Source organism: Sylvia atricapilla, chromosome 7 (genome assembly GCF_009819655.1).
Source record: "Sylvia atricapilla isolate bSylAtr1 chromosome 7, bSylAtr1.pri, whole genome shotgun sequence".
Classification (NCBI taxonomy): domain Eukaryota; kingdom Metazoa; phylum Chordata; class Aves; order Passeriformes; family Sylviidae; genus Sylvia; species Sylvia atricapilla.
The window spans coordinates 25,039,862-25,616,577 of NC_089146.1; the positions used below are offsets into that span (position 1 = coordinate 25,039,862).

The window sequence follows — 576,716 nt, forward strand, 5'->3', positions numbered from 1 at the left end:
CAAAGGGCAGGTCCTGCTGGCACATTTCTGGCTCCTGCAGCTCTCCAGCGTTTGGTTCTTGGCCTGTAAAGCAATCCTGTGGAATTTACTCCAGATGGAGTAGTTGGAGTTGCTGAATTCTGCCACTTGTGAGCTCACTCTGGGCACCAGTTTCTCCCTTCATTTTAACTGCAAGGTTTGAAATTCACCTACAGGGTCTGATGCCCAAATTCACCTACAGGGTCGGTTGCCCCTCAGGGAGAAGGGAAAATTTGGGTTGCCTTAGGTGCAAGAATCACAAGAGATTTAGAACATCTCTAATTAGAAGTTTCGGTGCTGTTTATATTTCTATAATCACTTTGGAGAGAAGGGCTTAGGAAATACACACAAACAAGTCCCATTAGGAAATATGTTTGTTCCTTATGATTTTTCTTTTTTTAATTTTTAAATTTAACTATCATTTAAAATGTTAGCTAATTTAACAGTTTTTGCTGTTGAGTAAAACCAGGAAATGTTGTATCTAGGGGGATTCAGCTCTTTTCCCCACTTACGTGTCTGCTCAGCTTCCTTGACCTGTTAAAAGGCAAAGTAATTTTATTTTTTGTTGCCAAAGTGACTTAAGATGCATCTCAATTTTTTGAATATGCATTTTTACATTATCTTTGTCTCAGATTGTACAGCTATTGATTTCAAAGGTTGTAAATTTAAAGAAAATTAAATGAAAGAGAAGAGACAAAGAGGGTTTGAGACTTATTCATACAGGAGAATTTGGAGCTGAAAGTACTAGAATGAAAATAATTGAGTTGCAAGTATTTAAAAATACAAAAGAGGAAAAACAAATTATATGCTAAATTTCATGAAATAAAAATAGTACACTATTGGTAGGTTGTAAGTATGTTTCCTTTAAGGGGGTTTTGAAAGGATTTGGGCTGGATTTTTTGATGAAAAATTTCCTCTGTGACTTACCAGGTTCATATGCTAACTTTAGACAGTGTGATGATTATATCCTCTAGAATCAAGGAAGATTAGGCTATCTTCACTCATCCTTTTCATTTGCTGATTCAAACTATTTCATTAGGTGAATTCTGTGGAACTAAAAAAAGACACACCTCTTTAAAAAAAATTTCTTCATAAGAACTTGAACAAATTTGCCACTGTTGTCAACTTTGAATGTTTTATGTTACATATTATTTCTGAAAAAATACAGCAAGGTAGGACACTGACTTTTCTGGATATATAATCCATACATTTGTGTTCTTTGGACAATTTTTAATTTTTTTTTCCCTTTACCCCCTTCTGCACACTTGAGCAGAGCTGTCTTTAAGCTGGTTAAGGCTTGCAGGTTTTTGGTTTTGCAGCTTTATCTCAGTGACCCGTTTCCGTTTCCCTGCTTCTACCTAGTGAGTATTCTATTTAATTTTATGGGTGCATTTGCAGTTTAGATTTTGTTAGTGTTGGTTTGGTTGGTGTTTTTTGGTGTTTGTTTGCGGGTTTTGTTTCTTGTTTTTTTAATTCATGGTACTTTGGTGGTTCTGAGAATGTTGTCCCAGAATATGCAAACATCCAGCTGAGTTTGTTATGGGGTGCAATAATTAACTGCTTATTCATAAGTATACCAGTGTTCATATTGCATAGGAAGCCTGAATCTTGCACTGTGAGTGAGACAACATTTTCAGTTTTAGCATTAAAGCAGGCTAGTACTTAAATTCCTTGTGTAGTATGGTTTCTCTAAAGAAGGCACTGAAATAAAAGGCATGAATTCAGGAAAATGTATGTTGGACCTGTCAAACAATCTTTCAGACATACAGTTGAACTGTTTGTCTTGACAGGTAGGTTTCAGGCAGTTTTCTGTGTGGTTGTAAATGCTTTCAAAGACTTCCTCTGAATTTTTTTCTTTAATTCAGATTTACAGAAGTTCATGCTATTTATTGCTGAAGTCTCTTTTTATCTCTTTCTATGTATTTTTTAAGCTTGTTTATATAATCTTGTGTCATGGGTGGGACTCAACTAATGAGGAGCCTGAAAATCTGAATGTGTAGTAACAAATTTCCTCATTTTAAGATTGATTTTCTTTTGTTTATTTTTCTTTTTTATAAAAAGATCAAGTATGACTAAGAAATTATCTCAGTTTTCTTCCCTATTAAAAATATTTGAAAGTGTGGCATGAGCTTCTCACAGGTTAACAAATTTTATACCTGTAATGAACTGCAAAAAGTATAGGAGTGATCACATCAAATGTGTCTACAGTTGTAGCCCAGTACTGGAGAAGTTCAGTACTTTGTACCATTTAGCTTCTTGTTTATTATATTGCTTATATTAACTCTAATTATTTTCAGGCATTTAATTAGTCATTGCACATAGAAAATAACAGTTCCTTTAATTTTATCCTTTAAAATAAATATCACCAAGACTTGTTGTCTCAGACCTAACTTTGAATATAGAAATTTGATGCTGACTCTGGCTGTAGTGTATTTATATCACAAAAAAAGAATTATTAAATGAGACTTTAAGCAAAACCATCTATGCCAGATGAATTAATTTCATGAAGTTTTGTGTTCCATGTGTGAATAATAGTTCAGCAACATTCTTTTTCAGTTTGTGCTAAGCCTTACCTTCTGTGTTTGCATTTGGTATGATGTTGGAAGTTCACACCACCGCAGTCTTTTTCCCACTTCCCTCCTAACAATATGGTAGGATTTTTGCAGGGATTTATTTAGCAGTTCACTGGGAATCTGACTCTTCTGTTTTATCACTTACTTTTCTTCCCATTTTTGATACTTATTGCCTGAATACAGATAAGGTCTGTGGCATTTAGTGCACAGAAAACTGTGCTTAAAATAACATTACTGTGTAACACATGAATAAATCCTGAAGAATTCATTTGAAAGGCTGAAATTATATCATTAATTTACATGCTTTTGCTTTCCCTTGTTAAGAACAGTGGTAATGAAGTGTCATCCCTAGCTTTGAATTGCCCAGCATCTGTTGGTTTGGGGCACAGCCCAACCCCAGAATTATTTAAATTTTTTTTGTGCATCTGAATATTAAACAGTGCCCGGAAGATTCAGTTGGGCAGTCAGGACTATGCTAGTTACAAGATGACAATTTCTCTGTGCTCATTTTGGGTTTATACAGCTATCTAAATCGTTCAGTACACAAACAAACAAAAAACCCCCACAAAATCTGACAGACACCCCCACCAATAAAACCCAGGGAGAAGGAAATCCAGATTGTATTTGTGGAAATACCATGGAAGAAGGGTCTGTTTCTCTCCTTTTAACCTTCAAGTTAAGTCTCCAGAGGAAGGATACTTTGAATTTCTCACAGTGCTCAGTGTCAGGTTCGCAAATTGCAGAATTCCTCTGTCCTTAGATTTGCTTTGGTTTTCCTTACCAAATTAATAGCAAAACCCACATGCATATGTATAATAAACATATCAGCTGAGAGACCCTGAAAGCTGAAACCAGTTTCAACCAGAAAGAAAAGGTGGAACTAATTTGGGAAGAGACCCACCACATTCATCTCAGCCTGCAAATGGTAGCAAATGCCTCTGTCAAGATTCTGTTTTCATGCACTGCCATGACTTTATATGCGTTTACACAGGTTTAAATGGTTCAGTAACTGACTCAAATGCACAGATGGATTGCTAAAATTTGGATTAAAAGGAGCATTAAAAATAGGGCTTTTGAGAATGTGGGGTTTGGTTCATTTCTTAGGATTCACAGAGGTCATTTTTCAGACCAGACAGCTTATGTAGATACCTTTTTTATTTCAGAAGAACTGTTGCTTACAGATAAATGAGCTGCTTTGATAAAATCTGTGTAACACTGTGTAAAAACTTGACTTTTTTATGTTTAGATTTCAAATTTGTGACATTAACCAAGTTTGGATTTTTTCCCTATTTTAAAAAGAGATTTAGAGTCACCAATGAGAAAAAAAAAATGCTGATACAATGTTGGAACTAGTAAATACTTTTTTAATTGAAAGTATTGCTTCTTTTGAATACTTGTCCCATCTTGAATTCCAGGTAACTTCAGGTGGCTTCTTCTCAGGGTAAGTGCTGGTGTTTTCAAGTGAAGAAAATGCCTTGCTGAGAGGAAAAAAAAAATAGGAGCAATCACATTCTTTCTTCACATTCTCTGCATTTATTCATGTCTCTTCCTCTTAATTTTTCATCTTTCTTATGTGGCCTGGAGCAGAATCTCATCTATTTACAATAATGGAAAAAAATATTGAAAAATAGTAGATCCTTTTCAGGGTCCATTAACTAAGCAATATGATGCATGTTGATGAAAGGTGCTGACAGCCTCTCATAATTCAGGTCTGGAGAGTGATTCCATAACCAGTGTCAGCTCCATTGCTCTAAACTCACCCTCAATGCTGCTGCTTAAGGAGAGCACATGGGGGATGCCATGCTTTGGCTGTGCTGACTTTGGCATGAAGCCTGCAAGGCCCTGGATTCCATTCCTTGTTCTCTTGTACTGGTTTCTTGCTGGTCTCAGGGCAGTGTCTTGTCAGACCGAGAGCCTCAGGACCGCCGAGGTAACACCATCTTTGAAATTTCTAAGCGTCAAGAACAGGTGAGCAAATCATAGTAAATGGTAGAACTACTTCAGCAGGGCGCCCTCAGGCTCTTGGATCATCACTGGTGTGCTCTGGTTTACAACAGGTACTAGTTTAAACAAGCTTAAACCACCATGTCCTGGTTGGACGCAATTTCTTCACAATTATTTCCTTTCCTGCTTAAGGAACCACTTTGTGAGACCCACCAGAGCCTGCTGGTTGTCAGTGGTATCCACAACTGAATCACTGCATGTAGACATGAAAAATGTAAATCACATTGGAGGTGAAATGAAAGAACTGCAATTGAAACACATGTGCCTAGAATTATGTAAGGGCAAACCAGTGAGGGCTGGTTTGCCACACAAGTACCCACACTATGCCAAATGTGAAAATTAGCTCTGGTTTCCAACATATTTTCATCCAGAAAAAAAGAAAGAAACAGATTCAAACAAGTATGTTTTTCATCCTACCTATGTTGTTGCTTCCCAAGGTGTTATTCTATTATGTGAGAAAGATGTGCATAGCATAGCTGTCAAAACAGCAAACAACCACATCCAGGCAGTTGCTGAACACCTGCAAATCCCACTGAAGTTGTGGAAGCTGCAGCTGCCAAGCTGTAGCTCAGCTCTTTGAAGGGATTGACTACAGTGAATAATAACAAAAGCAATTAAGAGTCACAACTACCTTGCAATGTCTATTTTAGGGAGATTGGTCATATATTGTAGAGAGTCAAACTCCATTTCTGCATTGGAAATAAAAAGAAACTAATTAGCTGTTGCACTCCAGTGACTACTCCAGTTGTTATCCAAAGCTTGTGTAGGTTTTTTTCCTGCTCTTTTATTTTTTGATTTCATGGAACTTTTGGTGTTTTTTGCCTCAATAGCAGTTATGCCAAGTTTGAAGAACCTGAAACTCTAATAAGTACCTTATTTAAATTGTTCAGAAAGATAGTACATAACTTTTAAATAAAAAACAGTATCACAAAGAGATTGTCATACCTCATACCTACAGAGGGCTGTAGCCCGCATAGCACTCTCAAAATTCGAGTGCTAAATTTAGATCACAGGATCAGCAGGAGATTAGCAAGCAGTCATCAAACTGAGATAATGAGTTTATGATTAAAGAGGTAAAAATCACCTTTCCTCAAGAAGGAGCCACATGAAGGCCTTGAGGAGACCAGAAAAAGGCAAGCTGCATGAGGCTTCCAGAGGTGTCAGTAATGATCTCTGCCTTCATTTGCCTCAGTGCAGTACAGACAGGGAGGGATTTTCAACACCTTGCAGTTTGTGTGCAAGGGCCTGTTCTTACTCCAAAACAAAGTAGAGAAAATGGCTCAGAAGGCTTCAGGTTCTACTTCATTAGAAATATTTTACTTAAAGAGGAAAAGGCTGCTTGATTCTTCAGAAATTGGGTTATGTGGCCAGATTGACCAGTTGGTAGATTGCATTCACTTCAAATCTATTTCATTTGCACCTTGTTAAGTAAATCCCTTGTTCTTATATCCATTTTTGTCTTTTGGAAAGATGCAAGTGGTGTTCTTGAAGAAAATACAGATCGTTGTTGTTCTGGACATTTTGCAAGCCTCTCAGTGGGGCTTCTGCCTTTCATTCACAGAAAAAGTCATGGTTATGAAAACTGCTTTGAGATGCCCTTTTAAACTTCCACTCTGGGACAAAGGATGACTGCATGAGTCATCTTCTAGCTTCATTCATGAAATTCTCCAAGTAATTTCAATTTTACAATGGCTCTGCATGACTCTGTGTGTGCTTCCTTCTAATACTTTCTTCTATTTGTTTTAAGGCCACACTGCACAGGACAAAAAATACTGCATCAGTTATTTTATTAATGGATGCAGGGGAACTGCTGGGAACTTAGAGAATAGAATTGATTTTTTGACTAACTTTCCCTTTGTACTTGTCTTTAAGACCAGCCTCATAAAGCAGGCGACTTCAGTAGCAGTGCATGAGCTTCAAGCAGAAAGAATCATCTTTGTGTTATATTTTCTTTGAACTGTCATCATGTCCTCGCTTCCTTTAGTTTTTATTTTTTCTTGTTGGATTTTTTTTGTTTGTTTTTTTTTTTTTTCTTTCCCCTTGGTTTTCTTTTCTGTCTCAGCCCTTTTATATTCTTCAATTTCAAGTTGAAACGACCCGTGTGTAGTTTGCAACACAAACAAAAGTTTGAACAAAATTTCATTTATATTTGACAATTAACCAAGAGGGAGCAAAGCTCAATGTCAAATTAACACTACTTTGCTGTACAACTCCCCAGACTTGCCTGAGTTTGTGTGTGCATGTGCAGTTGGAGGGCAGGTTGCTTTTATTTTGGTACAAATATGCTTCCTTTTCGGTTTGGTTTTTTTTTTTAAAGAAGTGCCAAGAGCTGAAATATCACCCTAAAAATAAGGGGGTTGTGTTTTGTGTCTGGTTTAACAGTGTTTTGTGTCTGGTTTAACACACTCTTGCCATTATGTCTTGGCTGTAAGCTGCACCTGGTGGAGGGATGCTTTGCTGAGGATAGGTGTGACACTGGTGGAGCTGCTGGTGTTGGGGGGCTGCAGCCTGGCTGCCCTCTGTACCTTTACAGGCTCTGGCCCCCAGACTGAAGGTGGGAAGCATATGCCACATCCTTTTTGTTCAAAGTACAGGAAATGTGTGTGTACAGGCACAAACACAGCATGAGTCTGTGTGACAGCCACACTGTTCTGATCATGGCCGTGGGATACAGCAGATTCCTGCGGCTTCCCTATATGGACCCTGTGGATGTGACAGTCTGGCAGCTCAGTAACTCTGTAAAAGTAAAGGGGTTTGTCATGTCAGGTGTTTTCTAGTATTTCTCTGGAGGAGGACTTTGGGTTTGGACATGTACAATTTGTTGAGTTCTGTAGTTCCCTGGGCCCATGTGCTGGCTCCCCTGGAGCAGTGGGGCACACGTCTAAGGGCTGTGCCCAAGGGAACACTTCACTGCAAACCTGTGTGCTCACCACAGGAAGGCTGAGAGAAAATTGTTTTATATCCTACCAACTTACACTGCAGGATAACAAGGAAAAGACTGAGGGCACCAGGAGACAGCAAAGTGCATTCAGTTCTTAAAATCCTATTGGCTTAATGGACAGTGATCTTGCTTTTTAAAAAGGATTTGAGTTATAGAAGTAAGTTTCATACAGGCTTTTGGAAAATATGGATGTTGATATTCATAAGAGACTGTTTATTTGATAAGGCAGATCTTGCTGTTCTTCCTCAGTTCCTTTCCTAGAGCTCTGGTATATCACAAACTGGAAGCACTGATTAAACAAGATATTAACCACTTAAGGATAAAACATTTTCTTTTCCTACAGACAAACTCTTCAGACTCAGTAAAATATTTATGTCTTGTCTCATTTTAATACATTCAAGAAAATAATGTTATTTTCAATTGCTTCAAGGTTGGGGAAGAAACTTTGTATCTGCCTAATTTGATGTCAGGGTTAATGCATTCTGTAGGTTTTTTTTTTCCTATATCTTCTATTTGCATTATGCCATACATTTTAGGCAGCTTTCAGCCTGTATTCAACTGTCACAGATAATGAAGACTTTACCATATCTATAAGTAGTTTCTCCTAGTGGCTAATCACTTTGCTGTTAACAGATTGTTTTGTAACTTTACTGTGATGATTTTTTTTTTTTTTTTTTTTTTTTGGTCTGCTTCAAGTTTCCAGCCATTGTCTCTCACTATCTAAAAAACCTGACTTGTCAGTTGTGGGCAAGTTGCTTTATTACATTATATTGGTTAAAAGATATTAAGAGACTTTCTTTGTCTGCTGTTTTACTGCAGTTACAGAAGTGTTGGTTTATCCTCTGGCTCTCACAGCCAGTGACTCTCTCAGCCTGGAGACACAGTGTGGTTCCCAAATAACTCCAAGCAGTACCACAGGCCATTTTTGGTACTCCCCAGTGTATTTTCATTATATAACACCCAACCCATATATCGATAGCATTATACTGTGGGCTTGTTGTTGTTGTTTTCTTCACCAAACCTTGCTTAGATGACTGGCTGCCTCTGGGATTTGGATCAGTGTTGTGCTACTTCAGGGTTCCCCCAATGCTTTAATAGGTTTTGGGAAAATATATGTTGGAAGAAGGAAAAAAGATTTTATGAGAGTTCCCTTCTCTCAAAATGTAAAATGAGGATTAGTGGAATTGTAAAACACTCAGGCTTCTGCATAAGTGCTATGTTATCCCAAGGCTCTGTAACTCTCTCTCCTTTGTGTCTCCCACCACAAGTAACTTTTTTCAGATACAATTCTTTAAAAATATAATTATCTGAACACTGACCTTAGAGTAAGCTGACCCATTGGCTCGGTGCATTTAAAACTATTAAATCTCTGCTAACATATCCATTAGAAACAAATGAAATAATGATGTGGATGAAGCTCAACCAAAGCACACAATTAATTAGATTTCATTTTATATTGTGATGGATTCCTGGAGCTCTGTGGGCACTGACCAAAGATACATTTGCTTTTCTCATGCAGGGTAATTGGATTACTAGGTAGTATGAGCCTTAATCTTTGCTGATAGAGTGAGATAAATGTCTGCTAAATACACTGAGCAAACAAGAGTAGCTTAAGAAAAGAATGACAAAAAGGGTGTTGTGAATATAGAAGATTAAGCAATATTTCTTCTGGTGATGGAGAGGAAAAAGGAGTTCTGTTGTCACTTGGCTGGTTAAACACACTGTGACAACAGGGGTAGCTGCTTCCCTGCACACTTTAATAGTGTCTCCCTGGATGCACTGAATTTTGAAATTGGGTGTCTCCTCCTTGTGCCTGCATAAATGTCTTCAGGGAATGGGTGTTTGAAAATACTTGGAAATTTGTCTCTGTGAGAAACTCTGAAATTGAGGTGTTGGTAGTCATTTCTAGGGCTGAAAATGAACACCAGTTTTTCATCCTGTGATCAGGGATGAAAATACAGAGTGTACTTTGGTAATTTGGGGTTGGGGTATGTGTTTTATTTTTTACGGTATTGGAACGAAAAGAAATATGACAAAACTGAAATAGCTTGGCAATTCTGGCAATTCATCCTACCAATCACCACCCTGTAAAAAACAATGTCACTCATCTATGACTAGTCATAGGCTTGCATTCAAGCAAAAACCAGAGCACAAAAATAAAGATTATGGGCTGTGCTGCTTGGAAGGGATAAATATATAAATTGGTGTTGGCCTGTTTTGAGACTGGAAAGAATTTCCTGTGGAAGACCTTTCCTCCCAAGCTGTCATTTATGCCTTGCTTGAATACTTAGGCAGAACCTGATTTCTTTTGGATATCTGAGAAGCACAGGAGGAAACACAGATGTAATTTCCAACTGTGGGAAACAACTGAGATCTGAGTGCCTCTTGCAGAGCTCCAGGGCTGTCCTACACTGCCAGAGAGAAGGACGTTCAGAGAGACAGTGTGTGACCACCTTTCCTTAGAAGCCACCTGGGCAGAGTGTTCAAAGCATCCAGGGTGCCTGAAGATGAAATCCCTTCAAGGAGCAGCTCTGGATTGACTTAACAAATAGCTGGAAATCCAGTCAGGGGGCAGATGTCCTCCAGAAGTGTTGATATCCTGAAATCCTGTCTTAAGGCAGCTCTGGGCTGTGGATGAACTCAGTGGGCTGCTCTCATTCTGGAGGGATCAGATCACTGCCAATTACAAATTCAATAGGAGTTCATTACCAAATTCACTTGTTAAAGCTTGTCTGAATGGGTATCCTAAGTTTGCTCCATTTAAGGAATGCCACAAAGGTCTGACACCCAGATCACACTCCACAGATAAACTTCTCTTTCTGGGTCATTTTGTGGCTGTAGGAGTCTGGGAGACATGGAAATATAGCTTGAACTCTTTTATAAATGCCAGAGAGGTCAATCTTCTTCCCTTGCTGTTTCACAAGAAAGTGATTGATGCTTGGCACTTCTGTATAATAATAAAACATTTCCAAAGCTTATGGTCAATAAATTTGTGTAATAAATATTGCATCCCAATGCTGTTATAGTTCATACTTCAATAACTTTTCTAAGTTATTTTCTAAGGCTAGGATAATGGAAATTTTATTCATGTTTATTTTTCCTTCTCAAAGAGCAAAGACTTTGAAATTCCTTTTTAAGCCTAGCGCATGTTAAGGTTAGTGTCTCCTTGAACTAGTATTTCTGCTGGAGTCAAAACTGTGATTTTGATTTGAATTTCTGAGTGTCTGCAAAATGGTGTGATTTAAGTGTGCTCCAGATATCTTCATGTTGCTTTTAGCTCTAGACACTTCTGAATACACTTTTTTTTTATTTTTTTTTTATTGAAGCAGCCCACAAAACTGGCTTTCTGTTCAGGTATGTTTCATGAAGTGTTCTGACATCCATGATCTAACCCAAAGAGTGATTCAATCACTGGATAACTCTTCACTGTTGCCACTGATATATGAATAAAACCCTCAGGTAAAGTGATTTTATAAAAACACTCATCTTTCTTCCAGGCATAAAGGTTAAAAGATCTTTGTTTTTCTATGTTCTTCTGTTTTCTCTTTTTTGTCTTTTTTTTTATTATTATTTTTTTCTTTTTTTTTTTAACTTTTTCTTTTTGTGGTTTTTTTTTTGTTGTTGTTTTGTTCTGTTTTGTTTTTGCCGGCAGTCCTTTGTTTGTTTTGACTTTGGATTCAGATAACAACAGTAAATGAGGCTGATAAAGGTGAGGACTCCACTCCTGTTTCCACTGATCAGGATGCAAGTTTGTGTTAAGAACTGCAGGTCCCTAATGGTTCACAAGAGGAATGTAATAGAGATTGGAGACCAGATTAGTGCGATTTTCAGTCATAAAAATCCCTAACTGTTCCAGAGCCACATTTCAGACAGCTTTAGAAATCAGATTAGAAGTTTTCAATTGCTTTGGTTTTCCTTTTAAGACCTCATATCAGCTTTTGTATGTGTTAGGCACCTTTTTGCCTTTGCTGTTTTCCATGAAACCATGAAAATTTGTCTCCAATTCAGTTGCCCGAGATATACAAATACAATACAAATACAGAGAAAGGGGCTTCTCAAACACTGCAGAAGGGGAAAGTTACCCTCTGTATCCTGTGCCATACCTGGTAGTCTCACCTGAACACCTCACAGAGCCTGCAGCAGCACTAAATCTGTCAATGTGTAGACAACTGAATTGATATCTTAATGTTTGCTTTTGGTTCCTTTTGAAAATGTGACAGAAGAAATAAAAGTCTGGACTTGAAAAAACCCTGAATTTTTCTTTACTATTAATTTAAAATTGAACAAGTTTTGAGTAGTTATACTTGATTTGACCCCTCTTTTCTCACAAAACTGAAAAAGTTGACTAATAAAATATTTAGAACATGAACTAGTAAAGAACAGAAACTGCTTAATTTTCTGAAGTCCATCTTGTAATAAGCTATTCTCTAAAAATTGCTTCTGAAAGGCAGTTTCAAGAATTTTTTTTTTCCTGTAGCAGATATTGAGGATTCATAATATTCTGGGATATTTGTCTGTTTGGGAATGCCTGTTCCCTGTGAGGTTGCTCAGGTTTGGTGGGGCAGTTGTGGAGAGACCCAGGAGAAACACAAAAGAATTAGAACTGAGACTGGAGGAAGATGTCAGTGGACAGCATTTCAGACTTTTCTTGACAAGGGATTTATCTTGCCAGGCCGAATTTAGCCCACTTATCCAGGTTCCCCTGAGTGAGAAGAATGATCTCCAGAAAACAAGTTCTCCCACTGTCCTGAGACAGGTTTTAACAAAACCAGAAGTCACGTGAAATTGATCCTAACCTACCTCTTCATCTTTCTCTCAAGCTGACTTTGTGACAGGAAAACTATGACTTAACAACTTTGCTTTCTGTTTTGATAATTTTTTTACCATTTCTTCTTCAAGCAGTCTTGTCAGGAGATGGCATGTGATCTCTGCTATGCCCTCGTGCCTTCTGTCACATTTTTCCTGTTCTCCTGCATGGTGAAGGTATGTGATATAGCGTTTTCTATCCAAAAACATGTAGAATCACATTTCTAGAATTATACAGTCCTGTGCAGTAGCTCATATCTCTGTCTTCTATCTTTTTCAACCCATTCCATAAAGGCCAGGGCAGAATTCTGTGCATGTAGACAGTCCTTCAGCCTCGCTGTAGCTCTGGCATCCCTATTTATAATCTAATGCCAGCTGTTTTTCCCCTTTTGATTTCCCCACAACAGCCACCTGCAGGGAACACTGATGCCTCCAAATTCATCCTTGAATTCCAGGGATTAATTTAGGCACACAAAGTAAGTTCATAAGGAATCTTCAATGTTAGTGTATAAAAATACTACAGTAGATTTGCAGCTTTTGAGACATGAGTTTAAAAGAAGAAAGCACAGTAGCTGATGGACAGGAAGAGACTGCATGGGGGAGAAAATACATGGTCACTTGCGAGCTGCTATCTGCTGAAACCCAGAGGGTTCTTTTAAGTTTATCTTTTCTCTGATCCATGGTTGTTTATTTCAGTAGAACATGTTTTTTGTCCAGAAGATATTTTGTACTTTGAATAAAGCATGCAGCTTTGCACAAAGAACTTTCTATTTTAAACTGGTATCAACCTTTTGTGTTCATTGTGGAAACTGCACAAATAGAAATGTGAAGATTCCAAATTTTAAGGACAGGCTTTTCTCTCTGACTGGGTAGGTCATTGTATGTATCCCTTTTCCTTGTAAAATTTGTATATTGCAAATAAAAGAATTTGAGGCCTCTTTCTAGCAAATAACAAAGAAAGGACAGTTTTTTCATCCTTGGACTTAAAGCTGCTTGTGACCTTGTTCTATGAACTGTTGTTACTTTTAGGTAAAGAACTCGGGCTTAAATTAGAAGTATTTTTCTTTGTATAGGTCCTCTCTTTTTTTGTTTATTCTATTATAGTCAAACTGAATAATGCTACAGAAACTGAAGCACACTGTATGCAGTGTTATAAATAATAAGTTATACTTTCTGTGCTGAAGAAACAAACAGGCCAAAGAGAGGAGAGGATACAGAGGGGGAGTCAAGAAAAATCACTCACTTTGTAATTGCTGGGAACCCAAGTTCAGGACTCGTTCAAGGTCACTCAGGATCTGAACACAAACGATGAGATTTAACCAGGCTTTCCGAATCTGAGGCCAGCCTTGCAATCATTGGAATATCTCCTCAACCAGAAGTTTGCACTCACTTGACATTTGTGTTAATGTCTGACACTTGACTTCAGCATTTCAGCTTTGATAAGGCCACACCACCTTCACATGAAAAGTGTTAAAAAAATAAAAAAAACCTAGGGAACTGTTTGTTGTGCAGGCTCCTCCATGGAATGTGAAGAGAGCTCTCTCTGTCAATAAATTTGTATGAGAAACAGTTAGAGTAAAACCTTGCTGTAAGTGTAGAGCCTCACTAGATGAATATGATCTGACTAGTGGTTGCTTGTACTGCCAGCTAAGACAAAGGAGGCATCTTTTCTTTTCAGCATGAGTAGCTTAGGGATATAGTGTCAAGAAAAATTAGAGGTGTTTCTGTGCTTTTTCCACACCTATTTTTTATGTCTTTATGGCTTTTCATGCTCCTAAAGTCTTTTTTTTGTGTGCTGCCCAGTCCTTCAGGGGAGGAAGATGGGTTGGGATGAAAAGCAGGAGTAAATCTGAGCCTGTGGGGCACACAGCTTGTGCAGGGGTGTCACTGCAAGCTAAAACGATTGGCAGAGGCCACCTTGTGGAAGCCCATAGCACAACTGTACCTTTCTGCAAACCAGAGGGAATTTTCTGGTTTTTTGACTGATTATTAGCTATTATTCACTAGGCAGGGAAAAAAAAGAGCCCTGTTTTTGAGACTTCTGTTACTGCAGTTTCATGAGCTGACATACAGAGTGCTTAAATTGTAGCATTTAACCGAATGGAGGCAAAGAGCTTTGCAATTTCAGTATTTTCAGGAATATCTGCTTCTCTTTTCCTTACGTTTTTCTTGTACCCCATCAATTACTACTGTGAATCTGTTTATTTCTAATAGGTTTTAAAGAGGCGGCTTGTCATAATATCGGCAATGACTCTCCAGGTTTCTAATTTATTTCTTGTTTTTCTAACACTGCTTGTCTCTAAGTCTGCTCTTTTCAAATGTTCTCATAGCTGTTAATTTTCTGTTGGATTATATTCAGAAAATTGTTATTTTATATTACATAGTCCGAGTCACTTCCCAGTTTTTATAGATAGAGGAAGGGAAGAGCAGTTATATGCAAAGATTAGCTGTTATGTACCAAAAATTACATTAAACAGGCAGTCAGTGGCAGGTTCTGCGAACAAACAGCTCCTGCCAAGGTACACAGGTTCCTATCCTAGGGACAAAGCCACAGCATTGAGGCAGGGTATCAAGTACACTGAAAATTTGGGTACAGTGCTCCCATGTGTTTTGGGGTACAGTAGTTTCTTATACCTCCTATTTTCCTGTGGATTTTTCCTTGTGCTACCATTCTGGAACACCAGGTGAGTGAGAGTCACTGGTGGCCAAGGGTTGCCTTGAGCAAAGCAAGGCCACAGAAGGTAAATGGTGTATGGGACATTTTATCAGATGGGATAAAGAATGGTTTGCTGTGTTCTTTTTTGGGTTTTTTTTTTTCCCTTGGTAAAGGGGAAGTATAAAGTACCCATGATCATACAATGGGATTAGTGCCAGCCTAATTTCAGAACCTAAAGAAATTGAAACATGCACAAAACATTAGTAGGACTAGTGTATATTTTTCTACCTGAAAGGAATAGCTAAAAAGAGAAGTCTTGTTAGAAATTGAAACAACACCTCTATTCAAGACAGTTAAATTATTTTGTTTAAAAATATTTGAAGTAATCACACAGAATAGAAGAGAGGGACCTGTTTTTAACTGAAGAGGAAACATGTCAAATGAACTGTAAATACCCTTGTTGAGTTTTCCATTTGGGAAGCCAGAGACAAGTGGTTTTTAAAGTACCTAAATGAGGGTTGAGTTGTTATATGACATCTAATAAATTAAAGGCATGACAACTTGTCTCCTGAATGATTCCTTGCAGTCACCCCTGCTGGGATCCTAGGGGAAAATAATATGAGATTGAGTCTTTCTCCTGCCTGGCATAGCAGTAATGTGTTACAGCAGAATGCTGAAAAGCAGACCAGTAGAGTGGTGGAGCCTTCAAAAATAGAGGGAAACAAAAAAAAAAAACTGTGCTCAGTCAAGGAATCTGATGGGTAATAGCAAATGATGCCTCATCACTGTGCAGAGAGGGCCAGGAGTTGTTTGTCTGAACACAACCTGCATTAACACAGCCTGTAAATCAGTGGGCTCTCCATGAGAGGAGTGGTGGGTGAGCTCCTGTTAATGTCAGATTTATGCTAACATGGGCTGAGGAAATCAATACAAGGTAGCAGTGTTTGCATAGGGCAAACAGATTTCTGGCATGCTTGCTGCTTTTGATCAGCCAAAGCTCGTGTGTGCAGAGCTGTGAGTCTGCACTGCATTGTGCAAACCAGAGGGTACTTCTGTGAGAGAAAATAACACATTTCAATAAAGCATCAGAAAGGGCTTAGAGCCAATTTCCTTGTTGCTTGGCACAGGGGTAGGGGATGCCCTTTACAGCAGTGTTTCTTCAGTGTGAATTGTATTTGCTTGCATGTTGACTTGTTCTTGGGGCAATCTCTTTAACTCTGCCAGGAAAGTGTAAACGGAATTGTTTGTATGACGAAGAGAGCATGTGGGAAATCTCAGACAAAACCAAAATAAAGGACTTAGAAAAACCTGCTCTAAGGGGAAACAAGTGCAGGCAAGGATGCACAGAATGTTCCAGCCTTCACCAAGCAATTAGATCTGAAAAGCTGTGCGTAAATCTAGTAAGAAATAGTATTTGATCCCAACTTTTAAAGTGCTTTTTGAAATCCTGATCTGCTCTCTCATTAGTGGCCAAAATTTCTATGAGCTACAAGCTAGACTTTTAATAAAAGTCGAGAGAATTTGCATCTCTGTAGCTCTGATTTTTTTCCTCCCATATTGTGGCAAAACCTGTTTTATACCTTTAATATCCAGTTGTTGGTTTATTGTAACTTCTTCCTAGGAGAGCTTTTAGTGAGTCTAGTCTCTCACCCCTTAATGAACCATGGATTGTTTACTGCTAATGAAGTTCACAGTAGCCCACTTTAATTTGAGGCTAATTTTCCTGGGCCCAACCTATAAGCCATAAAGAGTGTAAGTGGGACCTGACTGAAGGCCTGAAATTGTTCAGTCCTCAGTTCTCTCTTCTGCTCTCATGCTGTTAGAAGTTATTTCTTTTCATAATGCGCCAAGGATGTGACATTCCCAGCAGGATGGGGCTGTGAGGAAGTAGGGAAGGTTTTGCCAGCTTTTAGCTGCTGCTACTGCACTGGATGGGCTGGGCTGGGGTTTGGGGCTCCAAAGAGTGCCTTTGTACTCCAGAGGCAGGACATGTCAAGCTTTAGGTACTGATTCTCATTTTTCTTTTTCACACGCCCAGGTCTGGAGATGCTTCCAGTTTGGGAGCTGGTAGGTTGCATCTGATCCTTCTGACCTGTTTGGGACCAGTTTCATTAAAGCAAAAGCTTTCTCAGTGAGAGACATCCAGCACATCTTCACTGAGGAATTTCCTTCTATCCCTCTCCTACCTTGACTGAGCAGTTTAATTTTGTACAGAGAACTGTTGGGATGTGTTTCCTTTTAAAATGATCCACCTTGCTGATCTCAAAAGTGCCCAATGTCTTTTTGTGATGGTAGACTTCTGCAGTGTTTCTTGTTTAGGTTAGAAATGTAAAAAACAAATTAAAATGTTGCTCTTTGCTACAACTTCAGTCCAGACACAGCAGCATCTGTATAATTTCATTCTCCACTGTGTGGTATTTGGTTTCTGCACCACAAGAAGAAAGACTGATTTTCTCCCTGCTTCTCCCCAACCCATCAGTATTAATAATCCAAATAATAAATCTAAAAAGGAATCCTAAACTCCCTCCCTTACAAAAATAGCCTCTGTGTGTTGTGTTTTGGTTGATATAATATTTCTGCTTTGTTTAATTCAGATGCATTTATTTTCCCTTCCATCATTCATTTTACTGCATTAAGTTAGCGGTTCTGTGGGGATTCAGTTGATTAATGACTAATTTCCATTCTATGTATGCTCAAGAGGAACCTACTTTCACAGTACTTCCCTCCAAAATAATATAATCTTGAGGGGGGGGGGAGCAAAACCTTCAAGTGAAAACCAAAAAAACTAGTAGAAGTGTGAAGGAAAAAATGGGCTGAAAAAAGAACATTTAAATTTCAGCAGTTTCCTGAGTGTGAGAGAACGTCTCCTGACCTGGACGCCTGTATTCATATCCTCCTTTTTTACTGCCCCAGCAGCTGAAGGTGTCACTGTCACCTACCTATTGGTGTCGTGACCCACTTGGAGGTTAAACCTCTACTGGCTTACTGACTGTCTAAATTCTTTCCAGCTTATTTCAGTTTCCCTCTTAGAAAGGTAGAAAAGGATGGGTAAACACAGAGTTGTGATCTTTACTCCCCTGAGAGGGAACTGAAGCAGGGGCAGAAAGTGCATTGCTCTACGTTTTGTTACAGATTGGTGGCAGTCAAGAATTTGTCACAAATCCACTTTTCTGCTTAGCTCTTCACATTCATTTCTGGTACATCTATCCCACTGCTGGTCTGAGTTTCTTCAAAATACCCCGTAAATACTCCTTCAAATGCTAAATGTACCCTCTGAGGCACTGAAACCCAAGAAATGAGCAGTCAGCTCTCAGTGATGACGGAAGATCTCCAAAACCCCATGCAATGTTTGGAAGTGTGTGACACTTCTGAGTGTCTCTGCCTGTGCAGAGAGGAGGATGGGGTCTTGGTTAATGAAGTGAGCCTGGAAGTTTACAGAAAAATTCAGTCAGGTCCTGGTAAGCATTCCTTTGTAGGAGCATCAAATTTTTTTGCTTACAATGACCTGAATTCCATTGTTTTGCACATCACAAGAGCCATAGTCATATATCTGGCAAAGATACCAAGAAACTCATGTCTGGTTACTTCCTCATGTTTCCTCTGAGAATGCAATAATCTTTTAATAGGTATTGCAATGCAATCATAGATTATTCTTTTTTCCCCCCTCCCATTGCTGGAGATGAACCAGAAGCAGAGCTCCATAGCTAAATTAATTAGAAAGAAAACTACAGGTGCTCTTGCAATGCTGCTTGCAGGAAGGCAGATTTCCTGATAAATCAGTTTGTCTGACACACTGTTAATGAGAAATTAGGAACTATATTGAATTCTGTTCCTGAGTTTGACTGACTTAAATTTCTTTTCTGACTTCTTTGACTGTAAAGCATTGTGGAGAGGGGGAAGGTATAATTCCTCAATAATTCCTAATGCAAGGTAAATTTTTTTCTCAATATGCACATTTATATATGAGTCTAGGCACACGCTGTTAATATCTTGATAAGGCTTTCATTTTCCAACTGCCACGGTATACAAAAATTGTTCTCTGATTACCAGCAACTAAAACATCTTGTCAAAATGTTCTGAAGTAAACCTGTGAAGTAAGATATTAGAAATGATTATGTAGCATCTTACTAAAATCAGAAGACATTAGAGCTGTAATGCAGAATCCATCCCCAAAGACAGTATTCCTGTTTTGAACTTTCATCTTCTCCTTTCTTAGGCTTTGACCCCGTGCCTGTGAGCTGTTTTGTGAGTGAAGTTTTGGTCAACTGTGTTGGATAGACCGAGCCATGAACCTTTAGGTTCTGATCCTGCAAAGCATAAAGTGCCTTGTAGGAGCTGAACAGCATCTAGTGTCAGTGTGATGAGAAGTGACAATCTTCAAATGCTGTGTCTCTTGTTATGAATGGAAAATATGTGTTTTGGCAATAAAATGGTTCTGTTTTGCTGTTATTGGACCACATCAAGTGAAAAATAGGCTCAGTCTCCAAAACAAAGAGTCATGCCCTTACCTCACCAGCTTTCCTGGGAAGTTACCATCTATACTAGGACAGGAAAAAGAGAAACAGGATACTTCAGCTGTCACAGGTCACAGCCACAGCACAAACAACTTCCCTGGGCATTAGATATAAAATGCCAGACTGAAATGTAACAATGGAACCATCAGCACTGATTCCCCTGTGTTACCCTCCATGCACAAACTGATGATTGCCCCTGGATCTGATAAGGTGTTAAACTACAGCAGTAAAGATATTTAGACCCTCTCTCCATCAGTGTCAGCAAGGACTTTTGCTATGAATTTTTTTTTTTTTTTTGCAGTTTCATTTTCTGGGTTGTTTTCATTTGTTGTTTTATTTATTTTGTGTGGGGGAGGGGATAGTGTTGGGGTTTTTTTCTAGTACTGAGAGCAGTGAGCAGGTTGTGCTGGCTTTAGATATCTAGACTCTCTCTCAGCAGAAGGTAAGTTTCATGTTGGGTTAACTTGTGATTCTTATATGTTGCAATTTTATAATAGTGTCAGAAATTTGTTAATTATGCATGGGCAGACTGGTCTCACAAGATCATTTTTCTTCTACAGATTACTATTTTTCCCACTGGATCTCACAAAGGAAGTGTTTATGCAAACACACACACACACACACACAAACATTCTATTTAAAAAAATTTGGTGTTTCATTAGGATGTGGGTAGATAATCTGCATAATCTGTGGGTAGATAATCAGCCATACATGCTTTGTATTCAAGGACTCATGGTTTACTGGATAGATTGCTTCCTGTCTGTCCTTTTCTTGGTATGTGTCTTTGGAAAGATACCTTTTGTGTTTGACACAAAGTAGAACCTGAATGATTCTGATGAAGTAGCTGTTAAAGGCATGGTCCCTCACATGGCAGGGTAGGTCAGTAGTTAAAGGTGTGTTCATGCTTTGCTAATGTAGATTAGAAGAGCTCTACTGAAGCCAGCAGAATGGAATCAGCTTTTACATAGAGGTGTGATCAATATATTTAAGGATGGAGTGAGCACTTTTACAAAAGCGAGTTAAATGGAATTTTTTTTGGTGACTATTCTGTTGGTCACACCTCATGTGCAGTTAATATTACTTTCATGGTAGACTAAACCATGCTGTGTTACCATACAGATCTACATGGACCTGGGTTCATGGGAATGCCAAGCTTATGACTTTTGCTTTTATTTTTGAGGTAAAAGTTAAGAGCTGAACTGCTAGATGAATAGGCTAATATTTAAATAACAGTCTGTCAACACAAAGTAACTGACCAGTCACCACCAGCTGGGCCTCACAAGAAATTATATTCTGTGCTCCATGATTAATTACATGAATTCAAGACAATCTGTCTGATCTTTACTAGTCATTTATGAGGAAAAATCAAAGTGTGATTCTACATCTACATCAATTGCTGAAAACTGCTTTTTTTTGTTTGTGGATGCTCTTTGGCGCAGTGCTAAGGAGGTTCTCATTGTGTCCTTGGTAACTTGAGAGAGGCTGCAAGGCTTTCCCTCCATTAAAAGTGCTATAAAAAAAAAAAAAAAAAAAAAAGTGTTGAAAAATCCTTCCAGGACAATTAACCATTAACCTGAGAGGATATATTAATGAAAGGACTGTGAACAAACGTAGAGATCAACCCTTCTCACCACTAGATATGTGAGCTGCTGAGCAAGATCAGTGTTTCCGCTCCAGCACCTGACGTGGTATCATACCATTCCTACCAGGCTGGTAATGTCCATTTTATCTTCTACTTCTCTGCCTACACCCCTGAATAAGTATAATTTGCAGTAATTAAAGGCCTGACTATCATATCATTGACCTGACTGGTGAAACTTCACTGATATTAGTGGTATCAGATAAAATCCCAAATAATTCCATGTATTACAATAAATCACCCAAACCTTGTTTTCAAGGGTTGCTTAAAGAAGGGATTCCCTAGGGCCAGAACAACAAGGTCCTACCAGCCCTCACATCCTCAGCTAAACGCCCTTTGACTCTGGAGTCTTATCCAGTCACTGCTCACCACATTCACTTGCACCTAATGATTGTGAACATTTAGGGTTTTACAGAAAAACATGCTTCCATTTTCCCCACAGGGCAGATTAGATGCTGAACTCTTTTTATCTTTTCTCATTTTTATCGGCTGGCATACATCCTCCCTCACCAAAGAATAACCATGTACAATAGCAAGGCACTGCTTACAATAATTTACTTGTAAGCCTTTGAAAATGGTGTGTGGTCACAAAAAGCACAGTGTTATACAAAGGAAAACACTAGAGAAAAACAAATTCTAAGCAAAGAAAATCAGAATGTGTGTTAAAGATAAATCTTATGTCACGACCTTAAAAAGCTCCTGCTGGGATCCTGCTATTCAGAATAGCCTTTGGAAATTATTTTCAAAGGTTAGCTGCATGTGGAAAAGGAACAAAATAAAGTTTGACCACCCAGGGATTTGCAAACGTGTGTGGGAGCCACCAGAAGCCCCTGATGAAGATAAAGAAATAGTGCAGCTTTCCAACCAAGCAAGAGGGAGTGAGTGTTCAGTAAAAATTTGAATATCAAAGGAGGCCATTAAAACCATAACCTGACTTCACAGAGAGCCAATTTAATGAACACATACAAGAAAAAACGTAAATAGCAGGCCTGGAATACTTGGTAAGATCACACCATTCTGATGTCTGTCATTTTCCGAAGACTTTTCTGTGCAGGTCAAGAAACAAACTCTGATCTAAACCTTGTCATACAACTGGTAGGGCAAGACAAAAAAGCTTAGGTTCAGAAAGGACCTGGATTAATATGTAACATTTGAGAATGCACCTGGAGCCAGCTGTTACTAGAAAAACAATAGACACTTGGTGTTAGTAATCTTTCCAGCAGGTTTAATGAAGCTTTGTCTCACATATAGTCCCTTCTGGCTTATAATTCCTTATTACTTATTGCTGAAATACGTAAAATTTATGAAAATATATGAAAATACATGAAAGAGAACTACCTAAAAACTGTGTTGAATTCTGGGCTTGGTTTTTGAAGCATCCTTGCAAGTGAACATAGGTACAGAGAAGCCTTCAACAGCTGTCATATGGATGGGCACCTTGAGGGGAACAGTTCCAGTGTGGTGAAGGGGAAATGACATTCCCATCAGCTTTGTACCACAGAGCCCTATGCACCAACAACTTTCATTTACTTCCAGTAAATTAAATGCAAAATCATGAGGAAAAAAACCCAATAAAACCCTCATTCATTTTAACTTCTTTCATTTCCCCTTTATGGAACTCATTTTATCAGGGTTATTTTGAATCTCCTGAAGCTTCACTTTGTAAAAGACTAAAGCAAAGAAACCCAGTGTCCATGCACACCTGTGTAAAGTTTCTCACCGGCAGAAACAAGAAAAAAAAATTAATAGTGTCAAAAATACAAACATGTTCACCAAAGAGTTAGATAAATTCATGTCTCTTAACTGTAGCCTGGTTATTGCTTCCAACTCCAGATGTCTCTGTACCATTAATTACAATAAATCAGGAAACTGCACTGAGGAAAAAATTGCTCTCAATATGTCCTCATTATTACATTTCTTAATTAGCTCCAGACCCCTGGTGGAGCCACAAGGCTGAACTCGATGGGCTCAGCTCCACCCCAGTGTAATGCTTATGTTCACCTTATGAGTAATACCTTTACAAAAAATAGTCTGGTTTTGATATAGGAAGCCTGACAACAGGCAGAAGCAATTTAACTAAGTAGGAAATACAGGATCAGAAACACAAGTATGATCAGAGATAAAAAGGAAGGAAGAAATCTGTTAATACAGATCCACTGACGGCAATGAAAATGTGCTGGTTCACACCTCTTGTAGTCTTTACTGAGGTAACACCATAAAAGATCTCTGGGAATGTGACAAATGTTTCTCTCTGGGCCCAATGGATCACAGCCAGCCATGGCTGCAAGCTGAGTGTGCTTACACCAAGGTTCAATTTGGCACAATAGCTCTAAGCATGATGTGGCTTAGCAACTGATTTATGCTGGCTTTGGAGGCAGCTGACAGCAGACACCTCCCAATAAAATCTTATCAGGGAGTTACAGGAAGAAGAGAGGTGAATAGAATCTTGGATGGTGTGGCCACCCACATCTGTACAATATTTGTGTTTTCTCAGTACATCTCTGTGAACAAAAGCTGCAGAGGAAATTGATGACCAAGCCACAAAATCACTGGATCAGGGGTGGGCAGGATGTCATATTCCCCTGTGAAGAGTGTCAGAAGGGATAGTTCTCCAGGGGTCATCAGGTGGGGGTGTTGTCCCTGTCTGTGACGCTGGGTTTGGCAGGGAGATCAATCAGTGTGTTCCCAGACTGGCTCTTTTCTATGCTGCAGCTGGAATGGAAGTGAGTGTGTCCTTTTTTCTTAAGCATTAGCTGCAAATCCTCAGGTTTACACCGATGTAGATCAAAACTAAAATGCAAATGGGAAGTCAGTAATGCACAGGCAGTTACAAGGCACCTGAGGAATTAGCAGGCCACCATGCTTTGGTGGATAGATTTTATAAAGCTTTCTCATGTGAAGGATTATTTTATTTATTGTTTGTGTGAGACGAACTGAAGATACTAGATGTGACTAAAAGATACTGGGGGAGGAGGAGGAAGAATCATGCAATAAGAGGAATTATTTCCTTAAGAGAAGCTTCCAAAGCTCTCTTTAACTTTGGCTTCGCCTCTGTGTCCTCTGTTAACTGTAGCACCTTCCCTCCTCTGCCTCCTTTCCATTCTCACTGACCTGTGCTGAGAAGTTGGTTCAGAAGAAAAGCCAGGACTCTTCAAAATCCTCTTTTTCTTCAGAAGAGGATTTTTCTGTGCAAAGTTTTGAGTTAGTGTTGCTGGACCACAAGCAGGATCTGATAAACAGCTTCACTGAACCTGAGATTTGTACTTTTGCCATAGCACCAGCTCTTCCACATCCCTTGGGATCCTGGTATTGGATTTTGTCTGTGTAGCCGAGGAAGCAAATTTAAACAAAACAGCAAGTCCATCTAAAATGCAGAAGATCAGAAGCCAGCAAAGAGTGTGAAAACTGTATATAATCCTGTAATCCTTGGTCCTTGTTTTCTTCTTTTAGAGAAAAAAAAAAGTACTTCCCTACAGTTTTTCTCCCCCTTTTAAATTTTGCTGCAAGCAAAATTGCTTGTGGTTATTTTTTGTGTACGTAGTTGTTTGTTCTAATTTGAGTGTTGTTCCACTCTATTTGCTTCAGCACCTTTAATTTAATTTTATTTTTATCTGATTTTTCAAGTCAATATTTTCTTAAAATCAGTGTTAGTTGGTAATCTGAGATACATTTAAAGATCTGAACCCAGTTAATTTTTTCAGAGTGGCAGGAGAGTTTAAGATTTCATCAGGAAATAGAATGTAGGTCTTCCCAGTATCTTAAAAGATACCCTAACTTCACTATCCAACAAAGAGATTAATATAGCAACGAGGCTGGACAGCAAGACTCTCTTCATGATTCTTTGTCTAGCTTTTCAGCTTTTCTTCTTTCTTCCCTTTCCTTATCTTTAGTAGCAGCAAGGACTAGATTCTTTTTACTTCAGCAGTGTTGCACAAATATCTTCCCATCTGAGACCATCACCAGTCTTAGTAGAGCTGAGGGTTTAATTTTGTTTGCTAGTAGGTATAAGCATTCATTGTCTGACGCTTGCTTTTCTGCTGTGTTTTTCACCTTATCAACCTTGTTTATATTCACTCTCTTTCCCACTTAATCAAGATCCTGTCCCATTCTATTAATGGCATGTTTGTTAGTTGTAAAAAATTTAAAAATAATTTTAAAGAAAACCCCAATTCATAAAAAATTATTGGTAATTTTCTCCAGTTGTCTCAGATTCAGTTTCAGCACCAAATGTAATGCAGAGTGCAAATACCCTTCACTTTGATTTGTGATGTAGCAGCTCCTGGAAGTGCTTGGTGGGAGAGGTGCTGTGCATAGGTTTAATTAAGGCCCTAAATTGCAAACACTCTCAACAAACAAGACTGAGTCAGGAGGCAAATGAGAGTCTAAAGACTGCATAAAACCAGATGGTAGCTTGCACTAGGTCAGTAGGAACCCTGCTAAATGGCAATCAAGACTTGGCCTCATCTTGCCCAAGTTAAGAGTGGCCATCCTCTGCCTCATTTGAAAAACCACCATGGAACAAGCTGGAATTAAATAAGTACTGTAACTCTCAGCCCATATCTCCTGCACTAGAAGTGAAAAGTATGTTTATATAAGAGCACTTTTTACTGTTCTTACACTTTCCCACTCTCAGCTAAAGATATTAATGTTATTCTCGCAGTATTTATTTATAAAGAAAATTTATTCTGTTGGGGGGGGTGACATTTATGCTGATTTTACCACAGCCTTTTCACTGCCTGTGTCTTTTATTAGAGCTGTATTTCTTTCATAGCCTGATGTTCAGCCCTCTTAGAAGTAAAATATTTTACCAAGCTGACCATCTGATGAAACATTTTTTCTGCTAGCTTCAGAATATATTTACGAAGTAGCATTGGAGGAGTGAAGGCATATAACACTTCCAGACAGTGTGCCACAGCATAAGGGTGATAGAGGTTTATGGGAGATATAAGAGAAAGGAGGGAATCACTTCCTTAGGGTGATTAAGCAGATTTTATTTACAGCACAAACTGGAAACATGAAAATTGTGTCTCTATTAAACACAACGCTGCTTTAGAATTTAAGGCAGGTGGAGATGAATGCTTTGGTATTAATTTTCACCTAGCATATAAATGTTAGATCAAGTTAAGGTTTAGGATATGTCAACTATTTTAAGTTTAAAAAAAAGGCATAAAAAGTGGGATTTTGCAATTATCCCCAGAGAAACCATTGCAAGTACAATAAAAAGAAAATGGAAAGTCAAATTTTCAAGGCAAGTAAGCCATATAAGAGAAAGAAGTGCAAAGCTGAATCATAAAGGCTATTTAAGGTTTGCCAGCCAGTTTTTTATCATAGCTCTTTCACACCATTGCAGGAACTGGTGAGAACTGGTAGAAGTTAGGTTTCTTTTCCTGTCTTGCCTCTCCCTTCATTCTCAGTCTTGGTTCTCAGCAGAGTAATCTGTGCTTCCCACTGCTGCTACTCTGTGCAGGAGTAGGGGAGAAACTGAGGTTCCCTTCCTGGAGGAGGAGGCATTTGGGTGATGTGCAGAGCGCAGCCTAGGAAGGAAGAAAACGCTTCAGAGGGGCTGATGGAGGCCCAGAAGGTGCAGAGAGGCTGGACCACCTGGCTCTGGCGCAGAAACTGCTGATTAGAGTAAGTGGGAGAAATTAATAAAAGCCAGTCTGGACCAGACCCAGATCAGTGAACAGTCATGGTGCCAGCTGTTCCCCCAGCCGTATTGTGAAACTGCTTTTTCCCACTTCAAACTAGATTGAGAAAACACAGCATGCGATTGTGACTTTAGGGTGAATTTCCTTGCAGGATGATAGAACAGGGCCTAAAGAGCCTTTTCTCTGGTGGGCCTCAGAGCTGCCCCCAGCTCACAGCATTTCTTACACCACTCCAATCTCATCACCCTGAGCTGCTGCTCTCTGTAAGCTTTAAATCCTGTGAGCAACACCAAGGAGATCCTGCTCTTGCTTGTTCATGCATACATTTCATGAATAATGCAATTCTGGAGAGTTGGACCCATGCTTCTGACAGCAAATAGGTAAACATAAAGCAGGCAGTCTCATTTCTTTCACTCAATACCATGTGCTTTGCACATATCCCCCCTCACCTTCTTCCCAATTTTTTTCACAGGAACAAACAAGATGCTAAAATGTAGGAGATAAAAAGCTCACTGACTCTACAGGTTTCAATTAAACACATATATTAATGTTATCCTCATGTGCTTATTTATAAACACAATTTATATTTTTCTGCAAGTCATTCATGGAGCTACTATGAAAATGCTTCCCTTGACTGCATATTTTATTATCAACATATTTCCTTAGCTACTTTCCTTTCACCCTACCTTAGAAATAAAATATTTCATTGAAATGTCCATCTGATAAAATATTCCCCTTTAGACATATATTTACTTGAAGAGTATTTGAAGAGTAAATTTGTGTAGTATTTAAGGCAGGAAGTGGTGCCAGCAGCAATAAATTAGCAGCAGGCTCACCTGCAGGTTTGTAGGCATTCTCTTCCTGCAATCATATACACTCTGTCATTGTTAGCAATGCACGCACTCCTATAGATCCCAATTCATGAAAGACTTATGCACAGGATTTGAACAGAGTCAAGTGCTCCAGTTATCCAGACTGGAAGGGGGTTTAAGTACGTATTTGGACTGCAGAATAAAGCTTCCACGGGAAGTCTGGGGGTTCATAAGGCCATGTTCTTTATGACTTCCCACATTAAAAGAGCATTTAGTTAAATACTGAAGTGAGTATTTATTACATGTGAGCACAGTGTTCATTGTAAGTTTAAGAATGGCTTTTAGTTAGGGAGGGGCTGTATTTTTCTTTCAGAATTCAAATATATCCGAAACCCCTCAATAGAATTTTCCATCAACCCGTGAATTTTGCAGGAGGAGCTGAATGCAATTAGCTCCCAGTGCCCACATTTCAGATAATGGTGAGTTGTCCTTCCCTTTGGCTGTGCTACAAAGCCTAAGCCTAGTTTGTGCCCCACTCACTTCCAAGTTAGCAGAGCCAACATGCCTATGTGGCTGAGGCAGGAGTTGCCGGAAGTTCATTTTACACAGCTCTGCAGTGCACAAATTCATGGTCTAGTTCATCTTCTTCCTCTCAAACATCTTTCTAGAGTCTCAATTATGTGTCCACCTGGTAAAAATGGTGTAGCTGCTTGGCTTAAGCATTCCCAGTTCTTCTCCCTGGAAGACTATAATGAGTCTTCAGTGTGACTGAACTCAAAACTCATAAGCACTTTAAGGTCCTGAGTGGGACACATCGTGAAGTATACAGGCCAGAAAACAATACAAAGGTTTACCTTACTGTATGTAAGTGCATTTCCACAATCTCCTGCTTGATGAGTTACATTTGCTGCCCAAGGAAGCCTTCGAACACAAAGGTTCTGAGTGTGGGGAAGAGCCCCAGAGACTAAGTTAATGGAACATGGAATTTAAAGATTATATTTTTGTAGTACCAGTCAGTATGGACATGGCACCTTAGGTTTGCATTAGCTCAGAGATCCTGCTTTCCCAAATCACTTCTCTCTTCATCAGAGAAACATCAATGTGTGCTTTCAAAGCCAAATGACACTGGAATGCTGAACATGATCTCATATCTTTTTCTTTACACTGTTTATCTCAACTCTTCTCTTGTATAATCCCCGTCAATGACCTGGTGGGTTAGAGCTGCATGACAGTGCAGCTCCCCTCCCAGGGGTATGCCCTGTTCACCTGTCTGTGCCCCAGTTAAATGTGTAATCCTCTGTTTCTGACAAATTAATCTCTTTTCTTTGCAAGCACTAACCGTGGCATTACAGGCGAGGGATTATGCTTGCATGCAGTGAAGAAACAGCAGAAGAACGTGCACTTTAAACACTCCTTGAAGTTCCTGTTTTCTGTGTATCTTAGTAATAAAGATCTATGCAAGGGTGAAAAATGAGAATTTCTAAGATTAATATAAGCTGGTACATCCAATGTGTATTTTAAAGGCCCCATAAAGTCTTTTTGCCATGTGAAACCCTTAAGTAAATTAATATTGCATTTTTGAAAATCTGGTTAGGAATATCTCATCGAAACAGATTTTGAATTTTGAAGGAAGTTTTAGATAAAAAGCACAAGTTTGATTCTAGAATGAGAAGGTGGATGTACAGTTTTTTGGGGGTTTTCAGTCCTTGTTTGTCAGTGGTCAGCCAGAGTGACATGGACACCCTGTCTGCTGGCAGGGTACCTCCTTTCCTGACGCTGCACTCTGGTGGCTTATGACCTGGTGTGGCTGAGGACACTGGCTAGAATCAGAGCACTTCCTCACGTTTTCCTTTCCTTTTCATCTCTTTGCCTCCAAATTGTGCCTGGGGTTTAACACTAAACTCAGCTCAGGAGTTTGGCTTCCCACAGGGCTAAATCCATGGTTTGTGACCCTGGGGGTGGGTGAGATGTCTGCCCCACTCAGCGCCATAGAGGGAGCTAAAGCATGACCCCAGTCAGTCTCTCTCCTCCCCTTCCTCTCCCCTCTCCTGCCCTTTTATGACATAGGAAGATTAGCAGGATTTGCTGCAAGATTCTTGCTGATCCTCTTCCCACTTCTGCACTTCTTATGAACTTCACAAAAACCCTGTTTTGTCTTGCAGCCACAGCAGCTTTTCAGGGAGGGTGGAAGCAGGTGAAACTCACTGTCTTGGACAGAAGTTTTATAGCAGTGGAGTGTTCAGGCCACAGATATCTTTAGCTATTTTGTTTATGGCATTGGTGCACTACCCGTGCCCTTGATGCTGTGGAACCCAGAGTTCAGACTCTAATGTGATGCAGGATGACGCAAATATTAGTAATTTTTCATTCTTGGCCTTGCCTTTCTAGGTCTTCTTTTAAAACTCCACTGAATCATCCTAGAATAAAAAAATAATTTAAAAAAATGATTTAGTACCTATCCAATAATTTACATTGAAAAAAAGACAGGATTATACTGATTTTTGTAGTAAAATCTCCCTATCTTATTTTTCCTCTACTGAAATGATAATCAGCATCTGTTTTCTGTGAGGTTGGGTGAAAGAAAGATAAAATATTGAATACGTATAGGCGGCATCTAATTCGTAAAAGTATTTGTCCTTGGGTCTAGCTGGATACATTATAAGTTAAGTTGGGGATACTTAAAATGAAGGAGAAAATTCCTGATGGTGATCCCAGTGATGCAGAACACAGACCAGCATCTATAATGATGGATACAGACAGTGAGTAAAGCTGAAAACCAATTTTCAGCTGCTTATTTGAACTAATTCCTAAAATTCTCTAGAACATCTCATATTTGGGATGGCATATTTCTATAAAACTTTGGGAAAATTTCTGTACTTTGTTTTAAGAAGCATTTTAATTAATATTTTATTGCTTTTGCAAGAAATACCTTTGTATTTAAGCAGTGAAAGAAAGAAAAGGAACAACCACAGGTGATAAATACTTTTACAATGCTATGTTGCATTGATAAATACAGGTTTTTCTAATAGAGTTTATGATTATTAAAAATACAAACTGTTTGATTAATTATAAATTATAATTTGATTTATAAGATGGTGTTACATATTAAATAATGCCAGATGGTGCCATTAAGGCATTAGCTCCCCATAATAGATTCTGGATGACAAGGGAATTAAAAGAGGACAGTCCGGGAACCAAATTAAGCAAGCAGTGAAAAATCTGCCAGAATAAAAATAGTTTCCAAAGCATTTCTCTCTCTCTCTCTCCTTCTCTCAATCTCTCTCTCTTTCTCTCTCCCACTCCCCTCTTTTTAAAAAAAATTAAATAAACACCCCCAAAATTACTTTTTTTTTTTTTTTTTTTCTTATGCCTTCAGCACTTATGAGTGCAGTACTCCAAGGCAGTAAACCACGGACTAAATTTTCAATAACTTCATGTGCCTTACATGCTTCCTTTAATAGTTTTGCATTGGTTAGTTGCTATGTACGATATTTTGAAAAATGCTTCTGGATTTATTGCAGCAAGGTTTGTTGCTTCTACTGCTCCTGGGTAATGCAGATCCCTGTCCCCACCTAAACACCGGTGGCTGAGGTGCATCATTGTTGAAATGTGCAGTTCGTTCTACACAGGTTTTAGCCAAGCACTCACCACATTGGTTTTCCTTGTAAATAGGACCTCCAGGGAACAAAATATATGCTTATACACAGAAAGCTTCAAGTACTACTAATGTGAATAAAATAAGCTTCCTTTCCCAAAGGCGTGAGTGTGGTAAAAGAACAGAGGATGCAAATATATACATTAGGATTACAGTTATATAGAGGTGTTTAAAATAATTTTTAGTGTTGGTTTTTCAGTAGGAGTTGCCTTTGTCCAAGTCTTGTGTGGAAGGGGATTCTATTTCAGCCCTTGCCTTAATAGTGGCAAGAGCCCTTGCATCTTCTCCTGGTTCACAGTTCTGACTTCTTTTCTGGTCGGTGTAATTAAACACCTACCACTGCCTATGCTTTCTTTGCCGTGGTTAGCTCCACTATGTCTTTTGTCTTAAAGGGATATTCTGGAGTCAGCTAAAACCTGCATCTCATAGTGGCAAGCTTTATACTGAGAGATTTTCATTTGGAGTTTCCTTGTTCTTTGTCCAGTGCCCTACTAGTGTGAGCAGTGTCTGCTGGTGCAGTAACATCCCCCAGAGCATCGTATCTGCAGCTACCCCATCAGGGGTATTCTCACATGCTTCTAGTTTTGAGTTCAGTGTCCTTATTTTGGTATCATTTTTTAATATCAATGGAGACTTCTCTTTTCCATCCAACAGTACCTGGAAGGCGGGGTGGGTGTATGGGGCTGAAAGCTCTGTGAAGAGATCCTCGTTATGAGCTTCAACAAGCATCTATGGAGCCTGAGAAAGTCTTTAGGCTTAGCAAGTGCCACTTTCCTCCTGTGCCTCTTTCTATTTGCATCCTTTTTTTGGGGGGGAAAAAAACCCAGTGAAATAGTAAGGCTATCTTTCTTGAACTCAGCCTCATGTATTTTATTTTGAAGTGTCTGATTCAAGAGCAGCAATCTTTTTTCTTGTACTCTTGAAGTTCTTGTTTTGATATATCGTCTTTCTATTGAAAAATGACTGATGACTGTAGGCTCTGCCTTACAGGCTGTGTTTATAAATGGATCAGAAAAGCAACATTGCATGTATTTGCATAAGAAGATAAATTAATAGAGTTGAACCAATTTTATCTCTGAAATTCCCTATTTAAAGTGTACTGGTCTTCAGTGTCAGATGGTGCATAAAATGTTGAATCTGGACTTCTTGCCTTAAACTTTGAATTTCCACTATAGGTGATTCCAGCACTTCCAAATTTGCTTAGTACTGAACAAATTGAAAAGTTACATTATAATGCAAGTTAGTTATATTATAATGTATGTTGTGAAGGGAGGTAGAAATTTTGTTTTGTTTATTTCATTTTGAAACTAGCTGAATAAGTTTTCTCTTCCTGATAAGGCTCAAAATTTTTATTCCAAACACAAGTATGTGTTTGCAAGTAGTTAAATGCTGATTTTATTTATTATCCAAAATGCATAGAGTTAATGTATTTCTTCTTTGTCCCTGTGTACCACAGACAGTAGCAAGAACTATTTGAGTCTCTTGAATTTCACACAACATAGTTTTTAGCAACTTGGAAAAAAATAGACTTTAAAAATTACTTCTGGTTCTTCTAAGCTTCAAATAAAGACAACAAATTTCAACTTTATTACAGTTGGAAGGTGTTTTCTGGAACTCTCCAACTTCAGATTTTGTTCTGGTCATGTCTATTAAGGATCTTGTGTTATTTGATTTACAGTGAAAGAGAAGTTGCTCTTAGAAAGCCTCAGAAGCATGTGTGTGCAGTTTTAGATATGTTTTAATATATATAATTAAGGTAATTGGTACTTTGAAATAATTTTTCATAAAAAAAATGTTTGTTTCAAACAGCACTTTGTTTCAACAGCAAAGAATGATGGTATCTGTCATGTAATAGGAAGTTGAAGCCAGAGTTTCCTTCCTCTTGGAGTCTTATCCTGAAATACTCTTCCCTTCTTCAGCTTCTGCCTCTGATTTTGTGAGGTGAAAGGCCTCTGTGGCTTATTTTTAATTATGCATATATATAAAGGATTATATGTCAGCTAAAAAAAAAAAAAAAAAAAAAAAAAAAAAAAAGAAGAAGAAGAAAAAGAGGCAAATACCCCAAATATTGGTGGCCCAGCATTTGATCCTGTGGTCCTGAGCTGTATTACTGAATGGCTGCCCCTGCCCCACTGCAGCTGGACTGCTCAAGTAGGAAATGGGTTTCACATCTGCTGTGTGCTCAGAGGGGCTGGAGGCTTTATTTGCCTCCTCCTGGGTGTGTGGTTGTATCTCTGCAGCACAGGGAGCCCCTGTAGCATAGGCTGATGTGGACCAGCAAGAAAAAATGACCTGGAAAATCCCTCTGCCTGCTGTAATCCTTGAGCATTCCAGCTGCTCTTCTATTGCAGCAGTAGTGGGTAAGGACAGGGAAATAAGCAGGATTTGGAGTATGAGAAGGATTCGATGCAAAAGGAAACTGCAAGTATTGAAGGAGTAAATAAAAAAGAAAAACTGAGGGACAGTAATAGATTTCCAAAGGAAGGCTATCCAGTTGCTTGTGTTTCCATTTTCTTCTATTATTTAATAATGGAATAATTAAAGTCTCCAGAAGGATATTTAAACAGACTAAAGGAAATGTGTGTCTTATCATTTTTATTACCATATTAAGCATTGTATGACAAACTTATGAAATGTTATCCTGAAGGGAGGGATTGGAGGATGGAAGCTTTTCTCTGAATCATTTGAACCAGTTACATTGGAGATAAATCTCTCTCAAAATGTTCAACTTAGTTTTCAGGTTTCTTTTAGTCAGCTCATGTCAGGAAGCTTGTTTTCCTTGCTCCATAGAGGTACCTTTTACAAAATATCTATGAAGTACCTCAGTCTAGCTTCCCATTGAGGAAGACTATTGATCCCATTTGCAGCTGCTATTCATATATCAAAATGAATAATGTCTACAAATAATTCTCTACCCCACAATTACTTTTAATACCTGCTCATGAAAGGGTTCTTTAGGAAAGCACATTTTGAAGTAATTTCTTGTACAAAGACCCTGAAAATAAACCAAAAAATGCCAAACAAAAAGAGAAACAAATGAACACAACACCGCCCCTCAGAAAAACCTCCAAACTAGATAAATAAAAGGAAAAGCTGTTGAAATTAATTTGGCTTCTTATATTTAGCAGTTGAAAATATTAAACAGTTACAGTGAAAAGAACCCAGCATTGTTACTCCTACTCTGGTAGGTTTTTTTCCAGGAGTATTTTTGTACTGTCAGTCATCACATATATGAAATCAGGAGCATGTTTTATGTTGTGAACTCTTTAAACAACAAGGAAATTTATTGGTGTATATTTCCATGGGTGTGCATTTGAGACCCAGGTAAGCAGCAAGCTGGTGAGATGTTGGGAGAACAGAGAATTTACTCTGATATAAAGTTTAATTGACTGTTTATTCCTTCCATGAGTATCAACTATAATAGAGGTGAAGAACCTCTAAATGGATTTGCTCAGGTGACATGACTCCATTAAGGTCATTGTTCTTATAAAAAGATTCATCTAGGCTGGGACTTTAAAAACAGAAGCTTGACAAACCATGAAACATTGTTGAAATATATGTACAATTAATTTAACTTGTGTTTCTAACAGACACAATACCAGGCATAATTTCTTTAACCACCCCTGCTTTCTCTCTCTATTCATTGCACATTTAAATTCATTATGAAAAAAAAAATTGGAAAAAAAATCCTGGTAGTTATTTTTATGATCAAATACCTTTTCCAATTAGTCTTGGCACCTCACTATAATCACGATGAATGTTATTAATTCAGCAGTCTACATCCTATTAAGGGTTTCATCATAGCAGTGTGTTCAGGAACTTAATGGCTTTTGCATATTAATGCTGCAGCCTGTGGTCTTGTGTCCATTAGTGCTGTGTAATATGATGGGTTTGCACTCAAACATAGATATACAAACATGGAAACACATGGTTACACACAATTCTCAATCAGGGGAATGAAAGGTTATGAAACAGTATTTGGAATTCATGCAAGCAACTCCTTTAAGATTATTGTACATTCAAAACATTCTCCGTGTAACAAAAGAGGTAATCAGATTATAAATTAGTAGGATTTCAGTACAAAAACATGCAAGACAAGAGTAGTGGTTGTTGCCAGACATGGTGCACATGGGGGTGGTGATCTTAGAGGTCGTGGTAAAAGTACACTTCACATTTACAATATTACTATCAAGGCCTTCTGAATAAAAGAGTGGTTCAAAAAGGTACTTTGTGAGAAATTGTGAAGGTTTGAAATGATTTTTGGGGAAAATTTTTGGAAACTACTAGGCAATAACAGTCTGTCCGCCTTGCTTTCTGTTGACAGCAAAATAATTAAGAAAACATTTGTGCTGTCCAGCCTGATCCAGATCCTCGCATAACACAGCCTTTTGTGCTCTTTCTTATTAAAAAAGAGGAAGGCAATATACCCTGATAGTGCCACTGCTGTAAGTCCCCTAGTGCTGGGAGGCTTAGACTGGGAGGGAATGGCCCTATTTGCTTCAAACCTGAGCTCTTCCCCTGTCTTCCAAAAGGAACACTACACAAGATCTATTTAGGTATTATACCCTCATCAGAAAGTGCATTTAGAGCTGAGCAATGAAATAGTCCTTGTATCACTAATTAAAATTCAGTGATGAGGTTGCTTAATTACTCCCTCCACTGAAAATTCTTACTTTACTTTTCACATTTATTCTGGTAATAATGTGTTGAAAAGCTCATCAGCCGCTGAAGGAAGGCAACAATTTTTCTCATGTACATAATCATTAAACTGACAAATAGGCACAGCACCATACAGTTATCAGTATTAGCACTGCAGACCCTTCACTGTTAAAACCCTTTGCAGCAGAGGATTAAGTGCATAAAGGGGGTGTGTGGGGAGGGGGGAAATGGTAGGAAACAACCAAGTTTGAAATCCTCCCCTTCCTTCCCTTTTCTGTCAAAGCAGTCACCTCAAATCAATTCATACTGAAATTCCTCCTTCCTGTACAAAAGCAAGATAATTGAGTGCATTTGATTCTGTAAAAAATTAATGATCTTATTTGCTTTTTCTTTGTGGTTTAGAGAAAAGACTAAAATGCTTTTCTTTTTGTCTTTTTTTTTTATTATTATTCATTCATTTTCATAAGATCTTAAAGCTGATGGATGTGTATATCTGCCTATCTGCCTGCTGCAGGCTGCTTTCAAAATCAGTCACCAGCTCTGCCGGTGAAATAAGGGGGGGTAGAGGGGAAAAATCTCTGAATTAACTTGGGTTGGTTGAAAATTAACTTGGGTAAAAGAACTGCTTTGCAGCTCCTCAACCATCCTCTCTCTTCTTCTTCAATGCCACCAGGATAACTTAGGAAATGGAAGACCCAAAAGATCTCCTGTGTTGTCATTGTCACTCCCCCAGGCAGAAATGCAACCTGTGTGGGACCTGAGGGATGTGTGGTGTGGACCCAGCTGCAACTCCTCCCTGCTTCTTCTAATGCAGAGCTCTGGACCCAGAGATCTCCACACACTGCAAACAGGCATGGCAGCACTGCCAAAATAGGTAGTTTAGAAGCACTAAAAGTCTCTTTGAATAAAGAAGGAAATGATAGCAAATTTAAGCTGCTCAGGAAAACAGCAGCATGATAAATAATGTATGGAAATAGGATGTTTCCTTAAGAGACGGAGGAAGGAATGCTGAAGGTTTTATTGAGCAGTTAATGCCCTCTCTACTTATCTTTGAAGTTTTAAAACCTCATGGCAGTCAGACATTTTAAAATTGAAGAATTTCATCTCTTCTACTGTAAAAAAGAGGCACCAGAAATGGGATTTGATCTTAAGTTCTAGGATGTTGGGTTAGTTTTGCAGAGTTTGATGCTTTCTTTTGGCTTGCTTTCTTGGTATCATTTTACTATGGGTCCACAAACAGGGAGTTAAAAGCCAAGACATATATCTAAAGTGTGTTGCCTACCTTTCACAGGCATTTTTGCCTTGGACAGGCAAGTATTTCCTATAGGGTAAAAATTGCTGTGTTTCTAAGTTTGCTGGTGATAAATCAGGTGAGGCGAAGTGAAGCATTTCTAGGAATCACACCTTGGGCTAGTATTTTGAATCTGAGACCTTTGTTCATTGTGATGACCTTGGTCTGTTACATACTCAACTTTATGTTCCAATCCTTTGAGGTACATAAAGAGCTATTAAGAGTAGAAAATCCTCATGGCTTATATATTTTTGGCAGCATTGTCAAAACTTTTGATTCAGTCTTACAGTTGAATGTGCAGTCTATGCCCAGAATCTGTGTGTATCCAAATATCCCCATTGCACCATGGAATTTAGAGGCAAACCATTGAAACACTGTGCTAAACCTGTCAGTTTGGATCAGACCCTCTGAAAAGCTTATTTATTCTAATGCAGTCTTTATTTTGGACACATGATTAGAAAGAAAGCACTTGCATTGAAGTGCTAGATTGGATTGAAGGACTAGATTTCAGGTAATGGCAGACATGCTTTGTTTGGGTATTTCTAATTGCTCTTCATTACATTGTAGCCTGTCAGAGTCACTCCTGGGTGAACCCTCTGGGAGGGAATGGCGGTAGCTTCCCCACTTTGAATTATTTAAAACCAATTTCTTCCAGCTAAGGTCATTTGGTCTAATGAGGTGCTAAAGCAGTATTATAGGTGCAAAAGACCAGATGTAACTGAAAACTCTCACACCTCTTTTTCTCATCTAGTCTGAGTTACATTGAATGGAGTTGAAGAAAGCAGCAGAATCACAGGCATGGCTTCAGATGAGGGCTTGGATAACTCAGGCCCAGGCAGAGCTTAGAGTCTGGAATTATGTTTTCATCTAGGGAGATGATTTGTCTGAAAACTGAAATTTTGCTGGATATGTCATCTAGCAATTATGCAGTCCTTTATGCTTTCAAATCAAGAGATAGATATTTGCTATTCTTAAGCTTTCTGAATTTATTTTTTAGGGGGGAAAGCAAGTGAAAGCCATTTTCCCCAAATTATATGCTCACATAGCAAATTAAACAAGCATAAGGGTCATTCAATGAATGTCATACTGTGGTTGGCTATGTCAGAAATGCTTCTATTAAAAAATTATATATATATATAGCAGCTCCCCTCCCCAAACCTGTCTGAGGTTAAAGACCTTTCAGAGGTTCCAAACTCTAATTTATTGTGGTGTATAACTAAGGATCTCAAGAATTATTACACTTTGTAGGATTTGCTACGGTGTAATCTTCTTGCTAAAGGATGTTTACTCTTTTTATGTCTGTCACTAAGCAGTACTCAAAATGCAATAAGGATTTGTATTTTCTTGCTCGTTAAAAAAAAGAGAGAAAAAAAAGAAGAAAAACAGAAGAACAAACGCCACATCACATCCCAAACATCCAGAAAGCAAAGAGCCAAAATAACCCTGTGCTGAACCCTCGTCTATTTGCAGTGACAAAGTACAGCTGATGAATAAGATATGATTATCTTTCCTACTTTCCACCTACAGTGTCAATGATGGCATGCAAAGCTTTTTCTGACTGGAAAAAGCCTTTTCTCTGAAAGTATATTGAGATATTTAATTTGGAAGGATGGTGGTGTAATCAGTTACCTATCAAAATGAAATAAATGGAAGTGACATTGTGCCTGAACTTTGATATCTTTCTAACGAAAAAAGTATTTATGGCTGTATTTTCAGAATTACACCATTCGTAAAATTTCCATTTGGGAAATCATTTGTTGGAAGGTTACTGAAAATTCAAGCTGTAAAGGGACAAGAAAATCACAGCTCATATGTCCAAAAAATGTACCTGGTATTTTTTTTTTTTTTAACAGTGGAATATTATTACGTTTTCTACATAATTTTTTTTGGACCAAGCAATATGTCATTAAACATAATTAGATATTGAGTTAGCTTTAAGAAAATCCCTGTGTTTTATTATCAGCTCTGCTGGTGAAAATGTGAGTGGTCCCTGAAACTGGAAATGTGATGAATTCTCTTCTATATCAACTTTTTTCCTTTGGTATTGAACATACCATCCTCACTGGTGAAGAGATGAGAGAAATTTCCTCAGCAGAGTATAGCTTGCCTCACAAGTCTGAGAAAGAAAGGTATAGCCCAGAGAACTCCACATGCTGATTAGGAAAATATTCTGCTTGATCAGTAAGGCATTACTGAAAAATTAATGCCTGAAGAAGATCTGAGGGCTTCAGTGTAATAAACAGCTGTAGCAGTAATATGTAAAGACCTCTTCTAAGTTGACTAAGTGCTAAGACTCCTACCCTTGCAAGTAAAATCTATAGGATTTGAGCTGTATACTTGTCCACACTTTAAAGCACAGTAGAAATATTCTTTAAAAAACTGCTTGAGGGGTTGTTTTTGGTGGTTTTTTACTTTGCAAATGTGTGAGACAAAATGTTCAGTATCTGTTTGAAATGGGAAGTAATGAGCTTCTCAACTGATGAAGCTTGAACAGTGACTTTGTGTTACCCCAGCAGAGCTGATGAGCACAAACAAGCTCTAACTCAGTGCAGATCTCAAAACTGCCAACTATGCCAAGCAAGGGGCAGAAATAATAACAGCAGATTTCCGTGAGTTTCGTTCTGGTGTACAACTTTTGGAGTCCCAAGTCTTGAGCTCTAATTAAATATTTTTCAGCTCATGGGCTATTTGCAACATCTGTTTTCCTTTCCAGCTATCAACTAATAACATTTGAATTCACAGCGCAGTTTTGAGGGATTGGGATTTTTTTTAATGCTTTTATTTTTTCTCATAAGATAATTAGAGTCTTGTTCCTTTAACTGGTTGCTGTTTATTTTCATGTCAAACTCCGGCTGTCAAATCTGCCTGATAGAGGCCAAAGAGCTAAAACAATGTTTAGAAAAGCACATGCACAGACCAGCATTGGTAACATTTTCTGAGGAAACAAGTGCTGCTGGTTCCTGGATCCCTTGACCACCAGATGTCCAAGAATGTTTTAGTTCTTAATGCAGCATGTCAGAACAGAGCAAAGGGATGGAGCTCGGGTCAAATTGCCAGCCTTTGAAATGAATTTCCTTCTTTTATTTCCTTTCAAAAAAAGAAAGTATTGTGATTGGAATGCAGGATTGAGATGTTCAAAACTACTCACAGTTGTAGTTGTTGAGCTCAAAATCGGGCAAACATACTGAAAGCATCATTGCAAATGTTCATTTTCCTCCTCCAAATGCCTTCATATCACACTTCTTTCCTGGAAAAGGAAAATGCAAAACTGCAGAGCGTTTTTGTGTGTGAGTGTGTGTTATAACCTGGTTTCTCTTGTGGCTGTAGTTTACTGACTAAAAGTTTATACAGATTCCCAAGCACCAAATGGATTGCTGGGTCACCAGCTGGGTCTGCGGCTTTATAAGCTGTCTTGTTGCCAGGCTGCTCTCAGCAGACACAGCACTCCTGGGCATGAGGTTATAAGGATGAAATGGAGAGAAGAAGTAAACAGCAGAAGAGTAAAGAAAGGCAGAAGGCAGACGGGAGTGGGACAGGAGGTTAAGTGGAAAGCATTCGTACAGCGCTCTGCATCCTGAGGTTTCCCTGAACCCAAGCAATGTAACAATGTAGGGTTGTGGATTCAGCTGGATGGTCACCTCCTGTAATGCTGATTATTCCTATTATTCCTTCCTTCCATCTGTTTACATGGTGGATAAGTTTCCTCTGTGTAATGCCAGCATGTGACATTATTTTTTGAGCTGAATATCTTTGTGCTTTCTTTTGCTCTTCTTCACAGGAATCTGTTATTTCTCCTAAATTCAAATTATCTGTGAATTTAAATAACATGAAGTTCGTTACTTCTGGAATGTTAATTATTACATTAACAGTCCAGATAGATCCTTTCAACTGTCTGCATTACATTATACTAAAGCATGGTGGTAATTAGTTAATGAACCCTTCTAATGAACCTTTCATTCTTAGACCCGATCTGTAAATTAGCATCAGTACAGGGCACTACACATCAGCTTGGCTCAGCCTCTGCTTACTCAGAGAGGGCAAAATGCAAACACTGGATCACTGAGTCTACTGAATCCATGTGAAGGGATTACTTGAAGAAAATAACCTCCCTGATTCAGAGACCACACTCTATCTCACCACAGATAGAAGAAGAAGGTCATTTTGTATTTTCTTTACTGGGGATTTCACCAGATTTAGTCACAAATTAGATTACTACACAGTAGGGAGGATGATTGGCAAAACTTTATTCTATTTGTTTTCTGATTTTGCCTTTGAAACTCCTCTTCCTTTCATCAATATAAGGAACAGGCAGACATCAAATTAAAGATATGGAATGGGAGGATCAAAAAAATCTTAGTGGGCTGTAGGAGAGAAGAGAAATTATTTGAAATGTCCAGTTATCCATGCCATAGTCTCTCCTGCTCCATGGTAAAGTGTCTGCCAAAGGCTTTGGCTATGGAAGAATATGGAGGTCTGCTCATGCAAACAAGCAGCAGTTCATGTGTTTAAAAGCTTTGACCTCCCAGCAGCCTTGTGCCACTGGGGAACTAAGACACAGAGATGAGTGATTAGTCTGTGGTTACAGCAGGTAGAAGACCCCCTCACCATTGGTTCTCTGCATCCCCTTTTCTATTAACTAATGCCATACCTAGTTGTGGAGATCAAATCTATCCCATTTTCTTCATGAAAGGAGAAATGCACTGAATTGCTTTCTAAAATGTGGCTGCTTATAGGTGTGGGACACCTTTTTCTTTTATAGCTTGAGCTAAAATGAAGTAATTTTCAGGATGTGGTACTTAATTGTTGAAAAGGGTTATACGGTTGTTCCCTTTAGAAGCAGCTGGTATTATCCATTTTTAAAGAAAAATAACGAGATTGCCCATTCACTTTCATCTATAAAAAGAATATATTTGCACTCAGTCTTTTATGTTTATATTTTATTGTAAATATTGCAAATATATAATGTGCAGAACTGAAAAATGCTCTAGTTTTTCTATGGTACATTTTGATGTTCTGTCTACAGCTTCAAAGCATTCACTTCTTGAATTATTTGTAAAGAAAGAAATTTTTTGTAAAAAAAGAAATGAATGGTAACAGCCTATAATCTGTTTGCATAACTCGCTCATGGTCTGTTGTGGTGTGCACAGGATGTGATATGTGTGATGGTTCTCAGCCACACTGGCAGGGAAATCTGAAACCCACTACATCTGTGTGAGGAGACCCTCTCATTCTGTGCCTTGTGCTAGAATCGTCTCTCTTTGTCCAAAATTATTTTAAGAAATCCTGGGGGGATGTTGACAGTGACTTTTAAAAACTATGCTATGAAACTTGGCTTTCTGGTTGAATTTTGTGAAATAAGAGAGAACAGTTTTGGGAATTTATACAGATACTTTAGTGCCCCTTTCCAGATGAAATGTAGTTGGCTTTGTTTTTATTGAAAATTCCAACTGATTTTGTAAAATTTCTCTTTAAAAATCAGCAAGAGACAAGAAATTACATTACTGCTCATGGTGAATGAAACTGGTATTCTTATTTTTCTCTGTATTTAAGTCCCAGGCACACCTTATCTCTGCTTTGTAGTTTGGTGTGTTCTCCAGTGACTTCTGGTGAGCATCCAATCTTTTGCACACCAAGATTTTCATTGCAATAAACAACTAAACCCTTGTGAACATGCTCTAAGTCTTCTAAGACCAGCTGAGACAACTCTGACAAACACAGACTGAATCTGTTTATTGTCAAAAGATGTCCAAGTAGAATACTTTAACTGAAATAAGACCAATTATATTAAAAGGTCTATTGCTCACTAGGGGATCTCAGAGTCCCAAAGTAAAAAGAAATGTGTGGATTGAACTCCAGAAGTGTTTCCCTTCAATGTACCTTTTTTATTTTTTTTTTTTTGCCTGCTTAATTGCTTCCTCTGTATTTCTGCTCTGTGGGAGAGTTAGAGAGTGATTCTGAAACAGGAGGATGTCATATTTATTCTGTAGGCATTAAGAGTTCTAATTACTCCCTGATGATTCTCATACACAAAGCATTATATTTATGATGCTTTTTCTTAAATGATTAAACATGTATTGGTTAAATGTTTGCTAAATATAAGGGCATCACATCCTTGATGCTGCTTCCCAGTAGGAAAATAAGAATAAGGAAATAGTAGGTAGCTGTTACAGGAAAGTCTTTCCCAATAGACAGTAACTATTTATCAGAATGGTACTCCCTGTCCTGTTTTTAAAAATATATATCTAATTATACCACATATTTTTTAATATGTGGTTCCATCTAACTTGTTTTCTTTTTGTTGTTGTTTATGATTTTTTTCCTGTTTCACATCTGTTCTGTCTGCTCTTCATCACATGAATAAAAGCTTTTGAGGTTTGACTTTGTAAAAATATGTCTCAGGTAACTCATTAGAGTCACTTCTTTGTTTCCAAATTGGCAACAACATTTCTTTTAAAAGTTCTTGCCTTCAGCATGCTGGAGATCAAATGGAGTGTGTGCAAAGAAAACCAAACTGAAGGGCATAGAGCGGAAGTTAAGCAGGGAAAAGATCTGAGTGGCTGCCCTAGGGATGGAGACCTCATAAAAGTTGTCTCTGTATTTCCATTTTGTTTGGAACCTGCCCTTGCCTGCTCCTTTTCCTCCCTTCTTCCTTATTTCATATTGACTCTTGGGATTCCCTTTATCTAATTTGTTCTTCCCTTAATTGACATTATTTCCCTTATCCCCTAACAGCTCTGCTTTCTTGCCAGCTCCCCAGCCCCTTATTTCTGAATCTTTGGCTACTTATTTCCTTATTTCAAGCTGTCATCAGTAGGAGGGGTGACCCTTGCATCTGATGCAAAATTCTGCACCTGCACATCATCTCCCATCCTCTGCTAGAACATGGTTGCCAAAAGCCTTGAATGATACTCTGAGTGTATCATAAGAGGTACAGTGGGAAGAGCTGGTAGAAAAGCATGCAGGGGCATGTTTGCCGAAAGCATTGTCAGTGGGGAGATGGGTACAAACTGCTCAGGAAAGCCCTTGCTCCAAATCTAAAATCTGTTGAATCCCTTTCTCCACCTTTTTTGCAGGTTGCTTATATTCTGAGTTTTTGGTAACTTCTTCCATGCTCTCAGTGTGAAATACATGCACATCCTAAACATCCTAAAATGATATTACTTTAATCTTGATGTAAATAAGGAAGGAATGATATATGCCACTGTCATCATTATATCTCTTTCATCAAGCCAATAGCTTTTAAGAAAAACAAAACACAGAGGCAGCAACATAAATTACTCCTGGTAGTGCGTAAACCAGGTAAGCTAAAATAACCATGATCATCATGGATATTTGATTATTCCAGTAGAACATGTCAAAACAGCAGGGAAAAAACACTTAAGGTGTTATCTATGGAATGAGGATAGGGTGAAGATTTCAGCCCCACTTGGACTTAAGACCTGAGGTCTTGTAGGCCAAACAAAAAATGCTTTGAAAAATGCTGTCCTTCTTGGTGTAGTGTAGAGCAGCACTCCACAGATGTTTGTCAGTGGGAGAATAAAATGAAGTTGTGTGGGCAGGAAGCACAGCTTCACCATGCACTGAAGGCTGAAGAGAGCCGTGGCTGGCTGGGGAAGCAGTTTATTCCTTGCAGCAGCCACTGGACAAACACCATCATTCTGAGATGTCATATTTCATTCCTCTAGTTATTGACCAGATCTTGAGAGCAGAACATCACCAAGAAATGCATTTTTCAGTGCTGAATAATTGGTAAATTTTCTGAGCCTTACATGTGTGACTCTTTGTATGTCAGGAGCAGGCTGTGCATGGGGCTGCAGATAAAAAGACAGGATGAAATGGATTTCTTCAAAGCATTTTTACTTCCTGGGCCAACTGCACTGGATAACATGTAAATTCATAACAGCTCCACCGAATCCAGGGATGGATAGCATTTACTCTGCTGTGGGTGAGATCAAAGTGAGTCTGGAAGACGTATTCATTTTAGTGCCTGTAACGTTATGTATTATGCACACAAACCCGCAACGCCTGAGCTCAGTTCCTGCTGTTAAGTGCCTTCCTCAGAACCTGCAAAGGCAGATTCTTTAATTAACCTTTAAATGATAATTATTTCACTGGCAGTGCACCAACCTAGAATTAAAGTAACTCAGTTCATCCTGTATTACACTTGTCTCTGGAAGATATGTTAGATTACCTGGAGTACCTTGGTGAAGCTGAAGACTGCTTCACCTCGTTGTTTTTTTTTTTCTGTATCCTGGTGGATCTGTGGGCAAATAGGATGAGGATGGGAAGATATATGGGGCAGTGCAGATGACTTGCTTTCCTGAGAACACAGTGGAATTACACAGTGGAAAAGGCAGGGTGCAGTGAGGAGTCCTTGGGGAAGCAACATGAAAAAGTCCAAAGGAAAACTGTCCAAAGTCTTTGTGACTTTGGAACTTACCTAAATGGACCTTACTGTGAGAAGCATTGTGTACAGATAGGGAAAGGTTTGCTATGATATTTGAGAGACAAACATTCATTAAATAAATGATACCACTTTCTGTCACTTTGATGAGCTGAGCACAGAGCTGTTCTGTTGTGCAAGTGGCTGATTCTCACACCTGGCGTATTGGGGCTACAGAGAGCAATAGGTTAATTCCTATCAAAATAAAGGAGATAAATTATTTCCCTGGAATTTATCATATTTAATTTGTGACCATCCCCTCATTCCTTGCTGAATTTTATGCAGTAAGTCCATATATATCCTGACATTTCTATACAATCCCCTGAACCAAACACGTGAAGAAGCACTAGTAAGCAAAAAGATAAGGGCAGAGTGTTGCCTCCTTTAGGCTTGTCATAGGGTAGTGTCCATAAAAGCTGTGGTAGAATTGTCTTCCCCAGCCTGGGATAAAGATGCCACTGAAGAGGAAACAAGTCCAAACATGTTGCTATTCACCGCAGAGCCATCATTTTAGAGTAGGTGACAATGTCAGGGCAAGCAGCCTTCTCTTTTCCCCACAAATTGCATGTTTCCTCCAAGTTTTTAGGAAGAAACTACCACGAAACAAAAGAGCAGAAATGGTGAGTAAACCATCTTCTGCTTTCAGGGCATTTTTTCAATCTGATTGGAAATCTCCCTGAGAGTGATGGTACAAAATGTCCTAAGAAGCTTGATGCTCCCATCTTCACCTTTTTGATTCTGTCAGCAGCACATCTCAGGAGGTGTGCTTTACTCTTCACTAAAGCCACATTGTGGCTGTGCACATAATTCACTGGTTCCCATTTATTCCCACGTGCTCATCAGCAAGTCTCTCATCTGAATGACTAGAATATATTGCTGTCTCCAGGCTAGTAAAGTAGGAATAAATGGATGAGACCACGTTCCTTATCTCCAGACTGCAGAAACTTTTGTCAATCCACAAGATAGACTGGGCAGAAGCAGAATGCATAACAAGATCATTTGGGGTCATGGTACAATGATTAGATTCCTGCAGCCTGTGTTACTGTAGATTAGTACTCTGACTCCCTGGAGGAAAAACAAATTTGAAATTCTGCTCTGCAGCCAGCCAGATGCCAGGCAGACCATCATAAACAGAGTGTGAATCGAGGAAAGACTCACGTCCTTTTTAAGGTACTGAGATCTTTTCCCAGCAAACTCTAATCTCAGTCCTAAATGGAAATCTCAGTTCAGCTTGCAATGCTGTACTCAAATGGGACATTTCTGGCTGCTTGCATGGATCACAGCTGTGGTTTGGTAAGCTTTAGGGGTGGTATTCTTTTTTTCTCAAAAGAGGGAGAGAGGTCAGAAATGTAAAAAAGCTCTAACTCTGATAGAATGTTTTCAAAAGCTTTGTGGTAAGACCTAGAAAAAACTGACCAGGGATTACCTTTGTGTCATGGACTCAGCTCTGATATCCACTGAATACATGTGAGAAACCCCAAGGTACTGCTTAAGAACAAATGAGTACTGAGCATGGGACAGGCAAGGGAGATGGTCTTTATTCAGCACTAGCAAAGGGAAGTTTTCCAATTTTTGGATGTCTGACTCTGGTTTCATAACATGCACAATAAAGGGCATTCTGCAGGTCAAGGCTGATGTTCATTTCTAGTCTGTGCATTTGCTCCTGAGACAGGGATTTATTAACGTTCGAATCCCACCTGACTTTTGCAGAATGGTAGCTGCTTTGGATATGGTTTGGCTCGTAGAGAAAAAGGGCTTAATCCTGATTTAGAGGCAGCCCCTTAGAGTGCTTGAGAGCAAGTACTTTTGTCCAAAAATCTTGGCATCATATAATGAGAGGAGTTCAGATTTCTCTAGACACATTACATACCTTCCATAGAGAAGTACTGTTGTGGGAAACTGAATTTTTAATACAAGCATCAAACAGGGAAGTATAATTAAGCGTCATATCATAAGAAGAAAAATATAATTCTCTTAACAGGGCACAAACCCAAACTCCCTGATCCTTCCTTTTTATGTGGCAAAGGAAAGAGAAACCTTTCATCCTGCCAAAAAACAAAACAACAACAAAAAAGGTGTTAGCAAATGTGATCTTATTCCAGCAATGTCCAACCTAAGAGTACAATTTGTGCTTCTGCCAGTAGATACTGCAATTGGATACTATTTTGTGGCAGCAGAATTGTTGTAACTGCTGTGAAGGCACAGCATGCTGCTAAAAACCTGGCAACTTTTATGAATGCCATTTATATTACTGTAGGCTTTCTATAAACAGTGGCAATAAAAAGCTAAACTGTTTTAGGAATAAGATGCAGATATTAAAGATGAGTTTTTCTGCAACAGTAATGCCTTTTGGCAAGTGTGCTGACATTTAAAGAAAAAATAAAAATAAAAATAATAAAAATATCTCTTGGAGATAAAGACTTTGTAACTGCAGCCTCGACAGCAAGCAGAAACCCTTCCCCAAGACAGAGCACAGCTGCAGAAATTAAACAGAATTAGTTTTTCTGCTAATCTTGCAAGACCATGGGGACAGAGAACTGCTCCCAGGTAGCACAGGCATTTATTTTATGGATGAATATCCACAGGGGAAGGAACAAGTTTTTTGGCTGCCCTCTAATGCATGGCTCAACTAGGCAGAGCACAGCTTTACAGATATTTATGTTGACCCATTTGAATTCATATGTTAAGAGTCTGAGACCAGTTTGTTTGGCTTTGGTTTTTGGTTTGGATTTTTGTTTGGGTTTTTTTTTAGCTGTTGCATTCTAGGGTTTCACTTTGAGTCAGTGGACTTTCCTGAAGACCTTGGAACACTTATTTATGGTCAACACTGTAACAGGTCATCCTCAAGTCACTGATATAGATTTGAAAGTTTTGAACTACATCAGCTCTGTTAGTTTTCATTCTAGCCATAATTTCTATTGATTTCTAGAACTGGAGAGCTTTCCTTTCAGTCAGGTTCAAAATAAATTGTCTCGAGAAGATCCCTAAGCCAAAAATGGCTGGAGGTTAAGGAAGATGTGTGGTCTAGTTTTCCATTTTTCACTTTTCATGTCCTTTTAGCCATCACCAGAGACTGGCTACTAGGCTTTGGTCTGAACTATTAAAGATGTTCCCCTATTCACATTTTCTTGTGTGCTGGTGATGTTTTCCATCAAACAGCTGCTGGGCCAAAAGAAAGGGAAACATGATGGGAAATATCTTGCTGGTTTTAAGCTCCAGGATCCTTTCATACAAGAACAGCTGTATACTAGAAAATCAGTCATGTGGACACTGACACACCTTGCAAGAATGATCCCTCTACCCTAGGAGCCCTCAGTTTTAGAGGATGTGAACAAGTCTGTTTTATGCTTTCCAGCATGATTTAAAATATTAATAAAATCCCACTCATGCCTAACCACAGAGAATTTAGAAAATTTGATATATCCTAAACTTATGGGGTACTTATAACCATTTACACTTAATGATGGGCTAATGGAGTAGTGTGGGAATGGTGCGTGCAGATTTCCCAACAGAAAGCTGCTGCAAATACACGGGGCACCTGCTCCCCAGCCCAGCAGTGGGGCTCAGGTTTGCAGGACTGTGTCTAAGATTAGTTTTAGTTCATTGTCTGCAGCACTAAAATTATGCCTACCCAAGCTGTGTTCAGTGCCTGCTATTTATCTTACCTGCAGCAGGATAACAAAGGTCATGATACCAGTGCCTACTCTCCTGATCATAGGTGATTATTTCTCCCACGTTGTAGGAGGCTGTGAATGTAAATATAGTTAAATATAGTTTTACCCCTATTTTCCTATTGTTCCACACAAGCTTATATTCTCTCTGCTGCATTTGGTATTAGCTGTCTTGCAGAGCTTGGTACAGTATATAACACTTTTTTTTTTCGAAAATAAGACTTTATTCTGCCTTCTATTTGTGGACTTCTGGTGAAAAGATCGACGTTTTCTCGAAGTTATTCAGTATGAGAATAATTAGAGACATTGAAGCATGAAGTTTGAGGAAGAATGGAAAAGGAAGGCTGATTTGCTGGCTGTATATCACTTCTTTGGGGATGGTATTTACTGAGCACTGAGATTCAAAATCCAAGCTCTTTGCATTCAATCCTCTGACTTCAAGGCTTTGTTTCTCTTGTTTGAATCGTAAGGAATCCAAAATCAGCATAGTGGAGCATTTTTTTCAAAAATAATTGCTCACTACATTAAATCTGAAATATTTGCTTACAATGACATTTTGAGTAAAAGTTTAAGCCCACATAAATTTGTGAGAATTGGGTGATATGACTTAAAAGGTTTATGAATATATCTTAAGAAACTTATTTAAATCTTTCCTGAAAAATGAAGAGAAATTACTTTTTTCTTTTGGAGGCTAATCCCCAGTTTATTCATTAAATAAATGTTTCTGCAATTTTCAGTTGCTGAGGAAACAAGTCCAAAAACTACCAAGAGTCACTCTGCTATTAGTAGTAGTATCAGTAATTAGATTTGCCAAATCTGTTTGACAGGAGCCTCCATAACCCTCACATGCTTTTCCTAGTGGGCTCTTATACCTAGAGCTCCATCAAATTCCTGTGGCATTCTTTAGAAATCTACATTCAAAGCTACACTGAACGAGGCTGGACAGAGTGTGCAACTGAGCCCTCCACACACAATGACAGAGGTGTCATTTGGGCTGCCTTAGGACACCAGAGCTCTGTGGAGGTGAGCTGAGGGGAATCAGGGCCAGCAGAGTACCAGAATCTCTCTAGAGGATCTGCTGGATACCACTCAGCACATCCCACACCTCTGGAATGACCTTAAACATATTTTTATAGAATCACAACATTGTTGAGGTTGAAGATCATTTAATTCAAACCCCATGATCCAAGCAGGGACAGCTAGGGCAGATTGTCCACAGCCGTGTCCAGTTCTTTCTAACCATTGCCTGGGATGGAGATTCCATAACAACCCTTTGCAACCTGTTCCAGTCATTGTGTACCCTCACACTAAAAAAGGGTTTTTCCTGTATTTTGAGGTGTTCAGATGCCAGGGCAGCTTAGAATATTAATCCTGTCATGTCTATCCTGAGTGCTGTGGTCACCAGACATCTTTCATTGACATATATTTCATGACCTTTTTTGCATAAGGGTAGGAAGAGCAGGCAGCTATGTGCAGGTCTAGGAGCAACATGCCAGTGACAAAAGATGTTTCAAACCAGTGTCCTTTTAGTTGCTAAAATCAGAGTATATGACATTAAATTCACAGTGGTCAGATTTATGTGATGGGTAACATGTGATGTCGTTTTAATTTATCTGATATTCAGATTTCCTTGTGTCCCATCAGAGCACTTATTTTTCCCAGTACATGCTAGGATATTTAGAAGTACATTCCACCTGTTCAATGGAGCAGAGGGTCTGGGAAAGAAAGGAATCATACCTGTCACTTCCCTGCCTCCACCAGGAGGGCAGGAGCTGGGAAATCTCAGCTAACTTCTATCCAAAGGAAAGAACATCAGCATCATATACATAATTCCTCAAATTTGCTAGTGGCATAAACATACAAGGGTAATTCACAAGGCAGGGAGGAATCAGTTATGCTATAGGAAGGCACCCTAGGCAAGACCACATTGATGGAGCTTTTTGTGAAGAAATAGCAAAAAGCAAATAGCTTCCCGATTCAGTGCAGCAGCCCAAGGATGTCAGCTGCAGGAGCTGATTAATCTGAGGAAAGCAGGGGTGTGAATGTGAGTTGTGGAACAAGGACTTTACAATTAGAAATTGTACAGCAGGTATGTTTTATTTCCAGCTGGGACACACGGGGGAATATCTCCTCCAACCTGTGTGCACCTGGTCAAGACAAGGTCCAGGTTTAAACACACATTGATTCCACAAACCCACACCTCCCCACTCACCCATTCCCTACCTTCTCCCACTTCGTATTCTAATTAGCTGCCACACCTCCTGCTGGTGGTGAGTTGGGGTCCTGGGAGGAAGGCCAACGTCTTCCTCAGGTTGATCTTTCTTCTGGGCAGGCTCAGTGGAGGTTTGGCTCTTCTTCAGGTCACTTTGTTCTTGCCAAAGATTAGGAGCTTGGTTTTGCTGGATTCAAGTCATATCTTTCGGCTTTATTGATTTCTCAAAATTTTTAAGTCTTACTTTACTGAATTTTCACAATATACGTCTTCTCTTAATAGTTTCTCCCTAGCATCTGAATTCCTGTGTGCGCTGCTATCAGTTCTTCCTGTGTAACAAGTTATGCTGTTCTACTTTTGCAAAAATCATTACACAAATCACATATATTTCTGTTTTGCCTTCACCTGCTTAAGCCTGCTATATGCTTCTAAAACTCTGAACTTTCATAGCCACATACATTCCCCGTTCCAGAATGCAGAGCGAGCAATCCCACGGTCAGTGCCGGAGCTCAGCTGCTCCTGGCAGCAAAGGCACAGCAGCTCCTTGTGTCATGTTCAGCTCCCAGGACCTGGTCAGTGAAGGGAGGAGTGAAATATGACATCTCAGAATGATGGTGTTTGTCCAGTGGCTGCTGCAAGGAATAAACTGCTTCCCCAGCCAGCCACAGCTCTCTTCAGCCTTCAGTGCCATGGTGAAGCTGTGCTTCCTGCCCACACAACTTCATTTTATTCCCCCACTGACAAACATCTGTGGAGGTGCTGCTCTACACTACACCAAGAAGGACAGCATTTTTCAAAGCATTTTTTGCTTGGCCTACAAAACCTCAGGTATAAAGTCCATGTGAGGCTGAAAGCTTCACCCCATCCTCATTCCATAGATGACACCCTTAAGCATTTTGTCCCTTTTGTTTTGACATGTTTTACTGGAATAATCAAATATCCATGATGATCATGGTTGTTTTAGCTCACCTAGTTTATGCACTACCAAGTGCTGAGTAGAACCAAGGGGCTGCCCTGCCTGAGACTGTCACCAAAAGGGTCAGCATGATTGTGTGAGCCTGGGAACTGTCTGTGGGTGGTTCTTCTCGTGTTTCCCTGCACGTGCAATCACTGGTTTAGCAATGTGAGGTTGCACATCCTTGCCTGTTGCCTTCAGTGTCTGTGCAGAGCTGTTTGCCTGGATTTATTTTATTTCTTTTGAAGATGTTGGTATTACTTCCTGTCTCTAGCTTCCTGTGGCAGCAATTTTTGTGGATTTTTTATAATTTAGTGGAATTTTGGGGGTTTTATTGTTTGATACTATTACTATTATTATTATTATTATTATTATTATTATTACATAATAATGTAGCTTAGGGCCTGCTCTGAAGATCAACACTATCCAACACTCACCTAATGTGACAGCCCTTGGTACCTTTCCAATGAAGGACACCAGCCATTCCCTTCTAGTCATTCTCTGCCTTTCTTTCATCTTTCTATGACTGGAGCAGCAACAAAACCAGGTTTTACCCAATGGCAGGATAAGGAGGGTTGCAGCATCTCTTTCTGCTCCAAGATGGAGCTGTATGCCTGCTAAATGGAAGCAATTAATTACATCACTGTTGCTATGGTCTGAGAATTTTATCTTGTGTTGATTGGGTACTTGGTAACTTACTGATTGTGTCTGGTAGAACAAAGCAGGGTGAAGAAAAATCCATACACATTTATCATTTGAGTCAAAATCTGAATATCTCTCTCCTAATCATTGCAGATGTGATTATATAAACCTAGGCTGTGGTTCTGCATGACCTAAGCTCAGATAGGACAAAATATGTCCCGTGATTCTAAATCCTTGAGGACAGGGATCATGTGTCTTTTTCTTCTAGAGATGCCTTAAATATTTAAGGACTTCATCCTGCTACTATCTACAGGAATCTCACCTTGTAGTAACACCTCACCTAGTAACAGCACACCATTCAAGTTTTGCTAGCATGAAATTCTCACAAAAAGAGAATTTCAGAGCCATGCATGTGATGGTGGATTTTAACCTAATGCTCCAAGAAGGAGAATGGAAACAGCACTATGTGATTTTCCTGACCTTTGGAACAAAATTTTAGCGTAGCTCAAATGGCTCGTAGTAATCCATAGGTTTAATATCTGAAACAAAATATCACTGTTTAAATCTGAATAATGGATTTGTCTGAGGAACTCTATCCTCCCCAGTGATAAGCAAAAATAAAAGGTAAAATTTATCAGACACACTATTGGGAATTCATTGAAATCTGTTCTGTGGGAAGTGATGTGGGCAGATATCTTCCCCCAGAAGATCCATAAAGCAACTTTCATAGAAATAATTGAAACTTGTCAATTCCTTTACTACCATAAGAACTTTGCCAGTTTTTATGAGCAAGAGTTGGTGAAATTCTGCTGCTTGCTATTGCAAGCACTTGATCAGTCCCTTTGAGCAGAATTTTTTCTGCATTCACAACCATCTTGGGTTCTTCACAACAGGAATAAAAGGATTACAACTTGCAGTTAAAACTTGATGATTATTTTTTTTTCTTCCTTTGTGAGGAGCATAGGAAAATGAGAATAAGGTTTTTGTTGACATTTCCCAGATTATTTTTTTATCCTTTTACTTTGTGAAAATTTTAGGAAGCAAAAATCATTCAGTGAAAGTGGATGTCTCTATTAACAGGAAAGGTTCTGTAAAAGCAAAAACATTCAAAAACTATTTATCCTCAAAAACCTGATTCTCAGATGTAGTCCATCCCCCTGAGAAAACTTAAGTTTGATTTTTTCAGCTGTGAGGAAAAGCAGTCTTTGGCACTCCCTTACTGTTTTTTTCCACTTGGGATTTGGCTAACATGGTTCCCCATGAGATTTGCTGGCCATTTCTACAGATATCTGAAGTGTAGATCTGTTTTGAAAAGAGCACATCTAGAGAATGAATTAATCTGTCCAGGTGCACTTCATACTCTTTCTTTGCTTGAAGAAAATTTTCTTTGAAGGCTGAAAATAATGGTTTTTTTCTGTCAGGTGGCACCAAACACAGTGTGATCTGTATCTTGATGTTGTTAGGATGTTTCTCTGCAGTCTTTTGGCCTTGGTGCCAGCTTGGAAACAGGGCTGCAAGCACAGAATATCTGTTCTGGTTTTGTTCTCCACGTGGTTGATACTTTTTATTCCTGCCCTGGAGAAATCTCTCTGCCTGTATATAAAACACATTGCTGATTTCTTTGAACTTCATTTATTTACATTCTCACAAATCCCCTTTAATCAGGCAATTTACTAAATTTGTTTTCTCCAGAAATAGCACAGCATTAACTTGTGACAAATGACATTTCAGCTTGTGACATCTCTCACTTAAATTAGTTTCAAGTGATTTTGAGTAAATTTGTGATTACATTAAGCATGGGTTTTAAAAGAATATTTTGCCATCCAGTATTCCACATAGTAATGAGGTAGAAACCCTTTCCCTCTCACCTTCCCTTGGCAGTATGTAATGAGCTCAGTGAATTCAAGGGCTAAACCATTAAGGTTTTGCACAGAAGAAGAGTTGAATCACAGGGCACTAAGAAGAAAAGATGATAGAAACATGTCACAATAAATCCAGGTTCTTAAGGGCCTCTTAAGGGGAGTGGGAGGGAAGATCCCCAGTAATCTCTATATATCTGACAGGTATCAGAGGGAAGTGTGTATCAGTGTATCACTCAAGTGCTCTCTAATCCTGCTTTGGAATCTTAATAATCTGTAGGATTTTATGCACTAAGTCACTTCTTCTCTATTGTAGAAAATAGCATTTAAAAACATAAAAATTCAGCATTTTAAAAGTAAACATTTAAAAATGAGAAAGAAAATGATTGTGATTAAGTAGACAGATTCTGAATTAAAGTACTCATTTTCAAAAGACCTAAGAGAACAAGACATCAGCATGCCTCCATTTCTCACCATGGAGGCAAAAAGAGACCACTGGAAATGCCTCTAAACCTAAAAATCTCTGGTGTTAGGTGTTGCTTACAACTGTTGTGTGGCCTCTGTCTGAGGCAGGAATAATCCTTACTGAGGCCCAGAAAGGAGATGTTTTGCCCCTCTCCCAGCAGTGAGCACGTGCAGAATTCCTGGTGGAGAGCCAGACCCTGCAGCTTCTTTCCAGGAGCAGGGGGAACACGAGCCCTGCAAGAACACTTGTGGGAAAGGCTGAGGCTGATGCTCAACATGTGGCTTGTGCCAGGTCTTCTGGACAGACAGACAGCACAGGGTAGGCTCAGTGTGCAATTCAAATGTTATTTTACAGCAGAAACCTCCTGCATACTCTCCCAGCAAGCTCTCAGACTGCCTGCTAGGTGAACAGGGAGCTTTATTTAGCCCAGACACATGGAAATAGAAGGTCTTTCCCATTCCCCAGCACTGTAACTCTTCTATTGACTAAAATCTCAGTTAAACTAACTGCTATTCAAGCTGCTGATATTCTACTATACAAAGTTTCAGCTGTGTGTTGCTACACATATCAAGGATTCTTGAAAAAAAAAAAAAGGAATTAAGAAGCAGCTGTAGTGTCTACCCGAAAATGTTTTAAGAGTTTCCAGATCCCAAGAGGTTGTGAGAAATCAGAGAAATGTGAGGGTTCTTTTAATAGCAATAAAAGTCTAGTTGGATTTTAACTGATTTTTTTTATCACTTCAGACTTAATTTGCATTTATGTCACATTCTCTGTCTTTTCTCCAGAATCGCAAGGAATGAAATCTATTTGAAAAACAGTGAAAAAGCAAGAAAAACAAAGCCAAGGCAGAAGTGTGAACTGGTTTAATGTTGTTGAGCTTAAAACATAAAATATTTTGAAACCCAGAAAGAAATGTGATGCTGTTCCCTTTGTTTGGAAAAAGAAAGAAATCCTATTTACCTATAAACAGCTCAGTTAATTTAAAAAACAAAAATAATTGCTAATTACAACAAACAACCAAACAATCATTCAGGAAAGAAATAGTGAATGGCAATTAACCATTCTTATTTCATTTGCGTGCAGTTATTTCTTCTTTTTTTATATATATATTCTTTTTATGAAATGATTGTGTTTAACTTGAAAGAACCTTAAAAATTAGTCACTTTGTCAAATAACCACAAATAAGCACCAGAAAACAATTAGGCTGTGGTAAAGAGGATGTGCTTTTTTGTACTAGGACTTCTGATTTCAGTTGCTAGAAACCTTTGTTGCAACTTTGTTGTGATGAATCCATCTTTCTTTTAACAGTATAACAAAAAGACACATAATTTTAGACTTCAAAACTCTTTCTATACATTTAAGTTTGTTTTGGTTTGCTTTTGGGTTTGTTTCTATGTCCCTGCCATTGACAAGCAGTCAATCTTCAGTACAAGCTTTATGATTTATAGTACATACAACTGGATGAAAAAAGCTTGTGAGGTTCAGGTTGTTATATCAGTCTTCCCCAGAACTACAGGATATAAATAAACATGGAACATTTAGGCTGAATGTGATAATAAAAGGTCACACATCTTGACTTCTGCATTTAGCTACTAAAAGGCAGGAAAAAGCATTGAATATGCATGGAATTTTCAACTTTAAACTGGAAACTTTATTTATCAATCCCCTGAAAGCCTTCTTAAGGCTATTACAAGTGTGAACAAACAGAAATAATACTGAAATCAAATGCTGTTTGCAAACTCATTTGAAAGGTGAGGCACTGAAAAGATTCTGAGTAGAAGGAGGACTTTGCATGGTGGAAGAATCCATAGACTCTACTAGCTTTAAAGCTTGATTTGCTCTTCTTTCTGTTTTCCATGCCACAGTGGTTCTGCTGCATGTTCATCCTCAGGGTCTGTTTCCCACAGAAAGGCCGGATTCTTCCCTCTTCCCTCTGCACAACTGTGTAACTGCTGCCCTGACAGTCAATACAATGGTACTGGTTGGTGGCAGCGGTAATTTTATGACTGGGATCGTATATATTTCTTTCTTTTTTTTTTTTTTTTAAAGCAAAATAAATAATCTGATTTTAAAAAAAATTAAAAAAAAGGAAAAAAATCCAGTTTTTTATTTATTTTGTTTTTGTTTATTTTTTGTTTATTTTTATTTTGGGTTTTTTTTGTCTAAAGTTTTTTGTTTGGGCAATATATCCCAAAATATGCTGACAAGAACCATATTTCTGACTCAATTTTCAAAGACAGTTAAATTGAGAGGAGTAACTATATAGCTGTTCCTCTCACATGATCAAAGTTTAGGTGAATTTTCATAGTTATATGAAAGCTTAGAAATAAAAAATGCATCAAAAATGTTTGAATGTGTTGGCAGTGAGCACAGAGGAAAACAAAATCTGAAATTTGAGTAACAGTTTTAAAACTTGTATTTCTCATAGAGGAGTCCCAGAAAACATTCCACCCCAAAAAGCAAATAATGAGTTGTTTCCAGCTTGCTCTCTGCTATCAGGTCAGGTACTTATTTTTGACCTCTTTATCCACAGACATTTTCAGCCTAAAAAAACTGGGTGAGTGCAGCAAACTGCTCTATGGAGAGGCAATGAAGCTCATGCGGTAAGAATAAATTTATCCGAGGCAGGTACCTGCACAAATGGCCAGGAACCAGGCAAGCCTTTTGTGATTCCCATCTAAACTTCTGTCAAACCTGGTGGGACTTGGCTGGCCATTCCCAGGCAGTGTAAACTATTCCATGTTCATCAAAGTCTTCTCTGACTTGCAATGATGTTTAGCTGGCTCATGTTACAGCAGGAACCTTCAGGGAGAAGAGTGTTGGGAAGTGGAAAGTGAAGAGGAGAAAGAGGTTGATATTTTCATCTGAAAGTGTTTGGAGGGTGTGCATGAGGTGGGAAACATGAATTCACACACCAGGCAGAACTGAGTTTGTTGAGGATTCTGCTTATGTTAAGATATCCAAATTGCAGATGAGCAGAGTTGTTTTCATTAAAACTATTTTATCATATGAGTCTCAAAATATGTCAGAAATACAAAGAGATTAAGAAACTAAGGAGTCTGGCAATGAAATAATAAAGACTAAATACATTGATCGTAAAGATGTGATTGAACATTTTTCTGTCAAAATGTCTCTGTGGAGATAATAGCCTTTTTTAAAAAGAATATATTTGTCCAATATATTTAGATTTCAGTGGTTTCTTATATATTAATTTTAATAAAAGTATAACTAAGAACTGAGAGAAGTGGTTTGAAATATTTTTACTGAGAAATTAATCTCCAATCAAATAATATTATAAGTTCTGTGAACACAGAGGAAACTTCAGTGTTTCTTAAATAATCGCAAAAAAATGTAATAGCAAAATTAATAGCAAAAAAGCCCCCAATACTCATATAAATTTGAGATTTTAAAACAAAATCTTCTTTTCCATTACTAAAAGTGTTTTCAACTTTGTGACTTTTAAAATTGAAGAGCTGTCAAGAAGAAACACCTTTAGGTAATGCATTGCATTTATATCTCTCTAAAAGAGGTTGAATTCAGAGTATTGATTTACGTAGAAAAAGAAAAAAGCCCTTGCAGGGTCTCTAAACCTTTTACTTTTTTGGCTTTCTAACTTCAAGGTTTTATTGTATAGCAGATTTACATCTGACATTTGGAGTAAATTTCAAGAGGTCTCAGAAGAACCTGAGCTCTACATGCATGCAGTACCCTTTAAAGTCTAACAGCAGAGTTGCTCTCATCCAGACCTGCATTAAAGAGAGCAGAGCTGGGTGATTTGATGCTCTCAGACTTCAGATTTGTGGGTTGTTGTATCCAATCAGCGTAATCATTATAGTGTTATGCCCAAAAAAATGTTGTTCTACAGCACCATCTCTGCCTCACTAACATAATAACAGATATGGGGCTTCAGTGATGTGGTGTTGTTTTGAATTACTTAGTATGGTATGAGTATACATAAACAAATATACTAAACTTTTAATGTAATTTCTTTCAAGTAGGAAAAATAGCAATATGGCAACTTATGCAGACTGTAAACCCATTAAGTAAGCCATCAGCATGTTTTATCAGTCCTGCCTCTTCCTGAGCCATACAAAATCTTATGACCCTTCCAAAACCCCTCACAGCCTTCACTGGTTTATCCACAGGGATTTCTGTGCCTGTCCATGTGCCCTCTTATCCAGAGTCTGCTCTCACACATGGCTGGAGTCAGCATTTAACAGAAGAACCAGAGAGGTGCCTACACAAACACAAATCTACCTTGTTATTGTTTTTATTTAAAGCTTTCCCTTATCCATTCCCACTTCTCATTCACTTTTTGTTGGACTAATCCCAGTGCATCTGAAGATTTTTCTTTGCTATGACAATCGTCTCAATTTTCTGTAGTTCCCAAGCCAGTATAGCTGGACTGCAGATATATATGCTTCTGGGTACATGGTTGTGTTTTAATCCTTTTTCATTCCTCTGATTTGTGACACTGCAAACAAGACATATGTCTTGTTTGGGCTTCAGAGAGGGAAAATGCTATAAGAGAAGTAAGATTTTTTTTGCGTCTGTTTTCCTGGCCTCTTCCCCATTATTTTGACTCCATTACTCTTTGGAGATTTTTTTTTTTTTTTGCATATCTGGGTAACCATCAATCTGCAAAAATAGCATTTAGTCAGAGGCCATAAACAAAAATTTTGCTTTTTAAATTTTGCTTTTTAAATTTTGACTTTTGGTTTTGATTTTTTTTTCCAGTCCTATATGGCTGACTAACTCTCTCATTTCCCAACAAAAGCGTTGTAGATTTCCATGTTTGCTTGTTTGTGAGCCAAGATGTTAATCTTTTTACACTGTTATACTTCAGCTGAAAAGAACATTCTCGTGTAGTAAAACCAGCAACGTGAATGGAATTTGTGGGGCAACAGAATGAAATATGGCACAGCAAAGTGGAAGGACAGCCCAAAGACCTCATGCCAACCACTGCATTACTGCACACCTCAGCTTCCCTGCCTACACAAATGCAGTATGTTGCTTTTACCTTTTTCAAATCCTGATAGTATCAGGGCTCAAAAAAACAAAACAAAAAAAAAAATCAAAAGTGAGTATCAAAGCCATGATGCTTGAGGTGACGTAAGAAAGATTTGCTTTTATCCTGTTGTCATCATCTGTGGCTGGGAGTGTGTCTACTGGCAGAATATACGAGCAACAGGATGCTCATTCCAGCTGCTATCTGAGGTTGCATTTTCTTCCATCAAGACAAGTCAAACACAGATTACCAGCTGCCTGACACTTCCTTCATGAACAAAGAATTGGATCCCTCAGTAATTACTTTTACTGTGACTGCTATAAGCCTCATGTCAGGCCCAAAATTTAGATTAGAGTCGCATTTCTAAGAGCTAAAGGGCTTACCTGAGATGTGTAGGATGTATGCTGGATGTGCTCATAGGGATTAACAGTGAAATGAATATCCAGGTCCCATAGAAGCAAGCACAAAAACACCACTAATGTCAGCTGAAGCTGGATGGGACTGCTAAAAAATTTTCCTAAGTGAAAATAAGACATTTCTAGTTATACCCACAAGGAGAACGGTCTCTGGAGAATTCCTCCCTGTAAAATAGTGATGCAATATTTGCAGAGTTTTTGTTTCCTTATTTCACTTTTTCCTGTAGCTATCATGCAAAGCCAGATATGAACTAGCCTTGGAGCCTTGTATAACATATCATTATATTGTTTAGAAAGATTCATTACACTGTAGGTATATTTAGGTCAAAGAGCTTTCTCACAGTTCTGCAGTTGAGTGTAGTAACATAAAAAGATAATGTAGATGTGAAAAATAGTGCAGTTTGAGGTGATTTCAATGGGAAAAGGGCTTTGTATAAATCACCAATATGTTGCAAATGGTCTTCATCTTATGCAAGCACAAAAATATCTAATGCCTTCACTTGGAATGGAAGAACTATAGAAACAGAACTTCTTCCCTAATCACTCACAACAACCATCAGCTACTGGTAGAGGGGGTGAAGGAAATATTCTAAAGCCCCTCAAAATCAATTGAAAGATTTTAATAAATTCTGTGGATGTTGAATAATTTGGAGTGAGCACTGAAGGGGGAGGGGCAATTTCTCTGAGAAACTTAAACTTCCTTGGGTGAGTTCTAGAACAGACATTACTGTCTAAAAGTGCTCAGATCTCTTTCATGTTCAAATTTGGCTTATTATCACCTCAACACTCCTTGAAGCAAAGCACTTCATATGTCATTAAAACAGGAAAAGGGATAATATTTTTTCCCTTGTTCAAGCTGTATTTGTATATAGTAGATACAAAATAGGCACAATCTAAAAGAGGACAATGATATAAAAAGCTCTAAAATTAGTAAAGATGAGAGATATTGGAGATTCTCTCTTCAGAAAAAGAAAATTCATAGTAATTTGTTGTGGTGTTCCCTAAATGTGAAAAATATACCTGGAAAGATGAAGAGAATAAACTTATTTCTGAGGATAACATACTGAATTCAGCTACATGCAGGTTAGACACTGAGGAAAGATTTCTAGTAGTGGGAGTTGGGAAGCACTCAGGGATTGCCAAGGGACACATAGGATCAAAAAAAATTAGAAAACAGCTTTCAGGAGAGTTGGGTAGAGCCAGTCTTTCTCCTGTGTTACCTCTCTTATCTCCTAAATGAAACCAGTTATATCTGTCGACTTGCAGCATAGTTCTCCTTGGAGCATTAATTACCTACCACTTGCCAAGACACCAAATTTTAAACAAGATTTCATTTGTTATTATCGTGTTCATCTCCTACACTAAATTCTATGACTGTCTGTGTATTGGTGATCCAAATCCTCATTAAATCAGTGATTATATTTTTTTTAAATCCATGTACAAATTCCAAATCTTCTTTTTTATTATGTATTCACTCTGCAAATTTGGAAAAGTAGTAATTTTGTAAAATGATCTTTGTCTTGCTGAGGTTACTGCTCATTGGTTCTGGATTTGCTTGTATTGCTGTTCAGTGCAGACAGTTGACCTTATTTTTATCAATTTGTTCCCCAAAGAATTTTTCATCTAAAATTCTAAAGTAATTCCCATTTAATTTTATACACATTATTGTCTCTGGCTGCTAAGCACCAGACAAAGTAAGATTAATCTTCTTTCAGAAGGGGGTGGGGTGGAAGGAAAAAATGTGCTCTTGAATCTGTTATCAGCCAACATGTGTATTTTCCCAAACTCTTGTCTTTTGCATTATGCAAGCTCAAAAATTATAATAGTATTTAATGTTTCTTAGCAAGAATGGGTTGTGCCTAATGCATCAAATTATCACAGTGGCAAGATAGCAAAATTAATTTTTTTCTTCATTATCTTCCATAGTGCTAGGTATTTTAAATCCATCATGTATATGAATTGATCTGAATTCAAGTTTCAATGCTTTATGAGGACAATTGTCTCAGATCCTCCAAAAAAAAAAAATTCAAAAGCGGTAGTAAGTTAAGTTATGATCTTTATTGACCTGAAATGATACCCTCATGACAAGTTCTTTCCAACATGTTCTTAAATAATTTCATCTTAGCTTTTGGCAAAATTTCAAAGTTACATATAAATGTGGGCAATGAGTTTTCAAACAGATTGTTTAGAGCTTTTCTAAATAGGTTTATTAAACCCTGGTAATGAAAAATACCATTCTGAAACATAAATATTGAATTTAAAATTAAGCATCCCTACGTTTTGGATAATATCTTTTTTATTGTAGTCTTGGGGGGTTTTTTGTATATGTAAACTTGGACAAAATTTATTACATTATTACATTATTATTTATATGATGCCAGTATTAAAACCTAGGTATGGAGAATAGTGTTAGTTCACGTGACATGTTTGTTAGTTCAAAGCCTGACATTTAGTCAGCTTATAGCTCACTAAAAAAAGTCTTGGTGCATGGTCCATTTTTATTTGGGAGGGATGTGGCTTTGTGTGGGGGAGTTCCACTGATACTAGAAGGGGTCAAAATTGACCTACAAAATGTCTCTGTGTACAGCAGACCTGACATGAGCAGGAGAATCAGGACAGTTTTGGGGATTTAGACTTGGAAGGGATATGACTTTTGACTCTTTAACAATAAGGTCCCAATGCCTATTTGAGACAAAAGACAGTTTAATAATTGGAGTAATTAATCTAGAGATAAGTTGAATTCTCCATACCTGAAAATCAAAGATTGGAAACCTTTTGAAAAGTAGATCAAATTATAATAACAGTCTTGACGCAGAAAGGCAGACAATAATTGACTCATATTGTCCAAAGCACAAATCTGCAATCAAGAGTAAATAAATGAGTCAGTTATTTAGCTTTTAATATGGAAGATGCTGGAGGAAATTATCAGCTGACACCTTAGTCTTTAAAAGTGCTTCAGTCTTTAAAATTGCTACTTTACATCATGTTTTGGCTTTATTAACTCTTAACAATCAGACTATTGTCTAGAATTCTTTTATGTTGACCTTTTTTTATGGCACAGTTTTCTCTCTATTTTTTTTCCTTTTCCTGTCCTGGTCATGTCTTATAATCATAAAGAGATAAGAAATTAATTTTTAATTTATTTGTTTTATTTAGTTGAAAACGTGCTCATAGATTATAGGAATTAGCTCTCCAGAAATAAGTAAAAAACAAATTGTTCTGATTCCTGATAGTATATTTTTCTGATATGATATTTACACCTACTAAGAATCCAGACCAGCAGTGACATGTTTTCATATCAGATTGCCTTAACATGGCAACTCAGCAGCTGAGAACCACCAGAGTCAAATGAGCTAAAATATAGTCAGGCAGGTCATTTCCCTGGAGAAGCAGAGCCCTGCAACTTCATACTTCCTTCACTCCTTGTATTTTTTCATAACAGGGTATCACTTGTACTCTTATGATAGATACTGCCAAAATTGCTGTTTGTGTTAAGTGTAATAAATTCTGTCCAACTCATAGTGCTTTGGGACCTGTCACTAAGTCACTTAAAAATCCTTTGAAAAGCATTTTTTTTACATGAGAGTATTTGGGATATATCACAGACTAAGCAACCAAATGAAAATAAACTGTGTGATTTAAGCAAAGTAATAACTTTAACTTAAGGATATCTAAATACCATAGTTTTATGTCCTTTATTGACCCCAGGCATGGGAAACAGAAATACTGCACTTCCTGGGTGATACTTTCAACTCTACTGGAATCCAAATTCCAGTGTAAAATATAATTTAATTTTAGAAGCGAATTTTAAAATCCATTTTCTTAGGAACAACAGTGCTGTGACTGACCTTGAAAGATTTTTCTCTTTATAGACTTACTCTAAAGCATCCTGCCACTTCTTTTTTTTTTTTTTTCCAGTGCCTAAAGCTGAGATGTATTGATGTTAGTTTTCAGCACTATTATTTGCTCTGCAGACTGAACTTATTGTATAATTATATCTAACTGTACCAGTAGCTACCATCAACTGCCACTGAAACAGAATTACTGGGTAAAACAGTCCTCCACAGAAGCCTCTTGCAGTTATTCTTGTGTTAAATCACACTGTGTCATTCCTAAAAGTATCCCACAACCATTTGTGTGCTGCATCCTAAGGGAAAGGGAACAGGAAATCACAATTCTTTCTAGACTAAACAGAAATTATGGCAGTATCATCTTTCCTTCAAACTCTTTCTGGGCTTGCAAAGAAGCCTTGCAAAGAAGTGACACATTTGTGGGGTCCCTAGAATGTGCTGATAACACTTTGCTTACAGTATAAAGATGCCACAGAGAAATTTGAGAGATAAGCAGCTGTTAAACTCAGGCTGCTTGTTGAAGGGTCACATGTGTTAGGTGTGTTATCCACTGGCATTTGGGCATAAGCCTTGCCTGTGATTACTGCATCAACCAGTCATACATAAAAGGGAGTATTGCCAGGTTTTTCTTATTAACAACCAGTGCAGTGTAAAAAGAAAATGAACAAAAACCCCCAAAACAACAACAACACCATAACAAAAAATCCCCCCCAAAACCAAAAAGCAAAACACAAAACAAAACAAAAACAAAAACAAAACCCCAAAAAAACAAAAACAAAACCAAGAAAACCCCAAAACCCCAAACCAACCAACCAACCAACCAAACAAAACACCAAAAAACCCCCCAAAAGACTCCACCACCACCTCCCCCCCCCCAAAAAAAAAAAAAAAAAAAAAAGCTCTAGGAGTTGATTTAGTTGATTTGATGCACTCCATTAGAGCTTTCAAATCACAGATCTGCATGGCAGGTGTGCCAGCAAAGAGGCTCATGCAAGTGGCCAGCCCCAGCCCCCACATCTCTGCCTGGCAGGTGATGGTGCGCCCATCTCAGGAGTGGGACACTCTTGATGGCAGCTGGCCCATGGCTTTGGCCACAGGGAGCTGCTTGAGCACACACCGTGCCCTTGAGACAATGCCTTGGGCCTTCTAGTATAAGAATGAGGCAAATTTTCACCTAGAATATGCCACTTGAACACATCAAAATGCTAACAGAGGTATTCCAGCCTGCTCCAGGTGCCTGCTGTGCTCGTTCACTGTCTCATACCATCCCTGGATTCTGCCAACAAAAAGCATTCCACAAGTAAAATGCTCACATGCAAACAGCTCTCAGAAATTTTTTTAGAACTTCTTAAACGCTCATAGCAGTGGAAAGCTCAGTGCACTCAGCATCTGAATGCAATATAAAGCACTAAAGAAATACTGAGCAAAACAATTCCTGTCCACAGTCAGCCACCATCACAAGTACTGGCAGCACTTTCCCTGTGGCAAGGACCTCATGTACCTTGAAGTTTCCTATCACACCAGATGCATACACAGTTCTGCTTTGACTTTATATGAGACATACTTGTTTCATCAGATATTTTCAAGGATGGGAAAACTATAAGAATGCTTGCTGTTCTGTGTGATAGCAGTGGGGTTTTGTTTGCTTCCGTGCCCTTGAATAGCCTGAGGAGTTCACAAATGCATTTGATTTGCATTGAGCGAAGAACCTTCGAAACTGCTGGCAGAAGAAAATGAAAAGCACAAGAGCAGCAAGCAATTGGTTGGTGTGCAACTCTCATTCATTTCTTGGAAAACTAGATGGTTTTATTTATTTCTCCTCTGATGGCATATTTTTGAGCTGAGATCAGAGACAGGTAGTTCAAGACATCTTATAGATTGCAATGAAGAGCTTACAGATCCCTGGAGTTCACCCCTCATTCCAGGAAGGGTATGAACCATGGGGTTTTGCAGACAGACCCACCTGCAGATGCTCTGAAGACATCTTCCTCATGCAGTGTCCAGTGCTTGATTTATGTACAAACATCTGGAAGCCTACACACTTCACTTCATCATTTCACCACAAGGCATGGACAAGCAGTTCTTCCAGTGGGAAATTAAATGTACCTCTAGACCAGTCTCTGGAGTATTTATTGGCAAGTATTTATTGACTGTCCTCTGGGGCCTTCCAGAGTCTCACAAAAGATTAAATAGAGACCTCTATCATGTCCTTGGAAATGCTGATTGAAAACGGTGGATCAACGATTACACTGAACATGGATAAAAAGTAGTCATCTATCACTGGTGGTTAATCTCTTTTTCAGAAAGGAGAGCATATTGATCAGAATCAAAATGCTTGAAGTTAGGTACACTTTAAATGACAGTATTGGCACACAGGCATGCATCAGTAAGGCTATTTTAATGTGTCTTATTTCATTCTGCCCAAATTATTTCATTGGCTCTTCTATCATCCTTCTAAAAACTTATCGATCTTTTATTTTCCTTTATAGTTGTTATATGCCAGGATGTTCTCTGTTGCGCTTGCAATGATGTTGCAGGTTTCCAATGCTGTTTTAATTTCACCAAGATTTTTGTTTAAGTTGCAGTCGCAGAGTGTAAATAGGTAGTGAATCGAATGGACTTGCTTTCAGTCTGTGTCTCTCAGTCCCTGGTGCTGTTGTTGTTAAAGCATCTTACTAGGAAGTTCCAGAAAAATTCTTAAATTGTTAGATAATGCTGAAAAGAAGTCAAGGATATTTTTTTCTAGTTTTAGAGGAATGAGAGGAGGAGAAAAAAGAATAATTCTATGCCATTTTTTACATTCTTCTTTTCTTTTATTTTTTTTTTTTTTTTGGTAATTAACTTCATTTAAAATGGTGACATTCTTAGCTTTTGAATCTTACTGCTCTTTCCCCTGATGGACATTGAGAACATGATGAGAAAACATGGTTGTGTCCAAGTTTCAAACAGCCCTGAGTGTTAGCTAAGGGTAAATGCAAAGGGAATACTTCAGTAGATCATCACCTCTGACAGAACCCAAGGCAACTATAAACTGTTGAAAAGGACATAAACCAATTTTCTACTTTGTATGGTTCCTTTCTTTGCAGTAAAAGGGTGTATAAACACTATCAACATTTCAGGCTCTGGAAAATGTCTCAAAGAATTCACATAGGAGATGAGAAAGTGCTGAAACTTTCTCCTCTTGCTGTATTGGCAATATCTTCCTGCAACGCAAGGCCATTCATAGTAAAAACAGGGGCTGGCTGGATGTGGCATATTTAATAAGTAAAGCTGGCACTGAATACATGATTCAATTTGTAACAAAAGTTAGCCTTTTTTATTTTTTTTCCCCTTGCTGGTTGAGGGAGGGAGCTGTTTTGTCATTTGGCTTCTTCCATTTGAAAGTCCATTTGTAGATTTTTCTTCAAGGTAAACATGTTTAGGTCATTAAATGTGCCTTGCAAACACCACTGTTGATAAAATAACCTGCTTGATTCCACACACACACAAAAAAATGCTTTGCATGTAGGCTACACTCCTTATATGTAAATATATGAAGGGAGCACACATTACTGACATTACAGGAAAATCTTGACAAATTACTGCTCTGGACCTTGGAAGAAGAAAAACACCTCAGAACTCACTATTTTTAGGGCAAAAGGATGAAAAGAATGGTTTGCAGTTCACCATAAGTACTTGAAGAGGTGAGATTAGTCTTTCTGTCGCTGGGATATTCACAGCTAGCACATCCAGTTGTAGCTAGAACCTGCAGTTTACTAGGCTGATAGGCTGTTGGTTGCTAATTCTGCATCAGTTCAGGCACTAATCTGCACTGTGGCAAACAGTCAATATGACATATGTCATGGTATATCTTGCAGCAAACTAGATGTCTTTGGATATGAAGTAAGTTCCAGTGTAATTTACAACCTGCTCTAGAGTTGCTTTCTTTGAAGAGAAAAAAAGATAATAAGAAAAAGAAGAGTATTCACTCTTCTACTTTCTGTGCCATGTAACTGAATATAATATTTGAGGTGATTTCAAACAAGTATTTTGGCAATCAGGACCATATGGTACGTAAATTGTCCATCAAAGTCAGAATGCTAATATGAGTTGTTGTTTGCTGCTGCTGCTGTTTTTCCCAAAATCAACCTTTCATGCAGAATCTTGACAATTTTGAAGAAATCAGAAGAAAGCACAGATTCTGCCACAAGTTCCATTTTAAGAGATCTTTCTTTAATCTGTAAAACAAGTCATAACATACTCTGGAGTTATGTCTTTTAAATTAAACATTTGGCAAAATGCTATGTTAAGGTACTCTGTGATGCTAAATGAATAACAAATTCTCTGGGACTGCCTTTGTAATTGGATAAACAGACTTGCATGCCATCACAAAGACCTTAATTTACTACATTTCATATTGGATTCAGTCATGAGCTGTCAATTATTGGATTGTTTTATGGGGGGGGGATTGTTTTGGTTTTTTGGTGGATTTTTTGGTGGGTTGTTTGTTTGTTTGTTTGGGGTTTTTTTGGGTTATTTTTTGTTCTTCATTGTTATCTGTGGCTCAACTGTTCTCTACAATTTGTGACACAGTTGTAAACTTCTGACCTTTTGGAAAAATCCTCATTGAATCAGCAGTTTCTGCTATGTGCTCTCAGGCTAGATCCTTCTTAAGTGTGTGTGCTGTTTCTTTATGTATGGTTCACATTCTAAAGTCTTCCCCCCCAACAGCTGCATTCATTTCACCTGTTGTTAACCATTCTCTTGGAAATTCTTTTAAAAAGGCAGAAATTTAAATCTGCCAGTGACTTTGAAGGAATTGTTATCATCTCATTGCTTGTCTCCTGTTAGTGGGCACAGCAAACTGTACTTTGCCATTTCTAATGCCCAAAAACAGCTCTCTTTACCTTACCATTGTTGTCATTATCTGTTGCTTGCTAATTATAATCTCCTACTTCTTGTAATGATTCCCAAGCAAACAAAGTCAAAGGCTAGAAAAGGGCAGTTATTTTGCACAGTCATTGTTATTAATCTACACAGATTGCCCCAGCCTACGTGGCAGGACTGCCTGCACAGTCAGGCCTGGGCTCAGTCCATCCTCACTTGTGCTTCCTCTGGCTGTGCTGGCAATGGCAATGATGTGCCTGAACTGCAGGGCTTCAGCCCTCCCTTGGTAGTGCATTCCTGGACTCTCCTTGTCTGTGGCTACCCACTCCTCTGTGCTTCTCTTTATGCTCTTGTATATCTTTTCCTTTTCTGCAAATGGGAAGAAATAAAAATGCACAGTGACTGTATATAATTTGCATACTATACATACTGTAATTTCTCCAAAGGTGACATATTGACAGCATGTGTAAGTTATTTAGCTGCAAAAGGTGTGAGCTGAGTTTCAGAGGAGTCTGCATTGCTAGGAAATAACTCCCCCTTCAAACCCACACCAGCTGCTTCCTTTTTTCACTGAGGTGTTTGCATCATGTCACCACCTGACATCATTTGCCCTGGAGGCTCCAGGAAGGAATAGAATGGTTGCTATGTTAATTAGAGGAGAGTGATAAAACCTGATGTTTTATTTATTTTCTTGAAGAGGGATTTGTGTTTCTTATCTTGTTTTATGGTAATATTTTATGATGAATTTTTTGAAGTTTCGCTCAGAATCAGTTCTCCTGAGGAGCAAGAGATACAGCAAATTACAGAGGCCTTCAGTGCTTGAGATTTCTCAGTAAAATTAACCCACCCATGACCACAGTTAATTAACTGTCATCACATGCTCAAAGACCCTAACTAAGCTCCTGATGTTATAGATAGAATTAGACATGTGCACTCCTAAAGCATTTATCTTTGATGTCTGAGATGGAATTTGTACTGTGATTAAAAGCACTAGTTTACAAACACAGCAAATACCTGACAGTTGCAGCACGTTATGCCAGGAAGGCAAGAGAACTGTCTTGGTCCATTTCACAGAGGTTCAAGATCCAAACACCTTTGTGTGGACATTGGCTCACAATGGTTCTTTTGCCTTTGGAGTAATTGATTTTTGGCAGAACTCATGGAGTATGGTTATTACATTGCTGTAACTACAAGGAGAAATCTGGATGTAAGAGTGACCTGTGGCAATTAAAAGAACTCTCCTCTGGGAACAGAACCGGACTAGAAAGCCAAGCAGACAGAGAAGAATAACTGTGTTTTCTTTGGTCTCAGATTTGTTATATTTCAAGTTAGGCTTCAGACTGTGCTGTCACACATAATGAAACCTTTGTTGAAAATCAAAGTTTTAATCCCTTCCTTGTGAATTTCTAGAGGAATTATTTAAACACCATAAAGCAAAGACCTGACTTTTATGGATATCTTGCTTTGCAGATCCATTTTACAGTAATAATTTGACTGGACTAATCCACAGTGCAGTCTTGGTATTTATATTATATCACTTTTTAAGATCTCCAAGCATGCACGTTGCATCATCTTTCTAATTACCGTGTATAATGCAACTAGAAGATACAATTTCCAGAAACATCTATAACACAAAAGAAAGCCTGGGCGGTGTCCTGGCTTTGGCTGGGAAAATTTTCTTCTTACCACACTGATGTTTTAGTGGTTGCTAAATAGTGCATGGTCTAAATCAAGGACTTTTCAGTGTCTAATGATCTGCCAGTGAGGAGGTGCACAAAAAGCTGGGAAGGAGCAAGGTCAGGACACCTGACCTAAACTGGCCAAAGGGATGTCCCATACCATAGAACATCATGCTCAGTATAAACTGGGGGAATTGGGTGGGGTGGCACCAATTGCTGCCTGGGGACTGACTGGACGTAAGTCAGTGGTGAGTGAGTGATTGCATTGTGCATCACTTCTTTTCCTTGGATTTTATTTTTCTCCTTTTCGTTAAGATTATTTTTATAATTGTCATTATTGTCATTGTTTATTTTATGTTGCTTCAATTATTAAGTCATTCTTATCTCAATTCACAAGTTTTGGGGTTTTTTCTTCATTTTCCCCACCATCCCACCAAAGAGAAAGTAATTAGTTCCCAACTGGGGTTAAACCACCATGGGTGGAAGGAAAAAAAGTCCAATGAGACAAAGGCCATTTAGTTCACACTAAATTCAAGCGCAGATTAAAATCAATTGCCATTCAGCAAATAATTTAAGCATCTCTCCCATTAAATTTAGCTCACTGTACATTTGGGGCAAACACATGGTTTTACACTTGGGTAAATAATTTACCTGAGCAGGATTATGATTGTTGATTTGGGCTACTTGAAGCAATTGCAATATGAAAGACAACAAAACCACCAATAATTATCATTAATTAGTATCAGATATTGACAAAAATAGCTCTGAAAAACACCTTCCTTATTCCAGATTTTTACCCTTTTTCGTAGTTTCTACTGGAAAAACTTTTGGATTTACCTTCAAGCTCTTTGCCCTGGCTGTGATTTTAATAAGAAGGGGCTCTTTTATGCAAATAGCATATTATTCACAAATTTTCAGCGTCTTGTGCTTGATTACATTATCAGCTTGCCTTCTGTGCTTGCTGTCTTGCTGCTAATAATGTTACAGATCATATAATGAAGTTAATAATGAAAGCAACTGTGTCACTTTCATCATCTGTACCACCATTGTACACAAATTAATAGAGACTGCTGCAATAATTTTGGAGACTTGATAACCCACTATGTGGGAGAGGTTTAACCCATCAGGTGTGTCAGCTTTTGGTCATGTTGCACCATTCTTCTCCAACTCCATTTCTTGCTGAGAAAAAAAGAAGAATTTTTTTTATTCTTAGGAAACAGAATACTGTTTCCTAAGGATCTATCTTTAGATTTTATTAAAATTATTTGGAAAAAACAAAAATAGTCAGACCAAAAATGTTACAAAGAAACAATTTATCTCTAATTGTCACAGATTTGAACAATATGTTCCTGCCAACAATTAAGACAAATCACTTTACAAAGCTGTTTATGCAGCACGTGAATTACTTAGAATAAGTTTCATTATGGTGATTAATATGCATGACACTGCATCACAATATGAAACCTATGAAGCCTGGTTTGTTTATTTTATTGTTGTTGTTGTCATTCTTTTGATAGAATGCCATTTAAAAGCAAAACCACCCCTGCCAAGAAGGTCTCTGTATCTTTTCAGAGGCTCAATCTCAGTTTGCATTTCCAAGAGGTGATCATGTTTTTGAAAAGCTAATTTATATGCATAATACCTTTGTTACATACACTTCATCAAGAGCAGTTGGGTTTACAATATGCATGGGAAATGATTTTTGCACATTTGGGGTTTTGAGCTTTATGATAGATGCTGTAGAGTTGCCTTAAAAGACCTTCAGTTAAGGCTGGCTGAGGATCTGCACACATAGACATGTGAGTTGGGTTTGCATCTGAACTCCAGGTGAAAAACAATTTGAGTGGGAATTGCCTTGATTTGCTTCTTTCTGCTCAAAGCCTTGTAGTGCTGTGAATGCTGCCAAAACCTTGACCCTAATGTACAATTATATCCTTTTGAGAAACTAGAAGGAATCCAAAGTATGGTATAAAGCATAAGATCCAATTGGTTTGGGTTTCATTTTAAATGTTCCTGTGAGTTTTGGTGAAAAGCACCTCAATAGCATTATACCATTAAAAACTCCTCATCAGTCCAGGCTCCGTAGGTGTAATCTAGTTAGGTTTCTGTGAAGCTTTTCTTGTTTTGCTATAAGAAAAAATGATTGACTAAGATCAAAAGGAACAGGACTACTAGAAGGCTGGGAAGATGCATGAGAAACTGAAATACCACTGAGGAAATTATTGGGCTGAAGGGAGCTTTTTAATTGAGATCCTGATCTTGCTTCGTATGCCAAATCACACTTTTCATTGTGACCGGTGTGATATGGAATGCTTTTCAAACATGTTAATATTTCACAGGTAGAAAGGATACCAATAAAGAGTAAGGATCTAGGTACTACACAGAATTTGCTGACTGATCTTGAGATCCTGAAGTAATGGCAAGAGAATGTCATGCATGCCAGAAATAATAAAAAACTTTGGGCAATATTTTTCACTAGGAGGAATGGAAAACACCTTCGGTGTTTGCTCAGCCATGGTATGACACACCTATGGGAAAAAGAGAATATAATTCTACTGTGTCTCTGTCAAAGTGTTTACAGCAGAAATAGCAAAGTATTAGCACCAATATGCAAAGCCTGTACAGTTCTTAATTCCTGCATTGGGGTTGTGTGGCAAGTGGGGGCTACCATTTCTGTGAGAAACTGCTTTAATCTTCTTTCATGTCTGTTGGAGTGAATGCCAGATGGCTCCAAAGTGGACCTGCTGATGGCCAAGGTCTGTCCCTATCTCAAGCCCCAAATTTTTTGTTTTATTTTCTCTCCCCTATTCAGCTGAGGAGGGAAGTGGCTTTGGTGGGCTTCCTATGTCCAGCCACAGTCAACACACCACAATTCCTTATATATTTTTCTACTCACTTGTGTTAGCAAATGATTTGAAACTGATACAAGTGGAGAGAAAAAGAAAGGAATTATAAGTATCTGATTATATAGGAGAATTAAAGATTTTTTGCTTTTTTAACCTAATAAATTCAAGTCTGTTCCTCCTCTAATTTTCTCAAGAGAGGGAACCTGAAGGATGGGTATCAGATAAAGGGCAAGGGGGAAAAAGAATTAAGTACTTATAAGCTAATTATGTTGGAATTATATAGACAAACCCCACATTTTCAGAGCTATGATTTCAGAGCTATCAAATGATATAAAATATTTTATTATTGATATCAGAGATATCAAATGATGGAACCTGCCTGTGTAAGCACAGATCAGCATGCTACATTAAGGGCAGGAATTAAACGAGGTGCCAAACGTGGACAGGACTTTGATAGTCTGTGAAGTGCCTGGTGACTCAGCTGAATCCTGCCTAGCCTTACACATGCCTCTCACCCCAGCCGACTGTCATGCTGTGAATGTGACTTTCTCTTGCAAACTTTGGTATTTGACAATCCATCCTACCATCAAACTGAGATATGAAAAGGGACATTACTACTACAGATTGTTGCCTTGTAAAATTTTGTGCTTCAGAAGTAAACAGAAAAGATTGCTCTTGATAGAGCAAGTTCCAAAGAAATCACAAGCATGTTTTTGCTTCTTTTGGTTTTGATTTCTCCTTAGAAAAACAGTCAAGGGAGTAGAGTATTCTTAAGGATAAAGAAAAAAAAGTAATTGAAGCATGGAAATGACACAGCTAGCACTGTCTCTGTCTATAAATGGTGTCCTGGGTTTCAGAACAGCTTCTTAAGTCTCTAGGTATCCAAAGGGGGAAGATCACTCTGCCCAGCAGAAGGTAGAAGTGGTGATTTGTATTTCTTTTCCTCAATAGCATAGTTAAGTTTTGGTACACGTCCACTGATCTACAAGAAAGGTGAACTGTCAGGATGTTGTGACTCACTAGAAATATCTGGTGTCAAATCTTGTAAGACTAAATAACACAGAATGTATTAGAGGCTAATAAACAGCCATTAACCACCCAGCATTCAGATTTACCAATTACCACACTGTTCTAGGCCATGGACCTGCTCTCTGTGGCTGACAACATCACATTAATGAATCTCAAGTCTTAACCTCCTTGAATTCATGAATAACAATTTGACTCCATGTAACTTGATTACTACGAAATGGAAACTTTAGTTGAGTCTAAACAGTGGTTATGAGGTTGAGATGAGAGAAAGACAACCCTACTCCATCAATGGTAATTTAAACTCATATGAAACCGAGCACCTGTCACAGTGATAAATGGGTTTTCTTGTTATCTTGCTGTCGGTATCATTTCCCAGTCAGATTACTATCAAACACCCAGACAACAGTGTGGAAACCAAGGTACAATTGTCTTCATTTTATTTCTCTTCCAGAGAAACGGGTAAAGGTTACAAGATGCTTATAAATGTGATTGATTTCATTTTCTTTGAGTCATTCCCAGAACACAGTTTAATTTACTTGTATATGCAAATGTAAGGTTTTTATAGGCGCCACAGAAGAGAGAGCTGCTCATTGTTTACTGATGCCAAGCTAAAGCTGCAACCACCCTGAATCAGGAGGTGCCCCTGTGGGTTACAACTTTCAAACTCCATTTCACTGTGAATGATTAAGAGAAATAAATTTTTAAATCTGTTTTGCTTTAGATCAGTACCTCAAAAATTGAAGTGTCTTTAGCCTGAGGAATGAGACTGAAAATATAATGTGGACAAGCTCCTTCCTTGTGATTGCAATGGGGTTTTCTTCCAGGCATGTTATATTTTTTCTTGACTCAATTTTTGGTAGGGTTTTTTTCTTGGTTTAATCTTTTGCAGAAAAGACGTAAAAAAATAAAGAAACAAGGCAGGAGAAGACTTCCAATATTTAAAACTATTAAACTTGGAAGAATTATTTGTTAAAGGACATGTCTGAATAGACAATCACTGTGCTCATTTCTCAGTGTAGAAACTGCACAAGCTGTCACCTGGTATCCATATGAATAAAGATCTATCTGATGGGTTTAGGATTAGCTCCATAATGCTGCAAAGTATTTTTATTCTTTTACAACCTCAGTGCCATCCATCCAACAAGATCATAGTAATTTTTCATTCTCTCTTGCTGGGATGTGGTTCTAAAATATATATATGAATGTTTATGGATTTTCCTAAAAGTTGCACAGAATAGCTTGTAAACATGGAATGAGCCATCCAGAGATTAGAGTAATATTATGGATTTCTTTTAAATTGTAGCTGATTTTCTCTCTTTTATACAAAACTTGAAACAAGCAAAGACTCAGATTCTTTCTGTCTCTACCTGTTGATTTTCCATATTCTCTCCCTAGAGTGATGCAATTAGCAGACTGTAGCTTGGTTGCTCCCTGTTGAAACTGTCTCTGTGTAGAAAAATTATTTATATTACTTGATTGTGAAATAGGAGGTGAGAGGAGTGACAAATTTTGCCTGACAATCAACAGTTTTCTCTCAGTTTGTGAGAAAGGAGCCTACTTTTAGAAGATGCTATAACAAGTGTTGCTGCTTGTAAAAGAACAATCCTGGAGAAAGGAATAGAAGGTTCCTTTTAAAGAGTGGCAGCACAGTTTGTACATTGAAAAACAGATAATCCAATAAAGTGTCCTCAGGACAGTCTCCTGTGAGGGGCACAGCCCCAGGTGGAGCAGTGCTGGCACTGCTTTCCAGCAGCAGACAGAGCTGTCCTGCTACAGCCAGGGAAAGCAGGAGAAAAACACAGCAGAAAAAGTCCAAAGTGGAGATGGGTAAGTGATGATGTAACAACGTGGCAATTGTCAAAATGCTCCACTGTAGAATTTCTCTGAGATGTGAAATCAAGTCCTGTCAGATAGAGCAGAGAATAGAAACCACTTCTTGGTGAGCCCTCATCTGCTAAGTCTCTGCGTATCCAGGGCAAGTACGTGATACTTCCTCCTCCAGTTAAGTGCGGAAAGGAAGGACTGAAGTGTGCTAAGCTCTTTGAAAAAAAGATCCTGCAAGCCAACATTTCAGGAGGATGTTTCAGGCTTCTTTCTGACAGGAAGGGGGATAAAAGTTGGTTTTCTCTTCTCTCCTATTGCCTACTGGTTAGATGTAAGATGTTCCTCCTCAGCTGCTGCCTGCTTTGGATACAACCTGAGCATCTGAATTTTCCTTCAGTTCCGTGCAAGGGTTCAAATCCCAATTCCCACTCTTTAGTTATTGTTGCACTTCTCGTTAGGTCATTAGTGAAATATTTTACTTGGCTAAGAAATGTGTGCTGTATGAGTCATCACAAAGAATAAAATCTTTAGCATTTTTATGTTTCCTCAAGTTCCCCTTTCATCAATGGCCAGGCAAAGGAGTCCATGACTCTTTGGGATGTAAAAATGCAACATAGCTAGAAATCTGTAAAGTTTTGTATTTATTTAAGTTGAATGTCATCCTTTCTTCAAAAAAGGCTAGGAAGGCAAGGAAGAAAAGTATAATTTATCCACTGTATTGACATTTGGGTTTGGAAAGTACAACATTACATGAGCTGCCTGTACTATTAATATTAATAAAGTTTAAAAAAAATCCTTTCACAAAGGCTTTGTGTTAATCTTACATGATTCAGCTCCTGGCTGCATAATGAAGATCTTACATATTTAATAAGCAAATTGAAGTAGTCCCAAACGAGCGAACAACATAACGCTGTATAAAGAAATGGGGCAGGGGAGGGGGAAATCTTGTCGAATGAGGTGGTTGAAAAAACACTGATCTATTGGCATTTTTATGTCTCCTATCAAATGTCATTGTGAATTGAAAATGGAATGTCTGAAAAAAAAAATCAGCAAGTTTCTATATAATCTCATGAATGTAACTCCATTGTTTCCATGAAATCATATTAAAAAGGTCATCACTCTACGTATGAAAATACCATGGCAGTTATTCTATTGCTCTTTCAATTTGGAATAGGCACTTGAATGTCATCAAAGAGAAATGGCTTATATTCTATAATTAAAAGTAGATTTTGATTCACAGTGGGGAAGATGATAAGAATGGATCCTTCCATGCCGCTGATGTAGACATGCATCTTATCCAGGAATAAAAGAAACTGTCTGGAGGATGAAAGGAAAATATGATTAAATTAAAATGTCTGGGATATAAAAATGTGCATGTGAAAAGAACTGAAAAAATTTCCCCTTCTTGTGGTGTTCTACAACTAACTCCTTTGGGTAAAGCCTTTGCCATAGCAACAGATAAAACCTTTATGAGGTGCAAAGTTTTGCTAAGAAAACGAAGGCTTTCCATTCCAGTTCAGTTGATGTCTTCAAATGATAATAAGTCTGGCATAAGATTACCATCAGTTTAAAAATGCATTTTTAAAGACTATAACAACAAAGAGTCTGTGGTGCTTTTTTCAAAGTAAGATACACATGTGTACTGTATCTTCTGCTGGAGATGTAGAAGAGAAATCAGAACTCAAAGGAACTGTGGCTGTGCCCACTGTTAACAGGCTTACCTATTCTTTCTCTTTCATGATTCATCTTTTCTGATGTCTTCATTGCTATCTTTGCTTTTAGCCTCTCTATTTCTTGTACATTCTATATTTTTCACTTTTTTTTACAAATAGTTACAGATACAAGGAAGCACTGGGAAAGATTTTAATGTTAGGGTGTAACTTTTCCTAGTACTTCTGCTAGCTCAGTTCTTTGCATTACATCCCTTTCTACCTCTCACTATGTTGTCTCCTTTGTCTGTGGAAAATCAGAGATCCAGGCCTTCCCTCATGCCTTGTCCTTGATTTTGTTTTTCAGTCAGCAAGAGCTCTCCATGACACCTGCTCCTTCTATAGGGCTTTTGCTTCTCTTCATGGTGAGGCTCTCAATGCCTTTTTTTTTTTTTTTTCAGGATTTCAGCTCTTGCATGTTGTCAATATTGCCTCTGTGGATAGTCTAAAATTCAAATTGTCTCATTCTGTGCATTCTTATGAAGGCTCCTAAAAGCAGAGCTACAAAGGTTTTCATTATGTCATCATCCTCTTCACTGAAGGACCCCGAGCTCTTCACAAGATACAGGCAGCTATCTCAGAGGATTAGGGTGAATCATAAGAGGACCATCTGATTGTCTGACAGTCCTGTGAGTTTCTTGGCATTTGTGCTTTTGGAATTTAAATGGTGTCTATTATACCTTCACATGGAGCTTTTCCTCAAATTATGCCAAAAAACACTGATTTATCTTGCCTTTTTGCCTCTACATCAGTTAGCAGAGTGGAAATTCTCAGTGCTGGAAATTGTTGAACACTTAAACACCCTCTCCCATTTTGCATTTTTTGTGCCCTGGGCTTCATAGTTATTTCCCCTCTTTTGTCCTTTTTCATTCCTCCTCAGATGAGGGATCTGTCCTGACATTGTGGGACTGGGATTGCAAGATTGGAATGGAAATGTGTGAAATGCACACCTCTGTCTATCACATTGCAATCAGCACACTGCACTGCTCTTTCATGGCTGTTATCAAAACTCTGAGTTATGCTTTTATCTGCTGGTTTGCTTTTATTTTTATTTTTATCATCAGCTGGGTTCTCGAGTGCTTTTTTGAAGTCTGGAAGGGCCAGTTGAGTTTCCTCTTCCTATCTTTGTCTTGAACTGAGCTGCTCAAGGTGTCAAAAGTGTGGGGCTAGAGAATGGAACTGGGCATCAGAAGCCAGGGCTGTGCTTTTGCATTTGTCAGCAGTGGGTTGTGATCTGTGCCAAGGAGGATTCCTACTCACTGTCTGTCGGAATAAATGAGCTCTAGGGAGAGCAAGGCTAAATGCGGGTCATCTCATCACCCCAGTCCTTGAACCACATTGTGGCTGAGGCCCACACTGCAGTGCTACCCTGGTCTTAAACTGTTCTGCAGAAACTCATACCATGGGAAGGAGAGACTGCCTCAAAAGTAAAATAAAATTGCAAAACTGAAAAAAAGATGTTTTTAACAAAAAACTTTCATCCATTCCAACTCAAGAGTTTTCTTTCTTGTTAGTGACAAAATACTCTATATACTCTTTTTCCTTATTTTTTTTTTAACCCTGAGGTGTGTGATTAAACTTACTTTTCAGAGTAATTTTGGTATTAAAGCACCTTGTTTACTGCCTCTGGCACTTCATTCAAAGAGAGGGTGTAGAAAGAAAAGTGAAAGCCAAATCCATTATATGGGGGGGAAATCAGTCTTTTCTTTAGAAAACCAATTGTTTTTATTAATCGCCATATGATTTATTTTCTTCTAGCTGGTGTGTAACAGTGGGGAGAGTAAAGATGTTGATTTCTAGATCTTTTTGTGCTTCTGGTTCAGTGCAGACAAATGCAGGTTTTTACCACCTGCTTCCACATGTGGCTGCTTCTTTCTTTCAGTGTGCCCATTGTTTTTGTTGGATGTTTTGGACTGCATTGGGATTTATCTTGTTATATATATTAATAATTTGACTTTGAATTGATAATTAATTATTTTTTTCAAGCAATTACTTTACTTCCCCAGCATTCTGTATGTGTTACAAACTCCCTGAACAATGAAGATCACAAAACTGCCTTTTGGATTCAGCACAGTTTTGAATGAACTGCAATCTGCTGATGTCCCAGCGTAGGAATTTTTCCGATTTTCCCCCTTTCCATTTCTCACTGAAGTTCAGAGCTCTGAAAAAGAGCCTTGTCTCCCCCTTCCTGTAGGCAATTCCCAGAAATACAATGAGGTAAGCAAAATACACATCTACGTTCAGTGAAAATGTCAAGGCTGTTCAGAATCTAGTTTTCTATAGCAATTAGAGGCCCCACATGTTAAACAAAGGCTCCATCACTCAATCTTCTGCTTTCTCAGCATCGCACTGTACATGGAATCCAAAATCCAGTGTCTTCCAGGAAATCCAGGTCACCAATGAACAACAAGGATGAACTGTGAAAGGTCAGGATCCAGACTGCTACTGTTGCTAGTTTCAAAGTCCTGAAGGTGATTTACAAACCACTTAGGCAAGTAGAAAAAACTCTCAGAGCTTTAATTTTTTTTAATTTTTTAATTTTTTTTTAATTAGTCATAGAGTGGTCCAATGAACACACATTAGCACAGATTGGCCATGCCTGTGATCCCAAAAACTGACCTGGGGCACCCTGGGCTGGGATCCTTAAACCCTAATGAAAGCTAAATGGTGACAAGGCCTTCTGTCCATGGTCGGGCAGAAGTTCTTTGGAAGCACAAGGATCTGAAGCCAGGTCTCTTCAGTCTCAGGACATTACGTTTATTTCTATGTCTCCTTCTGCATTCATCCTCCTAGGCTTTATCAAGCTACTCACTATTCATTATAGACTAATTTCACCTAATGGCTGAAATGCTTTCATTGCAGTTTGTCTTTAATCACACCAGTTGGCAGTGTTTATGCAGCGGTCACTGCAGCAACTTCATGGCAGCATTTGGTGTTTAGCAAGCTCTGAGCAGAGCTCAGCCCTGACCAAGATGTTCAGGAAAAGCAGGAATTCCCAGGGCACTTGCCCTTCTGTGCAGCATGTCTGACATCACTAATGCAATACCTTCAGTTTATTCAGTTACCCAAAGGTATAGTATATCTCTTTGAGTAATGCCTGTGAGTTCATCACTTTTTTATATGGTACTGAAGTGTAGCTACCTTCAAGGCTCAGAGTTTTGGTATCTGGGTCTTGGAAGTAGCAGAACTAGAAATGCAAGGGTTTGTGCATTTATTTAATTTTCAGTAAGCAATGGTTTATTATGAGTGATGACCTTATATTTCCTGTTCCAGATGAAATCTTTGTGGGGATCAGATAATAAAGAGTTCATCAAAAAACAACCTGAAGTAAATCCCCTTTATTTTAAGTTCCTCAGTTTATGTCTCACCTGAGGGATTTCTAATCCCAGTGGTCAGGTTAAACTGAAAATCTAAGTGTCCCCTACATCACCAGGCCTTTCAGATTCTTTTGCTTTGTTTTTGTTTGCTTTTGCTCCACATTTTCCAGTATCGTTCAGGAAAGTGAAGAAGAAAAGACAGAGTTAATTTTTTTCTTGCAAATGAAAATCCCTCAGCACTGACAAAACCTACTCTGCTTGTGCCAGGTCTCTAGCAGCTTGAAAATCAAATTAGGCCCAGAATTATTACAGACTCTGTTTTCTGTCAACAACCTGGGAAAAAAGAACAAACCAAACCAAACAAAACCTTAAACAAAGAGAAAAAGCTTTCTTCGGTAATCTCAGTAAGAGCCATGCTTCTCAATCCATTAGAAGTGTCTCACTCCAGCTCTGGTGTTCCCGGTTGGCAAGTGGCTGGAAACAGGGGCTGCAAAAAATGTTTTAAAAAGTCATTTGAAAGGGAGCAGAGAGAATGCATGCCAAATGGAAAGCACAACAGCAAGAAATCTTTGAACTTGCTTTGCCAGTAATCAGAAAAACCTCACCAGATTCACTCTAGGTTGGGTTCACTGGGGTGGTGGGGAGGGGTTTAATCTCAATATTTGTTAGTTTCTCAGTGTAGTGGTTTGTGCTATTGATGGCATTTTTTCGCAGGAAAGATGAATGCCAGTGCTACTTTAGCTGTGGCCACCCTCCTTGAATGTAGGAGTACATACAGTGGGTCAGATTTAAAAAAAAAAAATTCCTCTAGCCAAGCCTCTAGCTTTGGTACAGGCAAATGTCTAGAGTTTTGATGGGTTTTCCCTCATGAGTTTAATTAGTTCATTGTTCAGTGCATACCAACTGTTGACACAGCATTTTCTAGCTTCATGTTCTATGAGTCTGCTACACTCTAAGGGGCAGAAAATTCCTGTTTTCCTGTTTGTTTTGTTTTTTTTGAACTTGTCAAAGAGCAGCTTCTCACAGCATGCCCTGTATCATGCACTCATGAAGAGATGACAATGAGCTCCCATCTTAACTCTCAATCCTCTTCGGTCCTCGGGTTTTCAATGTCTTTCCTTAACCACAGGAATTTCTGTATATTAGCTAAGCATTGCTGCTCCTCTCTGAACTTTTTCCGGTTCCAATATGTGCTTGGAAATAAATGGCAGGACGGGATGTCTTGCTGCACAGTCCCTGTTTTTAGCAGAGGCTTTTGCAGCATGTTGCTGCTGTTGGATTTGGGCAGTCATCACCGCTAAAGCTTGAGGCAGTCAGGCAGCAGCAGGTGAGCAATTTCAATTTTAAAGAGTTTTTCTTTTCTCTCCTCCCCAATATTACTAAGCCAGCTCATCATATCAAGCTGCTTTTTTTTTTTTTTTTTGGCTTCGAAGTTGTAAATATAATCTTGCCAATGTGTGGTTGCTACTTCCCAGCAGGCAGGTAATGCAGGCATTGTGAATCAATTCAGATCTTAGATTTTTGCCTTATTGTGGGAAAAAGGGAAAGACAAAACACACACACACACACAAAGGAAAAAAAAAATAAAGGAACAATAATTTTATGTCAAGAAAGAACCTAAAAGAAACATTTTTCAAACCTCGCCTTGCCTCCTTAGAGTTACTAGGCAAGATTTCTATAAGCTTCTTCCAATTAATCAGAGAGGGTATAAAGAAATAGAACTTCTAAGTATGGATAAATTTTGTAATTTTATGTTGTCACTCCCTCTAGACATTTTACCTCCTTTCATTGTATCATGTTGAAAGGAAAGTGTTTGGTTTGATCTCAGCTTTTTTCAGCATAGTGTGCAGCTTGTTTCTGCAATAGTACTTAATATCTTCCAAGAAATCCTGTTGAGGGTTTTCAAATGCCTCTTGTTTGCAGACAATAAAAAATAGTTAGAAGTGGGTGGAGAAAATATATAAATGAGCTGAAAGTGATGAAAATATTTTTAAGAAGAAAGCTGCTAAAACTACAAAGGAATATTGAATTTTACAATTGGTCAATTAAAATTGGACAGTATAACATATCCATCAGAATGTGAATTTGTGTTGGACTTGAGTGGTAGGTGAAACACTCTAGTTGGATTTGGGGTTGAGATTTTTCAAAAGCAGTCAATCTGCTCTTTCTATTTAAGTGATAATAGTGTTCAGCCAGCACTCGGCACATTTTGAATATCCTAGGATTTGCCCCTCTGGTTTTATAAGCGGAATCTTCAGTTCCTTATCAAAAGAAAATACCTTGCAACTCAAACACAACTTTTCCTGAAATTAGGTGTTCAGTCTGCTAAAATTCAGTCTCATTTTGTAGTATTTTCAGGCCTATAAAGGAATCTCTTGTTTTTGCAGCATCTTGGATCACTGTTGAACCTTTTTTACAGTCAATTGTCTCATTCCCCCAAAGGTCCTTTTGTGTGATCAGCTTTTGCTGTAATATTATCCTAATAAATCCATCACTACTACAGTTGTGGATCCCTACCTTTGGGGTATATTATATTTAACTCTGATAATGGAAGAGTAGAAAATCTACATTTAAAACACCCCAGTTTGATCAGCCTTGGAAAGAGGAAACTAGAAACCTTACAAAGACTCGCTTGACTTTCTTTGAGGAACATATGGGAACCATCAGCATGTGCTGTATCAATGCATCCTGCTGTGCAAAGCAGGGCTGAGTGGAGCACACATCACAGTGTTTCCTGACCCTGACAAACTGCAGCTGCAATTGCCCTTCTTGGGCTAAAGATGAAGCCTGAGCCAGTTGTAGCACCCGCAACTTTGAAGGCAACTTTTCTCAAGTTGTAGGCTGATCTTGATATCTGCAGAGATATCTAGCTTCCCCATGACTGTGATTTTGGAAGTGTCAGTACCTTCAGCCATGTCCTCGGCTGTAGGGATTCACTGAAATTATTGTAGATCTGTAGTTCTAAAACGACCGAAGGACTGCTCTCGGTACTGATTTGGGAAAATGCTGAGGACAGGGCACTGTCAAGACATATTAATGTTCGAGGTACACCTTTACTTTCCCAGCATGTCTTCTAGGCTCCTTCCAGTCCCAGTGGATCCTGGTATTTCCATGTTTCTGCATGCTTTTATCTTGAGTGGAACCACCTATAGATTTCTTGCAATATTCCTCTCAGGTTTACATCTTGCTGTCACAGCTCTGGCTAAAAAAAACATAACAGTGAAATTTGATGGAGCTAAAATAAGATATGTATGATTCCTTAGACAGGTTTCAGGTCACTGAGATTTAGCAAAAAAACAGTAATCAAGTGGGAATGGTTGGAGCTAACCTGCAGCCCAATAGATAACACACTTCAACTTGTAAACAATCTAATAACAAGGCTTAAATTAAAATCACACTCATCCCAGTACTGCTTTTTTTTTTTTTTTTTTCCTCTTTATCATGCTTCCAGGTTCCTAAAGTGATTATTTGTTTCTTTCTAGGTTGCCTCTGAAAAGGGGACAAGTCTGAAGACTTAAAAGACTAGTGAGATAGTAATCATTGGTTCACACTGTTTCCCTTCCAGCTACTTGCTGTAAGCAAGAACAACAACAAAAAAATAAATATACAAGACAGAAAGAAACAGAGCCTGAGGAGAGAACATTCATATTGTCATTTAGATGAACTATGCAGCTATCTCTCTTGACACACCCATTCCACCAACATGCTTCTTCTCAACCTGGTATTCATTTTCTGTCCTTCTTCATTACATTAGTGATCCTTTTCTCCTCTCCTGCTCTGACTACAGCCTGAATCACTGGCTTATTTTTTGGCTATATTAGCCAGGTTGTTTGTATTGCTGTCCCACGGGTGACCCAGCAGCTCAAACTAATAACAGCTCAAACTAATAAATGTTTCTTTGTCAACATTTTACTCTCCAAGCTTGTTGAAGACATTTTATATGTCCAAATTGCAGTGATGCATTTTGGGGATAATAACACAGAAGTGGAATTAATGCCTTTTGAACCTTTCCTTTCTAGCAAGATTGGACTGGCCTGGATAAATGGTTTTCTCACCTAGCCTATTTTTTTCTTTTGTTTCAAACCCCCTGAATTTTATACTGTTGGGTGTTCTCTTCCAGACCTCTTAATAGAATTTCTTATGTTTGTTTCATGCTGTTTGTTCTTGAAGAGCAGGATTTGCAAGTTCTGGTTCTAATTAAAATTAGGATAGATTGAGACATTCTGATATCATGAAGGTGAGATTGGTTTCATTTGCATTGCAGAAACTCTTGGGGCATTTATGTATCTGTAGAGTATCTATCATAATGAGGTTTCCTGACTAGAAATCTGGTGTGTGTCTAAGATTCCTGACACATGATTGAGACAATGTTCATGATAAAGATAAATCAATTTCAGAAAGAAGGTAGAATTATTTTTAGTCTCTCTCATTTATATTATCATTAAACTTGTAGGAACATTGTACCTTCAAAGCTATGACAAATTTTGTTGAAAATGTCCAGTCAAGGCAGATGGGCACATAAATGTCAGATGATTACAGGAACTTTCTATGTCTTGAGAAACAAGGCTAGGGGAGAACTGGCAAAGAACAGTTATTTCTTAACTATGTAATAATGCAGAAAAAGATGTGCTGTTAGAGCACATTGCAGGTAAGACACAGCAACACATATTACTCTGTAAAAGACTGACAATCATTATTTTTTTGCAAGCAATATTCACAGTCCTTATGAAGTAGAGATAAGGCCTTAGGAAACAGAGATTAAGTTTGATTATCCTGTGAGACTCCAACCACATGCAGGAGCAAAACTTCCTGGTCCTACAAATGTTAGGATATGAGAGCATAGGAAGGCAATGGAAAAGAGTAGAAGAAAATAAATTTACCATATTTTTAGCACCTGGAGGATTTATATACATTTTAATTTAATTCCAGAACCTCACAGAAAGTTAAGTGCCCTAAGGCTTTCTTGGGAATTAGGTACTTAAAGCCTTGTGAAGTTTTGTGGGGGTGACTCACCCAAGGAGATGCACGTGATCTCTGCAGGGCTGACATCTGAATGAGACCACATAAATGTCACCCCATTGCCTCATTCAGCTTAGTTGTGTAAGGTAATGTTGCTTTGACTGTGTTGTATCTCACCTGGATGTGATTTCTGTATTCTTCTAATGCTACTGATAGGCAGAAGCAGAGGTTTGATTTGGTCTTAACATACAGAAACAAGTTCTAGTCATATGCTCATGCAAAAAACCCCAGTACAAGCCAAAAAAAGTTCAATTATAGACCATTAACATATCTAGTCTAACTTTAGGGTTATAAAACATAGAAATTAACTAGTGAAGTTAGGACCTAGTGCTGTAGGAAGACTGCTGCTTTGTTTTGCTGCAGATTACCAGCAGTAGCTCAGGCTATATATAAGAGGAGCTTATTCAGCTCCTCTTCCAGGTAAGGTCTGTGTGAACATGGCTGCTCAGGTGCTGTGCCTCACTGGTCATTAGCCAGACCACTCCAGTGTGGCTCCAGTCTGGAGCATCCCAAAAGTGGGATGAGCAATCTGCTTTTTGGCTCCACCCTGCCATCAGGGTGGGTACAGCTGGCTCCATGCATTGTCTCTGCACACTCAAACAAGCTATCAGAGACAATGTAGTTCTTTGAGGCCAGGGAAATCATGAGGAAGAAATGGCTATTTCCTCACAGAGACCAATCATACTTAATTTATTGAGGTTGGCAAAAAAAAAGGGGAAGAACCAGAAGGCACAGAGGCAGTGGAAAACCAGGCACGTTAATATCATTAAAAATGGGCATAAACTGGCTATAATAGAAATTGGATGATAGTTTCTGACCTCTGGAGGTCCCTTTGAATAGCAGGGCAATGTTTAAAAGACCTGACTTGTTTTAAGACAATATGGATCCCTTTTCAAAAGTACTCTGTCTAAACAGCTTAGTAATTTCCTTTTCCTATCCGAGGAACATGACTTACCACACAGGGAACATTGTGGGGAAAAATGAATGCATGTCTGTGGGATGCTAAAAGAGCTATTAAATACTAGGTAGCCAGAGGGCTTTGGCTGTGAATATTGACAATAGCTCATAGTGTAGGCTGTAGGATGTCTTGTCTTCAGGCCATCCTGAAGTTTATGCTACTGTATCCTTCTAAATCAGCCAAGTCCCAGCAATATATTATATAATGTACATGAGCCAGCAGCTAGTGAAGGAAAAAAGAAATAGTAGTTAGCACACTCAAACAGCAGATCCTTGTAGGTGAAATGAGCCACGGTGTTTGAAACGTCAAAATGGTTATTGGCTTTGCATTCATCTGGTGTTAATTTGTATTTATAATTGAAGCAACAAAGTGTGGAAGGAGGAAGTGACACGCTTTCTCCAAAGTATCTACTGCAATCATGTCTTGATGATAAAAGCATTTAGAATATGTCTAAGAGATAAAAGAGCCTTTCTGATCAACTGAACCAAGTGTGAGGGTTAAATGTCTCCCCATGTTCATGAGATATATATTTATATACAAAACCCCAAAGAAGATAGCTTTGATATACTTTAAGCCTTTTCAGGAGGCAGATTTTAACAGCTTGTGTGTATCCTGTCAGTCAAAACTCTTTTGAAATGTGTAAAGCAAACTCAAAGCATTAACACTGGGTTTCAGGAATCTCTGCTGGAAGTCAGGGATCTTCCATTCTCAGTCAGTAAAGCTGTTTCTTCGGGTGTGTGTCAAACAGCCAGAAGGGGAAAAGGAAAAAAGGAAAAAAGAAGTGGTTTCTACAGTAAAGGAAATAAGTATTCTTAACATGTGTAAAGCAATAGAGTTCCAACACGCACAGGGATCACAACCCAACCTGCTCCTCTACTCCACAGTGGTTACCAGTCCTACAGGTCCACCAGATTTCCTATTCTAATCTGAGGAAATAGCTCAATGCCAGGGTAAATTTTCCTAACGTGCTGATTTCTGGTGACAGCTTGCGCAGAAGGCACCAGCCATCTCTGACCACACGCTCCAGAAAGTAGAAATAAAACCAAGTTATCTCACTTGAGCACTTACCCAACATGAAATTTTCATTTCATCAGGCACAGTGTTGGTGCCTTGAATTCTAAGCATTTGGCCTTCTGCTGCTGTAAACTGCTCTGTGAGCTCTAAAGCAGACCAGTGCACATTTTTCGTGTGTCAGTGTTCCTCTTTATTCCCACACCAAGATAATTCTTGGCGAGGTTGCACAATGGGCTTTTTTGCCTGCAAGCTGCTGCTTCAGAGCTCACTGCAGAGAGCTCCAAAATCTGAAGTTCAGCACTAGTTCTTGTTTATCTCAACTACAGGGAAAGGGGAGCTACGTGAAAAGAAACCATATACTTTACTTTTTTTTTTTTTTTTTTTTTTTTTTTTTTTAACTTCATCGTATCTTGAGCTGCATTTAGTATATCTGTGTGCTTATGTACAAGTATGCATATACTTATTGGCTTGTGACTTGTATAAATTAGGCACTCATTTTGTTATCATCCTTGTCATAAAATTCCTTTTACAAGAGTAAATTGCTGTTTACTGCCCAACTCTTCTGGCCTCACATGAGAGAATCAGAATGTTTTTTGTTTCTTTATTATTGCTGTTGTAGCTGCAGGTTTGCTCATCTCTAAGGTACTGGGAGTACATTACAGACATCATTAAATTTATGGCTCTTGTGTTTTGGAAAAAGAAAGAAGTGGTCATACTGCTGACAAGTTTGTATCAACACCTGAGCAATGTCAAATATTAAAAGTTAAGCTTAAGAAATCTTTGCAGTTCCTTTCTAAGTACGTTTCCTATTACTGGCATTTGATGTTTGTCTCAGTTACTCATCAATCATGAAACTTTAGATATTTTGCCAGTCCAAAAAAAAACAAAAGAAAAAAAAATCAGGGTGTTAGTATGGATAGACTTATATAAATTTATATAAATATAAACTTAGACATATTGTTTCTTTCTTCCTCTCTCTTTGGTTTATGCTTTTGAAAAGAGTTGGTTAGTGTGAGGTACCCAAATTCAATGAATTTCAGTTTTGAAATTCAATGAAATTTGAGGCTGTTTGTCTGAATAAATACTCAGAAACTATGACAATAATGTAAAAAGGGGAACCTAAAAGGGTCCCTGAAGTCTTTATTTAGCCGTTGGATTCTCCTAAAGAACTTTCAACTGTGCAGTTGCAAATTATATTGGGTAACATCATGTTTTTTTCTTAATCTGAAAGTGCATTGAGCTATCTTAGTTGGATTCCATGTTTATAGAATAATGGCTGCATTTCCACTTAGTCACTTCATGCATCAATATTAGGAAAGTATTAAAGAAGCCAAAGAACCAGGTATTTTTTCTTCTCTCTGTAGCTGTAGAGGCAAGTGTGCCAAGAGCCTGAGCTCCACTGCCTTTCTTATGGTCGAGGGTAGTTATGCAGCAAAAATAAATTCACATCTGTAAATTTGATTTGTCTTGCTCTTCTAAGGCAAGAGAAGGGCTGTTTGCCACCTTTGCTTCATGTGCACAGGCTGAGATCTGTGGGAAAGCCTGGCAAAGCTCTTATGTCTTTGAGCAGCAAAAGGAGATTTTACCTGCAGACTTGATGTTGATTCTAGAATGATGAAATGCAGAAAGGTGTCCCCATTACATCTGCACTGAACAGCTCCCTTTGGACAACAATGGGCTCACTGAGACCAAAGATTGTGACTTTCCTTGTAAATATGCTCAGAGGCAATATTGAGGGGCCAATAGTTAAACTATGTATATTTTTTCAGCTTTTCTTCTCCTCTTATATTGTCAGAGTAGCCAAAGCAATTTTTCATGATGATCATTTTGCAAATATGTGTGCTGGGGAAGACCTGTGAATAGTTGCCCAGTGCTTCCTTCATCAGAGCTGCTGGGAATTCCTTTCTATTGCATTAACAAACAGAAAATTATTGAGGATTTTTGTTTTTGTGTTTGCATGTTTTTTATTTGTTTGTTGTGCTTTTTTAATTAAATGTTGCTGCAGTGGCATTTCATGCATGCAATCCTTCAAAGTCTACAACAGCTGGTGAAATGGCTAAATGATGAGCCAGCCTCCCTGTTGTCAAACCAGAGCACAGCCTTACAAAATGAGCCTGGTGTTGTTTCCTTTCCTGTCTCCATTGATTTGTGAATCCATACTCATCAGAAAGTGTGATTTTGTTCTTGTTTCTCACACTTCTCCTGAGCTAACTGTGACTGTTATTGTGTTTTGGATTTGGCTTGAGATTCCAAGTGAGATTTTATATCTTTGATACAGAGTGTGAATTTAGGGGGGAAAAAAAAGGAGGAGAAAAAAAGGTGTTTTGTGATGTCTGTGAGTCTTCTTGTAGTTTGAGGTGCCTTTCTAGCCTGATCTACACAGGTCTTTCCTTCCTGATTTACATCCTTTAACCCCACAGTAAGCATTGCACTTCATTTGGTGAGCATGGATTGAAAGGTGAGTGGATAGGAGAGTTCATCTGCTCTGTAACCAAGCCCATGGAACAGCTCTTCTCCCACTGAGCTGCATGCTGGTGCCTTGGATCACCACACCATAATAAGTCTTTTTGCTTACAGAAAAAAAAGAGGAGTGAGGCAGGGAAGGAGGAAAGCTGAAATTCAGGAGCAGGAATTTGGGGATTGTTTCCCACAGGCTTCCTCTGCTTGATGCTTCTATTTCTCTACAAATATGAAAAATATTGAAATATATTTAAAAATATATTTTAATATATAAAAAATATAGAAAATGTGAAACTCAGAAGCATAAATCTTCCTCAGATGTGGAACTTAAAGAAGTTTCCACATTTGAGGTGTTGAGATCTTATGGGGGGAAAACTAAGAGTTATACCCACTGGGGAATGAGCAAATATAGGACCTTAAGGAAACCTTAAGGTTTATCTTTATCAGTAAAAAAAAAAATATTTATACTCTGTATTCTGCCTGGAAATCCTAGGCTCAATTTAGATCTCTAAGTATGGAACATAAAGAAGCCAGAATTTCTTGTCTAATTTCTTGAGCTGACACAGAATCTTCACTATTCCAGTTTCCTTTAGTCTAAAATTGAAATAATCTATCTTCTAAGAGACAGCATGCTGATGATTTGTTTCATATCTCACTCTATAAGTGACATATTATTATGAATCCATCCCTTCTTGCAGCAAGTGTGTGATGATAAGGAATCACTGTACCTTTAAAGCAAAGGCAAAACGTGAAATAGTTGCTCCTTTGGAATTGATGCGCTAAGCTGGATTTTTTTTGTTGTTGCTGTTGGTTTGTGGTTTTTTTTTTTTGGTTTTTTTTTTTTTTTTTTTTTTTTTGTATCCCAGGATATCCAGATTGAGGAACTCATAATAAATTGCTAGTATTATATTTTTTCCAAGGCTTCTTGTTACAGAACTCCTTTGAAAGGTTAATTGTTAAACTTTAGGTTGGGATTGTGTAACGTACTTCAAAACTCCATAACTTTACTGAAGTATTAGCATAAATATGGTGAGTGATAAAAAGAGTTTTTAATATTTTTTTGAAAGCTTGAGCTCATATCATTATTCATGATTGAGTAAATAGGTTTTCATTCCAGGATACTAACAGCACTATAAATACACATTTTAAGGCATATGAATCTCACCTGAGTCCCACTAAAGTAGATGGAAAGGTATATTTTGACATGCATTTTCTTTGGATAATATTCTTTACCTGGGATGACTGCAATTCATGTTTTCTTGGTCGTTTAGGGCAGTATTTTCAAAACTCTCACAAAAAAATTAAGTAAGAAAGCAGATGGTGTTTAAGAAAATCTCTTCTCTGCCCCTGTAGTGAAGTGATGGAGGAATTGTACAAATTGCAATTGGTTGTTTCCTGCCCTGCCTCATATATCAGAAAGGTGTTATAAGACAGATCTTTTTTTATAAAAGTCCTTAGAAATCTGTGAAGGGAAAAGTGCTACTCAACAATTAGACAGAAAAACTATTGCTGTTCCTATTAGTTTTCATTTTTCTCTAACACTGTGTACAGACTTGTGTCTTCTGAGCACAAGAACTCGGCTGAACAAAGCCACCATCCAAATTTCATTTTGTATTGACTGCAACACAAATGTTTTAAAAGGTAAGGATAACAAGGAGCACTGACTCTCAAAGTACCCTGGAACAAATTGCTTAGAAAGGCTGTGAATGATCCATCATTGAGCATTTTGGAGGAAAGGGCAGAGAAACATCCATCACAAAGGAAGACGCTTTATTGGGAAGGGGCAGCAGAGTACAGAGAAAGTTGAGTTCCTTCCTAAAGGGGGATACTTTTTTAAATTGATTCTGAACATAGTTTGAGGCCAAATAACAGCGGGTTAATAACCAGGCCATTCTTTTCTTCAAGTTTCTGTTATTTTTGATGCTACCAATTCCAAGATTTCGGAAATATTTGATGGCAGCTGTTCCTGTGGAATAACAGCATTGCAAGGGGTGAGTCCACACTCTACTTCTAATTGCACTGAACAGGATGATCAGTCAGTGTTCAGGGTGTCTGCTGTACTGCTGCTCACCAAGGAGAAGGCAATTATAAAGGATACAGGGAAGAACTCACCAGGGAAAGTCACTCCTCTCCGTTGCCAGGTTCTTTTATTAGGTTGGCAGAAGCTAGGCTGAGTGTCTGTGAATCACAGTGAGGCACAGCACTGAATGTCCAGCAAGCAGGAATATCTGGGCACCTACAGCACTGCCAATTGCTCCAGCCATGCAGCTGGGGATGGATGGAGCCTCAGCTCCTCCTTTTCCTCATGTTGTGTCCAGCACAGATAAGTTACCGCTGACACAGGACTTAGCTGTGACAGAGAAGTTGGGTGCAGCTGTGTTCCCTGAGAGTGAAGTCATCTTGAAATTGGTCATTCCCTTTTGGTTGGGAGTTGTTAAAATTTATGTGCTGCCTTGCTTGGACCAGGCTGTAGGGTGGCCTAGATAATATCTAAAATCAATTAAGAATGTAATATATCTACATGTGTGTGTTTATGCATGCACATATGTGTGTATATATATTACACACATAAGTCTACATATAAAATACAGAAATATAATAGTGCATATACCTATGTGTACCTAGTGAAGACACAGTAAAGAGATGTATAAGCCAAGCAAGTAATAAATGAAGTTTATGTTTGTTTTGGACAGTACTTTCATGGCAGGAAAGTTCCTATAGATCATTCTGTCACAGGACTGTGGTGAGGAGTTGGCTGCATCTCTGAAAAAGTCCTCTGCAGAATGTTGTCTTCTGCAGATAAAAGTGAGTGGCTGTTTCTGTAAAGGAATTTTGTCTCTCTGAGCACAGTTTCAGGACACAGCTGCATTTACGTGAACCTTGTTATAGCATGTCTTAGATCATACCAGAGAGAATTATGGCCTTCATAAAGCCAAGAAGGACAAACACTGCTGCTTTAAAAGCTTTTAGGAACTGATCATTTTTCACGGCCACTTGTCTCTGGAAGTTATAGTAAATTTGCTGTTCTCTGCATTGCTCGAAGATACAGTTTCCCTTAGTACAGAACCATAAGAACAGGAAAGGGAAAGGAACATGGGAGGGGAGAGCCAGGCAGAGGAGGGCAAAGAGCAGGGAAAGGCAAAGAGCAGAGAAGACTCCCCAGATGACTCCCCAGACAAAGAGAAGACTCACTCAATGACTCCTCTGATGCCTCACCATGTGCCTCACCACACACATGGCTCCTTTGGGAACACCTGATGTCTGGTCCCACCTGTAGCTCTTCTTTATCTAGGTGGAAATAGTTTGTCTTCTCCTTTCTGGGAGGTAATGGGAGGGTCGGCAGAGATAAAAACAATGCCCTACCCAGTTTTCATAGCTGGCTTGCTTCCTGAAAGGCTGGTGCCCTCTCCCTCCTGGAGGTTCAGCAAATAAGGAAAAAATACCTTCCCAACTTGTCCTCTCTCCTCCTCTCTTCTCATCTACTCTCTTTTAATATATGTTTTAATATGTTTTAATACATGTTTCTTAGATCCAGATGTGCCTAGAAGTATTATTTCTGCTATAATAGTAGGTGCTCACCACAATCCAGAATCCTGTTTTGCTCTACTGTGTGTATTTCCTAAGGAACAAGACCATTCAATCTCAAAAAGTGTATGATTTCTACTGTGTTCATAATTGTAATTATTTATTAACTAAGCAGCACAGTGATTCCCAACCTTAGGATTTATTAGGCCCGAAGTGAATTGACAAACAGAAAATATTATTGCCACAGAAAGCAGGAATCCAAAGAATTTACCTGGAGCTGCTGAGCTGTGCTATACAAATAGAAACAATGCTCTTCTGACACCAAATATCTTATTAATTAAATGTAAGACAAGATAAAAGGTGCAGACTTTTTGGAAACAAAGGTAGAGTTGTGATAAGCTCTCCTGAAAGTTCAGTCTCAAGGAGACCTGAGTCTTGCTTTATCTTTCTTATCAGTGCTGTGATATAAATAATTGACACTTAGCTAGAAAGTGTCCTTCAGGTAGAAATATGCAGTCAATTAAGCTGTCCTTCGAATTGTCATTCTCTTTAATTCTAACAGTTTCCGAAAACAGTATTTGTGTTCCCTTTTTTATTAAAGACAAGACAGAATTCCAAAAAAGCACAAAATTAACTGTACAATAATTCCTGGATGTTTGTTCTGAGATGATTTGGAATGTCTTAGTTTGTTCATGTAGCAGTGGGCTACATTTTTTTCCCACGTGGTCCTTGGAAGGGTTTCTGCCATCAAGTCTGCAGGGTGATATGTGCCTGGGTTTCAAAAAAAGGCTCAGTTTCTGAATAGAGCTTAATAGTTCAAAATTGAGATTGGAAACAGAATATCCTCCTGTAGGGATTTTCACAGATCTTGGACAAAGGCAGTAATTTTTGTTTTTATTGATATTAACCAATTAGACAACTTAAAAATATCTTCCCTCTGGAGTAAAATTCTATAGAGCCCTTAAAAATTCCAATTTATCAAGAGAACAGAACACAGGTCATTTACTCTTAATTTTCATAGCAATTATCCTTAAAGTTTATGTAACTCAGATATGTCAACATTAGAAAATAATATAATATATTAACAGAGAAACAGGAAAAAAAAAGTCAACAGCTCAGTTTTTTTTTTTTTTTTTTTTTTTTTTTTTTTTTTTTTTTTTTTAAAAAAAAAAAAAAAAAAACAAAAGGGAACAACCCGCAGGAAAACCAGGAAAAAACTCGATTTATTTCAGAGACCTGTCTTAGCATAATAGAAGGGATTATATGACGATGTGAAGCTAAATCTCACATGAGAATGTCGTCTCTGTGTTCATAGTGCTGAGCTGGCTGTGAGGGACCTGCCCATGCTGGTGGGTTCTTGGGTTGATCAGAGTCACAAAAGATAGATGCACCCCCTGGAGAGGCATCACTGGAAGAGATTTTTGCCAGCCAAAGATGTAGAAGAACCGTCTCAGGCAGTGGAAGTCAAGATCTAGGGAATTTATAAAAGTTCAAGAAAGAAAAGAAAAGAACAAGATGCTAAACAAAACAGCCTCAAATGCTGAGGCACTTCTTTTTCAGAAACCAAAGCTGAGCACTTCTATGAACTGAGATGCTACAAATGCTGCAAGATTCATGATGAATTATTGAGAGCTGGTAAGACTGCCAGTTTTGGAGTTAAAGGAAGTGAGACCTATGCCATGTGAATCCTCCCTGAAAGCTCACTGTCACTGACACTGTATATACTTTACTACACTAGGGGGGAGAAAATACCCACCGGGGTTTTTTTTTTAGTTTTTTCCACAGACCTATTCTGGAGTTCAATAATGATGATTCACAATGTGGTATCAAACATTAATGTTCTTTACAACACCTGGAAAATACTGACTGGAAAATTAGGAGGAGATTAATGTTCCTTCTGATATTTTTATCCTCTTCACGCCTCATCATCATCATGCCCACTGTACCATGAGATCAACAAGATTAGATATCTTTGAAATATGCTCACCAGTAGAATGTGATATTCAGGCTGAGGTAAGAAAATAAGAGCAACTGACCTGCAAGACTAAGGTGACAAATTAGACATCCAGCAGGACGTCTTTATTCTAAATAAGTGAGGTATGAATCCATGATGCATAGTTGTGCTGACTTCTCCTCAGCTGAACCGTAATTCATTAAAACTATAGACAGCATTTTGTTTCCTATTGTTCATGGTTCATGTGACAATGAATAACATTGGTCAACACAGAAGATGGAGAGAAAGAAATACAGATCTTTGAGTAAATAAAATGAAAATAATTAATAACTAATGTATATGTAAATTGCATAGTATATAATAATGTAGCATATAAAATAATATATATGTAATATATATCTATAAGTAAGATATATTTGATAGATACTAGATTTATAGATGCTTAGTCAATACATTTATGTATATAAAGTGTATGCATATAGCCTATGCAAAGTCTATGCAGAATATTTGCTTATACATGTTTACGTACATATGCATATATAGAGAGATAGCTACAATGTAGATATAGATATAAATAGATGTAGATATAAAATGTATGTGAAAATCCAAACAACCCATTGTCCATCTTCCTTGAGAAATAACTCAGGAAGTAATTGGCTCAAAGTGCAGCTTGATAGGTTAGACCTTAGGAAAAATCCTAACAATTACGCTTATGGATCATAAGGAACAAAATAGTTTATGCTGTCAAAAATGAGCATGAACATCTGCTGGTCATGATACAGATACATTTTATCCTTAAGATTGCCTTTCAGCGCCCTGCCAGCCTTATGATACTATATCCTTCCAAACTTTTCAACTCTGGACATCAATAATGTGTTTAACCGAAGTGGTACAGCCTTGAAAGGACATATTGCTTCTTTGGGTTTATGTATTATATATATAAAGGGGCTATCTAATGAAGAACATGCTCCTCTGCCCAGCAGAGTTAGTTATTGTAGGATTTATCCATATAATATAAAAGAGCACCTAAGTTTAAGTGACTGTGCATCATGAAAGTGAAATTAAAATTGAAAATGGGCAGCATTTCTGGGACAAGGGGGGGGCACGAAAAAGCCAAACAGCCAGATGTATTTGTGCTAGTGATTAAATGTTCCACTCAACATAGGTTTTAATATCACAGTGGGAAAAAATCTAAGAAATTTTCTTCTTTCTGTCAATTACTTGTTATTAATTGCTCAGAATTTTTGCTATGCAAGCACATAGAGGATGACAAATGCATATTTTTTATGATCATCTCCAAGATTTGTGAAAGAATATTGCAGGATTTTCAAGATCAGATAAAAAGGAAGTGGCTTGGAAAGGGCACAACTAAATAAATGCATTCTAAAATAAATGTTGAGTAATTCAATCATCAGAATGTATGAAGAAAATAAGCTCCAGAGTGAAACACAGTGACCAAAGAAATTAGTGGAGTCAAGTTGCTAAGCAAAGATAAATAGGGGTCTAATTGGTTTTATACATCTCAATTGAGGTACTTATTCATGTGCGAAAAACTCACAACATTAAAAATAATTTGATTTAGAAATTGTTTTCATGGAAAGCATTTGGTATGAAGCTCCTCTATCAATGTAATATAATGACAGCAGAGGAGAAGATATTTCCAATTAAACACTTGAAATCTTCATATCCGTAAATTAGTTGGAAGGCAATAGAGTTTGTATGAACTGTGACTCTGAATGGGAAAATATGTTCTCTTCAGAAAAGTCATGCAATTGGATGGCATAAACATGATCTGCAAATTCTGATAGGTCAGTACTTATCTTTGCAGTTAAATGAGAATTATGCCTTCTAATATGTTTAGCTGCTGACTTCTACTGGATGATATCAGAGTAGCTTCAAGTATTTGGGTGCCCATATGACTCAAAAGCAACAGAAGTATCAGAATCACAGAACATACTGAGCTGAAAGGAATCCAAAAAGATCACCGAGTCCAACTCCTGGCCCTGCAAAGCCCATTCCTCATTAACTACCGCTTTGGAACTATTTTTTATCAGTCAAAATTAGTTTGGACTGCCATTACCCAGGATTTTCCAACCTCAGGCAGATAAAACAAGTAAGGTAGTAGCTAGATTATCCAGTATCATGCCCTAGGTTTTCACTCCTGTTTTGTTCTTACCTAATTCTTGCTGCTCAGATAGACAAGAGGGGTGAGAGCAACATATTTAAGAGCCAACATATATCCAGCTGGTGATGGATGGGAGCTTCAGACCTGTCCAACCCAACATGGAATTTAACATGGATATGTGACCAGATAGGTTCTTCAGTTGCTAGAGTTTTCAAGGTGACCTCTGTTCTCCTATGTGAGGAGTCTCAGCTGGTCAACCTCCTGCGAAAAATTCACAAGGACCAAGAGCACGGGTTCCAACAGTTTTGGCCTCACTGCCTGGGTCCATGTGGGCCACATTTCTGATGGAGGGAGATGCCCAAATGGGTAACTTCAGACACTTAGAGATTAGGGCAGGTTTCATAATGAATTCAAACTCCAGCTTTGGGCTATATGTTTCCAACCTGCCTGCTTTTATTTCTCATAAGGAATGCTGTGGGCACAAGAACCCTGTATCTGTTGTGGCTTTGTAAAGGTGCTTAAAACCACATAAAATTTGGCCAGAATGCTGAGAAAATGCTTAAAGCAGAAGCTCAGTAATGCATTTGGTAAATCAGTCGAAGATGAAATCAGACACTGACCTTCTATGTTCTTAGATGGAAACAAGAAACTCATGGGCACTGCTGTTTGCTTCAATTTAATGAAACATGCATAATTCAATGAAAAGAAAAGAATTTTCTGGCTGAAAAGCATGCTTTCAAGACAAAAAGATATGTCATCTATCATCAAATTAATTTTGAGTTTTGAAATACTAAGCTTTAATCAAAATTGTATTTCAGTAAATGGAAGGTTGTAATAGTTCAGATAAAAAAATGTAGAAGGCTTTTCTCTAAATGGAAATTAAGCCTGTTTCATACCCTTCTAACAAAGTTTTAAAATATGTATTTTGTTTTTCAAAACAAGGTTTTGTGTTTTAAGTGACATAATGGTCCTTGAACGTTCTGAACATACATGTAATAATGTTTATCTCCTATATAATTTTCATCAAACTTAATGTCCTAAAGTCCATTAGTAAGGAAAAAGAGTGGAGAACTATTTCTTAAAGATCTGTGTAATGAATACTAAATGACAGCTACTCAGGAATACAAAGAATTTATTGTTTTTTAATGAAAATCAAGACCATCAGATTGCTAGCTTTGCTAAAGAGCGTTGTCATTTAGTACTCAGCCCAGTCAAAAAGGATATCAAGTTGAAAATTTTATGATTGAGGTGAAGACATGGTCTGATTCACCACACCTCACTTTGGAGTTTTGAATTCTGAATAGCAGAGATTTTTCCCTGAATGAAAAGAGTAAGTATTTTTGTGAAATGAAAAGCCATTTACCCACCTCTTTCCCTAATAGGAAGTAACCAGGATTGGTGACTCAACTACTTCCCTGGCCATCCTGTTCTCATGCTTGAAAACCTTTCAGTGAGAAGCTTTTCCCAATATCCAATTTAAATCTCCCCTGGTGCAACTTGAGGCTGTTTCCTCTTCTCCTATTTCTTTTTATTGATGAGAAGTGATGACCCTCACCTGGCACAATCTCTTTTCATGTGATACAGAGTGATAAGGTCACCCCTGAGCCTCCTTTTCTCCAAGCTAAACACCCCCAGCTCCCTCAGCAGCTCCTTATGAAGTCTGTGCTCCACCAGCTTTGTTGCTCTTTGGACATCTTCAGCAATGGAGGTGAAGCCAAAGCAAATAAACCCATCTTCTCTGCTGAAGCACTGCAAACTTCTTCTCAGGAAACCTAAGGGAGGGAATGTATGTCAACCAGGAAAGAGAGTAGGCAACAAAATACTTGGGAAAAGTTGTCAACCCCCATGGCACAACAGGTGACTGCTCTGCTTTCTGCCAGGTAGCTGCTTCAGGAAGATTTATCATCTTGGTTGGAGCCAGTTATCAAAAATTATCAGTTTGAGATTATTTTTCTTGAATTGTTTTTATTACACGTTCCCAGTCAAAGGCAGCAAAGGGCAGAGACTGCCCCAAAACCTGGAATTCAGTGCAAGAATTTAAACTTTTCATAGGTTAGTTGTGATATTTTTCTTCTCCTTCATTTCTGGGCTTCATACCAGAGAAACAATCAGCAGAAAACTAGTTAATTTGACCACAGAAAGAAATAACTCAATACTCAAAGTTTTTCTAACCTGTCCACCTTTAATTTCCAGCAACAAGGGAGTGTGACCCCCCTTTGGGAGTCTGTTCCCTTTGCTTGAGTTAACACAGTACAGTCAATTTTCCCACTCATGTTTCACACAGAAGGCCATTTCCCAGCTGCTAGAAGTAGATATTTAGCTGCTTTTAAAACTTGATGAGTTCTGTAATTGAAACACTAAGTTATTCTGTGCACAAAAAATCTCAATCAGTTGCTGCTTACACAACAGATGCCGAACTTTTTGGTTTGTGTTGTTCTACTCCTTTTTCTAATGAAAACTTTGCAGAAAACGGACTTTTTCTTCAAGAAGAGGAAAAAAACCCACCTATTTTTCTAGTTTGATAGTCCTAGCAGATTTTTTTTCCATGACCACGTTGAAATGACATGGTTTGGTCTACTGGTTAAAATGAGAAGATTTCATGTTGAATGTATTTCACATGATCAAAGTTATTTTGAACTGCAAGAATGTTGTATAGGATCTGGAGTTGATACTAAACATGCTGTTTACCAGAATTAATGCTCACAGCTAGAGAAGTTTACAGCTGAGTTTAGTCCTGCTATATTGAACAGGGCATATACTTTTTAAAACTTCTCTTGAAATACAAAATAGTGTTAACAGCTGTTTGCACATTTTTATGTATTTATCTTCCAGGTGTGTGTGTTCTCCTGATCTCTGAAGCTGGCTGAGAAATAATTAAATAATGTTTTTAGAAAGTGTGTCTGTAAAAGTTTTCAAGATACTGAAATAAATGAGCCATTTATAAAACATTATGCATTCTAAAGCCATTGACTTTTGAATATACCATATCAAATAATTTATAATCTTTCTTGAGGGTATATGTTAATTTTCTTACAAGAGAAACAGCCCAACTTCTTAAAGGTATTTTACTTTCTAATTCCTAGGGAAATCAGTGTGGATTAGGGACTTAAATTGGCATTAGACTTTTAAATAATTTTGAGAATCTGAATATCGTCTCTTAACCACAATGGCATTTATAGCAATTAAGAAAAATAATACTCGAATTATAAGTATAAAGTAGTTTTCATAATTGACTGAAACATATCTGTCAATACACCAAAGGAAGTCCCCCAAATCTGGGAACACTCAGCTGTTTATTGAAATTGTTGTATGTGAGAAGGAACAGGACTGAGCCATGGCCAACACCTGGATAGAGGTTACCTGTTAAAAAATGAAGAAGTCTTTCAGCTGCTGCGTGCTGGCTCCTGAGGGATCCAGTGAATGTCACCAACGCTGTCCAGCCAAACCCTAGTTCTGTGTTTTGTTGGCGTTGACAGCTAGATTAGGTCACTTGTCCTGATCCCAGTACAGGCCATCTACTTGTCCCATCTTCCCATAACTTCATTCAAATGCCGCATTCCGTTTTTGGTTTTGTTTTGTTTTCTTGACCTTTAAAATTTTTACTGTATGCTACCAAGTGACGGTTTTCTTCTTCTCCAAAGGTGGCTGCATTCATCTCTGTGGTGGCTGAAATTATCCTTGGGCAACATTCACATCCATAAGATGCTCATGGGCCCTCAGATGAAGGGATGGATACGGTCTACAGGGAAGAGTATTTCTCTCCTGCCTGGCTGACACAGGTGGCTGAATTAGGTCAGCTGGTGTAAGTATACATATACACACACAACTCTATTCATATGGCTTTACATAGCTTGTCAAAGGACTGCATTTTCACCAAGCCATTGTGAGTTTTTCCATTTCTGCTAACTTGGTACAACACAGCATTCCCATGCATTTGTTTTAACAGTCACTTCCTTTTTTTATCCAGAAACTGTCCTTTCAATTAGCTGCTGCTAATTAAAAAAACCTAACAAATATCCAGCCGGTTCTGAAAACTGGTGATAGTCTAGGTATTAAATGAATAAGGACAAGTAGAAGTTAAGCTCATTAAGGCTTACAGGGGTTAACGAGCAGGAACATTATTTGAGCATTGCTCAGAATTTTAAAGAGGGACTTCACTGGCATATTAGCCAGCACAGAGGCTAGATCTGAAGAGGTGTGTGGGGACATGAGCAAAATATCACAAGTGAGGGCAAGGTGATACAGACTAATGTCTCCAGAGCTACTCCAGAGATGTTTTATGGAATGGCCAGTATGTTGTGAAAACACAGGCTAGGTTTCCCTCTGATGGAAGAAGGCATTGACTGTGTCTTGCAATGGCTGAGAGCTGTGAGACTTTTGTGTGGGAGAAAAAACTTTTGCATGGAGGCCAAGCACAACAGGGCCAGAAGTGCCGTTAATCCTAACCATTTGTGTCTGTGAGGAAAATCATGAAGCCAAGGCTTTTGGGGAGGAGTGTGGCCAGCAGGACTAGGGAGGTGATTCTTCCCCTGTACCCAGCACTGGTCAGGCTGCACCTCGAATGCTGTGTCCAGTTCTTGTGCTATCAGTTTAGGAAGAACATAGAGATGCTGGAGTGTGTCCAGAGAAGGGAAACATGGCTGGTGAAGGGTCTGGAACACAAGCCCTGTGAGGAGCAGCTGAGGGAGTTGAGGGTGTTCAGCCTGGACAAGAGGAGGCTCAGGGGAGACCTTAGCACTCTGTACAACCACCTGAAAGGAGACTGTAGCCAGTGGAGGTAGGGCTCTTCTCCCAGGCAGCCAGGGACAGGATAAGAGAACAGCCTCAAGCTGCACCAGGAGAGGTTTAGGTTGTATATATATATATATACACACACACACATAAAAAGCATGTGATGCTTTATCTAACTGCTGAACCTGTGCTCAATACCACACTCTGGTTAACTACAGTATTCCCAAGCAGCCCTTTTAATGTCCAAACTGCCAATTGCAATAATCTCCAGGACAGGTTATTTAAAATAAGCAGACAAAAGCCCTAAACCAAACCAAATTAAACAAACCTGTTTCCATGTTGTTTCAAACACACCCAACTAGTAATGCCCTTAAGTTAATAAATGTTTCATAAATTGGGTTCAGCCACACAGATGCTGTGACTGAAGAATCCAATAGAATTTTTATTCTGCAGTAAGGTGGACACTATTTTTGTAAGGCAGCAGAAGATGCCTGCATTGGCAGAAGGAAGGTAATAAATGTCATTTCCATTCTTCCAAATGTGGATGATAAGGGGTAATATGAGGGTGACTGGGAATAGGAAAACCAAATCTAGGTAGAAGCATAGGTGGAAATGACAATTAGGCAAGAGCAAAATTGAGCCAAACCAGGCCTAACAACAGCAAAGATTTTTTTTTTTTAATGGAGGACTTAATTAGAAAAGACTGCATTCCTCATATACACACAGAGAACTCAGTCTTCAATTAGGCTTTTACAAAAGGTGTTTGCTATTGGTATCCTCTCTGAGAAGTGGCTGGTGGTTTTAAGGTTCTCTCACACAGAGAACTCAGTCTTCAATTAGGCTTTTACAAAAGGTGTTTGCTATTGGTATCCTCTCTGAGAAGTGGCTGGTGGTTTTAAGGTTCTCTGTGAGATGAGGCTTGGCTGATTTTAGGTGAAGGAATGGGCTTGCTTTGCATAAAAGTACTAAACTACCTGTATTAAAGACTTGGACTCTCAGATCTCAGGAGAATCAGTGACATTTACTTCAGGTGTTGACCGTGCTTTAATCGTATTTGACCACTGCCTGGTATAAATTCTGTTAGGGGTAGAGTGCATTGATTATTCTAGAGGAAGCTTCCTCCAGTAGTCAGTTGAGAAAAAAAACAAATCCCTGATGACTTGCAAAGGTCTTGGTCTCTTCCTGATATTTTTAGGTAAGCTGAAGTATGAGGTCTCTGAGGCTCAACAATTTCATCCTGGGTTCCCTGGGACCCAGAATCCTGTATTACAAAACACCTAAATAGGAGTAGCTTTTTAAACCTTACCTGACCTTTGCTGCACTGATGTGTTTTTGTAATTCTTCATTGCTGATAACTTGTATGCACTACATTCTATGGGGGGAGAAGGCATTAATAATAATTAAAAAAGAAAAGTATCCACTGAGTTCTCAGCAGAATGGTTGCATTTGAAATTATTCTTTCCTTTTCTTAGGTCTTGTATTTTAGGATCAACGAGTAAACAGAAGTAAATTAACCTTCATCTGGCTCTTTTGTGTGCATCTTATTAACCTCCAGCGTGTAAGAAAATGTGTCTGAACAAAGATGCAGATTATCAATATTAAAAGGTCATTTTCATTATAATTAATATAGGGGAGCATAACTGTAGTACTGAGGGATGCTGTGGTAACTATTTTAGTTTGGGGCTTAGGGACTGGAAAGCAGCCAGTTTGAGCAGCACAAAAATATTACAGGAAGTTCCTTTGAAATGGTAACTTATTATATTGAATTGTAGTACAAGATTAGAGCCTCTACAAGTGGCACCATCTTTGCACAGTATAAAACCAATCTCCTGCCCCCAATAGATGGATCAAAATGGGACAGCCAGAAAATGCCTTGCAAAGGCCAAACCAAGTGCCAGAAAATCTAATCTGTCTGCAAAAAGATGCCACACTTCTGTTAAGCCTGGGCCACGACCCAGTCTGTCTTGAATCCTAAACTGGACAGTTTGTCAGTCACAGGCCAGCCCTCCTCTGGCTCACGGTGTAAGGAAGGATTAGCACTCCTTTCAAGGGGCTAAAGCCCACATTGCTAGATTATGTTGGCTTTTTTATTTTCTTTTTTATTTTTTTAATGAGTAGCTGGAAATTCTTACAAGTGACAAAGCACATGGGATCTTGGATTTGGGCAGGGTGCTGTGGAGGTCTGCTGCTTAACCCTTGGTGGTGACTTACACTGAGGTCTGTTTCCTTGATGGGGAGATTGGTTCCTGAGCCTGCTATTTGAGGCACTTTTTCCTGATTTGTGATTTATTCTTTCCTTCATGGGAAATTACATCAATTTGTTACAGATCAGGACCACTACAAGTGCAAAAATCCTCTTTTGAGATTTTTCCAGATGGTTTTGCAGATATTTGACTTCTTGAGTAGGGGAAGGTTTCTGCGCAAGAAAGCTCACCAGAATTGGGGAATTTGTATCAGAGAATGTAGCATCATGTTTGTTTCAAGTCTTTATTTCTTTAACATGTTTTGAACCCCCCCCCCCCCCATCTTTTTGGTAAGGGTTTGGAGAACATACAAAAGGATGTTCAAACCAAATTTTGCAGACAGTGCTTGTAGGTATTTTGACTACTGGGGGGTTATGTCTTTATATAACCTATATATAACCTATATATACCTATATATATATAGGTTATACCAACCTATAACTACTACAGGGGGTTATGTCTTTATATTTTCAACTACTTCCAAGTTCTATTATAACTGAGGGGAGATGGAAATGCGTAATATTTTTGGTCCTCTGAAGAAACCAGGCTCCTGATTCATACATGAGAGCAGTGGGTGTATGAGATACCCTGAATGCTGCCCACCAACTAAGGGCCATTATGGATTGGTAGTGGTGGTTAACACCACAAACACATTCCCTGTGGGTCAGTCCTATCAGGTAGGAACACTTAGTCATCAGGAACCAGGAATGCATTACCATTATGACTTCTAAGGCATATGCCACTGAGCCTTAGAATACTTTAGTAGATGCTCTGAGCTACTTTAGGGTATGAAAGCCTCCAGGTGAGAGAGCTGGGATGATATCTTCAAAGGACTTCTTCAGAACTGATGATATTCAAAGTTGCCTTGAAGTTATTTTTAAGTCCACACTTTTCCTAGTTATCCTTTGCTTAGGTATCAGATATTTTAGAAAATTTGCTTGAAATTCAACCAAGTCTTGACAGAAAAGAGTAAAAGATTATTTTCGAAAACTAACTATAAAAAGGGAGGGAAGATAATTAGGAAATTAGGAAATAAACAGGGCTTAGTGAAATTAACTAAGATATATTTATAAATTAGTTTTGCTAATGAAAATCATAGAGAATTACAGAGACAACTAACAAAAGTGTCTTGCTTCACTGTCTATCTTGAGAAAAATAAAATATTTAGAGAACTTTTGTGGAAAATCATCTTGAAAGCTCTGGGGATGTAGTCATATGATCTCAGAGATCTGGGTTTACTGAATATGTTCTTTCAAGACTTTTCCTTACATGGGTGAAGAAATCAAAGCAGGAAGTTGCACAAGAAGAAGAACAAATGAGATCTAGTTCTGCATGGCTTTGTATGTTCTGATTGAATTATCTGCTCTCATGTAATGAAATCCAGGATTAAGCTTTTCCCGGAGTTGGTTCTAGCAGCTTTCTTCAGGCCCAGGGCAGGAGCTCTCTTTTCCTATCTTACACGTCTCTGTGTTTCTTGAAACTCGTAGGAACATGAATTTGTTGCATCGTCGCGCTGCCAAACGCCAGAACGAAGGATATTTGTGTGCCTGGAAGCGGCTCCCGGGTGTGGAATACCAGTAGATGGCGCTTGGGAATGTGCAATCTGCACGCTCCGGGGAAAGGTGATTTATTTCTGCCTCCACTCGATAAAGGGGAGCAGCTGAGACATGACTGTCTTAAAGAAACCATGGTAACACGATGACCTGTAATTTCTTAAAACAGAAAAGGGCAGACTTTTTTTTTTTTTCTTTTTTTTTTCTTTTTTTTTTTTTTCCCAATACACCCTGGAAATATTTGACTCATTGTATTTCCCTCCCAATAGATCCCAACAGAGATCCCCTGATGGCTCTTGGAGGGGAGGACTGGCAGTGTTTGTCTTTGAGGTTCAGAAACCTTAGAGGAAGATTCACCTGGATAATGAGACCATCCCTGAAGCTCCCCCTCCTCTTACAGTTTCCTCCCCTTCTGGTCAAGGGATCCCCTCCAGCTTCTGTAGGGGAGCTCTGCACAGTACAGGCAGCATGAGCAGAGCATGGGCTTTAGAGAGTTGCAACAGCAAAAAAACATTAAATTTGGGCTATTTATGATGGTGGGAATCAGTGCTGAAGCAGCTGTATCTCCTCCCTGTTCTTTGAAGGGATTACAGCTCTCCTGCAACAAGACATGGGATGATTCTGTGGTGAGTCCCAGGGAGTTTACTGCTACAGGAAGAGTTTTCTACTTCTTTGTGTCGCCTGCTTTAAGGGAAGGGTGGTAAAAGTCTGCTGCCTTTGATGACCTGGTCCCCACACCTTGTCCCCCACACCTTGTGTCTACAGCAGGGCTGTAGAGCTGACAGGCTTTTAAGATCCCTTGGATTTTTTTCATTCCATTTGTGCTCTGCAGAGGTCTAGTGAGTTAAAAGTCCCATAGTCCATTACACAACAATGGCTAGGCATTTATTGTGGCTGAACAAACAGCAGAAAAGGAGAAAAAATGTCAGGTGTAGGGGGGTGGTGTATGGAATTTATGCAATTTTTCATAGATATGACTTACCATTTTCCTAGCAACTTTACCACAAGGGACCTCAGAGCTGTAGAAGGAGGCAAACAGCTTTGCTTTAATGTGACAAAGAAATTCCACTAGCACTTTGCCAGAGTAATGGGCAAAATTATGCAGCTTTGTCCCTCGATAAAGCTGGCATTGCAACAGGCCTTTTTATCCGAAATGAGCAGCTGAATAATATTTTTGACAACTTATTGTGAAGACAATTCAGTGTTTTTGAGAAGGGGTTTGTTTTCTTTCACACAGTTGCAAACAATTTTACCTTTTCTCCATTGACGCATAATATACATCTGAGCACCCCTTTCTAGTCTTATTAATATGGCATATTTCATATCGTGTAGATTCTAAATAACTTACTCAGGGAAATGTTGGCAAAATCTTCACATTTCTGCAAATTTTATATATGCAAATAAATCACTGCTTTTCCATTAAAACCACATCCAGAATTCTTATTATTACCCAGATTTACATTTGTTTTCTATAAACCTTTCCCTTCCAAGTGGCTTCAGAAACACTAATCCATAAAACCTTGCAGCCAATCTTGGTGACCCAAATCTGAATTTCCATTTTATAATGGCTTAGAGTATTGGTTCAAATACAATTATATCAGTGAGAAATTTTCCATGAATCAAAGTCACACAGAGACACTTAGTGTACAAATATACAGGTTTGTTTTCTATTCCTTGAAAGAGGAATTATTCCTACTGCTTTCAGTTTGTACTGGAGCAGGTACTAAACATTTTGGCCAAGTTAAACAGTGAGTCAGTTTTAGTGGAACAGATTTCAAGGAGTTTTACTACATTCTCTCTACATTCACATAATTTAAATCCTGAAGAGAGATCAAATCATTCATTAACCTCCCACAATTAGCCCTAAAATATTGTATAAGATTTAGAGCCTTCTACTTGCAGTGAGGTGAAAAAGGTAAATAGAGAGAGAAGAGTGTGGGTGAGAAAGGGAGGGAATATCTCATTTAGGTCTAGTTGACCCTTGAGCACAGATTAAATGGATGAAGAAGAAAAATGAATAACTGCAAAAGTAAGAAAACAGAGAATTTGACATCTCTCTGGGGGATGAGGGTGAGAATGTATGCATGTTAGGATGCTTGACAATTCTCAGCATTCAGGGCAAAGCTGGCTACCATTCTGCAAAACCAGAGGACTAAACAAAACTGCAAAAGTGATTATCTTTCAAAAAACAAATCTGTGGGCAAGGTAAGGAATTATCTGGGGAAATTCCTGTTGAGATACGGTGGTAATGGTTTAGAAGGTAATTCAGTAAGTGTAATTCCATGGAAGGTGTGTAATAAAAATAACAAGGGAATTTAGTTCAGGGAGAAATGTCCTAGTTGGGTTAACAAACTGCGTCACTATCTATTACTTGGTAGAGAAAAATATAAGCAGCTAATTAATGCTTTGGGGACTTAGGAGGAAGAAAAAACAACAATGAAAAAACCCAAACCAGAGTTCTCCTTCTTCCCCAGGGACAAGGAAATGCAGGAGGTAGAAAATGATTTATTGTTTTATGCTACTTTATTTCAGCCAGAACTTTGTCAGAGGGCTACAAAGCGTAACTCAGCTTTAATCAGCGTAAATTTTGAGCTTGATTCATTTCTGAGTAGCGTTAAATTTCACTGGGTTTATAATCATATAAATGCAGAGCTCTCAAGGTGATCCAGCCCTTAATAGTTACTAGTGAATTTGGCCCAGACATTGCATTACTTAGCTGTACCATAAGGATGCTTATGAGGGGAAGGGTAAGTCAGTAATTCTTTGCTAGCATAACTCCAGTGAACTCTGATAGAATTTATTATGCTGTAACTTGTTTTTTCTGAACAGCATAGTCTGTAGCACAAAATAGCAAAAAGAACTTTTGGTTGGGTGGAGAAAGTTAAGATACATATTTAGTAATAGAGGTTATTTATAGATAAAGAAATAAAACCCACCAATATACACACACAAGCCAGAGTATAAGCCATGTAAAGTAAAATTTCAAATACAGGGTTTCTCAGAAAGAAGTTGTTAAGCACTTTTAATGGAGATAAGCTGTAAAAATGTAATGATACTGAGAGGACATGGACTGTTTGACACTTCTGGGTAACGATAGAAAGCTGCTGGAACAATGGAAATGGGAAAAGTATGGTCCCTTTTGACTTACTCAGAAGATAGTTTTGACCTATTGACGTAACTCAAGAAATTCCTGCTGATCTTCTAAGGAACAAGGTACTTTGATTCAGGTACTGATGAACTGTTTAAAGGCTCCTGAGCAGTGATGGGGTGGAGTGAGAAGGCAGGGGACAGTTTTGAGTTGAAATATCAGTGTCCTGACATCCCAGATGTAAGATTTGTGAAAAGCCATTTCACCATTTCACCTAAATGTCAAAAGCTGCAGTTTGTATTTGGTAACATTAGCTGGGAAAAACAGCTGTTCAATATTTTTTTAACTATGCTGATAATTGTTAGTTCAGTGCCTCTTTAAACCCAAACTGCTCCCTTTTCACCACACCTCTGAGAAATCTACCTTCAGGCAGAACCCCTTTGAATTTTTTTTTTTTTGTCTGTAAGGTGCAGATGCTTAGCAGCAAGGCTATTTTCTTCCTTTGCAACCTTTTCTCCTGAAAATACAAAAGAAAACTTCACTCAGATTTCATGCTGTCCATGAAATCAGAGGGTTATCTGGCAGACTTGTGAATTCACTAGATTTTGTGCCTGTGTGTGGAAAAAATACAGATTTGATTAAAATGGGATTAAAATGGGAATTTGTGCTGCAAAGATCTGCATGTTTCAAAAGGGTGCTATGGCGTGTTGTATTTCAGCTGGCAGTCTGCATGCTCTGTGTGTGTGTCTGTGTGCCATTCTCACATGGACACACTTGCTGCAGCTTCACATTGTTTGTGGGGGACTCAGCCTGCAAAGCAGGATGTCAGCATTGCTGTATTGACAAGGAAGTTATGGGTGAAATCTGGTTGCCTAAATACTGGCATCTGGTGGTATTATGGACATTGGTTACACTGCTGCTTCTTTATCTAGTATTTTGGAATTTCACATGAAGTCCTCCATCATGTCTGCCAACCATATATTATTGTTGCACAGTGAAAATGCCATTAGGACTGTATTTTAAGGAAGCAAATTGAACCCATAATTAGGTTATTCACCATGAAGTTGAATCCCACCCTTACCAATTAATCATGATAGATTTCAGCCTCACATTCATGTAATTTTTCAAGTAGAGGACAGTGTCTCACCTTAGACAGGCATCAGTTTCTCTGTTTAATCATTAGAAGGATTCTGTTCCTGTCTTTTTTATCTATGCTTAGTAAGTATTAGCACTCTGTTTGTTACCTTCTAAACAGACAAAAGTCCTTTCTAGTCCTGACCAGGCTGCCCATCCTTATGGGTCTACACATGCTGCAGGTTTGTGTTTGGGCTCTCAGTCATGTATTCTGAGTGAGAAAGTAGCAGACAAAGTGCATGAGTATGAGAACAAGACTCAAAATATATGTGATAGGATCTTCTAGCTGTGAAAGCTTTTTTTTTTTTTTTTTCCCAATTATGCATGGTGTTAAACCTGCAAAGCAACACTGATAATGAAACTACTGTTTTTGCATATTCTCCCTCAGGCTCTTTTGTGGTGCTAAGGATCGAAAAGTCCATGGAAACGAATTATATGTTTGTGTGGTTCCTGCCCGCTGACCCTGCCCAAATGGATTGAATTAGTGTAATATTTTTGAACTTTAAATTTAAGCTCTTTTTAATATAGCTGGAAAGTTCCTCTGCTTCAAATTTTGTGGTTGATAATATTTTTAGTCTTGGTTCTGGATCTCTTTCCACAGTGTATGCAAGGCAGTTTATGTTTGAAGGCAAGGGTGAGCTTGTTGTATCTTTGTATTTTGGTGATGATAAGTTAGCTCTTCATAGTATTTCTCTAGAGACTTTTTCTTGTACTAGACTAAGAAAGAAACAAAGAGACATTCAATAATGGAAGCTCTCATCTGAAACTAGCAGATGTTGTCAGTTTTTTTGCATAAGATGGTGAATATCAATACCTAAGAAAACCATCATGGAGATTTGGACTCCAGAACCACAAAAGCTTTAAAAATATTCACAAGTCTTTTACTAAGATTTTAGCATATTATGAGAGCACTGTCAAATCAAATGCAAATTACATCTAATTAATTCCCTACAAGGATAGCAAGCCCCTCTGCTGTTTAGTTTATAAGAATACATTGCTAGACTGGGCCGGAAACATAATCCTTAGCCAGAAAATACACTTAAAAGATGGCTTCAGATCCAGAAAGGATCAGACCCCACTTCGTTGGTGCATACATGTAGTGCTGCTGTGAATGTTCGCAGTTTCCTTCCTGTGGGCATCCCCACACCCAGCGCTGGTATTGCTGGGGTGGGAGAGCAGTGCCCACAGGGCTGGGGAGACTTTGGCCCTCAAAATCACCAAAATGCTGAGCTCAGGAGTCCCCTGGGCCTCTGCAGCTCTCCTCCAGTAAGGCTCCCTTTCAAACTCAATTCCCCCATCAACAAAAAGCTGTCTTGCTGCTGGACCTGCCAGCCCCAAAGGCAGCAGAAATCTGTTTTGCAGATCTTGTTTCAGAGAGCTGCTGCTGCTGCTCTTCTTTGGAGCATTTCCATTATCTTTTTCATAGAGCTGCCACTCAATGAAAAATCTTCACAAAGCTCTAAAAAAATTTTTTCAGAGACGGTTTTGTAATGAAGTTGCAATTTGATTCTTCTCTGCCTTGAGATGTTTGGTCTTTTCTTGTAAGAGCATCAGGTTTTTTGTTTTGTTTTTAACAGTAATCTCTCATAATGGAAAGAAATATTTAATATTGTCTTGTATTTTTTATTTTAATAGCATCAAAATGTAAACTTACCAGTAGGCAGCAGCCACGCTAGCGTCATGAGATGCACAGGAAACACAGGGGCTGAAGCAAATATTAAGGAGACTTTTGCAAGCACTGTGATTATTATATATTGGCCAATATGTGGCTTATTATCTCCTGTAACTTTTAGTGGATCATAACACATTTACTAATTGTCCTCAGCATCCCCATCAAAAGAACAAGTTTCAGTTCTGTCAGACACACACCACACTAACCCCACGTGTCACTGAGATTTAAAGCAGAGCCAATATTTCCCTTCACCTCCTTGTGCATACAGCCAGCAGCTCAGCACTTGAGCCTTGTCCCAGATGCATGAGCCCTGTGGGTATTTTGTGCCAGTCGACAAGTGGGATTTAGAATGTTACATATAACATGGGATAGGAGGCAAGAAGCAGTGCAAACTTCTTTTGCTTTAGCAAACTCAAGTTCTTCTGCTTTAAAGGAGGAAATGTATTCCAAGGAAATAGTAATCAAGGGTTGTTTTTTTTTTTTGTTTTTGTTTTTTTTTCACTAGCTGAGAAGTGGAAATGTATGCCAGAGAGGGCTTAGACATACTAATATATATATAGATATACCCCATACATAGGTACACGTAGGTGTAAGTATTTTATCTGGTGTGTGTATATGTATTGGGTGGGTGGGTGAGTATATATATATCTGTTTGTATATGCACATATAAACTAATATTTGTCTTAAGGAATGGCTAATTGTCTTTTTTTTTCACAGTAGTGTCTCAAAGTGATATGTTTTGTTTCAGATCCCAGGACCATCACCTGCCCCAACAGATACATGAATTCCCTTTGGACTCTCCTTTTTGGTCGGCAGTTTCATTACCTTGATGGTGTTGAGGAGCCTCTGGATCGCATTGTAAGGATCCTGCACAACAGTCTGCTCTGGAAAAAAAAATTCTTTCCTCCTCTAGTAATTATTGCAATATTTACTGAACCCTTGGCAGTGTTGGTGGAGGAAACAGAACCCCAACATCATCTCTTCCCTGTCACTTTTTAAATGGTCTCCTCCCAGCTGGAAGCAGATTTCTTTCTTCACAAGAGCTTGCAGCCTTTTAGGAAGGTGGGGTAAAGTAGTAAAGGAAGATTTTTGCTTAACCATTTGGGGCTGAGGTGTTTCTCCGTCCTGGGCACCAGCAATAATAGGAAACAGAGCTGATGTCTGTGCCAGGTAGCTCCTTTCTGATGCATTAGCATTTGTAGCAGACTCTTAAATCATATTATTGATGCTCCATCAGTGTTTTGGTTTTCAGGGTAGTTTGGCTGCCATCACTCCAGAGGTCTGAAAACATTTTGTTAGAGAAGAGTGTCTAAACAGATAGTTAAGACAGTCAAACAGGAGAAGGGCTGCTGCATGGCAGGACAGGATTGAGCTGCTCTTCCCATTGCTTTGGCAATAGGACAAGTTGTAATAGGCTTAAACTGAGGCAAAGGCTATTTAATTTAGGCTTTGGGAAAGGGAGAGAAATTATCTCAAGCTAAAAAGAGGTAGATACAGACAGCTCCAGCATGGGGGTTTGGAAAAAAAATGACCTTGTATGGCTGCTTTTTATGATTACTTGGAGGCTAACAGGTATAGAAAAATAAGCACTGACTGCAGCTGCCTAGTACTTACACTGTGGGGAGAAAGCAAAGTGCCACAGCTGACTCCAGCAGGGCTCCTGCTTTTCTTTCACAGCAGTGTTCACTTAATAGTATTTGCCTGTATACATCTGCCCATGGGCCTTTGGTTGAAAGAACAAAGCTTTAACATAAAACACCTGCTACTCGTGGAAGTTGAAAAAGAGGCTTTTTTTTTTTTTTTTTTTTTTTTTTTTTTTTCCTTAATTCTGTCTGGTGATAAAAAAGAAGAGCAGGTGCTGAGGAGATTTGACCACAACCCACAGTGATATCTTGTCCCCTCTTTCAGACATTGCTAACTAGCCATAAACTGCAATAAATGAAGTTTTGTCAGTCTGCCAAAGAGATATATGCATTTCCATTACACAAGTGCAATTATTTAATGTAACCTCTGAATAGTATCTTTAACTCATCATGTTCCTACTCAGGAAGAAAGAAGCATAACACATTGAAAAAAAATACCGAAAAAGCTCAAACCACTCCAAAATCATGGGAATGACTAAAGCACCCACTTAAGGTGTTAAAGGAAAAAAAAAAAAAAAACAAAAAACCAAAAAAACACCAAACAGTTTTTCTCGCTCCACTCAGGAAAATGAAAGTCAATTAACATTGACATTTCTGGACTGTAAACCAGGCAAACTTAATTTCCAAGGTCTGGATTAAAGATAAAATTGTAGATTATACTGCCCTTACAAACCTTTGTAAGGTTACTGCTCCCACTATATGAGCTATGAAGAAATCTGAAAGATTTATATAGTTCTCTCTTGCCTTTTTTTTCCCCCAAGGAAAGCAATTTGGTGTGGAATGAATTGTTACTCGAGGTTTTATCTAAGAGAAGTGATACCTAACCCCACCTCCTACAGCCACCAGGGACGAGGAGGGCTCTGTTGGGTAGGAAGGTTTTGGTGCATGGCTGGTTGTGGACTGGGATGCTTGGGCTAGGCTGGATCAGCCCCAGGAGAAGGGCACTGTGCCCCACTGCCTGTAGAACCCCAGAGCAGGTACTGCAAAGCTGTCCTGACAGATAGCCCATCTCCAGGCAGGACTACAAACCTGTGTTAACCCTGCCTTCTGGGTGACAGGCTGTCCAGAAATGAAAGGGAAAAACAAAACTCACAGAGAAATGCCTAAGATAATGGGAGCCACATCACCCCTGTTAATGTGAAAATCTTTGGCTGGCTGAAACACAGAGCATGTAAGTACTAGAAGTTTATGGTGAAAATTGCAGCAGATCCAAACGTGAAACTCTTGAAAAAGAATCCTCCTACCTGTACTTCCTAGCATGTGCTATTTTCTCAGTTAGAATTTACTGGTTCTTGGTTGATAATATCAAACACTGTGATTTTCAAAGAAGACTAAGAGATTTATTTGTTCAGCTTCCAAGGAAGGGGAAAAAACAATCAGACCAACCACCCAAAGCTATGACAGAATCCCTGAGACTGAGCTACATCCCCATTTATCATGCTAGGGACACGTGTGGAGGCAGCAGGATGTGAGTGTGATCCTTGTCACAGCCAGAGGTGCATCTGTTGTGAGGGGACCTATGAAAGAAACAGAAACACTGGAAGTTTCTGCATGGCAGAACATGTGTGCACACCTGTGAGTGCAAGTACAGAGCTGTAACTGGGCAGGTTTTCTAACCAGAACCAAGGTGTGTCTGCAGACACAATTTTTAGTCTGCCCACCAGCATTATTGAGTTATGTCAGAGATGTGGATGATGACCAGATTTCCTCTGACATTAACTTTTAGCCATAGCTGAAATCAATAAATCAACAGTATCATCCAGTGAGCTGTGTTGGCTTGGAGTTAACATGTAAACAACCTGAAAATTTGTTTTCCCATAATCAGCACTTTGTAATGTTCATTCAGCTAGAAGATAAAATAAAAACACAAGAGGAGGCATTTCTCTTCGACACAAAATCATACAAAAAATCTTTTTTTATTAAATATACATTACTTACAGCTTAAGTCTTTCTTCTGTACAACAGTAACCATAGAAAACGAAAGAAGCTAAGGCTAAATTTTTTCAATCCCTTAACAGGGTATTAAGACATGTTACATTGTCTACAAAACTGACTTAGACTGAGGCAACGTCCTGTGGAATTCTCTTTAGAAAACCAGATAGTGAAAGGGGAATAATCTAAATCTCCATTTTGCTTTTTACTGTAACTGAGAGACTCTTGCTTTACCCTTGGACGAACCATTAAAAAAATGTTCTTTTTTTTTTTTTTGCTTTGTTAATAAAATGAACAGAGCTCTGAGAGATTTATTTAATACAATCTGAGTAGAACAAAGTAAAATGAATGATGAAAGGCTCATCAGTAGAAAGAACCAATTTTTTATTATTACAAGTACTTAATCACAGCTGCCATTTTGCCCTTTTTCTTTTTTTTTTTTTTTTTTTCTTTTTAGGGTGCCTTTATCTATTAAAATCCTATTAAATTCTTCCAGTGGGTGGGCTCCTGAGTTGGTTGACATGACACCACCCACAGACCAACCTTCCCCAAATACAAATTTTTAGAAACTTCTGAAGGTGACTTAAGCCATATCATGGGGCTTTGTGGAGATGAAGGTCATTGCCCTATCCCAAATTTTATCCATAGTTCTGATGACACAGTTGTGAAACAACACAATTTCAGTGAATGCAACTCTTGTTAACAGCAGTAAGGGATGACAAATACAAGGTCCTGACTTGGATTCATGTATGTCAGCCTCAGTTTGCAGGAGATCATCAAAGCAAGAGCAATATGAGGCTAAATTCATCTGTGATGTATCTACTGTGATGTATCTATTGACCTAAACTGGATTACAACCAGGTCTGAAGCTGTCTCTGTTTCTTTCACAAAGGGGCTTTCAAAACAGGTGAGGTATGACAATGTTAAGGTTCTCACTATCATTTAGATATAACGGTCTGTGTTACAGATTTCATTTGCAAAAATCTCAAGAGTAGAGATTTTTATGACTGGATGTCTGAATAAAAAAAAGTACCTGCTTGCTCTCCTGAGCTCCTGAAACTTCAATTCCACTGTGTTGTGAATGGAAAGTGAGGCTGTGACTGGCTGTATCTATGCTTTACCTAAGAAACCTTCTACCTTCTTCTTTCTTGACAACATGGGTGCTGCATTGGCAGCAATGACAAACACATCAGAAAAGGGTGTGCCTAAAGAAAGCAAAAAGGAGCTGTAAAGGGCATGCAAAAATGAGTAAATAATTTCCCATGCAGAATTTGTTCCAAATGGACTCTATTTAGGGCTGTGGGTTTGAAATTTGTGGAGAGTTATGACTAGAACTTCACAAAGTAAGTGGTGTTGCAATGTGAACAGCAATCAATGGATTAGAAAAAAGCTGCTACAAGCATCCTGAACGAGGGAGTGGAAAGTCTCTAAGCAAATACTATTCTTTGGATCACCTATTGTACCCAGCATTTGATTAATGTCATGATTATTTGAGGGAAAACATCCCCAATTCTCCTTTGGGTTATCCGGGAGAGTTCCAGTGATTTAACTGGGAACATTCGGCTCTGGTATCAGCCTGAGCTTTGAAATCCTCCCCCATGTTTGAAGCACATCTCTGGTACTTTACAGACCACCAGGACAACTAAGACTATGTTTTGGCAGGCTACGTAACAATTCATTCCATGGCAAAAACCAAACACTGAAAAATACCTGAGAGCCTCATATCCACCTGATGGTTACCATGCATGGCTTCAAACAGTGAATGTTTTCCAAGAGCTTTTGTCTCCTTCACTGCACCATCACAATGATAGTTTGAAGTGTTAATGTCCTTTCCCCTCAGAGGTCATCAGCTCTAGGTGACTACATTTGCACGATGGAGGGCAGTCTCCCTTCTGGGAGACACCCAGCTGACATTTTGGTTTCTGTGACTGCCAGGAGAAATATCATGATCTTAATTTCAATTTTGAAACAAGCTCCTCCGACTCCTACCAGCAATTTGATAGCTCCACATGTTGAAGAAAAAGGAGGGATGAAGAAAGCAGAAGTGAACTTGGTATGCAGCAACACTGTCAACACAAACTGTTGCCTTAATCCTTCCTTAGCTCTGCTTGTAGACTCAGCACATTACAAACAACAAACAACGAGCTTAAAAATTACAAGATTTCACCAGAAAGTGTGCTTTTTTTCCAATTTTTGTTTTCGTCAGAGTAACTTAGTGCAAAAGATCACAAAAATAAGTACCAAAACACGGAAATATTCCAACTCTCTATATGCATGTCTTGAGATAAACAATCAAAGAAAAAAGCTGCTTCAGACCCAAAAGAAGAATGTGTTTAGAAGTTTCATGTACAAAAGTAGCAGGCAGGAGGGGGCCGCCCACACCAAAAGAGGACATGAAGAACTTTCCACTGGGAAAGAAAGGGCAGCAAACTGCAGAACTTAAGAGAACAAATCATGTTTGAAGCTGTGATTGCAAATTGTGAAGGAAACCCCCAAAAACTTCAAGGGCATGGTGCAACTCTAACTGTCATCAAGGAAGAGGGCCTCCCACCAACCTCTGAAGACTCTAGATAAGGTCCTTGGTTTGACAGGGGTGTAATTTTATCACTTGGCTTGTTTGACAAGTAAGCATTAAAAAACTGCATGAAAGCTTTGAAATAGCACTCACAGGGTCTCAGACTTTGCTCAAGTCTTTTACAAAGTGTTGCTTTCAAAGAAAAAAACCCAACCTCCTATGTGTCTGTCAAGAAACAGCAGTGCAGCAGAATACTTGAAACTGGTCTTGTTTGGGGTAAACTTTGTGTAGGTGAGAGCAACAGACAATGGCACGAGATGGTAGACAACAAAGAGGCCAAGTTCTGCCTCCTCTACACTCTTGTTGATTTGAAGTGGAGGATGCATGTCAACTGACTGGCTTCCTTAGAGAAGAAGGTTGATTTTGTTCTAAAGATAGGATTTATTTTTTCAGGAATTCATCTCATTGAGAACTTAGGGGTTCTGGATGGGAACTTACTATAATTTGAAAAGCCAGAAAGTATCAGACATAGCTGCTCGGGGTTAACAGATGCCAGGATATGACAGACAGGAGACTTACATCCTTCCTGGAGCTGCAGAGATACTCCAGTACCATCTCAAATGGCACCAGAGAGGTAGAAAGGCATCTAAGGGGGCTGAGTTCGCTTTAGATTCAGAAATGTGTGGGTCTGGCTTCATGTATGCTATCTGCCAAAGCTCCCAAGTGAGGCAAAATATGGATGTTGAATCTACAACAGACTGAAAGGAGAATTATCCACTTCCCCACAGATTACTGATCAGATTGCCACTTTATCCATTAAAATCCCATAAAATCCTGCCAGTGTTAATCGGTGGGCTCAAAGCAGTACTTTGAAGGTCAATTTTAATGTATTTGGCTATAAGGAGATGTATACATTTACTAGGCAGAGCTGTTTAGTGTAATTTTAGATGCAAGGTGTCCTTCCTTGACCCCAACTGTAACCTCAGTAAAAAAAAAGTCACTTGTAATACCTGTGGAGATATGTCTACTGGATCTTCGAAACTATTGTAAAATTTGGATTCATAGGGAAATTCTGCTAAAAGTGACTTATCTGTTGCCAGGAGACCACCCTGTCTTTATAATCAATGGAGAGAAAGAGGCATGTCTAGTCATTAATTTAATCTCACAGGATGTTTGAGACATTTGACCTGTCCTCACCAGTAAAGGACTGGACAGGGTTGGATGACAGTTGTAAAACAGGCAGTCAGTAAAATCAAATGCAAAATGAAACAAACCCCAAAGACTCAGATAACAGCAATATCCAAGTGCTTCATAGGTTTCAATCTTATCTTCAGCAAAATCAATAACTGACTTCATTAGGAAAAGATTTATAACCCCTCACCATAGTGAAACAATATGATATATTGATTGCTCCTCATCCAATATGTGAAATATGTGATCAGCTAAATGCTAATATAGTCAAAGATCTCATTAAAGTAAGGGTTTGGATTACACTGTAAAAATTGAGCAATTGATAAACAGGATGAGTTAAGTCTATCTAGATCAGGTTAAAATAAAGTCAAGAGAAAGCATCATATTTTTGTAATCTGGTTATAGTTTTAACTTAAATATCAGGGGCATGTCATGACTGACCACACTCTGATAACAGCACATCTCTGTTTGTCTCACTTTTACTGTCGTATTTACCCAGGTGGGAATTCTGGCTTAGCCCATAGGAGTAAAAGGCATGTCTTTTATTTGTCTTTTTCACTGCAGCCATAACTTCAGTGCTGAGCCATGGCAAGAGTGAGAGAAAAAAACCCAAGAAACAAAACCCCAGTGTACATGTTAAAAATTGACCCAAAACACTCCCACTTTTCTTGTCTTTAGTAAGTGAATAAGGCCAGATGAAATACTAACTGCCAATTACACAGGTAACTTACTTAGGACCACAGTTCTATTTCCAAAAGAGAAATGGGACTGACTTTTTAAAGGCATTTAAATGTCTTGTAGTATGTTAGAACATTTCACAGAAAGGTAGACACAGAAACTCAACTGAAATTAATTTGAGTTAAATGCTCATTTTGTTTAGTCACTTTAGCATTGATCCACGTCCTCAAGAGACTAAATTCCTTGTAAAGCCTATCTTTCACCCAGGTGACAGCCAAGTTAGCTGGAGTCAGCTTTCTGACATCCAGCCTTCCTTGGTTTTCTATAGCCAGTCACTGGCATTTACAGAGATCTTCTGGGCATCCAGCTCAGACTGCATGATTTATCTTTATCAGGATGGCTATTACTGGTCAAGCCTTTTCTGGAAAACAGGAATTTGCAGCACCTAAATCCATATCTAAGATACCTTGTAATTTCACAGTCAAAAAATCCTTGCCTAGCAATAATAATTTTCAGAAGCTACATATCCTATCACCAAAAGAAAAAAAAAAGAGACTTAGTGTCCTTCTACCAACCCCTTACTTTTATTATGAAACACATTTTGGGGAAGGAAGAAAACCCAAACAATGCCTCCAAACAACTCTTTGACAATCTCAGGTTTTTCACTAAAACGAAACCTGAAATTTTATGTATAAAAAGTATTATCCTCTGGCTTTACTGAAAAATATTATCTAGACTGACAGCTAAAAGAAAAAGGGAAAACATCCTATTTAAAGAGAAATGTTGATAAAAAATAGCAGAAATGGTTTTAAATAGATGGGAAAAAAGTTATCATTTGATCTAAGGAAAATTAATTTTAGCACTAGTAGATTTTTTCAAAACTGTGTTTCTTCTCTTTTATAAAAAACTATTATTAATTGCCTTTAACTGGTACTGAAGGAAATCTGAGCCTGCCCTTACTAAAGAAAGCATTAGACCAAAACAATTTAAAAAACAAAAAGGAGTTAATTTAGAGTACTTCATTTAGTATATGTCAGCTATCTTTTAATAAGAGTAATTGTGACATCCTGATTTAGAAGTCCATACAAATGTGTTCATTTGTTCAGCCTGTAGCATAAAAATCTTCCCATCTCAGTGCATCCACAGGTATAGATGCACATGTCTCTGTATACTCATGCATGCATTCCTGTACAGTTCTTTCTTTTTTCAGATACACCCCAACCTAGCAAAATTTTCAGTTTTAACTTCCTATTCCACTCTTCATGTAGCCAGTTAAGCACATTAGTACATCAGAGATATCTCATATAGAGGCCATTTCAGAAAAGATTAGTCAAACAGAGGCAGAGGTGCCCATGAACTCTTATTCCTCCCTTCTGCCATGCCAAACAAAGCAGCTTGATCTGGAGGAAGGAAAGAGAAAAGATAACTGTTTTGCCAGGATCTTACTGCCAAAGACAAAGCAACATAAAGAGATTCTGAAATAAATACTCAGTCCATCATTCCAATACTCACCACACAGAAACACTGTCAAGTAATTGTATTTCCCAAACAGCCAGTGTGTCGCAAAACGACTGCAGTTGACCATGGCTGAGGAAGAATGGCACTAAACTAGTTTCAATATAGATGGCTCTATAAAATTCCTCAGTGAAGAGTTCTGGTTAATATTGCCTCATATTCCTCTTCCTTTAAGAATGATGTCACTCCACCACTGCTTTCTCTTCCCTGAATGCTCCAAAAGAAGTGGTAAAGAATCACCACATTCAAACAGTCATTTCTTTATTTATTCTTCCTTGTCTGGTCTCTCCTCTCATAAAAAAAACCTCAAACAAAAAACTCGAACAAATAAACACCTACATACCTTTCCAATGGACTGCCTAAAAGAACAGCACCTGTTGCATGTGCAAGCTCCTCTCTATTTTGCTGTGGGTTATTCTCTCATACTGGGATTCTTTAATTATGGAAAAATGAGGACTGTGCGGAAACCCCAGGATGACTGCACAGAGTGTAGGGCAAAGGAAGAGATTCAGCTGCACAGTCAATTGTCTCAAATTAATTATTACCAAGAGTACTGCAATGAATAAGATTTTTTCCCCCTTTACTTTAGCTCTCATTCTACCACCAGTAAATTCTACACACCCTATAGAAGCCCTGCAAAGGCAGATGTCACACAGACACAACAGGGTGCTCAAAACCTCCGTGACTGAGACACCTTCATTTTTTACCATTAGGATGTTTGTGATTGAGAAGGTTGTTCATCCTCACACTGTAACCATCCAGCACAAGTAAAATGGGCAGAATTTGATTCTTTTGTAGTGTTCCCAATCAGGAAAAGACAGAAGACAAAAAAAAAAAAAAAAAAAAAAAAAAAAAAAAAAAAAAAAAAAAAAAAAAAATTAATTTGAAGTAGAGTATTTGGGATCTGTTTGTTTCCCTAATACTCTTCCTTGTAAAGGGGGTTTATCAAAATTCATCTTTTTAGACATGATATCAGACCTCTCTCTATTTATCTTTGGAGAAGTTATTCCAATTTCTATAAACAGGAAATATCAATCAATCTTTCATGCAGTTTTGGGAGGGTTGAGTAGTAGGATTTATTTTTTCTTTTTTTAGAAGAGCTGGCAGAAGGTATGAGTCATGTTTAAGATCAAACTATTTTGGTTTTGTTTCTCATCTATGTTCTTTTTCTTTTCCACAGCAGCAACAGTGTTTAACCTCAGTGTGTGATAATCCTCCATGTGGCATGAACAGGCATACGCTGCATTTCTAAAATTTCAGACAAATATAGAGCACCTAAGTCCTAGCAGCTTCCTAAACCCTTTGGAAATTCAAGCTACTATTTTCCATGCTTCAGCTAGGGTTATACTAGTGCATGTTTGGTCTACATAGCCAGCCTTATGAGATGGAGGTGAAAGAGGTGCATGGAAATGATATTTATTGTTGATACATATATTGTTGGAAAAGTACCGAGAAGCCTAAAAGTTACAGTAAAAGGACAGGAGGTTGGGGGAAGGAGCTTAATGAGGACAGTTTTATTTTCCTTTATGTCATACCAGCTTTTCAACTGGTACAAATTAATTTAACACCATTTAAACCAATAGACAATATATCAATTAGTAACATTTGAGAATTTGGCCGGTTCTGGTTCTTTATGATTGTTGTAAATGAGCCCATGAAATAAATCAAGTGTTTTGATCTCATTCTTTCCCTCTATCCTGTCCCAGTATCTGCAGAGCTATGTGTTCAACTACTTTACCTGTACTTTACATAGTCCAGCTCTAGTGTAAAAGCAATGACTTAAATGGCTCCAGAGGAAAAAAAAAAAACAAAACAAAACAAGAAAAACAACAAACCAACAAATAAATGAAGGGACTTTGAAACATCCAAGAACTGACAGCAGAAACCAGGTGTGCATGATGATCTTATTTTGTGTAGGATGGGATAACAGGTCTCGAGCTGCAGAAGCAAACTGTGATTGCCAGGTTCTTGTGCAGAGAATGAGGCACTGTGATTGTTCTCAGTGTTTCCTGTGCAGGGCGGTCTTTTCCAAATGAAAAAGAAGCTAGCAAAAAATGAGTGTCAAAAAAAAAAAAAAGAATTCAAAAAGAAAAAATAAAGGGAGAAAGGAATAAAGAAAGGGAGGTTAGGGGAGGAAGAGTAAGAAGAAATTTCATTGTCCATCAGATAAAATATTCCCGTTTACACTCGCTCACTGTGTTTTGCAAGTCAATGTCAGCTTTAAAGGAGCTCTCAAGGTTTTCAGGGTATTCCTTCTCCTTTTTCTGGCTATTTCGATGTGCTTGTTTGTGTTGATAGAGGAATCTGCTCATGATGGCAATGATGCAAAAAATTATGAATATCACAACTGCTATTACACCTGTAAATAAAAAAGGAAGGATAAAAAGAGTGAAAACCAAAACGAAATGCTCAGTTACCTCAAAAATGCATTACCAATGCACAGCACCTACCTGGTATGATAGATCAGTTCATCTCAGTCTATACATAATCACATGCCTCTATCAAACCCTTCCTGGTTATTTCTTTTTCTGTTTTGTCACCTCAAGAACACTCAAAATCTAGCATGTATTGATATAATTGACCTAATTTCTGTAAAATTATGCTTTCACTGGAAATAGGCAATTCAGCGTGTTTGCTTTTAAAGCACTAGATCTGTATGCTCGTAAAAATGTCTGCTCTGTCATATTTTCTTCTGTGTTATCTCTGGGAACCTTGCACAAGCCTTGTACACTTTGGTTTATAGCTTCTAGATATTATCAAAGGCAGCTCACTACAGGGCATGTTATAAAATAAACAGAGATAAATTGTATTCTAGGCCGTTACAGGAAAATTAAAACCATACATGAAATTGTGAGGACACTGTTCCCCAGTATATAAATATTTCCATATGACTTGGTGAGTTCCACTACACCACCAGATTACAAAGACAGAGCTCAGGAAGTATGGGATATGTGAACTCTGCAAAGTATTCACCAGGATGGTGTCAAGAAATTGCTGCTTAGCTGGTCTTGGAACACAGACTCACATGGAATCACAGAACATTTGGGACTTCTGGAGATCATCTTGTCCAGATCCCCTGCTCAAGCAGGCAGACAGACAGAGTTTAGTTATATCTTAGAAGACTCAAGTCCCTGATGATCCATGTGTGACCACAATAACCCATAATGCAGTTGCCTACCTAGGTAGCTTGACACAGATACATGCTAATAAACAGAGCAGATACTAGACCTAGCAGATTACAAAAAAAAACCCCTTGGACTAGATTTCATGGAGCCCAGATTTAAAGTCTCCTAGATTTTTCCCTTGACAGAATTATTTTTTGACTGTAGTCTTTAAAAATGAAATTACCTCCAATCACAGCTGAATCACTTCTGACTGCATTGGTGAGAGGTTCTCTTTCATCTGTCTTCCCAAAAGGATCTGCAGTTGATTAAACAAAAGAGAACTTATTTTCTGTATCAACTGATCATTTTCTCTATGGCTTAGCCAGAAGTGTCCTCTTACTCTCTTGAATTCTAATCTGTTTTCAAAAGATATGATTTGGAGAATTGGAGAACTGAAGCAGAAGGGTCTGAAAAATAAAGTGAGTTTGCAGAACAATTTTCTTTTACACCTTCAAGAGCAAATTCTCTTAAGGGTATATTTAAAAGGAAACAGGAAGTTTCACACTAACAGCTGAAAGTGTTGTTACAATTCATCAGAAGAATCATCTAATCCAAAGCCCTACTCAAATCCAAGTCTATTACAACATGTTTTTCAGTGCTGTATCCACTTGGGTTTTGAATATATCCAAGGATAAAGACTTTGCAACTTGTCTGGTTGTTATGTATCCTCTCTCAAGTCTCTATCCTATGGGATTTTTCCAAGCTGGTCCATGAGAAGGTCAAAGTCATGCATTTCTCTCTTTTTTTCTTCCTTTGAGGAGCCTCAACTTCACCATCTCACAGTTGCTACAGCCAAAGCTGTCCTGGCATATCCCTAGCCAGTCAGAGCTTGTTTGGAAATACCAGGCCCAGCACAATTAGCACAGTGAGATGGAACTTCACTGTTAAGGGCGTCTTTCAGAAGCAAATCTTTTCTGTTTAGTTCCAGACTTACGAAAATATTTGACTTTTTTTACTTTAAATGCTTGAAGACCTGCTCTCAGCTGAAGCGGACAGGCAGCTCAAGACTCCACCACTAACACAGCTGAATCTCCTCTGTAAATTTTACAGCATTTTAATATTAGGAAATCTCTGTCATCTCCATACCATCAATAAAGAGTTCAAAATAACAAAATCTTTACATGTGCCTCAGCGAGGAAGAAGGTGATCTTTGTTAAATTTCAAAACCACAGTAAGTCACCTCTCATTTTGTGTCTCCTAATCAAGAAAAGTGTTCAGATAACTGTGTGAATGGATTTTATTCCACGTCTGTCTGCCAGGAAACTTTTTTGAGTACAAGTGTTCCTTTCTGAAGGAAATAGCTTCAGTTGTTTTCAAGTTACAAATATAGAAAGCTTTTTTCACACACTTAAAGAGTTTTCCTAGTGGGCTTTTTTGTTGTATCTGCACATTAGAATATCGATGCAGACATGTACTGCCTCCTTTGAAGTTCTATTTTTCTTCTCAGACACTCAATAATGAGAAATTTGGTAGTGATGAATTGAGATACCAGCACTAAATTTGAAAGTTAATCCTTGACTCTATTTTCTTTTTATTTCTTAAAATGTGTCCTTTCCATGCAGAAATGTAATGTGTGAGTGCATCTATAGAAATTATAATTTGCTACAAATTGGAAATATTTTTTAAACAAGAATCAACCGCCCATTGCTTTTACTTTAGCATATAAAGACATGAAGTCTTTAGAGCTCACTTGTTCTAAAGATCTTATTCAGGCTTTAATCCAATCCAGAGTGAATAGTGAGACTGGAATGTCAGATAATTCATCACATTGAGAGGAAATCATATTTTAGAGCACAATGTGCCAAGAAAGGCATGAGTTTTTATAATAATTCTGCATTTCTGATGCAACAGTGCTTAACCTTAACGATGGAGTGCAACTGATTGTATGCTTTAAATATTTAAGTTCAAATGTGACACTCTGCTCTGTGTTCTGTCCTGAAATTCTGAGCCTCAGGTTTTACTGCTTTCTAAACTCCTTAGAAAAATTAGATCATTGAGGTGACAGATCACAGGGCAAAGAGTTCATATTTTCAGTATGATTGCCCATTCAGGACTCACATGACAGATTTGTCTGTGCGTCAGAGCAGACACCTCGGACAACTCGAGGCAGTGAGAAGGAGATGGGGGGTGGGGAGGAGCATGGGCACACTGGCAGCCACTCTCCAGAGTAATCAGCAGCCTTTTTTCCTATGCAGCATGCTAATAGCATCATTTGTTTTCTGCCGAATATCTTAGGCAGAAGCTGCGGGAAATGAGGATTTGATGCAAGTACAAATGTGAAAGGAATTGTATTATGATCTAAACTAGAGTTTTAACAGTTATCAAAAAGGAGAAAGTAGCTTTATAGGTTAAGGGGCAAAAAACAGCCCTTAATTTGCACCCCTTTCTGGTCATTAAGAATTCTGCCACATCCACTGGTGACTAAAGCAGTAACTTGATTGTCTCTGTTCATGTGACAACACTTCCAGCTGCTCTCAGTTTCCTTCTCTGCATACAAATTCACATATGTAAAACACTTCACATTCCCAGAGGACAGCTTCAGGATTGCAAAAGATACACAAACAATTGGGATCATCTTACTGGTGTTACTCAAGTAGTGCTCTCTCCCTTTAGTCTAAGAGAATGAAGTACAAGCATCAAGTTGAAGTCACATGCGCCAAGGGTTTTGTGCAAGAGTTTTTGCTCATTTCTGTCAGGGTGGGAACAAATTTAAATTGTGTTTTTGTATGACTTTTATTGCTTTATCACTACTGGGATATACAATCTATGTAACATTTATGTTCTCCTTTGAGATCTGCAGCACCGAAATTATCTGGAGTGGACAGGAATGACAAATCAGTTGTGTAACCAAACTTTCCAAGCTTTTCCACTACACCTTTGGGATTTTTTCATTTGTTCTAGGAAGGTACGATTTAGGCGATCCAGGAACTTAGTCCAAAAACATTGTTTCAGAACAATGGCTTTTAAAGGGGCCTTGACGAGTCCTGATGCCCACCCTCAACACTCCTGATTCCGAGAGAAAAGGCAACTTCCCAGTTCCACTGTTCATACTGTCACAATTGACATAGTCCATACTGTCACAATGTGGTACAGCAAAAAGAAAGGAAACTGCACTCCACAGTGTCCTTTAAACTCCCCAATCCCCTCCCAGCAGGACACACCTGATGAGGAATATATTGTGGTTGCTGTGTTCACGTCAGCTTCCATCATGGATGCACAGTTGGATTCTGTCAAGGAACCTCTGACAGTCACGGGAGCAATGCTGGGATGGCGTAAAGCAGCTTTCAGGGGAGCAATGTGGTTGTACTGCACAGAGGACAGGCAGCCAGTGAAGCCATAGGCATTTGCCTTGGAGACTTCAGGGTCCAGGGACAAACTGTCTGCAGTGCAACAGAAAAACATCTGGCAATGGACTGTTTTAGGAAGGCATTAAGAAAATGAAATTCTCTTTTGCCTTACCCACCCATTTTGTATCTATTATGCAATTTCAACTCTTCAGGTTCTCCTTCAGCAGCCTAAAAGTTCTCCTTGGCCTGATTCACAAGGTTCCTGAAGTTCTTTCTCTATAATGCTACTTACCTTGAATTGTCATGCACATAAAAGTCTGCACTGCACTTTTTTCCTCATCTGTTTTCTCTACTAATGGACAGTATCTAGCACATCTACTAACCACAGCAATTACAACAAAAACATCAACAGTAATAATAATACTAGTAAAAAAAAGTAAAAAAGAAGCTACATTAAATATCACAGAATTGGGGGGCTGATAGTCTTTTGTATCTGCTAACAGCATCAGCTGCACATATATGGACCATACCTTCAAGGCATTCTGCTCCTCCGCTCTTTGGATGAAAGACCCTACTCTCTATTTTCTGTCATAAAATGCTTTATATGGCCTGTCACTGAATGGCTTTCTACCTCAGCTTCCCATCCTTCAAGAGTTTATTATTCAACAACTCTGAAGCACCCATTCAGGTTACTACTTTTTTACTATGAGAATTCCTAGGAATCTTTCTAGTTATGAGTCAGACTCTCACTCTACCAGCCCCATTTCACTAATAAAATAAAGACTAAAACTATACCTCTTCTTATCTAAATCAAAATTAAAACAAATACCTCTGTGTTATTTTCCAGCCTGTAGATAAAATAGCACAAGTAACTTATCTGTTGGTGTGTGTTCAGTTAAATTTCACAAAGACAAAGCAAATCAAAGGCAAGGGGTTTTTACAGAATCATAGAGTGGTTCAGTTTGGAAGCAACCTTCAAGATCAACTTATTCCAACCCTCTGCCATGGGCAGAGACACCTCTTACTAGACCTGGTTGCTCAGGCCCCATCCAAGCTGGCCTTGAACACTTCCAGGGATAAGAATCCATAACTTCTTTGGGCAGCCTGTTCCAATGCTCCATGTTCATGGTAAAAAATTTACTTCCAAAAGTTTTAATATCAAAGATTGTTTGGGAAAGTCAGGGAAGGACAGTGAAGCCATTTTCTGTTTTCTCCAAACTCACATTATTTACTTTCCAGAAATTGAAATTCATGCTGCTCAGAGGTCTCAAACATGATGTGTTTTATATCTAGGTCAATCAAACAAGAAAAAAGCCTACAAATGCACACAGATACAGTATCCAAACTTATTCAAAATCTTAAAAAATACCTGCTATCAGAAAAAAAAAAAAACCAACCTCATAGCATTGAAAGTTTTGGGAATACTTCCAATGATCATGGGAATTAAGGTTCCTAGCTTTTCAAGTTTTACTTGTTTTCAAATCTTGAAAGAAAAAGCTGCTAAATTTTAAAATAAGGTCCATTTTTTCCGTTATTATTCGAATATAATGATTTTACAAGTGCTCAGGACTTAGGGGAAAAAAAAGCTTTCTCTCAAAAGCTGACATTGCTATTTTAATTATATAAAGTTCTTTTTTGTATGAGAAAATACAGAGAAATCTCAAAGCCAGCCCAAATCATGCAGTTTTTGTGCTCAAGATTTGTGGCTGTTATGCCATGCACCCAGAGGGAATTAGCCAAGAAAGATTTCTAATTATGTTTGAGTGTCTTTGTGGAAGTATAACACAAAAGAGTGTGGCTGTTTCTCAGCAGAGCAAGGTACAGTATCAGCCTGCTCTCCCAGGAGCCTTACAGGAGAAATGCTCAGTTTGCAGAGTTGTCAGGGGCACAGCCTCTGAGCTGCAAGATGGGAAGAGAAACAGTGAGGCTTTGCCCCTGGAAAACCTTCAATCTTGCAGGAGTTCACATTTGCTCTTCTGAAAGTATGAAAGAATTGACTGCATTCAGATTTTTAATGAAATTTTGGCTGAGATGTTATAAAACAGACAAAGAATTGCTTCCAAGTTCCTGCAAGAAGGTTTCTTTATACTAAAAGACTGATTTACAGTGTTTGCCATCTTTGTTGAATTTATAAACCCTTTGTAAATATTCCTACACTCAGCCTTTATTGTTTTCTTAGCTCTGACACAAAAGGTGAATTTGTTGCTATCTTTTATAACTAGGCAATCTGAGTTGCTCTGTTCTACCCCAATGTGCAAAAAGTTAAGCCTAAGAAATAATGTGTTCCTCTTTCATGGTGCAGTGGTTTGAAAAGTCAAAGATTCAGTTTTTTTGCAGGCATTTTTAAAAGTTACATTAAGGGCCAATTCCACAAGCCTTTTGTCAAAGTAAGCTTTGCATGAATGAGAACTTGGAGGTTTGCTGTTGAATGATTTTGAAATTTGGAAAAATAAAAAGAAATCAAAAGAAGAAACCAAAAACAATCCCAGAGTCCTCTGGTAAAAATTCCACGTGCACAGATTCTGTTTGCCTTATTACACAGCTTTAGGTGTGCCTAATGTCTGTCAGAAAGGGGGGCTTGCACTGCTCTCAACAAGAAAGCTGCACAACTCGGATGTGAATGACTCGTGCTGCCCTCTGAATTCTTGAGAGGATAATGTAAATCTGTGATTATAACATGGTTAGCTCTATGAAAGGCTTATTAAAAGACAATCTGTCATTTGGAGTTTTTGCATCACAACAAAATGTTTTCCCAAAAGGTGTTTTCACTACATGACTACAGTGCTCAGTGAGAGAAGCAACTTGGTGAAGTTCCATTGTTCGTGCTGCAGCCAAGGTCATGAGAAACTTCGGTGGCCCTCCTCTGACCTGGCAATGCTGGGAATCTTTCCACGCATTTCACTGGTCTGGAAAATCACACTGAATTGCTGCTGATAGCTTGGTTTGATCTTCTGACATTTTAGCATTTCATTTCTGTTCCCAGCACTGGAGAATGAGATATTTTGGCTAATTGCTACACAGAGAATAAGAAGGCAATCTTTTTCAGCTTTCAGTAATTAAACTGCTCATTCTCCACAAATTAAGTTTACCCCTACATTTAGGAAGCAATTTTTAAGCTTTATCTGCTGAGTTGAGCGTAAGTTGGCCTGGCTTCTTGTTGGGTCCTGTAGCTGATCCCTGGAAGCTGTCTGCCATGTCACAGCTCAGCAGGATTTATGTTGGTTTTCCATGGATTTGCAAGGACTTTCCATGATAATGATGATTACGTCTAACATGTGGTTGTATTTTTTAAACTTTATGGATTGTATCAACATAACTTATATGCTGATTTATTCCTATTCAGAAAATCAGACATCCTCTTCCCCTGCTGTTTCATTATACCCCTCTGCCACTTACTTGTTGTAAGATTTTAGATAAAGCAATTTTAAGTCTTCATATCTCAGTAATGGGAAATTAATTTTCATCATGAATAGAATTCCACGAGAATTCTCTAGAACCAAGCACCAATCTTGCTCAGTAATGAAACAGCAAATTGACATAGTAAATGATAACAAGTAGGACAGGTAACTGGAATCAAAGAGAAATCAAAAGTGTTATTTTTGTGCAGGGAGAGTGGGTAAAATACCCTCTTTCTACAGGTAACATTGTGTAAAACAGGACCATAAACATTATTCAATATATTTTTGTTATTTCTTTATAAATACTATTTTAATTTTGCTCAGAAATTTAAACCTCATTTTGCCAAGCTGTTGAACAGGAATGGCAAGATTATTTCTTGGACATAGTCACCAGATTTGAACCCATGACCTTGAGGTAAAAGACACTTCTAGTCTCCACATACTGCACCTGTCTCAGAAGAGCTCACTACAAGGCACTGTGAAGATACCTGGAAAAATGTGCTGCTGTGTCCATCAACAATCTCAGCAAACATTGCTGACATTAATCATTCAGTTAGAAAGGGTAGAAAGTGTATCTTGAGTTAGCCTGAAACCCAAAATCATAGCTTTGGAATAATGTCATTTCCTCATGTGAGTCTGCCACAAAGGCCGTGAAGTGAAAACCACAGAAGTTTTTCCTGGTTACAACAACTGAGGTCAACCAGTTTGACTCTTGCCATCTCGGTCCCAAAAGCTTCTCCTCTTTTATATTACACAGAAATTTCCATTTTCCTTAATGCTTTACTAGGCTACTAGGAGGAAAACCAGAGACTTTAAAATTCATCTAAGAGATCTTTTTTCACAATATGGTCTAAAAAATAAGTATTTAGGGCAAGAAGAATTTGAAATAAAGAACTGAGCTTTGCAGTGACCAGAAGAGTCCGGCCAATATCCCTTGCAGACACTGATGTATTGCTTAAATAGTAAATTGAGATCTGGTGAGCTTAAAAACAGGAATGTCTTTCCATAAAAAAAAAAAAAAAAAAAAATGGACTTAGGCATTTTTCATAGAAACTTTCTAAAAGAAGGTAATTCTTTAAATCAGCTTTTGTATTTCTGAGTTAATGACAATTTACCCCTTGTGATTTAATTATCCCATTATCATCTATTCCTATATAATATCCTTGGATGAGCTGCTCTGTGATCTCTTCAGTGTATAGGTTTCATTTTCTCCCCATGAACTTTTAATAAGAAAAGCTATTGTAGAAATCATAAGAATTGTACTGCACCTAGATAATGATTTTAATAAAATTACTTTCCAGATAAACTTTCTTTTACGTACACTTTATATCAAAGCTGAATGACTCAGTTGAAACTCGAGTGTGTTTTAGCTCAGGCTTTTGGAGATAAAAGATATCATGTTCCTGTGCTAGAATACACAATCATTTATGCTACCAGTGTGGGAAGGTCTGCTAATTGATCACTTTGAAGACAATAAATAAATAAAATTTATTTATTGAATAATTTATCGAGCTTAATAAATTAGCTCAACACTAACAGGTTCTAAAGAAATACTTGCAACCTTTTTCTTAAAATCCTCTTGAATCCTTTCAGTGCTACCCTTTTACTCTGGTATCCCTACACAGCTACTATATTAAATTGCCCAGATGTAAATACACAAACAATGAAATTCATGTCTCTGCATCAGAGATTATTTTTCTCAGGGACAATAATGGTGAAAAATTTAGACATGTTGGGGCACAGTACAAAGTTTTCAAGGACTCATTAAATTAAACCCACAAACAAATAAATTATATTTTCCACTGGGATGGCAGCTTTTTGTAGACAACACCTAACCACATGCAAATGTGTCTCTGAGATTGTAAAATTACAAAATAATTTAAGCTGAAAGACATGTTTGAAGGTCATGCAGTTCAATCCCTTGTTCAAAGCAGAGCCAGCCTCACAGTTAGGTCAGAATGTTCGTGTGGTTAAATACAGCAGTATGATCTCTGCAAGGAGCACTTAAAGTAAATGAACTGGGACTCTGGTTAAGATTTCACTGAGGCTTTGCCATAAACTGTATGACCCACTTGGGGCCTGAATCCAGTGCTCACTAAAGTCCAAGGAAAAATCCCATTGATACCGATGAGCTTTAGATAGGTCCTTTTGTGTCCTAACTCTATATTTGTGAAGTAAAAATGACAACTAACTACAGGAGAATAATATTTTTCTATTGCTGTTGGCTACGGTGAGGATGAATTCAACAGACGTCTGCTGGCTACTTGAATGATGCTTCCTTTTACTCCCTTGTCTTCAAAGCCACACTTATATTTAGATTGATCTTTCTAAGGCAGCTATATGGTCCCATTACTGTGTATCTGAAGAGCTCACAGCCTTTAATGCTTTTATCCTCCCAGCACCCCTCTGATGCAGGATGTTCTATTATCTATGCTTTACTGATAGAGAAGGGAGATAGTAAAGCTCAGACTGGTTCCAGTGGGAATAAAATGCCTGCTTACCTTTATATCTGCACATAAATGGACCCAAGGTCATTCAAGCAGTCTGTGGCAGAGTGAGTGTCCCTATGTTTTGAATTCCTGGTGAGACTCCTCTGCCTCAAACAGAGGGTTTTTTTTCCCAGAATTCACAGCTGGGTATAAGGCAGCCATTGGAAAAAACAGAGCCGGTTTGAAAAGAGGAAAAAATATTAGTGTAAGTACCTAAAGTAAGTGTAATGGGGCCGGGGTGGGGAAGGCTAGAAGCAGGGTAGAAGCACTATTATTTAAAAACTGGTCATTTTATAAAAGTGCACTTTTCAAAAGTTCCAGCTGTGCCAAAATGGCTATCATAAGAAAACCTGGTGAGGAAGAAGTTTCAAGCTTTCATGATGTCTTGCTGGAAGACTTCTTTGAGATCTCCCAGTCAGTGGAAAATTAATGGCGGAATCAAGAAAAAAGGTGGTATAACCATCTGATTAAGTAGCCAGGATCAGGCTGTTAGAGCAGAGAAAAGAGCAGTGGTGTGACAGGAAAGAAGAGAGATTTTCAGAAGATTACAGCATAGATATGTAGGACTTGTAGAACAGAGAGTTTTCTACATAGTCCTCTTTCAGTGGACACTTAAATTTTCTAATGAATGCCTTTAGGGGTGTAACTGCAGTGGAATTCAAAATAAACACTACAGGAAGTCTAGGTCTAATCCAAACTATCACATGCCTCTGGAAGTTTATGTTTTGCTGAGGGCATCAGCAATGAGAAGGACAAACTTGGTAGATACTGGTTTAAGTCGCCTGTATTCATCTGGTGAGCTGTCATCAAAAGAAGCTGTAGTCCACATTTTACCCATACAACAGGATAAATAATGATTTAACATATTTATGTAAGTTCCACAGTCCCAAAATGACAAAGTCCAGCTCTCCTCTTTGTACAACAAAACAATACCCTTAACATTGGGGATTTTTGGTTTGGTTTTGTTTCTTTCAATCATGGAAGAGTGTTAAACATGAATAAGTTTGGAGAAGATACAAAATGGTGGAGAGCAGTTGGCAGACCAGATGGTTGTATCAGCATTCAGAGGGATGTTGACAAGCTGGAGGAATGAGAAAACAAGAACACTGTATTTAAAAAGGAAATGTGAAGATCTGCACTTGGGATAGAAGGAACCCCATCCAGCAGCACTGGCTGGGGCTGAGCAGCTGGAAGGCAGCTTTGCAGAGAAAGACAGCTTCCCAGTGGGAGAAAAACATGGACTTACTGGAGTGAGCTCACTGAAGGGCTGCAAAGATGATTTAGGGATCAGAGCATCTCTCCTATGAAGAGAGGATCAATAGAGCTGGGACTGGTCATCCTGGAATAAGAAGACTGAGGAAGATCTGTGATTTTCTGAGGGCACAAGGACTCTATTCAGCATAGCTACAGCTGTGGGACAAAACCTGGAAAATTAAATCCTAATATAGAAGAAACAGTTTGTGGAAATTCACTTAGCATACGAAAAAGAAACTGGAATTAGGATTAGGCTGGAATTAAAGTGACTTGGTAGGATGCATTGTGTCATTTCCAGTACAGCAATAGTATCTTTCACCACCTGGACAGCCAAGTTTATGGTTTTAGTGTCATTACATAATATGAACTACCGCTATACTAAAACAAAATCCCAATAAACTTTGGGGCAAGAGAGACATAAAAGAAGGATAAAAGTTGGTAGTGTTCAGTGGAACAGAATTTCTGACCTTTGGAGATACACCTGGGCTTTTTGGCTTTGCAACAACTTGCACTTGTGAAGTTAATCATATTTTTGTGACTGAATCTAGTTTTTCTCCATAATGCTGAGCTGCACCATGTCAGTTTGCTGGATACATTTTTGAAGGTCTTTGTGCTACCTTCTATCTTTCTGGTTAAAAAAATCCTTGCTTTATTGATTTGGTGTCTATATCTTGAGTTCTAGGTAGAGGTCAAAATGAGTAATGTTCTTTTAGATTTTCAGCACTAAAGCTAAACATTGACAAAATGGAAATTTTAGCTTAGCTCTGAATTGGGCTGAAAACTGTCAGGCTCCCAAACCTGTCCACAAAGGTTTGGAAGACAGCTGTATTCCGAAAAAAACCCCATTATATATAACTAAGGGGATAATCAGGTCCTGCTCTAAAACTGTTTAATAAAATGTGATGCAGAAAGCACTACTGTTACTCTATGGAGCTACACTGCACAACCAGGAACTAGAAGATGTGTGTAGTGTCTGTCTAGCTGCCAGTCCCACAGGCCTCGTGAGCTAATAATGAAACAAATAAAATTGCAATGGTGAGACAGATGTCACACTTGATATGGAGGTCCAATTTGAACAAAGGACTGAAATTTCTGTAAAGAAGGAAGCATTTAGAATTTTACTGTGAAAGAACAAGACTTTATATAAAGGAATATGACATACTTGACAATAAAAAAGAGGAGTTCTACTTTCCAAATTTCAGGCAGGTCTTGTAATGGCTTAAAGGATTAAAGTTCAAGAAGGTCCATGTACAGAACATGCAGAATCGTGGCCTAAGTGCTATACGCAATATTCCTTGCAGAATTCAAATGGCAGTGAAAAAAAGATAGAGAGGATGAAGGCTCATTGTGCTGTTCTTATCGTTATTAAACAGAAATGGCTGGAGAGGGGCAAGCTGCAGTCAGCAAAATGGTATCATTAGGCTAAGATGCTGCCCTGTGCAGCCACACAGGCTGTGTGAATCACTTCACTGGAGGGAGCAACTGGAGTGCTTAATATTGCTATCAGTGCAAACCAGTAAAGCTGCCAAAGTTTTGCATTGATGCAATATATATATATATAGGAGTACTGGAATGTTCAGGCCAACTTTTACAGCAAAACCATCCAAAAAAATCCCCTTATTCTATCAAAAACCCAGCATACAGCACAGGCTAATTCCAGCATTGTAACACCTCATGAATCAGGAATATTTTTGGTAGAACCTACCTGTGACCTTGCCCAAGGTGAGTGACTTAATGGCCTTAAAATCAATCTCAGAAAAGTTGTGTTTGAGTTTGAGAACTTGATCAACCTGGAAGAGGTCAATAAAATTACTTCAGTACAACAGCACATGGACACCCCTAGATCTCACTGTACTGCAAACTTCTGGGAATGTCCTCAGCTGCAAATCAGTTAATTCTGCCCCCAAGCGTGATTCAGTTTCTAAAGATAGCAAAGTGAATGTGCTTTGATTTTAGCAGGAGAAGCTTAAAGGTATACCAGAATAGTCATATAAAGGACTTTGAAGAAACTTCCCCTGCAGAAAAGCTTAAAATGTTTGACCCTGAAATCCCCCTGCTTCCCAAAATCCATGTCTTGTCACTTCAGAATACACTCAAAGGAGACCACTCTAGAAATGTATTGTTAAGAATTAGTTCTGTGCAGAAGAAAACCACAGAGCAGTAGACAATAGAAGACTGGTACTTGAGGAAAACCCTGGCTTTTAGCATAACCTTTCTTAGATAATGAGGTCTACTCATTGTAGTTGTGTGATGTGTTATTTTACCACCCAGAGATGGAAACTGTAAAAAAAAAAAAAAAAAAAAAAAGCACAGTGCTGTGTGTTTTTGTCTTCTCATTCTATTCCTTAAGATACAACCTCTCTATAGACCCTGCCATGCTCTCCTGTTAAGTGATTTTTGCTCAAATGTAGCCAACCTGTTTTGCAATATGGATGGCTATAATTAGCCTTAGAAGAAAAGCAGAAGGAGCAGTAAGATGGTTTTGTTCTCCCTGCCTTGGAAAAACAGGTGATGCAGGGGAGCAAGGCAGAGGAGGGGTTTTGTCTCTCATGATGCTGTCACACTCAGCATTGCTTCTAGTTTCTAGGATGGGGCACTGCCATGTACATGGTGACTGCATCTTGCATTCCTTCAGCTTTTCCTTTTCTGTGAGGATAAGGCAGCTGGGGTCATGTTCTCCCTTGGGAAAAACACCCAAACAGAACCACTCCAGTGGTCCAAATGAATTTCTGTCCAAATGTGTTTCCTAATTCACATATTTTCAGAAGCAAGGGAAGGACCCTTCAGTGGAAAACACCACTGCTGGGTACTCTTTGAATAGCGTCCAGATGGGCTTTGCTCAAAGCTACAGGGCTGCTCTGCTGCTGACTCAGTGTGAAACCTTTGCCTCCTGCCAGTGATCAGGCATTGAGATCAGGGAGTCTGAATTCCAGAATTCACAGAATCATTCAATGGCTTGGGTCGGAATGGACGTTTAAAATATCTTGTTCCAACCCTTTTGCTGTGCACATGGACACCACTCACTGATAGCCCAGGGTTCTCAGACTCCATCCAACCAGGCCGTGAACACTTCCAGAAATGGGCAACCTGTGCCAGTGTTTGTGGCCTGAAGTGTTATTCAATACTCAGCACGAGGCATGGCATACCTGAATGACGAGCTCTCTGCCTTCTCTGTTAATCTTCACATGGTGCAGCTCTCGGTTGGCAAAATTTCCAGAATCAATGGTGAAAATGAGGAGCCCATCCTTACTCAGCTTGTATCGGACCTGTAAACTTCCTTAAAGGCAGAGCAAAATTGTATGTATAAAACCTGTGTCAGTAATGTGATATCCTTCAACAACTTTACACAACAAATAACTCATTTTCTTTTTTATTGCTATGCAGTAACAAGGTTAATAAGTCAAGAAGAAGGTCAAAAGTTCAAGCTGTAATGAAAAGTGTGAAGAAAATAATGCGCTGGAGGAGCTTTACTTCCTACTGGGTTAACAAACTACTATGGAAACACATATCTTAATGAGTAACTAAGTATATCAAAGGCGAGGGTGTCTGTCTGCAGGTCAGACATCCAGCACTGCCAGAAGCTGATCTACATCATCCTGTAAGGGAATACTTCCAGCAGAGGGCATGCAGGGCTTGCACTGCTCTACTAAACTAATAATGCCGTTTTTTATCATTTCTTTTCATCCAGATGTAACATACAGCACAGAAGAAAGTGACAACTGTAAGAATTATAACTTAATTTCAAAAAGTTAAAGGCCTGTACTTCCATTATCATTTATAGATAATGAAGAAGTACCTTTACTTCCAGCATATTTGAAGGAATTAATGTAATTCATATAAAAATGAATCCCAGGCATCTCATTCAATCTTGCTATCAAAAAAAGCATTGTGACTTCTGGTAAATAACAGTACCATAACAAATCAAAATGCATGAGGAAATAAGGAATCTAGTATGAATTTTAATCCTTCAACAAATGACTACAGGGAATATGTATATGTGATAGATATAGATAGATATAGATGATATTAGATAGATATAGATAGATACAGATATAGACACACATGGAGCTACATATGGCATAATCTAAAAGAAAAAGGATCTATTCTGGTAAAATACTTCCAAGTATACTTTTCTGAGAATCAAGTAGCAGAAAGGAAAAAAAAATAAAATTGAACTCTTTTTATGCATTGGCAACTAAAATTCATGGAACTATGGTACCACAGAGGTAAAAAGCTTTTCTGGTGCTATTTTTAACTGTCTCCAAAGAGAAAAGGAATACCGACAGCACCCTGAGAAATGAACTTGCATTTATTTGCTGTTCTGAAAATTGTCAGGAACTTCTCCACCTCTACACACCTCACAGTGACGTTTCAAGATGGAATCCCTAGTCCAGTTAAGATAATTCCCCCTCATTTTGCCTTGCCAGGATGTTTTCCTCCTAAGAGCTGTACTTAAAAAAAAAAAAAAAAAGTTCTACAAAATTCAGTATATTCCAGATGAGCACTGACATTCTCTGGGATTTGTAGGATAGAAAAATATCTTCCAAAATCAAGAAGGAAAATGAGAATGAGCTACTAGGATGAAGGCTTTTTAGCTGATTGAGAGGTCTGCTGGATCAGGAGAAATTTTGCAGTGAAAATAAATAAAAAAAAGCGATAAAAGGCATTTAAATTCTCACACATAGCTATGGACATTAGAGGGGAGTTTGTGAAGACATCAGGGTCAGTAAAAACGGCTAAATTATTCAGTATGATATTATAGGTCCCAATTCAGCTGCCTGAAATCCTGCAAGCTCCCAGCCCTCATTGCATAGTGAGGGCAAGGAGGTGCTGTCTATCACCATGACTGTCACACTCAAAGGTCCAAACCTAAATCACAATCACATTATCTGGTGCTGAACAAAAGATGCATCAGCAGGGATTAGCAGTGTAAACATCTTAGAAACACTTTAGAAATACATGAGAAAAGAAGTCCAAGTACAAAGGAAGTTCAGATTTGCTGTGGGCAGTGAGAGAGCTGACATAAAGTCGAAAGGTTGACTGACCCTGCACACCACAGCCAAGATGACCACACACAGTAAGCTGGAACTAAAATATGATAGTCTAACAGACTGGGCCAAACTAAAAATCATGTCTCAGCAGAAACACTTTACAGGCTGCCTCTTACCTGGAGACTTTGAAAGGGATGTAAAGCAAAAGATGGAACAGGGCCTAGGTGTGGTCTGTGACCTTAGTTCATAAATGTGAAAAAAGCTTCTGTGCTCTTTTTGAAGGCTATGAACACACACGTATATAAAATTATAATTGTACCACTGTATGCAGATGAACAACAACAACCACCAGCACATCTGTGTTCAAAGGGAGCCAGCACGACATGCAGTCTATCCAGGCTCTCAGCTGCAGCAAACAGGGATTTACCCATTGACTTTGTCAGGGAAGCTCTGATTTTAAACCAGAAACCATCTGCTCCATTTTTTGGGACACAAAGGAGGAGGCTCTTGGCATGCATTAAGAATAGATCTTACATTCTAAAGTGGTGCAATTTAACCTTAAATCACGTAAAGAGATCTGTGAATGGCATTTTATTTTATCAAACTGCTTTGAGTGGCAACTTTTCTTATGGACAGATGCTCTTCAAAACTATCGAATTCAAGTTGGCATCTTGCATGGGGCCAAATTTGCATTAATATAAACCAGAAGTACATGGGCTCATCTTTTGAGGTGTTTTGAATTTTCACCATTGTAGACGAGACCTTGCTGTGCATCAATACTAAAACTTCTGTGTTCAGATTACAGAATAATTTTCCTGGCAGATTAAATTGCCATTTTATTATTTGACAGGCAAAATAAATGGATTTTTAATTAGGATTATTATTAAGAATTTTATTTTGTCCTCTGGATTTTGATTATCTAGTCCACTGACTTTCTCCATCACATCAGCCCAGTGTCAGTAACTGCAAATGGAGATCAGTGCATAAACCAGCTCTATTCTCCCTATTCTGTATTTTGCATCATTTTTGCCTCACAAGAGGGGTTCACACTAATCATGAGCAGTGTAATTTCAGTCTAGTCATATTGTAGTCAAGCCTGTCATCCTCTTTTTAGCTCTCCATGTCTGAGCATGCACACCTGGAGTGTCATAATGCTCAAGCAATGCACAACCAGTTGTGTTCCATTGCTAATGTACAGTGAATTGCTTGGAGCAATTGTTATCAAGTCAATACAGGAGAGAGAGAAAAGAAAGAAAGATATCCTTCTTTTTGGGCTTGGGATGGAAAATTTTAGTGGGCATATTACCCCAGCAGTATTAGGTAAGAGTAGATTCACACATGATTACTGCAGTTATCCATCCCTTTCAGCTTTGAATTCTGCCTCTAGAGCAGCCTGAGAGGGGGGCAGGCTTAGCTTACCCACAGAGTTACTGAGCACAGCGTGGCCTCTTTTCAGCACTCCCTGGAAATGACTCCATGTGGGCTGCCACGCTGCTGGGATGAGACCACTGCCAGTGTCAAAGCTGCCTCGCTGCACACTGCTGTGGTCTTCAGTCTGCAACCTGCCACAATCCACAACTGTAGGGCTGAGCGACATCCCCCTGGTGATATCAAACAGCTAAGAGCCATTTGAACAGGATTCTTGGGGGTTCCCTTGTGCAGAGGGATGTCCTGGGAAACAGACTAAAGGGCAGTATTTATGCCATCCCATGCTGGTGACTTAATCTGAGGTGGCCCTTCTGAAACAAAAGACTCCCAGGACACTCTCAATGATGATGGAGGCCAGCACTTTTACTTGCTAGAAGAACACTAATGATCAATGTCAGCATAACCAACCTCCAGGCAGCTACAGGAACAGCGTGGTGCCTTCAAAGTGCTCCTTTTTTCTCAGGATAAGCTGCTGTAGCAGCTCTTATGTCTAGTGGTAATAAGGATACAAAACTGGTTAGAGATTTCAAAGTGTTCAGTCTGAAGAATAAAAAAAAAAATATCCCAGACTGCATAGTGTGAAGAAATAGCTTGGTCATGGTGTTACGTATTCTATGTCCCAAACCTGTGCTGATTGAACATGTTAACAGAAGAGCTGCCTTTCTTTTGTCTGTGTCTACAGCAGTGCCTGCGTGGAATGTCAGAAACCACCTGCTGGCTTTGTGGCCTATGCCCACCAACTTTACATTCATTCTGGACTGCAAAAGCTTGTGTTGAAAATCAAATAGTAATTTTTAAATCATCATCTAGAAAAGGGAAAAGGCTACACAGAGCATTCTAGCTCAGGAAAAGACTCGTTTGAAAGACCTCAGCCAGTGCTAGGTATTTGGCAAAAAGATTACAGCAGCTTTGCAAGAAAGAGAAACTCGTATCAGGAATTTGGTCTGTAAATCCATCATTCTTAAGTCAAATTCTTGTCACACATGTCACAGGACCACAGGTCTTGTGTCATTTCATCTTGAAGGACCAAACAGCAAGGAAAGGAATGGCACCAGTTGGAGTCTGAGACTTCTCTGCAGGACCTTTATTTATGGAAACTGGTTTTAAACGAGCCCAAATTGAGCCCAACGACTCTCACCAACTTCAACAGCACTTTTTAACGACTTAAACTGGCTGGAGCAGCTGGTGAGACATCTTGCTTTGCTCACAGAAGCTGAGGTTAATTCAGGGAACACATGTGGGTGGCACATGTAGAATGTACAAATATATCACCATTGTGTAACATCAGTTACACATTTAAACCAGGGCAGCTGACAACTCTGATTTGGGGAAAACGTGTATGTATGAAATAGTGAAACACTGCATTAAATAAAAGGGCACTGTACTACCCCTGCATGTCTTATTGCCTCAGAGTCATCCAGAAACATGTTTAGGAGTAACAGAATTTCTACCAGCTGTTTCAAATTGACAGTCACCCTTGTGGGACTGCTAGATTTTATCTACACCACCACATACACCCTCCAGATTCATCCAAGCTATAGCTGAAAGAGAATAATTAAGGCAAGCACAAATTAAACAAAGGGTGGTATATATTAGTGAGGCTACTGATGTTGCTATTATAAAGAAATTAAATGAAAAAAAATTAAATTATTTAGCTTGAAAGCCATTTGCAGTTCATGAGGTATAAATGTTTGTTTGCTCCTGATTGCAGAACAACACGTGACACTTTTCAGTTGTCTCTGCCACAAAATATATCTCTGGGAACTTGCACAGTTTCTGTGTGGCAGTGTCCCTCTTCATAGCCTAGATATTTAAAAATGAACCACCATTTTCTCAGTTAGGAGCAGCTGGCTTAGAAACATGTTCCTTAATTAGCAGCTTCTCCCCAGGGATATTTGCTCAGTAAATTTACTCTCCACTGGAAGTGCTGCTGGTGATTTTAGGAACAGAGCCCATCTCTTCAGAGTCCAGTGGCATTTAACTAAGAAAGTACTTCCATTTTTTTAGGGGATGACTCTTGCTATTTGTTTTGCATGGAAAAAACAAAGAAGAAAAACTGTTGAACATGTTTGCTTATATCACTACTCAGCCATTACATTTGTTTAGACATTACTGTTTCATAGAGTTTAAAAGAAAAATCTACCACTCAGTTTTTTTGCAGTCTCTTCCTGCAATACAAAAAAAGCCCCAAAACAACAAAAACCACCCAAAAGCAAACACACAACAACAACAACAACAACAACAAAAACCTCCCAAAAAAACCCACAAAAGAAACTCCCAAAAACACCAAAACCAAAAAGGAGGTTATTTAAATGCCTCTCACTCAATGCTTGAGACATTCAGGACTAAAGGATCATATTCAGGCCGTCCTATATTAAAAAAAAAAAAAACCAAAAAACCAAAAAAAAAAAACCAAAAAACAAACAAACAAACAAAGAACCCAACACTTTCTCTTCCCATTTGCATTTCTTCAACTTAGAAAAAAAAGCCCCACACAGCAAAAGGAGCCTATCTGGAGACCCATGACCTCAGTTCACTTTACAATCCTGTTAGACAGCTGGACCCAGATTGAGATTGTCACTTAAACATCAATAAATGTAGCTGGTTCCCTTACATGACTGAGAAATGTGTTTAACCTTCACAGACATCTCATTCCTACCAGCTGCTAGTTGGCTGAACACAGACTGACCAGCAATTAACAAGGAATGGGCAGATGCTTCTTGCTTCAAAGGTAGAAAATAAAGCAAAATCTAAAAAATGACCCAGAGGATCACAGTCAGAGAGCTCACGATGCACATACTGAGTGCCATAAACACAGAGCTTATTCCAGTGATTTTAGGGGGACCACTTATCTGAACAAAACAGCTCATGTACGTGGTGATGTGGCTGGGTCTAAAATGGGAACAGGACTAACCCACGGATGTGGGAAAATAATAAACACTGTCTCTCCAGTTCAGCTCATGGGTAAGCATACACAGTGGTGCTTTTATGTACCCTGGAGGCAATAAACACAGCACTGCCACAATTTGGGATCTACCAGCTTGATGGCTGCTGACAAATTGTCTTCCTTCTTTATGCCACAGTTTATACATTGGTAAAATACATGAATATTCATCCATTGGAAAACTAAATGAAACCTCTGAGGGAGGAGCAATTAAAAAAACCCACTATTAGTCATTAGCATTATCACCACGTTCCTAGGTATTTATTTTTGGTGAAGAAGTATTTACTCTTTCTTTTAAAGTGACGCAACATTAACTATCTTTTTTTTCCCTGAAGGTAACTGAATATAAAGATGAAGAAGAGAACTGAGGGTTTCAGTTGCAGTTAAATCTCCCTGAAAGCATCTGCTTTCTGATGGCAAGATTTATTCCAGTAAATTTTAAACCAAACCTTTTCTACAGATTCTTTGAAATTTTAAAACACTTTCACTTTAAGACCCTTCATTAACAAAGGCAATCACAGAATCATAGAATGGTGTGGGTTGGAAAGGACCTAAAGATCACCTAGTTCCAACTTCCCTGCCATGGAGAGGGACACGGGAAGGGACACCTTTCATTCAGGTTGCTCAAAGTCCTTTTCAACCTGGTCCTGTACACTTCCAGGGCTGGGTATGCAAAACTTCTCCGGACAACCCATTCCACGGCCTCAGCACCCTCACAGTGAATTTCTTCCTAACATCAAATCTAAACATACGATCTTTCAGTTTGAAACCATCTCCCCTCGCCCCATCACTCCATACTCTTGTAACACATCCCTCTCCAGCTTTCTTGTAGTCCCCCTCTAAGTACTGGAAGGGTTCTAAGTCTCCTCAGAGCCTTCTCTTCTCCAGGCTGAACCCCAGCTCCCTCAGCCTGTCTTCACTGGAAACACCTGAAACACCATCTGGTCATTTCTGCAGCCCTCCTCTGGACTCACTCCAACATGTCCACGTCCTTCTTATGCTGGGAGCCCAGAGCTGTTTGGGTGCTCCAGGTGGGATCTCACTACAGTGGAGCAGAAGGGAAGAATCCCCTCCTTTAACTTGCTGGCCACACTGCTTTGGATGCAGGGACCATGCAGGGTCTGGTTTGTGAGATCACGCTGCCAGGTCATGTTGAGCCTCTTATTAACCAACACTCCCAATGTTTCCCCAGGGCTGGCCTCAACCCATTCTACATCCAGCCTACACTTGTGCTTGGGATTGCCTATAATCGTGTTCAGGACCTCGCACTTAGCCTTGTTGAACTTCATGATAGGAAGCCTCTGTGTCATACTTTTGGACCCAATACTCATATCTCTGCTCAGATCTCCCTTTCTGCCTTTAAACACACACTGGATCCCAATAGTCTGACACTCAGACATTCAGCAGTCCCAATGGTTTACTCACCTTTGTATGAAGAAGAATCTTGCCGGGCTTCCATCTCTCTCTATACACTTTACTTAAGACTTGCAGAGCAGCCAGGATGGCAGGAAGAGTTTTTGTTCCTTACTCAGTGAATGGAATATAAAGTATCATCCTATGAATTTTATTCCAAAAGTTCAACCTTGCTTTGGAAATTATGCAACATCATTAATGCTGTGTGAACAGCTCTTGGGAAAAAAAGATAGAACTGTTGTTGTGATACCTTTAAAAAGTCATCCCAGTCTGCCCTCACAGAGATTCTGACTCACAGTTTCCATTTTTCCTAATATCTTTTAACCATTCTTTTTTCCATTTTGGCAGTACAGATGCCTGTTAAAGCAAGGACTTGTTTCATGCCGACCTAACAAATAGCCATTATGTTCAGCAATGAGAACACAGAAAAAAAGATGGTATGAACAGGAAAAAAAGAGGCAATTTGAGCACTGCATGATGCCTGAGTAGGAGAGCGAGCAATAATCTTTTAGATAAAACTAGTGAAAAATAATCATATGCTTCTTCTGAAACCTCCTTCTCATTCTCAACTCATAATAAAGGCAGCACAGAATTTTGTGGATTAATGGCTTTCTGAGGTTAATAATGCTTGTTTGTGTTGAGCTCTAGAGAAACTGCCTGGCTGGTCAGGAATCTCTGGGAAATTTCTGCTGCTCCTACCAGCAAGTCCTTCTAAGGATTGCTTATTTCATGGGTTATGCCAGTCTCTATGAATGGAGAAGTCAGATCCTTTAGTGAGTGACCTCCTGATCATCACAACCTTTCAAGGGAGATATCTGAGTTTGGAACTAGCTGCAACCACTGGGATACAAAGACTCATGTTTTTAAGTCATCTAATGGGAAAAAGCAGAGGAAGAATGAATAATTTACCTAGTGAAACTCCTTTTGTAAGACCTATATAATGGTAGCATTGTAATGATTTTCTCTAGTCAAATATATATGCTTATACACATAAACTTCCAGTAATTTACCTTCAAATGCATACCTTTGTGATTTTTCACAGAACCATGGAATGGCTGGGGATGTAAGGGATCTCTGGAGGACATGCTGTCCATCCCTATCCCACTAAAAGGATCCTTCAAGCCAGCTGCCCATGTTCAGATACCTCCAAAGATGGAGACTCCACAGTTCTCCAGACATGATGTGCCAGTACTCAGTCATCCTCATGCTGAAAGTCTCATATTCAGATGAAGCCTCATGTGTTTTGGTTTGTGCCCATTGCCTTCTGAGTGGCCTTGCAACGACATCTTTCAGTTCTCTCAGCACTTGTGCGTGCATCCCACCAGGGCCCACGGATTTATGTGTGCCAAGTTTGCTTAATGCCCATTCCCTGATCTGATCCTTGTTCACCAACTGTACTTCTATTGTGCTCCAGACTTTTCCCCCTGCAGTTCCTGAAGGCCACTCTCACTTGTAAAAACTAGGACATAAACACCCAATTTCACCAAGAAAGGCAAGATGATGTAGACAGGGGTAACTGATACGCTGTTGGAAAAATTAACATATTAATAGAGATACCATATACAAGACAGAGGAGGAGATTTGTTTGGACCCAGACTCAGTCTTCCAAGTATTAGGAACGCTGTTGTGTACAAACAGCTACACAGCTCCAAGGCAGCACTTAACTCAATGGTTCTGCTGGACCACAGTCCCTAGCACACAGCTCAGTCTGTCCACAACATAGATAATTTTAAATTTAAAGTAACTGAAAGTTGACACCTATCAATTTTTAAGGATAAATCTTTCAATAAAAAAGGAGTTCTGAAACAGCCTTCTTTCAGGAATACTGAAGAACATTTATATATATGTGTGTGTGTGTATGTATATGTATATATATACACATATATGGAGCACCTACTCAGACAGGACCCTCTGCCCTTCCTCTCATTCTTTTCAGGACAGTTCTATGGAAATCCAACCTTAAAAATTACTTATCAGTTGGAAAATGTGAACTAGGAACTCAAGTCTTACGGGAGATAAACACCTCCTACAAGCAAATGGCAACACACATTTTCTTCCCAGCCAATTATCTGCAGCCAGTGGTCTGGAGTTTTATGCCAGACAGCAGTAAGTTCAAAGTCAGTCTGTATATCACCAGAACATAGAACAATTATTCAGCCTGTTCAACCTTTCCTGCTCTACGTAATCCAATTACAGTTCCTTTGTTTTCCCTTGTGAGTGTTCAGAACATCTACTGGCCCTTCAGTACGGCAAAATAATCTTCATGAGTACAAACATGTCCATGAATTCTGCTAATGAGACAGATCTTTCAGTTCCCTCCTCCTGGAAAGCAGAGATAAAGATCTGCCAGAGTCCTTGGCTGAAAGTTATGGCAGCTTCTTCTTTCTAGTTAATTTTGCACACTTAGAAATTTAAAGTGCCATATGCTAACACAAACATGATAAAATTTGGTTTGGATGCCAAATCCACCTCTTGCCTCAAAGACTTTTTAGTACTGGATTTGAAGTGAAAACTCTAACCAGCATTCCTATTTTCTGTGAAGTCTGCTTACAAGGAAACATCTAAGTGACCAATATGATTTCTAATAACACAAGTTTCTCCCTTTAGATAAATAAGCTGACAGATCTCCTGCCACTCCAACCGTGCCTACTCATGGTACCAAAGCCAGCTTCTCATTTAAGGCAACTGGGAAAAATTTCTTTTATATTCATCATTACTGATCAAACTGTCTCTGGTCCCTCACTCAGAAAATAACATAAGAATTCAAGGGCCAACTACAACAGTTGCTTGCAATTATATTTAGAAGACATATAAGCTATTTGCCACATAATGGCTGTGAACCAGAGCTAGACTGGGAACAATCCTCAGTCACTCACAGTTACTTGTCTCCTCCACAAAGCTGTCTCCTACACTTCCTAACATGATTTTCTTTTCTGCTCGTAATCTGTTAAAAGTAACTATACCCAAACCCTTCAGGGACATAAACTGGGCAGGTTGTCCAATGCCTGCTGCAAGTCTGTAAGGCACCAGGTGTTCTCAAAAGAGAAGACAACTGCACAAGCAGTAAAGTAGTTGAGAGGGTCTTTCTGAAGCAGTTAGTTAATGTCCCAAAACTAAGACAGGAAGGAAGGGAAGGAAAGTAAGTAAGGAAAAAGAACCAGAAGAATCATCCCCTGAAGTCCATCTAAGTCCTATTTCCCCAGTCTTAATTTTGACCCATAAAACTTCAGAGTGTGCAGCGTGAACAGAATCAAAAGATTCCTTGCCTCAAAGATGGAACTGGATCTTTTTGCATCTCTTTTCCACTGAGTGAGAAAAGCTTTGCTCACTGGAGATGCAGCTCAACGTACTGGAAGGCAAAAACAAAAAGGAAAATTTACACACTTTCATTAGAAAGGCTGTTTCTGACCTACAGACAGGAGGAGATTACAGGAGATAATGAGTTTATAGAGAAAAATGAATCAGTAGCTTCTCACTGACAGTATTTGCGGTTTTTTTAGAGTGTTAACAGCTTAGCTCTGTTACACATTGTGAATTGTTTTACTATTCACTTCAAATACCAGATGATTTCAAGACTTTATAGGTCAGGGAAGTGGAGCTGATATAAGCCTGTATGTAATGTTGTATGCTGAGGATCAGAGACTTAAGAATTACTTAAGATGCTTTCACTTGTACTGCTGTTTTTAACTGTGCTTTTTTCCTTGTATTTAATTTTTCCTATGCAAAATCAGAGTCTTGCTTTCCAAAAGAAATGGAGAACATAGCTCAGTGTAATGGCAATAGATACTGGAAAGGTGGAGAAAAAGGAGTCAAATTGTTCAATTTCTTATGAGATTAGATAATAAATACAGATAATTTTTCCATCACTCCAGCATAGCTTGAGATTCTATCTCTCTTCTTTGATGCTAGCTATCTGCTTCTTTTCTAGATTAGAAATCATATTGTTTCCATGGAGAAAGCCAACAAAACTAAGAATCAAAGATTCGTGAAAACATTTTCTAGACAATATATTTCATCATATTCATATCCCATTTGATTATTTGCAGGAGGGGTAGGAAAAATGAAGAAAGAAGAAATAAAGTTTATTTCAATATTCTTTCTTTTAACATTTTTCTCTCCCATCACTTTTTACCCTTAAGGAGCAAGGCAAAGATAATATTTCAACTTTGTGAAATTGTGTAATTGCAAAAATGTACAGTGAAAAGCTAGCTTGAGAAAGAAAAAACCCCACTCTTTTCTTGGTAGTATCTTCCCATAATATGGATAACTTCCGTGAATTGATACACTGAGAAGACTAATTAGAGATGTTTACCCATTTTCTGTAGCTTAGTAACAGGCACTATAATTTGAATCTTCTACAGAAAGAGATATTAAAAATGCCAATCATTGCAATACTGCTAATCTCTTGGATGTGGGAGCAATGGGGCTACATGAGCTTTACATGCACACCCACCTACACGTGTGCATGTGTGTGTACATATACACACACCCATCTATATACAATACATACACATATGTATGTAGCTGTAATTTAAAAATCCATGAAAGACTGGAGAGGAATGGAAAATGCTCTTATATGCACACAATTTTCAAATTACATGTATGATTTCAAGGCATAACTATTAACTAATGGAGGAAACAATCCCTAAGTCATTGTTAAAACCATCAGCTTATGAAACCTTACCTGTAAACTTCCAGGACATGAGCCCATTGATCAGAGGTAAGCACAAACTCTGTGGTGAATATGCTATATATATGTTATATATATGGAATTGCTTCTAGAAGTATTTTATGTATCTCTAATTTTTCTGAAATCAATAGGTTTTAGGAAATATTTCATACTTGACTGAATTAGACTATAGCTGCCTATACAAGGTCACTTTCATATAAGCCCTTCTAGTATAATCTATCTAAAAATAATTCTTGCAAACAGTTTCATTTCTTTAATGTCTAATATTTAACATTAGAAGTCAGAAGTAGGAAAAACATTATTTTCATAGTTAATTTAATTAACTAATAATTTGCCTAGTTCTTTTGTGAATAGAAAAGAGGAATAACAAAATACATTAGTAGTAGCTTGAAAAATAGTTACAAAAGATGAAGTATTAAATTTTATATAGACTATTCCTACGTATTTTTTTAATAAGTGGAAAGGGACTTGAGATTATTGGAAGGAGTATTACCACTCACCTCCAAAGTGAGAATGCTCATTCCCATCTCTCCAGGAGCCTAACCTTTATTTAACCAATCAGCTATCCAGCAGGGACCTGCTTATGTCCTACTCTACACTTTCAGACTCAGCAAGATTCCTTGAAAGTGAGCCAATAAAAGAGAAGGAATCACACTCACATTTAATGCTACAAAGGACATTGATATTCATAGTCCAGTAACTTTATGGCAAGCATAAACCTCTTGGAGGAAGAAAGAGTAACATATCTGAACACTATTTTCATTGGAATAATTTCAATTCCAACAAGACTAAAAAGTAAAAGGACATGAAATCTAAGAAATTATTCCATTTGGGACAAAAGGCAGAGAATATACATGACTGAAATGACTGTCTTATAAAAATGTCACAGAAGCATGCACGGGGTAATCCTGAAGGAGATTTTCAGGAGTTAACAAAGGTCAGCTAGTTACCTTAATCACTCTTTGCATATAGTGCTACACTATATAGTCCAGAATTTTGGAGCCTGAGATCTCACCAACCATCTAAACAACTTTTACCACCATATTACAGGTGAATAAAAAGAGGTGCATACCTGAGAAAAGCATCATTGTTTTTACTGCGTGACTGTGCCAAGACCTGCTCCACCTGATTTCCACATGTACTGAGAGTGCCTGTCTCTAAGTCAAAGCCAAAATCTCCAGATGCTGCAGCTGACAAAACGAAAGTTCATTTTCATTTTCTCAAGCTGAGCTGCTACAGGACATCCTCATGTCTTGATCCCAACCCCTTCCCCAAGCACTATTAGAGACCCCTTCTAGAGCTCCACAATTATAGGTTACTTATAGTGTATTCTATCAAGAAAAGTCAATTGACTCATGTTTCTAAGGTCATTTCAGACTACTCTGGCAGCAATAAAGGTGATTTAAATGGATATTACATTGTGATTAACTTTAGGGCTATTTCCTACTGCCAGAGTGGCATCAAGAGACCTGAGAGTAACAGAGAAGTGGATTCCAAGGTTTTACCTCAGCAGGGGTTAACCTCCATCACCCTGCAGCTCGACACTAGAATATTCATACATCTGAAAATCATAAACACTTGTCTACAGAAGCAAATTAGAGATGTAAATCTGGGACTGGACAGGAGAGGGTTAGAGTGTCCTCACCAGTCCCACCTCCCTGCCGAAGCTTCATTTTGAGTAGATCCATTCAGGAAGTTCCTATTCCAATTGCCTCTCCCAAGGATTAGAGTGCCAATCCACTATCTCAAGCCAACCTCAATGCTGACAATACCAAGAAAGAAACTACTGAAAACTCCATATCAAAAAAACTTTTTTTTTTTTTAAAGAAGAAAAAAAACCAAACAAACCCACAAGAAAACTCCCCCCAAACCCTAGAAACAAACTTCAGTGGTTTCATTTGACGGTACTTGAACTCTTAGCAATTTTGGAAGTTTCAAGGCTTCAGAGTGGTCTGGGTCATTTGGTCAAATCTACATGTCCAAGCACATTACATTAACTTCCTATTGTTCTGCCACAGGCTACTGACTCACCAATATGCTTATTCATCACTTCCAGTGCTCCAGTGCCTGATAACTCTTGAAAAATTCAGATTTCTCCATTTGTCTAGGATGATGTTTGTTTGGAGCAAGTTTTCTAAAAGCACAGCAAGGACTCAGGAGCCAGAGTTTTACTGAGAGGACAAAAGTCTATGCCCCTAAAATCTTTACACATTTTCAATGTACCCACATCAAGTATCTTTAAACGAGAAATCGATTTACACCTCATGTTTTGGTCAATTAACTTAGAAAACTTTGACGTAATCTGGCTTTAATATTCAGACAAAAGGCCTTATTCCATTGAAACAATGCAGTGAGGAGCAATACATGTGCCAAGACAGAAGGCAAAGGATAAAATGATAGTATATTTCTGCACCAAGCGCTCTGTTCTGTACATGGTATTTCTCATTCCCTTATCTTGGTGGCCTAATGGATCTCACTGTGGAATAAATAGCAAGGAATTACTACTGTACAATCTTGCCAAATGGAAGTCAAAGCACATTTTAAGCCCCAACAACATGATTACTCAAAGACTGATGCAAGTGTAGCACTGAATGCCTAATAAAGGGACATAAACAAGAGTCATGGCTATTTCATGAGCTGAACACGATGATGTTGATAAAGTTGAGGACACAGAAATGAACTTAAATCAGGGCAGAATTCTATACTATTCTCCCTCAACACCCCCCCCCAAACAAATAAACAAATAAGCAAAAAACCCCAAAAAACTTCATAGAGTTATACTGGTCTCCCTTGAGTAGCAAATCAAGAGTACTTACCATTCTTGGAGAGAATCACAGCCAAATATTCATGAAAGTAGGTGTTAATGTACAGCAGAAGGCTTGGAGTGTGTGCTGTGAGAAAACTGAATGCAATATTCTCCTTGGACACAACAGCATCCACATAAATGGCAGAGCTTGAGGTGCTTGCATTCTTCGTGACAGGATAAGGTTCTTGGAAAGTATAGGTAACAGAAGTGCCAACTTCAAATAATGCAGAAACCTCTGAAAGCATATATAAACCAAAGGGATTACTTCAGCTACTGCATTTTCAGATCCTCCAGGCAGGAATGGACAAGAACTAATTGCCTCAGAAGTAGAGCACTGCAAAACACCCTTGATCCAGCTGCCATCACCCTTCCTTCACTTGTGTAAGAGTGTGTCCTTCCTTACAGATTGTTTGTCCAGCACAGATTAAAACAGCGTATGGAGACATAAATTCAACTATTTCAGTGCTGGAATCAGAATTCCACAAGACGGAACAACGCAAATGCCCATCAGCCAAATAAATGCTTTTCTCACCATCTTCTGACAGTGACATGTAAGGCAATATTCTCCGTCTTGCCCCCACAATAGAATTATTCTTTCCAGTCTGCTTTTTAAAGAAGTTAACTATGAAAGCAACACATTGACTGAAGACTGCCAGTGAGGGAAGCTGTCTTTTGGGAGCATCAAATGAAGAGAAACATCTACCTGTGCAGCCTCAGATCCTTAGAACTCATGCTTCTGTTTTCATTAAACAACTTGGCTAATTTACACCAGCAGATGATGCAGCCCACTTAGCAAAGTGTTTGATTTTATATACAGATTTTATTTATATATACAAATACTGTTGCATTTGTGAGGTGGGGTACAGCCATGGAAATTAAAAATTCACACTGTACCTTGCTGTTACTGAGCACTGATTTTGTTAGTTCCAAAAAGCATGCACTCTAAATTAGATGTTCCATATTTGCCCTGCTTTTTACTGGTGTTGACAGCATCTCCTATAAACCACTAAAAAGGTTCAGTGAGGACACATTCACCAAAGACTGAACCATGCAAATCAGTTTTCTCCTGAATGCTTCATGCCTGTTTCAAAAATTTCTTAACGTTTGGATGGGCTGTCACAGGAATGGAAATAAGAACCCCATAAAAATACTACCTCTTTTTGTCACATCAATGCTCTAAAACTTTGTAAAGAAAATCCTTCAGGACTTGTTAAGGTGAGCAAAATAAGATGGGTTTAAAAACCAAGCATCCTAAACATTCAGACATGGTCAAACACCTGCTATAAAAAAATTCAGCCCTATTTCCTAATGCCTGGGGATAGTTACATGCAATGGAATACAGGAATCATAGTGGTAAACTTTATTAGTACAACTAACCATTTTAATTTCTGAGGTCACTACAGAAGTCAACAAAAGGAGGTGTTAGAGCCTGCTTAAGAAAACATTTAGGAACACTGAAGGGACAGCTCATAATAGAACATAAGATGTGGAGGACACCAAGCTGACATGGGTGAAATGGTGCTGTAATTCAGTTACTGAACAAACCACTGAAGTCCTGGGATCAAAGGTTACTGCCTACCTTCCTTGCAGAAAGGTCCTTCATAGGCTGAGTTGGTACAGTCACAGAAGTAACCATTATACTTTTCCACACATTTTCCTCCATTATGGCACAGATTCCCATAACTGCTGCAATGTCCTGGGCACCCAGGTTTAACACCAGGTGTCATTTTAGCTCTCTCCTCGAGGTCAAGTTTCTGTCCATTTAAATGCAGAGATCGAATACAGCCCAAAAAGCCCTTCTGTCTGGAAGCTGTTCCCCCTGAGAAAGAGAGAAAAAGGCACTCATTGGTGAGCCTGCACAGTAATAAAAGCCATGAAGTTCAATCCTTAGGTACAAACAGGAATCCACAAATTTTTTTAAAAAATTATATATTAATGCATACAATGGCAAAAGATGCCAGATGGACAGCCCTGGAAACTAAAGGTGTCTATTTTTATGAAAGAACTAGAAAGCTGTATGTGACACTTCTTTTTTGTCATTCTTCCCTTTTTTGGCTTATCTGTTTTCCTGTCTGGCATTGAAACCACAAATTCATTCAGGAGAAAGATTAGCTTCTTTATCTTATGTCTGCATATCACCAAATACACAAGAAAACCAAACCGAGAATGTTGGGGTTTTGTTGTTTTTTTCCTATTTGTTGCCCTAATACAAACAACACCCTAATCCCACCAGCAGGAGAGTTGCACATGCTGATGAGTCCAGATAGCAGGGATGAATCATGTTCAGCACAAGCCTGCTGGCTGAAGGGGAATGACTTGAGTGTGAATTTATGCATGACTGCCCAGCCTGATGTGTTGCATGTCAACAACGGCTGTTGTAGGCCTGAAACAAGAGTTCAGTTCACAGGTGTGTTATTTATTACAACTGCTAAACATAATTGCATTTCTTCCTGAAGACCAGACCTGTATGAAGAGGGCAGTTCAGGCTCTACAAGCTAACTAACTTCATATCTGTCAAATGAAACTGCTAACAGTGCTAGAGTGAAGGCACTTTTCCATAAGAGGTAATCTCTGAGAATGATAATAATGATGATTGTTGAGATTCTCTATGAAAATATAACCATTTTTCTTATCATACGCTTTTTTTTTTTTTTTTTTTTTTTTTGACAGTTGCCAATGTTTTGCTTTTAAAGATACTGCAATTTTGATTGCTGCTAGGAAATCTAATTCTGGTTCAGGAGTTATCAGCATTTGCAGACTCTTAAAAGCTAGCTTTATTGGTGATTCTCCTGCAAAAGCAGTATGAAAGAAGTTGTTATTATTCTTCTGTAGAAGTTGTCTCTCTTGCATAGAGTATGGCTTAAGATATTACATCACTTGATAAGCCCTAGCAGAAGAGCATTTGTGTTTTTTTCTATAAATTAATTAAAACAAGGCTTCTGCAAACTGAAGTGGATGTAGCAACAGTCTGAAAAGGCCTGGTGTTCTACTACACCATTCTGTCATACTTATCTTTCTGGAACACTAATAGCAGAAATACTGGATGTGAAATAAAGTAATTGAACTATAGAAAGTATGCATGAGACACATTTATTTCATGCTCATTTTATGACACCTTTCTAAGAGAAATAAATATCTTCAAGTTCCCCTTTAGCCAGCTATTACTTTTTTTCAGGTGAGCAAATGTTAGCTCACTTATTTTAAAAGCCTTCTGAGGACAAGAATCAGGCTTTCTGCATTTGCTGCACTGCACACACAATCCTTTTGTTTGGAGATTTTGTCCCAAAACAAAACATACCATACAGATTTTTCAGTAAAGTCTATGTAAGTGGAAATGGGATTTCTTCCTTTAAGGCTATTGGTTACTCTGTTTTCTTTTGCATTGGAGGCCACCACAAATATTACAAGGATAAATGACAGTTTCCTTGCCTCTTTTCTGCACACACACAAATCCCAGCTGTAACATATAAAAAATGAGTAAAAACTGTTGCTAACTGTTCTACCAATGTCATGTTTATTGCCCTACTCATATTCTTACTGCTCTCTAAAGCACTTTGGAAGGTCATATAAAGTTTCTCACTCTTCTCTTCTATTTTCTGGAGAGTGAAGAGCTTAACACAGACCAGCTATATGATCCTAGACCCACACAGCATTGATTAAGCAAATCCATTGCTTATTTGGGCAGTTTTCTTCAACTGACTAGACCTAATCTTCATATACATTCCTGCAATGCAGAGGAAAAACTGAAAACAAATACACAAAACTCTTCCCCAAATTAGGCTCTGCAGATTCTTCCAACTCTGATAGGAACCTAGTGGACAAGAGACTTTAATGGATAAGACCTAAATGTTTTATTCAGGAGAAGAGATTTTAGGATAAGCCTAAGGATCATGAACACCAAGGTTAAGGCTGTACTTTGCTGAGTGGAGGCAACAGTCAAATGAGCCAAGCTGTTTTCAGCAAGGTGTTTATGCAGCTGAATATTTGTGAGGTGCCTTTGGGAAAGGAAGAGTCTGAAAGGAGGGGACAAAAAGCTCACAACTGAGCACTCACAGCATAGCTTGGTGACACAATTGACCAAGTAATTAACATTCAAGCAATGAGTTGGGGATTTGTCTGAAAAAAACCCCAACAAAGTAGAAACTGGATTAGGGAGGCTGAAAATAAGCATTAGGAGCATTTGTGTAACTAATACAAAGAAAGGAAAAGACAGAGAAGTATAGGAATCATAATCAGGAGAACTTGCTATGGTGCTCCTCAGAAGACCTTGAAGTCACACTTTATAGTCTCAGGCTGAAAGATCTAGGAAGCATACAGGATACACAAAGAGTTAGGCATTAATTCCTCCTCTTGCCCTCCAAAATATTCCAAAGTGTCTATGAATGCTTTTAAAACCAACAGCAGAAATTAAAACTCCTTTTTTTCCTACCATTCCTTCTCTCTGTCTCCAGAGAAAGTTTCCCAAATGTTGACTTTCTTTGGGTTATGTGGCCTTCAGACTGTCTACAACAGACAAAGATTCACCCAAGGATTCATTCCTTGCTTACTTCCTCCCAAGACAAAACCAGGAACCCAAACACTTAGCTTTGCTGTTTTCCTAAATGTACCAAACAAATAGCACAAAAACTTCTGACCAACGCTTTGTACATCAGATTAATTTCTCAAGATTTTTATTTTGCTTCTCTGATGTTATCAGTCTGAGTTCAAATCCTATCCTCAAAGTTGCCTGGGAGGACAGTCTTTCCCGTCTCCATGTTGGGAGTCTTATGCTCATGCCTTCACTTTCATCTCAGATCATACCACAAGAAGAGACAATGACACAACTACTCCAGGATCACAGAGAGAGCTGCACTATACAAAACCATGTCACACGCATTGAGTGCTGAAAACAACTGTCCATTGAAAGGAATGGCTTTTGCCTGCCCCTTCTGAGCAAGTAATATGCTGAATTGGCTTGTTACCGGACAGTTTGGTGCAGTTGATGTTACTCAGCCTGCACATTTGTTTGGGGTTTGTTCCTTCTACTGTACTTTTTTCAAATTTACAGAAAAAAATCTGGCCAGGTGCAAGGATATCCATGCTCTGACAGGATTACAATGCACCCAGAAGCAGTTAGATATCCAAGACGCACTAAAAGAAAGTGAGCAATGGTTTTGTAACTCCTTTCTAACTGCATTAAAATCCAAGCTTGTTTGACTGTAGTGGCAATGCAAAGTCATTTTTCTCTTCCACTTCACAGACACACAGAGCTATCTCAAAAGCCTGCCACACACAGTCATTAAGGCTGGAAACCCCTTAATCACTGTCAGTATGCAGAACGCTGCAGAGACAAATATGTTGTGGATTACAGGGGGAGTAGAGAATAATATTATGTGCTGCTGCTTCTTTCCTTTTTACAATGGCGTTTATACATTTATTTTTCAGATGGGTTAAAACTCTCTCTGCATGGCTGAGGTATTAAATCAGTAGCTTTTTATTACGAGATTCAAATGAGACTTTCAGTAGAGACAAACTATATCACATCTGTGTATTGCTGGACTTCTGCCACATTTCCCTGGAGCACCCAGGGACAAATAGTGCCAGAATCAGAAGGCTGCCCAGGTTTCCAACTCTTCTGACAGCTCTCAGGAAAACTAAGCAAGTCACAGATAATTTTGGCCTTCAGTATGGCAGAGTTAAGGCCTGAAAAAGCACTCCCAAACTCATTTGTTTTTCTGTCATTTTGTTCATGGTTCAGTAAAAGTGTGGATGGACAACAGAAAGCAACATATTTATTGCAAAGCGAGATCTTTTCACCTCTTGGCTAAAATAAATACCTATATCCTAGAGTTTTCTGTAAACACTCACTACAGTAAGAGTACAATCAGTTGGAAGTCCCTGCTGGAATAGTTGTTCCAACCTGCTCCTTAAAGCATAGCTACATTCAGGTGGGGTACAAATTCACTTCTCCACCAAAACAAATGGGACCTTTTTGGCAGAGCTGCTCCCCATCCACTCACTCCCCAGCTTGTGGGGATGCTGCTGTTGTTCTGCAGCAGATGCAGGGCTTTGTGTTTGCTCACAAGGACTCCTGTTGGCACACTGCTCTGGTGAAGTCCCTAACTACCATGGATCTTCATGACACAATTCATCAATTATGTCAGTTTAAAACCACCATGAAATTCACACAGGTAAGCTGTTTATTTTGCTGAGTCTGAGCAGCAAGCTTACAGGCAGATACTACTTTTCAGATGTGAGATGGTAAGCAGTTGATATACAGGACATATCTAATAGATGACCTATGATAAACTCATCATAGGGGTTCAGAAAGCAACAACCAAAAAATTGCAAAGTCTATTCAGTCACTAAATCTCTAATTTTCTAACTGGAAACAGTATGTTGGCTAAGTTTCTTTGATGCTTCTAAGGTGTCTGGCAGCCCAAGCATGCTGCCTCCAGGCTTGGCTTCCCACAGAACATGTTCTTAGGATCAACGTAGTATTTGAAAAACAAGTGATTAGCAGCATGCTTCATACCAGAAAACAGAAACCTTGCGCTGTGACAGTCTCAAGCCTCCCTTCTGTGAGTTCTCCTCTCCAGCTGAGTCTAACAGAGATCATCTTAGGTAAAAATCAATAGCTGTGTGGGAAGGACTCCTGACATTGATGCAGCCATATCTATTTATTAACAGATTAATTCTTTATGTTTGGAGCCCAGTAATTATTGCACACATACACAATAAAAAGCTCAAATGAATACCCCAAAAGCTACTTAAATATAAGGGTATGAACATAGAAGTACACTTTATTAAAATGCATTGACAGATGGAGGATTTCTACAGCATTTCAGCTAAGTAAAAAAAAAACAAAAAAACAAAAAAACAACATTTTAAGGAAGGAATCAGAAGTTACCTGAATGACCCTACATAAGAACAGTTACATCCCACTTCATAACTGAGCAGATTACTCAGAAAGACAGCATTTGAATATGGAAAAGAGAGAATTCCCTTTATAATCTATTATCAAATACAAACTAGTCCCAATCCAGGTTTCTTGTGTGAGGGTGGCAAGTAAACAAAATACATGCAGAGATTTTTCTTTCCTCTTTTAATTTTCTTTTTTTCTTCTTTGAAAATTCGCTTTCAGATAAAACACCCATATTTGCATTTACTGTGTTCATACTTCTCTCACTCATGGACTCTTCAGCCAGATAAAGGTTTTGGCAGATATGCTTGAAGGAAAAAACTTTAAAGACCATACTGTCATCAGACATTGCCCCAGAAACTTGTATGACAAATATTCAACTTTTACAATGTGCCCAAAGAGAGAGGTCACATTTTTTAAAATATTTTACACAGTCAGTGCTGCATAAGAAGAAAGGTTATCAACTTTTTGGCAATAAAGACATTTCAAGAGTTTGACCCTAAAAATGCCATCAAGCATAGCATGGTTAAACTAAGCTTTGTGCTTTGAGTGTAAAGAGAGTCATTTGGGTTTACTTCATGTTGCTTAGGCAGGAATAGAAGAAGAGAAAGCAAAATCAAGCCACCACATGCAAAGGCCCATGGCGAAATAAAGAGCATCCATCACCAAAGTATATGAAACACTGTTATCTACAGGAATCCTTGGATTGTCCCTACCTACAAATAACTGGCTGTTGAGCTGCAGGCGGAAGTGTCCCTCAGCAGGGGCCTCCAGGACCTTCTTGGGGAGGTTGTCCACCTGCAGAGAGGTTTGCTTGAGGTTCCTCTCTGCCCGCACATAGTGCCACTGGTTGTCATTCAGGGCTGTGGGAGACTGCACAGTGGCTTCTGTGGGGCCATTCCCGACATCTATGGAAAAGGTGATCTCCTTGGGGGCTGGAATAGACAAACAGATGTGAAGAGGAAGTGAAAGTCTGAATTAAATCATGGTTTTGACATCAAGAAATCTTATATAAATATAGGGTCCATTAACTTTTATGTCAGCAAATAGTACAGGATCATTTACTTCCCATCTCCTACACAGCAGCTTATAGATCAATTTAAGCCTGCAGCCTCACTGTTTGATCTCTGCTGTGATTAGGCTTGGTTGTGGGTACCCATCTTTTTTTGCTATAAAAATCACAGTGCTCTAGAAATGGGACTTCTCTCTTTGAAGTAAAAGTGTCAAATGCTGCACAAAAGTCACACAATGGTCCCAAAAGGTTTTGGACAAATAATGCTAAGATGGGAGAAAGGATGAAGATCTTTCCAACTAGATCTTTCAAAATGCAGGTAATTAACCATTACATAACTTGGCTGCATGTGGTACAAGAGAATCCTACAAGCATTTGTTTGCCTAAATCTGACCCAAGATGAAAAAAAAAAAAAAAACAGATGAGTGAAACTACTTAATAAGTGATACTAAAATAAAGCTGTATATGTAACACACATCTAGAAATAAGGCTCCTAGAAACAGGACAATAATTGAAAAACAAAAGCCACATACAGGAATCCACCTTGCTCTGCTGGAATCCCAAAAGAGCACAGAACTTTTTAACATTCTTGCTACTGAATATTTTCCTCTTCCTAAAATGCTAAATGCACCACAAAGACCAAGAACCAGGTCCACACATCACACTATCAGAAGGTTGTGGACTGAAAATTCCTAAAAACCTTTTTATTTCAAGCCCCCCAAATTGGATAAGTCTGGTTTTTGAAGCTGCTTCTTAGATAGTTAAGATAGGAAATGCTCCACAGGGATAGACAAAGATCTATTCTGAGCCCCCGCATCTGCTAAAAAGTTGTTTCCCTTTGAAACAGCTGCTCCATGGAGCTTCCTTGATACAAGGCCTTTAGGCTGCAAATTCCATCTGGCAGCAAGAAGCACAACAACAAACTACTGATGAGAAGCCTAAGTCTAAAAGATTTTTTCCCAAACTTTTAAGTGACTCATTTCTCTAGGAGTACAGATGTAACACACACCCAGAAGCTTTCACTGAACAATCCTCTCAGTTTACAGTATTTGTTATACTTGATGCCATTTTTACTCCTGTATCCCTGAGAATAAAATGCACTACCCTGAAGTACAACTGAAATGGACCTTGATGTGCAATTAACAGTAAATCACACCTCATTACCTTGTGATAATCCACCATGACATTTACCACTGGTTTAATGAATCAAAGGGCCTTGGGGCCCTGTTTTATTAAATTTTATTTTGGGGTTATTACAAGCATATTATCAAGTGCATAGCACTCAGTTTGTTTTCCCTAAGCTTGACAGAATTTGGAATACACATGTCATATTTCATGTCAAAGCCGCCGTACTCTTTTGTCACTAATAAATATTTGAAGTCATCAGTACAGGAGTGAGGCAAAATCTCACTAATTAAATTCCCTGCTATTTTCCTTATACACTGAGTAACAGTTACGCTGCACTCACTTAATAGATTTTGAAGTATTAAAGATCCATTACAACTGTGACTAACTTATCTTTTATTAGTGGCCTGTCCTTCCTACACTCTCACCTCGTAGCTCTACCATACACACACTGAGTTCCTCTGAAACACTAGGGCTGCATCAGACTGGGTACATTACTGATATGAAAATAAAAGTAACTATCAGAAGAGTCACATTAAATTTTTCAACTTTAAACTAAAAACAGCCTATAGGTACATCTAACCAGTAGTTTTTTATCCAAAGAGCAAAAAAATAACTATCAGTGTTGAAAAAATAAATTCAAACTCTTGTTTGTTTAAGAAAGATTAATCTAGCCATTACAAGATTAAGTTTAATGATAAGTCTATACAGAGAAACTCTGATAAGAGAAGTAGGCAAGTCTCAATAAAAGTCTTTATGTCTCCATCTTATCCTCCCCGGGCACCTCCAACCACCTAAAGATGGCAGAAGATAACATCCTTCCCAGTTCTCTGCATGTGTCAAATTGGGCAAAACCACCAAGAGTTCTGAGCAGTGGAACTTACAGCTTATTTCAATTCGTATGAAGTCTTTGATCCCTAGGTTTTCCAAGAACACCCCGGACACGGCGGTGGTTTTGAAGAAGAAGGAGATGTCCGCACTGACCTCGGCGTGGAGCGTGGGGAAGTGCAGGTAGGAGGCCTCCGTGTTGAAGGAAGCAGCATTCCAGAACTGCCCTGCAAACACAACCCCCTTCTCTATAGTTAATTGGCACAGGACAGCAGCTGCAAGCCACCTTATATCAGAGAAATAAGGTTTTTTTTAATAAAAAAAAAAAAGACAACAACAGCAACAGAAAAGGAACATTCTGTACCTATGGAAATGGAGAAGAGCTAGTACTCACTGTCGCCATAGCAACGCAAAGGGCCGATTTTCCAAGCAGCCTCAGAATTTGATCTGTTTGTGTCAGTGATCACAATCTGAGTTACAGGCAAATGGTCTTTGAAAGTAAGGAGGCCGGTATCATTTGTCCTGGATTTTAATACACAAACAGAAAGAGACAGATTAATCACAGACAACCCCCCCCAGCATTCCTCATGCAAGACAATACTAAAAAGACGGTTACTTAAAGATCTTTTGCAGAATTACCTAGAATAATTACGACAAGTGCACACTGTTTAAGATAAATAAATCTCCAAATAAATCAATATCCAAATTTACATCCCCATGTGTGCTCTATGTTCATATGTAATACTGACCACTGAAGATATGATTTGGATGCATAATACTGGCTGGGATGGGCTCTAAATCTGCTTCAGCCGTGCAGAACCACTGTGAAGCCAAGGAAGAGCACTGCCATGCTGACTAATGGGCATTAATGGAAACTGGGCTCTACTGGGTTTCCTCAGCATGATGCATTTGCTGTGGATGAGGTCTAAGTCCAAGTCTGCATTTCTGTAAAACTAGCTGGAGATACATAAGAGTGTTTTATGCTGGGTTTATGCTTTACCTGAGCAGGAAGAGGACAGGCAATGCCTGATCCAGCATGCTGTGAGCAAGGGGAAGCCAGACAATTACTGATCCAGCTTCAAGATGGCTGGGACACGACTGACCCTGCATTCTGCAAAAACAGCTGAATGGGCAGAGTGAGCTGGGACAGAATTGATCCTTTGCGTTGCACGCCAGGGGACATTTTGGTTTGGCAACTGGAATACTCAAGGTGGATTTACTGCATTGTCAAACTCCTCATGTTTTTTTAGCTGGGTGTGTTCTTCAGCTGTGACTAACTTACACATGGCTGCTAGAAAGGAAAAGATTGATTCTTAAAGTGTAATTTCTTTGTTTTTATTCTGAGTCAGCTGGACAAAAGGTTGTCCTCAAAATGAAGTGTGATGTTTCGTGGCAGGTCCTTAAGCCACCCAAGTGGCTTTGGCTCTGGCAGGGTACATAGACGTGCATCCAGCCCACTGCATTTCATGCACCCAGCTGAGTCCCTCAGGCACCAACCCTGACCTTACCAGAGCACAACTGCCCTTTTGAGTTCTCTCTCTATCGACTGAAAATAGAGAGGTGAGTTCTCTTGAATCTCATCTCCACAGTGATGTGTTTTTTGTTCTCCTTTTCTCAAGGTTGAGATTTGTTGTACATTTGTACATCTGGGCCCAAAAGCCTGGCAGAGCTTTTTTTTTTTTTTTGCATCCTTCATGGAAGCAAGTCTCAATAGTTTTGGAGAAAGGATCTCTACCTCTGCACAGCCCAGCAGGGGCTGGACTCAACTCACCTGTCTGTTCATAGGTGAAAGACTACATCCAGGATATGGGCATGGCAACACATCCAGAATGCCAGTAATCCCAAATTTATACCCACTGCTCTTCCAGGCAGGTGTGACACAATGCCAGAGGAAACAGGTATCACTATTTGAATGATAACACTGCCAGAGTCTGGCATTCCAGGCAGGATCTCAGACCTGCCCATATCCTGCTTGTAATGCCAACTTCCATAAATATACCCCTTGGTGTAGTTCCAGATAGGGAATGGACACAGACATCTAGCAAAGAAATAATAATCAGGACAAACACTGCAGCTGTGCTCTGACACACAACCTCAAATGTTTGCTTGACTAAGTGTTCTACTCTGATTAATGTTAGACAAAAATAGAGTATTTTGATCTTTTTCATACAGGCTGCATACATTGCATTTATTTTTCATTGCTTATAATTTGCATGCAGCATAGTTAATTGCCTCATAATGCCAAGGGGAAAGGAGAGGTACCCTCTCTGAAGCTAACATTTTCTTCTTGCTCCAGTGGGTGTCTGACATGCAAATAATCACAGAGAGCAGCAAGATGAAATTCCCAGGCATGAGGCAGAGTGAGGCCTTCAGTACAGACTCAGGAGAAAAACTATCATGTATGAATCAAAGGTACACGGTCTCCAAATCTCTTCAGGGCAGACACTCAGTATCATACTCATATCAATATTTGAAAGTTAGCGTAAATACTCTTAACAGATTATGAAACTGCTGTGACAAAAGCTAAATTATTTGAGTATTTCTTAGGGAGATAATCAAATAAGGTATTCCAGTGTCTGGGTGGAAGAACACTAGGCAGAATGCATGAAAAAAGGCAGAAACATGCATAGTAATGGCACATAAAATATTCAATATACATATGAGTAACTAAGCTGGTGTTTTCTTTTTTAAAATAATTTTTTTCAAAAATTGCAAAATATTAAGGGAGAGATTCCTGTAAATTTATTTAAATTTTAAAAATAGTGCAGCCTTTTTACTAGCTATGATCAGCATTAAAATAAAAATCAGTATCTTTCTACAGCTAGCACTCAAAATGTCTACAAAAAACCATGAAATGGTGACATTTTAAAGATATCTATTCCACATCCCTGAAAACTGCATTGCTTATTAGATATTCTGCTGTATTGCATGAAGTTCCTTTATATCAAATTTTATGACTGAATTTTTAGTACTTATATGCTAGTGTCACAGTGAACTTTAGTAGCATAGCTCAAGTGTGAGAGAGAAAGATATTCTAGAATTAATAAAAATCTTCACTTTGTTAATGTCTTGAAAACTCAATCAAGCTTCTCTTCAAACTCAAATAGCACATTTTATGCAATTTATTCTCTCACACGTCGAAAAATACTCTCATATAATGATACATATTTTTCACACAAGCAGACACTGAAATAAAACCTATCAGAAAAACATTCTGTCCTTCAGAGAACATGTCAGTATAAAGAACAACATATATATCGTTGCCATTAATTATTACTATTATTTCATAGTAAGAAATCAACCTTTTGGTGAAAGATCAACACCTAAGCAATTTCAACTAAGAAAAGCAGAAAAGAGAGTGGAAAACACTGCGAGTGTTTTAAATTCCTGGTATTCCTTAAATTGAACTTATTTCAGACTCCATTTCTTACAAAGCACCACGATTCCTTTTCTTTAGGTGCTACACCATGGCAAAACTCTCAAATACAATGTATTATTCCTGAGAGAGGAGCAAAACAGCTTCGTGTACCTGTACAATAACTTCCTGGAGGCACTGCTCTGGCACTACAAAATACAAATATACCAGGGTTTGGACAAAACATTTAAAATTTTGCCTGAAGGGGGCTTGGGGATCACTTTTCATGTACTACACTTTTCAAGTAAAATTGCTATTTTCTGATAAAAGGCACCTGCACTCTGATGTGCAAATACATGATTTTGTCTTTTAAACAAAAGTAAACCCTTGTTAGATTAATTATTTTTGTATTTGTTCCCAGAGCTCCTTTTTACTTACGTGTATTTTAATTCAGCACTTCACACACTTGAAACCAGATTATATTGCTTTTCCACAGCTGCTTCTCAGGTCAGCCAAGCCCACTATATTCCTCCTTAGTGGGTTTCACATGGCATTCTGTTGCTACCTCCACCAAGCCCACCCCTTTTAAGTCAAGTCCTGATTTCATAAAAATCAAGGCAGGTCTTATCACTTTCCTGAGAGGAGTCCTCTGCTCACAGAAAATGCTATGAATAAATTAATAATCTTCAGAAGTTGACCTCCTGCTTACCTGACTTGGCACTTAATTTGGCACAAAATCAGATGAAAATCTGAATGTTTTGAAGGTGGAAACAGATGTTTCTCTGAGCTCTTTGCATAAAGGATAGTGTCAATTTGCCCTTTCCACAAGCAAAACCCAAACCAAACAAATCCAATAATGCCCTTTAAATTAAATCACTGAAATTTTTTGTTTATGGGTATTAAATACAGAAGGATGTCATTTGTTGATCCATGTCTGAAGATTAATGCTAAATCTACCCAAAGGATTTCCTCAATAAACTATGAGGCAAGTCACACAACAAACAAATGCTCTGTGTATGGACGAATTTTAAAAAGATGAAAATCATTTGCTACTAAAGGTGATAGTGCAGCAGCTGGATACTTCAGGTGTAGTAAAACAGACTCACATGTAAAAGACAAACAAGTATTTGGATGCTAACATTATAAAAATACTTTTCCTGGCTACTACTAAAAGTAGGCTCAACAAACCCTTGCTCGATGGTGTTCTAACAGTGTAGAGCCATCATAAATTGCTCATCTCTAGGTAGCCATTTCCATATTTCTTGTAACAGATGGTAGAACTGTGGTGCCATTACATATAATTTATTCTCATATGATCCCCTATTGGTATGTTTTTCTCTTGCACATTAATGGAAACTCTGGCGGGATCTGAGCCTCAGTAGCTCAGACACTCAGTACAGATTTTCAGGAATACCGTACATTTGGGGAAAATAATACTATCATCAGCAGATGGCAAGAAAGCACATAAGGAATGGGCCTGTGGCACAGGATTCCATCAGGAAAAGTTTTGAGGCCTGTGCAGGACACACCATTAATAATCCAAAGGAATACATTTTAATTGTTATCTTGCCCATGAGCCATATAAATAAAATGCTTTACTAGATAAAGTAATGTACAGTCACGATAAACTATAAAACACCAGCACAAGGGGACACACCTAACAGTTGAAGGCAAGATGCACTACCTATATTTGGCTGAATTAGAGAAAGAGAGTTTGGTAATTAGAGTAATGAACTGATTCTTGACACCTCAGGGACCTGCCACAGTCAGCTCTCTGCAGGCAGCTCTTCCTGGTTGTTGACAAATGTAGTCACGATGGCAGATATCCAAGACAACTTTATACAGGCCAGGTCACCTCTGGCAGGGGCTATTTATGAGCTCGTGGGCTCTCTGGAGTTGCCTGCATTGCCTCCCAGGGAATGGATTCAGTGTGGGAAAGTGGTTGTGCAAACAAAACCTGTCAAGTCTGGGCTCGTCAGGGTTTCTCTGCCCTGCTCTCCTCAACTCTTCCAGTTTTATCATACTGGCTCTGGCATAGCTTAGCACAAATATAGCTCATCCAAGCAGGGCTTCATTTCCTTCTATTTGACTTTGCTCCTCCTCTAACAAAGCTCGATATACTCATTATACCTCTGGGAGACAAAGTGGGTCTGACAATAGCAATATTCGCCCTGTATTTTGTTCCCCGTCTTATCACGTCCTGCAGTTTTCCTTATTCTTCTGGTGCCCCAAAGCCACGACACAGAGGAGAATGCATGTTACTTTGGAAATGGCAAGACTCAAAGGTTTAGTTCCCCAGCAAAGAAGACTGCTCTGGAAGACATAAGAGGAGGATACTCCTCCAGTTTGAATACTAAGACTGCAGAATAGAAATAAAAGATGGCAACTCACTACTTATTTGAATCAACACCATCCACCATACTTTGCTGAGATGCCTGAGCTTCTTGTACAAAATGAGTTCCAAAAATACCTCTCTGTACAAAATAAAAAGCTGCAAAATTCTTCATATTCACAATGTTTCCAGCTAAATACCATCAACATGGTTTGGTCTGACAACTGGCTTCGGTCAAGGGTTTGAATTTGAAGTGGAAAATGGATTCAAGAGAGACCAAAGTATCAAAAGGACTTCAGGACATTCACCTCACTTTCATGCCTCACCTTGGCATGAAAGAGTTTCCTCCCATTTAAATGCAAGGTTTGGTGAGCAGCAAGACCTTAATTGCCAAGGCAAGAGAATTTTGCTTGAGATGAAAGACCACCTGGGAGAGATATTTGAAGATCAAAAAGATCTCATGATAACAACTATCCTGTCAGTATTTCAGTAAAGCTTTATTCTGCAAGTCAGTTTAACATATTTCCCCAGTCAAGAATGCATTTTTGTTTGAATCAGGGTATATATTTTGAAAGACAATCACTAATATGTCTCATTATATATAACTTGTCCCAACATTTAACTACTGTCAGTGTGGGGGAAGAGAAAGATAGGAAGACAGAAAGATAGACAGAAAGAACATTTTCTGAACTAGGTTTAGCTTCAGCTTGAAGCCACTGGATTTTTTATGAATGTTCCCATCAAATAGCAAGTGCCTTCAGCAGTCAGAAATCTTTCTCTTTTTTTGGCAGCATGCAGCTAAGGTATGTCTTACACCTTTTTAGATCCCTTGCTTGGGTCAACAAAAAGGGTGCAGTTGCAGGTGCCTCTGCTTCCTCATCAGAGATCTCCCATTCTCCAGAAAATACCATGAAGGTGCTCCACTATTCTGAAATGACAGATTTAGCTGTCATCATACTGTGGAGTTTGGAAGCATGACGAGCCATATGGAAAAAGATACTTATCAGAACAATGCTTTAATAAAAAAAAAAAGTGAAAAATACAAAAGCCTCCCCCATCTAGAATGACTAATTATAGATCCCTATTCATCTGGCCAGGGGGACTAACTTGATGTCAAGTAAGAGCCCAAAAATAGCAGCTGGCTCAGGTGTCTGCTCAGACATCATTTAAAAGTCAGCATGCTTAGAAGTGCATAATATGTGCTGCCAAACACCTGGCACAGGACTTTGTCAGGTCTGCTTTCCATTGTTTATCATTTCTTACGCTGCTCTGAGAAATTAGTAGCTTCTTCTGCACCCAAGATTTAGTCTAGGGAAAACAAATCAAAGCAAAATCCTAGGACTGTCTCCTCTTCAGGAAGATGCTTCAGCTATTCTGTAGAGTTCCTACCTTGGAGCATCATGATTTATCTAAAAGGAGCAAAAATGATTTTCTGGTTTTCCACTCTGCAGCACCCATTTTATTTCATGCTGAGGCAAATAAATGCATCTACTGCTGTCTTGCTCCTTCCACTATAATGTATAGCAGGTTAAAGTCACAGTTCAGATCTCAGCAGGTTTCAGATTCGAATGCTCGTTATATATCAGGGGGTCAGTGTTCTAGCAGGGAAACACAAAAGCAATCTTCAAGAGGCATGAAATTTCTTATGTTTAGAAACTCTTCATAAAGGTCAGGGGTTTTTTTAGCTTTTATAAAGCCAACCTCCAGTTTAGAATACCACCAAACAAAAATTTTCTCATGGATTAAAAACCTAAGCAAATGAATCCCCAAACCAACAAACAGTAGGCAGTTTAGTGGAGGTAACTTGTAAACATATTCTGTTATTATCATGAAATTAGGAGAAACAAGTAGCTCTCTGAGCTGCCAAGCTAACGATGCATGATTTCTAACATCTTTCTCCCATGAGGGTTTTCCAAAATCTAATAAAAGTGTATGCTTCCTTAACTTCCTTCTTGTGGGCTTTAATTGGCTTTTTGCCCTCAACCTGGCATAAATTTTCATAGAATGTGTAATTTGTAATACTTTTGAGACTTCTCCTTCTCTGTCCAAGATATTTGAAACACTTCTGCTTGTTCAAAATCATTGGGGGGTGTGGGGAGAAATGGAGATAAACACTCACAGCATAACTTGTCTCATTTCCTGAGGAGACTCAGCTGAAATATTACAAAACTGCATTTACTTTCACCTCACATTGGTTTGTATGACCTAGTGGAGCAGTGCCCTGCAGTCTAGGACTGTTACCCCAGTGTCTGCCAGCGTAACACCCTGCTCTGCTTGAGCAGTGAAAAATGGAACGTGGATCATGAAAAGAGCCAAGCACCAGCAAAAACAGATGCTTGTGATGCTCATGAGGAAACCTCGTCAAAAATGCATGTGAGAACCAAACACTAAAGAAAAGACAGATTAACATGCACAGCCATGCTATGCAATACAAATCACATTCATAAGCCAATATTTACATAAACATCTTCCTGAAGAAATCCCCTTACAGCTACAATTTTGAAAGTGAATAGTGACCCTAGGGATACAAAGGGTCCAAGCAAATAATCACACTGTCTAGAAATCAAGCAACCAAAAAAGCCCAACACTTACAGTGACAAGTAATTTCTGATTTTTATTTTTTTGTGCTTTAAGATCCCTTACTGTTCCTTTCTGCTCATTTAAAGTGAAGGTTTCACAGTGCTAATTCAGACAGTGTTTCAAACACAGCAGCCCATGACAAGAAGACATTTCTTGTCTACTTCCATTATTCATAATTTCTCAACTACTTGAGGTTAACATATCTTTTTTTCAGATAAAGGACAACGTATCCTAACAGTGAGTGGTCTAGAGCGGAGACTGAGTAAACAGAATTTTCACGTGTATGTTCAGTGATTTAAACTGTACTTCCAACAACACTCATATGGCATCTCAGTCCCCTCAAACACATTTGGAAAGTTCACCAGCTAGCTCTTGGTGGCTGGAGTGCCTCTGAAAGTGAAGAGAATGACAGAAGATTGTGAGGGGTGTCCTGGGTTGTAGTTTAGGATTTATTCTATCACCATCTTCAGTTAATGGCCCATCAGTGCCTTGTGCATAACTCCCTCTGGGAGTTATCTCTCTTTAATGGGCCATCAAGGCCCTCTTCCATGACTCATCATCCCATTGTGAGAGGCTCCGCCCATGGGGAGGAGCCAAGCATTCTCACCTGGATATAAGCTGGGATTTGGGACAGCAGAAGCAGCCTTCATCCACTGGATTTCCAGAGGATCAGAGCTATCAGACCTTTCTACGAGATCACTGCTTCAGGAAGACCACCTCGTCTGGACTGCTTCCATCACCCTGATCAGGTTGTTTTCTGACTCTGTCAGTGGTTTTTCTTTTTGTATTTATTTTATTATATTTTTTTTTCCTTTTCTTCTCATTAAATTTTATTTCTGACTTAGAGCCTCTCACTTGTTTTGTATTCAAACCACAACAGGGGACCTTCCCAAATTCATGCAGCATCAGAGCACAAGAAAGGTCAGAACTCAAGGAAAGCTCTGAATTTTCATGCTATGACTTTAAAACTTCCATTGGAGACTGAATCAAAATCTACAGAAGCCAAACAACTCTTCCTTATTGATGTTAAAAAGCTTGAGATACAATGTAAAAGAAAGATAAGGCACATTATACTGTTTCATAAGAAAAATATGAGGCTGTTAAGTAGTACATACTTCTTGTTTAGCTGTATCTGAGTTTTGTTGTCTAGGCCTCAATTTTCTGCTCCGATGTACACCTATGAAACAAGCTCATAGAGCCTTTATTCATGCAATGATCCAGTTGAAACAAAACTTTCAAGCAAATAGAATTACTGGATTTAGCATTCAACAAAGAAGATCTTTTTGAAGACTGCCCATTCCAGCAATCTGCTTCAGCCAGATGTCTTTAGTTCAAAAAAGAAATTTAAGATTAAACCAGAAGTCCAAATTCTACTTTCATTTTCATTCTTATCAGATTATACTCAAGCCATTCAAGCTTCCTGAACTGTGAAGCAGGAAAGATTGAAGCCTTCTTGCCCTACTTCCTATCCCCAGCTCTTCACACAGACACTAAACACGTTAAAATTATTACCATTCTTCTCTATCTGCGTCACAGTTGCAAAAATATCTCATATCCAGACAACTTTCTTCCAATCCACATGCACACTGTTGAATGCCTGGAAGAGATCCTCCCCAGTAAAGATGCTTTTCATTGGCACGGCCAACCCACCAAGCAAATGGCATTCCATCTGGATGAAAGGGAAAAAGAGGGTGGGGAAGAGAAAAGAGAAAAAGAGAGAGAAAAATAACTCGATAAGCAAACTGGATTCTCCCGAGAATGCAAAAGAGAATGGAAGTGGACATGTTAGACAATACTCAAAGAAAAGATGCAAACTGCAAAGTACTGAACCACAAACTTTGCCCCAACTTCCACTTTATGGAGTACATGTTGAGAAAGCAACAGTTCTGTTGTAATCCCATTTGAGACACAGCTGTTTCCCCTCAAGGCTCAAGTGCCAGTTACTCACGAGAACCTTGGCACCTTCCAGTTGCAAAGATTTCAGAATGGCAAACTCAACACCAATGTCTGCACCAGCGGTGTCCAGTGGGTTTTCTGTGACACTGTGGAGTAGATCTCATCACTGAAGGAGACTGAAAACAATTCTCCTGTCACAACTCACACTGCACAGATTGTACTGTCCCATGCAGTATTGGACAAGGACCTCTTCTAGTGTCAACTGGTTTTGCAGGAGCCTCTAGCCCTTGATCAGGATTTCTTACCTTAACAGTCAGATATAAAGAACAAAATTCTACAGAAGTAACACCCTAGCTGACCTATTACTATGAACTTAAAACAGTTCCTCTCAAAACTAAAACTAAAATTTCTATTGGTTTCTTAGGGAGCAAGATTAGGAATTTTAATGTGTTCTCCATGGGTAGAATATGCAAATGTAAAGTTCAATATTAAAACAGGTAGGACATAAGTGGGAAAAAATACCTCCCTGCTTGGGAATAAATTTATCTCTGTGGAGCTGTTTTCTATCTACAGGAGCTTTAAGATCTATGTATTTATATAAACCAAGACAGATTTTTTTGTTCACATTTCAGAATCCATTATGCATCAAGCATTAATAGTCAGATATAGTAAGCAGAATCTGATGTAATGAAATTCACAGATGAACATTTTCTAAGACTGACTTTGTCTTCCAGCTCTGCTAACTTTTTCATTGACTCCTTAATCCTTCTATCAAGAAATGTAATCAGTTATACATACAGGTGGATGGAAAAATTTAACAAAACTGACATATCAAGACTTTTTGATAAAAGGAGCTTGGAAAAATAAACTGTATGGCTAATGAAGAAAGATGCATCAATTTATTCTTCTGATTTACTAACATTATTAGTAGGGAGTATTTCTCATTATACAAGGCAAGAAAATCTAAATTATGAAATGCAATCAAGGTTAACTGTAGAATGTAGGGGACTAATTAAAATGAGTTTTAGAATCACTTGGCAAAATTAATTCATGTTTATTTTTTTTCTAAGCTTAGACTGCTGAACTGTAAATGCATGAAAAAAGGAAAATAAAAATAGGAAGAGCAACTACATTCTCATGATACCAACAATTAAGACATGAAGAATTTGACCAATACCCAGAGGTACTCATTAGAAAAACACAATCCAAGTACATCTAAGGATTCATCTTACAAAAACATACATTCATTTTAGGCCTCATATTATTGTCAACACATATATACTTTCTTTTCTATTCAGCTGATTTTCTTGCAGAAGTTGATTGCTGCAGCCAGTGAAACAGTTCTATATGATATTATTGGAAAATTACTCAGTAAAGCTTGGAATAGTAATGTTAATTGAATAAAAGAATGATTTGTATAGGACTAGAAATAGATATTATACAGAAGTACTTAATTTAATTTTAAAAGTGCCCATTCTGGAAAAAAAATATTCAGATAAAGATAAATTCTTCAGGCCAACAGCAAATAATGGTGTTCATTAATCAAATACAATCTGTGTCAGTTTCCTTTGGAGGAAGTCATTATACACTTAAACATAACAGTGAAATAAGCAATCCTTTGCGTATATTAAGAATAAGTAATTTTCTGACATCTTTTTCAGATCTGTTGTTATTTGTTTTACTGAGCAATACCAAGCAAACACATGCACACTCAGATTTATGGTATAGACTGGGGAAGTGGTAGAAGAACCACAGTTTGAATCATTTACAATTAAATTAAAAACAGTGCTAGAAATAGAGCAGTCAACATTATAAGAAACAATCTCAGATTGTAAAGGGAACAGGCTATAAAAACCCAATGTCTTTTCCAAAATTCTATTTATTAGGCAGAGTTCTGCCACCTTTACCCAAGACAAGTTGATTTTTTTCACTAACTAGTCCTCTATAAATCAATTGTAGTATTAAGGAAAATTATGCCCTGATTCTTCAAAATTCTTTTCCAAGTGCTTAGTTTTTAACACATGAGAAATCAGAGCTTTTCAGCAAAACGCTTCCAAATCAACGGTATTTCATCAGTACCTGCTGAGTTAAGGAATTCTGAAACTTATATTGTATGTCACATACCTGTAATGGTGAAGTAAGGCAATACTTCACAAGCAATGACAATCAATCTGAGTTCTTTCCAGAAAGTTTACACCATTATACCTTGGCAGAGCTAGAGGATGTCTTGCACTGAGATTGAGTTTGGCCAGCTTGTGTTGATTAAAATTCTTTTTTCTACATCTGTAGATTTGTTGCAGAATCTTCACTTCTGTAATCATGGTACTATAATTTTTTCAAAGCATTTTCAATTCTCCATCACCTCAAAATGAATTAATTTCCCTTCTGTGGTGAAGCCACAGACCAAATCAATGACATTAAGCAAGGATTTAAAATTATCCCATCACCTAATGGTAACATAAGTCAGTAGAAATCTACTTTAATATTTCTAAGCTGAAAAGTCCATTACTAAGAAGTGCTACTAATTCTTCATTATGTACTTACACTGCTCCTAGCAACTTATTATTTAGTAAAAAAGGTTGTCAAAAGCCTACTGCACAATTAAAAGTATTCTTTTTCATGCATTTTTTTCTATTTATAATGGAAAAAAAAAACTCTGTAGGAAAAAAATTTTAATGTTGTCTTTGAACTCCACGCTACAGTTTTGAAGTAGAATATGTGTGAAAAAATATCCCAAACCAAGCAAAGCAAACAAGTCCCAAGCAAATGAATTCACCAGTGGTAGAACAATGACCAATTTCTTTCCAGCAATTTCCTTCTGCACCACTTAAGCTGGCTTAGGAAGTTTTCAATTTTGATAACAAAATCTTCAAAAAAGGCAATTTTTTGTTGAATTTCCTGCAGACGACAGGATGGCAGCAATGCCATTGTCTGGAAGCCTCTAGAAACATCTGTGACATTTACACCACTGTTTTTTACCAAAATTTAATAGAGTATTATAATATATATAACATTATCAAAATGCAAGAATATTAATAATATAATGATAATAAGATGTAATTATAATGAATTATGAAATAGTAGAAAATAGCAGAGCAGGCACAGCAAATATTGTATCAAACCAAGTACTCTATGCTGTCAGGCACAGACTATAGAAGGTATGTCTGGCACAGATCTTCTGAAAGGAAAGAATAAGGGGTGTCTTCTTCTGTGGATTGCCTGTTCAATAGCTGGGTGTGTGCATCCAAAGAACCAAGAAAGTCTCTGGAAGCCCTGACAGATACAATACTGCAGTACATGGACAAGAACTCAGTCTGTGTCCATCCAGCAAGGTAGGGAGGGTCAGGCTCCTCTCAGCACATTTCCCATATCTTCTCCATCAGTGTGCTGAACTCAGCTGGTCGTCGGTAGCTCCTGTATGGAATCTGCCTCGGCTGCAGCAAGGCTGGCACCAACCCTATTGTCCAGCACAGAGGCTGAGCACTGTGAAGTGTGTAACAGACGTGGAACTGGTTTCCTGTGATCCTTAGGAGATGGAAATTGATATTAAATTCACCTGCACTGCATACTTTCCTCTTCTAGGGACAGGAATGGCTGAATATGTATTTGGTGTCCTTCCATCAGCTTAAAAGAACTCTCTTCTTAAATGCCCCTCATACTGACAGTTCTCTCATTTTCTGTATTAGGAGGCACTGACATTTGTAGGAATACATGTTATTTTCAAAAGTGTAGGTTTGCTCATGTTTTAAATGGCATTGTTTCAAAAATTATTTGCATAGGCACTCAGAAGCTGAAGGAGTAGCAGAAGCAGCAAATTCCAACAGCATTTATACACATTATACACATATCACTGTGTGTATAAATTCCAAGCAACTCTGTGGACTCAGTTTGCCTTTATACAGGCAGAAAGCCTTAGTACTGACTTTTATGTTTATATAGTGTGAGTTAAAACAAAGCCATGCATTTTTAGAAGCATTATATTTAAAATATTTGTCAAGATTTGTCTGCATGATTTGTCAGTTTGTTCTTGCTCTGGCAACAAACAAAAATCTAATTATGGAAACATAGCAAGATAAATTTGATCCTGTGTTAAACTTCTGTGCTGTATAAACTTAAGAGTCTGACACAGCACTTACCCCTAAAACAGTCAAGGTTTTCGGGGTACCCAACTTACTGAAACAGGTCAGTTAAAGGTCTTTTTCACCACCACTTGATGTCAATTTATTTGCATTTGTCTTTTGAAACACTGAAAGCATATTGTATTCAAACGATGTTGTCTTGTCAATCTTCATGCTCACTTTGTCCTCCAAATTCAAACCAAGTTCAGCAGAACTGAATTTGTAGAATCTTACATCTATAAATTTTACTGATGAAAATGTAAATTAATTTACATGTATGCTGTTTTCTCTTAAAAGGAAAGATTCCCATATCAAGAGGTAGTAAAAATTAGGAAAATACTGATTGTTGAATTGCACAGAGCAATAAAGGCCAATTCTTTGAAATCTCACTCAAAACCATTAAATATCTGTTTGAACTAACCACTTCAACAACATCAAATCCTGCAAATGGCTTACCTGATACACTGAAAAATATGTGAAACAAGCACTTAGCAGATTTTTTTCATACTTATGTCTGTATATATACACAAACCTATGAGGCAATTTCAACTGAGTAACTGAATTCAGAGGCCAAATCAGAGTACGAATTATCATCTCAGATAATCGTTTTTTAAAGTCTCTTGAATAAATGGAGAAAGCAGTGATAAGGAAAAACTCACTCAATATTTTTGCAAGGGTTTACCAAGATCTTGTTTGCCCACACTTAATTTTTTGCATCATAACACTTATACAGCCTTTTGTACTGGAATTTTTAACATTCAATTGACACAAACCCAAATTCTTCCCGTTCGGCCTTTCACCAGGAGAAAAAAATACAGTTTTGATAAATTAAATAAAAAGTATTTAAAATAATTCTGGGAAAAAAAAAAAAAAAAAAAAAAAGACAAATTGGAGAAATACATAATTTATGCCTTCTTAGAGGCTGTTTGTTCAGTGAAGTCTGTGGTATTAATGACTCAGAATCTGTATTGGTTTAAACAACAACTCCCACCACTGGGAAAATAACTCAAGGCAGGGTGAGCTCAGGCTGTGCTGCATTAACCACGATGTGCTGCCCATTCTTTGGAGAGGATGCTGAGATTTACCAGTGCAAGATTTACCAGTGCTGAGATTTACCAGTGCTCTTTGGTCTACAACCCTCGGCAGGGGTCTCATGGCTCTGCCCCTGCCATGTGGAAGCAACACTTGCCCCAGAGATGTCAGGCTCTCTGCGCCTCACAGCTCTGCTTTTAAGTGAAGATCAGGTTACCTTGGGGAAAAAAAATGCAATATGGACCATGAAAAAATGAAAATCCCCAGTGACATGGTTCCTTTGAACATTATTTACATGGTCACTCATCAAGTCACCCACCTGGTTTTGTAACACTCTACCCTGCTTCTGTGGGGACACACACCTGCTTTATGCATGTCTCATCTTTTTTCAGTGCAGACATAATGACTATTTAATACTTCCTTCCTTTACTTAAAACCTTCCCCATGGCAATTGTACCAACCAATAGTTTTGTAGTCCTTTTTCTCTCTTAAAACTATAACCCAGATATCACTGTCCTATTTTTCAGAGACGACCAACATGGTTGTGTTGGAAATCACAAGTGGTCAAAAACAAAGATAGTCACTTTTCATATTGAGTACCAACTGTGCCAGCCAACACTGCTAAGCATCTCAGTGAATTTGATTAGAATTTCTGTCAGGTTCTGTCATTATTCAAATCAGATATCCAACAGTGAAGTGGTCCTGATAATGCCAGTGGAACTATCCAACAGGTAAGATCACAAAGTTTGCTCCTCATTCTAAAATGTTTTTGTTAAGTGTGGTTAGGAAAAGCAGGGAAAAGGCAGTAATTTGCTGACATTTTGTTTCTTGTTATACAGATTTGCTGCCAAGGTGCACTGCTTTCACATAGTCCCAGGCTGAAGTAATTGGCTTTAAAATAAAAAACAACAAAACAACCAAACCAAAGGAAAAACCACACAGTAGCATTTGTCTGCTTCTCTTAAGCAGAGAAACTGCTCTCCCTCTGGAGCAGCTGTTATCACAGTGTGCTCTGTTCTTCTGGAGTTGTTAAGATATTCTCCTAGATGAGAATGGGCAGGAAGAAGGTAAATAAACATGGACCTTTGCTTCTTCTACATTTAACAGGAGCCTAATGAGCCGAACTGCTGAGCTGCAATGACAGAGTTAATGCCACTGCACACTTGGAGTTGCTTCACCAAAAGCAAAATCATCATCAAGCCTCTGAGAGACAGATTTGAGGATGAGCATAAGGATTTCAAACCCAAACACTTTCAGATGTTGAGGAACATTAAAGCTACATCCAAACTAAAATTTTATGCCTCATGAATGTCCCAGCTGAAGGCCTAAGAAGGCTGAAAATGAGTACTTGCATTCTCCTCTGCCAGCCCAGGCTGGGTTGTTTTCTCAATAAAATTCTGGCCAAGTGACAAGTTTCCTGAAAGATGCAAGTGGGACTCCAGCAAACAACAGAAACTATGCGAACAGCTGAAGGCATGCAGGTTGGGAAGGACAAGCAACAATAAACAACCGAAAGAAGATTATAGCTTTTAGGGACAAATGACAAAAAAGGAAATGGCAGCTTTGAATCCTCAGCAGTTTTTCTGAAGATGAATTGGATATCTTACCCTGCTGAAACAAAAAAATGTATCTAATTTCCTTTATTTTTTGCATTCCAGCTTACCTTCACTTAAAAACTTTCCCTCTTACTTTCAATTCCTTTTCCTCTTCCTTGTTCCCCTTTTCTTTTCCAAATTTCTATTTAGCCTAATTTCTCCAGGTAAATTCAGATAAACAAGCCTGACGCTGCCTTAACAGATAAGCCTATGACATTGATGCATGTCCTGCCACATCCTTACTCTGTACTGGGACCAGAAACGCATCAATGCTCTGGATTCAATTGCAAGTGAATAATGACCATGGATAAGCCACAGTGAGCTCCAACACAAACCTGCCTGGGCCAGAGGAGCAGCTCTTGCTCAGCAGATGTCTGGATTTTTTTCCCTATGTTATAGGTAGAGCCAGTAGGAATAATGGCAATATGATGAATCCCATAATTTCTTGCCCTCGCACTGCTCAACCAGCTCTTCCATGTTCATTCTCATCCTCATTAGCAGTACCTTCTCTCCCATTTCCACTGGAATGCCACCTCGTGCGGTGGCTCAATCAGTGCCCAGGAAATGGTATTTCACTCTTAATCAGTTTCTCTACAGAAGTATAAAAATGGTTAGTGAGAATAAATACTGCTGAATTAACAGAATAATAAAGAGAAGATAAACCAGATTATGTAATTCCAGTTCTTGCTATGGGACAATGAATGATCATGTGTGATTTTGGGGTTCTCTGCACCTGCAGCTGACCAACACTGGTTCTCTAGGGCCTGAGGAAGACAACAGGAGTGACATTTGCAGCCATCCTGTAGTCAGACAGTAACACAACCCACTCACTCAGTGTCCTACTGAAGTGATACCCACATTATCTTATGAGCTAGCTGGTTGAGGTGCCCACATGGAATGGAGGAAAGCATGGAAGAGATGAGTGAGTTTATAAGTTTAGACACATCATATGCTCTTCAGAGCTTTCTTTTTAAAGGATTTTATGATGGATGTGAAAGGGCCACAGGGAAAGGAGAGAGAACTGAACTAATGCACCTTATAAAATACTGCAAGGTGAGAGTAGTAGTTTATCACAGCAGTTTTTGTTCTTAAATGCTATTTAAGTTTTCACAGATGAAAGCACTTTCAGAGGGTAGAAATAAGATTGCAGAGAACAAAGGGGAATAGTTGAAGCATCAATGACTATGAACGGTGCATCAAACCGTAAACCAATCATTTTACCACAAGAAAACATGGCATTCAACAGAATACCAAGAAGAGAATAGAATATCAACTATAGAGTATCAACTAATATTCATGGAAATGTCGAAGTGAGAAAACTTCTACAGAACAGTAAAACTGTATTATAAGCAACTGTCCCAAGAAAGACTTGCAAGAAGAAACACTTGGTAGCTCATTCATTTATTTTTATTTTCCAGGAAAAATAATGGGCAGATCCAGCAAGCAGTAAGGAACCTTCCAGCTCCAATGAAATCAGGGTAGCCATGCTGATTTGTGCTCACTGAGCATCAGGCTGCTCACAGAAAGACAGAACAGCTGAGGCTGGAGAGGACCTCTGGAGACAGTTTAGTCAGCCTCCTGCTTCTAACTGTTCTGAAACAGACTTAGGATGTAAGAATTCCTCAGAAAAAACTCTGTGGCTCTTACTGAGTCAGGCAAAAGCACCATCTGCAGGTATGCAGCAAGAGATATACAGGCCTGCAGGACCCATTTTTAAAGGAGGTTAAAAAAAGTTACATATTTAATCCATCTACTCTTGAATTATCCATTGTGACAGCTCGAACACTTGGGACTGGGCATGGATGAAGGACCTTAACTGTAGCATTTTGCACCTCGTGCACTCCAAGTAGTGCAACAATGGAGTCCCCAGCTCTGCACAGCTCCCAGGCTCTGGTGCTCTCAACTTGCCTCCAGCCTGAGCCTTTCACCAAGAAAGTCCAAAAAACCCCCAGAGCTATACCCTGGCCTAGGAGTGGTCTGAAAGTGAGGGTAGAACTCGGAGCAGGTTGCTTGTTTATGAACACAAGCCAGCTGGAGTAAAGTTGAGCTAAATGAATCAAGGATTAATACAATTCTTGTTAGAAATCATGGACAGTTGGCTGGATTACACCCACAGTGAGATGAAACTGGATAAACTAGAAAAAGAAAATAGATAAAATGGGGACATTTGGGACATTTAATAGGAGACTGGATGAGTTACAGAAAAACATGCTGTGGAAAGCAATCTTTGCTTGGTCCTTTGGGAGAAACTACATACACTAATAACAGTTCTTCCTCACTCTTTTATTTTGAAAAGTGTCTGAGTAAAAATGGAATTACCTTACTCAACAGAACTGTTTCCTGTATATGCAGTTTTAACTACCAGCATTAATAATGAGAAAAGGATCCTTATTATTACTTTTTTTTACCCCTGCTCACATTGCACCAATACAGTCACTAGTGGCTCAAATAGACTACCTTCAGATTTGACAACCCTCCACAAAAGACAGATTAATTTTGTTCCCATTGCACTTGCAATGGCAGCTTCTAGGAATAATAAAATCTAGATTCAGGGATAGAGAATCTTTATTAGCAGTATTGATTCATGAAGCAATGAGAACACACCTTGTCCTTCAGCTCCCAGGTTAATACAGCACAGCTGACAGTTAGAGAATAACATCTATTTACATGGTGTGAATCCTACCAGAAAGTCATTAGGACAATGTCATTTCCACAGTGTGCCTTTTTGGAGTGCAACCACTGGCTGGCTCCTGCAAGTGGGTGATTATAACTACTGAATTTCATGGCTCAGATTGATCTTAAAGAAATCAGAAAATATTATCAGTAAATATGCTGAATATCTGAACTGGAGTAAAAATAGAAAAACAGTCTTAAAAGAACATAAATTAGAAGAGATAATAACATATTGCTAATCACTTTAAAGCTGCAATCCCTAATTAAATAGAGGATTTTGTTAAAACTGATAGTAGCACTCTCAGATATTATTAGGATGGTGTTTCTGTTTTGAAAAGACACCTTTGGAATATGAGATCATATTTCAAGTTCTTTATCTCAAGTTTCCTGTAATATTACCTATGTAAATGAGAATCTTGGGTAAGAGGGAAGTCCAGTATCTCTCCCCATGCATTTGTAGATAAAACGCCCGAAGTTTGGGGGTTTTATTTCTTTTGCTTTGGTTTCAGATTTTTGTTTGCTTGGTTTTTTGTTTGTTTGGTTTTTTTTTTAATGGCAAAAAAAAAAGCTGTAAAGTCTCTGGGAAGAACATGCAATATACCAATTGTCTTCCACAAGACAAGCACTGTAAACAACTACAAAATGACACCAACACCCAGAAGAGAGCTTAGAGAACAATATAAGCACATATCTGAGCCTTACACCAATTATGAGCCAACAAGGCAGCTTGGACAGTGTGTAAACCACACTCTGAGCCTCTCCTCCTACCCTTTTGTCACATCCCTACTGAACTGAAATCTCACAGGGCCAGTTGAACTGGATTGCTTATTTTTTGTTCTCAAAGTGTTTTAGTCGGCAAAAGACACCTCTGAGTTGTACTTCCTATGATCAGAAAGTCCAGCACAGCAGTGCAGAAAGTCTGGGTTTAAGCTTTATAAAAAAAACACCAACGAAAAAACAACCAAACAACCAACCAAAAAAAGTGAACAAAAAACTTCCCAATAACTTGTCTAACTGCATTCCAGTATCTCTGAGAGGCATTACGGCAACTCATTAGGCTTCTTTATGGTCTGATGTGTTACAACACATTACAGAGCAATGGTAAATAAATAACTGCTGATTTGACACTGCTTTCAACTGCAGAGCAATTCTGCTTTCCTCAATGTTACAATTAATGTCAGCAGTTAATGCCTTAAGTGGTGGAATCGGAAACTCAGCTACGATAAGCACATGCAGTCAGATTTCAACTTAAGGATATATCCAAACTGCAGCACGGCATTAGCTCAGCTGTCCCTGTCTCAGGCTGCAGTTACAGTTCTGTTGGTCAGAGCAGCAGGGGCACCATTTGTCATCCTAAGGAAGGCTGGAGTGCTGTGAAATTGGGCACTTTGGAAAAATGCAGCTGTAGCAGAACATATGTATAGGCAACACCATGAAATGAACTGGCTTCAAGCCAGCATGTAAAGAGAAACACAAGAGAATGTAAATGAAAAGAAAATCATAAAACACTGTACTCAGAAGATGCTTCTATTGATATATCCTGACCAGCCTTAAAGGTCAAGATGACAACAATCTGTCTTCTCTCTGGGATTGCTTAATCAATTTGCAGCTCTTTTTTCTTCACCCTGTTAGCAACAGGTTTACATCTTTCAAATAGATCTTCTATTTTTTGCTATTTAATTGGTCTCAGGTTTCCTGAGTGTATCTCTCTATACAGCTATAACAAACATGGGTGTATTTTTACATTCCTGCACTGACTGTAATGGACAGAATATGAACTGTTCAGCTCTGCTCTGTAGCTCTGCTGTCACTGACAGAGATTATTACGCAGCTGAAGACAGTTTTCTGCTCCTGGAGCTTAGGGAAGAACCGAGCTGTACTTTAGCACTGCAGTGAACACTGGAATGGGCAGAAGCTGCAGAAGAATGAAAACCATACAACCTCAAGAAGCTCTAGTCCTTCCTCTCAATCCCAAAGCTGAACAAGATCAGATCCAAGCTTCATATTTAAAATATAAATCCCTGAGGAGCAAACTTCTTTAAAAATATATATGAGAGCCCCTCCCTCCAACCTCTTCTCTCTACAGATATGCTTCATGCATATGTACGCCTCCATAAAGGAAGTTTTTCTATGCAGATTTATATTAGGAAATTAATAAATACAAGTTACACATTTATGGCTGTAATACACTTCAAGGATTTTCTACCATCTGAAGAGCAGAACAAATGCAAAGGCAAATATTACCCTGATGCATGCTTCATTACAAACAGACTGCAGAAACAATCAGCAATAAGCTATCTCCTGCAAAGAAAAGGGACAACCTCCCTCCCTTAATCTCAGTGCTATTTTTCTTCTCTCAGCCAAACAGCATTTAGCAATGTTGATGTGCTGTGTATTTTCTTCCACCCACAGGTAACTGGCCAAGGTAAGGTGCATTTGCCCAGAGGTTTAGGTAAGAGGTATCTGTGTGATGCTGCAAATTCAGAGATACAGAAAACTGATGAGTATAAAGGAAGCCACCCCTAGCACAGGGAGAAATGTATTTATCAGAATTTAGGTTTCTTTTCCACACTGTGAGTAAAAATTTTAACCATAAAGCTTTGCTTTTAAATGGAATACATAAATGACTCCCAAACAGCTGTCCTACTTAACACTACTATGTAAACATCTGTTCACATTCCTGCATGCAAATGAGAACATCAGCTTTCAAGTCTCTTAGACTCAGATTAGTCTTTATCAAGTCCTCACAGAAAACATGGGGGTGGAGGCCAACAACTGTGTGAAGTGGGAGGAAAAGAAATTCTTGAGCCTTTTTTTGAGAATGATCCTTGGAGAAAAGATGGATGATGGAGACTACCAAAAACCTAACTACATGCAAAAAACCAACATTTTTCAGTGTTTGCTTAAATGGAAGTTTCCATTCCTATCTGTTGGTTGTGGATTCCTACTTCATCACATATTTTAACAGCTTGTTTTATAATTGGACTCTGTGCCATATTTTTATCCTCCTTTCTTTAAACCATCCTTTGAAAGTTCCAGGGTCCCAGACTTGCTCCTGCTGAGCTAAATGGGATTCTTGACATTGAGGTGAATGGAAACAGGACTGGGAAGGCTGTACGCCTCATTAGATACACGATTCCACAGCACCCTCTAAAATTCTGCTGAACTCTCCCTTTCAAGCAAATAAAGCTGGTAAACTCAGAGGCCATGAAATGTCACTATTACATTTCAACACTTAAACCGAAGTACCTGATGAATTAGCCATCTTCTTGCCAGGCATCTTAGAAAACTGCAGCCCCTGAGGGATTTCCCCTGGCCATTACCACTTATTGCAAAGTCAAAGAGAGAAAGCTGAGGTTATTGTTTTGCCTGTGGAATCAAAATATGCTGAGAGGGCATGTTATTCCCCAGACTTAGAGGTTTATTGCATTTCTAATTCACACCTAAGGTCACCATATGTCAAGTGAGTATGCATTCTGCTACCATGGCTACTGCCACCATTTTAATTCTAATGCTAAATAGTTCTAGATTGCAACAATACCGACTTGGAAACAGCGTAATTTAGTGCTTAGAGCAGAAGACTGGTCTTCTGAGTAATGATGGAAAATTAAATCTTCAGGTTCTACCCTTGCATTTATCAGACTCTCCAAAATCACACAAGTGATTTAATCACTCTGAATCTTCATTTCCATATCAGAAAGTCAAAGAAGTAAAAGGCCTGAATCACAAGAGCAACCAAAGCTAGTACAGCAAAAACTGTGTCTTCTCCATTGAGAAAAGCTAATAAATTGATCAGTCTGTGATCAAATTTCATTCAGCATTTAAAAATACAATATGAGGTCTGAAATCTGTTACTTGTGTCCTGACAGAATCTCACCATGGTGGAGATGCTTCGCTTTGCATAATGCATTAATGTGAATTTGACCACACAATTGTCATTCCTTGTCATTTAAGTAGTCTTACAGTTAAGCAGCCATAATTGTCCTTTGGGTGTTATCTTAAATACATTAAAAAAGAAATTGAATGCTTTCACCACATTATAGCTGGGACACTTTTTCAAAGCTAATTTCTATGTCTGTGAATTATTCATAATACACTTCAAACAGGCTCTTCCGGATAAGGTAATTGACCTTGTCTGCATGAAGCACCTACTACCTTGCCTTGGGATAATTTAATCTACGATGTGGTCCATTATTCAAAGGTAATGTCTTTTCATTAGGTTAGGCAATATATTATCACTCAACTAGCCACCTAATTCTGCATTTAACGTATTCAAGTTTTCTCTTTTTTTTTCATAGGTTACACTCATCATAGCAATATCTCACATTTAAGTAGCATGGTGTAACAGTAAGACAGCATTCTTTTGATAAATGGAAGTAGGACTTTGAGGACTCTAATTTCAAGATTTACTTGTGCATTTTAAACCTCAGTTGGCTTTCTGTTTTCCATGGGTGAAAGCAGCAAAGGTTATCTATTCAGTAAGAACTAGTGTAAGGTCAAAACACAAGTACAACTAATGCACCGGGTGGCTGAAGTTATGTAAATTCACACCTTGTTCTGCGGAAACACTTGTGTGCTGATGGAACATATGCTAAATCACATGTATGACACATATAAAACACTTCCACAGTTTTATTTTGCTGTGTAGAGAAACCCCTGGTTGGTCTGCCATGCAAGGAAGCAATCAGCAATGCTGGCTTTAGCTCAGGCTGCCTCTGAACCGCTGCAGCCTTCTCTGTAACAGACCATTATTAGGACCCAATTCCCTGCTACATATTCCCTCGAAAGACCTTGCTCAGTGAAGACCAAAGCAACTGATTATGTTTTGCATATGCATGGAGTGAAATCTCTGAGAGAGAAAGCTGAACAGTTGAGCACCCAACTCTCTCCTGTGCTCTAGCTACTTTGAACCACTTCAGCAGAATAAAGCAGCTCTGAATCTATTTTAGTCAGTCACTGACAAAGTCCTCCTGCATGAGTAAACTCTTGAGTGGCACAGCGATCTGGAGGAGCTCCTGCATCAATCCCACTCCTGGAGCCAGCAAATGGCCAGAGATTGTATTCTAATCTATATTGCACCACTCCAGTAACCAGGCTTAAAGATGCCTCTCCACCCCTCTCTGCTTCAGTATTCCAGGGTACATCTCTTTAAGAACACAGTGCTGGCTTTTTCAATCTATCAGTGCTGAAGTGTTAAGATGCTGACTGTAAATACAGCATTAACAAGCTCTGGATGAACTTGTTAGCTCCTCTAAGTATCTGAATTTTTAAAATGTTTCTGTGTTTTTTAGTTTGTTTTATGCTAAAGTAGAATTTAATGAAAGATGTAAAAACTAAGGATTTAATCCACCATTTTACTTGCCTTAATCAGTATAAATATACTGAATCCAATGGGTCTGATCCTGCATATCTTTGAGCTTTGTAATATTTTTAGTTGAATCATTCGTTACTGTAGCTTCTCTCAAGCTGTCCATTAATAGAATATTATGATTATGTTAGCTATTCAAAGCTTTTTAATCATGTTATATAAACACAGTTCAGTCTATGAATTGTTTATACTGATTAGATATTGTTTGAGTGCTCACTTAAAATTACAAAACACTGCTTTAGATCAGAAATAACAGCAAGACCATCAAACATTTCAAGGTGTTGGGGTGAACATTTACTCTGAAGGTCACTGGCTGAATTCCTATTTGCATGAATATTCAGGAACAATCTGTTCATGCCTTGGGAAATCTCTGCAAAGACAAAAATCTCAGTATCACTGTCCATATTGATACAAAAAAAAAAAGAATTATGAAAATTATCAAAGTGAAACTGAAATTCAAGTAGAACAGGAAGGAAATAGCTGACATTTATAATTCTCCATCAGCTAAAAAAAAAACAGCCAAGGGAAGTGTTGTTCCAAGCAAGATTACCTGCAACTGGCCTGGCTGCTAAATCATATTTCACATCGGTCGAGTGCCTTCCATTGTGTAACCACAGTTGTGTACTGCACATTGATGGCTCCTGTCGCTATAATATGGTTATGTTTACCCATTAGTTTCTGCTTTTGTGCCACAACCCAGCAACTGTGACATTACAATTGTTCTAATGGTCTGTTTCACTTTGTTCATTTACCTATTAATTTTGCCAATGGCATATTTCACGGAACATAAATTTCATCCTCTGAAAACATGACAACCTGTAGTACAATATGGTCAGACAGATTCTGGAGCTTTGTATGGAAGCAAAATGAGCTGTCCAGGGTGGTGTTTTGGAAAGAACACACCTCCCTCTGGAGGCATCACTTGTATCTAAGGTGATTGCTTCAGCACTAACAGGATGTAATTATTCACTCAGTAAAATCCTGCCTCTATTAAGTAGGTACTTCTAATGTTTTGCAAACTGACTAGTGGCCCTAGAATGTCTCACAGAGATAGTAAACAAAACGCAACACAATCTCTTTGTCTGAATCCAGAACATAGAAATCCAGTGCACTGGGAAGAAAGCGACCCAGAAAGCTGCCCACTGCTTTGGACAGGGAGGCTCTGGGCAACAGGACCCCCAAAGGAGGACCAAAAAAATGCTCATTGCATGAGAACCTTTTCCAGTTCAATGACAGATATTAGAGTGGCAAAACAAATGAATAAAACTCACTTTGCATTGCTAGAAAAAAAGCCAAAGGGGTTGAAATAGAACCTACTTTAGAAGACAGCTTCTCCTAGAATCCCATCCACTGAGAAACAGTCCCTGAACTTCTGCCACACCCCAAAAGAGTTTCATGTGGATAAAATCTCAGACTTTTTAATCACAGTGACAAAAAGGAGGCAAACAAGTGCTAATGGACAGAAAGCCTTCAGCTCAAAGGAGAAAAGAGTAATCAACACTATTTTGTCTTGTACCAGACCTGACAATATCCATGTGGCCCAAAAATTAATTACAGCCAAATTCCGCTCTTCTTTTTCCTCAAAAAAGAAGGAAAGTAGATTTACATATACCTACATAAATATGAAAACACACACTTTCCCAAAAAGAGAGGCCTCTATCTGTATGAATACAAAACTTTATGGACTCTACTGACCATTTGAATCATCAGATGAAGGAAACATTAGTATTTAAAGCAAACATATAATGAAATTGATGCTACTCTTTTTTTCAGAACCACTTTTTTGCTCATTTTTTTAAAACAGCCCATCACAGGCTTGGAGTTATCAGTAAAACAAACCTGTCAGACCTGAACTAGGTTCAGTAACACAGAACTGAGAAAAAGAACAGCCAGGAACTGTTATTTTTTCCTTCCCACCAACAAATGTCACTATGAATATTTTGATCACATTGAATGAGACAGCCTGAACAAAACTGGTTGCGGTCTAAACTACTGGGAGCACTTTTCATGTGCTATTAATGTAAATATACTGAAATCATTGCATGTTATAAATTAGACGTGTCATTTCAAACTTTTTGGGGAAATGGAAGATTTAGGAAAGGGGGACATGGAACTAAGCATCCTGGATGAACAAAAAGTCAGCATGTGAAGACGGCCTGAATCTAGCACAACAGCAATGGTCCAAAGATCTATGAAAGAACAGGGGGTAGTGATGAAGTTCAATTATGAATGTTTGGTTTGAGCTTTTGTTCCCACAGGGGCAAGGCACAAGAGGTACCTACAGAAAGCTCACACTAGGAGTGAAACACATCAGGGGTGTTCAGCTGAGAGGAAAAACTTGTATGGCTCCTTTTTATGGCTACAAGAACTTGGCCATTTGTTTTAGAGGGGTACATTTAAATCAATCTAATGGCCCATTCGAGTTTCAGGCAAAATTGGTGTCAGTTGCAGTGTGATGCTTCAATTTTCTTCTCTGCTAAACAAGAAAGCCACCTTTAGAGAAGTGCATAGATTAATTGGCTAACCTTTCTAAATGCTGATTTAAAAAAAAAAAAAAAAAAAAGAAAACAACAAAAACCATTTCTTGTGAGGCTTCTGAATTCTGCTCAAGACTAAAAGGAAGAAGGCTCTTGATGTTGTTTTGAGTCCTGGACAGCTCAAGTGGGAATACATAACTTGGCTAAACCAGTCTGAGTCTTTCTCTTGTCAAAAGGACTTGGAAAAGATTCAGGCTCAAAAGCTTTTTCATTTTTGTTCTCAATCTTTTGGGCCAAGCAGATAACAAAAAAGCTTCTCTAAGGAAGATTTTAAAGGGGTTATTTTCTTTCAGGTCACCACATCTTTCTAGCTACTTGTCAAGGCTCAGTCAGATCTGCTCCTCTCCAGATCAGTCCAGGTTGGGAGGATGTAAACAATTCTAAATTGCTTTTAGGTGCTTCTTGTGAGGGGAAGAAGTATGCAACTTTTTTCCCTCAGTGTCTGGAGACATTTTCTCAAAGTCTGCTTGCTTATCTGCTACATTTTGGGGTGTTGCTCTTACAAAAGGAAGTAAGAGACACTTAGAAGAGCTACTTTTATGCCCTCCTTAGCACCAGATAGCTCATGTAAGAGTATTTAGTTCAGTGTTTTGCTTAGGGAAGATTTTTTGTTCCCTTGTTGTTTGAACACCAAGCAATGTCAAAATGCCGCCTTCAGCTGATTCTCATAGATTCTTTTCTCCTGTCTCTGTGTTCACACTTTCAAACACAAAAATAAATTTTCCACAGGCTACTTTCAAACTGCAGTGGGGGTAAAATTCCTGGTCTTCACATTTACAAGCAATGAATCTGAGCACTAACCTAGTTATTCAGAGCAAAAACCTGTCTTTTTTTACCATGGAGTTGTACTTTCTTTTCTCCTAATTACTGATCTGATTAAGTTATGCTATTGATGTTTCTGTGTATAGCCTCCTAATACCTCTGTTTTCCCACAAAGGTCAAACCAATTCAAACAAAATCTAAGCATAGGAGTTCTCTCCCATCTGATTTTCTGCTGGTGTCTTGCTATGCACCTTTCTTCCCTAGGTCTAAAACAAGAGTCAAATGAACCCAAAATGCACAAAAAACTGAGAGACTACAGCCACAAATGCTTTTTTATCCTCAAAAATAATGTAAATACCAATGAAAATCACTATTGCCATTTACTGTTGCCAATTATGCAGCACCTGAGTAGAAGAGGTTAGATGAGAACTCTTCCACTGCTATGATTTACATCTTCTGCTCTGCAAACTCAGAAAGCACTGGCCTAAATTTGACAGACAAATTAGTTTAATGTCAGTAAGACAATCTCAGTCTAATGGAGCTCAAGATGTTTAAAGTAGGACAGCCAAAAGAAGCAGACAAATGGAAGTGTGATGAGAACACACTCCCTGCTGTGGCCCTAATGAGGGAGAAGACACACTTTTCTGCTCAGGCAGCAGTCCTGCTTTCTTCCATGAATGGAGAACAGGTTGCTGTCATAGCTAATGACCTACTAATATAACAAACCATGGATTAGCTGTTTGTTTCTAATCACCATTATTTATTTATTGTTAACAATATGCTAAGTCCTGCAAATTTAAAAATAAAATAAATTAAAAAAAAACGACTATTACTGCTCATGATTAAGGGAATGTTGGCTGGAATAGATTCAAAGAATTCTGTCCTTCCCTTCTTCAAACTGTGGGTATGAATAGTTTATACTACTGGGTCTCTTAAGCCAGAGGTATCATTAAGATTTTTTTGGTCCTGGCACACATGTGTGCCTCATAAAACTATCCATTCCCAAACTCTTATTTGGACTGCAGAATCCCACGAACTCAACGTTTTTGTGTTACTGAGCTATGAGCATTTACACAGTCCCAGAGGTTTCACAAGTTGAACGAAAGATATCACTGACTTTACTCCAAGCCAGAAGTTCTTTGGGTTTAAAAGTCCCAAACCAACAGATTGCAGAGGTCAAGTAAATATCTTGCAACATCAGTTCACAGCACTGACTTCCACAATAATAGTGCATGCAATGAATTCCAGATTCTGGGCAAAAATCTGTTGTCTAGATTTACCTGTCCTATGTACCTGCATTAATTCCCCTGGTTAAGCTTCCTGTATACTGGAAAAGTTAATTCCCTCATCAGTAAAACATTAGATCTATTTAGTTTGGAGTGCAAATATGTTTTCTATGTAAACTGTAAAAGGTCTCAAATTAAATGAAATTTGATAAAATAAAATAAAATAAAATGTATAATTCCGAAATTGCTCCTTAGACTTACAAAAATAAATTCCTTCAAGGAAGGGAGAAAAAGGAAACACACAACAAAAAAGCAACAGAAATATCCTGTGACAGCAGAAGTGTATGAAGGATGTATTTGACAGAAGCAAACAGGAGTTAACCATAGAAGCTCTCTCCTCACTACTCCATCAGTCTTCACTTTAAGAAGTATTTTTTTAAATTCACCTGACACATTGTGTCTACAGCAAACACAGATAATGGTGCTCCAGGGTTCACTGGAGCCATCCCAGGAGACTCCTGCCTTGCTGGTGTCACTGCAGAATTATGTCAGGCAGCATTATAAGCCTGCCCTCTCCTGCAGTGGGTTTCAAGGAGTGAACACGCTTCCCTTTCACTGCATTAGAAGACATCCAGTATCTGGCTGAGCAACAATTTATTCCCAGGTTTCTTCCATTATTTAGCCTCTTGGCTGCATTTCCATCTCAGAGAAACACAACAAGACTGGATGAGAAGTAATGGCAGCAAGCAGCTGCCATTCCTTATTTGGCAGCTGTAGTACACTGTGCCTCCCTGCCAGCCACAGAGGATAGTACAGGGCAAGGGGAGTAAAGGGTCAGAAACTGGGATAATGGTATTTCCACTACTCACAGGTGTGTGCAGGCTCCAGGCCAAGTTACCTCTGCCACACCACAGGTTTTGCATTCTGCCTAGGCCCTCTGCATTTTAAACAGCTGCACACAAAACCCAACATCTTTAAAAATGGCCTCCAAATCTCTCCCTACAAACAGAGGGGGTGTATTTCATTACTGTGGTGAACTCTGTTCCAAAGTCTCCAAATATAACACAAGTTGTCTGAAGTTTTGTTTGTGAGAAGCTGTCACTGCCACTTTGGGGGGAGAGACAAGGTATGGTGATGGAAACACAGATGGCAAGTCAATCATTCTCAAAAAAGGGATCCTAATTACCCAAGAATAATCACAGCACACAATCCACACCTGCCACCTATCCACCACTCCCTCAACACAAGCCACTTTTTGAGGGCAGATTGCCCTGTTCTATGCTATTTTGTGCAATGAAAAACAGTTTCCTGGTAATGCAATAACAATTTAAAGTTATTTTGTACAAGGACAAACAGTCCCCTGGTAGTGCATTAACAATTGAAAGTACTGGAATGATAAACTGAAAATTATACTTATAAGGCATAAAATACTAGCAAGCAAAACCCCATTGGTAAATGATTGCTTGTTATGGGTCATTTTATATCACCTCCTGATACATCTATGTAAAATACTCAGTCAGAACCCAGGCTTCAGACTCCTTTCTTCAAAAAGATTTACTCTAAAATGGTCACACCTTGGTGCAAAAAACTGTGGGCACAGGTGAAAAAATACTACAGTTAGTGAAAGTCCTAGATGAGTAACTAAAAGCACTTTAAAAGCTCTGGATGAGCACAAAACTGTGTTTCACTGCATCCTGTAATATAAGAACTCAGTGCACTAAGGAAACAGTAGTTAAAAACACATTAAAAAATGCAGTTCTGTAAAACAGCAAGTGGGAATCTCCTGAAACTTGCTTTCCTAGTAGGCTGCAGGGCAGGCAGCCTAATAAAGACCAAAAAGTGATTAGACAAGTTTATGAACAACAGATCCATGGTGGATACTAAAATGGATTTGCAATAGCATAAACACTAATGCCCTTATCTGAGCAGCTGTGGGTGATGGGGACTTATTGAGGGATGTAGTAAAGACATCAACTTGTGTACTGACCTTAAGCTGCATCTCCCCAGCAGCCACTACTGAAGGCAGGGCCCTGAAAGGCATTTCTTAGCACCTTATGCCCTCACATCACTGGCCTCATCTGGAGCTAGGGAGGGAGCCTGCACAGACAAAGCTCTAGCAATGGAATTAAGTCTAAACTGAGATTATTATGTGTTCCCTTCTGTGAGGCAGCACTACATCTTTCCCTCCAATAGAGAGTTACAAAATGCAAATGCAGTGGTTCACCAGTGAGGACAACCACCCCTGGCATAAGGGGTCACAGGCTGTGGGACAGCACCTGGTGCAGCTGGGCTCTGAGGTATGGGACTAGCTGGGAGCCAAAGAGGAGAGGAAGTGGAAACCTGGGCACATGTCATGTAATAGTGGGACTTGACAGACCATAATTCCAGGGAAGAAGTGTGTAGTTTAGGATGGATGTAGTTTAGGGTCAATGTTTGAAATAAAAGCTTAAGGTGGCATGGTGTAGGAATTCTACTGGAAAGAGAAAAATAAAGAAGAAGTCAGGAAAAATCCACCGCCTACAGACATTCCTATTTCTTTGATTTTGCTCTTGGACTGATCTTTTATCAGTCCCTGCCTACACAAATGTGCTATGAACTTGACAGACTGTCAGCCACGTATTGTAAAGCAAGCTATGCTGCCACTGATACAGCCGTCACTGTGCTAAGGCCTTGATAAGGTGGATGTGAGGAAGCTTCCCAAGTGACAAGCATTTGAGCCCACCTACTGCTTCTAGAAAACTGAGCAAATTCAGTCAAGGGCTGGGGGTTGCTGCAGTTAATGTTTTCATACCATATTGTATGTTAACAGTTTAATTTAATGTGCATCTCCTTAGGTATTGCCTGAGATGCTCCATGAATTAAGGAAATCAAGGCCCTGGGGGCTATGCTTCTTTTCATATTCTCAGAATACAGAGAGCACATTTAGAGGTAGCTCAACCTTCCTACCCACCCCAGTCCTCTCCTGCTAGCTTGACTTGGCTTCTGCTTGTAAGAATATGTCTGCAATTGTTTCCTAAGAGTGTGGATTACTTTCCTAATTAATGCCTACTTGGGAAAGTCACAGGAGACTTGTGATTTCTGGTTACACAAGTTTCCTTTGCCACCTTCTTAAGAAAGCCAGCTATGCCTTGATGAACAGACATCTACTGTGGTGCTCACAAACCTCCTGAAAATCTGTTTGATGGCAGAGATATACAAAACTACAGTTCAGGGCAATTTAATTTTTGCCTTCACAGACACGCTTGCAGCTAAGCTGTAGTAAGACAGGGAGAGCCAATAAGGCTGTTCCAGACAGCAGGAGGTGGAGATGAGTAAACTCCTCTGCCAACTGCCAGATTGCACGTCTGACACACTGCAGATGTAAATCCAAGAAACTCAACGGGGATACTACACTCAGTCACACCCGCTGAGGATGTGCCTGTGTCCTCAGGGCAGGAGGGAGCAGCAAAAGAAGAAATTCCTTGATATGAACTAGAAAAATTTTATGCAAGCCAGGAGCCTCCCTGAGCTTCTCTCTGAGGCAGCCCAGAATGCCTTGCTTGTCCCATTTGCCCCATGTCAAAGCTGTGAAAGCCAAAATTGTTATGTAACAACATACATCTCTGCACTCTGATGCAAAAGGAAAGAAAAATGTTTTTATTGCTTCTCTGTGAAACATGATGGTATTTAGATCCTAAAGACAAGGATTTGGTGCACTGGTGCTACCAGCTGTAATATCCTAATCATATGTTCCATCTCTTTGTGGGGGAAAAAAAAAAAAAAGAGACCAGAATGAGTGTAAGCTCAGAAATTAATTGAATTTCTTGCAGGAAGAGGAACTTTTGTAACTTTGCCAAGATTAGATATACCTCTGGGAGATGCCCTTCCATCAGGCATTCACCATTGGTAATGAGTGGAGACATTCAGCAAGCTGGATTAGGTCAGGTAACATTTCCAGCTGGCCTACGGAGACAGTAGTGTCATTAATACGTGGGCATTACATATTGAATTCTACAGTCAGATCTGAAGTGTTGCTCATTAACAGCAATTACACATTAAGGTACCCTGGCCTTAATGAACAGGGGGAACACAGTGCTTCAGGCATCCAGAAGTCTAGGTCAAATGAAGAAACAAACCCCAAGAGTTGTGATCTTTGTTCTGTTGCTCTGGCCTCAAATCTGGCAAAAACAACACAGGTGAGAACCTTCTGCAGCAAATCCAGCAGAATACTCTAAAGTCACTCACACTTGTAGCTCATCTTTAAGTTTAGGAATGGAAATTCCTTAAGTCCTAGAACTCTTCAAGACACCTATAGTCTTCAGCCCTACTTGGTTCCTCTGTAATACAACAGCATTTCACTACAAAATAAATATCAATTAATAGAGCGTGGGGAAATAATATTTTTCTACAAAAATACTTAATATTCAGATAAGAACAAATTACCCTTATCTTGTAATTTCAAGAAATGAAATGCTATTTTTGAGCATGTTTGACATCTTGCCAAATTTAAAGCTGTAGACTACTAAGAAAGCTAAAAAAAGGAAAATTCAAAAGTGCAATTAAAAAGCAAACAAAAGGAAGAAAAAAAAGCGGAAAAATGATGGTGTCTGCCACACACACAGCACTAGATTGCAATATTTTTTTTTTTTTTAATTTCTCAGCTGGAGCTGCAGTAAAGGCTAAAGTTGTGCAATTCTTGTGTGGTCAGATGTCAGGACCACAGTTGCACTGCACCAGCTTCAAGAGCACAAACCAGACTGCTGGACATCATCCCCACATCTTTTCTCTTAATGAATCAGCCAGGGCCTTGGTCCTGGACAAGTGGAGAATGAGCTGCCTGACAGGTGCCCTCTTAGCCAGTCTGCCTGTTGTTTGACAGCTTTAGCCCTTGGTGATGCACAGTTTACACACTGTCAATTGATACAAGATTACCTTTACTTTTTTTTTCTCCAAAAGTTTTGTTTCTCAGGAAGTGCTCCCAGCTTTCAAGAGGCCCCACACACAAGAGTCTTCTCAAAACTCATTCACAGTGTACATTCCTGCACACACACAATCAAGTGCCTCACAGAAACGTGCAAAAATAAACACATTAAAGCAGACCTGCTCTAATATTGCGGCATTTATCTTTAAAATATTTTGGAAATAGCCTCTGTGGGGTTTTATCTTTATGCCATATCAAGTGTGGTATGGGATACAGAAGCCAGCAACACTGAGAGTACTTGTAAGACATCAATTCCACTTCTTTATGAGCAGTTATGCCCACATTTTGTTTTCTCTTTGTTCTCTACCCCGGATGCTGATATTAACATTTCATTCTTTAAAAAAAGATTAGCAACACAAGCAACTCTTGCCTGGTAAATCTGATGACAACAAAAGACAATAATTCACAGCTTTTAAAAATAAACTGACTGTAAGGCATCTGATTACTGGATCCATAAACATTCAGTGTTATTATAACTTCGCTGGAACCAGGAGGCTTTTAACACATCTCATTAGGCAATGTGGTTTTGAGACAATAGGAACTCCCACTGCAAGCTCCCCTTCAGGCTTTCCATGGTCTGTCTTCTAAACTACCAACAAACATAAGAGTTGCTAATAATCAAATAATCACCAGGTCAATACAGATATTACTAGCAACAGAGAAGACTTTGAGGACATTCAGAAGTCTGCCCTTAATGTCATCCATCTCTCCACATTAACAAACATAAAATTCTGACATCAAGGCAGAGGTGACTGGAAGCCAGACATCCTGAGTAGCCACTGGAAATTTGGTACTGCAAAGAAACACAAATTCGTGACACCCTCTGCTTTCTTTTTTTCTGTTACATTAAGCCAAGAGAAAAAATGTATTCTGCTCTATTGCAAGGGGATAGTTAGTTTTACCCCAGAAACTGTACTACCAAGCACTCTGAACATCACATTCAGGGCTGTGGGACTCAAAAGATATTACACTCTTCCCCTACATAACATGATTCTGGAGCAATCTGGATGCTTTTTATCTTTAATAATCAGGCAAAAACTGTAAATGAACAAACACATCTATTTGCCACCAACTAAATACACTTTTTGTGGTTTCTAGGTGGCACTTTCCATTGCAGAAATTTTCAGAGTCTGGGCATGCATCAACTTCCAGAGTGAAAACTCCCCTGTGAAGCTCAGACCCTCCTGCACCAGGGCACAGGCACTGCACAGTAGAATCCAAAATGGTAAAAGCTTTTTCACTCTGTTCCATGTTGCCATACTAATTTGGTGGTTTTATTGGTTTGGGTATTTTTTTTTCTCCTCAGCTGCACTGTGGCCTGCACCTGCTGTAAAATCAATAGGAGTTAAGAAGGAAAGATGTGGGAGGGTGGCACTTACTCGGGGTGTTGAGGAGCCGTGACTTTTTGCAGTGGTAGGCTGCCTCCTGCTCGCAGTACTCAGCACTGTTTATCACGGCCTCCAGCTGCTCTGTGCTGCTGTTGTAGTTGATGGACATGGTGTAGGGCTTCTCTGGACCAGCTCCTTGTACTCTGGTCAGCCCTGTGCTGTTGTGCTGCACTGCAGTCCAGATCTTATCTTCTGTTAAATGAAAAACAATTTAACAAGAGGTTAACAGCAAAACATTTCCAACAAGCAGGGAACAAAAAAAAGCACCAACTGAAATCTAACATTTTACTGCAGTGGACAGAGAATCAGCAGGACCCCAGTCTCCAAAATAGGCACCAATTGGTGTGACTTCATTACAGGTCAGTGTGGCCCACAAAGATGTTTCTCCCTGAACCAGCTCAAGCAGACACTACACTACCTGCTGAGCAAGAGTGAAACTAGAAGCTTCCTGGGAAGCACAGGAGAGCTTCAGCTTCTTCTGTTACCAGGTATCTGCATAAAATTACATATCTTTCAACTGGCTTTGTCCCTGAGAGAAAACATAGAGTAATATGACTCATGGGGGTAACATTCACGTTTTGCCTGAGAGCACAGCCCATGCTGTTGAAACAACAAATGGAAGCAGAGAACTGCAGCTGATGAGCTTGCACAACCTCACCATGAGCAGAAAGCACAATTTCTTGCCATAAAGTTAAACTGAGAGTATATTCTTACCATCCAGCTGGAAGTCAGATCACTCATTTCACTCAGTTCTCAGTTTTTTCTGCATATAGGTTGAGTGATGCCCTACTTGGATGATGGTACAGAACGCCATATGACTTGGCATCTGTAGTTAACTCTAAATATTGATGCTTTTCCATGCTGGGGAGCCCATTCTCATTTCTTTCATTGCATTTACTGCCAGAGCAAGGGATTGTGTAGGTGACAGAAAGCAGAACCTAGCAGAACCTGCACCCTACAACCCAGCTCACGATCAGCATTGGGGTTGGCATAATGAGAACATCACACTTACGAGCAATTAGCTTCCAGGGAGGCTTTTTCCCAGTTGGTTCTGGTATAGCAATGGGCAAGGTAGAAAGGACAATCTGAATGGCCAATTTGCTGAGCTGACACAGAGTTAAAGTCGAACTCTTCAATGAGAATTCACAGGGCTGAGCCTGCACATGTCCAACACTATTAGTAAGAGTGTCAAGTCAGATCCAGAAAATTTCCTCTTTATCAAAGACTCTGCTTGCCTAGGGAGGATACAAGTTACTGACAGGGCAAAAATTTAAGGCAGCAATTTTCAATCATTTGATGAGAAGCAGATTTCGATCTCACTTGCAGAAACACGCAGACAGTTACAGAGGAAGAAGTGAGATCTAGGCAACAGATTTCTATTTTGTTATTTATGCTTCATCAGGGAAACACTAGATAACAATGAATAATATATTTTCTAAGCTGATCTTAAAAACTGTGCATTTAAGAATTTGGATGGCTTTACCACATTCCCTGGCCTGAGTTCTCAGGCAGAGCCTGAGCTTTCCAGTAACTCCCCAATGCACTGGCATGATGAGCCCAATAGCTCTGTGGACACCACAATGCATTGCAGTCGAAGTATTTTTCATTGAGCTCCAAATATCCCCCAGATTACTTCAACAGAATGCTAATAGGTGTATAAAAATCCTAAATGGACTATCTGTGCAAAGACACTCAGATGATTTAATGGATTGTCATTATGGAAGCATTCAAATGACAGGCAAGTAACAACAACCATCTGGAGACTGTCTAAAGAGGTCTGTTCCAAGACCTGGCTGCTAGTCACAGAGAAATTAACTTGCACTAACTGTAAGGACAGTTTACACACAGCAAACCACACATTCACTCACAACCCTCTCATCGTTTCTGTGATGGCAAACAGAAAGTTTGCTCATAGGTCTGCAATTCTGTGGCTCTTACTGACTTCAGGGAGCTGTCTGTGGACCCTTGGAGCTCAAAGAAACATTGCTGCAATGTGTGATACACAAAAGACAGATTAAAATGATAAGAAATACTACAAATTTATTGCTTGCAATACTTGTCCCAGTGGTTGTAATCACAGTGAACGCTGTAGCACAATACCCTGCACAGTCCTGCACATATAGTGCTTCCAACACAATATAACTCAATGACTTTGTATCAGACATCTTGTACATCTCAAAGTAGCAATCCTTATCAGCCAGTCCCTCTGTTTGCTTTTGCTCTCTCAAGGCAATATTGACAAGAACAGAGTGGATTTTTCAGAAGCAGCTGAGGGCAAGTTAACTTTCACTCACAAAAGCTGATAGAAGTTTAACTTTTGCCCTAACTGAAATAATTATTAAAAAGACCAACACCAAGTTGCTGATGATGTGAGACATAAAACCAGGAGATGATGGAATAAATGGCTGCTGAAATTCCAGATGGGCTGTCAAAAGCACCTCCCCACTGAGAGTTCTGAACATAATTTTAAGAAAATGCAATAAAATCAATGCTCACAATAGTGGCTACAGTGCTGCTCAGGAAGTAGAGCAGCCTAATGCTCTACTTGTACATCTTGATGCTGTGCATCAAGAAAGGTGCCATGTGGGTACCTGAAAAGTCAAAAGCATCAAGGGCTAGCGATTTAAAAGCAAAGAAGAGTTACTATGAAAAGCTAATTAAAAATAGCATAGCACAAAACTGACTTCCCAAGAAAAAGTGTTGGAAATATAATTAATTGACACGTTTGAAATGAGGTTGGACAAGGTATCAGCAAACATACTGTAAGCAGCCAGTGCTCATTAACAAGAGTGTTGGACAGGCAATGTGACAGGTCTTCCTCTTATCTTCCTCTGTGATTGTTTATTAATTTCCAGCAGTCTTGTTATCATTACGGCTGCACACAGCTGTCCTGAGATCTGAACTTTGACATTCTAGACCTGCTTTTCTCCACAGGATCATTTAGAAGTAAGTTGACTCATTTTCCATCCTCTAGTTTACAAAGGGAAAGGAAAAACAAATAAAGTTTCTTACTGTATTCAAAGTGATTCTGATTTATCAAGTATAACAGGACAGAGTTAAGAAAGTTATAGCAGAAGAGAAGAATTCTGAAGTTACATTTCAGAGATTTCCTACTCCACACATGCCTGCTCTGTTATACAGATAACATCTGTGCTTTAATGGTCACTTCAAAGTATCCCTCTGCATTTCACCTTTGAAGTAAAGGTGACCATCAGCTCAGGTTCTCAAAAAAGATCTGTGTTTTTCCTGTTGATCTAGTGACAGGAAAGTCACAGCCACCAGCAAGCAAACCTCAGATCAAAAGGGCAACTCAACACAACATAGATACAAAAGAGCTGGTGGCAACAAGGTGAGAAGAGGAAAAGGAGGAGAAATTTATTCCACCATCCCAGTCATGCTTTTTCCCACTTCCCAGGGGAAGAGTAAGCACTTCCATTTTAGAAAGCAGCATGTGAGGTGTGGAGGAGCGAGGGAATGCATACAAAGCCAAACACAACCTGGTACAAGAATAAAGGATTACATTGACATCACAGTAAAAAACCCTCAAAAAAACAAAGTTCCTTTTTTCAAAAGGAAAACATCTTTTTTTTTAAAGGCAGCAGGTGAGACTAAAAATTATTTAAACTTTAGATTACTTTGGACAGAGTAGAAGAGCCAACAGTGCTCCCTCCTGCATCTCCACTGGCTGAGAGAGAAGTTACTAAGAGCTGGAGGGCAGTAAAACCTTGAAGCATTCCAAGACAATAGCAAGACTTTTGCACCTGCTTCCACGGATCAGAAAACCACTCAAAAATAATCCCAGCATTTCTTCTGAAGACCATCACCTTTCAGATCAGCCCTCGGGGTTTGTTCAAACCCCAGATTCTCCACCTCGAACTTGGCAACAATTAGAAAAAGATCATTCTGTTTTCTCAAATTCACTTGCACAAGTTTAGCTAGGGCTGCTTCCAAAATATCACTGCCTGCCTCAGAATGAGGTCAAGGCATTCTACCCTTCCTACTGAACTGACAGGTCCTCTGAAGCCTCCTGACAAAGATCTCTGACCGGGCACTTCAGGCAGGTTCAGGACCTGTGTAAGACACGTAGCTGCCATCTGAATGTGCCCACAGATCCCTCCAGCAAACACTGCAGCAGCTGTCTGCACCTTAGATCCGTGTTTGGCATTTGCCTTTAGAGGCACACCTCTACAGAACTAATGCCCACAGCTTTTGAAAATGGGGCTTCAAATACTTGTTGCTGTTTCACAATGCAAGGAGTTTTACTTCATCTTTGCTCTGTTTTGTTTACATTATGTTTTTACACAATGACACTGTAACCACAGATGCAAACCAAGCTGAGTGCCACTACGCCCTTCTAATAACTTCCATGCCTGGAAACCATTAAGCTACATAGATAAAGGTCTCTTCTCATGTATTTCAACTATGAAGTATTACATTTTTATATCTGTCCATACTACACACCTTTTTCCTGTTTACTCCATTTAATGAGCTCTCCTTGCACTTATGAATCTGCAATGAGAATTAAAAAGCTGTTTCTAGGCATAGGTTACTGTTTATTTTTGTCTCCTGTTACTCCATTCTATTATTTTATTACTTTCCCAGCTTGGTAAAATTTCAAACTAAACACAAGCTGGAAGTCATTCGAAACCAAGTAGGAGACTGCAGCCACATCTTCTATTGTATAATGTGGAATAGTTTAATGCAGCCTTGAAAAGCAGATTTCCTAAATGCTTGTTAAATTATTTCCATAATTCAAAGGTGACAATGCTTTAATTTCAGGGTAATGCTACAGCTTTATGACTTCACAGTTTTATTTAATGGTCCAATTCACTAGGATATTATGCTGTCTGCTTTTGGCCCTAGGAAATGCTTTTACAGCATGGGACTGCAATGCATTAAGCACATTTTAGACTCTCTGTTTAGCCTAGCCCATAGTTCTATCATCTTGCTGGAAACCTCCAAGTTGCTTTTGACGGCACACAAATTAAATTGTGGGAAATTAGAGCAGCTGGAAAACTGGCTTTCAATGAATTCTGTATTGTCTAATTCTCATTTTTATTCTTCAACTTGAAATATCCCTGTAGAGCACATTCCACCCATACAAACTGCATCATTCCTTTGTGATTTAGGAGGTTTGTCACAAAACAAGATTATTCAGACTGATTAAATTGCCAACAAGCCAAACATACGGTAAATGCTACATGAGAGAAAAAAATAACTCTCAGAGCTCATACAATGCATTTGTTTCATGGTGCTCCACACTGAATGCCAAATTTTATCCAGAATGCTGTACCTATAACTACAAAAACAACCACAAAAAAGACAAGACTTTCCTTCTTAAATGCTGCTTTGTTCTAAGCTGCAGCTGCTCTAATATACACTCCCTCCAAAGGATATTAAAACACCAATTTCTTTTCACAGACAGCTTTAATTCACTGACTCCAAAGAAGTGTTTTCTTTCTTCTCTGAAAGAATCCCATTACTGTTTTTTATGTCTACTTTTCTTTTTTCTACTGGCTGACCCAGAAATACATGCTCCTTCAGCTTGTTTTCTGCTCATCAGCTTCCTCCTGAGCTCTGATTCAGCCACGTCAATCCAGTGCAGAAGGACTGCAATGCATTCAAGGCAACTCTCAGCAGAATAACCATGCCAGATGTCTCTGATGGACAACATTAAGACCCCTCTTTTGTGACATCTTGCACTCTCCTCTCCCATGTTCTGCTGAAGCCCAGAGCTGGCAAACCATTGTCAGCCCAGCTTACTTCCCAATTGTCCTCCATTTCAGTAGTTCCTCAACAGAGGGTATCGGAAAACGAGCAGTGAGAAATCTTCCACTCCAAAAACTGAAGAGGCAGTCACTGATCGACTTCCCAGTGCAAAGTGGACACTTCTCCACTCACTGCACTCTGCCTCAGTCTCCTTCATCTAGGGTGAGTGTTGAGAGACTCAAATCCCTCTTCTGATGTTTCATGTCTTGTGATGGCTCAGATACCTGCATGAGCCTGGCAGACAAGAAGAAGAGCTCACAGCAAACCTGCTGTTCTTCAGCTGCCATACCAGGAGGGTGGGGTGATACCTGCAGGGGTGCAGCAGGGCAGGAGACACCCACATCTGGGGCAAATGGATCCACCCCTTGCAACCAAGACAACTGGAGTGACTTGGACAGAGCCACAGCTTACTTCTAACTTCTGAGCATTGCAGATGAAGCAGGATTAAGTTGCAGGAAACTTTTGTTAAAAGGTAATGGAGACAGAAAAATATCAAGTCACATTCTTCAGTATTAGAACCTCCTTAGGGGACACCTGCAAATGTGACAGTGAAGGCAGCCTTCAGGACTTCTGCCATGATGCTCATCCAAAAAACCACAATTTCATTGTAAGCAGCAAGGCAGCTTTTGACAACACAATGCCTTTGACATAATATTCACATTAAAGATTTTTCATTCTGTAAGGTTCGGGAAGAATATTTAATGAAAATTCAGAAGAGAAACATATCAACTGTCAAAACTACAGTGTGCCAAAAGACCTGCAGTGTTTGAGAGATAAACTGTAAATCTTTAAGAGCTGCCTTTAATCTAAACAGTAGTAAATAATTTGTAAGGAATTTCCATTTGTTGTTTTCTACTGTGATAAAGTCAATCATAACTACAAACAGTAAGCTACAGGACAGAGGGTGTTCGATCATTTAAATTGTTGCTCCAAAATCCTGTATCTGCAGGTATCAAAGGCAGAATTAAGGGCATGACCTCCTCCTATCTGTTCTTCCTTCAGCCTGCCCAGAGGCAGCCCTCCTTTTCACACGAGAATTTCTCAAGTCCAAACGAAATGCAAGAAGGGCTGAATACACAGTGACCCCTGCATCCATGGAATTGCTATACAAAGTAAAAGGAAATGGCTTCTTATGGAAAATAGATTAAGGAATTATATAAGCAGATGAACTAAGATTCACATCTGGATCAAGGGGAAACAAGGGGAAAGACGAATGTCATGGACAATAATACAATTGCTTGTTTTAGTAATATCAATGGGGCTATGTACTATATGGAAGAATAAAAACCTTAATCATTGTTAGCTGAATAAAGAAAAAAAAGACACAATTTTTTAAAAATTGTAAGTATAACTTTGACAATCTACTTCAGATCTTATTAGAATCCCTTACTTTTTCTGAGATGTAGACACGGTTTCTATACAGTTTTTTGAGACAGAGAAAATATAACTTTCTTTTTCCTCCATTAGAGTAATTAGCAGTATTTACACTTTGAGATGAGACTACAAAACAGATCTGCAACAAGTAGAGATATATTTTTAAGGTTTTTTTTTCACCATGGCAGTTCCAAAACAGATCTTGGACCAGCAGCAAGACCTGAGATAATGTTGTATCTTTCCACAAACTGCAAAATTGGAAGGGAAAAAAGGGAAGAAAGCAAAGAGAAACTACTTGAGGACTGGAAAAATATCTAGAAAAGATAAACTGAACCATTGATCTAGTCATGGCAATTTCTAAGCATAACTGATTTGATAGCCCAGGGTCTGAATACTGTACAACAGCATCAGTAGAGAAGTACAGTGACAAGATGACTCAAATGTAGTGTAAGCAAATCTTCCAGATTTCAAGGGCAAAATTTATGCAGACGGAGATGAGAAAAGGTCATTTGAGTCTTCAAACAGGACAGCAAAACAAGCACATGGATGTAGATTGCACATCTATAGGCTTTGTCCTGGAGAACATGGTTATTGGCATTTAAGTAATACTCCAGACAGCCCAACAGATTTCTAAGCAGCATGAAAAAAATAAGCCTCACAATGACAGACAGACTGCCAGACCTGAGGTTCACAAGGTCTATCAGTCATTTATCTATTGACTGTTATGAATCTCCAATTAAGATTAATTCAAGTAGGCTGATTATCAAACAACCAGCCTACAAGGAAAATCTTTCCCAGCCCCGGTGGCTGTTCATTACCCCAAAGAATGATACAGTACATCCTTTCTGCACTTCATGTCAAAAAGGTGTGGCTATAGACCTCCAGGAAAAGCAAGCACAGCTAGCCTACAGTCCCATGTGGTTGGCCCTGGAAACGTGCCAGATGTGTTCCCACAAGATTCAATGCAACCACCCCAATTTAATAATCCCTGCAGGGACCCATTCACATCCTCATGGCATGGAATGGTGTCCACCTACACCCAGTCATGGCTTGGTCATGTGTTGGTTCACTTCCCATGAACAGATGCATATTTGGTGTGGATTCCTCAGTGTTTCTTACAAAAGATTAATTTCCCTGTGAAAGTGACTTTGCTCTGTAGACAACGGGTATATAAGGTGAAGAAAACATTATGTTAATAAGGTGCTGTCTTTTCCTTTTAGATCTAGTTTTGAGGTTTTTGTCTTTCACTGTCATTGAACTGCCTCTCTTCTATAGTAAGAAAATGCAAATGAGTATTGCCTCTGTCAGTGAGACCCGTTCACTTTGAGTCTTCCCATTCTAAATAGTCCTGGATTATTTAGTTTTAACCTCTCTTTGTACAGATATATTTCTATGCCTTTAATTGATACATTAGTGTTCCTGACAACCTCCTATTTCAACAACATTTTACCTTTAGTAGAAGTAAACAGCCCCCCAGGTAAAATCCTTTAAAAGTGCTTCTTCTCCCTTCTTGACCAATAAGCATGTTATTAAATAGCAGCATGTCATCTACAGTTTTTGTCACCTTGCTTTTTCAGCCACTTCTTCAGACAGTGCATAAGTACATTTACCCACTCTATTATCAGCTATTCATCAGATATTCTGTGACACTACTGTTAAATTTCTTGCCATGCTGAAAATTGACTTTATATTTTTAATACTTTTTTCCTTTTTTTCCTCCCTGTAACATTTCCTTTCCCTTATCTCTCTCCCTCTTTGTATAACTGTCCAATTCCCTCTCAATACACACAAATATAATTTTCTGCTTTATTCAGAATTTCTATTCAGCAGTGGGCTGCTAAAGTTGACAGGCTGAAGAGAAACCACTGCAAAAATAAACACAGTAAACTAACTTGTAATGTTGATATTTCCATATCCACATCAGACACTGGATACCTATGACCAGACACCAATATGAAAGAAACTTGGTGTTTATCTACTCCAGTTAATAACTGCCTACAAACAAGTTCCCTATCTGAATCCGTTCAATTAAACAGGTAAAAAATGCTGTTAGAAAGAACTTAAAAAATTAGAAAGAACTTAAATTAGAATTAGAAAGAACTTACAAAAATGTAAGTGAACGTCAAGAAAAAACATTTTTCTTTAAATGCAATGATGCTGCTCACTTCTGATGGTCTGATTTCTTCTTTGAATTCATTCTTCACCGATTAAAGGCACTGTAATTCCCAGAAGGCATTATCTCTCTGCGCCTCCACTTTTAAAAACACTAAATGAGTCATTGCCCTGAATTTTCCATTCCACCTCCAAATTCTTCAGCTTGAACACATTTTGGCACAAAAAGGTTACTGCTTCTTGAACTGTATACAGAAAGAACTGCCAGCCTGAGTAAAATAAAAGCTTTATTTAGCCCAGGAGCCCACCTCTGCCTCTGAGGGTGAAGAGATACCCAAGGAAGCCAAAAGGTTTTCCTGAAGCTCATTCCCGTTTCCCAATGGTCTTTGCCTCACAGCTGCCTGAGTGGGAAGTTGCAACTAAACCTCTGTATTTACTTGCACCTTCTGAATCTATCAAACAAGGCTGGGGCTTTTTCCAGATGGGTCTTACTCCCTGTCTTGGTTCTGTGGTGGTGTCAAGTTGAATTCACTACATCAGGAAAAAACAAGCAAACAAAAACTTCTCAGATCCTCCTATGTAATCATTCAAGTGTCCCTTATCTCATCTGTGATGAAAAAGAACCAATTCCTATGTGTTTTCTCTACGCCACACATGCTCTTCACTCTCCTGTGACAGTTCCCCCAACCATCTTTTTAATTTGTTTAGTCTCCCCACACATGGAAGCCATCCACATTTTCCCAGCCACAGGAGGCGTGGTACAGATTTATGTCACTGAACAATACTATTTTTTCTGTTCCTTGTATGTACCTGGTGTAACAACAGAGAATTTAATATTTTGCCTTTCCCTGAATATAGCGTATGTTCAGAAAACTAAGCAGAAGCATCATCTGAAAAAAGAAGCAAATTGAGAATACATCCCTATGTACACAAAGTAATTTTTTTCCTACTTTGCACTTAATAGATTACTGTAAACAATTTTTACGAGAATAACAATAAGGTTATTGTTATTCTCATAAAGAAGAAGAAAAAAGAAGGTCTTGTGATTAAGGCACCCAAACAATATTTTGTTGACACAGAAGCATAAGATTTCCAGGCTAGGAGATTCTGCCAGTTTTCCCCACCTCCACTTTTCTCATAACCAATGTTATTAGAATGTCAGCAAGTTCATTACAGATACAGTGAAAATCAGGTATATGCCTTCTGGATTTCTGCCAGATAAAGTTTATTGGAGGAAAGCAAATGCAAGGTGTTTGTCAAAAATCCTACTTCTTCAGCAGAGATAAAAAGCACTGACAATGTTTTGATCACACATATTTATATGATAAATAATAAAAAATGAGCACATTTCCCATATTGAAGATCAAGGAAGGATATTCAGACAGAAAGGTGAAACTCTGTTTCAGTTCTTAAGAGATTCAACAGTGAAGGAGACACATCTTATTAAATATTTGTTACACTTGAATAAAAAACATACTTAATAATTAACTGTTGTGCATTTAATTAACATAATCATTGCCCAATTAAATAAAAATGAAAATTTAATTTGAGGCACTTTAAGTACAAGGAGATTAAAGATAAAATATGAATGTCCTGAGTCCTCAGTTTTCAGCCCTGACTGTGGAGGTGATATGTGGCAAAGCAGTTCAGCCAGAATTAGCAATTTAGAAAGGGTAATAAAACATTCCTTCATCTGCACCTGGCCACAGGAAGCAAAAAATGCTAAACAGGAGATGGTGTGGGAAATTTCACCTCCATTTCAAATATAAAAAGCAGACAGGGAGCCCTACCATCTATCCCCATCCACAATAAGGGCCATGTTATCTTTTCTCATACTCTTGACTTGACAGTCCTATATACAAAACAGGACCCACTTAAGGGGAGAATTTGCCAGACAGGTCTGTTAATTTGAAACAATTCTTACTTTAAAGCTATGGAACTGTAAGGTTAGAAAGTCTCAACCAACAGGTCACCTTGCCAGGCTCTTGCTCTGCTACCCATCCCTTTGGTGTCCCTTCTCCTAAGATCATCATGCATTCTCCTCCTTACAAATACCAGGGACAATCAAGGCTTCCACTCTATGGAATACAAAAGGCAGCACCCTTGTACGAGGGGATGCATTGCTACGTCAGACTAGAAGGGTTTATGGCTAGCTCAATGAGAAGAGTTTAATAATAATTCCCAGATCTCATATTCTAATAAAGCAGAGAAACCATTCAACTACAAAAGAATGGTTTGGATTATAAGGTTCTACCTCTTTAGTTAAAAACAAACAACTCATCAAAAGTTACAATATTATGAAGTGCCGTTATAAGGTGCAGACACTGCTGTATATATTACTTAGCAAGGAAAGTCCTTCAAACTTATTTTTAAAATCACTTTTACACGGCTCTTATTTACAGAAACACCTCAAAGTGAAACCTTGGTTACAACATCCCTGGTTCTTCCCCACTACTAAGCTGCATTATTAATGTGTCTATCATTCTACTCAGACCATCTTTAATCAAATTAGACCCGACATCAGGCAGCCAAGTCGAGGTTAGGTCATTACCTGTTATATTGCAAAAAACACGGAGTGGTTCCAGTGGTCCACTTCCATCAGAATCAATGTAGAAGAAACCTGATGTCTTCCCTTGGTGTCGGTAAGCCTCACAGGATTGTTCATAGACAGCTTCAAAAGAAAGAGAGAGTGATTGCATCACAGACAGACAGAACACAGACAGACCCGTTTTATACATGAATTCTGTGTCAATTATTGTCATAATGTACCCTGTTAGCACACAGTTGATTAGCATGTGAAATCTTACTGCATTTGGGCCTGAATCCATGCTCAAAATCAGATATTTGTTAAATAATTCTTTGAACTTAATACATCATAGCTTTAAAGAGACAGTTACTTGCTTTATTTTGGATTAAAGAATGTCAATAAATAAAGGGATATGTGTTGTGGGATTTCTTAGTTCTTAGAGAGTGAAAACATGATTTATATCTGGATTAATTGAGGGTGAGGAATTTCAGACTGGGCCCTTTGCAGGCCTCGATGGTGCAGCAAGAATTCACATTTCACGTTAAGGTGTCCCAGGGAATAGTGGGTTTCTAAATGCAGTATTATCGCTTTGACACTTTAGCCTCCTTAAGACTAAGATAAATAAGGCTTGCTTGCATTCTTTGTATACCTTGTAATTGTAAACTATGTTGTGAATCTATATAACTTGCTGTCCAGAAACAATAAAGTGGGAGATCGACACGGTAGCCACATTGGTTGAGACGTGTCTTTTGCTCTGTCCAGCCTCCTATTAATTAGAGTCTCTGCTACAGATGTGAGCTTTCAAATGTGACACATCTAGTTAGGGAAGGGTACATATATTCATCCATGTATGGCGTTTTAAAAACATACCTACATATACACAGGTACCCAATTTACACACCTAGGTATACACTTAAGTCTTGACAACACAGATAGTTTTGCCAATCCTCATCTTCCCTGCAGGAGAAGGTTAACAGGGAGCATTAACGCCCCTATCATAGTCTATTGTGCAAATGAAATCCATTGTCCTCCAACAGCAAGCTCAGACAGGGTCCCCAGCCCAGGTGATATTTTTATGCATTAGACCTAATTTTATACAACCAACTCTTTCTCTCTGCTTATAAATATTCTTCTCTTAGAGTAGCAGTGCCCATGAAAGTCCAAGAGTTTCATAAAACAAGTACAGCAGGTCACACCAAGAGCAAGAAAAGAAGGAAGAAAAACTCACAGCTCAGTACAATTTGTGTATTTGAGGCATATTTTCAGGAAAGATGCAATTTTTACTTCATATGGGGCAAAGAGAAAACTCCTGCAGAGAGGCAGTCCAGAGGTATCAGAAAGTCACATGTATGATCCTGGACCTTGAACAAGAACCTTAAATCTCACTTCAGGAGAGCTGATTTCTTTTTTTTCTCCCCACCTGCCTAAACACTTACCTGATTATATTGACAGAATTATTTTCCATAACAGTTCATGACTGCTGTGTTGAGGTTGTAAATACAACTGCAAAAGGAACTCAGGGACCTTTGCAGATTGATGGAAAAGCCAGCAGTTCCTCACCACTTCTAAACACAATCCCTGCAGAAGACAGCAAGTGCTCCACAGCAGCAGGAATAGCTCCTTACTCCCACTCCTGTGCACACATGGACTCACATCCCTCCTTTTCCCTGATTCCCTTAAAGCAACTTATCTAATGAAACTTTCAAAAAGGCATAAATGGTAAGCCCTGAAGTAGCCTTGTCTGAAGAATGCTGTAAGACATTTAGCTCATCACTTAGATATTGGCCATTTCTTCACTTCTGCCTACAAAATAAAACCACAGTTCTAGGGGTTCTGGTCCAAACTGGCTATGGATTAAGATCATCAAAGGATTATGGATTCAATCACTCGTACACTTACCAAAATATGCTTTCCCCTTGCACATTTCTTGCCTGACCAGATATCTTTCGAAGACAGAACATCACTGAGTGCTAAACAAGCACAGCACTATTGGTCCCAGAGCTTAGAAGCTGCTTAAGGTACTCAGCACCTGATGAGATAGTGCCATAACTAGCATTCACCTCATAATAAATAGAATTTGGAAAGCTTTTTTCCTTACAGCCTGATGTACTCAAGCATGGTAGGAGGCCAGAATATCTCTAAATTTCCCCTGTGACAGCTGGCCACAAACACATATTAAATGCAAGTTAAATAAAATCCCCAAACCAGAACCTATTCTTCCAGTGTTCACAACCTGAGGGGCTGAGAGAGAGTCCCTGAGTTGCAGAAGTGCTGACAGAAGCAGTGGGCATATGGAGGTCAGCAGAGAGATGGTAACAGGCAATTAAGTAAGCAACCAAGGAATCATGGTTTGATCAATTTGCAAAGTTCTTAAACTGCAGTTCACTTAGTGAATTTGCTGTCATCATCGTTACAGGACACTTTATCTTGTCTCATTAGGGAATATGCCAATTGCTTCCTCTGAATTGTTTGCTAAGTGTTTTTGAAGACAAAGGATGGTGCGAGGGGTAGAGACATAAAACAAATATCTTGTCAGTGAACTGGCACAGCAAATCTCATTCTTCATCACAGCTTGTTCTTCGTAAGTGTTCTTCTTCTTGACTGTCATTTTGGCTGGAGCTCAGATCTACTTTTTACAAATTAGTAAGGAAAGATGTGAAGATTCTGCCATTAATAATGTGGGCAGATTAAAATAGAGATGATCTACTCACCTTTAGATGGCTCCTTTGTCACTGTAACTTTAGGGAAAAAAAGGCTATATAGAGCTAGAAATCAGGCTAAGGGTGCTCAACTGGTATAAATCTGAAAGGATACACAAGCTTCCATAAAACTACAGTTATGTCTACCAGAAGGAAATCCATCCTGGTATGTTTGCCTTTCAGCTATATGAGAAATCCAGCATTACATACTGGGAAGCAGCAGAAGAAATGGGAAAAGGCTATAAACCTCGAGCTCTAGCACATAAAACATATTCCATCATGATTAGTGAAAAGCGGTTTTGGTGGGTAGTTTATTTCACACCTGCACACAAAGTCTCACATGTCAGTATCTGCAGCATTTGGCACTGCATACTTCTGGATTGGAAGTGGATGGGCCATTGATTTTAATTCTCTTTTTTGCTATTTTTTTTCTCTATAATGCATCAAGAAGAAAATTATTTTTATTTTTCAGTCACCGTCAGGTGCCCCTACAGACATTTTGAGTGCACCAACCATTCCAAGCTCTGTTCAACTCCTTTGTGGCCTGAGATTATTTCTTGCTCTGGAATAGTTATGCAATTCCATTTGCTAAAAAAGGCCCTATTATGCCAGTAACAACAACTTGAAGTCATCTTTATGGGCCCATGAAAGACAAGATCTTTTTGCAGTCATTTTTCTCTTTTTGCAATCAGAAATATCGTATGAAAGTAAAAAACAGACAGTCAACAGTGACTGTTAAGACCCCAGAACCTCAACTTTGAAAACTGCCTTCATATTTATCTTCTGTTTTGTGTCAGGCTTCTCTGGGGTAGATGGAGTTGTGTTCATTTTGGGAATGCTAGGGAAATCATTATTGTAACTGTCATTAAAGAGTCACCAACAATTCAGGCATATAAGGCCCCACTTCCAAAACGAAAGCGCCAAAGGTAATGATGGAACTGTTGACAAGTGCAACATTTTAACGGCAAACAGCATTTGTAGTAACTGCACCTTTTTAATAAAGGAGAGGTATTCATCAGTACATTCAGAGTAGAACTCACCATGAATTTCCAAACGTTATTTTTAACAGTATTCTAAATTTTTAAGTAAAAAAAAAAAAATAGAAAATAGTGATTTTATTCCTTTCCATTAAATATTTCAATGTTTCAATGGAGTTTATACTATTATTCCTTCCAATCTGTTTTCCTATTGTAAAATGTTCACCCAAATGGGACTGAAACTACAAAAATAGCCTTCTTGATAGGCTGTTCATGCAAAGCTTGTTTTCTCATATTTAAAATACTTTCTAAAAACATAGTTTCGAAAATGAAACCTTGAAGTTGTCTTCTGTCTCACAGGAGCAAGACCAGATTTCCTGCTCCAATCCTCCCAGGTTTTCTTTTTTTTGTTCTTGTTGTTTTTCTTGGGGCTTTTCTTTTTCTTTTTGGGTGGCTTTGGGTGTGTTTGTGTTTGTTTCTTTGTGTGTGGGTGGGTTTTTTCGTTTTTTTTGTTTTTTTTTTTTTTTTTTTTTTTTTTTTTCTTTTTTTTTTTTTCTTTTTTTTGGGGGGGGTTGGGGTTTATGTTGTTGTTCTTTGGTTATTTTGTTGTTTGTTTTTGGTTTTGGGGTTTTTTTGGTTGGTTTTGTTGTTTTGGTTTTTTAGGGTTTTTTGGTGGGTTTTTTTTGTTGTAGTTGTTTGGTTTGGTTTTTTACTTGTTTGTTTGGTGGTTTTTTGGTTATTTTGGTTGGCTTTCTTTTGGCTTATTTCGATTAACGCCAGCCACTGAAGATAAAATTGTGGCTTCCGACACCATTTGTTTCAGCGAGCCAGAAACCCTGAAGATCACAGTTCAGGACTCTGAGCTCCTGCCCTGTTTCCTGGGGCCATTCTGGGAGGGAGCTGTGCTGCCAGGAGCAGAGGCAGCAGGGTGCAGCTGACTCACGGAGCTGCATTCTGATAGTGCTCAACAGAAAGCGATGCCAGCAGCCCCAGAAACCCGCACCACCCCCTGCAAGCTTGGCCTGGACCTCACAAACAAAAAAAAAGCAAAAAAAAAAAAAAAAAAAAAAAAAAAAAAAAAAAAAAAAAACAACCAAAAAACACAAACCCAGTGTAAAAGGTGTCACAGGGCTACTGCTGGTAACTGGCTACACCATGAAACCCAAACAGGGAACAGCTTGACTCTAAGGTCCCAGATTTAGTAAGAGAAACAGCATCAGAAAGATCTGTTTTACTTGGTCACAAAGGATGTTGTTCATTGCCTTTTTTGTTTTGTTTTGCTAGAATCACTTGTAAGTTATTGGATAGACCCTCTGCTGACATTTTTGCTCTATGAGGATTTTTTTTAAAGGCTACTGCTGTATTTCACAAAGAAATTTAAAATCCTCCCAGAGCTGGCTGCCGAAAGTGATGCAGCCTGAGAGCCCCGTTCTTTAGAGCAAGAGCTGCTTCTCTAAGTGCAATCTGTGCTCTTGACTACCTGCTAGGATGGGCTGTGCTGGTGGTGGGCACTGTACTGACAGAGTTCAAGGTATCTATCTCCCAGCCCCTCATAATCCTGTAAAACACATACAGCGAATTTCTCCCTCAGGTATCTCTTTCAGTCTCAAGTACCTCAAGCTGAACTGGCTTTTCTGATCAACAGCTCATCACATCAGAACATTCATTTGTAGCACTGCTTTACTCACTGATCATTGTGCCTATCTTTTCCTTCAGTTCTCATTGTTCATCTTCATAGGTGCTTAGGAAATCTTTTGTCAAATTTTGATTAGTGTTCATAAAATAAACACCCAGTCAGAGCAAAATCATCCAATCCAATGTGTTTTCTCATATTTTCTGCAATATAAACATTCATAAGCTCAAAAATCAAAACTATGGCTCTCAAATGTATACATCCCATGTTTTTTCAAGCCAGACACTACACCCTCCACAGAAATATCCTAGCAAAACTATAAATATTCACTTTGATTGGTCATGGTTCAAGCTATAGATCCATAATTCAGACTTCAGTGTCAGAAAAGCAGTATCAGATTTTAGTATCATTAAAATAAAACCATTTTTTTTATCTTTTGTGTATAAAAACCTTACAGAATTTCATTTCCTAATTTCTGCATCAAGAGCCTTATGGCTGCCCAGCCACAGCACATGTAGAAGCTCTCTGTTACTCCACAGTCGGGTCTGAAAGGGCTGGGGTCTGTCTTGATTTGGGTCTGCAGCTGAAAATTCAACCTTTATTCAGCATGCTTCACAAGCCTGAAGGTTTTAAATATGAGCAATTGCATCACTGTTCAGTTCTCTGAAGTACCTTGAACCTTTAATCCAACTGTTTTAATTACAGTCCTTAAACCAGAGGTGATTTTATCCCTGCCATAGCTGAAATCTATAACAGTACATGGCTCAGCATAAACATTTCCAAGGTCAAACTTCCATTTTTTCCCAATATAAGATCTTTTTTGTCCAGTTTTTCACTGGCTGCCCCTTATTATATTGGTATCTGGCTTCCAATCTTACTTTTGCCCTCTGCAGTTCACCTGCAGTCTCCATGGCAGCCTTTGCTAAGCACAGGTTTCCTGTTCTACTGTGGAGCTGCTCAGCAGATGTCTTTAGATGGTCTCAGTTCCTAAGCTCTTGGCTCTGTTTCCTCTGCCCTCATGTTCCTAACTTATGAAACCTCTTTCAGGCCACCTTTTTGTTTTTTCACCCCCAGTTCTACTTCTGCTAAAAGAGGAAAGGCCATTCTTTGCACAAAGCCTTGAACTTCTGCAAATAACCCTCAAGGAGCAACATATTTAAAGCCTCCTCTCTTCGACGGGTGAATGAACCTGCTATTCAGCCAGTAAGATGCACCTCTCACCCCATATTTAAAATCCTGCTTGCTGTTGGACTCCATGTAAAGGTTACAGTGACACTGTTCAGTTTTGCTGCTGGGAAGACCAGGCAAGGTGAATCTCCCTCTGCAGCACCCAGCAGTGCATTACTAATATAGACACCACCAAAAATGTTAAGTTCCAAACAGAAAGCAATTTTTGTTTGCTTGGGTTTTTTTTTTCCTTTAGAGGACTCAGTCCTTTTCAGATTTAATGGACACCAAGATAACTTTCCTCAAAAAATAAAAGCAAACCTTAAAATTCCCAATATTTTGTTCCAACTCTATTTCCAATTACTTTGGAAATTGATTTCATTGCATGAAATGTGAGCTAGGGATTCAGAATTTGAGATGTACTAGTTATGATTACCAAAATGAATCCTGCAGTATTCCTGCTTCAAGATTAGATTCTCATAATCTAATTAAAGTAGCTAATAATTTTCAATTTCTCAGAGGGAGAAAACATTTTATGGTGATATAATAAATAAAATACATTAAAGACACCTAAAGAAATTTAATTCTTGATTTCATTAGGAGCTGCTGACACTGTCCACTTCCCAGCGAAAATGTAGCAGCAGTGAGTTGCTTTTATCATCTCTAAAAATTGTAAAGTCATGAAAAAATATAAACAGAGTACTTTTGGCAACACCATTTCAAACTCATGAAATAATTTTTCAATTTTTTGCACTTTAGACAAAAAAAGCAATAATAACGCCTATAATGATAATTATTATTGTAGTCAGAGGTGAGAACTTATGTACTGGTTAGACTGGAGAGGCCAGTAGGAGCTGGGGATTCTGCCAGGATATTCAACCAGCTACAGACTGACCTTGGGAAAACAGATATACACAACTGCTGAGCAGGCCAAATTAAGCATTCTCAACAAAATGCTCAGAGCTCTTGGAGGAAGATCAGAGATGACTATTTCAATCTCTGCTCATGTACCTCAGTCCTGACATATCTGCTCTTACAGACTTGGAGTAATGAGCAATGAACAAAAGATTTTTCTGAATAAAAAATAAAGCAATATGCAACGGCAGGTTTCTTATTTCAACAACAGAGTGATTAGTACAGCTATGAACTCAGGGAATGATCATCGTTCTCACCCTTAAAATACAATTGTCTTGTTAAATGCCAGAAAAATGTACTCTCAAAACCTGGATTGTGACAGCTCTGCTCTTGACAGAATAACACAGGCTCTGCTGTGACATGCCTGGATGACAGACGGCTTATTCTTTCCTTTTTAAAATATGTACTTACTCATAAAGAACATGCTATTTCCACAGATAGAATTAAAATGCCTTTTACCACAGGGTCACCTAAATGGTTGTTCAGGAGAGACATTCCATTTCACCTGGTTTTGAGACAACCTCCTACCATCCAAACTAATACTCCCCCCGGCCAAGGCAGGAAAGGTCGTGTCAAGCCATCCTCCCCTGTCACTTCCCTGCTGTGGCTGGAAGGTGGCTGTGACAATCACAGATCCCTGCTTGCAGGTCCCCTGCAAGCCCTGCTGCTGCAGGAAAGCAGCCAGGGAGAGCTGGACCATTGTTAGGGTAGTGTTGGGGGATAGGAGTAATCAAAGGGGTGAAGGGTGCCGTGAAAAGTGCCGTATTTCTGTCATGCTGGAAAGTCCACGTGTCCCTCAGAGGATGGTCACACCTGAGGAAGACTGGCTTCCAACAGCACTGAGTGAGTCCTTCACATAAAAATCCCAAAGAGGAATATTCAACGTGTTAAAAATCCAGCGAAGGGAAGAACTTTTTTTAAATGAGCACCACTGAAGGGAAAGCATTAATAACACAGTAACTTATTACAAAATAAACAACGAAAATTCACATTCCAAAAGCATGGTGTGAACAAAAATATGCAGGAACACCAAGTACAGTACTGAAGGTTTGATATGAATGTTAAATATGTTTTCTTTAGTCAAAGGAAACCAATGTGTTTAAACACACATGGAAAAAAAATGTTCCAAGAACCTCAGACAGGAAAATTGGCTACTCAGGACATGCAAACTGCACTACTAAACTCACTGTTTGTGTGACTGAAACTCTCAAAACCTCATTTGCCCAGCCAGCAGACTGTACATATCTCCCTACCTTGGAGCACAAGAGAATCACCAAACCCCCAGCTAGCATTTTAAGATGCAGCTCCAGTACTGCTAACAATCTGGCTGAAGCTATATTAAGCTTTCCAGATAAAAAATGATATATGCAGTAAGCATATTAATATTAAAAAATACATTTTCAAAGCCTGAAGTTATGTTAAGTTTATGCCATATCAATGACAATATGACATTTCCATTATTGGATGACTCTTTCCTCCAGCAATTACCTAGGCCAATAAGACATATGCCTGTATGTGTGAGACAGCTCATACACCAAAGCAAATACCCAGAATTAAATTACATTCTGTTAATTATCACCTTGCAAAGCTTTGGGACATGTTGACAACCCCAGAATATGAGGAATAAAATCATTATTTTATATTTCTCAACATCTTTTATATCAATGTTCAGCACTCTTTGGAATTAAAAAATTCATGCAAGACTAAAAACCATCTGAAAGCCATCATAAATAAAAATAATAGAAATACAGAAGGGCAAGATGAGGCTTTCTAAGGGACTAGCATAACTCTCAGGAAGATAAGATTACTAATCATTATCTTGCAATAAAGTTACAACATTCTGTATCTCAGGGCCATTTTACACTGGTCTACTCTTACTATCACATGATAATTACAAGAATTATTAATATGAGAGGAATGACTATGCAGCTTTTAAACTATGCACTTTCAATTAATACATATATTAATTTATAGGTACATATATAGGTATAGATATAGATATAGATATATAAAATTAAGATCTGTAATTCAGTTATGTAGGTTTTTCCACCTATAATTTTGACCTACCTTCAGTTGCCTACTCTATGTCTAAGCTAGGACAGCCTCCCAGATTGCAGACTTCAGAGGTGGTCCCTGAACCATGGACACCCTGTCTCACAATGAGATTAGTTAAGTTCTGAAAGGAGCTCACACCCCTTTTCACATGTAGAGAGCGACCAGACCACTCTCTTAACTTGGATGTCACAGTACCAGGCAGCAAAAGATGGATTAGCTGAATCCCACCCAGGCCTTTTCCCCAAGCCGTGTACTAATATCAGTGTTTGTATCTAAAGGAGGAAAAGAGAAAATTAACATTGCATTATTATTTGTTTTGCTATGGGTCACACATGTGATTACATAATGGATCCTCTCCTATCTGGATTTTATCAGGCTGCTCCAATACCTGACAGATCAGCAGGCTACCCACCACACTGGAGAAACTGGGAAAGTATAAATCATCAAAAGGCTTCAGCTGAGCTCATCTTCCAATCCATCTAAATGCAAGCTATGTGAAGCACATTTAAAAGATAAAGCAAAACCATACATTTTAGAGATTGAAATACGATTGTATCCTCAAAGCACTGTCTCAGCTACAGATAAGCTCAAGTAGCAATAAGTTGGAAAAGAAAGAGCCCACACAATTTCAGGAGATGATATAGATCACACACCTTTTAATGTATCTGCAAATTGGATCCTATTTCCAACAGAGGTGGAGAAACCAAGGCACAAAAACACTCTTACACAATCAAATGTAAATCACCAACAGTTGGCTTTACATCCTATACAGTTATTCCATGAGTCCTGGTTTCCCCAAAATATGAGCGGTGAAAGGGGCATCTGGAGACAGTCAGCACCAATTCTACATTTACATTTTAATTGTACATCCACATGCATTTGTGAGAGCAAGGCTGAGAATGTGCTTTGGGGTTTCACAGCTACAGAGAGTACAGAGAGGGAAACACAAGTGCTCATCAGTGCTGTGACTAGCCAGGGAGAAGATGTGAATTGCACTGGAAGGTGTAATGATGAGATGTAAATCCAAAAGGGGAAAAAACCCCAAAGCCAAAACAAACCACAACAGCAACAAAAGACTTGGAAGGTATTGATAACATTCCATGTGGCAGCTAGCAAAGGAGGATTAACTGTTACTAAAAAAAGAAATGTGCTTATGGATCAGGCAATAAGCTTTGCAAGAAACTACCTGTTAAAAACAGTGAGACTAGTGAAACCCAGAAAACACAGACAGGTTTTAAGATTTTACTTGCATTTACAGTTAAGTTCAGAGAAGAGGAGAATGGAGGCAGGACCAGATGACACTTCAGTGTGAAACTTGCCTGCTACAAAATAACTCTTTAATGGGACAGGACCAGATCCCATTTCAGTAGTGGACTGCATCTGGACCAGGCAGATAGCCAAACATCCTGTGGCAGTTTAGGAGCTTCAGGATCAGAAGGGGCTTGGAGTGAACAGGAGGATACCTGAGGTTTGCAGGCAAGTAGCTGCCTCTAGTAAGATTTTATTAAGGCCATGTCTAGAGTTAGGTAGCTCTTTCCATATGTCTTCATGTGCATGCTTTTGCTTCATCCACACATCTTGAATTTCAACTACCCATTTTCAGATATGCCAGACACAATTTTGTCCTACATATCTGACACAGTCTTGCAAACACTGTCCCAACTGTGTCTTCTATCAACTTAGTGTTCTTTTCTGACACTGTCTAATTCCCTCATGTTGCATCAAATGCAAACTATTTATCTTTGCTTTTCATGGCACATTTCCAACCTCTTTACCTGTCATGACTCTGACATTTGCCTTGTCAAAAATGTCAAATTCCTCTGGCCATAGCCTTATATTTTTCAAACAAGCACATTATTGCTTTCTCCCATGTCACTCCATGTCTGCAAGCACTCAATTTCTTCCTCTTTTTAATCTCTACGTTATGACTATTTTGCTATAAGAAAGCCTGGAAATAATTATGCACCTAGTAGACAGAAACTGCCACCTGTGATGCTGATGAAGCCTTTCTGGCATTCCACCTCCTGTGCCAGCATGTTTTTATACCCTCAGAAACTTAGCTGCAAACTCTTTGGAGAAGAGAGAGTATGTATTGTTAGCTGCTCCTCACAGCAGGATCCACTGTGGTCTGTCAATATTTGGAACTAAAAATAAGTGTAGTGGTTTCAGGTTTGCCAATTTCTGTTTCCCTTATTCCGCCAAGTTTCTGTTGCTTATGTACCAACCATAAAATGTATTTCAACACTTCATATTTGATGACAGTAAGTTAGGGGCAATTTCTCTCAAGATCTCAGTTCTTAAAATGGTAAGATCTCCCAGTTTGAGGTGGTGAGAGATAAACCAATTAAATATGGCTTGCAGATGCATGTCATGCAGTTCCACCTAAAAGCATGACAAAGAATGGGTCTTTTTATGGTTTTCAACCAGTGGCACCCACTTCTTACCATACCAAAATGAGGCAAAACCTACAGTGATGTAATTCAGACAAAAAAGAAATCCAGGCAGCACTGAAACAATTCACACTGTTTTGCTTGCAGTAGATTGCCAGCTAAATCTTTCCCTTGCTGCTGCATAGATTTGGGTCTGAAGGGCAGTTTAATAAAAGGAATAGCCTCTCTATAATGGTATAAGTTCAATTTCAGGCCTGTCAGCATCACTGTTCTAGAAAAATAAAAATCTCTTGAGGTACTGTTTCATACCATACAGAATTAGATGTTTTACTTTGATAGAACTACACTGAATTACATGATTGGAGAGTTTCCCATACATTGAGGATATTCTGGAGTTATGCTGTGATCAAATCTGTGCCTTTCATTCACCTGCTAAAAGGTATTCCTGCACATCAACCACTATCAGCTGAAAGTGATAACGTCTCTTGTTCTGCAAGTTTCTTATCAACAGTCTGCGTTTGCCCACCGTCTTTGAATTGGTTTCATTGTATATTTCAAGCAGATGAATGCATTTCTCCAGACTAATGTGGCCGTTTATCAGCACTGCTTGGCTCACAGGGTAGCTGGCTCCACAATCTAGCTGGAATCAAATTAGCTGCTGATAAATCAGTTGTAAATAAGCTGAGCAGGTGAATAGCTATACATCACAGGTGTGCACAGCTCTACACAAGAGCTCCCTGAGAAAATTTTCAGAGTAGTCTCACATCAGTGAACCTTAAACAACAGCAGCTATGTACGTGCCTTTGAAGTGTAGACACGAGTTGACAGAAGCAGGAGGCTTCACTAGCTCCATGCAAGTGTCTGTGGGGAAAACTAATCATGAACCAGTTCTCCGTGGCAATGAATGGTCTCCTTTGGACAGAAGCCACACTGAGATGGCACAGACACACTGAGCCTCAGGCCCCTAGCTAATATGACAGCACAGATGCAGCCCAGAGTTGAGAGTCCCTAATCACCTTTGACAGTCAATAGTGACAGCTTTCCTCCTTCCCCAGAGAGCCTCTCCCTTCTCACCACCTGATCTGCCCACCTAGTTCTGTGCCAGTCATCAGCTGGTGTAAATACTCTGCTATGGCCCTACAAGCTTTGAAGAGTTGTGATGCCTTTTGGAACAACAAGAGCAATGGAGACAAAGAAGCCCTCTTTTTAAAACTACAAAGTCAGCCTTTTCCCTCTCCCTCTCTTCATCTGGCTTGGCGTGATTTCCACACAAAACCCTTGGCTTCCTTTGTGTTTACAATGCAGAGTTCAGGTGACAAATCTATGAACAGATCTCTCAACAGATTCTCCTGTCAGCTGCATAACCCACAAATGCTTTCACTGTTAACTAGTAAACCATTAAAGTCTCCAAAATGACAGTATGGTTGCCAATATTCTCAGCTTCAAACCACTAAGTACCTTTTATTCTCTTCTGCTTTTTAGTTTAACAGGGGAAAAAAAAAAAACCCATCTCACCAATGTCATTCTATCTGCAGTCCAAGTGCTCATCAAGCATCCAGAGTGGTTACAGTTGTATTCCTGGAATTGTTAGACTTACTCACTGTTTTTTTTTCTCTTTATTTCCTTTGTTAGAACTGGAAGTTTATCTTCATTTTCTATTTTCCCTTTTAGTCAGCTGTATGAAGAGGCTTTATTTTGGCTTTTCCTTTCTCTGTCTTTTACCAATATCCAAAGTATTTTGTGCCTCTACTGTTTGATGGGGGGGCTAACTTTTAAGACACCTTAATATTCCTTTTGCTGTTGATTTCAGTAGCTGAATGTTTCTGTATTCTTGCTAATAGCAGCAGCCCAAAAAATAGTTCAGCAAAATTTCAAAATCATAAACTGTCAAAAACTGTGTTCTTGCAACATAGACTTTCATATGATCTAAAAACAAAGCCCAGGGTGGTAAAATTGACTTAAAGCACCACACAGATTACAATCAGCCAGCTCAGCCCAGCTAAATTCTAATAAATGTCTAATGACCACGTGATTATGATGTGGACGTAATACAAATTAAGACTGCATGTGGGTTTACTTACAGTTGTGGCAGGTGGCTCCCATGTAGCCTGTATTGTTACAGTCACAATAAAAGGTGGTCCAGGACTGGGAGCATTTTCCTCCATGTTCACAGTAGTTGGGTAAACATCTAAATTGAGACAGTTTAAAAAAAAAAATGCAATTAATTATAAATGTTTCTGCAAAAATAATGTGCGGGGGGGGGAGCGGGGGGAAGTCAAAAAACCAGAATCGTCTCAACTCCTCATTGAGGCAAGAGTTTCTCAGGGCTGAATCGCTGTGTAATTAAGTAATTATTTCTTTCTCTGTGATTGACATCCAAGCACTGAAGAAAACAACATTTAAGCTATCCAGAAGATAGGTAAAGATCACTCTAAATAAAAACATTCCACTTGTTAGCAATTAAAGTGTCATGAACTTGCTGAGCACGGAGCAAGGCAAGAAGCAGGTGAAAATGGTATTGAAATCTTGTTCCACAGAAGAATCCCGTTCTCTGATTAAAAAGGCACCACTGTTATCAAAATTAGGCTGAGTTCCATTTGTGGTAACACTAACAGCATGCAAATCTCTGAAGTGAGAGGAAAAATATGCTTCAATTATGGGTTCTGTACTCTTCCTCATTTTAGTTGGTATGCCTCTGAAGTATTATTGTGAAACAAATTATTAAAAGAAGAAAGAGGCACAACAGCATGCAGCTCGGGAAATGAACAGAAATAAAAGCTGTGGGAGATAAATTCAATCTCCAGGACAAGAAGTGAATGCTGATCTGAACTCCCCTGGTATAGATGCAGGCAGTGCAACAGAGTTACACCAGCTTAAATGGAAACAGATTGTTCTCTTATTTGCCTTTTTTCATTTTATTTTTTCCCTCTTACTGTATATTAATCTCCTTTATACAGTATGTCTGACTTTTGAAAAATAAGTAACTTGCTTATACTGCTGATTCAATTGTGATGGGTGGGTGGAGAGGAAACAGGCAATCAACTTATCCTTTACACTACAGAACTCCATTAGGATTTGCTTTGCCATAATTTGAGCTTCAAAACTCTCAGTGCCCAGATCTTTCCAGGGTGCTTGTGTGAAATCACTGATGCCATCTTGATTTTCTCTAGCTGAAGACATGGTTTTACTGTGGTTCATCTCATCTTTAGGAATTTTTTTTTTGCATTTAAGTGTGTATTGCCCTTAGCAGTGGTTTTCAATCTGTTTCTTCCAGATTACGTACCATTAAAACTCATTTTATGCATGCAAGCAGAAAACCTGTATGTCACTAACAGCTTTCTTCACCAGCCTTCTGAGCCTCATCAGCCAAGTTTTCATCAATTTACTTGAATCCAACTCTGTTTGGAGCTGCCAAAACTTGACAACCCAAAGGAACCTGTTTATGTGCCCAGAGGCCTAAGGGAACAACCTCTTGTCCTCAGTATGCTCTGTGCTCATTCATACAAACTTACATCTATTCATCTCTATCAGTGAGTCTAAGATTCATTCCAGAACACAGGTTCACTTTATCACTATTTATACCATTATACATTAAATCATAAAGCCCATATAAAAATAATGACATGAAAGATTAATTATTTTTAGTAATGCTTGCTCAATTACTGCAGTAATTATTTATTACCCAAATACTAGAAAAATAAGGAATTCAAGAAGAAAGTATGTTATTTATAATTATCTGTAACATTTTTTAAAACGTTTCTAAGATATATCAGTCTTATAAAAATCATTGTCATGGCTTCTATTAATCATTGATTAATAATAAACACAAAAGGAGGACAGAGTATGAGAATTCCATTCCTGGTTTTCTAGCTTTCCAGGAAGCTATTTCCACTGCTCTGGGAGAACTTGTTCCTAAAACAAGAAAGAAATGAAAGGGAAGGCCAAAACCTCTGGGTTTGCCCTACCCTTATAAGGCAGGAATTCTGAGAAGGGATGAGATTTTGGCAATGCTGGGCAATCATCTATCAGTCCAGCATCCAGCTTGTACAGTGAGAGCCCAGCCTGCCCCTCTGCCATCAAATCTACTCCTGGCAATACTGAAATGAGATTTAAAGCTTTGGGTGGATGCTGAAGAGAGCAGAAACATCCTTCTGGGATGGTGCAAACTGCACCCTGCTGTTCCCTGCAGGACCCTGTAAGACACCTGAACCAGCAGCTCCATCCCAGAGGCAAAGCTCAGGGGTACAACAGGTCTGTGGTGATACATGTGATATTCCCCTCTGGGAGCCCATTTACTCATATTTGTAGTTCGGTGGTGCCTGCCCTTGCCCTCAGCACACTGCCATTAATTCCGCTTGCTATTCAGTGATAAACACTCCTTTATGTCACCTGTGCAGCAGCAGTTCTATTCACATCACAGTGAGGCTGGTGAGAAGAAACATATGATGTTAATAGAGTTCTCTGGAGAGATAAAAAGAAGAGTGCCGTGTTATTACCATAACTTATATCATCAGTGTAAGGGACAAATATGCTTTTTGCCTACTTTAAACTACCTTTTATTAATTAACCCAGTGCAGCAGAGCTAATTACTAGCCATTTGTGGTTTGCCAAAGGCCTGTATTAGAGGCTTAGCCACATTTATTCCCTTAAAACAGTTTCCTTTTAAAGACTTTACAAAGTTGAAGGTCACTTCTTATTTCCACTTGTCTTACAAATGCAAACACTTTTTCTTCTCCCAACAATGCACAAAATGCAAGTCAAACTAACCATGTCAGCTTTTAATGATATTCATAAATTCAGGATTAAATCTTTTTTTATTCCCTAGTCTATTTGCTTTAATTAGCACCAACTGCATTGATCTTGTTTTTGGTCAGATAACTAACCCTTCTAAGAGCTTATGAAACAAATTTCTTTGCAACTCTAATAATTACCATAATCCCATTCTAGCTGAGCAGTTGTGTCTTCATTAGAAGCAATTTTTTTCCTAATTGTGAGAGAACTCAAAATTAAGAAATAGCTATAATTAAAATTAATCAAGGCATGGATAAGTCACAGATTGTTCCATTTGTGAACTGTCCTAGATCCTCATGTTGAAGAATTTAAACACATGTAATTTAAAATATAAATTAATATTTACATTCCAGTAGAAACAAACTCTTCCAACAAAAAAAATGCAGTGGTATCACAGAACATTTCATAGGCAAAAATTTGCATCAGGCAGTCCCTGACCTATTTGCAATTGAAACAAACAAACAGCTCAATTTTTGCAAGTAACGTAAATGAGACACTTGAAAATGCATGGATTTTCTCAATAAAGTTTGTGACAGACCACAGACTCTGATCTTCCCCGTTTATTCATATAATACATATCACAGTGAAAAATTATTTAAAAAAAAAAAAAAAAAAAGTGAAGCAAATAAATTTTTCCCTCATTCAGCCCAGCTGGAAAATGCACACCCTAGCCATCAAGCAGTTTTCAGAGCTAGCACGAAAGCCTTCACTGTCCTTGGATGAAACATTCACCTCCAAAACCATATGTGTGCTTTCTTTGAAATCAAAGGACAAACTGCACAGACATTAGGGGGGGAGAAATTTGGGCCTTTGATGGGAATGATGAAGAAATAACAATGGCAAAATTACTTGTGAGGAAGCTGAAGGAGCTCTACACATTTGATGTTACACTTGACTGGAAATAAACCCAGAGTACTTTCAATAAGCACCTCCGAGATTTTGTTATAGTCAGCACAATACATCCAGCACTAACCTCTATTCCTCCTAAGTAAAGAGGAAGGAAAGGGAACCATCACACCCCCTAAATATCAAAACTGTAAATACACATAATTTTAGATGAGCACTAAGTCTCTAAAACTCAATAATGCTGTAACAAAAAAATACATGAAATTTTGGAAGATTATCTATCAACAAAGCATTGCTTTAAATATTGCATCAAATTCATTTTATTTCAGCATGTTTTCCTATGTACAGCCGGCAGCTCTTTCATTTATAATTAACAAAATTTAACATTCAGAGATGACTTCACATAGTGGGCATATATATCTGATGAAACTCATGGTGTTTCTGTAACAGACAATGTTTTGCTTTAGTAAAATGGTGTCTTTCCACTAAACTCAATAGATTGAGGCCAATTGCAGCAGCATGGGTTTTAGCCCTGCTGTGCAGAGCTGTAAATCTGGGAAGTTCCTTGCCAAAGGTTATTTTTGATACAAGAAATGGCTTCAAGGAGAGACTAGACAATAATTTCGAAGAGAAATTTAGCAATGCTACCAGACAGGCAACGTATAACAACTTCAGAGGTTTACCAAGGGGAAAACTATGAAGATCTGAGAGCATCAGAAAAAATATTGCAAAAGCATATCCCACTCTTATTTTGCCCTGAATGTCCTTTTGTGATAAAATAGTGGGCCAGGTGTCTTTAACTAAAGAAAGAAGAGCTACCAGAACCAGAGGAAGAGAGAAAAAGTGTGTAAAAGCAGTATTACAACAGGCTGCAAAATAAGACCTCTGGTTTTCCTCAGCAGATATTTCCTCCTCATCACACACATTCCAAATTCTCTTTCCTCTTGCAACTTTAGAAAACTGACCAACAACTTACTAAAAGGTCATGTGGTGTTCTTTATTTTCTATTTTTAAGTAATTTATTTTTTTTTCTTAAATTTGTTATGTTATGAGAACTCATGGAGTACAAAGAAAACAAGAGAACGAGAATAATGTGAACAGACAATTCTTCTTTTCCCTGATGGAAATAATCTAGTCTAGTCTATCCTACTGAATTGATGTAAAAACTTCATGAAAGAACTTCTAAAATATATTATTATTTCCACTGTTGGTCACCTTGGTTCTGCACACCACTGTGAGACCAACATTTAAAAGATGTGAACACCGATGCCAACAGCCCTTGGGCATGTGGTAGCACAGAACTGTGGAGGAGGCTGTGCTGGGACTGGCACTAGTGAAGGAAAAGCCTATTATCTGTGCCTTAGATAAAAGGCATTTTTTTAAGGCTTGATTGCTTTGTTGTTAGAACACCTACATTTTTAATATAGGTAAATGTGCTGACAGTTTGGCTTAGCATCAGCAGAAAGGATTTTATATAAATAAATTTGAAAAAGAAAAAAAGGGAAACAAATAAACCACCCTGTACAGACAGCTGTTCCATTTAGAATTCATCATTTTACAAAGCAAAAGCAGAAAAGCCATCTGCAAAAATCAAACAAACAAAGAAAGATATGATATTATATTCTACTTGAATCCTCATATCTGGCCTTTAATTTACTGTGGCATTGCACATCCCATGGATTTTTACTCTAAAGGAACAGAAATGGGAATGAACTTTATTCATGTTCCCCCCAAACTCAATTTTACACTCAAGTGGGATTTCAAAACCTAATAAATTAGCCGCTTACCTACTTTCAAACTGCATTCTTTCTCTACAGGGGTCTCATTCGAGACAAATCCCCTCTCCCACCTGAGTGAGAAGTCCCTACACTCATGAGGACAAAGCAAACTTTCTCCAATTTCAGTACCTTTCCACATGTAGAAGTCACTGCAGTTATAGGAAGGTGTTCACCCTGCTCAAACCAATTTTTTGCCTTCCCTCGACAGGATTTACTGAATGAAACTGATGAATCTGAAGCATTTGTCTTTATTTTGCTCTGAAACACAGCACTTATACAGACTAGTGAACGCTTCATGGGCCTGGATTGTCATTTTCTACAGCTTGTATGTATGAAACAAGGACAGGGAAAACACAGTCAAGGAAGGGCAAGCAAAACCCATTTCTAGCATTACCCAAATAATCTTTGGAACATTCCTTTTCATTCTCCTTAAACAAACACAAAGCCTAGAAAACTGCCCCTCCACAGAAAGAGCATTTTCCAGTGTAACTGCCTTTTTTTTTTTCTGGGAATATGCTTTGTACAAATATTTTCTTGTTGTCTATCACAGAGCAAGAGCATCTGACAGTGTGAAGGTCATATCCCAGTCTAAGAGCAGGAAACTGTGCTACATGGTTTTATTACACTTCATTGTCAATCAGCCCTCAAGCTATTGGAGAGAAGCTCTGCCATTACCTGTATTATTCATCTGCTTTAAGCATTAGAATAGATATGAGGAGATGAGAGGATGCTCCTCAGATCTACAGGGATTTTAATTCCAACACCCAGGCTTTTGATGCCTGTGGGTTTGAATTTTTTAAATTCTTGCTCTGCTTTTATGCATCCTGTCCTTCCGTCTTAAAACCTGTGTGGTATTGAGAGGATTTCCAAGATCACACTTCAAAATGCTACCTACAAGAGTGTAATTCCTGTTTCAGTAGTTAGCATGGTCTCATTTGTGATACAGGTGCATACTTTAGGGAAGGACCCAAGAGACTATTCAACTCCCACAGAAAGCATCATGTTGTCCTCTATTCCTACTGCTATTTTCTTCACTGTATTGTAATCATCACAGGGCATTAGGTCATTAAGATACATTTTTCCCTTTTTTGTTTCCCACCATGTCGCGTAGTTTGGATTTAACGTATCTTCCCCATTCCATTTCTGCATCCATTTTGCATTCCCCAAACCTCATTCCAGTGCTCTGTTTTGGGTTTAGTACAGAAGAAGTAGAAAAAACCCAGAATTTCTCAAAGGGCAGTATGATGAAAAAGAAAGATACATTTCTAACAATATCCTAATTTTTGCTGAACAAACACAAAGCAAAGTGTTTTACAAAGTACCAAGCACAAGAAAGGGAAACTTTTTGAAAAATTTTTCCCAATTTCCTTAACTAATATATAAACTAGAAGAAACTTCAGTACCCCTGCACTATTTGTCCACTGAATCCTAAAACAGGCAAAAGAGAAAAAATATAAGGGGAAAATTTTCACTCATATGACTGAAGTCACCTTTTAAAGGTGAAACAAAACATCAGAAGAACTAGTTCTCTGGACCATCACATCCCTATAACTAGCCAGGACAGTCTCTTCAGCAGCATTTAAAGGAAAAAAATCAAGATCTAGGTTTTCCAGCATCTGAAGGTGTGCAGGCCAAATGCTTTGTTTTAGCTGAGGATGGAGATATAGGTGGGCAATTCTCAAATCAAACTTGGGATTTACCACAAATCAGAAACATTTTGAAAAAGGACACGACATCCCCTCTTATGTCTTCAGCTCATTACAGATTTGATCACTATCTAAATTCAAGGAATGTGATGTAAAAACATCTCACTCATTGCTATGAAACCAAGAAGGGAAAACATAAGAGGATTTCCTGTGAAGAGAAAGTAATATGCACTGTAAAATAATTGTCATTTCTGCAGAGATTGCACTAAATAATGAAGATAGAAAAACTGTAGGGATTTAAAAGGCTGGATGCCAAATCGGGGTTGGGGTTTTATAAATTATTTTTTCTGCAATGCACTGCAGGTATTTATGTGGGGTTAAATTCAATACTAAAAGTTTGATTTTTTAATCCCAGCCTGGGACTCTAACAAAAAAATTAAAATTCACTGGACATAATTAACCAGAGTATTTTTCCACTTGCATGGCCAAGCTGGGGGGTGAAAGGATCATATGAAGTTTGGCTTCTGCTGCAGGGGATACATTAAATCTAAGAGGAGAGTTAAGAAATATAAAAAAAACACTATGCTTTTATCGGATTTATCCTAACACCCTTCACCTGCAATAGTAATTAATTTCCCAAAGGCCCATTTTGACAATACAACACATGAAGCAATGTTAAGTTCAGCACTAAAAGTAAAGGAAGTAAAAAATATTCTTTCTTACAAGTAAAAATTGATAATAAAATATAATAGAATCTACAAAGGAAATAGGCATAAAGCAGGTTTTTAAAGGTCAGCTCTATTTAGCAAGGAAAAAGAACACTTTGAGCTAATTTATTGAGAAAATACAATGAAGAATTTTCACAGATAAAACATGGGTAAAGATAAAAGAATAGGGACTAGGGATGCTATTTGTGCTTCACAACTGAAGCAGTTGAGGGAAGCCAACTCATGAATCAACTCCATGTATTTCTCCCTAATGAAGTAAAACAGTAAATGCCAGCCTCATTGCAGTGATTATTGTGGATACCACATGCCCCTCTGCCCATTTGGATTTGCTGGGAGAATTGAAATATGCAGAGGAATCTTGGTTTAATAAGGACAGTAACATCAGTGTGTGCCTGTGCCTGCTCCCACATGCTACAGAGATGGGGCATTGCCAGGCTTCAGAAGAAAATATCTGAAGTTAGGTTTGTGTTCCTCATGGCACATCACTGGAATTCCCAGGATGTCCTGCAAGATGTGCCATCTGCCAAGGTGAATTCAAGACGAATATTTTTTTCCATCCCCTCTCCCCCAGGTCACTTAAGGGAACTGAAGTCCCTGGTGTTGTCCTTGACAAGCACTGTCAGTATTTGCTACAGCAAGGGCAAGGTGCCAGCCAAGTAAAAATAGGACAACCCAGTCAGAGCTTCATCAGCGCAAAATCAACATGAGCTGCAGCAATCTGATTAAAGTACCTCAGCAGCTGTACACAGGGAGAGCAACACATGCATTATCTATGCAAACTTGTGAACCTGAGCCTAAAGAAAAGCAGGATCTGGCTGCCCTCGTAGTTCCTTTATGGATAATGACAGGCTTAACACAAAAAAGGTTTTCCTAATCCAAAGACAACCCAGTCTAATGTACTCAAGTGCAAATCAGGCATAGAATTTATGACAATAACAATGGATATACAATGGATGTACAACACCGTGCTTCACCTGCCTCAGCCCCACCTCTGTCCAGGCAAAAAAATTCACTGCCACCAAAAAGTCCATCACTTCAAGGTATTTCAGTTCTGGCAGGATTGATGGAATCATGAAATTTCAGACTCCTTTACAGAGTTTTCTCTGTCACTGGGCAACAAAAATACCTCATCCTTTGTGATGGGGGCTGAGGAGTTAAAAACATGATTGGAAACAATGTCATCATTATGGGTGTGTTCCAGGAGGATTTGTCTCAAAAGCCTCAAAAGCCCGGTTAATTTGTCCAACACCTCCCTGAGGGGTAAAAGAGACTATTTCCGTCGGAAGTGCCAATTCAAAGGAAAAGGAGACCACTTTTCTTCTCACAACAGCTCTTTAGCACAACTTACCCCAATGGCAATGCCTCCTAAGCACTTTTCTTACAGACTTTGGAGGAGCTGGAAGGGGGAGCCACACCAGTTTGTGTACACAGAGTGCAAGAACTCCTGCAAATGGAATTTTCTTCTCTGAGACCACTACTAAGCAGTCTGTTCCACTGCATGCAAGAAGTGCATGAGATTAATCAAGCCATGCCTTCTGCCTCCAGGCAACACTGCAGCCCTTGCTGCTGTATTCCAAGGGGTCCATCTGTGGTAGAAGCAGCCAGCCCTGCTCAGCCCAAAGGGAGCATCTGTGCCGTATGATGAAGGACTGGAAATCCACTGTGCTTCTGGACTGAGCTTTAATGATTTCCTGGCACATTTTCCTAATAACCATGGTAACTCCTGAGCTGCAATATCTCTTGAGCCCACATTCCTGAATCTATTCTCTGAACAGAATGCCAACCACAGCAAACAACCAACTCAGCTTCAGGACTGGAGCTAGTATTTCTAGTCACAAAATCTGGCATTCGAGCCAACTGCTGAATGGGAAATCCCAGAGCTTCTCAACTCCGTGGCCAAATTCTCAGCATTTGCATATTTGTTTTCCTACCCATTTCATTTATTTTTAAATGAGAGGCTGACTGAATTTTCCCCAGCCTATGCCTTTCATTGTTGGCCCACACACACACAGACCCACACGCCCACTATTTCCACTGACACAAAGGAAGAGAAAACACAGTTCAGAACATATTAGTACTTAGTAAAATTCACACTGAAATTCAAATGTATTTTTAGATTAGCAGAGCTATGTTGAAATATATTTTGGTTTAGAACAAGAGAGGTACAGAGAGCTGCATACAATGAAAACAACTGTTTTAGAAACAGTGAGGGACTCAGGACTTTCTAGTCCTAAGTTTATCACCTCCCTTCAGACTTGCTTCAGATCAACAGTGTCTCTCCTTCCACTTCCTTACTCTGATAGTGCCACAGCAAAAAATGCTGATGAAGTAAGTTCAAGAGCATCCCACTGAACACTGTACAAGCTTCCAGCCATCTGTAGCTTATGAATTCATGTACGCCTTACTGGCTTTTTCCTTTACATTTGACCTCTACAGCATTAAACAACATCCAATTTGATGTTGTGTAAGATTTGAACTTGTGAGAAACTTCATATCCTTGTTTATTATTTGCCTCCTTCATGCTGCTCTTCCCTGCACAACTCTGCCCAGATCTCTCTTCTCCAGGCTGAAGAGTCCAAGCCCATTCATCTCTCCTTGTAGAGAACAGTTTGTAGCACACCAAAGAACAGAGTGACAGTTTTAGAAACAGCCACGAGGGCTGAATGACAGACTTACAGACTGTGCAGTCCAAGCTGCACACAGCAGCTCCTCTGAGTGGCCCAGAGAGAACAAATTTCCGGCAAAAGGCTGGTCAGGCCAAGGAGGAGGTCAGTGAATACATCCAACTGGATTTGCATTTCATCTTTTAGCAACTAAAACAGAACGCTGTGAAGGGATCCATACAGAGCTGTTATCTTGATTTACTAAGGGGAAGATGCTTCTGTAGTTACCCAGTGCCTCAGTCCCTGCCTTCTCCAAACTTCTCACCCTCATTTACACAACATCTAAAAAGAGAGACAGGCACTCCCAAGAAGTCACAAGACCCCAAGAAAACAGAGAGACAAGTAGAAGGGAATCAGGTTACTTCTTTTCAAAGTAAAAAATACCATTAACCATAATGGAGTTTAACCACCATTCTAGACATCATGAAATTTGCAAAGAAGATATCCCAAAAAAACCCCAGAGCAATAAATTCGGCAATCACATAGCTTTCTTTTTAGATGTAAAAATGAATTATGTGTTTTTTAGAAGCAAAAAGAGCAAGTCAGGACATATGACTAGGAACTGCTGCTCCTTCTCTCCCATTTCATATATACCTACATGTATCTATATATATCAGGTTATTAAAAAAAAAAAAAGGTAACTTTGGGTATACAGTCCCTACTCAAAGCTGCAGCACTGCCTTAGATTGTCTAAGAGATTACCACATCTACTAAAATGAGCTTTCTCAAAGGTCTGAGACTTTATAAGCTGAATTCCTGCATGATTTTTCCCACTTCTGGTGGTTTTTTCTTGGTTTTGTTTTGGTTTGTTTTTTTTTTGGGGGGGGGGGTTGGGGGTTTTTTTGGTTGGTTGGTTGGTTGGTTGTGGGGTTTTTTGTTTGGTTGTTTTGGTTTGGTTTGGCTTTTTTGGTTTGATTTGGTTTGACTCGGGTTTTTTTTTTAACTTATGCACTGTTATTGTTGACATTTCAGAGCCTCCAAAGCAAGAACAAGGCACAGCTGTTCCAGCTGCAGGAAAACCCTGAGAGAATGCAACAGAGCTGGAGGGAACTTGGAAGATCATTTAGTCCATGCTCACACTCCAAGGCAGGATCACCCACACCCATGTTCATTATTTCTCACAGACTCATCTAACTTTTCCTAAAGCCTTCCAGTGACAGAGGCTTGACAGTGTCCTCAGGCAGTCTGTGCCATGGCAGCTCTCCTATACATCCTGGGCAGAAAGGATGATTACTCCCTTCAGTACTGCAGCAGCCTTTCAGCAGCAAAGACCATTATGCTGCCTCCCCTCAGCAAGCTCCTCTGGTTAAAGAATTTAGTCAGTCTTTCTTTGGAAAGTATATTTTCCAGTCCTGTTTTGTGGTTTTTTTTTTTTTTTTTTTTTTTTTTTTTTTTTAGAGGGGACCTTTGAAGAAACAGTTTGAGCTCTGTATATCTTTATGGAAAACAGAAATTTAAAAGCATGACTGCTAGCAAACCTAAACACGAAGTGGCAACCCTGGTTAGTGTTTACTAAACAATGTTTGCTCATCCCCCTGCTACTCCCCACTCGGACACATTCACCCACCTGTTTTGTTCACTTGCTGATTTGTGTTACATATTTTTTTCCAGCTCCCAGTAACCCCAAATTGCAAAATGAAGGCTGCAGATGATGCCAAGAGACTAGTATTTTGGTATCAGTGCTATGGCTCAGAACAGGCCAATGCCTTCAAGCATGTTTTCCTTCTGACTTACTGTCTACAAGCAAACAATTTTTTTATGCTGCTTGCCACCTCCCCATCCCTTGACACTGGCAACCTACTCCCTGCAGATTAAGGGGCAAAGACAAAAAGCATTATTCCGTTCTCATTAGACTCCCTTAGTGCTCAGACTTTCTCCTGGAAGCCTCTAGGTTTAATATGCCATCTCCCAAAGATGCTTCCTTTCCAGAAAAACACTTAGAAGTGCAAAACACCAGGAGTGAGGACTGCGTAGTTCCTGTAGCCATGGACTTAATCTTTATCACACTGAACTGAAAATAAATTCAAAGAGTCTTTTTTTTTTTTTTTTTTTTTTTTTTTTTTTTTTTTTTTTTTTTTTTTTTTTTTTTGTCTAGGCTTGTATTGGATGGCTTTTGGTCAGAGATGGTCAACACAGTGCACATCCTGCTGCAAAAGACTGTTTCAAGATAGCTCCTTTCATCCCCCCAAAAAAGGTCTCTGAATTCAAGGACTTCATGGCACCTTCACTTCCAGGCATCTCTGCTTTGATACTTCCTGCTTTGTACCGTGCCATACAGGGGAAATGCCAGCATGGTGTACCAAACTGTGTTTTCTGACTTATTAATTCCATGTAAAGCAAACAAGTCCTAATGTGCACTCCTAACGGAGTATAAATCCTAAAAAGCCAAAAAAACCAAGAGGGACAAAATTAAATCTATGTCCTTTTAATGATGGAACAGACCTCCAAGGCTTAGCATAATATTGTCTTAATCTTTCTCTGCATCTCACTGGAAGGCAGATAGATGCTCTGCAGGCAGGACTTCTAACATTTCGTAACAGGACCAGTGCAAGCACCACAGGTTGAAACATCCCCAGAAAAGACTGAGCACTCAGTATTCAGTTAATCATTGTAAACATACTAGGACAAAAGGAAAAGAATTAGCTGGATTAGCAGAGGGCAGGCAGTGGGGATAATGCCAAGAGTTCCACACATACATTGCTATCAGAAAAATTGCTTTCTTCTACAGATTCTATTTTCCTGTTCCATAAAGCATTGGGAACAGTTTACAGGAGCAGCTTTGTCTTGAAGCAGACAAAGAAGGGAATGCTTTGCAGGGCTTGTGGAGCAGACACTGCTCTGACAGGAATAGACTGGGAATGTCTCTTTATACAGGATGTGTCACCTAAGGAAAACATGCAGGTACCATACAAGAGGATTGCAATTCAGACAGAACTTGATATGCAGCAGCAGGGACATCAGTGATGCTGGCAGGGCACTGAGGGCTACAAACAAGCAGTGTCTTGATAGGAGATAGTGCTAATGAGCCTTTTTCCATCACCTGGACAGCCCATATTGCTCAAGACCCAACCATGTCAATGTCCTACCTGCTGAACTCAGCTCTCACAGATACATCCTGAACTGCCTCTTCAGACAGGACCAGAGCGGCTACAGGGTGGCCTTGCTCCTGAAGGCTGCAAGAAACCTCTGAATGTCTCCAACAAAAGCTGCCTGCTCACAGAGGGTTCAGCAACAGGGTCACATTCACTTGTTTTCCAAAAGCACTGTCTCCCTAGCCACCAAATGGGAAGGAGGATAACTAAGAAATAGTTACTGAAGAATGGAAATAATAAATAGAGGGGACAGCAGGCATTCATGGCAAGTTCATTTATGCACACATACTGTTCAAATACTAGAGATGAGTGATAGTGAGACATTAAGGCTCAGTCCTTCAGATGGCTCCATCTAAATCAATGGAAGCTCATCACTTGAGACAGAGAATCCCAGGGTATGTGGGGGGGTGTGTGCATTATATGCTTGCACAACTGGATTCTCTCTCCAAAATGTATTGCTGGCATCACTAGTCATCCCAATTTATCATCTTCCATCATATTCCAAAATATAGTCATTAATTCTCTTTTTAAGAGCGGGCACAAGTTGCAGTGAGCTGCCTAGCCACTGCTTTCAGAGTCCAAGTCTGAATGAGCTTGGCCTACAATCCTGTAACAAATAAACTGCTTCTAAATAGAAGCATATTCCTCAAAAGAGTTTTTAGCTTAGATAACTAAGACAAATGTCCCATTTACATGTTAATTGAACTACACAATTCCCACATGCGTTAAAATTACAAAAACGTGTGCTTTACAGTGCACACAGCAATAAATCTTAGAATTACAGAATCATGGAATATGCTGAGTTGGAAGGGATCCACTGCCCAACCCCTGTTCCTGCACAGGACATCCCCAAGTGTCCCACCATGTGCCTGAAACTGTTTTCTGAACACTTCTTCCTGAACCCTGTCAGGCTTGGCGTTGTCACCACTTCCCTGGGGAGCCTGTTCCAGTGTCCAAAAACCCTCTGGGTGAAGAACTTTTTTCTAATTTCCAACCTAAGCCTCCCCTGACACAACTTCAGGCCATTCCCTCAGGTCCTGTCATTGTCACTAGAGAGCAGAGATCAGTGTCTGCTCCTCCTCTTCCCCTCACAGGGAAGTTGTAACTGCAGTGAGGTGTCCCCACAGTCCCTTTTTCTCCAGGCTGAACAGACCAAGAGCCCTCAGCCACTCCTCCTGCTGCTTCCCTTCAAGGCCCTTCACTATCTTCACTGCTCCGCTTTGGATGCTCTCTAATATTCAATATCATTCTTACACTGCAGTGCCCAAAGCTGCCCCCAGGACTGCAGGTGAGCCTGTCCCACCACAGAGCAGAGCAGGACAATCCCTTCCCTTGCCTGGCTATCCATGCTGTCCCTGATGTCCCCAGGACAGGGTTGGTCCTCCTGGCTGCCAGGGCACTGCTGACTAGTTTAATCTGCCCATCTGCCCATCAATCAGAATTCCCCAGGATTCCCTTTCTGTGGTACTGGTCTCCACCATCTTTCCCCAGTCTGTCCATACATCCAGGGCTGCTCCATCCCAGGTGCAGATTCCAGCATTTTGCCTTGTTGAACTTCATGCAATGGGTGATTGCCCAGCCCTCTCATTTGTCAAGGCCTCTCTGCAGGGCCTCTCTGCCTTGGAGGGAGTCAACAGCTCCTCCCTGTTTTGTACTGTCTGCCAACTTGCTCAATATCCATTCCAGTCCTATGTCCACATCGTTGATGGAGACGTTGAAGAGCACAGGGCCAGGATGCCAGTGGATTTCCTGGCCACCTGGGCACACTCTGGCTTGTCCAGCCTCTGTCAGCCAGCACCCCCAGGTCCTTCATTAGATGCCACATATATATATATAATTTTTTTTGTCTGTGTGATATATTTAACAAGAAAGGTGGCATTATGTAAAATAATCCCACTCTTATTATGTTTGGTTCTTTGCTCTAAATAATCTTATGGCATGATCACAGACTAATGCTTGTCATCCTTGGGACACCAAAGATAAGGAAGATATTTTCATAGTACCACTGAGTTGCATATAGCCTGCACTTGGTGACAATGAAGGCACTGGAGACGTCCCACAACCCCTTTGCATCATACCAGAAGAGTTCTCTTTTGTTTCACCATACAATCACACAAAGTGCTTTTAAATAGTACACTTGATCATAAGTAATCTGTTCTTCCAAGAAAACAGCAATATTTTCTCTCTCAGTTCTTATAAAGATGACATTTTGCTTCCTGCTGTAAAACTAGCTGCATCTTTTTCCATTCTACCTTGGAATGGCAGAATTCAATCTACCATTTCAGGTACACCAAGTATTAAATTCCCATTCCCCTGAATTCAGTCATCAATAAATGTGGAAAGAGATTTGATCAGCCAAGTCAGTAATTTCTCCATATAAATTAACAAAAAATGAACATGCAAAGATGAGCACAAAGGTCTTGCACCATAGATGTTTTGCCCACTTATCAAAAGACTGCAGCTCCAGTAGGCTAATCCCTCCTACAGGAAGGAACAATGGAAATCAGCCATTAACTTCATCTAAGTAACATATCTGAAAAAAAGGCATAAAATGTTTATGGTCCTGATGTATTTCCAAAATATCCTTATTACTCCCCTACCTATTTGAAGCACATGAAATTTCCAGAAGTTCCATTTCTACTTTTCAGAACTTAGGTAGATGATAAAAACAAAAAACAAAACAAAAAATTAAAAATCGCAGAACCTCCTATTGCACATACTAATTTCAAAGTACACATTTGCATAAATGATTCAGAAATATTTAGACACTAAAAATCCATGCAAAGCAAAAGAGAATTACAAAATACTTTAAAAAAATTGAGTTTCTTATTTCCTCTCTGCTGTTTATGGGAAAATCTGGGGTTCCTGTCAGGTCTCATCTTAGGAGGAGTACAGATCACTATTTAAACTGAAGTGTTTCTCTGGCAGATGTAGACATTCCATCATTATATTATCCCATTGAATGGGCAGTATTGCACATGAGATGTACCATATCTTCATCATGAACATGCTGTAATGGCGAACAAGAAAAATTGTAGATGATTTATTCAAGCAGAACCAGCTCATATATTAAGGGTATGACATGTTCTGATGAATCAACTAATTTTTCCTTCTCTTTCATTTCCTCTAGAACTTCAAAGCAATCAAATGTTGTTTATGCATAAAATTTAATCCTTCCACCAATCTATAGTTTGATTGAATTTGCATACTCTATTTCCTACAAGTCAATGTGAAGAGAGCCTCATGTAATTGAAACCATTTCCCCTCCAGTCCTCCTATCTTTGTTGCAGTATTTTCTATTAGTAGCTCTATTATGCCTAATATCTGTAATGTTGGCAGATTAGAATTTTCACTTAATGCAACCTGTATTTATAAACCACCAGGAAGAAAAAAAAGAACAAATACAAGAAAGAGGAAATAATAATTACCTGTCTTTGATGCCACACAGATCAATGTGTAAATCACTAAAATTCCCCAGGGAGCCTTGCTGAACTAAAATAAGGTCCTTGGGCTGATTATCAATAAAGATGAGCCTCATACAGCCTTGAAAAGCAGTAATGGGATTTAAACACTGGGAATCGGTGAAATTGTCAGGGCACCCTGTGGGAAAAAGAGAAGAGGAAGAGAAGAATATTGTAATGTTCAACTATTTCTGCTGGGATTTCCTGATGCAAGAACTCAGAAGCTTATTATTCCAAATGTTTTTATTCCTTCTGCTATGCAACCTCCCGTGCTATAAATCCTCCATTTAGGGGAAGGTAAAAAAAAAAAAAGAAAGAAGTATGAGGTACAAAACATACTTGTGGTGTGCAAAATCAAAATGGGACTTTTTGACTTTTTTCATCTTCTTCAAACTCCACAGCTGAGAGCAACTAAAATATGAGTTGTTAAAAGAGTTGTACAAAATACAAAATCATTATGGGTTAAATTCTGCTGTTGAAATGTGCAGATGAAATCTTGTGGACAGCAAGAAAGCCATTTGTATCTGCGCTACCCCAGTATTTAGACAACTCTGAGATCCAAAGCCTCCTGTACATCTTCATTTAGTGCTGCATCCAAAGGGTTCATCAAGATCAGAACCATACTACAGTAAGCACTACACAGAAATACATTAGTTTAAAAGACAGTTAATGGTAAATTAAAGTGTGCACTCCACTCCAAAAAGCAGAAGATAGTATTTTTCAAGACTTTTTTTCCATTTTCTAGATTGAGCTAAATCTACCTTCATTTTCCTCAAGATCATTTACATAAATACTTCTGTAGATTTGAGCTGTATGTCACCTAAACCCCAAAAAGTCACCGAGCCTGATGAGAACAGTGGTATCTACAGGAATGATGATAACACTAATAATTCTAAGGTCTTTTAACCAGGAAAAAAAATAAAAAACCAAAACAACAAAACCAAAAACCACCCATGGTTAATACAGCCTTGTAGTTTTTGCATATATTGTCAGATAGATGTAGGTACCCATTGACTACCAGTACCAGTAGCCCACTCTTACAGCTCTGCAATTCAATCAGTCCTTACCTTTGCTCTCAGCTGCCAGCAGTGCACCTAGGGAGAACTCAGTGGTGAGCATCTGAGGTTCAGCATCACAAAAAAAACCCTGAAACAACCCACCTCCGAAATAGTAGCTGTTCCCAGAGTAGATCCTTGAGACAGTGGTTGCATGGCTGGCGGTGGCAGCGTCGTTATCCAGTGTCAGGGTGATGCGATGCCTTCTGGCATTGATGTTCACAGAATGCCAAAGCCCATCGTGGAGATTGGTGCCTGGCAAAACACATGTACAAAGTGAAAAAAAGATGTGCAGGAGACAACTGTGCTCTTCAAATCTCCTCTTGCTTCCAACTTGTGACCACATATATGCAGCTGAGCTATAAAAAGTGAGAACTGTAGCTGAAAAGAACTCATTACCTCTGGAAACAAGCTGGCATAGAAGAAAGGCCCAGGAAAAGGGAAGTTCTGAGATTATATAAGTAGGTCATCTCACATTTTAATCTAACCTGGTAGTACTGCAAGCATGCATCAAGCTTGCCCAATCCTTCATCTTTCTGATAGCACACTGTTACCATTTTGGGGGTGTTTATGTCTATCTTCAGTCTGCTGGTAAACACAAGTCCAGAAGTGTGCAGAGATCTCTGTTGAGCTGCTGGTACTAAACACAGGTTTGAAGCTGCAGAGGATTAGATCCAGTGAGACACTCATAGCCTGTTGTCAGGCTCCAGTCTGAAACCTGACTGACTTCAGTAGCTATCAGTAGGATTTGTGTTTCTTATAAACCTCCAGCACCAATGCAGCACCCAGTACTAATAATGGATGCACAGAAGTTGGATTTCTACATGAGAACTGGGAGTGTTGCTCTGACCAGCAACCTCTAAAGGTTGAGGGATATAATGGGGAGTCTCTTTCTCTTTGAGATGCTCCTGCAAAGTAGGAAATTACCTGTCTTGTTTCCTTACTCTGAAAATCAGTGCTGCACCATGAGGCTCTTGAAATACCACCACAGAGCTACAAAGAAACTCCATATCCTGCATTCTGACAGCCATGAGAAGCAGTGGGCAAGCTTCTGAACCCACACACAGAGGTGCAGATCAAAAGTAATCTAATTACTGTTCAAAATACACTACCATCAGGCTGAAGTCGCTGAGATCAGGCACAGACAGCTAGTATTTACCCCCCACACTAACAGAATATTTTTTCTTAATATTGTTTTCAGAGAAAACAGACAAGCACTTAGGAACACAAAGAGGTGTGAGAACAGTTCAAAACAAAATGAAAAAAAAAAAAAGTGGGTGTTAGGTGTCTGTAAAGCCATTTCATCATGAATTTCAAAATGAGACTACTTACTCAGTAATGGCTGTTAACACATGCACGATTACCACAGAATTAAAGGCTGGTTTTCCAGCAAAAACCAGATGATTTTTCAACTAGAACAAGTGCATTTTGAAGTGGAATATGTCGTTGAGGTTTGAAATTATTACAAACGGAAATAGGTCCCATTTGGGGGAAAAATATGTCCATTCTTGAGCAAGCATGAGTTTAATGTGAATACCTGACATCTGCAGAACATGGCACATGTATTTTCTGCATATTTCCCAAGTACAAGTAGGCAGTTTAGCATGTTTTGGATAGGCTGGACCCAGGTTCATGATTTCAGAACTACATAAAAACACCCAACCAAATATTGACATTGTCTCAGCTTTGTCAACAATTTAATTAGGACTGCAATAAAAGCTGGAATCTCAGTTTTCAGTGTTCAATTGCAGCAAGCCACGGCTGAAGCAATCTACATGAGTAAGGATAGATGCAGGGCTGCCTCATTTTCTATCATAACGGGGAACGAAGCACGCATACAGAACAGCTCTGCTTTGACAACTCTGTCAGTTTTTTTATCTCTGCTTCTTTTAATAGATACATCTGCCCTCTTTTAGTCTGTACAGGGAATATTTTAGTATTACATGTTTTTAAACATCTGCTCTTTTAGAAAATATATTATTATTGTTGTCATCATTATCATCATTATCACTGTTACTCTCCCAAATTTTAAATCAGAGAGGCAGCCCTATTTTACCCTTTTGCATCCCACCAGCTTCACTATACAAAGCAACTTGTAAAGTGGCTAAAAAAGCCTAATAGAGAGTGTAAGGAGAGGAAGCCCATGGTCAGCCTCCTTCTGAGTGTAGCATGAAGGGGGAGCCCAAAGCCACAGTCAGAGAAAGAAAATCAGCTCTGAGTCTCCCTTAACTTCTGCTGGGGAAAGATGCTGTGGCTGAGCTGGCTCCCAGCTGATTTCTGCACAGTCTGAAGATGGGAACAGGAAGGTCTTCATGTGACCTAAGTGAAGAAAATTGAGTGTGACTGCTTAAGAACATAGAGGCTCAGCTAACTGCCAGTGAGATAGAGTCTGGAGATTTCAGGATGCCAATTTTCCAAGCTTAGATCAAGCTGTACAGATTGGCTTTACCACTGGAAAGCAGGAGAAAATTTAGAAGAGAAAGGAAGATTGGGTATTTCCTTATTGCTTGATCCTTTCATTCCATGGAGAAGAACCTTTGTGTTTTAGAAGGAAACAAGTAAAATAAACAAAACAAAAAAAAAAAAAATAAACACCTTCAGTGATTTCCACTGGGTTCTCAGTGTCCTTTTGAATAAGTAGCATCAATCTTCCAGCATGGAGGTAAACCAAAAGATGTCCTGAGTTTTCAGAGAGCTCGGTGAACAGAAGCAAGCCATCTTTATTCCACGTTCGAAACTGGAAGCTGACTGACAAACCATCAATCTGAGCAGTGCCAGGGAGCAGCAAGTAGCTTCGACTGGCACTCACAAAGGTGATAGGAACAACTTGTGGTTCTGAGCAAGAAAACGTCACATTCCCCTGAAAAAAAAAAAAAAAAATCAGCATGAATTTTGTTTCAGTCATCCCAAAATGTCTGTAGTTAAATAAGCTCATTGGATTTCTAATCGCCCTCAAGGCTGAAGTAAGTATTATTATTCAGACACATATCTTTGGAAATCAATAGGAAATGTATCTGTCCATGCTGGGAAAACATATCTAACTTCAAAATTTCACTTTTATCCCGAATGCTGAGGATCAAAAATCGAAATCTTACTTCTTAGAAGGATCTAAATGTAACCAAATGTCCTTAACAATGCCACACCTTAGTTGATTATCTCAGTCACGAAGCCCTGAGAACAATGGTGCAATCTGCCCAGAAGAGAAGCACATTTACTCAAAGCAGTCTGCAGAATCTGCAGCTGCTCTTATCACTGTCGTTGGTGGAACAAATGACTCCATCAGTTTGCTCAGCCACTGCAGATTACCCCACGAGGTCAATCAGGCCATGGTATAAAACCTTAACAATATATAAAGCCAGGATGCACTTAAGGAGCCACGTCTCACTCCAGGAGATTGTTGCAGCCAGCTGTTTTGAACTCGGCTGCTTTGTAAAATACCAACTGTAATCTGATAAAACACAGGAGTGTAAAGCTTTCTCCGTGATAACACTTCTCATCAGAGCCTGTACCTCACTCCAACAGGTAATTATAATGAACAGCACTTGATGGATGTGCAGGAAGTTGCATAGTGCTTGGGGAATTCCTCTCTGCAATCTCAGAGGGATGATGGAACTGCTCCCTATCACTTTCAAATGTTTTTCCAGTCTTTATTTTTTATACAAAAATTAAGGTGCCAGAAATAGACAAAGTTATCACAGGATGAAACAATCTTTGAGAGATACTTATCCAAATGGAGCTATCTGCATAGTACCTGTTAGGTTCAGAAGGCTACCTACCAGATCTGGCAAAAGGAATCCATGGGTATATCACATTAAAATGTGTATTGAGATATAATCCAAAGCTTATTTGATGCTTTGGAGCTTCATCTTTTCATGAGGCATTTTTGTTATTCTTATTCAAAAATCGAGACCTCCATGACATAAGGGCCATAAGTAATTGCAGTCAGAGCTACAAACCAGCCAGGATTTGTAAAAAATAAAAGGAAATAAAAAAAAGTTGAGTAAAACAATTGATGCCACAAAAAGTTACATCAACTCAACTGACTAATTTAGGAGGGAAACACCTTAAAGCAGCATTCCAGAGCAAAGCCAGATGATGTAGTTAATACACACCAGCAAGAGTTGCTGACATCCTTACACTGACCAACCTGTCTACCTTCCTAGCCACAGTAACATGAAAACCTGAAAAAGGACATACACAACTGTTACTTCGAAAAACATTTGTCCAATGAAGTGGGATAGGTTCCCTTTACAAAAATTGTTCAATATGCCATGAGTGTTATTCTCAAACAAATTATTCCAGTGGGTCTAAGTCAGAAAAGTAAACAGCTCCCTCTAAACCTTCATCTGATCATGAGCATTTTGCTTTAATTGGCAGCAGTTCTGGTACTCTCCAGGGTATATGCCAGATTTCTGGCAGACACTTGATTTTATAATTGAACCCAATTTAACTGAAAAGTAAAAGCTCATTGGCTAGGAAATGGGATAAGAACAGTCTAATCCCTAGAGAAAGTAAAGGAGACGTTCAGCTCTCACCAGCTGCTGGAAACTCTAGCTATCATGTGGCATTTGAGAATTCTATTGAGTCCATCTCCAGACTGATTAATGACTCCTCTAAGAAGCAGTGAAATCTTTACAAAATAGTTCTTATTGTTCTTACAAGAGAAAACTTCTGAATCTAAAAAGGCAATGGCATTTTTTGCAGTTTTTTCACTGGCTGCCATGACAGTTGTCTTAAGAGAAGAGTGGAAGAAGCCCAGATTTCTGCAGGCAGGGTACAGCTTTAGAGGTGGTTCTTGTTCAAGTGAGATGTTGAATGAACAGGCAGCAGCATGTTACAGCGTTTTAAAGAAGAACCAGAGCCTCTCCTATTAAAAGAGAATGGAAGAACACAGTTGCTAAGTGATGAGGATAAAAGTGGATTACATAGAAGATCCTCTGAGCCATAAACTTCATCCAAAACCGACTGGAGACTTTCCAGTGACTTCTGTGGGGCTTCAATAAAACCTATATAACTTCAATGAACCATTTCAGTCTTTTCTGGCCTTTCTTCATGTAGTATTATGTACTGTTCAATGAAGAGAAAAGACAACACCACAGTCAGGGCAATTGGTAACAAGTCCCTTATACATCCTCCTTGCTCTCAGAGAATACTAATCAAAAATAATATGCACTTGGGAAATTATTCAAACTGACAGCTGCACTGCAATTCTCAGCACTTAGCCTACCAGAGGATCCAGGCCAAGATCACAGCTTGAAAAGAAAGAACAATAAATGAGTATTTCTGAGCTCTCATTCTACCTGCAGGTTAGAGCATCAAATGGGCACTTAAACCTTCCTCATTAATCACTCTATGGATACTGTCCAATAAAAAAGGTATCTTGCTTTCTGCAGAGGATTAGAAAGGATGATTTCATATGACAGGTAAAAAGGGCCTAAGATCCCAGGCCTGGCTGAGATACAAATATGGTAAACTGGCAAGAATATCTCCAGCTTGGAAATTGGAGGAGTACTTCTAGCTGTGAAGGGACTGAGTTTGCAGACAAATTTACAAGGAGAGTAACAGAAGAAAAAGGTGACCTCTGATGCAGTTTTAAAAGGGTAAGATGAAAAATTGGCATCAAACTCTGAGAAACTGGACTTTGAGGATGAGGGAGGTCCCTTCAAGCTCTGTTTTTAAATTTACTCTCAAGCAGAACAAATGTCAGGAGACCCACATATCTTAAACACTTCTCAAGACCATGCTGAACACGAAATGAAAAGCAAATCAAAGTGAGATACCAGCTCCAGCCTTCTGAAATACTCCTGCAAACTGTCTTCAAACAGGACACAGGAGCACCAAGGCACACGGTGTTCCTTCTGCTAGGACAGGTCCACTGAGTGAGAAATCAGTCCATTCTAAGAGTAGGGGACCAGAAGTTCCTGCACTGAGATGAGTTTCTGTTTCTCTGAGAAAATATTCAATATGTAAATCTGACAGCTTTCCTGATCCAAGTTACATTGAAACTAATATGACCCTGTGATAACCAATCTTGTGACAGAGAATTGCCCCATCTCCACTTACTGCAGGTATCATGAATTCCAATAAAATTTTAACTGTTTATCACATTAAGTTGTTTACATTAAAATAGTATTCCCAATGGAGAGAAAGTAACATTTAACAAAAACAGAGAAGGCCTAAAAAACCTGAAACATTGTGACCATGAGAAAATCAGGGATTAGATGCCTGGCTGGACCTTTCCAGATGTTCTTTATCTCAAGACTCCTAAACTGACTGTGTCACTGGCCAGAGGCAGAACAAAGGATTTTACCATTTTTTATGGCCATAGTAACTAATTGTTACACAATTGTTTCATTACATAGCGCCAGAGTTAAGAGATGCTGACAAAAGATGAGAACAAATACAGAAATATTTTGGGAATATTCGACAATGTTTTTCTCAGAGAGACAGGAAAAAAGGGAGAAGACCACAGGAGGAAACACACACATTTACAGAAAATACTGACCACTTAATATTTTCTTTCTGTGGTGTACAGACTTTGGATGCCAGGTGCCCACCAAGCCCCTCTATTACTCCCTTCCTCATGAAGTGGGGGGAGAAAATGAAGCAAGAAAACCCTCTTGTGTCAAAAGAAAGGCAGTTTAATAAAGCAAAAGCAAAGGCTACACACAGAAGGAAAGGAGAACAAAATATTTAAATTTTTTAATCTATACTTCCCATGAGCAGGTGATGCCCAGCTACTTCCTAGGAGGCAGGGTTTCAGCATGTGATGCCTCTTCCCTTCCTTTTTCTCTTGGCTTTTACTGCTGAGCAGACTCATTTGGTGTGGAATATCCCTTCAGTCAGTTTGGATCAGCTGTCCTGGCTATGTCTCCTCCCAAGATCTCACCCACACCCAATCTCCTGGTGAAGGGGGAATATTCACCTTAAGCAACAAGTAGGAATGAAGCCAGCCTTTCAAATTCACCTTGCTAGAAGTGAATAAGATAGATGTCTTAGATCAAACTGGCAAATTACTACAGTCCAAGTCCAATTTTTGCTCCACTTCAAGGTAAAGTGATCTACAGCTTATTAGTTTTTATTGCCTGGAACAAAACACAGCAGCAAGGAGATTTTTTTCTTCATTATTATTATGAAACAGAACCACATCTACCTTAAAATAGAAAAGTGTATAGAAAGCAATTCCTATCAACTTTTTTTCTTTTCTTTTCTTTTTATGTATTAGTTTCCTTTAATAGATTTTCCTCTTTTAAATTCCAATTATCTGTGTATCATAGCACACCAGCCAAAATGGTTGGTGTGAACTGCACACAATCCAGGCTCCTGTCTCTGATGGGCTCAGCTTGTCCCCTTCTGTTATGCCAAGTGCCAAAGAGTTCCTAAGGCTTTACTGATTGGAATAAGACCTTAAAAAACACACTAAAGCCTTGGCTTTGCAGAAAATTACATTTTCTCCCATTTTCCTTATCCCTTGCTAACTCCTATGACAATAATTAGCCATCTCTCTTCCTCTCCTACAGGGACTAACAGCCTTATCACCTCCCACCTTGAAACATCCTCCTCTGCTCTGCAGGCACTAACTACCCTATTCATTCAAATTGACTATCCAGATAATGTAATAAATGAAACCCTGAACAATTGTTTCTAACCTGTAATTTTCTGAAGTCGGATGACTTTCAAAAAAGCCTTGTTTGCTCAGAAACATGTCATTTTTTCTGCATATCATCCAGTCTTATTAAAAAATATGGTCTCCCTCCCCAAATGACTTGTTTCACTTGTCATCACAACTATCAAAATCCTAACACAAAGAAACTTCTATATCAAGGCGAGTTTATTAATGCAGCTGTGTGCTGGATTATATATTTGCACCCTGAAATGCTTTAGAATTGTGGACAAAGCCAACTGAAATCAATGGGAAAGATGTCATTTAAATAGACTTTATTTCAAGACCTCAATTGAAGTGACACACTTAATTTCTTTCAAAATAATCCTGTTATACCCTTCAGCAACAATAAAATAGAACCTTAGAATGAATGCTATTTATACAGACTTCCTTGCTATTCCACACTGCAGGTAGAATGCAAAGGAGACTCCTCAGAAGACCCAGAGAGCACACTGGAAGATACAAGAAAATATAAAAACCTATTTTTAAAAGACCCAAATATTTCTGGAATCTGAGTTCACCTGCCTTATTTAAAAAATAGCAAATTCAGTTCTCTCTTTAATCATGTGACCAATGCTTCCATTAAATAATTGAATAAAACTTACTTTTCTTAGGAATTCAACTTGGTCTACAAGAAGTTGTGAAAAATGTCACTAAAAACTTCCAACATCTTTATATCTGATTCCTATAGTCTTATTGGAGTGCAAAACATAAGAAAAAGAATCTAACTTGTGATTCTCCAAACCCTGAGAAGGGCCTACACAATTCACCAGCCTGATGTTCACAGATAAATCAAAACTTGCCAGAGCACTTTGGTAGAACGAGACATTTGCAGACAAGTAAATTCTTCTCAGGATGTGAAGGTATCTCAAATCAGCTTAATAAAATAGCATGTTTGGATTCTCTATAAAGAGAATGAATTATTAGTTTACACTCTCCTGTCACTAGGTGTCTTTCCTTGCTCTTTGATGCTGGCAATTGGTTATTTCCCCACGGCACTACAGTGATACATTTACATGTCACCACAGCCCTGGCTCTGCTGAGCTGTCACTCTCACATGTGACATGGCAGCCCAGGACAGAAATCTGAGCATGTCTGAGAGCTGACAACTTCTGCCTTGCAGTACTCTGCACTCCTCTCCAGCCAGCACAGGGTTTGCTCTGCAAAACAAAAATGCAACTCCCATTTCTATTAGCCAGAGGTAATGGAAGAGAAAGGGAGATCGTGTTTGTTCTCAATTTCAGTGAGTAAGTAGGGCGGAACATTGAGAAGACCAAACCAGCCATCTTTTCATGACCTCCTAATTTCTTTTCATCAGCTAGACAACCTCCTATTTTGGCATCACAAATCAGTGAAGCACAAAAACAACTTAAGACCTTGGCCACAGGTCACATTTGAGCAGTTTCTAAAGGTGCAACCAGAATCTAGCATTAAGTAACCACTGGTGGAAAGGATCTTATATTTTTAGGATGCTATAGCTATCTTTCTCCTTAACTACTGCCTCAACCAGACACATTTAGCAATTCTCAATGGATTTATCTTCTTAAAACTTACTCCCATCTCTTCCTGCATCTACATACACTCTTAACAAAAATCTCTCAATGGAGACTTCTATGTCCTTGATATCAAGAGGTCAAATTTCCTTCTATGAAGAACAATCTCCCTTCTGCTTCTTGTGGCTCTTACTTGCATATTTTCTTGCCCCTACTTAATTGCCCAAGAAGTGCAACTGCTATGCGATTTCTCATAATGAGCAGTCTGCACTTCTCTCGTGCTGAGAGGACATTTAGTAAATAGGACAATCCTTTAGATCACTTTTTTAAAGCCTTTTATGAGGTTTCCCAAGGGTCCACCTAATGACCATGACAGTGGTTAATAACAGAAATTTGACTTCTTATAACCTTTTGCAGTAATTGCTTGGAAAGCACATAAAAGATTCCCTATCATTACTATACATTCCATGACCAAGGGAAGAGAAAACAAAATGAACAAAATCCCCTAAACAAACAGAACAACAACCTCACCCACAAAAAACCCTCCCAATAAAAAAAAACAAACCAAAACAAACAAACAAAAAACCACTCAAAAACTCAACCCCCAAACAAACAAAAAAACCCAAAACACCAAATCAACCAATCAAAAAAATACCAAACCAAAAAAACCAAAGAAACAAACCCCAAAAACCCACAAAGCTTACATCATGCCATCAGGGACAGAAGAAACCCCAGGGAGAAGAAAGACAGCCTGTCCAAACAGACAGTGCTATGTAGGGAGGTTAAGTATCAAGCAATACAAAAATGGAATTCTGAAGGCAAGTTCGAGTTCAGAAAGACAGGCTGCCTCGTTATCTTGAGATGCCTTCTCCAGGGGATTTATTGCAAGTCTGAAAACTGCAAATGAGTTACAGAGAAGAAGAGGCAGAATGATAATCACAGCCACCACCCAAGAGTACAATACATACTACAGCACTCTGTTATTGACAGCCTGTAGTTTCTGCCTCTGACTTTAAATGCAGCTGATATGGGACCATTATTTATATGGGTGAGGAACTGCATCATAAGAGGAAATCTATACCTCCAAAGCTGGTGTATCATTCTCCTGCTTGTATGAAAGATGTAAAAAAAAACCCCAAAAAGACAAACAAAAAACCCCAAAAAAACCCCCAAACAACCCCCCTCCCAAAACCCAGAAAAACCCCCACATACAAACAAAAAAACCCCAAACCAAACCAAACCAAACCAAACAAAAATCCCCCAAAGCTGATGGGTATGAAGCCCCCCAGGTTTGGCTCACTGACTGTGGCAATACTCACAAAAGCACAGAGTGAAGCAGAGAGTGTTGAAGTCTGACTGCATTTGGTTTGGGATTAGGAAGCCATTGCTGCTTAGAGACATCAGCTTTAACCTCCAAATTTGTCATGAATTACCTTTTGCTAGGAAACAAAGGTATTTTGCGGACTAACGATGCAGAACCATCTCAGGTGATCTCCAGTTTGTGGGGAGAGAATGGAAATATGCAATACATTTTTGGAAGGAGTAGTTCCAAGTCCCTGGTACATTTAGTTATTCTTCTGTGCTGATCCTTTCATTGCATTTCCACTTTAGACAACCTTAGTGACTACAAAGACATGAAGCAGAGAGGCTTGCAGCTCCCTGCAGATAGAGCTTGTTGCTTGAAAGCCTCAATGCACTTTGAGTAAAAGCATTTAGTGCAGAGTAACTCTGGCAGGCAGAAGACTACATTTAACAAGAACAAGTTATTTTAATTTGAGGAAGTTAATTGCTAAGAATTGCTAAGAGCAGAAAGGGAAAGGGGATCAGCCTGAATAACCTAGAACTACCTGAGAGTTGCTAGAAATAGCTGGGATGCAAAGAATGTTGGAAAACAGATTTGCAGAGCCCATTTCCTATAGAAGGGTGCTCATCTAAGATTATGAGGCACTCCAAGCATGGCAACCTTTCCATGCACTTTGCATACCCGAGTGTCACAGACACAGCACAGAACAGCTCATAAACCTCGAAAAATGCAGTACAGCAGCCTGCCTCTGGAAAACATGGTGTTTAAATCACCATTTATGTCAAAGAGATGGAAGGGTGGAGGCTCATCCCCACTACCTTAAATTGAGAAAAGGATCTGGATTCCTAGGCCTTTCATCTAGCATTGTCTGAACCAAGTGTAGTGATAACAGAGTTTCATTGCTTGGCGCCACTTACACCCAGACAAGGCCCTTCTGAGAAAAAGTGCACTGCAAATTTTTCCTCTTCCCCTTTAGAAAGGCCTTCCCATTATACAGCCAGCAAAACAACCAGCTGTTTAATGACCTAAGAAGCAGGCAAGGGCTCTTTGCTCCCCCTCCTTAGAAAGTAAACTGAGAGGTACAGCAATTTAACACAGCTCATAAGACTTGTGCCTTTGAGTCCTCAGTCAGAACAATCAAACTCAAGATTATTAAAGCAAGTCTCTAGGTCCCAGGGGAGTATCCTGGAGGCAGTCTTGACTGCCAACAGCACAGTGAGGAACTTCTCACCCATCACCTTTCCATTTTCCAGCTCCCTGTGTACTCAGCCTTGCCCTAGGCAGGGAAAGCACAGAAGGAACTTTCTTGGTCTTCTGGCTTGCTTTGTTTTAGGTTCAGTATATTCATACACTTTACTACAAACCAGAACATGCTGTGGGAGCCAGAAGCAGTTTCATCTCCAGGTTCTCCAAAGACACAGTGTTAGCCAAAAGGCATTTATCAAACAAAGCACAGTATAAGAGTGAGGCAAAAGCTGAACAGAGTTGCATTATGTACAGTTTGTCAAGGCTTCATGGGAGTGTAGTTCACTCTTCTTGCAAAATAAAATGTTTGTTATCTTTGTGATATATTTAAATATATCTGTAATTTTGTACATTATTATGTGTTAAGTTAGATTTGTAGTTTTTGCTATCAAGCTGGATAAGACTGTAGTTCCTCTTGCTTTACCTCTAGCATTCCACATTTAGAGACAGTAGTACAAAGTCAGTGGTTCTCAGAACTGCCAATACAATAAGGAACAGCAAAAAGGAGACTATTTCCAGTGATAACAGGAGTATTTTTTTTCTCCTCTATAATATGAACTGAAGTATCAAAGTGGAATTCTGCTAGTGCTGTACTTCCCAACAGTGACAGATAATGGTTCAGAAAATAAGATTTTATCTGAGTTAACCAGGAAAAAAATCTGTATGACTTCTATCATGCCATTAAATATGCACATTTTTATCTTGAAAAAAATAATTTAAATGTTTCCCCAAGCAAATTCTAATACACCAGGAAAATCAGAGAAATTCATTGGTTTCAACATGTGCCTCTGAATAACTCTCACCACAGGAGCCAGTGCTGGCTGGTGTTAACCTCAGCAATATCATTTTAACAAGCTAATTATCCCCACAGCTATCCAAATCTGAACTCTGCTCATTCAATGCAGCCAGCAGCACCAAGCACAAAAAGCGTGGAAGCAAAGAAGGAAAGCACATGGTGCTGCCTCTTACCACAGTATAGATCTGAGGCTTGCGTCTTTTGGCCAGGTCAATTATATTGACTCCGTTGTAATAAAGGTTCTCAATGCACCCATGGAAATTTTTCCTCTGAAAGGTTCCTGGCTTCCCCGGGACAGGAATCCCTCCAAAACTGAGCTTTTGGAAAGAATAAGAACAGCATTATTTATAATATTATATATATGTATGTATCTATTATATTATGTTATACATAATAAATTATAATTACATATAATAAATTACATTATATTATCATCCCACAAGCAAGAGAGTAGAACCCCACTCCAAACATCCACTTGGGGTATCATTTAAGAACCAATTCCCACCAACAACATCATTGGGAGCATGAGGCAGGGCCTGGCCATGTCTCAGGGGGATTTACAGCCCCCATTGCATCCCTGCTGCTGGAGGAACACTTCTGGCACAGAGAGCTCACTGCTTTGGGAGCAGCTCTGAAGTGCCTTGGCACACCAACCTAGTGCCACTCCCTGGAACACCCACACACAAGGAAACCTTCCCCCGGTGTGCAACCCACAGTCCCACTGGCCCAGAGGGTGACACCTGTCTGCAGCTCACAGTGCTCAGGAACCTCTGAGCAATGGGGGAATAAACTCTCCCTGCCCTCAGAGCTCTGGGTTTGCCTGGGAGCTGAGGTCACTCCTTTCCACCAGGCACATGTCTGAGCAGTTCTGGTTTCAGCCAGAGGACGGTAGTATCACATACACAAATACCCCTTGTGAACCTTACAATTCTACTGTGCTTTGGTCTCTACAACAGTCACGTGTGGCATTTGGAGTGGAGCTTTGTCATGGAGAAGTTCTGAAGGCTACACCTTGGAACAAAACTTCTGCTGTGCTGCTGTTAAAGTACTGGCAGATGCTAACACTGTGCAGGTTACAGCTCCTCACTCAACTGAAGGGGCTGAAAGCCCTGGGAGGACAAAGAGCCTAAGAAAATAAAGCTGCCCAAATACAGCATAATTGTTTAGACTCTGAAGAAAACAGAGGAAGTAAAAAGAAGGAAAAAACAACCCCACAATCTCAAAAATTTCTGATAATCCTTCATTTTCCAAATGTCACAGCTCATTTCTAATTAACTTTACTGACAGTTCTAGGAAAGCATTACTGGTGGTACCACTGAAATTTTACTTATTTTCCCCATCACAGCCAGCAGCACAGTGAGTGATATAATGCAAATAGAGATCCTGCAGCCACACCACACTTGATCAGGAGCTGTGCTGCAATCCTGCTGCATCCACTGCAGCAAGAGCATGCACTGCTGTATGGCACTGATTACATGCTAACAACTACTGGAACCTGGTCAGGTCTTTTCCCCTGTCACAATTCCCAAAACATTACCTCAGTTCATCATTACAAAAATAAAGGGCAATTTGGGTGTTATTTTTCCTCCCACTCCACCTAACAAGCTGGGATACATAAGCAAATGAAACCTCCCTGGGTAACCTTGAAAACACTTACTCGAAAACAAGTTCTTAATGAACTTGCACCTCAGTTGTTTTAATTGATCACTTCAGAGAAATAAAGAGTGAACAGACTGCTACTTTACGTCACTTGCAGGTTTGTTATTGGCATGAGGGCTTATCTGGTAGCAATGGTTTTTTTTCCAGTGAGAATCATTATTTCTTTCTAAAACACTAGACTCTCCTTCTTTCATGTCCTATTCTTCAAGTCTCCTGTTTAGGGACTCTGCACTGGGGTTTCAAAACCAGAAGAAAAATCAATATCAATTACACCAATGCATTATGAAGAAAACAGTTTTCTTTGTGATTGGTAATAATTTTAATTACGAAAGTAATGATTTTATTACCCTCAGTAAGGCCTTTAATCCCCAAAGTGTGCTGAGATAAATTTTCAGTAAACTGCATTGCTGCAATGTTTGACTGAAAGACTGTTTCAGTGCAAATGGAGAAAAAACACGCTGCGAAAAACTAAACTCAGGGGACAAGGTGTGATGCCACAGTGATTGGTGGTGATGCTGATTTACAACACCTGAAGATCTTTTCTACTATGTTCCCTATTTTGGAACATTTGGAAAAAATGTTCTGAAAATTAGACTGGAGCCTGAGTTTCCCCTAATTGGAACCAAGCAAGACATAAAGAAGTTTTATTATTTTGAAATTAGAAAAGCTGATGACTCAGTTATTTGACTTTTCCCAGCTCCATCTTAAAAGCAGTGACAGTTTTGGCCCCTAATATTTCAGTCTAAAGGTGTTGCAGAATCCCGCTGCTCCAAGTGCTGTCCCCACTAAATGTGCTCATGATTTGGTAGAGCAGTACCACTCTCTCCACCCTGCTTTGTGAAATGCAAAGAAAAGAATTTCATCTGGAGGAGGAGAGAGCAGGCACTTGCCACTGCTGAGCCGTCTGCTCTTTTCCCTTGGGTGTGTCAGAAAATGATCCTTTCCGGAGAAATGAATTCAAAGTGCAAAGGGGAGGCTTGTGGTCTCTGAAGCAGTGAACCATGCCAGCTCAACACATCCAGACAGGGGGATGTCTCTGTGCAAGCACGACCCTGAGCCTTGTGGGCAAGGAAGACTCGGCAGACAAGCACAAGGGGATGAGAATGACCACGGGTGATTCGCACGCAGGTGTGCGCTGATGGGTTAACAGATGAGGAACTGCCTTACATACAGATATGATGATATCTAGGGTTTTGAGGTGCTTTTTAACAAATAACATCCATAAGCACTGAACTGCTGGGGTGGTACAAACACTCTGCCACGCCTTGGTCTCATCACAGGGGAGCACAGCAGGCTCAGGTTTATGGGCTGGCAGATGTTTTCTCCGCTCATTTCTTCCCTGCTGAGCTGCTCTGCTTCCCTAGATCAGCATGCTCTGCAACATGCTCAGATGGGAAGGGACCTGGGTCAGGGCTGGTGGTTGTGAGAGTCATAGAATCACAGAATTACCAATATTGAAAAAATCTCTAAGACTGAGTCCAATCCAGCACCATCATGTTCATGACTAAACCATATCCCCAGGTGCCACTTCCAGGGGAGTACTCCCAGGGGGTGATGATTCCACCACTTCCCTGGGCAGTCTATTTCAACGTGTGACCACCCTTTCAGTAAGGAAGATTTTCCTGCTATCCAAACTAAACCTCCTCTGCCAAAACTTGAGGCCCTTTCCTCTTGTCCTGTCATTTTCTACCAGGGAGAAGAGACAGATGTATACTTTGCTATAACTTCCTTGCATTCTGGAGGTCTTCCATTCCTAGTGGGAATACAATAATTTTGACCTGTTCATCTCTGTGGGGCGAGCTGTAATTCAAACAAGTGGTGTCTGGATAGAGGGACAACTCAGGGCTGGAATCAAAGTACTCATGCTCAATTCAATGCAGGGATGGTGCCCAGCAATGCCATTAAAATAATATTGGAGATGATAACACAGCTGTTCCTTGAACATTGGACTAGAACCCAGGCTATGACTTCTCATTTATTCAAAGTCTGTCATACTCTGAAGTGCAAACATTATGCAAGGCATATTTGCACAGAGATTGGCCACTTTCTGATGCTGGCATATATGGAGTTACACTGACATAGTTTATGCTGGTAAAGTACGACAGGAACTCTCTAGGAAGGAAATATTAAATAATGATCTTTGCTGGAAAGAAACAGCTCATAGGGTGGTTGCTTTCCATCATATTCGTTTTATAGCAATTCATAACTCACAGGTTATAACCTGAAGGGCTTCACACACCTCATAATCAATATCCAAGTGATCTGAATCCCCCTTTGTTCGGAAGTGCTGGGTGTGCTTGTCCACTGTGAAGTTCACTTGCTTGTTGAAGCGTTCTATGAGAACCGAGTGCCAGTGCTGGTCATCCAGGAGGCTGCCCAAGGTGACAGACGTGTGGCTGTTACTGAAGTGCAGGTTGGAGTCCCCTGGAGTGGCACAGAGAGGCAGAAGACACCAGAGTTACCACCAGACTCTTAACTGGAGCATGGGGACTCGAGAGAACCACAAAGCAGAGTTCCAGGAAACAGATCCAGAGCTCTTGGGAACAGATCCTTTTCAAAGACTGCCTTAGATTCCTTGGGTCTCTTATTCACATATATTCCACATATATCCCTCCCTCCCCTCCATTCTTTCCCTGTGAAATCCTTGTGATGAACCAGGAGCTGCTACTGATGCTGCATCCATCCCGATTGCAGCAGGCAGGACATTACTACTTTGTACCCTTGGTTCTGCCAGGCCTTTTTAGTCCTGGGGCTTAAGAGCTTCCTCTGGGCAGCACCAAAATTTTCCGTCTAATCACATTAACAGACCAACTCCTGACACTTCACTGTCAACTCAGTGCTTTCTGTATTTTAGCAAGAGAATTGCACCTGTCCATTTTCACCAGGAAAAGAAAAAGCACAAGTCAATGAAGCAGTAAGAGTGTTTTGTTCAGCTCATAAAAATTCCTAAACCTGGCCTAGCTCTCCAAAAGTATAGATTACAAATCATAAAAATATTTAGGCCCTAACCCGTTAATTTCAAGCACTCTTCTGTCTTCCAGCTGGCTCCATGTCTGAACACTTCAGAGCCTCTCACTGAAAGGGAGTGTAAATCCCTTTTCACATTCCCACAGAACGGAGAGAACGCATGCTCCAAAACTGTCAGGTAAGATGCCAGCAGATTCGAGAGAAGTCATCAAAACCGTTGCCCATGACATATGAGTGCAAAAAGAGGACCTGAAATGGCTAAAATTTTGTAGAACTTGAGGCTACAGCCAAAGCAAAAAACTCCAGCTCATCTCAGAATACACATTCACAACAGTATTGCCTAATACTGGAAAAAGCTGCATAATATAATGAACTATACTATATTCTTATCCTAGCATAGAACATTTGTAAGAGGACAATTCAGTGGGGTAGATTCCCCCATTCAGAGCTTTGGGATGTAGTGTTTTGTTCCAAGTAACACCCAAATCCCAAATCAGAAAATGATGTACGATCATTTCTAATCTTTGCTGAAAAACAAAGAAGAAAAGAAAGAAAGCACAACGTGGAGACTCAGCAACTAATGAGCTAATGCAAAAATTAAGTCCAACAGCTGTGGAAAACAGTTAGTGATTTTTAAAACAAACATAATTAAGCACAAGGGGAAAAATGCCCAACTCAAACCCCTCAGTATGAGAAACATGAGTCAGCAGAGACTGCTGAGGCCAGTACTATGGGACACCCACACATGAAACCAGTGAAGATTTTGCAATCAGGCTGAGAGAGGTATGATCACTCCTACTGCAGTAGTCCCTACCATTATCAAAGTGCTTCAGTGTACTTCATTCGTCAGGGAAGAAAACAAGCAGCCTTCTACAGAAAGAAATGAACCCAGCCTTTCCTCTGATGCTCTGATCCAACATGAATGTACAGCAATACCCTTACAGAAATTGAAGAAGGAATATTCACAGTTTTCAAGAAGGAAGCATACAGCAGTGTGCAGTGTTCTGACCAGAATGTTATCATTGAAATTCTGTATTCTCAGCTCAGCTCTGAATCACTGAGTAAATGGAAAAAAATTAGACACAACCCAAAAATAAACCATTTCTGCAGTCCAAAGACCACTTCCTGAGAATGCTGTTCTTAAAAATAATACAAAAACCCACACACGTGGAAAAAAGAAAAAGTAAAAAAAAAAAAAAAAAAAAAAAAGAGGTATGTGAAGAATCAAAACTAGCCATTGAGCAGTTCTGACTTGCTCAGCACTAGTTAGCGAAGCCAAAGTCTCTTCTAGGCTCAGCTACCATGCCCTGCATGACATCAGCACACAGAATGTTCTGCTGATACCAGCTACAGTTTGCAGATACTGTCTAAAATAATTAATAGATTTACATGCAAACTAGTACCTGGTAATTACCCTTACCCAGGTTGAGGTGCAAGGAGAGCTTCCCTTTCTGCATCTCCAGGGTTATGTAGTCTCCACGTTGTCCTTCCCCATGGAACAAGACTCCATCTCCCTGCATGCTCTTGAATTTCAAGGAAACGACATCTTTGAATGTGCTCATAAGCTTCTGATTGAACCTGTAGAGAAGTGAACTTCTGCCATCAAAGTCTGCAATATCTGACTCTGGAAAGAAAGAAAATGGCAAAATGGCAAGGAGGGGCAGCATCAGAAGAGAGACTGTATTTTTTTTTCAGGATCTTTTCAAATATAATTAGGAGTCAGGAATTGTCCTGAGTGTACATCCATCCACAGGATGTACAGGTCATTTGGGCAACCACATTTCATCCATTTCCAATCCTCTGCTGGAGAAAGAGAACACCAGGATAAAACCAGAACTCCTCTGCACTTGCCTTCCTCATGCAACACTTCTCTCATTTAACTTTTGAGAGCAGAACAGGTGCCTTCCATCATATTCAGATCTCCAGAACATCCCTTGCCACATTTGCTGTTCATCTCAAATGCATTCAGGATGTTATTCATTACTTTGAACACTTCAGCACTCACTCCACTTCTGCAGCTTCACAAGTGCCTGTTGAGCTGTTCCTGCATGTCAGCCGTGCCTGCAGCCACCTCTGCATTCAAATAAGGATCCCCTCAGGCTCGGAGGGCTGGCTGCTTGCTTGTGATGGGCATTTTTCAGCCATGTTTCTGCATGCAAATTGACTAGGCTGGCAGGAATATTCAAATATCAATTCAAAAAGCTTTTGAAGAGATTTCATGGGAACTGGGCATCTAAACTGATTATACACCTTTGAAAATCCTATTAGAAACATATTTTCCCCTTCAGCCAGCCTCTAAAATCCCAATCATTCTGGTAGGAAACAAGCTTTCTGTTCCTCAGTTGCGATTAATATTTTCTTTGGCAACAGCAGCCTGCAGTACTCTCTCTGCTTTATGAAGTAGGCTTTTAAGCAAAATATATTTTTAAACAAAATTTTAAATGCATCTATAACCAGAATATTTCAGGTAACTTCAAATACTTTAAACTCATCTATTGTACACAAACATCTGACTGACATACACTACTTCAATTGCAATTTCTATCCAACTGCAATTTGACACAATTTACGTATAAAATATTCATTTTGTCAATTGGTATTTCCTGTTGTTAAAAAAATATTAAAAATTAAGAATATCAGACAATGAAGATTCTGAACAGAGGTTTACTAAACTACATAACTACTGAGGCACCTGCACAGAGACAAGTAACACCTTCCTAGTGCCCAAGAAGAAAGAACATCTATCTTTGTTTCCAAACCCTACATTTCAATGATAAACCAAAGCTATCAGTTTTGTATTTTCTTCTGAAAAATAACTGAGAGATTCTTATGACCAAGACTTCCAGTCAGCAACTGTACTGTGAGTCAAGTCAGTAATTTAAGTCACCTAAACTCCATTGAGGGTTGTTTTATCCTTTCAAGCATCAACACTAGTTTCATCTGCTCTTTTTTAAAAATCAAAACTTGTAAGAGCTGGTGGGGAGGTTTTAAATCTTTTTTTTTCTTTTTTAATAAAAAAAATTTAAGAGGTTTGCAATTAAAAACTATTAAAAGCTCAGAAAATAAAACAGCTGTTAACAATTTGTTACCATGGAAACTATCCTGAAAATTTCTGCCTGTCAGTATGACAGTTTGTACAGAAGTTTGATGGCATATGTACAAACTTGCAGGGACCACAATATTTAAATTTGATGCAAAATTGTTTAACTCCATAGCTAACTTCATTCGAAATCAGAAGGCAACTGATTTTTTTTTTTTTTTTTAAAGAATAAAACTACAAAGAAACTCAGTTTATTCAGGAGTGAATTTTTCCAAGGACTAAGGCAAACTTCTTATCTGTGATGTCAGAATTATAACATGCTGTTTCGCTGTTTCCCATCATTTGTGGAACAGTTACTAGTTTAGGAATTATCACAAATACGAAAGTCATTCAAATATCAAAAATTCCTGCCATCTGTTTTTAACTTCTGAATTAGGTCTTAAGAAACAGGTCCTTCAGAATTGCTGACTTCTCTCTATTGACACCTTGACTGCCAGTTTCTCTAAAGGGAATTAAATTGGTAGTTTTGTTCTTGTGAATTTCCCCTAACTACATTAAATACTACAATTTGGTTAAAGTAAATCACAAGTGTCTTATAAAAATGGTTTCATTTCAACACAAGCAGGAATTAGGAAATAGCTTATAAAGAATTTACAGTCTTTGATTTCCAGAGCATTTTGCAACTAAAGTTGATTTTTCTCCTAGCCCTTAAAACCAAATGCACTGTAAGAGCAAGGGGGCACTGATTCAATGTTGCTGCAAAAGCAGCCCTTTTTAAATCTTTTTCCTAAGATCCAAGACTCCAGCCAGTCTAAATTCACACTTCATTTCTTGTTCTTAACTCTCCACTAAGCCACAGTATAACAATATTTCCTTGAAGAGCTCTACTACTGACATTCACAGAGTATATCACAAAGGAAAACTTGTTTCTGAAAAGCTCTGCTCCACTAATTATCAGTTGTGGGCACACTGGCCAATAAATAGCCTTGAATGAAAGGGGAATATGTCAAATAAATGCTAACATTGGCAGCCAAAAGTCATTAGTGGAAGCTTGCATGACAAAAAATCTTTGATTCCTGATAAAAACAGACACTCCAGAAAAACTGCTCAGTGTTTGCTTAGTGTTTGTTTAGTCCATGTATGTCCATAACCCTCTTGCAGCAAGAGAACGAGGATCCAAAATGTTTCCAGTCTCAGAAAATCTGTAGTAATAACAGACGAAAACACAACATGTGATTTCATCCTGCACTGCCTGCTGGTGTTCTTACGCTCCCTGAATTCAGACTTTACTCATTCTGGGCTCTTTTCTACACTGTCCTCATCAACAAGGCTGTTGACAGGCTGGCAGCAATATGAGAGCACAGAGTTTGCTTGTGCAGCAATCTGCTCCCAGCAGCACAGAAGATACACAGCCATACTTGAGAAGACAGTCCTTCCTCCTAGTGACTTTGGGAAAAGTGAACACTTACTTAGCAGAGACATTCTAAAACAGGAATAACTCTAGGAACAGTTGCCATGTGAGACAGGAACTTCCAGTCTTGCACTTGTACCAATGAACAGAATCTTCAACTCCTGGCAGAAGGGAAGAGGACAGCTCCTGGTCTGAAGAGATGTCCTGCCCAGTCACAGCTTACTGCCTTGAATGACCCTGAAGCCATGCCCACCTCCTCCCAGACCCAAGGGATGAATGTGGATGACTACTTCAGATGTGACTGTTCTGCCATGCAGCTTTATCCCTACCATAAACTTCTGCTTCCTTTGGGTAAGCAATCATTTGGGAATTTATCTTGTGTGTTTGATTACAAACACTACTGGTCAATGACCATCGGACATTAAGCAGTTCCCTGCAATGAGTTCTTTTCTGTCTCATAGGAAGACAAAGGGGAGAATGCAGGAAGGTGGGGGGAAATAAAGAAAAAGGAAAAAAGAAAGAAAGAAAGAAAGAAAGAAAGAAAGAAAGAAAGAAAGAAAGAAAGAAAGAAAGAAGAAAGAAAGAAAGAAAGAAAGAAAGAAAGAAAGAAAGAAAGAAAGAAAGAAAGAAAGAAAGAAAGAAAGAAAGAAAGAAAGAAAGAAAGAAAGAAAGAAAGAAAGAAAGAAAGAAAGAAAGAAAGAAAGAAAGAAAGAAAGAAAGAAAGAAAGAAAGAAAGGAGACAGAAAAGGAATCCAGTAAAAATATCATTTAATAAAAAAGCACAATATCAGATCATATTCCCCGAAGCAATGACAGCAAAATATGAGAAATCAGAGTCTTGAACTGCAAATGAAGAATTCTGCTCTCAGAAGACACCCTGTCTCACACCATATCATTGTTTCTCCTGTGGTATCCCAGCCTGTTAACTGCACATACACCCAATTCTGCTGATGCACCTTGGGCTGTTAACCAGTTATAGAATGTGATCAACATCTTCAATGCAGCTATAAATCTTATCCTATAAAAGCAATTGCGTCAGCAATTTTCTTTTTTCCTGTGCTAAGCTAACAAGACTTTTCCCAAGTATAAAGATACACTTGTCACCCCTTGCCACCTCCAGCATCAAAAGCAATTGGTTTGCCATTTGTCTGAGCATGTCCTCTGCTGCAGCTCTGCTTATCTGCTACAAATACACTGCTGGAGCCGCTGCTGCAGAGGGACAGCAAGGGCTTACACATATTTCTGCATGGAACTTTCCACAGAACTCATCATCAATCCTTTTCTGAACAGGAAACATTAATGTATGTTTTCAGATCATCATCTCCTTCCTATTTCAGTACCTATTTTGAGGATACCAGATGAGATCTTTAGGGGAATTTCAAATAAATGTACTCAATTTTCATTCAAATACATACTTTCTGAAGAAAGTAAACAATTAGCAGGCTATCTGTGAATTACAGATTTTATGATAGCCTTGGAGTCCTTTATTCATAGGAACTTTGATCTGTATGGGATAGGATCAGGTACACTCATAATCTGAAATAGCTTTTCTGTTCAAAACATGTTTTTTATTTTTCCAAAGTAAACTGGCAGCCAAATAGAGGGTGAAAAGAAAAAGGGAAGAAGGAAAAAAAGAAAAAGACAAAAAATGAAAGCTCTTTTGCTTGACAGGGAGACTTGAGGAATAGATTCATAGTAAATTATTTCCAGCAGAAGCAGTAAACAACACCAAGCGCCATTCAGCAGCACAGTACCATCACAGACTAAGTTACCCTTTTTGGCATCCAATGCACACAGCAGGATTCCTCAGGATGGTTTGTTGCTGTGTCCTGGAAGAGTGTCACCTGGCAGGTGACCTGCAGGACCTGAAGCCTTCCACGCTGCCCCTAATAAACAGCCATCACTGAAAGCTGCACTTGCAAAAGTTACCACAGGGTTGTGTTCCTGGGACCTCTTGAGCAGAGAACACTGCACAGGAGAGTCACATGCCAAAAATGAGATACCAGAGCCTTCTGCTGCCACAAGACTGTCACATTCACCTAAAAAGGCAGCAGGGAAGCCAAAGGTGGCTCTTACAAATTGAGCTGATCCTGTTTCTACTCTCAGCAGCACATCCCTTCTTCCAAATACAGACACATGCATGAAGATGGTGCACATTCAGTATACCTGTTCTAGTTCTGTTTCCTTCCTGCTTTGTTCAACAAGCCTCTCTCTAGAAACTTAAGTTTTGTAATTTTTAATTTCTTCCCAGATTATTAATATTTCTGGTGCTGCAACTGAACACAGTGGATGAGTTCTGCTATCAACTTTACAAAATGCACTTATATAGTTGTACACCAGCTCAGGATATGCAGCAGATATTCTGCCAGTATACAACAAGAAATGACATTTTATAAATGATCAAACATCTTTTGTACAGTGCTGGTGTGTCTGGGTTAGGAGTAGCCAAGTCAGTGAAACTATATAAGCACAACTTGTAGACAAGCATTGCTTGGCATATGCAATTTGCCAGAGAGAAATGTGAATGGCACATTTATACAAATGGAATGAATATTTCAACACCCTGTAAAAGTTTTATGAATCCCTTTATTTCTTTCCTGCCTCACTTTAATCTCATACTTTAATTCTGCACAAGCACTTTTATTTCCTGCAACTGCAGGGTACGGGACAAAAATGAAGACTTAAATGATAACACAAGGCAACTCAGCCTGCAAGTGACTCTGAAATCTTCTTTGTATCATAGAAAATACAACCCCAGTCTGACATGAAAGAAGTGCTCATGTAGTACATCACATGGACTAGCAAAAAAGAAAAATCAGCCACGAAAGTTCCAATCTTCCCTAAGTTCAACTTCTATTTGTTACACAACTGTTTGGAGTGTACACTTCACTGCAGAGGTTTGGGCATCATTAGGAGAAGAAAGCTCTTGAAAACAGATGAGCTGGCAGTTTCAGAATCATGTCACCAAGGACAGGTAATTTTGAATTTCAGCTTTCAGTGTACATGTTTACTCGTATACCTGGAAAAGGCCTCTTGCCCTAATGACTGCATCACACTAGGTCAGTCCACAGTGCCTGTACAGGTGGAGAAACAGCATATAAAAGAAGCTGAATGGATGTGACAGACCTACACAGAGACCATGAGAATCCTCCTGTGAAACCATGTGAAGCAGTCCTAAGATCCATGTGCAGTGACAAGGCCCCAGTGTCCTGGAGTTGTGTCTTTGTTCAGTGGGAACATGTGAATCAAAAAGTTAAATAAACTTATTTTATTTAGCTTAGATGAATTTAGGTTGTCTCACAAATAGTTTTTTTAAGCTTATTCTGTTACAACCGATTATCTGTGCTTGGGAAGAACAGATAAGGACCTAAGCTAAATGGGGAGATGTACCAGTACAGTGGTGTCACATAATGGTGACCTGTGCCACACCATGCCAAATTTATCAGTAAAATGCTGTTAATCCCCTGAACTCCCCACAACAAAATCTCCCCTGTTTCCAGTAGCATCTCAAGTCACAAAAATGAACACAAAGCCACCTGAGAAGCAGTTATTTGACTTGGATTTCCTCATGAGGGGACTTCCCATTTTCTGCAATGGAGCAGTCTCAGTCCTTTTTACCTTACATTCACAGTCTGCCATGGCCATAGTTAATACATCTGCAGCACTAAAACATGATTTGTCCACAAAACACCCCAATCCAGTAACATTTGCAGGCTGCTCCAAAGCCCAAAACACTACAGACCGTATCTTCAAAGACCATCACGTGTTAAGAGAAGCAAAAGAAAGCTGTCATGTACAAGCAATTAAATCAGCAGACATGTTCTCTACACTCTGAAGCTATACAGTCATCAGCCTCAAACATAACCAGAGCTGCAAAATCCACAGCACTTCACAACTAGGTAACTTGCCTTAAACTCAGAAATGAACTATTTAGGCAAATATAGCCCCATAAAGATCCCAACTAGCTTTGTGACCTCCAGGGGCAGGAGGTTTTGCAGCATGTGACTGCCTGGCACTGCCAGAAACAGCACATTGCTCTGTGGTGGGCTCAGCCCTGAGGAGGCTTCACCAGCTGAGTGAGATGGGCAGCACATCCCTGGGCAGAAAGGCAAGAATAACTGCTAAAAAAAAAAAAATAAACAATGGCAACGTATTTCATGTTACACTTTAACTCATAAAACTTTTACTGCGCTCTTTCTGCAGCACTGCCAGCACCAAGTAAAAGCTCTTTGACAAAATGTGGGTTAAGATGCAGGCACTTACTGTAAGAGCAGCCAAAGACCTCAACTCTCAGCCCTATCCGCCCACCAGCATTCCACTTCAGGGGGATGAAACGCAGGAATCGAGCCTTCATGGAGTGCAGCAGTTTGTGGTGAACCACACTGTCAGCATTGCTGTTCCCTGTGAAAACCTGGAACGACAAAGAGCCTTGGTGAGACATTAAGCAGCAAGAGGTGAATGCAGCACTCTGAACAAAGGCTGTTTCACCTCTCTTTCACCATTCTTTGTCTCAAATGTTACTTAAAATTATTTAAATTGATTATCAAGTTTTCTTCTGAGTGCAGCATCTCTTATGAAGAGAAACAAGGGAGACAGCAGCACACAGAGCACCTCAGCACAGTGGGGAGAAGTATACACAGAGTTACAAAAGCAGATTGTAGATGGGGATGATACTAAAGATGCTGCACAATTTCTCCCACCCCAGGCTATTCCCATGCACCATAATACTCCATCAACCCCTAAAACAGTCAGAGTTCCACAGGCACAGTGAAGGATGGGGCTCGATTTAGCCTTTGGTGCACTCATGGAAGTACTAAACAATAGACACAAAGCCACTGAATCTCTTCAGAGTCTGGGAAGAAGAACAGGACAGTGCACTTCCAGATACCCAACAAAAAACTCAAGCAAGTAACAGGAAGAGATAAAAGCCTGAGTAAGTACACAGGAGAATTAGCATTTTGACTGTGTTTGCACCCAAGAGCCAAAGTATGCAAACAGTAATAATAATTTAATTCTTTTCCTTACTTATTTAATTAATTGCCTGCAACAGCAAGCCAAAATTAATGGCCCTAGTCAGAATTATAACTTAAGAACAGAAAATTCTCTCATGGATGAAGAATGATCAAGGGATTTCAAAGACAAACCTACAGAAAAACATCAAGACTGTATTCCTGCCTGAAGCATTTTCAATTCATCTTTACACCCTTGTCTGTAATATTGGCCCAGGAATATCAGAGACTTCCTGCAATCCTCAGAACATTTGAACAATTCAGCTAGGATTGAAATTTGAAGCTAACAGTTTTGTAATACATAAAAACCAAAGAGAGAACACACAAAACATACTCTCACTGGAGAGACATACTTGCAAAAGAGGTCCTGTATTTTGTAAGCGTAAAATTTCATCACAAAATGTTGTACCAGTTTAAGATGCTCCTGCAGTTCAAAAATCAGCACCATTCACCTACACAATGCAATTGGGAGCAAAATTGGGATAAGCCCATTACAATAGACCTACAAATCTTTTTGATGGTTGATGGATATGTTAAAGAGATTAGGGGCTCATCTCCACTTGACTCTTCTCCTCAAATGCAAGCATTCCAATTTTTTTCCAAATGTAATAGATGGCATAAAACCTCAAATTCAGTGTGTTCTTGTTTTACTAAACTTAGCATCCAATTGTTCTATTAGAACTATATAAAATAAACAATATTCTGGAACATTTCTAAGGCACAATTTTTTGAAACCATCCCATGTAACTTGGGGAAATTCTCTTCTATATACAATAAGCCTTATTTTCCACCCAGCCATGAATGCAAAAGACCGCATATATCTCCCTTCCTAAAACATTCTTTGCATTTCATTACTGTTATTGCCTGCCTCTGAAGATGAACAACGTTACTGAAATGGTCTCTCACAATCCCAGCTACCTCCTTGAAAAACCACCCTTCAAAACACAAAACACAGCTGGTTTTGGCTGAAGTGTAGTTAATTTTCTTTATAGTAGTTTGTACGGGGCTGTGTCTTGGATTTGGGCTGGAAACAGCATTGACAGTACAGAGATGATTTAGTTATTGCCAAGCAGTGCTTGCGCAGAGTCAGGGACTCTTCTGCTCCTCATCCCACCAGTGAGGAGACAAGGGAAGATGAGCTATCCCATCCCACTGTGCTCAGCACACAGAGCTGGGGGAAGGACAGGGCGATGTTCAGACTGATGGAATTTGTATTCCCAAGTCATCATTATGTGTGATGGAGCCTGGCTGTCCTGGGAATGGCTGAACATCTCCCTGCTCATGGGAAGTGGAGAATGAACTCCTTCTTCTGCTTGCAAAAGTGTGTGTGGCTTTTGTTTTATCCATTAAACTGTCTTTATCTCAACCCTCCCATGAGTTATCTCACATTTAATCTTCCAATTCTCTCCCCCATCCCATGTAGGGAGAGTGAGCAGCTGTGTGGGGCTCAGGTAATGGTTGGGGTTAATCCATTACAGATCTGTAAAATTATTTCTATTAGGATCTTATCAGGCTGAAAAGGGGGAAAAATTGGTTATCCCAGTTGTCCTCAATGCTTTGCTTTTTGTACACCTCCTAATTCTGAACTTTTTATGCACAAGATCTTGTGTACAAGTACTATGCAACAGCTTACTAACCTCTCACAAATTTAGCTATATTATTTTTTAATGGAGATTTTTGTTGATATTAATTCAAAGTTAACTATATATGGCAGATATGTTTTGAGGAGTGGAACAAACAGTAAGTATTTCTATATGTCCTGATCTTACTCATACTGCTTTCCACATAGGAGCCAATTTCAAATTCCAGCAGAGAGTCTTTCAGAGACTTTTTCTTTATATCTCAAGGGAAAAATCTTGCTCCTCTCAATAATGAAATTGTCAGTAGAGAGTCAACCTCACAGTCATAGCTGTGGCAGTCCTCACACTTTTAGTAAGATATTAATGGATATATAAGACACATAAAGGAAACTGTTGCTTTCTGTTTGTTTGCTCCAAAGGCTCATGTTCTTGGAGTCATGTGATTATGTAAATGTCTCACCTTTAATAAGATAAAAAAGAAAGAACAACAACAACAAAAGGGGAACAGAGAGTTTCCAGCCCTCCCAGTTGCGAAGAAATGCTTAAAATGCAGTGATTGGAGTGAAAGTAAAGGTGAAAAGTAAGAGACAAAAGAAAAAATACGCCTTAATACTGTGAAACAAGCTGGGGCGTCCAGCATACTTTAGTGACTGTCTGTGGCATCAAGGAGGTTGTGGTTTTGTCAGGGAAAAGATTCACAGCTGTACAACACCCATTGTAAGCTGATCTTGCTGCCTACCCACTGGCATCTCTGCTAGGTATCTTCTTCCATCAGCACCTCAATCCAGCAAGAGCCAGAATTACTCACATTCAGCCTCCACATCAGTTCACTCCAAACCTGATGGGCAGCTATGTAAAACCATCCCTCCCATACTGAAAGAACCACAATGGTAAAAAAAAAAACTATTCAGAGGTCCAACACAGCCTTTACACAACTTTTTTTCTCAAGCTCCTCTAATATGCAAAGAGCTAATGCCCCTTCTGGGGAAAGGAAATCTACAGGCACTGCTGTACCCATTGATCTGTGCCTATGAGATGGTTTTGTGCTACTGGCATATTCCTGCTTGCTGCTACTGGCAGGGCGTCACTGTGTGTGTGCCTTCAGCATTGCTTTGATTTTCCCTTCCAACTCCCACTGCTATACAGATCACCTTTTGATGCTTTATGGACCACCTGTGGGCTGTAGACCATTGATTGAATAATACCAATTGCCACAGACGGTCACTTGAAAACTTAAGATCCACAGCTGACACAGAAAAAAAATTCATCCATTAAAGAAGATGAAACGTGGATGCAGTACCAGCTTTCGCAGCCCTGGAGGTTCAAATATTGATTAACAGTAAACCTATCGGTGAGAATGGCAGAAGTACCTTGAGGAATGGCCTCTATTACAACCTGTTGTTGATAAGGATTAATTCCCAGGAATAAAATGACAAACAAGTGCAGAAAACAAAGCACTTGCATTTCCCATGCAACGCAGTTGCTCTGGGAGGGAACACAGCACTTCAATCTGTGTCTTTTAACAAGCCCTGTAAACACAACAGACAGATGATTTACATGGGAAATTCTGCCTCTGGCATTCTGTGGGGCTTATAAATCAAAGAGCTCCATTAGTGCCAAATTTTGCCATCAGTTTCTTGAAGGCAAAAGCTTTTCCCCAGTGCCAGCAGCTGCAAGGTTAACAGCTGGCCAGGGCTGCCCCTCAGACCAAGCTTGTTTCACGGAGCCTGGCTGCATGGTGCTCTGCTGTGACACAGGCCACAGTAATATTTTATGAGACTTTTTTTATGAGCTAGCAAAGGCAGGTCCCCCTGGCATGAAAAGGTGAGGGGAGAGCAGCTGCAGTGGTTTGGAGCAGGGTCTGACCGGCTCAGTGCTGCCTCTTGGGCACCAGCTGGAGGCACGTAGGGAAGAATGGCAATGAGACAAGTGTGTGCAAGGCTCCTCCCAATGCTCAGCTCACCTGCATCATGGATTATAGTGGAATAGGACAAAATGGAATTCCAGTTCAAATGAAAAAGAAAATTTTGAAAAGAAGCATAAATCTCAAAACTGCTGTTGTTGCCTGGAATTTGCATGGATGAGTCCCTTAGGAAACACAAGGGTTCAACTAAATGGGCTATATTTACAGCTCTCCCATTCAGAGGGATCCCAAATGCTTTTCAAGGACAGTTCAGGAAAATGTCACACAGCAGCAGTGAAATATGAAAGTTCTGTGATAACCCTGAAGACACATATTTGTTTCTTTACCTCATGAATTAATTCAGAGCTATGCCAGATCATACCAGTGAGATCTGATGAGCTTTAGATCATCCTCTGGCCAAACTCAGACTGGTCTCCACCTCCCAACACAGAAGCAGAAATTGGGCGCAAGTGTCTGCTCATGAAAACCTAATTAATTCAAAAGATAAGATCAGATGCAGGACTTTATCTCAGCCTCCCCCAGTATGAACTCTCTGCACACCACATGGCAACTTATTTACAGACTTGCAGGTTCCCCTAATGGCTCTGCTGAATACATTCTGCTCTCCCACTTTGTTAGGCAGGTAATGGGATGGGTTCAAAATGAGTGTGCAAGCAGCAACGTCGGCACAATCCTCAGCCCTGCATGGTGAGCAGGCAGACCTGAGCTTAACTATCTTCTAGGGGAGGTATTTTAAGACATACTGAAAACTCTCATTTCTGCCAAAGTACAACTGAATTGAGGGGAAAGAAATAATCAGATTATAAATGTGCAGAGGGCGTACAACACAGATGTTAGCAATTTACAACATTTCAACCTTCAGTAAAAGAAATACAAGCACAGAGAGGAGCACTCCACCTTCAAATCTCAGCCGTGACATCACAGTGTGCTGTCTCCAACGCCTGAAGAAAAAGGACAAGAGGGCACTTGATTCAAGCTATCCAGAGCTTAGTGAAGGAGCCAAAGGGAGACAAAAAGCAGCTAAGACTGTCATAAATCCAAAAACTGCAGTACTTAGGAGTAAAGCAGTGTCATCCTCTCCTTTAAACTTCCTTAGCCAGATGAGAAAGATCACCATCTAGGAGTTTGCACTGTGATCCAGACCATACTTCCTGGAAAATGACTCCCAAGTACTTCAGTGTACATGCACTTTAAGAAAAGCATGAGTTTTCAATAAAGAATCAGCATGAAAATCTAAAAGAGGAAGAAAGAATTACCTAGCTTTTCACATTTTTCTGGCTGAAACAAACTGACTTTATCTTCTCCAAAGGCAATGAGACTTCAGTTCTGCTGAAGATTATGTTGCCTGGCATGCAACACAGTGGGGCTACTGGGTGTGGCTACTAAATCCAGGTTTGGAGGAAAACCAGTGACCAAAACCAAGTTATGGCACAAGTCCAAGATCTCTGCTTGTATGTGTGGAAATGGACTGAAGGCTACCAGGATAAGGACACAATACTGCCACAAATACACCCTATGGAAACCGTGCACCCTCTGATTTTAATGGGATGCTACAGGGTTTCTTTTCACAGAAAAATTATACTGCACCAGTGCTTGCTAGCTGTGCCTTAGCCACAGGCATGTGGCTACAGGTTTCTGCAACAGTGAAAATTAAAAAAAAAAAAAAAAAAACATTTAGTTGCTGCTGCAAAACACAAGTAACTGTCAGTTCAGGCAATTGTAGAAACTTCCCCGTTTCACCTCAGCTCAGCCCTAAAACACAGAAAGATGTAAAAACTAAAATAAAATTTCAAAGTCTAAATGCTTGGTTTTGTTGGGTTTTTTTTCACATTTTGCCATTTCTGCATCCTGTGAATGCCAGCGGTGAAAAATGTTGCTTTGCTTATGTAATGGAGAAAGTCTTGCCTACCACATCAAGCCAGAACTGTTAATACCTTGTCACAAAGAAACAGTGAAATGGCTTTGCTGTCATCTCCATTGCCCTGTGCCCAGACTGGGAGCTGTTAAAAGCTTCTCCTGGTTGGGAGGGTGAGTACAGTGCAGCTGCCCAGCCCAGGAGTTCACAGCAGGACCTGGCCCCTGGGAGTTTTCTCTTCCAGCATCTGGCCTTAAAAAATTATTCTGCTGTTAAAGGGGGTCAGACCCTGGGGAGAAGGAAAGGATGACAAGGAGGACTCCTCAGCTCCTTTAAGAACTGAAGTTTAGAGCTCTGTTTTCAATACCACACAGCTACATTTGGCACATGGATGGCAAACCTAAGTACTCCTTTTTCCCACCTCCCTTTCTCAAAAGTTAAATTTTCTTTCAGTGTTCTTTCAAAGCATCTGTAAAAACAAAGTAAATTTACTTGGAGGAACTTGCCTGCTTAGGAGAATAAATGGGAGATTTTTTCCACTGATTTAAGGAGGTTTCAGCCTGAGCCCAAGAGGAAACTGTCAGCCTAGTCCAGGGACCAAAAGCTGGAGGGCAGGTTGTGTCCACTTAGCATATCAGTCACCTCTGAGCATCTCTTTCCACTTCATGATTCTTTCCTATAAATGCACCACAGTCTTTATGACAAAAGGTAAACAGTTATTTCTGGTTAACAGCCTGAGCTGATTTGCCTGCTTCCAGAATCGTGATTCAGCTTCCAGCTTGAATACCTTGACTCAAGCCAGTCTAAACCTTATCCTACCTTCATAAAGAGAAGGCTCCTTTCTGCTTATATTTCTTCTTCCTCAACAGCAGTTACATTTTTCTCTGTGAAACACCCATCCTTGACAAGAACCTCAGAAATAATATCCCCTGGCACACTGTCAGACAATAACCTCAGAAACAATATCCCCTGGCACACCGTCAGAGCTGCTATTAGGGAGGAGTGGGGGGGGAAGAATAGAAGAAGCACCTGTCAAAATTATCCTCCCATAATGTATCATCTGAAGAAGTGACAGCTTTCCATCTCATCCCTCTACCCTCCTAACGGGGAAAAAAATTGTCTACAAAGAGGTAGTTAAACTTCCCTATACAGCAAGGATTAAAATGAGTCCTGATCAAGCAGGAGTCCTACTGGGGACTGCATTACACTTGTTACTTATTGAGGGCCTGACTGCTGTGCTCCAGCAATGCAGTGTCCACATGGGCTCTGAGCTACTGGCAGTTTCTGTACAAGCAGAGGAGAGGAAATGCAGTAATGTGACAGGGTCCATACTAATTCATCACTTCCCTAAATGATCTGCTCAAGTGAGAAGGTTATTTGCTGCTAATCCACCCCATTACACTGTGTTCATACCTTTCTGTCTGGTTAGTTACTTTCCAAATACAGGAACAAATGCAGTTAACAACATCATTAACAGCAGATAGATGACTGCCCAATATAAACTACATTTATATTAAGAATGCTGCTTATTATCCTTCTGCTGACAGTTGGTAGAACTAATCACAGCATTTCCAATGAAACCCATCATTTTTACATCATCAAAATATTTTGAAAGCAAAAGCATTTTAAAAAAAGTTAAAGAATAGACATTGAGACAATCTATTAAATTCTTTTCTAAATACGTCTGTATCAAAATCAAAAATGTGTGTAATGATGGTGACATTAGAAACATGAAGTTTCTTGGATCCCTTAAGGACAGTGAAACACTTCTATTTAGAACAAAGGAAATTAAACAAAATATTGGAGAACTTTTTAACCCTTTGCACATTTTTTCCCTGTTCTGATTCACCCCTAGAAAATTCTAATTTATTTTCTTGCTTTGTTCAGGAGCACCTTTCTATATTGAAATGGACAGTTCGATCTTTAAACACTTTGAATTAGTGTCAATCTGTTTCTGGAGTCTGCCAAACTGTACCTTGGAAAAGTCTGATTCTGTATCTACCAGAGACATTTCCCAATAGGCAACTTGGGTGCAGTGATCTCTTTTGAAGAAAAGCAAATTTTCCAAATGGATGATACACGAGCTACATCACTTGACCTCAGGATGAGAAAATGGTCTCTGTCTTCTTCAATTTCCTCATATAGATGTAGCCCAAGTGCCTGATCCAAGTGCCTGTAGTTGGGCAGGTTGCCCTTCTTCTTCTTCCCAGCAATGAACCAAGTGCAATTTCCTTACCATACTGAGACACCCTTGGCACACATATGTGAAATTGCATCTCACAAAATTGCCTTTCATTGATGGAGAATGGATCCCTACCTTTAGATTTTACAATCAGCTTTGTCTTTGGAGGACCTGGAGGTGAAGCTGTTATCACTGTTAATATCATCACTGCTACATAGATAAATAATAGAAGCAAGAAGCAAGAAGCAAAATTAAACTTGTAAATTAAAAGTCTAAGCTAAAAGTCGGCAGCTAATTCCTGCTTGTGTTCAGCCTCTGCGCTTTATCTTACAGGCAATCCTACATAAAGATAGTATTTTAAACTAAATCACAACAAGGATAAATATTTCCCTAGTACCTTGACTAGATTAACCTTAGCCAACAGACTGAAACTGCTCTTCTGCTGCCAACACTAATCATAGATTTCAGCTGTTCTGCATAAATCTCATGGAGACCTTCATGCTTTACATTAAATTAGAGGGATTAACAATGCAGTGAATATGTTTATGTCTGGCAGTGTTGGGGAACTCTGGGAACCTTCCCTGCATTTAGCTTCATCAAAGTACATTTAAATAGCTAGTGCTGTACACTCAGTATCTCTCTGGTTGTAATTTGCCAGACGGATCCAGCAAGATGACACTAGAGAGGTGTTAGTTATTCCATGCAACAGTGACCTCAGATGAATACTGTGCTTCATTATGTTACATTATTTCGCTGTTATAAGGTTTGATAGCGTTTGCATTTAGATCAGTAAAGTAATATCCTGTGAAAGAAGAAAAGTAGGTAGGCTTGATTTTCTCGAGTGTTCTACAAAGCACTGAAATGCAGGTGCCTACAAACACGTTTTTTTTATAATCTCCTCCCCAATGCCCCATAGCAACTTCCGTGAGGAAGAAAAGACAGGTTATAGTAGTAGGCAACTCCCTTCTCAGGGGAACAAAGGGTTCAATACACTGGACAGATCCTCCTCTTATGGAAGTCTGCACCGTCCCTGGGGCCTGGGCTAAGGACATCATCAGGAAAATTCCCAGCCTAGTACAACCCTCAGACTATTACCCATTGCTGCTCTTCCAGGTGGGGGGCAATGAAGCCACAATCCCACCCCTCAGAGCAGTGAAACCAAGCTCAAGTACATCAGCCTTAGTCTGCCTAGTGGGTTACACAGACCTGTCTCTACCACAGGAGGGCTCAATTTAATTGGCCTATTTTCCTCCTACAAAACCATTACTGTAATGCTTGTAGCATCCTACAGTTGAGTCTTGTCATTGCACTTTCACATTGAGGTCCATCATTGAACCACATTAAATTAATCTTGAGGACACTAAAGCAACTTAAAGAAACCACATCTCTTCCTCCTGCAATAGAGTAAGATGAGCTTTTGCAGCATCTTGGCAGGCACATGTGCAACGTTGTCCAAATGCATATCTGCCCATTAAGATTCAACCACACATTTCATTACACCAACCACACCAAACAATCCGCAGTAACAGGCTCTGAAGATCGTGATGTTCTCTAAACTACAGCACAAAAAAAAAAAAAAAAAAAAAAAAGTAACTTTCTGTTAGTGATCCAAGGAGAAGGCCTGAAATTCTGACTCTGAAGTGTAATTTTTGCTGGCATACAAATAACACCTGTTACTGCTGTTATGATAGGACATATGGAGTCGTGATACACTTGGCAGGCCCAAGATCACATCAGATCATCAATAAAAACTGTTCTACTACTTTTATTTTAGAAATTGCAAGATTATGGGAACTTCTTAGCGAGTTTAAAATTTCAGGGCTTGTAAAAAGCAGATTTTGAAATGAGCATTACCCCCATGTGAATGAACACACGGGAAGAAAGGTGGAAATAGTTTCTTTCAACAAGAGGAGCATCTATGCAATAGAGGTTTCTGTAAATGTGCAAACTAGGATGCGTCACACTGTCCCTAGGACCTTCAACAACAGTTTCCTTCTTGTCCTTTCCCCATGGAGGATCAACCTAAAGAACTTGTTTCTTGGCACTCTCTAACAGATGTTATGCTGCTTTTTGTAAGTTGCCTTTTTTGCCTTTCATTTGCACACAGTTTTTCTTTAAATCATAGCTAGGCAAATATGTAAAAACTACAAATTTTAGAAGCCTCTCCAATGGTATCAATATTTCCCATTCAAGTATGACAAAAGAGGTGAGAGTTGAGGAGTGGGGAAAGTATGGGAAAGAGGAGGGAGTTGAGGAGAGAGAAAATCAATAGGTCCTTAACAAGCCCTTCTCCTGAGGTGTGAAATCTAGCACACAGAGCTCTTTTATTCTTTTTATCTCCTGATCATAGGTGAAAGAAAGGATCCATGAATAGGATCCATGAAAGAGCTCGTCTTTAGAACAGGAAATAAGAACACCTAACATTTTTTGCAAATATTAAGATGAAGGCATTGTGCTTAAGGTGTTTTTCTTTTTATCCTGAAAGCAGTATGAGTAGCTACACCTTGAAAAGTAACAAAGAAGGGAAGAAAGAAGCAAGTGTTTTTAGACAATGCAACCCACAGAGAGGAAAATTAATCTATTACAGGATTTCCTTTCAAACCCTTTGCACACAGTGAGGCCTGAATAATAAGCTTGGCTAGGATGTACGTTCACAGTTCAGTTTTCAAAGATGAGCTTGTTCTCTGGCAAACAGAAGAGAACTGTGCAAATACACAAGTTTAACTTCTAGTAAAGAAGGACGCTGACATACCCTCAAGTGCTTCTGCATCAATGCCTCAGTCTCATACACATTTGAACTCATCAAGTTTCTGCAGAATAGCATTAATGAACACCTGAACCAGTACCCATGTGGAGAACACACAGCTTTGACAGTAGTTCTTTAAAACACCACTAAATCAACACATTATGACTAAAGGAAAATTCTACAGGCTCCCAGACTGTTTATTATATGGTATCTTTGGAGAGCATCAGATTAGCATTTTCAAAGAGTCCAATTTCTCCCCATACTGGTGTTTATGTGACTTACTGAGGAATGAGGAATTGTGCTAAAGTCCATACTCCAGATTACAGGAGAGAAATGGACCAAAGGCACTCTTCTTAACCAGCAAACCATGGCCTCAGGAAATTTAGGTTGAGCCTGTCAATACAGGTCTCTATGGTTATATCAAGGGACATGTGCTAACTCTGGAAGGGTAACTAACCTGGGTTATGCCTTGTGTGTTCAAAAGCACATCCCAGCAGATGTATGGGTGGAAAGCAGCCACATTAAGGAAGCAGTAAAGGGCACAAAGTTTGTAAGGATGCAGTGGGAAACACTGGTGTAAAAAGAAAGGTGCTATGTTTAAAAGAAGGGTTAGAAGCCAATAGAGACAATGAGTTATTATTGGCCACTCTAGCATCTATACAGATTGAAAGTCTTCCACATTAGTGTGTTATGGGTTATCAAAAACATGAGCAAGAGATGTTATTTTACTCATTAGCAGATAAGGCATTAAAAAAAGATCCAAGACTAGAGAAAACTGAGAGAAGCCTTTGTCACCCCTGAATGGGGAGTGTAATTGTCCTATCATCTTAAACTCCAAATTTTAGAAAACAGAAATGCATAATTGCTGGAGTTGGCAGGAAAGCTACCCAACAGAGACACAACATGTTCTTTAAACTTAACCAGCATTCAGGATGAAAACACTGTGCTGAGGAGCCTCTCTGCAACACTCTCTCCACACAAAATTGTAATTCAACACACAAATGCAGAACTATACACAAAGTATTATTTTAAAGCAGAGATTAACTTCAAGAAACAAAAACCATAAAACCTAGGATTTGTTGGTTAGAAATTAAAAGTAACCACAGGATAAATTATTTTGAGCACCCTGTAAGTATTTTAAAGTCGTCATACTGGAGATTTTAAATAAATCAAAATCACTTATGCCAAAAACAAATTTTAGTAAAAAGAAATAAGTAAATACCATCTGGTAAAATCAGACACAGAGAAGCTACTTGAAGTAGGAAGACTCTCCTCTAAAGAAGTCACAATTAAAGGATAAAATGGAAATTGGGATCAGCTCTGTAAGTACAGAATAACAGCATAACACGGAACTTCAAAATTTTTAAATCATTTGATATAAGGCACAAAAACCAGTAATAAATACCTTTCTGAACATGTGAAAAGAAAAAATAACCTGACAAAAATGCTGTAAGACAGCCTTGAAAAAGACAAGGCTATCACTGAGATGGTGAATTAATTCTTTTCATGAGAGCAGAGTACAGGATACAGCTTAGGGTATTTCCAGCTCTAGGCTGTTTTTCAGTTATGGGTGAGAAAATTATTTTAAATTGAAGTACTGAATTAGCATAAAAAACCCAGAGAAAATCCACTAAGGTCAGTTAATATTCAACCACAATTTAGAAATTCAGTAAAAAATTGCTCAACTATTTGTTGTGATGACTGTCCTATCATGGAAAAGTATTTCATTAGCAGAGAAACAGAAGGTGGCAAATGTAGGGGCATGTTTTAAGAGGCTTTAAGACAGACCGTGATGTCTACTTACAAATAAATCTGCAAATAAGAAGAAATTATTTTAAAAATCAGAAAAAACAGATAAGGAGATCATTATATAATGACTAAAAGACATCTTGTTTTTCAAGAGGAAATACAGACATTACAAATTTATTATTAGCCTTCAAAGGAATCAGTTTATGGATTGATAATGATGTTCTAATTGATACCATGTGCTTGCATTTCCATCAACTTATGTTAAAAACTACTGAAAGAAAAAAAAACCACCCAACCAAGCTCATATATGACAAAATAAAATATGCTTTTATGGGGGTCTAGTCTTATCTATGCTATTTCTGGATTCTTAAATGTCATATTGAAGAAAACACAGAGTACAGAAAGCTAGCAGAGCTCTTTGATAACACAAAAGTTGTTGGCTAGTGAAAATAAAGAACAACTGAAAAGCTTCACAAGGATCTGATTCATATGGAATGATCAGGCAGTACAATGGAAAATAAAGAGGATCAAAAAATATAAAGCATCAAACCACACAAACAAAATCATCTTCACCACACGCCCCATCTGGAAAAGGCTGGAAATCTGCTACTGTCATTCAGGAATCTTAAAGCCTTGTAAACTGCTGGATTCAAACAGCTCAGGACTCAAAATGGCCAACACCCCAAATAAGTTATTAGGAATTGCAGAAAAAGAAGAGAACCAGTCATCCAGAAAGCACTGAAATAACTTTATAAAGTAACAGTTACGTGATCCCCAACTTGAAAACTTTGACCCTTTTGTGCCTCCATTTGACAAATATATAGTGGAATTGGAAAAAAAACCCCAAACAAACAGCCATGAACTAGGCCATGATATAAAATATCTTCAGGATGTTGAAAGATTAAACAGACTGGGATTTTTTAGCATGAAAAAATTGTCTGAAGTAGAATACAACATGAAGGTATAAAATAATGAATAACAGATATAGCAGGAGATTGGGGAATTATTATTCATGTTTACTAGAACATGAAAGCCAAACATCCAACATAATTTTCAGAAAACTTGTGGACCAAGCAGCTTTTGTTTTACTAGGGATTTCTAGACGTGTTTTCTTGTCAGATTTCTAGGTCTGTCTACATGAATTGTCGAATCTATTGCTAAATTGTACTGATCTCTTCAACAACTCTCTAAAGAAAAAACAAAATCTTAGAAACCACAAAACTAATAAAACATATAAGCTGTTAGATAAAGGGGTATATTGAGATACATAATTATTCAGTGTCTCAAAGTATATGCTGACAGAAGAGTTGAAAAACATCTATTCCTTTTCCCCCAGTGTAACATATTAAGGAAATTTCTTATTTGAAGCTGGTGACATTTCATAGGAAACGGTGAATAAATGGAAAAAAAAAAAAAAAAAAAAAAAAAAAAAAAAAAAAAAAAAAAAAAAAAAAAGACAAAACCCCAACTAATTTTATTTGTGAACTATTATTCATTGGCTTATTTTCCTATAACTATACTGAACAGGAGAAATCTGAAAAACAATAAAAACATAATTTAATTTCGAAGTTTCTCTTCGAAAAATGTCACCAAAAAAGATCCTTTTCCTTGAACATAAAAACCCAGTACTGACACAGGTAGTTTTTCAAAGAGAAAATTTATCCATAAATTGACTAGTCAGAACCAGGGATCATAACTGCAAAGCTGTCTGGAAATCAAACAGAGACCAGGTACCATGATCCACTAGTTTCCTTCCCCTCCCTCCATGCAGCCCATCCTTACAAACTCTATCACACTTAGGAAGATTCAGGATCTGAATGGACATCCACGCTACTGAAAAAAATATTTATTACTTTAGAAAGAAATTTTTGCCTCAAATTCATCCAGAATTAAAGAACTGAAGATTACTACTTGAACATTTTCAGACAAATTTACAAAAAAAAAGAAATCTTTATCTTCGGGCTGGACATACCCAGCAGGTGCCCCTGCAGGGGCCGAGGGGGATTCACCAGAAAGGTGCTGGCAATCTCAGGAAACCAATTTCCCCAACTGTCCCAGTTTCCAGCAGCATTTTATATCTTTATGCTGGCCAGCATGCACAAAGTCAATTGCGAACATCTCAGCTCCCCCACCTCTGGAATACTTTATGCAGGCACCCAGACAGCTCTTCCTGCCATACCCACCCCATGTTCTTAGGCTGGGGAAAACCAAAACACTGCTCATCTGAGAGAGCAGAAAGGGAGAGGGGGTGTGTGGGGTGAGGAAGATGCACGAAGGCCCATCCATCATCATCATCACATTTTGACTAAATTGATGCTACAAAAGCAACACCTTTCTTTAATACATCTAATTTATGCCACTGCTCTGCAATGGCTTAGACAAGTTCAGCTGCACCCCAGCAAGGACCATCACTTATTTGTCCCCCAAGTCTCCAAAACATAGAGCTCTAACTCAGCCAGCAGGAAGTATCCCTCTTGGCAGCTCTTGGGGATTTGCTGACTTTCTCCAAGGTTCTCAATCCAAATGCTATTTCCAGCTCCAAATCCAAACAGATGGAGAGGCACAAACTGGGGAATACTCCAGCTTCCAGGTCTTACAGCCACACTACCTGCCTCCTCTACCCAGTGGAGAGCAGCTGGCAGAAATCAGGAGGGCCAGGACACACTCCTAATGTTCATGAGAGTTCTCACTACGTATAAAGAGAACAGAACTGGACATCTGAAGCAGATGAACTCTTCTTTCTTTCATTTTGTACCATAAAGGTAGATAGAAAACACATGGTCTATTTCTAAGGTCACCCTAACCATTAGTTTTCATCACAGTTGGGTCAAAAATCACAAAATTCTGCCCCTCCTTACCATAATGACCCAAGGCACAATCAGATCACCCCAAATACAAAGTGCCTCAAGCACCTTCATGTGCTGCACAGAGCAAGTCCCAGGCCTGGTGCTTAGGACAAAGTTGATCTGTGCCCCACTCTAGACAAACAACGGCTCAGGCCCAGGAAAACCTGCCTGTGAGCTCTGACAATCCAAGAAAATTAAATTGAAGTGGACTTGAAAGATTTTGGACGCACTGGCTAACAAATGCTGCAAACTAACCTAATCTGTGCTGGTGAATCCATTAATTATGTATTATTTATGTATTAATTTCTCTTTCAGTGAGCTTTATTAAGCCATTCCCATCCCGAACTACCATAAAACTGAGAGATTGCTGTCCCCATAGACAAATAGAAAAGGCTTTGCCAGCTGACTTGGAGGTCTCTTTAAAGGAGAGACAGTGTCATTTGATAGCTTTGCTCTGTCATGATTTGCTACAAAATCATAACCTCAAATCAAGGCTCCATCAGGAAATTCACAAACCATCATAATTTATCACTTGCACCATGAGCCATTCCTAACTGGATTGAAGGGGGATTGAGCAATCAATCTTGTTTATTACCTTCAATCAATTAAAACAGGTTTCTGTTATTTCAAGCAGGAATGTGTGGTTTTGTTTGTTTTTTAACTCAGAAATAGAATGCTTTATTTATTTAAAACACTCTAAAACCCTTTAATCTTCTGTTGAATAAATCCTGCATTTGTAAACACAAAAATAACAATTTTGCCCATAAAATGCAACAGGGTTGAGAGGAGAAAGAAAAAAAAGACAAGGCAATGAGAATGTTTAAAATTGGAACTCAGTCTTTTAACTCATTTGATTTCATTCGTCTAGATGTGACTTTTTATGACCCTGTCTTCATTTCTGCAACTTTGACTAACACACACTCATCCTGCAGATGTGTAAGCAAAGGGTTCTCCATGTGGACCCAAGAAACTGGAAAGGGCTGTAACATGACCTATGTTTATTTGTTATGCTGATGCTGTAAGTGGCTCTCAAATAGCCACTTGGACTCCTGCAAAAGACTAACTGCAACATAAACAAATCCAGATGGCTTTGTTTTGACATATGTAAAATCTTGAATCTGCCATCGGACTGATGTGAGAAAATCTCTAGCTTTTCACCATCCAATTAAATAAAAATAGCCTATTTTTGCTGCTCAGGCAGATGAGCACACAGCTCTCACCAGGGTAATATCCAGGGCATTTTAAACTCTCTCCAAAGATCTGGAAATCCTAAATGCACACGTTATTGTATCCCCATTCTGGGAATGCACATAAACCCTAGCATTGAAAGACCCACAGCAATTAGGTTAATTGACATTACATCCTATTGCTCTTTCTTTCTAATCTGGCAGAAAAATCATCTGGCCCCAGAAGGAGTTAATAATACAACACTACAAAGTGCTTTGTGTCTGTTATATATCCTCAATGTATCATGGGAAGAATGTGCTTAATTGAATTATGTAAGTGGAAAGGTTCTGTGATTTTTTTTTTTATTTTTAGCCTTCCAAGGTTTTTTCTGTTTTCTTGTGCTTGTTTATTTTAAACATTAAATGCAGGATATAGACTAAAACAAGAAAAAAATGAAATAGGGACAAATAATGTGACAGTATCTTGTTTCTTAAACGCATTACTAACTGCCCCACTGTGAACTCATTAGAATATAACTAATGTCAACTTGGAAATAGGAGCTTTTTTCACCCCCTTTTTTGGGAGAAAGTGGGCATATGTGGGAAGTGGTGCATAGCAGTCACCAAAGCTCCTCAGTTCCTAGCTGTGAAAACCTTACCTAACCTACACTGAGGAGTCAAAAACCTCTGCCAAAAAGTATGAGTCTGCCCTAGTGACTCTGTGCAGTGCTAGTTTAGGTCACTGAAAATTCTGCCCATCACACTCCCTCTGATGACTGACTCTAGCACTACCCACAGCTAGAAAAGCCACTTCAGATGGGACTGCAGCAACTACTGCCAAGGCTAGTTGGCATGCTAGGATGCATTCACTGCATCCCTGACTTGTCCTTGGTCATGCTAACCTAACATTCTCCACCAGCCCTCCACAGAGGCTCTGCCAGGTCTTGGCGTTCTGCCTATTTGCTACAGGAGGCTCCTGCAACTATTTTCAGTCCAAATCTTGGATTTGCAAGGCAAGATGTGTTGGGAAGGAGCAAAGGACACTGTTCATCAACAAACAGTACTTAACACACTGCTGGGAATGCACAAAGCCAGCTCACCTCTCAAGATTTCTGCTGATCTGAACAACAGTTCTCACAAACCCACACTACAGCTGCTGAAATACATGCCACCTTCTGAGAACACGATTAAGGAATGCCACTGAAATGATTCTCAGCAATACATTCTTTCATCACTGAAATTCTGCTCATTTCACTGGGACATACTTTAATCTACACTTGAATTTTGGATTCATAGAATGATAGAATGGTTTGTGTTGGAATGTATTATCCATTATAAGGCTTATCTAGTTCCAATCCCACGGCCATGGGCAGGAACACCTTCCACTAGGGCCCCATCCAACCTGGTCTGTGCTTGGCATTGCTGCAAACAGAGGACAATGCAAATTGCTGTGATCACAACTCCTGTGTATATATGCAGAATAAAAACTGCTGTCACTTGCATCTAAAAAACCCTTGTGCATTTCACTTCGTGATTCAGAATTGTATTTCTTCAGTCGCAATCATTATGTTTTGGGTGGATGTGGTTGTTAAAGTAATATGCAATTTAAGAAATGATACTGTAGAAAAGTAGCTTCCTACTAAAACAATTCACACTGCAGATAACAAAGATGCTCTCGCAATCTATTTTTAGAAAAAAAGCAATACTGCTGAAACTACCTTTAGTGGTGAATAGTTGTATTAAAAGGCACTCAGGTAGGTCGAGGGGATGGACAGCAAACATTTTTTAAAGCTTAAATTCTTCAAGGTGCAGAAATGCAGACATACAGTGTGAGTCTTCCCACAATTCTTTTACCCTCCATTGTACCTTGAAATAGTGTACAAGAAAATGTATCTAATTTATTGCAGTAATATGACACTTTACACTGAACAGCACCTTAAACTCTTTCAGTCTGATGCCAAATTTTCCATGATAGTAGTGTGCTTGTTCCACCTATCCCACAAACTTCCTGCTTCCTGGGATCTATGATTTTACAATTTCTTGTGCTTCAGTGCTTGTGTATCTTACCATTACTCTGCTTTGTCCTTAACAACTTGCCACGTCTGCATAACACTCAGCAATGAATATGAAAATATGAATTAGATTTACCATTATTAGAGATAGTCAGGAAATCGTATTTCCTCTCAGAAGTGATCTCCACTAACAGCCCAGCCTGTTCTACGCACATCCTGAGGTGCCCAGAGAAATTATATTCCTTCTATGCCATAGAACTATTTCTCATTCTGACACTACAATCCCTCGGCTCCAGCTCATCCCAGGCCACAGAGCAGGAGGGCTAATTCAGCATTTCTGTGTATGCACTCCCAAACGAATGCCACAGATTGACACCTTTAGCTGTTGCATCCCCAGGCCTGTTTCAGATCCCACTAAAGTGAGGAAAAGCACATGAACCCCCAGTGTTGACGGAATTGAAAAAAACCCCGTCTTTCTCGCAAAAGTATCATGTTGTTCTCCTATCAAATAACATTGTTTTCTCTTTTTTTTAAAGAAAAAGAAATCCATCATGATTTTTAGTGACACTGAGAAAATATATTTTATAATAGGCTATTAACTTTGGCATTTGCCTGTGAAGATGCATTATACAACAAAACAGAAGTATTTCAGAATTAACCATTACAGCTATTTAGCAGATACAAGGAAGAACGTTCACCTGTCTGTAGTTTAACATACCTGTGCTGCACTCAGGGTGGGCACAGCCTCTCTGGTGATACCTGAAGTGCATTTACCAAGCTCAGTGTTTATGTGGATATTTTGGTCTTGTCTCAAAATGCTACACTGACTGCTTACCCATCTTTCATACTCCCACTCCCATGCCAACAGAAATTAACTGCATAAACCGTAAGAAATTTCTAACATTCTCCAGAGCCAACTCCCTGGACTGCACAATAACAGGACACCAGGACTCACAAAGCCATTTATTTTTTTGCCACTTAATCCAGACAGTCCCCGGGTCCTGACTTCTCATCTGTCAAACAAGGGTAAATAATACCTTGTCAGTCTTTTTCACCTACTTACAGCTTCTCTTCAGGACAAATCATCTCACCTGATGGATGTTTCTGGCACATGGCAGCACAAAGCTCTGATCTTAGCTGAGAACTTGCTCTACACTTCTGTAAAAATCCTATAAAGTAATAGCCATGTAAAAACCTATCTTTTTCTCTTGCTAGAGAGCCATTATCCAGAGTACACCAAGCTATTACCACTAACTCCAAGTGTCAAGAAACTTGACATCACTTGTAAGAGCTAAAAACTGAAAAGAAGTTCTGTAATTCAATTTACAAATGGTTTTCTAGGTATACAGAAACTGCAATGGCTAAACCATGGATGAGAAAAGTGGATAGAGGAGTTGTTAAGTTACTAAACTTTTAGAATATAAGCAGCTTGTGAAAGGAAATTAATGGATTTTGATAAAGAAAAGAAGAGAGCACAGAAGGACAGATGGAAGTACAGATGGATGGAAGGCCTCTAAGAACTCTCTTGGATGTTGCACAATATTTTTATGGAGGCCATTTTAGGGGGAGCCTCTCACCTATAAATTAAATTAATACACAGTGATAGATCCCAGGGTCCTGTCACATTAACAGAAGAACTAAACAAACCAAGAGTCCAGCATATCACCTAAAAGGATCAGAATCTTTACCTATTTTAAAAGAGAGACTTCAACAATTTCTCCACAGAGTTAAATAAAATAAATACACTGGTTTCAAAGAACATATGCTTGTTTAAACCTGGAGTAACTTTTACTTCTTTGACAAGATAAATATGCTGCCTCCCTGGCTAGATGTTGAAATTACTGACACAAGCTGAAGCGTCACAATTTAGGGGATCTAAGTGCAATTATTGTAAAAGTTATTATTCTTCATTGTAGCTGCTCTGTGCACTTTTGATTGAAGGCAGAATTTATAACAATTTGCATGTTAAATTCTTCATCACAGATGCAACTTTCCCTTCCCCAACAAACAGAATTTATGTTTGTAAGGAGGCATCCTAGGGAGGGTAAGAGCATCTCCAGGATTACATTCCCCTTGGGATCTGTTCTCTTTAGACCTTGCCCATTATTCAAATGGTTTATCCCAACCCAAAATATTGCAAAGTTCATAGAGCTGACCAGGAGAAACAATATCAGTTTTACTGTGGCTTTCTGTAGGTTGTACCATGAACTCCACCCCTCCTCTGTTATATGGCCATTTATTATTTCTGCAGGATTTTCTCCGGAAATCTCCAGAGCTAGATGCAGTTCCTCAATAAAGCAGGTGTTCCCACTAATATCCTTATAACTTGGGGACCAGGGAAGGGTTGTCATGGTAAATAAGCAAGAGGAGAGGAAGCCAGAAAAAAGCAAGAGTTTCTTTCATCAGGCCTGTGAGAATATACTTTATCTCCATCTGCACTTTAGAGATGGAACTACCAATTACGAGATATCAGTTTTATGGAGACAAACTGGAAAGACAATTAAGACAGTTGTTCTAAAACACTGTTTACATTTCATCAAGAAATGGTGATTCATAGGAAGAGTTCCTAGTCTATGACAGCAAGGCAGAATAACTGATTTCAACCGCAATTTGGAAGTTTTAGGCTCAAATCCTTGTCGACCCTTATGCACACCTGGAATGTGGGCATTTAAATAGAAATCTGTGAAGTTGTTTTGAACTATGCCTTAAGGGATAAAGCTCTGGGTCACTTCATTTAGTGGTGGTACCTCTCTCCACTTGCTTAGAAACACTAATACTCTTATCATGAGATTGATCTGAAAGTGAGAGAGTGGCCTCAGTGACAGGTCATTCCTGCCTCTCAGGCAACTACTTGTATTACTTTTGCTTAAATAATTTGGAGAGGCCACCTTGTGGAGAGAGTATGAGGAAAAGCACACAGATGGACATGACAAGGAGAAGGAGCAAGCAAGACCCTGTTCCTCAGCAAAAGGCTCAGGCCCCAGCTGCCAGGAGCACACCTGTACCACCCAGCGACTTGTAAATGCAGAGCAAGTATCCATCCCTGGGAATAGAAGAGGCACTTCATTCCAAAAGCCTCCTCCCATTATCACAGCCTTGGTCTTTCTGATTCAAAGCAACAATTTTAAATGGGGCTTCCAAAGCACAGAGAGAGGCTCAGTGCCTTCATGACACAGCAAGGGGGGCAACAGCTCTCTCTGGCACCAGGCATGGTCCTGCTCTCACTTGTTTTTTTGTCTTATAACAGGTCAAATTCTTGTTTTCAGCCTATGCTGGGGGAAGTTGCTGAGAGAGAGGGAGGATAAAAAAACTATTTAAAATGCTGGGATCTGATATTTTTACCCAGCTTATATGCAGCTCAAGTAAATTGAATTTTTTCTTCAAATGCACATGAACTCATGAAATAGTTTTATTTGCTTTAAGATTCCAAATTAACTTATGTTTTTTCCTTGTGATACAATTAACTTTATAAAAAATCATGATAACCCATCGTGTCTTTTGGATGGCATGAAAATAACAAATATTTATAAAATAAATTTTCTTATGAAGTACACTTCACAAGAATTGCCCATCAAGAAATTAATAATTATGGGTCTGGAGCTGGGTTTGAAGAGCATACAGTGAGTAAAACTTAAGATGGCATATTGAGGAGAAAACAAAATATTGAATAGTTGCTCATTAATTAAAGACTATCCGGTTTCTATGCTGAAAGGAATGGATGATGCTGTGCAAAAAATAGTTTGTGATCAGGTAATTAAAACCCTTCCCACTGCACACACATTAGGGGGTCTAATTAAGTTTGCAATGACATTTTCTATCCTTTAGGTTTCTAACTTCATAGCTTAATAATGTTCTTTTAACATTTCTTTTTCATTAGCAATAGCTCTCTGCAATACGCCAACGAAACAGTTATGCATTAAGATGTTACATATAAATGCATCTGCTTTTGATCTTTCTTAGAAGAATTTCTTAGTCTTTATACCACAGACACAAAATGATATATGTAGCACTTTCTTTCCTACCAGGACATTCAATACCTCATTTTTTTCCCCATAGATACTTTGAGCCCATAGAATATGCTGTGGGATCTCCATATTCATTCCACTGCAGCTTTGGAATTAACGCTAAAGAGCTCTCAGTTGCACAAGAAACAAAGGTGATGACATCTGTACCACAGATCTATAGATAGGTGGGATTACCATAGAAAACAGCTTTTTACAAAATTCTCTATCATCTACAGAGTTCTCTGCTTTTCCCTATGAGCCTGGGCAAGCTGGGTAAGAACAGGGAAATCTTCAACCCCGTTTTGCTTCTTTCCTCACTCTTCTACAAGGCAATTTTCTCTTTTCAATTTAAAACAAACATTGTCATGTTAAGTGCAAAGTATGCAGATGCAGAAATCTTCCAGTATGTGAAACACCACTGGCCTACCTTTGCTTCTTTATCCTAATAGAGAAGGAAGTTTTTCATACTAAGCTTGAAAATCATTCAGTCATAACCAGTTGTACTCTAAGAAACCATCAGGTGGAATTTCCTGGGCAGAAACTGATGCAGACAAAGTTCCACCTGAAAAAGAGGAAGAATTTCTCTGTTGTGCAGTGACCAAGCACTGGAACAGGCTGCCCAGACAGGGTGTTGAGTCTCCCTCACTGGGTACACTCAGGAGCTTCCTGGACACAATCCATGGTCCTGCCTGAGCAGGGAGCTTGGACCAGATGAACACTGTGGTCCCTTCCAGCCTGACCCATCCTGTGAAACACGACACAGACCTCAAAACAGAGTATCAGTGTTGTGCTAATGAACGCCACCTTACAGCAATATACCAATAATCCTTCCCTCTTTTCATGAGCTCTGCTTTTCTCCAGCAGCCAACAGGCCCAGACCAGGTCCTTTTCCTCTGCAATATCTGGAGGTGCTGAGGATGCCTGGGGCTGAACTGCCCAGCTCCACACTCAATGCTACTCGAGAAATGCAGAGTATTACAACTAATATCCACACCCCATTGCCTCCATCCCTCCCCCAGGATTAATAGAACCAACCACACAGTATAAAGTACAGGTTACTTATACATTAAAGAGAGCAATGCTTATAAATAACCTCTTCTCTGCAGTGGACAGTTACAGCCAGCACATCATCTTATCACTAAGATTTTTCTCCATCTAATTCTATTTGCTGTTCCTCAGTGAATATCAACAATAACTCATTTAGCTTTAATGACATTAAAAGTAGAGACTGTCCTTGAGATAGCATCTAATTTTTCTTTATGAAAGCCAACATAAATTCTATGTATGAGGTCCCTGACAGCCTGGTAATAGAGGTGTTGTTAAAGTGAGCTAAAAATACAAACCAAGATTAAAAAAAAAAAAAAAAAAAAAAAAAAAAAAAAAAAAAAAAAAGAGTATCTTTCAGAGGAATCATTAGAGAAATTGATGAGGTCTGTTTGCTTTCCTTGCAGTCTCTGAGGACATATTATGTATATAAAGCATGGAGCTAACACTAAGTCTGCCACACAAAGATACTAGTTGAACACATCTTGACCTTTCCTTCCATCTATGCAATAAAGATAAAGGTTATTACAGGAGTTCTCCAAGAGCCCCGTATTATAATTATCTCACACTTAATATGGGAGTTAGTAAAATTGTAGCCATTTTTTCCCTTCTAGGCATCCCCATTCCAGGGGAAAAGAGGCAAATAAATACAGCCCCTGAAGTCCTAGATAAAAATGCAAATACTTAACCAGAGTAATGCTGCCCAGGCAACTATTTCCTAACTTTCTGCTTGGCTTTGTAGCCTTGCTATTTGTATTTGTATATAGTTGTGTAGATGAATGCAATTATTAATAGATTTGTGAGTTTGATAAGTACAGTTGAGTGTCCCCTACTGTGAATAACAAAATTAACAGTACAGTCAGTTTGGAATGTGGGATTTGGCCCCTCTAATTTCCTCCTATCCATGACCTCACAACATCCTTGTAGTCCTGCTGAGTTGCCTGCTCCCTTTTCCAAATGGCATAAACTTTCCTTTTTGTTACAGCTAAAGAGAGAACAGCAGCTGAAAACAGAGAAGGTGTATCATAATAATCAAACCACAGAACTGCTTAATGCGGTGTGGTGACAACACCAGAGACATTCTCACTGGCACTTCCATCAAGGAAATGCCAGTCTTCACCTGCTCTGAAGAAGACACCCCAGTCCTGGTCAAGGACATTCCTCCAGTTGATTAAATATGGATGGAAATTTTATGTTTATATCCCGAGCAATGCAAACCTTCAATTGCTTCATCATAATGGTAAAAAAAAAAAAAAAAAAAAAAAATATCTGCTGAGTGTAGAGTTTTGTGGGAGAGAGAAAACACCAAAGTTGCACATTTCTCTGGAGCAGCTACTACCAGAAGGAAAAGTGTAAAGGAGGCACATACCAGGCTGTGCTTAGAATGATATCAAATGGTATCACTGATTTTGCTCAGCACTTTTATGTGTTTGAATTACATATGTAGCTCAGGAATATGAGGTCAACATTACAGTTTGTCCTGAGTAGCATTAACTTTAAGTAGCAAGAGGAAGAAAACTCGGGGTTCATGGGAGAATTTTCTTGCAATGCCTTCTTGTTCTGCCATCTCTAACTGCTCTCCTCAGGGGGAAAAGAAAATACATTTATGGAACTCTTTTCTAATATATTTTGTCAAGGACATTAACTACATTCTTATTTTTACTGTCTGCGGGAAAAAAACAAAATCATTCTATTTACATAAAATGCTGATGTGAGACAAGAGCTGGTTCCTGGAGCAAATCAAAGTCTTGCAGCATGCCAGAGGTATATTTCACCATCGTAAATGTTATGCATGACTTTATAGTTTGCCACACACATATAAGCCTGCAATAAGGAAAGGGCATCTCTGAAGTTACCAGTCATGACTGCTAATAGACTCTCTTTACAGAAATCCTCACTGCAGTCTGAAAATGCAAATACAAATAGATGCTCTGCCTGGACTGCAGAACAAATGAGCCTCAGAGGCAGCCCCACTGCCCTGGCCCTCCATTTGTGCCCATTCCTTTTTGAAGTGTTTGTGCCCCTCCAGGCCAATGCATCCAGATTTCCAGTGGCAACAAGCACACCACAAAAGGTGTCAGGGAGGAAGATGGTGTGGCTCATGCTGATATTTGGGCTGGGAGAGGTCAGGGTACACAGGTAAATGTGCTTGTGTCTCCCCAAAGTCCTGCATTTAGGGTGGCTGAAAAACCCTGGGAAATCTCTTACTCCACATGTCTCTTAAAAAAAGAATCAAATACATCGGTTTCTTTCATCATGAAGGCCTAACCTCTTTTTAGGAACAGTTTCTCTCCATTTCCTCAACAAAAAGCTAAGAGAAAAAAGAATTAGGCTTTGTGCATCCATCCAGCCAAACTGTGATTAGACATGGAATAGTACCCAAGAGTAAATTATTCCACAAATGAACACTGAATTTTGTTTCTGTATTTGACTTCAGCTTTCTGTAAGTCTCCACTTAAGTATTTTTTCTGTTTGTGCTCCATTTTCTCCAAGTTTGGTTCCTGTTCCTTTGTTACTGGGTAGCGACAGTGACAGGGTACTGAGCTTTACAGTACTAACTCTTACACATCAGTTTTAAAAAAAAGAATTTGTGTTACTGCAAATAATTGGAGGGAAAATCAGTATTCTTGAAAATGCAACACAATACTTTTGAAAAAAATAATGATACACTGTAAAGTGCACATCAAAGACAGAGTAGCTAATTATCTCGAATAAAGATTTGGTGCACCATCGAGTTATCACTGCAAAACATGACTTTCATAAATGTTATCTGGAGAAAGCTGGTAGGAAAGACTTTAAAAACAAGTTTCTAATGCAGAGTGAAAAAACCCTGTATTTTCTGACTGTTGTTCTGGCTTGCTGGCTCTTGTTCTGCCAAGAGACAGCAATTTTCTCTGAGTCTGCAAACACTAGCATTTTAATAGCCCAGATGAGTAGTAACCTTTGACAGGTTTGGGCAGATAAGGTGGAATTAATGTCAAGTTTCTTCTGAAGGGATTTATTTACCCTCTGTTTTGTCATGGATATTAAAAGGTCAGATCCAGCCCTGATCGTGAGCATCATTATCTATCTCTTAATGCTTCCAGGCCACTTGGATATGAAAACTAAGAAAAACAAATAAAGCTAATGTGATTATTAATTTTGAGCATATCTCATAACCTCAGGAAGAGGAAACGTCCCTCTTGGACACCTGGCAAGAATACATTATAAATCTAGACTTACCTGAATCCAGGCTAAAACTCAAGCAAACTTTGTGAAGTCATGCTGCAGTGATCACTTACACAGAAGAATATTAATTTGAAACTTGGTGATTAGCCAGCAGTGATGCAGGAAAGTTGAAGGTCATGATTTTGGCCAAAAAGCATAGAAATAAGATAGATTTTTGTACTACTGGTAAATCTTGCCATATTCATTTTCTAAGTAAGTAATAAAGAATTATTTTTAATTCTGGAATCATAATTTATTAATAGCATTTCAGGACTACATGTTGAAAATTGATAAAGCATGTTCATCAATACAGTAATGAATTTAAGTGGCATCTCACAACTTCAGATCCTTTCAAATGGGTAGCCCTAATATTTTGTCAGCCCAACAAATCTTTTTGTCTGTTGTTAATTTTCAATTAAAAAAAATACAAAAAGCCTTATCTACAGTGTTTGCAGCCCAAACCCATAAATCTTATTTAACTTTTTAAATAGATATAGTTGTTTAATGAAACTTTTTTTCTCAATTCCAAGAATTAAATATAGTCAAACTTAATATCAAAATACAAAAAACTTTTAAAGATTTTGACAGTACCCATTCACAAAACAGGATCCTTTGGGGCCAGGTATTCTTTGCAGCCAACACTGCATTTTCCAGTATATAACTATCTATTTCTGCAAGTCCTACCTCTCTGGCTAGGATGTTAAAGAATTACCTTCCCTGTCCAGCTGCCCAGGAGCCACCCTGGCAGTCACACACTCGCCACCTGAGCTGTGTCACTGACACTCGCAGTCAGACCAGAGTTCCCCAACGCCTCTTGAAATAATTTCATCTTGATGCAATTACTAAATAACAAAACAACAGCTTGAGCTGGTGTGTCTGAGGACAGCCTCAGAACAAAGGAATCTCTGGGCCTTTATGCCCTCATGCTCTAGGGCAGGAAAGTCTGTGAGTCATTGGCTTCTGTCCCCAAAGCTCCACCTGCAGCTCCCACTGAGATCCCTGCACTGGATGTGCTGCTCAGTGAGAACACTTGTCAGTACCTTGCTAAAGGGAATCCAGAGGATGTCTCACTCCAGTACAAATGGCTTCCATCATGACAACAGCTTAAAAAATCAGACAGCACTGGTGACAAAGTCACCAGGTGTCCCAACTCTTACCGAAGCAACTAAATCCCAAGCTGAAGAAAGCAAATTCTGACTAACCTATGGCATATTAGAACATGAAGAGCATTATTTAGTGTGCATTTCCAAACAGGCCTTCTAAGTTTTGCCCACTGGGTAGCAGATCCAGAACTGTCTCCAACATTACCAGAAGACTGCAGCACACAAGGACTAATGAACCCTGGAAATGATCCTTGGGATCACAGGATGATGTCCAAATTCACATATAGCAGACACAAATAAAAGCCCTACTTACAGCCTTTGTTTTGAGAACAGTAGTGGACTGAAATTTTCTGTTGTATCCTAAAGTCAAAGGCAAATGAAAAAAATCCTCTCTAGCTATGTGATTACATTTTCCAGCAAATTTAGTATACAATGACTTTTAAAGAATTAAGCTTGATGAAAGCAAGTTTTTTTCCTAGGTTTTTATTCCTGAAATCTTGAGTTCATGGCATTTCTTACAGGAACAGTACCAAGGTATTCCCTTTGCTACTTCTCAGAATAAGTAGTGAACTATATTTTTTGTATGCACTACATTAATGTTTAGTAGCTAAGTGGCAACAAAACCTGTGCAATAAAAGTTAATAAAAACACTAAAACAAATAGTATGTAAGGAAATTACATCCAGCAAAGCTAGTAGAATGACTAAATAACGTAAGCAGCAAAACTATGCTGAAGAAAAAAAAAATAGAAAATAAAGGTAAAAAAACAAGGGAGGGTTTCTGTAGAAGGAACTCTACCAGCCTCTGTAAGCAGGGAAGATGACTCATTGATCTAAATAAACACTGAAATCTGCTGATCTCCATGTAAAGCAAATACCTTCATTGGCATAACCTTCACTGTGCCCCACAACAGCACCTATTTTAACACTTGCAAATTTTCTAGCTTTGTCATACACAGTTTAGCTTTTTACTGAATGAGCAACCACAGGAGTACAGCACCTTGCCTCAAAGTATTCTGCTCATCCCTCTCAAAAAAAAAAAAAATCAATATTTTATAAATATGGTTTCAATACATTTATAATTACCTTCCTGTTCTACCTGCTATTTCTCCCATATGCAAGTTGAGGGAATTTTTTGCTAGCTCAAGTGTTTTGCCCAGTGTCACTGACCATCTCACACCTCAGCATGCCACAATGGCCCAAGAAATCTGTGTCTGCAGCAGATTTTAAAGAAAAGGTCATGTCTACAATACGGAATGAGCCCCCAAATGCACACTGATTAAGCAGTCTTTGCTCCTCTCTTGCCCCTGACTGTCAGCCCTGCTAATTAGTAAATTCAAGCCACTAAGCTCCCACACCTAACATGTTCTTCTCTTCCTTTTTCTGGGAAGTGCAAGGCTAGGAGTGACAGCTCACATGTGAGATAAGAACCTACAAGCAAACAAAATAAATGCCTTTTGTTCCCTTACAGTTACTTCTAAAATGCTCTGATTTAACACCTATAAAAGAAGTACCTCTGAAGCCTCACAGAGGAAAAGAACAAGTGACAGTTCAAGTTTGATTGAGCGTGAAGTCAACTTGCACAAAGTTACTCCAAAGTTGTGCAGTGAGCCCTGGAATCCAAGATGTTGAAGGACACAGCTGCTGCAGCTCCCTCAGTGCAGAGGCTGACAGAGACAACCATTTATGCTGCTTGGTGAAACGTAGATGCATTTGCTCAGACAACAAGTGACTGAGTGGGTTTAACAAGCAGGATAATAGCTCAGGGTGTCATTTTGATCTGAATACCTAATTAAAGGGGATCAAGAAAAGGCTCAGGTTTAGAAGTGGCCTTGAATATTTGCAGCCTAATTAGGATTGATTTTGCCAATCACTGCTCAGAACATGACTCTTCTGCTTGCACTTGGTTCCAGTAAAACATGTCAGCTGCCTAGAAATCAGCATAGCTTCCACAGGCACTACCCACCTAGAAAATGGTGTGGGTCCAAACCTAGCCTATGATGCTTAGATACAAATCCTATGGGCTGCTATCTTTTAGCTTTACATTACTCACAACAAGTGCAATCAATAAGGCTTGTTAGCCTGAGGCTCAGAAGGGCTGCAGCTGTTTTTTCATCTTAGCCTGTACGTGTAATATGATAGGGCAGAGAGGGGGCACAGATGAAGTGGCTTGTTATTTATGACAATATCAATCAATGCACTCTATTGCTAAATGAATTAAGTAGCATTGCAATAACTGGCTTTTCTGCTGCAACTTTGGTTTTTAAAAATTGCACAGAAGAGTGATATTGATCTGCCTAGGTCTACTGCCATTTTATTTCAGTTCTTTTGCAGTGGAACAGAGTCCCTTCTACCATTGCCCAAAAATTTATGTAACCATAAAACTAGATTCATCTAAAGACCCACAAAAGGATTTGAGCAGATTTAAGCCTTTGAAATTTAAAGCTGGGATCCTAAACCTCTCAGGAAAGCAAACATCTGGTTCACCTCGGAGACTGAACTCTGACCATTCAACACGAAGTTTCCCCAATTTCCTGCAGTCCTGTTTCTCTGGATACCAGTCAGATATTTTTCTGCTTCTTCTGCTAATGTTGTACCTCCTGAAGGTGGACTAAACAGACAGTGGTCTCTGATGCTAGCAGTGCCTTTGATGTCATTACAAATGGAAATGGCTGGAAAAGAGTTCAAGATAACAAGAAACAGACACCTTGGGAATGAAACACCTGTGCTCATTTGGAAGTGAAGGACTTGGGTTCAGCTCTGCATCTCATCTGAAGGAAGGCTCACCATGGAGCCATCATTTCTCTCATTGTTTGCCACTAAGAGAAGTCATCTCATTCTGGCTCACTGGGCCAGAAGATCAGAAAACCACAGGGAACCTTAATGTGTCTCTGGGCCACAACCACTCACCTTATCAGGGGAATACCTCAGGAAATTAAGCATTTGGTGTTGATCAGCCGTGCTGTTGCCTCTGAGGGAGGTTCAAGGCATACCAAGGCCTAGAAGAATGACCCAAGGTCGCAAGAAGTATATGGCTGCACAGAGATGAAGAAATGGTGATTTGAGCAATATAAATGCTGCAATTTCAGCTTGCAACCAGCTATTAAGAACGTGGAAAAAGTTCAGTCTATTTGCCGAATCTGAATTACAGTGAATCCATTTAAATACCCACGTGCTTGAAAGCTAGCAGGTACAATTAGGCCAGGAAGGTAGTGATTAGCATGTGATAAAGAATGACTTCTAATTGCATGATTTAAGACAAATTGAGAACAGACGTGCCACAGCTCACTGTCTATGGCTGCTAGACGTGTAGGACTGCCTGCACTGCTCCTTCATCTGTGACATTTTGTTTATCACTCTGCCTGCTGCTGCCCAGACAAACAAACCCTCTGGGACGATTTGATGCTGTATTAGGTTTCGTGCCTGAATGCATAAGGGTCCCTAGAAGGCAGCAAGAGGATTCTAGTTACTTTGTAATCATACAGATAAACAGCATCAGAATTGATGTTCAGCTGAACGTGAAATTCTGTGGTAATATCCAGGAATTTGGCTGTGTACCTGGGGACATCCTTCACTTATTCTTTAGTATGCCTCTTTCTTTTCACCTCAAAGTCAACAGCATTTTTGGTTTTGGTAGGATCTTTTTCTTGCAGAGGGTAGAGGGCCTGGGACATAATATCCTCTGGCTACAGAGCTGTCAAAAACACAGTCAAGAATAAAATGGCCCCATAAGTAACAAGGGCTTTGGAGGCCATGAAATCAGATTATTTTCTTGAATGAAGGTATTAGGACGGAGACAACCAAGGAAAGGCTTTGGCGGGCATGAAAGCAAACACAAAGCCTGAATCCCCCTAATTCAATATAATTTGATCACTGAACATCCAGAAGATAAAATGTAGATAAAATGCAGAAAAGGTGTGTTTTGACACATGTATCAGTTAAGTTTTGATACTCACTGAAAGCATCTCCAAAGAGGAGACACAGATGGCTTCTGTGTGAGGGTATTATTGTTGAAGTTTTTTTATTTGTTGCTTTTTTTAAAACCTGGAAGAATAAATAAGTACTGCAATCAATAATGAGGATTCTGTTAGTGTAGATCAGACTTTGATTTGGTGTATGCAGCTAAAGGAAATCTGCTTCCTTCCACTTCCCTTTTACAACCAACTGTATGAAGTGAAAGTCTGGACTAATTCCAAGGGACTAAACCAATTATGATAAATAGCTAAATCTGTGAATATGTAGAATCAACTGATCATTGCATAATTAATTATACTCCCAAGGCTATGGTAAAAACGTGGCAGCAGAATCATCATTATTTTTGTCACAGTAATTATAAATCATCATCATTGCATTCTTGCAGATATGGCTGGATGAATGCCACCTGAAACTCTGCCTTCCCTGTGTCTCAGATTTGCTTCTCCACTCTCCTATGAATTTAATTTATTTTCACACATATACACACAACTGCTCTGCATGTTTGCCAGTAACTCTTCAAACCTGCCTTAAATATCTGTGAGTCTTTAATCTCATAAGAATATTCCTTGCAGATCACCGTTTCTGTTAACCTTTGTAGTGATGTATGCATAACCACATGCACATATTTTTCAGGCTGGAATAGCACACATATTTTACAGGGCTATAACCAAATAATGTCCATGGACATAAACCAGTGTCCATAAACATCGATACCATCATAAGCCTTCAAATACTAAGGCTAAGCACTAAAAGCTGACCTCCTGCTTGGCAGAGGGAAAAGAAGAAGCAAAGTTAGGTGAAGGATAGTGCAAAATCAAGGCCTTATTTCATGGCAATGTGTTGCTGATGCAGTTGGTTTTAAAAATCAGACTGCAGATATGCATTTGCTTCTAATGACTGTGGTCCACAAAACACAGGCAAGAAGGAAGCCCCTCAAGATGAACAAATTGGCAAAAAACCAGTTTTCCAGGGAAGAAAAGAAAAAAGAAAAGGAGAAAAAACATGCCTCAGAGCAAATAAGACAACTAAGTAGGTAACTTTCAAGTTCAGCAAATAGGTAATTGCAAAGCCCCTACTCTACAATATCTTATGTTAAGCACCTAATTACAGGTGTGGGATGAAATCCTGGCACCATTGGAAGTTTTATTACAGAGCTATGTGGAATCAACATTTCAGATTTCCTCATTTCTGAATTGCTATGCTTCATGGCTCATTCTGTAAATGTAAATGCATGAGTTAAGTGCCCATATGTTTGCCAGAGCACGGCAAAACCTTCATTCAGATGAGTAGTTACTTGTACCTGAATAACCTCACAGATTTTAGAAAGCACTCTTCAAAGTCAGTTACTATTTGTTTTAAGTAGAGGTAACAGGTAACGTCCCACTGAAAAGGAGGTATTAAGAACTTCAAGAATCTCTATAACTGCCTTTAGATCCTTTTCACCTTGATAATTTCCACTGAGAAATAAACATACCTCTGAATTTAACAAATAAAGGCTATCTAGGTTAATCTCTTCTATTCTGTTCACTATAACATATAATCTAGCTGGAGAAGCAACTAAAACAAAAGCAGTCTATTGTGGCCCAGTCTAGTAGGACAGAAGAGTAGTTAAGGGAAAAATTAAAATGAGAGAAGAAAAAAGAAAAAACACAAAACAAAAAAAACCCCCCAGGAAACAGCATTAATGGAGAAGGCATGAAGATGAAGCTTCAAGACATGACCTCCAATGGCCATCAGATTTCAAAGTGTCAGTTTCTTAAAGAGTGACTATCTTTCCCTTTCCTTGTGCATATTTTCACAAGTCCCACAGGTTCTGCAGATGGCACAGCACATCAGAATGTTTTCTCCTTGCTATAGTACCTAAACTTGAGATTTGCTGCCAACAAGGAGTTGCTACCTGTAAACGTGTCAATCATGAACTACATGACTGTGATACAAATCACAACTACTTGAAATTTTGAAATCCTTCCATGGGGACAGCCCTGGCTTTGGCTGACTGAACTTTGTTGAGGTTTGTTGGGTGTAATTTGTTAATACTAAGTGCTCTCTACAAAAGTCAGCTGCACACTTCAGCTGTCTGCACTGACATAAAAAGAGACTTGGGTTCTAACTCTGGGCTCTAACTCTGCTTTAGACATAACATAACTGATCTCAACACTAAAACCAAGGGGGTTGATCTCCCTTTCAGAGGAAACAAAACCAAGAAAAGGCTGCACACACATTTCAGTGCACGAATCTCAAACCTTCTTCAGCATAAATCATTCATGGGTTTGGTAGTGTGCTCGTGAATTTGTAACAAGAAATAAGCATAAGATAGAAACTGTAAAGATATTGGAGTGCTTATGAAGGATCACATATTAAATGCACATAAAAGCCTCAATACCTATATCTGGAACACAAATTAAAAGCAGGGAAAACTACCCATCGTAAAGACATAATGAACAAAGTGACAGATGCTTGAACAATGATTCCATTGCAAAACAATGCAGATGCCACATGGAAATCTTCTCTAAATCTCTAAAGAATAGTTTTTTCCAGAGACTGCTTTATGGGAACAATATGACGTGTGCCCTCTTCCTTGGAGACAAAGTCTTTTCCCTGAAGTACTGTGTGCTGCAAGAAGACAGTATCGGTAAGGTGTCCTTCAAGAGGATGATTCTTAGTATCTGCTCTCCTGACTAAATCTATCTCTATTAATTTACTAAGTAACAGATCACAGAAGGCTTCTTAGGACACATGTTTTCAGTATTTTTCCTTTCCTTATCCTATTTAACGGTTTTTAAAAGAAGCCTAAATGAGAAAGCATCTGCTGAGCATATGGAATTTGCAAGTATTACCATTAATGTATACTGCTAACATTAAGATTTTCCCACCAGGCACACACATATTCTGACTGGCATACAACCACTCCTGGTCTGAAGGACTCAGCAAGGAGAGATGAGTAACTGTGGATCAGCTCTGTAGTGCAGCATGAACATTGCTGCCCAAGGAAAACAGAGGTTCTGGTCTGACACAGACGAGGTAAAACACACTTTAAATGTTCAGAAAGTCCCCGTGTGTCAGCAAACTGTTTAACAGAAATACAAAATCTGGATCCAGAACACAGACTGCAGTTTTCTTTTCATTCTAGAAGTAAACTTCTGCCCTTCAATCTCAAGAATCTCAGTTTTCCCCCAAAGCGCCCAGAGAAAAGTTTTGAAAGCATCAGCCAAAACTGGCTATCATGCCAGTGCCAAAAGGACCTGCACCTCTCGGATCCATGGGGATTTATGGAAGGAGAGTGAATAGAATTCCTAGTCATTGCCAGAATTGCTTGAGTCTTTAAAACAGTTCCCAAACAAAAGGTGTACAGTTCTCTTGGATCAGCTTTCCTAAATAAACTAGGACAAGTTTGGATGCTTTCTTGACTTTCTATCAAAACAAAGACTCTCCTGAGGGAACCATCACATGGATTTTGAAACAATAAGTCTAATTTCCAAATGGAAGTTATTGTAAGTGAAATCATTATTTTTGCAAGCTAAACCTAAACTTGAAATACTCCAAGGCAAAGTCTTTCCATTCAGATTCTCCATAAAGTCTAGGAAACCTCAGCTCAAGACAGCTAGAATCTAGTACAGAGAAGATTTGTCTATTCTTATCACTCATATGTGAGTCTGCATATTTAAAATAAAAATGTGACTCACATTTAGTTTCTCTCAGCACTACAGTTGACTAGTTTTTATTTGAGTCAAATCTCATCTCTCCTTCAAGCTGTAAAGGAAAATGTATATATGGAACCTTTTTCATGTTTCCATTTGTACCCTCAACTCAGTATAAGAATATTTATTCCCTGAAGGGTGAAAGTTCTTCAAGTACTGCTGCATCAGGATTGACTCTCTACTTTGGTTTGCTAACAGTTTATTTTCTTGTTTGATCACTAATCCCACAAAGGTCAGCTGACTCATGAAGAGCAGGTGTAGGCAGCTCCCCAAAAGTGTCAGACACACATCAAAAAATTTCAGTTGAGTTAAATTTCAAAGGAACGTGGACAGGCTTATTTATTCCACAGATAAATTCTGTTCTTATTTATTTGTCCCTCAAGGGATCTTCTAAGGACTTCTATCTTTCCCCATTTCCTGAGAAACAGCTTTGAGAATAAAAAGTACAATTGGTATAATAACCTTCAAGAAAAATGATTATGTAAGTGCTTTGAAAGTTCTCATGCACTAAAATTTGGAAGTCACTGAAAGAATGTAAGAGATGCACTACACATATGGAAAGGCAATATATTAAAAGAGGTCCTTCATAATAATAATTGATTATTTTAAAAAAATCACCATTTTCAATAATTGTTCTTTCTTTTATAATTAGATAAAATATCTATAAATAAAATAATCTATAAATAAAATATAGTAACTATTTTTTCTATATTAATCATTAGAGAAACTGTTTCCAGACTTGGTATATCCCACTACAAGCATAAACAGTTAAAAAATAATAAATCTCATATAACTCATTTCTAAACAACAATGAAAACAAATACTTTTAAAGTTCTTTATGCAAGGTAAAAAGTCTCCTCTTCAGCCTAAGTAAATAAATCTGTATTAGCTGAAATGACTAGGGGTTTGGGAGGGAGGAATTCTGCAAAGAACATATTTCCTTCCAGCAATGTAAAGATGATGTCATTACAGAATTCCTAGGTTTAAATAAAAGCAAGAAAATATTACTTATCAGGCAATTCTAACTGTGTGACTACACTTCTTTCTTTTTTTTTTTAATATACATATATATATATATATATATATATATATATAAAACAAGGTCACCTTAGCTTACACATCAGTTAAGAAGAAAAAGCAAAAAATGGCATTGGCACCTGTGTTCATTCAAGGAAGAACATTTCATTATCCTTACAGTTCCAGAATCCCTTAGGGAAAAGGGCCCAAGGGAGAGCAAGAAGCTCCCAATCAGACCATAAAGAAGCAATGCAGCAGAATATCCACAAAAGGTCTCATGTTCTGCAAGTGTTTTTGGTTTGTAGGGGCCCCTCTGCAGGTGGTAGGTGTCTCACAACAGGAAACACTGGGTACATTAACCCAAAGTGGAATACAAATCTGTACAGATCTGCCACCCAAGGAGGAAAAAAGAGGATGAAAGAAATGAAAGACCCTCAGTTTCTGCTGATGCTGACTGAAGATGTAATGAAACTGTTCCTTATTTCCATCTTTCCAAAGCTCTGGTCACTGACTACAGCTTTCTACCTCTCCATCTGCCTCTCTCTCCCCTCATCTCCATTTCTCTCCTTACTCCTCTTTCCAAGCAGTTTACTGGTAAGTCTCATCACTAAACCTGATGTCTACATAAGATCACACCCTTCAGCCAGTCCTGGAGGGGTTTGCAATGGTTTGTTCATTGCTTGCCTCTCTTTCTCATGTACCATTTTCACTAGCCACAAGCAATAGGTTTTTATTTCTCTGCTCATGAGCTGCTCACTACAGGATTAATCCAACATTTAGAAAGGGCTCAGAGCAAAATTGGTACAATCTTGTAACAGCTACTGAAGACCTGAACACTACAACTCAATCCAGTTTATTTATTTGGATTAATCTAATCTAATAGTGAATTAGTAGAAGTGAAGTGACACAGTTTTTAGCAGCAGGAAATTTGTCTTATTTTACAGTATGTAACAGTACAATCAGAGTAGTCTTGCTAGCTGGTTCCCTACAGAAGAGTTGGCTTCTCAGACAGCTAGAGCCATCAGTTGTTCCAAAAATGTACCAAACAACTGGAAAGAAACTCCGTGAGCTCTGTAGGCATGTGGATTATGTAACTATTTGTTTCATATTTGTTCGGAATTTGTAAAGGCACCTATTTCAGCCTTCACACACAATGGAACATAATTTGCAAACAAAACCAATGAAACTTGATGTACTGATATAGAAGAGTTGCTGGCTAAACTCCATCAAGAGAAATGTCCCGTTTTCCACATGAACCATCCTAGCATGCCACAAACAAAAATTTCTGGTTTAGTAGATGACTGGAGGGGAAAACAACAGCTTTCTGGCTGTGGCAGATCAAACTGCTGGAGATGGTCAGAAGACAATCATGTTTTGGGACCAGACATCACAACCAGACCCATGCCAACCACTCTTCACACTCCAATCCATTAGGGAGTCACACCCTATAGTTGCTAGCACAAAGCAGTGGTGAGATGAGATCACAGAGAAGGTCCAGGATGTAGGAATGAGAAATTAGAGAGCATTTCTCAGCCTTCCTGTGTGAAATAGTTACAAAAAAGATGCGTTCCAGGCAATTTGCAAAGGCATAAGACTGGGAAGTCAGTAACAGCACCACAAACTGTCAATAACTGTGTTTCTTGCAATTTTTTCTGGGTCAGAGTGAATTGCTGCCAAACATCAAGCACAGAGAATTACTGAAGACACTGCTGATGGATAACATGTTAATATCAGCATGAAATTCTCTAGACTCCACCTAAATATCACTTTACAGTTAACCAACGATAAAAGCACATTGTAAGGTCATGGAATTCACACAAAATTCACTTAACTTAAGGCTAACTCCAGGATCTCAACAGTAAAGGGTTATTTGAAATCTAAGTCTATCCATTTTATTCAGACATAAATCCATACAGAGTGCACTTAACAAAAACAGATATACTGACACTTTGAATTATCCTCCCAACAGAAGAACTGCCGTGGCAATATGAAGAAAGACCGATTTCCTGAGAATGCACTCAGGAGGCCACGTTTGCAGCCAGCTCAGTAAGCAAAACTAGAATTAGAAGCAAATTAGTAACATCCAAACAGCATCGTAGAATCAGGCAGCCCTAAATCTGAACAGTCCTAATTACAATAAAAGGATAATGGTTGCCTCTTCAAAATCTTCAATAACATAGCAATGAAAACTTCTGAAAAACCTTGCTTCCCTGCAGCAAGACTGAATTGCTTTCTTCATTCCTGCTTGAAAGCAGCAATTGGCTTTTTGTTCTTTCTTTTTCTTTTCTTAGAACAAAAGTGATGGGAAAGGAAATAACCCACAGATACTCACCACTTAACACCTATTTGACTGGCAATAATTACTGTGCATAAAGGAGTTTAAATATATCTTAATGCTAGTATAGCAGGAAGCATTATAACAAGACAAGCAGAAACTCAATTCTCTAACCCAAGCAAACAATGTGAGACTTCTCATTACTACATGTGGAAATTTTGCTCTGGTCTTGCTTGGAGGGTGTTAGGACTAGGAGCTAAAAGATGCTTTAGAATAAATTAGCACAATTATAAATCTGACAAGAAGATTAATATTCTAACTATGTTCACAATAATTAACTCACCAAAACAGCTCCAGAGTCATTATCCAGCCAGGGTGGAATGGGAAAGTTTACAGCACCCCCGTAGATTTATAAGCCAATTAAGAGTGACCCTCCTTTAGATTTCATTAGGAAAGCCTCTGGTTCAGCAAAAGCTCACACGTGCAAACAAGAAGTTCCTCGATGCCAGGGAATGCAAGGGATCTTTATCACCTCGATTAAACACTTCTCCTGCTCCCCTGGAAATTATATATTTCTAATGCATCCTCAGCCTCCTGCCAACTCTCCAGCCCTCAAACAGCATCCTTGCACCTGTAAGAAGTACGACACCACTGGGGCACTGCCCCAGGAGGGGAGCTCTGCTTTATTCCCTGCATGGTGAAGGTGTCATGGTCCAACACTAGAGAAGCTCTTCAGATCTTGTGGTGAAGCTTTGGGGCCAGGGGTCACAGCCCCTCTCCCACCCAGAGCCATCTCCTGCCTTCCATGTGCAGTGGGCAGCAGATTTATCAGAACCAACCAAGGCAGCTGATAACAGCTGACCATTACTAACCAGCACACTCCTGCTCAACGTGCACTACAGCTGCATGGGACTGCACAGAGTGTGAACTATCTCCCTGCTATCTATGCCATTTTCCCTCTTCATTGCCTTTCTGCACAGATTCATTGTTCTAATATAAAAGCCTTCTCTGCCACTGTCAGAACAGTCTCCCTTTATCTCCAATTCCACAACTTGCCCTTCTCCTTTCAGAACTTTGCACAAAGAACATCTCTTCTCTCCATTTGTTGCATACATCTATGCCTGTTTCGTCCCTTCCTTTGTGCCTTCCTGCATAATTGTGTTTTTCAGCTTTGTAAAGTATTCTTCAATACAGATAGCATAAAAATTGCTATCTAAAATGAAATAGCATTGTATCACAACCCACACTTTTTTTTCCCAGTAAAATACACAATTTGGACTGACTCAAGCTGTGATGTGTATGCAGGTAAAGCAAATTTTGAATTATTCAGCACTTAAAAACACTGAAAAATCATTTACTTGTTACAAGCAATAAGATTTATGTTTTATGTCTCCCAATCAATAGCTAGTGTGTCCACACATAGCTGATTTATCCATATTGAAAATATAATTATGTCTAGTTTGCTCTGAACCACAGAGTCCTTTTGTAACAAGATTATTTAAATACAAATGGGGTTGGAAAATTGGTTTTAAATGGCTAATCTGTCTTGTCTTCAACTCCAGCTGCAGAATTTACTAACATCATAAACACAGGCTGAGTGAAAACTTAAAAGGTTTTCTGATTCTCCCCGCGATCTGTCTATGCAGTCCTCATTAACAGGGAAGTTGATGGGAGCTGTATGCAAGCTGGGAGAGGAGGATAATAAGCCTTGTAATCTCTATAAAGAGAAAGGGATTTTTACTGGTGATATGTCATATATGCTGCTGTGCAAACGTCTGTCTTACTGGCAGCCCAATAAAGAATTTATCCTCCCAGGTCTCCCAGGCACTGCAGAACATCCCTGCCATATGGGTGGACCAAACTTATATCCACAGAGCTGGAAACAACTCCTCAGAGCATCAGAGCACTTGCAGTAGGGACCATCAGACATTTATGGGATCATTAGGAAAAGTTTCATCTGGATGGATTTTTTCAGGGATTATTGAAGGCCCTGCTGTCTTTCCTGCTGTTCCCACCAAATGTGGTCAATGTCCCTGTGACATGCAGTGGGGAAAGGCTGGGCCAGTGCATTCTCCTCCAAGAGACCACTGCAGTGTCACCAAATACTTTCACCATGACTTTCTCTCTAAGTCATGCACATGGGCTGGGAGAAAATGCCGATCACGTATGACTTGGGTTGAGTAGAAATTAAAGATTGGTAACTTGCCACCTTGCCCTGATAGAGGAAACTACCACCCTAAATCCTTTGACAGACCATTCCACCCATTCCCTGCCCTGCACCCCCCGCACCCCCCCCACAAAAAAAAAAAAAAAAAAAGAAAAAAAAGAAAAAAAAATAAAGAAGGGGATAATGCTGGGTTTAGTCTTTAATTTTCTTCATACTAGTACACTTGATATAGGGGTCTGTTTGGGTTTGTGCTGGAAAAAGTCTCAATAATTGAGGGATGTTTTCATTCCTGCTGGGCGAAAAACATCACTGAACCAAAAGCCAGCGCAGATACAGAAACCTCAGTCTGGAACTACCACACTTGTGACAGATTGGTACAGTGTACGCTGCCACAGATTGTGACAGTGGAGGCCACCCTGGGGGGCTGCTTTCCCAGCCCTGTGAGATAGTCCACTACCTTAAGTCAAGGACAAGGGTTCTTTCCTAGGGGTGTGTAATGCAGAATTTCCCTTACAGCTATTCAAGAGCCAGATGTTTAGGACAAACACCGTGTTGTGCTTGTCCTCATTTCATCCAAGGGTCTGAAAAAACCTTTAACATTCAGATGGACAGCACACTTCTATGTTTCTTCTCAGCAAGAAAAAAAGGAAAGTTAGTTATCCTAAGGAAAGGATAACTGCCAATAAAAGAGGAATACTGCATAATTTGAAATTATAATTCTACACATGCTTCTGAAAGCCTCTTTGGCTTTCTTCTTTGTGCTCTAAATGGCTCTCTAGATCTAATTTAATTCAGTGAAGCAAATCCAAAAGTGCCAGGGAAAAAAAAATCAACTTTTTCTTCAGTTAGAATAAAAATTGTACAGAAGGAATTCTTGATCTTCATTAATTCCATAGGTAGACATACAAGCTCCTGAGTGTTAATGAGTTTGCCAGTTTGGGTAGACTAAACTGTATAATGAAATGTCAAATGTGCCCACTTGGGATTTGCATTATCAGATATTTTGACCAGGAAAGTTTCGTGAGGCATCCCAACAATCCCTTCACACTCTCTGGGAACATGGGGCAAATGGTTCTTTTGGGCTGGAATTACATTATTGGCTCACTTGGTCAGTGTGACTCCTAGAAACTCACACAGGGGGAAAATTACCCAAACAATTTGTTTCCTTCTCCACATCCAAAATCTATTTCATTTTTCCTCAATTATATAGAAAATTATCCTCTGCAGTCTGTGGTGTTTTCCATTAGAAACATGTACAAAAATTATCTCTCCAGACAGCAAGCATCCAGGTCTTCTGAGGCTTTGGAACTTACGTCAGGATCTGCCCTGAATCAACTTCATGCCTGATCACTCTAGTAAAACATGAGAGTTCAAATTGCTCATAAATCCTAATTCACTGTTAAATGAATTGTTCTTATTCTGCAGTATTAGGTGCCAGATAAGAAACTCATAAATTGGATCCTTAGGGCATTAAAACTTGCTGTGGCAAATTCTATGTGTTGTCTTTTCAAGTTTCCCTTTAAGAAGAAAAATTTACAAAAGAAAATAAAAGTTCAAGTGTTTCCAGAAAGAAAAGGTCTGAAAAGTTTGACATGTAATAAAAAATTAATTTGTCCTAATATAAAATTTTAACAAGCCACATAATATTTTCAGGCAAAGAAGCACTTAACTGACACCAAATCTGTAAAAATATCTCAGTATGGATTTCAGATTCCCAGGGGTGGAAGTTAAGAGACAGATTAAATGATCACTATATTCAGTCCAAAACTGAAATTCCACTGGTTTTAAATACATATATATATATATATATACATACATATATATAAAAGTATCAGAGCAAAGACAGCCTAACATCATATTTTAAGTGACAGGTGAAGCACTTGACAACTTTATGACCATCTTAGGACCAAAGTTGCTTTTCTAAGGGAAGAAAGATTTCATTGGCTTTCCCTGAATCAAACCATGACAAAGCAAAGTGATGATACAATGGATTTTAGATACACAGAGGCTCACCTCCCTGTACATGCAGCTTCACTGCCAACACACATTCCAGGAAAAATTCAGCAGCCCTCCTCCCCTCTTCCTGCTGTAGCCCAGTTCCCATCACCCACAGTCACTACGTTCTGGAAGCAAAATCCACTTTTGTGACACAGCATTTAAATGAAGTATTAACCAAAATAAAAACTTAAGTCTACTTAGTTACCCTTAACATGCCCCCTTTTATTTATGAGAATAATCCTTTTCTTTTAACACCACATATTTTCATGCTACACATTTTCAGGGCTATTGATCCACATCACATAGCATGGGGAGAATCCCACCATCTTTTACCCATTCACCAACAATTGACGTTTTCTGTACAAAAGGAAGGCTTGTCAACTTCTCTATGCACATCTGTCTGTGGTGCCACTGCTGCCCCATGCACTCCTATCAACAGCACCTGGCGTAGCCACACACTGAACTTGTGACACAGCAATGGTCCACTCTGCATCAGAGTATTAGGAAAAGCCTCGATCACTTTTAGTGTCTCCTAAATCATCTCACAACCCAGGCTGCAGCTCCAGCCTTCTCCAGCTGAGGAGCAATTTACCACCCATGTTCCTCGGCATGATCTCTCTTGTTCTGGCCAAACACACATAAGGCATAGAATTAATTTTCATCTTTCCTGGAGAAAGCACGGAGGTGATTAGCCCCATTTACCCTGGTGTGCCTGAATCAGAGCCAAGCAGGCACAAAAGCACACAGGTCATTTTAAGTGCCCTGATCATCCTCATAGTCTGAAAAACAATGTAGTCCTGAGGGCCTAAACTTGTATTACACAGACCGTGGGTGACACAACCCATTTAGATCAAAACACCCCGCGGAGTCGGCTCAGGTCTGCTCTCACTGCAGCACTCCTTGGATGTGAAGCCAGAGCTGCTTCTCCACATGCCCAAATTAACCCAGAGGGACGTGGGGCCAAAGGCACTGCCAGCTCAGACCTACCCAGACGGCGTCGTCCTGCCTGTAGTGTCTCCAGTTGCGGCCGGTGTCGCTGAACATGAGCGCGTAGCTGGTCACCCAGTCCGAGCTCCCGTAGCGGCCCTGCGTGGCCACCGCCACCACCTCCACTCTGTCTCCCAGATCAACCTGCAGCCACTGCTGCTCGTTGGACTCCAGGGGGGACCAGCCACCAGCTCCTGAAAGATTGGATACAGAGAATTTAGGTGACAGTGACAGCACAAAAAAAAAAAAAAAAAAAAAAAAAAAAAGCTTGATAAATAACCATTAAATTATTTCAGGTTATCACAGAGGACTCTACTTGAGCATGCAGCTGTTTTTTTTCACATTTTAGTATTAGGAACTACACTACATGATGCTTCCATCAGGTTATTTCCATTAACCTAAAGCTCATGTGGAATTCTGAATTTCTAAGACATTTTAAGGAAATTTATTCTTTTTTAGCTGTACAAACATCAATGAGGTTGGCACATGCTCAGTCACAAAAACAAAAAAGAAGAAAAAGAATATCTATTCCCTCCCTGCAATTCTGGGAATGTGGACTTTTAACTTGCAGTTTACTTTGATATTTTCCTTTTTGCTATGTTCTGAAAGAAATGCTAAATGTTAGATATTTTTATTTGAGCCCTATTAAGTATCTGAAAGAATTGTTTAATCACTTATAAATGCATTTCACATAATTTGTTGTAAAGCTAGAAACTATTTGATTGAACAACTGAAAGGACTGCTTTCACACTGGAAAGTAGGCTGTCTCTGACATGAACTTGTAATTCATGTTTGTATTTTAAAAGTAAAGATTTGCACTATCCCTTGAATTCCTTAAGAGGTTAAACAAACCCTGTGGTAACACCAAGCCAATGAATCAGAACTGCAACCACTGCTTGCATTTTACCACTTTGCTCACTACAATAAGTGGGAGATTATAGTTAAAAAGCAAATCATTCCAGACTGGAATATATTATTTTATGGTCTCCTGCTCTTTTTTACACCCTAAAATTACAAGATATGTTTATTTTCCTTTAACTTGTTTCTCCTTGCACCCATTTATTTTCTGCATACACCCAGTGTTCAATTCAGCCTCACCAATAAGCAACCAATGCAGCTATTAAGAACACAAGCCATCGACCAAGCTGCCAAGACAGCAAATTTTGAGGCTGCCACTGCTTCAGCAACCCAACAACTTTTTGTTTTGTCATAATAATGAAGTTTGGAAAAGCACTTCAGTATGACTACAGTGAATACAATGAATGACACTGGGAATAAAATTAAACTGATCTGTCTCAAAGCTGCTCCATGAAAAGCTCACTGAAGTGAACAGAGTAAAAATAATAATAAATGGTCATTCTATCAATGAGCTCAATTTCAATAACTCTGCACTTTTACAAACATCTTGTTTTTCCTGGATAGCATTGTACTTTTCAACCCGCAACTGAAATCCCTTTGTCTAATAGGTGTTAGAATTGCCATTATTTACAATTTATTAATATAGGATTTACCTGAACTCCTGAAACAGAACCACATCTATTCCACACCTGGAATGGAGTATTGTTCCTGCTCCCCTGGATGACTCAGCCTTCATTCTTCTATAAGAACTCTCCAGGGAAAAGAGTTTGCCACCAAACCAATGCAGACTGCTTCTTAGTGCCATGATTTACCCTTTTCAATCACAATAGAAGTCTTCATCATCACTGGATATTTTACCTGCCTTAAATAGAATACTCTCTCCTATGATCATACCATGAAACATCTAACAAGAATACTAGGAATTTCATCACTGATTTCTTCTTTAACTAATTCATAGCTCTTTTAACTCTATATCTATACATAGCTTATATAAGACTGTAATGCCTCCTGTTAAAAGTCCTAACAAGTTTACCTTTCACACTGTCATTTTTTTTTATATATATTTTAAGTGCCATATAGAAAATGTGTTGTCTGTTTTAAGGTACAAACTACAGAGTTGTATTCAAAGACAACAAACTACAGATTTCTCCTACACACAATTGTGACTATTGCACACAAGAACCAAGGGCGAACTTCCTTTGGTTTGTAATATCCAGTATCTAAAATAGACTCTGAACACAATAGTTGCTGCTTTTTTGCTTTTCTTTTTTTTTTTTTTTTTTTTTAAACAGCCTTATTCCAGAAACTGATAGGATATAAAAATCTGCTTCAGAAGTTCTGGCAAAATTGTTCCATTTATGACTCAAAAGAGCCTATTCTAGATGTTTTCAGCACATATTAAAAAGAAAGTTGGCATTTTCATCTTCCCTGCATTCAACATAGAGAACGACAACTAGATGAAGGAAAATAACTTACAACAAAAATATTGCGTGAGTTTTCCATTAAAAAACTACAAAACCTTTGCTTCCTATGTTCTAGTTTATACATAAGTTCTTATGCCAGGCCTGTTAGCACAGACGCTTCCCAGCAGTTTGTCAAACATCATAACTAAATATCTACTTTATGATTTCTCCCTTCTGCTGCTGTGGCAGAAATGGCAGAAATGTGATACGCTTTCACACAAGAGTTTGGCTTTACTGTGCACTGCTATTTTCCAGCTTGAGCACAACACCACAGGCTTATAATTTCCAAGTCAAATAAATGATACACACTGAACTGAAATTTTGGAGATCTGTGCTGAGCTTGAGCTCTAAAATCATAGATTACATGGTGTCTCTGAACTGCATCTCTCATCTCTCCTTACACGAGCACATTTGTCTGCCGAGAATGTCACATCTTTAGATGTAAGCACTGCAGACAGCACTGACACCTGCTCGTAGCATCACCTCTCCAAAGCTGGTCTTGCAAGAAAGATATCAGCTACAGGCTATGTCTTCACAGAACAGCAGCTGTTTTCTATATTTTTTCCTGTAGAGGAGAAAGCCCACTGTGTTTCCCGCTCTCAAACCTTCCACCATTACCATTTCCACACGTGGACAGTAATTCTAGTACTAGTACCAATGGCATCTAAAATCCCTGCAACAGCAAAGCTGCACTGGCTGCATGATTGAGGGCAGAATTGAAGCTTTTCCCACAGAGCCTTTCTCACTTCTGCTAATAAAGCAAACACGTAGCTCCTGCTTGCTTCTGTGGTTATCCCAAATCCTCACCAAATACTGCTGTGAGTGCCAAAAATCAATGTTCTTTTTGCTCCACATTTACTCCATTATAAAGAGCAGGTTGCACAAGGGATACTGGTCTTTTTTTCCCAGCACAGTCTGTGTCTGCACAGCTCTTTTATGCACATCATTCCTGATAGTGTGTTACCAACCCATCCCGTACTTTTTTTAGTAAGTAGCAGAAAAGCACAACCCAAGCAGAGCAATTACTTAGAGCCCTTTGCTCCTCTAGCCATCTTGATGCTTGCCCTGTGGACTCTTTGCCAGCACAGGCCCAAGATAAAGGACAAGAAGGCTCTCATTGGTAACAACATGGGCTACTGAACACACAACTTACAGGACATCAGCTCCTCTGAACAGATACAAGAATAACCAAACATCTTTGTCCTGCAACTGGGCACAAAGATATTGAGGAGAACCGTATAACTTTTATTAAGTGTGGCATAAACACAAACCAGACAAAAAGTTTGGCTTTGATTATGCCCATCAGACCTGCACACTTGTTTTAGGTGTGTTACGATGTCACGTTACCTCTCACACAAAAACAAGAGACAGGATGCTCAATATTCCCCCTTTCTGCCCACCAGGTTCCCACTGGCATTGACAGGATCCTGCACATTGTGCTACACCATCATTCCTCACAGCTCACACATTTCACATCTTCTGGGGATCATTTCAAAGGAGGCATTCAACATGGGGAAAATACCCCAGTGGAGAAACAAGACCATAGGAATCCAATATATTGTTCATATTCTCCATGGCAACAAATCATAATGCTAGAAATACGTGGAGAGCAAGGATCTGATGGTTTTTCAGTTGGAGACCTATATGATTCCAAGAAATATGATCAAATACTTTTGTTTCTTTTTCAGACTGTTTGTACATTTTGCCACAGTTGTTTCAAAAATTGCATTTAAGCCCAGTTTTACACAGTCAGTTCTTTATGATGTTCCACAGGGCTGCTCAGGATGTCTATACTTACTTGTAGTTGATTATTACAAAGCAAAGGGAATTATTATTTCCACCCTACATGCCTTGCAAACAACTCAAATGGCTTTATAGCACTAAAAATTCCTGGACTTCCCACTGCAACTAAGTGCTTCCCTGCTGCAGAATTTTTCTTTAATGCCCAGATCAAACACTTCCTGGCCAGAAAACAAATTCTTTTTGACACTATATATACTTTATATTCTCATACATAATTGCCTACACTGACTACTCAGGCTGAGAGCTAATAAGAACTGAAAAATCTTAGGTGATACAGTCATATTGTAGCAATTTTCTTATTATTTTTCATTATTTATTTACTGCATACAAAAAAGCTGATAAATCCCTTTCATGGGCAAATAATATATTTCATACCTCAAAATCATATTTATCAGAATTATACTAGGTCTTTAGCATTACCAGTATAGATTTATCGCCATTTTAATTAAGCACTTTCAGGTGTTCACACAAAGCTTTACTCATGGGTACTTTGTGTGTTTGTTTTTTCAAAAGGCACATTCCACTACTGCAGGCCTCTTTTTTTTTTTTTTTTTTTTTTTTTTTTTTAACAACAGCCTTTTACTTATTGTTATCTCTTTCTGCACGAACTTGATGAATTAGAACTTTCTGTCAATAAAGGACTGGGTTGTGCTTTATAAATTCATCTTCACTTGTTGCATTCATGTTTACATTATGTTATATAATATACATATATTATAACACATGTATTATGTTCATCTGGCTTTCTACCCAGAGGCTCTGTTCCCTGCAGCACTGTCTTATCAATTACAAGCAAAGGTAAACCAACCCATCAAAACCTCCAACATTATCAGAAAGCCACAGCCCAGTCCTTGTTGGGAAGTATTATTCCCTGTAAAGATACCTACTATTTGCATTCAAGTGACAGTCAAAGAAAGTTTCTACAGCCACCACCTACCACTACTGCTCTTCCAACCAAGGTCAGGCAGTGCTTTGGCCAGAGTAGACTCAGTTCTCCTCACAGTAGGTGTTATAGAGCTCATTGTGCTGGAGACAGTGTTGGTAATACAGAGATGTTTCTGCTACTTACTGAAAATTCCTTACACACAGACCAAGACCTTTTCCGCTCCTCACACCACACCACTAGTGAGGAAGGCAGGGGGAAGCAAAATTTGGAAGTCGACATAGCCAGGACAGCTGACCCCAGCTGACCACATGGATATCCTTTATAACATCCTGCTCAGCACTGAAAGCTGCGGGATGAAGGAGAGGAAAAGGGGGATGTTCAGAGCAATGGCTTCCCGAGTTCAGAGTGATGGCTTCACTTTTACTCTTGAGATTCTCTCCCCCATCCCACCAGGGGAGTGAGTGGCTGTGTAGGGCTGAGTTGCTGGGCTTTGTCCATGACATGTGCCCAACATGAGCCTCAAAGGGCTTGAGATAATTACAGATTTGATTGGAATGTACTAGATTGAATTTACAGCTGTTACTGCTGGTTAGTTATTAATCAGCAGCTTCTGTGTTTGCCATGAGGCTTGCTTCCCTTACTGTTTATTAGACTCTACTGCTCATTAGTAGCTACTTTTTGCTTTTGCTGCTTGCTGTACTGCTTATTATTTGACTACTGGGCCTGGGAATATTTTGATAACAGCAATGCCCATGCTCCTGGGCTGGCAGGTGGCCAGGGCATCTCTGCTGCTCCTGTGCATTAAGAAGGCTGGAACTCCACTAAATTTTTCTAGTAGTGATCTATCTAGTGTTTCCTAAAATGAAATTCATATGTAATATGATAATACAGGGCCTTCCACTTTTAGAGGCTCTGCCTTGGAAACAAGATGACAGCTGACAATTCAAATTTGCAACAGGATGTCAAATTATGTCCCAAATATTACCGATTTCTTCTTCCTGGTACTATGCTTCATATTCATAGTTCTACCTGGTGTGGAAACTTATTATCTGGACCTCAGACATTCTTGATGGCAAATGTCTGAAAAGTTTTTCACGTTCGCTATTTCTGCAGAGTTGTGTAATCATTGAATTCCACTGGAATTTTATACTATTAGCTACTGCCTTTAACATCTACATTTTTGAATAGGCTCTCAAACCTAATGACCTTTAAACTCTTAAAATATGGGAATTCATCCAAAGCAAAAAAGACTATCTGAACTTCCTTAATGACATCTCTACAAGAGAAGTGGAGATCTTCAAAATTATTAGAAGCCTTCTATAATAAAGGAGGAAATTACTCCTACATAGCACATTCTCAGGAGCATAAATTAATGGCTCTATTCAGCTTGGCTCTGAATGCACTGCATACAAACAGCATAGAAAGTTATTCTTTGTACAAGTGATTAAAATGAATAGTTTAAACATTTCATACTGCAGTCTTACCATCTCGCCTGTTGAGTTTTGCAAAGCTGGGACTGTGAGTACTGAAGAGCTCAGAGGAACTGGTAAGGGCAGCGGAAGGTAAGGGAGATACCAATGCATCATCACAATTATCTAAAAAGGAAAACAAAACATATAGAGGTCATCATATGAGCAACACATATGTCAACCTGTGTTATCTCCAGGTGGTGCTCTTTCTATTTAGTAGACAGAGAGTGGGCACACAGCTTGAATTGTGCTTCAGTTCACACCTGAGGACTGAAATTAGCCCTCCAGAATGGTCTGGTGGGACAGCAATCACATGGGAGCTGCCATTAAGACACTGAATGCTTGAAAAACTGGAAAATGTTGTCCTTTTAGTGAATGAGATTTGATTGTCCATCCTGCAGTTAAAGAGGGTAATTGACAACCCTCTTTGACAACTGCAACACTGACAATTGCAACATTGACTCTTGTTGCAAAAGCGACTGGAAGAACGCCTTAATGCCTGGACGGACCTTAGGAACACCCGAAGTGTTATTTGTCCAGAACAGTTTTTCCACACAACAGGTGTGTAATGTAGGAGCTCAGTTACAACTTCATATTTCTGTGTGGAGGTGACACACAGAAACATGCCATGGGGGCTTTTGCAACATGTAAAAACGTGTCCTGTACTTCACAGGTATCTCTGGCTGCACTAAAATCTCAAAACCTTAACATCTACATCATTTCTTCCCAAAACTCATACAAACGTGCAAGGCCAAATTAGTTTTGTTCATTCACATGAGCAGCCTCTACATTTCTCCACTCCTTTCACCTCAGCTTCTGAGGACAGATGGGCTATGCTAACAGACAAGTGGAATTTTTGAGCCCATAATGTTTGAACAGGGATGGAATTAAATAAAGTAAATTTTCTCATTACAATGCTGTCCCATAAATGCTCAAGAACATTATGCAGGGTTTCAGTAGGGAATAATAACAATAATATAATAATAGAAACCTCTCATTTTTAATTGACTCTTCCATGGAGCAAACATGGACCTAATTACTGAAAAAGGCCCACAGGTCACCAGGATCTCAGGTCACCACAGTGTTCTTGCACTCAGGGAGTAAATATGCAGTTTGCAAGGACTGGGGATAGGGAAAGGAAGGGCTACAAAAGACAAAGAATAAAAGCAAAATTTGCTTGATAGTTATAGAAACTAATTCAGATTATTCCAAACAGAGTGATACTTTTTCCATGTTGAGACAGATTACAATAAAACATTTCACATCTGTTTCTACTATGACTCTCTAAAACAACACAGATATTTTTGCAATCAAAATCCAGCTCTATATGAAAGAAAATCAATGTAATCAATATAATTTGTATCAGTGCAGTAAATGATAGATCTCAAAAACCAAAGTTCTATACAAAACTTTTTCTATCTCTTTGATTCCCAAGAGTAAAAAAGCCTAGCAAGAACTGCAAGATAGATAAATTAGGGACAAGTCTGCACTGATGCTGTAGCCACAAGGATAACTAACAAAACAAGTATCATGGTCCTGAGCCGACTCCCCATGACTTACACCCTTTGAATCTCAAAGAGATCTTCTGAAGAGTCTGTGGAGTGCCAGTCTCCTGGTACTCCATGAGATCAGGACATGAGATTACGTTCTATTCAGACTTAAAAACATCCCAAACAAAACAACTGTAAATTGAGGGGTTTAAATTCACTGTCATGACCTGAACAGAGATTGAAACAAATATTGGAAATGGTGAGTTCATAAGGGCACAGTATTTACCAGACTTCTGCATTCTATAAAAACAGCAGAATGGTTGGGAACCTCTCAAAAGAAGGTCCAAAATCCTAGCAGACAGATCTACAGGACTACTCAGCAACACTTAAAACATGAGGCTAGAAATAACTGACTTGAAATAGCAGAAATTTCACCTTAAACAGTGACTAGACTGCTGGCTCTCTTCAGTCCCTGTGGTTGCTCCTAGGCCACAAGAGAATTCAACATATCAATCACCCTGTGCTCCAGTTGTCCATCACTGTTCCCCAAAGGTAGGACTGGATACCCATGGGACACCAAGTATCTCAGCATCACAGCAAGAGGAAACCATTTCAGAGCAACACATTTAAGGTTTTCCCTGGGATCTCTAGAGGCTCCAGGCTGAGAAGTGACAGTTAGCTCCTGTAACTATGAGATGCTTTGTCTAAAATTCCATATCCTTTGCTTCTGTCCCAATGCACATGCATCTGTATCTCTGCTGCTACAGCACTGCAACATCATTTCCACACTGAATTCTGGGATGCTTATTTTGCTTTGTTCTAAAAAAGAAAGTTAAAAAAAAAAAAAAAAAAACAGCTGAACTACAGCTAGGAAACCTTCTCTAAATTAACATCTAGCTATAAAAACATGTAAGTTTAAGGCTTCAGGACTTAGGACAGCATTAAAAAATTGATGATAGTTCTGAGAGCACCAAGACTAATGCAGCCCAACTTTCAACAGATAAGAGTGTAACGATTGATTGACTCAGAGTACATGCTGGAATTTCCTCCAAGTGAAGATTATTTTTGAATGGATTCTCTGACAAGATGCAAGGTCACTCTTCTGCCCTTCATTCAGTCAAAACTAACTTTGCACTGGAGGTTGAACCAAGAGCTCTACATGCACAGACCTACAATGCAGAACATTGGCACAGTTTTCACGCAGCAAATGAAATTCCAGAGTACAGCAAAGTGCTTGGGATGCACCAGGCAACTTATATATGCACAATAATTCAGATCATTTGCAGAACAGTTCTGTACATCCCTTGTCAGAGGGATCATCCCCTGTCAGAGGAACACATTTGAGACTGATACCTTTTAGTAAAACAGCTGAAATATGGTACAGAGTTCAAAAAGGTGGGATATTCACGTACAGCAAGGGTCATTCCATTGGCCCTGCTTCCATGAGAAGGCAATATTGAAAAGCAAACAAACCACCACCAACAAATCTCTCATGATTAAAAAACTCTCCAATAAAAGATGTTATTATCATGGTTCCTTTTGTGATGGATGCAGACAAGAAAAAGATGAAAAAATTTGTGCTTATGCAAGATCAGAGAAGACCAACAGTAAAACCAAAAGCAAAACCAGCGTATGCTGATTCCCACCACATAATCCCAGCACACACATTTCAAGAGGCTTCATACCCCCCAACTTGATGTGACATCATTTCAGGTGCTCCCACATTTACAGCTTCTTACCTTTAGTTCCTGACCTATTTCTCCATTTGCTTTGAAAGTTTGCCTGTCAGAACAGGAACTTTACTTCTTGGAGTTAACTGCATTATATGCCTATTAAAAACATTGGGTTTAGAAATGAATAATTCTGCAACACAGAACCATTTAAAACATCTGGACGCTCACAAAAGCACATTTACTAGCCAGTTGTTCAGTTGTTTTTTCCTGTGTTTTCCTTGACAGGATAATTAGCAAAAAAATAATGGAAAAAGGGTCTAATTGTACCTATAAGCCAATTTTTTATGCAAACCACACAACAATACAGATGTTGATTTGCATTTGAGAAAAGGGTTGACCCTTTTGACTTGACTTTGAATATTCAAACTTCTGAAAAACAAGCAGTTACCAAAAGCATTTACAGTGTCATGAGTGTTAACAGAACTTTCATAAGCGATCTTGCTTCTGGAATTAAGAAAAATAGTTGCATATATCAACATGAATTTTCTGGGGCTTATTCATTAATAGATTTTAGAAAATATTGATTTTTGTAGCTTTAATTACCCTTCAAATTAAAGCAAGGAAATGTCTTCACCTTCTTTGGCCATGTATTTTAATTTCTTTACAGAATTCTTTGGACAATCTCACAAATATAAATGTTATCAGTTCAAAATCATTTAAGTGACATTTAGACACTAACTTCTAGGCTTTTTTGAAACATTACAGATAATACAAGCTTTAGCTGATAGTACACAAAATGGATTTTCAGAGATGGCCTTTTGCCCAAATACCTGATTAAGCTCTATATGTTGTGAAGGCCTACAACATCTGTGACACGTATGAAAAAATAACTGAAAAATATGTATCCAAGTCCTAGACAGACAGTATTTGAAATGCTCTAGAAGAAGAGCAGGATTCTATAATACAGCTAACATATTACCAAAACAGATTTTGCACAGAAATCAGAGATTCAGACTCTTTCTTAGTTCCTCCAGAACACATTTCATACTGGTTTTGATACACTTGGCATGATCCAGTTTCTAACCTTCAAGGCTGAGACAGTCTTCATCAGCAGCAATTGGTACAAATTTAGAAAATTTCTGATTAGTGGGTACTGAAGATATTTAGAAAATCAAAAACCCCAGAAACCCATAATGGTTACACTAATGCTTTGAAGAGGATCAATCTCTGGAGCACAGGCAGGGTCGTAACAGGCCCAAACTGCAATAACCTGTCCTGCTCCTGTTTCTCTGGTTCACCTGAAGAGTCACTGGGACAAAACACCTTGATTTCCACTTGTGAAGGCCATCCAGAAAGGTCACTAACACTTCCTGAACAAAAGCTTTGATAAAGAGGACGCCATCAGTGAAACACCTCCAGCCCCTGGGCTCCACAGATTTTCCAAACATCAGCCTCTAACTGATGAGGTTCAGCTGATTTTGGTGCTGCTGTACCTTCACCAAGACAAATGTGCAGAAGATACTTGACTGCAAATGGTTTTTTATGTGGTAGTACATTGTATGTCAAGATCTCCTATCATTATAATAAGTAATTACTTATACTGGTACATACATCAACAATCTCATATCACTATCAATGCAAAGTACATTGTACAAGACTCAGATCTATGCTGCAGCTACTCTATCAGCAACCATAAGCATCACAAAATAATTACAAATACCATGAAAGCAGCACTCAGAGTAGGAACATGGGACTAGTGTCACCCAATGATGCAACTGAGGGAAGGGTGGGGGACAGGACATAGCATGCAAACTTTTAACAGAGCCAGAATTGTCTACTGTCTGCAAAATATAAAAATTGAAGATGAAAAAGGAAAGAATTATAGCCCAGACAATGGTGTGGTTACACCCCATGATGGAGTCAAAAAGACAAATTCAAAAGAGGGTAACTGTCATGCTTCCTGCTCTATCCCATGGCAATAAAAGCATTTGAAGGGAAGGTAAGTGCTCTACTTCAAGAACACAGGGCCTGGCACATCACCAAAGAGCTCCTGCAACAGACCTTGCTCATACATCTCTGCTGAAGCAGATGCAAGAGGTGCAATGAGGCCAGGAGTGCTTGTGATCTGCTGTGAAAACCCCTGCCTGAACCACAATCCCTGAATTTCAAAGGGACTTTTAGAAAGGCTTCACAGAACCACAGACCTTTTGCACATTGATAGCTATTTAAATACAGATATGTCCATTTTATAATAAACATGAAGGAGATTTCAGGATAAACCAGAGGCCTCGTAGCTTAGTCTTAAGAGGTCTCACTTGGAAATTAAAGGTATATTATTACAGTGAGACTTTTGTTGCCAAGATATAATTTTATTCATTATTAAAATACCAGCAGAGTTACAGATGGTACTGAAGTTAAATTGTGTGCATCATTTTGATTGCAATTGTAAATTGTCTCTGCACTGGGATTTGAAGTTGAAAAGATTCACTGCTATTTATAGGCTAGATAAAATTCCTCTTAGCATTACCCACTTAATGGCATACTTTGTTTGAAAGATGTAAACCATGCTTTTTGTACCATGCCTCTTAACAGTCCTCAGGAGTGACCACTGATGCCTTTCACTTCATCTGTTTTTCTCCTGCCTTCTGTAGGTACAACTCTCCTTCGAAAAGACAAAAAATACATACTTGGACTTACTGTGGAAATTAACCTTCACTGTTATGGTCCAATGAGATATATGTGCATAGGAAAAAGAGGAGATTGTGTGAGGGGTAAAAATGATACATACACAAAAGACACAAGGAAGTGCAGTAACGTGGAGTATGTCTACAGATTTGGAAGAGATTGGGAGATTATTTCTGTATCAACAGTCCCTACAAAAAGCCTCTCACGGCAACCACTACCTACAACTAGGTTCTACTACCAATTTAACGACCTTAGTAAATGATGCTTGAAAACATGACAAGAGAAAATAAAATAAAACCCAAACAACCTCTTTTTCTGTAAAAAGAAATTCCTTCATTTTTCCTTTTTTTTTCTTTTTTTTCCCAGAGACTGGCTACACGTACATGCACAGCTGTGAACTCCATCTGTTAGCTGAAACGCATGGCATATTTTTCAAGATATAAGACACTAGAGAAAGTACTTAACAACACAATGTTCCTTTTTCTTTTCGCGCTATACTGCAAATAAACGTCAATAGTTAAGCTAATCATGAGCTCTTCCTAAGCAACTGCAAATTACATAAGTGTTCTTTCATATGCCTGTAAAGACATAAAAGTATTACTCAATCAATGCATTTATAGAGTCTCTTACAATACAGTGTGCATGCATAACGTTGTTTCACAAAAAATGGTCAAGTCTGATTCTGAGTGACTCCAGGGGCACTCATAAAACTGATTCAATACTGGGTCTTATTTTTTTACTGAAACAAGCATGTCTGCTATGTAACTCCTACTCACAATAATGAAGTAGAATTGCGTTTGAGGAACAGAGCGACAGGGCTCATACTATGAATTTCAAATAGTCATCAGTGCAGATCCTTGTAAACTAATATGCAGAAGCAATTCTTGTTTTGAGAGGGTGAAAGAACATCAGACTAAGCCAATTACCAACAAAATATAGTTAAAGAATGATCTGAAGTTAAAGGAAGAAGTGTTCTCTGATTTCAGCTCATTTAAGTGAGTCATGTCTGCAGCTACAAAATGAAGGTACCATCACTTTATCTTATACTACATGCTTTTCATTAGATCAGAGGCCTGTTGTCAGACAGGAGGGAGCTGTAGTCAATGCACAGCAAATCCATCACAGAAATCCATTTTTGGCACTCAAAAATTACTGAAATTGCTCTATATGGAAAACAAAAAAAGGACCACAACAAAAGGATGTGCTGACTCAGCCTTCCAACATTTATATTTCAATGAACAAGTTGCAAAATTATTGTCCAAAGTTGTGATTTACTCTCAGCAGGTGTAACAGCAGTTGCCAGAGATTCTTACTACTTTCTTCTCAGAATATAATGCTTCTTGTGCCTATTTGCCTCTCCTTTCCACATTTCTGATATCCTGTTAATGTAAGAGTGCTTTCACCTTTGACCTGAGAGCAGAAACCTACAAAGCTGACACAACAGACAGAGCAAATTTTATACCTGACGTCTGCCCTTTTGACATTTAACTCACTTTAGGGAAGAGACATTATAAATCCCCTCATATCATGGTAGAGAAATGTATCCTGAGATTACCTTTCTGTACAGGAAAACACAGGCAACTGGCTTTTTCAGCACAGGGCATTTTTTGCTACATTATGAAAACAAAAATCTAAGAACATGGAGGCCCTTTTCTCTGGCCGTACAGCATCGCATCATCACAAGCACTTTTTTGACTTGGCCTAGATGAGGCTTGTTACTCACGCATTTCAAACAAAGTTTTAGAGTTTATATATACCAAAGATCAACACTGTCTTTAACATTTCAGAAGTTTCAGCAGAACTTACAAAAAGAGAAACTTGACGCCTTTCAAGCATCAGACCTTGCTACAAGCATGCTCTGCTCACCAGAGGCCATTCCCTGAAGGATTTCAGGGCACCACTGATTAAGCCATGGATTCTAAAAAACAGAACAGCATTTGCCTTAAGACACCACAGAACAATTAAAACAACACTAAATTTGCAGGAAAAATGTTAATGCATGCGCACCCATCAGCAAGGCTGCCAGGATTATTATTAGAAGAAAACACAAGAATGATCAGAGCCAGTTGGACTGAGTTCTATAGACCTTTACCTACAGAAAATTAAAATGCAGAGTGGGTACAGCAGATTTTCTGCTGATGTTACTCAGTGTTAAAATTGTTCAGGAATTCATTGGTGAAGCAATTTTTCTAAGTTTTATAAATACATTTTTTAAAATGGAATGTAAATACCTGTTTCACTGAGAATAGGGTTTATTGAGGAAAAACCCAAACAAACAAGCAGGAGAGAAATAAGAAAAAATTCTGCACAAAAGCAGCAGCACATAGGTTATAATGACTAGAACATGAAAACTGGTTTGGGAAACCCAAGTGCTTTATTTGAAGGTGGGAGAAAATTACCATTTCAGATAACTAGCATAACTAATTTAAAAAAATGATCCATTTTCTAGTAAAATTTGGAAAAAAGAATTGTTTCAATTATTTATGTAGGGCCATTACATCTTCTACCACTTAATGTTCCAGAAACACAGTTCTGACTACTTAGAATCACAGAACAGTATCACTGAATCATTAAGGTTGAAAAAGACCTCCAAGAGCATAGAGCTGAACCTTTGACTGAACATCATCACATCAACTAAGCCAGAGCAGTGCCATGTCCAGTTCCATTTCTGGAACATTTCCAGAGATGGTGACTCTACTACTTGTTGGGCAGCCCATGCCAATGCTTAACCACCCTGTCAGTAAAGAAATTCTTCCTAATGTCCAACCTGAACCTCCCCTAACACAGCCTGAGGCCATTTCCTCTTGTCTTGTTACTGGTTTCCTGGGAGAGAGGCTGACCCCCACCTGGCTGCAACTCCCTTTCAGGTAGCTGTAGTTAGGGATAAGGACCCCCCGAATCATCTTTTCCCCAGGCTTTTCTCACACCTCTCCAAGCTGAGGAATCTTCCATACAGATGGACATTTATGCTATTCCCCACATTTTGAGTCACCTTCAAATTGAGCATGTTTGTGGGAGCCCTGCTGCAAACCTCAGTGCAGCATCTCAACACCAACTGCTTATCACTACTACACCTGTGACCATGGATACCTGAGATCAGAGCTGTAAGTGAAGACTCTGCTGCCTTTGTAGAGAGGCACAGTGTTAGCTGGGGTACCTTAGAGAAGAAAAGCAAGAATCCAGTTACCATGATAGGCTTCCTTTTGGGGAGTCACACAGTTTTCATTAAGTCGCGGATGAATGCGGGAAGGAAAATCATGGAAGAATCATCCCTTTGTAAATTCTTATCTTGTCCTGCTTCCCCAGCACAGCACCACAGTTCACATACTCCCAGTTTCTTCGAAATTACACAGTTTACCCCCACCTTGGAGCAAGATCCAGGAGTATCTGCATGAGTGTGATTGCCTCATTCCCATTCTCTCTCTTTTTAACCCAACCACTGCTTTAGAAGAGCAATGAGGTTGGACAACATCCATCACATGGGAAACTCAACCAGGCCGCAGCTTTCACCTTCCTAAAGAAGATTTTTCTGTTCTGGCTCCTATGGATCTCTATGGAAAAGGGCTCATTTATACAGGCAAACTTTGCAAAGATTTTCAGACAATGCCATAACTTTGTCTAGTAAGGTTATATTGTGCACATCTAAATTTAGAGCTGCTATCTGTAAGCAAATAACAGAGGCAGATTGTGAAATGCTGATGAATTTCACAGGCATGCCCAGCTAACAATGCACAGCAATTTAAAAGCCATCAATAACCAAGAGGCTGTCCCCTGAATTTTCAAATAAATCATGATAAAATGAATTCAATTTTTATTTTCCCTTTGAATCTTTGGTGAACTCATGGATAAAACTGATTAAAGGGGGAAAGAATACACAGCATGGGATTGACTAAATGTGTTCTGTTTGGAGGGGTTCACTAAATGTTTTCAGTTTGGAAGAGAGTATCTTCAAATTGTACAACATGCAGGATGGCACACTGAAAACCAATTACATCTCTGAGAATTTCAGTGCATCCCATAAGGCTGAGAGAATGTTCAATTTGCAGGCTGTGAGCAAGGATTAACAGAGATGAAGGTAGCAGTAAGTGCCCATGTACCATTGCATTTAAATGTAATGTCATTTCAAGGGATGATAAGTAATCATTTCATGTCTCAATAACCTCCAACAAAAATGCCTTATTTAGCCCCGAAACACCAATTTTTAAGACTCTTCTATGCAAGTTAATGGTTTAGATAAGGGACAGGATTGAAAAAAGTTCAAAATTCCCATTCTGAAGCAAGGTGAATGCAGCTTTGATGTCAGTTTAAAGATGAACATTTTCTTCCAGGCATTTCTTAGGGCACTGTGCTCTCTCTTCATCAGTCACAGTGGTGTTTTTAGTGACACAGGAAGAAAGAAACATACAGATCTCTTAGATTTCATGTAAGAGCAAACAAGCAAGACAGGTTATACAAAAACTTTTCTAACTACCCATGATTATGTTGAGGATCAGTATTTGAGACTATATTGATGCAGTCTTCATTACAAACTTATGCAACTTTAGGCTCCAATGTCACGCCCTGAACAAGACTCTTGGCACTGTATGACCACAGTCCTCAGCCTTTACATCACTGTAATTCTAGCCCACAGCTCAGAACCACTTCAGCATCTCTCTCACTGTATTTTCTTTGAAGTGGAAGGTATTTCCTAACCCTCTGCAAAATATACCTGCTAATTATCATGATAATTTGAACCCATCTAGTGTTTTCTGCATTATTTTCAGAGACAGACAGTAACTCCTGGATTTATCACAGAACATGGAGGTGGAGGAGAAAACTCACCATCTATGTGAGTACAGAATAAAAGAAAAAAAAAAGAGGGAAAGGACATACTTAGAACAAGTAGGACAAGTCCACATGAGGATAATGCAGAACTTGTTCTGCAGCAAGTTCACATACATTAATAACGGAATTAATAAATAACAGCTATAAAATACACTGAGGATTGCAGTGCAGTATTTCTTTCACACAGGAGTAAACAAAACCAGGCATTCTTCATTTTTTAAAAATCACAATGAAATTTCAAGCAACTAAAAATCAAAATGGCAAAACTCAACAAGATGGCAGTTTTGATTTAAGTATTGATTAATATATCAGTTTGAATGCCAGCAGAACTCTAGCAGTCAGCTACCTTTTGTTTTGTCTAAAGAGGCCATTTTTCATCAAACAAGGAAAAAGGTTCACTTTCTATCAGTAGTCCTCCTTGCGAGAAACTTTGCAAACAAAAAATTATAAAAGTCTCAATTAAAGAAAAAAAAAATCAAACCAACCAAACTCTGTGCTTCATTGTCCCCTGTCACAAACAGTATACAAACCTGAGCCATCTTTGCAAAGTTATCATAAGAAGCCTTTCTAGATACAGTTGTCAGATGTGGAACAATTTGGGTAATAATTTGATAACTTTATTTTCAGATATGGCAAACAGACAACTCCTCCATGCTCTCTAATTGCATGTCATTTTGTTTAGACAGATCCAATTCCTTCAATACTGAATGACTAGCTCAAATGCTTTTACACATAATTATGGCTCAATCCAGACACACTTTTTTAAAAACAAAGCAACTGTATATATTAGGGTAATAATCTTTTAAATAGAGGAAAGCTCAGCTGTGTATTTTCTTATTCACTTTAAATCAAATTCAGATCCTGCTGGGATTTCTGCTGGTTCACATCCCATTTTAATACATAAACTCCCACAGGTTTTATCTCTTCAACAAAGCAATGGCTCAAGCCATTAAAGGTTTGTTTTATGCCCCTCTCAATCCCTTGAGATAAACAGAAATTGATGTTTATTTTGGGCCTTTTGAAATTTGAATAATTTTTGCAAAGTCCTGCAGCCCTGAAACTAAAATCTAATTACCTGCAAGTGTTTGCAGATGTAAGTGTACATTCAAACTCTCTCTTCTATGTGGCAAGCTTTTTAAAGATCAAAGAGCTACCTCTAGCCTTGAGGCTCCTTATTTGAAAATGCACGTTAACATTTAATGGTGTCACACTCCAAAGCCCTACACATTGCTTTGAAAACAGATCCCTCAGTGGTGGAAACAGCTTTCCCTGCTGCTAGCACTAATCAAAGGGACAGGAATACGCTTTCAGAAGATCCACGGCCAATGCCACCAACACAAGAAATACAGAGCCTGGTAATCTCACAAGAAGTTACTGGCAGCATCACAACCCAGCACATCAGCCCAATGAAAAGGTGAAAGGGGTCTTTCCTTTCAGTTTTGCCCTGGAGGAGACAACAAGCAAGGAGACAACTGCTTTCCTTGCTATTGAAGAGGATCACTCATGAAACTCAGAATCCAAGAGTGGCTGAGGTTGGGAGGGAGCCCAGGAGACCACACAGAGTTCCCTACAGCAGCTTGCCCAACACCAGGTTCAGAGTCACATTTCTCTTGGCAAGGCTCTTCCCTAATCCTTATGGGCAGTGAAACAAGCTTGAGTTTGTAGATTGAATAAGTGAATCCTTTCGTACGACAAAATGTGGTATTCAGAAATAACTAAAATCTTGTGGTGTTCCTGATAGGCTTTGACTTGGAGAAACTCGATGACAATCTTCTTTCTGTGTCCTGCTGAGCTGAACGTAATCAGGAGAACTTCAGATAAATTAATTTTCCAGGACATAAGAAAGAACTTTAATCTGATAACAGCATCTCTAATTTTGTGTTTATATGATAATGCAGGGCATTAAAGAGATGATTGTGTGGAATTTGTCACATTTTTGAGGAAGAACTAAGCAAGGCTGATAATTTTCTTCTTTTCATCTCTATTATTCCTATTTGTTTTCTCTTTTCTTGAAAGAGAAACCAGTTCCAAACCAACATGAGGAAAAACATAGTTGCTTATATTTAGGCAAATATAAAATATATACTAATATATATATTATATAATATGTTCTATATGTATTATATATTTTATACTATATGTATTATATATTTTATATATGTTTTAAGATATATTATAATAAAATATAATATATATATTGATCTGTCTAGGTTTGTTCATTTGAAAGGCACACCTAAAACATGGAGAGATTCAGGGATATGATTAAATAATGGAGTGGGAGGAAGGCATATAATTTGGTTTTTAACCTCAGTATGTTTCAAATTGTGAAAACAAGGAAAACAAATGCATCAGTATGTTAATTCCAAGGCATATCCTCTGTTACACTTATTATTAACTGCATGAATCCTGGGTTACCCAAACAGGCTGAGGTTGGACCACCTTATGAGACGTAAGACATCACACTGGCTTCTGCTGCTGTTGAAATTGCTCCTTTCACCTACATGGTAATGAGGGGAATAATGAGGGAAAAGTATAGAAGCCCCTCCCAGCAGACCCATGAAGCTCCAGAATGACCTGAGACCAGTCCCTGTCACAGTCTCATCCCAGGAAGGTTAAGTGGATTTTGATGAAGCCATCAGCTCCAACTGCAAAGAGCTTGAGCCAATGCCAAATGAGGTCAAAGGGATTTTTTTCCCCTCCATTAGCTTCAATGAGCTCTGAATAAAACCCAGTGGGCTACAGTGTGCCTACTAATTGTTAAGGGAATTAGAATTCCAGTAAATCATTACAACTGTGGTCACTTGAAACCAGAATGACAAAGGGAAATTACATGATCCCCTGCATCTCTCTGTGTGAACCACTAAACTCATGTTCAAACCATGGTAATGTAGCAGAATTTAGGAACACCACCTCAGGCGATGCAAACCAACACCTACTACACCAGGTTAATTCCTGTTCTCCTGAATTCCAGAGCAATAATGCCTCATAAATTCAAGTGACTATTTATGTACCCACATCAAACCCCCTAAAGTGCCTCTCCTACTCTCAAAGGTAACCTTCTTTTCACAAAAAGATTTTGAAAAGTCATGTCTATTGGTACAAAGCAGAGACTGACTCAAAGATCATGAGACTATGATTTATGAATAAAAACTGTCAAGTGCAGAAGTTTTTTAAAGATGTATGTATAGTATATTATTACACATAATATATACTAGAATATAACATATATATATATAGATACAATGTAGTATTTTTAAATAAAGTTGGCCAATTTGTTAATCAAATTCTCACCACAGTGACACACAAACAGTTGCCATTCGATTTTCAGGATGAACCATTCTTTAAACATGGAGACCAACATGAATTAATGCAGCCTTTATTTAGCTATTACCTGGAGGATGTTTATAGCACTTTGTCATTGCCCTGGCTAATGCTTAAGCACGATCAGAGTCATGTCATTCCATTTCAGTTTCCTGCATGCACCAGAACAAGCCCACGTCCGTGTGACATTCACGGACACGCTCTGCAGCCACTGTCCAAGGGGGCAATGGCTGTGGGCTGCACACAGCAAATCAAGCCAAGTCTGGCTAAATGAACAGAGCCCAAGCTTGTTTGCTATTCCAGTTGTAAACAGCAGTCTTAAGTGCAGTAGGGGCCACACGGGGTAGCAAATGCAGACAGCAAGGGACCCCTTTGGAATGGTGCTTTATGTGACATTAGGCATGGCTTCCCCTCCTCTGGCAGGGCATGTCACTTTATCCCCACGCTGCAGAGATGGAAATGAGGCAGCAGACAAGGTCACACAGAAATCCTCTTGGTTAAGTGGGAACTGAACAGCCTTCCAGAGTCCCTCAACACTGAAGAGCTTTGCTATTACTTTTTTCTCTTGTTCTCATAGAACAAATAATTTGAAACTCAACAAATGCATGAAAATTGCCAGAATTGAGTCAGGGAAAAGGATGGGAAAAGAATGGGAAAACTAAAGGAAAAAATTAAGAATACAGGCATTAGGAGGGTTGAATAGGACAAACACAGTGGAAAGAGGACAAGCATGGACAGTTATAGCCTTCCATTTTTTGAAAGCGCTCAGTTCTGTTAGAATGGTGTTTGAGTAAAGAAAAATGGAGGATTGGTAGAGTGGAAGCTAATTTAGGTATATGTCTGGAGCTTAGGCTGATTAGGTCATTCACAGCCTGAAGCTTTCTGGCCATAATAAAGCCTATTCCAAACTATCCCTGCTGTGTCTCACTTCTGTTTATTTGACTAGTTCTGTTCAAGGTCCAGATTTGGCAGAGCTTCTGTTTCCCCCAAAGTGCATTTCATTTTCAACCATCTGCTAAAGACTCCAAGCCCCTTCTCTGAAATTTGAAAGATTTAATGACAATTAGCACGAAAATACTCTTTTTAATTTTATTAACAGATTGTAGAATCAAGAAAATTCACAGGGGAAAAATGTATTAAATAGTTTTGCCTTTCCCCATCACTAGACCTGCCTACCAAATGGTACGTACAAGGCACATGTGGGTAGCTGCAAAGCACTTTGAATGCAAAGCTACAACATTAATCCTGTAAGAATAATCACAACAGCCAACTTGTGCTACCATATAGCTCTACTGACTCCAGTAAGACCTTGTAGAAATGCACTAAGCCATATGCAAGTCATTCAACAGAATCATGTTATTTGGTTTCAAGTCCCCTACCTCCGGCCCTATCTGCCAGCTCCCTGCCTCCTCCCCAAGTATCAAATTCAGTAAATGTTAGAGGAAAGCATGTTCTCACACTGCTAGTCTGAGAAGTTCAAGGGAATAAGACTTCATCTGGAAAGTTTCATTGCTGCATGATACATATAGGGGATGTCTTCTACATTTTCAATACTTCAACTTTTTTAGAAAAACAGAACTATTTAAGTTTCCTAAGAGATCCATAAATTCACGACATTTCTATATGAGTCAAGGGCTTTAATTTCTTGGAAACTGCATTTTTTAAAAATACTCACTGTCACTGCAGAGATTCTCAGTTTCATAGTAATTCATGTCATTGGCAACCTTTAGAATCTTGACTTACACTTTGAATGTAGTAAAACAAGGCAGACATGTAATTATGCCCTGAAAATAAAATCTTTTGTAGGCTTGAACGGCATCTTAAACATTAACTGAATCAGTTCCACCTGTCAAGTGGTTAGATGGGCATTCTTGAGGCATATCTACTTGAGAGTATATGTCCAACTATTTATATTTCTTGCAAAGGAGAAATTATCTCTTTTGTTACACTATGAAGCCAAATATTTAATTTTCTTTCTAATTAGGAGAGAGACATCAGGTCTTTTCCTCTGCAAGCTTGTACCCAACCCTGCCTCGATGGAAAAGCAGAGCCATAGTTTACAGCCAGATGTACTTATGACTCAGATTCCACTGTGTCCTCTGTATGCCCAAGCCACTGATTCTGCACAGGACCATCCAGATCAGGGCAACTCGGGTCTGCTCTCAGAAACAACTTCTCCACAGAAATCATATGGACCCAGACTATTCAGCCAGAGTTGGAGGAAAAGCTTTTCAGAAAACTTGGCCTACAAAAACGATCTAGAGCATTTTGGGATTTCTGTTTACTTTCCTCTGAGCTATGTAATCTGAAAATCTTAGGTTTCAATGGGCTAAAGATACAAGTCAGAAGGTGAGTTACCTGTGTTCAAACAAGATACATTTTCACTGCATTATTACTGCAAGCACAACTTAGCATTTTTGGAAGTGCAGAGGGAGAAGGTTGGATTTTGGAGCTAATAGGAAAGCAACAGCTAATAAGTTAAGCCACTGCAGCTATGACTGGTGCAAAATTAGCTTCTGCATTTCCATGCCAACCAGAGTGTGCTTAGTCATTCATAATCAAGTTTTTCACACCTTATGTAGTCGAAATGGATTTCTGGCAACTTTTACTATCAAAATACTTTGCTAAATAGCAAAGACCCTACTAAAAAAAAGTGCCTTTTGATCACATAAACAGGGACTAGGTCTCTGAGTCCTGCTTTCGTATTTTATATTATTATTAAACTCCAAGCAAACAGCTTTGGTTTCAATTTCTTTTACTAACCAAGTAGTAATGAATAGTTCAACAAATACCACATAAAAATATAGGCCATTTGTACAAGAGGAAAAGTTTCATAATTTTACAACTTGTTTTATTTTGAAAACTAGCTCATTTCCAATCCTGTTAACCATTCTTTCTCAACACATTCCACAATTTTGTACAAGCAAAATCAGTTACATTTATTTTAAACAAATTCAAATACTGTTATACTTTCATATCAACTTGGCATGTGAAATAAGGTGTACCTATATCTCTCTATATATAATTCAACAGACTGGGTATTAAAAAAGCTTCAATCAACAACTAAGACAGAAAAGTACTGCAGTAAACCAGAAGTATCCAACTCCTGTTTGAACAAACATCAATATATGTATCTGCATTCCCCTCTTGGGGGAAGAGACCTGAATAATGCATAATTAAATCCCATGGACATTCTAGAAGGAATTTTCACTTTAATAATTTACTATAAACAAATATGTTCACTGAAATTTTTTTTCTGAATTTCTCATTTTAAGACCTTACACTGGAAGTCTGGATTATTGTTTTCACCCAGCTGTACCACGGACCTGCAATTTACATGTTTGACATAAGGGAAGGTTATTTTTCTGATTGCAGCATCTGGCTCAAACAAACTAGAGACTGGAATCTATTTTCAGTTCAGACCTGGAAAAAAACTGGTATTCTAAAAGCAAAGTTTGACTTTTAAACATAACAAGTTTGTGGTTGTTGGGTTTTTTTGGGTTTTTTTTTGTTTTGTTTTTTCTTGTTTTGTTTTGGTTTTTTTTTTTTTTGTTTTGTTTTGTTTTGTTTTGTTTTTTTTAATGAAACTTACTAAGCAGTATCATTTGCATTGTTCTTAAAGGTTCTCCAGCACTGGACCATGTTCTACTCTTACTAAATTTTTATTACATCTTATCTTTTATACTTGAAGGTGATTGTTCCTGTTCTAGATGACTATTAAGATTATAGTCAAGTGTCTTCACCCCTTTTTTTTTGCATTAAACCACAGGTCCTTCCAACCTCTGGAACCCAAAGGTCTTTTACATCCTGTTGTTCTGAAGCACTCTGCAGCCAAAGCTACACCTCAGCATGCTCTGCGGTGAGAGGTGGCACTCTTAGAGTCTTACTGCTGCCAGTAGCTCCTTTCTCCCTTCTTTCCAAAGGGTCTGAGAACAGCAGGTTTCACAGTGGAAGCTTATGAGACAATCCAAACCCTCCTCAGAGAAGAAAATCCCGCCACTACTGCTTCTGGCCCGTCCTTTCCCCTATCTTTGGACAGCAGCACTGGAAGCCCTTGCACAGTGCACCACTGCAAAACACCTCTGCTGCTCACCTCTGCTGGCCCTGGGATGGAGAAGCCCCTGACATAACCCTGCCAGGACCTCGAGCTGTGCCTTCACAACAGGACCCTGCAGAGACCTCTCTCCATGACAATGCGCTTCGAGCCAGATCTCACCTGCTTTATCTCTTAGTCCTCCACTGTATCACGCCTTCATTTTTGCATTACTTGCTAAAAACTGAACCATCACATAACACTCAAAGTAAGTTTGCCTTTAGGCCACCTCTTCATGATTTTGCAGGTGATTTCATCACAGAAAAGGAAGGTCTTATTTGCTGAACTAGATGCACCAAATACTGTCACCGACTTTTTCTATCCAGGCATTTTACTACAGGCTTTGTCCCATTACCAACTCAAAAAGGCAAACCCAAATCCCAGAGGATTCATTTATACTTGGGATTATTCACAACTGGCTATTAATTACGGGTGGCAAGGAAAGAAACTCCTACTAATGGATCTTTACACAGTTTTGCTCTGTACTTAGATCTATGGATTTCTGAGGATTGAAGGGACTGTTACCTTGTTTAACCTCCAGAATAACTCAGGCTCTACAACTCTTCATAGCTATTCTTACACCAAACACACACACAAAATATATATACATATATATATATACAAGAAAGAATTTGTAGTATTTTTTTAATGCATTAGGAACTACTATTTTTTTTAATGCACAATCTTGTGCTTCCTTCCTGCACTGTGAATTGCTGTAATCCAACCATTATTTTCATTTCTGCACATCTGCAGGGTCAGCACTGACTATATCCAGCTCCTCTGAAGGCAATTCTGAAAATGTTCCTTCCTGTATTTTTCCTGCATAAGAACCCTAACAAAGGTGTTATTTAAAGATCCCCCCGAGCCTCTAAACAGCAGTGCTACATAAATGCACATAAGTAAAGCTTTGCTGATAAAATGGGGAGGAAAAAAAAAATATTTGGCCCTTTAAATTACAGAGAAAATGCACATCCCTATGAACCTCATTCCACCTCTTGCATTCCATCCTTATCAGTCAAGATCTCCAAACACTGCAGTAGTGTGCAGTGCACCTGTGTTGCACTGCTGACTCTGGATGACTGCTCATAAACAACCAGGAAATGGGGATATAAAGAGATGAACTAAGTTAAGTATTTTAATATAAAAATTAATAAAAATATAATAATATAAGTAAATAAATAAGAAAATTATTTTATTTGGTTGCTATTTTTGAGAGGGGAAAATAATGCAGACAAAAACCACTGCGGTGCTGCTGCCACACAAAGCTGAAACCATCAGTGAGCCATGTCAATTCTCTCCTAGCAAAGCCAGCAAGGTTTACTCTTAAATATCTTGCAAGTCTGGAAGGAGGAGGTCTGAAATCAAGCACGGAGAGTGCTGCAATCTGCCAGCATCATTTGAGAGGCAAGTAAAGAGAGAAACTGAGAAATTACCTTCAGTTGAAGGATTTGTGTTTTAAAAGATGAATGACCTGAGACCAGAGATAACTCTGCTCTGACAGCAACACACCAGGATAACATTTTTTCAGACTATTATCACATGATTAACCCAGAGGACCCACTGGTTCTCTGCAAACCTCACAGACCCGACAACAAGCAAGAGAAGAGTGATTTGGGTAGAGGAACAGCTATCAACAAAGCAACATGCTTCCTTCAGGAACTCTTCCATGAGGACCAGATAAATGATTACAAAACAGCAGATGTGGAGACCAGTGACAAAGGAAGGTTTTCCCTCAGCACTCCATGGATCAGACTGAACTTTAGAGAATTTTATGATCAATAAAAAGGTCAGATAACTGCACAAGTGCAACAATATCTAGATTATTGCCCCACTTCCAAAGAAGTCATAAAAAGAAAAAAAGGAAACACTCAATACATTTTACTTAAAAAAACCCCAATAAACCAAACAAAAACTCCACATTTTCTCCACGTGAGAAATGCATAAATCATCTGCTTCTCTGAAGCAGTATTTTTTCCTTCAACTCTTCATCTCACTTTTCTGAGGAATATGACTAAGTAAATTAAATAAGCAAATTGGGAAAAACCAGCATGTGACTATTTTGAGAACAAAACATTTTAAAAATTAAAAGGAGAAAAAATTACCCACCAACAGAAACAAGAAACACACACATTTTAGAATATTTAAAACAACAGGAAAGTCTAGTTTTCCCTCTGATCCTATATCAAGATGCAAACACCTATTCACCCAACAAAGCAAAAGGCTACAAACATAACCAACAAATACTCTAGGTCATTATTCCTTCCTATTTCTTTCTTTTTGCCTATATCCAATAGAGATATGATGCTTCTTCACACAGAAATAGCAGGATGTAGCAGAAGGTATAAATTTTTTTTTCATTTTAGTACCTTTCACAAAAAACAGAAAGTACTTTAAAAAAAAAAAAAAAGTCAAAAAAAGCATAGCCCAGAAAATTATTAATAATTTGACAGATCCTCTGCTTAACTTTGCATCTGCCAAAATGCAACTTCTCATCACGAAGTTTTTTTTCACACACCTAACTTCTGGACTTTTGAACTCAAACACTCACAAATGCAACCATCCACTTTCTCTTAGCACAAAATCAATCATCTGTCACTCCCAGCAAATTGCACATAGCCCCAAGAGTTATACAAGCACTGTAAAATGCCTATAGAACTCACACGTTTCTACCTCCAATTTTAAATGAAAACAGTTTAAAGGGGTTGAACGATACCATGGCACCTATTTCCACCACCACCCTCCCACCAAGAATCTTGCAGTTATTTTTAACTGTTCTGCTATTTCAGCTCCTGGGTTTTGAAGACAAGTGCCATGCAGAGCCTTAAAAAAGGAATATGGCAAAAACTGTTCCTGGTGGAAACAAACAGAAATCAGTGCAGTGGTCAAGATGTTATAAGGGCTAAATTAAACCAAAGATATGCCATGTACTTATACAGAGTATACATGTAATATACAGAATTTTAACTGTAGCTTTACAAGAAGATTCTTGCCTGTAGAGCTACAAGCAAAACTCTGTACATTACTACTAGCAATAAACTCTTGGAGTAATGTTATAGCAGTGTCTTCTCTTTCAGCCAAAATAGTTCAACACAGCTTAGCACAAGGAAGACAGTAACTGCTTTTGCTGTATCAGTTTATATTTTAATGTTGCACATTGAATTTAAGGATTTTTTTAATGCTAGCAAATAGGAAGCTATAACAATCCCCAAAGAATGCTCAGAAGCAACAACTTACTGTATGCTTAGCCAAAATGCCTCTGGGTTTGTTTTCATTTGAAGGGTTTCTCTTCCTTTTTTGATAGGAATGAGCATTCTGGGTGCTTGAATGAAAAGAAGGACAAAGTTTTCAAAAGGTACTTTGCAAGAAGAGGTTACCTATACACAACCTAAGCAAAGGGCATAGCAGTACCAAGTCTTTAGCCGAATGATCACAGTTTCATAACAGAAATATTATCTAGAGGTTGGTTATGTGTGAAGCACTAAAAAACAGCACAAAGCAAAAGAAAAAAGCCTACACTGATAGTGCAGGACTCCATTCCCAGGACAACAGCTCTAGACGGAATACAAACATCTTTCTTCAGTCACAAGCATAAATCCACAATGGCAAGAAGGTTGCAGCATCCCATATAAAGTCACTCGTTTCTTTTTAAGCAAAATGAGGGCAGAACTCCTCCACATTCAAAATTAGTCAAAAACCAGAAAATAGGCAACAAGCCAGATGAAGATTTATGGAAGTTGTAGTCAACAAGATTTGGAGACAAAGGGCCACACTGTAAGATTTGAACATCATGAAGTACCTCTCCAGAAAGTAGTTTATCACCTCTCAGACACAATGAGGTATTGTCAACTTGTGTCCTTTATTCTCTGCAACGAGTCCACTTGGATGTGCTCAACTTGACGCTTGCAAATTCACAGATGTGAGAGAATTAAATCTATGATTGCAGAGTATAAACACTTAAAAAATCCACTTGCTGAAATGTTTCATAAGTATCACCTTCCCCTTTCATAAGATCTTGCTCTGATTTTTACTACACTATTTTCCCTACATGTTTAAGACCTAAAAACACCTACTGGAAGCCCTCAAAAGTGCTAGGGAGAGCAATTAGCTCTTAGGGGAAGAAGCAGGAGAGTTTTAAGATCCTGTATCTTCCTGGAGCACAGGCATATGGTTAGCTTGTATATTAAGAACAAATACCAGCTGAGTAAGGAAGAGCTTTCCCCCATGCAGACGTTCTTTTCTTACACTAAACCTCAACTGAAGGCAAATAAGGCCCATTTTCATGTGTTTTGTATCAGTGGCTCAAAATTAGGCATATTATCGCTACTCATTGTGATTAACAATTCATGCAGAGATGATGCATAGTACACAGTAAAACACAACCCAGTCCTGCCTACATAGAGTACATCGTATTTCAAGTATGATAGGGAAAACTGGTAATAATTGTAGAGGAAATGTCAGGCCCAGTTTTGATATTTACATTTGGGTAGGCTCAGAGAAAGCAACGCCTCAGGGAGTGTGAACAAAATGCAGATCATTCAGTTTCATCCCAAGAGTGTTTCAAGCAATACTGGAAATAGAAGCCCTATAGCTCTACTATTAGGAAACCACAAAGGTGTTGAAGTGCCAATGAATATCGCTCTTGAGGGGAAAATACACCTCTTTTTCCACCTGTGAAACTTTTTTCAGTTCCTTAAGGCTGACTGCTGTGCCCTGAAGGACGTGACTCATGTGCAAGGACAAGCTCAGGAGATGAACTCTGAGAAAAAGCCAAGCATTAGTAACCAGCGCAGACCAATGCACTCGGTCACTCAGCAAACATATCCTGGTATTTCCATCTTACTGGGAAGCTTCTCAGGCTGAGCTGAGCTTCCAGTGCAAGTTTTACTGCCTATAACCAGACACACATCTTCTGTCTCTATTCTTCTCACTTCCTCCCATAAAAGAAGCCTCAAAAGTTGGTAATCTGCCCTTCATTTCCCTACAACTAACCCTGTGAAAATCGACATCCTTACTAAGTTTTCTTTCATTTGAAGGTTAGTTTGTCACTTTGGGAATAATTAATTTTAAACTGAAATATGATAAAAAAATCCTGTGCAGCCCTAAATGTGAAGGGGTGCAGAAAGAGAAAAAAACACTCTTAGAATGAAACAATACATTTCTTGGGCTTTTCTACCTCCTTTCATTACAATTTTCTACCCACTTTTAGAAACAGAGGTGTTTCAAAGGGCAGTTACCCCAGTTAATATTTTTCTGAAAGACTTTATTCTGCAAATCGCATGACTGAGTGATAACCTCATCAGAAGTAGCACTTCTACTGTGGTCATATATTGAAGAGCTCACATTTATGTCCAAAAATTCTTCTACAATGCTGTGCACCCTATCTGTTTTTTGTAATAGCTCTTCTTTCAGGAAAGAGCAAGACCTATTGGTCCCAAAATACCTGTGGGGAAAACTGCACTATGCTTTTTGTTTGGTCACTGCTTTAATTTATTCTAGAATTGAATAGGAGAACAGAAAACCCAATTTCCTCACTGAAAAAACTTCACTGAAGCAACAGATAGAACTGTTTATCTCCATCAAACTCACCTATATACCCTGGCACATCAGCTTGTCATAATGAAGGCTGCCTTTGCTGATTTACCTCTGCACATCAGACATTACCTATATCTATAAAAGAAAAAAAAAAAAAAAAAAAAGAAGCTGCCTCTCGATACTATTGGAAGTTACTGCAGGCACAGGAAATTGTGCCCACTCTCTAACTCATTCTAGCTTAAAATGTATTTGCCACCACGGATATTTCTGCTAAAAAGTAACACAGATCTCAATTATTTTAAAGCTTATTTTAGCTTAAAAAAAACCCCAAAAAACCAACCAACCAACCAAAAAAAAACCAAAAAAAAAAAAAAAAACAGAACAAAAAAAACCCCACCAAGCAAAAACCAACCAAACAAAAAAACCCCACCCACCAAGCAGTTGATTACGATCTATACACTCGGGTAATTACCTTATTTCCTATCTTTAAAAAAGAATATCATTGCACAAAACAAACCCCCTCTTTAGGTGTGAGCAGGAATTAGCTGCACTCCATCACTGGCAGCACAGCAGTGAGTATTTTCGCAGTGAACGCTGAGTGGCGAAGTGGAGCTTCGCACAGCAGACGGCAGCGCTCAGCGCAGGGCGCGATTCAGGAACACCTTTAGAGCTATTTAGTGCTATAATCAACAGCTATTGCGCTTTTTTAAATAAACAAAAGGGACCAATTTATCCTGCCAGGAGTGGCAGGATAAATATTTGTGAAATGCCGGTTGAACCCTCCTGGATCTGAAGCCTTTCATGACACAGCTCCGGGATCCAGAGGGGCTCCAAGTCACTCCTCCCAGCAGACAGAAATCAAAGCCACTAAAATGAAGTCTGTAAGGTGAATGATACAAAGGAATTATCCTCAGATATTTTTCTACAGGACCACGCATCTTCACTCATGTTGGAGAACGTGAAGTGAATACAGCAGAGAATAGAAGAGAAAAGCAGTTTCCACCCTCACCTCTGCCCAGAGATCTTGCAGCTGTCTACAGAAGCAGCAAGACAGTTTCTAACAGGGATTGCTTTGTGGAAGGGTTAAAGCTTACATAAATTCACCAGCTCTGTGCAGAGAGAGGCTTAGCACCAAGATGAGCAAGCCCAGGGCTCTGAGAAGGGCGGCCTCCCTGTATGTGCCAGTCAGCAAGGGGCCTCCTCACCTTAGAGTGTGTAAAGGTGGCTTCTATTGTCACCTCCACACTCAGCACTGACAGCCTCGGGAGCCACCGCCACTTCTCAAAAAACCCCTGAAGTAACACTGTATTATATTAGCTTTTGCTTGTGCATGTCAACACCAGCTACAGCAAGATCCAAGCTTTAAAGACTTAGTTCTGAAGACACTTTAGTGTCCTCACTACCCTGGAGATCTTTTCATACAGCTTTTGGGCAAAGGAACCGCAGAGATGTCTTAATTAACTCCTTAGGGGCTTCCCAGGGTGAAGATGGGATACAGACTAGTGTCAGCTCTGAATTATCCCTGGTTTTGGTCTCCTGTGTACAACTCAGTAAGTTATGAATTGGTTTAAATGCATAGTTTGGATAAAAGAAGAATATTATTGGTTATCACAATTTATTACGTTAGTTTTCAAGGTAGCTTTGGATACAAGAAATTTAATTTTTTTAATATCATCTTTCTTTTCTACTTAATTGCTGCAGGGAACATTTTCATCCAAACAGCTGAAAGCATGTGTTCTTTAAAAATCACAGTAGGAACGACAACAAAAAGATTACGTGGGGTTTTTTTTTCTCTGCCGAGATCTACCTGACCTGGATGAAGATCTTAAAATGAAAATTCTATAATATGCATGTCTGCAGAGAGGGAAGATGAACACAGTCACTCTGAGGTAAAGTACCAGCTGCTGAAATCTAAAAATCAAATTTATCATTGATGCACTAAAGTTCTGCTAATCCTCCAAAAGCCATGCAGGTTTTAGGAGGGTTTTAGTGAAAGGAAATTGAAGCACTCCTGCCTTCAGACAAATTAGGACAGAAAATCTTCTCCTATGCTTAGTTGGTCTTAGATGATCAGATTCACAATGGTATCCCACCTTCTATTGTCACTCACTACCAAGGTCTGCAGAAGGTGGTGTTTCAAAACACTGTATCGTTTTTGCAAGTGTTAAAAGCACAAGCACACCTGAAAGGCAACAGATTTTATATTTTCATATTAGTAAAATTCCCTGCTAACTTTACATGCATGATACTGATTTACACTGATCTTTTCAGTGAGGACTAATAAATATGCATGACATTCATCAACAGAAACATGGCTGCGCTTTCTTCCAGACTGCAGTTCACCTCTGCAGTGAGAAATACGACTTGAGGCTTTTAATTTCTTCTGTTTAACAATAAGTTATGCAGAAGTAAACAAATTAGATGTCTGCAGCTCCTAGTCTCAGCTCACACTGTAGAAAGAAGATATTCTGTCATGGTATTGTACAAGACTTGTATTGTATTTCCAGTTTCAACCAGGACTTTGAATCATCCAAGCTGAATGAAGCTAGAGTATACAGTATATATTCAATTCTCTTGAATTTGTTTTTTTATCTCATTTTAAATAATAATTATGTTCTTCCTAATAACAGTGTGAATCTCATTGCATTTCATGCTTTAGGCTTTCCACTGTAGAGTCCTATACTTTGTGGGAACTGTTTGCTGTAGATGATATTAGAAGTGCAAACAAAAACTATCCTTGGATCATAAGAAATGATTGCCTGCCTTTATAACTCTGAACAATCACCTATTAAATGACTGAGGGTAACTGGTTTCAGACCTGTGCAAGTACTATAGAAGAATACCAAATTTGCTGAAACTTTACATGTGGGATGAAAAGAAAACTTTTATTTAGACCAGTAAATATAGCCCATATTGGGTAGTTGATTTATGTGCTCCCAAGTTAAAACAGATAAACGAAAGAACACTGGGACTATAAATGTTGTCGTCATGGTAGAAGCACGAAAGATCAAGAAAATGGTAGAATGGGGGCCTCAGAATTTCATTTCAGTGTTCTGAAAAGTAGTTGACATCATAAATATTATACCAAGCAGCTCTGTAATTGGGTCATTATTTACCTCTGCCAGGCACAAGTACGAATGAGTCCAACACGTTAGCAGCTGTTGAACTGTACACAGGGCATGGATTACATTGCATGCCCTATTGTTCAGTTTAAAATTAACATGCCATAATCCTCATTAAAACATCATATGTGATATTTCATTGTGGTTATTACACAGTTATCATTAAAGCAAATTGTATTACTGAGTTACATTTAATAATGCAGTGCACTGTAACAGTTGCATATATTTCAATTAGAAAGTAGATTAATTTCTTGCAGGCAGAAAAAAAATGCTAAATTGTCCTACAGGCATAAAGAAAAAAAAAACTTTTTGTTTGTTTCTTTTTTTTTTTTTTAAGTTGTGGATTAGCTGAGATTTTTTGTTTTCTTTCATGCATCTTTCCCTTATTATCCACTGTCTTTTAGCTTTGAGACTGAATGAGAGGGTGAAGGTGGAAATAAGGTCAGCAGGACAAGCTCTACGAGGGAAAAATCAGTCCTGCTCTGACAACCCTTTACGTTTTTCTCTAAGTATAGAGAAAAATTAATTTTCACTGCAGCCAATCATTCTCCTTCTACTAGCCTAAAATTTACCATAGCTCTAAAAATTTAAATTTAGTGTGTCATATTCTTATCTTAGTCAGAGGAACCTTGAGCTTCTTTTTGCTGAGGAATTGGTTAGATAACATAGTCACCTTCCCCTCTTGAATATCACCTGGGATTTGATTAAGAAAAATTTTCCTCACTGCTGTCCTCAAATGTTGCTGATCTAAAATGTCAGACAGCTTTAATTCTGGTCTGCTGCTGTTTTCAGCATTTATCCTCAGCCTGGCACTGTTTTGCTCTTCTACATGAATCTCCCACAAAACCCCATATGTGAATTGTCTGTAGAATTTGTACTTCAGCATGTTATACATGAACAACAGCTGTGTAAAATAGAATGCAGGTACGTGCTTATGGGTTCAGATGCTTTCATTTTTTTCCCCTGCTATTATGGAAATGCTTTTGTTTTACAGACTAGCTGTAATAAAAGCTAAATTTAATTCCAGTTATGAAGACTGAAGCAAAGAGTTTGTGCATGTGCATTACAGCTGAGATTCAAGTGAATGGCAGCTGCTTCTAAATGCTATGTGTCTTTGCTGCAGATAGTTTGCTGGCATTCAAATGCAGACCTGTGAGACAGGGGTTCAGTAGTGTGAGCTGAAGTTGTAGTCATATGTCTAGAATGAGAAAGTGTAGCTATTGCTTTACTCCCATATACTTTGTGCAGTTGTACCTACATAATGAATATGCTCACACCCAAGAACTATTTGAGGTGAGGTCAAGTTAATCTTATTTTCCTGGTGCTGGCTATTGTAGTTTAAGGAAAATTAATTACCTGGGCATCTCCTCTCTTTTACCAACTAGAGCCTTACTTGACTGAGGCATACCTAATACTGGATGTTTTCTATCTCTAATGTGTTGAGAATATGTTCTTTAGGATGATCTGTATCTCTTGGAAAGCCATAAAGGTCTAATGGACAGTGTCAGCAGCTCAGTATAGAAGGGAATGTTTATGCTCAGTCACACAAAACCCCAGGGGCAATTTTGAAAAATTCCAGCTGAAGAATCTGACCAGGTGCTTCTGTTGTATTTAACAAGAAGGGTATTTATGTTGAAAAACTAGCAAACTTATGTGGAAAAACTAGCAAACTTATGTGAAAAGGGCTCTTGATACAATCTCAAATTCTGTAATTGCAAACTAAAGGTCACATCCTTTAGTTCTTACTTTCTTAATTTACACCAAAGTAACTTAAGTGCAAGCTGGGTAGAAAGCAAGGGTCAGTTTGGGTCTCCAAGTTTTGAGTTTAGTCTGCTGAATAAGAAAATGGGCACAAAAGAACTGGTGAGTTTAAAGGATGCAGTCAGTTTCCACTTTGGTTTTCAATCAGGGAAAACATACTCCATGGAAGACAAACAGTCTGTAGAAACTGGCTTGATAAGCAGGAAATCATGACACAACATTTCCAGACAGCTCTAGGAATGTAGAAAGGTGATCTTAACTTCCATTTACTAGTATTATAGCTTAAGGGAATTAGATAGAGAGAAGGAAAAAAGTGATAACTTCAGTACTATTGGCTTGAAGTGCTGTGCACAAATTAAGAATGTTTCTGCAGTATCCTCTACTATCTCATTCATTGTCCAGGACTTGTCCTTGTTTGCTTGCTGAACATTAAATAAAAATAAATCCTTCCTAAATCTGTCAAGTAAGTCTTCTGGCTGAAGTAATTGGCATGAGGATAAAAATATGCCAGGCTGGGTTCCCAGCAACACAGCTTGTCTTTGAAGGAGATGTGGAAATATGTACAGGACTCTGCAGTGGAAAGCCTAAAGCATGAAACACAATGAAATGCTGCTCCTCAGTGAGCAGGTGTTGAAGGTGTTATTCTCACTAAACCACTGTGACACCAAACTGGCACAATCAGTTCAATGACTCCTGCAGATTCCAGGGACTTTTGAATGAGTAAAAAAAAAACCCAAGAAAGGTTAGCCTGAATTACAGGCCAAAACAGCCATGCTTTCTAGAAAAACTTAAAAGCTGGAGGTTCAGGAAAAGTAGGAGCTGTACGCAAAAGATGATATTTTGTTTCAGGGGGAAAAAAAAAAAAAAAAAAAAAGGCAAAAAAAACCCCACCACAACCAAAACAATACAAAACAAGCAATACAAAACCAATCAAACAAAGCCCTCAAACTTTGCCAGAAGCTCCCAGGAAAGGCATGCAGAACAGAGTCCTTCCCTTGCAGCATGGTCACACCGAAGTGCCATCAGCTAGAACCGAACCTTGCTCTGCAAGGCCCTGGCCTTTGGGAAAAAACAAGGGGCTGCAAACCTTGCCAGTGTTGATCCTTTGCTTCTCTGTGACCCAGATGTTTGAGCCCCTCCCTTTCAGCAAGCCCCTGGATGGATAATGACAACAACAGGGCTTTTTTTCCCAAATACTTTATTTATTTAAAAAGCCCCCAACTACCATAAAACCCTTCTCCATCATTTTGAGGTAAATTAAGATCTCTTTCATCACAGGAAGGCGAAGTAGCTGAGTTTTCAAAAATCCTTCCCTCTCCTCTGAATTTTCAGATGATTACAGGACAAGCAGCAGACTAATGTAAAACAAAACTTCTTTTCATGCTAGGAGGATATTTTAGTAAGGCTTATGACATATCCTGTTTCATCTGAAAAAACAATACCAAAAATATCATTAAGCAACACACACTCAAAATATGTAAGAGGAATGACTGACTCTTCTCTTCTAACTTAACTGTTAGATAAAATAAGAAAATCTAAGAGGGTTTTTTTGGATTTAAATATTTTTCAAAAAGTTTGAAACCTTTTTACATGACTAAATACTTTCTTATATCATTTTAATTCTAAGTTCTAGCATGTCTAAAAACTAGAAACATTAAGAGGAAAAAAATTATAGTCCACTATAACTAAAATTTAAGAGAGGTTTTTCAATATTTCTGCTCCTCCTTCCCAGAAATATACACCTTTCCAAGATGGCACCCACAGATATACCACCCAAACCCAGCAGATTCATTGTAATTTTTTTGTTCCATGCCATTCTAAATTTCTTTAACTGGAAAGGAAACCTGAAGCTGTAAAAGACCAGACTAAAGTTTAAGGTGAAGAAAGTTGGATTTATTTGCAACAATGAATCTGGTGAAAAAAATACCATAATCTTTCAGAGACTTAATTTTGATATATTAAATATTGGTGGTCTTTAATTAAAAAAACAAACCAACATAACAAAAAAACCACCAAAATAAAAACCCAAACAAAAAAAAACCCCAAACCACAAACCACACCCCGCAAAGGTTTTAATAAAGGTCTAACTCAGAAAAACACCCCTTAACTGATTGTTTCCATATCCTGTCCACTGCCTCCAAAATGTTACAGTAAAACCTATGGTATGCACTTCTCTTTTCCCTTCCCTCCCCAAAATTGCTTGCTTTCTCTGTTATTCTAAGAGGTCATAAATTGATACAGGGATGTGCAACTTCCTTCTCCATGCTGCAGTCAGAGTCAAGACTGAAGAGAGATTTCTACAGGGAACAGCACCAGAGACAGAAACCTGCCAACTTACCCACCTCAGAGCTGCTGAGCTCTCAGCTCAACACAGCTAGGCAACCTCCCACCAAAAACTCCCAAAAACATCCCAAATACATCTGGGTTGTAGATGGTGGGCACAGTGTAAATGGCTTTCTTCCACTGCCAGTCCTGTTTCCACTTCAGGCTCTTCCTGGTGTTGAGAGACAGCAGGAGCTGTGTTCTGGAGAGACCCTCAGCTCCCCCAGACACTGTAATGTGCTCAGGTCCAGCTCTGAATGAACATAATGGACGGTTTGAATTATTCAGGATTATACGAACAGGTCATAATGTATTTAAACATGCCAAGGATGAACATGGCAGAATGTGGGCTCCTAAAGCTGTCAGGCTTTAAAAAGAGGGGCTGTGTGAATGTCTATCATTTGTTTCAGCAGCTGGTTACTTTAGAAGGGAGAAGTTAAGCTCCTTGGAAACATGCTTGACTTCTTTTGCAAATATTGAGCAACTGTATTACAGAAACACAAATGGTACTGATACGGTCAATGTAAGAACATGAGTGTCCAGCACAGCAGATTTTCTTCTGCATAATTCAGAGAGCATGTGTTTTCTGTTAAAAATCTATGAGCAGAAAATAGAATTCAAGGGAACTGGTCCTTTTGGTTTCCTCTCAGAGTTTTCATCTTTGAGGCTTGCATGTACTCAACTCTACCACAAGAAACTGGCAACAAAAATAATCTGAGCTTTCCTTCAGTGCTTGATTTCCACCTTTTGGAGCATCTAAACCTCCTTTGACAAGGGCAGGGCAATAAGGAACAAGTAAAATAGGAACCATTCCCTCACACCTGAGGCACCAGACCAACTGAATAATGTAACCTGGGTGTAACAACCATCCAGCCTCTGGCAAAGAAACTGCAAAAAGACATCATCCAGGACTGGAAGGTGGAGAACTTTCATAGGAAGTTCCTTTTTTTAAGAGGAGCTTGTTTCTAGATGAAACGCATAAACAGCAACATACATGACAAATATAATACTGGAGTATTTTATGTTGGGCTGAAGTTCTTTCTCAATGATGCTATATGGCCAAGAAAACTGTTTTCCAAAAAGTTTCATTTCATTTTGTAAGATATGCAAGCCACTGGTACAACACTCACAGAAGCTGTTATTGACATAGGAAACCAAACTTTTTCTCCTCACTGCCAATTCCCCAGCAATTATAAAGCAAATCATTTATCAACCAAACAGAAAGAGAACTTTGTCTCTCTCTAGATTTGGCAAAAAAAACACAAACCAAAACCTCACAACTTCACTGTGGAGACTGTCACCAATTTGAAACTGGTGCAAAAGCACTTTAAAAATAAGAAGTTTAAAGCACACACAGTAAGGTAACACTTGCAACAGTTTCTGAGACAGCCCAGACAGACTTCAACACACTAAGAAGGAGTGGGTTCTTCTCTGGAGTAGAGGGAGAATGCAGTGTTGTATGTATATTAAAATTTTTTATGTATATTAAAATATTGCATTTGCTCTTGAGGCATTGCCCTGCAAAACACAATGGAAGAGTGATAACCATCAAGAAGAGAAGCATTACAGAAGTAATACACGTTTAAATGCTTTGGAATAAAGACCCCTTCTTTGCTAAGAGTCATTTATTATAATTTTTAAAGTTTAAACATGGAGTACAATAAAATTCACTTAACATTTTTTTGCAAGCCCTGTGTTGCATCCTCAGTATTTCAGAGCATCTCACACTGCAGCACCTAAACCCTCCCTACAGCCATTCAGAATTACAGGCTATTGTGCTTTGAGGATTTCACATGTGATTTCCCCCTTTGCATCTCCTTTCATTCTGCAAGTTGATAATTCCGTATGAGTGTGATGGGGTTTGATCCCATCTTACCTTTTGTCACACAAAGAATGTATTCTCTGTAGATCTTTTGATGATCGTCCTTAAGCTTGCTTGGAATAGGATATTGTCAGTCAGGCACAAATGAAGCAAGGCTTTACTGTATATCCCTTGTCCCATCAACACACTTTTGAGACTGAAGGATTTGAAATACATGAAACAGTAATAGGATGTACACAACAATTCACTGAGCTGAGGGCTTGCTGTAGTAACCCAATCTGGAAGTAATAAATGTAAGTTACACCTCAACCTCAGATCTAAAGTGTGAGGGGGAGGGAAGCACACAGCTTCAAATGTAACAGAAAGAAGATGCTGCTCCACATAACATCTTATCTTTTACTTTGGAAGATTAGCTTGTGACTTTCTTTCCCAGTGTATCCTGGGTTAATTTGGGTGAAGGAACAGAGCTTTTGCTTAGGACAAGCACTCCATACACAATACTCAATAATCAATGGCCTCTCTTGACAAGCAAGCATTAAAAGGGCTGCATGTTGTTTAAAGCAACAGGTTCAAGAAGCAATAAATACTTTAATAAATACTGCGTTGGAGGCAGGAAACACCACTGTTCTACCCCTTTCAATGTATTTCCTGTATTTCCCTGCCCACCTGCTACTTCCTCATTCTGTGTGGTCTGGATTCCTTTCAGCCACTGCTTCAGTAACCATGGTCCCATACCATCAGATCCATCAATTAGCTCGTGTGGATACTTTGGGAACAAAAACACGAACAAAAAGCAGCTGCAGCAGGTCAAAGACACATAAAGCAGCACATGATCTGGTGATGGCACATCTATGACCAGGCACAGATCTGTGTCACTGGAAGCTCCACAGAACTCCTCCCCTAAACAGCACACATGGCCCTTCAGAAGTATCTTCCCTTGGGGCACCACCAATAAAGAACACTAAGCAATGATCCTACTGAACCTAAAGAAGTTACTGCTAGCATAAGAATGACTGAAATGAAAACTCATGGAAGTATCATTAGTAGCTACCAGGTTTTCATCTTACCCAGCTGAACAGCTACAGGAGCCAGGCAGATATTTTTCTACATTTCCACTACAATGGGACTATCTTCAACTCACAAATTAACTAGAAAGGACTGGTCTAACAAGCACTCACTTCAGGTTTCAAGTGCAGCAACAACTACATTCATCAGTCCTTACTCTGACTTTTCTGAAGGAAACTAACCTAATTACACTGTGACATTTCAGCTGAAATAAGAAGAGGAAAAAGAAAAAAGGGAAAAAAACCTCATAAACAACTTGTTTCACAGACAATACTTTTTTTCACTGCTTAATGACATTCTACTGCAATAAACAAATTCAGATGCTCCTCCCTAAACTAGTCATTTATCTTTTAATCTTTGTGACTTCTCTTTTGCAAAATTTCTCTCTCTACTGCAGCTCACTTATTGCCTTACTAACTTTTATTACAGCTGAGACTTCCATAATTCGCTTTATTTCTACTCCTGGTTCCTTTAGCTAATAGGCATAATTTCCTCTTTTTCTTGGGGCAGCAAACAGAGTATCTTCTTAGCTTGCCTCATTATTTTTGACACTCATCTTTTCCAGTGACACATGCTCTGCAAGTCTATGCTCCTGATGCTTTTGTTTGCAGCACTATACATTTGAAGCCTCTTTGGGCTCTGGTACGTGTGCTGCAATCTCTGAAAAATTCATTAAAAAAAAAAAAGGGAAAGAAAAAGCATACACATGGGCAAAGCAGCATCTGCTGCTTGTCCAACTTGTTGCAAACATTCCAAAAGCCCCTAGCTCCTAAGTAATTATGAAGACAGTTTGAACAATTTAAATATTAAAAATGCATTTTATTATTTAAACATTTCATAAGAGGGACATGGAATCACTGCAGCAGACAAAATCAAGGTACAGTCAGAATTCCAAGCGCATAGTATGCTGTCAAAAAGAAACAGAACTTTCCTGTATTTGGTACAATATAAATTTACAAACCCTGCAGCACAAAGAGCGAAATTGCCTCATGTTAACCTTAAGCACAGGGCTCAGTAACAAAGCTTTGGTCACAGCTTGTGAACTCTCTGCCTTGTAACCATCATAAATTCACTGCCAGTGTCTACTGAGGGAGCATTCTGTTCAAACTCAGATCAGCCAGAAATTTTGAATTGTTTTACAAAATAAGCAAGTGTATCTGCCCCATCTCAGCTAAGCCTTGATGTGTATTGCCGTGAGTGACTGTGTCACACAGTAGCTCGGGATGAAAAACAGGAGTTTGGTTTAGAGGTTTTTGCTTGTACTGGGTTTTTTTGAGATGAGAAGGAATTGAGGGCAAAACAGACCCAGATGAGCATCCAGCCTCCTTGATTCCCCCAGAGACTCACATGCACAAAAACACCAACTGCCAATTTATGATTAAAGAACATCATCTTTTAATGAGGGGACAAAGCTACAGCACCAGGACAGATGCATTTATTTCTTGAAATATACATTACTGAAGCTGTGCCTCACTTCTTGAGAGGTGCTATGGTGGCACCACTCTCAAAATGCTGCTGTCTTCCTTAAGAGCAGCAAGAGCAAAAAGGGGGCAGAGATAAAGAGGATGGCTCATGAACAGCTTGGTCAATCCCCACAGTGACTTCAGTCCTGCCTTGGCTTCCCTAACCCTAGTAAAACTGTCTCTGTTACCTGGCCTGTTCACAGATTAACCTTACTCAAAAATCCTTCCTGCTGTCCAATAAGAACCACAGTTTCCAAATGACTTAATTTCAAATATACTTTCTTTTACACACCATGGAAGAAGTGTCAGTTCTCCTTTCCTCCTCCTGAAAAAGGCTTTTAAAATTCTGGAGTTCTTTTGACCTTCTAGTCTTTGGCAAATTAAGGCTGGTAACCTATTTGAAGCTAAAGACTAGAACACAGAAGTTAACAGCCTCCCTCATTGCTTTCTGAGCACCACAATGTCTTTATCTGTAGCTATTATACGCCTATCTTGATTGGGTTTCACACAGATCCCATTAAAAGTTACAGCACTAAGCATTCATGCAAGATGTGCTTAATAAGATACCCGTAGTTAGATGAGCTTTATTTCCCTGACAGATCCCCTCCAGAGCCACAGTTACTGTATGTTATTGTCAGAGACTTCCCAGCAGCTGCACAAGCTCCACAAACTTCATAATGTGACTCCACACAGAAGCAAGAGCAAAGCAGCTCAGAGCTTCAGAGATATTGACTAAATAACCAGCTAGTGAAGAACAGCCCAAATGCCACCACAGCAGTTTAACCAAAATGTCTATTATTTATGTAATCATATCAAACCTCAGGTCTAAATCATCCCAGGATAAGAGAGCATTTCCAAGATGCCACAAGACTGCACTGAGACATAAAACACTTTCCAAACAGTGCTTGTTACTTCTAAAAACCACCACTTTCCCCACCAGGTGCTCCACTCAGAAGACAAGCAGCACATCATTGATCTTGCACGGATTCAAGCCTCTTCTTCTCCTGTACATAGACAGATGTACATGTGCTAACTGGTTTCTCAGTCTGTGTCTCACTGCTGCATCTCAGCAGCTTTCTTGCTGAGGCTTTTCCCAGGCCAAGTGTTACCCAGCCTTCGGGTTGTGAGCAAAGCACTCCACTACTAACTGCACCAACATTGCAGAAATGGGTGGAATGCAAATAGGAGCTGCTAGGGACAGTCTGGGGAGCCCTGGACAGCTGGACACTTGAAGAATCAAGTGAAAAAGTATAGGTGAAGCAAACTTGTTAGTAATCTACCTTCCTCAAGCACTGGGCAGTCCTAATCAGGTGCATTGCTCCAAATGATTCCAGCATATGTATTGAAAACAAAATCCTGTGCTCTGGATTACAATGCAGCACTAGAGAGAAGCAATCTTAAATTTGCAGTGTCCTATCTGCAAGCCAACATCTCAACAGCAAATTCAGACCTCTAATACAGAATATCAAAGATCTCAAGAGGCTCCTGTGCTTCAGGAAGAGAGCATAGAAATCTTTCATGGGTCATGAAATACCATGAAACTTATTCCAGAGGAATGTTTCTGCTTGGTCTCCATGTCTCTGCATACTCAGTGAGATTTTACAATAGTTCTCCTGGCTTCCTTTTTCCCCATGCAGCCATAATCCAATTTACTAGACTTTTCTTATTTCTTCATTACCTCTTACAAGATTTGAGAAAGGACATTTACCCCTGGATTCAGTCCAAAAACACACTTAGGCATACTTGAAACGTGAAGGACACAAGTGGCTCAGTTGTAGTGAGTTAAATAGAGCATACATCTAATTTTCATAACGCCAGCTGTCCAGCAAAGTCCCGTCTTTTTCCTATTTATTTTATAAATTTTAAAGCAAAGTGAAAACTTCAGACTGTCTCAAAACTCTAAAATGCTGTTGTTCCTTTCCCAATAAATATGACACAAGACAAAGCTTTCTGACACAAAATCTTAGAAAGCAGAAAATCTGGCTTATTTTCTCTCCTCCAAATCAAGCTGTACCACTTGAGTTGTTGCAAGACTATTTCTTTGTCCCTCTTCTTCTCAGAGCCATAGTCCCTGTTCCAAGTTCCTCTTTTATGATGCTGTGTGGTGGGATGAGAAAGGATGCAGGCAGGAATACATAACTGAGCCAGAAAGCCTGACCTAGGTAAGAGAAGCAGCTCACTAAGACTATGAAAAATCCAAATGTCTGAAACACCAAAGCATCTCCTATATAAGTACTTAATAGATCTAAAACATTTGGAATGAAATGGTCCACAAAGTGTAAACGCAGAAAGAAAATTATGAAGATGAGCTTCTGGGCAATTTTATTTTACATTTAAAAAAGTCTCAAAGATGTTTCAGTCTGAAAATATTATAAACATACAACATATATATAGAACACCCCCCCCCCCCGTACACCCCAGTCAATCTTTAAGAGAATTAAAGAGGTGAAAAACCTTAATTCCCTTCAAAGGAACACAAAGGCCAGGAAACTTAGTGATATTGTCAAAAGGCTGCAGCAAGGATATCCTGCTTGCATTTCATTTGCAGTATGTTTGGCTGCACCAAGCTTGTTTTACACGTGTCCTGTAAGAATTTTGGTTTTACCTGATTTATATACATCAATTATGGTAATTAACCCTGTGATACATACATGTATTTCGTAGCTGGCTTGGCTCCCAAATTTACATCTGATATTTATGTGATAGACAGAATGGAGGCAAAGGGAAAAAACATATGCAGCTCGAGATAGCGAAAACATAGCTTTTCTGTAAGAAAATTCTCAACTGTAAATATTCACATCATGTCTTATTCTGCAGCTTCTTATCCCTTCCACCTCCTAAGGCACTAATTCTTGCTCTCTTCCCTTTAACTGAGAGCTTTTTAAGACTGCTGTTGGCTATAGACTTTCAGTTTTGGTTTTTTTAATTTAGCTTAGAATGTTATTTTTCTTTCAGCTGCATTTGTTCATTATGAAATTCAGGTTTTTCCATTCTTGCCCTCTTCCTTTCCCTGCCTTTCTTTCCTAATACAAGCAATCATGTAGCTTTAGCTCTTCAAGTGAATGAAGCCATCCTCAGTTAGCAGGTACTTCTGTAGCAAAACATTGTTCAGATGTGCTTTGTTAGGTTGAGCTTGATTGTTGTATATGAATATGGCCAAATTGTCTGAGTAATGCTCCTGAAACACACGTGCATTAGTATAGACGGGGGAAAAAAACTTCACACTCCTACAGTGATCTGTTTCAGCCGTGAAATATTTATTTGTTTATTTACAGAGCTAAATGATCACATTCCAAACATGAGTTTGTCCCTTCAGCTCCACTGAAGTCACTGCCTGACTATCTATAAATTTGTACGTTTCACTGGAAGAATATGTTATGAACCTCTTGGTGACACTGATAGATGCTTTCATAATGTGTTGGAATGTGTACCTAATCATCTAGACATAATGGAAATTATCATATGGCCTTTAACTCTTGTAAATTACTTTCTTTACAACCAGAAAATAATCTTCCTGGTCATTTCTCACTCACTCTGGGACTCTGAATTTTGTGGACCTCGCTATCCAGATCTCTTTCCTCTCCTCTGGGCTTTAATTACAGGGTCTCAGATATTTATACATTTATATATGTGATAGCTAGGTAGGACAAAGTTGTCTCTGTGTAGATTTGTCCATATGTTCCAAGAGCTACAAAGCTGTGCCTACTTTGTGATGATCAGCCTCTTTCTGAAGATCCATCTTTGATCTGACATACATTCTACAGATTCATATTTATTAAGACTATAGGTAAAATATGAACAACACTGAAATTTATCAACAGCCCTCTGGTTTTGTATCTTAACTGACAAGTCTGATTGCAAGTGGAATAAATCTATTTCACATTCACTCCAGAAATCACTGTAGGGAGATGTAACACAGCATTCATTTTTTAAAAAGTATCATGCAGTGAACTCAAAAAGATACTTTTTCTTAATGCACAAAGGGTCTTTTCCATCAAAAATACAGACAAAAATGTAGCCATGCTGAATTAATTCTGAATTGTGATACTCACTAAGAAAAAAATAACCAGGGGAGGCAAAAGGGTTAATGACACGTGGCAAGAGCACAGTTGAAACCACAAAGGTGGCTCTGCTGGAGTACCTGTGGTTCTGTTTGTTCCATGGATCAGGATACTTGCAAAGTCAAAAGATAGTTTCTGTATTTATAATCCAGGAAGATCATTAGCAGTTAGGCAGTGGCAAGACTTCTATAAGAGAGAACAATGTAGCAATTTCAGAAGGTTGTGGTGTTTTGTTTGGTTTTGCACCCACTTCTGAATTTTCAGCACTATTTCCTAGTGACAAGCCCTGAGTGTCTGTTTCATAGTAGTTATTTTCAGAGAGTACAGTTATTCGCAAGGACTCTGCAATTATTTTCCTTGGTGTGCATTTCTCTGATGTTTTAAAGAAGGAACAATACTGGCTAATAACTCCCTATTAAATTTCAAAACTTTTAGTTTTTCAAATGAGCACTGCGTACTGCCAATCTGACTTTATTAATGAGTCTGAATTATGGAATGTATTTGCACTTGATTGCTACTCCTTATCTACTACCACAATGTATAGAGACACTTCCCTGCTAAAAGAGCAATGGAAACTAAAGCTAAGAAATACACAGGGTTTTTCTGTGGGTTTTTTTTTTTTTTTTCAAGACAGCAGGAAATATATATACACAACAACTTGACAGGCAGTAATTGCTCTAAAGTAACATGGGGAAAAAAAAAGATTCAGTGAAAATGAGTAGTATTTACATGGACAAGATGTTTATTTTTACATTGAATTATTTGCCATATGCAGTTATGTGAAATGGATCCAATTTAAACTCCCTGAATGAAGTCAACCCACACATACTGTTCAAGATCATGGTAAGTTTTCCACTGAAGAAACCATGAATATAGCAATACCATCTTAATTATGTTGCTGTAGGACATGAAAATATCAAAAGGATAAATTTAATCCTTGACATGCAGCTCGAATAACTGCATTCAGGAAAGGGGAAATGAGATTAGGAAAGAAAAGCAACTCCCACACACACCCACATGGACTTGTTGCCAGTCCTTTGTCTATCTCAAAATCACACTTGCCTGAAATGTGTGACCCAAAAAACCCTGAAATGAGGCATAGGATGTAGTCATTGTAAGATTCCAGTGTAGGAGGAAACACAGGGAAAAAACTGAGAGTGACTCTGAAAGAGAATCTCTCCCAACTTGCTGAAGCCATCAGTGTCTTTGGACACTCCAACAGCGCAGCTGATCTCTTAATCTCAACCAGCCCTGATCTAAGCAGCAGGATTCTGGTGTCTTAAAACCACAAACACCTAATAGATAATTATCCAATGGATGAGGCGATATGTATTTCTTAAACACTTCCATTTTTCAACTGGTTTATGTCCATACTGATAGTTGGTAGAATAAACTTGATGCCTTTTAGTATATTTAAGTCAGAAAACTGTATGAGCTGCAGAGGAGTACCAAGAGGGAGCTAAGAAAAATAAAAAGGGAAGAAAGGCAGCAGAAAGCAAACAGTTCTGTGCTCTGTTAAAGCGAGTCTGCAGTTCCACATCTACAGTAGAAATCCAAAGGCAAATACAGAAGTCCTAGAATGCACTTGTCTATTGACAGTTAGAGCAGAATGAGAAGGGATTTGAGACACCTTGCACAAATGTACTTCAGTGAACGTTTTGTAGTCAATTCCAGACATTACTGTAGCTGCTGCAGACATCTACTCCAAGACATCGGAATGACTGAAAAGAGGTAATGACAGGTATAAAAGACTTGAATAAAAGAAAAGAGATGTTTGGCATTGTTCAAACTCTCTCCTTGTCTTTGGTGGCATTACAAAGGCAAAACACATGACATTATTAATAACAGGTAATAAGACCCCTCAAAGGCCTCCATACCTCTAAAACAGAGAGCCACTCTAAGGAGGGTCTGCTCTAGGGGTTGGCAGAGTAGATCCTATCCCACAGTTAACTGAGGATGGAGTTAATTTATTGGGATTTTACACAGTGATTTTTCTCTAACAAATTGCCTTACACAGGCTACCCTGAAAGCCACTCAGAAGTCTAATGGTGCCAGGTGGGGCTGCCTTGTACTGTCTCCAGACTGAAGGTCTCATTTGCAAATTTTTCACACTAAACTTGGTAAATCATCACAACTTTCCAAGTAAGTGAGCTTGCTCTGAACCTAAAGATGGACATAAATGGAGCAGAAGCTAATCTCTATCTTCACAAAAGTCACCTCTATTGAACTGTTGTGAGTCTTAAAATGATGCCATCTGTTCCTCCCAGGAACTTTAATAGTAACTCACTGTAACATAGTTAAAACCAAACAAGTTCCTGCTGAAGCAAATAGGGGAGGTTGTGTCAAATAAAAAACCAGGAAGAGGAAATCAAACAGATGTTCAGAGCACTGCTACTTTTCACACCTAATAGACTGAGTGTTGAAAAAACAGTATTTCTTAATAGGTTTGTTATTTACAGGTGAAGCTGTTAAGAACTCACTAGAAAAGAATTACACTTATGACCTAACAACTTGAATCTGCTCAGTGTGTACTCAAATATAAGATGAAGTTAAACATTCATGGGAGAAGCTTATATTTATTGCTTGGCTACAGCAGAGCACATGTAAAAGACCTATTTATGAGATGGGACTCCCCTGTGCAGGGGTACCAGGGCTTTGCTTCACGGCAGGTCCCCCGGGATAATCTGTGAACATTTACTTCTCAGAGACAGGCAATCCTACAACATTTAGCCTGTGTTGTAATTACAGTGGGTTTTTTCTCCTTGTCTACGATCTTTATGGATTTTTAATGCACATCCCCAGACACAAACCCCTCCAGCAGCACAACTGAACTGGGAGTGTCCAGCATAGGGACTCATGAGAAAAGAAAGGTGCTGATGTTGCCAGCTGTCACAGATGTTTACCTTAAAAATGGCAATGATGAAGTGAAAAAACTGATAGGCAATTATGTGTGAGTAATAACTGAGATTCTGTTCCTGGCTCTGCCCCTTTTTTTTTTCCACAAGGGTCAAGGCAATCCATCCATTTCCCCCTGTATAAAATTTGGATTAGTAACATTTATTAATTTACCTTAGAGTTACAGAAAAGATTAGTTAATATCTGTGTGGTAATGTGAATATGTCAAATGGGCAATAAAGATTAAGTATGCTTCCCACCTCCATCAAGAGGCAGCTCACACCCACCTGTAATGTGTGAATTATGTATTTAACATTTTAAAGCGTCTTTCATAAATCACTCCCATTTGTCCAAAGGAACACAGATGGAGTCTTGAAAAGTCCTTACTGGCAGACATGCCCAGCCCCCAAATACAGGCACTGATGCAAAGCTTGATACATTCATGTAGGAATTTTAGATCCCCCTAGAATCTGCTAGTGTATCATAATACTGAGAGAAAAGAAAGAAAACATTTCATTTTTTGGGCTAAACCCACTCAGTTTCTCGAAATGGAGTTAGGGTGGGGTGGGGTTTCTTCTGTATGTCTCATATATTTCAGTTGGTAAATGTTTACCCCTTTTTTTTTTTTTACACATACACACACACAAATGGAAGACTTTAACCATGTATTGTACAAAATGTTGCTAAACTTATTCAAAGTCAATCTTTGTCTGTGTGCCATCATTGTAAGATTCATTTTATGGCTAGCCAGCTAATAAATAAATAAATTCAATGTAGTATTCTTCCATGTAATGTAAACTTCCTATATTTTGTTCTCAAACTACTTCTGCATTAATGAAAACATTATTACTAGCCACAGCCTAAGTGCAATTAATGTAAATGCCATGAAGATTCTACCCATTTTTTTCCCACAACTTAATTGGGATGGTGAGAGTTTTAGTAGCTCTACACCTCTTTCCCCTAAATGAAGAAAATCTCATTGTCCTTGTAATTCTTACTTTTATTACAACAGCAGCATGAGATGGATTAGGTCCCTAATGAGCCTTTTGAACGAACAGCCCTGTGAACTTGCTAAGGCACTGTAGTGAGAAATGTACATTAGTTAGGCTTTGGCCTTCGCAAATTAGCAAAAAATTCAAACATGGAAATTTCTCCCCTTCATTTTCCCATCACATTTTGAAATGCAGGATGTTGAGGAATAAAATGTCCATGAGCAACTGCATTGAAGCCTGGTATGTGTTGTCCGCTAAAAAGTGTACTTTTTTCCCTTCATGTTTTAAGATCACTCAAAGATTTTAAACCTCAGTAAACTAAAATTATGCATTAAGTATCTTCATGTCATTCCATTTTTTTAAATTTATTCTTAAGGATGGTTTTTCTCATATAGCCACAAAAGTAGAGGATAAGAGCAGGACTCTGAATGTGATGGGTTCTGTAATAGTGGGAACTTGTGTTAGTGGTGAATGTTGGGGCAGAACCTTTAATTTGCATTGGAAATCTACATAAATATGTGTGATTCAAAACAGGATCTGTCAAAACAAAAAATTCTGCTTTCTTGATCTGAAAATCAACCCACTGGAAAGACCAGTCATGGTGTAGTGACCTTGAAGTAGGAGTGTGTCTTACAGACATGAAATCTGAACCACACAGTGTTTTCTGCCCATACACTTTGCTGGGTGAATTTCACTAAATCACAACACATGCAATGACTTCATCTCCTAGCTAATGCCCACACTCTGACCTAAAAATTCCTTTAAATTTTAATAATGCTTCAGTTTTTCTCTAATGCTGAGGGAAACAACATGTAGCACCTCTGACTACACCTGTTCATACTATGAACATTCATACTGCATTGTTTACAATACTACTAAAGTAAACGCGGGAAAAATAGGTATGAACAGAGGTAAAGATATGGGGAATGTACTTTAAAATACAAGGACATTTATTCTGACAGGAGAAAGCCCTTTGTGCTTCTCCCACCATTCCTGGGTACACGTGCTCAACACCCATCAGCAGCACAGCTGCTTGAAGTTTTTTTATCCTGAAGTAGTTTCTGCAGCAAAAAAGAACAAGCTTCACCTTGGCAGAGAAGACAAGATGACAAGGGCTTCCCTGGGGCACCACTGAAGCTGATTTTCATGATGCATGGACTTTTCCACAAGGAAATTACCAGGGATCAGTGCCACAGCTGCCAGACCCCCTGCCTCCAGCCTTTCTTTTGCATTTCTATCCCTCTGTGCCAGTCCCTATAGACAAGGGCAGGGCCCATCTCCAGAGGTTCAGTCCTGACTATTGAAAAGGTGCAACACAAGGATGAAACACACAGGAATTCACCGTGAAAAGACTTAGGTAGGTCCCACGAGGCTTTTAAATCCACACAAGGTGGAAGTCTTGTTGCACAGCCTTGGTAAAGCTACTCTGAGAGGACCTCACCATGATGAGAACCAGAGATGGACCTGCTGGAGTGCCTGCCTCTTCTCCCTGATGCAATTCCACAATTCTAAATGTGCATCCAACCTGAAAAAAAACCCGTTTTACTAGCAGATAAATTAGAATGAAGAACATTTTAAAGTAAAGAAAACTTACGAGATAGTGACTAACATCTCCCCAGGTTTTCAGTGTTCTGAATGGCAGTTTATTTCCCTAGGCGTGTCAGTCCAGCACATATTTTAAAGATGTCTAATGACCAGTCTTTGTGTTACAAACATTTCTTCACTGCCTGCCTCAGGTCCCTAGAAAAAACAACCTATATTCCTGCTAGGGCATGGCTGTGTATCTGATAAGGTGTTTGCAGGTATGTGACTCTGCTTCCCTTTCAAGGGAAGGGGTTTATCTGCCCATCTCTCTCCTTTCCTTTCCTCCAGCTGGCCCAGACATAGTGCAGGGAAGTTCCACCCCCTCTCTCTTTCCCCTTCTAAAGTGCAGAGTCAGGACAGCCACCTGCCTTCAACACTGCTGTCAAGTCACACTCCCCAGACCATCAGAAAATCATGCATAATCCTTCTACAAGATTTGAAAGTTCATTGTTTTCAAGCAGAGTAGGATTTGAAAAAGTTCTAACAATGACCGTGTTTTAAAGTGGCTTTGAAAATGAAAGATTAAATGATGTAACAGCTGACAGCTGTTTCAAAATTACTTTCCAAGCAGCAAGCCTGTATCTGAAGAACCAGTTTTTAATCAGGGAAAAATAATTTTCTCTTGGGGAAAGGTTTCAGAAATGTAATCACCACACTATCCATTTACCCTGATAAAGGCTTCCCAAGCAATAAGATACAACCTGGCAAGACAACCTCATTTTTCCCTGAGCTTATGTCATAACACAGGCCTGTTGCAGAGAATCCAGAGGGCCACAAAGATGATCAGAGGACTGGAACCCCTCTGCTATAAACAGAAAGCTCAGTTTGTTCAGCTTGAAGAAGCAAAGGCTTTGGGGAAACCTTAAACCTTAGTACCTGAAAGGAGTTACATGAGAGCTGGAGAGAGACTTTTTACAAGGGCATGGAGTGACAGAACAAGGAGTAACGACTTCAGACTGGAAAAAGGCATGTTTAGGTTTTATACAACAAAGCAGTTTTTCACTGTAAGGATGGTGAGACACAGGAATAGGCTGACCATAGGAGCTGTGGATGCCCCATCCCTGGAAGTGCTCAAGGCCAGATTGGATGGCGCTTTGAGTAACCAAGTCTAGTGCAAGGTATCCCTACTAATGCTAGGGGAATGTGAACTAGATGATCTTTAAGGTCCTTTCCAATCCAAACCATTCTAAGATGAATTGAATGTGTAAAAAAAGGTGCTGTAATGAGCTTTTTGAATAGAAAGTCAGTGACCTGTTGCTCTCCGAAAAGGAGATGGTGCATTTTAGAATGAAGTCATGCACTCTGTATCAAAGGATCAAAAAACACTGTGTTTTGTGCAGGCAGGCAGTATTGGGAAAGTTTCTTACTTTAACAAAGTTAAGGGGTTTATCTCAAATACCGTGTAACCAAATCTGTGGGAACAGGTAATTTAAACAGTTACAATAATAATAATAATAAAAAAAGCTGCATTCATATAATATCAACATCTAAAAAAGTTTCTTAAACAAAGTACCCAAGTTTTGCTTCAATAAATGTCAGCTCTCAACTACATTTTCTTCAGTATTATAACATGTCAAATACTGCTAGCCAGACATCTAACAAGGAAGATGGAAACACAAGGTCTTGTCTTTGAAGATGCTCTTCAAAGAAAGCAGAAGAGGAAGCAATTCATATTCTTCACATCTAGTAGGATATTGATTGTAAAATCCAGACACAAATATTTATGTTGATAACGACATGTATTTCTGTGTGCTCAGAGAGTACCCTAAGGCTGCTCTGTCCATACAGAGATAGACACAAGGTTCAGTGGCCTCCAGAGAAGGGAAAGGCACCTGACATCAGCTGCCTGACCCCTCCTTAGGGCACTTCTTGCTCTCCACATTGCAAACAATGTCAACTAACTTCATATGGCACAGGGAAAACCAAGCACCAAATCCCTCCTCCCAGGTCTCCTTTTCAGGCAAACACTTGTGGTCAGATCCCAACACTTCCACATAAAAGTGAAGTCAGAGCCTGTCAGGAAGCCCAGCTCTAATCAGTCACTGCTCAAGGTTTTGACCAAGATACTTCATGACGTACAATGAAACTGATTTGCAGTATTTCCAATGCACCATAGCTTAATCAGTAATATTATCTCTCTGGGCAAGCTTTTGTCCATTTTGTGTTTTGTAGTTCAATTTGTAGCTGTCTAAACACACAAGCTCACATATTTGCCATGAATGAATTAGTCCCATTTATAAATTAGCCCCATTTATATGGGGGGAGGAAACATCATTATAAGCTTTGTTAGAAGGATGTATCAGCACGAGATGCATTCAGAAGTGGCTGTAAAGGCTGCTCCATTTTCTGCATTTATTTTTCCTCAGTGGTTTGCATGATAACTTTCAAGGTAAGATTTTTCCAAATGGCTGCTCCCATAGTGATTTGGAATCTGGAAACAGTTAGACCCCTCTTGCTTCACACAGCCCACTGCTAGCAATTTTCCCATGTACATATACTCTGAAATACATGGGAACTAAGAAAAACCCAGGTACCTTTCTGCTTCCACACTGTCTGCACAGTGCTGACAACAGTAAAACCAAGTACTTTCCTTGGCAGCAAATCTTAACAGATATAACCTGGAAGATATCCAGGAAAGTGATATTAGTAGCACCAAAGTACAGCTCTGATGGAATCATTCTTCTGAACCTAGAAATGCTTTTGAACCTGCTGTTCATTGCATTTCTCATCTGTTCTGTCAACATGGGAGTAATTTTAAAAAATCTGCTTGTTTTGTCAAAGGTGAAAGCATTCCTTCTAAGTATCAAGGTAAATTAAAATATGTATCCTAAATCTTTTGCCAGAGTTTAGAGTTGTGATGAATTTATTTTTTTCTTTTGGAGTTAAAAGTTATGTGACAAAATACTGAATAAATGGAAAAAATATCTGCAGTCTGGAGGAAAAAAAAAAAAATCATTCCCTTCACCTGAAATACTGCTGACTGGTATTTATGTCCAGTTCCTGGAAGCAGTGGCCTGTGGATCAACTGTGGCCCTTTATTTCAGTCATGCAGTTCACAGGAAGATTATTTTCCATCACATTATTGCCAGTGAATGCTAACATATCTCTTAATGCGCCCTGTGAAACGTGTTTGAGAATCCTGCAGAAAAGGAATTGGTTTTCTTTCAGTTCAGATGGTGCAACCCAGAGCTCACTGCACAACCAGTGCCAGACAGTGACAAGAACTGTTCTCTCCTTCCATCAAAAATGTGAATTAGAAATGAGTCAACATGGATACAAATATATGGAAACGTGTAATGTGAAAAGTCTTGTGATGTTTTGGAGACAAGTTCCAAACTACATGAAGTGTAAGGGGAAGAAAATACAGGAATCTTTTTGTAGGTACATAGGAGAATTCCTTTTGAAAGTACCCTGGGCCAGCCAGTTTGGAGCTTTCCTTTGTAGCTCCTCCCTGCCACCCATCATTGTGAAGCTCCTTTGTATTTCATGTGCACCACCTCCAAATACATTTCTTAAAACTGCTCTTACTTTGGTTTTTTGTTTGCTCTAAGGAACCTTTGCGAGTCATATGACAGGAGGGAAGATTTAACCAAACTCCTAAAGGATAATGTCATCTTTAGATCATGCTCATTATAATTCATAAGCACTTCTCCACTTGACAGCTCTTCAGTTGCAGTTTCAATCTTATGCTAGTTTTTTTCTTGAGAGCCCTTTCCAATTTTCCACATTGCTAATGGAGCCTGAGGCAAAGCTAAAAATCATTTGGGCTTCTTGAAAGGATCAATAATTTTTGTGTGCCGTGCATTTCAGAATACATCGCATCGCTGACACAAGTGCTGTCATTGCACTGATAAATATAACACATCAAAGAACATCAGAAGTTTCCACAAAACATTTATAAAAATATTCAATAACAACCTGCAATCCCATGTGCAGAAAACAGCGTTAAGTATATCAGAGACAAAAAAAGAATACTTAAAAATAAAATTATCAGAAAACCGATTGCATAAATTCTTCAACAAGCATTGTCATTTTCCCTGTGTCTTGGCTTACATGAGAGACTGTGCAGAGATAGAAGACCTAACAGAGTCACTACTTTTAGGTTTATACCACAACAAAAGCTGAATGAGCTTTTTTCCATCACCCATCCAAGCAGTCAAGGATATCTGATTGAGTGCTACGACATGCTGTACTCAGTTAGCTCAATAAATTATTCCTTCAGCACCATGCAGAGCAAATTATATTTTAGGTGGACAGCACTTTTGCTTGCAGTTCATCCACTTACAAGACAAGCAAAGGATGGCAGTGAAAGAAGGAGAAGGAAAACATCACTAACACAGAGCTGTGTTATTCTCAATTTAAAATTTCTAAAGAAACTGCTTATGGAGCATGCTGGGGCTGACAAACTGCAACTCTGCTCGTGAATATTTAACCCTTGCCAAAAGCACGTTACTTAAGATAGGCTGAAGCCTTAAACAGACTAAATGGAAATGCTTATTTCTCAGGTGGAAGCAGCAGCAGACCATACAGACCATATAGCAAATGCGGTTTTAAGTGAATTATTCTCCTATAAAGACAGCACAGGTTCAGAATACAAGAAACATAGCAAACATTCTTTACTGCTCAAAGGCCCTTCACAAAAATAGTAATTTTGACCAATTATTGTTTAGGCAGGCCTAAGAAACAACAAATTATTGAAAAAAAAATGGGTGCTACATCTCACCCCATTATCAAAACCTTTCTACTGATTCAAAAGCTTCCTTCCTGAAAGTAAGAAATGCAGAGAAACTGTGACCTGTTCTCTGTATTCAGAGAGCAAAGGGTCACAGGTGTATTGGGTCCAATTCATTTGGATGCATAAATTGAGCCATCTTATTGTGAATGTACGTGCAAAATACAATTTTTTTTCTTGCCACCAGGTGGGGAAGCTTACTACCCTTTTCCCCCACCTTTTGCAACCTGCTGCACAAGCAGTGAGAGACCAATCCCTGCCCTGAAGGAGGTGTTCTGTATGATGGAACAACCTGGGCTGCAGATTTTGGATCCAGGATTTTGAGAGGATTCCCCACCTGGGAATGCCTCTGGAGGATTCTGGTGTTGAGAGGAGACTCAGTCTCTGCATGATAGAAAAGGAAGCTTCCCAGTAGGAGCGGGCTGGACACTGAAGATGGGAAACATGGAGGGTGCTGCCCACACCTCTTAGAAAAAGGGCACAACTGGAGCTGTACATGAACTGGGCTGGGAGCACAGATGGAAGGACTGAGCAGGAACTCACTCTCTTCCATGCCAAATGATACACAGAGGTGGTGCTAAATAGAAGGTTTATGTGATACCTTGAGACCCACTTAGCCTACAATTAATGATGATTCTACTCTCCCTCCCAAGGCAGGGGTTATAACTCTTCATTAATCTGACTGACAGGTCTCCTTCTCCCTTTTGATTTAAATAAAATTTGTGAGGTAAAATATGAGGTTAACCTATGGCTTACACTTGAGTCTTTTTTAACAATCTGTAAAGGGAAATTGCCTCAGTTCACCATGCAGAAGTCCAAGTAAACATTTTCTAACCAGTGACTTGTTTTTATCCGTCTACATATTTCTTTTGCCTACCCTGTTCCTTTGCTAAATTGTTGCTTCAAAGTTTTAGTAGATGTGCCTTTAATAACTCCCACATTTATTGCTCACTTACTGTGCTACCACTCTTTCATCAGACCAGATCTCTTTCATCATTGTTTCTGAGCTAATTATTCAACATTAGCCGAACTGAACTGCATTTACTGTTCATTAGCTATTTCTGAGCCAGAGATGATAATAAGATCCAATACTTCTTGGGTTTCCTTGTGCCTTGTTATATAGGAACTATGTTCCCATGGTTTAGTAGTATGTTTAAATTTGGCTTTGAATACCATCATTGGGAGCAATTTGTATGAATAGCACAAATTGCAAGACATGAAAGATAATGTAGAGCAGCAGTAGGAATCTTTATAGCATCACCTGATCCAGCCAGCCTGCTAAAATGATGCTGACAAATCTCCAGTATATTTAGTGCTACAGGATTGAACTCATGATCTGATAAAAACGGGTTGAGTCCACCGCAGTCTAAATGGCAGAGGTTCCTAGAGGGATGCATTACAGAGACAATAAAGAACTGTTAAAGAAAAGAGCAAGAAAAAAGTCTGACACACATCCTCCATTTTTTGACTCCTCCATTTACATTTGCATTGAAATTTCATTTTTATGTTAAAAAAATGGAAACAGGTTTTGGAGAGAAAAACAATTATCAAGTCTCTCCCTCCTGCTTCTTTATTTTTCTTCCTCCAAATGGAGAGATTCATTTTCTCTCTAAACTACTCCAGCTCCAAAAAACATACAAAGATAAGAAATGAAACAGCTGAAAGGAGAAAAAGCAGGGAACTAAAAGGAGGTAGAAGAGGAAGTCTAACTGTTGGCCTCTTTGAACTAATAAAAAAACTAAATGAGAAGCCCCCTTTGTATTAATAAACCAAACTCATTTCTGTGTAACAAAAGTTTTCATTCCAACTGTCAAGCCTTTGCATATAGAAACACTTTGAACATTCTTAGCCCATTTCTCCAGTGGGATTCTGTGTGCTACACAGATCATTATTTCTCTGCAGTTTTTTCTCTGCATACTTTTCCTCTGTTAATGGCTTTTGGAGTCCATCTCCCTATGAAAGGGTAAAAGGGGATTTAAAACTCTTTCTTCTTTGAGTCTCAGATTACCTCTGAGAATTCTCAACAAAAATCCACACTTCATTTTTAAACAAAATTTAACTTTCACTGCAAACTTCATCCTTCTCCTCAGCTTTCTACCACGATAAATAGTGCTTTGAGGCCCATCATTCTCCGGTATCTTCAGCTAAGGGACTCAAACTAGAACCCATGGAGTAATATCTCCTATTCCTAAAGACCTACACACATTAACATTTGCTAACTGCCATCCCTCAAGTCTCAAGGAGACACTAAAGTCTTAAGTCTGAGTTTTGTGCTTAAAACATTCGTTGAATATTTTACAGGAAAAAAAATATTCCATGTTCAATATTGATTGTTTTCTTGAATTCAGAAGGCAAACAGTTCAGTTGCTCTGTGAGGACTGCTTGATTTAACAGAGAAAATGTTTTGGAAATCCTGCCACACTGCAGGGTTTTCTCCTTCCCAGATATTTAAAAATAAAACAAAAAAGTTTTCATCACTAATCAAATGTCACCCATGCCATCCCTGACATGGTCAATCTACCAAGACACCTGATATGGGACTGAAAATAAGACCATAGCCACATTAGAAATGCTAAAAAAGGCATGTTTAAAAGGTAACAGTGATATGAAAAGATCATCCTGCACTAGTATTTTTCTGGATGACACATATGTACACAAACCATTACAAAGAGATGCTACAACCAAAAATCAAAATAGCACAAGTGGCTTTGCTTTATTGGCGGAGAGGAGCCTGCTGCAGCTCCCTGTGGAGAATGCAAGTCTGTAAGATTACTGATGAAAAATAAGACACTGTACAAAGGCAGCAAAGCAAGCATGAGAGACACTTGAGGTTAGTTGTGGATCATTGCACTTAATCCTTGTGTTTTCCAACAAGAATGAGCAAAGCAAAACAAGAGATATTTACAACCAATACAGCTGTGGGTACAGCACAGGGAAGGGCACTGGCACAGGGCATCCATGGGGCTGTTTTGGGGGCATCTGCTTGTTCTTTGTTCCACTCCTGATATAGAGTGGATCAATGTGTTGTTGTGTGCTTATGAACATTCATGGAAATCTGCTTATTTCAGATTGCATTTTCACGATTCTGCTTTAGTAACTGCTTTCCATCATGCAAGAGGAAAGTTATGTGGGTTTTTGAACGTGATAGTTCAAACCTTTGATCTGTTTATCTTCCTTAATAGTTAACCTTAATTATATTGTAGGTAATTTCCTATTTTTAACTATGCTTCATTAGCAGAAAAAATTATTCTTATATTTGTCTTTATACATGATAAAATACATAAAATATTTAAATCTTGAAACAATTGCACTTTAAAACCAAGAAAACTAGTATGTTTCATAAAAAAAAGTAGCTGCATCAGAGAACCAAAAAAGCATGACCTCCTATCTTGTGAAAATTTTAAACTTCAATGGTTAGTTGTGGTCATTCCATTCTCCTCCCATTTCACTCTAAAACAGAACATAAATTGAAATAATAGAAACTGTATGCAAATAAGATAGGATTTGGTTCAGATCATTGGAAGATAAATTGAACAACAAAAATATCAATTAAATAAATGGGGTATCTTTATTATGTCAAAACATCCCCTGATAAGTATTCTGTGGCTTAACTGACTGAGCATTTTTGAGGAGAGAACAATAAAATTAAAGCACTACCAATCCACTCTCCCTACTTCTGTAGGATGCAAGAAGATCCAGCAAAATGTGGAGTATAAAGCTGGTAGTTTGTTCAAGCTCACAGAAGAAGTCTTTCTTCTTAATGATGCTGTCCAGCTGGCTAACTAGCTGCAGTAATTTACGACTCTTATTTCTGCATTAAAAAACCATATAGTTTTTAGACGGGACAAGTCTGTAGACTTATCTAGACTTGATATATATCTAGATATTTATGCCTTAAACTGCAAAACCTTTAAAACCATTCTAATCCCATTAATTAAAAATTTAGTATCTGATTTATTTTTCAGATGAGATGCTAAAAGCATCCTACAGAAATGCTCAGGCTCTGCTTTATATAGAGGGAGCAGAGGAGATGTAAAGAAACTCTCCTGTCTCCACAAAACCATATTGTATTATTCTATACAGCTCTGCACAGGCTTTTGATCATTTTTTGAGCATGAACATTTGAAAACTGCTATAAAATCTATATTTATTTGTTTACTTTTAGGTACATATTTGTGTACACTCATATACATACATAAAGTATAGCTAATTACCTCTGAATATTTATATACATAAACAAACACATACTTGGGTGTAAATATAACAGCATTAAAAGGAAATGAGAATGAACTTTGAATGCCAGATTCCACCAAAGTTTGGACCCCATGGCTTGGAAGAAAGGACTTTCCAGAGCCAAATAAGCAATAAAGAGGTGCTAGCCTGGAGCAGATAAAGTAGACTGCTGTCTCTGAGCCACTCATTCAGCCTGAACATTCACAAACCCCATCTGCAGTTTCAGATAAAATTGTGCATTTTACTGCTTCTAGCAGGGGTTGTGTCTCTTTGCTTGGAAGATGATTTTCCTGAAATGAGGAGTATTCCTAATGTTTATTATTATTATTATTATTAAAGAACCCTTGGTTTTCCTCTTCCTTCTACTTTACGTACACTTTCACCATAAAACAACACTTACTAAAAACATTATTTACCACTTCTAATAGAAGAGAGGCAGGATTGCATACATCAGCATGACACAGAGATGTAGAAAAATGCATTCAGTTCTGAGGAAGAAGTAACAAGATCTGGACACAGGCTGGACTGCAGAAAGCCAGAGGAGTCTGCAGTGGTAAGGCTGAAGGACAGGGAGGACAGTGATCCTGAACTTAAAAGTGGTGAGAATCAGAGCGATTCATGGGAGAAAAAGCAACTCACCCTTTGGATTTTTTGACTTTGAGACACAGATTAGTCATTGAATCAGAGGGCTGAGCAGAATAAGCAAGAGGAAAAGAAAAAAGAAGGGAAAAAAAGAGGTCAAGCACTTGCAGCGTGACTGAAGACAAGTTGAAAGCTAGTGAGAGGAATGACTAAATGGCAGAGACAGAAATCAGAGCACATCGCCTGCATAAAGGTCCTTCTGGATGTACTCTTTCTTCTTATCAGAAACAGCAGCAGGCTCTTGAGCAGAGAGCTTGAAGGTGGAAGGGTAACTAATGATGCCCCTTTCTAGGCAACTTCTTTGGTATTCTTAAAATCAGACATAATCAGCACAGAGTCCACCCCTGACACCACAGAAACATTTCACTGAATGAACTGTACAGTGAAACAGGGGAAGTTTAATCACAGATATTCCTTAAGCTCATCACAATGTCTTTTTCTTGGTAATGCAGAACGTCTCCTTACTAGCCATCATTAAATGAGAAATGATCAGAAGTCACAAATTAGAGTAATTCTTGGGAAGGATTGCATACAAGTCAAATTCCTAATGACTCATGTTCAAAAAAACTGTAAATGTCTAATTAACCAGGATATTGAAGCTACTCAATCTTAGAAAATTATTCTCATCTCAAAAGAAAAAAAGAACAAAAGAGGCAATAATACAAAAATTGAAATTGATGGATTTAATCAGGAAAGTCTTTCAATATACCTCGTTTTTTGTTTTATTTTAGTAATTGTAACAAAATGGATTTCTATAAAAGCAGCAACATCTAACATATTATCCTGCTGTGTATGAAGAGCTGACAGCGTGCACACCTACAGCTTTTCTGTTAAAATGTCGTGTATAGGTAAATGCACACACAGAAGTCAGTGGAAGGATCTGGAGGTATTATTCAAGATCAAATTTCCAGTGAACTAAACAGTCAGCAGAATTCAGGAACAGTGTCTTTTAAGGATTTGATCTCTCATTGTAAAGACTGAGTATTCATTATTTGATTTTAAGATGGAGGAACTAATATTTGGACGATACAATGAAATAAATAATAGCAAGTTAAAATCCTTTGAAAGAAGGGGTAGAGAGAGACCTTATATTCATCAGTTCTACATACTTTTCAATATTCAGAGTCAATTAGGAATTATAAATACTTTTCTTCCATTTGAACCCTTCTGGCTTCTGATCCTGTTTACTGGAACATTTGACTTCAGTGAGCACACAGAGTACTCAGTTCAGTTTACCGTGGCTTAACTGCGTTATTGCTTTTCTAAATGTTAAGCTAAGAATTAAATCCTCTGGACTGAACTGAAACATGTTTATATTTTAAAACACAACCTCAATAGTCCTAATGAGATTCTGTAGCCATTTACTTTTCAAACTACAAAGGCAAGCATTTAAATGTTAAAAAACAAAGCACCAGCCACAGAAAACGTGACCTGATAAATGAAGATAATTTCCCCAAAGATTCTTAGAAATAGCTCTTGAAGTGCTTCTTCACTTGTTCTTCCATCAAAACTGACCAACAACCTTAGAAAACTATTCAGCTGTTTCTAGAAGACATCCATCTGAGACAAATCCTTTACTGACCTGAAAAATACCAGTGCTTGTCTGTACACAGAGAGGTCTTTTCTACTGCTGATTTGACACACTTGATTCTACCAGAATTTCAATATTTGAGGGACTCAGCTTTTAATCTATATGAAATGATACCATGATGCCCAAGTGGCTGGATATTGCCAGATCTGGAGTCTTTGACAAGACAGTATAATTGAAATTGTTTTACCCAGGGGGTTAAAAAAAAAAAAAAAAAAAATAGGACAAAGCTGGGGAACAGCAGCCATTGCTGAGAATCTCTTGCCATCAGGAGAGGGAATATTGGAAACAGTACTTGTACAGATGGGAAAGTCCAAACTCATGAAGGAGGTGGTCCTGCTTCTTTCCTATTTGCACCTCAACATGTTCCTTCAGAAACCACCCTTTTCCAAGGCTCTGGCAGAGGAAAAATAGACATGACTTATTAGTCTCACTGAATCTTTTTTTTAATTAAACTTTTCCATCCCCCAGGGAAGCTTAATATATATTAAAAAAAAAAATCAGATTTCTGACTTGACACAGGCAGATCCACTCTAATTTGCATTTCATTTGCATAACTGAGGACTGTCTCACTTTGTTCTGATCTTGGTCACTTCAGTGAATGAAGCGAGGCAATGTGTTATGTGCTATGTATCCATAACACACTAAGTACAAGCCCAAGATTCATTTGTTAGTACAAACATACAGTAGTAAATTAAATAATAGTAGTTTTTAATCATTCTGAAAAAACTATCATGGAGTGGGACAATCACATGGCTGCATTTGGATTTAAGCATACTGGTGCTAGCCTCAGGCCCTTTTGGTACTGTGCTTCATACAAGAGCAGCTTCCATGAAATATATGGACTTGCTGATTAACATAATGCTTTGGAGAGTCATGAATTACTCCTGACTTTCTTTCATATGCTTACGAAAGAACCTCAAAAGCAAGTTACAGGAAAGGAGGAGGGCTTTTACATCACCATTATTTCCTAGCTAAAGAAAATACAAATATATTAATGGTGGATATCTAAGAACTACTGAACTTTTCAATAGCTCTTCAACAACAGCTTAGTGAGCTTCATGTTTCTTAGTTAAGGACTATTCCTAAGAACATCTCATTCCTTGAGAGTTGAAGGTTTAGTTTACTAGTCCCAGACCACAAATGTCTGGATGTATTCATCAAACTAGCTATTAAAGACTGCCACCAGTCAGTGACATACAAATTTGCCAAAGAAGCAGAAAATACATTTACATTCATACAGAGCCTTCAGAGCAGAGACTTTGCTATTATCGCTGGCATGAAGAGATCCCCCCACTAGGATAAAGACCTTGTGCTTCACACTTACTAACACAGAAAACCCATTCCTGTCCTGAAGGAGTCTAAATCAATTACCTTTCTCTGTGCATCTCGTGGAAGAGAAGAACAGGCATTTCCAGCTGTGAACTGCTTTTCTCCCTGCCTGAACACTGAAATAAGTGCCTGTCTTCGAATTTACAAAGCTTAGCTTGAATATGACTTTATAGATTTGCTCTGAATTTCCTCTAAGCTAAGATTATAGTTTCCATTAATGTAAGAAATAAATGGGATAGCCCTTCTCCTGTGCAGGTCTTGTGACTATCTTAGGACAGTACTTCATAATTATATTTAACTGATACTGTTCTTCAATTTAATAAGAATGCATCATTTTCATCACACAATTTTAATTTAGTACCCAGGCAAGCATTTTGGTGCAAACTTACACACTCTTGTAGGGAGATGAAAGTCAGCTCTACCTGCATGCCACAGGGAAATGACTGGAAGGACACACTGCTCAAAAAAGATGTTTTGTTTTCCTGGTTGTCAGCCAACGAGCCCATAGCTCCGACACTGAAGACCTCATAATTGCAGGTTTACACCAAGACCCTGTGAAAGTTGCTGTGTACTGACCCCAATAGAGAGGGCCAGCACAATCATAATGGTTTGGAGGTTCCATTATTCACAGATGTAGTTAGTACTTTTGAAAGAAGCGTTATTGTTTATATTAAGTTACTGCCTAGCATGAGAACCTCTTTCTCCAACCTCTCCTGGCAGGTGAAAGTCTACATACACATGAACATTTAGCTCTAATGAAACAGAATGGGTAAACTCAAGCTCAAAACAATTAAACTCATCACCTAATGATGCCTGGGAAAGCTTTCAAAAAGTCAAGCATCAAGCTCAAGCCTTTCAAACTTGAAGATGTCTCTTCCCCAACACCCACACTTTCATCCTAACAGTTAGGGGGTTTGTGTTAGTTTTCACATGATACATTTTTCAGTGCAGCAGCAAAACAGATAATTGCACTTGTAATTGTGGTGTACCCTGGTAAAGTCTGTCAGGTGTTAGAATACTGACCTCAGTGCCTGTGCTAATTAGATGAAATTGAAAAAAAGCCCAGGCTCTATAAATCAGATTCTACTAAGGTTAGGATGGGTCCAGGATGGAGAGGGTAGGAGGAAAATCTGTTCTCTTATAGCTCTGACTCACTGTCTGCTTGCTATCAGAGAAAGGTTTTCAAATCAGGATTTCCTTATTTAATTCACAGAAGCCACTAATGCCTGGACCCAATAGCAGAACTGGTGATGTTTGGATCAAGGCTGCAAAGGCAAGTTAAATAACACGTACTTGTGGTGAAATGGGATGAGTCATGGCAGTTGACACCACCTCCTTACAAGCTTAAGTGGAAAACTGACTTGTGTTTAGCGAGCAGGTTTTCTCTCTCTCACTTCTGCTGAGGTCTCAAGAAAGGAGGAAACTTCCATCATAATGGTTTGCCTCACCTGACAAAGCCAGCCAGCCACAGCCCGTAAGCAAAAGCACAGATGAAACGTACATGTCCGCTGCTTGTCTGAAAAATAATCTGGGCTTTTGCAAACACTTGATTATGAATGTGGGCGTGTAAAGGAGTTTGTAATCCCAACTCCTAATGGAGCAGTGAAGAGACTGCTTTGACTCATGTGCAGTCTCCCTGGAAGTGGCCCCAGAAAAGAGGACCAGCTACCAAGTGTAGGTTTCAAAAAGAAAACAGTTTATAACTTGCAAAAAAAAAAAAAAAAAAACCCAAAAAAACCCCTTATTTTATAGGTAGAATGTTTAATGTTAGGTACATGTGCTTGCTGAATTACTAATGTTACTAACAAAAAGGTGGCTACATGTTTTCTAGGAACAAATTCTCATCTGTGGACCCAGGAGCATCAGCACCATGAGCTCATACTTGCCTGGAAGAAATACCCTTGGACTATCAGCTTTTCTGAACACCTAAAATCTTTTCTGTAATGCTTGCAAAATGCTGTTATCACAGTGGAATCCTGTGTATTAGAGTGCATTACTCAACAGTACAGAAGAGTTCAGGAAACAGAGAAGTTGTTGATAAAAAATGCAAAGAAGTGCACAAAAGGGTGCACAACTTTAACTAGTTGTATTCTCAGTAAGTTGGATACAAGGGTGGCACAGAATATGACAATAGAACAGGTCAACTCACGCTCAAATGAGGTGCTCAAAAGGAACAACAACTGTTAGGAAAACTGGTAGCTCTTCCCACTGCTGACAGGTACAAATACCACCCGTATTGCACACATTGCCAGACAGATTTTAAGGAAAATAAACTTTGCAGGAGGACAATAACAAGGATCTGCATGCTGGATGAACAGGCTTCTGAGGAAAAGATGATCTGAAATTCAAGTACAAGTCATTCCTTTCTTTTTCTTGAAATTTAGACCAGGTCCTAGATGAACTGAGTCTGCACAAGAATTCAGTGAATAACTGTCTAAGAATAATGAGAATTAATATTACATATAAGATGAGCTCTGTACTTAAGAAGCAGAGCTGGGAAAAGGGAATTTGATAATACATAAATATTTGAATGCTGCAAGCTACATCTGATTGAAATTCATCAAATTTTCATTTTCTTTTCCAAACAAACAGTCTCTGTGAAAAATGCCATAGCTGTTTAATCATCCTCGGGGTTGCTGAAGGAGGTTCTTCCTCTAAAATTAAAATGCAAACTATTTTTCTACAAAATTAAAAAATAGTAAAACAACACAAACCAACCCCTCTGAACTTTTGGGGGCAGTTAGGAAGCAGTCCAGTGGCACTGTTCTTTCTGTGTAAGGTTTCTCCCTTCTTTCTGATGCTCTGTTTAGTGTTGACATAGGAGATGCACCAAGGTTGGGCCTACGGGTAAAGAGCCTACCTAGAATCCAACACACCCAAGTTCATATTCTCTCTTTTCAGAGACTTCCTATGTAGCTTTACACAGAGCACCTGAGCTCCTCTGGACACCGGTCCCTGTAGGGGCACTGATGCTCCCCTTCCCACTGACATGTCCATCCAGGAGGAGATGGGCAGACGGCCACCAGGACTATGTGAAAACACACCATCCTGCATGTTCCACAGCATCCTGCATGTTCCAGTGCTCCAGGACAGGCTCACTGTAGGCAATTTCACAGGAGTGTGGAGACCATGAGTCTTTACAGTCACTAAAAAGCTTCCATCATTTTCATTTGAGGTCATTTGTGCAGGATTATTCAGATTCAGGATCATTTTTAGGATTATGTAGGTGCACTGCACACTCTCCCAGGGCCAGATTTGGAGAACCATATCCTGTGAACAGAAGCTCCCTCTCCATTGTGTTTGCCCTTTCTATTTGGTTTAGCTTACCCTCTGCACTGTGAAAATGAGTGCTCCTTAGCTCTTTATCCTGGGGGGCAGGCGTTTATCAAAATCTATTAAATATTTAGACCTTTATATAGCAAGTAATGCTGCTAACTTGTTTGACTTAAATTATACCCCACTGGCAAATCAAATTAGAGAAGATTTGAGAAAATCTACCTTTTAAAACAAAAGCTGATTTTCTCCGTGTTCAGCCATTTGCGGGATTAACTTTTTTAATGGGTTTTTATGTGCACAGTGTTTTTGTTTTCATGGATACTAGAAGAGGATGAATTATTCATCAGGGAAAAAAACATCTACAACATGCATTTTCATAGCTTATTTGGTCCCTTTTGTCCTATTCATAAATCAATCCTGATTACTACAAATGAACGTGTTCCCACTAAGGGTTCACTGATGACTCACTTGGACCATTAATTTAGACCTCTTCACTGAGTGCATTAGGAAGCTGGTACTGGTAATAGGAAAGTGCAAGAACATTCTTTGTGACCTCCTCTCTTTGCCTGCACACCTCAGAATCCTTCTCCTGCTCCATTCCTTACTTATAATTTTATAGACACTGCACATATTCTCCAGTTAGAACATGACACTTCCCCTCCTGCTCCAGTGACCAGTTTGCACGAAGGGAAGGAAGAAAATTATAAAATAATGTTCAGCAGGTTGCTTTTATGACCTAGGAGGAGGACAGAGTGCAATGGCTCAGGATCTACATCCTAAATGGGGGCAATTGATGCCCAGACATAAAGACATCACTGAACTATTATGGGAATGACTACAGATGTGTCACTGGTCGCATAGATCACAAGGCATTTGTCTCTGTTCCTGAAGTGCTGACGAGCTGTCATCAGTGAAGAACCATTGTCATCGAGGAACAATGCTTCACCATTTAGAGCAGTAAATGGAACAAGCCAATTCTCATCCAGGCAGTACTGCATTCATCAACTCCTTATTGCCCAGCTGGGAACAAAGAGACGATTCTACCCATTTGAAAATTATTATTATTATTTACTACTTTATTGGCAACACAGTGCACTGAATAGTTTTAGAAGAAAAATTTATGCCCCGGAATTCCTAAGGGTCAACACTCAATCTTTCTCAATACAGACAATAAAAGAGAGAAGGAAAACACATTTATTTCCTTCCCAGTCCAATTGCTGCAGTGCCACGGTGGTTCGCATTGAACACCATTCTGTTTCATGTGCTGGGGCTCTGCGCTGTAACCCTAATTACCAGTGTCAAAACAGAAACGTTCCTCAGAATGATACCAGTTATTCTTTGCAGCTTCCACAGCTGTGGTTGTTGCTGAATATCTTTTGAGTATTTCCAAGTACCAAGTTGAACGGAATGCCATGTGTCCCACAGCAACTCAATGCTCTTTATGCCATAAAGATATCACAGATCCCAGGCAATTAACAGTTTGAAAAAGAGTACATTAACACCAGCTACTAAAAGCCTTTTACAGTCTTGAATGGCTTTTACTGAGCAATTACAAAGTTAGCTTTTTCTTATTACTACTTTTAGGAACTCACCTTACAGTGATGCTCATTAAAAATACCCCTTTAACCTCAGATTTGGAGTTGTATTGTCCAGCATGGGAACAGTGAAGGCATTTTACAAGTTTATCACTGGTGTAACATGTTTGATGCTGGCTGTGACAGGAGGGAGTCACAGGAGGGATTTCCCAGCAAATCTCCAGCACCTACATGTAACTCATTGATAAGCCAGTCTCTATGGTCAGGAATCTGGGCTACCCTCTCCCAACACAGCACAGTCCTGGAGCTGAAACACCCTCCAGATCATGAGTCACCATGGTGCTGCATGCTACTTTAAATTTAGTTACCTGGATAATCTCCATTCATAACCAAATAAATTGCTGAGCTGCTGTTACCCAAAGCCTGTTTCTATCAGGCACAAACAGGGTTCACTGGAAGCTTCCTCCTACGCGCTATACACCAGCACACAGGGGTCTGGTTCCTCTCTGATCTGGCACGTGCAAAATCAGGACAAAAGCTGGCCTGCTACTCATAGAGAATAGGCTAAGGGCCTAGTTCTGCTTTTGTGACATGAATAATTTCTTGGCTTTTCTTTCTATCACTAAAACCTTTTTCTCAACCAAGAAAAAGTCTACAACTCCATATACAATGTTTGAAAAGAGTAGACAATCATCTCTCTCACAAAATTTTTTTCACAAATAACTTCTTCTATAAAGAAAAATTTTTTTATCACAAATGTTCATGAACTCATCACATCCTGCTGTCCTGGCTACAGCACACTCATGGTAATTGGATTATTCAAGCACTACACAAATTGAGGTCCCTGGTGTGGCACTAGAGAATGCAAGGTTAGAGACTGGTGAGGTCTTTATTATGGTAGAGAAACACTGGATAAAATAAAACCTGCACAACTGTGCTCTGTACCTTATTTTCAGTTTAAGTACTACAATTGTACATTCAAAAAAAAAAAAAAAAAAAAGAACAAACAAAAAAATCAACTCCTCAGGCCTCTAATTCACAGGTTAAAAAATGCATCATTGTAAGTGAATGGACCAGTACTCTAATGCCCATTTAGTATTGTAGATATGTAGGTTGTTACAGACTTCCACTGCTTTATTCTGAACCTGTACTGATAATCTCAGGGCACAAAGTTCTGCAGGAGACGGACCAAGTTATACAGCTTCTAGCATATGTTTGTAAGAATGTAAAGAAAGAGCTAGCATCATGCAAAGGAAAAACACAGCCAGAAAAATGGGATTCCTCCCCTGGAACACAGATCAAGCAAGATCCTTCATGACATTTACAAATGGATTCATGCCCTCGCTTTTGCTAAGCCACCTTCCTTTATTTTTTGAGAAAATACTAGCTAAAGCATTAAATATTTTCTGCATATATTGAAATATATGTGTGTAGAGGGGCAGTTGGATCACCACACTATGAACTACCATTTTTTTGTAACTGCTTAACAGAGCAGATAATTAACAATAAATAGATCCATGTTTTGCCATAATTTTTTCCCCTCTAAGTTCTATATTGGGTTGTTTTCATCATTTAAAACATCAGTTGCACTCATCTAGTGAACAAGTGGCATTACTAGCAACTAAAAAAAAAAAAAATAAATAAAATCGATGATTACATTAATAAAAGGAAATTAATAATCAATTATATCAGCCCAGGACTGCGTACAAAAAAAAAAAAATTAAATCTTATTTGTCTTTAACTCCACAGACATGACAATATGTCTGTTGATGTTTCCTGCCTTACCAAGTAATGCTTCCAAAGCCTTCAAGATTTTAAATCTTTATTACATCATGACTGTATTTTTCTCTCACCCTTTCTCTTGGTTTGAGTAGAGGGAGCTTAGTTAAAAGCAAAAAGGAAACAGTTTATGTCTCTTAAAGACTTTACTAAAAGCAGAAGGAAAACATTCACAGGGATCTACCAGTTCTTTTCTCTTTTGCACAGACCCAGAAGAGATGAGTCCAGCAGGAGCCACATCCTATAGAGACAATACTTGTATCAGTAAGGCCACAGCAGACTCAAAAAGTGGATGCTACAGGACCAGAATATCATTGCCCTAATTCTGAGAGTGGAAAAACACAGCAGAGGTCATTATTCCTATTACTAATAAATAAATAAGTAAGTAAATAAAAAGGCGCCCCAGGTTACCCGTGCCCTGAACAGCCAGCCCAGGAACACTTGGTAGGATCCTGAAGGCTGGCAGGCCAAGGGGAAGGAAATAGACAGAGAGCCTGACACGTGTGAGCAGGCAGATACCCCTTCAGTCCTCTCTTTCTCCCCTTCTTGTGTCTCTTTCAGAGGACAGGGTAGGTAAGACTGTAATCCAAGTTTGCCAGTAGAGCTGAAACCTGTCACATCAATAGAAAATCCATTCTGGGGGCTAAAAATAAATAAATGCTACCTCACACTCCCACTGCCTTCAGATTCTTATTAATTTCAGTATTCAGATATCCAAACTCCACTTGCTTCAAATAGCAGCAGAGAAAGAAGAAGGAGGGGAAGAGGAAATGAGGAGTAGTCTATGGATTTAGAAACTACTGCATATAGCACATATGAATATGAATTAACAACAGAGAATGTGACACAACCATTCCGTATGGGATCAACCCAACTGACCCCTAAAGCTTTTTTCACATTGACTGTACATTTATCTCTTGTTTATATAGACACCTTCAGGTTCCCACTGGTAAAAGAATGATTACATTTTAAAAAAAGCTTCACCAGCCGTACACAGACTGGAGTGCTGGCAGAAGCCTGTAAAGGCCCTGTGCAGGGAGAACTTCACAAGAAGGTTGTTCTACCCACTGTATTTTCCACTTCAAGTCTATACCTTGTACAAATGTACCAAGCACATTTTAAAACAATTTCTTCTTGCTGATAATTTATAAAGAAAAGCCTTGTGACACTAAGAGGGAAGAAAAAAAAAAAAAGAAAAAAAAAAAGTCCAAGCAGATAATGTATTGGATGCTGAGATAATAACCCTGGATGGACTCCTGTAGCTGGCAATGCCATCTGCCTGGTGGATGCAGAATCCAAAGACCATTTGTAGTCCATGGAAAGACCATCTTGAGACTGATTCACAGCCAGAGAGTGCTGACTGAGTCAAAGGGATTGAAAGCTAGATACTGACAGATATGCAAAGGAGGCACCAATCAGCTGTGGGTTATTCACAGCTTTTCTCTCAGGAAATCGCAGTGTTTTGTACCATTTCTCCATCAATACATCTGAAGGCATGAAAAAGCTAGCATTTGTGTTTCCCCTTCCCCCGTATGAAACTACGGGAGGAAAGCATGTCTCTTAGTACTTTTTTTAAGAGAACATTATTCTTTTGTTAAGAATATTTACTGAATATGTACTGGAAGGAGAAGAAAAGCCAGAGATTTGTCTGATGCTTTTTACTCAGCCTGTAAGCACATGAGCCACAAACCGACGATCAATATTCTACCTATTTCAGCACAGCTTTTCAAACTTAGCATCTCTGACCACACGGATAGAAAGGTCACTGTTTAAGAGACCTCTTGCCTTTGCCACAGTGTGCTGAACAGGTCTCATTTGTGCTGTTACACAAATCCCAAACACACCCTCCTGATCTTGATGGCCTTGAATATCCAGACTCAGACTTGCTCCTGTAGGTTTTCACTTACACTTGTCTGAATCATGAGTAATTATCACCACTGCAGAGAAAGAAAGGCTAAAATCAGGCTGAACACTGGTTGCCTACAATAAATAAATAAATAAAGTTACATACACAACATCCAAGTCCAAAAAAATTATTTTCTTCAGGTGTTTTTTTTTTTTAAATTTAAAAAAACTGCACATATTGCCTATTTTTTACTGAACAGAATTATTAAAGACAGATGTGTCCTGTAAGGCCACATGAAAATCTACTGCAGAGTAATGGACTGCACATTGACCATATATTTCTGCAAGAACTTCAGTGGAAGATCTCATTCTACCACACCAGAATTTCTGCAGTTTTGACTGACATTTATGACTGGGTTTAAGTGAAAGTTTTGAAAGTCTCCTGATCAGCTAATAGGTACTGGTGAAAAGGGACAATAAATGTTAGTGATGCTGTAGGTGGCAGAGGTGGCTGTGTTCTGGAACAGAAAAATGTAATAATTTGTGAATAACTTTCACAACGGGAGTTAAAAGGTGCCACTTGACCAGGAGGTGTTTTTATAGGCTACATCTTCAGGCCATGTGTGAAAAGTCAGAAAAGAAAGAGACAAGTAAAAGGAAGGGAGGCGTAAGGAGTAAAATAGCAAGAGGGGCATTTTTAAGATATACAACACTAAATTGGGTAGAAGACCACTAATAGTTCCTGCAATTCTTTTCTGCAGCTGCAGATTAGCCCTGAACTGATATAGCAAAGTGCTTAAGAAAAATATGAGTTCATATCTCCTTTCATGTTTTTACTACTGCTCCCTCCTTCCAACTTTAAAATGAAAAAGGTAAGGAAAAAAAAAAAAAAAAAAAAAAGGCTCAACAAGAAGTCTAGACTCACCAAAGCTACTAATGTTTTCAGATCACAGAATATGCTGCTAAAGAGCAGCTAATTTGTTATTTAGCAGACAAGGCTTTGTCTCTCCTTCTGTATCTGATAAATGTTGAAGTTTCAGTTCTCCCAGACATCATACGCAGCACATTTCCAGTGTTACATACATGGCTATTAATTCATTTTCTAGTAATTAGTATCCTGGGGAGAAATCCTATTGCCACTCTATTTACCTAATTTAATAAAATATTGCAAAATGCAAAGTGGGAGGAATTTCTAATGTTTTATTAGCATTTGGCAATTCTGATCTTTCTAATGATGTCTACTGACCCCTAGCCTGTAGCTGTGTTTCAAAGCAGTTTCTCCACCAATTCTTTCTTTAATTAAAAACTATTACCAAAGAGAAAATTAGAATCAAATATCTCAGTGGCAGAGAAGATTTTTACTTACTCAGGACTGTTATTTTACAGTAAATTGAATAAGTGAGAAAAAAAAAATTTTTAGGAGTTATACAATTTAGAAGCAAGGAAAAAAAACCCCAAATTAGATTAAAGACGTATTAGATATTAGGAAGAAAATTAAATGAGCTGCACTCTCCCCCCACCACCTCCAAGCATAGTCCTTTTCAACTATACATATATATATATATTTTTATATATATATATACATATATATATTTATATATATATACATATATATATAGTTTTCTTCTTGTTCACAAAATCTGTCATAAATAAACCTGCTGAAGTCACTGTGAGCATACAAGTACTGGCATCTTAATGCAACTCCTTTGGCCAAAGTATTCAAACCGAGGAGGGTGCAGAACCAATCCTTTCCCATTTGCACTTAGCCTTTCAAATAGAAGCTTCTGACAGTCATCTGCACCAAAGCTTCTCATATGTGGAATTCTTTTTGGTTACTTTTGGGTACCTGGAAGCTCAGTAACCATTCAAAGCGATAGCACTTTCATACAGCTACTCAAATATATTTCAGGATACTGCTTCAATATTTTAGCTCGTGTATAAGCCTTCTTGGCCCAAAACCGAGGAATAGCGCACAGCCTCCCTAAGCTCCAGCATAAGGAGATGATTTATTTAAGGAGGTGATGAATTTTCATACTGGGTGCAATTATTGAGGTCCGTGCGAGCACACATAGATCTTCACATGCGAATCTAACGAGGTTTCTAGGGAACTTGCAGCTATTACAGATTCACAGGCTCCTTCACTCAGCTCCTGGGAAAGCACTTACAGCTGATTCCATGCTAATTCATTGCTCAATGAATAAGTAAAATCTGTACAGTATAATAAAACCATTGATCATCGTGCTTTAAGATTGACTCCTAAATATTTAGGAAGCAGCACATATTCAATGGAAATGTTTATTGGCACTGTGAAATTAAACTGTCACCCGTGAAATAGTAAAACTCATTAACGCGGAGTTTCTTTTTAAGTGTTAGGAATTAACTTTATGGCCGCATCCGTAATGGCAAGCCTCAGCCTTAAATCGCCTAGCCATTTAGTATTCGCGAGCGTTATTAAAACATATTAACCGTGATTTAATTGACTGGAAATTAAAGAAGATGGAGGAGGGAAAACATATAGGCAGGAAAGGAGAAGAAAGAGGAGAGAGGTCGGGCCGGGCCGTTGTGGGGAGGCGGCGGACGGACACACGGACAGCCGGACGGACGGACAGACGGACGGACAGCGCAGCCCGCGGGGCTCAGCCGGGGCAGCGCCGCCGGCGGGGCAACAGCGCCCTCTGGCGGCCGCGGCCGCCCGCGCCGCTCGGCCCGACGGGCCGCGGGGAGGCCGGAGCGGGAGCCCCCTCGGAGCCCCGCCGGGACCCCGCCAGCCCCCCGGCCCCGGGGAGCGGCCCTCGGAGCACCAGCGCCTGCTCGGGGCTCCAGCACTCGCCGCACCGCCGGTAGCCGGCTGCATCGGGCGCGCTTGCATAGAGCCCCCGCCGCTGCCCGCCGAAGCGCCGCAAAGCCCGGGGATGTTCCTGCCCGCGGGAACCGACCCCGCGGGGCCGCCAGAGATACGTGGCGAACTTACAAGCGGATCTCCCGGGGGGAAAAAATAAAGAACGAAAGGCGATTTTCCAGCCAGGAAATGCTGTGGCAGCAGGGACCGCGAGCACCACGCCCCGGGACACAGCCGCGCCCGTGGGAAGCGCCCGGGGAACCGACGGTACCGCCGGGCCAGGAGAAGATGCTCGGTGCCACCCACCAGCGCTGCTCCACCACGCTGGAGCCAGGCTGCGCCCGCAAAATCGCGGCATCCCCCGGCCCTTGCGGGAAGAATCGACCCCTCACGCCAGCCTGAGGCACGACCCCGGACTGTGGCCCGCAGCCGAGGCACGGCTACAGCGGCCACTGACCGCAAAAAGATGCGGCCAGCGAAAAGGACAACAAACCGTGCGCAAAACCCCGAGCGGCTCCTCGCAGGCTCCGCGGTCTCCCGTTCACCCCACATCCACACCGGCAGGACAGGGGAGAGCAGTCCCCTCCATCTGGCCCCAAGTTTGCATTTCTGAGCTCCACCAGCAAAGCGGAGCCGAGCTAAGTTTCTCAGAGGTCATAGCGCAATAACCCCCTTTTCAGGGAGTTATTCCCCATCTCTTCCTCCCGCCCCAACCCTAGGCAACTCCTTGCACTCCCGTTACTCACAATTTGTTGCAGTTAATCCCAGACGCCATAAAGTGAAGAGCAGCAGAGTGAAGCCCCCGTGGGCTCGGGAATCCATCTTCAGCCCCGGAGGGGGAAGCCAGCCGCCCGCCTGTCTCTCCTGGTCCCGGTCTCCGAGCGCCTCTCAGCCTCTGTACGCTCGCTCTGCCTCCGCTCATTTACTCCATAGAGCATCCAAGCACTGCGGGTGAAGGGAAGCCGGGGCCGGCCGGGGGACTCTTCGCAGCCCTTGGAGGAGCCGCTCCGGACGCCGGCGGCAGTGCCCGAGCCGAGCCCGCTGCCCCGACTGCCGCCGCGGCGATCCACCTTGCGAGCGGCGGCTGGGTGGGAAGCGGCAGCCGCTCACTGGGCACCTCCTTATAGGCGAGAGCCGCTCTGCACTCCACCTCCTCCCAGCCCCCTGGAAGTTGCTCCTCCTCGCCTTCCAGGGAGGATCCTTACTGCAATCTTCACGCGTTGTTGATAAGCATCAGAGTCATGGAGTAAATCAGATGCCTGGAGAAAAAAAAAAATTAAAATCTTCCTTTTTTAAAATATTTTTTTAATCCCCACCTTTTTCGTTTCCTTTGGGTACCACTGTGGCTGGAACATTTTAAACATCCCCCGGCTCAGATGTTTGTTTGCTTATGGATATATATGTTATATACACATACATAAAATATGCATGATATCCTGGCGCGTACAGAGCCGACACAGCCCGACGAGCCCCAGCCCCGCTGCCGAGGCTCAGCCTCACGTCCAGGGAGGCGGGATGAGCCTCGGACGGGACTGATGCTCTATCCCCTCTTCTGTCAAGCGTGGTCCAGCGCTTCCCTGCCTGGCCCTCCCGGAAGGCGATCAGAGGTGGCCCCAGGGCTTCCAGAAGAGACACGGCAACTCTCCTTAGGGCGTCCGGCCCGAAGAGGAAGGCGGCCCCCGGGATAGCGGACCCACACCCGTGGTCTGCGCCCCCCTCCTGGCTGGCGAGGGTGATGCTTGCAAAAATCAGATTTCCTGCCTGATTGACTGACTGATTACCCGACTGCTCAGCAGCTGAACGGGCCGGGATTGTCTTCCCGAGGGGCGTACGGGAAACTAGAGCTGAACTCGCATCCTGCCCTCCCCTGGCCGGAGCGCTGGAGCCGCACGGGCCGGGGAAGGCACACCTGAGCCCAGGGACTCCGGCTTAATCACTGCTGAGGTCTAACCTTGCTGCTTTGCTGCGGCGTCACCCCACATCAATAGAGCGCTGCATCAAAGTCAGGCCAAAATTGCATTAGCGATTCCGCTGTAATCTGCGAGGAGAGTGTGTTTGGGTCAAGCCTTTGGGGGTGGGGAAGGGGAAGCCGCTGGTGCTCGAAAGCCGCTGGTGCTGAGCCATAATCCCTCACAGTGGCAAGGAATAATCAGAAGAAATAGACTGTTCTCCAAAGCCATCCTGACTTGCCAAAGGAGAGCGGAAGTTTAAATTGCTGTAAGCTTCATTTTAAAAAGCAAGGAGGGTGGAGAAAAGACATTGTGCTTAGCTATTAGGCCCTAACTTTATCAGAGAGGTGTCAGGGGGACATCTTATCTTTAAAGGGGTAGTCAGATTGTAAAGCAAAAGTCCACATTAAAAAATTGACCTAATTGTTTCAGTTTCTGTTGTTACAAGTGACACAAGTGACACAAGGTTAAACAGGAAGAGTAGCTGCCTAGCACCAAGGCTTTTGGTCAGGGTCAATAAAGGACATAGTCAGACAAAACTAAGACCTAGGAGGAACTTAAAAGCCTAATGAGCTCTACTAGTGTTTAATTTTTGACTTCTAATACATCTGAACACCCAAGATTTCATCTTTGCTCATGCAAAGACCTGACCCAAAGTTGCTCTACGCTTGTGTCTGAGCAGAATGAGATTTTGGAAATTAGGGGTGGCAGTCAGACCAAGGCTAACTCATCTGCATGAAGTGTCTGCTTTCCCTTTACACAGGTCCTGATGGAGATATTAAACTGATCACACAGGAGAGCTTTATGCAAGGGCACAGACACCCTTGTGTCTGAGCAGGCCCATTTTTCAAGGTAGAGAGCTCTGCTCATTTCCCTCAGCAGATTGGGAGAGAGAGGGTCTCCTAGTTATGTTTTCTGATCCTAGTCAGAAACATCTCATCCTCTCCATGCCAGTCATATATAACACTCTGGTCTGGGATCTAAGAACTGTATTGCTTTGCTGCACTAGGCCAAGAGGCTGGAGTACTGAGAAAATTATGATATTAAATTGACTTGTTCAGGTGAGTGATCAAGTTTTAGAAGTGCTAGCAGTACTTCCAGAGCTACCACTTGAGTAAAGCTAAGCAGTAGAATACATCAGAAATCTTAAGCCAGAGTGGATTTTCCCTGGAGACAAAAGTCTTTGACACACTCACAACCTTGCAACTATGCATTCTGAAATTACCAGAGGAGTTCAAAAGAAGGAAATTTAATATGGGGAGGGGTGTTTCATGCTTTCCTTTTAAAAATAATTAAAATTAAATTGACTGCATTTCAAATATTTTCAGTATCTCTTTAAACTCTCTGGCACATTGGTACACTTTTTAACTGACTCAGAGAACTAATTAGTGGCTTGTTTATAGGAAAACAGATGTGGAAATGAATTATGCAGGCTAATTAAAAGCTATCAGTAAATATGAGCCCCATCCTGCAATGCAGCCCAGTGGTCACCAATATGGTTCTGACTGCAGAATCTGGACCCCAGTTATAATACTGGTTTTCAAATCATCCTTGTGAGACACACCTCTTCTATAATCTCCTTTGTATCATAAATGCCAGGCATAGCTTTAAGATTTGTGAATGTTTGGGTGCAGGAGCACTACAACTGAGAAGTTATGACCAGAGTGGAGGGCTATGCAGCTGTTTGTTGCAGGAAATTATGTAAATAATGTCATGTTTAAGGGCTTTTTGCCAGCAAGATTTTTATTAGAGTAAATTTATTAATTGCTATTAAAGCCATTCAGACAAAAACTGTGGTTCATCATCAATTACAGATCTGAGTACCCTGAATTTTGGGAAAACTCAGTTATTTAGTTTTAGTGTATCTGGACATAATTCAAAATCATGATGATGATTGCCACTGAAGGTGTTTCAAAGCCTTGGCTATGAGTGGAGGCTTTATTGTGCCTGTAGTTATTAATCCTCTCTGACTCACCAGCTTTCTAACTCCTTTCTAACTCTTGCATTCTCTGTGGCACATTTTCTTTTCCTCAATGAAAGCAAAACTGACCTTAACAGTGAAGACCCTGATATCTTTCCTTTCCATGTCTGCCTTTTCTTTGATAAATTTCATTTATATCCTTTTGTCAGTCACTCGATGTTCACTCCCTGTTTGTTAAACAAGGGGAGCACACCAATACCTCCTCTTGTTCCCGTGGCAGGAGGAGAAATATCTGAATGTCTGGCACCTGTTCAGAACCTGCAGTCACGGTGACCATAATTTTGGAGACAAGGCCGATCATGGTTAGGTCATCTGGGGCTGCACTGACATGGCTGTGTTAGTTCTGGGTGAGAAATCCTAACATGTGAAAAGAAATCAGCTCCTTAGTCTCTGCACCCTGATGGCAGCTGAGTGCCCCTGTTAATGCTGCCCAGGACACAGGCAGTGCAGCATTACACCAATAGCTGGTCCCATCACTGGCTTTACAATGCAAGCCACAAATTGCTGAAATTGAGCATTTAAGTTTTTTAGCCTCAGTGTCCTCAAGTCTATTCTACCAGTCTGGAGCCTTGTTATCTGAGCTGAAGGAACCATTTGTGGGAATTAATGAATAGGAGAGCAAAGGAAGGACATGAACGCATAAGGAAGAGCAGGAAAAGCTGAATGCCACCAGGGAAGTTAGGGGATGCATTTTTGCATTTCGAAGAAGAAAGCTTTTTTATTTAAATGTTTATCTGAGGAGGTAAGTTTATCTGTGATCAGATAAACTTGTTTTCTTTCCTAGAGTCAGTAAACAGCATTTGTACTGCTATAACCCATGTTGAGTTTGCCACTAGAAGCAATAGCTGTTTCGCCCATGAATACAAACAATCCAGCTGTTTGGGTAATTGCAGCTGGAAGCTTTATCTCTGACCCCGACTGTACAGCATTCATGGAAAGAGAATAGCATTACGTATATGCAGACTTAATTGTACATGGCTTTGGGACCACATATTGCAGTTTCCTGTTGATAACTAAGAACTTGTCTGAAGAATATGTTTTCCATCAAAAAACCTAAAGATCACATTAAAAAAAACCCAAAAAACCCAAAGGTCATTTATTTCTTTTTCCCTTTGAGTATTTCCCTATAAATAGAAAGGACTCATTCATTAAAGAGAATATGTGGGAAGCTTTATAAAACACACCGACCCCAACCAGGTGAGTGCAACAGCAGGCTGCTCATTATCCTTGGATAGTTCCACAGCATACCTAAGTCTGGAGGATAGGAAAATTTAATGATCTGCTGGGATAATCTGATGGCCAGTAGCATTTTTGAGGTGCATGCTGAGATTAGGTAAAAGAAATCAGATGTCAAGCTGAGCAGCGATTATTGGAAGACAAAGAACTAAAATCTCCACTTCCTCCCCCTTGCCTTCCCCCGCCATTATTTTACCACTGTCTGCTGGTATTATTGCTTTCATTACATTATCTTGTCTGCCTATGAAGACACTTGTGTCAATCATGGTCAGATACAGCTACCGGCCTTAAAAGATCAATAACCTGAGTAAATAATAGTACAAATGGCTACGGCTACAAATTTCCTAGGGACTGAAATAGGCCTTATTTGGGACACACTGCTCCCTGGTGTGATTCCAGTGACATTGTGCATTGCAGTGCCAGAAGGAGTCATAGAGGACACAGCCATGCTCTGCTGTCTGTGCCAGTTCCCTGCCACACACAGTGGTCAGCTCCAGCTGGGCCAGTCACCATTGTCTCCCTGAGCAACACTGCTTTTCTACTGAAATGCAGCATGATCCTGGTGCAGTTATTGTCCCAGAACCAGCTTTCCACCAGTGAAGAGATGGATTTCAGGGGGTGTTGGCATAACTGCAAACCCCGTTCCTGTGGTCTCATCAACCACAATCAGCCCTGATGAGAGAACTCACATAAACTGAGAAACGCAATTTTTTCCTCTTGTTCTGAAGCCATACAAATTAGAATGAAGAAACCTTTAAAAGGTCCCTGGACAGTTAGGTGTCACAGGATAGATCTAATCCTTGGAGTACAGCTGGCTAACTAATGGGAACATAGTGGAATGAGGTCTATGAGTCTCCCAGCTGAGGTCAAAGCCCAGCATCTGTCTGACAGTACTTAGAAACTTCAAGGCAAACAAGACCAAAAGAAATTACAAAAGCTGGGAGAGCATTTAGCAAAAATCTCTATTTGATAGGCATCCCAGTTCAGACTACAGAGGTGGAAGGGAGGAATGTTTTCTGTATGAATGCCTTTTCCAGACATGAAGAAGGCAGCTTTACTTGTCACTCATTGGTGTCTATCAAGACTCCATTTTGTAGAGAGTCAGTCATTCAGTCATGGAATTATAGTGTCTGCCATGTCACCAATGTGAGTAATGACACATAATGAATAGGCACAGTGATAGATTTTCAGAAGCAATTAGCTATTTTGCATGAACAACCAAGGTATCCCTTAAGGGGCATTTTTTTCAGAATGATTTGGGCCTTTACTTGCTCAGTGCCATGATCTGCCTGCTCAAAAAGACAGCTAAAAGGAGAGGCATCCAAAATCATTAGCCTCTATTGAACATTTGCACCTCAGTCTATCACTAATCCATAGTCTCATGCTCTAGGAGAGAAACAATCACCTGGGCCTATATACATAACAAACAACTTTGAATGTCTCCATGATTTTACTGAGGAAGTTTGCAAGGAGTGAAAAAGAGAGCTAATTTCATCAAATAAATCATTCGTGACAAATGGCTCATCCAGTGCTTGCACTCAGAAAATTATTATTAGCAACAGCTGGGCTGGGTATGACAACCTATATTCAGACATTCTCTTTACTTTTCTGCCTGTCCTTCACTAATCTCTCATTGTGGATAGAGGTCAGAGAGAAGTGAAAAAAGGAAAGTTGTGTGGAAGCTAATGCAATCATTAGGTCATTTTTAACCTTGCTGCAATTATCATACAGAAGGAGTCAACTGAGAATAATGAAAGGCAAGACAGTAATTTAGACTCCCTTGAAAAAGGGGAAAAAATGAATACACCTTTTCTCAAAAGCCATCAGAATTTCTAAGTTCAATCCTGTGGGAATGAGCAGCTCCTGAGCACTCCTGTGTTGCTCTCTTCTCAGCACAGGCACAGGATATTCAGAATCTTGGGCCCATGTTTTTGCAGAAACCTGCCTTTCTAAAGGCTGATGCTGTAATTTCTTTGATGCAGACATTAAAGGACATGGAACAGAAAATGAGATTAATAGAGGTTCTTTAGTCACACTATCACTGACCTGCTTCTGGACAAAGTACTTTCTGAGGGCTGAGCTGAAAGTTAATCTGGCCTAAATTATGAAAATTCCCATTTATTTATGTTGTGTATGTGTCTGTATATCTGCATATACACATGCATATATACACATGAGTTTGTACATAACTATATACAGACACACAGAAATCTGTGTAAAACAGGAAATCAAGCAAGGTAAACTCACCCCTCACAGGGAGATCCATTTATTTCCTGCCTACTGACTAAAAATGTTTATTTCCTCTAGGAAGTGAATGCATTTGCATCAAAATGAAACAGTTCCATGTAGACCTACCACTGTCTTTTCAAAGCAAAGTGATTTTTACTCGGTGAGAGATGATTATACAGTAATGTGTAGGCCTGAGTCAGACACGCTCATCTTACTTCTGACTGCAGCCAGCTTGAGGTATAGGAAGCCTCTGCTTTCTGCCAGTCTGGATTGCAGATTGCACTGGAGTTAATGAATCCCTCCTACTCGCTAAAGATCTGCTGACAACATGAGAATATTAACATATTGTAACTAAGTACAAGGGTGGATATTCAGGGGTTTTCTAGCAATCCATGTCTTTTGCTTTAGTTATTAAAAAAAATCATTAGTGACTTGAGCAACCACTATCAAAACTAAGCCAAAATTAGAAGTCCTACTTGATGCACTAATTTTTTTCTGACTCTCAGAATCTGTTTTTTTGCTTATTATAAGGGCAGTTATATTGGACGATGTTGTAAATTCCGGGGTAGGGAAGAAAATCAAACTCACTGTTGAGAATATTTATGCTCAGGATTTAAACTAGAGCAAACAAGTCCTGCCATGTTCCCATTAATGAGGATGAATCCCAGGAGGCCAAACTTCTGCTCACTTTCTAGTTGTGTGTTGAATCAGTTGAGGTTCAGGCAGAAAATGTGCATGATTAGTTCAAATTTCACAGAGCCTGCATGAAGGGAGCCTTCTTGGCTGTTTGCAGGGCTGAAGACCAAGGGGAGAAGTGCAGTCAACAGTGCCCTGGAGTTCACCTAAACCCCAGAATTTAACCTGTCATCCACACAGCGGGAATATGAGGTAAGTTTGAGCTTGAGACTGGATTCAGGCTCTCTTTCAAGGATTGCAGAGATGTATTCAAGGTCAAAAGGCAGGATCATGCCACAGAAAGGGTGGTAGAGCTAGGAGGCTAGCCCAGGTTCTATTCGTTTTCTTAATTGGATTCATTGTCCCATATTATCTCTCCGGTCTGAAAATCAGTTTCATAAATGCAACAACTCAAGAGAATTATAGCCATCTGTGGCAGCAGCATACAACTCTAATCCTATCTGAATAGGCAGAAAAATGCAGCAGAGACACTTGACTTTATTTCTCCATCTTAGGGGTTAAGATGTTCATTGCAGGCAGATCCAGGCAGCAGAGAAGCTCAACAGTGACAGGAAGGTCACAGGCACACAGCTGTGCTCTGTAAAAACCTTTAGTATTGTCTAATATGAAGAATCAAATGTGGAAATGAGAAGTATGTATTGGCATCTATGTGTGTTAGTGCCACTTAAGTAATTGAATTCATTATAAGCAACTTAATTCCCATAGCGCAATTATAACAGATGGATAAACAAGATGCAATATATTGTTCACTTTATGACAATGATCACATAATTCCAGCTTCCATACTTTTACTGTTTGCATGAAACACTGATTAATAAAGCTTTGAAAGGCTGTCAGACAAAGATATATGAATGTGTGATATGAGTGAAATTACTCCCCAGTATAAAATCTAGGGAAGCTGTATCAGGGATGAACATGATCTATTCTGTCCACCAGGTTCTCCTTTACAAAGTCTGAGCAGTAATTGCAATCAGCTATAATCATTATCCTCCACTTCCATTCTTTTTTAATTCACTTTTTTCCTCCATTTAGACCATGAGCCTTTGGGAAACAGCCACCTTCCTTCCCTATCTATGTCTACACGGGCTGTAGTTCTGACCCCACTGTGAAGGTTGTAGAATCCCAGTATTACCACAGCTCAAGGATTACACAAACAAGTAGCACCTCTGCCAGCACGGCAGCGAGCAAAAGTCACGATAACAAAAAAGGAAATAACCAGCAAGATCTAAGGAGGATGAAGGGTTAATTCATTTACCACAAACCCATGTCACTAGAGATGCATTCTGTGGATTAACATTACAGATACACCCATTTTGTTAAGTGGATACAGTTGTCTGCTGACACTGCTTCACTTGAGATGATTGCATTATGGAGGTATCTCACAAAAACTGATACCAATTCCCACTAGGGATTTTAGCAAAACTACAGCCCAGCTTTTTAAGATTTTGAGTATTTTGAAATTAAAGAATGGACCACATAACAATAATTTTGGTTCTGAATTAGAAAATGTGTTTCTTAATAATTGTATTGTTGGTGAGTTTCAGGAGAAAAAGGGATGCTTGATGAAAGATCAAATACCTGGATATCCCCAGGTGAAATCTTCCTCTTTTTTATCATCTCAAAGGTGATTGAAATGAAAGGTCAAGGTTAAATCTGTGATTTTGAGGTTTTTAGGTGATATCCTCTCTAGTTTATGCTTCTGGTACCTAAGATTTTTTTTTTTTTCTGAGAATTGTTTAATTCCCAAATCTGCTGAATATGCCCTATTGCCCTTGGGAACTGCTATTTTGAAAACTACTGCTTAAACTTTCTGGGTTAAGCATCCTTTTAATGGGACTGTATGTAGCTCCACCTAATTGTAATGCTCACTTGCATCAGCTGGACGTCATATGGTGCTAAAATGAAACACAGTATCCAAATTCTAAAAGTTTCATATAATTTTAAGCTACCTGGAGAAATTGGGAGTGTTTAGCTCTGGGATCTTTGTGTTCCCTTGTTGTACGCTGATATAAGGGACTATAACACCAAATGAAGGGGACATGGAGCAAAATTAAGAGGACATGGAGCAAATGGATTTTTTTTAACTCTGTGCTGATCTTCACCATTCTTTTTTTCTATTTTTTTATAAGGTCTTCCTAAAGTGTAGATGATAGGTTATTTACTGGGAGTAATCCTGTTAGGAGGATAGTGTTGTACACATCCATCTCTCCATAGATCTTATTCTGCAGGGACACCAACATTTGCAATCAAAGAGTGATATCTTGCTATCTAGCCCTAAAAAGAACTCCACTTTATTGCATTCCACAATCTGTTTCTGTGATGTCAAATCATGAAGCATAGACTGTAAAGCAGAGGTGAGAAAGACACTTAAAAAAAGAAAAATTTTGTCTTTTTGATAGCAAGAGATTTAGAGTGAGAGGCCATCATACAATATTCTCAATAAGTGTTGAATAAGAGATCCCCTGAATATCAGAGGGGTCTTGAAAGAGTCTGAACTAAACTCCGACAAAGACATTGAAAATCACTGCTCTAACTTCAGTGGTTTTTTTGGCCACCTTGTTTAGTGAGCTTTTCTCTCACCCCAAGAACAGACCTCAATTTTCTTACATCAGAGTGATGGGCAACAAACATCCCTCAATTCCAGAGTACCCCAAATGGAAAAAAAGATCGACATCTGGCCACAAGCTCTCTACTGTTTGGCTTTCAGTCTGCTGAAAGACTAAACTACATGCTTTCCTTCTCTATTGAATGCTTTTTCTGAACATAACCAGTTATTTTAATGGAACAGGAGATTGCATAATCATTGTGAAGTCCTTGAGCTTTCTACTGGCTGCAGATTTCTCTGTTAAAGTCCAGATGAGCTATACAATGTAAAAATATATTTGGTAAGTTTTTCATTGACATTACTAGGAAGGTGTAATGACTGTCGCTCTGATGTCAGCGGGAGGTGCTGTCAAGAAGGGTAAGGAAAAAAAAAAACCTTAAAACCCCCTGCAGACAATCAAGAAGAAATCTTGTACTCCTGAGTAATTACAATTCTCAAGGAAAAAAATAGACTTGGATAAACCTGGAGGCACCTTTATATTTTTCCTTTTGAAACCTTCCATCTTCCTGACATTACGCTTTGCTGTTCTGTCATTTCTGTCATTGTGGCATGCTGGGATAGTTCTTTTTTCAAGGGGGAGGGAATATATTTGGTCCAAATACCCCACTGTGCCAATATTTAAAACAAAGCCTTTGTAGAGACTTTTAAAAGAGTCTTTTAAATGAACAAACAGATATATTCTTTGTCTGTTGGAAGAGAAGCTGCAATTATCAGGGGAATTTCATTTCAAATGGCACGTACATTTTTCATGTGGGTGGTGAGGTAGGAAGGCATCTCAGTGGTAGGTTATAGTCATGTTTGTTATGTACTTTGAATGTTAGTTTTCTGCTTTCAGTATGGTGCTTTTTTTTTTTTTTTTCCTGAGGTGCACAGGAAGCCTGGAGCAGTAAAGAGCCTCCCTTCCATGCCATTTTCCCCCTTATAAAGAAATTATGACTGAAATCGCAGTTGTGAAGGTATGCAGTCACAGAAATTGCATCCCAGGGAGGTGTCATGTCTTGCTGAAAGTTATTGCTGTCCCTTTGTCTAGACAGAAAATGGCTGAACAGCTCTCTTGTGTTATGCTGTTCCTTGCTGTTCCTTCCTGCTCCTTCAGTGTGAATAGTTTTCTCCGTTTTCTTTCTCATTCCCTTTCTTTTCACCACTCCATCCATATCCTATTTCTTTTCAAGTAGTTCATGGACCAGTCAGATCATGTGCCATCAAATTATGCTCTTCATTATGACTCTGTTGGATCTCATATGGTTCTCAAAACCATCATTGGTGTGTTTTGGTTTTCCTTTGTTTTGGTTTGTTGGTTTTGTTGGGTTTTCTTCATGTTTGAAATTGATGTTGGCTTTAATTGCTTCTTCTTCCCTGAAAGTCCATTGTACTGTCTGCATTATTTCTATCTCTGCTTTCTGACTCTTCCATTAGTACTCCTCCAGGCTTAGAGAGCCCCAGTGAGAGCTCTGCTATCTGTAGCTTTGCTTCCTGTTCTCTACTTTGGGAGAAAGACTTTTATCCCACTAGCAGCAATTTCCCTATTCACTCTTTTTCATTACTTTGCATGTTGCTTTGTCATTACTATCTTTACAAACCTATCTTTACCTGTCACTGTCTGCCCTTGATTTAAAAAATGGAGGGCAGGCCATGTATCTTGCTGCTGATAAAAAGCTGCATGGCTAAAGCCAATGGCTAAAATGCTCAAACTTTTCTATGCAAGATTTCCCTACAACCTCGTCTTCTTGATCTATGGCTGTTTTATGACAGTGAAGCAACCACAGATTAGATTCATCTGGCCTAGTGCTTTCATATTTCATCTCTGTATATGTTGAAATGTATTCGCTATTTGCTGTGTATATTTGCTATCGCTCCTTTATATTTGATGAAGTGTTTTTGCCATCTTGCAAAGGCTCTTTGGGTGGGACTCAGCAGTGTGAGTACGGGCACAAAGTGTTATTTTAACCATTGCAGGGTTTCCTGTTTGGCCAGTTATTGCCTCTCCAGAAGGGTGTGAGGCTCTCTCAGGTTGTGTGCTCCCTTCTGCAGCGGAGTATTAAATGGCTGTTACTGACAACACAGCATCTCTCATCTTATCTTGCCATCTTAAGCTTCCTCTGGCAGCTTCTCAGGAAGTCAGAGGAGTCACACTTGTGCAAAATCCAAACTGACAAATTATAGCAAATGGGAGACAAACCCACACTACAGAGCCATACTTTCCTAGTGCTAATAATTGAGTGAAAATGCAGAGTCAGGCATAGTAATGAAAGAGAAAAATAGAAAAAGAGGTAAAATAAAACAGAACATCAAATGTAGCCTTATCAGAACTCTCTGTTAAACACAGCATTCATAGAGGTCAGACTGGACTGCCACATCCCTCTCTATGGCTTTTGTTAGCTTAACCCTCACCTTGAGAATTTTGTGCTCTGCAGGTCTTCTGCATAATCTTCTACTGGAAACACTTACTTTTTCTCCTTTTCTCTATTTTTTTCCCTGAATCCATTTATAGTCCGTTTTGGAGTAATGTTGCTGTGTGCACTGAGACTGGCATACAGGTTTATTACTACAGGGGCAAAATTATTTTCCCAGAGCGTCTTTCAAAGATCTGGGGCCCACTGTAATTCCTTTGAATTAAACTCATTAGTATGAGGTCTTTACCCATATTTATGTCTTACAAAAATCCCCTAAACATTATTGATGGATAAATTAGAATGTGAAATATATCTCCTTTTTACCATATATGTTTCCTCCTTCGATTATGGACTTCATATCCCACATGGAAAAGTCAAGACAGAAATTTCCACCTATTATTTCTTTAAAATAAACCGCCAACAAAATTCTCTGTAATTGCAGGAAATGTCTAAATGTTAGAGGTAATACTGAAATGTTGACAGGTGTCTAACTTCGACTGGTGAGGAATGAGCAGTTTAGTTAGGATGAGATAATCATGCATTTCCAGTGGTAAGTAAGCTCTCCATCCTGGGTAAAATGATTATTTTAATAAGGGTTGAAATTGCAGGCATAATATGTGCTGTGATAGTATGTAGGATGAACCAGGATGCAAAACCAAAAACACTAAATGGAGTTTGAGCAGGGATCCTCTGAGGGATTATTCAAAATTATAACAATAGTCTGTTAGCCATGGAAATATAATTTATGGTTTTGCATAAAAAAATTATTTGCAATCTGCAGAAAGAAATAAAAAACCTAAAAGCATTTTCTCCTCATGTCTTTTTCTGCCTTTTAAAAATATTTTGCTTTTTAATATTTAAAATGCCTTTTTCACACTTTATTGGATTTTTTTTCTGTTATCAAGGATGATACACAACTCAATTCTACTACTATTTACAGGCTTCAGGATATATCTCAGGCTATCATGTTAATACTGCAGGAAAGTCTATTTTTTCTAGGGTGCAGGCTGGGGTTGATGTTGTCGATGTCCTTATTGCATTTTATTAGCCACAATATTAGACAGAAACTACCCCTGGAAGAGGTTCATGGTCTGTTACAAAGCAGTACCTGTGGAGAAGCACAGTTCTCCTGGTAGCCAGCTCGGTGAAGGGTGTATCAATTTCTTCACTTTCTGGCTCTAATTGTCTCCTCACACCCTGTGTTCTTTGTAAGCTGAAAGGTCTTTTGGGAGAAGCTGACCAAATCTACTGCACAAGGCTGTGCTTGGCACAACAGGACTCGGCTCTTGGCTGGAGCTTTTTGGCAAGGCAGTGATACAGATACTGCACTGATAACACAGGTTTCACGCAGAAAGATCAATAGCTACAAGGCATAAGTGCTTTAAAGCCTCCTGTCTTCTATGATTAGTAGGGAACAATTCATATCTAGTGCATCATCCTCGTAAGAGTTTTGTGAGAATTAATTACACAGTGCTGGCACAGTGCTTTGAAGGTGCAGAGGCAGATCCCCGGCTGTGTCGCAGTTCAGATAGCACAAACTACCCTAACACAACCTAAGCAAAAAATCATCTACTGCATTCCTTGGCTGCTGGACAGCAGTTGTGGAGGTTATTTCCTAGCCTGGCTGTGAGGGTGAGAACTCTCCTGCCTCTCTCTAGGCTTACAGCTAGCTCCTCAGGGATGAGCTCAAGGAGCCTGAGGATACTGAGTGATTCCAAAAGTTCTCCTTTGTGTGATCTGGATAGAGCAGGAATTAGAGCAAAGCACAAAGAAGCAGCATTTTATGTATCAGATCTCACCTTGTTCAAGCCTTTTGTGTATGGAGTTATAATTATTGTAATTCTCTGTCTCAATGTCATGTTGCCATTTGTCACAGTGTTGAAAATAAGTGTGAACAAAAGTACAAAAGTGAAAATAACTACATAAAGCAAATCGTAACTGAAAGAATGAGTAAGGAGATAGTTTTTTTTTAATAATGTGCTCTTATTTAAAAAAAAAAAAAAAGAAAAAAAAAAACAGCTGAAGGAATGTGCCTTTTTTTTTTTAGACTCTTAATTGTTAAGGTGATTGAGTCCAGCTGTTGACCCAGCACACCAAGTCCACCACTAAACCATGTCCCAAATGCCATATCTCCACCTCTTTTAAATACCTCCAGGGATGGTGACTCAACTGCTTCCCTGGGCAGAATATTCCAATGCTTAAGAACCATTTCAGTGAAGCAATTCTTCCTGGCATGCAATCTCAACCTCCCCTGGTGCAACTTAAGACCATTTCCTCTTGTTCTATCATTTGTTACCTGAGAGAAGAGACCAACACCCAGCTCAGTACAGTCTCTTTCAGGTAGTTGTAGAGAGAGATAAGATCTCCCTGAGCCTCATTTTCTTCAGGCTCAATAATCCCACTTCCCTCAGCTGCTCCTCACAGGACTTATAACAAACTTCAGAAACATCAGAAGCACTTTTGAAACACAACACTACTGAAGAATTTGTGTTCAATTCTGCCCATTTAAGCTTTTTAATGGGTCTAGATGGACACCTTTCAAGGCTTGCACAGAGTCATAAAGCGAGGCAAATTCATGCTTCCTGAGAGTGCTTTTTTATTTTTTTTAATCTAAACCAAAAGCATTTCTTGGAAATAGAAGGAAGAACATTTCCCTCTACTTTAGAGTAAGCCACTGGAACAACCTTTGTATGTGCTTGTGATCTTCTAATTGTATTTGGTGCCTTTATAACAGAGGGGTTTCAATGCCAACAGATGTTATTAGTTTGTCATAAGTCACTTCACAAAATCTATGCCTTCTGTAATGAAAAAGGTCCTAGAAGCTCATATGCTTTGGCTTAAATATTTATGTCCATTAATTTCTGTACAGAAAATCACACCTCAGCATCAGCATTCACCTGTTTGCAGGGCAGAGCTGAAAACTGGTCTGGGTCTTTTCCACCTCTGGAAGTCTGTGCTGCAATTTTGGTGGGATAGGCACGGAATAATCAGTTCATTCACCACCAAATGATGGTGTCAGTGTACAAAAGTGATGGAAGTTAGGATAGAGAAATGTGATTTCTTTTTTCAGAAGCAGAAAAGATTCTGTGAAGAGTGGAAACCAAGCATTCAAAACAGCATGTGAGTGCTTCAGATGCTCTGATTTTGACCAAGCATAAAAATGTGAAGAGCTACTTCACAAGCACTTCTTGTCCTCCATTGACTTCCATTAAGAATCACAGTTCTTGCAAGCCTAAATACTGTATTTTTCCGTGTGTGATTGTGTGTATGTATATACATAGGTACCAGCTGTGTCATCAGGGAGGATGGCAAGATCTCATGGAGCCTTTCTTCAGAGCACCCACAAAGCACCTCCTGACTTTCTCCTGTTTAAAACCTAAGCACTTCTAGAGAAGCTGCTTCTTCCCAGAAAGTTAAGAGGTTTTATTCTCAAAGAGGTGTTTTATGAAACACTAAAATACAACAAGAGTCAAACAAACAAAACACTTCTATGAGTAATTGCACAGAAGGTGTAAGTCTTCCAGAGTAAGACACAGCGCACCTTCACTTTGAACATGGAGTTGTCCTGGGGCTCTTAAACAAGCTTTAGTGACAGATCTATTCCTTTTGCAGTTAGGATTCGAAACAATCTTTGCTGTTCTAGATTTCAGTTTAAAATATACATAGGAGTTGTTCTAAAAATAACAAAACCAGAATGTTCTTGCTGCACAAAATGTCATGATTTTTATTGCTTTCCATTTGCAGGAATACAGAAAATTAAAAATTAATTTTTTTTTTGTATCAACACAGAAATTGCAAAGTTTTGAATTGACAATGGTAATATGGAAACTTTTGAGGATGTTCTTGCACAGAGGAGTTTGCTACTTCAAAACAATTTTCTTTCCCTTGAACTAATTTTATGAAATTTTTGAATGTTCTTTTCAAGTGAGTGTGAAAGAAGTAATATGAGATTTTGGGGCAGAAAATGCTCTCACAAGTCAATAAAAGCCTCTTAAGATCTACTGCAGATACTGAAGAAGTAACATAAGTGCAACCAGCATCTGGAAAGGAGAGGATGGCACAAGTGAATCCTGTTTGGGGTCATGGGCCTGATGGTGCCCATGGGAGGAGTCAGCAGCAGGCAGGAACCCACAGGTCAGAGCAGCTCACTGTAGCTTCTGCCTTTGACTCCTGACAGGCACAATTTTCCAAAAAACTCAGCACTTCTCAGTTGCTATATGCTCAGTATGCCATTCTAGTTGGTATAACTGCAGGTATTCAGCAACTGGAGAGATTTCTCTGCTTTGTTTGGGGCCAGTCTCAAACTTTTTTTGATTAGAAGTTTAACCATTTGTAGAACAGAACTAATGATCATTTTCCTGTTGTGCAGAGACAGGCAGTAGACAGGAGATGCAAATAATTTTGAAAGATTTTGTTTTCCTTTGCTGAAAGTTATTCTGGTAGTGGGGAAATACTGTTTAACTACCATTGTTATACACATTTTTGAAAGGTCATTTTAAATGGAAATACTGATTTAAAAGGCAGCAGTCTATTTTAATACTGCAAAGCCAGTGGGGGAAAGAAGATATCCCCTCTTTTTTTTGCTGATTATTTGAGTTGCTTTTTTTTTTTTTTTTTTTTTTTTTTTTTTTTTTTTTTTTTTGTTCATAGCTATTGTAAAAACAAAATGTAAATTGCATAATTAAAGATTTGGAACAGCCTCCATTATCATTGCATAATTTACAGTGTGTCAGGGACATCTAATAACATCCTATTACGGATCACTTATCAGATAGTTGTTGAGTTAACTGCTATTATCTTCTATTCCATCCCCCATAGTTTGATGTGAATAATTTCCGCTATTTGCAGGATGGTAATAACCTTCCCACATCGTTATGAAGCCCTTTTTCTGACATTTTTGTAGGCCTCCTCTCCTGCTCTCATTCTCTTCTGGTCTGCGTTATCACACTATATAGATTATACTATTTCATGCCTGCTCTTTCCTTGCACCCGCAGTTGTCCACTGCTGTGGGTATTTTTGTTCTGGTTTGATGGGGCTCCTGTTCTGTCTGCAGTTGCTGCTGGTGCTCTGTGTGTTTGCTAATGCGGATTTTCCCAGGGTGGCTGAGAGCTCCGGAGCTCCTGCATTAGCGCCGCCTGCAGCGGACACTGTAATTGCCTTTGACGCTCCCACCATCCCATTACTGAGGCAGCGCCTTTAGTGCCTGCCACTGACCAATGCTTCCTAGAGGTGCCTGAGGCTGTGAGGGCTCGTTCCCCGCTCCCCCTGTACTCCCCTTTCCCCGCTGACAAGCACAGCTCTTTGGTCGTCACATGCTGGGATCACTGCTGCTGCACCCAGCACCTAAAGGGAGCGGTGGGAGTGCCGGGGCATGTGAGAGCACCTCCCACTCCCGACGCCAGGGAGATGAATCCCTCTCCCTTCCAAGGGCATCCTCTGCTCCTCTGCTCTCCTGAGCGCTCTCCGTGGAGCAGCCAGTTCCCGGAGCTGCTTGGAGAAGATGTCTGCAGACACACACGTAGGGGAGATGGGAAGGAACCACAGGCTCTGTGATCACCGGCCACTCTCCAGCATTTTTCTCACTCCGGCTTTGTGCCTCGCAGCATTTTTCAGGTTTTGAGTAATCGGGCAGTTCTGGTCAGGAGACCCAGGTGGTGAGCTCTGTTCACTCTTAGAAAGGAAGTTTTGTGCCTGTGCAATATCTGATAGCAGTCAATGCAGGCAGAAAGTCCCAGAAAACTGATCAAGGTCTTGAGAGTTTTAGTGCAAACTTCTTACATTTTATTGTTCCCTTTCAGATCTGATTTTTAAGCATTATCTCGCACTTCAGGACTACATGCTTTTCAGCATACTCTAGTGCATGTTGTGTCTAAATATGCATCTGTTGGTTAAAGAAATCTTTAAATATTCTGGACTAGTCTTACTGAGGAATTTAATTTTCAATCAAATGGCCAAGCTGACTAAACAGTGTTTTTAGAATACTTTCTCACCAATAGACTTAAGTTGAAATGTTTAATGCATCATTAGTACTGCTTGCTACAGCAGGCTCACCTTAGACTGATAATATTCCTAACCAGAAATACCCAAGACTTATGGGATAACTGTTGCCTCTCTCCCTGTGAAACACTCATGAAGAATGCTTGAGAGTATTTTGGAAGCATTCATAGCACAATAACACAATAACAAAATGTCTTGTGGTGCATTTTTTTTTTAATTTTTTTTTCCCCAAGTCCAGATACTAATTCAGCACTCAGCTCAAGTGACCATAAAATATATGAACATATTTCTAATAAAAAGTGAAGTTTCCCTACAGGAGCAGTGAGCTGTCAGCTATCTTTCTGACTCCCTTTATTTATTTTCTGCCTTTCCCTTTTGTTGGCTCTTGTCAAATTTCTCTGGAACATTTTTTCTCTGCTATTTGGCAAGAGCAGAAGAAAAGAAAATTGGGGGAAAGAAACTAGGGGCTTTAAAGTTTAAAAAATAAACACAATTTGGGAGCTGTAGAAGCAGCTGTTAGTTGCACAGGCCATAATTTATTAGAATACACATGGCTGTAGTCAGCAAAATTAGTGTTTGCTTGGGTTTGCATTTCAGGCAACTCACCACTTTTGAAACTAGCATATAACAAAGACATCAAGGAAAGCACAGGAAAAGGGATTTTTTGGTGTATGGTTTGGTTTTTTATTTTGTTTTATTCTAGCACACTTATTTTTCTATAAATTACCCTTCTGAAAAAAAAAAAAAAAGTGAAATTTCTTTCATTTTATGATCACCATCATCATTCTGTGAATATCACCAGCCGGTATAGTTACCAGCAGCTCAGTCTCATGAAATTCTGAGCTCAGGATAGGAATAACTGTAAATGTGGGAGGTTTATGAATTAGGTGAAAAAACTACACTTGTTTGGCTTGACTACATTTCACTTCCCTTTTAGCAATGAATATACCAACAGTAAAAGCTCTTGGTGGGGAAAACCTCCCTTGCAGGATCCTACTCCAAGGACTCTCCATTCCTCTGCTTATTATTGGGAAAAAAAGAATCACATTTCAAAGGCTTCTAAATTCAAAGGGAAACGAGCTGACTCCTTCATTTCAATTCAATACATCAGCTAACAAAAATAAATATGTCTCAGGAAATTCTTAACCTGTTGCTGAATCGAAGTGGACCAAAAGGTGACCTCCATCCCCTGGCAGTGTTCCTTGTGACCCGGCCTGCTGCTCCCTTTGAGGGTCTCTGCCAATCCCACAGACTGTGACCAGGGCAGGGCAGCCAGAGCTGGGAAATCACAGGTCAGCTCTGATATTATAAAGCTGAAAGGCCAGTGCTGTGCCAGTTCTCCCACATGTGAAGCATGCACACAACTGAACATGGTCATGTTTTGTTCTGGAGCAGAAGGGGTAAATGCAGTGAATTAAAGATGTTCTTGATAGAACAGGAACTGCTAAAAACTCCAATTCAAAACACAATCTAACTTAAAAGAGGTTTTGCCCAGGAATTTGATGTTTCCAGTAATGGAAATCTTAATTCTTTGGGGGGCCCAAATGCTTAGCATGAGTCCCATGAGACACAGAGGGGTTCAGATGATCTGGTTCAAGCCTCCGCTCAACCATAATTTTTTATTTAATCTTGGCAAAACTCTGAAGATAAAATTAAGAATTTAATTAAAGGCTAAAGCAAGTTAGGCCTCCTAATTACTGCAGTACTTTTGGAAATGTTTACTCTTTGACCTTTTCTATTTTCAAAACATGCTTCAAAGTTCTTCCTTATAATGTTGCCAGCATAAAGCCATTAAAAACTGTGATGCTCAGAAGCAAGAAGATAAATAGCTGTGATATATCAGTAGCAAAAGGCAAAAAAAGCACAAACTCACTATTGTTTTATGGTTGCTGTTTGGTTCCTTAACAAAATGAGACATATGAGACTATAAAACAAGTAGCCCTCAAACAACTATCAGCACTACAAATCTGGCCTTTCTTCTTGCTTTCACTTTAAAAATCATTGTATATGTGAAAATTAACCCTACTTGCCCTTCAAACCACTGCTCATTATGACATTACATATCAGTACCACACTACCACAGAAATGTTTGATCTGATAGATATTCCACAAGCAGCACTGACCCCAAATAATAAAAATAATGGGAGGAAACAACAACTAAGATAAATTTTCTGATTAAATATTGATGTAGGAATTATTATTTGTTTCCTGACTTTCCTACATTTAGTACTTGTTAGCAGCGTCCCTCAGTCATGAAACATTAATGAGCTGTTTTTATAGCTTGCTTTTGTTCTTAATCTAAGTTATTTTATGAAACTTCTTTTTATGCTGCTGAGGATTCAGATTCTTTCTGCCTATTGAGCTACACCATTATTGTCACCTCAAGTGCAGCAATTTTTTTTTAAAAAAACTATTTTTAGAAGTAAGGAGAGTATTTGTAACCCTCTACAGATTACCCATGGTGACAAATTTGAGTTTACTGATGCTCCCAGGCCGCAGAAAACCCTCCAGACACATTTCATTAGGGGTTGTGCTTCTATCAGAGAGGTAAATCCTGCCAGCCTGGAGGCACTGGTGTACTGAATCAGTGCAGTGTGGAATGCATGGGCTACCAGCCACATGAGACCATGAGCACCACGAGCATCAGGACAGGCACAGCCAGTCAGACTGAGCTCCATTCAGCTCAGCACCCACTGGCCAAGCAGGGCTTGAAATACTTGAGAAAGAGTATACAGAGTGTATAATCAAGAGAAGGGTAATGTTTCCTCACTGTGTCTTTCCAGATTTCACCTAATCTGCATCTCAGAAACTTCCTGAGTCAGAGATAATGTCTAGGTGTTCGATGGTCTTTGTGTAGTTTTTTGTTCCTGTATTTGTTAAAAGTGTTTTCTGGGATGCACATCCTTCTGCAGCATGAGCTGTGCAAACCCCTCCTGCAAAATGCTATCTGCTCTTTGCTGAACGCATCACTCAAGCATTTGATTAGATTTGTCCAAATTTTGTGTTTTATAAAGCAATGAGCAATCATTTTTCATTGACTTTCCCTGACCTACTCATGATCCTGCAACCAGTGCCTGAGTCCTAGTTACTTTTGTCACTCCTCAAAAGTAAACTATTCTTTACATTTGATCAGCTTTAGAGCATTTTTTTTGCATTTCAGTTTTTCCTCAGAAAAGGGAAAAACATGGAACTAGTTGAAATTTTGCATATTTCTCCTTCTTTTCTCTCAATTCTGTTAGGACTCGTCCCAGCAAAGCCTGTGGGGAAATTCCTCTTTAAAGTAGCTCTAGAATAACTAGTCATCAATAAAGAAATTTGGATTTCTAAGGTCTTGAAAAACTTCTGTGTTCTCTGTTAGGTTTCATCTTACTTATGTGCAGGAAAAAAACCGCAGCAGTTCAGAGCAGATCCTCAGCTGGTGTAAAACCTAATGGCTCCCACAGCTGGTGTATATCGATGTAGCTCTATTGATTTACAGACTCCTACGCTGATTTATATCGCGCGAGGACTTCTGTGTCCCAGCAGAAGGCGGTGATAAACTTTGTTTTAGAGCAGGTTTGGGGGGTGGTTCAGCCGGAGCTTTCCCAGTGGCGGGGACCCCGTGCCGAGGAGCGGAGTGTGCCGGGCTGGCCCCGCCGGCTCCCGTGTGCCGGAGCTCGCTGTGGCCACACGGTGGCCGCGCTCCCAACGCCGCTCCTCCGCAGCGCTCCAGCGCTGGAAGTGGATTTATCCCTTTCAGATGGGGAAGGCGGTCACGGGCGGCAGTGCCATTGTGCTTAAAGCACTTGCTGTGTCCCAGCTGCCTGAGCTATATCACGGAGCACAAAAGCCTGCAGGGATCGGCAGATGCCGAGCGAGATGCTTTAACAGAGGGAAGCAGACTGGAGGTTGGCATTGTGTGAGCGGGATGTAATTCCGAATAGGTGACAGGCCACACCCTTCATTTGGCTGTGCCACATTATTCATTGGTCTAAAGACACCATCTAACCTCTGTCTGTGAGGCACAGCAAAGCGGTCCCAAGGATGGGATGCTGGTGTGTCACTGCCTGTCAGAAAGGGTGCAGTCAAGGCATAACCCGGCTGCACTTTGGGCTTGAGCCTGAAAGCATGATGTGGCCAAGGCAGTGCTGATCTGATCAGCAATCAATTTGATCAGCAATCAATTCATCACCGTGGCAAGGTGGCCATTGGGAAATCCGATGGAAAAAGCGTAGCTTTCTGGTGGGTACCACACATCTAAGATTTCAGCATAACAGTGGAGGAATGCTATTCATTCTTTAATCTTTAAGGATTTTTTCAATAATTTTATTTTTTCCATTTTACAATTAGAAACTGAAAACTCACTCAATGGTTTGCTTCACTCATCAATCTTTCAGTGATTAATGTCTGAAGTTCCTTTTTTATTTGTCTATTTTATCAATTTACATTTTATTAAGAACATCAGAGGTTTATATATTTGTTGATTTATTGATGTGTCCACTGGCTCATGCAGCAGAGGAATAGAGGCAGGAACAAGAATTTGAAAATATAAGTGTCCTAAAAAGGATTTAACTGAATATGTCTTTTTCAACTGCTGCACCCATCCTTCACATCTAAACAGAGAACATCACTGTCTCTCTGTTTATCTGCAGATGGGTGAAAGTGCCTGATTTGGCTCATGGTGGATTAATCTAAAGAAATCTCACTCTGACTTTGGTAGGAATAGAATGAGTATAGAAGAAGAACAGGGTTGTAGTAACTGCCTCTGTTCTTGTGAAAAATTAGATGATGAACTTTTGACGCCAAGTCTAGTTCTTCAGGCCTTACAAACTTCTATTTGACTCCCATTTAGAATATATACTTAACTACACAAGAACTTCAGGAATGCCACACAACAGGACAACTTATGAGCTTGTATTTATGCATGTTCTCAGGTATTCTGCTAAAACTACATTCACTCTTTGAGATATCATTTTTTTCCTTTTATTTCCTGAAGTATACTGAAAAGATAAAAAAAAAGCCAACAAAACAAAGCAGGAATCCAATCAACTGAAACTGAAATGTTCACTTGCAAAGCAGCTTCATAAATCATTACTATTCTTTTATAATTGCAACAGAAATCAGGAGATCATCAATGAAATACATTGTCTTCATTGCTTATGCCAGTCTCGGTCTGATCATAAAGTCTGCTTTTGGAGAGGTCTTTTGATATAAATGGTTTCATTGATTGAAAAACAGTGATACCAAAATACATATGAGACTTACTGAGATCTCAGACAAGCATTGAACAAGAAATCATGTAGCAGGAACATGCTTCTGAGCTGCTACAAAGCTTCATCTTCAGCAGTACCTGCCCAGCAGTCTAATTGGCATCCTTTTCACAGAGCTGTTCTATATATAGGCCTAAGACCAGGAAAATCACAATTTCTCACATTTTAGGAAAATCTTCAATTGTATCAAACATCTCTGAAAATCAAATGTTTGGAAGTAGTTTTTTGTATGTCTGCAGGCTGGTATTATAGCACTATACTGATTCCTAATTTAACTGTAGATAATTGGAGTATAATGTAAAAGGCACATACATCATAATTCCAATATTTTAAGAGAAGTAGCATAGCAAATATTAAGGTGGCATACACCTATTATTTTCTCTCTGACACTTGGAATTAAGAAGGAAGAAAGCAATTTGCAAATGTAAGTTTGCATTAGATCAAGAAACCAGTGAATATTTTAGCATTGTCTGCTAGAAATGCTTTCTGAACAGTCCAGCTGTTGTGCAAAGACAACTGGAACATCAAATACAAGCAGCATGTGAAATGCTGGCACTGTTCTTCTGATATTCCCATGGCAAGATCCCAGGTGCACAGAGAATGTATGGTATAGAGCATTTCATGCACTTGTGATCATTATGTAGTATTATCACAGTCTTCATACATTTTAGACTTGAGGCAGGATTTCATGAACATAGTGGAAGAATATGGAACAAAGAAAAATGTTCATTCCAATTTCATGAGAAAAATAAAATAAGAGAAAACAGGAGAACAGAATCTAAGAAAAAAAAAAAAAGAAAAAGAAAAAGAATCTAAGAATATTTTACGGAAGGATAAGTCATGGTCTGACAATTTATCTGTTGTGGATATTTCTTATATCAGACATTTGAAAAAAACTTCAACAGATGAACTGACAGAGGACAATGAAGTGGCTTTGTGTGTTTCTTGGGAAACATCTCCCAAGAGAGCAGGACAGAATGACAGAAAAACTCTTAAGTGCTTGCTTGAAAATTGGTCAAGTAAAATGGGGATTAGGACACATTGGGAACAGAGTTGACATCTTCGTGGTTCATAAAAAATATGATATGGAGAGAAAATTGGAAAAAACTTCACAAGAGGGACAGCTCTTTCACACTTAAATGTTTGAATGAAACCATTAAAACTGTTAATATGAAAATGACTGCAGTCCTGAATCTTCTTTAGTGAAACAAGGCCCTGCACAGCACAGCAGTCAAATAAATGCTCATTCTGCAAATCATTATGAAATATTTCTTACTGTCCCTCTGCTGGACACTGAAGTCTTATGACCTTTCCTTAATCTGCTTCAAAAGGACTCATTAAACCATTAAGGAAAGTGGATTGAATTTACCCCACTCATTCCATCTGAAGCGGGTTAGTGAATGCTAATCCATTCCCTACAGATTAGAGTTTACTAAGCTTTCCAACACCACTATAAAATCTGGAAGATCATGTTTATTTATGACCACATTAAAATAAAATAAAAAAAAAGCTTAGGCTGGACATATTTTATAATCAAACAAGTGATTTAGGGCTTTTATCCAGCCCTCGAGTTTGAGATGTTTTACAACAGGATGTATCAAGGCCCTGGAGTACCCAGCATAGCTTGTGTGGCACATGCTCCATGCAAAAAGATTTCAAATGGTCCCTCCAAAAGGAGGGAGAATACCACACACGAGGGCAGAAAACTCAACTCTGCCTGCTTGGGCTAAAGCTCCTGGAAATTCTTGTACCAGTGCTGAGAGCAATGTGGGCAGCAAATCCTGCAGTAGGCAGAATTTCACAGAATTCCACAAAGCATTGGAAAATCTCCTTAAACCAGAACAGATTTACAGTAAGACTATAAATTTACCTGCCCCACCCTTTCCCCCCAGACTTGCTGTTTCTGGTTCTCACAAACATCTGTAAAGACATGGTTGAACTCACACTTGTTTTCAAGCTTCTCCATAAGAATGCCTGGGAAACATGTAAATGCAGTCACACAAAAAAACATCTTTATAGAATGGTTTGGATTGGAACCTTTAAAGGTTCTCTAGTCCCACTCTCAACACTCTTCCTGTGAAGTAAAGCAAAGCAAAGAAGCCAATAAACTGCAGCAACTTTCCTCTTCCCAGTCTCAACATGTCAGTAAACAGCATTTCCTAATGCTCACCTGTGTCATGGGATAAACTAAAGTTCATCTTTGAGCCTGTGGCTCATCCTTTGCCAGCTTTAGAAAGCTGAAAATGGAGCCGTATTCCCAAGGGGAGGGAACTGAGACCTCTGCATCACCCTACAGCTCAAAGAAAAAGACCGTGAGAATTACAGATCTTCTGGAGCTGGGGAGGGTAGTGGGAATGAAGAATGGCCTTTGACACCCATCAATTCTATTATCTGTCATCTCTAGACTCTAGAATCATATTATGTGTCCGTCAAAAGCCAAGCTTGGCCCATCTTTGCATCATTCCAAGATTCAAACCTCTTGCAGGGTTCGATGGACTGAAGGAGCCCACCCCTCCCAACTACCATGGTGGGACTGCAGCACAGATGATCTGAGGTGGAATGGATGGCAAAGCAGAGGTCCCCTCTGGCTGCCCCTCCTGCTGACCCTGTCTCTGTGACTTACAGACATCCCCCTCTACCTTATCAGTGTTTATTTCTTCCCAGAACTCTCCTAGCCTGGGCAGAAAAAGGGTTGCCTGTAATTTTTGACATTGTCGCATAATGGTTCTGTCCTGTCAACAAAGATGGTACCTGGATGTGTCCTGGCAGGCTTGGGGCCACCAGATAATGAGCTTTTCTCTGTTTCTATTGCAAAGAACACAATAAAATTCAATGTACTATTTTGCATGTTATTTAGGAAATTTTAGGATTTGAAAAAAAAACAGCTTTCCATGAAAGGTCCCCAATTACAGCTGTGATATGGTTGGTATTTTCAGACCTGCATGTATTCTCATGGGTGATAAACTGTTTAACAGCACATGATGCAAAAACAAAATTGGTAAATTACTTGTTGAACTTGGTAGAAAAATCCGAGGATCATCCTTTGCAGAGGTCAGATAATCTATCGGGGGGAGAGAGATCCTCAGCCATTTCCCTCTTTAAAAGGAGCACCTCATTATTCGAGTTGGGTTTGAATTGTCTCCTTTGTCACAAGTGAGGTCTTATTCTAAGATTTGTTTTAGAGATTGTACTCTGCATTTAAAATCTCCTTTATGTGTCATCTTCTGCTATCTCCTTTGTTCTTGTCAAACAGATGAAGGAAGGAACTCCTGCCAATTTTTTTTGTTTCTCATTTGGTGTATTGTTATAAATTGTACGCACAGACCTTCATAAAAGATTTTATTCACCATCTTTTATTAAGGATCCTTATGCAAGTGTATGTGTCTGTATTTATAATCATCTATATTTGCATAAAGTGGAAGAGGCCAGTACTCAGAATAAAAACAAAAAAGAATGCAAACCTTAGCAGTGAGAATTCAGAACTATAAAATTGTCTGGCTCATTAAAAAATTTGGACTAATTCATGAGAGGTTTTGTCTTTGAAACTTCCTTCCTACATGCATTTGTTTATACAAGTACAGCACATCAGTTAATAAACCATATTTCTCCAACAATATTTCTTTATTTTTGAGCAGTTTTCCAAACAGTCTGATATAATGAGATGTTCTGCATTAGAACTCAATGTGATTCTTTGTGACTATTATTCTGAGCATAGTTATATATGCATAGTGCACTTTAGAAATGCAAGGTAGTACTATCTAAGTGCAATGTATTTATTCAGTGTGGTAAATATTCATGGTGCTTCCCATGTCAATAGAAAATAACAAATTATATTGTGCTTTTGGTTACAGTGATACTGATCTCTGATTATTCCACTGAGTCAACAGTAGTTTCTAGACTTTAATAAGTGTAACTAATATAGGGATATGGCCTATGTAAAAAAATATGGAAAGAAAAAGAAAAAAAAAAAAAAAGCATGGAAGTACAAGGCCTTTCTGTCTCTGTGTTCATTCTGCTTTGAATTTTGACTTAGAGAAAAATGACAGACATTTTGCAGTCAGACTTGAAATGAGAGAAACTACAGGCATATAGAAAACCTTTCGAATGTTCTTAGTAATTTTTAAGTCCTTGACAAAGGCTGTTCATAAGAAACCACTGTTTACTAATTTGATCTCTAAACATTCAGATAATTACTGTGATAATGGATACTGCCTGAGTTAAAGCAGGTAATGTCAATATGACAAAAGATGGAAGAGGAGAAAGGAAGGAAATGAGCAAGATTTTGCTCCAACTATCCAGATTGTCCAAACTTGTCATTTGTATAGCTACAGATGAGCCATAATATTGCTCTCTTTTTTCAGTATCCATGCATTAAATCTGAAACTCTGCAGAGATTTCATGTTTTAGGTATTGGAGCAGTCATCTGGTATGTTTGGTAAGGGAAGATAAGTCTGAGTCTGTCTACAGCAGGAAAGGAGAGGTTTGCAGGAAAAACACTCTGTAATACCTGTGACTCAGCATTTCTGAAACCAAATAGCCTGACTGTGGCTTTAAGAGTAAACAGTGCAGACCTAAAGCTTGCTCATGGTACCCAGGTGATTATGGGATACTGGAAGAGCTGAGTCTGGGCACACACCATGGACATCTCTTCTGGGAGTCTTTGCAGCAGCGCAAGGTGAAGTTACATCTTGTTATCCTCCATTTTTTTGGAGAATAATTTTTTAAAATGAGGTTAACTGAGAAAAAGATTATACCCTTTTAAATTTTGAGTGTTAATATGATGCCTCACTTACATCTCTCAGGAAAGAAAATCATCAAATGAGATTTCAGTGACTTCCTCTTAGATGGGCATCTTAACCTTCACCAGCATATTAGTGGTGCTGGCTCTTACTTCTTTGTTATCAAAAATTGTAAAACATTGTATTTTTGTGATTCTGAACAGAAATGAAAAACTGAAACTTAAAGAAATATTATACAAATTATGAGATTTTCAATAATGAGCAACACCACTAGATTCTAATTTAAATGGTGTTACCTGTGTAATCAGTTTATTTAAAATTGAGTTCTCACTTTTTCATAGATTATGATTATTTTTCTTATCTGAAAATCAGGGATATTTTTGTCTACCATAAACTGGGATTGATACCATAAACCTTCCCCAGCACCAAAGAGAGGCCTGTAGTTGCCTGGGTCCTCCTTCTGGCCCTTCTTGTAGATGGGTATCACATTTTCTGATTTTGAGTCAGCTGGAACTTCCTCAGTTATCCATGGCTGATGGAATGATGGAAGTGGCTCGGTGAGCTCTTCCATCAGCTCACTCTATACCCCTGGGTAGATCCCATCCAGCCCCCTAGACCTGTGTGTCTCAGTGGTGTCATGGGTCACTGATAGTTTCCATTTGAATTCTGGGGACATCATTCTGCTCCTTGTTCCTCTTCCAGTTCAGATCTTAAGGGGAGATACATGAATTATGGATTTCCTTCTCAAAGCCTTTTCCTTCTGTGATTGCTTTAATGGTCATAAGGCACATGGGCCTTAGTAGTTTTCAGAGCTGTGTCCTGTATTTATTAGGAAGGCATATAAAGGTTTCTGTGCTTTGTCGCTGCCCGCTGCCTCTCAACTGGTGAAGCACCTTTGGGATGCAAATACATGAGCTGGTCTGTGTCCTTTTAGGCTTCTTGACCAATGGGGCACCTGTGCATGCTAATATTGATGGTGGTTTCAGTGACATGGATCCAGAGATCTCAGCCTTTCCAGTCCCTTATATCCTTATTTCTTAAAATGTAATCAGAAGCTTATAAAAACATAAGATGGGTCTAGGTTTTTTGGACCAGTCCCCTACATATTTGTTTGCATCTCTTTGGAAAATTAATGATCCAAAGGACAATAAACTGCAGTTTAATTTCACCTTGCTTTAGGCAATTTGAACTGCCTAAAGGGAATATATCTGGTCATAATTACAGAGTCCAGCATGGTGTGGGTAAACAGTACTGCCAGGGCTGGAGTAGCTTATAATAAATAAAGGGAGATCCCCCATATTTGCTGACTGTTCTGCTCACCACCATATTTCTCCTTCTTCATGGCATTATGTTTATACTGGCCAATTCTGTAAGCAGCAATTTTGTCTTGCCCTCAATATCTCAAGGCAGCAAGCCCCAGAGCGTGCTCTGTGGAGTAGTAATTTATCCCCTGCATTTTACATCGGGACAGAATAATTTCTTTGTTCTGGGAAAGTAAATAAGAATGTCAGATTTACCTTCCTCAGGTCACATCTCTCTATATTGTGATTTTTTCCAACTCTGCTCCTCTCTAAACTAAACAATATTAAGCTATTTCAATCTTTTTCTATCATTAGCCATAATGGACTTTCAGAGCTAAGAGAGGTGAGACTAAATATGAGAAGAGATCATTGGGTTTTTTACAGAAAGCTGATCATATAACTTTTGTTTTACACAGCTCTCAGGTGTATAGTAATTTAGTGATTTAGCAGAGGTACAGGAATAGATAGCATGGTGGAGACATCTATAGTGAGAGGGTACCATAGCTAAACCAGTTTGCAGAAGAGATTGGAAAGGAGGAAGTGAAACCACTTATCAAACAGCACAACAAAGACTGTGGAGCATGATCAGCATGAAGAGCAGTGTGACAATGGTAAAAGAAGGGTATAAGGGGCTGAACTGAAGCATTCACAGGTCACAGCAGTAGCTGACATATTTAATGACATTGTTGGAGAGTATTTTCTTTCTTGAACAAATTAAACCATGTGTTTTCAATAGCTGAAATGATCAATTAAGATATTAGAGACATATAGACATGAATGTAATTCATGTTAGACATGAATAACAGGCACAAAGAGATGCATAAGAAAGATAAATCTAAACATGAAAATTCCCTATGGTTTTCTATACTAAATTGTCACTTTTTTTACTAAATGTCTTAAGAGTTTTGGCTTCTTGGTTCGTTTGGGTTTTTTGGTCTGTTTGTTTGTTGGTTTTTGTTTTTTGCGGTTGGTTTGGGGTTTTTTGGGGGGAGAGGGTAAGGTTTTTTTGTTTTGGTTTTGTTTTGTTTTGTTGGGTTTTTATTGTGGGGTTTTTGGGGGGTTGTTTGGTGGGATTTTTTTGTTGGTTTTTTTTTTGGGGGGGTGGGTTTTTTTGTTTGGTTGGTTTTTTTGTTGGTTTGGTTTGGTTTGGTTTGGTTCTTCAAGTCTGGATTATTTATTTTTACAGTTTCCCATAAAGAGCACTGGGGAATTCTGGAATTCTCTGTTCTTTGATAAACTGTATATTTTATAATCACTAGAGAAGAAGCTAGTGTTCTGAAAAATCAGCTATATAATCTCTATATTACTGTATTTCTGCATCAAAGCTGTCACAACAGTTTCCTCATAGGAACCCCTGAAGCAACTCCACAACAAATAAGACCAAAGAAAATATCCTACGTAGTTGTTTTTGTTTTTTTGTTTTTGTTTTTGTTTTAATGCACTAGTTTAAACAAAAAGGCTTTGGGAACTAGCTACAGATTTTGCTGAGAATGAACAAAGCAGGTGAAAACTCAGTTTCTTCTCCCTTATGCTGAATTTTGTCAGTGAAGTGGAATTAAAAACTGTAGCAAAAGGCAAAAAGTAGTTTCCAGCTCTCTCCAGACAGCAGAACAAGTAGCATTTTGACTGGTCAGGTCACAGAAGCAATGAGTGATTTGAAGTTTCAAGCTTAATAGATTTAATAGGGCATTTGGAAGAAAAAGAAACCACAATGATCCTCCTACCTTACTTTGAAGTTACAGATTTTGAGAGAGCTTTTTAGTACTACTTTTGCAACTCTTCTGGAAGAATTGTGCACAAAGGGATGCTTATTACTGTCATTTAATCTAGATCCCATTAAAATCAAGGGAACACTCAGACATTTAACAGTATATTTTCAATTGTTACATTGTCATAAGAAATGGAGCTAGAAGTAGCATACACCAAAGTGGTGTCAGTCACATTGGAAGTAAAACTGGAGAAAATTGCATGGATTTGAAGGACAGTTTAAAAACCTGTGAGGAGAGTTCTCTCAAAAATCACAGCTTTCTGTCTAGGTTTAAATTATTATTTTAGGGGAAATTATATCATCATCTGAAACAGACTATGAAATAGAATTTCTGTATTCTCTACCTGGTTCTCTTATTCCTCTGCTACACAGCTCAGCAACTTGGTCTGTTTTCTTCTCCAGTCATCTCTCTGGAGAAGAAAAGTTCTAAGTTCCTTCTTAAAGGGTTTATACATACAGTGTTGAGCATACAGAATCTGATTTCAGTAATCATTGCTACTATATAATTTTTTAACATGAGTGCTTATGAAGGCACAGTGATGTTTTGTGATGGATTTTTCTCATGAAAAAAAGTTGCACTAAAATACATCAACTGCCTCCTCCCTCTTCACTATAATGCCAGGAAAAAAACAGGAGGATAACAGGGATATATTACGATAAATTAAAAATTTTTCTGGGATGTGGTTCCAGGTATTTTTGTTGTTTAAAAATCATGCCAGATCATTTCCCTAAATAGAGGCATGGAGTAATTTTACTTAACATGTCACAGCTACTCTAGTTTTTCATCTCTGTGAAAAGCAGCTCAGTCTCTCATTCGGGTAAGTTGAGTGATAAGAGGATGTATTAAAAAAAAAAAAAAAAAAGAAACAAGAAACCACAATGATACCTGTTTGTTTCCATGGAACATATCAACATTTTGGAGAGCTGGAAAGGAAGTGAATACCAGGAGTTCCATTCTCTACACCCATCTCAATCAAAACAGTGTCTCAGGTATATGAATAAACAAACAAAAAAAGGTTCAATATCAGATGAGAGGGTTGCACACAGCTTACTCTGAACCCACTCTGGCAGGGACCTTTGTGCAATCTGTATGCCCTGATCTGGAACTAGTGGAATGAACAAACTATCACCAGTCCCTTCAAAACATGTCTGTGCTCTGACACCCGAGAGCAATTGATCTTGCTTCTTTCTACAACATACCGTTCTGTTATTTCTTTAACTTACGTGAGCTAGAAAACTCTCCTTCGAAGTAGATTGTCCTGACTCACCTTGAATTTTAAGTCTGAAATTGAGTTGCCTCAGCATGAAATTTGTATAAAGGAAGACATGGTTAATTCCACTGAGCTAAGGCTCTGTGAGGAGGAAAAAGCTCCATTGACTCAGAAGCTCTCTTTGCATAAACTTTCACATATCCATTAGTTTCTGTGGACAAATGATCTAGGGCTTGGGATCTTCTACTTCTGCATAATCTGGGAAAATAGCTAACAAGGAAAGGTTTGCAAGCAAGCAAAGAGAAAAGTGCCAAACAAACATCTTGTGTCTGTTCTCAAGCAAACAGGAAAGGTCTGTGGCATTTTCCTCTTCACTTACCTGGGGAAATTCTGCAGCTGCCTAATCTGTTTGTTTAGGGACTTGTGGAAGAGGTCATGAATGCATACAGAATTCTAATGATGATAATAATAACTTTCTCAGGAGCAGATGAGCTAAGACAAGGAAGAGCATGGTAATGAACCGCCAGAAGACCTGGCAGTAGGTTCCCACTGCATCACGCTTCAATGGCTCTTTTGCTAACAGAGCATTTAATGATGGAGGGGAAGGCCCAGATCACAGAATGGGCCAGGTTGGAAGGGAGCACAGTGGTCATCTGGTCCTCTGTGAGACCTCACTGCTCAAGCAGGATTATCCAGAGCACATGGCACAGAATTGCATCCAGGTGGTTCTGGAATATCTCCAGTGAGGGAAACTCCTCAGCCTCTCTGGGCAACCTGTTCCAGTGCTTGGTCAGTGCAAAATGAAAAAGTTCTTTTGGTAGCTCTGGGTGCCACAGATCCTATAAGACAACTTTGAGCAAGTTCCCAAGATCTTTACTGTTTCTTCTTTGACTTTTAATTTCTTATTCCACCTAAGATTCCTGCCTTACAGAGCAGTGAATGACTAGCGGTTTTCCTGGCTAGATAAACTCTTGCAAAAACTCTGATGAAGTTTGCTGATTCACAGCATTCTTTAGATCTCCTTAGATCTCCCCTCCACCATTTTGTAATGACCCTGACAAACTCTCAGCTGGTCTTTCACCTCAGCTACAGGATTCTGAAAACCTCGGGGTAGCCTTTCACTTTTTGTGACAGGGATAATTTTCCTAAAATCTTAATATCCCAACAGCCTCACATTTGCTATCTAAATCAGTGCCCAGGTCAATTTAGCTTTGTAGTATTCCTCTATATTGAGTGGGTAGAAGAAGGAGCAATTCAGAAGGTTTTGCTGTACCTACTTTATAATCATCACATGCACTGGTGTCTGGGTAGGAACAGTCACTCTCTGAGTGATTAATCTGTGCTCTTTCATTGGCTACAGGGTGAGATGAGACAAGATGCTACAGCTTTACAGGGCTGAACTTAGCACATATCCATCCCTCTGAAGGTCTGTGAGGAGCAGGAGCACTGCTCCACTGTCCTGTTTCATTGTTCATTCTTCCCTTTTTCTTCACGAGTATGAAAAAATAATGATGTGGTTCCACATTCAAAGCACTTATTACAACTTTTAGATTTTGAATGGGATGAAACAAGGTTTCCTTCCTCCAAAAGACAATAAAAAATTAAGATATCACATTTGAGCAATCTAAGTGTCTGACCTGCATCATTTAAAATTCATTCATCCTGTGAACAGAGACAGACTCGCCTGTTCTCTTCACCACAATAACAATATTTTGATTTATTCTTAGACTTTCCCCCAATTACGTGAAAGGACAAAGCACTTTCCTAAGGCTGCAGAAATCAAATTCTCAACTATTTTCCCATGTTCCTTAAAAGGTATGAACCAACTTAATGTTGCAGCCCTTTCCAAAGCCCTGATTCAAAGGCTGGTTCACAGCTCCAACAGACAGCTCTGATGCACTGTGGCAGCAGCCCAGGTGTGCCAGGGATTGGGCAAAGTAGGAGGGGGCAGAGGCTTCAGCCAAGCTTTGGAATAAAAGAAATCTGATTTACTGCAATGAGCTTTGGTCAGGCTCTTAGTTTATCTAAGAGTTTATCTTCAGCTGCCCATTCACTGCAGAACATCATCTCTTAATGGGGCTCAGTGCTGCCCTTTATTGAGCTTAGAGAATAACAGATAATGGAAAATTAATGGTGAGGAGGGCTGGAGGGATGTTAGGGCTTATACTACCAATGAATCACTGATTTTTTCTTTCCCACTGCCACCAGAATGGACAAAACATTGATGAAGTTCTTCATAGACGTCGATGATGATAATCAAGGGATATTTTAGGATTTGTTCCAGTTTAAATGATGCTCAGGAGCCCAGAAAGCAATGTAAAGTTTTTCTCTTAATGTTGATCAAACTTTCAGACAAATAATCTCTTTCTAAAATGGAGGAACGGACTATCTTCTTTTTGTCTGAGAAGTGAATGACATTGAATCCACTGAAATTCTTTCTTTTCATTTCAATACAAATATTGTCTGATTGCTTTCCCTTCTTAGATCCTTAAATTCTGTTAGGAAGCATACGAATTTTGGGAAAGCTTTTTTGTTTTCTCTCTTGGTTGTTTTTTGTTTGTTTGTTTGTTTGTTTTTTAATGCAGGTTTTGGTGAGGGAAAAAAAATTGACAGAAGGAGTTTTTACACGTGGCAGAAATCCAATTTTGTTATGGCTGAAAATACTTGCTAAGAACTAGCTTTAAGTGAAAATTATTTTTATTAGAATAATAAATACAAAATATTGCCATTCATTCATCCATTCATTCTTGTATTTATTCATTTGTTTATCTATTTTAAAATTTTAAAAAAGTTTTATTATGGGACTCCGTGACAGAAATAATGCAATCTTTCATCACTGGTGAAATCCCATCCTTAAACATATCACTCCCTTCTGGCTGAATTACACTGTATTTTGGAATTTTATTTTGATGTAAAGCTGCCTGATGTGTGACTTTCTATTCAATATGGTTGTTAGAAGGGCTTATCTGCAAAGCAATTGCTTCACAGCATGCCTGTGGCACAAGAGGTTTGTTTTTGTTTTTGTTTTTTAATTTCCCATTTTCAAAGGAAATCCACTTTGTATCCCTCATTTCAAAAGGCAACGCAAGGTTCTGAGTGTATGTAAAACTCTCCTGGCCTAATGTAATGCATGCACAAAAGCCTGCCTTCAATTTAGCTGGTTGCTTGCCTCATTTCAAGCAAGCTACTGCAGACTATTAACTCCAAAGTAAAGCTTTGTTACAGCAAGCTCCTGACCTTGCTTTCTCTCCCAGCAGTCCAACCATAATTTATTTAGTACTTGGTGCTACATGGTCCTTTGATCCTGCAGGATAACACATTGTCACTGGATACAGTTTCAACTGGCCTTTATATGGCCCAGAAAATGATGCATCAAATACAGATGTTTGAACCCACACAACCTGACTTTTCAAAGTACTGTTTTCATGCCAAAGCCATTATTGCTCAGAATCTGACTGGATACCAAGTCATCCATTCAATCTGCACCATCTTCATGTCAAAACAGCTGCAATGGGAGGGATAGCACAGAAGTAAGAGTTTGTTCAACAAAAGACAACCCTTGACTTTGTATAGGAAGTTTGTCTCCTTTACAGTCTGGCTGGGGAAAAAGACAATATGCAGCACTCCTTCCCAAGGACAGGTTATATTGGCCTTGGCACACTGCTGTGCTAATTTTCTTTCTGCCTTCTACATCAAGAATTAGCTAATGCACTTCTGTTCTGTGTTTCCTAAATCTCAATCACCTTCATATTCAAGAGGTGTTCCTCTTGAGCAAGAGAAAAATATTTAATCTTTTCTCACAAACTGCTGTTTTGCACATACTGCAGGATGTGTTTGGGTGGAGAAATTCCCACTCCTATTCCTGCAGCATCAGATGAGCAAATCCCCACTGCACCAGGCAGGGGCTGAGTAACAGTTCTTGGCTTCTCAGCAGAAGGATCACATTCACACCTGAATGGGAAAACTCAGTCTCTGAAGTGAGCATGTAAAATCTTTGAAAATCAGTTTTAAGAAGCTTGGGAACTTGTTTGTGTGTCACCACATGATTTGGCTGAAAACATTCTTAGCAAAAAGAAAGTCAGTGCGGAGAAGAAATCATTTTCCTGCTGTGCATGGCAACATTATTAATCTGTGTGATTATTTCTGTGGCTATTAAAGAAACTGCAAGGCACCCCCTATTTAGTTAATATCACTAACAAATACACATCTGTCACTCAAAATACTGTGTACTCAGCAATGTTGTTTTTACAATATTAAATATTTACTATTTATTATGATTGTTACTTTTGGTATTTATTGGCTTGTAGCAGCCAAAAACATGCCAGGCAGCCTGAGGAGCAACTAGAAAAATGTTTTTAAACCAGCCTGCCTTAAAGTGAGGCAATTAAATACAGCATTAGCTGTTTTAGCCTTGATTAACAGAAGTCCTTGTCACTGTGTGTCCAAAATCCCACAGGGTGGGTGTTAAGCACATGCTGGGGTTATTGGCTGAGGAAGGAAGAAGCTAAGAGGAGTTTTGCTGGATCATGCCTGTGGCCCATGGCTAGAAGCATCCTCCCACCTCTCACTGAACAAAGCTCTTTCCTCTTAGCACTGAAAATGGGAGTAAAATTTGATGGAGATTCAGAGATTGTTTTTCTACAGAAATGTTTCCATCAGATGGATCTTGATATTGTGTTTACACTTATTTACTTCTATTGTCATCCTGAGTAGTTAGAAATGGTAAAACTTCCTCCGACTGAGCTGCACCACTGGTCTGCAATCTATTTATAGAAGGCCCCACCCAACCATTAATGCATTTTTTAGACTTCACAGCCCTCATATCTCTTTGGACCTGCATTTCTGAATGCAGAAGTATAGTGAATAAGAAGGAAGCAGTGAACCAGCTTACAATAATTATAACTTAGAAGAATGCTTCTGATGTAAAACACTAATTTCTGTCCAAAATACGTGCATTGATTTTAGGTAGCTTTTATGCGACTGCTATTACATGGTGCACGAGTATAACTATAGCAAATACTGCTTCTTATCGTGTCATCATCTCCCTTTTCTTATGATTCTGGAGGAGCTGAATGAAGCTATGATAATAATTGCAGTGATGATAAATTTCCATGCCTCAAAAACCAGCAGAGTTTTGACAGGAGGGATGTTTCCCTTCATGATGTAAAATTGTTTAACTTTTCAGGTTCTTTGCCTTGCCTGTGAGTTCTTACTCAGCTGGCATTAAGGATAGATTTTAGAGAAACAAAACAGACTAGATAGAACTAAATGAACATTCATCCAAGCATTTACTATAAGTAAGGAGTTTTCAAATTGGAAATGAAACGGGGAAAGAAATTTCAAGCGCAGAAAAAATGTCTTCTAGTCATTGCTTTTTGTTGTTTTCTGCCTGGTGTGACTTTGTTTTCCTGCCATGTTTGTATTCCATGGTTTTTTTAATACCTAGCAAAATGAAGTCAAATTGTGTTCTCAAAGCATTTCTTTCTCAGGGTTTGATAATTGACTATATTTCCATGGACTTCCCTGAATTGTCTTTAATTGAGACCATTTGTTATGAGACAATATCAGAGCTCAAGACCAACAGCTGCATTTTCTCTTCACAATGTTGCTCCCAGCAAACAATCAAATTGGAGGCTCCTCAGAAACATAGAGCCTTTTTTAACTAGCAGTATAACTCACTAGAAAATACAGAAGGTTATAACATCTTAAAATAATTTATGGTACTGTCAGGCCTGAAGAAGAAAAGTCTTCTCTTGGGAAGCAGTTTCAGCAGGAACTTCAAAAATTGTATGTTTGATAAATAGCATCACAACTAACAATGTTCAAAGTGCAAGGATCAAGGGAACTTTAAATTAGGAATTTAGACTCTCAGGTCCACATAAACTATTATGGAGGAAGATGCTATGACCAAGGAAAAGACAAACACTTATTGTGTCAATGAAATCAACAAGAGAAACATATCTACCGATCTTTTGGGATCTGGGTTTTGACCTGTCTGTGCACCAGGACGTCACTGACAAAGAGTGTGAATTTTTATCCTAAAATAATATTTTCCTGCCATTTAAAATTTTTGAGAGTCTGAAACAGTTTTCTATGTCATATTTAGTCCCAGAGTTCAACACAAAAAAAAAAAAAAAGTAAACATAAATATAGATATATATATTAAAAATGAAATATTACTGTTATATGATTTTGCAGTTATCATAATTTTTATCTTTCTGAGATGTATTTTAGCTGATATTTAAAAGCATTGAGTTGCCTCATCTGGAAATGGTTTAAAAAACGCTCATATTCGAAAATCTAGATTTGTTTTAAAATTAATTTCATCAAGAGGTCCACAGAAACTCATGAACTACTCTGCTTCTTATTATCTGGCATTTTCCAATGAAAAACACTTTATTGCAAGATTCCTGACAAGTTCTACCCCTTGTTATAGGCTGTGACTTTTGGAATAAAGGCATTACTCGGGACATGGTATCTTTTGCTTTAAAACCATAATATGCTTACCCATAGTTTATTTAAGGATGGATGAATAGATGAGCTTTAAAATTAGTTCCTCATGATCATACCAAGTACATAAAGTGTTAAGTTTTGTTAAGGCTCATTTCAGCTCCTTTGGACATCATCACTCAGTATCCTGAATTTAGAGGGCATCTGCATTAGGCTGCTCTTATCTTGGTTCCTTTGCTAGGACCATATGCTTTGACAGAGATAAGAAAGAGAGGATTTGCTATTTGTGAATACTCATTATAACTGTAATGAATGAGATAACAGCAATTAACAAAGAAATTAGGAGTTCTGTTCTTTGGATAACAAGGTACCCTACTCCATCAATCCCTTTAAGTACTCAGGATTAAACAGGTGAGTTGTTCAACTGATTCTAGTTTCTTAGAATTTAAACACCTGTTTTAGTGTTTTATTAACACATGGACCCTGCAACAATCAAATTTTTCACCAAAAATGTTTTCTAAAAATAAAAATAATCAGAAAAAATAAAATGTTTTGACAGATTGAACACAATCTGTTCATATCTTGATGGATCCAAACAGTTGCACAAAATATTTTCTCTATGTCCACACCTTTGTCTATTTGTACATCACCTGCCAATGTTATGCTTTCCTTTGGAAGATTTTTCACTCCACAGTGTTTAGAGCAAACTTTTCAATTTCCCATTTAAATTACTATTTGAGTGATTGGACTGATTTCATGGTTCTTCTAGTAAGAATTATTGTTTTGCCACAGAGAAGAAAGAACGTGAACAGTATCTCTGAGCAAGATACCTCGGTAGCAGAGAAGGGAACAGGAGCTTCTTTCACTGATAAAGAGGTTTCAGGCCTCATGAACAGGTTTCAGGGAAGAGCACAAGCCTGGGCCACAACAATAGTTTCATACCTAAATGACCTAAATAACAAATTAAATTATGAAATAGGAGAAAAAAAAACAACAAAAAACTACCCTCCTGCTATTCCAAAGCTTTCAGTTTCAACTAGTAGCCTGTATAAACACCCAGATACTCACACAAATACACTCCCCTCCATACACCTACACCTCTCACTTCTACAGTGAGTTCTACAAAGGTCCAGACAGTTGTTCTGCTCATGGTTTGTGTAATAACCAGTCACATTGGGACTGCTGTTCTGATTACAAAACAAAAAAAAACTTGGAATTTGTCTTTCAGCCTCATTCTTGAAAGTGGATCCAGCAACACATCTGTCAGTCAGTCTCCTGGTATTTCTACTGAACTGATCACTAAGGACAATTTTCCCAGATGTGCAAAGGCAAATTACAGTGATGGGAAGTCTCTGTGTTGAGAAGGGAGTGGGCTAACAGCAGTCGTTGGGAGACAGGTGCTTTGATATGCTCTGTAAAAGTGTTCTTTAGCAGCAACAAATTGGCTGTGACCTGACTTTTCAAAGCCTCTATCATCAAAACTTCCAAGAGTCTGGGACAACTTGTCCCACACAGGGCTCTTCTTTCATAAACTTTTTTTCATTAAGTTGTTACCTCCCCGGTGCCTCTGTTTGAATGTCTCACTCTCTCAACAGTTGAAAACCTTCACAGATGTCTAAGACATTTGCCAGGTCCCACACTGTGACACGTGTGATCTCAAAAGGCAACCTGGCCTCTGTGCTACTGCTGCCTGCTTATGGCACAGTGGATCTTATTTATACCCAAAGTTTTACTCTCTTTAGGTTCCTTCCTCATATCAGTAGTTTTAGAAGTTAACTGCACTGGGTAAGCTGTGATACAAAATGCAATGTCAGGGAGCTGTTTCACCCAAACTGGAAGAGCTGCCACATTTTAATATGTTAGCCCTTCTGTGCTCCCCCTGAGACCAGGTCAGGCTTCACCTGAGAGTGGCATTCAGGAGTTTTGCTGATGTGATCCTTTGCCAGCCAGATAATCACCTCTTAAAGCAGGCAGGCAGGCAGGCATCACTGCGAGAGGAGCACATTTCATGATCGTAAAGTGCCATCTTCAGAGTACTTGCAGACCCCACACTGTGACTGCAGGCTGCTTGCCCCCCTCATCCCCCTTTAATTAAGAAGCCCTCTTGTGCTCATGCTGAGACTGTTGCAAACGTTGAACCTTGGCATTTCCAGACCCATTTCTCTTCTTTAAAGCCTTTTTGCTTCTACACAATCTGCAGAGACTGTTGCATTTCAAATACATCTTTAATGCATTCATTTGTACATAACTTTGCCCCAGAAAAATTCGCAGCAGGAATACCAAGCTGCTGTCAGCTTGATGTACACACAAGGATCAAGCTTAGTCTGACTCCAGGTAAGCAGCTATAGTCTCCACAAAGTTTCATCAATGAGATGGCAAAAAAAGAAAGATTTTCAGCATACTTATTGCACCCTCTTCCCATCTGCAACATTCGGTGTAGGTCCATCAGGCCAGGTATGGGGGAGGCTGTGGCACGTTGCACTTAGTGGTATAATATTTCTACAATATTGCAGTCATTGAATCAGGGATGAGGATGAGACACACATATAAAATGAGATGGAAGAGGAGAAATAGAGACAATCTCAACAGCAGGCTCAGCCTTATGAGACTCTTCTCCCTCTTCCTCCCCGCTCCCATGGCAGGAAGGTTACCCCACCTTCTCTTTTGAAGTGCTTAAATTCACTTCTACTGATAAGAGAACTGAGTGCTTGGAAGATTTGGAATCCAAAGAGAGTCAAAGTCAATCTCAAATAATCTTAATGTAAATTTTCTACTCTTATGGTAAGATTACCTCATTATTCAGGGATTCAAGACATGTCTGCTGGTCTTTAAAACTGAAATAGCTTGACTTTCGAAAGCTGGTCTATTCAGCTGCCCGTGGCCTTAGAAATCAAGAAAATAAATCGCAGTTTTATAAATATCAAAATAAGGCATGAATGTACATATTCATTATCAGATTTTGTCACAGTAGGATTTTTTTTTTCCTTTAGTCATTATCCAATGAAAAGTTGAATGCATATTGGGGAATTATTTATATATCACTACACTACACTTTTTGTCTCCTCATACCATTTTATAGAGGGTTAAATCTGACGTAAAAAAATGGGGAATATGTTTGGGAGTTTGTGTGTTTGTTTTTTGTTTTGTTTTTAAACAGTCCAATGTCAGCTGTAGCAGTTGCTGCAAAATAAGGTACGACCTCACCAATTTAGACAGCCTTTGAGAAAAGAAGGGATTAGAGTGATGTGTCCTCAACCTGGAAATTACTATTGTTCAGAAAGAATAATAATAATGAAAAAAAGATTAAGTGTCCATATCTAAGCTAGAATTGCTATTGTAAATGAGGCTGTAGGCAGAGGAATTGACCCTCTTAGACATAACAGCTGAATCCTTCTGTGAATTATGGGGCACCCCTACAAGTTAACATCTTTCTACAGACTGTGATGTTTCACAGTGGCTAGAGAAATGATGTGCTGTGATGTGGACCTTGCTGCATATTAGTCCAGAGTGTTAAATCTGTCTGAAATGTCCCAGACAAACTGTAGTCCCAAGGAAGTAATTCTGAAATGCCAGGACTCCAAGTCTATGCTTTCTTTCATCTTAGGGGATCTGAGAGGAAGTCCTCGCTGCCACATTCAGCCCATCACTCTTTCATGGCACTATGTTCTCTGAGAGGCATCTTCATCTGCTTTGCTTTGACTTCTAATGGTGGAATAAACACTGTTCCCAGATTTTCTCTAGGAAGTCTGAGTTGCTGGGAAATCAGCTGCCTCCAGGAAGCTCTTTTTAATAATCTCAGGCTAAGCCTGTTGGAGTCAATGTCTGTAATTCTGGCACAGAAGCAGATATGCAGTGAAATGACATTTTTGTAGAATTATCATAAGTCACAGTCCTTGCTTGCTTTGGACAAGCCTGCAAGGAAGGGGTGAGGAAACACTTGCTTTTCCCTCCGTTATGGGATGGCATTCAGGGAAATATTCCCTGGAGGCAGGGCCATGACCTGGGATGTGGAAGATTCAGGTTCAGCTCCCTGGTTCACTGCAAAGGCAGCAGATAGGAAGAATATGTGCCTACATTTCATCTGCTCTAGTTCACAGCCACATATGAGCACAAAGGCACCTTCCTTGCTCAGCCCAGCAGACAGAAGCTGTTAGCTTTAACACGGATCAGTTACCACACCGCTGCTCACAGCCTGCCTGGAAAACTTAGGTGCACCTCCAGTGGTTTGTGAGTGTCAGGACCTAAACAGAAAAGCAAAATATATTGCCACTGAGCTTGCTTAGATGGTGATGTCTGCATTATTAAGTACTGCATAAGTCTGTTCACTCTTTGATTTCTTATTGTGTCTTCAGACCTGTCTGTAAAGCACTGAAGACAATTTTAACAGTAGATAAAACATGGGAAAGAATAATGGTTTCTGATTGTTTATGATATTTTGTTCTAACCTGCCCTTTCTGACAACTCTCCACAGATTCCAGCCATGGACTTGGATGCTGTTTTCAAATTTATGTACTTTGACTGCAGCCTCGATGTCTCCCACACAGCTAAACAATTATTTGACTATTGGTTCTTTGATGTTAATACCTACCTTTTATTGCTTCATCAATACTGAGCACAGGGTGAAATAGAGCCAGCTACAACTTTTTAAGGCATAGATATTGTGGTCATGAAGATGACAGAATACAATTCAACTTGTCTATAGTTATGGGGTTTGTGCTATTCCTCACACCAGTGACATATTTTTGGCCACAAAAGTGAAATACTAAATTCACATAATGCACCTAAGGAGAAATGATGCAAGTCCTCCTATTGAATAAACATCAAGTAGCCTCAAAAGACTTAAAAAATAATGAAATTAGATGTGTAGTTTTTCTATTTTGTGAAGGAAAAAATATTGAGCCTTTTCAACAACACATTAATTTTCATTTTTCTCTTTAGCAGATTAATCCCCTTTTTTGTATATAAAATTTTGTAGCATTTCTGTCCAGATTCTCAGCTGAGAAATTTGCAGCTGCAAATAAACAAGATGTTGAAATGCTGCAAGGAAAGCAATTTGGTCTCATGTCAGTAACTGTGCATGTGTTTCCTGATCTGGAGATTTAGTTGTCAACTTTTAAAAACAAACAAATGAAGACTGAAGAATAACTTTATTCCTTTAGGACTATCTTGGAGCGTAGATAGTTAAAACCTGTTTGTGTGCTTATGTTGCCTGCGTTGCTTAAATGAATATTAATTAATGAAGCATAAAAGATCATAATTACACAGTAGTGCATGAAGCCAAAGACCAAGTACAGCAAAATTCTCTGGTATAAATCCTGTGTGAAGCTGATGTAAATGAGTGTAGTTACCTGGCAGCTCCCGGGCTACAGTTGTGCAAGATCAGCTGAGAACTCAGAAAAATGAGGTGCAAGAGCAGGGAATAAAAGGAAAAGACTTTGCAAATTGGCCTAAATCAAGCACTGCTCATCTGTCAAGCCCTGCTCCTTTGCCATCCTTGTGCAAAACCATTTACATGGAATAGTTGGGGAAATCGTCAAAACAGGTTGAGGCTTCCCCCCTAGAAAAGGTACCCAAATCACAGAATAGATAGTGTGGAAAGGATCTCTTGAGATCCTCAGGCCTGACTGTCTTGGCTGGTTGCACAGTGAATAGTCACTATCCCACAGTATTTAATAAAGTCTGTCACTCAAATATGGTACAAAAGCATAAAACAAACAGGGAAGGGTGTCAAGAAAACACTGAAAACTTATTATGATTCGTGATAAATAGTTTTTGTTGGAAATATTTGATGGATAGTGGGTTTTGATTTAAACTAATATTTTTCCAAGTAATGTTGACTTTCTTCAATTCTATGCTTTTTTAAGAGAACCAGCTACTTGAAAGGGCTTTTGTTTTAATCTGAGGAATTATTTTTCTAAAAGAAAGATATCATTAAAATGTTAAAAAATACATACATATGTATTTACTAATCTATTATCAATATTTATCTATAATATAAATATAAAATGGAAAATTCTTTCCAAATACCTTTATAATTAATGATTAACCTAGAGCTAGTTTTAATACTTTTTTCACAGAAATTCCTGTTGCTTATATGTCCCAAATATAGTCACCTTCTGGAAATACAAAAGTGGCATGGTGACTGTCCCTTTTTTGGGGCACTGTGTCAGCAGCACAGCTTCCCATGGCAAGGACATAGGGCCAAAGCACCTGTGCCCAGACCCAAATCACTTAGTAATATTGCTAAATATGAGAAATCAGAAGCTCCTGAAAATAATCTTTAATGCCATTATAGCTTAGGAAAGCCTGGAGAGGATTAAATGGCCTTTCCCACAGGAAGGAGAGATAGTCAGCTCAAAGATAGCAGGAAAGTCAGTCACAAATGCCATGTCCCATCCTTATCTATAAAAGCCTTTCCCGCAAAAGATTTGGATGAAGAAAGATGAAGGCAGAATTTCTTTTACAGATGTTCCTCGTAGCTATTTCTCCTAGGATGAGACATTTCCCTGGCCTGTCTCCTGATGAGTTACTCCAGACATGAAGACAGCACAGGGCTGTTTCCTGCCCACACTCCGTATTTGTCTGCCTTGAAGGACAACACTACAGCAAAAACCAGAGGCACCTGCTTTGGGAACCAGCAGCTCAACCATGGAGAATTAGTTTCAAGGTAGAAGAAACTTAGCAACACAATCATCTGTCTTTTTACAATGTTTACAATGCCAGGGGTTTGTTGATTTGCTCCCAAGCTTATTTTTGTGATACTCAATTTGATTAGAATGAACTTTCCCTCTGGGTGCATTGGCAAATTGTAAAGTAGAGATACATTGAAGCCTATTATAAAGTCAAAATCTATAAATAAATTTGGAGCTACATGAAATGATGCTAGGCACATGGAGCATTTTATTATTCAATATGTCTTTTTGCTGGTGGCATATCTACTTAATTCTGAGAGACCTTTGTTTTACTAAGCCCAGCAAGCATTTAATAACTAGCACTTTAGAGCAACTTTTGTATAAACAAATATTCAAAGGTGCTCCTCAAAGATCCTAGATCTTTTCTTCAGTAAACAAACAGAAATTTAAAGCTCTTTGAAAGGTTATGGGCAATTTCTAGCTCAGGAGTGAAAAAAAGAAACTTGTACCAAAACAGCTCAAACTGAAACCTATGCCTGCTTCTGCTGGAGCAGAATGTTTTTATACAGATGCATCTATAAACTTACATTGGTTTTGATGCTTAAATGAGGTGTTTAAGATTCTTAATTCAACAGCAGAGCTTTGAGTTTATTAAAACTAGTGTTTTTTCACTATTTCTTGTACAAATTAGTTCAATCCTAATCAAATCCCTTAATTTAGATGCCTAACCTTGGAGGATGTCAATACTGTATTCAGTTGAATTCTGGTATGGCATCTGTGTCTCAGAATTCTGAAAACTGATGGCATTCAGACCTTGCTATGCCATCTTTTTTGGAAGAGAAGCTGTCCACTGAGACCTATTCTCTATTTAATCCATAGCTATCTGAATGTTGGTGATTTAAATTTTAAACTATTTCTACAATTTAAACAAAGTTTTCTTGATTCACATGAAAACCAAACCACTATAATGAAATGCATCAATTTACACTCTCTGCATACTCAAAGTTAAATAACTAATATTGGAACAGGTCCAATGTAATATAAGACTTCCTTTATCACTGTAATTTTTGAGCTACTCTGTACAAAATTGAAAGGCAGAACCTCATGCGCTCTCAGCACATGTTAAAATCAGTTGCAGAAATAAAATGAGGCATCGAAGATTTAATTTCAAAGATCATTATTTTCACAACTGAGTATCCTCAGTTAAGGCCTAGTTTTCAAGTGGACTAACAAATCACACTAAAACTAAGGGATGGTATCAATGCTCAGGACTTCTGAATGTCTTGGGATTTTCTATAGATCAGATTCCCAAGTGAAGCAACCAGTAAGTTCTCTCCTCTGGTGTTATAGGAGTGACATTTACATTTGTCTGGAGATGAGCAGCAATCAAACACCATCCTCCACGTGTCTTTGAGACATGGCTTAGTTGAGCAAGAAATCTCTGCCTCTTTTGTTAGTGAATGACCCTGATCCCAGTAATTCCATGAGAAGAGGATAGCTCTGTCTCTAGCTGCAGAAAATCTGAGGACTGGGGTCAGGATGTGCCAGCTGAGGTCCTGCCCTGTGGATTTGCCTCTTCGGTTTTATACAACCTGAGTGAGGGTAGAAGTTCCCTCAGTCAAAGGAAGTCCAACAGAACTTCTTCTGAAGTCAAACAAAACTTAATCCACATCAACTTGGTAGGATTTTTTTTAACATTGCAGTTTATGCAATGATTAAGAGAGTCTATAACTGAACTCATATTAGCTTGCTAATTTCAAAGCCTGGTAAATGCTAGGGCAAAATCAAATAGAAGTCTCTGTCAAGTTTGAAACAAGGTGGACAAATGGTTTCCCCGGTAGAAGAGCAGTTGAATATGTGAATCAAGTTTGTGTTATTAATATTCCTGGTTAAAACTGTCTTGAGCTCAGTGAGTTTCACTTTGTGAGCACTTCTAGGCCCAAAAGGCTGAACCCTAAACCTAAATATATAGTTATCCATAGGTCATGTCAAACACTAGACTTGAAATTCTTAATTAACTCATTTCAATAATACAGAAAAAGTAACATTATCAGCAAACCATCAGCCTCCACAGAGCTGTAAATGCCACTGTTTTGCATATTTAACTCTTAATACATGAAAATTAACTGAAAAGTCAAGTAATAAATATTATTTGCAATAATTCAATTAATTGTATTTTCTTTCTCTTTATACTTACTAAATCCATCTCTCACAGCATTTCCAGCATCTAAATAAATTACTATAATCCCTTTTAGTCCCTACATGTAATAGAGATCAACACAGCTCTCTTATCTCAGAATCCTACCACATTTTACATGGATTTGGTGCATTCATTGCGCTTACTGTTCTGCATTTAATGATGTGTATTTATTTTTAAATCAAACACATCAAGCCAAATGCCATTAACCTACAATCAGATATTGCATGATTTTGAAAGCATCCACTCAGAACTTAGGCATGGCCTGCTGCAGAAAGACTGGAAAAGGTTGTTAATGCAAACATAAGTGAAACTTGATATCTTTTTTTGTACTGATTTTTTTGTAAATCAAAGTCCTGTGTGGAAGAAGAAAGGAAGGAAAGGGAATTCCTTTATAGCAATGATGCATTCTGTAAAATAAAGTAGTATCTACTATCCATTGTATTTTTGTTACAACTCTGGCTCTCTCGCACCCTACAAGTCACAACTGCAACAGCCTTAGTTGCTGCAGTAATTTATATTGATTTCTCAAGCTGCAGTTCTCATTGCCATTGCTATCATTGTGTCTGGATTTGTTAAAGGAAATTAAAAAGTCTCAAGAGACAGCTAGATTGAACAAGAGAGGCTAGTTGGTAGACTGTAGTTCCATTTTCTGCTTCAGTTAAGGGTCATTCTAAAGACTAGTTCTGCAGCACAAGCTGGATAGAAGTAATGATAGTCCTTTCTTCCCACCAAGTAATTTGAAAAGAGTTTTCCAATTTACATAAAGCACTGCTGAATAAATATTCTGACCTTTCCCTTAGAAAACAGCAAAATTTAAATGGACAGTTTCCACTCTTAGAATGTCTTTGTGATACTTGAAATTAAATGCACTTGGCCGTGTTTGTGCCAGGGTTGGAGTTGCCTTGGGATTCTTTTTCCCCTGAGCCTTGTGATCATTAGATCAGATTAACAAAGGAGCTGTTCAGCTATGCTGACAAGTATAGGTACAAGTTCATGAGAGAAAGAAAACAGAACTTACATGGCAGTCCTGTGAGGACTACCTTGCCACTGAATAAATCTTGCATTACAGTGGGATAAGCACTGAGAAAACTCTGCTCTTTATTTCGAGTATCTGTTTACTGTAGTTTATTTTTTAACACAGGTAAAAAAGAACAATTGTGTCAATTCTGCCATCATCAGTAAGACAATCTTTCCAGCCACATGAACAGGTTGAACAGATTATACAGCCTGTCCCCTCTTCAAAGTGCTATTGATAATTGGAATCCACATTTAAAGACATTTGAATTCCCTGTTCTGTTCCTCAGGCCTTAATGAATTAGAAAGTTTTCTCTGTTGCAAATTATGAACAAAACACCTCATATATGTTGTGCCTGAAGCCAACAAACTTGCTGAGCAAAGTGTATAAGGAGTTGTTTAACACTGGGTTTACCCAGTAAACCAGGACTCAGTAAAGAGTCCTAGATCCCTAGTTTTACACCCCAAGATATATAAAGGACTGGAGCCTTCTCTGGCATGTGACAGGCTCTGTTACAAAGATTCACATGTGCCAAGGATTTCCAGAAAGAGGAAATGGTCCCCAGCATGTTCACAATCCCTGTGAGCATCACCTGCCCTGCTGCATCGTTAGGCTGATAACTCTCTCCATCATCTAATGATTTTGCAGTCGGTAGTGACAACACATTCACTTAGTATCCAGTGGGAATCTTGCCATGGACTTGCAATCAAGCCAAGATTTTAAATCAAGTTGTCAGATGGTGAGGAAGGGAGGCACTGTTTGGGCTCTCAGTGAAAATAAGGCAGAGAGAATGTGATCCTGTCTCAGGCTGTAACCCCAATACAGCCCCACGTGGTGGGAAGTGGCTTCTGAGATGCTCAAACACTGGCAGGAGAAAACCTGCAGCCCTGGCCAAGAGCTTCTGTGTGAAGTGCAGGCTGTGAGCACTCGGAGGCTGAGCACATGACAGTGCATGGCACCGAGGACATTTAGAGGCAAGGCCCTCTCAGGAACCAACCCAAGTCCCTCCCCTGTCTGGGGACAGGACAGTGGCACTTAGAGACCCTCCGGGCTGTCTGAGCTGTACAGAAGAGCTCTCCCACCCTGCCAGCCCAGGCTGCCTTTGAGCCTTCTCTCCCCCTCCTCCACCTGCTCTGCACGTCCATGGAGGCAGCTCTACCCAGAGACAGAAAATGGTTTGTGTACACCTGATGGCTGGTGTGCTTGATAGGTTTGCTGTCAGGGACTCAGTGATGTTACGCATCTCACACAGTGCAGACAGTCACAGGTAGCTGGGTGTTTATGTCCTTTTTACTGAATTAGTCAAAAAATTCATCCTTTTACAGCTTTTACATGATCAGAACACCGTGTTCATTGGCTTATTTAAATGTAAATGCCATGATATTTTTATCTCCAGAGCCATGCATTCTTAACCTCGCCTTCCTTTTTGTGATTTGGGTTTGTTTTTTTTTTTGTTGGTTTATTTTTCGTTTACTTTTGACTGACATTTAGTGCATTTGATAGTATGATTTAATTTAATATCTAATAGAAGTGTGACTGATAATCTAACGCTTCACAGATAACTCCAAATTGCTATGTATCACTGAAAAAAATAAGGATTTAAAATAGTGCCAACATGAAACACTAATGTCAGGAGAAAAACACTACTGTTTCCTGCCTTCAAAGAATCAGACCTTCTCATCCCAATATCCTTTTATTAGGCATTTTTGCTTTTTACCTATAATTTTTTTAAGCGTGTAGAAAATGAGAACATTAAGACCATTTAAGAACATTAATATTGTCCTATTAAGTCAAATCCTTACATTCTACAGCTTAGGTTTTGTCTTGGAAAAAAAGAAACATTTAATGAGCTTTTGTGTAATGTTAGATATTATTCATGCAGGTACAATACAAAAAATGGTTTCCTACATAGCTTATAAGCAAAGAATTTCACTTTTAGGTATGTAATTTCTGAAGAAAACACATTTATTATTCACTTAGTGGAAACCTGAAGGAAAATTGAAAGAAAAAAAAGGGCTCGAATAGAGCTTTTGGGAAAAGCTGCTCTCATCCACTTCTCAGAGGAAATTTAAATCAAATTAGAACTAGCATATTTTCATACAGAATTTATGAGCATGTCGATCTGGGGGAAAAGTTATGATCTGTTTTTACTAATTATCAAAACCACTTTGATTTTTGGAACTATTCACAAAATTCAATGCACCCACATTCAGAATTACCTCTGGGTAACCACCCACCCCCTCCCCAGATGAGTTCACACTTCTGCTCTGAATGTCAATGCTTACTGAAGCAATTAATCACTTTTTTGGACCATTTTTAATCTTTGACCTGATCAGCCGCTCAAAAATTCTCCAGTGCTAATGCAAAGAGGAAAGGCAGAAAGCAGCAGCTCAGATATAATTGGTTGTTGGCCTCCTCCCCAGAGCAAAGCAGTGAGGTCTGGTGAGCAGGTTCAAAGCCTGGTGAGACCTAGAGGAGCTGGGCAGCCCCTGGAGCCAGGGAAGTCTATCCACTATTAGTGTAAAGACAGGGAAGATAAGCAGAACATCCTAGTGTAATAGATGAGCCAAGAATTGAAAATTATATCAATTTACAAACTGTATGATATGTATTTTCTATTTTTGAGAAGAGACTTTAAGTATCAGAGGATGAAGAAATGCTGAAACTGAGGCCTCACCTAAACAGTGATCACAGTCAGTGGATGTATGTCCTGATTGCTCCAGCAGAGAGCCTTAGATTCCACCAGAGCATATAAATTTCTTTGTTTCCAATAGTATTTTATCCTTTATTTTCCTCAAGTCCTGTTCATGAGCTGGTTGATTCCTACCTTGCCATCTTTAAGTCCTCTGAAAGTCACACCTCTTTAAAGAAGTCAGTGGGGTCCCACTTTAACAGAACAGAAAGAAGAAAAGAACAAGAATCCCATGCAACAGCTGCAAAAGGGAACCTGTGTGCACCATCACACTGAACTTCTTTCACGAATTCATTTTGTGTGAGGTAATCTAGAGAGTTACAGATAGTTGTCAATAACTATGTTCTCCCATTCACAATACATGTGAGCTCATTTCTCAGGAGGAGGGAATAAAGGCATTTCTATGGAAACTTCATAATTAATAACCCACAGAAGCCTTTTTTTCATTTGCAGATTTCTAAATATTTTCCAGTGGAATTGCAGACTTCTGTACAACAAATACAAGCCTACTAGACGCAGTTTGGCCTTTCCTACCTACAGACCATCAGGAAATATTACATAGAAAAAAAACCTGACCCACTTCCATCATGTCCTTGATTCCAAATCATTTAGGCTTTAGCTCAGTAAGTGGCTTAGGTCCCATTGCATAAATAAGCTATGTCCCATTAAATAAACACAGTCAATTATTTTGGTTTCAAATATACCTTATGTCAAATGCCATCATGTACTGATGGATGGTTATGGATTAGGGTATCAGCTATTAAAACCTTTAAGGAATAACTTCTGTATTTGTACCACTTTCATGGCAGATTCTGCTGACACTGCAGAAAAAAAAGAACAAAAATGGTATTGAGCATTCTAGATTTCTATTTCAATAAATTAAGAAGAGAATATTTATACCAAACCAAAAATTAATTATTTTTAGAGGTCCAATTAAGGTCTAAATTATTCCTGCTTGTCTGTGATATCAATGATCTTCATTTAGGTAGTAAATTTCATTCGTAATATTTAAAGCCATTGTGCTGACATTTTTTAAAATGACATGACTAAATGTAGAAAAAATTATAGATGCTCTGAAAAATTTGCTCATTTATAAAACTGAGCTTATTTACCTTGATTAGTTCCATTGCTCACATGGCCCATTGTCTGCTACTGAGTTCTTATGTGACCTGTGACCAAGGGTGAGTATGCAGGGGTGAACTGTGACACTGAACCACACTGAACTCCAAGGAATGGCCCCTTGCAGAGGATCACTCTCATGACAGATGTCAGTGGGACTGTTCACTTATCAGCCCCTTATTCCAGAACTAACAATTTTTTTAATTTTAGAAGCACAGATATAACTGTGTAAATAATTTATTTGAGTTTATTTTTGTTGTCATGAAGCACCTAATAACAGATATAGAAGAACTCAACCTTATTTTGCAGAGTTTCGCGGAAGGTTTTAGGTTTCTATGGTTTTCCCTGCATCCAATTCTAGAGCAGGTGATAAGACACTGAATAATTGAGGAAGAGAGAAACATTGTCAAGAAAAAATGTTGGGGAACTTCCAATAGTGGAGTACAGAAAATAGCCTATTTTTCTGTCCTCATATTATTTTTGCCATGCCAGTTTTGGTAAGGACTACAGTTTCTCTTTGAGAAAATAAACTAAAAGGGTTTCAAATCCTTTTAACCATCGCTGAAATGCCAGAAGATGGCCTATCCTACAAATGTGAAGATATTTATTCAAGGAATTCCCAGTTCACAGCCAGATCACTTCCACAATGATATTTTTTGCCTTAATAGTTGTTTTTATACATAGATATATACATATTTTTAACATATTTTTCAACTTTAATGATTCATTACCATAATGCGTGTGTGTTTATTCAGAAAAAAAATATTCTCCAAGTCAAATGTAGATTGCAAACCTACACTCTCCAAAACTGGAGGATTTTGGAGGACCTCACATTCTGTCAAGCTCACTCACTTAGTTTAATCATGCAAGTAACTAATGGGGTTAGTGTAAGAGGAAAATTGAGGCTGAGTATCCAGAAGGGAAAAACAGTAATCTGGACAGTCGAGATGTGCTGAGCCATGAAATTAGCCTCCCTGGGGGACTTGGAAGAAGAGAAAATTCTAAAATACCAGAGAGCTGCTGTGAGGCAAAGAGCTGCAGGGATCTGAGATCTCTGTCTGACTCCTGGAGTGATTGAACACGCGGCTGCGCTCGCTCTCCTGCCAGATATGATCACCTCCAGAGCAGAGTCAGAAGGGAAATCTGGGAGGTTTATCAACTTCAGAACCCAGCTGCACTTTCTAGGTTGAACAGCTGATAAAAACGGGGTTAAGCTCATGGTTCAGGCTGTCAGTCAGTGAATGTGACGTGTAGGCTCCTTCTGGATTGTGTCCTACATAGTGTGGGGGAGGAGAGATGGGGCAAGCTTAGGAGAACGAACATTTTAAAACTCCCTTGAAAGACTTGTCAGAGGACACCTGTCAGAGCTCTGACAGTTTTTGTGGGTTTTTTCCACTTTTTACACCCACAATAGCTTAAAACTACAGTAAGAATAGTGAGGAAAAATTAGGTTGAGACAGACATCGCCAGAAATAAAGAAATAGAAATAGATTTAAATAACCAGAGTAAATAAAATCGTTAAAGGCAAATTTACACAAATTATCTTCCACCCACTTCTGAGTTAGTCCCCATATTTAAAGACTTTCTTCCAACCCAAGTGCTCTGGTGATAGCTAGGACAGCTACTCTTGGCTCTATTTTCTTCCTTCACACATTTTTGGGGGTAAGAAAAGCTGCCAAAAAGTGGGAGTTTTATGAAAGCAATCATAAAATGTTATGGGTAATGCTAAACAAATTATGTGTTACTCTACAGAAATGGCCCTTTCTTTGGGAAAAAAACAACAGATGCCTGAGAGAGATCAGTTTACCTCTCTCAAAGCAATGATAAACCTATTGTCAAGGGCTGTAGCTGACAACTGCAGAGGCTGTGGAGGGTCAGCATTATCAAACTTACTTTCCTGATGGTTGTTTCTGGAAAGCTAATAGTGATTTGATATCTTGATGTTACCATCTGCAACAGGTATTTCCACACATAAATGATGTACAGTGCCCTACCCCGGGATTCAGGACACCTCAGTTCAGTGCTTTTTACTGTCCCAGAGCTGCTGTACTTAGACATTTTCCTCTAGCTCTATCAAATTTATTACTGCTTTACTAAGCAGGAACTACCTTTCCTTTCCCCTCTGTATACTGTCTGACATGATGGGACCAATTATCAGGACCATTACACAGTTATGATAAAAGTTGCTGTTAACAGTATTTGAGCTGCTGGGCATTACAGTTTTTGTTTTCCCCCTGTTTTCCTTGTTTTGTTTACTGTGTGCTATTAATGTATATTGCAGGCAGTTTATGACCCTGTGGAAAATAGTCCATCTCTGACAGTCAACATAAGCCCTTCCCACAGTCAGCCTGTCTTTCTCCTAGACCATACCTATGATGCCACTACAGACAGATCTGAACACAGCGGAATTCTAGAAATTGAAATAAGACCTCTGTGTTATTTAAAGAACCTGGTTGAACAATCTTAAAATTTCCGCTTAGCTGGCATCAAAATTTGGATGTGAAGAGCTTTGGTTGCCTTGAATTCTGTTTCTCCATATGCTAAGCTAAGAAAGGTTTCTGATCTGACTCACACAAGGGGTATCTAATTCCTTAGCCCTTTGAAGTCCATGCCTTGGGCACTTCTCCATGTACCACACCCAATTCATCAAATGCTTTTGGGACACCCCTACCACACCGCAGAATACTCAACATGCACCCATCTAAAGTACTCTGCAGCTACACCAAGCAGCTGAAAAGAAGAGGACCCGGACTTAACTCTTTTTTTTGAGATGCAAATCTACTATTCTGGAGAGTACAATAACTACTAATCAACTGGCTAATGCGAGTTGGCATTTTCAATTTCTCCTGTAAAAACCTGTTCCGCAGTGCCCAAAAGACTGGAGGGAACGGGGAGAGAGCGCAGCCGAGCCTGACTCCTTGTTCTCATGATAGGCACTCACCTGGAAACAGAGAAATATGGCTCTCTATCCACTCTAATAGCACTGTTTAAGCATTTCATTCCATGACTATTTAATGCAAAAGATATAAAATTAGGAGTCCATGAAGAATTAATTAATTTATAACCGTTGTTCACTGGTTTTCATCCTCTGAGAGTAGAACATTTTGTGCTCTGGAATATGAATGGCAAGTGCTGCTTCTCTACCCTCTCTGTTCCATTTGCTTTCAGTTTCACCAGATCACAAGCTCTTCTACCTACACTCAGACCTTCAGAGTTCTTCAGAGCTGCCTTGTTTCAGGTTACCCTGTGAAAGCCAGATGTGGAGGGCAAAATAGTGCACTGGCATGGCAAATAAATTAAGGGAGCTTCCAAGGGCAATGCTTCTCGTAAGTGACTTTTTAGAAGCACCATAAAAAATTCAAAGTTTCTCCTAGCAAACACAGGATCTACCTGTGAAGCTATAAATCTGTAACAAGGAACACATCTGAGGAATGCCTTCCCTACAAGGTAATCCTTGCCTTTGTTGCAAATTCTAAATTATTGAAATAATCAGCATTCACAAGTGCTGAAAAGCAGGATTCACCATGAAATTCCAGAATTCCAGAGAAAAGTTACGCGGTGTTGTCATGATGTAAAGTGCAGAAATACACAGAAATTGCCAGCAGAATAAACAAACAGCTCAGTTTTCCCAGCCTGTTCACTTTGCACTTACCCAACCACCTATGTACAGTGTAATACTCTCTTTTCTGGTAATTCTTTCTGGCCTCTTAGATGAAATGAAGAGAAATTTATTTTCGTTGCTTACTAGTTTGTACGTGTGCTATCATCATTAAGAGAGGGTCAGGAGGGTTAGCCTCATGGAAGTCATGTTTCAAGACATAGCCCAAGATTTTAAGCTTCTGAGTGCCTGTGGAGAAAGAGTTACATTTTTCCCTCTAAAAGTCTGTAGGAGAAGGTGAGGTACAAGGTCTGTGTGAGGGACATAAATCTTTTAGTTTGCAAGTATGAATATGATTTTGCTGTAATTGGAGTAGTCAGAGCTTTAGCTTTTTCTCTCCATGAAAGGAGTAGAAAAACCAGTAAATGAGTGAACTTATTTGAAGCGTAGGAGCAAGAAAAAGTCAGGAATGCTGGTATTTGCTTATAACATTCAGAAAGCCTCTATTTTATAGAATCACTCCTGTGGTGCCCTTTGTGTTTTCTAACTGCATAGGATAAAGCAGAAGATGGTGTAGGTTCTATTTGTACTTTAGCTCTATAAAAGTTATTTCGAAATATTCATTTGTCTATGTTGCTCCATACAGGTCATATCACTGCTCTTTTTTTCCTGCTTTGACCAACCTTTAGCAGGCTTGTGAAGCCTCTGGGTAATCTGCTAGTTCTTTAACTGCAATGCAAGAGAGAGGAAGAGAAATTTAGGATAGAATGAGCTAAAAATAAGCAAGCATGGGAGGTACATTTGGGAATACTGAGGAAGACATCAACCTAACAGCATCATTGAAGACAACTGATTAACACTGATTTTTCAGCTACAAGGTTGTGCTGCTTGACCCTATTGTGAACGTATCAAATTTTTCAATGGTTTCTAGAACCAATTTGTTATTTTAAACCACTAAATTTCTTCAAAACAAAAAGCTGGAATGAGCCATTAAAGATTACTTGCAATGAGATATGAACTTCATGTTTCCAAGTCTGTGTTTTCTACCCATGGCAGTCAAGCTTACTATGTAAAGACCAGAGAGAAGCTTGAGTAGACATATTGGACAAACTGAACTTGAAATTAGAAGGAATTAAATACAGCCCATGGAAATCAGCATTGTCTAGAAGTCTGTATACTTGCCCAGGATCTCAGGTAACTTGTGCAGCCCAGGCTGAATGCAACACCACTTCAGCTACACTATTATTGCTATTGCTCTAACTTGTGGAAAACTATCTCCAATTCCACCTAACGAGCAGAAGCAACATTACTGAACAGGGATTTATGATAGTTTTCAGAAATACTTCTCAAATCCAATTAATACAGTCAGTCAACCAGCATTCCCTCCCACACATGTATTTTGGATATAGTGAAGTTCTTGATCTGAAAGAAAACTTTGCTATTCTGAACATCCACTTATTTAAAAAGTGCATTTGCAGGAATTGAGAAATATTATATAACTTCATAGAAACAGAGAGATCTGACTTAGAAAACATTATATAAATTTGGAAAAAATGTGAAATTTTAAAAATTATAAAAAGAAAATGTTTTTTCCCAATTTTTTTCCTTTTTAATTTTTTTTTAGCAGGACCAGTAAACTAGCCCAAATGTCTCAAGGTTATCAATAATTAAATTCAGAAATTCATTTACATAATTCATAATGACAAAGGACTGTAGCTGAAACTGCTTCTGTTAAGAGAAATTTCAAACACTAAAACTGCATCCACTAAATAATTCTGATTAATATCTTAGGCATCCTGAAGAGACAGTGAACCTGTTACTCATTTAAACTAAGCTGGATAAACCCCTCTGACAGCTTTGCCCGTGAGATTGGAAGTCAGAAGCCCAAATTCCTTTGAGGGTCCTGGACAAAGTTTCCCAATGTTAGAGAAAATCAGATTCAGCTTAAAATGTTATGATTTTAATAATTCAATAAATGTAATAATTTACTTTTTTGGGATAACAAATACTAAGCAAGAGATACACTGCTCTGCCAGGTCTCATATATACAATAATGAGTAAGAGAACTCAGAATGACACTACCCTAACCCATGTATTATAAATTCCCAAATAGGAATAAAAAAATTATCCCAAAAGCTTCAAAAATATATCACACACAAACAAAGCCACAATATTACTTCTAATATGAGACAAGGCATGCATATAAAGATTTCCTACCGTGAGACTGATAAGATCTCTTAAATATTTTACCCTAATGTCTTTTTTAGCAATACTATTTTCAGGTTTTTGCACATTTCTCAAGGCTGAATCTGTTGCATTTTAAGACATCCTGAAAACACAACTCTCTGTGTTATTCTCTTTGTTCAGTCTCTACTCCCCACTATCCCCTCTATTAATTTCTCAGCAGCTATAAGTAAACTTTCAATACTTTAATAGTGTACAGTTTACTTGTAGAATTAGTCAAACTTTCTGGGAGGGAATGGGAGAATTAACAAAAGCCTGTGGCTGTTTCCATGGTCATAATTTGGAAATAATGCATTATTTTGTTACCAAAAAATAAAGGAAACAACTCATAATGCAGCACATCTATTTTCATATATGCATGGGAGGGGGGGGTGTTTGTAGTGTTCTGTCTTCCTGATTTCACCTCCATTTTGGATTTTAAATGCTATTCGCCACTCACTCTCCATACATAATCACCTAATACAGATATATTCTTTAAATATGGGTGGTGTTTTAATTGAAGCTAAAAGGTCATGGATCTTTATTTTCAAGAAAAATCTTTTGTGTAGAAAATAAAGCAATAGAACCTATGTTTCCTTTCCACCACCACTCACTAGACTTGTGTGGTTAACACTCTGACATCTTCAAACACTTTTCCATTTTGAAGGAAAAAAATGCATCCAGCTCCGTGAAGGAGAGGAAGTTTTAAGGCAAAAGCCTTGTTTGACTATTAAAAAGAGAGGACTGCAAGTGAAGAAAATGCTGATGTAGCCATTCAAAAACCCCACCATGCAGTATGTACTGAGAAAGGCAACCAAAGAGCTTTTCAGAGTACTCCATTTTGGGTCCTGACATTAGAGATTCATGGCAACAATTTTGTGAACAAAGTTACAAGGACAGTCTTAACATAATTATCTTACAGTACTCTAACACTCTCCTGTCTTTCCCCTCCTTACTTTTCCTGTCCTGGTGGAATCAGATGTTTCAGGTGAAATCTCAGCAGAGAATACAATCAAGAGAGACATTCCAGAGTCTGATTAACCTACAGTCCAAATAGGATAATGACAATGGAGCTGAGTCACTTGCCTCAGTTTACATAGTAAATCAGAGAGAAAGCTGGGAAAAAAGTCCATTTAGGTCCAAACCAGTTTGTGTTGATAACTATTGGATGGTGCATCTTCCCATGTGACCTCTGACAGCAGTGCAAGAGAGGAAAAGGCAACACTCAATCACCAAGCTATGCCAAAGAATTCAGTATTTTTTCATTTCAAAATGTTTCTTCTCTTACTCCCTCACATGGCCATTTGTGTGCCTTTTGAGACAGCCCCTGCAGATGACACCAGCTGCACATTAGGAAAAAAAAAAAAGCCAACAGCCTGTGGAAATAACTTGTCCCACAGTGTTCCTTACAGTGATAAGCAAAGACCCTTTGTAGCTGAGCCCTGAACTCAGCTCAACTGAGCTGAACTCAGTTCTGAGGAGACAGACCAGAAATAATAAGGTTGAGACCAGTTATTTATTCCACTTCCCAAATTTACATTGGTCAGCAGGTAAAAGATTTTGAGCTTCTGTATTTCCTCATAGTGCTGTTTTAAGGAGCTATTCCTAAACTAGCCATACTGATGGTTTCTCAACTACTGGGTCAGAACAGATGATCAGAGTCATAAGGCATTGGAAATATTATGAATCTACAGCAGACAGAGAATCTCATTCCCAAAGTATTCATATCCTTCAGGGCCAAGTGCTCTCTGTAACCTCTTGTAAATCGAGTTAGCACTGTTACCATGGACACTTTCTCTTCTCCTTTTAATAAGAAATATGTAAATTTGGAAATAAGTAGAAACAGAACTACATGATGTCCTTTCCGCCTGTTCTTTTGTTCTTCCTCTTGTGTTGTGTTTGGTTGGGGCTTTTTTAAATTTATTGCCAGCATTTCTAAGTGAACATGAAATACTTTCCCTCCCACCTCTTCCCATCAAATATAAATGAATACCAGTTAAAAGTGGGAAGCATATTAACTCCATCTTAGTAGTTCAGTGAAAGAATAGTCCCTTACCCATGTTGAACAGCACTAAAACCTCCATATGCAACAGGATAGAAAACTGAAGAAACACCAAAGCAAGAGGAAAGGAATCCTGAGATTGCAAATTCTTCTTCAGTCTTGACAAAAGCTAAGCTATCCAGGCAAGAAAATCATGTTTGTTACATAAAACCAGCTTATTCATTTATAATGAAGAAGAGGAAAAAAACATAGGAACAAGCAACAACAAAACCAATAAACATGCAAATTCCTGGCTCTGCCTTCAAAACATATTCAATTTTAAACCCTGTTTATCCTTCAGAATAGCTAAAGAAATAGGAGAGTAGAAGAAAGAAAAAAAAGAGTAATCTCTAGCTTTAAGAAATGGCTTATGGAAAAAAGCTGAAACTGATGAGACTATTGAGTGAACAAGATGATTTCGTAATACAATTTGTGCCAGTTTGGTAATGACACTAAATATGTAGAATAAAATACAAGAGCAATCATCCATCATTCAAGTCACAGCTCATTTATTTGTCTTTAATATTTTTTGCTGGTGCCAGGCTTCCTCCAGAAACTAGCTGGACTGATTGAAGCTAGACAGTGCAGAGCTTTGTCACTAATTCTGACACTTAAATTATGTTCCATAATGTGTGTGCTCCATTGTTATAGAAGTTTGAAGGAAAAAATTGTCAAGGTGTTTTCAAGAGGAAGCAGTGAAGAAGGTTACAGACTGCTTTCCTCCCTGGGAACTGTGTAGGGACCTTGGCCATTGCATGAGATACAAGGCAGGAGGGAGTATGGAGTATGAACTTTATGTATGTACTGAAATAAAAAAGTTGAATTACAGGCTACACAGAAAGCTGAAAGACAAAGATTTCTTTTGGCTGCTGAGCACGGTGAACATGCTTTATGATATAGACATCTCCCAAGGGTAGAGAGATCCAGTTTAAGCAGTCTTGGTTGGTTACTTTTCTTTTACAAATTCTGAAGTCTGTTGTGGTGTGGCAAATGCTAGTAGGATTTCACCCCATCTAAAGGCAATTGGTTAATAGTCAGTCACTTTCTGCTGATTGATTGCCTGACTGATTGATTAGAGAGTGAGCTGAGACACGGTGAAAGACTCTTTTCAATGATGGCAGATCCCCTAGTTTAAGGTGTGACAGTTCATTTTCTGTAATGCCTTTCTCTTTCCACTGACAGGAGCCTGTTCTGCACAATTGGACTGAACATCTTTGAGGCAGACAATGAATCTCCCTGCCCTTTGGCTCAGGCTGGATGTGATTCCTCATGTCCAGCCTGAGCAGAGACCTCACTTTGCTTTCTCCTTCCTACAACTTGCACCTGCTAGAGGAAACTTGCTGGGAGAAGATGAAGCCTGGATGAAGAGCTGAGGAAAGAGTGAGTCCAGATTTCATCACAATGCAGTGGTTTGGTGTTCATGCACTGGGTGTATAAGTGAAAGCTTTCCTCTGATACTTTCATCCCTCCCTGCATTCTGGGGCTTTGAAATGATTTTCAGAATGGAAATTCATACCCTGTTGGAGCTGATCGATGGCCCCAAGAGCTGACGCAGAAGGGAGATTGCTCTGGCTACAGTCCCAGGGAAGGCCCAGGACCACAGTGGTAAGGGTAGATGCAATCACAAAACTTATCTAGACTTTATGTCTAGCAGTAGGTGACATCTGGGTGAAATAAGCTGGTACTAGAGGTAAACAAAATAACATACTGATTATCAATAGAGACACTCAAGTGACACCACTTAGAATCCTGAATAAGAAAAGCTACAGCTTAGAAATGTTGTGAGACCAATCCTTAGCTATTAAGCACCAAAACAATGGGGATAGATTATTTTTGATCCTTTATGGGTATTCCCTGAGGCCAGCATTCCAAATTAAACTGTTTACACTGCACAGAGTAAGCAGAGCTGAATGATCTGAAAGGATAGGTAGAGTGACTATCTGCTTCTATATTTTTAATAGCTTTTCTATTAAAAGATAAGCAGAGACATCTGTGAGAAAGAATACAAAAGTGGAAATCATACAGTCCTGGAGTTTAAACTTCATTCTTCCACTGATTTTTTTTTTTTACCTTTGTTTTTGGGCAAATCAATTCTATTGTATCTCTTTCTATCCTTAATTATAAACTCTAAACTCACAAAATAAACAAAAAAGTGTTTTTCTGATTTTTTTAAGCATCAGTTGCTAACCATACAGCACACTGAACTAAAAATATTAACTTTTATCCTGTCACAAATATTAGGTCTTAATAATGATTCACTGAAATAGTTACTTTACAGCTGATGTAGAAGTTAGTTTTATTAGCTGACCTTATCTCTCTGCATTTGGCTTTTGTGCATTCTCTTGTAATGCCTTAGGTTCATTCAGTTAAATTTAAATTAGTTCATTTCTGTTTGTGAAAGCAGTTATTCAAAAGGTAGATTGTCTTTGAGTATACTGAATAAATATGCTTCATATACTGCTGGCAAGAATTGACTTTTAAATTCTGGGGTTTAAGTTTTTGCGCTTATGCAGAGCTGTAGTCCTCACAACAATCCATCAAATAGAGATTTTTGGGTGTGTTTTGCCAAATAAAGTTCTTTCAAAGGGGCTTATACTTAAATCTGCTCTTCAGACTATGAACAGCTTAATGGATTGTTGACAAAGAATGTAGAGCTCAAGCAGGATGTGATAATACCGGGTGTTTTCTCACTCTTATACAGTTTATACAACTTTTATTTTCATTTCATGCCTAGCTGTCACTTAGAAGAATACAGCAACAGCGATCTTGGTACTAAAGACTAGAATTAAAAGATAAAAACAGAAAGAAAATGTCGAATCAGAACTCACAAAAGAGATAACAATAGGCTTCTTGTGGCCAAAGGAGGTCAGATGTGTGTGAAAAATTGCAGTATAAAGGAAGTTCAGGTAATGGCTCAAACTCCTTTCAGTCCCCAGGTCTGCAAAGAGACTTTTTCATGTCTATCGGGGAGGGTCAAGTTTGGTTTAATAGCTGAAGTTACTAGGCTTGAAGGTTACCCTATAAAGTTTCAGCAGATGCTCTTTACAGAAGGAACAATTAAATGTCTGGGCTAAGCAGGGACACTCACAGAGTGGTAGATTCACCTCTTGCATAAATCTGCCAGAATTGTCTTCTGCCTTTTTGCTTTTCCTATTTGGTTTTGTGCCACTGTTGCTTCAGTGGATCACTTTCTAGGAAAATTCCTAATCCAGCAGAGCCATCATAAATCAGGAGAAGTTTGTTTTGTGGATAGATCCTTCTTCATGTGCACCTGGATATTGCATGTCACCACCAGCTTTCTGTTCACTTCCAAAGAGCCCCTGTAGGGATATGGTGGCTGAAATGCAAAGCTATCCATCCACTCCTAGAATAATGCAGACTGTCCCCTCAGATGATGCCCAAAGAAAAGGTCTGTAAATTATCTGCAGAAGTCTCTCAAATTGATATTCTGTTTCTCTGAATAAGATACAAAACTAGAAAAGGAATAGAGACAATCTGCTAGTGCATCTCCCTATGAAATTTGTTCTCAATGATGACTTTATAATCTTTCCAGTCTTTTCTCCATGCATTTTCCAAGTATGTTCATACTAAATCATAATTACCTGAAATTGCCACAAGAGACACTCTAATACCACTAGAAAAATATCATCTTACCAAGCAAGAGAAATGTAAAGTACTGCAGCAGTTGTACAGAAATAGTTTTTCTTTGTTTGCTAATTCAGTTTTGGGTAAAGATGGGGGAGCATTCTGAGGAATTCATTATTTTTGGGCTTTAAACTCAAGTGGACTTATATATATATATATAAATTTTGGCCATTTTATATTTATTTACCTCAGGTAACAAACACATGAGAACGTGTCTTGTACTCATTGTTTGCATTTTCTGTTTCTTTGGAATGCCAAACTGACAGTTTACAGCCTGTGCAATCAAACCAGTGCCTGTTAAATAGGGAACTGCACTTTCTATATACTACCTCTGCCATGCAACAAAAGGCATCCTCTGCCATCACACAAAGAATTAGAGATGTTTTTGCCAAAATATTTATTGTGACACTGGGAACTAATGTAATAACAAAAGTTATTACATTAAGTCACAGAAAGCTGAAAATCCAAACCTGGAGTAAGAGAAGGAGATTAGCTTGTTAGTAAGAATAGAGCTTCTCAGTCCTGGCCTCTCTTGTTTTATCTTTTAGTTCAAATGTATTTTGATTCCAAAATGTCAGCTTTACTAAAAACCAAGTCAAGAAGACACTACAAGGGGCAGGTTTGCAGCCAGTCCAGTTGGAGAAAGGCCTTATTTATATATTGGCTGTGAAAATGAAATTAAATCCTGAGTCTTTGTACCAAAATTAGTATTACAATTTTGCTGTATCCAAAGTGGCCTTGAGTTGACATTCAGGCCCAAATTTGCAGCTGCTCAGAGCCAGGAGCAAAGCCTAAATTCATCATGCCTGAGGGTCATTGTAGTGGATGGGGGTCCTCCACCAAACAGTGACACCACATCAACATCAGGTGCAGGGCTGGCTGCATTGCACAGCTTGTATTTTGGACTCCTTGTTAATGTGGTTGTTCTGATTTCTGTGCTTGTCCATTGGGTTCAATTGCAGCTGGTGGGATGACAGGCATTTTAACACCAGCCAGCACTGAGAGATGCTGAGGATTCACACCCACACACGAGGGTTTCTAAAGTATCTTTGCAGTCACAAACTGTGCTGTGTGGTATTATCATTTTTCTCACTAAGTTTCAACTAAACCATAGTCCCCAACATAAGATGGGTGGGACTTGCTGGACCAAGTCTGGAGGAAGGTCTTAAAGATGATCAGAGGTCTGAAGCACCTCTCCTTTGAAAAAAGGCAGAGAGCATTGGGGTTGTTCAGTCTGGAGAAGTGAAGGCTCTCCAAGGCAGAGGCTAATAGTGCTGCCAACAAGCAGCACTGTCTAGATCTATCACTTGTAAATATGGGTGAAGATTTCACACAATAGGGAAATAAATTACAGGCAGCTGTTTGTTTGGGGTTTGGGTTTATTAAATTCTGCTAGGAGATCTGAGAGAAATTACATTTTCAGTCTTGGATCTTTAGGTTATTGCAAAGAGGCCTGAGAAAAGAGTGGAAAGAGGCATCTATAAATTACCTGGTTTCACGGTAGTGTCCTTGCAGCCTGGAAGCAAGATGAAGATAAGGGAAGAAGGAATTCCAACCTGGCACATGATTTAGAAGACAGATCAACTTGTTGGCTTCATGTCAGCAGAAAAGGCAAGACAAAAGACAAATCTATTCTTTCCTGGTAATTTCCTCATATACTAACACTGTCTTAGCCAGTGGGAGTCTCTGACAGGGGAAAGCCCTTCAGTAATGGTTACTTGTATCTATCTATCTATATACACATAAATGTATATTTCCTCTCCTCCATAAAGATGTTCTGAAGCAACTTGTAACAAAAGAAAACATGCCCAGAATTTCCAGCTAATATTTATCCTTCTACACCTCAGATGGAGCTAGAGGATAGAGATGCAACAGTTCATGCATCTATTCAAACATAGATGGAATACAATAAAGGTCATGAAATATCACACTTTGGAGATTTCAGGTATGCAGCCTATGTTGTCAGAAAGCAAATCTCTTCCTAATGTAAATTAGGAAAGTGCTTCTGACTATATTTCCCTGTATTTCCTGATATCTATCAAATGCTGCCAAAATTCCTTTTTTTTTGCCTTCATCCGGGTGCAAAGCTCCTGGAGACCTCCGGGAGCAGATGTGGTATTTGCGATTTTGTTCTGAACAATCTGGCTGTTTTGAAAATATTCACAGTAAAGCCAGTTACAACACCAGATGTGAAAGTAGTAAAGCAGCATCTTGTGTTTACATTTTAATTTCTCCAGCTAGGAAGGCTGGAGTGTTTATGCACTGGAAACTCATAATACAGGCTGCCTGCTCTAATAATCTATTACTTTTATATGGTGCCTTTCACTTCACAGTGCTGTGCAAGGCTTCTGTGCAGAGGACCCACCCACTACATAACTGAGACCCCCACAGGTCTGTGATACAGCAGATGGATATTAATTCTTAATAGTAATAACCCTAGTGTAGGAGTAAAGGGTAAATGAGAGCTGCATTTAACAGCAGCTGCTGGGAGGGCTTAAAGTTGTCAGGTCTAGGAGCCTCTCTCTGTGTGTGTGTGTGTGTGTGTGAATTTTACAGCTCTTGAACATCTGTAAGACTCACCGACTTTATAGTGCTGTTTAGAATCAGGTCCCAGGATTCTAAATTCAATCCACATGGAGTGGAAATCCTAGCTCATCTTTTGCCATGGAAGAGGTATTTTTCTTTTTTGCAGGTTCGAGAGAGCCAAGTAATATGAAAGCAAGAAAAAAACCAACAAACATCTGGCATTGTGGCAGCCCATTTAACTCAGTGCAGGCAGTAGTCAGGTAAAGGATCTGATTCTGAAATTCATGCCAGGTTTGAAGTAAGGCAGATACTGCTCTCTATCTCAGAGGGAAGGAATGATATGGGATAGAGCTGAGATCTTTGTATTTGTTAAGAGTGGTTTCAGAGTAGTGCTCAATGTTTCCAGCAGACACAAAACTAGGACATAAAAACAGAAAACTCAAGCTGCTGTTAATGGGATGTAGTGAAGGCAGAGCTGTATGCTGATCCAGGAAACAAGGTTATATGCCCTCCTGGAGGTCTCCACAAATCACCACATTTGTCCTTTTATGTTTGTGCAATTATATGGGAGAGGGTTCAGCTTCAAGGGTTTATAATCAGCATATGGCTAGTAAAGGCAACAACAGTACAGTCAAAGATACAGAAGAGCTATTTATTGCAAAACCCCTTCTGTTAGCTGAAATAGAGACCTGGCCGTGGCAGGTCCTGCTATGAAGCCCAAAAATACCACTAGGCTGGGAGAAGAGTGCAGCCCTCAGCACAGGAAGGACCTATGGGAAAGAACAAAGTTGGAACTGCAAAGGCAGTAACCCTGTAATGCCAGTCTCTGAAATGCTGAGCAGACCACCAACACCCTCGTTTGATCCTGCTCTTCTCCACCTCAATCTAGAGAGCAATTTTTTTCCCCTTTTTGTCAAGATATTTAATGACAAGGAGGGGTAAATAGAAAAAAAATTCTTTCTGATTAAATCAATGAATTCTCACTGTGGCTGTTAGAATAGATGTTCAAGGAGCGATAGAGTACTACGTCATTGAAAATAGGCTGAGTTTATATGGAATTGATTTGAGCCTGGTATTTTATGACTCCCGTGTGAACTTGATGTGGCCAAATTGGCTGTCTCTGAGGACACTTTATCAGGCAGTTATATCTGTTGTCTAATTAACGTGACTCAGCACTAAAAGACTGTATAGAGGATTTAATGTGCAGGCTGCAGAGGCAAAGGAACACTTTACAGTGTGCTGCTACTTGAGTGAGAGGCAGTGGTGGTTTTAAGAAAACCGCTCAGGGGAAAAAGAAAAAAAAAGACCCTATCCTGTTTTTCCCGACATCATATCTATGTTTGGAAACTTCCTCCCTAAATCTTTAATGAAGGCAGAATGGGGTTTGAAAAACAGCTGGAGGACATTGATCTACACATTCCAATTTGTTTATGTATAAAACATGCATAAAGGATTAAATGCTGCTTAAGAGTTTGTCTGCTTTCAGCTGCTTTCATGCCTCTGCTTTGCTATAGCACCAATCCATGTCAGAAGATACCCTGGGGGGCTTTTAAATAATAAATAGGCTTCTTTGGAGGATGTCTTTTTTTTTAATCTAATATTAATTGGCACACAAAATGGTAATTATACCTGCTCTGGAAATACACTGTGCCACTCATTCTTCCCTGGTCGATGACATTTGCCCTGTCTCACAGCAGCTTTAGGACCATGGGAGACCCAGACTGAGGCTGGAGAGTGACATCAGACTAAATTAAGGGCTCATGCATTTATGTATCAGTATAAAGCAATGCGAATGCATTTATAAGGAATGAATGATTTATCAGGAAGTGATTTTGATGCCTCTCTGTTGCATGTGACTAATATGGTGAACAAGTCAGTTCATTGATTCAAGTTCAAGATCCTGGTTCATCTGTCATTTTGTAGGAGCTGTTTGAAAATGCTGACTTTTAAGCACTTCTTTTTTTATTTTAGTCTATAGAGGTTGGTTCACCTCTATCAGTCTGAGTGATTTGTTAAGCAAGAAATATGACTGGCTGTGCTGACCAGTTAAATGCTGCAGATGATCTCTTAAAAAGAATACATTGCATTTCCTACTCATCTAATCCTATTTTACACAGAGGCACACAAAATAGACTGTAGAGGCTGGTAATTTTAAAAGATAGGCAGCTGTCCATGCTGCTGGAGGTCATAGGCACAATCTCTGCATAAAGAACCAAATAAGTCACCTGTCAATCTGTTCAGCAGGGGCAAAATTCTACTTTGTGATGGCCTAAAATCCAAATTTCCAGCTGTTCTGCAGATACGGCACTGATAACTGACAGCTCTGTGGCATGGCACGAGGATAAGTTTGTGGATAAGATCAAAACAGTTCTAGCAGAGACGTGAGCTTCAGTCTTCTGTCAGATATGTGAAATTTGTTATCTCCCAGCGATATATCTGTCTCCAGCATTCTTGGTTCACAAAATGAGCCATGCCAAGTTACACAATTGCATCCTATAACACAGAAAAGCACCATATGGTCACATTCTTTATCCTTATTCCAACTGTCACCATGACTCCAGGGTCTTTTATGATCCAGTATCAGGCAGTAAGATCAGCAGAGTTAAAACTGAGCAATCTAATATCTCTAAAGGGATATGTTCTGGCAGCACAGGTAGGCCAGGCTCTCATCATAATGATACATCATTACTAGTACCAGCACACTCATAGAGAAACTTCCAAGGAATCGGGAGCATAAATGCTTTAAAAATCCATTTGTTTAACATTCTGTGTTATCTTTCTATTGAGGACTGACAAATTCTCCTGTAGTTTATAGCAGTGCTAGGAAAAGCCACAGAATACTTTAAGAAAAAGAAACCAGGTCTTCTGGGAGATATTCCCCCAGGTATAAATGCGAGAATTGAAAACTGGTGAAAACCAGACAGCAAGAAAGAATTGCTGATGAAATCCTCACAAAATCCCAGTACAGACCAGATTTTGCTTAACTCAAGGCAGAACTAACTTAACTGCTCAGATGCGCTGTCAAGAATTCAAGTTACCCACACAATGGAAACAAATGCTTACCACTGATCAAGTGACTGTGGCTTACAGTACAAATCTTGTCTCATCAACTCTTTTTCTTATTTCCAGTTGGATGTTATTCCTGTCTGGTTCAAGCCAAAACTGTCTTTGTTTTAATTAATTAGCAGAAGAAATGCATGTCCATTTTGTTAAACGCCCTGAACAAACATATTTAAAGTAAATAAACAAAGAAAATCTTAAAATCCAGGGGACAAGAGTTCACTTGTAAATATAAATTAGTATATTAACTTTTTCAGAATTACAAGGGCATATTCAAGAACTATGTTGGTTCAATCTATGCATCTTTCGAAGTTTTATGGTGCCATTCTCCTACCTCTACCAAATGCCATCTAACAAATTAGACACAAAGGAGTGAAATTATTTATCCCATGTGGCAGAAAGTTTGCAGAGGAACTTAGAGCTCAGGTCTTCCCACGCCCACAGTCCATCACAAGTTACATAAAAGCTTTCCCTATCCAGAAAATAGCTCACAGTTTTACGTCTGGGTCAGAAAAGCACAAAAAGTATATCGGAAAAGTATTTTGGTTTTCCTTTGCTACAAAATGATTAATTGGAAATGAGTGCTAGCTCCTTTCCCATGGACAGGAGATGACAGGTGTCATTGCTTTATCATTTGCATTATGAGATTAGAGTTTCTTTAGTCAAGATATATCCACAACTAAGCTAGAAGGAGAGATTTTGGTAGCCAGAGTCCAGGTTTCCTCAGCCTTCCATATTTGTACACTCAACTCTTTCCAGCTTCAAGCTCCATCCCTGACTGAAGATCTTTCAGCCCTGTAGTCTTCTCATCTCCATCCATTTATCACACCTCACTTGCACAGTATGTGAACCAATGCCTTTGCACACAGCCTAAAACAGCTACTCCTTGACTGCAGCCCTCGTTACTCCTGGGCACTGTTCCCACAGGCCTTTTGCTCTATCTGCCAACCTTCAGCAGATGCTGAGGGCATCTAGAACCCGAATCCACCCTTTGAAAGAAATTCTTAAGAGCATCTTAGGATTGTTTGGTCAGTATTATCATTTAAGGAATAGCAGGTGTTTACACAAATATCTCACCCTAAGGTTGGTCCTAGCCCACGTTTTCTACTCTGGTAGGTTTTGGATGTCATCTTAGGTTCATTTGAAAAAGAAAACAAAATCATTATCTTTTCTTACCCTCTTCTTTTCAATGTACTAAATATAGATATATAAACAAAATCCTCAGCTAGATAAAGATAGCAGCACACAGATGGCACAAAAAACAAAGCATTTAGCAAGCTCTGAGACACACTGTACCCATATACACTTTGCATTACAGCTTGTTGCCAGCTAATGTATTTCCACAGTAGTTAAAAACTCACTCAAACTTATAAATTGTCTCACATTAATAGTTAATAAGTACCACAAATAGGTTTCTGAGACTCTATTGAAATCTGAGTGGGTTTTTTTTTTTTTGTCCTGAAATATTTACATTTTATTTTGTGAGCAAACATTTTCCTGATTTCAACATATTTTGCTGGATGCTTCCCTTTCTGATGCATAAATCCAACCAGTATCCACACCTGCTAGTCCCAGGAAAACAGGGGCTAGGGGTGCTGAGGTAGCAGATGTTCTCAGTCTCTTCTGCCAGGCAAATATCGTTATCCAGAGTACATTTGGCATCAGATGAGGGGAAGAGCATTCCTTCCAGGCTTTGCAGAACTGCTGAGCTAAATTCTCCTATTCACCAACTAAACTAGCTATGCTTTTCTTCATCCAAGGCAGACAAAAATGGTTTTCAGAGAAAGGTCTAGTTCGCTATGTCTGTATTAAAAAAAGAGAAGAATCTTGACATTTTAATGTCAATTTTTAAATTAAATAGTTTAAATTTACATTGTGAATGTCAATATCTTTCCATATTTTAATTAATGTAGGTTGAAAGCAAAACTTTCAAGATCTTTATAATGAAAAATAAATACATATCAGATATTTTTTATTATGCGTATTATGGGTTTGTTATTTCTTGCTTATTCTCTTTACAGCCCATTCCCTACAGTAAATTAGGAAACATTTCAGTAAAAGAGTAAGGAAAAAAGAAGCAAATGGGCAAGAAGAACTGGAAGCTAAAAATGGATGGCTAACTTATAGGAATATTGGATATACACTCTACATTTGGTATAAAAAATATTAACATTTCTTTTTTAAAAGTTAGAGAAAAAATCTTGAGAACATGTGACACTTTCGTACTTTGCAGGCTTTTGTTGTCGTTGTTTTCTTATTGTTTGTTTGTGTTTTCGGGTTTTTTTCCTTCTTTCTCAGAAAGCTCCTAGAGCTTAGAAAAAACTGGTAGGATGTCACTGCTTAACAAATATAAGTGGAATTATTTGCATAATCACAGGCATGTCAGGTTTGCATTGATCCTGGACAAATTACTAGAACACTGGTACAAGACTCAATAAAGAATAAACAGAAGTTGAAATAATTAATGGCAATGAACAGTTTTTCTTTGAGATTTGTGTGGCACTGAAATGAACATGAGGTATCAGTGAAGTGCCATGGCCAAAAGGTAAGGCAAGGTCTGAAGCAAAAGACAGAACATTACCTGGGAAAGGATAGGTTATCCATACTGAGCTGCAACTGCCCATGAAAACTTGGAGTTGAAACTCAAGAAGGATATTGAAAAATTCAAGAATGAGTTCACTGGAAGATGAATCTTACAGAGGAAAAAAAAATCAACAGTATATTTAAGTCCAGATTGGATATTTTCTCCCTGAAAGTTATGTTCTCCTACAGATATGAGTTAAATCTGGGTGCCTCATCAATGTTAAAAAAAGATAAACTTAGTATGTCGATGAGTATATTTTATGAAACAGATATAGGCATTTAGAAATCAAGTCTACACTTTTTAAAATTCTGTTACATCTCTTCACTGTGTTCTGATGATTAGCTGATACCCTGCAGCAGAAAGGAAAGGAGTTAGAAAGAAAAGAAATGGAGGTGATATTTTAAAATGGAAAGTGGGCCAGAAGGGAATAAAAAGGGAAAAAAACTTTACTTTTTTCCCAGATCTTACCTAAAGTGTGCAGTTTTATCCTTTTTGGGATTTTTGACATGTAATAGTTAAAGACATTTACTTTCTTCCCCTTCTGGCAAGGCCTAACTTTCCCAAGCACATGCACTCACTGCCTTCTCCAGGACTAAAGCCTCTCATTAATCTCTCGCTTTTTGGAGGTTATCGCTTTATCTTTTTCTTGCTTATCTTCATTCTGGAACTCAATTATAATGACCACAATGGCATGCCATGAATCACACGGGCAGAACACAAATCAATGTAGCTGGTACACTTAGTTATAGTGGATGTTACAGAGAGCAGGGCTGGAGAAAAAAATCCATGAACAATTTCTAAAACAGGGGTGGGGAGAAGGAGAAGAGAGAGTCACATTTTCCTGCTACAGATCATTTTCCCAGTATGGGAAATTGCTGAAAAACCTCTTCTCAGACTTGGGATTAAATTATAGTAGTTTGCAGTGCATTGCCTGGGGATGGCTTTTGATGCAAAATAGATAATAATAGCAACAAAAACAGTGCTTAATTAATTATTGGATGGGATTAATTCCAGATGACATAGGAGAATTCAAGTCCCAAATCAAAAATGTCCTTGAAGCACTGCTCAAGACAAAGCACACCTACAGTCCCTTTGGACAGCATTGGTGACACTACACACATGATCTAAGTTACAGAAGCCTTTCAGCATCAATTGCTGCTGGGTAGATATGAACTCAAAGAACTATTTAATATTAGTAACAGACTTTGTGCCTTCACTGGAATGGCTCTGAGCAACCTCAGTCAAGCTGATAATGTAACTCCCCAGTATAAGACCATGATTTGTTATTTTGGTGAGTAAGTTGATAGCAGAATTTGTGGAACAGTAGTATGGTTTCCAAATGGAAATCTGAATTGATAAAACAGATAAATTACTTCCCTTCTTAATCTCTCACATACTGGAACAGTAGGAGAATTTTTGATCCAAAATTGTTGCCATTTTTACTTTTAACCGGAGAAGAGTGAATTTTAAATCTTTTTATTTCAGTAATAAGAATAAAATCTGTCTGCACTCTCAGAAGCCCAACTTAACTTTTCCAAGAATTGCTTTTATTACATGTCTTCAGTCTCCTTTAAAATAATTGATTAGACAATAAACATAAGAAGTACATTAATTATAATGTGAGAAAAATTTTACTTCAACCTCCAACTTGACACATTTTTCTTCCTTGAAATCTGCTAAATTGCTATGAAACAATTTGATACTGCTTGTAATAAATTTTTAAACCTAAGTTATGTAGATATGAAATGACAAATTTAACTGCTTTTATATTAAAGCAATTTTCTGCCCATCAGAGAGAGGAGAGAATTAATATGTAAACCATTAACTTACAGTCAGAAACATTGTGCACTTCAACTGAAATAAGTTTTTTTTAATGCCATTGTTTATATTTTATGGCTTTCTCAATAGGAAAATACCAAAAAAGACAACCACTGCATTAAAAGGAAACTCATTAGAAGAATATATACTTTGAGGGAAAGCATTAATAAATTATGGGCCAGCCATGACCCTTAGTCCTTTTTTGTGGGTTTAAATTTGTTTCACTAGCCTGCTAGCAGCTCAGTGCATTTCCAGGGCAGCAGTCAGCAGACATGGATACACAGGGTTGTGTTAATGCTCTGCCATGAGCCTTGCTGATGACCAAAATAAGGCAAAAAAGCAGGTTTGTTCCTTTTCTGTGTCTACTGTACCTCAGCCTTCATCGCCTCTCCATGCCATGGCATTCTTGTTGGCCTTAGCTTTCTCTTGGGTCTCACTCATGCAGCACCACCTTCCTTAGGAGCTCGACATGACTGAATGAAGCAGAAGCTCCTTGCCCTGGCCATCTGCCAGCTTATCTTGGGTCCCAAGGCTGCACCTGCAGATCATTAGAGATTTCTCACCCTGTTCCACTCAGAAGGGAAAATCCAACAATTCCTGGCCTTGCTCACTACTCACCTGCCCTTCTTCCAGTTTTTGTTGCACTTCAGTGTCATGGGGGTGATGTAGGTACTTATCTAGAAGACAGGGGTAGAAGTACCCCTGTACAGGGTACTGCATCCTGACCAATTTTGAAACTGGTTTCATGTGTATTGAAGCTAAGGCTACATCTAATGCAACTTATTTAATCAGAAGTCTAGTGCCAGAATGGTGTTTCTGAACTCGGGTTATTTTCTCTGCGAAGATAATCTTTTTATCCTCATGCCCTTGCACCCTCCTGTCCTCCCTGTTAGTGGCAACTCTTTTTCCTCACTTGTGGGAAATCCATCTCACCTGCACAACCACTGCGTTATCTGTCCAAATCAGAATGGAAAAGGATGTTTCAAAATCTTGGACATCCCTGCTCTGCTGCAAAGTATGTTTGCTGACTTAGTGTCAGTCTGTGTGCATTGCCAAACGTCTTCCTTTCTCCACTTCAGCTTTGTTTATTCCAGATACTACTCCTTCTCTCTTAATACTAGTGTCCTAAGACAGGAGCAGACACCAACTGCAGAATCAATAGGACAAAGGGACAGTGTGCCACTGAATAACTTCAAAGTCCTTAGAACAAGTTGCCACTTTCCCCTCTCACCTCCACCTTGGGAGATGGTTGCTTCTTTGTGCAGAAGGCTGTTTTCCCTCAACAGAGTACCCAGGTGTCCCACACAACAGGTCAATCATGGAATCACAGAATGATTTGAGTTGGAAAAGGCATTTAAAGATCAGCTAGTTCAACTCCTCTGCAATGGGCAGGGACATCTTTCACAAGGACAGGTTGTTCAAAGTCCCATCCAACCTGGCCTTGAATGATTCCAGTGACGGGTTCTCCACAACTTCTCTGAGTAACATGTTCCAGCATCTTACTACCCACATAATGAAGAATTTCTTCATTACATCCAATCTAAGCCTACCCAGCTTCATTTTGAAACCTTTTCCCCTTGTCCTGTCACTTCAGACTCTGATAAAAAGTCTTTCTCCATTTTTCTTAAAAGTCTCCTTAATATATTGAAAAGCTGTAATAAAGTCTCCAAGGAGTAGATCCTCAAGGCCAGTTTTTTCTGTGACTGATGGCCACAAAGAATGGATAACAGATAAACCCCTTTCCTCTCCACCCCCATGGCTCAGATTTCAGACAGGCTGTGTATGAAACAAGAGTGGGCTTCAAAAAGGTGGATAGGCTTTAATAGGTGTCTATTAAAGCTAGACACGATCATGGAATAACAGCTCAATTTTTGGAATATTTTCTTATCTCGCATCTGGGTGTGTTTTCCTTTCTTGTAATAATAACTAACTTCTATCTCAGTCTGAAAAATCAGGCTAAGCAATAGTATTGCAAAGCAAGAGAAAGTTGTGTTCTCTTCCTTACTCTTATACCATTTGCATAGTGCTTTCTTAGCTGTAAACTATGCAGAATATGCAATTTATTTCAGCAACAAGCTTTAGTTCTAAAACATACAGCCACAGGCTGTCTCACCTTCTAGTTGTTTGAAGCCTAATTAATGTTCTCCAGGTTTTCCATTTACAAATTATAAAGTCTCTGCACTGTCAAAGTGCATGCATTCTTTGTTGAAGTGCATATTGAAGAAACTCAAACCGCGGTATATTTGCATCTGTCACAGGGGCCTCTTTGACCCACTGGCTTTCTCATGAAAATACCTGTTGGCACAAAGGTAAATTATCAAGCCCAGAAATTCTTTTGGGAATGTTTCTTACACTGACAGTTGAGGCATTGATCTATCTTGGGGTGAGGAGAATGAGAATTCCAGCAGGACTGAATGAAACAGCTTTTTTTTTTTTTTTTTTTTTTTTTTTTTCTGGAATGAAGGGTCAGGATAAGGTGAATACAGAAGAAATTATAAACGTATATTGTCCTGTTCCTCAAGACTGTGAAATAGTGCTGCTGTGCCCAAATTCTGCTGCAACACGTGAACACTGAAAGGTACAAAATGTTTCTTAGACTTGTCCTCAGAGGGTGGAAATCTCCTGGGACTCACATGGCTTTTCTGTCCATGAGGAATGGATCCATTGCTTGCAGCTACACAACAATTAAGGTTCTCTTGACTTTATTTCAATGCTCTTGAAATAAAAACCAATGGGCTTTACTCGCATTTCATTGCTATTGCTGCACCTGAGTCATGTAAAATTATGACCTGAGTCATTCTCATTGTTCCAATTGAATACACAAATAAAGAAGTTCAAAATGAGGAAACACTAACAGAAGTGATTCCCTATCAGTCAAATGCCATTGTTTGAGTTTAATTACATGCTGATCTGATGATGCTGACTCCCTTCCCTCAGTTGCCAACATCAGCTGTCCTGGAAGGTGTTTCTCTGACTTTCCCAAGCCCAAGTTTTGAGTTACTCTATTTTTTCAATTGTTGTTATTTTTTATTATTTCTTTTAGATCAGGACTGTTTTCAATGGGAAAAAAAAATCACAGCACTTGTTGCAAATGCATTAACTAAAATCATATATCACAAATTAATTCAGTTTTTCATAGTGAAGGCCTGTGTGGTGTCCTCAACATGTTTTCAGTGCTGGGGTTCTGTCCACAAATGCAGCAAGATCCTCTTTTATCTGCTGGTGAGTCTTATCTCCTAGAGCCACTGCTGTCAAGGCCTTATCAATGTTACCTCAATATAGGACTTTGTAGAATTGTAGAGAGTGAGAAATTACAGTAGCTGCAGGAATAAATCCTCACTGCAGGGTAAACACAAGAAAAGCCCCACCAACATCACCCTTCCTTCCACCAGCTGGATGTGGGACGCCCAAATGGGAGACAGAAGAAAAGGCTGGCCCCTTAGCGGGCCCTTATCAACAATATGTCAGGTACACCCTGCAAACTTAATCAGGTCCTGTGGCAATTCTTTACCTGCCTGCAATCAGGATCCCCACAAGAAGCTATTCAGTGTGTGAGGTAGCTGCAAACTCTCCCACTATTTACACTGAACTGCAGCACAGTGAAGCACAGCAGAGGAGCTTGACACAGGAGATAGATGAGATATACGAATATGATTTCTCCCACACACAAATGAAGGCAGCAAATTCAGCTGCAATATGCGCATCAGGATATTTATTGCTTGCAGGTGTTCATGAAAATATATGAGAATCCCATGAGGTTCACAGATTTTAGAAGGAATTATTGTGCACCTGGAAATTTGTTCAGCAAAGTGTGGTATTTGTTTCCTGTTGTTATTTGCTGTCCATTCTTTCCTAGTCAACATGCATTATTCATGGTTCTACTTGTAGGAGAGCCAAATTCTACAGATAGTCTTCATCAACAAGAGGGAACAATTCAGATAGAAAATCCTCCTTGGGAAAGAATTACTTGTTTGTTTAAGAGATCCAGTACAGAGTGAATTTATTTTCTTGAGCTTTTCTTTTAATTCTAAATTTCTCTAACATATCTCCTGGAAAAAAATAATAAAATAAAAATAAAATAAAAAAAAAGAACTAAACAAACAAACAAAAAGAAAACAAAAGGCAAAGTCAGTATCTTTAATGTATCTCAGATATATTTGCCACATGGAACATAAAGCTGCCTTTGTAACTTGGTCTATTGTGCTAAGACACCCTTTAATAAAGATTTCAGGAAGCTGGATACAATTCCCTTTCCTTGAAGTTTTTTTGAGTGCAATGTGTGTGCTTCCCTCTCTTTTCTGGGCAAGCTGAAACACGCCCATGTTGAGCCCATCCTCACACATCTGGAGTCCCCACAGGTCACAAATCCATGCAGCCAGTTCTGTATGGATTTGTGGCAGGCCAGTTCTGCCAGCACAGTGTACCGCACCAGGCTGAGCACAAGGCACTTAAATGACAAAAGCAGTGGTCAAAAATATGACAGGTCATACACATTTAACATGACTTTTTGGTAGATTTCAGGATTCACAGCAGATCCTCAGGAGTGTGCAAGAAGTGCAGCCATTAGTGTAGTCAGAGGGATGCCTACCATGTCTGTGTTTGGGCTGCAATATTTCACTTCCCTTCAGCCTTTAGGAAAAGAGATAATGATGCCACTGGAGCTGGTTGGCCAGACAGAATAGAAACATTTTTGCAAATATTTAAAATTCACACCAACTTTCCTAAAAGAAGGACAAAGGAAAAAAGTAGCTGCAAATAGGAGGTAAAACAAATCAGATAACATCCCATAGATTGCTGATGTCACCAAAACACTGATATTGACACAATTTTTGTCAACTAACATTTACAGAGGATAAAATATTAAACTTCAAAATATTAATAAAGGATTTCAGCTTTTCACTTTTTTAAAGCACTATTCTGTACTGAAATGTCAGCTTTTTAAATTTAACAAAGATCGAAAAAATTGTGTGAAATAATGTGCATTTTCTTGGTGTTTCTGTAAAATGTATTGCTGCTCTCTCCAATCATGTCTAATAGCTTATTGTATTGGGTTTGCATAGCAAAGTTTTGCCGGCAGGAGAGCTACAGGGATGACCCTGCTGGAGCAGGGTAAGTGTGAGAGCCCTGCCCCTGGGGAGGACAGGGCAGCAGAGACGGTGTGTGATAAACTGGCTGCAATTCCTCTCCCCCATCCTGCTGTGGGAGAGGGAGAGAAAATTGTGAGTGAAGCTTTGCCCAGGAAGAAGGCATGAGTTGGGGAAAGGTATTCAAAGATTTGATTTTTTTTTCTCATTATCCTACTCTGATTCGATTAGCAACAAATTCAATTAATTTTCCCCAAGTCAGGTCTGTTTTGTGGCAACTGGTGAACCTCTCCCTACCTTTATCTCGACTCACAAACCTTTTTTTACATTTCTTCTCCTCTGTCCAGCTGAGGAGAGCAGAGATAAAGCAGCTTTGGTAGCACCTGGTGTCCAGCCACAGTCAACCCACCTCAATTGTTTATAGATCAGCCAACTGTCTATTCATGGCTAAAATTGTACTGTAGAGGACTGAGAGAATTCTGCACTGCCAACAAAACATTTCCTTCTTATCATGTTAGTTAAATGATTATAATTACAAAATAGAGCTCTTTTACCCTCTTACTGCACAAGAGGAACAAGACAGCTTGACATAATGGAGGCAAATTATTAATGAAGGAATATAAAGTACATTTTGCATGCTGGCCTTTCCCAGGGAACAGTGGGGAGTCAAATGCAAAATAGCATTGCATTAGAGGAAGCAAAGTCCTCTGTTAAGCTTCTGTGTTTTCATTCAATTTTATATACCATGCCATTGTGTTTGAAGCTCTATGCTGTTAACTGTTCAGCCTTCATCTGAATAAATCTCACATCCGTAAAAGGAGATGGCCAGAATCCTGTCAGCTTGTCTAGAGCCATTCAGTATAGCTCAGCCTGTGCTTCCCTTTCTCTTCTCATTGTTTTCAGCCCAGGTTCTTCTATTTTCCTTTTGAATTAGGGGGGCAGAGTCTGTAGCAGTCTCAATTATCTCCTTGTGGATGAGGGAGAGCATTTCCATTCACTGGAATTCAACTCCCATTTTTACACACGAGTTTCTCAACTCTGATCTCCTCTCCAGTTCCATAAGTTATGAGAAAAACAATTGTTCCATAACTACATTCCTGTCACTAGCACAGAAAAATAGGTTAGAGGCATATTCAGTTTGGTTTTCAGTCTGTTTGGAAAGGAAAGGTAATACTGCCCCAATCTGGGAACACATGGTGAAGTGACAACTTTAATTTTAAGCACTTTACACCTTTAGCAGCAGTGCCTTATCAGATCTCAGAAAATAGTTATCTGATGGTGTTTCTTCTTATGCTAGAATACTTCTTTTAATACTAGACCCTTCTTAGAGCTCCTGCTCCCTCATAAATGACCATCAGGCACTGTAAAAATATCTCTGCTTCTCTCGGCTTTTATTCTTACAACTGAGACAGGGTGATAACAGTCTCTCCACATAGCTTTGCTTTTCTGTCTGGAGAAACAAGTCCAGGCCTCCATACTCAAAGCAAATCATGTTTGGACTAAGGCAGCCTTGAAACACACTAGGGTAATTAGATTAATTAGAAAATCAACAGGCTCTGAAAAGCTTGCTGTAGAAACGTTTGTCTCCATCCCAGGACAAAACCTACAACACATCTAAAAGCTTTGCTACATTTGAAAGTGAATCTATTAGTAGTAATAGAGTATTTCTTTAGCATGCAAATTGAAATTAGGACTGTACTGGAGTAGGTGTAAATATATTGACAACAGATTGTGCTGAAGATTTTCTAATTTAAATAGATAAAGGGTGAAAAACAAACCAGAACTCAGAAGTCCAGAGACTTGCTTAGAACACAGGTCAGAAACAGAGCTAGAAGCAATCTCAGATGTTTTGACTCCCAATCCAGTTATTCCATGAATCTTTATTTCTCACTTAATCTTTTAGACAGAAATAAAAATAATAACAACAATAATAATTTTCTTACTCATTTGGAGAGAAAAAAACCCACAACCTCACATAATTTTTCATTCCATTTGCTTACATGGCTGATATTTGCATAGATAAACCCTCTTCCTCATAAACACTATTTTACATGCCTAACTAAAAATTATTTTGTGATAAAATTGTCTGAACTTCCTCATCATTAACTTCTTTAAATTATACTGTCTGAAGATGTTTATGGATTTCCTAAGTAATCTACTGTGGAGCACAAACTGCAAACCAAAGTGAAATTGAGTTCCCAACTGACTTTGAAGGTAATTAATGATTTAACTGCACAACTGTTAGCAGATCTATAATGCAACTTAAAAGCTAATTGAGAACTGTACAGCCAAAGGAAAGAGGAAAGCCTAGTGCAGCCACAGCACTCCTTTGAGTAGTATTTGGTCAGCCTGCTGTCAGAGGAAGTGGAAAAATAGCTATCCCTATGCCCTATAAAAATAAAGATACTATACAAAAATATGTGTTAGCTTTGGGGAATTGGCATTTTATGATCACCTCATTAAGAGGGCAAGTTTCTAGCAGAGCTGAATTCCACAACTTCCCCTTCTCCCCGGCCAGTAGCATTAACATGCTCCATTTCTCTCACCGCTCATAATGCATCAAAATCCACCCCAGCAAATCAGCTATCCAGAAGAGCCAGGAAATGCTTTTCACTGCCATTTTATAGCCCAGTTATCTTAATTAGTCCCAGTTGACTGAGGAAGCCCAGAAATGAGACAGTAGATTGGGTTGTGCTTTTACCTGGAGGAACTTTTCCAGATTCGTGGCAGCTGCTACAGAATCTTTAAGAACCAACAGCTCTTTTGCCACCTTACATCTGAACGAGTGTTAATCTTTTCACAGTATGTGTGAGTATTTAGCATCCTACCACAGCCAAGAAAGTGAATAGTGATTTAAGCTGTACAAGGATATGCTCCACTCTAGCAATCAACAGTCTGGAAGGAAGGCCATAGATTAGATTTACCAGAGGATGTGTGTGCCTAAATCTCACTCTCATAGTCCTCAAGCCCTATAACATACATAGAATTCACAGATCCTGAATTTTTAGAGTAGCAAGTATTAGTAAAGGCACTAAGGCCAACTGTGTAAAACTTGGTAGTATTGGAGCCCTCAGTTTTCCAGTTGCAGGCACTCCTTTAGCAACAACTCAGGCTAGTACACATTTTCCACATCTATTATCAGTTTGGACACCAGCATACAAAGTATTTCAGAGGGACGTGTCCATGTCCCCTTTTGTCACGCAGTTCCGTAGTTAAAGGGTCACCCAGAGGTGATGGAAATCCTTGGATCCCTCTCTGAAAGGACACACACTGCACCATCAGCTTCTGCCAAGGCACCTGCAGTAACCTGTACCTCACAAGTTGTTCTAAGAGTAAGCTGGGAAAGTGAGAACATGTATGTACTAATACTTTCCCCTGCAGAAAAAAGAATTTCAGCTTTCACCTATAAGCTCCTGGCAGCTGCACTCCAGCCCTCCAGTGCAACCACTGCAGCTCTCTCTGCCCATATTTCATTGGCCAGAGTGGACACAAGTGTGTTAAACACAAGGGCTGGACCACAGACCTGGCTCCTATCTGAATGTTGCTGTGTCCTCACGGGTATAAGGCACATGAGGGTCATGTCTCAGAACTTCCCTCCTCAGCATCTACTCTTGTCTGCCTTTGGTGCCTTTCCACTCCCTGTGCTGGCACTGACAGAAGTGTCCCTTAGCAGAGGCTGTTCCCACAGATTTACAGAGGACGTTGATTATTCTATTCTATGCTCAATATTCTGTTAAGCAACGAAGCCTCAAAGGGTGAAGTCCACCAGGAATTGTGGACCTACCTGCATTTATTTTATTTTTTTATTTCTAGCAGTATGTTGTTCTCTTCACCATAGACTTTTTCCTGGTTTGAAAAATCCATTATCAACAATGGAAATGTTACATGTGTCAACAGCAGGACACAAGCTAGTCTATATACACTGGTCCATGGTGTCCAGTATGTAGTTGTTTATTGGCTTCTTTTGAAACAGAACTGGCTTTCTGCAATTTGTAGCAATATTTTAAAATTTTTCCTCTAGTCAGGTGGCAGCTTCTGGGAAATTTTAGAAGACCTGTCTGCCTAATCTATTTGGTTGAAATAAGTTCAAAAGTACTTATCATAAGTTCATCATAAGTTATCATCATAAGTTTAAAAGGTACTTGGGGTCATGATTTATTACCAAAAACACCCCAAACAACAAAACTATATGAAGACAGAACACAACCTTTCAATATAAAAGTTAAAACACTGGAATCTATGCTGGATCAAAATCTTGGCCTTGCTAAAGTCAAAAACTATTGTATTTCAATCCTGACAGTGTTTTACCTTCCCTGTTTTACGAGCCAACCTATGGAATTGTATATCAAAAAGACAGCTATTTGTTTTGGTAATAAAACAGAGAGGACATACTAGTAAATCCATCAGTGTCCTTTCCCTCCCTGATGAATATATTCTCCACAGTCCCAGCCTCTGAAAGGTTAGCTGTCTCCTAAAGGCAGGAGCAATGAAATCACAGCATGCAGCTTCCTACCTTTCTGTTTCACCTAAAACTGTTTTATTTGGAAGGAAAGAATCTTAAATTTTCTAAAATCACTACTTCATTGTATATTTGATCCCCATGGTTATGAGGTAACCACAACGGGTCTTTGATTCAACCCTGAGGTTTTCAAGCACTGTCTTTTTGATTATATGTCAATACATGTGCATGAGATAATCAAGACAAAGTCTTTCCATGCTCTAACACCATGCACAAATAATAATAAAAATATTAATAACATGTCCCATGTAGATCAATTTGAAGAATCAGACCAATAGCTGTTTTCTTTTTAACTTGCTTCAATCCATTTTTCAAGCCAGAATTACAGAGCTGGACAGAATGCAGAGAGAGACTGTGTGAACAGATTGGCTAAGGTACAGGTTGTTAATCCCCTGGAAATGGCCTGTTATCACAGTTAAATCCCTGTCTTCAGGATAAAAAATAGAAAATGAGAGAACAACTCCTGTGCTTATGTTTGTGTTAATTTTTTTGTTTAATTGTCGTCTTGCAATACAAGTGATGCTTTCTATCCAAGACATTCTCAGGAGATGAAAAAGGTTCTTCCCTTCCCCCAGTCCTTTATTATGTGTGTCCTGACCAGAGCTGTTGATATGGAACAGGTTGTTGAATGAAATAGCTTTAATTTTAATGCAGTTTGTTCAAAGCTTAGAAGTGTTGTTGCTGCCGCACAAATGGAAGGAGAGCTAAGGAAGATACAATCTAATCAGGAATATTCCCTTTTGTACTTTCCCTATTGGCAGTATGGTTTTTAGATGAAAGAAGAAATCTTGCTTGCTCTGTTTGGGGAAGGTGCTTGAAGAGAAGAAGAAATATTCTTCAGATCCCTATCAAGAGAATAAGAAGCAGTTTCATCATCTGCAGAATTCTGAGTCTCTCTGAATAGTAAAAGTGAGTGTCTGCAGTAACAATATACTATCAAGGCATGTTACAGGTACCTTAGAGCTTTTAATACATATATATGACTATAACTGTACCTGTAGAAAATACCAGAGGTGCCTATATAGTACAGTAGTTATGCAAAAGCTGCTGATGTGTCAGTTGGTTCATTAGCTGCATACCAACATGTCTATTCTGAATTTAAGATTGCTCTACTTACAACCCTCTCCTTAATGGGAAGTGTGGAGGGGCAGTATGCAGAAATTACTTCTATACAGTGACTATGTATAATCAACAAAATCAAGATGATGTTCACAGTGAGTTGGGATCTCAGTGTATGAAATATTCAGCCTTATTGGATTTCGTACAGACATACTTTAGATTTCAGTTCAGCAACTGAAATTGTCTTCCACATCCTGACAAGTCCTGGCTCTTATTTACAATCTTTCATGTACTTGAATATCAACACAGTGTTGTTGTAGTCACTCTAGGAAGGCTGTGTGTAACACTTGGTCATGCTGGGTCAGAGAATGTTATTAAACAATCAGAACCAAAATATTGGCATGAGAGTATCAGCTTTCTTATGTTGCCAATGCCTCAGCCCAGAGGTAAACCAGTGAAAATGTCTATTTCAATTAAATCACATACGTATGTAACATATAATTACTTTGCTAAGGAGGAATAAATACATGCACGTTCCTTGGAACTTTGCTGAATCTAGGCCTGATATAGTATTTCTCCTTTAAACCAGGCATTGGGAACAATATGTTCTTATGATATTAATATAACCCATCTGCCAGTTGCATAAAGGCTGGCAAATTACCTCATCATTTTTCATCCTACATTACAAGAAAAATAGAGAAAAAGGAACCCTCCCCCAGTATTACTGGGATGTTGCAAAGCTGTGAAGGAAAAACTTGATGGGTTGAAAGCAGCCCTTGCTGTGCTCTGAGCACAGACCCGCACTTCTAATTAATGTACAAATAATACCCCTGTATTAAAAATTCAGGACAACCAAATCTCTGCAGGCATTAATAGTGACAGTCACAACCACACTCTTTCTGGGCCTGGCTGTGTTTTTGGAAAATTTGGCAAAGACTCCTCTTAGCCCTCGCTGTGACCTGCAGTTTAAATTGTCCAAGAAGTGAGGTATTCCCACAGCTGTAATAGGCACAGCAAAGCACACCTTTTACCTAGGCAGGTTCTCCTCCAGCCCAGGACAAAGGCTACTTTACCCTATTCAGGGTAATATTGGTAGAGCTGTGCTGCTAAATGATATCAATAATAATAATAATAATAAAGCTCTACTTTTTTAGTCCTGGGATCAAGAGTGTAAGAAGAGTCCATTCAAATCCAAGTACAGGACAGTTGCACCCTGAGGGCTTAGCAGACCAGGTGCAGCACTGCACTTATAAACTGGATTTAGAATCGAACAGGTAATTTCATATGAACTGACTTAGGTGCTGTGCTCTGCTAAGTCTCCAGATTGTCCTCCACTTTGCCCTTTCTCAGGAAAGGCAGTTTTTAGCCTTTTGATGTCAGGTTTTCTTGGGGAGAACAATTCTATTAATCTTCTCCATTGCTGTAACCCAGGGACAGAGATTGTGCTTGCAGCTGTAAACCAAACCTGAAATGGTACCCAAATTTTGTTCTGCTTCAATAAACATGCAATGGCTGAAGCAATGTTTTGAAATGTGATTCCCCAGAACTGAGAGAAGCTAGCAAGGAAAAGGTTGTTTCATATTACTCCCCATGTAGACTTACTTATTATGCTGCCTGTACTACTTACAATCTAAATAATCTTGAAAAAGAAATACAGGAATGTAAGAAAAATGGACTTTAATTATGTACATGTATTCTATTCATGAAGAAGATTTTGTATATGAACATTATTTGGTGTCAAACATAAACTCATCAGTTTACAAGGTAAAAAAAAAAGAAGAATCATGACTGTTAATCTTGGCTGACCACTTGCAGAGTAAAGGTCCTTATGCATTTGTAGGGTTGGACAGGCTAGAGAAGGTCCAGGAAAAGGCCACAAATATGGGCAAGGGACTGGGAAGCTGCCATGTGAGAAAAGGATGAGAGAGCTGTCTTTATTCAGCCTTGAGAAAAAAGGCTTAAGAAAAACAGTATCACCACATTCCAGTGCTTAAAGGGTGACTAGGAAGAAGATGTAGACTAATATTTTACTAGGAACCACATGGTAAAGGTGAGGAGCAGAAGGTACAAATTATTCCAGGGAGGATTCTGATTAGACACAAGAGGAGAAATTTTCACTATGAGAACAGTCAGCCATTGGAATAATCTCCCCAGGGAAGTGGTAGATTCCCTGTCACTGGACACTTTTAAGATTCACTTGCACAGGGTGCTGGGATATCTTGTCTAGACCATGATTTTGCAAGAAAGGTTGGACCAAATATCCTTAAGTTCCCCTTTCAACATAGTATTCTATGATTCTAGATTACCACTAGACCCATATGTGGGAATGCACCCCCACACCTGAGCAGGTGTTTCTATACAGGGAAAAAAAATTTGGTTTACCTTTGAACATGTAAGGAAGTCAAACTAGAATTTTCCATAGTCTTCTCACTGTAATTGGCACAGTGCCAGCACAGGGCTAATGTTTGGGTCTTTGGAATGTTTCTCAAAACCTGTAGCTGTTTCTATTGGCAGTTTGTCAAAAAAACCCTCCTGGGTCATTCACTGCTTAAGGATGACCACAGAGGTTCTCTGGGCTTTTTATGGTGTCTTAGCAAGATGTCAGAGGTTTCTGTGATACCTGTGCTTGGCTTTTCTTTTGTTTATGCATCATTCGTTATTTTGCTTTTATTAAAACCTTTACTTTAAAAAAACACCCCTGAAGAGCCCTTGCAATTATTTTAAGCCATTCTGAGAAGTGCAGGACACCCTCAGAGACTGATACATTTTCAGGGCTCATAACACTCTGGCCACGTGTTAAACTGTATCACCCATAGTTTTTAGCTGAGCTACACATTCAGAAAAATATATGCAAATAACACACCTTGTCCTGACGAAAAGGTACACGAATAAAAATCTTCCAAATGCCATACTGGGTCATTCCAATGCTTAATTTTCCCAATGTAAAAATAATGACTTGAAATTATTAATTTCAGTAGAGCTATAACAAATAATACCAGCTGTGCTTTTGGCTCTTGACTCGGGTTTGCTTTACATTTGCCAGGAGCAATACTGTTTATTTGTACCAGCTTCACCACTGCTTTCATTACAAGGGCATGAATCCAGTGCAGCTCTAGAGACAGGACCTCAATCCAGAAGACTGCTTAGAAAAACTGATGATAAACTTCTTTCATAACACTTACACAAGCCTGCAATAAAACAAGCAGTAACAATGTTTATGTATATTTTTATTAGCTTTTGTTTTATTTTCTTCCAGGAATTGTTTAAATTTGAATCACAACCATTCATACCATGGCTCAGAAAGGAACAATGTCATGTTGACTGAGAACTGGCTAAAGGACCATAAATGGGATGTAAGAATAAATAATCATGCACTAAGATGAGACACTATTCAGCAGGAGAGAGACACTGGTCTTAGCCCTGCTTTTACTTAACAGCATTATTAATGGTCTTAAAGAAGACAAAAACCCAACATTAATTAAAGTCTATGGATCCAACTGAACTGAGACATTTTGCAAACATCATTGAGAAAGGGAAAATTATCCAGTGGGAAAGACAGGTTAGAAAAATGAGCAAGTATCAACACATGCTTCACCTTGACCAAACGCAGGTAATGAGATGTGGGAAAGCACATTTACACATAAATATTTAGTGGATGGAAAACCTCAGAAAGAAAATATCCATATAGGCATGATAAAGTGAAATACAAATTAAAATATAAAGGGACAACTCAATAAGAAACAAATAAACAGGATAATCTGGAAAAGGATGTGGCAGTAATGCCCTGACTCCTGACTCAGGAAAATATTCAGCCTCAGCTACAAATATCAGCAGAAGTAAAAATTCTGGCTTAGATCTACAGTTTGGCCTAAACTGGACAGACCAAAAATTACACCTGAGACTGACCCTGGAATAATACTGCTTTCAGATGCTAGAGGTACACTGTGTAAACAACCAGAAGACTATTTGTAAGAAAATACAAAATGAGTCCCTCAATGTCCTTTTTAAAAAGAGGTTAAATCATAGAGCTGTCAGTGCTTACTTTTAATCTCACTTAAGAGCTCAACAGGTAAAGCACATTTCTTTAGGAGATGGATCATCTTGATTGGGTTATCATGACAATTAATAATTTCTGCTAGTATCTGATAGACATATAGCCTCCATGTCAATCACACAGACACTCCACTAATTCATTGCTCGTACTGCAAAGATGAAATAGCTACAAAACGTGAGTAGATTTAGAAACAGGAGAAAAGCATACAAGATTTTACAACAATTAAAAGCAGTTAACTGCAAAGTACAAAAGATGTGTCATGGTTTAATCCCAGCCAGCAGCCCAGCCCCACACAGCCACTCGCTCGCTCATTGTCAATCAGCACACAACACAAACCCAGTATTTACAGAAGTCAAGAAAAAGACAATAATGAAAGTTGCTTAAAAAGACGAATAGCACGGAACAAAACCTGATAGACTTGATATTCTACCATTACATGTGAGCAACTTCACTTTCATAAATCACAACTGGCAACTAGTTTAACACCAAAAATCCTATTGTGACTGACCATCAGTGTGCTGATAAGAGTGGCACATGAATAGTACAGAGTAAATGCATATTAGATACCTCTGTTTAGCAGCTGGTAAATCTGAGTGGCATGAAAATAATTGTAGGAGATTGAATCACATTCTTTCTGTGCCCACCCGTTGTAAATCCGGAATAACTCCATGAAGCCTCTGTAGTTAGTGTGGTACAAGTGTGGAATTTGTACAACTCTGCTGTGAATAGCTGGAGTTTTCCAGTTTCTCAAATGAGCACAGAATAAAACTGTATTCATTTAAATGCAAGTCATGATAGATTTACAGCTGGAGGAAATGAAAATTACCTTTGAAAAGAACACAAAACAGAAAAAAAATCCAAACGTAGAGCAAACCCAAGAGTACAGTTTTACCCTTGTTGTGTTTTGCCCTCCTTGCCAAGAAATAATGACTTGCCTGAGATCTTGTGATAGTGTTCATGTGCTAGTTTGATGCCTCTGCACTAAGAAGAAAGAAAAAAAAAATATAACACTAGCACTGGGTGCAAAGGAGAAGCCCCATGGGTAGCATCATGCAGAAGTCTGCTATGTTAAATACATCCACCCTCTTGGAATCCAAATCTATTGAGGAATTCAAACACAGCTAAGCTGAACATTCTTGGGCAGCAGGGGAATATTCTGAGAGATGTTTGCTCTAATACTGTATTTCTTTACTGGTTTCACTTGTACCAGTCACAGATGGGTCTTTTGTCTGAGCAAATTCTTCTGCTCTTATGCTCTAAAGTCATATGGCTTTATCCATAGAGAAAAGCTGAATGATGAAAATTACCGGATTTTTTTTCCTGGTGTTGTGGCATGTGATAATTTTATTTGTTTAATGTCTGACAGAACACTCCATATAATTGCCCAGCAAAACATCGAAGCACACACTAATTCAAGCCACAGAAATAAAATCTTCTGAGTTGTTAGTTGTTAGAAAAATATGCCTGAGAAGGATTCTACAAATAGATTAAGATTTTGGATAAGAATATCTGCAGAATATCTTTTTGTAATGGAATGCAAGTACAGCTCTTTCAGAAAAAAAAAAAAAAAAGGGAATAGAGGATGGCACAGTTTCCTTTTCATATGTGAAGGCAGTAAATAAAACCTGCAAGGGCTTGATCAATCCCCCTCCCCTCAATATATTAGAAAGCACCTTCATTGTCTTGTAACAGCTGTGGATGGGATCAGATAAATTTGGATAATACATTTGTTGAATATTGTTGATTTTGCTCTGAATAATACCAGGTTATGAAGCTCGAGTAGTTTTCTGGGTTATTATGGTAGCAGAAAGACAATTTCTTTTGTGTGTTGACCCTGTGCAAGAGGACAGATCAACCCATTAGACCCAATGCTAACCATTTCCCTGAGAAAGGAGACCAAATTCTCATTTAAAACATTGTCAGTTGAAGGAAGTTCTTCACATAAGTTCTAGTGGGCTGAAACTCAAATCCCTAGGTTTGTAACAAGATATCTTAATCATTCTGTTTCTAACTTGTTTGTCTTCCTGGGGCTTTAGAAGAAAAGAGTAAATATAACATTTTAAAGAGATTATAAAATGCACCAAGGTGTGTAGCTGTTCCAAGATAATTACATACTCAAGTGGTATAATGAGGGCCATGTTCCTTGAAGATATTAGAAATGTGGGTACTTCAGCTGAATAAATTCCCTGGAGTATATAGTTCTATGCTGAATATGTTATAATGTACTCTTAAGTGGACAAACCCAGAAAGGCTAAGTGCTTCTGAGGTAAGCATTGTCCCATCAGACACAGATTGGGCTCTTAATTAGTCAGTTAAATTACTTTCTCTTTCCTTTTCAGTGGCTTCTAGATGTTGTTTCACCTGCAAGCACAATTTTCATTTTGCTAAGGTTGATCATAACCACATAAAACTACAGGAACTCACAGCAGTCTAGTGCAGCCCCCTAATTACCTGAGAACATTAACAAAAGGAATAAAAGTTTACTTTACTTTCAACAGCACTAAAGAAAAAAAAATAGAAATGAGGAAAGGAGGGAAAGCAAAGATAAATAGACAAATAGACATTATCTGTAACGTCATGGCCATGAACCCATGGCAATGAAACAAACCACACTGACTATGATCTCAAACACCAGATACCATAATTATTTGAGGTGGGACATGCTGTTTGACAGTTTCTTTAATCCTCTCCTTGATTCTACAACAGTCAAATTATGATCTCACCCCTGCTAGTACAAGGCAGAGTCTGGCACAAATAGTCCCACACCAACAGAAAGCAGCAGTAAAACCATTCCCATTGTTGCTCCTGCCACCAGCAGGCCCCTGACATCCATTCCCTCATTCTGCAAAGGCTTTGGACAAAAAGGCCTTGGAGATCTTCACAGAAGTCTAGGGATTAAGATATTGAATTGTTTTAGAGAGTTTATTCATTTCTTCAAACACTCTGACATTTAAGTTTTTCATCTAAATTACTCCTCCGGTCTGATTAACTTTGGCAAGTATTTGACAAAAGGAATCCTACTGGTGGGGGCATATGCTTTTTATTCAACATGTTATTAACACAAATATATGCACAACCCAAATTTACCATGCTGCATCACATTCCCAAGGTGCAGAGCAGTTTATTGTACAAAGTACATTTGAAAACAGCATTTCCAAATTGTACTAGGCTGTAATTTTCTTTTTTTTCTTCTTTTTTTTTTTTTTTTTTTTATAATTTGACAAAAACCAGAATATTTTTCAAAAGGACACCTGGAACAGCCTTCTAAGCTTAGCCATGTCACTAACATGACCTGAGGTACATGAAGTGCTTAAGAAGTGCTCTTTATTTTTATAGCATAAAGATTTTTTTCTTTTTTGCTTCTAGACTTTTGTATCTAATTTTATGTTTATTTCTGTACCACATTATATATAAGATACACTTATCAGTAAGTAAAATAAGACCCCTTGATATGTAGTCATGATTTCCTATCATCCTGAAGAAAAAAAGGATTGCATCTGATATTCTTTATTGCCTGAGGGGGCAAGTATTAATTAGATTAATAAGAAGTAATAATTTGTGCTATAAATTTTTAATGCATAATTGGCACGTTTGGACATAGGAAATGGTGAGAGCTCAAATTTTAATTTTCTCTCCCTCTTTTCCAGGAATTCTCTCCAGCCTACTAAGTCACCAATAAATATTCTTGGAGTTTACAGATCTGAAGCATTCAGGGAACACTCAAAAGCTTGGTTTGGCTTTCTTTTCATCTCTACTATTTCTCTTTCTGCAAAGGGAGGATTTGTTCCATTCTCAATAGAATAAATTCATAAATAATTGTGGATCACATTGTTTTATTAAATAGGAGTAGAAAAATCCCTCACAACCCTGCATATATATTCCTTTTCTTGGAAGAGGAGGGACATACAACAGAGCAACAGATGTTGAAGTAGCACAAATGAAGTTTGTCTTATACTTGCCAGGAAAGGTGCGTTCAAACAATTTCTGATCAGTTTTAAGACAAAAATTTGTATTTTGGGAAAAAAAAATTCATTTCAATCTATGATGATTTTAAAAATAAGAGATTTCCTATCTACTTATTGACTAAAGATGATTTATTTATATAGAAATAAATTTAATTTTGTCTCTCCTCTTGATCCAAGAATGTAGAAATTGTAACATCTCATAATATGATTAATATTGTTCTTACTGTTTTAATCACAGACGGTTCATCTACTTCAATATTGCATTTGTATCTGCAGATAATTGCCTTCCTTCAGAGAGTGGTCTGAATAATAAGCCGGAGTAATTAAAATAAACTGGCATAATTTCAGAGTGTATTGCTACTGTACAAAAGTAACCAACAGGCACATATTGGGGAAGTAGACTTCAGTATGACTTATTCACTCACAGATGGCAAAGGCATTTTATGGCATCATAGTTCAATTTCTGGCATAGTGGAGAATTCTGCAAAGATTTGCCTGGATTTGCAGGGTTTGAAGAGTGTGAAGGAGGAAGGCATACTGTTTAGTATTTGGCTGTGTGGATGCTCACAGCAAGTGCTCTCCCCTCAAACACAGAATCCTCTGGACATTAACCTATCCAAAATTTGTGCATCCATTGCAAAAGGATCTTTTTATTTAGGCTCTTAGACAGCTACAACTGCTTGCAGAACTAATACAGATTTTTCCTCAGCCAGTTTTGGCATAAATGCAGCACATTTATGATAGGTTTTAGGCTTCTGCTTTCTCATACTGAAGAACCTAAGATAAAATTCTTTCCATATAATTTTACCTGCCAAAATGTAAGCATCTAGTTACTCAGGCTCTCTGTGACCCACAGCATGAAGTACACAAAGAACATAATACAAGCCTAACTTAAAACCTCTGACACATGCACGAATCATCTTCAAAAGGTGGCAATATCTTCCCATTGTCTATGGGGAAGAACCTACTCAAACAGCAGAAGCCTGGGCTTCAGATTTTACAGGGTTAAGAAAAGTAAGTTTCTATATCAAATCACAATACCCAAGGTACATTTTGCTTTATACCTTCCAATTACCATCCTGCCTCTGTGTCCACTCATTCCCACTGATGTTGGGCATCCTTTGTAGAAAGGCTGTACTCTGAACCTGATGCTAACTTGAGGTCCACAAAGTTGTTTGACATTTCCCCTTATCTCTATAAATTTTTATTATTTCCTATATCTGCTTCAGTTTTGAAAAAATCTACTAAAACTATGACCAGAAACAGACAGTTATTTTATCAGTCTTTTTGGCATGATATTTAAATTTTAAAATAACCTCCTTGTATCTACCACTTCTCAGGTTATAAATTGAAAGCATGTATTATCTCAGCACTGTGTCAGAAATGCTTACCTTTCCACACTCTCTATAGAATGGCTTCTGGCTGTGGAAAAAAGGTGTGAAACCCTGATTTTTTAAAATGTATTTTAATCTAGCCCATCTTTTCCATCACATCTACTACCCTTCACCTCAGCTCCCAGTTTTAGTAGCAATAATATTACATGCAACTTACTGGCAAAACTACAGAATAACATCAGGTGGACTGCTACTTCCAGCAGTGAGACAATTCAATCAGCCAATCCTTAATTAATTCAATATCTGCCCTTTTAATATGATATAGTTCTACTTTTTTCTTTCCCCAGGATATTTTGCAGTACTTAATCAAATGTTCCAGAAAAGTTGAAGAGTAGTTCATCTTTTCAACTACTCCTCAAACTTCTAGAGTCATCAGAGAAAATAAATTTTTGATATTTATTTTCCATAAAATAACATTCCTATTGATTATATTTCTTGGCCTTAATTATTTTTTAATTGACTACTGCATGAGTTTTCCATTATTTTACTTTACTTAGGGTTGCTGGTAGACTAATGATCCACAGTTACTAACATCAGTCACTCATTCCCTCCCAGGCTTTTGGCTTTGCTTCAGGGATCAAAACTCAATGGCTAGAAAAGGATATTTTCAACAAAACCCTCTGGAATTCCCAAGAGAATTCATCTGAGCTTTATCATTCAAAACATATTTTTTCTTTTAGAGAAAATGTGCTTTATTTTAAAGTTCTTAATTGCTAGTGAACTGGAAGTTGTCTTATTATTTTCACTTTGCTAGAACTGCCTTGCCCTTCTTCCCAGATACTAAACCAAATATTTATTGAACACTTCTCCTTTAATGTATTAATAATAACTACTCTGTTATCTACAGGTGTAAATGTCTTTCTCAAGTTTTAATATTTTTCCCCCAATATGCTAAAAAAATCCCCTTTCTGTGTGTCTACTTGACCTACCTCAGAACTATTTACCTGTTATCTTTATCTTCCCTTATTAAAGCCTTTAATTGCTCTGCCAGTTGAAGTAGATAATTTCCTCTTCTTTACCATCTCTGAACCACATTAAAGTGTTCTTTTACTTCATTAGATGAGACTCCCTTCTGAGGTTATGGGTCACCTCTCATTTTTCATCTTCCTAATATTTGAATTGGGATAAAAATTAATATGAAATTAAAAGATAATGTTTCCATTTAAAATTATGACATTTTTACAGTATTTACAGGAGTGAAATCAGCCATGGTCCTAACAGGCAAGGAAGAAGACATTACAACTATATGGATGTTGCTGTAGGCTTCAGCATGGAGAACATCAGACACCAGTTGGAACTTATAAGGCTGGAAAATGGATAAAAATCCCTTAGCTCTGCCAGCTCCTTACTAATAAAAACATGCCTCATTCAAGACAGGATGAAAACCTGAACACAGTAACTAAATTAAGAGCATAATTTTTAATTAGTATCAAATTTTCTTCCTGAATATGACATATGTCAAATTTTCGTGTCATATTCCCTAGAATCTTGCTGTTATATTTTCAATCTGCAAAGCTCACAGTCGTTCTCTAAATTTTCATGAGTTTCTTGCTCAGATGTTATTTTTTATCTTCCTGTCTTCTCCTCTTATATCACATTGGGCAAGATATCTGCTTTATAGTTCCAAGAAACCTTCAGTTGTCTGCAGAAGCCAAACTATTTGTTGCTTTAGTTGTTTTGCTGGATAGTTTTGAACCGTTTCTGTGTACAATCCACTAAATTTCTGTATAATTTAGATGAGTTTATTTCTCTCTGCCTGGAATGGATTTCTGCTTCAGATGCTCCTTCAGCTGCTCATAGTTCATCTTCCACATTCCAAACATTGCTTTAATCTCTTGTTATTGACTAGATATACTCTTTGCATTTAATTCGAAATGCATCAAAAAAAGCTTTCATATGACCTTTTAATTAGTTTTTGTATTGGTCTTTAATCTGTCGTTCATAGGTGACAAATTGTCAGAGCCAATTCTTCATTATTGGTCCCCCATAAGAACTTTAAAATCTTCAGCTGAAGCCAACAGTAAGGGCACAATCCAACAGCACCTCTCTGTGTTATTTGTTCAGCCTTGTTGAAAGCTGGGATCGCTGCTTAAAGAAAGCTTCCAGAAAACTCTTGATTAGTATATTTACCAATTCTACTTTCTGCCAGAAAGTAGAAATTCTAGAGATTATACCTGAGCTATATTATCCACCTCTTTATGTTTGCCCCTGGGAGTTTTGTCTTCAGCTGTGTAGATTTTTAAGGTTTTGATTTTCACATAGCTCTTGAAGCAATGATGTTTTCATTGTGTGTTAGGCTAATGTATTCTGATCTATTTGCCCCCTGATGTTGAAGGCCTAATCTGTTTATCTAAATCCATAAGAAACCCTGTCACTGCAGGTTGGAACTTCCATTTATATCATGTGGGCATCTGTAAAACGCTCCTGATGGTTCAGATTCGCCTGAATCCACATGATGAAAAAAGGAAAACAACCCAAGAAGCAATATTATATTATGAGGCTGCTAAAAGTCCTTTTGGAAAATTACACTTAAGTTACATTACACATATATCCTCAAAAGTGAAATACAAAACAAACCTGCTTCATTCGGTATTTTATGTCGAGTACAGAAGAAATAAAATATTTGTGAGCTAAGATAACTCTGTGTCTTCAGGTTGCAAATTGAAAGGAAATGAAAAGTGGTGGAGACATTAGAGGTTCCTAAATAAATTTCATCTTTGGAAAATATAAACTACTAAACTGTTCATTGTTCTTGCAAATGACCTGCCCTGCCTTTTCTGTTTCACACACAATTGGCTCTGTCCACTAAAGTCTGACTTTGTTTCAGTCTGGAAGAAATTGAAAATACAGAATTGTTTGATAACTATTAATGCTCATTGTGCCTGCCAATGAATTAGAAAGAAAGAAAGAAAGATCTTGAATCTTCATTTTGTTCCTCCAATTTTGCAATGCCATCAAATGATGTATGCAATGGTGTAACTCTGAATTAATCCCAACAGAGCAAGTGAAAGAGGAAAACACTCAGCTTCGTAGGGTTTTGTTATTCTTACTGAAATTATTATTCAACTTAATTTTGAATAAATATAAACAAATTCAAAAATGCTTATGCAGGAAACAGGCATGTACACACTGCAAGAGTTGCAATGCTCAGTGGAATTAATGATTTTCTGAGGATCAGAAATTGGTTTGCATTTCTCGTTTGACCCAGGTGTCCAGGGCTTCCTAAACCCTAAATTCATGTGCAATAACCCAGAAATATATGTCTTCCTGATTTCTCTAAGATGGATTCTTGGAGCAAGCTCTGCATTCTTGGATTTCAGGAGATGCTCAGGAAACCTTCCTCAGGTTTGACAAGACACCTGGAAAGCAAGGACGACTGAACAAATTCTTGCATTTTTACTTTTGCTAGAAAACATCTCATTAACTGCTCTGGTGGATGAGATTAATAACTTGAATTTAAGCTTCAATTTAGGTTCATTCCAGTCATATGGAAAAAAAATTAGTTTAAAAATATGATTGCTGATAAATATATATGCAATGTACAAAATGCACAGATGAGAATTACTCAAAAATAGCATGAAATTCTGTGGGAAATGTCAGCAGGAAGAATTTCTTAAACCATTTTTAATCTTTCTGCACACCCACACAAAAAAGCAACCAGAAAATATAATTCATGTAGAGATAATTCCTTGAATTAAATCAGGAAATACAAAGCAGAACCAAACTTTTCTATGGAGAATTGACTATAAAAATCCATTTTTAAATTAAAAAGAAAAGTTCATTCCAGAACTTCTACTAGCTCTAACTCTGGTGTCTTCATCATCTTCTACTTTTGAAAAAAATACCCACTATGAGATAAGTTCTCGGCAGTGTTGAAGAAAGATGCCTGTGAGTAATATCTCCATTCCAATGATAGAGGCACAATAAAGTGAAATGTTGCCAGCTTTTGTGGTAGGGGTTCTCAGAGGAACCACTCAGTTGTAGAGGGGACCATCTCACTTACAGTGTCCACTGGCTCCACTTCATTTTCAGCCACAAAGAGCAGGAAGCCCCAGTGCAGATACAGAAATTCTGCCTTATCCCTTCTTTAGTGTTTTTGAAAAAGCTTTAAATGGTGCCAAGTGATTGGGCAGGACCACAGCAGCACTCCTTCCTCTTTGGCTGACAAATCCAAGCATTCTTGGGTTGCCAACAGCATCTTATCTCAGGGACAGCAATAGGCAAAGCAAAATAATTCATGGGTTTTTCTCTCTGAGCCCAGTCTTCTGACCCAAGACAGAGAAGGTTCCAAAGAACAACTTTAAATTTGCAAGCTTCACAGCTTTTATGGTCATTTTTGAAAGCCATGTGTATTTTTTATTTTAGCTGGAGCAAGGGTAGTATTCAAGTTCAGAATATCATCTGAATATCAATAGTGGATAGACAGTTTCCTCTCTGGCCAATTTCTGCCTCCAGAGCATATAAATATGACCAGAGCTCAGTAGTGAAGTGTCAAACACTTCCTTCCAGAGGAGTGCAGAACTTGAAGCAGGGTGTCCTAAAAGCAGAGACTTGAAGGATAACCTTGTGCATGGTGGGTGAAGCAAGTATCTCTAAACTAGTTCCACTTCCAGTCTTTTACAGCATGGAAAGGAAAAAAGTCAGAGTTAGAGTCCTGAAAGGGATTTGCACCCCAACACATCTGGTTACAGAGAACCAGATATGATCTAAATGGAGCAGAGTGGGAAAATGTTGGCATGTTTCTAAACTGCCTCTGAGTTACTCTAAGAAAAGAACATTTTATGCATGATCCCTTGCTCAGGGCTTCGCCTCAGGTTGCAAGTTAGCTTTTAGAGCAGCAGTTAAAAATGTAGAGATGACTCCTGCCAGGATAATTACATAGCTCCAGTGTCACATCTTTCAAGAAGCAAAGTAATACAGAGGAACTGGGAACCTTAAGGTGCAATGTTGTGTCATTGCTTCTTTAGGAAGAGAGAAGGGAGATAAATGAGGGGAAAATTGTATTTCAGACATAGAGTATGTGCACAAAGGCTACCAGGTCCTGCAGAGAATCCTAAAAACAATTTTCATCTGCCTGAAAAGCTCAGGGGTCTGGTTAGACCTCAGTGACATTTTCATTTTCCTGGTGGGAAAATAAAATGTCTCCAGCAACGTAAACTCACACTCTTAATAAGTAACAGGCTTTTTAAAGCACAATGTTATATGATGACATTTTATGCAGAGATGTAACTCATAAACCCAGAGAGCAAAGGATAAAGAAAATGACAAGCTAGATACAGCACACATTAATATATGGCAGCCGTAAAAATCACAAAGGATGGATTGGCCCCTTACACACAGAGGTAAACATGGAAAATATCTGTTACAACAAATAGAGATGCGCCAGTTTGGTGCTCGTGGGAAATGAAATCTGAATCAAGAACCAATAGCTCAAAACTTACTTGTCCATAAACACTATGGTTTCCTACAAAGGAAGGAACTATCAACACCTGAATAGCTGTAAATATCTTATTCAGCTGCTATGATCAATGAACTCATTATCAATTTAAGCAGTTCTTGCTCTCAATGTAAAATTCATTTCTTTTCTGCATAGCTATCCGCTGAAGATCTAAAAGAGAGCTGGGTGAGGGCAGGTAGCAAGCATTCAAAGAAATCGAACAGTAAAGTCACTGGAAACCTTTTAAACAAGGAAGCACTGGACTGCAACCTGCCTCTTCAGACTAATATAACTATGTGTCAGAATATGTGTGAATGTGTTTAATAAAGACCTCAGGTGTGAAGCGAATAGACACTTATGTATCACACCCTGCACTGCTTTGAATTGCAAGGTTCTAGTTCAGTTTGGGCTCTGGGTATTTTCAAACAGCTAAAATCCTAATGCAGATATAGAGGCATGTGTGTTTATATTTATGGTGTGTATCATTCACATATGAATATTTCAAGCAAATTCATTCTCTTAGTAAACTCATTTAATTTTAAATCTAGCACTAGAGGTCATCTCGACACACTCCACCCTGCTTAAAGCAGGGCCAGTTTGCTAACTTCCTATGTAATGTATTCAGTGGATCTGTGATCTCTCTCTCTCTCTAAATATACAGTTTCATATACGTATATATGTTTTTATCTGATGCAAATACAAAGTCCTGCATATAAAGGACAGGTCTGACCTGAAGTATGAGAATGCATAACTGAGACAAGGAACAAAATTCTTAACAGGTCTCTGGAACGGCTCTGGAAGAAGAGCCCCATTTCAGCACAGCAATAATGGGACACTGCTTCCATTCATGGGCAAGAAGTAAGTGGAAATTGACCTGTTGCAATAATATTTCAATACTTCTTTCTTGATGTTTTCAGAATTACAATTAAATATACAACTTGGAAGAGATGTTGAGTATTCTTTAAAAATGGGATCAATACAGTTCATAAGCTTAGAAGACTAGAAACAGAAAAAAGCAAAGCAAGACATCAATTGAAAAATTCCTTTTGCATCATAACATCTTTTCTGATCCTTAGTCCCACACCTTGTTCAAGCTTTTTCTCCTCATCTAGTTTCTTCCTTTCTTTGTGTGTTTAGGGACACCTTTTTAAAGGCTTTTGCAGAGGGCTGTACTTTATCTCTTTTTATGTACAGCAAGAATCTAACAACATTCTTCATAGGACCATTTGGCACTCATGCTGTGCTGCCTCCTCTCCAACTTCATGCACACCTATTCTCACCCCTGCAGCACCATTCTTTATGCTGCTCTATACATATTAAATAGATGTTTTTTGACAAGGAACTAGTCTCAAACACTTATCCACATTAAAAATACTCAACACTTCTTTTTAAAGGTTGAATTTTATGTGAGGTCTATTCCATTATTCACTTCTCTGCCCAGTCCCATACAAAGTTGCTATGGTACAACTGAAAAGGCTATGACGGAGCAGGAACACAAAGTAGGTGAGGACAGAAAGCACTTCCTCAGTGGTACTTTCCAGTGACATATCCATAAACCCATTCCTGAGAGACAGCTCCTTGCTTTCCCTGTTTCTGAAGATTGGTTTGATCCAGAACTGCATGATTAGGGATAGACTTGTAAAGTTTACAGCGTATCAGGAGTTGAGGATGTGAAGGTGGCTACAACAGAAATAAATCAATTGACAGTGTAATGGAGAGAACTCACTCATCATCCACAGAAGGCAGGTGATCTACAGAGCAGGGAGAGCAGGAATCTTACCCTGAAGGATTTATAGTGACTGCTAGACTTTGGCCTGAAGAGGGTAGAACTAGCTCAGACATCAAGGGTTTGGGTTTTTTTTAAATACCATTATTTGTTCTTGTCACCCAAGGACATCCAGAAAAAGATTAGTAGATAATCAAGAGAGGTTTTTGACAGGCAAAAAGATAGATGGTGGTTTGAGAGGCCTAATACAGATATTCATTTCAATAAACTTAAAATAAACCACGAGAGAATAGTTGATGCGAATTCAGACATCCTGGAATGGCCACATGTTCTCACTGTATGAACATGTCAACATTTGATTTTCTTCACATATAATTAACATGCATTTTAAATAATGTGCAACTTTTTTTCAAGAGGTAAAATGAAAGATACTTCAAATTCCTTTATTAAGTCACTGCAAATTCCTCTGCACTAAATGATAATACATGAACTGTTTACAGTACCAGAAGGCTCAAAGTGCATGCAAGGAAAGAGATGGGAAAATATACGCTGAGTGTTTTGAAAAATGACTCATAAATAAATTATTCTGATTGAATTGTTGTGACTTGAATGTTTATTCCTCCAATCTATTTTCATTTGTGAAAAATTATTGAGCAAGCCAGGGATGATAATATCAGGGTTTCAGTCTAGAGATGCCAAGATTTTCTCACCTCATTCAAACTGTTAAAAAGGTAATTATTTGTTGCAGGTTTGGCTGAATTAGTTGTCTTTTTTACAACTAGAGGAGTCATACGTTTCCTATGCTTGTGTGACAGTGGTACAAATGTTGTAAAAAACTTTTCAAGTTTTTACAACAATTTTCTAAAAAAGGGAGGAAAAAAAAAGGTATACACCAGGAGAATAGTGGCTTGTTTTCACCCTTTTAATAACAACAAATGCATTTTTCTATGTTGACTGCAAAATTGCTACATAGCAATAAAACCTTGTTTATTTACAGCAAATCATCATAAATATGCCTTCCATTCTTTTGTGTATGTACCTGGTGCAATTGTGTGCAGTGAACTTACACACCTTTGGCTGAAAAAGCCACTGAAGTCTTGTAACTTACAGATGTAAAGCACTGCAGTTATTTCGTTTAGTTCCAATGCTGGGTTAGTGTATAAAGCAAAGGGCTGGGTTTCTAGCCATAGCCAGACTTTATGTACATATGACTTGACATGCAGAAGTTTGGTTGACCCATGCAAAAGATAAAACACCAAAAACAGTATGCCTGTGTTGTAAATGCACATGCACAACAAGAGGAAAATGGAAATCTCTGTTTGCAGCAAGTTAAATTCATTTAACAGTACATCCAAACTTTTGAAACTTATTTTATTTCTAAATTTCAAGCAAAATATATAGCCCTTGTCTCACTGGATTTCAATTAACAGAACCATTACCATGCTCAGGTGAAAAAGCTTCAGAATAAAGTTATTTTCCGATAGCACTTCCTCTAACAGGAACCTCCTTACACACTAAGCAGGCTATGGAAAAAAATTACTTTTGAGTTTTACTAATCAGTTCTACCACATTTTTTTCCTCTTCATTCTCTAAGACAGTGGTGATCTCAGCTAACACCAACATGCACTACTTAAGAGAACTCCATTCTCTCCTGCTGCACAGACCTCAGAGTCCTTAAATAACACAGAACAAATAGCAATCCCTGCTATAAACCACAGACAGGAGTCCTGGGAATACACCAGAAGGTGGGCATATTAAAACATGTGTACAATTTATAAAGACAGTATTATGTGGACAGGGGAATTAACAAGTACAAGCAAAGAAGAGAGGGTGTTTTAAAAATGGGATTTGAAAAATACTGATATAAAATGAAGTGGAGAAATGTTCCTTAAAGTACTGTATGTTTTAAAATCTACTGAACATTCTAGTGGTGTTGTGAAAATGTGTGCACATGGAGGCTCAAATATATACTTCAGATGCGTGCACAAATACACAGCAGTACATATAAATAGTTTACAAATTTAAATACACCTGCACACAGAAAGTGAAAGGAAACTCAAACCTCATCACCAAGTCATAAAATGTCAGAGATATTACATAAAATTAATGGTCCATGTTCTGAAGCCTTCACTCTGCTGAAGGTGTTTTGACTAAATAAGAATATCACGGTTTCATGCCACTGCCTCATAGTGATACTTGCAAAATAATTTGAAAATCTTGATAGAAGGTTATAGTGTCTTTTGAAAGCACTTCTCTTACATATATGGATAGGAAAAACATAATGACTCGAAATCTTCAGCATGTTCATCTTTTGAATAGCTTCTGACAAAAAGGGGTGTAGGTTCACCACATACAAATAAAAGAAACAGCAGAAGCCACAGTGAGGTCTAAAATTATTACCTGAGTCAAGTTGAAGGTAACCTACAAGGCACCAAAGCCTGAAAGCAGTATTTCCTAATCAAATCCATTCAGCTGAGCTTCTGGCTTTGAAGTTTGCTTTCTCACCACATTCCTTCCTTTTTCTAGCTTCAAGTCATGCTCAGTCATTCAAGCATTGGAATTCTGCCTGCAGCAATTTTGGGTGAAAAATCCTGTAAGACCTTTCTGATATCCAGAGTGTAGGCCTGCTCCTCTGGTTGTCCCTAACCACAGACAGCCCCAGAAGGACAACCAGCACATCTGCAAGTAAGTTCCTAGAAAGACTTTTTATTCTACACATGGCAGCACAGCCCAGATACATCCTAATGTGCTCAAGGAATGACTCACTGAAGGCAAGGGGGCTTGCCAGGGACTGTGAAGTATGGCAGAAAAGAGACTGCTACTTGATTAATTTTTTATTCCTGCCCAGTCAGCTGCAAGCAGTGCACCACTCCTCACTATTCCAGATGCTGGATAACACCTTTGTAACTCAGGAAAGTGAAGGGACACCATATTCCACGCAAATATCTATTTTGGCAGGAATAGTCTAATTCTGGATCACTTTTCTCTGCTTTTTATTTACATTTCACAGTGAGCATATTCTTTTTCTCCCCTGTCACTCCTGCTCAACTCCTCTTTTTTTTGCTAACACAGGCAGGGCAAACAAAAGAATTAAAGTTTCATTATGACTCTAAATCACAACTGGATGTATGGATTTGTGGGACTCAGAGGGCAGTTGGTGCTGCCCCTTCATCAGGGCTTCTCACAGTGTTACTGTAGCACAATAGGAGGCTCACATTAAAAACTCTCATTAGTTTAATGAGCTAGATAAAAAGCAGCGATCATTTTTACCACATAGGTGTATGGTGCTCTGTAAAAGATGGCTGTAAAATCCTACACTGCTTAGCCAAAACTTGGCTCTCAGTTTTGACCTTCAGAGGTGAGTTTATAGAAAACTGTATAAATATTAAAATTAGAGGTGAGGCTGAACTGCAAAGTTCATACCCAGATCTCATATCAAACTAGCCCAACACTTCAGTGCATTGGGAATGACTGATTTGGTTTGGGACCACCTCTAATTAAAAAAAATATATGTATCTAATAATCTCACATCATTCCCACTGCTATTTTTGCTATGTACCTTGCCCTAGGTCTCTCTCACTTATTTCAGAAGCCTGAGTCATACATTTGGGCTTTGGAGAATTGAGAGTTACAGTGCTGGTAGCTCATAATGAATACATAGTGTCCTTAGGAGAGCCCATGCACAGGCAAAGAGCGAGAGAGAAGAAAAATACAGCTGCAGTGAGAATCTACTCAAAAGTTGGCAAACAGAAAATACAGCTAAAGTGATCAAGTCTCTAGCTAGGACGCAGAGAAAATTCAACCAAGCTGTGTCCATGGATAGGCAGGGAAAGAAACAACAATGAACTGGAAAGGGCCATCAGAGAGGCAGGAACAAGGTGACTAATTTATTCAAGAAGGCAGGAGAGAGGGTTATCCATTTCTACCTCTGTGAATTTGCTGGAGGCCCATCTCTTTGGATCTGAGTGCTTCTCCCCACCCTCTGAATCAAGAATGATCTCCCTCACCACAGTCCCCAGGAGCAGGGCCTTTATTTCTTCTGGGTCTGCAATGTCATGATAACTCTGGGTAGACCAAATACAAGCCTGGAACACAAAGTCCAGAGTAATGATCCAAACTGACAGCACAAAGGAACACCATTTTAGTAGATGGAAGAGCAGCTAGGAAGCTAAACCACTACATAATGTAAGCTCTATGAGCATGAAATCAATTGAGTTCCTTAGAAACATCTCATCTCACCAACCCTTGCTGATGATAATTTATGTCCTGTCTGTGAGTAGCCAGACACCAAGATGGGCAGCAGAATCCATGAGAGGGCAATTTGTCTTATCATCTGACAGTCCATCCAGATCTGAAGAAATAATTCCAGTAACAGTGGAGATTCATAAACATATAGAAATCTTCAAGTAAGAGTTTCATCTTTAGACATCATGGCTAATTCTTTTATTTTCTACCCTACAGCCAAAAGTTATATTTATGTCAGACGAGATGGAATATCAAAATCAGTCTAACCTAAAATTATAAGATTCACAGAGCTAGGATTACCACAGGCCAGAGCTCTCCAAACAAAAACCTCCATTTATTTAACAGAAGAGAGTCTGATCAGTTCAGGATCTTCCTTGACAATTATTTTTGTTACCTGAAAATAAAAATATTCTCAATAAATAAGGATGTATTGAAGTCTTCAGGCTTTTTATGTCTAAGGAGAGTAGTTTGTTCAGGAAATTAGTTTATTTTCCTTACAATGTTGAGATTATTTTATTTATATTTCCTGTAGTACACTGGTTTTGTGTGTGTTTGTAAACTACCCCAAAATAGTTTAATTTTTCTAAGAGAAAACCAAGACTTCCTAAATGAAATATATACATTCTGAAAACATAACATTTTTTAAAAAAACTGCTTACCCTTAAAAATTGATAAGAACTTTTCAAACCGATCCCACTACTATAGAAAAAGAGCCAGTAGTTGATAGGCAGCTTCTTGGAGGTTATTTTTTTTCCTACATAAAACATAGTGTGTAAATGATCAAAAAGAACTGTAGGAGGGAGGCAATTCGTGATTAGCTTACTGTAACACAAATTGATGGTAGATGAAAGGAGGAGAATGTATGGTATAAGTAATAGGGGCCATAAAAAGAACAACAAAAAATAATAAATAAGGACACTGAATTTCAGCAGAGATAATTTGTGTAGACATGCAAGAAGTGCTCACTGAAATCAATGGAATGAGGCAACAGAGGTAAAGGACACAGAGGAGAAATGGAGAGTGTTCCTAGGTAAATTAATGTATACCCAAAGGGCTGTGAGCTACCCAGCAATAAATATGTTTGGAGGGGGGGAAGAAGGAAAGGGATGACCTATGTAGTGAGAAGAGTAATCAGATGGAAAGAAAGGGCACATGCAAGGAGTAAAATAACAGATCTAGAGGAAGAAGATGATGATTATAAAAGTTTGGGACTTTTACTTACTAGGATAATTAAAAGATGAAACAACTGCCTGGATGAATGAGGAGAGAAAAACTCCAGTTTCCTCACTGATCATTCTCTTCAATCTTCATTAGATGAACAATATAAACTAAATAAATTAAATTAAATAAACCAAAAAATCAAAATTGGTATGAGGTCAAAAATCTCCAGAGTGTCATGTAACAGTCCAAGTTAGTTTATAGAGACTAATATCAAGAAAAAAGAAAAAATCCTATTCAGTTAAATGGAGGGTTCCAGAAATCAGTGATATTTTCTACTAATCCTTCCTTCAGCAAAGCAGGGATAAAACAAGAGATTGAAGCATGTAATATAAAATAATATCTTCCTGTATTTCTCAAAATTGAGACTAGGAAGCAGAGTACATATGATATGCCAGGAGTACAAGTGACCCGTAAAAAAAGATGCAAATTCTCATAAGAAACCACACCACAGATAAAGCCAAAGTGACTTAATTTTCATACTCCTAAGCAGGATGTTTAAGTTCCATAAAATTCTGTGCATCCAGCTTCTGTATTCCATAAAAGAGCACCTATTCATACTTTATTGCCCTACTGCAGAAGGACTTGTTCTGTAGCTCTCATTATGCCATAAGCTCTCTCTCTCTTGTACAGAAATTAGTTTTGCCTCCTCTGGTGCTAAGGAATATAAGGCTTAAATTATTTAATTCATGTTTTTTGGAGGAATTTAATGTTTTGCTGAAGACTTCCCTGGAACATCGGAATTGTAAAAAGAGATCAATCACTCATTCTTTGCAAGCTCAGGTTAGACTTCAGGGAGAGGGGATAAGGAGAGAAAAAAACAAAAGACAAAATCAACATCCACTGATTCAGTGGCTGGAAAAACTATTGATCAGTTGGGTCATTCTCTAAGCTCATTTCATTCTTTGTGTGAAAGAAAACAGCAGTCTTCAAGGAATAAAAGATACTCTTAAGGCAGCATCTTAATGCATTTCCACAAAGGGGCTTGCTTTAAATCCTCAAGGAGCACTTAAAGTACTCATTTTTTAAGACACTATTTTAATACAGCTTTGGAATAGGCACATAATTATTGCTTTATGCTACAGTACCAGATAGAAGCAAGAAATAATGGTCAGCTGGGCTAGGTGCTGAGCTAATAATAAGCCATAGCCTGGCTTCCTACTGAGGGGCTGTCAGTGTGAATAGCCAAAACAGACTAAAAAGACAGGATATATTTGGGAAGCCATTTCACAGACATGAGCAGACCCACTGAGAGGCTGAATGACTTGCCTAGGGTTACACTAGAGGCTTGATTCCAGACAGGAATACAATGCAGATTTTCCAAGTCAATGACTAACACAGAAAGTTTCCTTCCTTTCCACTGCATCTATGCTCACATTTCCAATAACACCTCAGGAAAGGTAGAGTTTTCAAGGCAGGCATTTCCCATTTCTTAGGAGTCAAGTTAGAATTATAAATACCAGGCTGGGTTATAAAATTCCCGTTTCTTATGTTTCTCAAAAAAATTGGAGATATCTTCAGTCCAACTGTGATGCGTCATTTTGTCAGATGGTGACACTTGGCACTCTGGAGTAGGCTGAGGCTGCGTGACTCAGCACTGAAGCACAGAAGAGCACCTGGCAGTGCATGAAGAGAGGGAGGAATCTGCAGAGAAGGAGACACTTCATTTTAAAAGGTACTTCAATACAAGCTTTTGCCTCTGGAAGAACACGTCACATCTCTTTCTATGAAAGCCATCTGCCTCCCTCCATGCCTAGAAAAGCACCCTTCTGCACAGCTGGAGTGCTAATTAGAGCAGTGCTTTCAGGTCTTAACTAACCACAGAGTTGTGCAGAGTTGTGGCTCTGCCCCAGGAACGAAACATAATCAAGAACTAACTAATGCTTTTAAAACATAACAGTCTAAATTAACAATCGTGAGCCATGAAGCATGAGAAAGAAGAGTCAGGAATTAGCTCTGGGTCATCTAATGCCTTTCAGAGGAAAAGTCTCCTGGCCTTCAAAAAAGTCCTGACCTGCTTGATCATTTTGGCCTGGGAGCGTGAGGGTAGAAAGGGAACCATGAGATCTCTGTATTTCCAGTGGTGGCTCACAGAGCTTTTAGCAGCACCATGGTACAATAAAAGGGCTGAGCCAGAATATGAACTCCATGGTCATAGTGTGCCCCTTTCAGTGGAAAGACAGGAAACTACATCTGTTAATGTGGGAGGAATGTGGGAGGAAACCTTCCTGACAGTACTGGGCTTTCGGATCTCCGTATCAAAAGCAGAGCAGTGCCCAAAATAAGCTTCAAAGCAGCAAGTTCAGGAAAGGATATCCACTTAACAGAAGAGGAGAGGAAATGGGAGGATGCAGAACAAATGTGAAATTCCCCTTCCCTCTCAAGCTCTTCACTTGCTGATGCTCTCTGATGCAGCTATTTTTAGGGACAGGATCTTGGATCCAATCTAGTTTTCACATCCTTCTTAGGCAAGATCACTGCTCCTTGCTTGACTTTGAGAAACCATTCTTTAAAACCACAACTACAGAGAAAAGTCATTCTGTGATCTGTCCATCAGTGCACCTCTTTTCACGTTTCAGCTGCTGTTTGGATATTTTGGTGCCCTATGGCTCAAGCTGGTGCTTCAAAATATTATGAAATAATAGATTTTGGGTAGGTTTCTTGGCTATTCAGTCCACCCACAACTGCAAGTCTCTGGTTCTGATTGAAACAGAGGAACACTATCACTCACAGGCTCTGCTGGGGAGGGAGAAAAGTGGGTGTCTACCTACTCTGCAGTTCAGAGTTGCAATTACAAAACTCTTAAGGTTTCGTCATTTACTTTGCAGCAGGAGCCATGACAATGCAGCAATGGGCTGTGGGGTGGTAGCAAGCCAAGGAACTACCCAGAATCCCAGTGCTGACTTTCAGACTCTGTGCACTGCTTTCATTTCTTTCCTAATTTAACGTGCACTTGTTAAATTAGATCTAAAGCAAATATAACTACCTGAGCTGCAAGCATACTTTGGGAATGTGGAATGAGCATACCCTTAGGCAGAGGAATGTTGGGAATGAGAACAACCTTTGGTAGCAATGTTCAGTTCTAAAAATAGATGCCTAACAGCTGACAATAAGCACTTTTGCAAAGTATTGCTTTCAGATCCTATATTGGAACAGCTGGATTCTCAATCATTTTGCTTCTAAAGACAGTCTTTGGATTTCCAGAAACATCTAATGCAAAACTCATCAGCGACTGGAAAACTGACTGTTAAAAGTTTTATTGTTTGAAAAAAAATATTTACAAATGCATTCATTTTAAAATAACTGTATCCCTCCAAACAGAGATAGGTTAGTTTTATCCTGAATGTTTTTGTAAAAATGTCTTCAGATTAAACCTGTGAAATTTAGAAATCTGGCACTTTTTACTTGCTTGATCCCTTCTGAGGTTTTCAGTGTTTGCTGGTTTGGGGGCTATGTTTGGTTTTTTGGGTTTTTTTTTTGGTTTTTTGGGGGAGTGTGTGTTTCTTTTTTTGTTTTGGTTTTGTTATTGTGGTGTGGCGGGGTTTTTTTGGATGTTGTTTTTGGGGTTTTGGTGGGGATTTTTTTGTGGGTTTTGAGTGGGGTTTTTTGTTTAGTTGTTGTTCTTGTTTTGTTGTTTTGTTGGGTTTTTTTCCTGAACCACTTGGAGTTACAGAAACTGAAAAAAAAATCATAATTCTTCCAGCTATGGATAACAGTGCATTTCAGGCCTGGGGTGAAAATTTAGATAGTTATAATTTCATCTGAACCAGTCTATCCACTGCAACCCAGAGCAGGAATGCTGCAATTGCCAGAATAGATGGGAAAGGGAAATGGCTATCATTACGAATAAGGATTGTATCTCAGAAACCCTGGATTTACAGCAGAGAGAGTGGCAGTGCTTCTCTGGATATGTGCTTGTATGGTTGCACTTCTGATTGGTAAGAGAATTACTTCTGTAGTCCTTGTTTGCTTGATGTTGGATTGTGGCTTTCTTATTATTTCTCCTGGCTTATTTGACTCCCAGACCACAACTCAGATTGCAGAGATGATTAGAAATACCTGCTTACATGAGAGCTAAAGTGCTACAGACAAAACTAAAATGTGTTACAAAGTAAAGAAAATAGAATTCTTATTTCTACTGTATGTTATCTTCTTCCATTCCTTTATCTTTTTATTTTGGTATGAAAATGAATAGTAAAAAAAGCTAAAACAAGAGAAAAAATTAATAAATAACGTAAAACTGGAAATTCTTGCTTATATGCAACCAACCAAAGGCACACAGTTATTTCTGTGGTAATCCTACATGTAGTATTTCAGAGGTACTATCTTTATACACTCAGAAAAAGAAGCAAATTAATTTTTGTGGCTAGGCTTTTTCAATCTATGGCATAAACTAAGATACTCTATTTAGAATTTTCTACAATCTTTCTCTCTTTCTTCACACCCCAAATCTGCAGGTAGCACTACTGAGCAGAGATTTTTGACTCTGGTCTCAGAGGAAAGCCCCAGCACAGCTGCTGCAGTAAGCCCTTCGCTCTGTGCAGTGTCTGATGCTGGGGCAAGGCTGAGGGACCACTCCCACGGGCAAAGAAGCCTTTTCCGAACACGGCTGGCCCAGGAGAAGAGGAAGCATTTTACCAGCACACACTGTGTGAAGCATGTCCTCCGTTGAGGAACAGGCTTTGGTCTGCAGGGCTGACAGCTAAGACACTTTGTGTAAACAACACCCTAAAAAATCCTTATTTTCATGCAGTGGTGAAGCTGCAGTAACCTGAGACAACCCTCCATCCTAACACTCTGTCACACATCAGCCATATGTTTCAGTACTCACATAATGTCAGAAAAAAGTTTCAGCCTGGATCTCTGGATTTCAAGCATGTATATACATGTATAATTAATCTTGTTTGTCATTGATCTTATTAAAGGGTAATTTTCTTTGAGCTAAACAAAGAATCATTGCTCTTGCACAAACTTGCAGTATTGTCCTCCAGTTCAAGAGGATTTCCTTGGAAAGGTGTATCCATTTTTGAAACAAAATTTCCTTTGATTTTAGGAAAGCACAAATCATGCCACAGGTGACTTCACTGTATAAGAGTGAGAAGAATCTGGTCCTTGATTTGTTTAAGCTTGGCTGCAGGGAGGATGCTACTTTGGATGAGTGATGTAGTTAGGAAAAAAACCAGTTTTCACATTGCATATGATCCATGTGAGTGCTGGAAGGGCACTCACAGACCATTTGCTGTAGAATGGGATAGGACAGTCCCAAGCTGTGACTGCCAGCTCAACTGCATAACCATATCAGAAGGACGTCCAGTCCTAAAATGTACAAGCCTCTGTTTTCTCCTAAACTCCCAGCAGTTATTGAAGGAATTTTTCTTGTTGTCTTCATGCTCTTTCGAGAAAATTACTTTTCTTAGAGGTCTAGTGTACTCTCTTAGCAAATCAATGTCAAGGAAATAATACAGGAAATTATTTTTTTATGCTTTGACGATTCTTCTTTTCTGTAGAATCAGGCTGATAAAGCAAGAAAATGCCTATTTATTTTGGCAATGTGGTCTTGATTAACATCCAAATATTGTGAAGAATCTGAACATTATTAGGCAGAGATTCCTGACAAAACACACTTCCACAAGTCAGAACAATTTGTGATTGTATCTCTTGTAAATTTTTGTTCTTTTGAATGAGTGCCTTCAACATTTGAGGCACTGAGAGTCACTGCAAGTGACAGTCTTATAGGCCTGTCCAACAACAGAGATTTCTGCTATGCTATTTATGCCCTCTTAATTGTCCAGTAAGAGCTGGATGCTGAAATGGTGTGATTGGGGAAACACGTATCCAATAAATGCACTCTGGCTTTGTGCATTTATTTGCTCTGAAATAAAAAAAAACTCTGAAAAAGTGTACATAGTGTTACTTCATGAGGCTTCCTTTACAATGTCACGATGCAGGTTAATACCTTCTCTCAAGAAGGGGTAGTAAGACCCTGCCTTCTCATGGCTTTTTGTATTAAATAAATTGGAAACCCACTATAGTAATTTAAAAGATGTATATGTTTTATATTATGTATATATGTATGCATATTACAATGTAGGACTGTTTTCTGATACTAAAATTTGTTTCCATTTGTTTCAAATTACCATTTTTGAAATACAGGATTTTCCTTTGGCAACAAAAATAAAAGAAATCCCAAACTAATATAGTTTTGAGGGCTGAAGCATGGAGGTGTGAGCTGAAATCTCAATAAAATCAGTAACTTTTTAAAATTGCCTATTATGGGCTTTGGATCAGTTAAAATTTAGGTTTCACAGGATGTTCTTTTGTTCAGCAACATTCTGGCAAAATCCACAGTTAGAGGCAAAAATATCCATTATGAAGCAATTTAAAGTCACCAAATTGATTTCCTGCTGTATTTTTAATGGCATTCTTTTGCATTTGCAGCCAGTGGCCTGAGCCAAGGGGGTCATTGGTGTCCTAGGTATTAAACAGAGCCAGAAACTGCATATACTAAAATACACAGGCTCCAAACAAACAAGGCAGACATAAAGCCAGGAAGCTTTAAAAGCATTTTCTGTGTTCTTTAAACCCAAGCAAGTAAAAAAAAATAGTGATGTAATGATTTCAGACCCTGAAAATACTAACTATGAAAGCGGATCCTTAACTTCTATTAATATCCTAAATGTTTTTCCAAAGTTTTTCTTTGGCATTTTCTTATATATTCACACCAGGAGTTAGCTTCAGAGAGGAGCTTTAAAGAGAAATCTAGAAAAAATATTCTTAGTAATTTCAAAAAGCTTCATGACCACTTGTAAAACAAAATATGGATTTTGTGTCTCAGAGCACAGCCAATAAATTAATTCTGAGAAGGTGCCACTATTTCATAAACTGCATATTGCAGTTTATAAAGACCCCAATATGCACATATAAATATGTGCATATTGGGGTCTTTCAGCCTTGTACCTATTGCTACCACAGAGACCCATAAAACTTCCTCCTCTCATAAGTAACACTTGAAAGTCTTGTTTAAACTATTTTAAAAGAACATTATTGTCATAATAATGCTGTCTAGCTACACTGGGGTTTTTAAACACCAGTATTTAAGATTGTATTTAAGATTTAAAAGTACTTTTTGAGTGCACCATGCAGATAAATATATCTGTACCTCTATATTGAAATAAAAAGCTGTTTATGTTAGTATAAGGAACCATGAAAGTGCTAGGAGCACACAGTGTGAATAAAATTGCCATTTGCATTAGTTTTAAATGATAATTTCTAGCAAGTTTTCACATGAGATATTGATTGGATTATTCCCTGTCCTATGTCAGTAAATGAAAGATGGTAATATGTAGTCACTATGAAAAAGGATTTCACAACAAAACTGTGATTTGTTTCCTGCAAATTTCTGTTCTAAGCATCTCTCTTTCTATCATGCGGCTGGACAGTCCCTTGGTGTGCTGTTACTATGACTGACCAAATGCAGTGACCAAAGAAGTTTTCTGGAAAAATGCAAGAATTTTTGAAATTATTATTTTCTTCTTTAAGGAAACAGTCAACATTAAATACACATATGTGTGTATATATATATATATATGAATATATATATATATATGTACAAAAATATGTGTGTTAAGTGTGAAAACCTGAGACTAAGAGGAGATGTTGTTTTGAAATGCTGAAAATAGAGCTATTCCAAAATGAAATATTTTTTCGTCTTTGCAGCATTCCTGGAGAAATATTATCCTGAAAATTGCTGATATTTAGACCATTCTCATCCCATTTTGTAAAGAAAACATATGTCAGAATATCAACCTTTCCCGTGGAACAGGGATTTTGAACAACTCTAATCAGTGCAATTTTCATTAGCTTTTGCTCTGATGTTTATGTCTGTCTTCAAAACAATTGCTGTTGGTTTGGGTCACTCAGGGAAAAAAAAAAAAAAAAAAAAAAAAAAAAAAGCCGGGGGTCCACAGATAAGGAAGAGATTTCACGAGTTCATCTAATCTGTTCTCCTCAGTGCCATGTAAACCTGACAGAGGTGTTGTCAAAAACTACCATGTACAACAATCTGCTTTTGTTCCAGAAGAGGTAGAGTCATGACGTATCCTCCTAAATTCATACAAGCTCTTTCATCACCAAGCAAGGATTTACCTCACCTAGTCTGTTGTTACCACGAAGTTGGGCACTCAGTTGAAGCTACTCAGCCATTCTCTGTCTCTAACTGTGGCAGAGAAAGGGTTGTCTGTCTCCCCTCAATATCCACAGGCCCTGACAGAGGACCATTTATCCATTGTGGAATACACAGATGGACCACGTTCACAATGCCATTTCTCTCCTCTGACTACTATGGGGAAAAGTAGATGAAATTAGATTCTTGCCTTGATTTTTTCTTAGGTCTTCACCTAGGCATGCTCATTTTATGTAGTAAAGAATTTTACTGTGGGATCCAGTGTTAGGACCTTATACTTTTCGGTATCTTCTTTCATCCAAGAATTTAATACTTCATAACCCCTAAGTGGTTGTGATGTGGATTTTTTTATAGTTAGTCAGGGTGAATATTAAATACAAATGACATAATGAAACTTAACATTCAGTCTTTGCTGCTGATGCTATGAGAATAAGGGACAAGCGAGAGAGAAGGATAAAATGGAATTAAAAGATCCTGCATCATGTTTGGACTAAAAAGATAGTAGCAAGCTGTCCACCCACAAAGCAAGTGTCCTCAAATAATAAAATTATTATATATAATAATTATTCTATAATTATATATAATTCTATATAAAGAATTATTCTATAATAATAAAATAACATCTTAAAAGAGAATGTTCATGAAAGCTGAAGGGCAACAAGGGAGCAGGATCAGTCAATATTAAGTGGTGGAAATAAAAAACCTGAAGAATTAAAAATTCTTGAATTTTAAAAAAACCTGAAAATAAAGGATGAAGTAAAGAAACCTGGATCCCTACAAGCTTCTTGATTCTTTCTCAACATCCACATGAAGTAAGTGAACTAACAATTCCTTTTGCTTTTGAACATCCTTTTCCCTGTACCATCCTGAGTCATAGAGGGAAGTTCTCTGTTAGTGTTGCAAACTACAGAAACTTTGTACCTTTTGTCTCTGTTCAATATAAGTAGGTTTAGTGGTACGAAACAACCTTCAACAAATTGGGACTCCAGGACATGTTTAGACTACAGAAAATTCTGAGCTGTAGAAAACCCATGAAAGTAGGTTTGTTTTTGTTTTTGTTTTTGTTTTTTTTTAGATGAGACAGAAAAAAGAAAGGGGAAAAATAATGAAGACATTCCAGAACACTGGACTGTAAGAGCAGATAGCTTAGTAAAATTCAATTTTGATGGAATTGCATGAGAATCCTTGTCTAACTTGTGGATTCTAAATTCAAGCTACACTAGTTATGACATATGAAAAAGTACGAGGAACAGAATACTGAGATTTGATAAAGAGCTGGTGAAGATTAACCTCTGAATCTGTGAATCATATCAGTTGCTGTATTTCACAAGCAAAATATGAATGTCTAGATGCAGTGAAAATTAGATGTTTGATTTTTATCAGTGGAAAGATGGACATAACGACTACTGGAAAGCCAGAGATAAGAAGAAAAGACAGGAATTACTACTGTGTACTAATATGTGGCATGCCCAGATTTCACTAAGCTGGCTTTTATATTTCTTTCTTTTTAGCAACATAAGCATGAGTGAAAAAAACCACCAGTAAATATGAGGAATTGCTTATTTCCAAACTGTTAAAATTGGTTAAACTTCCATGCTAAAATTAATCTCCATGAAATTTTGTAATACTGAAACTTCTGTATATGTGAGTTTTTTGAGATTCAGGCAACATTTGGTCATTTATTTGGTCAATATATATCAGCAACATTTAGACATTCTGAGACAGATATTATGATCCATGCTTTATAGTCAAGATCAAAGACTAAACAAATGTGAAAGGAAAAAAGAAAATAATTATATTTTAAAGCAGTTTAAAGATGCCTAGATTCCTAGATATGTTACAAATATATGTGCATTTTACATATATATTACCTCTCTATAGAATATAAATATCTCAATGATGGTGAACATATAAGTTTTTTCTCTATCATTCTTTAAAAATGAAAATTAAAGTGAAGCATTTAAGGTGAACTCTATTTTTGGAGCACACCCCTTTGATAAATTTCACTGGAGCACTGGTGATGGATTTATTTGCACTTCATTCCTTCTGGAAAGTCAGGATGCTTTTTGTTTGTTTCTATGCCATTTAAACCACCAAATTTAATTGTTTGCTTCCCTGGCTGTAGTGAAATAAGAAGATAATGAGTTTTTCATTGTTCACTAATTGTCTACTAAGGATGAGACACAGTCAGCCAACTGTAAATTGCTGCTTTACTGTAATGTTTGGATATTTCAGTGCAAATAGTCACAAATACATCTGTTCCTGCATAAAGTGAAATGTCTGTGTTATGAAAACAAGCTGATGTAGAGAGCAATAAAAAAAATAACTCGAATTACTTCTGTTGATTAGAATTTGGTGTATTGTTTGAGTTGCTTTTGACATTTCAGAAAATCACTGGCATGTTTCAGCACCATAAAGACAGGTGATATTTCAGCAGCTTTTTTTGTTCTATAGTATTTAGAATTTGAAACCTGGAGCTGATATTCACAGATAATGTAAATCTTAGGATCTAAGTTACTTTGCAATGCAAAATGACAAAACCTGTTAGGGCTCAACAGGCACCATCTTTTTCTTATCTTGGATGGTTCTAAAAATAAAGGTTCCCAAGATGAGTTAAGCATCAAAGTTATGTTAACTTTGAATTTCCTGGCATGTGTCTTCTCTGGTTTTTTTCCTATCTGTTTTTAGAATGGAGTAGATTTAACATTCTAATCTGATCCAAACTTCCCTCAAGGATCCAGAAAGAGATTTTAACCCTATTGAGTCTAATGGCAGTTTCAGTATTGATATAAAACTGAGTAGGATTTCATGTTAAAATTTTCAATCACATCATCCATAATGTATAAGCTTCAGTTCAAAGGCAGAAAATGACTGTTTCATCAGCAAGCCCATTTCTCTCTGGAACAGGGAGGTGTCAGTAGACAATGTTTCAAAATGGACTTGATCCAAAACTCATAAAAGAAAAAAGAACAGACTTTTGTAAGAAAACAACTGCTCTTGTAGATTTTCGGTGACTTTGACAATATTCCATACGACCATGGTTCAGAATTGTACTGTTTCTTCCCTAGTTCCCTTTGATAAAATACACAACCTACCCCATTTGAAAGAGAAACATGCTTAATAGTTATTTAGAGACCACAAGATACTGTACTATCATTTCATAGGACCAAAAAAAGATTATTTAATTGAAGTAACAATTTGCTCTGTCAAAATCTGACTGGGAAGATTTTGACTTAGAATTTATTTTTATTTTTATTATCATTATTATTGTTACTATTATTATTATTATTACAGAGTATTCTGAGTTCAGATTATCTAAACTTAGAATGGTTTTATTTTTTTCATTGAATTTTCATGTTGTTTATTTATTTTCTCAGCCATTCCACCTTTTATTTCCATTTCATTAAAGAGAAAAATGAAAGCAGAGGTACTTCACAGAGTGGAAATTGCTGTGATAAGCCTACGCTAGCAGGACTATCTTAATATTTACTCTTATTTTATATCTTTATATATTCATGTACATCTTATCTATAAATATGAATATTTTATGTAGATTTTTATTATGGTCCATGTTTATAGTCACTGGCATCTGGTGCATTGTTTTGGTGAGAAGGGATGGGTAACTGAGGATTAGCAGGGCAGGTGCCTATTTTAAGAATAAGAGCAAACTAAAGGGCCAGGCAATCACTGCTTCATTTATTATTGGCTCCAAATGCAAAGATGTTCTTGGAGGCATCTCTGAGTCTGCTGTTTGGAAAAGGGATAGTATTTTTCCTAGGATTTATGGTTTAATCAAGGCCTTTGAGTCCTACCAAGCCAATGAACATTCAGTTTATAGCAATCATTTTTGGCTTAAGCCCAGAGCTGTAGCTCATTCTCAGAGCGGTGAAGAAGCAAGTCTTGTCCAGCTGAAGCACCTGCAGCAGAAGAGGTCCTGGTTCCAAAAGGACCAAAGCCTCTCAGGCAGAGGCTAATGCTGCTTGTGACTGAGGAAAGAACGAGCGAAATACTGGATAAGTGCTCACCATGATACAGAAAAAAGGATTTGATATGCTTAACAGCACAAAGAAGTAAAACAAACAGGAAGTCTCAAAAGCAAAGGAGCAGAAGTCACATTAAATCCACTCCGACTCTCTTCTTGGTGTTGGGGTGGTTGAGAGGAAGGACACACATCTATCCATGTTTCTCCACAAATGAAAATTTTGCGAAGATTTTGCCAAGCAACCCAGTAATCTCCAGAAGATCCAAAATCTGTTACAGAGGGTAGAGTTCAAGCAGCTATGACAAGGCTATTCTGAATTAAACTACACAAACATTTTCCATGCTTCCTCATTATTAGTGGCTTTAATAAAAGTGGTGCCTCTACATAATATTTCTTCTAAATGTGTGTGCTTTTGCTTCTTGCAGGGGCCCTTATAGCTGCTCGTAGTAAAACAGATCAACATTTTTTTCACCAGTTTCCATCTATCCTATGTCCATTTCTCATTAGGACTCTGCAGGGATTAGAACTGGTGTTTTCCAGCCACAAAAAAACCTAAAATACAATGAGTGAGCTAAATTCTTTCAATGACTTCGTTACTTGTCTACTCGAAAAATATAATGAAAGGAGTACCAGGAAAAGCATACATGTGTGTAGGTGGGAATTAATCTTTGCTAGTGGTGAATAGACTATTTGAGTTTATGCTCAGCACTTATTACCAGGCAAACACTGCTAGTCATGATAGTGTTTACTGTCTCGCTAAAAGAAGAAACCCATTTAGGAAAATGCTTGTCATTATTTGTAAAATTCATCCTATCTTCAGCCCTGTGCTGAAATGAGATTCTTTTCCGTTGATTTCTCAACAGAAAGGGCTTGTCCACTAAGAAGACTTTGCTGTCTCCAGAGGATCTGGTTCTGTTTGCTGTTAATGCTGAGACTTTGGTCTTAAGCTGGCTGGACTCTTTCCAGCGCTGTGGAGAGGTTGGTTTTAAGGCCCACCAAAGGAGCATTACAACAGCCCTGTGTAGTGTAGGTTGCTGGATGCATGCTTTGAATTAACCTGTCTCTACAGACCACAAACCCTACCCAGCTACTGCCAGTGAAGACCTCAGAAAAATACCAGGCAATTCTTCCTATTATATTTGTTCCTTCGTGTCCTACATCCTGAGATAAATTTTGCTTCAATGAATTCTTGAAGGTGACTTCTCATAAAATGCAGAAGAAAGTAAATATTACAAAAAAAAAAAAAAAAAAGGACATAAAAACTGTAATTAAATTTCTTCACATAGCATAGAAGAAAAAAATGTGATGCCTTTGAAAAAACATATAACACTTTTTTTTCCTAATCCTTTTTCTTCCCTCTAGGACCTTTATTTATTGCATATTTCAGCAGTTACTATCAGGTGATGAGTCTTTCAAACAACAATGCTGACTTCATTTATTAAACTTCACAAGGGCTAGGCATGGAGTGTAAATAGAAAACCTACTATCTCTGGATGCCAACAATGATAATTGCAGCTGCAGTTACTGTGAAGGCCATGGAGTGCTATGTAGAGTAAATGAGAGATTTTTTTTTCAGTAGATAAACATCCTGTTATAGTTCTGAGTGAGTGGAGAGATAACACAAACAACACAACTGCTTAGCAAACGCACTCCTTATCATCTGACTAGTTGAAGGGAACAGGTAGGAATTATAAAGTCAAGTAAAAATATAGGAATGATTATTGAACCCTGATCAATAAAGAGATACATGGTCTGATTTATCTTCAGATCAACTCTACATGGAGAATGAATTTTCAAGTTACATCTCTGCATTATTCAAAAAATAGCTACCTGTGTCTAGCAGAGCATTCTCCTCTCCCTCCCTGAGGCTCTCTTCAGTGCATTCCCATAGGTATCGTCCCGCATTTATGACTCTCATATATCACTCCAATTTGAGGGGCCAAACTCAATGCAACATGATATTTAGGAGGGTTTCAGCAGGGAGTGAAAGACAGAGGATGGACAATTTGTTACAAAGAAAACACATTTGGGTGCAAGAGGTCTTATTTTCATGCACAGACAAGGTTCAGATGCAAGCCTTTTGAGGGGTTTGTCGCAAGAACACGGAATGACTAAAAATGCAAATGTTAGGACACTGCAAAGCAGCAGAAAGGAACTTGCACCCCGCAGTTTACAGACTCGTTCCTGGGTGACTCTTCCATTCAGTGAGGGTGAACAGACCTGTCAATGTTCTGGCAGCTGGAAGTCATTCATCATTCCACTCAAGGCCAGCGCTAGATATAGCCAACAGTGGGGTCTCCAAACCTTTTTCAGAATCCCCTCTCGCTTTTGCAGGAGATGCAAAGGACTTAGTGAGCTCAGCTGCCAGTCATAAGAGTGCCAGAGAGGGCAGAGTTCAGAGCTGGCTGTGCTTTCCTTCTGAGTGACTGCTGCAGCCTCAAAGATTAAGGAAAAAGTTTAATTGTTTACCAACATTAATTATAAGCTTGGTAGCCACCCTCATTACACCACCATTCTTTTACTAGGGCCAGTTGGATCAGACTGTTCATTTGTGGCTCAACTTCTGAAGCAACAAAATGGCAATAATAGTATTTCATCATTGTGTATCCCAGATAAAATGCATTTTAACAGCACCAAGATGCTGTTTTGTTATTTTTCCTCTTATGATAGGATGAAAGGCTGAAAGAGTTGTTATTTCTGAATGTATTTGAAGGCAGAATTTTTTTTTTTTTTTTTTTTTTTTTTTTTTTTTTTTTTTTTTGCCAGCAGTGAAAAAAAACAAAAGCAGATTTCAGGGCAGGTGGTAAAGAACCAGATGCCATTGAAAAATTAATAAATCTTCAAATAATAACAGGAGTAACTTTTCAAGGGAACTCAGACTTAAGTTTTTTTGGTTGTGGGTCAAGCTGACATATGGTTTGCTTAGACACTGAGATGACAGACAGAATCTGAACAGAAGCAATCAAAACAAAATCTGTTAAGGAACAGACAGCAAAAATATGATCAGCGAAGGCAGGAAAATTAGATTGACAGCTGAGAGAGGCCGACAAATGATAAATAAGCAATCTAGCCTTTTATTTTTTTTAATTTAAGCAATTGCCCCCTGCTATACGATTTCATAAGCTTTGGATATCTTAACAGGTTGATAATAGGAAACTAATTTAAAAGTAAATATCCTGTTTCCACAGGGTGTATAACACAAGGCATCACTGATCCTGTTTCCAATATGATACACTTCCTGCAGTTGCCTGAACTTAATATCTCATTTGCATCAATAGAAACTAGATCTTGATATATTTCTATGCCCATTTTTGCCAGACTCTCTGCTGTGCTACACTGCTGAACACATGGTGGAACTGGGAGACCCAGACAAATCTCCAACAGGCAACTGCAGCAAGAGAGTCTCAGCTTTGGCTTTCTTGGTTTGCCAATTCTTCTGCAACACTCCCCATGAGAAGGTCAGGAAAGGCAAGTGTGGCAATACCAATGTTACCCTTCAACTCCCTGTTGCTGTCCATTGCCACCCCTCAAAGAAAAACACACCATGCAGAGCTGAAATAGTAGGACAAGAGCACTTTTCACGTGCTTCAACACAGACTCAGCTTATTTCAAACACCTTTTTGAAGTGAATCAGCTACCCAAGTACGTTATATAGATCTAGTAATATTCAATATATGTAGCAAAACATGGGTTAGAAGCTATAGTTGCAATGGAATAAATGGAAAACCTTTTTCTTATGTCAGTGAAATTAAAATATCTAGTTAAAATACAGAACTCAAAGACCTGTGTTTGCCATAAATAAATGACAAAAAATGACTAGTCTTAATTCAGGCTTTTCTTGAATTCTTAAACTCATGTCTAGAGTAATCAGTGTGTGAAAGGAGATTTAGTTGAAAAATAAGTTATGATTTCAGTTTTGTATCTGTTTTTTCACAAATATACATACATATATTTGTCATGATATTATGAACCCAAAGAATTTCAACAGATTCATCAATTAGCCAAAGTAGCTGTGAAATTTTTTCACACATTTTCCTTCCCACTATCTAATTCTTAAAAGAGCAATAAACTTTTTTAAAATATTGATTAAATCTAATGTGCCACTCCACAGCTGCCAGCCACAACATGGTTTTATTATTTATAATTATAGAATAGCGGTTTCTATGACCTCATGTTCATGCTTTCAGAATTTGGAGGAGTAATAAGAAAAACTTAAAAAGTTAATCTTTGCTGATTATACTCGCAGCAGCTGCATTTCTTAGAGAAAAGCTAATTTTCTTTATGGACAAATTAATTAATGATTTTGTATTATATGTAAAAATCATAAGTGACTTTGAAGTGTCAACAAAGCTCAAAACAGACTGAGAGTGTGAGAAAGTGAGATTTAAGTCCCATGTAAATAAATGTATTCTAGAGAGGTGACTATAACCTGACAGTGTCCAGGGAAATTGAAAGTTCAATGTTCAGTAAAAAGAGCTGCACCAAGACTTTATGGATGAGACTTCAGCACTGATGATTTCCTGACTGGCAACAGGAAAGAAGAGATCAGCCCTGTGTGCTGGCTCTTAAATGAGAATAGAATATCTTGTGCTTGGTTCAACAAGCCAGAACTAGAACCAAATCCCAGGTTCTGGAATAGGCATCCCTCTCACAGCCTTTCTTGTACCTCAGTAAGGCCTGATTTCCTTCTTTGCCCAGTATCATGGTCTGAACATGAGGGATAGAGGACATTCCACCCTCAGTCCAAATTGCAATCAGGTGTTTAGGGCCCTCCCTTCAGATGCAAGATTTTTAAGATGGTATTAAACTATGAAGATCCAGGGCTTCTTTTGAGACACACATCCTCGCCTCCTTTGGTTGCCTAATTCTCACCACAGAAAAAGCATTTATGACTCTCCATCCTTTAAAGCATTTTTTTAGTTAGTCAAGGTGACCTCCCAGTCAGAAAGAATCAGACCATCATGTTGCAGCCATGCCATGGTCCCCATCTCACTCACCAACAGCTAGGGAGTCACAGCTGGATTCCTTGGGATCCATCAGTGAAATGCTGGAAATGCAAGTGTCAAAAATAGGCAGTGGTAACAGGGAAACCTCTTGGTGAGCAAAACATTCTGTTGGTAAAAAGTGACATTACTTCTTTTTCCCTACAACAACGCATTGATTTGTCATGGCTAGGTGCTCAAGTTAAAAGGATGGTTATTCAACAATTAGTACAAAAACTAGCCAAATACACATAGGGATGAAGGTGCATCTTTTGAAGACTTTTCTCCCTCAGTGAAAATAAAGACGATTTTTTTTGCCATATAATGTCTTATTAATGCTTACATTAATAAGACTTTTCTCTGTTTTTATTCCACAGGCAGTTCCAAGTTGTATATTTGCATTTCAAATTAATTTCTTTTTGTGGTTTTCTACACTTCCATGTATAAGGAATTGGATTCCAGAATAAGAATGCTGGACTATTATCCCAGACATGAAATGTCAGGATGTGTATATTTGCATTTCCTAAAGAATATATTACCTAGTGGCAAAAATTATGATGGACAAAATATAATACACATGAAATATGATAGTATGAGATGTACAGAATTTGTTAGTCCTCTGAAACACTGAGAAAAGATTTTCTGCCTAGAGATTCAGAAAACAATTTGCAAAATAGTAGAACAATAGGATGTGCTTAAGTCTGTATTAAGGCATTTTCAAGTGTCATCAAATGGATGAAAAATCCATAGAATCCACACAGATTGCACGAGTTAACAATGTTCAGATTATGATTTACACTGGAAAGAGGATTATCCCTGCATTGCAATGGTGGCTGTTAAAATCAAGACAGGGTTTGCTTTTCATCCAGTTGAAATGAAAACAGCTTAAACTGGACTGACTGGTTCATGTAAGGTAGAGGTGAAATTAGAAAAAAGATGACCTGAAAGACGGAAACTGTAACGTCTATTCAATAGTGTTTTTCAGACGGATGACTGTAATTTTAAGTTTCCACTATGTTACATTATAACATGATCCAAAATCCATTAGAATCTTTCCTTTTGTGGAACTACAGGGTTGGGAAATGTTTCTGATTGGAACTCAAAACACACACACCTCACTCAAGAATGTCACTCTGATAAGGTTCAAGAGCTCTCCTAGTAAAACCCTTACTTTGTGCTACACACACAGAATTAAAGGTTACCATTCCCCATCTGAGCTGCAGTCAGTGTTCATCTCAATAGGTGAGCTGTCTGCTACAATAGAAAATCAAAGTGTTTTGCTGAAACTTTCTGTTGTTTACTTTTTCTTAAATCACTTCAATTGGGTCATTTGCAGCTCTCAAAAATTTCACATAATCTGTTTCCTGAGTTGACCAAAACCACTAGCATTTTCTGGACTTTTCTGGATTTGCTGTAAAAGACAAAAGTCCCAATTCCAGTGATGCGTGGACCAGTAAGAAATTTATGTTAGTCCTCAAAGCACACTGGATAAAAAGTCCATTTCTTTCAGTGGCTGCCTGCTTCAGTGGCTGCTGTCTTTCTGTAAAAGTGAGACACTAGACAATTTGATTTTTGCTGTTTGAGAACCGCCAAGTAGCAGTAAATATTTTACTATCCCTTTTATGTTTTTTAGTAAATGAAGTGCATAAAGGAACTAAAGAGATTATAGCATTTTCTGTATTTCTACTCCTTCTTTACAGCCCCCCAAACATTAGGTGAAAATCTGTAAGTTTATCTATAATGTTCAATGATACAGCGCATAGATTCTAATAGATGGTATTACAGTGCATAGATCTCTCAAAGCAGAGACTGATGAGAAGGGATTTCACTGCACATGGAGTTGGAAATGTACTTATCAACTAAGTGTTTCAATAATATTAAATTCATATTAAAAAAAGAAATAGTCATTCTTGGTGTAATTCCGTGGGATTTCTAAAGTATCTGGCAGCCACTCTGAAAGAAATATCTTATTTGAAAATGACATTTTTGCATACCACACACAGACTGTATAGAAAGAACTGCAAAAGTGCTCTACTGAAAATTGATTTTAACCCTATGTTCACTAAAATGAACATTTGAAAGAAGAATTTTTAAAACTGGTGATAAAGTCCCATTCAGTACTCAGTGAGTATAAAAAATACTTCATGGAATTATTTTATAAATACTTTTTTTATCACTTGTATCTCTTTGCCCTCCCTAATTACTTAGTCAATACCTGTGTTGTGGAATTGTTTTTGCCAGGGAAAGCAATCAATGATATCACTCGAATGATACTCAATCTGAACTTACTTGCTTGGATTTAGATTTCAGGTTGGCTAAGCCACTCTCAAGACGTAAGGGGACTGCAACTTTCAGTTCACACAAGAGACAGTCACAAACAAATTCAATATTGAAATATGGTGAAGCATTATTTCGAAATAACTTCAGCAGCAGTAAGCTGTTCAGAAGTGAGAAGTGACCACAGAGGATATATTTGAGCTATTTCATTACATTTAAAAAGGAATTTTCAACAGAATTCAACCATAAAATGTGTGCAACTGAAGAAGCAAGAAAGCAAAATACTTGCCTTGCTGATTAACACACCGTATTTTTATGAGCAGTCCTGGCTCTTGGGTTGAAATTTGCAAAGCACAATTAAGCCACCATCAGGTGACCTGACCACCACAGTCCCTCAGGATATCTTAGGATTGTAAGACATGGAGCTAATGAAATTTCAGACAGTTGGTGGGTTAAGTGAATAAGAGAGGAATTGCCTCTTAGGAAACTGAGATATGAGACACTCTGGATATAATTTCAGTTTTCCATTTTACTAAAGCTGCTTTTGAGGTGAGCATGGTGGCTCTATCACTCAGATACTAGTAGTTCTCTAAGGACTTCTTACAGATCTGCCTTCAAGCTAGGAGGACCGAATGTGATGGTTCAAAGTAAAAGGAAAAAATCACAGTAACTCAAGTAACTGCATTATTCCTCACCTCTCTCCAATGTCCTTGCAAGACTTAGGGGCCCTCCTAGCAGAGTCTGAGTAGCCCAGAGCAGGCTGGGCTACTCTAAAGAGTGCATCTAATCTACACCTAAAGTATATCTCATATGTATTACTTTTCTTAAAGTTACTCCATCCTGGACTAAAAATATTGCAGTGGTAAAACCACACTGGCTGCTGCAGACACACAGAATCCTACAGCCACAAGAGCAGGATCACAGACAAGATCATGTGATGGTCACTTGGGATACAGAGGAAGTCGGGAGATCTGTAGTCAAACCTCCTCCTCCAAGTGGGATCAGCCATGAGATCAGACCTGGTTGCCCAAGACCTTTATTGAGCTCCCTCAATTACACCCACAGCACGTGCTGAAGGTTTGCAGGGAGGCACTGAGTTTGCTCTTCAGTGACTTGTTCTCAGCCAAGACAAAGGATAGGGAAGAGTGGGAACACTTACAGAATTGTAGTTGAGCTGTCAGATGAAAAACATTTTTTTAAATTTACATTAGGCCTGAATAGGCTCAAGCAACAGCTGTCTGTCCACAACACAAAGCTGATGCTCTTACCAAAGCACCAGTCATGCCTGACTATGCAAAAATGACTAAGAGTTGAGAAAAAAGCAGTTTAAGAATTGAAATGTGACAGCGTAAGTGGATGGCAAATCTAGCTTTGGCAGTAGGACTGGATGTATGTTTAAGAGCACAGACGCATTCCTGTCCTGCTCTCCTAGTGGGTACTTTTTACCTTGGTATGTCTGTCACGCAAAGACCAACACAGAACCCCACAAAGAAAGAAAGATAAAGAAGAAGGAGCAGTCCCCTGACAACAGAGAGAGAGAGACAAATAAGGCCTTTAGGTTCAGAGGGATGTAAATGGAGTGTTTTGAAGAAAGCAGGAGTGAGTTATCCAGGGGAAAGAGAAAGTTCATAGGCAAGGATCTGTTATACACAGCTTGCAAACACAGGCCTGTGATTTATTTGGAAGGCCCAGTTTATTGCTATAAGACCTAAGCAGTGTTGCTTTCAAAGTTTCCAGTTTCACAAACATGTAGTAGATTATGCTTGTTTTTCTCTGGCCACACACGTCTGACCCTGATCCACAGCTCAGTGTAGCAGCATTAGAAAAATACTCACTGCTAAAAAATCACAAAGAGGTGTTAAGAGTCTTTCTTCACACAAAGCAGATATGATGAGTGCTTTTGAATAAGCCACACTGCTGGGGTGATTGTATTGATTGGGAAAAGAGGGATAATCATGCACTGATTTTGCCTTTTTTTTTTATATATATCAGATATGCTCCTGAATTTTCTAAGCAAGAAAATCTAGTGGATAAATTTATTACAACAGTATAAATTTATGCACTGACTGAGGCAGTTGTAGCTAGTATTTTTACCTTTCCTGACTCAGTTTTTTTTGCAGTGTGGCAACATTTGTGAGCCTTTCTGGTGGTGGCTGCATTTCAGGAGTGAGAATATATCTGAGTGACCAACTCATCTTGGCTGTATAGTGTGATACAAATGCATCAGGATTGATTTATATCTTTATTTATTCCTGCATTATGTATACATGCATGTGTGTGTATGTATATATATATATGCAGATAGCATATATATATATATGCTATCTGTAGCAACATTTATTATATTCTTTCATATTATGGTAGTGCCCAGAGCACACAGGGTTCATCCAGTGCAAAAACTTAAAAGATTCCAGAAGTACAAAGCAGTGAATAAACCTCAAGAAACTGTTCTAAAACACTTCTGCTTCTACACAGGGCCATAAAAGTAAATAATTCATGCTATTGTCCATCTCTTCTTTTCAGCCCAAGAGGCACCACTGTGGGATTTGATTCTGTTTTTCAGCGTGACCCACTGACAGGTTCAGAACAATTACAAGAGCTCTCCAGGAAGCAGAGATGGGAGTGTAATGACATGATGGTTCTGCTCTCAGGCCACCTTGCAGATTGCTGGTCAGATGGGTTGTGACCGGCAGCTTCTTTGACCCTCCTCTGCTGCTCAGAGGAAGGACACTCCAGACTAGGCCTTTAAGGCTGAAGAATACACAGGGTCCAGGATACCACTTGAAGTTATCTGAGTTTAGATCTATCCTCCCACTCTGACCCTTGCAAAGCTCTCATTCCTGCAGTGTACTTGTTATTGCTGAACAGGGATCAAAACAGTACCTTGATTTTTGACTTATTTGTTCAGATTCATGTAAGACATTTATCAAAGGAATAATTTGCTCAGTCTCTCTGTGAGGTCTCCAAGGTGAAGTCATGTGGAGTCAGATCCATTAAGAGCACTAAAGAATGCAAGTGTATTCCACACTTTTCTTCATACAGAGAAGAAGGTTATCTAGAACAGTTACAAAGGCTGGATTTGTAACAAAATGTGTCAGGGCTGGATGGATGTGTGGCAGATATTGTGGAAATAAACTTGCATACAGAAGACTGCAGTGAAGAAGTGCCAGTGGCTTTGGCTGATTCCATGGTCAAAGCAAAACATAAAGCAAGATAGAAATGCCTGCTCTGCTCCAAAGAGTTTCTTTCCAATCCTGTTTGAGTGCAAGCCTCACATGATATCTATGAATGTAAATTTAGATTTTCTCTATGTTAATCTGGAGGAATAAAACTGATACATCAAAAAGTGCAAAACAAAGCTCTGTTTTGATGTCCCAAGATGGATATGTCACAGAAACAGAGCATGGCTGATACCCATATGGAAACAGAAGAGTTCTTGCTGAATAGAGCCACAGCTGTGTATTTTGGGCCTTTGTTTAAGCTGGCTGGGCTAAGCCACCTCACTAAAAAAATCTCTTTTCAAGGCATAAAGCTGCATGGCAATGTTAATAACAAATATAGTTTATTTGTCAACTGAATAAGACCGAAGATCATCTAGCATTTAATAAATTCCAATGATAGCACCAGAAGCATTTTTTCCCTGGTTAATTCTTAAGAGAACAGTATTATGCCTTAACTTCACATCCTAGGAGAGCCTCTTGCTGGTGTTAGCAATAGCCCTCTTTCTCACAAGCTCATCCTCTGTTTCCCAGCCTGTGTCTTTTGCTATTTCAAGATGCTCTTTTCTACTCTTCATTTATTGACACAATGTCTTTTCTCCCAAAAATGTATCTTTTTGGAAGAAGCAGAGTCCCAAAGAAGTGTCTTAGCCTATGAAGTAGACAAGTACACTCCAAATTCTCAACTAGTCAATGTCAGCATTTTCCACAGAAACCTGATACTTTCTTAAAACTTGTCCCAGTGCTTAACTTGTTCTCTAGCCTTCCTGGAGTCCAACATGCTTTGTGGCTGCCTCCACACTGCATCCTGACACACAGATATAAAAAAAAAATTTAGCCACAGACTTGGGCATGGGTTTCTGGGATTGCTTTCTTTAGGTGAAGGTCAGGCACTGCAGTTTCATTTTTCACAGGCAATCAGGATGCATTTCCATCCCAGCTGAATGGAGTGCAAGCTCTGCAACAGTAACACAGGTTAATTTGTTTTTAAAAGCTGGACAGTCTCAAACCCTGTGTATAAATCCTGTTTTTTTTCTTTCTGCCTCCCACAAGAGAGATGCACCAGCATTTCCCCAATTGATGTAACCTTATTTCCACCACTAGGCTGCTATGAGACTTACACCCAGTAAGAAGTTTCTGGGCAATCAGCAGAGTCACTGGCTCCATAACAACCCAACTCTATTTCTTTGTCTCACAAACTTCAGTGTCACCTATAAGACTTATTTGGAACATATCAACTTTTGCCATAAGATTCAAAATAGCAATAACAGAGACAAAATATGGTGGGTTTTGGTAATTTTTTCTTTGCTTTCTGCAACTGAAAACCATAGCATTTTCCAGTCTGTTCTGTAGTCAAAAATATTTTAAAGGTGCATGAAGCAGTCATGGAAACAGGTATTTGCAATGAAAACAGCCATTTAAATGAAAATGTTACCTGCATCCCTCCCATCCTGTCACAGACTGCTCAGGAAACTGAGCTGTTCCCTCTCTTTCTGCTTTTCAATCTGGCACCCACTGACAGACCTCCATCTTCCACTTTGAGGTATGTGATGAAACAGTCAGCCTGATTTTTCCTTGTTCCTTTTGACTGTCCTTGTGGACAGTCTTCTCCCAAGAAACCCTCTGAATAACTTCCATTCCTTGTAGGAATGCTAAAAGCAGCAAAAAGCCGCATCCCAGAGAGTCTGAGCTCCTCTGCCCTGCAGTTCAGTGGAGGTTTTTAACCCTTGACCCATCTGGGCATTCTGGTGTTGTGGATACACAGCAGGAAGCTAGGATATACCTTCATTTCTTCTCTCACAGGATCTGAAAGGTCACCTCATCACAGCCTGAAAAAGGTTTCATGAGGTTAAAAAAAAAGAGGCTGCCCTTGCTGCACCCTTTTCTGTTGGTTAATCTGTTCTCTCCATGATAGACTCCTCTCGGGACCATGCTGACTCGGAAATCAGAGCAGTAATATTTTCAATCAATATGCCTCGAAGCCAAGCAATTAACAAGTCTGACACTGTGCTTTAAGACTATGTTTTATCCTTATTTCTAGAGACTGTACCTGTTATTTAAGGCCAAAGCAGATTTCACTTATAGCAGGTGAGGAAGTGTGTCCAACTAAAAATGGTATAAAAGATTAGGATGCAGAAAAGCTACATATACTCCAGACATAAAAGTTAAGGAATAAAATTCCTTGTAATTCTTGCTGAATAAAATTGAATGAGACTGAACAAGCACCAAACCAATGGAATTTCTATGATTTGCGCCATAAAAAAATAAGAAATTTTCAAAATGTTTTGCAGGTCTACAAAGTATCTCCAATCTTTGCTTCTAAAGACAAATTTTCTGGACAACCAGTTGGACAGTTCTGTGTCTCTCTTAATTTTATAATCCACACTGTAGCCATGAATGCAAAGGGTATTTCTCACAGATATCCACCTGCTAAAATCACAGTACATTTGCCAGCTTCCAGCTGTGAAATGACACGGCACCAGGGAAACACCAAGCGCTGCTGAGAAGCCCTTTACATGGTGTTCTCAAAAATGACATGAGTGACTCTGCAGACATAAAAGTAGAGGTAGACAGAGAAGTTTCCAACCAGTGACATTTCATGTCAGCAAAGGCACTTTGCAGCTGAATTGCACTTTTGTTTACCAAAAATATACATAAACTGGAAAGACCCAGAATATTCTGGCAATAACCCTTCTCATTCAGAAAACAGGTTTAGGAGTACTGACACTTTTCCCTCACACTGAATTAAAGTGGTGTTTTGAATTGCTTGAACTAGGATTAAATTTTCGTTCTCAAGAACACATGCAATATCATAGTCTCTCTCAACCCTACACATGTTCCTGAAGTTAAAAATTCAAGTTTTAATCTTGAAATAAAAAAACAAACAAAAAACGAGTCATTTGGAAACAACTCCAGTTTTGAGGATTTTTCTTCTTCATTAGTTTTGGGCTACTGAACAAATTTTGAAGCTGCAAATGTTTGGAGTGATCAGCATCCAGCATTTCATTACTAGCTCTAGTGATGAAAAGTGGAGCCTAAGCAATACTCATGTCAGTAGATTACCATCTTTATAAATCCTGAGCATCCGCAAAAACCAGATGTCTAATGGGGTACAATACAAATCATTGGATTAAAAAACCCCACAATTTTCCATGTTTTTATTTAGAGCCTCATTTGGATTATGCCATCCCTGCTTATTACATTTTCTCTCATATATTGTACTTTTTAAAAAAGTTGTCAGATTCTAGTTTTTTGTCCCTCTTTGGAAAGATACAATTGTGCATCGCACATCTCTAGGGTTTCACACGTGATCTGTTGGTGGCATATATTCAAAAGCATGAAGGACCCATGCTGCAAAATTCACACCAGCAAACCAGGAGGCAGCCAGCTGCAATGATCTACCTGAAACTGCATTTTCTACAGCTCATCACCAGCTTTGGTCACGCTAAATTATCCTTTTTAACACATCTTCTACCAAGGAGAAAATTGTGGCAAACCATGATAATAAAAAGTCAGATAAACATCACTCCCTATTCCAGACATTTTGGGTTAAATTACTGCTCTGAATATGAATATCTTTCCAAATTGCCCAGAGGATGTGGGAAAACCTTCTAGTTTATTTGGAAGATAAGTTTTGGAAGATAGTAACACTTTACACAAATGGAGTTTCATTCTAGGAAACTTTTGCTCACGCTTCAAAATTACATATTACTGCACCTGACATGACTGCTTAAACTCTTTTCAAGAATTTCACCTCAGAAAGTTGTTATATGCTCTGACCTGTAGAATTAAGTAGCACTTTCTCAAGACTATTATAAGCACTTATTTTGGACACTGTTGTTTCTGAAGACAAATAAATACCACAGAAGGTTTTTTTGAGATAAGCTTTCCTTTTCTCTTCCCTGCCTGACACTTCCACACTAGAACTAAATTGTAGCTGAAACACAAAACTGTCAAAATGAGAGTTAAAAAACTAAAGTTGGTTCAGATGTTTGAATTCTTTCATATATGATAATATATATTTGTACTTTGTACTATAAATACCCATATCTCCATTTGTACTATATGGAGAAGGAAAAAAACAAAACAGGAAAACCTCTAAGGAAATTATAGAGGAATAATAGGGTTTATGTTTGGGTTTCTTTTCATTAACTATTGCTATTTTTAATGACTGATATGTCTTATGGCTCTTCAGAATTAGGCAGATCACCTTTCTGGGCAACAGAAAACAAGGATACTTCTTTTTCTGGCTTTGGAAGTCAAACCTTAGTTTCATTTTTCCTGCAATAACTTAATACACTTAACTGAAGACTAAAACATGTTTTTGTTCTTCTAATGAAAGTTCATTCCATGTTGCATGTGCATGAATCAGGACAGCTTTCTCAACAGTTGATTCACAGCTGGTATTTTTGACTAGCAAAAGGGATTGAGGGCCAGTGAGCAGGATGGTGTTAGCCACAACTGCTTAATTCAGGCCAGTGTTCAGATTGCTCCAGTTCATTCTGGAGATCAAACACAATTCAAGGAGCTCGTGTTTGCTCCCTGTGTCTGGTGCTCAAGAACTGAGCGGCACAGTGAAAGACATGCACAGCTATGAGAAAACTTTCATTTTCTTCAGAGATTTTTACCTATCTGCCATAAAATTGTTTATGCACAAGCCTGAAAACACATTCAACATAACTCTTTAAATGCCCAGAAATAACTGCAATTTGCTGCTTTTGAAAAGTAGTAAGGTCCCACAAATCTCAAAACATTCACTGTTCCATGAAGCAGAACCTTGGGTAAAATTTTTTCTTAGCCCTCATTGGACTAATATTTTCTTCTGAATAAAAGGAAAAATACTAATCTAAGTCCTCTTCCCAAAAGCATGATGGAGAAAAGAAATCCATCATCCAGTAAGAAAATTGGGTAAAACCAGAGCAAACTTTTTTTTTTAAATTTTAAATACTATGAGTATTTATCAGCTGTGATATGCATAGGGGTGCAAAGGCAAGTGTTGCAATATTCTAACAGAACTACTTCTAAAGCATACAGAGAACAACACAGATGCCAAGAAAAATAGTTTAAGCAGCTTTTATTTTCAGCTATGTAAACCATAGCATGGTCATTCTCATTGTGAAAATTGTAAAATTGTAAAATTGTGAAATGGTTTATTTTTTGAGTGAGGTCCTAATCAGCTGAGCATAAGGGGTTTCTATATTCCTTTTCTGAGAGGCACACGGGAACCTTGTGATAAATTCAAAGGCATGGTGTTACCTTGCCCACAGTAATCTACATGACATCCTTTTGTTTCAAAGGCACGGCCTACAGTGGGATAGAACAGTGGCAGGATAAACCACTGCTTACATCCTGACAGACATTCTTCCACATTGTTTGGGAGAAGGATCCACATTGAATGACCAGGGAAATTTACACCCAAGTCATAAACCTAGGAATGAGGGGCAATTCACAAAGGCCATCCATGTACAGTCACCAGAGAGGGGCAGGTACCAGGTCTGGTGTTTGGCTCTTGGGATACTTATTACTTGCTCCTAGTTTATCCTACTAGCTAAACTTAAGTCTCAGATTATTATAAATAAATAAGTTTATGAGTATGCATTTGGTACTCTGTCCTTGCAGCTGGGAAAAGAATCTGACCATTGTCCAGATTAGTCATTGGAAAAAGTAGGTTTTCTAAAATCCTTCTATTTTACTGGTCCTTCACCTCCATGGCTCTGAGCTACTTTAGTCCCATGGCTGCTGATCCACCTGCTGGTTGGCTCTCACCTTTTAACCCTGGCTCTTTCCTTCAAGCTGTCTCTATATCCTTATTCCCATAGATGGTAAAGAGTTGTCAGTGAGCCTTATTCTTACACCCATAAAGCATAGACTTGCTTAAAAATAAGGAAATAACTTTTTGTAAGAGAGAAGAAGGTGGTAAAAACTTAAAACCAGCAATCCCCCTGAGAAAAAAAAAAAGTTTAGAAATATCCATATTCCCTCAGCTGGAGGACATTATATGTACAAATAACACATTCATAATGAACATAAGTATTTTTAAATATGAAGTGCTATTTTGGTAATTTTAACTCAGTCTTCATTAATTTCTAATGCACAGTTCTCTTCAGTATGAGATGCCCTATAAACAGAAAGATGTGTTGCAACATAAGAGAGAAACCGCATGTTTTCTGAACAAACTGCAAACCCAACAGCTGGCTCCCAAGAGAGCTGTGCTCTCAGATTTATGCTGTTGAGCACTGGCAAATGGCCCTGTAAATGGGTGCTGTGCTTTAGCAGGCTCATACTCACAAAAATTCTGTCTGTGGCACTCCTGAAAAAAAATAATTCCACCATGAAGGAACTTTAGTCTGTAGATGGGTGCAGCCTGCCTTGAATAGGATACAATGTAAGTGTGCCCTATGTGTGAAGTTAGTGGATTTTGCTGTCTAGCTGTAGCTGCACTAATGAGGCACCAGCAGAGAAGTCAGGGTAATTTGCAGCTGGATCACTCTTAAAAAGAACAGGATATGCCATGAGGCAGATGTGTGCCAAGACAAGACAGAGAGGGGAATTTTGCAGCTGAAGGGAGCCTTTGGAGATTAGATAATGTGTGGGTAAGAATCTGCTGAGGTGTTATTTGAAAGCCTGGGAAATGAGGGTGAGTGGCTACACAGGACTTGTTTTAGTGGGGCTGAAAATATTTCCCAGCCTGTACAAAATCCCCTCATCCTGCCCATTGCTGATGGTGTGGCTGTTCAAATGCAGATGTGAGGGGTGGAAAACTGTGAGCAGACCTGAAGTAAACCAAGAATTCAACAGCAACTGAAGTAAAATAAGCTAATTTCCTTGGGCATGAGATGGAAGGCTCAAAGGTTCTAAAGGCATTTGGAAAACTTGGTAAACTTAGTATTTTTAGACTCACTCAACAGATCATATATGTTAATATTTACTGAAAAAAATATTCTCCCAGCAAAATAAAGTTTTCTCTTTAAATGACCACATTCAAAAGCATTATTTTGACCCCCACGTTCTAATTTTCCCCCTGCCACTCTCCCCTCCAGTGTCTTACATGCTACAAAGCAGAACACTCAGCATTCTAATTCAGCAACTGGCTCCTATCCAGCTTGTATTAGTGCAGCTTATCTATTAGTACTGTCCTGAGGAGATTAATATTAAGTGAAATAAACAAAAAAACAGCTCTAGGTACATAGCTCATCAAAATTGGTGACACTGCCCTTTGATGAACAATTAGAATATTCCTTTTTCATGCCATGGTTTTACTCTCATCACTAAAGTACCTCTGGTAGTAAAGTAGTTGTACAAGCTTATTCTCTAACCAGCTACTCCAAAGTAATGTAATTTAACCAAGCAGAAAATGGTGAAAGTCTACCTGCATCACTGGAAACAGAGCTTAATCACTTTGAAATTATTCTGTTTGAACAAACCCGAACTCTCACCAAAGAGAGAACGGGAGGAATAAATCAGTCAGGAGATCAGAGTTACAAGGAGAACCTGCACATCTGTAGGCTAGCAGAAGCTCATATTTAAGCTTCTAAATTCATGCTGGTCACTCATGAAACAATCAAAAGCAACATCAGAAATAAAAATTATTTTGCTTTTTAATTACCTTTTTTCATTACGCAACTTTTGGTAAAATTAGTTAGAGATGTTTGAAAATATGATAAGCATTTAATTAATTTTTCAAACTTCTGTGATTTTGTGCTGTAAGAGACAAATAAAATTAGAGTGGCAGCTCTCTTTCTTCAACTGTATTGAGATTTTATAATTGCTTCAAGAAGGCTGCTGATTCCCCTTTTCCCAAATGGGCATCAATTTATTGTTGCTATTAACCAGAAATTATATTACAAATATTTAAGGAAGGCTATGTTGATTTGACCGATTTTTTCCCCTGAATGTTGCATGTTGGGCTACTACATGACCAAAAATATCTTTTTTAATCACTGTAAAATGTTTAATATTTTTAGTATATTCTACATAGAATGAGTCTGTGTATATATCTGCTATCATAATCCATGTACACACCACATAAACCAGCAATCTTTTTACAAATTTAAATAAACAAGATATGATCATGGCCATGTTGCATTAGGAGTTGCACAATCAGCTCCCAGTTTTCTATATCATGAGCACATTCTCTCCAAAAAATAGCTTTGTTTAGATATATTTGGTTTTCAAATACTTTAGTCATTATTTTCTTGCTGTTTGTTTCCATATCTAAGCACTGATAAAGCAAGATCATTATTTATTGACTTAGCACTGAATCTAAAAGTGCACTTCTTCCTTTCTCAAGGTGTGAAGCCAAGCATTCTTTCATAGCTATGACAGTTTCAACTTCATTGACATTTTCTTAATTAACCAGAGCAGGAAAATTCATGTTTCTGCATGAAAATATCACAAGTATTTTGCAGCTCTTTCTTTTTTTTTCCCTCAGAAGAAGCTGATTTTCTGAAAGGAAGAATCTCCTCCTATGGCATTAGTATTGATCAAAGTGAAATTGTTTTCTTTGTTTGTAAAGGGTGTATATCCCATGGAATTGTCAGAGCTACACAGCTATTTTAAAACCGAAAATTATGGCATGCCTGATCCTTTTTGTCTGAGACCATAAATTATCAGCAGCCTAAAAGCTCTCTCGTCTCAGAAAAGGACAGCTAACAACGATGTCTTAGGCTACAGGAGACATGAACATCACAGCTGATTCCTTCTTGCAGAGTTTTGTTACCAGCTTTTTGCTTGATTTAAAAAAAGTCAAAAAGTTACCATTGACTCAAGATCCCCAAGCTTTGATAGAAGTTGTATGTGATTTATAATCAACAAGTTCTCTGAGAGAGACCTTAAACCATGCAGTAAAACTCCATGAAGGGAAATTTATCATTCATCAAGGATTACTCTTCCCTCAAGACATATGATGAGGGAACAGGGGCAATTAGGGAATGAGAATTACTGTGTTGCATCCCAAACAGAATTGTTCTAGGGATTTTTGAATTGGACACTAGGGAGCAGCTGAACTTTACATATTCTTGTGGACCTCAAGAGAGCCTGTTAAAATTTTACTGTAATTAAATGGCCAAAAGAGGAAAAAATAAACTTGAGCTGCAAGAAATTAAAATCCTAGTGACTCCTGGATTAAAGTGAGAAAATTAACAAGCTTATTTAAAAATATTACCCCTGTGATCATTACACAGCACACCTAATGGTTATTACTCACAGCAAATGGAAATCTGACATTGCACAAAGCCCATTGTGTTTCATGTCAGGGGGCACTCAATCACCTGTATGACTCATGAGACACTGCAATGTAGAAATCTGACACAGAATAAGGATCCTGGGGCTTAGCTCAGACTGTCTCTGAGAAGACACCTTTGCTCAAAGTTGTCTGCTTCAGAAGATCTGACTGACAAAGGGAATGCAGAGCTGTCTGCCAAGCTGTGAAGACTTGTGCTGACATATTTCTTCTTTCAAGCCTAGAGTAACATTTAAAATACAAAGATCTCATAGGGACAAATCCAGTGCACGTCCAACATCTGCACCTAAGTAGGCTGTAAGCCAGCAGCAGGGAACATAAGTGGGGAATCTGATGAACTTCAAGCTGACATGTACTGGAGTATCACTGACAGACATATCCATTTATCACTCTCTTAGGACCCATTCAACCCTCAGATAATTAGCACTTGGTTTGTAAAGGCCTGTTACTCACAAAAAGCCTCTGATTACAGGTCAGATTGAATATTTCCAGCAAGTTTGACAGCTGAAACCCATACTATACTTAGATGACTTGAGAAGATATGATTCCAATGCTGCTGCTTTGATACATTTTTATGTTAAAGGCTGATGGCTGGATCTGTGAATGCACTTCAGTGCACTGGAACGTGTTTCCAACTCCAGAACCACAGCCCTTGATCCCTGATTTCAGCTTCCACTTTCTCTCCCAGTCATCTGTGGACTACACAGTGATCAATTTTAGACCTCTTGGGCATTCAGATTTCTAGTGCTGAGCTTGAACAGGACTGTTTTCATCATAACAGAATACGACCTGGAAGCCCACATCCTCATGAACATTAGACACATGAACATCACCCCTGCCAAAAGCTGTACATTTGATGAATACACCCAGGAGATATGATGAGCTCTGTAGAAAACTTTGCCAGATAAGCTGGCATTGGTACCTTCCCCATTTCAGTGATTTCTCCTAAATTCATCCACTTAAGCAGAATAAGAATTGCAAAAAATAAGAGCTAGATCAAATCAGCTCCTTTCCTAACAAGGATTCAAATTCATGTCTTCCTTGACAGAAAAGCAGCCTAATTACCAAGCAACAGGCAGTGCTGAAGCATGATGATGACATTTCTCCAGCAAGAAAGGCCTCACAGAAGCCAGAAGTATTCATCCATTAATAAACCAGAGCTTGTGTCATTAAATTTACTTAAGATGGATGCAGTGCCCAGCTCTCAAATGCTGGAAAACCTCGGCTAGTGTTTGAAAACAAATAATAATCAGCTAAGAGTTATTTTCTTTCTCTCTACTGCAGACCAAAGATTCTCTATTATACCTGAAAAACATGAATACAAAGTTCAAGTTAAAAGAAGAAATTTAAAGGTTAGGAGTTGCACTACAGTCTGTCACAGCAGTCATTTCAATTTACCCCATTTTTTTCCCAAATTGTTTGGTTCTGATTTTCTTCGCTACTTTCCTTACACACATACATCAACAACAGAGTACCCTCTGCGTAACACCCTTTCCCAAGAGAGGCAAATTTGTATCATGGTTTTCATCCCTCATTACTATCTATCCTCATTAACTTGATCCTTTTCTTCCAGTTTTGTTCCAAAAGATAAATACCAACAAGCTGATTAACTCAATTTGGCTGCAGAGAAACCTGGGCTCAGAGCAGACCTGGCCACAGCAGAATGTTTTTTTTCCTTCCTTCTTTTCTACCAGGGCAGTATATTCATGTATAAAACTGGAGAAGCCCTGCAGAACATCAGGCTGTAAAAAACAGTAGCAGTAGACCTTCAAACAGAGCTCAGGTACCCATTCAAAAAACATGTCAGTGCTACTAGAGTTTATTTCAGACAAATGGAGAAACTGAGACACGAGTCAACTAAGTGAACACTGCAGCAAAGAAGTGCAATAGCAGAGAACAGATCCAAGAGAAATTTCTTGCCATCATAAATTTCCATTTTACTCCCAAGATTATCCTTTCTTTCTCTAAAGAAATACTTGAATTATTTTGGTTAGCTGATCACCAGTTTGAGCCATCTCTGTAATCCCATATCTGAATCCATTAAATCGTTAAAGAACAGGGATATCAAGCACATCATCTAATCATGACATAGGAAGAACCAAGAAGTTTCCTTCCTTGCTCAGCTAAATCTTTATAGTATTTAGTTGATGCACAGAGTTCAAGTATTTTTGAAATAATAGTGACAAATTATATTTGGCTCCTCAAGTTTCATACCTCTTGGCACGATTACTCCCTTGACAACTGACCTTCTGTTGGTTCTCAAAGTTAAAGATAATCAATCTTATTTTATGTAGCAATGAAGCAGATGGAGATGAAAAATTATGGTTTTTAAAGGTAAAGATGGTAAAAATGCATTATTTTGGAAGTCCAGAAGTTAATTTTTTTCATGCATAGTATTGTTTCACTACTAACTATTATTATTATTATTACTACTACCATAATTTTATTCTTGTTGCAAGTTCCCCATGCTTCTCAGGCCGCCTGGAAAACACTTACTCTGACACTTCCTCAAAGGCACCTGTGACAAAAAGCACAGCATAAAGCAGCTTGGTTCTGCAAGACAAGTTCTGAGTAGAGAATTTGATTTTAAACAAATGCTGTGTCCTAGAAATACACACACACACACACAGAGATCCAGCCTATACATGCCACCTATGCAATATATCTCAAAGAGAAATCTAGCACCTAGAGGGCAGGCTAACACTGGCAAAATAACACTTCACACAAAGTGCACCTTCAAAGTGCATGATCTTCCTGAATATGGTGTGCCCAACACTTTGCAGTCTCTCCACCCAGCCTCTCTTTACAGCTTTAGGTCTCAATTACACATAAATCACCCGAATGAGTAAATGAACATACCTTGAAAGCACAGGGCAGCCTCTTAAATGCACACACTTTGCTCTCAGTTATGGTGACAGCCTAACTCCAGCAGCAAGCAGCAAGATCTCAGCTCTCTGTATTGTGCAGTTCTTCATCTGAATGCATAAAGCTCCTTCACTTTCACTAGTCACTCCTACATGACTTTCATGGATATCCACAATTATACTCTTCCCAACATTTTGGGAAGGAGGAGCTACTTGAAAAATACCCACAGTTTGAAAAATGCCGTTTGTGTTACTTTACTGGGCAAACCTGTCATGGGATTTTCACTGCTGGCTGCACAGGCTTGCATAAATGGCACAAAGGAAATTAAGCATTTCTCACCAGCTGCTGCTTCCTCTCCTTGCTTCTCTCCTCGTTCCCACACAGAATCCCACTGGGGTCAAATTAGAGAAGCTTAGGTTTACCAGATTCACCTCAGACTTGGGAGACCTATGGCTTTTAATCCAGTATGTGTTACTAGCCTTTGCTGCCACTATCACTTAATTTTCATTTCTCTGGTTGCCCTCTGCCTGACTCACCTGATGAGTTCTCTCTATTCTGTTTGCCTGTGATATTGTCACATCCTTGTCCTGTTCCCCCAGCAAAGGTCACCTGGTGCCACTGGGACCTTATTTATGCTATTCTCCCTCATTTCTGCAGTGTTCCTCCTGTGTCAGGCTGAGGATCACCTGTCCTGCCCTGGGAATGCCAGAGAAGGCTTCGGCACAGAAGCAGCTGTGACAAAGCTGCCACCCCCCTCGCTGCAGGGACACAGCCAACACTCACAGTGTGCTGCAGTCACCCACAGATGACTCAAAGCTAAGGCAGGATCAGAAAGCAGAGCTGCACTTCCCAACTGGCAATTTGAGCATTTTGCAGCCTTTTGTAGGAATGGCCTCACAGTGGTTTTTGAGGAATAAGATATTATAAAAACACCAGAAGAAAAATAATAATACAGGCTTGATTGAAGGGGAAGAAACTCCTCTGTACTGCATCATAACTTCCTGGGTCTCCTTTATTTCATTCATTGTCCTCAGAATTGAATGATACTCTTTCAAAATTACTAGGTTCATGAAGCATAATGTAAAATTAAGGGGTATGTCAACTTCAAATACACAGTTCTCCATCACAGCAATTAATTGCTGAAATTAGTCATTGTTTCATAAACTGAAAGCAAGTAAAATATATGTTTGCAATTGACAAAAATGTCAACAATATCCTTTAATTATCTTTCCAACTAAGTCATTAGTATTTTCTTTACTCTTATAAAGACACATTTTTTCGTAGTATAGTATTAGCTCACAGATATCACCACCTCTGCTTACCAGGTTGACTCCTTCCTTTTTTGTGCTGAATAAATGGCACTAAAATACAGCAATTAAAAATAAAGGCCACCTTCAGGCTGTACATGAGTGGCTCCAGATTTGTCTCAGCATGAATAAAAGCAGAATTGTGCCTACCTTTCTAACTAGGTTCAGATTATTTCCTTTCTTTATTTTGCCTGCGAATATCATGGGGCCATAACGAAGCCAAGCCATGTTTTTCAATCGAATGGTAGGAAGGAACAATTATTCTATATTTTCTTGCTATTTCTTCAAGATTTATGATGGCTTCAGTAGTTCATTAGTTCTTGACTGCTCCAGACATGCATGGACTGAAAAGATGCATTTTAAAGAGAACTCTCTGCCACTGAGAACATCCATGGGCTAAGAAATGCTCTGACTTAATGCCCACAAATTGCCACTCTGAAGTCAATTACCACTGAGCACAGACAGGTCATGTGCATTCAAGCAGTTATAACTCATTCACTTTGCTACTTGTGTTCTTGTAATATTGACTGACTCGGACAGAGCTTTTTGACCCTTCTAAAGCCACTGTTAATGAAAATGAGATTTGACCCTGTGATATTGGAGCTGAGGTTGGTTCTTTCAAAATACTTTTCAAAATACTTGCTCTTTTAAAAACATTTTAAGTTTGAAATAATTAGGTGGAAGTAGCTTCATTTTCCAAAGCTTATAGCAATGTCTAGATGAGTGAGCCTTGCTGTGGTTTTTAGGAAGTGAGGCCAGTGGCACCACATACACTGACTCTCCATCCATGGTGTTTTACAAAGCAGAGGTACCTTTTAAATGTAGCTGCTGCTGGGCACCCCAAGGTCTGTGCAGGCGTCCTCCAAGGCTGCCTAAGAGACCTTACCTTTGCACCAGGGTCTGCCTGCAGCTGCAGGTGCCAGGAGCACTCCTTGCACTGACAGCCCCCTGAGCCTTAGGGAAGCTCCCACTCCACAAATCTAGGAAGGAGAGAGAGAGAGGCTTCCAGTGAGTTGGACAACATGAAAAAATCCAACCCAGAAACACTGTAATCTTTCAGCTGCTTCATTTGACCTGTGAACTGCAATAATTTCAAGGCACCTGGATGGATGGTGCACTGGAGCAGCAGTTCATCCCCAAGTCACTCACAGCACAAACACAGTTCCAACACCCAAAGAGATTTTTGCAGCCCTGTCTCTGGGAGCTCACACCTCACTGAGAATCCAGAGGTTTCAGAACTATAAGGCACTGGTATTTAGTCCCCTCTAGGCTATACTATATTTTGGTCTTACTATGAATAGCTTTAAATGAATACACATCAGCTAAGGGAATTCCATTCCTAGACTGCTGGAAGGGTCAGGACTCTTACTTCAAAATTAATTAGTGAACATTAATTACTCAACAACAGTTATGAAACATTTAAAAAGAAAATGAATATCCAGAAATACCATTAGTAAACACATTCCTGAGGAAATTATTTAATTAGTGTTTAATTACTGGTAAAGAAATTTATTAGTTGCTAAACATTAATTACATAAAGCACCACTTTTAAATTGCTGGTGCTGATCATAATTTAAAGAACTACTTTTATCTATGTATTTATTTTCCAGCATTAAGTGGATTGTTTCTCATTAATGGTAGAACATAGTAAATGCTTTATACATGGGATTGATTGCTATTCTGGCTTGACCCCAGCAGCAAGCCTGGCATCTTAGATACCAAGACACAATTCCTATCACTTTGAACTTAAAAAACAGTTTTCTTATGTGATAGCAGAAAGACATTTCTGTCAACTGTACAACCCAATACACCCTGATTGAAGAAATAGGAACTAATTTGCCAATATTCAACAGCTGATACAAGGAATTGCATCAAATATCAGATTTGAACCCAGACCTCTTTGCCATGAATTTCTGCCCCTTTCATGACTGAGGTGACTTTATCAGGGGCACCAGGAATCCTTTGTCACCTGCACAACCAGCCCTCATCATGATGGTACTCCTTTGAGAGAGTGTTGCACTGAGCAGTAAAATAAATCTTAGTACTATTTCTGTGAGCAGTTTGGGGACTAGGAAAGCAATACTTATTTTGGTGTGTTTGCACTTTATGAGGTGTACTGATGATTCTTGTGTTCTGCCTGGAAACAGAAATACAGTAGTTTCTTCCAAGTCTTTAAATTGGACAACCTATATGGACAAATTTCAAAATAGTTACGTTTAGTATCAGATTATCCAAACCATTGGGAATAACACTGAAATACAGTGGTCACTGAGGAATGGGTATAATTCTTCAGTTTTCCAAAGGGTATCTGGTATCACCTAAGATTTCCTTCCATTCTTCCATCTGCTTAAAGGTATTTAAAAGCAGCTTGACTCCTACTAGGCTTAATTACATTTCTTATCTTACAGATATCCAGTCATGACTTTTTTCAAAATTCTTTGCAATTTCAAGATGAAGCAGGAAGAAAAAACCATATTTGCTCATGACCCAGATTGCTCGGATAAAAAAAAAAATTCTCCTGCTGTTTTTTAATTGGAACCATCTGTTATTCCTTGTCTTTCCTGAAAGGAAAAAAAGATTTAAACTTGGTCTAGGTGTCATCTATATGTGGCATGAAAAGTTAGAGCTTTAAGTCTGGGGTGGAAAGATGTTAGGGCACATTACAGCTGAAATATCAGATATCAGTGTTTCTAGAATAAAATTTAACTTTTTTCCCCTCTTATTCTTTGCTGAAAATGTTTTGGTTTTTCTACCTCCTTTAAATCTCTTGTGTACTGAGGGAAAACCAATATACTGCAACTCCTGCTTTTGGTTTTTGGAAACATTCCAATTAATTTATTTTCTTGATATTTTTAAGGATGGAGACTCTACAGTTTCTCTGGTCATCCTGACACAGGGTGGAACCATCATCATGAAGTTTTTTTTTTGTTTTGTCATATCCAACACAGTTTGACTTGCTGCAGCTTGCAACCAACGCCTCTCAAATCCTGGTAATTTGAGAATGGTTTGATTTAATCACCTAATGGATGATTCTGGAGAAGATGAGGACAACAGAAAGCCCTACCCTTGGCTTTTTCTCTCCAGGCTGAACAAAAACCTCTTCTAGCACATCCAGGCATTCACCCATCTTGGTTATTCACCCCTGAAGTCCCTCCAGTTAATCAGCATCATTCCTACACTGGGAAGACCCAAGCTGGACATTATCCTCCAGGTGTGGTCTAGCAAGTACTGAGTAGAAGAGATCAATTTTTCACCTCTGCCTACTGGCTGAGTTTTTGCTAATGCAGCTCAAAACACAGTTGAAATTTCATATTCAGAAATAAACCATGCCATAGTTTATGGAGATCTCATTAAAAATAGATAGGAAAATTACCTAGGACAGAAGACTAAAAATATTACATTAACATCTTGATTGTATATGAAATTGGACCACACAGAGGTGTAAAAACAGTTGAGGCTAAAAATGTATCCATTTTCAGATCAGGAAACATCAATGCAAGTAAATTCCATCCCAGCATGCAAAGATGCAATCATCTGTGCTGGTTTACAGCCAGTATCTCAATGCTATTTCTGAAATTATACTATTGTTCATTTCCTTTATTCATTTTTATTTCCCCCAGAGATGATCTAACACTGGGGCCATTGAAGTGGAATGGGAGTGAGAGGTGTTGGTGGGGGAGTTGCCCTGCAGATCAAATGAATAAAATTATTAAAATTAGTAATAAAAAAAATGTTTCCTGCATCAACAAATAGGAAAAGTGAATAAAATAACTTCAAGTTCAGTTTTGCTTGCATTGGAGAATCATAGCTTTTTACAGATTTAGATGATATCTATGATCACTTAGCATTCCTTGTCTTTAGATCTCTTCATTTCTGATCTCACCAGCAACATATTACTGAATTTTTAAAAATGCACACTGCGTATATGAAGCTATCACACAAGGATATTTTGTTTCAAAAGCTCTTCATGCAAACATCTACCCTAGGACAGCACAGAGCCAGCACAGGTACAGGTCTGACAGGGTGTGTTTTCTGGGGTCCTGCCTCACTATAATTTAAAATTGACTTTCATAACTCCTAAAAAAAGCCAAAAAACCCCAACAACAACTCACTGCACTGGTTTGGTTTTGCTCTCTCAGTACCTTGCCAAACTCCATAGTTTGGATTATTGCAAATCTAAAGTATTTTAAAATATTAGTTTTCCTGCTGCAAACCAAGGCATGCTCTGAAGTGAAACAGTGTTCCTATTGACAAATCACTGACAGCTGACAGCTGTTAGGATGTTTTTTCCCAAAACCTCTTTGAAGTCTTTATAATGATACCTGTTTTTTCCACTGACAATGACAATAGAAGCCAATTACAGTATTTATTTTTCTTTCCTGGATCTCTTTGAAATGCTGTGTAGAACAAATATTTCTTTGTCAGAAGGCAAAATCACTGAAAATAATGAGGTAGAAGAAGACACAAAATGGAATATTCATAAGATGTTCGCATTTGACATGATCAAACAGCTTCTAGTATTACTGCTTTTAAGCATCAAAATATTCTGGGTCAGCCTGTCATTCATTTCCTAATTCTGGATAAAAATAATTATACAAATTGAAGAGTCATGTTCAGACCTTTTTTCATTAATTGATGATACATGATGTCCATCCTCTCATAGGAAGTTCAAGTGTGAAACCCAAATGTCTGAAGCAAGATGTATAGTCAATGAGGATATGCTCAGACCATGATTCAATTAATTTAAAATAACATCTTTTTTTAAAGTAAGTGCCTAAATTCAGATAAATTAATCTGAACTGTAAATCTTTGTACATATAAAAAAAGTCAGGATTTAGGGTAGAGGCAATAGGTGGCCATTGTTGACCATGCTTCCTCTCTTGTTCTCCTGGCAAACTCTCAGGACAAAATATTCCTGCTGATTATCTCTGATATCTCATTCAGTTTAGTTTTATATGAGCATTTATTCATAAATATGGCTGAAAAGTTTTTCTGACCCCTAAAATACAGCACAGGATGTTGGTGAAATAATTTAGAACTCAGCAGACGGAAATGCATTAGCAGTAAGACCAAAACTATTCCCACAAAACAGTGAGCTGTATTCCAGTGTTGGTGTTTCCAAACACAGATTTATAGCTTCATCTATGGCCTAACTTCCTTCTGAATGCCAGTTATATTATTTGCAGACCAGATCTGGGAAAAAACTGAAATATCGTATTTGGAAAAACTACAGAACAGGGGGATTAAGGTCAAGAGCTTCAAAACAGTTTGATAATTTTGTTCCCTTTCTCCAGACTCAGTTTATTGGCTCAAATTTCTGCAATGGAAGGAGGCAGCTAAAAGAAATTAGAACTTTAAAAATGTGTCCTAAATAGCTTTCCATGACGACATATCTTTCATAACCTCTAAGATGGAACCCAAATCTCCTTACTGCCACCAAGGAGTAGTCAAAACATGATGAAAAGTAGAGCAAGTGACCCTATTATATTTACCTATGCAGCACAATAAAGCTCTTGGCACTCTCTGTTTGGAAGGCTGTTTAGCCAAGCTCTTAAATCTATGTGCCAAGACCACTACATGTCTTCCTTAGTATGACACTGAAGACCAAAGGGTAGTCTTTGAACATACATCTACAATTTTCTGCTGGGGCTCACAAAAATCCCACTTTCTCTAATTCTCCTTGAAACCCTGCAGACAGTTGTGTTAGTTGTTAACTATAAAAGCAACAATAACTTGTCAAGAAGGACTTCCTACCTTAATTCTTTGGGTCTTTGAGATGGGAGAGAAATGGGAAAAAAAAGGGGAAAAAGCTCTTGAACTCTAGCAAGACTGAGAAGAAATGTTTTTTTTTTTTAATATTTAGATACCTAGAAATGGTCACAAGTACCCAGTAAGATTCCTGAACCATGCTCCCTGTGAAATCAAGTGGGTAATTAGAAACAAAAAATTATGCTATTTGGGACCTATTTAACCTAGGAGACAGCTAAATGACTAGGATTTTGGCACATAAGGGTGATACCCATAGCAGGACAAACTGCTTCCAGTTACACTGCTGAACATCTGGGGTCACTCTGCCATGGTCACACGTGGTGATGGCTTTTCTGGAAGATCTTTTCACTACAAGTAATGCCATTAAAATCTGGCAGGAGGCACCAGCACATATTTTAGTCCTCCTGTCCTTTTGATCTGCCAGGATTTGCATGATCAGGGGTTAGCATTTAAACTGAAGGGGCTGTTTCACCAATGAAGGGAAAAGAGGCAAGCACTACAGCCAAGTCCTTTCAAGGCCTGTTGCCTTAGAACATGATTTACAATTTGAAATGAAGAGATATGAATAACAAAATAAAACTTCACTGACACACTGCTGGCTGCAGTTCCCAGAAACACATCTTCCCCCCGGATCCCCACTTTTTCTTTTCATTTTATAACTCCCAAGACACAAGACAGGAAGAAAATCTTTAAATCTTTCCCAGGGCTTTATTCAGGATAAGCCTATACTGCAGTCTGCAGTTGTATGAATATACTGGAGGTTGCTTTAAATGAGACAGGTTGGATCCTGGACTCAGTCACCTTGCAGTAGCACAATGCTCAGTGTGAGCTGATTCTCTCCCCTTCTCCAGGTTACACAGGGATTAATGCTAAGAAAACAAACACTTCTTTGGTTGGGAATACATGAGGAGGAAGTGCAGTGATGTGTTTCACCAAAACTGTCAAACAAAAATGACAATGGTGGCCAGCTGGACATTTTTTGAAAAGAATAAGTTTCCATCAGAAAGTGATGACTGGCCCTACCTGACAAGAGTCCTTAGGAAAACAACAAACTCACTGGCATTTTAAATGAGAGAAGATAATTTAGAACAACTAGAGGTCTTTTTTGTCTGCATTATGTCAATTATTCTTGTATTTTATATTTCTGTTTGAATAAGATAGTATCAATGCTCCTTGTACTGCATTGATTTGTTTTTAAAGAACTACTTCACAGGAAATTTAAAGCCCTTCTAGATGCCTTGCAAGCCACAGGATCTGCTGCATTGTCTTTTCCTTCAGTCTCACCTTAGATACCCATTTGATTATTCTGCTTGTGCTCTCCTTTACAGGATTTGACCCCTAGACACAAATGAAAATTTTCTGCACTTGCAGTAATGTTTTACTAGAACCATAACCGAGTAGTGTTTCAGTAGAAGCTGCCATAGCCTGGATATTTCCCAGTAGGAACTTTGTTCATGTATTATATGGAGGTTTGAATCAGTGTTTGAACAAATAATGAAGCCTTCAAAAGTAAACAGTGAAAAAATAAAATAAAATTAATGTCCAGCCTTGGTTCCTCCACTTCCATGGTAATTCAAAGGCATGATATCTTTTCTTTAACCCAGTATATGTTGCCCTGTCACACTATAGCTTTTTAATAAATAAAGAGGTACTTGAAATACTTTAGGGGTCATTTCCACTTCTCTGAATTACTGTATGACAATGATGATACACCTCAGTTCACACTGTCAGTTCTGTGGTAAAATAGCCTTTCCTTCATATGATGAAACCTTTTCTTGTAGCTGCATGAGTATTGATATGAATGATCTTTTTGTTTAAGATCACAGTTGGTGTCAAGAGTATAAACATGTAGCAGTAAAAAAATCCTGCCTCAGTTCATTAAGAGTTGAATTTGCACTGATCTGAAGAGATGCAACCAACCACAAAAATTACTGAGACACTGCTCACAGGATTGGTTCTAAGTGTGACCACTATTTTGATTAGTATTGAAACTTGGGGCTTCATAGTGGGCACAATCCATAGTTGCTATACAAGAGAAGATGTGCTCCAAGAAAAGGGACAGAATCTTGACCCCATATGAGGTGAATCATAAGACTTCTATTTGGCATGGCTGGAGGTATGGAGACCTTTGCACGAACTGTGAGTGCAAACTGTTAATGCACCTCTGAGAGAAGGAAAAGGTAAAAATAAGAATATGAGAAAAAATGTGACTGGGTGGCTTTCACTTCATCTTTTAATTCAGATATAGACAGAATCATGAGTACTACCACAATGAAGGCATCTAGGAATAGGAAGGGGAATTACAGCCATCTGTAAATGAGATTGGCAAAGTCAAAAACACTTGTATTTAATTTATTCATTTGTTTAACATTCTATTGTCATTAGTCGGCCCAAAAGGGACTAGGCTACTTGTTAGCAACACTGTGTTAGAGTTTTTGCTAAAAAAATGTCCAAATGAGACTAACCTGCTGTTAAAAGGTTAACACTTGCCTCTGGAATCTGAAATTAAAAGGTCCTACAGGTGCTCATAACGTGTACAAGATCCAATCACACATTACCTGTTTGAATTTTTAAAGATAGAGAAAAGCTTCAGCTGTCAGACATTTCTATTGTAAGGAAAAGCAGGTCAGCAAATACATACAGAACTGCTGAATACCACAGTTAGTCTCTAATATACTGTAAAAATAAAATGAGAAATAAACACACAGAGCAGACTGAAATTCTACAGTTCTTTCCACTTATATATAGAGACATATTGTCAGTGAAAAATCCAAGTTAAAAGCAGTTTCAGAATGTGTTCTGGTTCCAGAATCCCCAAGCAAAATGTTAACAAGGATATATTTTCTATTATATACATGCTTTTCCCTCCTCTATAAATTCCTAAGATACCCAGACTAACAACAGGATATTGTGTGAATAATTACACAAAATGATGTGGAAAACTGAGTGAACACAAGGTCAAATTGAAACATGCTGAAAAAGTGCAGAGGAGCTATGTTCTTTCTGGTATTACTTACACGATTGATGAAACTTGAAGTGGAAAAATGGTCTCATGTTTCGAATGATGGACATAGATTTTGACAACTAAACTCGGTTCTCTTGACTTCCTGGTTAACCTGAAGTTAATTCACTTTAGTTACCTGAACAATACAGATATTGCTCCTGTCATTTCTGGTTCATACTTAAATTGTAAACTTTTCAAGGCAGAGCTCTCCTCACATTATGAATGTGTTCAGCAGCTGACATAGAGAGGTCTCTGGCTCCTTGTCTACAAGTGTAGTGTTATCAGACAAAACATCCCAATTCTTTCCTTCCTTTCCCCCAGCTGAAACCAGGGAATTGGCTTACTCCCCTTTGCTGCCTAGGACTGAATCCTCCCTTACCATGCTGAAGCAATGGAAAAGAATCCCATTTCCCTGTATATGCACGTTCCTAAGTCTAGCCCTCACCACTGAGAAAAAAGATACTTGGATTCATAAAACGGAGTTACAAAGGACCCATGGAAATCATCTAGTCCACCTGCTCTGCTCCAAGAAGGGGCAAGCTTGAAGCCAGATCAGGCTGTTTTGGGTTTCACCCAGCCAAATTTTTCTTTACCATTAGAATTCATAATCATTGTTTGTGTGTTGACTTTTTGGTGTCAATGATCATTTTGGTTTGGCATTTTTGGGGTTTTTTTGGTGGGGTTTTGATTTTTTTTTTTGTTGTTGGGTTTTTTGATTTTTTGGTTTTTATTTTTTTTGGGGGGTTGGGTTTTTTTTGGTTTTTGTTGTTGTTTGGGGGGGGGAGGTTTGTTTGGTTTTTTGCTTTGTGGAGTTTTTTTGGGGGGTTTTTTGTTTTGTTGTTGTTGTTGTTGTTGTTGTTGTTTTGTTTTTTGGTTTTTTTGGTTTTTTTTTTTTTTTTTACTTTTTGGCAGGAGCTCTGAAATCTTAGCTCTCAGTCAGGATTGGTTCTACACTGAATCTTTTTTTTTTGTGATTTTAAAGCTAACTGGAAGCTGACTGTAAGTTGACATGGTTGACGATATTTTTCTCTTTCTCAGTATTTTCTTCCTTCTGTTCTATAATGTCAATGAAAATTTCATATAAGAAACTGTTTCCACATCCAGAAATAGTGACCTCAAGCTTCATCCTAATATTCTTAGTCTTGTTTCTCATTTTTCATGCTTTTTAAATTAATCATGTTAATTTGTAAAAAGTCAATTGATATAAAGGTAGTGGGGTTTTGAGAAAGCTGTTAACACTAATTTGCTTAATTAACAAATCATGTATAAAATCATGCTCACTATAAACACTGCTGTGGAGCAAATGCAATCCATTAAGATTCATAGGAAGGCATCATGTTCTGCTTTGTCACAAAGGTTTAACTGCTTATGAGCAGGGTTTGAATCCTGAAAGCTGGAAAAATGCATTTTTCTCTTGTACATCCATTAAACTCTCCCAGACTGCTACTTGGGCTGCTGACAGCTGCTCTTATCTGCCCTGTTGTCGTGTGTAGCTAAAAGGGATGTGTCATATCACAGACTATGACATAAATTACCAGTGCACCGTTTGGAAGTTTGAAGTGAGCATGCTGCTTGTGGGACAGGAATGGAGCTGTTAGGTATGGTAATAAAATCAAGCAGTGGGGTGTTATCAGGGCATGGGGAAATGGAAGATGGGGCAGGAGAGAAAAATACAGCACACCATAACCAGCTCCTCTGGTCACAGAAGAAAAGAATTTCTTCAAATCATTACCACAGATGTAAAGTAGATATTTTATTCTAGTCAACCATCTATGCATTGATGAACCAGTTCCCAAAACCCAGCAGTTTCAGCTTATCAGGACCTTTCTCACTCTGCCAGGTGAGCATGACAGCTCTGCCTGTGAGTCAGTGAGTTACTGGTCAGGAGAGGGACTGGTCAGAAGCCAGGAACACATTAGAGATTTTTCATTCACCAGGCTGGATTTACTTCTTTTAGAGTGATATTGCTTTAATGGAATGAAGCTGGTCTGATTTATTCTACGAAAGAAATTACTTTTCTTTCAGCTTCCTTTTGCATTTGATTTAGTGCAACAGTTAGCTGTTGTCCTCTATGATACTGACTGTTCATTAGCTTGCTATAACCACTATAATGGTTGACAGGTTTCAGGTCTTGCTGTGCCAAATTCAGACCCAGACTTCCAAGGTTTCCATCCTTGAGTTTTCAGAGACTCCATTATTCAGTTTTGACCAAAAGCAAGATCATCTTTCACAGTTATATGACAACAATGAGGCATTTAGACATGAAAAGAGATGAATTAAATTTCATTTTATGGAGGACACCTTGTAACAAAGACAAAGGCCAGGTAAATTGTATGTTGTTGCAAAATTGGGCAGTTGTCACAAATACAGTTCCTAAATAACCATCTAAGATTTCTTAAAGATATCTGCAAGTATATAATAAGTTATTTATAATGAATTATTTAAATTATCATGGCAGCTGTGATACTCAATATAAAAATGAGCTTTTATATTTTTTTGCCAAAAAAATATTTTAAAAACTCCCCTGGCCAAGGGTGTGCAAACTTCTACATTACATGAACTCGCTTTTATACACTGTGTTCATTTTCCTATATATTTACAGTCATCAGACAGAGCATGGAAAATGAGGAGGGCCTTATCTAGTCAGCTTTGAGATCAAGAGATTTCCTGAAACTGACTGCACATCATTTATTATAACCCATATAGCAGGCAGTCAAGGTCATAGGCATGTTCCAGCAAAATTTGGTGAAGCCCATACCATTCAAGCTTCCTGAATATTGTTATTGCTTCAGAAATTTTCTAACATGCATGAAGGCTATTTAAGAAGAAACCTGACTCCTCTTGAGATGAGTTTGTCAGAGATTGCCCTTTTCTCAAATGGAAGTCTCTGCATAAGCTGTATCAGTCCCCATTGTTTTATCAGTCCCTCTGGTACAACACACACAAAGCCAAGAGAGGATGAAGGCAGGGTTCTTGAAATCTGGGACCCTTGCCTAGAAAAGCCATGAATGCAACTAAGCCAAAGTCATAATGTTGGACAAGGACTCACTACACATCTGGTTTCTGCCTGCCAGCCATCTGTTAAGTGGATTGGGTGTTGGCTGGAAAACCCCAGTTATCAAGAGAAAAACAAAGGGCTGTGAATTGGGAAAAGACAAGTGAGAAGTAAAAAGGCCACAGAAGAGGGAAAAGGCAAATGGTGAAAAGTTCATGAAGATCACACTGACATTTTATCAAGCCTTTTGCCAGTCAACTATAATTCTTAAGAAGCCAGTTGGGTGCAAAATTCTCCTCTCAGAGAAAAGACAGCATTGGGAAAAAAAGTATTAAAATCATTGGAGATGCTGCTAAAAAAACAGTAGTAACTGTGTATTATACAATACAGCCAATTAATACAAATTATTCCTTCAGACATTCTGCTCCACTGTGTACAGAATTACTTTACAGAAGTTTTACAGGGAAAAAATCTAGTCCATCTAAGGCAAAAACATATGGAAGTGCCTATGTGCCTGTGTGTGTGTGTATGTATAAATATATATCCACCACTCTGCAGTTTCAGTGAAACTGTATTGAGTTACACAAGCCAAAGAGCTGGCTGCCTAAAAGGAAGGGGCTACAAAATATAGCCATATTCCAGAGGAAAATGAATATCAATATACAGCTTCTGTGTGATACTACTTTCATTGATTTTTGACAATAGACTGCGTATGAATGAGCTATAGTTAATAGCATAGGAAGTTATAACCCTGCCTCTCATAAGTACTGCTTATTTGTTACAACACCCAGCTCCTGAGTGTGAGGCATCCTCAGCTGCTGGCTGCCATGGAACTCAATCAGAGCTCTGTGTGCCGTGCCACACGAATTGTTTGGGAAATGAATACAGTGTGCATGTGCATGTGGGCGTGTGAAAGAAATGCAAGCCTGCCTAAATTCAGATAAATTTCTGAAGAAAACCTACAGATGCTCACCCAAGGTATACCAGGCAGACAGGCAGGCAGAGAAATTGTAACATGCACTTATTTGCTCAGTCTGTATCTCTGTTGTACAAATCTCATGCCACTAGCAAACTTTCACATATATTCTCTGTAGATCCTTCATTAAAGCACATTTAGTGATTGATTAACTTGTTAACAGGACAGAATTATCTTATGACTCCATATTAATGTTCCCTAAGAAGGCTAAACATTAATAAACTTGAATATGACAGTAAAACTTTAAGAGGCACAGTACCAGCTGAATTCCTCCTCCTTCAGATCAGATGCTGCAGAATGACTAAACATTATCCTGCTCACTTTATGTAAATGAAGAAGATGGCAAGCTAAACCTTAAGCAATTTAATATTGTCTTGATTGTATGTAATTTTGGATTAACTAACCCTGATTAAGCAAGACCTTACCAATACATCAACAGCATGCAATTAACATGCCGTTGGTATATAGAATCCCAACTTTTGTTTCTCACACTGTAAGAAACATGTATAAGTGTTATATTTCTACTTGCAATACCTAGTAGTCAAAATCATGAAATCTAGTAGATTTTTAGCACTTCTGATGTGTCCTTAGAAAAGTATTGTGAAGGAAAAAAAGGTAGTATTTCTAAAAAATTCTTAGTGTGTATATTTGATAGGTTATACTGCAGAGCCCCCAATAAACCACACCACCATGCAAGAATCTGGAGAAAACAGAGGTAGTTCGCAATTAACTTTCCAACAGCAGCTCCAGAATGAAAGGCCACAACTTGGAAACTAAAGTACAAAAAGTTAAGGTGCATGTTAACTGGCTTTGTCCTGTTAACAGAGAAATCTGCTTCACATTTCTTGGAGAGCCATATGGGATAAGAATACAGGATTGTCCATCCAAGACTACAGGAGCAGGGATCTTCAATCCCCTTTCCAGCAAAACCCAAAGCCCATTCCCAAAGAAAGCCGCACCCAAGTGGATGATGCTGCACTGGTGTCAGTGCACCCAAGTGCTTCTCTGACAGGAGTCACCATCAGTGATACCCCCAAAGTGTTCCACATCCAGCCTTCCAGCTGTCCTCCCTGAGTGCTGCAGGTCTGTTCACACACCCTTTCACGATGTCTTTCTGCCGGCTGAACAAATGACTGACCTCACCTGCCTCCAGCTGTGCTGCACAGCTTTTTCTCTCTGTCTCTGCCTGCTGTACCTCTCATGGGATTTCTCTTATCTCAGGCAACAGGAACTGAGGTTAGCAAGGACCAGCTGTTTAAAGTGCTTTGGAAAATTCGGATCATTTTAACTTAAATGGGTGAAGAAGCAATTCTTACAAGCAACTGAGCTTGCCAATCACCAAAGACCTTTAGCTTGGGTAGAAGTTTTAAAGAAGTTGTATTGACATCTAATGAAAATGCCATAGCGCACTTCCCAGCTACAAGAAAAGTGGGTAGAAATCAGGACACTGGAACTGCAGAAGGAGAGCCAAAAGCAAAAAAATTCTGAAAATACACAATTTTTCATTTTTAAGCACCTGACTCCTTTCCTCAGAAGCACTCTGCTTAGCCTGAATTGCCAGGAATGAATAACAATGCATTCCCTCCAGTGAGACTCCTGCTTTCTGAAATACTCACTTTCTACCTAGAAGCACTCAAATCATGATCAGCACAATTAGTATTGGAATAAATGTCCAAATCATGATACCTAATTTCAGTTAATGGCGTCTTTCCCATCCCTCTTGTTAGTTAGTGGCAGTTCTTAGATGATGTCTGCACTTCATAAAAGTCATGGTTTTTTGAAGTTAAAATAATGGTGATAAGACCAGTCTGTAAAAAAATTGATTATCAATAAGAATTCATAAAGATCATTTAGCAATTCCAGTTGAGGCCCATCTGTTAACTCCCTTGGGATTAGAGCTAGCTGGAAAATTTTGATTTTTCCAATAACTACTTTTGAGAGAAAAGCTGATCTTCAGTGAGTTTTTTAAATAAAAATTACTTACTTATTTAATTTTAGCCAGAATTAAACCTTTTTTCCTTCTCTGTGGCTTTGTTTGAGGGTTTTTTTTTGTTCCCTAAGGGAGCTGATCGCCTAGCATGGTGTATACTGTATGCATTATAGTATCTGGGGTTTGTCTGACTTTCCTAGGTCTTCCCCAGGATGCTTACTTGGCCAAGGGCCTTTGTCACTCTTTTTTTTTTTTTTTTGGATCTGAATGATCAAAATCTAAAGCAAAAGAGAAGGTCTTCATATTTCCCAGTGTATTAAAGAAAGGGCCTCACCAAGTTCTACTGTGAGGAATCAGATGTAGGGAAGGGAGTAAAAGGTCATGAAGAATTATGAGTTCACAGTTGGCTGTCACAAGAATGCTGACAGCTGAAGACTTTTTTAATAAATTCAGAAAACATTATTTCTAGACTTTAATAAGTAAAAAAATTGCCTTCTTGAAATGAATAATCTAAAAATATCCCTACTTCTCTGAAGGATTCTTTGGTCTACTAGCAGAAAACTTTCAGGACCAGGACATTTCCATTCCCTACATCTTCTCTATAGGATATAGACAAGCTAGTCTCTTAGCATTTAAACCCAGACTAAAAACAACCCAAACAAACAGAAAAAAAAAAAAAAGGTTGGGGAGGGGAGAGAAGGAGAATAAAAAGAGAATCTGCCTAATCTGCTTCCTGGCTTTGGCCACAAACCAATACTCACTCAGTGGTGTTGCATCTAAATGGATGATAAACAGATTTTAACAATTGCATGTGGTCAGCCTCATGCCAGATACAGAACTGGCTGGTGCCAGTGCTTGTACACTGCACTCACAACAGACAGCTGAGAAGCTGAGGGAGCTCTGCTCTCACAGGGAAGTTTGGCAGCCTGTCAGCTCTAGGATTTGTAAGCTCAGATTGTCAGAACTGCATCATCACAGGCCCATACCACATGGAGACTATTGCTTTCCACAGTCTAAGACACATTCATGGAAGGTTAATTATCTGGACACCCCTTATTGCTAATTCAGAATCTGGATCTCATGAGAAAAAAGTAGAATTTTTCTCCTAAAAAAAAAGTCAATCATTAAAAGCAGTTATTTAGTCCTTGAATTTCTTATCTGTATACATCATAAGAAGACAGAGAATAGTTCTCACTGAAAAAACTTAAGAGCCCTAAACCCATACATAGTCCCAGTTTTTTTTGGTGTTTTCTAGTTCTTCACTGAATTTCTTTTTCCCTTGGGACACACAAGATGGTAAGAATGCATGTGCAGTATGGCAGATCAAAGACAACTGTATTTAGTGCTTCTTATTTCCTTATACGACTTGCATAGTGTGCAAAAAGCAGTAAATTTTGCCTAAATCCAGCATATATCATGTTAGAGCAATCTTTTCCCTGTTCACTCCCAAAATTACAATGTGGCACTGAAGAAGTTTTACCCTTTCCTTTCCATATTTTATGCAAGCTGAAAACATGTTATTATTTGCACACTGGTCAGTAATCCTGATAAGTATGTCTGGTTTTCAGCATGGTTTGAAAGCAGTATTTTCCAGTTAGAAAAGATTGTAGAATGGATTTGAAAGGTTAAGCTACTAGATATAACTCTTGTTGTGCAGTGATTCCCAAGTACCCCAAATGATTTGTGGAAACGGAGGAAGAAGGGGAGAATCCGACTTTGAAAGTCACAACAGATTTGAATATAGAAAATGCACATAAAGAAACCTAAAGCATCTTTCCAAAGTAGCAGAACACAGCACAGTACAATGCTGAAGTTGAGGCTCTGATTCAGAGCTTTGCAGTGAATCTGACTTCACAGCAGCTCAGAGAGCTCATGCTGTGGTATTGAAAGGGTTTCATTGGGAATACAGAAATCACTGCTCTCCCCCGGCCTCCACCCATGGGACCCTAATGAATTCATTTGCTATTAATTTCAAGAGGTCACCAAAAAAGCTAAGTATCCACCATGACTGTGGTGTGAAGAGCCTTGCAAGAAAGCTTTTACAAATTCCCTGATGACACCCAGGACAAGCTATCAAACGCTGCTCAAGAGACAGCAAATTACTGATACCTACATTCTGACCTGCCTCAATTCATCAACAGTTTCACTTACTCATGTACTACACTGCACAGAGGGAGAGAAGGCAGCACAATAACAGGGGAGGAAAATTGACTCCAAGTGTGAAGCCTTCCAAGCAGTGAAAATATTTTTTTCTTTGGTTTTGGTGTTGGTTTTGGGTTTTTTTTTTTTGTTTTTGTTTTTGTTTTTTTTTTTTTTTTTTTTTTTTTTTTTTTTTTTAAGCTGAAGGAATGGCACCAGTAAGAGTTGCAGAGCACTGTGGGTCAGGGAGGAAAGGGGCAGCACCCTCCACCAAACTGAAACAAGTGATAAAGATGAGTATTCTCCTTCCTTAAGCCATCATTCACAGGCACACAGGCCACTGCAGCTGCCCCACGGTGCTAAACAGTTTGCTCTATGGAAGATCATGTTCTCTTTTGAGGGCCTTTGCAGTGCCTCAGCCTCCTGTGGTGAAGTGTCTGTTAATATATCAATCTTGTTGTACAGGGTCCGGAGATCCTATTGAACTACTAGTGTTTCCTTTCACAGTAACCTACAGAGATGGGGACCTTCCCTTCTACAGACTTGCAAGCTCTTTCATTAATGATGACTAAGCCTGTATCCATTACAGTGTTACCTTTCTTTTAATAAAAGTATTTGTTACTTTGCAGTGTCTGTATAGAGTTGTCAATATTTTTGTTAAAGTGTTCCTTCTTTGTAGTGTTCTAGCACAGTCCCAAGTGTTCTAAATATGAAAAAAAAAATCCAGATATAAGTCAGAGTAACTGGACCCTCTGGATCATTTTTAACTCTCTTTGGACACAATGGCACATTCTCTTTCTCCTCAAAAAAACCAAACCAAAACCAAAACCAAAAAAAAAAAAAAAAAAAGCAACCAACCAAACAAAAAAACCCATCAAAAAACCATCCACCCTTACAACATTTAAAAGACAATCAGACAGCCAAACAAGCAAAAAATCCCAAAAATGGTCCATGCCATTTTTCCCCTATAGAATTACTGACTATGCATCTCACAGAAAAAGAACTCTTGAAGAGAGCATGAAGTGCTGAAACAAACCCTATGTCTAGGGAACTGGAAGCTACACTTAAATGGATGGCCAGAGATTTTAAGAAGAATTCATGAAACATTTCCATACAGTAAGTAAAGCAAAAGCTGCCCTCACCTGGTTTCTGATGCCAGGAGTAGAAGGCCACAGGAGGTTGTTTCTGAGGTGTTATTTATATTGGATTTTAAAATGGTCTGAGGGGACAGAGGGTTGAGCTATCAATTATGTAACTGTAAACGAAGAACCTTTGGGAAGGGAAGCAGAAAATTGTGTACTTAGAGAATGAGCAAGACATTTAGGAGAGGTTCAAGGTTAACTCTTTTCCTGTGCTCCTCTGAATTCTGTTAGGAGTTCAGATCACGGTACAAAGCCCAGGGAACAATTCTGGAGCCACAGGAAAGCAATTCCTGAAATTGTGATTTGCTCAGCACCTCGAGGTATGTAGCAGGAGCTGTTGCAGGAGGAAGGGAAGGACAAAATAGTCCCTAGCCCACTGAAACCACTTTGTAGTCACTGCAGTTCAGTTGCCATGAACTTTGTGTAAGGCTCTTGCAAGACTTGCTGTCAATGGCCCTCAGACTACCAGCCACTTACTGCCAGCAGACTACCAGCAGTCTTACTGCCAGTACTGCTGGGAATGTGAAAAAAGTGCACAGATGTGGAAATGGGAACTCTGATAAGAAATTAAAACAGAAACTAGTTTGTGTGAGTGCATCTGTGCAAGAGGAAAAAGAGATAGACGTGGTAAATTTTCCTCCAGAATTGTAAATTCACATTGTAAAGTGGAGCAGTAGCTTCTCAAAAGCTGAGACAAATACACATGAAAAGCTTTTCTTGAATTCATCTTGTGGCTGCCGGAAATATTTAAGAGAATTTCTTTTAGATACACATGCAGGAAGCAGTGATGTGGGTTGCAAACCTTTCTCCTACCTCTTCCCTCTTTTGTTTGTAATATCCAGCCTAAAATTTAAGACGTGCCTTTCCACCCCAAAACACCATTTATTGTTCTGAGTACCTCAGCCATTTCTTTCAGTTGATTAAATCCTGCTTTTGCCCTTATCTAGAAGCACTCCAGTTTAGCCAGGGCTTTATAGCTGGCTGCTGAGGTAGCAGGTAGCTGGCTGGGCAAGGAAATTGTCCCACCTGCTTCCCACTTCCTTCCTTAGCCAAGCTACAGGAAAAAGAGCAGGGTCCTACTCTGGCATTTCCAGCAGGAAAGTCTGAGACCTTGTCAAAGTACTACTTATTTTACCACTCACCACAGCTCAAAGCTCAGGAAAATTTCCCCACAAGCATTGCATCAGATCCTCCATGGAGGGAATAAATAGTGAGAGCACTCAGCAGGTTTGGGAAGTTGTGTCCATTTCCTGCAGGACAGTAGCAGGAAAGAGAAGATATGGAGCCCTGACATGCAGAGAGAGAGAAGGTGAGGAGATACATTCTCTGTGTGGGTTGTAGGTTCAGATGTTAGGAGGTCGCAAGGATAACACTGCGGGGTTAAGAAAATTTCAGAGCCTGCACAAGGTGGTCCAGCATTTTAGGACAAAAGGCACTTCTTGGATGCTTCCTCTTTGAGTCAGAAGATGCTCTCACTCAGTGTTTGTTTGTTTTGAAATTACTGCACAAGAGGGGCACAGATGATGGAAAGGATGTGCTTGTCCTGCTGTATATTCTGGAAACTGCTTAAAACTCTTCTGCCTTTTATTAATGAAAGTACCAGGCCCAGCACAAACACAAAAACAATCACTTCAGGTAATGTTCATGGGGAATTAAGGGATGAATTCAAAACAACAATACATTTTTCTCTCCAGCTGATGGATTTTTTTTTCCCGTTAAAGAATATGAGGAGTACAGTAGACACACATTTTTAATTGAATCAATGATCTAGTGTTTCAAGCCACATCACCTAACTCAAAACTCAGTAAATGGCAGTCTTCCCATTCACTACAGTGGGCTTTGGATGAAATCCATGAAGCTGAAAGTGATGACTTGCACTTTCATATGCAGTCAGTGCCTAGAGTTTTAAAATGTATTAATATTATGTTTTGGTATGTCTCTTTAAAATGCTGCTTATTCATCATGGTGTTGTGTCACATCTAGATATATTAGATTAAAACATGGCTCTCCATTTTAAAACTCAAATTATTATTTTTCTTATATAAGCAATTTCTATTAAATCAAATAATATCATTTATCAGAAAATGAATGCTGCTTTTCTTTAGTTTTCATCATTATATAAATGATGAAATCGTTATTTTGTTGAAAGGTTATGTTTCTCTGAATGCTTAATAATACTTATTTCCAACAGTATCTTTATAATTAATAGTAGTGATGACCTTTGTATAAGGTATTCCAATTATGTACAACCTCCAACATAGTCAGTATCCCAATTCTTTGATCATCTTGACCAGAACATGCCATGGCAGACTAATTGCTTTTCCCTCCCATATGGGCATTGCATTCCTCAAACGCTGGCAAAAGAAGGAGCTTGGATGCATCAAAATATTCACCCAGTCCCAGAAGCACCTGGAAGCACTCCCAGGTCCTGTAACTTAGACAAAGCCATAAAATTTCTTTGTTCTCAGGCTTGAATTAAAGCTTGTGGTGCTACAGACTACAAAAACCCTACACAATGCAAGACTTTCCCTGTGCCAGAGGGTTTGCAGTCTAAGGAAGAGGGGCCAAGCCAGGCGTATACAGCTGGTCCCAGAGCACTGGCCAGAAACCAGCAGAACAGCAGCTGAGCTACTGTGATTCTGTCCTATATGAGAGGTTTTGAAGGTAAATGCTGCTGAAATCCATGTAGGTCCTTCTGCTCTGGGTATCACTTTGTCACTTTGAGAAAGGTCCATTGTGTTTAGCGGAAAAGATGAAAATAGTTTTTACTAAAATACAGTCTCATTTTCCCAAATAAACCTATTTAAAATTTGTAAAATTTCAGCAACTTTTGCAACTATAATTGTTGTTAATTCATGAACAGAAAAGATTAACAATGACTAATTACAAGGAGCATTAATTAATTAAAATTAGGAGAATGAATGCCTTTGTCTGAATGAATGACAACAGGGAAATGCCAAGTATTTCGTCACTGACATCCAGGGCTGAGCTAGTGACCTCTAAACCTTCCTCACAAAGATGGCAGAGCTGCCTCATGCTCTAGCTGTCTAAAACAGAATGACTGCACAAGTGTTTCCTTATTCTCCCTGGAAAGTACACAATACCAGCGCATTGCCAGGTAGAGCACATGAGCTGGCTAAAATTAAATGCAAACTCTAATAATGGCTGTCAAATGAGAAGACAGTAACAGAATTAGCAGAACCTGGATTTGTTTCATTTGCCACTGAAGCTGCCTCATCAAATCAGTAGGAATTTCAAAACCTCAGGCTTGATTGAAAAGATGAAAAGCAAATTTTTGACTAAATATACAACATCCTTTCTCTATTGAAACAGGTCCTCATAGGTGTTGTTAGAGAAGTGATGAATATCTTGATCCTGTCTATAAGGAGATTTCTTGTTACACATATGTTCAAAATACTCTCAGGAGTGTTTGGCTTTTTACAGGTGCTGACAAGAACACTCAGCTTTAATGAGAAATAACTAGGTGTGAATTGCTGTTCTGAGTCACACAGAATAGGGATTTCAATCCAGATGTGCTCCAGACTGCAAAGAGCCCTGTGACTAGCCAGGGCATCTCTCAAAGAATGCTCAAGAGAAGAATTGTATTTAATCATCCAGTTACAGGGGATAGTCTGTGACAGGGCAGTACTTAGGTAAGTGAAAACCTCTTGCAATGTCCCACTACCTCAGTGCACCCTTGGACAAGCAGGAATACAAGCCAGATGGCAGGATGCAAAATTATGGCAGCTTCAGGATGATCTTTCAAGGAACTGAGACATTTTGTTTTGGGTCTGGGTAGGGGGTTTTGATATTAATATAATTATTAAATGTAAATTAAAATTGAATGGTAACAGATCAGGAATCATTAACATAACTTACTCTTTGTGCTACCAGAATCTTCTCTTTAGGCATTTATTGGTAGGATTAATCAAGCTAGTGGAGTCATGATCAGAGTAGTAAATGCACCTGGCATAAATATCTCAAATTCTGCTTGGTTTCTGTTGAAAGATTTGAAAATAGAAATAAATTACCTGTTGACCTCAGATTAGAAGTCTTATTCCTGCTTTATAAGGCAGTTATTTGCAAGCAAAACCAAATATGCAGGTATTATGAGTAAGAAATTAACTCAGGAGCCAAAGACTGAAATTTTGTGAGGACAAAAAGCCAAAGGAAAGTAACTTTTTCTTCCTCTAAAGGAACAGAAATACAGCTGGCAATGTAAACCTTAAATACCTACTCCTCTCCCTTGCTAAATTAAGATAGAAAAGATAGGACCAAAAAAAGAAGTACCTTCAGCATAGGGATGATTTATGGATCAGAACTTGTAAATTCACACTGATAGATATATATTTTTCATCTTCTTCATCCTAAAAGTAGGAAATAATAATGATTTTGCTTATGTGGCAAGAAGAAATTAACTGCCACCAGAAATATGATATGTACTTACACCAGTCATGAATCTGCCACACAGACTTGTCCTGTTCAGTTGAATGTGTGCCCTGATGGCCAAAAGATCCCTGCCTAGTGGGGTTTAAAGACGCATCAGTAATTCAGAATCTGGCAGTTTTCAGTCTTTTCCTGGACTGTACGAATCTGGAAAAGTCCCAGGAAACACTGACCTGCTTGCACTCGTGATTTTGGCTCAGAAAGGTGGTACATGGCACACAAATCCCAATGAAAACACAGCTTATCCCCATTGAAGGATGCCCTTAAAAATGTGAAAATAGTTCAATTGCTTATAATGCCTTGTTTAACACTTAGAAAAAATATAGGAGAAGCATATTTCCCTTTCTTGGGGGAAAGATGGCAATGCAGTGAAGAATCTGATACTTGACAACTTGGTTTGTAGAGATTTTTAAATTAACAAAAATAATTTTTCCCATATCCACAGAAAACAAAAACCCTCAAATGATCTAATGACCTCAATCTAATTATATATTTGTATTTCCTTGAGAATAGGTGATGGGGTTTTATTTTCTTTTTCCTCAGAATTTCAACTACAATGAGATAAGAATTCTTTTTTTGAGAGAGAGAGATAGAGAAGGAAGCTAGGAAATTGAACAGTAAACTCAATCAGATAATGCAATATAAAGAAATGACCCATGACTGCATGAATGAAATAAAAATAACATGTTAATTGGAAAGAAAATCTGAAAGGATTATTTCCCCAAAGAAACAAAAGCAGAAGTACAGACCTACCCATGAAAATACCAGGCAGGAGAACAGGTGAAGTTAAAATTTACCACTCTGGGGTGGGGTACTTACTTCCATGGAAGATAAAAGCAGTCTATATTGAATTAAAAATAAGCCCTAATAAATAAGTTAACAACAAACATCACACCAGAAAGGTTAATCCATGAGAAACTTCTGCTGATTTTGACATCAGTAAGAAACCTGTCTAGATAGTAATGTCTGGCCTTGTTTTTGTACCTGCTCCTATCCATATTATGTTTCTTTTAAAACTCAGTGCTCATTTTGCATTTGCAATCATTTAATTTCCCTGAAAGAGTCTGGGGACTCCACAGACTCCCCCAGGATTTTGCCCTAATTAATTATCTAGTTTTTTAAGACGTTTTTGGAGAAATTTATAGATCAAGGCTTATACCAAGCTCTTGGCCTAAGATACTCTTGTAATTTTCTGTAATATTTCAACAAACAGTATGAAAAGAAGTTTTGATTCTTACATTGCAATTGCCTGAGGAGGTCCACAGAACACATAATTACTGCTAAAATGCTTTAAAAATACAATCAATAGAAAAGATCATGACATCAAATTAAATTAATTGGTAGGTGAGAAAGATTGAGACCAGATTCTCAACTTTATTTTCAATTATTTGTAATGCCCAAAATATCTTGCCATTGTACTTCTGTGCACCTACTAATAATTAACTATCATAACATATTAAATAAAGACTTAATCCTAAGAGATGCTTATGTATGTCTCCTGAAGGTCTGGATAGAGCTCCTTCAAACAATACAATGCACAGAATAAGAAGGGTTGTATAAAGAATGCATATATGTTGATTATTAGCCAAGGCATAGAAAGTCTTATTTCTGCATATATTTGACTAAGCTGTTCTGAAAATAATTTTAATTTAAGGTCACAGTTATGCAGCTTCCACAGAGGTCAGGAGAAGCAGTTCAGCTAAACCTTTCATTTTAGAAAAAAATTTTTAATATAGAAAATTATCCATTTTCTTTATTATTGAATTTATACAATAATTTTTATTTTCCTATTTTTAAAAACAACCATTTCCATCAGTTTCCAAAACTCTCCTAAATGGAAAAAACATTTTCACCTGCAAGTGCAGGATGGAATAAATCACTGCCTTCTGAACTTGGAATAAATTGATCATCTTGCCAGTGTCAGGGTTCTTGGAGTTTACAGATTGCCAGATTTACAAAAAGCCCCACATTTGTTTTCAGAGAAGTCACAGGTGCATAAGCAACAATCACTGGCACTTGGTACAGTGCTGGCCGTTTGTAAAGGGCATGAAGCACTTCAAATTCTGAAAATGGTTGCCAATATGAGACATGGTAATTTCCTGTGTATCATCGAGGAGGACTCGAGCAGAAGTTTTGTTTTTTCCTGAGCATTTCTGGTGTTTTGAGAGAAATTCATTATTTTACATACTTTATTTGCCTTATTTATTTGTTTGCCTGTTTGGATTTTACTAAGGAAGCTCATTGATGTTGGTGTTTACAAGGAATGTTTGCAGCGGACTGCAAATCAAAATGAACAAAACCACCCTGCAAGTTCAAGCAAACATGCAGGGGTTGTGCTGTTCAGCACACTCTGGGTCACACAGAAGTGATGTTCATCATTAAGAAATATCTCAAGAGAAAGGTATTATAGTCCAGCTGGAGGGTGTAAATGCCCCCACGATCCATCACAAAGGAATCAAATCTCCACTATTTGGCCACACGGGCAGTCTGGCAGTCTGTTTGTACAAGCTAAATATGATAATTTAAAAAAAATTCTGTTTATTCCATGTCTTCTCTGATACTTGAATGAATTTTCCCTGAGGCAAAGATTATTTTGGAAAAATTATATGTTCTCCCATGGATCTGGAAATCAAGAGAATATTAGCATCTGAGTCACTGATCACTCACAGCTGGGCACACCAGATCCCATGGTATTATAACCAAATGAAAGAATGAACTTCCTTGCAGAGGAATTTGTGATAACAGGAAAGCCTTAAGGAAAGTATCTTTCAGTGATGTAGAGCTACCATTCCTATAGACTAGAGCACAGTATGGTATCAGCATGAAATGAATCAAACCAGTTTGACATTTCCAAACTCCACTTTTTCGTATAACTTTTTATCCCTATGAAAAATTTTGATACTTCAGTTTTATTTTTTTCCTGACTCAGGACCAAGTGTCAAAATATCAATCTCTTTTGGAGCAGAAATTGCATTTTATATTAGCTTTTTCATGAAGACTGACACCTCATTTTCTTATTTGAATCATCTCTATTTTTTGCCCTCTCCCTTTCAGCCTCTGGAGAAAAACATTATATGGTAGAACAAAGCATTTGGGGGTTGATACTTTCATTTTATATCCTCAGTTCACATGTAGTACTTTGGATTTAAGAGGTTCAGTCTGTTTCTTTTCATAATTCCTGCTTCAGCTGGCTACATTAGAAGGCACAGGATATTCACTCTGCTGCTGGGCAGGCTCACCATTGTGTGTAGAAGTTAATAAGTTCAGCCCTGTAAAAACCACCCTTGGGGGTATTCCACGGGGAAAATGTACTAAAGAGAACACAGACCTCAAAATGCTTAAATATCATTGAGAATCCAAAAAAGGTATTTAAGCTGTGTGCTCTAGTGCCTTTTTGAGTATATATTTTGATAATTTCATATCCTACTGGTACCCACTGGAGGCATGTTTTAATTTTGACTGTAGCATTTTGCACTACCAGTTACACTGGGCTGGGGAACAGACTCAGTGCAAGAGAAAGATCCACTCCACCTCAAATTCTTATATTTCAAAGGGAAATCTTTCCAGCTGTGTAACAAACACAAAGGTAAGAGGTGTAAATTATAAACAACTCTCCGAAACAAAAAAAATAAAAAATAAAAAATCCCTTGACCACATAAAAACAGGTCCTTGGATCATTAAAATTTCCAAATTTTTGAGCTTGTGATGAACCTAAATCAGGCAGAGACAGAATACTCTGTCTGCAGAGTAGAGTATCCATTTCTCTAAAGAGAAAATATTCTAAACACAGTAAAGTTTGATGGGGGAACAGAGGTATATAGACAAGTCCTTTGTTTCATGGCCAAGTCAAATTTGATATTTCTCATTTTAATACCCTATGCAGGGACTTTTCAGTTCCTTGATGCAAGTTGTTATTAAAGTGTGACATTTTAAAACAGTGCAGGAAAAGACTCCAGAATATCATATGGATTTTGGAAGTGACAAAGAGTAATATCTGTGAATAAAATCAGTATATTTGTGACCAGCAGAAAGAAAGGAAGTTGCCTTCATATGGATTTATGCCATCACTTTGAACAATGTGCCCTCTCAGATGTCTAATAAGCAACAAGCTCTTGCTACAGCCTCTCTCATGGGAGGAAAGTAAATGGGCCTCTTGTTTTTACCTGCCTTTCTATTTTCACACTGTAGAAAATTATTTCCTTGAGACCTCTGTGCTACTGTCAAGAACGTGGTTGAAATTGCCCCGTCAGCCCAATATTATGGTGGAAGAGGGACAAAATCCGACATTTAAGCAGTTATGCACATATTGTTTCACTCACACTCATGCATACGGGATGATCAAAGAAGCCATATTTCCTTAGGAAAACAGCCTAAAAATAAATGTAACACTACTTTTCTGACAGCCATTTGGAGCTTTGGCAGGACAAATTGTTTTATTCAATAGCATTTTATACAAAGAAAAATAAGCTACAGTCTTGCTTCCTATACTCCATGAGGAAAATTAATTTGGCCTCCAGGCCTCCTTGCTATTAATCTCCATCAGGTACCCCTGCCAATGCACCCCCAGAGGCCATGATCCCACAGAAACACTTATGCCCATGAGCAGCCCTATAGATTTTAACTGTCACAGGCTCAAATTTTAGCATTCCTGAGAGATCACTGTCACAGGAAGTTCAATTTTTAAAAAATATTGAGAAGGCAGGTCTGGGCAACATGCATCACCCAGGTACATATTAATGAAACCCTCTCAACCTGCCCATTCTACTCAGAGGCAATTTGGCACCAGACATAAAGGCATTGGGGTCAGTGAAGTTAGATTAGGAGGGACTTCCCTGTACCTACAAAATGTGTAAACAGTGCACTTGGCAAAGCACTTGCCAAGCTGAGATGGGAAATCAAAGGTGGAAGACTGAGAGTTGAGTCCCTTTCTGAGGCCCTAAGTAATGTCACAGATACAATAAAGAAATCAAAATATGTATATAATGAATTTCTGGTGTGCCAGCTAAGAGCTGTCAGTCAGGTGGGTGGGCTTTTTCCCAAGCTAATTACACTTCAGAGTTGATCTAAAATCCATAGGTTTATAAAGAAAAAGCTTTGGTGGGATTATTTCAGAGTGATCAAGGTCTTCCTAAGAAGTCAAGATATGACACAAGAAAATGTATTATAAGATGGCTGTTGCAATTATAAATTATGCAAATCATGTTCTTTTGAACTCCTAATTCCTGTAATATTAAGCACTAATTTAGCTATGTGTGGCTATTTAATTGTGTAAATTTTGCAAGAATTCCAGCTCTTATCGCAGAACATATAGTTAGAAGAGTAACTTTAAAATTTTGCTGGCCAATTAAAGAGCTTTGAAGAAAAAAGTATGGACAATACTGTAATTTGCTTACCCTGCCAAGCTGGAGTATAGTGGTACAGCTGTGGATGCAGGTAAGTCAGAGGTCTTGAAGTGAAAAGGTTGCCAGTGAGAGACAGGGTAGAAGCCTTTCAAGTCGTACTTCAAGGTCTCATAAGGGAAAAGGGATGTCTCTTCCTACTTCTCAAATGTCTATATGTCCCACCAAAAAGGCTCTTTTTAGCTTTGCTTTCATCAATTAAGCAGGCAATGCCTTCACTGTAACAGATCCTTGAAGAGTTTGGAAATATAACAACAGCACTCATTTATTGATTGCTTTGATCAGATACTAGGCAGGAGGGAAGAAAACCTCAACATACACATCAATAAACAACCTGGAGCCTCTAAAGCCATACTGAGTGAGCTTGAGAACTAACTATGAGACTGAGACGCTCAAAAAAGAAAGCTTATGACAGAAAATCAATATAAAGCCTTGTGGTAAAGATGCTGAAGTAAGAAAAGGAATGTTGGGTCACTGTGAAAAGAACTCTGGGCTGCATTAAAATAATGAGGCAACTAATAAGGGAGACCATTTCCCTCTCTCTAAATGATTAGAGAGGAAGCTGGGAGTGACAAGGCCCAGGACAAGGGTCAGGGTAGGCTGAATCGAGGCACTGATTTTGCTGTAGAGTTCTGACATCTGACAAGTGGCTAGTGCTTAGAGAGGCACTAACGGTACCTGAAAGCAGAGGGTTTGGATAAGCTCTACAGGGCTATGTGAGCTTTTTGTGCTGAAATTGTTCCTGGAGTGGTTGTAGTATAGATACACTGGGGAGAAGTCTGGGAAAAAAACATGGCAGGAGATATGCAGTCCTTTATTGAAGATTATTAAGAGAAAATGATAGGAAAAGGCTTTCAACTGAGATGAAAGGAATGGTTCCTGGAAGAAACTGAAAGACATCCCACTACCTTAATAGTGTTGTTTGAAAGAGCCAGGCTGTGACACAGTCAGTGTCTGAAAGTTTTAGTCTCTATTATGTTATATTCTGTGCATTGTAAACTGTAAGGTAGAGCTGTCTATAGACTTCTAAAATTCCATTGATGTGCTTTTCAAAAGCTCAATTTCTTTTGCAAATATAAATACACAAGATGTTTTCAGAAGTCTAATCATTCTCTTGATATAAGTGACTCTAAATTCTCACAGGGAAAGCTGTTAAGTATACAGATCCCCAGTAACCTCCACTGATATTCAGTCCTAAAGTGCATAAAAGGTACAACACCTAATGCCAAAGACAGTGAACTCAGGGGTCTGAAATGGTCACGAAATTAAATGGAGGTTCAATGAGTCCTGGAACTATAACATTCCAAATTCTTGGAGCGTGTTACAAAAGAATCTTTTATCTTCATGTTCAGACTCACAGGAAACTCTCATCTTAGCTCTTTGGAGATATTTGGGAATCAGACTCATCAGTGTAAGACCATGGGTATCCTAACACTCCTTGGAAGCACGGCTATGAAACATGTACATTTGTTATTGCCTGGTTATTATCTGTGTGATCTTTGTCTCTGTTAGTTGTGGATGTTTATCTCTCAGCAGAAGGTAATTAAAATTCTCTATGATTTACTAAATGGGTACAGGCCTGCCTGCAGATTCACAAAGAATCACAAATACCATAGCAAAGGTGACCACTTGTTCATTTTGCTAAAGCAAAATTGGAAGGGAAAAGGTAGTATTTGAACTCTGGAACCATCAAAGATTGACTTGATCCAGAATTTGTGTCTTTGGCATAAAAACCTCTGGCATGTGGCAGAGCTGCCTTGTAATCTTGTTCTCCTGCAGTCTTGGTCCCCCAAACTTTCTGACCTTTGCCAAAGCTGGGACAAGATGAGTTATGCACAGCTGTCTGCTTCTGGAAGGAAGATACTGAGCTCTCCAAAATATCCAAAATAAGTTAGACAAGTTGCAGACAGACCGCTGAGCTCACAAATGGCCCAACTTCCCTGTGATAGGGACTCAGCCTTTGAAGGCCCAGGCTCCAACCAAAGCTTTTTCTGCAGCTCAGGCACGGACAATCCACACTACATGTGAATGCCATAGTGTCTAAAACCACTTGAGGTGACAGAGCAGTTTCCTACTCATAGAGGATACAAATAGATGCTCTTCTCCCTCCTGCAGATTAAACAGACACAGCGAGTGTGTGAGCTCCATCTCCCCAGGAAACAAGGCTAAGACTCTCCTGTGAACTGCTCATGATCAAAAGTAGCAAGTTTTACCAAATCCTGTTGCTAATGAGAAAAACATTCATTACAAGTGTTTTCAAAAGTTGCAGTATGCTTTTCTTCCAAAAATGTGTATCACTGGAAAGCACTATTTGTAGATATTTGGTAAATGCTTAGACCTTTATTTTTTAATTCCATGATAAAACCAGTGCAGAAGCTGATGAGCCAGCAGTGCTGTGATACTTTTTTGCTAATTATGTGCTAAGTTTTATGAAACTAATAACTGTTTTTAATAATAGTGAGGAGGAGGATGCTTACATTTAGAGACCACATTATAATTTGCACAGGTAATTGGATGGTATGGGAATTCAAGTTAAGAATAACTTAATTAAAATGAAATTTCAAAACGAATGACCCAGGTTGTTTTCAATCCCTTCACACCACCTTGAAAAAATAGTTTACATCTCAGTGTAACCAATACATAGTCATAGCTGGGTATTATGACTACAGGTGAGGAAAGAAGTAGGCAGAGGATAGCTGTATAAATGAGGAAGAGAGAATTAGAAGTTCTAGGGTGCATCTATTAAAGTTACACTCATAAATGTCCAGACCACTGGAGAAGCAAATGACCTCTAAAAGAGGCCCCCTAAACTAGGAAATCATAATTTAATTCCTTTGACTCCCCTCAATTTTTTTTCCCTCTCTACTGGCTACTTTCTTGTAGACCATCCTCACCAGAACAAATTAGCTTTGTCCTTGGCAGGATCAGGTCTATAGTCCCCTCTTCTCACTCAGCTTCAGAGCTAGTACCATCTCTCTTCCAATTCCTAATAAATCATATGCATTAGCTAGCAAAAAGTCCTGCATATCTGTGGTGTGTTTTCATGACCTAAGTTCCAATTTGGAAAGTTTCTACTCTTAGTCTAAACTTGGTACATTACCTTATCATACAACACTTTTCATATTCTTATTTAAAATGTTTCTAGAGGAAAGAAGATACTGAGCTTGTGTCAGTGTGAGTCTTAGTGATTGGAGGGTGCTCAGGAGACATCTACATGCTGTATGAAAAAGGAAGGTCTATTAATCCTTGTTATAGCATTGGTACCTGTAACCAGGGAGATCCACTGTCCTTGTGCATCCACATCCTGGCATCTGTTACCCTGAGCCCAGTAATTCAGTAAAGATGAACATAGGATCACCAAAAATAATTAATATCCCCAATTAGTGACAAGATGGAGAGTGCAAGGGTTATATATACTCAGTGTCCAGTAAACTGTTCCAAAGCAATGGAGTAAAACCAAATTCTTGGAACTACTGCACAGAAACTTTTGTTCTCCTTGGCAATGTGCAACATTTCCTCAACCAGTGCAATCCCTGAGTCACATGTCACACAAAAAACCCACATTTTCGCTGTAGAAGCGACTGGACACTGACACAGGTTTCCTGGAGGAGTCTCCATCCTCGGTGATATTAAAACATGCCTGGACATGGTTCTGGGACATGGTCCTGGGCCACCAGCTCTAGATAACACAGCAGGGGGGCGTTGCTCACAATGGCCAAAAGATGTCCCTTCCCACCTCAAACATTCCATAATTTTGTGATCGTCACCCTTCCAGAATCCCAGCAGAAGCAGTGAATGCTGTTCCCAGACCTGAAACGGGTTCTCCCTTCCTGTCAATCAGTGTTGGAAAAATCTGTTGCTAAATGGGAGGCCAGGCCTGGGGTTACAGAATGCTCCCTCCTCTGCCCAATTTCACAGTGCCTTTTACAGGACATAGGTGGGGAAATGCGGTCACTACTCAGCTTTTATTTTATTTTTTGTTTTCCCTGAGAAAACAGCTTTTCTCCAGTAGGATAAAAATAGCCTTCCACAATTGTTCTATCCCTTTAGATTTACTGAATAATTGAAGAATGCTTTCCCAGTAGTTAGTAATGAAAGAGGTTTGCTCTGAAGCTTTCTCCATTATCCGGTGCCAGCATTTTCCTCCATTGCTGAGGTTGCCAGAGAAAGCAAGAGGTGACAGGTGCTTGTATATCTCTTCATGAACAAATGAAGCAAATTGTGCTGCCATTTCTCTGGGAGTAAATCTGCAGTAATTCTATGGGATAACTGAGAAAGGCTTTGGACTTGCTCAAAAATAACTGAAAGCAAAATGTTCAATTACGTTTTTCATCTGGCATGTTCAAAAGAACATGTGACTAATGGGATTGACATGCCTATAAATGTATGACAAAGTGTCAACCCATATGGCTTGCTTTTTTTGTCAGCTCTTTCCTCCTACTGTCTTGATTATTCACCTGTGGGTACCAACATTAATCTCGAGGCATTTTTCCTGCTGTTGCATTGTGGTTCTTCTCTACCCATGTTAACCAAATTTCCTTGAATTTCTTTATTTCATGCTAAACAGATACTCATATTAGTATAAAACAGTTTCCTACAGCAACCACTGTCATCTCAGACTGTCAGCCTACAGAAGGAGAAATCTGTGCAAACAAAATTCTGCCTTTATTGCCAGCATGATTTAGCTTTCCTTCTCTTTTACGGCAAACATCTTCCTTTTTACAACCCCAGACCAGGGTTTGCTGCCTCTACATTTCACTGAAATATATAATTTTTCCCAGAGATAGGCTTGAATTACCCCACCATTCAGAATTCCAAAAAGATGCTGCGTATTGAACTGCTTTAATTTTCTTGTAATTTCTTTCATGGCTGCAATGACATTTACATAAGCTCCATCCTAAAGAGAAGACATTCATGTTACCATCGGTGTGGGGAAAAAGGGTGAAATTCTTGTTTACCCAGCCCTTGGGTTTTGGGGTGGTTTTTATTTCAGAAACTTTCCTTCTTAAAAGTCAGGAAAAACAGGGGAGCTTTTAAAAAGAGTAGGAATGCTAAAGGACACATGTAATAGACTAAAATGTAATAGACTAAAAAGGTAATAGACTAAAAATTCAAGTCCTATAAATTATGAAGGCTATTTAGGATATGTATGACTATTATGATAGTAATTTATCAATGGACTTCCAGCAGATTTAATTGTAAAGAAAAAACAGAGGAAAGTTCTGCAGCTTGAGAAGTAAGCTCAGAAGAGGAAATTAAAGATTTCCAGATATGGTGCTGAGACATTTGGATGAAGCATATCCTCATTTTCTTTTACTAGAGCTTTATGGATAGTGGAAATCTTAGAAGGTGTGAGGTTTTATGTAACCTGGATGGAGAGCTTAGTCCCAGAAAAATAAACTACTAGAAGCCCCATGCTGAGATTTGGCATTGAACTCAACTGAGCCAGTAATACATTTTTGAGGGTGAAGGAACACAGTACAGAGCAAGGCATCCTTTGTTATGGTTCCAACCTTCTTAACCCGCTGTCTCTAGGAAACTGAATGTTAAAAGGAATTGCTGTGCTTGTGTACACGGTAAGATTGCAAAAAGTAATTAAAACTTGTCCTAATTTAAAAATAAAATTGCAGAGGCAGAATCATATACCACATTTGTGAAATTGTTCCTTTGCTTTCTCTTCATTTTGTATTTGCTCTCAAATCAAACTCCCTTTGTTTTCTGGTGCACAACACTAAATCAATGGACAATACTAAAATTCACTTTATTTATTTTTGCCTCTCATCTTCATTTTAAAATTCTCATGTTCACTCCTAGAAAAAAAAAAAAAGTGAAATAAAAGCAAATGAATAGAAAATTAACTCATGTTTCAGAATGAAAAAGTCATTACTTTGTTTAAAGTGTGTCGCTGCAAACTTCACCTATTCCTCATCTGAATTATCTGACCTTTTGGAGGTTAATTGATTACAAACCATTGCAGCTGGCAATGCTGATTGAATGATCCTGGCCATTCAGGGATGGGGTGTCAGGGAGATGAAAGGGGGAAGCAAAAGCAGGAGGAAAGGCATCACACTCTTTAAAAGGCAATGAGGAAGCAGCTGGAATCTTTCAAGCCAGAAGTAGTTAACCCTTCAGTTCTGTAAGATTAGAAATATTTGAAATTTTCAGCTGTTTTTTTTTTTTCCCCAAGACTCCATAGGGTTTCATGGACAAAACCTGTGTCATTCCTGAACCTGAGAGCTCATGTCTTCCCACTGAACTGTCTTTCTCAGTGAATTACTCTTACTCACACTCATAGCCTTTCTAGGGCTTCACAATGTGCTGTGTTAATTCTTTTTCTTTTATTTTTTTTTAAAATAACCTGACCCAAAAATCTTTCCAGCTAAAGAGACTCCTTGTGTCCATGGACTTTTATTATGTTTAATGCAAAACCTAAATCACCATTCAGTACTGTCAATATTCTCATGAGTGCACATCCGTTGGGACAAAACAGTTTCTTCCTTTAGATTCTGTTAAAGGAGTTGGTACTACTTAGAGCTTGTGGAAGCTGTATGAGTTGTTAGTTAAAATGCTGGTAGGACTTCAGGGGGTAAAGAAATGAAGTGGTGCTGACCAAATAGGACTCAGCCCTTTGCCCAGGATAAACTGTCTCATCATGTTCAAGAAGCCCAACTGCACACATCTTCACTCACTGATGAAGATACTTGTCACCACAGGATAGGGACAGCTAACACTTCTTTAGCTGGAGACAGACACCCCTTCCTGTACTGCTAACCACAGAGCACTTGACTAAACCAAAACAGGATACCATCAATTTGATTTTCAGATTCTGTTCCAAAAAAAAAACAAAAGAGCAGAAGAAGGATAAGTGTCAGAAAATTACTGGAGAGGGGGAAAGGTGAATTGAAGGGAAAATAACACCGAGAGTTTTCTGCAGGCTCGTGTTCATACTGCTCAAATCTCAGTAGGTCAGGAATTTTTCTTATTTTAGAAATTGGAGTCACTAATTGCACATCCCCTCTCCCAGCTTAATTTGACATCTTGGAAATTGTCCTGATTCCCTGTACATGAAAGAGTGATGAGAAATAGTCTGCCTCCTAATAATATTGCAAGTATTTTTGAAGCATTTTTTTCATTTTTTGATCATCACTACAAGGGAAAAAAAAGGCAATGGAGACTTTTAACCATGTACTAGGTTCTGGCAGATATTATTAAAAAAGGAACATTATTTTATTTTCAGTATAGTTTTTCTGGTTACAATGCTTTGTATGATGATTTTGTTTGCTGAGTTAATATCTGTTATATGAATCCCTTGTTACATGTTACCATCTTCCAGTGTTCCCAACATTTCTTCATGGCCTTAAACTTTGTCCAAATAGATTTCAGAAGGTATGACAAAAGTCAAGCATGAAGAGAGCTGTTCTCACTACTGAGATGTATTTCTCATTCCTGCAGGGCACTGTTTGAAGAAAAATCTTCTGAACTTGTTTGATTAGGAGCTAATTTAGGACTACAGTAGTAAAAGGGAGTTGAGGGTGAAAAATCAGTTTTTGAAAAGGGGACTTTTTGTTGAGGTTTTGTTTCATTTGTAGGCTGAGAATCTTGCAGAAAAGCTTATTCTTACTCAGTTCTGCTTTTCCATTTAGTCATATAATGGAAGTATGTATAAACCAAAACAAACGAAAACAAAAAGTGGTTGGGGGGGACAGGGGAAGGAATTGACTGGGGGTTTAGGGAGCTTTTTTGAGGAAGAACATAAAAATACACAGCTTGATATTAAAAGTTGGTTGGCTATTTTGTGAAAGAAAAATTGTTTTAAAGCCCTGGGAAAACTAAGCTTGCCTGAAACCTAGAATAAAATTTCTTTTTTCTGCATAATTTGCCAAATTTTAGCTAGGTTTAATAACATCTTTGTTCTTGTGGAGGTTCAGTGTCAGAGCTTGGTGTTCATGATGGGTTAAAGGGGAAAAAAAACAGGGAACATTACTGCCTTACAAAGAGGTTTGATTTTTACCAATCACTGTATCACCTTATTGATCATGCAGGGGTCTGGAAACATTTATGAGTAAGAATGTCTTCTGCTTTACCACATATACATGATCATGGGACTTTATCCTGCCACTGGAGAAGTCAATTAAAAAAAAAAACCAAACTGATTTTTACTTTAATTAGAGAATAAATCCCTCTCTTCAGATACAGCAGATGTGTTAATGCATGTGAATAACTCTAAGAACCTCATTTAAGTCTAGCACCAAGAGTGACTGGACTCTAGTTATTACACTCATTTAGTAAATGGGGCAAGGAAAGCTACTCTTAAGCAATATCTTACAGGACAGGATTATAAAAGAATATGATAAATATTATTTACTTCACAGTAACTCCAGCATGAATTGAAATATTTTGCAGAGTTTAATATATGTGTGTTTATATGCTGTGTTCTAAAGTATTGATTATATAACAGCACAACGCCACATTGAACTGTAAGGAAGCTTTGCAGTACTTCTTTTGGTAAAACACTCATAATCCCTTTACAAAGGAAAAATGCTCAATGAAGTGTAATGCTGCTATCCTCAGATAATTTTTCAAAGGTTGAGCTGAGTCATACATTATATTGGGGGGTGGTAGGGGAGATTACACCCATCACAATGAAAAATAATGAATGGTTAGCAGACATTTTCTGAAACCAGCAATTATAGAGGACAACTATGTGTTAGGTTGTTTGTAACCATGACTAATAATCATTAATTATTTTTTCTAATGTATTTATCTCTACTTTGAACTTATACTATGCATTCTAATAGCAGCAGTATCTAGCAATATGCATTAGCTGCTACTCAAAAGATTCTGTTTTCTGAAAGACATATTACCCTGTGCTAGAAAAAACCAGCTGTGACATGCAACCACTTTATAAGCATTCAAGAATTCAGTGATGGAAATGAGCGTTTATCTCCAAGAGCAGTTACATAATGCACCTCTCATGAAGGCTTTCTAGGTACATATTAAAGCTGAAATGTTCAAAATTAATTAAATTGTAGAAGTCATGACCTGGGGGTTGATTAAAACATGAATAACAAGGAGATCTGTGAAAAAGCATCATTCAGACCTAAAAAAGTAATCCAAAACATTTTTCAGGTTTCATCTAGGCTGCCATATTATTGATACTTCCCAGAAACCTAGGTCTGCAAGCTATTTTATGGAGCTGCTAACATTAAGTTCAGTTGACAAACATGAATTTTTAAGCAAAAAGTGTTGAAATGCTTTGGGAAAAATAAGATTACAAAAAACATCCTCTTTTATAACCTTGGGATCAACATCCTTTACCTGGAGAATACATACAGCTGAACAACCAGACAACATTGCACAGTGTCACAGAATCACATGATCAGAGAATATGTTGAGTTTGAAGAGCCCCACAGGGATCATTGAGTCCAGCTCCTGGCCCTGCACAGGACACCCCAAGAGTCACACCATGTGCCTGAGAGCATCATCCAAACAGTTCCTGACCTCTGTGGTCAAGGCTTGGTGCTGTGATCCCTTCCCTGGGAAGCCTGTTCCAGTGTCCAACCACACTTTGGGTAAATAAGTTTTTCCAATATCCAACCTAAACATCCCCTGACTCAACTCCAGCCTGTTCCCTTGGATCCTGTCGCTGTCACCACAGAGCAGAGATCAGTGTCTGCCCCTTCTCTTCCCCTCATGGGGAAGTTGTAACCAAAATGAGCTCTCCCCACAGTCTCCCCTTCTCCAGACTGAACACAGCAAGTGATATTCCCCCTGAGGACCTTACTAGATCCCTGAGGTGCTTGAATTCTGATATCCTCATATCCAGACTTGCAGTTTTGCTGGTACTTTCCCTTCTGTCAACAGAGATTTTAAACAAAATTGGTGAATGTCAGCATGGTCATCTTCGTCACATTATATCATGTATCGTGACTGTCTTAAGGGAGTGTGGAAAAGGTCTCTTTAAAGAGGGCAAGAAAGAAACCCTGCTGTCTCCTGCTCATTATTTTTATATGATATTATTATATTTCTGGTATATTATTATATTTCTGGTAATGTGGTTCTTTATGACTTGGATATTGAGAAAAGCTTTGTCTTTCTCCTGCCATAGCACAGTTAGTAAGGATGGTGGGAATTCTTGCTGGTTTTACAGTAACCTTCATTCCCAGTAGCCATGGTTGTGGATGGGATACCTGATTAAATAAAGGCACATGGATATAACTTTCTGTCTTGGACACTGTTGGTAATAGGAACTGTCTCAATGTAAGTGTACAAGGATTAAATTTGGTCTTTTCATTGAGGCCACAGTTCCCATTGAAACCATTTCTCTTGATGTTAATGTGATATAAATTACTCCTTATGCCATTCTACTACTCACTCCTCTGGTAGGCTGTACAACAGCTGACTCCATGCCACAAGACTGTTTTCTGAATAGTGAAGTGCCTCAAAATTCAAGCTATTAATTGATTGAGGATGACTTTTTTGGAGTCATTATGCTCAAGAAAGGTCTGTCAATACAGTTTACTCTAAGTTGTTATTACACCATTAAATATAATGGTGGGGGCACTCAGGATAATAACCTGCATGGTTACAGCAGTATTTGCCAAAAAAAGAATTCCATATAGAAGAAATATGGAGAAGGTGAAGTTATATTTAATCTGGTTTGCATTGCAGAGGCTGTTAGAATAAATTTAGTTTTTCTGTGTCTTTGGAAGCTGTGTAATATTCATTTATGTATCAAGGAAATAGTAATATGTTGGTAATAAATGTGTGTATTTGTACTTTAGTCTCAAAATATTAAATAGTAGCTCTGAGCTAGAAAACTGCACAAGCACACATTGCCTGCCTAATCACACAAACATCCTTTTGAAATGCATTAAATTGTGTAGATGAGGGGACAGGAATCTAGAAAGACTCATCATGTGCCCAAAAATTGACCATGAAGGTGAAGTTTAGAATTTCAGTGTGCATGGCGTAGGGGCATACTCAAAGTAGTTGATCATCCAGGCTTCTGAACGGGTAAAACATCCAGCATATTCAAACTGTCCTAAAATGAGTTCTGCACATAACCTTGATCACCTTCAATAAACCATCTGACAAAATAGTAACATGGAAACACTGGCTTCTGTCATTTTTGTGGAGGGCTGTTTTGGAAATCTTTTTGTTAATTTCTTTCAAGCATAAAGAGGAGAACTGCACATTTCAGTCTTCTGTTTTCTTTGGTTACAATCAGATGGGCAGATCCACCACAGGACATTTATTTAAAAACCTAATTAATGTTGTGTCTCTCACTCACTGAATTCAAACTCTTTCCCATTTTCTTTAGTTACTAAAAATTTCTTCCCAGATCTGCTGATTTCATTTTAACGTGACACCCTTTCCAAATGTAGAACTATTTCCCCTCTTTCTAATCAGCAACAAGATAAAAGCCCACTCTATGACTCAGATTCAAAGTCATAGGCACGAAGTGCATTCTCTTCTCTAAATTCCATAGTCTGTCCACTGTATTTTAACGTTCACAAATTTCCAGAAAAAAGCAGTTTGACAGTATTCAGACAAATGCAGACTCCCTTTCACTGCTGGATGAATTGAAATTAACTTATGCCTCTCCTCTTTTCCAAGATCAACCTCAGAGCCAATAAACCATCTTGATTTTATTCCCTCTTTTTGGATAAAAAAAGAGGCAAAGTCATGAGGCTAACTCATATCCCACAGGCTAATTATTCACCTCCAGCAACCCCACTAAAAACTGGAGAGGTAAGTCGTGATCACAAGTGTGTTATGCAGATCCATTGCATGGATGAATTACCACTCTTGATTAGGTTGACTTCTTTCTCACCACCAAAATCGTGGCTACTCTCCTCTTGTGTAGCAGAAGCCACATAGGCCAGGGATTTAAATCATTACCTCTGCCACTTGCTTACAGAAGAGAATACAAACACCTGTTAATTTGCTGAGGCAGGTGTTTCTCTCCATATTCTGCAATCACCCCTCTATACTTTGCATTTCTCCGGTTTGCAGGGGCACTGAATTAACCAGTCCAGTTCATATTTCAGAGTAAATGTAATCAATAAATCACCTATATTAGTCTGATGTCCACACTCGGGGGTTTTATTATTAAGGATATTTTGAAAGGTTCACTGAATATTACACATTGAAATAAGTGTCTGTTGCCTTGGAGCAATTTCCAAGCTGTCTTGTGGGAACTAGGACACACTTAAAAGGATTTAGTGGTGGAAATCTTTCATTTAGAAAATCCATTTCTGCAATTCACATGTTAAAGAAATAGAAAATGTTTCTTTGCCAACTTCAACTGCAGTTAATGCATGTGAATACCTCTCCACTCCTGAAACATAGCTAATTTCTGCAGGAATTCATCCCAGAGATATATTTCTGAGCAGGTGTTTTGCTTCACTGTTCACATCTTGAATTGTGTGCAATCCATCATATCTATCATTTTGCCCTTCCACAGTCAAGGAATTTGGTCTTTTCAGCTGAGTGAGCTGGGAGAGTGCATCACTTCTCCTTTTAAACATTCCAGAGTACTTGGATACTGTGTATGTCTGAAAACAGTAAATGTATAATGAAATAGCTGGAAAAACAAAGCCCAAATTACCACATATATCAAGCTCCACATTTGCAGCAGCAGAAGCAAAAGCACTTTGGAAGTATTTCCCTCTCTCCTTCCTGATAATTGCTGCCGTTGCTTTTGTCCTTGTTTGCAGAAGACATGAAGTCCTTCCATCTGTCAAGCCATCATTTCTCAGAAATGAAGATGATGCAGGAAAAGTCAGCTCCAGTTACAGGAGGAAGGCATCTCTAGGCACCCTTGGCAGGCCTCTTCCTCTGGCTCTGTCCCCCAGCAAGGATTTGCAGGAGGGAATGAAGAGCAGGTCATGCTGGTCTTTATTTGCAAGAGAGTTCCTATTTCACACTTGGCTTCCAAGACTAGAGTCCTCACTGAGGATGGTCACAAATATTAAACAAAAATGGATTTCCCCAACCTGAAATCAAATAAGAAGTCCAAAGGCCTGATCTGTCAAGGTGAAAGCTGATTTCCAGAATTAATTCTACCTTTGTTTCTATGGAAATTAAGTGTGATGAAAGAAGAATTGATCAAATTCTCAAGGCAAATTCTACTTGTAGACAACTAGAGTTTTTCAAACAAGCACTCTGTCAAGATACCTCTGGTGTGACTTCATGAAAATGTGTCACCTTCTGTAAGCCTTTTAGATTTCTAAAGAGATGATTATGTCTTCCTGTCCCATGTGCAGATGGTGAGCTAAATTTCCTAAATACTTTAGGGATCTCTGATGTAGAGTAAAAGCTCTCATTTTCCAGGCGCATCTAAAGCATTTCCATGTGAAGTTAGCATCTGAGCACTTTTCTGTTCACTATAATTGAAATCTTATTTTGGTGAATTTTGTTACTCATCATACGCATGGAGTTTAAACAAGCAACTAAAGCAATAATTTCTTCAACTTCTGAATGAAAGACTGACAGAATTTTGGGCTGTAAGACTCAATCAAAGCAATTCTGAGTTGTTTTGGTTTTTTTTTCCCATCTTGCTACTTTTAACCTGGAAATTATGTAATGAAGCAAGGCCCTACACAACTTTCTCTGAAACACTGGAATTTATTACAAGTCAGCTTTTAGATGGGACAAAGGCTAGCTCAAGTCTCAGAGGAAAGCTGCAATTTGTGAGCAAAATATCACTGCAAAGTAGTCTAATAGAGAAAAGAGAACGTTCAAGAGCTTTTTAGTTTTCTAGGATTTCTCTCTACTCACAGAGTTTTCTAATGGAAATTTACTGGAGCTAATTCTAAGAGTCTCCACTCTGAAGTTTACTTAGGAAACCAGCAAGAATAGACTGCTTGGGTGAATCTTTTGCAGCAGAATGGGAGGCCTCTGCTAGCAGGAAAGATTTCTGAATATTTTACTAGGGAAAGAAGAGTATTTGCAAAAATATTATCTTAATTACAAGGATTTTAATGCTGATTGGAACTTTTTTTTCAGCCTTGAGTAAACAGACAAAATGACACATATGATGGTAAAAGTCTGTCTAAGTTACGGAATAAGGCAGTAGCAAAGAGGTCCAACTGTCTCCTGAGAACCGACCCACTGGGCCTTCTCTCTCAGAGCAGAGCTGTGCTAAACCAGCCCCAAATGAATAACAAAAGCATGCATCCTTTGGGCTGACATTCTGATCTGAATATCTTGCCTCCACCTTTGAACCCATATCCCAGAATTCCAAAATTGAAGGTGGAGTTCCCACCAAAACAGAGGAAAAGAATACAACACAGAATTTGTCGTTCTGTCTTTGGTTTGTTTTTACTGTAACATTCTGCACATTTGTTTGATTGGGTCACTTTGCTCAATGAATTTTGTCTTCCTTCCAAACAGATGGTGTGAGGCTAGGAATGGTTTTAATAAAACTCTTTGTGTGCTGGGTATATGGCACTTATTTGGCAAATGTCACTATACAGATACACTTTAGGTTTAAGATGATGCTGTAATGGCTAAAATCACCCACCAGCTGCCACAAAATTAGAGCCACATTAATATCAACAGGAATATTAGGAGCTTTGGTAATTCAGCTGAGAACTTGAAGAACATTTTCTAGGCATTTGGAAGATTTGTAATAGGAAGGGATTGTTAAACTCTATCCTCATTTTAAGAAAGTAACAATATTAAGTGGTAAGAGTCTGAAATCCATTTCTTTACTCTTTGAGATGACCAGGCAATGCAGGTGGTCCATAGCTTATTCTTGACAGCCTGGAAGGAATCCTGCCAAGGTGTATCTATTCTAGATGAATATTATTCAATGAACTGTCAGAAAGACATCTTTCAAACTTAAGTGAAGTTTATGCCATACAGAGCACTATACTGTGAAGCATCTCCAGAAGGAGAATTTCCTAACTCCTGTAAATAAGGCTTCTATATTCCATGGAGATGCAAGGTTGGAGACACAGCTATACTTCACTGACTGTCTGCTCTGCTTCTCCATTCCTGTTCCAATTAACAGATTAGCATTTAAAACCTACCATAAACTCTGGGGAAGTCAGAGCAAGGTAAATCTTGTCATGTATCCTGCATCACCCACAGAGACAGACCAGGCCAGGAAACAAAATACAGTGCAGAGATCTCAGCAAAACTAGGAAATGTAGGGAGAGATGTGCAGAACACCATGGGATATAGACAGTCCAGATTTCTATTAGGAAGTGGAGTACTTGGGCAGGTCAGAGAGTAGGGATTATACCATGTAAAATCAGAATAATGCAAAGCAAAGACAGAATAGTGCAAGTTCAGGCAGCTCTCTGAATGTTATGTTCAGACTAACTGCAGAGGCATACAATTGTTTTAATGAGATGTATTAATCTTCCCCCTTCACCTCCCTGGATCTCTAAAGTGCCCCAGACATCATGTTTAGCAGGGCTTGGTACTAGGAGTGAATGATGTGGATGATATGCTACAACAGTTAAATGCAATTGCTAAAAATTTCCCCCATGGGTAAGGCAGTGCTATTCAGTTATTTTTACTGTTACAGCCAATGGGGAAATTATATTTTCTTTTGGAATATATGCGATTGGCTGTGCTCTGAGACGGGATATCACAGTAGATGGACCACTACAGTGTTCTATTATGGCAGCTCCTGTGTTTCAGAGTATAAGCACATTATTCAATAGGAGCAAATGAACATATAAAAGTTAAGAGGCTTTTTGAAAATGATCTTTTTCAGCCTGCAATATTACATTAATTACACCACAGAGGTATGAGAAACAATCATTAGTGCGATCACACTATAATGATGGATAAAGAAATCATTAGAAGTAGAAGGGACTGAGTAGCCAGGATAATTATGAGGTTTCCTGTTGAAAACAGTAATGACAAAAATGCAAAGGGAAAAACATAG

At 38.8% G+C, this 576,716-nt stretch overlaps 1 protein-coding gene across 1 annotated transcript; it reads right to left on the minus strand.

Moving 5' to 3' along the window:
* Positions 1–124,102: 124,102 nt before the first annotated feature.
* Positions 124,103–390,215, minus strand: CNTNAP5 (contactin associated protein family member 5). The gene is made up of 24 exons (XM_066323037.1): positions 390,040–390,215; positions 320,803–320,913; positions 314,309–314,502; positions 270,030–270,177; positions 262,736–262,939; positions 260,588–260,772; positions 256,863–257,006; positions 246,785–247,049; positions 244,295–244,444; positions 243,102–243,273; positions 226,211–226,317; positions 212,318–212,437; positions 200,503–200,703; positions 174,469–174,625; positions 165,084–165,211; positions 164,746–164,916; positions 162,441–162,659; positions 156,403–156,642; positions 154,834–155,058; positions 139,698–139,828; positions 138,257–138,341; positions 129,285–129,503; positions 126,308–126,379; positions 124,103–125,318 (listed from the first exon to the last, which is right to left on the minus strand). Exons 1-24 carry the CDS (start codon positions 390,113–390,115, stop codon positions 125,122–125,124), a joined length of 3,921 nt encoding a protein of 1,306 aa, XP_066179134.1. The 5' UTR covers positions 390,116–390,215; the 3' UTR covers positions 124,103–125,121.
* Positions 390,216–576,716: the final 186,501 nt, after the last annotated feature.

Excerpts from the sequence above, each read along its gene's own strand:
- CNTNAP5 (XM_066323037.1), bottom strand. The coding sequence starts at position 390,115 with ATGGATTCCCGAGCCCACGGGGGCTTCACTCTGCTGCTCTTCACTTTA. Across the intron at positions 320,914-390,039 it reads GGGATTAACTGCAACAAATT|ATAATTGTGATGATGCATTG; the intron begins GTGAGTAACGGG and ends TTTCCTTTTTAG. Across the intron at positions 155,059-156,402 it reads AGGACCTTTCTGCAAGGAAG|AGGTTTCTGCATTATTTGAA; the intron begins GTAGGCAGTAAC and ends ATATGCTTTCAG.